Below are 576716 nucleotides of genomic sequence, written 5' to 3' on the forward strand. Positions count from 1 at the left end.
GGTTGGAGATAAAGGGATAAAGGAGAAACGTCAGGCCCTGGGGGCCAACGTAAATAAATTACAAAAGTACACCATTGAAAGTGCCCCAATCTCCATAGGGTCTCAGGTACACTTCTTCCAGACAGGGGACTCAGTCTGGGTCAAGGATTGGAAGAAAGACCCCCTCAAACCGCAGTGGACAGGGCCCCACACAGTTGTTCTAACCACCCTTACTCTCCTCAAGGTCTCAGGTGTCACCCTGTGGGTCCACCACTCAAGAGTGAAGAAAGCTCATCTTTTAGACGAGGAGCCACACCAGTGGAGAGTCCAGCCATGGTCCCTGGCTCTCATCGGCGTGATTTCCCTCATCTTGGGAGTCGGACTCTGCACCTCCTGACTGGACTTTCCCCCGGAGGCTTCTACCTAAGGTCATAGATCCAACTTTTACTGGCCCTCTGCTGTCTACTCCTGAGTGCATTTCACCATGGTTTTCCCGGCCCCAGTCAGTCCTGGTCTTCTGCAACCTGGTGTGCTGTTAAGTTTATGATTAAGTCCATGTTCACCCCAAGCCTTGCTGTCAACCCTCAGAGTCAAACAGAATGATGCCCTCTAAACTAGGAGTTTAAAGGGGCATCAAAGGGGAGGAATGATAAGGAAAATCTGTGCCCTAAGATGGCCAACCGAGCCAGCAGGCGAGTCCCAGTCCTTGCCCACGGCTCTCCCTGGGTTTTTCTCCCTGCTCTGCTTCCCACAAGCAGGTTCTTCTCCCTGCCCCGCTTCACGCACGCACCAAGAGTGCCAAGTATGCAGAAGTAGAAGTGTATAAATTGCCCCCTTTTTTGTGCTTGGGGCTCAGACCTTTGGAGACCATTCTCCTCTGAGCCCACCAGCGTTAAATAAACCTCCTAGCCTCCAAGATCTCCGGGTGCCGCTTGATTCTTCCTTCAAGTGATCCAGTCCAGGTTCCGTAACACACACAGAAGTAACAGTGTGCATTTTCTCTTCAATTTGATGACTTAAAAGATCCTGGGCTGTCTGCTTTGCTGTCCGTTGAGAGAGGACGGGGGCTGTGATCGACATGGTCGCCATGGACCGTGGTATTTTCTGGTCCCCCAAGCAGGTGTCACACTGTGGCAAGGTCTCAGGAAAACACATGTGTGACCGTGAGCAGTCCTATTTGCCCCCCTCAGTTTTCGCGGCTGGCAGCTGGCTCCATCAGAGCTGGTGTGACCAACACGGCCACGTAGCAAGTAAAAGGGGATGAAGCCTTCCTGACCAAGTCCCCCTTCATTTTCTGACACACATACGACAACAGACTTAAAATACCAACTCGGCATCCTCACACTCGCCGACCGTCATTCTTCTGGCAGTGTCAGATGCTAAACAATGAAAAAAGTGCCCTTTTTGTCCGTGACCAAAACAAAAGGAGTAACAGCCCTGTGTCAGATGCTCTGTATTCAATTTCTGTATTTTAACACAGTCACGAAAACGAAGCATGGTAACATTTTTACATGTTTCGTTTTTCTTTCATTTTTTTTTTTTAAATGGAATTCCCCCATGATAGGAAGCTCTTCCTTCAGGATGTTGTGTTATTTATTATTCTGACCCCATGCTGCTTCCTCTTTCTGAAGTCATACTTTGAGCCAGGAATGACCTATCTAGTGCATCTCACACCCGAGCAGATCACAGATTAATACCACCTCCTCTGTGGGACAAAATTATTCCCAGCAGTAATTATTTTATGTTAATGAAACATAATAATAATGGTAGGAAAGAAACACAATGAAAATTCCCTTTTATTGAATTTGTTATATGTATATATAATCATGCCAGTTAAAAATAAAGTAAAATAAACAATTATAATACAAAATACACTAAGACACTAATACATTTTTTGAAAAACAAGGGAAACTTGTAGCTACATGTTGGTCTAACACCTGAATGAATTACACTGCAATGTCTAGTTTGATCCTTAACTTCTGCATATTTGTCAAAATTAACATTTCAGCACATTCATGTTCAATGGACATATAACAAGGTCTGTCCTGTCTCTTCACCCACAGCTAATCGAAAAACACTTCTAAATTTTAATTTCAGGGACACCTGGGTGGCTCAGTCGGTTAAGCGTCTGCCTTCGGCTCAGGTCATGATCTCAGGGTCTTGGGATCGGGTCCCGCATCAGGCTCCCTGCTCACCAGGGAGTCTGTTTCTCCCTCTCCCGCTGTCTCTTCCCCCTGCTCATGCTCTCTCTCTCAAATAAATAAATAAAATCTTTAAAACTAAATAAATAAATAAATTTTAATTTCAAAAAAATCTTTTTGCTCAGGAGGGAACAGATATATGAATTGTTAGGAAAATCTTACATACAAGCGTGAGTTTGTCAGAGATTTATACAAATCACATTTCACAATGAATTCCAGAAGTTGAAATAGTGTTGGCATCTGTGTATCTTTGGGATTGGTTCTAAAGGCCTTCAAATGTCTCTGTAGTTGGAGCATTTTCCTGAAGATATCTGCCCTAGAAACTTCACCATCAGTTTCTATTAAGGGAAAACATCCAAAGGAATCTGAGAATATGGCTGAAGCTTGACAAATATTTAAGCCATCACTTTAGGAGAAGTGTCCAGTTCTGGGTGAAATTAATAAAAATATTCAAACAAGCCCCGTCGTTCCTTCTGCCAATGCGAGGCCACATCTTTTGTCCTTTCCCCTGACATTCTGCCTTGAAATCTGATTCTTTTCTTTCTGGGTAATTTTCCATTTGCTTATATTTTATCGTTGCAGAGCTAATGGCTTTCTCCACCGTGTCTGTGTGCTGATCTTCAAGGAACGATTTTAAAGCTTGGGTTTTACTATATGATTTTTAGCGTTGGTTCTGGATATTTGTAAATATTTTTTATCTGATTTACTTGATTTAAAATTTCACGTCAGAAAAAAAGATGGCTCGGAAGAAACATGGTGTAGAGAGAACAAAATCGAAGGAGCACCTCTGGTGGCCTTGTTGACATTCAGATGGTAATGCACTTCAAAGGTGGAGGTAGACTTTTCCACATTTGCCTTCACTCCATGTGGAGCTTCATAATGAGCATATCATTTCAGCAGGGGGAGACTTTTCATGGTTATACCTCCATCGTAGAGCATTTTTCACCTATAGAGAGAGATGGAAAGGAATAAATTATTTTCCAAATGTTAAAAAAGCCACCAGGAAGGAAAACTTCAAGTGGTCATACAGAAGAACAGAACTGAAGGAACTCAAGTTCTGTTGCTTTGTGTTTCTAACTTCTATTGCTACCAAGTTAAGTTTTGCATTTCCTGTTTAAATGCAGAAATCTATAACTCTGCAGCTGGAGGCATGGAGTGTTCCCAAAGCAAGCTCTAACAATGCTGAACTCCTACCAATCTGCTCTCAAAATAAATGCGGGAACGTTCACTCATCACTGGTGGGAATGCAAAGTGAGACAGCCACTTTGGAAGACAATTGGGCAGTTTCCTAGAATTTTGTTTAGAAAATGAAAAATAAAATAAAAACTGAATATTTGACCCAGAAATCCCACTCCTGTGTGTTTCTGCAAGTGAATTGAAATCTTATGTTTACACAGAAGATTCCCTTCAATCGGTGAATGAATAAGCAGTCATATATTCATACAACAGAATACTACTTAGTCATAAAGAGGAACCCGATACTGACTCACAAACCCAAATGGAGGAATCTTAAAGACATTTTGCTAAATGAAAGAAGACTTACCCAAAAAGCCACCCATTGTATAATTCTAATCATATCACAGTCTGGAAAAAGGCAAAATTATAGGTACTGAAAAGAAATTAGTGGTTGTCAGGGTTCTCTAATAACAGGAATCAGGGTTCTTTCAGAGAATGGCCTGTCATGCATCAGGGTTCAATGAAAATCTAAGTACAACCCATCACAGTCAACAAGGCTATCCCAAATAATGCAATCACCGAAGCTATAGCCAACCAAATAATGTCCTCACCTTGCTTCCCTTTCTTTTCTAAAAAAGCCTTTCTCCTAGCTCCAGCCTGGGGAGAGCTCCTAACAACTCCTGTTTTGGTGCTGTCTGATTTGAATGGATTTTGTTCAAATAAAATTGTAAAATTTTCACTATGCCTAGGCTTATCTTTATCAGTGCATACAATGGAATATTACTCAACCATGAGAAAGAAGAAAATCCTGGCATTTGTGAATGAACATAGAGGACGTTATGCTAAGTGAAATAAGCCTGACAGGGAAAGACAAATAATGTATGATCTCTCATATGTGGAATCTAAAAATAACCCAGAAGGTCAGAATGGTGGTTGCCAGGAAGGGCTGGAGGGTGAGGAAATGGGGAGACACTGGTCAAAGGTTAAAAGTCTCCAGTTACAAGATGAATAAGGTCTGGGGAATCTAATGTGCTCTATGGTGACTGTAATTAATAATATAGTAGGTTATGCTTGAAATTTGCTAAGAAAGTAAATCAAGTGTTCTCATCCCACATACACAAATGGTAAGCATGTGAGGTGATATGTTAACCTGATTATAGTCATCACAAAGTATACGTATGTCTAATCATCTCACTGTACATTTTAAATACACACAATTTTATTTATACCTCAGTAAAGCTGGGAAAATCTTTAAGAATTCACTTTGGCTTTCTGATTTTTTCTACGTTTTTTTTTTTTCTATTTTATTTCATTCTTCTGTCACCTTTGATATATCCTTCTATATTCTTTTTTTTTTTTTAATCCTTCTGTATTCTTGGTGTTTCATTTATTGGCCCTTTTCTAGCTTCCCAATATATGAGCTTAAATCATTGACTTCTAAGCTTTTTTTGTAGGAATTTAGACCCACCCATGGAGACCCAGAGCACTGATCAAGGCACATACTACAAATTTTGGTATGTCCTTTTTTTCTTCTTCAAAATATTTTCTAATTTCCTTTGTGATTTTTCTTTGACTCATGAGTTATTTTGTGCGTTGCTTATTTTTTAAATAGTTGGGGGTTTTTCTAGTTTCATTTAGGTATTGACTTTTGATTCTTAGAAAACCCATTGTATGTTCTCCATCTTTCTGGAAGTTGGTCTACTCTGACAAATATTCAGTATCAACTAGAACAGAAGCCCTGTTCTGAAGGGGTCACTGTCAGGATACTCTATATGTCTATCAGCTCCATTGGTTCTGTTGCTAAAAATCTTCTAAGTGTTTACTGTTTTGTCTGCTTGTTCTTTCCGCTACTAAGAACGGGGTATTGCATTTCCCAATGGGATTTTAGATTTGGCTTTTCCTCCTTTTATCTTTTCTGACAAACGCATGTATTTCAGAGCTTTGTTATTAAGTGCATATTTGGGATTTTCATGTCTTCCTTATTAACTCTAATCACCATGAAAATATCTCTACTAGCATTTCTTTAAGTTTCCTGTTTATATTAAGTGCATCTGCTTTCTTGTGTGCATGGCATGTCCTTTTCCAAGCTTTCAAACTTAAAGTGAGTCTTGTCTCTTCTAAACAGCATATGGGTGGGTTTGCTTAACATTATTTCTTTTACTTGGACTGTTTCGTACCCTTAATGCAATTACTGAATATTTTGGGCAGTTTGTCCAGCATGCGCAATATAAATAAACCCAGGATGGAAGATGTAGGAGGCTTGGCTTTCCAGAAAATGTTACATTCGCTGTGTGTTTTTGTCATGTAAAATGAAGACATCCCTTGACCTAAATAGCTCCTTTTGTATGAGGGATGCCCCCTCTGTGACATGCATATGCTAAATCTCAGCCAGGGCCTAAGGGCCTGAGAAGGAAGAACAGGGGAGCAGCGGTGGAGGTAGTCCTAGATTTCTCTGCACTTCACCTGTGTCCTGAAATCACCTGCACACCTGACGTTAGTAAAGGTCGATACTGATTAAGATTTCTGACTCTCGTGAGCCTGATTTGATGATCTGACCCTTTGTATCATGTCAGCTCTCTAAGAGGTTTAGCTGCTCTGATCTCTGGCTTCCCCAGGACAGCCGGATTAAGCCCTCCAGAGTGGAAGCTAGATCATGTTACGCCTCCCATCAAGCTCTCTAGACACTTAGGGTAAATGCTTTAATCTACAGTGGCCTCCAGGCGCGCACCATCAGACCTCCCCTTCTCTGTTCCTCCCACCGGCCACTGTCCTACCTCTCAGGGCCTTTGTCCTGTCCCCTCAGCCTGAAGACATCCACAGTGGCTGGCTCTGATGTAGGAAAGATGTTAGGGTTCAAAGCCAATGGCCAAGAAAGAATTCTTGAGATTTCTTTGGTGCAAAAAGGTGGTTTTATTAAAGCACGAGGACAGGACCCATGGGTAGAAAGCCACACTGGGGGGTGGTCATGAGGGGTGGCCCATTGTATACTTTCAATTTGGGAGGGGGTTAGGGACAGCAATAAATCTCTAAGGAATTTTGGAAGCCAGGTTTCCAGGACCTTGAGGGGGTTAGCTATTATTGGGAAAGGTCATTTATTATCATCTAGTAAAACCTTAGTCATGAGACCCTTCAGATGTGTATTGGTGGGCCAAATGCTTGGGGGATGATTGCCAACATGTATCTTGGGGGGTTTAGAGATAAAGGAAGTTTCCAAAGGGATTTTTATATGTTAAAGTAGACTTACAGGATTGGGGGGTCAGGGAGGGGTTGGTCAGGCTAGGATTTCCTTTTGCCCTTAGCAGAGGATTAACATCAAGGCAGCGGAGTTCCTAGAGGAACATCACTCTGCCTGTTTCAAGAACCTGTCAATGGGCTACAAATAGTAAGAGAAATTTTCTTTTGCCTTTGTTTCCCACATCAGCTCCCCTGTCCCTTTCAAGTTTTTCCCTGTCCCTGACTACCCACCCCGAAGTTGCCTCGCCCCTGGAACACTGTAGACCAGACCTCCTTACGCATATAACTGGTACGTCAATTCATTCAGATACGTCTCTTCTCAACATAGAATGTAAGCTTCCTGAGAACAGAGGCGTTTCATGTTTTGCTCGCTGCTGTCCCCACAGTACTGAGCAGTACCTGACAAAGCAGAAATGGGGGAACCCCCCTCTGGGTATTGTTCTGGCTGTACCCCACATGTACATTTAGTAGTCTAAGAGAAGTCACTTCCAAACATTCTATAATCCATTTTTATTTCCTCCTATGCCATGGATCATTTTCATGTGTTCTTATGTGCTCTGTGGGTAGCTTTGTGTAATTCATTCTTATCTCCATTAGGGTCAGAGAACAATGCCTTTATTTTATGCAATTATTTTCTCTATGGCCTAGTTCATAAGCCATTTCCAATGAAGTATATTGGAAAGCAATGAAGTGCCTAGTTTGTCGGATGTGGCATATACATTTAGTTTTCTGTCAAATTCCATTTTATCTGATTGAGTGTAGAAATCTTTGGCACAGATACACAGGTGTGTTACAGAGAGTCAAGAACGCTCTGGGTGCAGTTGGCATTCTAGTGCAAAACCCACAGTGCGGACAGCTAGCTGCCCCAGCTCTTTGGTGACTTTCCCCGATCAGCACTGGTACTGGAAACAATGGGTCCAACAGCGGCTTATTAGAATGACTGAGGTTAGAAAGATCTCTCTTTGGTAAAATTAGTGGTATTCAAGATCTGATGGGAGTTTGGATATTCAGGGGTGCTCCCCACCCTACATACAGGTCAGATGACCCGGCGAGGCCTCCGGTGAGGGCCTGAGACTTAGCCCTACAGCAGCACTGTGTCCAGCCCCTGGGATGGGGGGCAGCCCACCGTGGTTAGATGGACAAAATCCTGCCCCTGGAACGTCGGAACCACCTTGAAACCTTTCCTTCGAAAAGTCATGGACCGTCTAGCGAGAGACGTGCAACTCCACTGAGCTTACCTAACAGGCTGTAGGAGCTGTTTCTCATGCTATGTTCACTGTCATCCTCTGGTGAGGCTGTGAGCGAGCCGACGAACGCGCCCTAGCACCTGACATCTAACACTGCCTAACAGAAGTAACGTGGATGCTTTGGGGGCACCTGGGTGGCTCAGTCGGTTAAGCGACTGCCTTCGGCTCAGGTCATGATCCTGGAGTCCCGGGATCGAGTCCCACATCGGGCTCCCTGCTCGGCAGGGGGTCTGCTTCTCCCTCTGACCCTCCTCCCTCTCATGCTGTCTCTCATTCTCTCTCTCTCAAATAAATAAATAAAATCTTAAAAAAAAAAAAAAAAGTGACGTGGATGCTGGAGGCAGACGAGACGGCGAAGGGCAGGTGCCAGCACCCACTGGGACATTGTATTTGTCAGGGTCAGCTTTGGGGGTCAGCTTTGGGGTCACGTTCATAGACGACAGTGATAGGTGAACACAAGTTCTTACTCCATCTTGTTATACTTATCAGTAAAGAACACTGTTCTTTTGTCCTTTTTAATGTTCTCATCTCGTCTGTTTTGGCTGATACATACAGTATATGCATATAATTAGGTCTGTAACCAGATTTGCTTGATATGTTCTGCTTTTTAGATTTGTTTCCATCACAAAATATATGAAAGAAGACTAGAGATTAAATAGCGATAAAGCTTTATCAAATCTTAACATTATTTTTCAAAATGACGAGAAACCTTTGACAGGTAGAGGTTTTTCAAATGCCAATCTCTTGAATAAAAAAACCAATATACACTAGAGCCTAGAAAAATTAATCATACCCTTTTATACTGTTTTCTGTTCTGACAAATTTTAAGAGAACTTGTCACTGGGAATTGTCATAGTCCATTTAGGCGGCTGTAACAAAACACCAGACTGTGGGTGGCTCATAAACAAAGGATTTATTTCTCTCTGGAGGCTGGAGAGTGGGGTCCAAGAGTGGGGTGTGGGTGGGGTCAGGTTCTGGCGAGAGCTCCCTTCTGGCTGCAGACTGCGACTGCTGTGTCCTCACCGGGCAGAAGGAGCCACGAGCTCTGTGGGGCCTCTCATCAGGGCACCGATCCCAGGCCTGAGGGCTCCACCCTCTTGATCTAAGCTCCTCCCAGAGGCCCCACCTCTTACCATCATCATAATGGAGGTTAACAATGGAACACAGGAATTTGGAGGGACATAAATATTCAGGACACAGTAGGAATTTTTAAAAATATAAGGATACTAATTTAGGCAGGCATTTTAAGCCTAGGATACAATTTGATTGATATCATGGGGTTAAGATAATGTACGAAAATTAAAAAACATGCCAAAAAGAACACAGAGGAAGAGTAGGGGGGGTTGTAGTTTTACTAAAATATATACTTGCTCGCACCTATAAACTGAATGCAAATTTCCCTAAATTCTAGAACTGGGATATTAAGAAGCAATTGTGATAAATAAATCATATAACAGAATTTTAAAATATATTTCACATTTCTAAAATCATTTAAAAAAAATCTGAGCATTACCTTAATATATTTTTATCAGAAATATACTTTTGGTAATAAATAACCATTTGATAAAGTTATACATACCTTCCTTAACTTATAGTGAAGTTACATCCCGATACATTCATTATAAGTTGAAAATACTGTTAGGTCAAAAAGCACTCAAGACGCCAAATCCCACAGCTTGGCCTACCCTACTTCACACGTGCTCAGAGCACTTGAACAGGAGCCTGCAGTCACAAAATAGGGAACAGCTCATGTAACGGACTGAATGCCGCACCGAAGGCGACAAAATGGTTGTTGGGCACAGACGGCTGCTGGCCCTGGAGACTGTTGCCGCCGCCCGGCATCAGGAGCGAGGATGTGACACTCGCCGGCAGCCTGGGACAGGATCCACACTCAAAACCTCAAGTCCCGTTTCTACTGAACGTGTATGGCTTTCGCATCGTTGCCAATCCTAAGTCAGGAACTGTCTGGATAAACAAGTAACTATACAGAGTTAATTTTAATACATTAATGGGAGTAACCTTTACGGTAGACTTCATATGAAAATAAATTATTTTTCCTATTTTAAGAACCGGCAACCTAAGTTCACAGGCTTTCAGCATCTACGAGGTGGGCGCGCGTGCCCAGGTCCATGCTGGGAAGCCTCGTCACAGACAGACGCCTTCCCTGTGAGCTGGAGACGGCACCTGTGAGGTGCGGGGCTGGGCAGGAGGGCCGCCCCTCAGCTCAGGAGGCCAAGCTGAAGCCGGCGCGCCGAGCACGGAGACGCCGCGGGAAGACCCGATCAGAAGGCGGCTGCTGCGAGAAGGCGACCCACCCCCACTCTACCTCCTCCAAAGAAATTTTTATTTTTAAAAACGGAAAGGCGGTTTCAGCCAAATGGTCTTTTACTACTTTGAGCCAAAAAAAGCATCATTCTCTTCCTTTATTTTCTGATTTTATGACCAAATATCCTGAAGATACCGTTTTTCTTCTTTCAAAGTAGCCAATGTTTTCATTGCTTCTAGTTTTTCAACTCCAGCCTCTTTGCTAATTATTTCCACAAGGGTATCACTGACATCTTTGGCCATATTCTTAGCATCTCTAGAAAAAAAGAAGAGCATCAATGTTTAGAAAACAAGAATTTCTACCAAAGCCTCCATAATTCACAAATCTAACTCCCACTGACTCTACCATCGTCCACCCTGGCCCTCCCTCTATTTCTCTGGGAAGCATCCTAACAGGTGTCCCAGCCTGTCATCCGTCAGGCCTCTACCCAGTGACCAGTCCAACTGGCAAAGCTGACCACATCATCACAGCTGAAAGCCCCTCCAAGGCGTCCACGTTCCAGGAGCAGCTGAGTCTTCACTAAGTGTCTAGGGACCTCGTAAACCTGGCTCCTGCTCATCTCTCATCCCCTCCCTTCATTCTCCGGGCACACAGCGGAACCTGCATTCCCAAGGGCAACAAGGCTTTACGCCTACAAGCCTTCATATGCACACAGGTGTGTGCACACACACACGTGCGTGCACGCAATTATTAACAGACACACTTACTGAGAACTCAGTTGTGGGCCTGGCTCTAAGCGCTTTGACATGTTTTAGCTTATTCATTTACAGGACGGGGGAGGGGCCCTGCGTGCCCCTGCAGCCCCGACATGGCCTCGGCTATACCGCGAGCACCTGCTGACGTGGCTTTCCCGCCAGGGGGTGTGCGGTCTGTGGTCACGGAGTGTGTCTCACTCGGCCTTGCAGCTCTCAACGTCTGAACTGTGCCAAGGCGCTCAGGAGGCACCAGATGTTGTCGCATGAGTAGAAGTTGGACAGGACACTAACAGGTCAGCAAGAGAACTTGTCCTGTCCCTCACAGTAACATTTCTTGAAAAAGGCATCTCCAGTGGCCACCTCGACCTCCTCACCAGGCTCTCCCCTCCACCACTCTGACGGAGCTTCCATCCCCGTGGCCCTTCCCACGGCCCTAGTGGCTGCCAGCTGCCAAACCTACCGGTCCCCTCGGTCTTCTTACTTGACTATCAGCAGCATAAGGCTCCCCCACTTGGGACAGTGTCCCCTGGACTTAGGGACAGGTTCACTCCTGCTGAGGGGCTGGTCCGCATTAGGGTGCCACGGGGTCTCGTTCTGAGCCCCCACCACTGACCACTGTCATGAACACTATCAATTCCATTGTGCAGATGGGAAAAGTGAAGCACCAGTGATTGTAAAAAGCGATTTCTGGGTTAATGTGTTTGGACATTTAAGATACTCTCCAAGCTGTCATTTACCAGTTATTCATGTATTTGTACAACTGACTTTGCCTCTATTAGTTAGAGGTACATCTAAAACCCAGCCTGGGGGCGCCTGGGTGGCTCAGTCAGTTAAGTGTCTGCCTTTGGCTCAGGTCATGATCCTGGGGTCCTGGGATCAAGTCCCACATCGGGCTCCTTGCTCAGCTGGGGGTCTGCTTCTCCCTCTCCCTCTGCCGCTCCCCCCACTTGTGCTTGTGCTCTCTCAAATAAATAAATAAAATCTTTAAAATTCCAGCCTGTTCAACACTGACAGCTCTATCCTCTACAAAGTGAAGGTCAAACATTTCTTTAAAAACTAAATGAAAATGTAAACAAGCACAATGTCCAGAATCTATGCCCTTTATCAACCTAAAGCAGGGTTTCTCAACTGAGAGTCAAAAATCCATGAACGGGTCATAAAATCAACTTAGGAGGCAAAATCAATTTTGAAAAAAACAATAAAACAGAAGTTACCATAACATATAATGAGAAGTAAATAGAAAAAGTTGTTTTATAAAACCTGTTTCTGTTATATTTATATCTATATTCTAGGTCACTGTACCAGTATTTCTGCTTTGGTATCACAGGTAAAAACAACAACAACAACAACAACAAAAAACCACACCTGACTTGGTGATGTATGTACGTTTTAAATGCCTGGGATGTGCCAGAATTAAAAGGAGCGATTTCTTACTCAAAGGACCTTTTTAATTAGCACAGTTTTTTTGAATTCCATTAAAACAAGTTGGTAAGTTTCTAAAATTTTTATTTATGGCAATTTTGGGTTTCTGTAACAGATCTTGCCTCAGAAAGTATATAAAACTCAACATAAAAATGATTCCTGGCTTACTGTCAACTTTGACGTTACAAATTATGCCTTAAAAAAAAAAAAAAGGATCTTTAGATCCACATTCTCAGAGTCAAAACTATGGTTTTCCTTAGCCAGGTCAAATGCACATATCTCATATTCTTGGACACAACAAAATCAATCCTGAGACTTCAAGTTAAATGATCAGCATCTTAACACCAAATAAAACTTTCAGAGGCTCAAACATGTATTCAATATGGCACAATGTATTCTGAAATGCAAGAATTGATTTCACTTCCATTTCCCTGATAATGACAACTTCTTGGCTATTAAATGTTAAAATCATTTCAGAACTTGTATTTCTATTCCTGTACTTAAGAATCAAATCTCTCATCCAACCTGTCTAGATTATTAATGGCCCCTGGTTCATTTAATAAGTATTATCAACTGCCTTCGCCTACCTGGCATTTGAGTGACTGCCACTTACCCACAGATGTAAATACAGCCACGCTCATGAAGAAGGAGCCTTGCCACCTGCTCGCTGTGAAGCCGGATGTTGTCTTGCACGTACTTCACTGGGGCTTCCTCCTCTCCAACAGGAGCATCTCTTGAGAAGGAAACCTTCAAGTGAGTCAGGATTCCACGCTGGTGGAAATGTCTGAGCTCCTCTCTGAAATACAATATATAATAGGTTACTGAGAGGTTTGTCATTTAAAGTTAAAAGGTCTGAAATGAGAATTGTATACTCATTGTTGAGTCTTCCAATACTAGAATTGTATAGTACCTGAATAAATAATCCCGATCCTTATGTCGGCAGCCAAAAAACAACCACATTGCTCCAAAGTGTCCATCTGGATGTTGTTCTTGGAGTTTCTCTCTATGTGGAAAAGCAAGCTGAGATGCTGAATATAAAGAATATGTAAAACCAATCTATTTGGTCAGAAATACCACCAGCCAATCCAGACAGGATTCACCGTCACTGTGAGTTTAGCCCAGGTTACCACAGTCCTGCCCACGGGCTCCCAAGTGCCCCCAGCAGATGCCCACCCCGACAAGCATGCCATCTGTGCGCTACAGACACCTGCAAGCTCTCTATGGCATCTCTGTGCAGAATTCAAAATGTTCCATTGTGAAAGCTACACTAATTTTTTGTGAATAAAATTAACTCTTAATTAACGTAATGGAAGAGTGGCCCAGGGCTTTAAATGGCAGAATGATCTGCTGCGAAGGGTTTCAGGAATGACACAGCAAGCAGACACACTGGGTATGTCTGCCATTACTCTCTGCTTCCTTTAAGAAAAAAATTAAAACTAAGAACAACAAAAAGACTTTGTCCAAAGGATATTACACCACTATGTGGGGACCAGCAAAGAATTGTTCGTTATTTCACAAACAGGGAGAGAAGCACAATTTATTTTATATCAAATAGTTCTACATTGATACAAAACACATCTACTAATAACAATCTGCTGAAAATTACCGACATTTAGGTTTAACTTTGAAACTTTTGGTATAACTGGATCTCTGTTAGTAGCAATTTTACCTAGTTAAGAAATAGATGGAATAGTCTATACATCATCACAGCTTAAAGGTGTGCCTGAAATCTGTCCCCAACTACATACGTTATAAACTATAGTGCAGCTGGGGAAAAAAAAGAAAAAAAAGTGCTACAGTAAAAAGGGAAGTTCTGATACAAAACAAAACCTCTGGAAGACATCATGTTTACTTTTCCCGTGGTGACAAATTACGCTATCACACATCTGATAGTAATTTTTTAAAATAAAACTTTTACAACCAAAGTCCAATATCCAAAAAAAGCACTGAAGAAACAAAAACGCTATTATATTTCCACCCAGGATCACAGGGACACATTTTCTCAGTAGTCAAAGAAAGCACACACCTGTGTTGCAGGAAACCAATGAAGGGCGCTATGCCAGTTCCCGGACCCACCATTATGATGGGGGCTGAGGGGTCACTCGGTAAGTGGAAAAAATTGGTTGTTCGAGGAGAGATGGAGATCTGGAATATTAAACGAATGCTCATGACTCTGAAAGAAACCCTAGACAAAGGCATATAACCAAGATGATCTTTGCTAAAGAAATTAAATAGCAGCATTAAATCTTACTGAAACCATGAACACATTTGTCATTACAGAGGAAAAAAATACCAGACAAGTCTGTCTTGCAAATATTTCTTTTCCATCAAAATCAAAGGTGCTTTAGAAATTACAGGCATATTTCTAAGGTAGAACACTGAATAGATACAACCAAATTCTTTTCCTAGGCCCATGAGTAAGATCTGCTTCCTAGTCGGCAACCCATTATCTGTATTATGGAGAAATGCACGACAAACTGAAGCTAGGATTCTGTGTTTACACACAAAGGGGCAATGAAGATCAACATCAAGATGGAGTGAGAGCTTCAAGAGCAAATTGGCACCTGAAGGAAAAATGAGAGGGTTGCTCCACAGATGAAGAACTGTGCTGTTTGTTTAAAGTCTGATGTTATGTGTTCTTGCAAAACTAGAATAATAGGCAGCATACACAGATAAAGACAATCTTTTTGCTAAAATTTCAGAAGACTTTTCTTCTAAATCATGTGCCAGGGATATGTACAAGGAATCCATTTCTAAATATATCTCAGTCCCAGTGTCACTTCTCCATATGCGTGAGTTATACCAAGTGACAGGAATCTGTAACTGTATACATTTTAACCTTTAATGTAAGGAAAGGCTTTTGAAGTTCATCAATAGGATGAACACCATACTTTGTAAAGGAAGAACTGGCAGAGCGATGTGAGATGAATGTTGGCATTCTGGAATGAGACTGTAATTCATCTCACACTAGTCTCACATAACCCACTCACTTACCAGCCTCATGACGGTACTCAATATGACAAGCACTACAGATAGAGAAATGAACAGAATCCCTGTCCTCATGCACTTACATTCTAATGGAAGGAAGAGACAATAATCAAACATTCATCTGTAAAATGACTGGTGATGATGAGCCCCGTGAAGCACACTAAAGCAGGATACACTGCGTAGGACAGGGGTGTGCCCGTGAGAGCACAGGGCCTGCGTTCTAGGGATTAGTCCACTCTCGCTGCAGTAGATCTCAAACGGTTTACAACAGCCAACACTTCTGCCTGGCTCTCCTTAAAGGCTACAAGTGGGCTACAGCACTGCAGCCCAGATCCCCTCCACTTGTATCCAAGTCCAAGGAGCATCCCTGACCTGCATCATCCCATCCTTCCGTCAAAGAGGAGAGAGAGGCAAGCCATGCCAGCAGGGGGTTCAGCAGTCCTGCTTAGAGGGGGCACAGGTCCCGTCTGCTCACATCTCACTGGTGGAATGTGGTCACGCAGCCAGACTACACATCAATGGGTGGGGCAGTCTACGCTTCCCAAGGACAGGGGTATCTGTCAACAGCTGTCCCATCTACCAGTTGGAGGGTATGGGTGGGTCATGTGAATGTTAACATTCTCTACACTTCCTAACAAAATAGGTATGGCAGTAAGCACCATACAATTTAAATTGTATCCTTATTCCCATACCTCTAATGCGTGAATACTAGGGAATCTATAATAAAGATCTGTTAAAATGGACAAAGGAGAAAGAAAAAGGCGGAAGGGAGAAAAAGAATGTGTGAATGGCACCCATGCTCGGTGTTTGTGATAGGTTATGGATATATATATTTCTTTAACTTTCTGAAGAGCATCCATTTTTATAGGATCATAAAATGACATAATAAAATTTTATGTCCGTACCATAATATTTCTTCTCAAAAAGGGAAGTGTCTCAGGTTAATATTTTGTTGATGCATTGTGACCTAGGAGTGGGGGGGGGGGGGGCGAAGGGAGGGGGTCTCTCTTTCTCTCACTCTCTCAGGCACCTCCGTCCCAGGCAGGAGCCTGGGAAAATACCACGGTAAAGGGCAATTTCAAGCAGCAGCCTCCCATGAGCGCCCTCAAGTATATACTGAAGTCTTACTTTCCCCTTAGGGCATGAACTTTTCAACTCCAGTAACTCATAGCAACCAAACCAGTCCTGAGATAACACTACAAAAGACACATTCACTTTCAATACCACAGAAAAAGACTTCGTGATAAAGCCTGAAATGTTCTGTTTAATTTCAACCATCCTCACAGGCAAGGGGGGACTTTAAATTGTTCCTTATGTTGCAGTCTTAAGTGAGATTCGCCAAGTGCTGTATCAAACCATGAAGGATGGCACTAAGTCCAGATGTAAATATGCCCACGGTTTGGTCACAAAAATCAAGGAACATGTTTCTCCTACGTGTTTTTAAAGGGCTTCCCCCTCATTATGCCTTCACACTAACAGCACTAATTTGGATGTACACCACATCTAAGACAAAAAGGGAAGAAACACAGCAAAATCCTACTACCCAAAACTGAAGGACATAAAATTAATCTTTGGTTGTCAACTGATTGCCAAGTAAGGATTTATCTGGGAAACAGGGTATAGTCTATACATAAGATGAGGCTGTCCCTCAACACCAGCCTTCAGCATTTACATGGCTCTTTTCCTGTGCCCAATCTTCCCAAAGTATTAGCCAAAAAGATCTTTTCTATGAATATGATGAGGAGGAGAAAAGACTGTATTATCCAAAATTCACACTTTACATATGTGAGAAATATATGGATTAATAGTAAATGAAAATGTAATGTTTTCCTGACTTCCCAACAGAGATTTTAAAAATCAAGTATGGCAAACATTTTCCTTTGAATAAACCTGATGGACACAGACAATGCAGGGAAGACCACATTAACCAGGCAAATAATTCTAATAATGCCCAAACTGCACACTCCCAGTACCTCCGGAGCCGGGGCTTTCCCACCTTCTGCACGGGACACTCGTGGGTATGGATGAAGAACGGACGCGGCCACCGTGGCCAGCCAGCCTGTGCATACGCCCTTCCGCAGAACTTCCATTGTGGTGTTCGACACAAACTCCACAATGTTAAAAATGAAATGAAGCTTTCCTGGGTGAGTCAGGTTTGAGCTGCAGAGACACACAGGTCAGTTTTAAACTCTGTATCAGGACTAACGCACACAAGCTAGACGCAGCATTTTTTACTGAAGGATATTTCCTGTGGGCTCTCATCTACCTTCCAACTCTTCAGGGAAAAGAGCTCTGTTGCTACTTAAAAGCTCCTCCTCTCCTGCCCCTGTTTTGTGATATTCAGAAAAATTTCCAATTACCTGTTTGCTTTAAGACTCCTTAAGATTTATACAACCTTTCATCTGTCCACTGCCCGCCTCTGCTGCCCAGTGGAGGTGGCCGGGCATGGCCGGAGGGGCAGCAGGTGGAGGACCGGGGCCTCGCAGCCCGACGTGGGGGAACGTGGCTGTGGACAGGGGTGCGCTGGAGATTCTACACTCTGAACACCTGCAGGACGGGAGTCCCAACACCAGTCTCCGTCAGTCCCTGCCACGCCCACTGTTGTCGTCCACAAATCAGGTAAGTTTTCACCGGGGGAGTTCGGAACTAATAAGGATTGGGAAGCCAGAGACTCACAACATTTTGGGAGAAAGATCTTATATGTTAATAAATATCAGTACCTTGCACATGAATATGGTCTCGGCTGGAGCTTAGGAAGATGTTCTAGAAAAAAAAAAATTAAAAATAAGCAATTACTTTACTGCTATTGAAAACTGTATGTAAGGTTTTGTAAAAATTCAAGCTTGAGTTGGCTTTTTCCTATTTAAAACACCCAAAATAACATTTTAATTTAAATCATATTTTAGAGCAAATGGAAATTCACTGTGACTAAATAAGCCTTTACTGAATATTTTTTTCTAATTCTTCACGTTAAAAAATCAGACATATTGCATTTCTTTACCTGAAATCAGTGTCTTTCTAAAGGCTGGTTTCTTAAACCGAAGGATAATAAAAGCATCCGTGAATGGGTTTCAGAATCAAGAAACCCATTTATTTTCTGTGTGTACACAGTTTTCTGCAGAAGTGTCCAGAGTTTTCATATTTGAAATAAGATCATGACCCCCAAAAGATTAAAGATCACTATTTTAAGAATTATGGGAAATACCTAGGCTTGAAATATCTTTCCTCCTTATATTTCTACAGCAACAAAATGAAAGTATAGGGGTAAAACTTTTAAGTTATCCAGAACCCAGTGGTTTCTAGATACATTGGAGCTCTTTTAAAAAAAGCAGGTCAAAGAATCAATCTTTGAATACCTAACTGCACACCAACAAACTCTAAAATTTTTTTCTGTTCAAGGTTATATATCTTACTATGTTAATCACCATACATCATTAGTTTTTGATATAGTGTTCCATGATTCATTGTTTGCGTCTAACACCCAGTGCTCTATGCAGAACGTGCCCTCTTTAATACCCATCACCAGGATAACCCATCCCCCCACCCCGTTCCCTCTAGAACCCTCAGTTTGTTTCTCGGAGTCCATAGTCTCTCATGGTTCAACTCCCCCTCCAATTTCCCCCCCTTCATTTTTCCCTTCCTGCTATCTTTTTTTTTTTTTTTTTTTTTTTAACATATAATGTATTGTTTGTTTCAGAGGTACAGGTCTGTGATTCAACAGTCTTATCAAGGTTATATTTTTAATAGTTATCTGGCAAAAACCTGGAAAGACCTTTCTAAAATTTAGTAACAGAGTAACACTTAAAAGAGGGCTCAACATAATACTAAGCTTTAGATACATTGTTTACTTAAAGAAGTGGAAAATAATTTAAATTTTTTAAGTCTCAATTCCTTTATTAGTTTTTATAGAACTACATAATAAATGCTGTATAAAAGTTAAAAAAATATCCAGCAAATCCATGAAAAGAACTAAAACATTCTCATACGCTGGATAGCTTTACAAGAGTTCTTACAACTTCCCTACATATGTTCTGATTATTCTCCCAACCCCTGTATTCATTCTAAACTGAGAAGGGGAGCAGTGTGAGTTTGAATACAGGGAAGAGGGAAGGGCGACCTCATCTAGTAACTTCACCATTTTGAGAAGGAAAAGGAATAGTAAAAGGGAGAGAAAGCAGGATCTGACTTAATAAAGGAGAACACTCCAAACTGTACTGGACATCGGGGGACCCTGGGGCCTAAAAGTAAAAAGCACGATACACATTTTCCTACCACCAAAGATAAATGCAAATTTTAAACATTTTATTACTTATCATTACAGGAAGAGAGAGAGGAGAGGAGAAAATTACCAGCACAGGAAAGTACTCAGGGTTTAACAATCCTGCCCAGTTTTCACAGTTCCTGCTGCTCGCAAAGGTCTCCAAGCCCTAGTGAGGCTGCCACTGAAAGTCCCCTCTCCTGACACTAGTTCCTCAAAGAGGATCTTCTCTCTTCTGTGCATATGAAGACCCCAGGAGACAATGAGGACGAAAACAGAATCATCTTCCATTTGACTGTTTTGTGACATGTCTCGCCCCAGCTTCAAGCCTGGCGCACCCTGAACAAGGCCACCTGCACTGGCACAGCGGGAGGGGTCTCCGTTGCCCTTGGAGAACCCTGAGCCGGACTCGGCCAGACGGCGGCATTCCTGTCTTCCGCACAGACAGCACACCGCATTAACCTCTGTCAATTATGTCTACTGTTCATCAGCCTTTTTTTTTTTTTTTTTTAAAGATTTTTATTTATGTGAGAGAGAAAGAGAGGGCGCACAAGAGAGTGGAGCGGGAGAGGGAGAAGCAGACTCCCCGCTGAGGAGGGAGCCCGAAGCGGGACTCGATCCTGGGACTCCAGGATCACAACCTGAGCTGAAGGCAGTCCCTTAAATTGAGCCACCCAGATGCCCCCTTTTTTTTTTCAAAGATTTTATTTATTTATTTGACAGAGAGACAGTGAAAGAGAACACAAGCTAGGGGGAGTGGGAGAGGGAAAAGCAGGCTTCCCGCTGAGCAGGGAGCCCGATTCAGGGCTCGATCCCAGGACTCTGGGATCATGACCTGAGCCGAAGGCAGATGCTTAACCGACTGAGCCGCCCAGGCGCCCTTGTTCATCAGCTTTGAAAAAGAAAAAAAAAATTTTTTCCTTGGGAAGCTCATTTTTAGGTAACATTGGACTAAAAAAAAAAGAAAAATACCAAAAATCAAACAAACAAAAAAACCTTTCTGAAAACTAGCTAAATGAACAGAAAAGATGTTAAATGCTGACCCAAAGAAAGAGAATTAAGACTGGCTGAAATGAGAGCAAAGGCCAGTGACAATGGTAGAAGGAAGAAATAGGAGACAGACAATCTAGGCAGAGGCATTCTTTCTGCCTCCCAGGAGGCCCTGAACACACCCCGACGTTTCCTCATGGAGCCGTGTTCCCACGTGCCAGACAGACTGCAGAGGGCGGCCCCCAAGCAGAGGGCTCTGAACAAAAAGGCCCGCTGGGTGCAGGGGCGGGGAGAGTGGCCACTCACCGAGCAGGAGACGAAGTGGCGGCTGGCAGGACGGGAAAGCGAGGAGCAGGTCGAACAGGCTGGCGTGCGCATCTCGCACGAGACGGTTGTAATCGGCCGCGCCCTGGCGGCTGCACAGCTCCTGCAGCCTTCGCTTCTCGGGCCCGTCGCTGGTGTAGTCCGAGAGGGCTCGCAACAAGGCCTGTGGCCAAGGCAAAGGAAGCCGACTGAAAGATCCACGTGTGGTCAGGCCGCTCAAATCTCCGGTTAGGCTCTAGCTGGGGATGTGCCCAATTATCCAAGAAAAAGTGACAGCGCCCTTCGGAGTGTGATTAGGAAAAGAGAATTTAACTTATTTGCTTTAATGTCAGCCTGTTAAGGAAAATCACCTTCCATGTTTGACTTTTAGCCACCTTTCCTGTTTCCTAAACCACCTCAGCAGTCCCAAGTATGATCTCAAACTACATGTCCGATATATCTGAGTAACAATGACCAGAAATCTCCTAACTCATCAATTTTAACTCAAGACAAAATACTTTTCTTGTCGTAGCGGATGATTACAAGTTGGGCCTCTGCGTTCATCGGACAGCTGTTAAGTTCTCTTTATACAACAGGCGGTGGGCACGACAGCTCCTCGGCTGGCAAGGCTCACGGGCCAGGGACAGCATGCAAGAGCCTGACTACCCCAACAGGGGCACACCCAGGATGTCAGGGGCTTCTGAAGCCGAACGTGCCCCAGAACGCAAGCCCGAGCTGAAGGCTGGCCACAGGAGAGAAACAAAGTGTGAAGAAGGGCTAAGCCGATGGCCCAGCTCCATGAAGGCACAGGAAGCAGGCAAAAGCACACTCCCGGGGCCAGGAACAGTTCCGTGTGGATGCAGGGCAATGCGGACACGGGACAAAGGCTGAAAAGACAGGCAGGGCCAGAACATCAAGAAGCCTCCTGCACGTGGACTCTCTTAGTCACCTCAGACTCACTGTAGAAAGAGGAGGAGAATATAAATGAAGAAAGCAAAGCAATAACATCCTGAACCCCAAGCCTCAAAGACAGAGCTATGTCCAAACTCTTGGACAAAAGACCAACTTGCTAATAATGACTTTTGGTTTCAACGTATTCCAAATATGACATATACAGCTCTTACCACTCAAGGGTTAAGAACAAAGCAATTAAGCAAGTAATCTGCATCAAATGCTAAGTGAAATGCTAACAGGGACTTTTTTATTCCATGGCTCAGGCACCTTCGTGTCCCGGACTCCCTTACCAGGGAGGATGACATCACTCCTCTTGTGAGGGTCACAGGTGCTCAGTGGCTCAGCTCAGAAGTCCTGCCTAAAAAAATCCTAGGAGACCAACAAATCACATGCCTTCTTCGAAATGCCAGACACAGGGCCGAACGTGGAACAAGCACTTGGGAAACCATGTGGGATCAATGAGCACCCCACGTCTATGCACAGACCCCTGGTAAGATACCTTTTCCATGCTGGGGTATACAAACTCCCAAGTTCTATTTAGGTAAGAAGGCGTGTGACAGAAAAGCACATATACCAGAGGACCTCGTTTTTTTCTTAGCGAAACAAAATTTAAGGGTTGAGCCTGAGGATTTGATTATAAAGGTCTTTTGCTTCCCAAGCTACTTAATTTTGTGTCCAGAATTTTTATGAGCGCATTACTTTTATATTAAGGAAAAACATGTCTACCTTACATGCTTTATGAAATGGTAGAGCTGAACTAAAATTGTGAAACTGACTTTTAATCAAGAAGTTCTCATCACAGTGAATACTACACTTATTCAAATTATATCTATGTCTGAGCCTCTCTCTAAAGGAGTTGGCTTCCCGAAGACTGCATGCAACACACACATTAATAAGACAGAGCATAAAAAAGGCCTTGTGGAGGGCAGCCTGATAATAGCACTATTATGCACACTGACAATACGAATTTAGCAAAGCACAGCTGGGAAGTCTCCCCCATTCATACCCATGTGAGGGACAGGCTTAGAAGGAATCAGTTACAGCATCTTTTAAAAGATAGCTCCCGGCATCCTCCTGACCTCTAGTGGATCATTCTGTCCACGTACATCCAAACATCAATATAATCTCCCAGAACCTTTCATTTTTTCCTGAAGAATTCTGACTTAATAGTAAAGAATTATGTACTTTCACACAGAAGAGATCTCAACATTAAATGGGTGGCAAGCAGGGGTAAGCCTGCACTCTCATAAGCTTCCTGTCATCAATCACAAAAAGGGTGAAGTACAGCTAGATAACACAAGGTCATCTGGGGTCACTTTAATCACTGATTAATGTAGCACATCAAATTAATATCTAGTAAAAATAAGAAAAAAACTCTAAAAATCTTGTTTCTATAGAAAATAGAACTTCAATATAAGCACAACATAAAAATATCTATGAAAATTGCAAAAATACTACACACCCTTGGGGACTAACATGGTGTGAAAGCCGTATTTTCAAAGCCTTTAAAGGGCAAATGCCAGATTTAATAAATCCTACACAGAGCTAAGTACATTTTTAAATAGTTACCCAAAGAAAAGTACCTTTTTAGGAACTGCTCGTATTTCAAGGCACCAGGTCAGAATGAATTGGAGAGAACATCCCTCAGGTATATGCTGGGGTAAAGCTGCTCCTTTTCAGGCAGACAGGAAAGAGTCCATGACACAGAAAGTAAAGAATAAAACATTTCCGCATTCTTAAAAAACCAAATAACTGTATACTTTACATTATAGTGCTAGGAAGGTATAACATGATTTGTGGCAATGTTTATGCAGTCAAAAAAATTTCCAAAATGAATGCGGGGGCGGGGGGGGGGGAACCCCTTGCCAAAAAAAAATAGTAGAAGAATTATAAATTCCATAGCATTATTAGCCACACCTAAATCTACCAAAGATAGATCTTTGGTATGTTTCGTAAAGATACCAAATCTAGGTCTACCAAACAAGAGGGAAATTATCCAAAGCCAAGGAAAAAAAGCCAAAAGATGGCACTTGTCCACTAACACTGCATATTATTCGCAAAAAGAATTTTAGAACTGATGGAACTCCAGTTCAAGATTCTAAGCAAATAACTAAATAACTTCCTTTAATCATGAAAAAATGTTTTTATATATTAAATAAGCAATAAATATGCTATGAGAAATACACATGACCAAAAAACTTTAAAAAGGTTCATAGAATAAACGTTTATTGTAGGACTACTCTTGTATAACTCAAACAAAATAATGCTAACTCCAAAAGCAAACTAACAAATCAGCCCAATTAAGCTACCGGCTTCTCCAAGACTATAGCTACATTTATTTTTACTGTCCCGCAGTGTCCAAATAAGCATACAATCCATCATCATCCCATTCAGTGTACCTGATGTGAAGTTAAGAAACCCACAAGTCAGAGAGCGCCAGGGTTCTGCCCCCTGACCCATGGCCAACCTCAGACATGTGCAGCCATCACACAGGGTGTAGGGTGGGGTCCTTGCACTTGTCACCTCCAATCTGTTAGCCCAATGACACCCTAAGAAGAGATCAGGGCCATACCTTTCTTTTTTGTGTCTGCCTTAATTTTTAAGAGGACACAGTGCTCTCTTCTGTCCGTGAGCTGCAGTCTTTGGAGAAGGTTTTGTACCTCAGAATCACTGTTGGGACAGATCACATTGAAGGCATCTCCAGGCTGATAGGAAAAATCTGTTTTCTAGAGAAGAAACAATGAAAGAAAAAAAAAAAAAGCCCATGAGTTAAAGAGTTTTAGTTGTGGGGTAACAAAAGCATGTTTTTTATTATATGATCCTTTAAAAATACGAATTAGAAACAAAATGATTCTAACTGCAAAAAAATAAGCCCAACTGAACAAATCTACTTTCATTACGAGGTTTTTTTTTTAATTTTAAGTAATCTCTACACCCAATGTGAGGCTCCAACTCACAACCCCAAGATCAAGAGTCACATGCCAGCCAGGCGCCCCAAGAGTTAAAGAAAAAAATTTCAGTTATCCAATGATTTGCTTTAAATCATTTCAGTATTTTTTACAACGTTAGTTAAAACCTTTCTCATTTAAGGTGCCTTAGTAAGTAATGTTTTATCAACATAAAAACTCCTCTTATGAAAACACACATTATGAGGGAGAGAAACTACTTAAGGCTGTCTACTTTGATTCTCAATTTCCTTCCTTTAGGGGAAGAAGAGGGGTGGCAGATGACACTTTAGTTTTCTTTACTGAGCACAAAAGGTTACAGCACCTAGCTTGGAACTATGAATGAACAGCACGGCCATTTACAGAGTGATGGAGAACAACGGCAATATCTGGAGAGAGCCTCTGACCACACATGCTCACAGCCCTGGCCTGTGAGGGGCACAGACTGAACCCACCTACTGGCCAACCCTCACCACTTTATGACAAAAGTGTAGAACAGAATAAAAAACAAAATGCTTTGGTGGACCAAGAATATTTAACAGTATGGATTATTTAAATGTTCCAAAGGAATGTAGAACTACTCAACAGTATATAAGCAAAACCATCTAGTTTTGATGCTTGTCATTTTTTTCCCTATTAGGAGGTTCAAGGAAATCTACATGGACAGCCCTGACACACCCTTTTCTGAAAGCACAACCCACTTCCCAGAACCTCCATCAAAATACATAGCTGAGTGACTTTGAAGACGTTAACTCAGGCACTGAGGTTACAGGATTAGCAGGTAGCTTCCTAACTGAGGCTAATGATTGGGGGCAGGGGTTGGGCTCGTGGATTGAGGGGAGAGGCAGCATATAAGCCTCTGAAGCTATATGAAAAATGTCTATATATTTCTTTTTCTGGGTGGGGGAGGGGTCTGTGACTTTTTCCAGAGTCTCAAAGGAATGAGACCACCACTGTGAGAAAAGAAGCATTCTAGGCCTGTCCGGTCTGAGCTCTATTTCCAGCTACTGGCTGACCTCAGATGAGCAGCTGCCTTGCTCAGGACTCTTCTCCCACGGAAAATGCTGCTCTGATTCCATTACTCTTTCGTCACTTACTGAGTAAGGGAGCAACGCTGTTCTTTCAAGTTGAGTCACCTCCAGGGTGACTCCTCATGTTAGCCTCTTCCTGAAGTGAAAAGATAAGGAGTGTGAGGTGGGGAAAAATGAGGGGTCAAGAATAAAGAGGCCAGATGTCCTGTCAGAGGCTCTCCTCCTTCCTGAGTGTGTGGACTACAACAGCACGCAAGTCTCTGCACTGCTTGACAACATAACAGTGCTAAGAAATAAATTCTATAACTTACTGAAATGTCCAATTCCACCAGAAGAGTGGTTTTTATGGCGTCATCTGTAGTCAGTTGAACTGCCTTTGAAATTGGAACTTGAAAAATTGGATCCACTGAAATCACAGATGCTTGGCTTTCCTCCTTGAGAAATAAATGTGATAAAATATTACAAAATGCAATTTTCAATTTTACTTGCCATTGCTTCACTTAGTGACCAGATAAGATCTATAGGATTTTATAAAATAGCCTAGATATTTAAGTATTCTTTTCTAAGGCAAATGGCTATAGACATAGGCCTCTCAATCTTTTAGAAGAGATAGCTCATCCATATCTTAAACTCCTTGACTATTAGATAAATTTCTGAGATAGATACTGAAAATTATCAGATACCAGCATTTTCCTGTAAAGGTCTAACAGTCTTCCAAATAAACCATGTTAAAGGAGACCATATGCATGCACAATTTCAAGGAGATTCTAAAGGAAAGGACATATTTGGGGTTGGGAGACGCCTGCACAGAGGTTCACAAGAACCTGCAGAGTGGTGGGCCCTGGTGTGGGTATGTTCCACACTTGTGCTGGTCAGTCCAGGAGCCACCAGCCATGTGCCTAAGCACCTGAATTCTTAGTTTTATTTTCATTTATTTAAGCGGCCATGCGTAGCTAGCGGCTCCTGTATTAGACAGCACAGGTCTTGGGAAACCACAAAGAACCCAATTCGTTGTACTACTTCTGCTCCTTTTCTAACTTGATGTTTCTAAGTTCTGTTGAAGATAGAAACTTTTAAAATGCTAAACAGTTAATACTGGACAAATGGCCATGTGGAAAAACTGGGAAAAGGATCAGAGCTCAGAGCCCGACATGACATATGGGGCACTGGGAGATGTCCCTGCCTAAGAGAGCCTTCAGCAAGGCTGCTAGGAACGCTGTCAGCAGATGGCCCTCAGCTAGCTCACAGTCACCTTGGAGAGTGACCTCAGCATTCCCAGGTCACGCATCCTTTCAGAGGCAGCCCACATCCAATGGCTAACTGAGGACTATAAATACCCACCCCCTTTGTCCCAACTCAGGACAATGTTGAAGGGCCATCCCAGCTCCGGAGAACCCTGTGAGGCTGGCTGGGGCCTTTGCTGGGACACATCACAGCCCACTTCTCACTGTGCCCAACTCCAGCTTCTGTCCCCTCCATTCCCCAAGGTGAGGATCCCAAGGGGATAACTAAGAAATAATCACAGAGTTTGATTCAAAGGAACCCAGTCTGTGACAGATGGTGCTAGAGAGGTTTCAAGGAAGATGCTAAAACGGGAGTCTGGAGCTGGATCACCGACCTGGCTGGCAATGAGCACCCAACACTGGTGACAGATGGGACACAGAGGGCACAAGGTGACAAGTGCAAGAGCTAAGTGGGACGGTGCACCAGAAAAGGGAATGCATTAGCCAGTACACAGGAGCTGGTGCTTGAGATCTATGGGGAAATGGCACTGATGAGGCCAGGAGAATTGTGGGCATTGCCAGGCTCCACGGACACTTCTGGAAAAAAAATGCAAAAAGCTGAGAAAAACTAATCAACGATTAAACACTAAGTGTGAAAGCCAGAAAACATGCTCTGTAGCACACAAAGAAGCTGCTCGTCTCTTACAGACTGACAGAATGCTAAGGCCTAACTCGGACAGGCAAAGAATGGCCTCCAGGCAGCTGAGAGAGGGACATGTGGGTTGAAAATCTTGAATCCCTAGATTCCCTTGCACCTGAGTCTGCAAAAGTGACTACTACTTCCTATGAAGAGCAAGAATTTTCTTCTTGCATTAAGACCTCTGCCCTGCAAGACACGCCCACATCCCCAACTCCTGCATCCCATCTCCTCTCCTAACTGCTGAGCCAATAAGGGTTAAGTCCAGGCCTCAGATGGGCTGGACCAGCTAAGGCAAGTGAGGGACCATGCTCTGAAGAAAGTGTAGAACACAGCAACACGCACCAGTAGAAACCAGCAAGGTATGTACAAGATGGAATGTTGAGGTCCTGGGCCAACAAGGTTAGAACATCAACTTGGAAAGAGGAGTTTTGCTCATTGGGAGCACTATCCCAGAATACTGGCTTTAACTAACCTTGGCAACACTCTCTAGAGATGGTTTTGAGGCCAAGGAGAAAGCAAAAGTCCAGACTTAATGAGACAGAACTGCTGAGAGTTCCATGGCCAGCATCAGATGACAGGAGTAAAAAGCCCAGAGATGCGGAGAGTAGAGTGGATGAAACTATGAAGAGCCAAAACCTATCAGATGACGATGTTCCCTGGAGCACCCAGAGCATACACCATTGCCTAGGCCGACAGGGACAGTGCTGGGGAGGGGCACCAGCATCACGGAGAAGTTCAGGGCTGGCTGCTCTGCTGGCCAGAGACAACAGACTGGGCCAACAGCAATGGGAAAACCTGGACCACCAAAGAACAGAGGGACGTTGGAGCACTTAGCCAGCAAAGTCCTGCAGGGTGTTAGAGGGAGGCATAATTATCACAGGAGAAAGGCTGGAGGGGCTGCTGGAAGCAGCCCCCCACAGGTGGTGTAGGTTGGTGGGGGAGACTCGGCAACAGCACAGAAACTGTACTCAATAAAGTCCTTCTTCCAGGGGGTAAACATATACTGGGCCAAAGGGAATACCCAAATACTCCAGGAACTGCTAGAAGAGGGTCCAAGTTAGGCTGTTACCCAGGAACCCAAAGTGTAATCATGGGCACATACTAGAGTGGGGCCTACAGGGCCAGGCTGTAAATGGGAATCCTAGGCCAGGTCTGGCTCCATGGGTCCACTCAGTTCTTGGCCTGTGGTTAAGGGCTACATTGTGGAGAGGCCAAGAGGAAGCCTCTGAATTTGACACTGTCCTCTCCCCTCACCCAGGTAGAAAGTGAAAAATACAGCATCCTGAGGAATGGCAGGTATCAATACCACCCCTAAAAATACACAGGACCAGGGACGGTCTCCATCTAACTGACCAACCTGGTCCCTGCATGCAACCAGGTGGATCCTGGGGGATGACAATGAACCACAAGGAACACAAGCAGTTGCCCCAACTGCGGCCTCCGTGAAGGATGGTTTCCTTCGCTAGAGCTGATTCAGATGGCCTCAGATACATGGCGTGTGGACAGAGGGAGCCACGGTGCTCTTTTCCAGCTCTATACCTAAAGAGGGCCACACGCTTTCACTTGGAACAACTTCCATTTACAATTTTGCCGCAAGGTGGTGATAACGCTCCTGCCAGCTGTTACAAAACAGTCCGAAGCAACGTGGAACATCTGGACGCTCAGCAAAACATCACACCAGCCCACTACACCAGGGACATCATGCTACTCACACTAAACGTGCAAGAAGTGGCTAGTGTGTGCAAGTCTCTGGAAAGGTCCAGGCCCTGTGCAGACTGAAGGCCCAGTGCTCCAAGTACAATTTCCAGGAGCCCAACGGCCTGGGGCATGCCAGGATGCCCCCTCCAGGAAAGGACACGCTCATGCATCCTGCACCTCACTTCCCCGGAGAGAAGGAGAACAGAAGGTAGGCCCTTCAGGATCTGGAGCAGCACCTCCCACCCCTGGGATGACAGCTCCAACCCAAACAGCAGGTGACACAACAGGCAGCGGCTGAGAGAGGGGCCCTGAGCAGGAAAGGGCTGTGTGGCAGGCCCAAGTGATGGAGTGGACGAGAGCCGCTGTGGCTTGTCCCACAGGATCCAGACACCCCACAGGCTATGAGACACCAGGACTGGCGGAACATATGCTGCGTGGAGCGGGACTGGCTGGGAAGACACTGAAGCTCAACCGCCTGCTCCACCCAGTGCTGCTCCCCCCTCCCCTCCTCGGGTCCCTAATGTGAGGATCCCAAGAGGATACCCCCCACCAAAAAAAAAAAAAATCATTTTCCAACCCCTTATCCTCTAAGTGTATCCCTTGAGCAAATGTACACAAATAGGACTTAACTAGTTGAGATTTTAAAAACCTTTCCACCACATTACCAGCAACTAAAGCCTCTTTAACGACCTGTGCCATACCGGAAGCGTTCTCAGGTCCTCCTTCTGAAGCACCCCATCCGATAAATCACGTTCCTGTGCCTCTGCCACATGCACTGTCCTTGTGGCGGGCGGCAGGGCGCTTCTACCTGTCCATGCGCCCACACCCCGTCCAGCCACAGCCTTACTGGATGCACTCCTGTCTAGTCCCAAGCCTGACAAAAATGTACTCATTGTAATTACCTCACGTAACTAAACAGTTTGCAAAATAATGAAGCGTAAGTGGAAAACAATACCCGACAGCTGTTTCTATAAACACGTTTGTTTATCTGAATGCTCTAGAAAGACACTATAAGCAGATGTTAAAAAACCACTATCCTATCAGGTGTTGGCCAACAGTTCTAATGTACTAGAAAGTTATATTTAAATTGCTTCTCAAGCGTCTAAGCCCTGCTTCATTAAAATAAGAAATCAAGAAACAAATCGTGATCCTGCACTGAGGGTGAAGTTTATGGGAGAAAGCCCACGTGGAACCCCACAATGAGCCACTCTAAAGAAAGAGGGCATGGCTCTCCATGGAAAGATTGGCTGCAATGGAAATTTATTCTAGATATGTTGGAAGAAGTTTCAGGGTGCCATATGCTGGCATTAGTGAGGAGAAATGAGTTGTTATTCAACTTAATGCTCAAAATTTACATACTACTTTAAAGGCACTTCTTTATTGTTAGAAAAAACACACTTGACCAAAAAAAATGGCAATATAGGCAAAAACTGGTCTGTAAGATGTTACCAAGCAAAAGATTAATCCTGGGGCGCCTGGGTGGCTCAGATGGTTAAGAGTCTGCCTTCGGCTCAGGTCATGATCCCAGGGTCCTGGGATCGAGCCCCGCGTAGGGCTCCTGGCTCAGCGGGGAGCCTGCTTCTCCCTCTCCCTCTGCCTCTCCCCCTGCTCATGCTCTCTGTCTCTCTATCTCTGTGTCTCAGATGAATAAATAAAATCGTTAAAAAAAAAAAAAAGAAGAAGAAAAAGAATAACCCCCAAAGTGGAGCATTCCAGGACACCACAAGTCCATGCTGGAAAATAGATTTTACTGTGAATTAATGCTTCAAGTGTAGCCGAGGTAATTTCCTGAGTGCCCACAACAACTGGCCACCACCTGACTCACATCTAAAATGAGAAACAAAGCAGAAGTGATATAATACAAGTGCTTCTGCAATGCCCAGGCAAACTTTCTCTGTAAGGGGCCAGACAGCAACCATCTCAGGCTTTGCCAGCCTCCGGGTGCCCCCTGAACCCTGCCGCTAGAGCGCAGGAGCAGCCACAGACCACATGGAAAGGACCAGCAGGCCAGGGTCCCAATAAAGCTTTGCTTCCAAGACAGGCAGTGGACCACATCTGGCCAACAGGCCAGTTTGCTGACCTCTGTTGTAATCTAATGAACAACAAAGCAAAACCCTGGGTAAGTTAATACTCTACAGCCTGAGGCATAAAGTAAAACCACTTACCTGCCCGAGAGACTCCTGCAGATGCACCTGCAAATATTCTGGTGGTAAGGCGGGAATATTCAGAGAGGCTTGTGAAAGTGGGGGTATCGAGTGGGTAAGTGAGGACTCAGATTCTGCTGGTGGAGCACTTGACTGATTTCTGTTCACTGTATTCTGTTCCCGCACCTCAGAATCCTTTCTCCCCGGATCATCTAATCTCAGAAGTTCAACTTGTGATTCAATGTGTAATAATTCTGGTTTCACAGGATCCATCCGTTGGGAGGCATTAGATGCCATCTTGAGAGCCCCATTCCTCTCCTCTTTTCCTCTACTGGCCATAAAATGCTTCGTGAGGGCAGCCCAGAGTCCGTCAATCCATGGCTCAACCACAAGTTCTAAACTAGATTGTTGTAATAAAAAAGGAAAAAATAAATCCCTAAGGTGTCTATTTAAATATATAATAATGGGACAATGGCAGTCTACTTGACAGAATGCTATGCAAATGCCAAAAACACTAAATACAATGACTATTCAGAATACAAAAGATACCTCTATCATTAAGTTAAAAACATTATCGTGTGCTCATTAGAACTTCACCTGTAAAAAAATTGAGCACATATAAAGGTCAGAACAAAAATGAAGGCATTTTAAAAGTAATAGGTAACAGGAATGAGATTGCACTTAACTTCCTAAAATATAGTTGGCAATATTTTAAGAAGTTGTAATTTTAAGAAGGCATGAGAAATTCTGATGAGGTTAACAGAACTTATCCCAAATCCAAGTCTATTCTAACATCACATGATAATTACATATGTCAAACGCACCATCATTTCCCCCCCCAATTTAGTGATTTTTTTTTCCCCTATAGATTAAAGATCACCAAAAAAATCACTCTGGATTAATGCTAGGTATTCTAAGTAAACAGTTCAAACCTTCAACCGGTTCTGAACATTTCTGATGAAATTTTCAGGAAGTCTGAACATGAGAAAAAAAAAAACCCTAATTTTCCTTTAGGAAAGTTGAATGAATCATAGGTGCCTTTTAGAATGTGGTAGCATATTTACTAATAAAGTAGGGCAAGCCAACAACAACATCCCCTACATTCCCATGGAGAAACTTGAAGTAAACTGAACAGGTAAGAAACCGTGCATCAGAATCTTGGAAATCACCTCCTTCTCATTTTTAATCACAACTCAAAGGATGTATCAATTAAATTCTAATTCATAAAGTTAAATGACAGTAGGAGGCACATTTCAGACCTCCGTCTTATTATGATTCTAGCTATAATCTCATTAGTACACGCATCACCCCTCAGAGCCTTTGGAAAATCAAGTACATAAAATTCTGCGTTCAACAATGACAGCTATGTCTAAAACACCATTTTCACAGCTCCGAAATATTAAGACAATAATACCCCCAACAGGAGAGCTAATTTTGGGGCGCCTGGGTGGCTCAGTCGTTAAGCATCTGCCTTCGGCTCAGGTCATGATCCCAGGGTCCTGGGATCGAGTCCCACATCGGGCTCTCCGCTCAGCGGGAAGCCTGCTTCTCCCTCTCTTGCTCCCCCTGCTTGTGTTCCCTCTCTTGCTGTCTCTGTCAAATAAAAAAAAAAAAAAAAAAAAAAAGGGAGCTAATGTCCACGGAGTACTTACTACAGGGCAGACATTATTCTAAGAGGACAACCTATATCAATTCATCTGTTCCTCCCAAAAAAAATCTCCACAGCACACACTATTATCCCCTATTTCACAGAGGGAGAAGGTGAAGCCCACAAAGACACAAAAGGTAAGGAACATGACCAAGATTTCAGTCAGTGAAGGGGGAGAGTGGTTATCAAGGATCTGCACGCAGGTAACTGGACTGCACTCTGCGTTCTTAACCCCATCAGTGTGGGGGCTGCTACACTAAGCCAGGATATATCCTTGAAAATAATTCAAGGGAGGTGGTCAGGTTGAAAATTTAAGAGATGCAGGCTGATGAAATACACATTCAAGAATTTTAACACTGGATCCAGTAAATGAACAGGGAAATGGAAGGCCTCTGAAGAGAAAGAAAATATGAACTCAGTGATAGGCCTAATGGGTTCTGGAAGAAGTGAGCAAGTAAATGGCTCATTGAGACAATAAACACTTAATGGCAACAGGACTCTGGCAAAAAACAACAAAACCCACACACACACAAAATCAATATAAAGAGACAAAACTAAAAGGTGAACATGCAAGGCAATATGGTAGAGCTTCGTCACAATCAAGACCATATGCACTGGGGATGTGGGGAAAAACCAGCTCATCGCCGCCACAGAAAATGATGAAGTGGAGGGTGAGCTACGTGGAAGGAGAAGTGTCTCCAGCACATCTGTGCAAGGTGGTGCTATGCAGAAAAGCAAGACATTCGCTGAATTTGTCATTCATAAACAAAGATCAAGTAAGTAAGAAGTTAATATATACACCAAGTAGGAAAAAAATCAAGTGGCTGTGCTGTCATCTGCGGAAATAGCCAAAGGCTAAATGATAAACTTAGTTGTAGGACAACATCTATAAGATCTTTGAATAAAGGGGCGCCTGGGTGGCTCAGTTGGTTAAGCGACTGCCTTCGGCTCAGGTCATGATCCTGGAGTCCCTGGATCGAGTCCCGCATCAGGCTCCCTGCTCGGCAGGGAGTCTGCTTCTCCCTCTGACCCTCCCCCCTCTCATGTGCTTGCTCTCTCTCATTCTCTCTCTCTCAAATAAATAAATAAAATCTTTAAAAAATTAAAAATTTAAAAAAAAAGATCTTTGAATAAAGACATAAAGAGGATTTGAAAGGTAGCACATAGGGTGAAATACGAACTGTAAAAACAAGAGTAAACTAATGGAAACAGGAATTATTTTTCTGGCTGGCATGGTGGCAAGCGGCCATTAGGATGGTAAGGAGAGAGCCAAGGCACGCAGCGTGCTGTGAACGCCTCTGGTCTGTGTTCTCTGCTGGGCGCCCTCCATGGGAGGGCCCGCATCCAATCACTGTGCGTGCACGGCAGAGAAGCAAACGCACAGGCTATCAAAGTTCCTAAAGAAAATGCGGACTTCGGGCGCCTGGGTGGCTCAGACGGTTAAGCGTCTGCCTTCAGCTCAGGTCATGATCCCAGAGTCCTGGGATCGAGTCCCGGATCGGGCTCCCTGCTCCTTGGGAGCCTGCTTCTCCCTCTGCTTCTCTCTCTCTCTCTCTCTCTCATGAATAAATAAATAAAATCTTCAAAAAAAAAAAAAAGAAAGAAAATGTGGACTTCTACAAATGCCTACACACCTCAAGACAAAGATAACTTTCCTGGGGCATCTTTTCAAATTTCTTCCATTAGCAGCTACTGAGATGCGCGAGGCACTTAAAAAAGTCCACAGAATATATAAATCAAGCCCTGGCTGATCTTTGGTCCTAGAAAAAAAGCTAACAAAAGGAAAATAACACTCTCAAAATAAAAGCTTCAGTGCTAAATCAAAAATCATCATACTTTATAAACTCACAAACTTTCATCCAGTACACAGAAGGGCTGACTGGAAATGGCGGAGGAGAAGCACGCTGCTCTTACCCCACACAGTCATCCGCATGTCCCGTGTCATAGAAATGCTGGGCACCAAGCTCCTGAAGTCGCTTATCAATGATCTTCCCGCCATTACAGAAGTATGTGTATTCTGAATCACCGAGCCCTAAGGAGCCCAAATAGGTTATGAGTGCACACACAGTAAGGTTTAAATTTAAAGAAGAGATACAAATATTTAAAACAATACCATTCCATGCTCTGATTAATAATGCACACCTTCATATCTTCTGAGGCTTTCCTTGAGTAATACAAATATTTGCCTTCTATTTTACAATATTAAAGTGCCAGACCCATCAAAACAGAAACAAACACTTCTTGGCCACTCTTAACAGGAATATTTTCACATTTTTGTTTCCATGAATCTGTGTAAAAATATGGGAATCTTAAAAGAATATTTTATCTTAATCTTAAAAGATTAATCTTAAAAAATAATTTTAAAATAATTAGGTTAAAAAAACATAGTATCTGTATTTGCAGACTTTTCTGATCTAGTGAAGAGGTCTGCAAACTACAGCCTGTGGGCCAAACACCACTCAGTCTTTCTCCATAAAGCTGTGTTGGACCACTGCCAAGTCCACTTGTTCACCCACTGTTTATGGCAGCTCTCCAGCTCCAACAGCAGAGTTAAGTAGTTGTTATAAAGAACACATGATCTGCAAAGCCTAAAATATTTATCATCTGGCCTTTATTGATTTTACTGACCCCTAATTGAGAGCACAGACAGGTACATCTGCAACACAATCATTGTGTTAGATGAATTAGGAACTGCTATGTTTCCTAGTAAGAAAATGGACTAACATTTTCATACTTGGTTAAAAATTTAAGATTAAAAGCATCAATTTCTCAGTTGTTTAATCATCTCCATGTACTTCCACAAAAAAAAAGAACAGGGTGAGCAATTGTTGGGGGGGGTCCATAAATGGCCTCGGAGTGACTAGAATGCTTGGATACTTTTTTTGAGTAATTTTTTAAAGCAACACATACATGTTCATTCTTCAAAATAAAGAAATTAGAAAAACCTGAATAAAAAATGTAAATATTCTAAAATAAGTTATACAAGAGAGATCTTAGCCAGGGTCATAACCTCAAATTTCTAATCAGTTACTTATCATAGCATAATCCATCTTTATCAGATACCCTCCCCCAAACTAATTCTCAAGGAGGATTTAAGAAACAGATCACAAGCCAGGAATACGGGCTCTGAATTCTCTCCCTGGTGTCCTATCTTACTGAGCTGGTCCTTCTGATCCTTTATCTTAGTTTTTTAATCTATACTTCACAGAGCCCTAGGCCAGTGTTTCCTAACCTGGGATGCATATTTGAATCACCTAGGAGTTTTTAAAACTACTGATGCCAGGGCTCCACCTCCAAACAATTAAGTAAGAATCACTGGAGGTGGGACCAGGTAACAGAATTCAAGGAAATCCTCCCCCATCTGATCCTAACATATGGCCGGGATTGGCAATCATCCTAGGGCAGTGGTTCTCAGGGAGATCAGATCTACCTGGGAGCTTCTGGATTTTTCTTTTTTCCTCTTAAAAACAACAACAACAAAAAACCCAATAAAATAGAATTCAGAGTTGCTCCTTCAGGGTTTTTCTTTCTTTTTTTTTAAACCAAGTTTGGGCAGGGGTGGGAGTGGACCAGCCGTTGATATTCTGAAAAGGTTTCCTAGTTGAATCTGATATGCACCCATGGTTAAGAATGCTACTCCAGGGGCTCCAGAGGAGCCGCTATGGGATGAAAACAAAGGAGGCATTCACAGAACACAGGACATTATAGAAATGTATAAAACATGTAACTGTAAATAGAAAACCAAGAACAAAATCTATACAACCATATATCATGGTTTTGAAGGATACACTCAAATACCAGAATTAAAACCAGGAATAACTGAGGGCAGGCAGAACGCAAACACAGTCCATACCCAGTAATCCATAGTGCAGGTGAGCAAAGAAATCTGCCGGCAGAGCCTTGTCCTGTATCGCTTTCACGAACTTGCGCGCAGTGTCAGGTGGGTCTCCAGTGCCAGTGGTGGAAACAACCACAACAAGAGGCGCGGTTTCAGTTTTCAGATCATACTACAAAATGAGGACGGCATGTCAGGGATCTCCGGCTGTACACAGTTTTGATTTAACACATCAGCAAGGCAACCAGCTAGGTCTCTACCCAGAACCAGTCATCCGTGCTTCATGTGGCTTCACAGCACAGAGGGCGTGGAGCGTTTCCAAGTTGGGAAAGCGCAAATGTTACTCCTCAGACACCACGGAACCTGGCTCACTCCTCACCCCCTCCGGGTCCAGGGAGCTGGGAATACTGAGTGGGTAGATGGAGATCATCAGCATTTGATGTCTTACAGATCAAGTTCCTTCATTCTAATTCTCACCTAAATTGAAATATTCCAAAGAGAGCACTCACCCTCTCTATTTCTAATGATTCCATGAGCTCTACTGCTCATGTGTATCATCGAATCTGACTGAGGGATTCACTTATTTTTCACGCTGATACAAAGATTTGAGCTAACAGATTACTAGGTGATTCAATGCTTAGAGGGGACAGCACAAGCTGCGTATTGAACTTTTACAGTTAAAGTAACTTAACCTCGGAAAGGACTATCATGACCTAGGAGTAGATAGCTATCTGTTTAAACTTGGATCAAGAATTGGAGAAATCAATCAGCTGGGGAGAGCAAACAGGACTACTAACATGGCACGAAAAAAAAGAACATGTGCTATTCACCTAACGTTCAAATAGCTGCTGGCCTAGGTGGTGAGGTGACCCCGAGGGGCCAAATCAGGGCTACTTATATGGTGCTGACAACTTTTTGTTTGTAGTAACAGATTCAGATTATATTCTAGCATGTGGCATCCTCAACGCCAACACTGAAGTTACTGTAGGATTACAGAACCTGCTGATTGGTGGTGTCCTCCGGGATGCTCCCTGTTGGGTGCGTGGCTACATCTGGAGTCACCTTGACCCTGACGCATAAAGGAACATGAAGGTTCTCCTATGACCTGACTTTATAATTCACTTATGCTGCTGACAGTCTAGTCTTTTGAACTAGAGATGTGGGGAAGGCCAGAGGAGGTTATGAACTTGAGTCAACGTACAAGCAGGGTAATTTTTAAAGTACTGAACTAAATCTGACTTGTTAGCGGCTGGCACGTCAACTTGGGCTTATACAAAAGCTCCTGCTAGTTGCTGTGGACTGCATTGTCTAAGACAATAAAATCTGGAGAACTCAATCAGACTAACTGAAAGAAGAATACAGATGTTACAATCTTACGTGACCTAAGGGAGGAATTTCAGCAGAGACGGAGAATACAAATAAGCAGTCCCTGACCTAAAGAAGCTCAATCTTCTCTAGATCCTTACACTTCTGCTTTAAATTCTATTCCACAAAAGAACTGCATGGTCCTTCACTTGAAGGAACTCTGACATGAATGGCAAGGTCTTTATTTTGGGGAAATACAAACGGGGCACTGGGATTTGTGAGCTGGAAAACACACATGTGCAGGTGAATACACACCTCTTTCGTTCTCACGGCTGCCCTGAGAGATAAACAAGGCAAACACTACTACTTCCCCTTATGGTTGAGGAGTAATTACTTGTTTCGGGTTTTTGAGACTGTTTAGTCTAATTCAAATGTACACTTGATTTGTTAGAAGAACGACAAATCTTACAACACAGTTGATAAAGTAAATTTGAGTGTTGAAAAAAAAAGTATGGAGGCATTTAGCAGCCTACTTCGCTGTTTAACATCGCCTCCCAACCAAAATACTTCAAGCACGAAACAGTAAAAACCATGAGTAACCATTTACCTTATCTGACTCGCTAATACAGTGAAGATCTGCAGAAAATCCATGTGCAAATGCTTTTTCACATATCTCTTCTGCTATGGCCTTTGCCTGTCCTTTCTGTGTAGCATAGAGTAACAAAAACCTCCTCATAACCTCACGGCATATGCTACAGCTTTAACACACTGTCAAAGAGAAGAGAGAAAAAGGGATTTTTTTTTTTTAATTGAGGAGTACACCACAGGTATTAATTCTCCCTCACAATCTTTTTAAAAGACTCCAACAATATCCACACATAACATTTAACAGATTTCTCTAAATATGTTAGTGTAATTCTCAGGGAGTCTAAAAAAGAGAATTCATCAAACCAGGGGGAATACAGGAGCAAAGCTCTAAGTCCACGGCTCAGAAATCCGACGCTGGCGTCAGACTACCTGCGCTCGAATCCAGCATCCATCACTCGCAACTGCAGAACTCCAGGCAAGCTTCTCAACGATCTGTGCCTCCGCTCTCTCACCCTTAAAATGGGGATAACAGCACCCACCTGACAAAGATGTTTCACCTGCAAAGACCTGAACCTTGGCTGAGACACAGCAGTGTTCCAAAAACCTCAGATATTTTTATTTCAAAAAAATGTAATGGGGCGCCCGGGTGGCTCCGTCGGTGAAGCGTCTGCCGTCAGCTCAGGTCATGATCCCGGGGTCCGGGATCGAACCCTGAGTCGGTCTCCCTGCACAGCGGAGCGTCTGCTTCTCCCTCTCCCTCTGCTCTTACGCATGCTCTTGCTCTCAAATGAATGAATAAAGTCTTAAAAATAAAGAAAGTGTAAAAACTCCATTGGAAGTAAAGGCTTTTGTTCCTACGCGATCCTAATACCAAATAAGCTAATCACAGTGGTGAAGTTAATCAAGCTGCATACTCTGCTCTATTGTTTAACTCAGTATCAGGTACATATGCGAGTGCGGGGGAATATATGTATAGAGAGAGGAACTATTTCCAGTCCACCCAAGCTCAAACTGTTTTTCCGAGGAGAAAACCAGGAGTAAAATACGGAACTCGAGCCCGAGGGGAGGCGGTCTAGACAGACTTTTTTTCCCATACTCATCCAGGATCTAAAGCTGGGGCACCGTTGGGCGCCGGCTGGCTCAGCCGCAAGAGCGTTGAGACCCTTGATCTCGGGGTGGTGAACTTCAGCAGCCACGCTGGGTGTAAGGTTACTTAAATAACACTTAAAAAAAAAAAAATAGAACTGGGGGGCTGTCCACTTGGAGGAGCTGATTTCAATAAATCAGTATCAAGTCCTGGCTTTGGGGGAATGGACCATCAGTAGTTTTATGCTCCACTGACCAGGTACATCTAGGGATAAATTAAGCCACAGAGAAATTAGAAGAATTGTGTTAGGTAACGTTAAATCACGGAACGTCCTCAGGGAGCAGAACGGCGCCTGGCACAGAGCAGGTGCTCAGTAAGTCAGCTAAATGGATGCTGTGAAGACAACACACGTTTCGGACTCAGGAGAACTGCGGAAATGCAGTGACGGACAGGTCACCGCCTACCGTCACTCTAGCCAACGGCCTCGGGCCCTTCCTGGGCGCCAGGCACAGCCCCGGGCGCTCCCGTGGAGGAGGAGCCCCTCGGACCCACCACCCATTACAAAGGTCTGCGACCCCCGTTTCCCAGAGGCGGATCCCCGGCACCCGCAGAGCAGCAGCCCGCGCGCGCCCGGGGCCGCTCCCCTTCCCGCCGCCCCCGCGGGTCCCGCCGCCCCCAGGCTAGGGAAGTGTCCTGGACGGAGACGCCCACGGAGGGACCCACAGCGACCTGCGGGGCCAGCGCCGCCGCGCGGACGGACCCGCTCCCGGGGGGCGGCGGGAGGCCCCCGGGGCCGGCCTGGGGCGCAGCCGGCCCAGCCCTCCGCCCGGCGGGCCGGGCTCCTGACCGACCCGCGAGCGCCCAGCCCGGCCGCCAGAGGAACGTGCGGGCGCGGAGACCAGTGCCTTCCCCGACCCTGTATCGCCTCCCCGCCGGCTCAAGCTGGGCGGGCTGCCCGCCCGGGAAACAGCAGCCACCGGGTCTCACCTGAGGGAGGCCGGCCGGAGACACTCTAGGACCGCGCAGGACCGCCTAGGACCGCGAACCGTGCTCCCGCGCCTGCGCACTCTGTCACGGCGCGCGCCTTTCCAGCGCCCAAGACCAATAAGGAGCTCGGGAAGGAACTGGGCCAATCAAAGCGCTCCGGGGTGGGTGTGGCCTTCTCCTTGCGCATGCGCCGGGCTGCTGGGGGGGTGGGGCCGGCTACGGAATGCGCGTACGGAGGCCCGCGAGGTTCCGGGGCTCGGCGCTGCTCGGAGCTCCGGCTGTCCGAGCGCGGTAGGTGTCCCGGCCCAACGTACGTGAGCCCGCGGCGTTGCCGAGGTGTCCGTGCTGCCGTGGCCGGCCACTCCTCTCCGGCCGGCGCCGCTGCACGCCGCGTGCTTGAGCTCAGGTTCCCGGGTCGCCGGTTTGGAGGCACCCGGAGCGTGGGGTCCTTTCACTCCTAGGAGGACGCGGTTCCTGGGGCGCCCCGTCCCCCCTGGACGGCACCCTCGTGTTCCCCAGTCCAGGCAGAGCGTTTAGGTCTACACGGAACTCCCACCTTCCTCCCTCAGTGCCCCGCATCGTTTTACTTCTTTTAGATCTGCCTTTCCCCCCCTTGGCCAAGCTAGACCCCTTTCTTCCTCAGCCCTGTCCAGATCTTTACTTCGAGGGGGAACGCCTCAGGCCTTTTACACGTGTTTGGACCCTTGCTTTGCGTTGACCTATACGAATTTTGGCCCTTTTCCCCGTTGCTCCTTTTGGGTATATTAACCTAACGCAGCGCTTTCTGTCAGCCAACACAGAGGAGGCGTGTTTAGGGTGTAGCCCGCCCCAGTGTGAATCCCAGCTCTGCCGCGGACGAGCTGTGCACACCGGACAAAATAACCTCTTTGGGCTCAGTTTTCTCATCTGTAAAATGAGGAGAAGTACTTAATTCTTTGTGTTGTGAGGGTTAAGCTCTACCGGCAAAACACAGGGGTGCATGGCAAATAATAGCGAGTATTATTCTCAGCTGCCACTTTTCCAAGCTGTGGGATGCAGAGATTGATGTTTGGGTGCTTGTGTTTAAGTGGGAGGTTTTTATGAATCCTCTGTCACAAGTACTCGTCCTTAGTTTCATAAGCATTCATGTTGAGTTATGCTGTGTGTATATTTGACCATGTTTTTTATTTCCTCTAGTTATAAATCAAGAAGAGTTGAGAATCTGATGGCATGGCTTTAATTACCTTGCGGAGGAACCTTTGCCATTTGTCTGATTTTCGGATCCACGGAGCTCTGGCTGCTTTGAAAAATCATCCTGTAATTCATGTTCACAAGGTTTCCGAGGAGCGTCTGTGTCCGTGGTTCTGTTCACCACAGTCTGAGCCTTTCAGGGTCAGATTCCATCATGGCTGTTGTAAAAAGTTCCATTCAGAAAATGGAAATGACCTTCATCCCGTTGGTGAGCCGGTGTTCTCTCAAGCACATGATTGGGATAGGCCTGAACAAAATCTTAAAAGTGTGGATGAACAGATGTTTTACAGGAGACTGAACAGCTTCACCTCATCAGAAGAAGTGTTAAGTTTTATAAGCACACTGCAAACTTTGCCTGCTACTCTAGCAGCAGGAGCCTTACAGCGGATTTGTGAAGTGGAAAAAAAAGATGGTAGTCAAAAGTTGCCAAAAGAAATACTAAAGAATAGTGTCTTTCAAGCCTTATGCATTCAGTGTGAACAGGAATCCTCAGGTCTGCCAGACGCCGTTTTGGTGACTGCTTTGCAAGCCCTGACTCTGTTGCAGGTGGATCCCCACAGTAGCTTGTTACTGAACCTGGTGACAGAATGCCATTGTCGTCTCAAACGGGGTGGCCTGGAAGTTCACAGTCTTTGTATTCTTGGGGAAAGTCTGATTAAACTGCAAGGTCCAGGCTGTGCTACGCTAGAACTGATTATATGTCAACTGAAAAGTGAAAAATTGGAAGAATTTACTCCTGAGGATATTGTGGCCCTTTATAGGATACTGCAGGCTTGTACTGAAAAAGTGGACCAACACCAAGCATTTCTGAATAAGTTAAACAACTTCTCTCTGTCGGTAGTTTACCACTTGAGTCCTACATTGATGAGCCAAGTGCTCAGTGCCCTCGCGGTTCTTGATCAAACTCAGGCACTTCCTCTGGTTATAAAATTGGGAAAATACGCTGTGAGGCATATCCCTCATTTTACTAACGAAGAGCTCAGAAAAGTCTTAGAGGCTTTCATATGCTTTGGGCACAATGACAGATTTTTTACAAAAGCCCTAGAGCGACACGTAGCTTCAGCGTGTCTCACTTTGGATCCTGAGGTCGTCAGCAAGGTCATGGAGTACTGCAGTAGGAAACGGATACTTTCAAAACCCATCCTCGATGCAGTGGCAGAAACCTTTGTTTGCCAATCAGAAAAATTTTTGCCTCATCAGATTTCTGAGTTAATCGAACCATTTGGAAAACTCAGTTATTTGCCCCCGAATGCCTCTGCTTTATTTAGAAAGCTAGAAAACACGTTGCTCACTCATTTCAATTATTTTCCACCCAAAACACTACTGAAAATTCTCCATTCTTGTTCACTAATTGAATGCCATCCGGTCAACTTCATGGCAAAAATATTCAGCCCCTATTTTCTTCAAAAGCTGCAAGGTGAGTTGGTTATAACTTCTGAGAGTGGGGAAATCGAACGTGTACTCTTTTCAAGTCGTGTATCTACCTGTACACTGAACAGTGCGTCACCTCTGTCTTCTCTTCCGTAATAACCTAAAGACGAGCGTCAGGTGCTAGTGGATACAGAGTTCCAGGATGATGGAACACTGCACAGAGAAAACAGTTTCTGGTCAACAGACTGCCAGCCTGAGTCTCGTGGGACGTGACGTGGCCCTGGTCGTAGTCACAGCATGTCAGAAGCCGTGAACGCAACTGGCAACTTCTCGGTTTTGAAAGGATGGCGTTGGTCGTCTCAGTTGATGGCCACCCAAATATGTCAGGTGTCCACGTCTCCACAGTTAAAGGAAATTCTCAATGATTTTAACATACCTGGTACTTTGAATTATATTCTGTAGTTCGGAGCTTGAGTTCCTTGGAAGTTAAAATGAAATTGTACTGATGGCAAGCAAGAGGGTATAATTAACTCTGACATGTTCTTTTCCCAGAGTCATTTAAAAGTACATTACTTCTGGAGTGATCGGTGTGCGTTGCGCATTCCTGGATGTACCTTTCTTTTGTCACACATAACAAAATCCAAACTTAACTACAACTGGAATGCTTTTTATTTCAGGTGAAGAATTGTATTTGGACAGACTGAGCCTTGCGCAGCTGACCCAACTGTTCTTAACCTCAGTCCTAGAATGCCCTTTCTATAAGGTAAGAGCAAAAGCCGGGCTGCCTTATTTCCCTGTGCGGGCAGCTTTCTTTTGTCTCCCCTCTCCCAATCTTTTAAGTTTCTCCTCTTTTGATCTGTCTCAGTAACCGCATCAGAAAGCAGAACTTTCATTCACTTGGAGTTACTTGCCACCAGGTAGCCTTTTCTTTGATATTGAATTGGCCCCATTCCTGTTGTCTTTAAAGGAACCGTTTCCTGCGGCAAGGTGTCTTGGAAGATTTTGTCCTCCAATCAGAACGATTCACTCTGCTGGCTGTGAAGGCTTTAGCACTCCCCATATCTGTGAGATACAAAAGTGTGAATCTCTGGACTGAGCAAATCCTAAATGATTTCAAGTACATTTTTAAGCCAAGCCAGACATTTCCCTCTTCTCTGATAGGGTTCAGTGTAGGTGCAATTTGTGCTTCCCATCTAGTACTCTAGAGATTCATTCTCCTAACTTAATCAGGCCCCTTGTGTTGGGTCACAGATGGCATCTCCAGACTTGCTCATCCCTGCCTGGTCCTCCGGGCTAGACGGAGTCCCCTTTAAGAGTAGCTCATTTCAGGGCGCCTGGGTGGCTCAGTTGGTTAAGCGACTGCCTTCGGCTCAGGTCATGATCCTGGAGTCTCGGGACTGAGTCCCGCATCAGGCTCCCTGCTCAGCAGGAAGTCTGCTTCTCCTTCTGACCCCCCCCCATGCTCTCTCTCTATCTCATTCTCTCCCTCAAATAAATAAATAAAATCTTTAAAAAAAAAAAAAGAGTAGCTCATTTCAGAGTAAGGTGTAAGAATGGAGGTACCACTATTTTCTTCTTTTTTTTTTTTAAAGATTTTATTTATTTATGTATTTGACAGAGAGAGGGAGCAAGAGCACAAGCAGGGAGAGCAGGAGAGGGAGAAGCAGGCTCCCCGCAGAGCAGGGATCCCAATGCGGGGCTCAATCCCAGGACCCCAGGATCATGACCTGAGCTGAAGGCAGAGGCTTAACCGACTGAGCCACCCAGGCGCCCCCCACTGTTTTCTTTAAAGCAGCTTAAACAGTGCTAAGGCACGTAGAGATCAGTGGTACTTAGGCCCAAGCTCCTTCCATCCCTGAAGGAGCAGTGTTGACAACAGTTTTTATGGGCAGATGCGCACAAATGCACGAACACTGTCTTGGTTTCTCTCTTGCCTTGGAATGGGGCTACTGCAAGGACAGTGTGCTTGTGTCTATCCAGTATGTCACAGACGTTCCTCGGGGGCAATACACAAAGATTGAGTGCATTCTTTTTAAGGATGGCATGCTATTTCCAGATACTCGTTCTGTTGCATCATTGTTGGACTTCCAGGTTTTCCCCAGCATTTCTCTCCATCAGCGGGCTGTAGTAGACATCTCTACATGTCCTTCCCTGCTGGAGCCTTTTTGTTTTTTGATCTAGAGACTAGATTCCTGAAAGTGAGATGATTGCATCACCCACAGATTTGTCGCCCCTAATGGTTGTAGATGTCCCTGCCTCTTCTGTCGCTGTGTGTTATCAGTCCTTTAATTGTTGTCATTCGACTCCAGGAAAAAGACTACTGTGTCACATGTTTAAATTGCATTTTAATGAGCAATAATGAGTTGAACATATTTTCACAGTGCTTACTGGTCATTTACATTTGCTGTGAATCCTCTAGTGACCTCTTGAGTCAGGTTCCTATTGGGTTGTCTTCCTTTTTCGGGGGGGGGGGGTCTCATCCTGGAGCACATAAAATGGAGATGGTAGCTCCTGTGTATGGTGGTAGCTCCTTTTTTTTTTTTTTTTTGAGAGAGCATGTGCACATGTGCATGGGGGAGGGAGGAGGGTGCGAGCGGGGAGAGAGAGAAACTTAAGCAGACAACCACCCTGAACTCAGAGCCTGAGGCGGGGCTCGATCTCAGGACCCCAAGGTCATGACCTGAGCTGAAATCAAGAGTCGGACACTTAACTGACTGAGCCCCCCACGTGCCCCTGTAGTTTTTACTTCTTTGTTTGTTTTAATTTAATATTGTTTATGGTATCTTTTTGCTCTATAAAAATTTTTAAGTTTTCTGTAGTGAAATCTATCCATCTTTTATGATCTCTTCTCTCACTTCAGAATATTTTACCTGTCCTAAGGTAATATAAATATTTTTCTAAATTTTTAAAAACATCACTTCCCTTCCTGTATTTAGCGCTGTAACTCACCTGGAATTTATGACAGTCCACGGCGCATGCTAGAATTTTCACTTCATTCTTTCCCAGGTGGATTACCAGTTGCAGTATTTACTGTATAGCTATCCTTTTCTCCCTGAATTGAAATGTCACCTTTTTCATATTGTCCTCTGTTAAAAACGTGAGTGTCCTCAAGGCCCTTACAGCGATTCTGAGAGTTCCAGAGATGTTTCTTGAGCTGTAATAGCATTGTTGTTCCGTCCCTCCCTTTCTGTGACTTCTGACTACTTTGAAAACACATTTAAAAGATATATTGAACTATTGGATTTATTTTCTTGTTTTGTATCATATCTTCCTTTCTCACGTTTAAACATCCAATTTTTAGGGTCAGAAACTTCTTCCTAAATATCAAGTGAGGTCATTTCTTACTCCGTGCTCTTCTCTGGAGACGCCTGTGGATTTTCAGCTTTACAAATCTGTGAAGATTGGACTGATTGACCTTTTGGGAGCAAGATTGTATTTTGCTTCAAAAGTGTTAACGCCCTATTGTTACACAATAGGTGAGTAGTAGGGAGTTTTGCTGTTGTTTACCAGCCTCGGCATGCTGTCCTCTTTGGGAATCTGTGGGATTTAGTAGCCAGTGGAAGGCCTGGAAATGTAAAGCGGAGGTGGCCCTTCCCTGAAGGCAGATTGGAACAGTGGGTGAGCGGTAGGGCTGTGGAGTCCAGACGGTCGGAGGGAGTCCCACGTGGTAGGGGAATGTCTTTGGGCAGAGTAGCCTTTCTCTGCTTGCTTCTTTTCTGTAAAACGAGAGCAGGAAGCATAGTGACCCAGACTTAGGTAAGGACCAGGTGCGAGTGTAAAGTGATACCGGGAACGTGTGGGGGCTGTGGCGTTGCTCACTGTTGTCCTCCAGGGTGGCGCTGGCCCACACAGCAGCCAGGAGTCCCTGTGGCTACTCAAATTTCCATTAGCTCAGATTTAAAACCCATCCAAAGTTCAGTTCCTTGGAGACACACGTCAAGCGCTCAGGCTCCCAGGGGGCGGGCGGATGCCGTAGTGGACAGCAAAGGTGGAAACACGTGCTTCGCGGCAGAAAGTTCTGTTGCGCAGGGCTGGCCGGAGAGTTCAAGTCCTTTTGCCCTTCATGGTTTTCTAAAATTAATGAGTAAAAGAAAATCAGCTCGAAGGTGACAGTGTCTTATTGGCTTCAGGTGGTCAGAGCTCACCTCCCCCTTACGTGCTCTTTTAACAAAAGGAATGGCAGGCCATCAGAGGGAAGGTGGTGGGGGTCTGCTGTGCCCCGCGACCACACGTTGGGGTGCAGGAGGCATTGCCTACCGTGGAGGCTCTGGGAGCCCCAGGGATGAAAGTTTTTACTTGCAGAGGTTGTACCTGTACTTTGCTTAAAGGATTTTCTTCACTCCGGGTTGAAGGATGCCCACCACTTACTACAAGGAGAAGGAGAAAGCAGACGAGGTTCTTGTCACGCCCAATACCTTGAGGACCCACTCCTGGCTTTCGGGTGGTTGAGCTTCCTTAATTTAAGGCTGTCCTGGTTGATCATAGAGCTGGTTAAAATGAAATTCTCACCATGGTCTGGTGTGGTCATTGCTTCGCAGCCTTCAGCACAGCTGGGTGCATTGCGGTGTGGACGGATTCAAAGCAGGAGGAGGAGGACAGGCGCGTAGTGTTTGTGAGAGCACCACACAGAGAATGTTTCCTTTCTTCTCTCACCAGATGTTGAAATTAAATTAGACGAAGAAGGATTAGTACTGCCATATACAGTTGACGAAGATGTGCATAAAAGGTAAAGAAAACTGGTGTGGTTTTTATGTGATGAGACGTGGCGGGCTTGATAATCGATGCTATTTTCTCAAGGTGGGAGAGCTAACATGGTTCTGGAAGTAAAGACGCTAGAGTGCAGCAACCCAATTGTGGAAATTCTGTGTAACATAAACATTAATGTTAATAAACTTGAGTGCAGTTTCAGCATAGGAAAGGACAGCACACCCATGAGTTACTAAAAATAATGCTGACACACTGAAATAGCCAAATCCCCAGTAGACCCTTGCCACTAAAAATGTATAAATATTTTGGATTGTCTTAAAAATTAAGTTTCTCCCTCTTATGAGCTAAAGGGCTAGTATCCAAAATCTATAAAGAACTTATCAAACTCAAGAACCAAAAAACAGGGCACCTGGGTGGCTCAGTTGGTTAAGCGACTGCCTTTGGCTCAGGTCATGATCCCAGGGTCCTAGGATCAAGTCCCACATCGGGCTCCCTGCTCAGCGGGGAGTCTGCTTCTCCCTCTGACCCTCTTCCCTTTCGTGCTCTCTGTCTCTCATTCTCTTTCTCTCTCAAATAAATAAATAAAATCTTTAAAAAAAAAAAAGAACCAAAAAACAAATAATCCAGTCAAGAAATAGGCCAAAGACATGAGCAGACATTTCTCCAAAGAAGCCACAAATGGCCAACAGACACATGAAAAAATGCTCCACATCTCTTGGCATCAGGGAAATACAAATCAAAACCACAATGAAGTACCACGTCACACCAGTCAGAACGGCAAAAATTAATTGGTGGGAATGTAAGCTGGTGCGGCCACTCTGGAACACTGTATGGAGGTTCCTCAAATAGTTAAAAATAGAGCTACCTTATGACCCAGCAATTGCACTACTAGGTATTTATCCAAAGGATACAAACACAGTGATTTGAAGCGGCACCTGCACCTCAATGTTCATAGCAGCAATGTCCACAAAAGCCAAACTGTGGAAAGAGCCAGGATGTCCATCGACAGATGAATGGATAAAGAAGATGTGGTATATATACGCAATGGGATATTACTCAGCCGTCAAAAAGATAGAAATCTTGCCATTTGCAACAACATGGATGGAGCTAGAGGGTATTATGCTAAGCGAAATAAGTCAATCAGAGAAAGACAAATACCATATGATTTCACTCATGTGGAATTTAAGAAACAGGTGAACGTAGGGGAAGGGGGGAAAAAGAGGGATGCAAACCATAAGAGACTCTTAACTAGAGAACAAACAGGGTTGCTGGAGGGGAGGTGGGTGAGGGGATGGGATAACTGGGTGGTGGGCATTAAGGAGGGCACTTGATGGAATGAGCACTGGGTGTTATATGCAACCGACGAATCACTGAACTCTACCTCTGAAACTAATACACTATATGTTAACTAAACTGAATTTAAATAAAGAACTTAAAAAATAAAAAAATAAGTTTCCCCCTCCAATTTTTCAGGGTAGCACTGTGCATTGATGATCCAAAAAGATTTTCTCTGAATAGCAAACACTTACTGGGAAAGGAAGCTATTAAACAGAGACACCTGCGCTTGCTTGGTTACCACGTTGTTCAGGTATGAGTTCTCCTGTTTCCTTTGCTCTAAAACCAATCTTTTTTTTTTTTTAAGATTTTATTTATTTGACAGAGACACAGCAAGAGAGGGAACATAAGCAGGGGGAGTAGGTGAGGGAGAAGCAGGCCTCCTGCGGAGCAGGGAGCCCGATGCGGGGCTTGATCCCAGGACTCCGGGATCATGACCTGAGCCAAAGGCAGATCCTTAATGAGTGAGCCACCCAGCCGCCCCTCCAAAAGCAGTTTCTACTTTAGATTTGCTTTTCCCAGGGTGCTAGGTAGTCTGCCAGCCTAGTGGACCAAGAATCTCACGTCTAGTTTAAATGTCAACTTTGTTCATTAGGCTTAATCTCTTTATTTATATTTCGAAATACAGAACGTTCAGACCTTCTGTTTTCCAAAAGTGAGGCATCCCTGTATTCTCTATAAGCTATGCTGACCTCTGCTTCTAGAATTACTAAATTATTAGAATATCTGTTTTGCTTTCATTTCCCCGATTTAATGAATAGAAATAGACAAGAGGACCCATTAAAACCAGGATCCTCACCAACACTTATGTATTTATTTTTAAAGATTTTATTTATTTATTTGACCGAGACACAGCGAGAGAGGGAACACAAGCGGGTGGAGTGGGAGAGGGAGAAGCAGGCTTCCCGCAGAGCAGGGAGCCCGGTGCGGGGCTCGATCCCAGGACCCCGGGATCACGACCTGAGCCGGAGGCGGACGCCTAATGACTGAGCCACCCAGGCGCCCCTCACCAACACTTCTAATGCCTCAGCACTTGCTTATGTTCGCGGTATTGACGGCGCACCAAGGTCCCCTGTGAGGAGTCCTTGGTGAAGGTGCATGGAGCTGCCCAGCTGCCGGTCTGCTCTCCCATCTGGTGCCTTTTTTCCACTCCATATTTCACCTACATCCCTAGCCTAATTTTTCTAGAGATAACACGCCAGTGCGTGTTCAGAAACCTTTATTGTCCCTTCACCGCTTATAGGAGAAAGCGAAAACCCGTCTACATCTGAGCATTCGAGACCTTCCCCAGCTGGCCCGCGGCCAGACCCTCTGCTCCAAGCTTGGTGGCCTCTTGCCTGCCCCCCATCCCTCTCCATGCTCTCTTGCCTCTCTCCCTTTGCCCACCCTGCTTCCCGCATCAGACTGGCCTCCACTGCTCTGAGGATCCGGATTCTGGCTCCATCTCGGCCCCTGGCTCTGGTTCTCCTTCCACCGTCATCCGAAACGTGAGGCTCCGCCAGCGCAGGATTGTCAGTGTTCTCCACACGATCTGCTGCTGGTGTACTGAGCCCCGCCTGTGTGCCCGGTGCTGCTGGAGGTGCTGGGGGTGCAGGGCTGTGAGCTCTGCCCTCTGGGAGCCTACATGCCGCCGAGGGGGGAGGGCTCGAGAAACCAGAACACCGGGGTGCTTCAGAACGTGACAGATTATGATGTCTTTCTGTTATTTCCCTCTCTTTACAGATCCCCTATTACGAGATCGAGATGATAAAATCAAGAGTGGAATTGGTGGAGTATTTACAGAGAAAACTATTTCCTCAAAACGTGGGCGTTCGTTGGTAACAGGAAGGAATGCTGTCTCTAGGACTCAGAAAGTGACGAACTTGGGTTTTCATGGGACTCAGTACAAAAACAGAACGTACATTGTGAATTAGCCATTCGTGGACTGTGGTGATCTGGAAAGGGTCTAGTTTTCCTTACACCATGTATACACTTAACCAGTGGTAAATTTTAAATAAATTTTTATTTTTATTTAATACTATTGTAGGTACTTTTATACATGAAGCAATTGATCAAGTACAATAAAGGATCGAAATGAGTGTCATTATTTTTAAATCTTTGTTTTATGGTGGTTATTTGCTAACTGAAAATATTTTTTTTCAAAACCTTTGTTTCCTCTTGTAACAAATATAAGGAAGAAATCTTGTCTCCTATTTCCCTCTTTCATACTTGGTTAGAAGCAGTCCTATGTGGTAAGGAGAAGGATCAGTGGAAAAGAGACTAGGACTGTGGAAAGGAATGCGTCATTACAGAATTATGCAGAAATAACTCCTTAGTTAGTAAGAGAATGTTTTCCATCAGAACGGGAGCTATTTATCCTTTCTTTAAGGTGTAAAGATGTGAAAGTTAACTTATTTAGGTGGGATTTGGGGAGAGGCATTTGATAGAGAAGTTTCTGATTTTTGAATCGAATGGATCAGATTGTCTCCCAGTGCAAATGCGTCCTCGCCCCATTGGGGTCAGGTTAAAGTTTCGGGGGAGAAGAGGACGAGGAGGCCATCTGGTGGGGTGGAGAGAGCTCTGGAGTTGGGCACTCGGGCTCTTAACCAGCGAGTTCTGTGACCCTGGACAGGGAGACAGGCCGTGCCTTAGCCCGTGCTCGGTCTATGCCGAGCCCTTGCTGAGCTCCACAGCGGACCCTCCTGCAAGTCCCCAGCTCGTGATCTGGGTTTTGTTCCCACTTCGCAGGTTCGTGGACCAGCTCAGCGAGCTTGAGTGTTCTGCCCGTTTCATTCATCACAAGAGATGAAAGAAGGTTCCAGTCTAGTCTTGAGGTGCGGTAGAGTACAGTGGCTAATTCTCTAGCCTGGGTTTAAGCTCCAGCTTTCCCTCCTGTTAATGGGTGATCTTGGGCTTCTGCTGCCACAGGGATAATCATAAATAATAACAGGGTTGCGAATAGCTTTCTGGGACGGCCACAACAGTACCATAAAGGGGGTGGCTTAAAACAGCAGAAACTTACTTTCTCACGGTTCTGGGGGCTGGAAGTCTGAAATCTGTCAGCAGGGCCATGCTCCCTCCGCAGGCTCTGGGGGAGGATGTGTTCTTGCTTCGTCCAGCTCTTGGTGGCCCCAGGCATTCTTGGTGTGTGGCTGCGTCACCCCAGTTTGTGTCCATGTTCACATGGCTGTCATCCCTGTGTGTCTCTCTTCACGTGGTGGTCTCCCTGTGTGAGTGTTTTGGCCCCAATTCCCCTCTTTTTACAAGGACTCAAGCCATATGGGATCAGGGACCACCTTAATGACCTCATCCTAACTTGATGGAAACTGTGAAGACCCTGTGTCCAAGTAAGTCATAGTCACAGGTATTGGGGATTAGCGCAGGGTGGTGGGGGGAACAGGACACAATTCAACCCATAATACGTTTAGAATTAGTTAAAATACATAAAACACTTGGAAGAGTACCCAGAGCAGAGTAAGGCCACAGTCTGTCAGCTAGTGAAGGGCATGCCTCCAGCTGCAGAGAAGGAAGGACAACAGACGGAGGGAGGTGGGACAGGGGAGAGGTGCCTGGAGGCTGCCGTGTCCTGTGCCCACACGACCTCGCTGTCCCTTCCCCGGCCACCAGGCCAACCTCACTGCACCGCCCAGCTCTTCCCATGACTCCCTCATCCCTGGGCATGGACCAGCCTGAGACATGGTGAGAAAAGAGGGGAACGAGACCCAACCAATAGCCACACAAAGAGGTGGCGACAGTCTGCTCTAAACGCTGTGAGGAGAAAGTACGGCCCAAAACGTTCTTCTTCCACCTTTCCTCTTGGTGTGAATCCTCCTCCAGCAGGACCTTTTCTTCCTCACTGCTCTACTGGGAATCAGATTCACCCGTCCCCTGCCCTTGCAGGCCCATCCCCTGGTGGACTGCTGTCCCCTCGGCTCCCCCCTATCCCTCGTGCGTTCACCACATGTTTATTAAAGGCTCAGACGATGCCGGGCCCCCCTGAACGCTGCAGCTGCAGAGGGAGCAGAAAAGGGCCCAGCCTTGAGGGGCAAGGAGTCGAGTGAGGCGAATCAGGGCGCAGATGATGACAGGGACGAGCCGGCTGGCCCCCTGACGGGTGTGCAAGCCTCAGAATGCAGAACACCCCAGGCCTGCCTGGGGAGGGAAGGAAGGCTTTGTGGGGAGCCTTGTGAGCCCAAGTTTAGATGGAAGGGAGATGAGTCTGTGGGGTGCAGAGAGTTTCAGGCCTGGCCTGGCCGCAGAGCCCCCGGCACAAAGCACACAGGGCGGCCTCACCAAAGGAGGCCAGATGGACTGAACTTTGTTTTAAAGCAAATTTTAATCCTGGAAATGTGCATGTATGTCCTAAAGATCATTTACGCTAGTAAATAGATATAAGGTTTCCGGTTTCACCAACTGGAAGTGAATTTGACGCGCTCTGTAAAATGATAAATTCAAGTCCTCATCGACTCAATCCCAGGCCTCTGAGTTGAAATGTTTACCCATACAAGCAAAAGTGATGATATTGTTGGAATGACATATTCATTCCTATAGCTCTTGCTACCATACATCAAGGATACCTTTCAATATCTTGCCGTAGCTTTTCAAAAGTAAAAGCAAAGAAAATTAAAAAACAAAAAGTAAAAAGTTGCTCTACTTGCAAGCATAACCCCAGAAGCACCAGGGTGACATTCTTCAGGCCTTCCTCTAGGTGGCAGCAAAGCTCGGGACGCTCCCTGGGATGCTGCAGTTCAGAAGGGAATATTTCTGGACACTGGATCCTCCGTAGGTGCATGTAGGTGGGGCAGGGGGCAGGAGTCCTGGGAACACGGGGTGACCATTCTGCCAGAACAAAACACGCAGCTTTCCTTACCTTCCTCTAAGGAAGGAATGCACTTTGCCTGAACAAGGCCTACCCAGACATGGAGGGTAAACCGGACACGGGCCAGGAGATACCTGCTGGAAGGGGAGTTCCTTGGAGACCAGGACACTATCTGCATGTCCTTGTACGGCCATGTGTGTATGGAGACTTGGTAGACACCTATTAGGCGGAAGAAGAAATAGGAAGGAACAGAACTCAGCATGTTTGATAGGATTTTGGGAAGGCAGAAGCCCTCCATTCCCTCTAAAAATGCTGCGCCCACCCGGAGACTTCATGTTCAAGGGCAGTGAGGGCACCTGGGCTCGGTGGTGGTGGTGAGCTCTGTGAATTAGCCTCCAAAAGCTGAGATTTTCCCAAACTTGAACATGCCCAGACGCTTTGGAGTCTAAAGGCTTCGTGCAGGTTAGTGAAATGAGGCACACCTTGTCACTTGTTTGGCCAGCCCTAGAAAGTAGTAAATGCTCAGAAAGACTTGTGGCCTCTTGTTATTGGTACATGTGTTACATTGCGTTCTCAGTTCAAGTTCACTATTACAGCTAGGGGTGAGTGTGCACGTGGGGAATGCTCTCAAGGAGGAACACGACTGGCTGGTGAATCCTGGGCGTACCACCGTGAGCCTGGACAGCTGCTTTTGTTAATTAGCATCAAGGATATTGTGCTGAGTATCCCCCTCCTATAAAATCTTCGCTGTCTGAAACCATATCAATAAGAACAGGAACATCCTTCTGCTGCCTGCAGGATCTGAGCAACGTCAGTGACTCTGACACAAAGAAGTAGCCTCCATTTCCATCTGGATGCAGAGCTTCATCAGGGCTGGGGGGAGTGGTGAACACAACATCCCACATTTATCTTACCTTTGGGGACCCTGAGTCGCCTTCTCCAGCAGGGCCCAACGTTAAGCCCTTTTACACGCAAACCTGCTCTGCTGCGAGTATCTCCAACCCAGCTTCATTCAACTTTGCCCCAACCCACCCTTTCCCGAATCCTCTGATCACCCCAGCCAGCCCTCCATTTGGCTCCCCTGGGGTGCTGTCTCCCTTGCCTCAACAGTCAGTAGGCCTAACTTCACGTTGGTGGTCTTTGGCTGTTGGACTCCATCATAAGACATTTTACCTTAATACACGTGCAATCCTGTCTCAGAAGACAAGTGTCTGTCTGCCACCCTGTCCCAGAGTCCCTGACATCTAGTGCACACTCTGTGATATTTTGGGTTCCAATGATTGCAAGAAACAATATCTCTTAATTACTCTACTGTTTTTTCCTTTAATTATGGAAAATTTTGAATACACAAAAAGTTTAGAGAAAGAAAGGTGTAATGAATGAATCCATGTGAGTCCTTTTATTCAGCAAGAAAAATCAGCAGAATTTTCCAATCATGTTTCATCTGTTTATTCCCTTTATTTTCCTTTTTTTTTTATTGGAAGGTTTATAGAGAAATCCAAACTATCATATACTTTTACCCTAAGTACTTGGGTATGCATCCACCACCATGAACAGTTTTGTTTTTTTTTTTTTAAATCTAACTATTCTACCACTATTACAAGTAACAAAACTAATAATTATTCTCTATGGTCACTTAGTAGCAGTAAGGGGCATCTCCAAAAACATCCAGCAGCTTACATCATGTGTGATGGTGAAGCACTGGATATTCTCCCTGAAACCAGGAATAAGAGAGAAATCTACTTTTATGAGTCTCATTCAACATCATACTGGAAGTCATGCCACTCCAATGAAAAATTTAAAAATGTAACCATATGGGAAAGGTAGAAAGAAAACCATATTCACAGATGACATGATTAGAAAATTCCAAAAAATCTATAAGAAAACTTTGTAGAATGAATACATAAGTTTGGTGAGGTCTTGGGATGCAAGACTGCAACAGAAAAAACTACATTTAGAAAGCAGAAATTGTAAAAATATTATCTACATTAGCTCCAAAAACAATCAAATATGCAGGTATACATCTATAGAAAATATACACGGGATCTGTGTTGGAAAACTACAAAATTTTGAAGAAAGACACGTTAAAAGACTTAAATGTATGGGGAGACATAGCATGTTCCGGGATTGACAGATTTGATGCAGTAAACGCATCAGTTCTGTTTAAATGGTGTAAGGATTAACTGCAGTCCCAATCAAAATCCCAGCAAGACTTTTTGTAGATACAGATAAGCTGTTCCTCAGACTTATATACAAAGATGGAAAAGTTAGAAGGTTGGCACCTTCCCACCATCCTTAGCTTGCATGCTCAGGTCTTCCAGGCACCCCTCCCTTCTAGGTAGACTCTGTGTCACAAATGTCCTCCCACCCCCAAGGGTTCTCAGCATGCATTTTGCACTTCAGAACATCTGAGGGGCTCCCGGGTGGCTGAGTCAGTTGAGTGTCTGACTCTTGATTTTGGCTCAGGTCATGATCTTACAGGTTAAGAGATTGACCCCATGTTGGTCCCTGGGCTAGGCTGGAGTCTGCTTGAGATCCTCCCTCTGCCCCTCCCTCCGGTCAAGCTCTCTCTCTCTCTCAAATAAATAAAGTCTTTCAAAAATTAACATTGAAGAACATTTGAGATATCTTTATCATCTCTGCAAACGTTCCTTCATATTTGGAATGGCTGTATAATTGCCTTTCATGGATGAACCGTGATTTCTATTAGAAGCCCCTATTCTTTAATATTTATTGAAGGATAGTCAATACACAATGTTATATTAGTTTTAGGAGCACAACTTAGTGATTCAACAATTCTGTACATTACTCAGCGCTCTCCAGGAGAAGTGTACTCACCATCTGTCCCCATACAGAGTTACTACAATACCATTGCCTGTATTCCCTATGCTTACTTTTTAAATTTCTAGACTTATTTATTTTAGAACTGGAACTTTCGAGCTTTTCATAGTCTTCATCTCTATTTTCCATCCCCCACCCCCTTCCTCTCTATCAAATCAACCAAGGAGATCCTTCACATTAGAAAGAGAAAGGACAAAAACTGTATTATCATCTCAACAGTTGCACAAAAAGCATTTGACAAAGTATAGCATCCTTTCTTGATGAATATTCTCCACAGTGTAGGGACAAAGGGAACATACCTCAATATCATAAAAGCCATATATGAAAAGCCCACAGGGAATAGCATTCTCAGTGGGGGAAAAACCGAGAGCTTTCCCCCTAAATCAGGAACAGGACAGGGATGTCCATTCACCACTGCTGTTCAACATAGTACTACAAGACCTAGGCTCAGCAATCAGACAACAAAAGAAATAAAAGGCATTCAGATCAGCAAAGAAGTCAAACTTTCACTCTTCACAGATGATATGATACTCTATGTGGAAACCCAAAAGTCTCCACCCCAAAATTACTAGAACTCATACAGGAATTCAGCAAATTGGCAGGATATAAAATCAATGCACAGAAGTCAGTTGCATTTCTATACCCTAACGAGACAGAAGAAAGAGAAATTAAGGAATCGATCCCATTTACAATTGCACCAAAAGCCATAAGATACCTAGGAATAAACCTAACCAAAGAAGTAAAATTTTTGTACTCTGAAAACTACAGAACACTTATGAAAGAAATTGAGACAGACACAAAAAATGGAAAAACATTCCATGCTCATGGACTGGAAGAACAAATATTGTTAAAATGTCTATGCTACCCAGAGCAATCTACACATTCAATTGAATCCTTATCAAAATACCATCAACATTTCTCACAGAGCTGGAACAAACAATCCTAAAGTTTGTATAGAACCAGAAAAAAAACAAACAAACAAATCGAATACCTAAAGGAATGTTGAAAAAGAAAAGCAAAGCAGGCGGCATCACAATTCCGGACTTCCAGCTCTATTACAAAGCTGTCATCATCAAGACAGTATGGTACTGGCCAAAAACAGACACATAGATCGATGGAACAGAATAGAGAGCCCAGAAATGGACCCTCAACTCTATGGTCAACTAATTTTCAACAAAGCAGGAAAGAATATCCAATGGAAAAAAAAGACAGTCTCTTCAATAATTGGTGTTGGGAAAATTGGGACAGCCACATGCAGAAGAATGAAACTGGACCATTTCCTTTCACCACACACAAAAATAGACTCAAAATAGCTGAAAGACCTCAATGTGAGACAGGAATCCATCAAAATCCTACAGGAGAACACAGGCAGCCAACTCTCCCACCTTGGCCACAACAACTTCTTCCTAGACGCGTCTCCAACCGCAAGGGAAACAAAAGCAAACGTAAAGTATTGGGACTTCATCAAGATAAAAAGCTTTTGCACAGCAAAGGAAACAGTAGACAAAGCCAAAGACAACCTCCTGAATGGGAGAAGATATTTGCAAATGTTTTATCAGATAAAGGGCTAGTATTCAAACTCTATAAAGAACTTATCAAACTCAACACCCAAACCCAAAAAATTCAGTCAAGAAATGGGCAGAAGACATGAAGACATTTCTCCAAAGAAGACATACAAATGACCAACAGACACATGAAAAAATGCCCAACAGCACTCGGCATCAGGGAAATACAAATCAAAACCATGATGAATTAGGGCCTCATGCCTGTCAGAATGGCTAAATTTAACACCAGAGGAAACAACAGGTGTTGGTGAGGATATGGAGAAATGGGAACCGTCTTACACTGTTGGTGGGAATGCAAACTGGTGTAGCCCCTCTGGAACACAGTACGGAGGTTCCTTGAAAAGTTAAAATTAGAGCTACCCTACAACTCAGCAACTGCACTACTAGGTATTTACCCAAAGGGTACAAAAATACTAATTCAAAGGGATATAGGAACCCCAATGTTTACAGCAACATTATCTACAATAGCTAAATTATGAAAAAAGTCCAAATGCCCTTGGACTGATGAATGAATAAAGAAGATGTGTGTGTATATATATATATATATACAGACAGACAGACAGACACACACATAATGGAATATTACTCAGCCATCAAAAAAATGAAATCTTTTCATTTACAATGATGTGGATGGGGCATTTCATGCTAAGTGAAATATGTCAGAGAAAGACAAATACCATTTGATTTCACTTACATAGAATTTAAGAAACAAAACAGATGAACATGGTGGGGGAGAGAGAGAGAGGCAAACCATAAAACAGACTCTTAACTGGAGAGAACACACTGAGGGTTGTTGGAGGGAGTTGGGCGGGGATGGACTAGATGGGTGATGAGTATTAAGGAGGGCACTTGTGATGTGTCCTGGGTGTCATATGTAAGTGAAGAATCGCTAAATTGTACTCCTGAAGCCATTATTACACTGTATGTTAACTGACTGGAATTTAAATAAAAACTTCAAACAAACAAACAAACCCACAAGGTGAACAAACCAAAATTAAGTTTACATTTATGTGTTGATTTGTAAGTCTGATGTTTAAAGTGACTAACCGCGGGGAGCCCCATCAATTTAATGAGCCAGGCTACAGGAACCTGGTGACAGCAAGCTCTCTAGATCCACTGACAGCACATCACCGGGGAAGAGGCGTCCAGGGAAGTGCAGTCTTGCCCAGTCCCGCCTCGGACCGCCGGCATGCCCATGATCTGGCTACGATGGTCTGGAGGACAGCAGTGATGGCCCCGTTCCACGCCCAGAGTCACACTGCTGCTCTCACCCTTAACAGCCCTGGTGGGGGTCTGGAAACCAGTGCAGGCAGGATATCTGGGCTTGCAGGAGCATCCTTCCATATCCCTGCGTTCATAATGCCCTTTGTAACATCTCTGGATGTACAGCTCGCCTCCTATCTGGTTACAAACGTGGGTGTGTTTACATCCATCCCTTTTACTCTCAGCCTTCATCAGGCCAACCAAATGTGGAGAAGCCCTCCATCCAAGTCATTTCTCAGAGGTTTGAAAGCCTGGGAATTAAAGCCCTATTATGTTGAGCCACTTAAGTTGAGTTTACACTGGCATTTAAAAACAAAATAATTGTCAAAGCTTTTAAATGCGAAATGGAGATGTTAAGGTTGTTTTATTTTATTTATATTTATGATTATTTTTTTAAACCTTGTTTTGAAACCTCCGCATACGCCGTGAGGCTTTGTGCTTAGGTCGGGCCTGGCTCCATCTCCGAATGGTCCGGAAGCCCCGCGGAGAAAAGCTTTCCGCCACACAGGTTTCCCCCGCCTTCCCGCTGGATCACCCAGGGGCCGTGTCACCTGCAAGGCACCGAACCCTGCCACATCTCCGCTCTCCCATCGGCGCAAAGAACGAGAGGCTCCTTTCTGGCCTGAAGCATCGATGGGTTTAGGAGAGCTCCTGATAAACATCACATGCCACGTGAAATGTGCTGAAGCCACGGCTGCACCGCTAACGAGACACGACGGCTTCTTGGCTTTCTCCTTCCCTGGCGGGCACTGACAAAGAGTTCTTCCCACTGGGCCTCCCCATGCTCACGTCTGTCCAGATGTCGGAAGACATGCCACAGGCTTCCAGCTGCAGTTTGGACTCGGGACCTCCCACACTCCTGAGAACGGCCCGCGGGTGCTTGCCCCCAGGTCCCAGTGGGGCTGTGCAGGCAGCAGAGGGCCTGGTGGGCGAGCGCAGCGGGCTGCATAGACAGTCACGAGGGCACTGGCAGTCAGCCCGAGCCGGAGCGGGGCAACGGGATCCAGCCGAAGTCAGCCACAAACCCGTGATGCTGCGGTGGGACCAGGAGGAGGAATACGGCACAAGGCGGAGGCGGTCACCTGCAGCACGGAGCTGAGCTGATCCCCTGCAGTTACCCCCGAGGGAGTGTGCATGCTTGTGCGATTAACTCACTTCCTTGGAAAGTAACTGTTCATTCTTGTCCCTTTCCCTTCTGCACAGAACTTTGCAAGGACAATTTACAGACATGAGGGACTTATATTAGACTCTTTGACTTTCGATTCCACTCATGCCTGGAATACATAATAGGATCATATAGGGGAAAAAAGTTTTTAAAGGAACTAAGACCTCTAAATAATGGAAACTGGCAAAGTCTGTCTTACCTAGTCTCTCCTCTCTGCCCGGCAGACTCGGGGGTGGCGGCCTTCCTCGGGGCTACCACTCACCTCCTGAACCAGCACCATACCTCAGTAGATGGCAATGCCTTCTGCTGTGGACCCCAGGGCTTCACTGACCCTGAGACGCCTACAGGGGAGCGTGCACAGCACCACACAGGGGTCACACCCAGTCAGGAGTCAAAGAATCAAAGAATCAAGGGCAGGCCTCAGCCCAGGAGGGCTGTGGACAAGAGATAAAAGGCACCTCCAGGTCGATCTGGCAGGCAATTCTGAGAGCTCACTCCACGCTGCTCAGAAAGTTCTGAGATGCCCTCTGTCATGACCTTGATAATTCATCCTTATACCGACTTTCCTGCTCCTCTCACTCCTCTGGTCCTTCATTCACACTCTCTGGGATTATTTCCCAAATAAGGCAAGCATCAAGCCCTTGTCCTAATTGTTCCTTTAGAGGGAACCAAGTTACAGCAACTGTATTCCTTTATTTAGTCACCAAATATTTATTGAGGACCTACTGTGTGTCAACTATTTGTTGAGGACCTGCTTGAGCCATCAAAGAAGAAAAAGATGTGTCGCCTTGCCCTCCAGAGCTCTCAGTCTAGTGCATAATTAAATGTCACCTACTGAAACAAGGAAGAGATTCACATCCCTAGACGGTGGAAAAGGATTTTATGATCAAATTATTTCAGTGTCAGTTTAAGCCACCTTCTCAAGCTAATTGGTGTCAGCTACCTTCCACCTTCCACACCATGATACTGGATTACCTATGCAAGGTTTGCCAAGTCTAATGACCAACTGACCACCTCTGTAGGTCTTTAAAAGAGGTTGGAGAGGCTGAGAGAGGTAATAGATTATAAGAGCTTTTTTTTTTTTTTTTTTCCCCTATGCTGGTGCTTTTATGAGGACTTCTGCCCACGGAGGGGAAGGATGAGAGACACTTTCCCTTCAATTCACATGAAGGAGAGGTGGTGGTGCTCTGTCTCCAAGCTCTAAGGACATATCAACCTTTCATGAGATGTCCCCTGGAGCTTGAGGACCAGGTGGACTGGTGTCTGACCCTTGTCTGATTCATGTCCAACTCATCTGTCCTGCCAAGCAAAGAGGTGGGTATTAGGGCAAAGAAGGCACATGGGGTTCTCAGACCTCATGGGGGCCCATGAGACAGAGTGGTGGCTCAAAGTCCTGTCCTGAAGTACCTCCAGGGGACACCAGGAGACCTCAGCATGGAGGTGCCACCTTGTGCCTTGGCCTGACAGGTCTCTAGCCACCAGGCTGCGTCAAGGAATTGCAAAGAGATCCCTAGTAAGAGGGGGTGGATGAGAAGGTAAAGGGCTGTCCAGAGACCTTTCAGTCTGGTCCCCACCTACCTGTGCACCTTCCCTTCCTCCCAGTCTCCTCCTCATGAAGCTCCACCCCCCTCTTTTCTTGCTGCCCTTGGAGCACGTCAAGATTGTTCTGCCTCAGGGGCCCCACAGTTGCTCTTCCCTCTGCTTGGAAGGGACTTTCTGGTAGACTTTTGCAAGTCTGGCTCTTCATCATTACATTTCTGCTCCACTCTCACCTCCTCACAGAGGCTGGCCTTTGCAAGCACCTGGTTAAAGTACTTCCCCAGTCTTTGTCATCTTCTTGCCGTTCCCCTCCCTCACTTTTATGAATCGTGAGTTTCTGCTCCATGAACTTTAAGCCAAGGGAACAGGCCTGTTGAGCCAGCATTCAGATCTAAGACCTACAACCACGTTGGTAGAGGGGGCCTAGAGCCCTAACCAGAGCCGCGGACACGCTGATTTGATTCATGGAGTTTTACACCCCCACCGGCCTGATCCGTAACTCCCAGCCACATGTGGGCACCCTGCCCTTGCACTGTGGCTAGCGACACATGTTAAAACAATCATGTTTTGGACAAACTGCGCAGAATAAATATCGCATTACAATGAATTTCACCTGTGTCTTTTACCTTTTCGGCGTGGTTACCAGACCGTTTTAAGTTACCTGTGTGCTCCCATCGCGTTCCTACTGCGCGGCGCTCTGGACCCTCGTTAGGTGGTCTTTTCCCTTCTACCAGCGGACTGTAAGCCCCGCGTGGCCTCCTGCGGCGCGGCTCAAGGACGCGCCTCCAAGGTCGGCGCCCAGGAGGTGCGCGGTCAGGAGCCGGCCCGCGAACGGGCGGTCGGTGCGTGACCGAACTACGCTGCGTGGAGGCGGTCAGCAGGTCGGGACGTGCTGATCCCGGCGGCATCTCCCACCGGGAACCCCGACGCTGCCGCCGTGCAGCTGGGGCTCCGAGGACGCACCCAGAGAGCGCACCCAGAGAGCGCACCCGAGGCGCGGGAAGGGGGGCGCTGCGCGGAAGAGAAGCTCCGGGAGGGGGGCAGGGGTCCCAGCCCGGCGTCGCGCGGCCGCGGTTTCCAGGCAACGCGGAACGCGGCCGCCCGGCTGCTGGCAGCGGGCAGGCTGGGCCCGACATCGGCGGGCGCGAGCCCTCACCGGGGTGGCATGGAGGACGACGGAGAGGAGGAGCTCCCCGCCGCCACGCTGCGGGGCAAGCCCCGGCCGCCGCCCCTCTCGGCGCTGTCCGCCTTCAGCTACATCCCGCCGCGGCGCCTGGACCCCAAGGAGCACAGCTACTATTACCGCCAGGCCAAGGTGAGCCGCACCGGGGAGGGGCTGCGCGGCGGGGCGCGGCGGGGCGGGGGCTAGAGGACGGGGGATAGGGGCGGGGCTTCACTGCCACGGAGGGGCGGGGCGAGGAGGTAGAGGGGATGGGGAGGGGCTGCAGAGAGGGGAGGGGGCTGGAGGAGGGAGATGGGGCGGGGCTTCACTGCCAGGGAGGGGCGGGGCGAGGAGGTAGAGGGGATGGGGAGGGGCTGCAGAGAGGGGAGGGCGCTGGAGGAGAGGGATGGGGCGGGGCTTCACTGCCAGGGAGGGGCGGGGCGAGGAGGTAGAGGGGATGGGGAGGGGCTGCAGAGAGGGGAGGGGGCTGGAGGAGGGAGATGGGGGCGGGGCTTCACTGCCAGGGAGGGGCGGGGCGAGGAGGTAGAGGGGATGGGGAGGGGCTGCAGAGAGGGGAGGGCGCTGGAGGAGAGGGATGGGGCGGGGCTTCACTGCCACGGAGGGGCGGGGCGAGGAGGTAGAGGGGATGGGGAGGGGCTGCAGAGAGGGGAGGGGGCTGGAGGAGGGAGATGGGGGCGGGGCTTCACTGCCAGGGAGGGGCGGGGCGAGGAGGTAGAGGGGATGGGGAGGGGCTGCAGAGAGGGGAGGGGGCTGGAGGAGGGAGATGGGGGCGGGGCTTCACTGCCAGGGAGGGGCGGGGCGAGGAGGTAGAGGGGATGGGGAGGGGCTGCAGAGAGGGGAGGGGGCTGGAGGAGGGAGATGGGGCGGGGCTTCACTGCCAGGGAGGGGCGGGGCGAGGAGGTAGAGGGGATGGGGAGGGGCTGCAGAGAGGGGAGGGCGCTGGAGGAGAGGGATGGGGCGGGGCTTCACTGCCAGGGAGGGGCGGGGCGAGGAGGTAGAGGGGATGGGGAGGGGCTGCAGAGAGGGGAGGGGGCTGGAGGAGGGAGATGGGGGCGGGGCTTCACTGCCAGGGAGGGGCGGGGCGAGGAGGTAGAGGGGATGGGGAGGGGCTGCAGAGAGGGGAGGGGGCTGGAGGAGGGAGATGGGGGCGGGGCTTCACTGCCAGGGAGGGGCGGGGCGAGGAGGTAGAGGGGATGGGGAGGGGCTGCAGAGAGGGGAGGGCGCTGGAGGAGAGGGATGGGGCGGGGCTTCACCACCAGGGAGGGGCCGGAGGGGGGATGGGGGCGGGGCTGCAGAGCCGGGGAGGGGCGGGAGGAGAGGCGGGATGGGGGAGGGGATTCGTTGCCAGGGAGGGGTCAGAGGAAAGGGGGATGGGGGCGGGGCTGCAGAGCCGGGGAGGGGGCGGGAGGAGAGGCGGGATAGGGGCGAGGCCGTCCTGCGGCGTAGCGGGGCTGGGGTGGAGCTGCACTGCCGGAGACCGGACTGGGGCCTCACTGCTAGGGACCAAGGCTGTGGAGAAGACCAGGGGAGGGTGGATGGGGCGGGGCTGCAGGCCGGTGCTACACTTCGGGGCAGTCCGAAGGTCTGGGCTGCAACTCTGGCCTGGGACTGTCGGGCAGGGCTGCAGGGGGGTAAGGGGTGGAGGGTGGGGGCCTGTGCGGGTGTGCGCAGCCTGTGAGGGCGCAGGGGCGGGGCGTGAGGAGACATCAGAGTCACAGGGGGAAAGAAGGTGGGAGAGCGGCCTTGCTCCGGGGCACCTTGACCCCAAAGAGTACAGTTACCAGGACGGCAAGAGTAAGGTGGACCTCCCCCTCACCTAGAGAATGAGCGGGGGCTGAGCCCTGTGTGTGTGTGTGTGTTGGGGTGGGGGGCATGCTCGCTGGAATGAGGCGCTGGGGTTAAGGCATACAGGGTAGGGTGGGGTGTGAGAATGCTCAGCCTGGTGTCCTGAGCTATTTGGGGGGTGAGTTAGGTCAACCGTTCTTAGGGGAAGGGTTTGGGAGCCTCTGGGCTTCCAGAACTACTACCAGGGGCAAGGTGACCGCTCTGCCCTGGATCTGGGAGAGGGTCTCGGGAGTGCCAGGGCTGTGCAGTGGACTGAGGCAGGACTCCCTCTGGGGTCAGCCTGACAGCCCTCAGTGCAGCGACTGTGCCCAGAAAGTCACGGGTACGGACACCCCTGGAGAGCCCCCTGCAAACCGAAGATGACCACGAGGCAGATCTGGACAGCCGCCCGTGGGGAGCACAGGGCAGGAAGCCCTCATTAGATTCTCACCTGGCTGCAGCAGGCACGTGGGCCTCATGGGGAAAGCCTGCTGGTCTGTATAGGCCATTTTGAAACAGAAGCTGGAAAGGAACCCAAAGGAAGAGAATCAAATTCAGAACTTGTCAGGAGTCCTCTACTCCTTTCATCAAGCCATTTTCCCTAAATGTCTCCAGTGTGTCTTGGGGTTCAGGGTGCAGGGGCATCATTATTCAAAGATGCTCAGCCTGCAGAGACAGTGAGTGGCTCAGGGAGGGTGGAGGTGAGCCAAGTGCCTGGGAGGACAGAAGTCTTTCCCTCATTATGTGTGAGTTATTCCCACAGAATCCGTCCTTCCTTTCCTTTCCTCCTCCCCACCCACAAGCCCTAGAGCCCCGGTGAATCCCCATTCAGATCAGGTCAGCGCACACTGGAGGACTTGCCATGCATGAAATGTAAGAGAACATCATGGAGCTTAGTCTTACAAACACAAGCAGTGCTTTCTAGTTTAAACAACTGTTACAGGTTGAATTGTGTCCCCCTAAAATTCTCATGTTAGAGTCCTCATCCCAAGCACCTCAGAATGTGACCTTATTTGGAGATGGGGTCTTTATGGAGGTAATCCAACTAAAGTGAGGTCATGGAGGGTCCCTCATCCAGTATGACCAGTGTCCTTATGAAAAGGGGCAATTTGGACCCAGAGACAGACACGCACAGATTGAAGATGGTGGGAACGGACGGGGAGAAGATGGCCTTCTACAAGCCAAGGAGAGAGGCTGGGAATAGCTCTCCCCTCGCCCCTCAGGAGGAACGAACCCTGTGGACACCCTGATCTCAGACTTCCAGCCATCAGAATGGTGAGACAGTACATTTCTCTTGTTTAAACCCCCCAGTCTGGGTGCTTTGTTTTAGCAGCCCGAGCAAGCTAACACATAACCCTTGGCCAGGGGGATCTCATATCTGTTAGCACCTCTCTGTTTGGCTTTGAGCAATACGGAAGGACGGGAGGACGGAAGGAAGAAAGGGGACATCTGCAGCACGCTGTCCTTGCAGCCCTGGTGCCTATGCTCCTAAGCATGAATATCCACCAGGTATGAACACTGGGGAGGTTCTGAGCAATGGTGCCCAACCTCATTGCCACGAGGGACCTCATATTTTTTCCTCCCATGAGAAATATGGTTTTTTTTTTAAAGATTTTATTTATTTATTCATGAGAGACAGAGAGAGAGAGAGGCAGAGGGAGAAGCAGGCTCCCAAGGAGCAGGGAGCCTGATGTGGGACTCGATCCCAGGACGCTGGGATCATGACCTGAGCTGAAGGCAGACGCTTAACCATCTGAGCCACCCAGGTGCCCGAGAAATATGTTTTGAAAGAACTTTTATCTGTAAATAATTTCATGTATTAAATGAATTTTACAATTTAAGCATGCAAAACCTGTATCATTGCCAATTTATGACTCATGCAGAGCATTCCTGCACAGCATGAGAGAACCAGCCGAAAGGCCAGGAATCTCCGTGCTTAAAGTTGGTCCATGCTGTTTTATTGAGAGAACATAAATTTTGTCTGGCTTCCTGACAAAATGAAAAAAAGTTACAAATACATCATTTTATGTGTGCCTTTGAGGAGTCCTATTAAGTACCACTTTGAGACTATGGAGAAATAAGATAAAAGACTAAAACAGATGGGGGTCAAGATACATATTTATCAGAGATAAAAGCCAGGTTGCAGGTTCCTGCTAAGAATTCTGGGTAAAAATTGATTGCGGACACTGTAGCTCTGAATCAGGTAGATATACCTACCCGGCCACTGCAGCTGTGGGCCCCAGAAAAAGCAGAGCTGAACCCCCACCCCCTGTGGGCCAGGTACTGCCAACAGGAAACGAGCAGAATTGGACATGGCAGGTCCAGTTTATTCCTAAATGCACCAATCTGATATGTGACTCTACCTTTCTGGGGACAAGACGCAGAGAGATGCCTGAGGTATGAGGTGCCCGCGGCTCTGTACTTAGAAGGAAATCAGGCGTAGGCAAGAAGTATGCCCCTCTAATTCAGGGGTCTGCACACAAAGGCCCTTGGGCCAAATTTGGCCCACTACCTGTTTTAATAAAGTTTTATTAGAACACGGTCCCATGCTCATTCATTTAGTAGTATCTGTGGCTACCACCAGAGTTGAGTAGTTGCAACAGGAAACCATGTGACCTGAAAGCCTAAAACAGTGACTATCTGTCTCTTTACACAAAACGTCCGCCAACCCCTGCTCTGATAGATTACTGTCCCTGGAAGTTAGGAATGGGCCTTCGAATGAATGAATGCAAAACAGACTTTATGAAAAAAAAATTCGGTACAGTTTTGATAACTGGGGTCACAAGCAAATTCAAATCCTGAAGTCTTTAGTGTCACACAGAAGAAAATGATGTAGCAGAAATATTAACACCTGAATAAAAGAGCCGTAAAGGCCGCAAGAAAAACAAAAGGCATTTCAAAGTACATTTACTGGATAGCCGCCAATGGTAATAACCTGCTCCTGGGGATTATATGAACTAGTATTTAATCGGCTGGGGGGCTGCAGAAGCTGATTCTCTACCGTGAGATCAGTTGGACTGAAGAGGATGAGCTTTGTATCACAAATTTGCTAGAGGACTCAGCTGCCTCTCAGTTAACTGTGAACCCAGGCTGCACCCAAAGCTGAGAACAAATTGGCAGAATTAGCTCTTAAGTCAATTACTGTGGGACACACTCAGTGATCAGTTAGTAGCACAGGCCGAGGAGTCTTGGGTAAAAATACTGGCTCCGTTACCAGCTGAGCAGACTGCCCAAGTCACAAACCCTCCGTGTCACTTTCTAGGAAACAGTCCCAGCTTCATGGAGTGATTATGGGAATTAATTTAAGTCATGGGTATACAGTCGTACATAGGAAACCCCATGTAAGTAGGGCTGTGATTATTACCGTTTGCTTTTGTTAGTGGTCATTCGAGTTTCCTTTCACTGAAGGTTAGTTTCCGGCCGGTGTCTTAGATCCCTCACCCTTGTTTGCTGTCAGAGATTTACAGGTGAGGCAGGTAATCTGAGTGTCATTCTGGTGGCTTCTAATCTAAGGCATCTCCCCTGGAAGAGCCCAGAGTTCAGGCTCTTGGATAATGAGCCAGTAATGCCTTGGATCCTGAGACAAATCTGTCGTCTAAAGCTGCCAGCTAAAATGTGATCAACTCCCATACTGCCCCCGAGGGAGCTCTGGCAGCGGGGGCTTTTCCTATAAAATTGTTCCGATGGCAGCAAGGCAGATTCAGTTCAGTGATGTCTTTAAATTACTTTTTTTCCTTCTTCTGCCTTACGCAACATTTCTGCCACTGAAATGGAAAAGCTAAGTCAAAGGACAATGCCCTTTTATGAAAGATTTTATTAAATTTCTCAAAGTTTAAGAGCTACATTAAAAAAAAAAAAATTCTTAGGTGGTTTTAGAATATGCTTTCCCTCATGGTAAGCCGGATTGTAGATAGCTGTGTCTCAGGTGAAGCTTGGCTCAGAAAGCCTCACCCTAGCTTTAGTGAGATTAGCCCACTTTCCTTCTTGGTGTATGGTGGAGGCAGGGAGGCGAGAGGCTGTTTCTTGACCCTCCTGATCAGGGAGTTGCCCTTCACCGAATGCAGCCACGCACTTTGTAGATAAAACGATGCATGTTGACTGTCCAGAGATGCCCACATCCAGTGTATAGGAGGTGTTCAGTACGAGCCCGCCACCCCCCACCCCCTCCGAGATGGAGCCTCTTCATCCTTAGGCACGGAGCAATCTGCCACGCAACCTCAGCCGCTCCTAAGGGCTCTGGAGGAGCGGTAAGCTCCAGTTCTGGTGCTCCTTTACTTCTTAAAATCTAGGCAGACCCTTGCACCCACATGCTTGCAGTAAAAATGAGTGCCCGCTGAATGAAGTTATGAGCACCCCCCAGAGACGTTTCCTTCCCCCTCCCTGCCCGTTTTTCCTCCTGTACATGTTTTAGTATCAACTGACTAAACATTTTACTTAGTTATCTTGCTGCTTGTTTCTTCCACTGAAGTCTGAGCTTGTGAGGACAGGGATTATTGTTGTCATGGTTCTGTCCCAAGCAATCTCAACGGTGCCCGTCTCATTGTGGGCGCTTCATAAATACCGGCTGCAGTGAATGAAGGAGGCGTGCAGGAATGGGATGCAAAGTTTATTTAAACCAGGATAAGTCACTGACAAGATTAGCCTCTTAGACTAGATAGAGGTTCCCTTTGGCATTACCTGCTGCCTGGGTTTTCCTTGGCCTTGCTCTGCTCCTCAGGGACCAACACTGGGAGTGGACGGTGTTGCTTCTTCTGAAGGCGGCTGCATCTTCCCTGTCCAGTGACAGAAAACTAGAGGTCTGTGGGCGCAAGGGGTGGGGCTGAATGTCTTCCTCCAGGGCAGGTGGAGCTTAGCAAGAGGAAGGGTACCCCGAGGGAGGGAGGAAGGGTGAGGGGAGAGGCCGTGCGCGCGTCCTTCTAGCCGAAGTCCTACGTATGGGCCGAAACAGCTGGAGTCGGGGGTCGTCCGCTGTGCGCACATGAACGCAGTGCTGTCTGACTGTGTTTAAAAGAACATGTTTACACGCAGAACACACAGCTGTGCATATGTATTTGCAGCTTGCCCTTTTCATGTAACACCGTATCTTAGACTTTTTTTCTTTTCTTTTCTTTTTTTTTTTAAAGATTTTATTTTTATTATTTGACAGAGAGAGAATGAGAGAGAGAGAGCACATGAGAGGGGGGAGGGTCAGAGGGAGAAGCAGACTCCCTGCCGAGCAGGGAGCCCGATGCGGGACTCGATCCCGGGACTCCAGGATCACGACCTGAGCCGAAGGCAGTCGCTTAACCAACTGAGCCACCCAGGCGCCCACTTAGACGTTTTTTTCAAAGTCATCCCCTTTTGAGGGGTACAGTGACACAGGAAAAGGAACAGCGTTATCCCCAACAGATCTGGCCAAGTTTCAGCACGGGTGGCTCAGCCTTCCTTCAGTGATGTGAATAGCTGGGGGGCGGGGGCGTGAGGGCACTGGAGTCAACAGAAGCAGGAGCAAGTACCAGGTCTCCTCTTGGCGACAGATTGCGCAGACCCCTCACTCAGAGACACCTCCAGTAGGAAATACACGTGAGATCAAAGGTGGGTGTTTGTTCACTTCAACTCAGGGGTAAGGCGGCAGGTTCTAGGGCTCTGGTTTTGGGCAGCACTGCCAGCAACAGATCCCTTAAAAGTAGTGAAAAAACCGCATTAACAAGGCTGCTTATGATAGGATTCTTATTAAACTGGTAAAATTTTCAGATTGTTGGAAAAGTTACAACCATTTCCCAAACTTGTGCCCTTAGATCTAGAAACAGAATCTTTGCCACAGAGGAGCCAAAGAGAAGAGCTGAGTACTGTCCTTTTAAGAGCTAACATTATATCCTTGACAAGCGACAGTCCTTCTGAGAATGGAATTTTCAATGATGTTAGAATTAATGAAAATGTCCTCATTAAGTTTCACATACCGCTGGACCCCCCTGGGGAGAAGCACTAGACTTACCAGAAGTAAAAATGAGGCCCCTATGAATCAAAGGAAACTCTTCTGGATCACCTTGAGAATTGTCTTTTTTTTAAAAGTAGGTCACACACTGGTAGGCAAACAGTGTCTGAAACCCTCCGGATGAGAGGTAACAGTACTATGCCCACTAAGAGAGGAAATGAACGCAGCCTGATCACAGCTTGATTAACGTTTCGGTCCAGGCGGGCTGGGATGTGCTCTGGAAGCAAACAGACCCTGAACCCTGAGAGTCTTAACCAGTGTCAGAGCCTGCTCGTACATTTTAGCATTTTGTTTGAACTCTGCATTCGTTTGGAAGCCTGAAATCAGGCACGGTGAGAGTATTTCTACTGCAGAAATTAGCAAATGTTACAAGTCAGGTCTTTTTTGTCCAGAGAGCTGCTTGTTAACATAAGCACACCACTGGCCTTGTGCATATAAACGTTAACATAATGGAAGAGTGTTTCTTTCTTCATGTGTGTTTCTCCTGCCCAGTAACTTGGGAAACCAGGCTCCTTTTTAGTGGTTCCCAGATGTGCGGATCTTTGGGAGCTTGCAGTCCTGCATTGGACCCTCTGAACTTGCTGGTCAAAGAGCCAGGGGAGAGCATGGAGGGCACATGAGAGCTCTTATGGACCACCACCTAGAAGGTGATGCTCGCTGGTTTCCCCCACAGTTGTTTGCCAGAGCTTGTCACCTGGCCCCAGCCTAATTGTGATCGCACCTGGTGATTGTGGTCTTCTGTTTATTCTGGAAGAGAAAGTGTGTTCAGTGAGCACATAACATTACCCCTGCCCGAGTACCACGGTAAAAATGTATTAATTTCCTTTTTCTCATTACCTCGTTTGAATGGACAATAACAGTGCGTTTGTATTTAAACGATCTGAAAGAGAGGAGGAAAGGACGGACTCAGGTCCCAGTTTGCTGGAGATCTTAACTCCTGTTATTGGTGTGAGAGTGTGTGTAACCCCTCTGGGGGGAACTGGGCACAGAAGTGCGGGACCCGCAGATGCGCCCTTGTAGGCTGGAGGCGGTAGAAGCCAGGACTTCCTCAGGTACCTGCTTGCTTTAGGCATGAGGAACAGGGTTATGCTGCAATCACCAACAGCCTCCAAAGTCTCAATGCCCCAAATAAGGCTTATTTCTCACGTTAAAAGTCCAACGGGGATCCGAGGGATGGCTCTGCCCACGAGAGTCACTCACCAACCGCCGAGGAAGCTGCTAACACTCACGGGAAGCTTCAGGGGTCCCCACAGGCTTTTACCTGGTGTCCCATGTCACCCCCCACTCATAGTTCATTGCTGAGAACTGGCCACTTGGCTTCAGTCGCCCAAAGGAGCAGAGGAGATTAACCCTCTGTGGAGTCAGGAGTAGAGCAGAACTGAATATTGGTGATGTCGACCAACCCGGTTGTCTGGGTTGAATGGTCTACTGACTCAGTTTACTTGAAGCAGAATGCGTTAGCTCCATTCTTACTTTCCATTGTTCACAAGATGGCTGTTGCTCGCTGCCAAGTGTGTGCGTTGGAACTGCCATAATAAGGTACCACAGACCAGGGGCTTAAGCAACAGAAACTTACTGTCTCCTCGTTCTGGAGGCCAAATCAAGGTGTTGGCAGGGTTGGTTCCTTTGGAGGCTGTGAGGGAGAGTCTGCTCCAGGCCGCTCCCCTTCGGCTGTGGATGGCCCTGTTCTGTGCCTCCTCACATCATCTCCCTCTGCGTGTCTATGTCGGTTTCTGAACCTTTTTAAATAAGGACACCAGTGCTCTTGGATGACGGGCCCAACCCTACCCCGGTATGACCTCACCTTAACTAGTTACATCCTCAGCGCCCTTATTTCTAAATCACCTTCTGAGATCCTGGGGGTTAGGACTTGAACGTATGAATTTTTTGGTGGATGCAATTCAACGCTTAACATGCAGGGAGGGGGCTTCCCTGGGGCTCCAGCCATACGGATGCGAGGCGGCCTCTCCCGTGCTGACTGCAGCCACAGGGACTTCCTGCCCGAGCCGGGCAGGTGCGGATTCTTCCTCTCTGGTGCTGCTGTACTTTGTGCATACCTCTGCTGCTCCGTGGGCATTACCTTGAATTGGTTAATTAATGAGTTTATTTCCATTCTCAGCCTGCGGTCTCCTGTAAGATGGGGACGCCCCTATTTTTGTCCTGGAGCCGAGCTGGGTGCCTTGTCCGATGGTTAGAGCAATGTACTTTGGAGGTTGAAACGTGAAGGTCTCCATTCTTACGGCATCGGCCCAGGGCCACTGTTATTTGCACTGGTAGGAGTATGGGTCACCTTAGGGGAACTGAAGGCAAGTGATCAGACACCACACCCAGAACGAGACCATGCTACATTTTAACAATACTCAAAATGCAAAGGGACAAAGGGAGATCACCAGAGAGAAAATAAATGGGCTCATTTTGCTTTGTTTTTTAAGAGCAATGATACGCGTGAGAGAGGAAATCTCTTGAGAGATTTTAATAGCAAAACACCAGTGAACCCAGAAGCTCTGTTTTGTGATAGCATCTAAATCCAGATTGGTTTTTATTAACGCGATTTTGCTTCAAACCATGAAGGGATGAAAGACAGAAAGAAGAAAGATTAATAATTAGCATCCAGGAAAAAAACAGATTTTCGGCCTGATTAGGTTTTGGAAACGGACAGTCACATTGCTAAGTGAGGCTGCCGGCCTGATGAGGGGCTTTCCCCCCCTTATTTCTCAGTGACAGACAAATTCATTTGTACTCTGGAAAGTGGTAGATACGCAACATCCCTGCACAGTAGAGAGATGCTGTTCACACCCTGTGGGTGCAGTGAGATCCCTCGTAAAGACTGCTCTAGCAGATGGCAAGATGGGCAGGCACTCCGGAACTAACCTGCTTCTCAGGTGCTGCTGAGGCTTGTCTTTTTCTTTTTCAAAGATCCGATTGATTGATTGATTGGTTGGGGAGCAGGTCTTTCTGTTGCAGACTCCCAGAAACACACTCACTTCACAGGGTCAGCCAGGCCAGAGGGATTCTGGCGACAATGGGACATCTAGATTATGACCACGAGCCCAGCTTAAATCCCTGTAAGGGGATGGTGTGGGGGCGACGGGGTATTTAGCTGCTGTCTGGGTCGGCCTGCTGGGGTCAGCCGGGCCGGGCCAGGACCTCTGCTCTGAACCCCAAAAGGAAGGGTCTGCATCGTGGTGCCTTGCCTTGCAGAGGCCAGCATTCCCACCTTTGGGGAATTTACGTCCCACCATCCCGGCAGAGTGCGTGGTGTGCTTGAGCCTCTCTGTGTCACTTCAGGGCCCTCTGGCCTGGTGGCTTCCCAAGAAAGGCTAGCTGCAAGGTGTGCTGAACCTCTCCAGGCTAGAAGCAAGCCCCCAGCCAATGCCCCCAGTTTCTGCGGACATCCTACCTCCTACACACTGTTCAAGATACTGAGATTTCTCCATCCTTCCTACAGGCTTTAAAAAAAGTCTTCATTTTATTTGATTATCAAATGTCTGATTTTTATATAACCAAAGTGATTGATACTTTCTTTGTGACATTTTCCCCAATACTTTTATGCGTAGGAGGTCCCTTATGGATTTTCTTTTCAGTTGTTTTTCTAAGCCATCCAGAATTGACTTCTGATGATAAATGTGCCGTGAAGATCCAAGTTTATTGTTTTTCCCAAATAGCTAGCCGATTTTTACAGTACCCAAAGTGGAATAAGGTATCTCCGCCCCACTGATTTGGGCTTTCTGTTTTTTAACCCGGGGTGTATGAGCTATACTGTAGGTGGTCTTCAGGGCAGGTGAAGGCCAGGGCCAGCCAACCCAGTGCATGAACAGACCCAGGAGCCCAGTAGGTGACAGAGGACAGTGCCAACAAGAAGCTCCTGCAAGCTGACCTCATTATATGGCCATTGGGGCACAGACTCCAAAGCCACGGCTCCTGCCTAAGTCACTTGGAATGACTCTGAACTTGGGCAAAGCAGGTGAGTAAGTGCCACAGGCGTGTTGCCGTTGGAATTCTTAGAAACCTAAAATAATCCTAAAAGCTCACCTTGTTTTCCTTACTAGGTAGTTAACTGCACCAGGGAGGTGGCCGTGTGTGTGAGCAATCTTCCCGACTCCCCCAGCAGGAGCGGCAGCTCTGGCACAGGACAGGTGGCCCGTGAGGGACTTGTCAAGGATGGGGTAGGAGCCACATCACTCCCTGCCACTTCCACTGCTGCCAGCCGCGCTGAGCCCCGCAGTCGGCGAGGATGGGCGGTCCCCTTTTCCCAGCAGACCAAACCCATGCCGTGCATCCCGTTCACTGTTTAGCTTCTACCTCCGCGTCCTGCAGTTGGAGGAAATTGTTCTAGCATTACTGCCCGGGAAAACAAGCAAGCGAGCAGGCAGACGCCCTGTGACCCCAAATACCGGCGAGACGGCGAGTCTCAGTTTACTGCTGGAAGATCCAGGGCAGTGGGCCCTTGGCTGGAGGAACATAAAGGACAGGCCTGACTTACACATGAAGATTAAAGATGAGCTAACACAAGAATTTCTTTTCCTTTTATTAGGTACCAGATAAAGCAAATTAATTTTTATATCAAGAGAAATTTGGGATGAAAAAAATGGAGATATTTCAGATGAAAGCTGTTTACGTGATAATTTTCTAATACATCAAAGCTTTGCGTGTGCACGTATTTTTATATCTGTCTGATGTATGTGCATATATTATAAATGTACATATATTATATATCAAATATATATATCCATGCATTATGAATGACATCTGTTAGAGCTACCGCATCTGATTAAAGGAAATATTTCTGTCTCTTCGGAGAGGGATTTGTACTAGGTGCCCACCTGTTGGCAGCAACTTACAGATACTTCTGTTCGGTTATATTGTCTCAGTGTTCAGTTATGGTTAATTTTTTAAAGCAGTACAAGCTTATTGCAGAAAACCTGAGAAATACAAGACAGGTGGAAATGAAGGAGAAAAACGTACATACTGAGTGGATTACTGTTACGTTAAGGTTGTGTGTTGGTGGTACAGTCAGAGATCGGGAGGGTCAAGTGCCTTGATCAAGGAGGGGTCTGTAGGAGGTGCAGAAAAAGAGCCACGGGGATGTCCCCACCTTGCTGGGCCTTTTGGGGACCTGCTCTGGTCGTCCAGGGTCTGCTCTGGGGTGATCTTCCCGAGCACATACTCAGTGCAGACGGGAGACTGCACATCTCCACTGTCCATCAGGGAGAAGCCTGGCTTCCAAGCTCCACGAGGATTTCCGTGGCCCAGCCATCCAGTGAGCCCATGCCTGGCTTTCTCTTTTTATTCCCAGACAGGAGTCATTTCCCTGTACGACTGTGTTTTTAACAAGAGCCCAGGCTACGACCAGAAACTGCACCGAGACGACAGAGAACATGCAAAAAGCCTGGGACTTCACGTGAACGAGGAGGTAATGTGAAGACCGACTGCTGACCAAGTGCGAACAGATTAGCTGTGTGTGCGCATCTCTGTTTACCAGCCTGCTGTGCTGACTCCCGCGGGCGGTCCTCCTCTTCCTCGCCGCCCCCGGGGCTGGACTCAGGCGCTTCCAGTTCCCTCTCTTCTCCTTCTGTGTGTTTGTTTCTGTGACTCTGTGGTTTAGTTAACAGCTTAATGAAGGCAAAACTAAGAAGTTCTTTTCAACAGATAAGGCAGGTTTTTGCTTAACTTCTGAGTCCTGGCTGTCCTAGTTCTCCCATGGACCCTGGGAGAATAACAAGAATATGCTCTCTAGTTTAGGTACCGGCCTCCAACCTCCAGGTACAGGCAGCTCCTCATTTGGGTGTGTGTGGCTTTCTGAAAGGGAGGGCTCGGACTGAGGTCGGCTGCACAGCTGTGTGAGCAACAGAGGAGCCAAACTCCCAGGCCCCAGGGAGGCGAGGTCTGAGCCACGGCAGGTGTCGGGTGCCAGGAGGCTGGGTGTCTCCTTAGCGGTGAGACCCTCCTGGTGCCTTCCTGCACTCGGGACACGGTCTCCACGGAGTCTGATCTGAGGACAGCATGGTTATTAAGAGCCAGGTGCTGAGTAAATATCATCATCTTTTCCACAAGGCACAGAGATCAGAACGTAAGAGCCTCTGCTGGGATTTCTTTCTTGCTAGAGGATTTTTGCCTGTGGCTGCTATTGTTAAGAATGCTGGGGGCGCCTGGGTGGCTCAGTCATTAAGTGTCTGCCTTTGGCTCAGGTCATGATGGGGGGGGAGAGGGGGGGTCCTGGGATCGAGCCCCACATCAGGCTCCCTGCTCAGCGGGAAGCCTGCTTCTCCCTCTCCCTCCCCCTGCTTGTGTTCCCTCTCTCACTGTCTCTCTCTTTGTCAAATAAATAAGTGAAATATAAAAGAAAAAAAAAATGTTGCCATGACACTTCCAGGGAAACTTTATTTCGATGGGAAGTTAAGTGGTGAACTATGAGGTGTAACTACATAAGTCACAGACATTAGGTGTTTTCCTATTGCTTTTGTTTATGTGAATTCATTCCAAGTTGGCAGTGACTTGGCTAGTGTTTTCCTGTCATAACATCTATATCACGCCCCAGATTCTGAGTGCCTTCCATGTGCACTGAGCATAGAAGGGGTGAGAAAAAAGTCCCTGTCCTCTTAGAGCTGACGTTCCTACGAGGAAATAGAAAAATAAACGTCCTATACATAGGGAACTGAATTCCAGGTCATGGTAAGTGGTGTGCAGAGAAATAAAGCCTTTTAAGGGGCACAGGGAAAGTGAGAGGAGATTGGGGAGCTGGGGAGGGAAGGGGGTCGGGAGATAAGGGGGACTGGGAAAGTGGGGGTGTGGGGAGATGGGGGGCATCGAGATGAGGGGGCCTGAGGAGATGGGGGTCAGGGGAGATGGGGGTGCCGGCAAATGGGGGGCAGGGAGATTACAAGGTGGGGGGTGGGAGGGGGAGGCAGGCAGGAGGACAGCGGGAGGGAAGGGAGGGGAGAGGAACACCATCTGAAGTGAGAGGGGGGTGAGAGGGCGCCTGGTGGCGGTGCAAGCTCTTTGCCCTTCCTCTGAATGCCATGAAGGACTTGGGGGCCATGAGGGGCTCGGAGCATGAGGGACAGGATCTGACATAGTTTAGGCGGCCCCCTGGCATTAAGAAGCACGTTAGGAGTGCGGCAGGCAGAGAGGGCTTCCAGGACACAAGGTAGGTCATGTGACCAGGGAGGTGTGCACTGACCCCGTGTTCTGGTGACCCCGACAGGAGCGTCAGCGGCCTGTGGGAGTGCTGATGTCCTCGGTTTATGGGAGGCGCATACACCAGCCCGTGGAGCCCCTGAACCGGGACCACGGCCGAGCCAACCACGTGAAGGCTGACTTCTACAGGAAGAACGGCATCCCCAGCATCAAGACGCCTGGCTTTGGGCACGTTTCTCCAGCCTGATGCCCCCGCTGTGGCCCGGACCGTGGGGTGGCACAGTCGGGCAGCGCTGGGGCCTTATTGCACCCCCCGCTTCACTGGGGTCAGGGAGCTGGCCTGCGCCGCTTGCGCCTGGACAGTGGGGGGACGGGCCCGGGAGCCCCTTTTCCTCATGTGGCCGTGGTGAAGACCTTGGCCAAAGGCCTTTACTACCTGTGATGAACATCTCGTGGGATCATGTCAGCTGAAATGATGCCACAGACTGATCCATTGTGAGCACTTGAATAAAAGGAAAAGTGTTCCCACTTGACCGTGGTCTGGTGACTCTGTTCACTGTTTCTCTGGTTTGCCAGGCTCTGGGGGGCGCTCCCGGGAGGGGCGTGCACACCCTTTCTCACCAGCTATGGAAACCAGGGCTGCCTGAGTCTGCCTTCCTCCAGGAGGAGATATAATGTTATCATCTCCTTTTGGAATAATTGAGCTCCAGATCCTACAACATCCACTCCCCCGCCCCACCCCAGAGGACTGAGCTGTAAATAACACGAGTTTGCACAGTTTAGGACAAAAGCCTGGTAGGGACGGGTGGTCTCTGTGGCCAGTAATGCCGCTGTCCCTCCTCGCCTCAGGTCCTGGGAAGAGATTGGGCTTTGGTGTGAAATTCTGGCTCCTGCCTTTCCCAGCGGCATGGGTACAGAGCCCGTCATTTCACCGATCGGAGCCCACCTTTCCTCTTCAAGTGGGAGTTCCAAACCGTGAGGAGTGTGTGTGGGACTCAGTGGTCCAAATGCAGACACGAGAGCCCAGGACAGTTCGTGCGAATAGTTTTCATTTTGGAAACACCTGCTTCTCACCCTAGTTGGAAATGTTTATTTTGGAGATAATTTGAAACTTATTCAAGTATTAAGATATCGGCTGTATTTTTAATGAATCGGTCTCTTGAAAGAAATCATCCCTCACCTATCACAATTACATTTCCCACAGCTTAGTGGTTAATGAGCAGGTGATCTAATTAATTTTACTGCTGATTTCCCCATGGCTGGTTTTATTGTTTTGATTCTCTAAGGACACATGACATTGACTTATTGACAATTTCAAGCCAAGTGACCCCTACGTGTTTCTTTATTCTTTTGAAAAAATTTTTTTGTTTTCACTTGTAGGTGCCTTTTATTATTTTTCCTCCCAAACACATAGCTGTAGCTTATTTGGGATGCCTTTGGGTACCTTAAGCTATATTTTATAATAATATAATAGAAAAATATATCAAGTTTGGATTTTGGAAATTTTTATCAATTACTTCCTTCAGTTTTGACTACCAAGCAGGACAAGGCATCTCTAAGAAATGCCTTCATCTGAAGGTGACTACAATAAGTCTATGTCAAACTAAATTATTTTCAGTTACTTTAAGTCAGATCTTACTCCCTTAACCTTCTACTTTTAAAAAGCAGGCTCTGAATTGGACAAGGTTTTGAAAAGTCTGTTTGTTAGGCATCAGGGGAAAATTAAATGTATTTCTGTTGGCATCTTGACTTCTACAGCTTAAAGCCAATAAACGCCCAGTCAGTCACCTTATAAAAGAAAACAGAATAAAAGAATTTGTTTTGATGTATCCAATCTCCATGGTTAGTCTATCTTTCTTGGAAGGCAGAGTGGTGGCTGTCCTTAAGAAAGTATAACGAACTGGGGACAAGGGGCAACGTGGAGGATTTGCGACAAGGCAGACATTTCTAAACAGATGTAGGAAATGCAGCAGGTTTAATGGGACTACACGCAAGGCATTTTCCTGAGAGAGGGCTTTCTGCAAGACTCGAAGGTTAAGGAGAATGTTGAGGAGAGATGCTTGCTAGCTACCAAGGTCCCTGGGCTGCCCGGCCGTCTGCATGGTTTGCTCACAGGAATATTTGTAGCTCCAGAGCTTATGAAGTCTTGACCAGGAGGCACGCTCTCAGATTTAGGGACTAGGCTGTTTTGCATTCTAGGCTCGTCTTGGTCACTGATCACTGGGAAGCTCTAAACAAGCCCCTGGTCCTCTCTGCACCCGTTTTCTCATTTGGAAAGCACAGGGGGGGGCTCAGATTGTGGACCGGAGTCCCCTGGAGAACGTGTTCCCTAAACACAGTGTGTGTGCTGGGCCCCACCGCCAGGACTTCTGACTTGGCGGGTCTGGGTTGGAGCCCGGAAATGTACAGGTCCCCAGGGGGTGTCGCTGCCGCTGGTTGGGGCCCATACTGTGAGCAGTCCATGTGTGCGCAGACCTTTGCAAGGTGGACTCTGATAATGACTTTGATTGCTTTATAAATTATAGTGTCTTGTTTGGTAAGCCTGGCAACATAGTTTTGGGAAAAAACAAGTCTCCTTTTGAGTTCTTTTCACCAAGCTCAGCACATCCTTGGTGGGGGCAGACAGCCATGCTTAAGCACACTTGTCAAGTCACTCAACTCTGAGTGTCCGCTAAGGGGAGGTGACATAAAGCAGCCTGGGATAAGTGCTGCAGACTCTCAGGGAGGAAGGACCCGTGGGGTATGGCTGCCGACTGTGGTTACGAATGATACAGAAGGCCAGTCTCAAGTCACTGAAACCCCAGGCCTTCCTAGTCCGGATCTCCGTTAGAGCAAAGACAGATGCCCTTACACTAGCTTTCTTCCTTTGGTCACCTTTATGAGAATTAGGTGTATCAAGGCCAATGCTGAGATGCAATTATAGGATCAAAATATTCCTGACTGAGGCAGGCAATGGACCAAGTCATGCTGTATTCCCACTTGGGTGATGGAGGCCAGTTACTAGGTTCGAGGAGTGCTTTCACCTGAGTCTGAGTCAAAATCCTGGCATGGAGGCTCTGGGTAGCTGCCAGGCTCTCTCACGGTCTTTAAGCTCTTTCACTCAGACCCGATCCCATAAGCTATCGAGGAAATACCCCTAAGAGAAATTAAGAGAGATGTTCAGAGCCACACAGCCAATAAACGATCAGTCAGGAATCAAACGAGGGCTCGTGCTCCGGGTCTGAGTTCCCAGGAACAAGCTGTTCCTGACAGATCGGGTCCCCCAAGGCTCACAGACGCCTGCCCTGAGCTGGGAGGAGAAGCCGGGCGTGCATCTGCCGTTTTGCTTCTAAACATCAGATTATGCATGATTGCTCTATTTTTCACCCTTTGACAAAGTACGATTTCTTTATGTGAAGGAAAAGCCCCAAAACTCTAGAGTTGGATTTACATGAAGAAGATCTCCCAAGTCTTCTCTCTTCAAGAATGTGTGACATTGGCTCTGTGCCCTCTTAAGCCTCCTCAGACGTAACAGGCATCTTACGGGGCCTGGCCGCTTCTTCCGGCGAGTCCAAACTATTGTGTTGACTGCTGAGGTACACAGTCAGTGCCAAATTATTCTCCCGCAGCCGGCGGCCGATGGCTGTACCAAAGCATTAAGGCAGACCAGAGAGAGAGGGTGTTGCTGCTGGTAGAGGATCCTTTCACTATGAAAATATTTTTTCCCAGAAAATGTTCTCTAGAGATGCCGAAGTGAAAACCAGACCGCATGACAACACCGAGCGTCTCCAGGGAGTGGTGGGATCAAGTATGTGCATCACAGGCTTCGTCCTGATCTGAATTACTCAAAGATAGCTCAACCTTTGCTTCCCAGGAGCTCTTTCTGCAACACCCGTCAAGCAGGAGAATGGAAAACAAATCCCAATTCTGGAGCGGAACCCGCAGGAGAGGGAAGAACGGGGGGTGGGTAAAGATACGGACTCTAAACCAAAGTACATAAAACTTTTAATGAATCAACCTTACAAAAGACAATGGCATCAAAACATCAGACGCGTTTGGTACAAAACTGGTTCTAGGTTGTGAGAACTAATCCTGGTGATGGATGGCACGAGACATGACACGGCAAGGCGACAGGACCACGGATCCTGCTGGGGCCCATGGACAGCCACTGGCGATGGGACACGTGGGCGAACACAGTCAAATCCCATGTGGGGTGACAGAAATCAACTTATTCACAAATACTGTGTGTTTTAATACCAGACTAGCGGATGCGGTTGGCGAGCTACCATATTTTCCAGAAAAGAACATGCACCGGAAGATAATATACACCCCCTAGTTTTATTGCCTTAAGAATTTTTGTTTATTTCACGTCCGTTGTCTTTGTGAGTCCGTTGAACGCGTTTCTCCTATACACACACTCCTTTTCCTTCTGCTCCGGAGTAAGCACAGTGCGAGTGGCAGAACGATCTTGGCACACATCAGACACCAAACGGTATGCCACCAGGGTCATAGGAACGAGTCTGAAGAGGCTCCATAGGACAGAACAGAGCACACACATCAAAAACGAGGGACAAAAGTTGCAGTCAGAAAGTGCGTTGTACCTTCCCGAAAATACAGTCTTCTTGCCAAAATGAAGGCAGCTCTTCAGGATGCCAAGTTGCTCTGGGAAAGGGACCTTGACATTTCTGTGTTTACAAAGTAAGTCTTCAGCTCCCCCTTGCCTTTCACGTTGATTATTCCCCGACATGTGCACGTGTACCCCAGGGTCTGGAGGATGAGGCTTGTCTCCTCGGTGACCTAGAAGCACACGGACAGATGGAGAAGCGGTCAGTGTCTCCGCCACACAGCCTCTGGGAGGTCATTTGACCACAAAGATCAAGAGCCAGAAGACACTCACATTCTTTGACCCATTCATTCCACTCCTGAGAAATTAGGAGAAAGAATAACGCGGAAGAGCTTTTTAAGGACAATGTGTGGTTTTGTGCTGTGACAGTGACAGACTATGAACCACCTAAAAGTCAAGTGAGCTCCAGGGTGAAGTGAACCATGAGGCTGTCATGATCCATATCGCGGATGAGACCATGACATAAGGAGGTCTGTTTCACCCCAAAGGAAGCATGAAGCCTGGATCCACGCTATGATTTCAACTATGTGACGGTTACGTATTCACATATAAGAAACCAGGGAAAAAGAAAGTAAATCAGAATATGTTGGAGTGGTGGGATTCTGGATGATCTTTTTAAATGGTCACGAATGTCATCTCACGAAATCATAAATAGGAATAATAGATTTTTTTTTTTTTTTTTTTTTTTTTGAGACAGAGAGAATGAGAGAGACAGAGAGCACATGAGAGGGGGGAGGGTCAGAGGGAGAAGCAGGCTCCCTGCCGAGCAGGGAGCCCGATGCGGGACTCGATCCAGGGACTCCAGGATCATGACCTGAGCCGAAGGCAGTCGCTTAACCAACTGAGCCACCCAGGTGCCCGGAATAATAGATTTTAATACAGGTGGGAGAACACACCGTGGGGAGACCGTGGGTTCCTGCAAAGGGCCACACGCTTTGGGTCGCAAGCTCAAGAATAAAAATAAAAGGACACCAGGGGTCCACACTAGCCTTAGCCTGGCCATGACACACCGGGTCAGGTCTTGCAAGTTTCCTCCCTTCACTGAATTGACAGGAGATGCTAACGGCTGGGACCCTCCTTTGCAGCCCTTCGATGGGACGGATGGGTGATTCCTGCCACTGCCCCACGTGGCAAGGAGCCTAACTGCAGAATCGCATTCGGGTCCTGCCGGGCCACATGGCAGTGAAGTTCCGCGCAGGATGGCTCCCCTGTTTGAGGGGAGATGGGTTGTACTGAGCCTGGCACCATCTCAGCCTGAGCGTGCACTGCGCTTTCCTCGGGAGCCACGTCTGGGGACGGTAGCCCCGTCTGGGGATGGCAGCCCGGGCCTGCTGGGGGTCCGTCTGCTCGAGTGCTGGCGAAGCCTCCTGCTAAAGATGCTTTCTCAAGCAGAGAATGGGTGTGTGTGTGTGGGGGGGGAACAAACTCGGCTAAGAATAGGCCTCAGCTCTGGAGGTGAGAGAAGACCCTCCTGTCAGGAACAGGGCCCCCAGTTGGGCCTCCCAGGAGATACCAGGGTCTTGAGCAGAGAGGGAGGGAGCTGTCTTTCCAGAAATTCCTGCTAATGCTGCTCTGGAAGTATGTGAGAAAGCAGAGGAGTGGGATTTCCTCCCACTTCATCAGAGGAAATGGACAATGCCCCAGGGTGGGGGGGAGGGTCACGCGTCCCCGGCCACCTCAGGCATGTGGGTGACACGTGTGTGCTGGGCAGGCCTGTGGCCAGCACAGCAAGGCTACTGCACAATTTTGCTTTTGGAGTAGGCACCATTGGGGGACCGTGCGGTGAGACGGCCTCCTGGGCTTGGGGGCTGAGAGAGGTGTCCGGGGCAGAGACTGCTGGGGGCAAAGGCAGGGGCACATCAGAACCACAGGAGAACCCAGGAAGGTACACAGGAGCCCCCCGAGAGAAGGACGAAGTGTGTGGTATAAAGATCTCCAGAGCAGGCTGCTGGAACAAGCTAGAAAAATCACTCTGTCTCCCTGTAACTTGACCCGATGGCCAGCCCCAGCACAGTGGCCGGTGTGGGTCCTTGGGACCCTTATGACCAGAGCAAGGAAAGGGGGACGCAGGTGCCAGATGCTCACGTCCTCCCCTCCCCTAGGATTGGGTCCAAGTCCTGGGGGAGGACAGCTGAAGTCAGCAGCCCAGGATGGACTTTGCATCCTGGGTAAGAACCGAAAGAATATGGAAGTAGCCGAGAAACTCAGAGAACAGATACGTCCTCCTGATCCGAGTCCTCAGGGGTCATCAGAATTAGAGAATCCTACAGGCCTTTGACTTCTGACCTTCCCCAGAGAACACACACATCTTTTGGAGCCTTGGGGGTTCATTTATGGGCGTGGAGCATCGCCACTGGCTTCCATACCCGCTGGAATGGGGAGCGCCAAGCACACGACTGCTGTGGCGTGAGCAGGAGGGTGCTGTCTCCCGGGCGGGCGCCGGCTAGTATTCCTCCAAGTCCAGGGGAAGCCTGGATGCGTGGCGCGTGGGCTCTCTCTGCCGCTCGTTGGGCTTCCAGGCGAGAAGGCACGGCGCGAGTGGAATGCTCTCTCATCAAAGGAACCTGTTCCTCAGGCCCGGGAGAAGCTCTGTAATGATCTCAGCACCATTTATTTTTCCTGGCATCTCACTACTTTTCTTGCACATAAGAGGAAGCGCAGAGCTACCGGGGGGGGAGGGACCACCGCGCCCTCAGAGAAGGAATCCGCTGGACACAAACCTCCGAGCAGCCGTGCTGCGTGAACACACACAGACCTGCGGACGAGCTGCTCTCCTGACAGCCAGAACCCCGTCCCGTCTCCTCCGGGCTCTGAGTGCGCAGAGAACATCCTGGGGGCTGCTCAGCCCTAAATCACCTGGAGCTTTACGATGCCCCATATCCTCCTGGAGACACACAGGAGCTCAGGCTCGTGTGAAGCATTGATCTGGAGGGGATTTACGAGCTCCAGGGGGGAGCACTCTCCCCGACCCTCTCTCAAATTGTTTTGGATACTTATCCCAAGTATTTGAAAACCACTTGGAGAGTCGTGAAGCATGTTAAGGCCACCATTCATCTTCTGAATGTTCCAGGAGCATGGAGGGGGCCTAGGGTGGCCTACAGGTGGGAAGGGTATCTGGTGGGAGCACCCCCTCCCCACACCAAATGGAAGACGCCATGTTGTGCAGGCTTGCTGGACCATCCCTGCGCAAGGGGAGTTGCCAGGGACATGCATGCAGGAAGGCCGAGAGGCCGTGGTGCCATCGGGACATGGTGCCTCTCGTGGGAGGCGAGCGGGCCGTCTCCACGGACTGACCACCGCTCATCCCCACTTCTGTGAGAGCTCCATCTGGACTGGCTCTCATGAGCACAGCCAACTGGCTCTTTCCCCTGGCAATGGCAGTTTGGCTGGGACACCCGCGTCACTTTCCACCTCTCCCCTCTCTGTTGCTTGGTTGCTCACTTTCAGCAACGGTTGACTAGTCATCTGGCTGGAAAGAAGATGAACACTTAGAAGTAATGTTGGTCCCGTTCCATATAAATTAAGGATATGCTCTAGGAAGTTCACAGAAATGGAATCCTCTTGAATGACTGAGGTAGGGAGTGTGAAAGGCAAGTGAGCAGAAGCCCACTCTTGATGATATCGGTGCTGGGTTCTCCCACAGAAGGCAATAGAGAACTCTAAATCTCTACCATGATGTGAGGAGGCACGGTTCCCTGAGGACACTGGACAAGCCAAGGCACACAGAACAGGGACTGACAGAATTCTCAGTGAGGGAGCAAAAAAAAAAAAAAAAAAAAAGCCTATGACTTGTGTCCAGTGGTTTTCATACTAATTTGCCATTTGGCAGGAATTTATCTTCTAGAATAAAACAAAGCTGCAGTGAAATGTGGAACCACTGCTTTTTAGGGTGAGGCAAATAGAAAGTTCTACATAGACACACACATGCACACTTTCTTCCCATTAGGAGTCAGTCTCTCCTTCGAGGTGTCTGGCACCATGCTCAAGCATCCTCCTTTGGGGAGATTCCTGCGCTTTCACATCATTCTAGATATCCAAATCCATGCTGGTCCGATTTGGCTCGTCTTTCCCCAGTGGGCTCTTTTCCCGCCTCCTCCCAATTCAGCCTCCGGGACAGGAAGTCCGGGGGTTATGTCTGGTGTTGGTTATACCATCCCTCTCCCTTGCAAAGCGCCTTTCAAGGTGCTGGGGCTGGAAGACAGAAGAGGAGGGAAAGGTCCTGCCCTGACTTCACGCTCAGGTATCTGACTGCTATGTTGGTTGTTGCGATCATTGACTTTCGTAAAGGCAATAATCTTTATATTATTACATCTCTATATTATTGTTAATAGTGAGGGCAGAAATCAATTAACATTTCCCCAATAAAAAAGGACTTCTGTCAATGTCAACATGTTTCAAGGTTTTCTCAAGATTTAAGTAACTTCCAAGGTTCTTTGTTTTAATATATTATAATCATAATTATCACGCTTATTTATGGTTTCCGAGAGGACAGAACTGGCCGATGTTGACAGAGCACACTGAATTACCTGTATTTTGTCCAGTACGCCGGTGCTGTCCATCCTGCTGGCCACATTTACGGTGTTGCCCCAGATATCATACTGCGGCTTCTGAGCTCCAATCACACCAGCTATCACAGGTCCATGGTTAATACCTGCGACACATCAGAACCAGGTGAACGAGATTCAAGTTACAGCGACCGTCTTAAACAGAAAAGCTTTACAAGGGTATTTTTGAATTATCGTTACTAAACAAACATTAGCCCAACCCATGGGATTCTAAAGCAAAGAAAAATAATTGTTTTCCCTTCTTAACCTTGATTCTTGCTCATGTGCCCATTTATCATTATTATTCCGTTGGTTATACTTTAAAAAAACTAACCGTAATAGTTTCCTATGTTGCTATAGGATCATAAACGAGATGATCACTGTGTCTTCCAATAGTTGTTAATGTTAATTTTGAAATATAGGTCTTTCTGTTTGAAAGAGCCACACTGAGTGCATTGACCGGCAGTTCTGCTGCTGCTGGACTTTTGGGTTCTGCCGCCATCTTGCCGAATGCACCACTGCCAAACACCAGAGCTGTGTTCTCTACCTGCCGTGCACTGTTCCACGCGCTTTACATGTAAAAACTCCTGCGGTTCTCACAACAGCCGATGGGGCGGGTACTGTTATCATCACTTCCGGTTTCAGGGCAGGAAGCGGAGGACGGCGCCATCAGATAGGCAGTAGATGGCAGAGACAGTTGACTCCATGGCCCCTACTTGTAAGGACGCTGCCGTCCGATCTCTGCCACAAGCGTCCCATGCACAAGGCTTCTTCCCACCTTGAGGGCTGTTGCCTTGGATAACATCCCAATGGCAAGTTTACTGAATTCCAGAAGAACGTGTTTGTGCTGTTGATCTCCACTGCTAAGCCACCTTCCAAAGGACTCCCTCATAATGTGCACTGTGCTAGTGAGGGAGTCCACCCATGGGGGCATTAAAACAACCACAGATCTTTGTATGGGCAATATAGATTCAGATTTGAGGAGATTCTGACACTAGAAACTACAACTGATAAGACCGTGGGAGGGTCCCAAGAGCCTCATATTTGGAAGGATCTTTGGGTAGACAGGCTGGCCCCTTGTGGGCAGGTGTGACCCACAAAGGGTCTCCAGACAAGTGGTGGGAGGCCTCTCAGGCTTTATTGCTTGGGTTCTTGACCCCCTTGTAGCTGGGCTCTTTACGGCTCTGCATCCATTAGACTGAGGACAACCCCACCTCTGGCGTAAGCCTCCTCGTCAACTGTGATTCCCTAGGGAGAGCCACCAGTTTGCTGGAGAAACTCAGGAGTCGCCACTCTTCAGCTCAGCTGGCCGAGACCTCACTGGTAGGACACATTTCTTGCCATCCCGGCCTGCCCGTGTGACTTCCCGGATAATCAGGCACCCCAGACCACCGCTGACAGAGGTGGTGGTGGCTTGACTGCCCCCTCAGTTAGGAACTGCGATTATAAACCCACGGTTATTACGTGCAGACACCTGAGCTCTGGGTGCACTGAAGCCTTGTAAGTCTGATCAACCTCACTAATCAGAGCAGCCCGGGATCCTCCCCCACCCTGTGCACCAGGTAGGATGAGTCCTTGTCCCAGCATCAGCTGAAACACGCAGACCCACAGGTACTCTGGGAGTGGTGTGGAGGAAGGCCAGAGAAATAGAAATATTGACATTGGTTGATTATGCCCCCTACGTTTTCTGCTGGCTCTAGGACCCCTGCCTCACTGCAGAAGTCACCTTGTATTGATCAAGGAGGCTGTTTCTGGGCGATCCCATTTCCCACTCCCGAACTGCTTAGCGTGTACGGTTTGTTACAGATCTAAGGCCAAGCTTCCTCTTTGCAATGGAGAGGTAGGCGGGAAACACAGTACGAACACTGTTCCATAAAATCTTTGAAGGTACGCAAGAGGTGAGCAAGAAATTCTGCTTTGCTTTTGCCGAATACTCAATAAAGCTCACACTCTGCTTTAGACCCTCAAATAATTTATTCCAGCTGTTGGCTGGTGTTCCGAAGCCCCTGTGCCATCAACTTCTCTGCTGGCTGCTGAGTCCTGCTTGGTGTGTGCCTCGTGGGGGGCGGGCCGGGCACTCACTGCGGGGAGAGCCTGGCCGATGATTCCTGGCATGGGGTCAATCTCTGTGCAGGAATGTGCTCGAATTTTGGTTCCCGCTAACCGACTGATTCTGCAGCCTGACCCACAGAAAAGGAGCTAGGAGTGAATGCAGCTCTTATTTGTATCAATTTTTTTTTTTTTGAAATATTACTCTTCCATGTTCCTACCATGAACTGCCACTGGATAGCACTACGCACCCAAGTGCGGCCAGGAAGCAGCCCCCTTAGCAAGGTCCAGGGGTGGGGAAAGGCAGCCGCAGAGGCCGGTGAAACACTGAGCTCAGGCTTCCTTAGGAATCTAAAAGAGCTGATGCTACAACTCATAGTGTATTCAAGAATCAGTGTAAAGTAAGCACTCAACAAATTCCTATTGAAGAGGGTCTATTCAATTACTTACATTAATTTGGAAAATACGGTTATGGTCTGGACCAAGAAAATGGCTTTTTTTGGATGTAACAGGTGACCAGTGAGCAGCTGCCCATCTCACCTTTCAATGAAGGGCAGTGTTGTTTTGGTCTGCATATGCTTTTCAACAGAGCGGGTCATGCTGCCAGGTCATAGATTTTTTTTTTTTTTTTTTAATGAGAGCAGTTTGGAAGTTTGAGGAGCTCATTCTCTAAGCTGTCAAAACAATCACGAGGCTCTAGGGTCCAGGGGACACCTCTGCATCTGATGTGGTCAGCAGGCCATGGGGCAGCCCCCCACCTGCCTGGCCCCTTCTCACCTCTGGAGGAGGTAACACCCTCACAGAGGCCCGCTGTGCCTGGAGGTGAGAAAGTAGGAAGGAAAAGGTGTCCAGATGCCAATAATTAACAGCACATGCAAGCAGCAAAGAGGTGACCTTGAGCTCCAGGCATGTATAATATTTCCAGGTTTTAAATTCAGAACATATGCACAGCAAAGGAAAAAAATCGCTCTAAATTTTGGGATTTTTTTGTTTTTAAAGTGGACATCTGTATGCAAAAGAAATGAAAAGCCATTCAGATGGAATTTATTACAAGAACTACTCTGGTGTGGACTTGCTTTCAGAAGAAGCAAAACGTGTTGCCAAGAGGAACATAAAATAGTCGAAGAAGCTCTCACCGTCCTGAATGGCCAGACGGCTATGTGCTAAGCTGACCGTTTCAAGCACACTTTTTACGTTTAGAGACATTTGAGAAAGGCAAGTAAGCATGAAACATGCCCATGAGTCCACTTAAAGTAAGGGGAGAACTTACTAGAAATTTTTTTAAAAGAAATTTAGAAAGAATTTTTGAAGTATTTTAAAGAATTTTAAAGAAATGATTTTAAAGAAAGTTGGCCTTTTCTGTTAGATTTGAACATTCAATCAGAAAAGCTATGGCTGTTTCAGAACCTGAGACATGTGTTTGGGGTTCTTGGGGGTTGTGACCCCCAGGGGTGTGTGACTATTTCAACAATTCTAAGATGCCTTATATATATATATGGCTTGCAGAGGGACCCCAGCTGGAGGGAGGAGGCAATGGGACTGAAATCCAGTTCATGGTCCTAAACACAGTGCTCACAGCCTGGGTCCAACCAAAGGGTGTTTTGTGTTCTAATCTGTACAAAAGTGTCTCAGAGGCTCCTAACTTCCCTGAGCCTGCCCCACCCCCAAACCCAGTCCTCCTGCCTGCAAGACACACTGGCATGGCTCTCCCCCGACATTTACAGCACGTCCGTCCCTCACGCCATGCCTCCCCCCACCTGCAGGGTCTCCCTACACAACATACCCACTCGCAGCTTGAAGTCGTTGAAGGAGTGCTTGTTGATGGCGTCCAGTTTTGCCACCAGGGCAAAGGCAAACTCCACCATGGTGCCAAGGTGCAGGTACTGCCTCTCAGGTTCCTGAACAGAAACAAACCCAGGGGGGGGCGGTGGTCAGAGCTCGACGAGCAGGAGGATGGTCCCTGAGTCACAGGGCCGGGCTCCAGGCAGGAAGCATGCTCGAGTTGACAGCCGCAGCGGGAGTTCTGTGAGGACTACCCTCATCACCAGGAGGCCTGGTGCCCCACTTCATTTTTTGCGGCCGTGGGGAGACCTGAGACACTAGAAGACACGGAATACCCAGACAGAAACTGCCAACAGAAGATGCAGTGAGGAGAGCTGGCTCCTGGTTCTCCACTTGCCCCTCACACCCATCTCCCCCCTCCTCCGCTGGGATCTGGCTTCCTGTTGGACTGACCAGTGGGAGGGGTCAGGGAGGGTCAGGGGGCGCCGGGGAGAGGGCCGGGGTCCATTCCTCCTCTTCCTCACTCCACACCCACCACAGCTCACCCCAGTTCTGGAAGTACCACATCCTCCTTTTGCCCCCATAGGAGAGGGGTGTTCTGTGTCCTCCCCAAATTCATAACCTCCGATACCTCAGAACTTTTATTTGGAGATTCTTACCTCCATCATTAAAGAGGGGATTAAGATTAAATTGGGTCATTAGATCACTCATCCAGTATGACTGGTGTCCTTATAAAAGAGATTAAGACTCAGACACAGGGAGAAGACAACATGGAAACACAGGGGGAAGACGCGTCTACACAGAAAGGACAGAGGCCTCAGAAGAAACCAACCCCATCAGCGCCTTGACCTCTGACCTCCAGTCTCCAGAACCAGGAGACAACAGATTTCTGTTGTTTAAGCCTCTGTTACGGCAGCCCTAGCCAACTAATATGGGGGGAGGAGGGGGGCGACAATTTCCTGCCTTTACTGTCTGGGCGATTTATCATCCCTTGAGGAATAGTCATCATACATATAGAGCAGAAGAAAAGGACAAGTTCAGGGTTTCCAATGAAGGTAAGTGGAGATTTCTATCCTATTTACTATTAATTTATACTTTTATTTCTGTTACTCATTTACATTTACTATGATTTTCTGGCACCTATTATATTTGTAATTCCTTTTGAAGATCATCTTTCTAATATTTCTATTTTTGGTTACATTTTAAACACAGATTCTTTATTAGTATATGTATATAATTCATAAAATGTATTTCCATGTCCTGAAGGTTCCTGCTGCCCCGATACTTGATTGGGTGCACTGGGATGTGGGGTGACACTGGAGTCCCAGCCCCTTCCGGTGGGCCTGCCCACGCATCTGGGGCTTGTGGTTCCAAGGCATCCATCTCAGCACTGGAATCAGTGTGGTCTCTCATCTCCCTCACTAGTCTGTGAGCTCCCCAAGAGCAGAGACTGTCTTCTATTAATCTGTGCCTCCACAACATGGAAGTATGCGGTCAGGAGAAGCACCTGGCACCTGGTTATTGAGAGACGGCCCTTCAACTGCCTGTTGGGTAGCCAGGAGGAAATGTCTTGGAGGAACAAAGAGCATTGACAAGCTTTGGTGGGAGGTCAAAGCCAATGGATGCTCACTGGGGGCGCATACACCCAGGAGGGGCCATTCACACACCCACTGAAGTGGGAGAGAGCTCCAAGGGAATAAGAGCACACAGCGGGGACTGAGGGATCATCCTCACCCGGCTGGGGGAGAAAAGAGGGAACCAGTAAGGACACTGGGAATCCTTGCGAGATGAGCTGGAGAGGCGGGCCTTTGTGGAGCTCACACTGTTGACTTCCAGGACAAGTGTTCAGTCCTGCTGGGCCCCAGAGGAGCTCAATCAGAGATAAAGAGAGCTCTCCAGAAGGCCAAAGGGGAGGTCCTGGGTGAATGGGGCGGGGAGCGTCCTCCACACAGGGCGGAGATAAAAGCCAGCTCTGAGGCTCTCAGTAGTGATGAGGGAAGAGGACGGTGGAGACAGTGGGCATATCCACCATATTTGAGGTGACAGGGAGGTGGGGAAAGCCAAGGCCAAAGGAGAAAGGAAAACGTCAACGAGTTATTCCAGGAATCCACACGGTGTTTCAGTGACGGGAGTCAGGAAGGGTAGCACTAGGCAAGTCTCTCTATGTGGGCACTGCTGACATCTAGGTCAGATCATTCCTTGTCCTGGGGGCCGCCCTGCCCCGGCCTCCGCCCACAGATGCCAGGAGTGACAGGACGGCCACCTCCCAGGAATGACAACCAAAAATGTCTCCAGGCGATGCCCCAGTGTCCCCTCGGGGGCAAAACGCCTCCCCTCCTGAGACCACTGCGCTCAGTAATACAAACGTGAGCAGGGAAGAGACAGTACATTTCCGGTTCAGAGAGGAAGTTCTTCCTCGCCTCACATAAATTCTATCATTCTAGAGAAAGACCAACGAAATGTTACTGGCACCATAAATCCTCAACTTCAAATTGTGTGAGAAAATCCAAACAACTTAAACAGTTGGGACTACAGGACAGACTGTCAGCTAATGTCGGAGAAAATGCAGAGTCATTTCTTAAGACAGCATTGCTCTTCCATCAGAGCTCCCTAATATTTCCTGTCTCAGGACCCCCGGGGCATCCTCTGGAAACATCGTGCTCCTGAACAGGGAGCACGAACTGTGAAATCAACAGGCAGAATCCCATGTCACTAACATCACAACTGTCCCAGCAAGGAGCACAGATCTGCCAGGGGGTGGAAATGGTTTGCTTCCTACCGAACCATGACACAGCGAGTGAGCTTCCCTCCCCGATAAATTATCACCCGATCTGTTTTCATGCAGGGGGCTTAAGCTGGAGGTTTACATGACCTCAGTGATGAATGAAGAGACTGAGTTCTGGGAGTGGGGTTTAAATCTAACGTCAATAACTCACTGGGGCTTAGTAAGTCCTGGAAAAAATTATGCTCAGTCTTTAGAAGAGCTCGGTTCATTTCAAAAAGTCCTTATAACTGAGTTTTTGATAAATATTTGATGACAGTGTAAAGCAGCTCTTTCTCCCACGATCCAAATGATTTCTGTTAGAGGTCTCCAAATATTTAACCGACTTCCAGTGACATGGCGAGCAGACGCATTCTGAGCCCCAGAACACATCTTGGAAGCTGTTTGCTTTGGAAATTCCGCCAGCAAGGAACGCCGCTTGAAGGAAATGTATGTTTATCGAGGTCATTTTATAACCCAAGTGACTGGTAAACACCGAGATAATTCTTTAGGCTGAAATTAACATACGCCTCCTCTCTTGACCTCTCCTCTTTCCTCCTTGCCTTTCTTCGCTGAGCACCTGCTGTGTCGGCATCTGTCTGATGCTGAAGGTTTAGAACTGCTGCCTAGGAGCATTCTCCCCTGGGAGATCCGATGCGCCCTCACAGTTCTCTAAAGGGAAGGTCTTCTCTCTCCCAGGTGAGCTGATCATCACAGGCTGAAGATCGGCTCTCACATGGTGGCTCCGAACACCTGAGTGTCAGGTACCTGTTGGAGGGCACGACTGGGACTCAGAACTTCCCAGTGTTAACCAAAACTCCAAGGCATGAAAAAATACTTACGGAGAACGGCCTGACTGCTAGGCCATCTGTGGTCCCCTCTAAATCCCCGGAACTTGGATTCAGGTGGGCTCTCACTCTTTTCCACCGATCTCAATTTACAGAGAAAGTATTTTATTAAAATGCACATTTTGGGATGTTCCGGCAGGCATGCCCCCACCCCCACCCTCACATTTTAAACCATTTTCCAAGAGGAAGTTAGTTACCAAGCACATGGCTCACTGTGGACCCATCGTCATGGTCATGAGGGCTCGTACTCGACAGGCCTGGTTTTTAGAAATATTAACAAATGAGGGACACGATCGTCCCTATGAACACTGGGACACCGTACTTGTGCTGGCTCCTGGACATTTCCGAACAATTATAGCAACACTGTGCGCATGTATGTATTTAATCCTCACGGTGAGTCCCATGAAGGACTTCCTGTCTTCATCCCCATTATGCAGATGGGGAAAGGGAGACCCCGGATTATTAAAAACTTGTGTAAGCGGCAAACCAGGTGTCTGACTCCAGGTCCCATCTTAGCTGCCATCTTGCCCCCCTCCTTGCGCGCGTCTAGAACATGTTTGGACCTTGGCTGTTTGCATTTTGTGTATCGTCCTCAACTTCGCATCTCGTCTTTGACTTTCCTTCCACTTTAGTTAATTAATTGTTAAACCTTTCGCATTGCATTCATTTTTGTGAGCTTCCTCAGGGACAGATTTACGTGAAATATGCACAAACAGGTAGACAAATAGGTAATCAGTTTTCCTTGATCATCTTGCTGGTAAATGGTGGCAGGGGGGTTGGATGATGAGTCTAAGAGATATTCAGCTGATGGGGAGCCATTCCCAGGAACTGCTCATTAATGGTTCTGGAACTAGCCATGTGGTTGGCTGGAATTGTACTTGGATATCTTAGTGACTCTCAAACTGTGTATCTAAAACTAGTATTATTATTTTACCTTCCACAAGGCAGCTCTCACTCTTGACTCTTGTGCTTTGCTAATGGCATCATCGATTGCAAATCCTTGTATCAGAAGCCTGAGATGCTGGCAGCCTGGCCTTCTGTGCCCCCTCCCCCCCACCCCTCAGCTCCTAAGTCCGCCTCCCATGGGTTCGCTTCTGCCGCTCACTTCTTCCTTTACTTTCCCAGGACTGTGGTTTACACTCTGACCACTACTGGCCCAAAGGCAGGAAGTTCCCCCAAATACCTGCCGAGAGCTTTGAGTCAGGCAACCTTGGGTTCAGCCCCAGGTCCTATAACCATCAGCTGTGTGGCCTTGGCTGAGTCACTTAAATCCTCTGGGCACCAGTTTCCTCATCTGTGATGGACGATAACCGCCTATCCCCCAGGGTTGTGGGCAGGGTGAAATGAGGCGGTGAAGTGAATTCAGCCTGTATCCCTGGGGCTCAGGATTTATTCCGTTCCTTTAATGATGGTTTAGAGAAGCATGTCACTCTGCTTGATGTGAAAAGCAGCTAGGAGGAAAATGTCAGTCAGAAACTGTCTCAGGCCCCAGTTTAGAACTTTCTCCCTGTGCACACACGGAGCATCCTACAGAGATGTACGGCTTTGACAATGACCCGAGTTTCTGACATTTCCTGAGTCTTCGAGATTCGCAGTATATTTCGTGAAGAGTAATGGTCTCGTTTCCTTCAGTCTTCAGCTTCCTGTCAGGAGCATGAAAGTAGGAAGACATTTCTCTCTGCTTACAACACATCATGGGAGCTCTGGTGTTTGTACAAAAATGCACAGCAGAGACCTGAACTATTTTCTCTTTTTCCAGTAAAAGGAACTATGGTTATTCGTTTCAAACTGTGCTTTAGCTACTATGAAACCGTGGTAGAAGGTCTCAGAGTGACTCCTTACTTCTTCCCTAGTCAATCTGGCAGAGTCCCTCTGCTATGCACTGAATGTTTGTGTCCCCTCAAAATGTATATGTTGAAGCCTGATCCCCAATGTGATGGATTAGGAGGTGGGGCCTTTGGGAGGTGGTTAGGTCACATGGGGGAGCGCTTATGATGGGGTTACAGAGCTTGCTTCTTCTCCCTGCCTTCCACCAGGTGACACACAGCAAGGAGACACCATTGGCAAACCAGCAGGAGGGTCCTCACCAGACACCCGATCTGCTGGTACCTTGGCCTCGGATAGACCAGCCTCCAGAACTGTGAGAAATAAACGTTGTTTGTCACCCAGTCTCTGGCAGTTTGTTAGGGCAGCTAAGATTGCCTCCAATATTCCATGTTCCCCAGCACTGAAACTTTTCTCAGTCGCCTTTCCAGGACTGTGAACTCCGGAGGGCAGTCATGAGCAGGTACCTGGCACCTGCCATGGTGGGGAAAGAAAACATCTGCCAGATGTCCTACTAGCTAAATAAAATCTAGAACAGCCGAGCCAGAGACAGAGCCATTAACCCGAGTCCGTGAGTGCGGATGGGAAATGCTTATTGCTCATTGCTTTGCTGGAAGCTCAGTTTCACTAATACACAGGGTGAGCGAGTATAGGAATCTCGTGGGTGGGTCCCATGGAGCCTGGGATCTGATCTGGGGGACGGAGGGAGCCGAATAAAGGAGAAACGTTTGTGCTAGTTGGCAGTGGTGTCTCTATAGGGCAGACTCGGCAGGAACCGGATGGAGCAAAAGACGGTGCTTAGTAACAACCCTCAAGCTACAGCCCTGGGTCTGCTGGTGCATTTGTTTGGATATAATAAATAAAAGAAACTACTACATTTACTTTTAAATGCTTTTAAAATCAGGTAATTTTCACGTAAAACTAATAAATAATTAAATAGAATAATTAAAAAGAGAATAAGACTACAAAAGCCATATAACATTTTAAAAAGCACTAGTCCTCCTACCACGGTGAAGAGTAAGATCTTCCCAGCACCTCCTGCCTCTCTGCTTCTTCCCTCCCCCTGTTTTTTCTGGTTCCACAAAATATTTCTTTTCAGAGCATTGCTGGCCATGGGTATCAATCTCCTTGAGACTGTGAATACGAGCTAAAGGTCGGGCTTATTACGGCAATAACATAATCAAAGCAGGAATTTCAGTGCAAGTTTTCATTCCTGTGTTTTGGGTTCAACTTATCTAAGTTCTTAATAATATTTGTTTGACAAAGATCAGAACCATGTACACAATTGCTAAGACCAGAGAAACCCTGATCATTGATTAGGGCATGCAGGATGGACTTCCTCTAGGATATGGCCCGTAGAGCCCCTCAGAGGTGGAGTGGTGAGGCTCCAGGGTGAGGCGGAGGGAATGAGGCCACAGGGGTAGGGTGGACAGTGCAGAGAACACGCCGGGTCTAAATGAAGCAGCTACTTCTGTGTCCCAGCTGCTGATTATTGTCATCAGGGATGAAGATCAGGTAGATGAGTACCAATTTTCAGGAGAAATGATCTTTTTTTTTTTTTTTAAGTGAAATGTCCTTTTCTAAAAATAATACTCTGTAAGTCAAGAAAAACATACTTGTAACCACAATCTGCTCTCACGGATTCCAGTGTGAAGGCCATGGCAAGAATAAGCAGGAGGCTTTGCAGCTGTGGGGCCTGGAAGGGTGGGGGTGGGGGGTCCTGGCAGTGAAGGGAAGGGCTGCCCGCTTCCGTCACGGCTCATGTGTTCCTCAGGCGCGTGTTCATGGAGGTATGAGTGGGGTTAGAACATTCTCCGTCTAAGGTTTCACTTTTTGACAAGTGCCTGCTTCTTTTTGAAAACAACAGTCAGTTGTTATGCATAATGCAACCAACCATTTAGTCATGTTGTCTTCGAGCTTAAAATGAGAATGCACTGTTTCATTTAAAAAATACAAACGAAGCAAAACAAAGACAGACGTAACAGCCCTGCTCTGGCTAGGTGTGGACAGGTTGCTATGAATACAGGGAGAAAATGAGGAGTTACTTAGGAACACGAGCTAAATTTCAAAAGGCTTTCATCCAGGTAACTTTGCCTCTTCTTGGATTTAAGAAAAGCACATTAATCCTTGATAAACCCAATATATTTTGCAAATTGAATGTCTTTTGTTGTCAAACTAAATATGTGGCTAAACAATGAACAGGAAGGTTTTTTATGGCTCAGAACTAGAAAAACAAGTAGATAAGTTACAGGTACGTTACAAAAGGCAGAAGAGACATTCATTTCTTTGATATGTATCAAGTGTGTTATGCCCCCCACCCCAATCAAACGTAATGTACTTTCCTTGCAGAAGACTTGCACTGCACTTCAAAGTATTTCTAAGATGACCTTCCTGAGATCTAATTAAATGCCCTACATAAAAATAGCTCATGCTGAGTGAACTCCCCGCATGGACGTGATGACATATCCTACTGCATTTATGTCCCAAACCCTTATATCTGTTCTATTGGAGGGAGCAATGATATCAATATGCAAAACAGTGTACCAGTCACAACTGTATTATTATTATGGCTATTAGCATTTTTATTACCTGCTCTGGCCATGGAGTATTTTGCATATTAATGCAGTCTTCCCAATAGCCTTATGAAATGGGTATGCTCCCCATTTGATGTAAGGAAACTGGACTGTAGAAAGCTGAGCTATTACAGCAAGTTGTGAGTGGTCTCACTTGAAAGTCACGCTCCTTCCGCTCTACCATATGGTAAATAGTCACGTATGAATGGAGTGGTGACTGGGAAGAAGTCAGGAAGCAGCTCACGGGTAGCTAAGAAGTCGGTTTGGTGGCGGCGGTGGCTGAGGGCAGGAGGGATGGGGCATGCGGGCTGGGATAGGTGTGCCAAGCTCAGGCGGGAAGCCGCAGGGACTGAGTTGTGCCGATAGGAACTCGGCACAGATGTGAACGCGGTGCCGGAGGGGCTGGTGAAGGAGCTGACGGACCAGAGCTCAGGACCAGCAGGTGAGCCCTGCCCTGGAGCAGGCAGCCCTGCTCTCTCGCTGCTTGTTCTCTCTTTGACCTTGGGCCCGTTACTTCTCACTTCTGTGCCTCAGTTTCCCCTTCTCCATCTGTGACATGGGTGGTTGTGCGGGGGGGATCTCTTAGGTTGTTAAAAGCAGACTCAGGAGGCATTTCGTAAGTGTTCACAAACGTCAGGGGGGGAAAAGGAGAGGGTTTCTATCAGGAGTAGCAGGTCTGTAAAACAGGGAAGGAAGCGAAATGCTGTCTGGGCAGTAAGGTGGGCACATGTTCCATCCTCCACTGAACAGACCCAGGTCAACTCTGTGCACAGCGCCCCTTGCTGGGGATTTTGGGGGAACACCACACCAGAAGATGAGGGTGTCGGAAACTGGCTGTCCACGGAGAGCCGGGAGTGTAGGCCTGGCCCCATGGTCAGGATGGGCGATGATGGTGTTGGCAGGAGCTGACTATGTAGAGGGGATGGATCATGGGTTGAGTCTTAGGTGAGGCCCCTGAAGGAGAGGAGGTGTCAGGGAAAGAACACGGACAGTGTCCCCCAGAGAGGTACCACAGGCAACAGGCAGCCCAGTGAAGGACCAGAAGCTAAGGAGGAGGGGCTCCTAGGTGAAGGTGACCACCAGCTCGATCAGAGGCTGCAGACAGGACTCCGAGAACGAGAGCTCAGAGCACACAACCCGACTTGGATTCTGGAATGTGGAAGTGCTTCCTGATCTTCAAGAGTAGGATTTGTGGTGTCAGTGTTGGTGAGGGTGAGGGAGGAAGGGGGAGGTGCAGAGTAAAGGTGGTGGATGAGGACTCTCGGTCTACAGAGTGTGCCTGAGGGAAGGGAGAGACACCGGTTGAAGAGCCAGGGTCTGGAGGAGGCAGAGTCCGACACGTTCAGCTTTAGGGGACAATGGGGGATGTGCCCACCCCACACACCCAGTGCTGAGCGGCTCTTCACGTGGCAGCGTCTCTGAGAATCTCTGCTCTGAGGCCCTGCCAAGGGATCGATAAGTGGCTATCGGCGACCTAAGGTCTGGAGTGGGTGGAGTCAGGTCAAGTGTCCTAAATGGCTCACCAGGGGAGATTGGCTGGAGAGGCCTCAGAAGCAGGGCTGGGGTTAGGTGAGGTGAGTGGGGGACTCCCCTCAGGCACAGAATTTCAGGAGGCACCAAAAAGCACAACAATCATGATAAATGACATCCTCGTGCAATATTTTGAAAATAAAAATTAACGCACAAAGATCCAGAATGAACTAAAATATCAAAAATTTAAACAAAGGTTAGTATGTGGAATGACGTTCCAGTCTCTGCCCATGAATACCGAGGAAAAAGAGCAGAGGGAGCTGTGTTCAGCACGCCGCTGTTTCTCCGTCCCTCCCCCGCTCCAACCAGGCTGTGGGAGGTGGGTGTGTGAGAGGGAGCAGAGCATATGGGCTCAGCCCTTCTTTTCTTGGGAGGAATCGGGCTGCCCACAGCAAGCTGTGCTCTGGTAAGTTCTGTTCCTCTGAGTTGCACCCACCACCTCTGCCTCACAGCAAACCTGTCCTGGTGCCATCAGGGAGCCCACTGCCCTAAAAGGAAGGGGGGGGTCTTGTTTACTGAAGCACAACTACACAGGGTATCTATACACGCCCATGTGCACACACACACAGAAACAAAACACAACATAACAGAAAACCCCCTCAAAACTAGAGTTAATTGAATGAAGATACTCCATTTTGCCCAAACCACCTTTTCATCCAAATTTTTCGGTGGTCAGCTTGGTTTTTGTCCTCATCGTTTTTAATCAAAAGACCAAGAGCCATCTTTTAATGAGTCATCCTAAAAGAAACAGCTCTCATCTTCTACACTTTCTTGTATATTTATCTGGTATCAAGCAGCTACCAGATGGGTTGTTTTTTCCTCCCCCTGTTGACCAGAGAAAGGAGTTCTAGGAACAGACCCTCAGAAGCCTCTGGAATTCTCATCTTTTTTCATTAGGTCTTGCTCACTGAGGTTTAGGTTGTACACACAGTACAGCGTATGAGTCCGCACATGGCCGTTTGGGCCCCAGGGAGGATCTATGGTTGGAGCTGAGGCTCCGTGTGCTGTTGTGTGGTCGATACGTCTGTACCTGGGCATGCTCCTGGCTGGGCACGGCGCTCAGACCCGTCGCTGCCATGTATGTGCTGCCAATGGTCTTGATCTTTTCAACTCCACTGAATTTCGGCTTGGACAGCAACTGTGAAGCAGTGACAAACAGTCAGTGACTCACCTTGGTGCACTTTCTAAAGACAGTCTCAAACTCTACTTCACAGTAATGGGAACATGACTTATTTCAACCACTGCTTACTCACACTTTGACCTTGGGATTTGGTGAGAAAGAACACTTCATATGTTCCACAAAGAATGTGGCCTTGGAAGGAAATGCAGTATAATGGTTTACTTACAATTAACATGAATTGCCTTTTAAAATTTGCTAGTGAAGGAACTAGGGTAAATTATGATGCAGGTGACATGGCCTCAAATAAATTTCCCAACTCTGGGTTTGAAAGGCTTAACACGAACATGATTCAGTGGGGGAGGTCTTCCGTGCACGGGGAGGGTGATTTATGACGAATTATAGTACCAAGAACTGGCTTTTGCCTCTGAGCTCTAGATGTAAAGGGAATAATGATCTAGAATGGCTCCCCCCATCAGATCTGACCTGAATATTTCTTGTCCCAGTTTCTGGTACCAGTTACCAGCTTCCTACTGGCCTCCCTCCCATCCAAGTACATTAGGACTTGAGGTGGGATGGAGAATAGGTAAAAATAAGAGCAGAAGCTGTAGGAAAGAGAAGGGGTGGAGAGAGGAAGGGAAGGAAACTCTGAAAGGTTCTGTCTGTATCTGCTCAGGAGGACAATGGCACCAACCGAGGACTGGGAACATCCCGACCCTTTGTAGTCCTGCTTTTGGGCATACCAGTGGGAATCTCTACTTGCCATGCCTTCACCATAAGTCTTGAGTCAACCTCATGGTCACAATGGTGGGAACAGAGAAATGCACAGTCACACAAGACATTTAGAAGGCTCGCCTGAATCCATCCTACCACATCAGTAATTTCATCACTGTATTTCAAAGTTTCATGGATCCTAATGAACCTATGTTCGTGTATGTCAATTTTGCTACATTTCGCTTGATATCTGTAAGAATGATGTAGCATCAACACCCTTAAAACCATAGGCGGGCTTGTTCTTAACCAGAAAACAAAACACATTATCCTCTATGTAGGCAGAATATTGGAAATTGAAAAATGACACCTATTTCAAATTCTGAAACATACACTTTGTACCCTCTAAAATATATTATCCCTCATACAGACTGCTTTTTCAGTAATAAAGCATGTCATCCCTGCACAGTTCAAGTTGATACCTGACCTTGGAGTATGCCAAAATAGACATGCCAATAATCTACTATGATAAATACATCCATTATCTCTTTTTATATCAAGAGATAAGCAAGTATTTTTCTTGGAGCTCAAGCCTTTTGAGAAAAGTTCATGAGCACACTGGAAAGATATTTTATTGATATTGATTTTGGTACTTGTTCCTAGGAATCATACTATCTCACACATAAAATGTATCTCTCTCTCCAAAATTAGTTAAGGACAATAATAGAGCAAAATAATTTAATTTTTAGTCAGCAAGCACAAATTACTCCAAAAGACATATTTTAAGATATGCCACAAGATTCAACTAACTTCAAATGCAATGGCCACAAGAATGCCAAAGTGTGGGATGGGGGCTACCCCTACCTCTCAAGGGTAATTCTCAAGTACCTACATCATCAAAGTCGGCGATGATCTCATTCAGGAGCCGAAGGCATTCCAAGCCCTCCTTGTTCACATCTGATTCTGTGTAGAATTCTTTGAAATCCGGAATAGAGGCAAACATGACGCAGACACAGTCATAGGACTGGTGGTATAACTCCTGCCCAGGAGAAAAGGAAGAGCTGAGCACTAGAAAACCTTTTCAACGAACACGCTCTTAAGGCAAGTGTTTCTTTATGCTAGGAACAGTGAAGAAATCACCCAGTGCCCCACTCCACCTCCCCCATACCAGCCCCAAGCCCATTCCAGACCCTGGCCATTGAAGGCGGTGAAGGCTTCTAAGGAGCAGGACGCGGGCTCTGAATGCTCAACACAGTGCTTCCACTGCCACTCTCAGCTAATAGGGGGGGTCCTTCCAGTAAAATCCTCTCTGCCATCTCTACCTTAGACCATGACAAGAGATCACAGACTTCTGGCTTAGGAAAGAAGTATCCTTTAAGCTACTGAAGGCAAACAAATGATCTCCCAAACTACTATATTGGTTTAACATGACTTGTGATGGCTACATCTTTTGCATTGAGGTCTTTATGCATTTTATTCTTTAGTGTCTCCTGAAAGGAGCAGATGAAACCCATCGAGGTACTTTTCAATTACACCAGAAAGAACGAGTGAAACTCTCCAGGTTACTTATTCATACTCAAGATAGCCTTTTGTTTTGAAGTAGAAAGAGGCTCATAGTTCTTCATCTGTAGACATGAATAAAATTACAATGTCTTGTCAATACAATTTTAAGGTGTTTCAATAATGTTTTCAACATACAACCTTCAAGTTCAGTGACTGTTTCAGAAAGGAAGGGCTGTTATGTGGGCACAGGGGCTGGTCCTGGGTGTGAAGAGCTGTCTTCCCACTGGTACTGGCTCATCAGGGCCCGCAGGTGACACGACACAGGCAGGAAGGCCAGGTGCCATGGTGGGCACAGTGCAGCGTGGGGAACACCCCCTCCACCAGGGACTGTGAGGAGCATTCTGTTAAACAAGATGGCCAACCTCCAAGCGGAGAAAGAATGCTGGTGGCCAGGGCTTCCTGTGTGCCTGTCAGGGCAAGGGAATCCACTCCGCATGGACGTTATCATGAGCTCTGCTCTCTGGGTCACCCAGATGAGTCCCTCAGCAGGGAGAGGGCACTTCAACAGCCCTCTAAGTCCAAGGTTTGGTGGCCTCTCAGAAGAACCATTCTTTCCCACAGAGGTCTCATAACAAACACATCAGGACAATGGCGACCCATGAAGGTCATAACCACTTCCTGAACAATCTAAACTCATGTCAGCTTCCTATTCTCAGGGCCAACCACTCTGTAATGCCTTCTGCTCCTGCCTCACAATCTTCACAAAATACATGAACAATGGAATCAAGGTTTCTCTTTTCTACTTGGCTCTCAGTACGGTTGAGCTGGCCCATTGTGCAAACCTGTACTTTGTCTCTCTGAGGAGTTGTTTCTGTGAATATCCGTATCCTGGGAAGACAACATGGGGCACATGTGACTGCCAAGCTTAGATTCTAGTAATGCTGACGAAGCCGGGGTGTCAGGGTACAGGGGAGAGAGAACCCCCTAGAAGCCTGTTCTAGTTAAAAATGCCAGTTTTATAAAAGAAATATATATTTCACTGATTTCCCTGCTCCTCAGGAAAAGGAATACATCTGCAAGACAAATATTTTCTGTCCCCTGCATTTCCCCACTGTTTGCTGACACTGGCCAGAGTGACCGTCTGGGGAATGATGATGAGGACAAGAGGAAGGCGGAAAAAACTCAGCACTGACTCCACGCCTGCTGCCTGAATAGGCCACAGGCATTAACTTGCCCCTGACTACACTCCTAAGAGGCTGGTACTATTATCCTCAATGTACAGAAGGGGAGACTGAGGGGGAAGGTGGTTACATTACTTGCCCAAGGTCGCAGTTACCAAGTCTGATGCACACTTGACTCTTATAAACACTAAACTTTACACGTGAACCTGCATCTCCCGATGACCACAGACCGTACTGCTTAGATTCAGGGGCGGTGTGGGCCTCCAACCACGTGCAGGTCATGTGACTTTACCTTTCTCCTTTGCCCCTGAGGTCTTCAAGGGCATGCGGAAATGGGAGACAATGAAACACAAAACTGAACTGACTGGCAGTTTGGATGAAGGTCCATTTTAACTGCACTGGTTTGGAGTCTAATAAAACAAGGTTTATCTGTTGGAAGGAGTCTGACGTGTTATCTCATTCTGCTGTCCTCAAACAGGAATGCATGCGACGGTCACCAATGGGTCTCCCCCTGACCAAATGTCACCTGGGGTTGGTTCCAAGCATATGCATGTTTTGGAAAAGGTCCATGGGTTCTTCTGCGGTGCAGCTGGATTACGAATCACAGGCTAAATGAGGAAATGGAAGGTCAGCGGAGCGGGGTGACACACCAAGGCTCCCAGCTGGCCTCGGGGCCAGGACTAATCTCTGGAGCCCTGGTTGGGCACTCTGCAGGTGGTGAGTGCTGCTGGGGGCCTGGGCTGCAAACCACTCACCCACTCTCTCTACAGATCAGTCACTTGGAACCTTTGGGGAAACACCAAGGATGAGCATGCATCTCTGGCCCCGTGGTCTCTGATTCAGGGCTCAAGGACTATTCTTGAGAAACAGGGAAACTTCACCAATGGGAAGCCTCATAAATTCCCTGGAGCCAGTGAAATGTGCAGGGCTTAGAACCATACCCTAAACTCATGAGAGGTTCCCTCAGGTCTTTGGGTTGGGCTTGGGGGCCAGAGAGGACCACAAGCTGATTGGTTGATGGCCTGTATTTGTTTCAGATTTCTAGAGGATCTGGGCATGGGGGTAGGGCAAGTGGGCAGCCTTTGAGGAGATTTTGGAATTCAAAGTCTAGAATGGGTGACTCTCGTTGGGCACACGGCTGCCAGAAGGTATCCCCGAGCTTTGGAGTTAGAAATAACCTTAGGCATCATTTCAACACTTGCTCACACATAACCACTCTGCCAGACAAGCTCAAGTAATTAAAAAATAATCACAGAACAACTGCATCTCTGTGCCCCCTGCCCCTTTTAGTCTGCTGAGTGAGACCCGTTCTCCTACCCAATCCAACCCTGGACAAAGACGTGGGACAACCCCGTGGCCCTTTCTGTCACTATTGGGTGATTCAAGTCCTCTTGTCAGTAATTAAAGTGCCCAGCGCAACGAGTGGTCAGAACTTGGAACCTGGCTGAATGTGGGGCTCTTCTTCGGCAGCATGAGGCTGCTGCAGTGGGGGGGGGGGGGGGGGGGGGGGCCTGGGGGAGGGGGTAAGGGGCCCGACTGGCTTCTACACTCTCTCTATTCATGCTTCTACTTTGACCCTCCCCAGCTTACTTAGTCAGGCTTTGCAGACCTCCAGGGGTGCAGGCCAGGGAGGGAGGGAAGTGTCTGATGGAGCAGGAAAGCACTCCATTGACTCCATCATGCTCCTAGGGCACTCACGCCTGGCGGACATTGCCATGGGTGACTGAAGACTCCCTGTTGCTTCCTCCATCACTGAACATCCCACTGAGGTTCCCTTGCTGTGGACGATACACTCCCTCTTGCTTGTGACCACTCTCTGCCCCAGGCTCTCTGGCTATTCTTACAGCTTCTCTGCTGGGGCCTGTTCACCCCTCCAGGTGGCTCTGAAGAACAGCGTCTCAAAGAACCCTATGTCAGCGGTCTTTCCCTCGCTCTGTCCCTGAGCACTGTTCAGCCTCCTTTGCCCTCCCAAGCCCGGACAGTTATACCCCCACCCACACCCCCAGCTCTCTCGGCCCAGAAACTTCAATCAGTCCCTGTCTTCTGCATTTTCTACTTGTCAGAGACCTGCCTGTCACCTGTATCCCCCAGAGGTAGGTGTCTTCCCAGGATACCACTCAGTGGCTCTAGCATAGGGTACACATGGCAGGTTCTTGCCCATGCAGAAGGCTAGAGGTGAAGGGAAAATCCTTGGGGGGCTGCCAGCACCCCTCTTCCAGCCTCCAACCTCCTGCCCATTCCTACGCTTCCTTCTAGGGAAGAGTTGAGAATCACGCAACCAGTTTTCAGGAAGGGCATTTGTAAATGAGCAAGTGGTTTAGTGCCCCCTCTGGAACAAGGGAGGTCCCGCTTGTGTGTCACAGGCTGAAATCGACTTTAGCACGCACACACACACACACCCCCCTCCCTCCTGGGGGCCTGCTGCATGCTAGGCTCCAGGCCACACGTTAGGACCCGCAGATGAACACCACAAGCCCTGCGTTAAGGAGCACAGGGTCTACTTGGAGAGAGGGAGCAAGTGAAGAGACCAAGAGGACAAAGTGTGATTGGTGCTGCTTAGGCCCAGGCGTGGACAGGTCTGCTTGGTGTCCTAGAAAATGCTCAGAACTGCCACTAGCACTCAGTTTCCAAACTCCTAGCCAGGAGGACCTCCCATCCCCCACTCCCCCCCCACCCCCAGTTGACCTATGTACTGACCATTTAGCACCTGTGTCCCCAGTTGTCACCTAATTTATTATGCCCTAATTTAAATGCCTTGATTTATTCGGGGGAGTCAAGTGATTAGACAGCACAAAAGCTTCTCTGACAAGCTGGACGGGATTCTAGTCCGACTCTCCAAGGAACATGGTTGAGGGGTCTGGCTGGAGGGGTGGTGGCGGCGGGGGCTCACAGCCGGGAAGGACGGTGCTGTTTGGGCACCGGGTGAATCCCCACATCCCTGCAGGGACATCTGGGTCCTGTTTTGATCAAGCCTCAGCTCTCCCACAATGAGGCTGCCTGGCTCAGCATCACAAGCCATGCTTACCACCTGGAGACTCCATTCGGCGACCACATGTGGTCTTTTCAACAAGTGATGAAAGCTAGCTTTGATGTCTGCTCAAGAGGCCTCTCGAAACGTTCCTGCTACAACATGGCAGTTCAAGGGCTCAGGTTCAGGCACACAGAGCTCCTCCCCGAGCCTGAATGGCCTGTAGCCTGGATCTGGCCAAGACCCTGGGCAGCTGAGGGACGGAGAAGCTTGCAGAAGTGCTAAGCATGTCCCGAGGGAAGGAGGAGGCGCCTGCAGACACGCACAGTGGCTCTGCCCACACTCTGGGAGCACAGGCGGAGTGAACAGGTTTTCATCGAAATCAAAGCTTTCGGGGATTGTTATTGTGATTAAATCATTCTTTACTTCTGAGGGGAAATTCATTTCCTCTGAACATCCATGTGGTGGGCTGGAGAATCAAAAAGAGCTGCAAGGCTCTTTGCTAACATCGGTCCTGGCCGAGGTCATGTGTCATGTTCCCAAGGAATGTTCCAGAAAACCATGCCCTGGTAATGCTTATGGTGGAACTGAAAGGCATGCTCCTGTCCTTCCCCCCCCAACCAAAAGTAACCCTGGGTCTCCGCATTAAGAAGGCGTGGGTGCTCAGCGCACCCCCCAGAGGAGGACCTGAGAAGGAGGAGCTGCCTGGATGGAGGGCAAAGGGCTAACATTGGGGTTTGCTCTCCATCCTCCTTGGGCCGTGTAAAAGGAGGGGGAAGAAGGCGTCCTTGAAGCTATTAATAAATTCCAGTGGGCAGTGATTCTTAAGTTTTGCATAAGTCGGGGATATTTGCTTACAAGATAACTAAAATTGAGTGTTGACTGCAGGCCAGGCACTGTTGCAAGAGCTCTGCATGAATTATTGCTTTTAAAATCAGTCTCAGCCTCTGCGAGAACGGAGGCCTAGGTCCCACAGCTCAGAAGTGCCAGGGCTGGGCCGGACCTGTGCTCTCAGCCACGAAGAAGGGCCCAGCAGGTGGAGGAAGGCTGGCCTGGGTAGCTGGCGGGGTAGACATCCCTTCCCCTGGAGCAGCCTTGCTCTTGGGGTCCCCCCTGTTGGCGGTGCTCTGCCAGGCCTGGTCTGGAATCTGGCGGAAAAGATCCCTCTCTTCTGGTTTCTTCTGTCCCGGGACGGTCAGGCAAGGACAGAAAGGTCCGATGGGGACAGGAGAAGGCGGACAGCCAACTTGTCAGGAAGTCAGAAGGATGAGGCAGGAGTTTGCTATGGTTTATGCACTCAGATGAGTCTCCTTATAGTGACCTTATTAGGAGTTTGGGGGAAAATAATCCAAAAAACATAATCATCCCTGACTGAGACTCACAGTGGGGGCACTCAGGACTGTTAGAAGGGGGGGTTTAGTGATTCTCTCTCTTGTCTGGCCCTGTGCGGCGAGCCCTGTTTTGCATTCAGGATTTTCCCCAGGAGGCTCATAACCAGCAGAATCTCCTACACCCGCCGTTTGATCTTCAGCAACTGCAGAGCAAAACCTGCCCTGCTCAGCGCGCTGCCTTTGGGCTGACGGGGCAGGCCGCGCTGTCGGCACGGGGCCCGACGGGGGTCCCTGAAAGCGTTTAATCCCCCCACTTTGAGCGGCAGCTTGTGTAGCTCCCCCCACACTTAACCTACCCGACGAAACCTCTCAGTAAAGTAGGGGAAGTTACAACCGAGGGTACTGGTGTGCTGTCTGCCTCCACACGCAGCACCTTGCGGCCCACAACTGTGCAGACGGGAGCGACCGAGTCAGGGACCGTCTCTTTGGTCCGGTGCCCCCGATTTAAGATCCCGTGTGTGTCGCTCCACCCTCCTGAGCAAACTCAGCACCCAGAAACATGTGCGGGGATCGCGGTACCCTGAGTGAAAACCAAAGACCCCTGACGAGGGTCTGCGGCTCCGGAGCCTGGAGCGGCCCGTGGCAGTGAGTTTGAAAGGCTCCGGAACGGGGCACTTTCCCTACAGGGCTGCAGGCGGCCTGGGTCCAGGATCTGGCTCCTGCTGGCAGGGACCAGCCATCCTCGGGAGCCCCTGCGAGCTGGGGATTACTTTGGGGCCTAAGACAGGTTCCAAGTGCACACAGGGATGAAGCGGCCACGGATAAGGTGCCCCAGGGACTCACTTTCTTTAGCTGTCAGACCGATGGGAAAGAGCAGAGAATCCACTGATTCCCCAGGTCTGGCCCAAGGAGAGGTCAGGAGACATCAGGAGGGGTCTGCCAGGGGGTAGGGCTGATCCCAAGGGCCTTTTCAGGGCTTGAACTAGGCACTCCTCTGGCCAGAAGTAACCTCTTGTGGCCAGATTATTGTCACTCTCTCCATCCCCCCAGCCCGTTTCTAGAACCTTCTTTTCAGTTTTGCAATCCACTTCCTCACAGTGGTGGTCTTTCTGGACTCCCATATTTATGCTACCAGTGTGCTTGCAGACAAGAGGATGCTGTCCCCTCCAGGCGATGGGGCCACCTCTGCCTCGTTCATCTCTGTGTCCAGGCCCAGCACCAGCCTGGCCACGGGGCAGGGGCAACATTAGGCACACGCCGAATTTATGAGCTGAACCGATAACCAGACAGACAGACATAAAGATGTTCTATGTTGCTACCGAAGGCAGATGGCTCCTTCTTAACAGATGCAGTGATTTCATTATCTGTGACCAGCAAGTAGACAGGCTGCCAAATAACCGACCGCCTATGGGGAACAGCAGGAGAAGAAACAGACGAGTGAGTGGTCCACAGTCAGTCAGACCTGCTGTGGGACCCTGACTGGCCCACCACGCCCAGCATGCTTCCAGGAGGAAGAGAGTGATGACGTCCAGCACCTCACTCACCGCCGGGAGCTTTCTACCTGACGTCAACTATCCAATATGCCACAGGAAAACACTGCTCTGAGCCTTCTCACTCGAGACTGCTTTGTTCTCCAGCATCACGGAGGTCGGGCTTATCCATTAGCGAGTTCATGCATCTGCAAGTTTCCAGATCCCTCATCTGCTCCCCATCCCAAATGAAAACCTCCCCAAAACACGCACTGCACCTCATCTCTGAAGCCCCCACGACACCAAACATAAGCCTTTGTACACAGTAGGTGCTCAAACACGAGTTTCCCATTGTCAATACATCTGCTGACTCTTGTAAGTCAGGAACATGAAAGAACTTTCATGACATCTGATTTCATAAGCCCTTTTGACGTGAAAACGGCACCCTCATCTTTCCAATTCTAGTTAAGTATCCACTCCCTCAGAGGCTCCGAGAAATCGCCATCTCCATCCATTCAAGTGAGCAGACTCAAGTCTTTGACCTGCTCTTGTGTGGATAATGTCTCAGTTCTGTCTACGTCCTATCTTTGAAATTCTAAGGCCCTTTAAAGGCTCGTGGGGAAGCTGCGAGCCATGGGATGCCCGCTGGAATTGTGCCTCTTGATTTGGTCTCTGTTGCGTGCTGGTAAGGGAGGTGGCCCTCACACCACAGAGAGGCCACTTTTGTGACTTGTTTGGAACTCCAGGGCCCCCCACTGCACCCTGAGAACTTCACGTGTTGGGGGAGAAACACCAGGAATAATGAATCCACGTTTGGAGGTGAGTCTAACTCACGAGTCTCAGCTGACGTCTCTATGAACCAACCAGTATCTTCTCAAAATGGACCAGTGCAGGCCAATAGCCGACATCTGGCACACTCAGGTGTCTGGAGGGCCACTGGCCTCCAGGTCAAGGCCAGGGCCAGCTCGCCCTGCCCCGGCCCACCGCCCCGTGGTGCCGCACCTCATTTTTCAGGCTCCGGGCCAGGAAATGCTCCGCCACATGCGCGGGCAGCACGTTCTCCAGCAGCACGCGGTTCAGGTTCTCCATGGTTTCTATCTCCTCCCGCTCTTTTTTGAACTTGTTCTTCCATAAGAAGTCTAACCTACAGTAATATTCATTCTGTTACAAGAGGACACAGAGGTAAAGAAACAATAGGCATCTTGTCCTGCCAGAGAGCGGAGGTTTTAAAGAGAAAACAAAAAGAATGAAACAAAACTGAAAAAAGAACCCCCCAAACAGAACGGTCACCCTCCCGATGAAGCCCGCTTCTCCCCCAAAATGTCTCCCAGCCAACCCCTCACCTGCATTTGCAAAAAAAACAAGTTCGGGAAAGAACCAGCCTTGGGAACAGGGGGCCGGTGATGTCAGTGACGTGGAAGGCTTCTTGCAAAGTTATGTTAATAAAAAACGGCTCGAATTATCTTTTGAGAAGAGGCATAATAGAATGTAAACAATGAATAAATGAAAAATAGGAAATGCATTAGCCGAGAGAGTGCAATGTTGGATAATTTGCATTCAAAAAATAATAGTGTTCATTTATGGCAGTTAGCCTTTACTATTTGAAAATCAATTTTCCCCTACCACAAAATTCCGAGATTAAGTATTCATTGAAAATTTTCTATTTCCTCATTTAGGATTGCATTGTGCTGAGAGAATGACATTGTATTTACACAGAATTTCGTTTGGGTATCACTTAATTAAGATGTGCCTGCTAGTAAAAACGCACATGTTCATGCTTTATAATGTAGTGAAATTTAATGTTTTTTTTTTTTTAAAACTATTATTATTAATGTAGAGATAGAGAGTCCTGCTTCCTGGCAAAGGGTCTGATTTTGACATCGGGTCTGATTTTGACATCATGTTAGGTCTGCTATGATGTAAATAATTTAATATGGTGAAACAGCCCTGAAAGAATCTTCCTGAAACACAAGGGCCTAATGGGGTGCATTCCAGCACAAACAGTAACTTCCTGACCAGAAAAAAAAAATGCAAAGAAGAAATCAATGCTGGGTGTTTGTTTTATTGGTTTGATTAATTATATTAATGCAGTACAAACACACACAGCCTCTTATGCACAGATGGCGATTAAAAAAAATCACATTTTGAAACCTGAAAGAGTAATGATCATTCATCATTTAGGTTTGATTCAAACCATGTATGATATGCTCAAAAATTATTCCTCCTCCTCTGGTGTGGAATTTATTTTTACTTCGTATAGAGACATTTTTTTAAAAGACTGCAAAAGAGATATTTTTAATGTTTGTTTGTATTAAATTTTTACATTAATGCCAAATCCTCCACATTCTGCACTTTGAGAAATCTTGCCCTACACTTCCTGAAAAAGCCTCTCACTTGGAGAATAGATTATTTGTTTGGATGAACCAGTGGTGTGGCTGGTTCTAAAGTAGGACGACTTGGCAATCCGTGATGGTGGCATCCAGAAGACAGAGATGCACGCTCGAGATCAGACAGAGTGACCTGGGGAGGAACCCAGGAGCAGGCAGGGCAGGCAGCAGGCCCAGCTTAGGGGACTGTGCAGGGTTTCCACGAGCCATACTAAGGGGTGGCTCAGGCCTCCCCGGTGACTGAGACTGCATCACGGGCAGCATTTGGTAAATCTCTTACAAAAGGAACAGAGGCACTTTGGGACCAGCTCCATTGGACTGAAAGCGACATTTTGGCCAGTCTTTACCTCCTACCTCCTCAGTCAGTACATTCTGCTGGAGGACCCTCTCCTTGAAGGACAAGCCCATTAGAAACTCATGGAGAAGCCCCCAACAGAAGACAGATGTTTCTATCCCAAACCAGTTGAATTGACTCAATGGTGTCCCCCAGAAAGACAGTTCCAAGTTCTCATCTCCAGTATCTATGACTGTGACCTTTTCTGGAAGTAGGCTCTGCAGGTGTAATTAACTTAAGGATCTCAGGAGATCACGTGGGATTGTGGGTGGGCTGTCAGTCCAATGACTGTATCCTTATATGAGAAAGGAGAGGGGATCTGACACAGACCCCCATGGGCAGGCCACATGGAGGATGCAGCAGAGGGTCACGGGAAAGCCAACTCTGCCGACTCTGTATGTCCCTCCAACTCAAACAGCAGTCCTGCTTTGTGAACCTTTACCCCTGCATCCTCACCCATCTCCCAGAGTCTGTCTGGGACCACTCGACAGTTCGCAGGGCCCAGATCCCACGCAGAGATTTGCTCTCCATTTGCGCTGGCAAAGACGAGAGAGAACAGGAAGAGCCTGGGAGAGGCACCAGGCATCTGGGAGCCTCACTACTGTCTTTCACACCGGGCACAGCCTCGAGGGCAGTTCTTGCTTTGTCTAGTCCTGAAAACAGGCTGAGAACTTGAGGGGTTTACATCTTTCTATGTGGCCAGAAAAGGTGGTCCTGGGCAGGGGGGCAGGCAGCGTGTGATTCCATGCATTCTTGGGTTCTGAAGCCTCGTACACAGGGACCTCAGCCTAACTGAGGCCACCAGACTGCCACCTGCCTGGATGCACGTTGAAGGAGCCCACCTAGAGTGCGGACCCTCAATGGCAGTTGGTCATTTAAACTTGGGAGAAATACAGGGAATCTTCCTTTCTCAAAAGAGGCCCTTGAACTCAGGCTGGCATTTCTATCACAGATCGTATTTCAATTCAGAGAGCAGAACCCCAGCTCTTTTCCAGGAGGTGTGTTACGGTTTTATTAAGGTATCTTAGATACCCAGAGCAATATTTAGCATGCTAATTTCCTCAGGAAGCAAAAACATCACCATTGTTTCAAAAAAGATGGTCATGGGGCAGGGGGGGTCATGAGGACAAATGACAACAAAAATAAGTTGCAAAATGTCCATACTGTTGTTTAAAAACACCACCTGGGAAATCGGTGACCCTGAGTCCATGCCTATTTATGAAACTTAAAAACCTTATTTTAAATATCGGACATTTGTGACATAGTTGTATTTTCAGAAGGGTATGCAGAAGCACTACGTCACAAAATCGTGGACGTTCTTGTGAGCCCAGAAGACTTGGGACCTTGGTCCTGGCTCATCCTGGCACATCTCCATGTCAGCTTTTAGAGAATGATCATTACCACCACCACTCCTGTGGGGAGCAGCGACTTTTCAGACCTCTAGCTGTGTATACGACCTACTGCCAACATCAGTGACAAAACAAGAAAAGACTCCCTGTAAGAATGGGATCAGAGCCATTGTGTGAAATTATGCCCAACCACAATCTGGAACGTTATCTCATGTCAGTTGGAGAGTAACGGATCAGGGGCGGGCACTGGAGGCAACAACACGTATGTAGTGGTACCGCGTGCTTATCATCTCAGTGACCAATCAAAGAGTGGGGAGAACTCAGTTTGATTTCTAGCTCCTTAAAATATATTGCTGTGAAGCAACCTTGAGTGATCACTCCAGCAGGAGAAAGTGCTGAACCAAACATCCCTGGGACAAAATGGAGAAACAGGCGACCCCGCAGAGGGGGCCACCATGTTTCCCGAGGAGTGATCACGTAGGTGATATTCTGCATGGAAGCCCGTTTCTTTCCCATCTTTCACTTCTAATAGGGTTTCCTGAGAGTGGACATGCCTTTTCTCTGTGAGTGAGAGCAGAAAGGAGGTCAGTAGTGGAGAAAGCCAAGTTTCGGGAGAAACAAATGAGACCAGGAAAAAAGAACAGGGCATGGTTTCATGGGTTTACTGAAATGTGCAGAGGGTCAAAACTACAAGCCGAAGAATGCAGAACCAAGCACGTGCCAGGGATGGAGGCAGGGTGGGATGGGGAGGAGGGAGGGGTGTTCTAGAACTCTGCAGCAGGACAAAAGCTCAGCTCCAGGGAGCCTAGAGCTCCCAAGAAGGCATGAGGGGAAAGGACAGTGTTTCCAGGCTGCTGGACTAGCAGCCACAGATCTGGCCTCTGCTCTCACTGTGCAATTATTAACTTCCTACTGTTTAACTCTTCAGGTACATATACATAATTTAATTGGCTTTGCATCTTAGTTGGTTATTTCTATATAAATCGCTTCTCGGCGTCACATCATCCATCCAAGAATTCCAAGCAAACTTTGGAGAAGGCAGAGTGCGTGGTGTGGAATGAGTCTTTGTTCTCTGGGCAATTGTCCTTGTGTGCAGCTAGAGGAAGAATACTGTCCTTGAAAATCCTGTACCCACGGCTTCTCCTTGGAGACCAGAAGTAGGGCAGGAACCCAAGGAGGGGCAGTTCCCTTCACATCACAGAAGACGATTTTTGAACAGAGGACTATATCTCTAGGAGTGATTGTGAGTGATGGCAAAGGTACTCGTACCCACTTCTAAGAAAAAGAAAGAGGCCATCCATTCTGAAATGCAAGCAAAACCCCAGTGGAGGGGGTATTTTTCCAAAGAGTGTTCAGCTACTGAGACAACATTCTTGTCGGTTTACAATACCTACCATGCTATTTTGAGATTTAGCAGGAAATGGACTCACATCTCTACCGTTCACAAAGTTTGCCTCTTGTGGAAGAAATGAGAGACCTTTTCCCTTTTCTCTGTATCTACGAATACACACCCACATTTCTCGTAAGTGATAAAATTATTCTGGCGTGTTTGCATGAAAGCAGCTACAGGGCACATCAGCAAAGTGTTATCATTATTATCACTGGGCAGACTCTTTTTTTAGAATTGAAATAGAGTCCACATACAAAGTATTATTAACACAGCACTTGAGAGGAAGTTACGTGGAAAAGCGATGTCTTACCTGTCTACCCAGAACAAGCAGTGTGACGAAGAATATAAAGAGAGACACTGAGCCCATGGTCTTCAGGTCTTTCCAAATGCCTGGTCTATTAGAGAACAAACAGACAGACAGACAGACAAAAACAATACAAAACAACATACATATAAGACTTAGAATTTGAATATCAACCAACTTGAGACCCTCCAGTGCATGTCTTTTTACTCCAGCCAAACACACACCTTCCAGGTACATCTTCAGGCCCAGAAATGCATCAAAACAAACCAAAATAATCCCTATTTTGAGAGTTCAGTAACAGAAGATTCTTCCAAATTAATAGACGTCTTACTTTATCTCAAGCTCTAACAAACATAAAAGGAAAGTACAGAGGAATACAAATAGTATTTTCTTTCTCCTTCTGAGATCAATATGGATAATTTGACATATGATTTCTCCAACTGTTAAAGTGATCACTCTCAGAAAGAGACGGTATTCTAGAAATTAACAATCATGTGAAGTAAAAAAGTGAAGTAGGGAACTTAATTTCTACCAGCTACTCTCACCTACGAATTATATAGCTTCTCATAACTTTTTTGGCAGGTAGTTCCAGGTAGTTCTCAGGCCCTCTTTCATATGATTTTGTAACACAAAGGTGAGACACAGATGGAAACTCTTGGTCTACTGCCCCATTTCCCCTTGGGACCAGGTAGACCTCAGTCATCGATCCCTGCCCGTGTCCTCACCACAACCTTGTAGGCAATGGTCACCCCCATACCTGGAGTCGGCATGTATGGTGGGCATGGGATACCCAGACATTCCTTCCCATGTTACTCTGGGTGTCTCTGTGAGAGTGTTTTCTGGATGAGATTAACATTTGAATCAGTAAACTGAGTAAAGCAGATTACTTTGTAATATAGGTCAGCCTCATCCCATCAGTTGAAGGCTTTAGTAGGAGAAAAGGCTGATCTCCCCCCAAATTAGAGAGAATTCTCTCTTGCCTGACTGCCTCTGAACTCAAACATTGGCTCCTCCTGACTTCCTCTGAACTCAAACACTGGCTCCTCCTGGCTCTACTGCAGCTTCTGGCCTTCCGTCTCCAACTGGACATGCACGCTTCAGATTTTGGATTTGCCAGCCTCCATAATCGCGTGAACCAATTCCTTATGATAAACTTCTTGACTGATATATATTTATGTAGGATATTTATATCCTATTAGTTCTGTTTCTCTGGAGAATCCTGACTAATACAGCATGGAAGGAGACATCTCTTGCCACCCCTGGGGAATCCCGTGTAGCTGACAAATGAGGATCTCCCACATATAAGAGTAAATAAGACTTGAAAAAGAAATTATGTAATAAGACTTGAAAAAGAAATTATGATTATGTATGGACATATGTCACATAAGCAGCATAGGTCATGTTTAATTAAATTAAATAAATACCAGGTAATTACTTTCTGCTTGTGAGTTGCACTTGCTTTGAGGTTTTCCTGTTTCTCTACTGAGGGTTCAAAGGGCTGATGGAATAAGAGGAGTCCATGTGATAGTGAGAGAGCTCAGGTGGGCTTTGGTATAGGATAATCCATGGAGGAACTGAGGTTCCTCTGCTCTATCGATCTGTGGGACCTGGGTTAACCCCTCCAAACATCACTCTTGGCATCAGCCAAAGGGGGTCACATTGCCCATTTATAGGCTGTTTTGGTCACTAGGTCAAGTATTAAGCCCAGCACAAGGCCTGACCATGGGAGGCACTTCATAAATGGCAACTTGTGAGTTTCAGTACTAGATGCAGAGTGACAAGGGAGGGGACAGAGCTGGAGAGATAGAGAAAAAGGTAAGAAAATGTAGGTTGGTGAATTATCATTAACAGAGTGGAAGATCCAAGTGCACAGGGAACATGGAAGCAGAATGGCCAGTCTCAGTGCTTGATGGGCTTAAGGACTCAGAGAACTCTCCAGAAAGGCTGAGCCTGCATTAGGGGCTCTTTCCTCCCTCCTAAACCAGCTGGCCTGCAAACATGTGAGTTCCCCAGCTATAAGGAGGTCACTGGTTCCTGAGCATGAAGTAAGCTGAGAGCTGCCACTTTCCTGCTTGCCCACAACTGATTCTAAGAAATGAAGCTGTTCCCTTTCAAGCCTGTGACAGCTGTGTCTAATAGCACAGCTGAAGGGATGGAGGGGAGCAGATGTTTGTAAACAATGCTGGCTGCAATGAATTCTAAACTCTTTTGTTTTTTTTTTTTCTGTATTGACTATACTGACGCCACATTGCCCAGTCAGTGAAAGTGGTAAGACACAGCCAACGTTCTCAGATGTGTGGGTGGAGTTTGACATTTTCATGTTGCTCTGTGAACCTTCTGTTCCTTTGTAATTCCAGGGGTCTGAGATAGCAGCTATGACATTCCCCTTCTACCCGCACCCCTGTCACTCCCAAACTAAGAGTAAAATGTTAACTCCCAGGTCAGGATCTTGTAGCACCTTCATCAGTACAACCAATCAGAACTCAGGTCCTCCTTGCATTCCCAGGTGAGGGACCAGATGTCCCAAAAAATGCAGAGCCAGCCTAGGTCCCCATAACTGGGGAGAGGGGGACGTAGGACCCTCTTTATGCAATTCAGGGCCTGGTTGGGTTTTCAGTTAATCACACAGAAGATACAGACAAGAAATCTTTTTCTGGAACTCCTCACATTAATGTGTTTGAACATTGGTTTAGGGGACAGAAATGCTCTGCTCCACCCGTCTCCCAGATCTGGAGTCTTTGTGAGGATGAGTGGTGGGAGGAGCTGGGGACCTGGAGGGAGAAGGACAAGAGAAGATAAGACAAGTAGTTGCTGGATGGGACCTAATTGCGCCTTGGAAATAACAAGGCACATCCAGCCTCTAGAATAGAATCATAGGCCAACACACGAATGCCTTTTCCGCTCCTGACCCTGTCTGTCTATTAAGAAGGACTGCCCTGTGCTTTCAAGGATTGCATTTAGGTTTCTCAAAAACTTCTTTTATTCATCCAGCCAAAAAGAATGGCTGATTCCTGTAGGAGACTTTCTCTTCCATGTGGGCCATGCATGGGCAAGTGCCAGATGGCTCCTGAAGTTTGAATGAGAAATCTGTCCATCCACAGGTGGGTTACCTTGCTCCTTGTGTGCGTGTGGGAGAGGCCAGGAGGAAGGGGAGCAGTGCAGAGGTAGCAGCATCCAGAACAGCTAGAAAAAAATCCCAGGATCTAGACTAGTCAATGTATCCATGATCACATTAGGTTCCTAGGGCTTCTAAAACAATGTACTACAAACTGAGTGGCTCAAAACAATGGACGTTTATTATTTCACAGTTCTGGAAGCCAGATGTCTGACATCAAGGTGCCGGGAGGAAAGTGCTCCTTCTGAAACCTGTGGGGACATCCTTCCTTCCTTCATTATGGCTTCTGGTGGTTGGCCACCAATCTTTGGTGCTCCTTGGCTTGCCACGGCATCATTTCATTCTCTGCCTCCATCATCAAATGGTATTCTCTCAACATGGCCATCTTCTTATAAGGAAACCAGCCATGTTGGGTTAGGGCTCACCCTACTCCAGCAGGACTTCATCTCAACTAAATCTGTGGGCAACAACCCTATTCCAAGTAAGGTCACATTGTGAGGTACTGGGGGTTACGACTTCACCATGTCTTCTTTTGGGAGACACAAGCCAACCTATGACACTTGTGTTGGTCATTTACATAAAAATGACTGCTAGTTGGATGTGAGGCCTCCTTCTCTCTCTCCTTTAAGTTTTAAGGTTGAAATCCATTCTGGACTTTTCCCTTGTCTGGTTGTGCCATCCCTGAGTGATGAAGTAGGGGACAAAGCACTAATATAACTGAGAAAGTTTCTAACTCAGTGACAGTTCTAGCCAAAATGTGACTGAATATGCTTTCTTTCATACCTAAAAATTGGGCTCTGGAGACTTAGATGCCCAAATGAGCCTGCAGCCACACACTAATTTACAGTGGGCCCTCACCCTGAGGCTGTTAATGGAACAATCATTGTGGCCCTCAAGTTTTGAGAGTATAAAAGATCAAAGAAACCTACAAAATTGGATGAGCAATATGGAGGAAATGCCTGGTGGACCAGTCTCTAACCTAAAGGCAAATTATTCAGTTGAGGTAAAAAATGACATTTTTAATTCTCAGGAGAGAAAGCAGTCCAGGCATGGAGACACGAACATGATCTTATATTTAAAATCTTTATGTTTTCCTAGGTGATATAGGCCTCTCTTATTTTTAAGAAGAAAAGTATCTAAAGAAACTCAGGATTATATGGTAATTCTATTTTTTGTTGTTCCAAGTTTTTATTTAAATTCCAGTTAGTTAACATAGAGTGTAATATTGGTTTCAGGAGTAGAATTTAGTGATTCATCACTTACATACAACACCCAGTGCTCATTACAAATGCCCTCCTTAATCCCCAACACCCATTTAACCCACCCCCCACCCACTTCCCTCCAGCAACCCTCAGTTCATTCCCTATTGTTAAGAGTCTCTCATGGTTTGCCTACCTGATTTTATCTTATTTTATTTTTCTTCCCTTTCTCTATATTCACCTGTTTTGTTTCTTAAATACCACATATGAGTGAAATCACATGGTATTTGTCTTTCTTTGACTGACTTATTTCACTTAGCATAATATACTCTAGTTCCATCCATGTTGTTGCAAATGGCAATTTCCTTTTCATGGCTGAGTAATATTCCATTGTATATATATACCCCCCTCTTCTTTATCCATTCATCAGTCGATGGACCTTTGGGCCCTTTCCATAATTTGGCTATTGTTGATAATGCTACTATAAACATCGGGGTGCATGTACCCCTTCAGATCTGTATTTTCGTAGTGCAACTGCTAGGTCGTAGGGTAGCTCTATTTTTAACTTCTTGAGGAACCTCCATACTGTTTTCCAGAGTGGCTGCACCAGATTGCATTCCCACCAACAGTGTAGGAGGATTCCCCTTTCTCTGCATCCTCGCCAACATCTGTTGTTTCCTGAATTGTTAATTTTAGCCATTCTGACAGGTGTGAGGAGGTATCCCATCGTGATTTTAATTTGTATTTCCCTGACGATGAGTGATGTTGAATATCTTTTCATGTGTGTGTTAGCCATCTGGATGTCTTCTTTGGAAAAATGTCTATTCGTGTCTTCTGCCCATTTCTTAACTGGATTATTTATTTTTTAGGTGTTGAGTTTGATAAGTTCTTTATAGATTTTGGATACTAACCTTTATCAGATATGTCATTTGCAAATATCTTCTCCCAATCTGTAGGCTACCTTTTAGTTTTGTTGATTGTTTGCTTTGCTGTGCAGAAACTTTTTATCTTGATGAAGTCCCAATGGTTCATTTTTGCTTTTGTTTCCCTTGCCTCTGGAGATGTGTCTAGTAAGAAGTTGCGGTGGCCGGGGTCAAAGAGGTTGCCGCCTGTGTTCTCATCTAGGATTTTGATGGTTTCCTATCTCACATTTAGGTCCTTCATCCATTGGGAATTCTATTTTTAAATTTTTGAGACACCTCCATACTGTGTTCCAGAGGGGCTACACCAGCTTCATTCCCACCAACAGTGTAAGACGGTTCCCATTTCTCCATATCCTCACCAACACCTGTTGTTTCTTGTGTGTTTTTTCAAAAATATTTTATTTATTTATTTGAGAGAGAGAGAGCATGAGAGAGAGAGAGAGAGAGAGAGAGAGAGAGAGATCAGGAGCAGGGGGGAGGGGCAGAGGGGGAAGCAGACTCCCCACTGAGCAGGGAGCCCAACGTGGGACTTGATTCCAGGACACTGGGATCATGACCCGAGCTGAAGGCAGATGCCTAGCTGCCTGAGCCACCCAGGTGCCCTCTTGTGTGTTTTTATCCATCCATCCAGTCTTGCCTTTTGGGTAGAGAATTCACTTCATTTCCATCGAGAGTAACATTGATTGGCAAGGACTTTCTAATGCTCTGTTACTAATGGTTCTCTGGCTGTTCTTTAGTTCCTCTGTTCCTTTCTTCCTTGAGTTTTTGTGTTCCTTGAAGTTTTTCATCGCTTTCTTCAATCTGATAGAGCAGTTAACCCCTCGAGTCTTTATTAACTGAGTCTGGGATGGAAATACCTTGAGGATACCTGAGAAGGTCCCTGGTCACACCTCTTCCTCCCTCTCGTGGCGGAGTTCTTAAGCTTTCGCGCCTCCTCTCCATCGGGCAGGGCACCAGGCAGAGTACTCACAGCCTCCTTTTGTTTTCCCAAACAAAACTTGCCTGGCCCTCAAGATTCGAGCTGACTTTCTGTGTGTGCTCACTAGCCATCTGCCAAAGCTCGCTGTCTTCTCTGCCACTGGGAGCTTGGGCAGGGATCTGGTCACAGGGTCAGGGTGTGGGAGGTGTGGGGATCAGTGGGCGAGGTGTTCCCAGAATCTCCTGGGCAGGCTTCTCGATGGAGGCCACGATGCAGTGAGTAGGATCTGCGTCCCTGGAAGGCCCTTCGAGAGTCCCTATCTGTCCCTGCCCAGCTGCTCCCTGCCCCCATCATGCAGCTCAGGACTCAGCACTGTGGATGCTCGCTCGCATGGGAGGTCTCCCTTGGGCCTCAGCTGTGCCCTCCTGGAGGACAGGGGGGTGTGGGTAGAGTCAAGCCATTCCTCTTAACCACTGCAGTGCGTTCAGACAGTGTGCTGGAACTTCTGCTGTGGAAACCAGGACTTGCCCCAAGGCTCTGTCTGTGGGTCACTGGTCAAGTGTTTTCTAGGGCCCCCTGGACCATGGCCAAGACAGGCTGGAGCTGGTTCACGGCTGCTGCACGGCTCACAGCCCGGGGCCCATATGCCTATTACCTGACCCTCAAGTGTGTGAGATGCCTTTCGGACCCCGTGGCATATGCTGTTGGATCCCCCAGCTCCTGCAACAGCACTTTTGTCCCTGGACAGATGTCAAATCACTGGAGCTGGTGGGTGTGGTGGTGGCAAAGACAAGAGACACCTTCTTCTGCCATGATGCTGAAGTCCCTTCCTTCTTGCGCTTCTGAATCCCCACAGTTCTCCAAGGTCTTCCCAGCATTAGTCAGCTCTGGGCCCTCTAACACATGCCTGGCCCACAAGCTCGTCCTTTCCTAGGTGTGCAGGATAAGCTTAACCATGACATCCTGACAAGTCTCTGGCCTTCTGATGAAACCTGATTTTCTTATAGAGTCTTTTTGGGAAATTCGTCTTCTTTTTTATTTTTTAAAGATTTATTTATTTGAGAGAGAGAGAGAGCGTGTGGGGGGAGGGGCAGAGGGAGAGGGAGAGGAAAAATCTTAAGCAGACTACACGCCCAGCATGGAGCCCAGCGTGGAGCTCCATCTCTTGACCCCGAGATCATGGCCTGAGTCGAAATCAAGAGTCAGACACTTAACTGACTGAGCCACCCAGGAGCCCCTGTGATCTTCTTGACAGCAGAGACTGCACTGCCTTCATCTCTGTGCTCAGGCTCCAGCATTCAGGCCTGGCATACAAAGGGTGTTCAATAAAAGTGTATCATAAAAACAGATGAATAACTGGATGAATAATCATGTTGGTTGAAACCTAAGGGGCTTCCTTTCTAGACACTCTTTCCTCTCCTCTTTGTCCAGCTGGACAAAGATTCACCAGAATCCTATGCAGTCTTCCAGAGAGGGTGGCCCAATGTCACCCCAGGACAGATGGCCCACAGCCTTGTGCTTTCTCAGAATGTCACTCACAAATGCCAATCAAGACATTCTGGGCTGGAACAGACTACCACATGGAGGGACAAGCTCACGCTGAGCAATGAGCCCTGCAGGCAGCTGCGGGTCAGGAGACATGACAAAGCCGGGGCTGGGAGACAGCACTGGCCTCTGCTATGGATGTAATATGCACCCATGAATGTGGCTGTGGTTTCGTTCTGTGGAGGTAATTTTAAGTGGGAAGCAACTGGTCTATCGGTGCAGTAAGACAGAGGGCTATGCATGGCTTCAGCATCAGAGATGGAGGAACTGATGATATGACATATGTATTCTGCAGTCTATGGGCACAGGCTTTGTGAAATCTCCTTTCTCCCCTTATTCTAAAATCAAACAAAACAAAAGAGCCAAAAATCAAGTATCCTCCTGCAAGTGGATCCACATCACAGCAGATCTCTGAGTTTAGATAACCAAGTAGCTCACTAATGGTTGCTTTTTATAGAAAAAAAGAAAGCTTGGTGGAATTTGAGTAGCCCTAGGATGACTTGCTTTTTCATTAAATTGGCAGCTTGGATGACCCATCTCCTTCTCCGGCCTCCCAGGCGGCTGCTAGTGGGTGTCAGCCACCCAGAAACGTGTGTTCCTTACTTTCTGGAGCTGGAACAGGTAGCAGGAATCAGAAAGGGCAAGAGAAGCTGAGATATTAAGCTTGAAAGTAATTTCAAAACTATTCAACATTAACTTGGATATAGGATGGGTTAGAATGCTAAGTTGGAATACATTTTTAATTTAAAAGTGGAGACTTGAGAGGAATTTCAGGTGCTTTGGAATACCCCCAGGCCCTTCACCCCAGACGTGGATATGTGATGCTCTCCTGCCTTTCTGCTGATCCTGATTAATGCTCTAGTTCTCCCTCAAGACTCTCAGGGAGCTCATCACTGGCTGATCCCAAGTTGGGGCACTGTCAAAATGGGTCACAAAATCTCAAATTCTGTGTCTTGAATGAGACGCAGGAGAAACAGAGAAAGCTGAACAATGCCACATTGAAGGTGTGTAATTCATAGCTCTCAGTGATAGACGTTTGAGTATCTCCATCACTGTCATTGATATGGAGCTTTAAGGAGTTAGAATTACACAGACATTTCCACCAGCAACCATCCAGAGCTCCTGAATGAGGCTGGGGACTGGGTATCGCTGCTTACTTACACGCCTTAGTTATGTGCTGTCCAGAGGGGACTTGTCTTACTTGGCGAAGTGCTCAAACAGAGCTGGTTAGCCCACGGAGTTCCTTGTTATCTCCTCTGTTCAAGCTCTCCCACCCCTTTACCTCTTCAGAATTATAAGGCACATTTCCCTCAGTCAGGTGAATTAGTATCATTCTGGGTCCATATTAAATGGTAATACTCATCCCTCATTTTTAGTTCTGTAAGGTAAAAACTCACAGGAAAAATCTGACAGTGTGTTGCAGACTCTGAGGCAAGCCTTTGACACGGGAAGGGTGGGTCTTTGAAACAAAAACATCTTCCAGCAATATCAACGCTCATCACCATCACCATCAGTGGGAAGAGCGCCTGGGGTGCCCAGCCACATTGGCTGAGGGCTTTGGGAGACATCATAGGAAGGAACAAGAATCGTTATTAATTGGTTCAGTAAAGCATCCTGTCCTCACAGAAAGATGGACGATGTTGTAAATGCCGAAGAAGGAGGAGATATGTTGTTCTGGACCTTCTAAATACCAGAAACCTCTGAGCTTCCTTCATCATGAGGACTTACCAGAATCTCATGAACGCAGATAATGATAGGTATTGTGGCATCGCTGGCCTCCATTTAATGAATTGTTCATGGCATATCCTCTCCAAGTGGTCTTTTTATCTCCTTTAGAGTAGGCTTTCCACATTCGTCAAACTGTAAGAGTATCTCTGATGCCATTTTCTAAATTATCCATTAATCTGGAGATTTTCTAGTGCATACGTCTCCTGTTTCCTTTGCTGACCCCACTGGCAAAAACTTCCCTATTGACTTGTACCATCCTGTTGGCCGGTCCATGATCAATGTCACGTGTGGTTCTGAGAAGGTCCCTGAAACATGGGTCATGGTAAACTCACATACAGGACAAAAGTGCCATCCAACTGTGTATTCAGAAGATGGCCTGGCATTGCCTTGTGAGCTGAAATGCCCTCTCGGACTCGCCCTTGAAATATAAGCCTACAAACAAAGCTGATGCTGTCCCTGAAAAGACACATCTTCAATGAGCCTCTGTCTTCAGGGAAGCAGATAAGGTGAGACTTTTTGTTACAGCCAGTGCTGGGGCCCTTCTGATTATTCAGGGGTGCACCTGCTGTTATTCATGTATCCAACAGATGTTTATCAAGCACCTCCTTACTTACCCAATGACAGGCATGGTTATAGGCACTGTGGATATCAGAGTGGTACTTGGTTCAGACCTGCTCTGTCCTCGATTCGAGAGTATCTATTATCTGCATCATAGGAAAGGAGACGGCGGCGGTCAACAGAGCCCCAGCTGATTCATCCAGGGGGGATACTCTCCACCTCTGCAGAGTGAGAGGGCTGCTCAGTCTTCAGCAGAAGCTTGGGGTAGGTCTGCTGACAGTGCTCGGGGCCAACATGGGGGCCAATCCAGAGGCCAAGGTGGGCACCAAGGACACTCACTGCCACAGCCAAGCACACATTCCAGAAAGAAGACCAGGACAAGAGCCAGGAAGCCAGGAGTGGAAAGGGAGGGCAAGGATGCAAAGACCAGAAATAAGTCGGAAAAGGGACAGGACCAAGCTCATCTTCAGTGACACAGATGAGCTCAATGAGGAATGGATGTGCTGCATGACACTCCTGTGAGCCAGCTCCCTCTGTGAAGGGGCCCTCTGGCTTGGAATTTAGGAATGTTCCAGCTCAAGGCACTGCCCCAGAGCAGGGGGCTTTTGTTTTTCTAAGGATCCTAGTGTTCTGTCGGAAAGAGTGTGTCAGCATCGACACAAGGCAAAGGATGGGGAAACCCCTAGCAGGTGTTTGATGGGAAAAATCTCTTGAATCTTAGAGAACAAAGAACACATTGGCATGAGTCCCAGAGTTACATCAAACATACACTGAGGCTGGAGAAATCAGGAGGGAGGTGAAGACTCTTGCTCTTAGGAGTCTCTCATTTGGGGTTAGTTTTCAACTGACATTGAGAAAATGTGTTAATTTCAAGATATTCTGTTACTCTGCCAGTAACAGTCATCGTTGGGTGGAGGAATGCTTCTTCATTCTGGGGTGTGGAAATGTCAGAACCCTACAGTGAGGAGGAGGAAGATGGGGAGGCAGGTCCCTGAGGCTTCTCGGGTCAGCCCTCTCTAGCTGTAAGGTTCTTATAAAGACAAAACTAGAAGACACACAAAAGACCTTGAAGGAAACGAAAGGACTCTGAAAGTAAACACTCCTTTTCTTCAACCAAGGAATAACTCTACTGCTGCTCAGTTGTAAGCAGAGATCGTGTGTCTGTCTCTGGTCCCCAGAAGTCATTCTCTCTCCATCAGAAGCTCGCTAATCTAATTTCCTCTTTTTCTTTGGATGTGCAGCATATTCAGGAGCTTCAAATTTAATAAAGGGAAATTCAGCAGCATCGTCAGCTGTGCATAAAAATCAGTAACACCGCATTTATGTAGGGATTTGACATGGGCTCTCTGGGTATAGTAGAGAAATATTAAAGCACGTTTGCTTGATGACTTTGAGAACTGATTGGGAAATTAACTCCTGATTTCATTCTCATCCTTGCTAAGGAATCATAAACTTTCCTTAATACCATTATGCATTTTTGCAACTCTACTCCTCTTAGCTTGATTACAGATTATTAGGGCTTCATGGTGTGGAGGATGATGGAAATTAAATTATGTGAGGAGAACGCACTCCCATGGTGTTTCTGAAAGTGTTTTTATTGGTAAGGAATGTGCACACAGTGAGGGCACAATGTACTTGACACTGAGCCTCTAATGGAGGAGTAAGTGGCCACGCGCTGGGAACACAAGCCATCTTTCTGGAGCCACACATCTATGAAAATATTTAAGGCGTTTATGTTATGTTAAAAGAAATACAGATAATTTATGGAGGATTATGCCACACGCTTATAGAAAAAATTTAAAGGCTGGTGGGTCCAGAAATAAACCTAGTGCATGATGTAGAATGTTTTGCCACTAAGATGTGAGATGGAGAATATCATAATGATTACATTTTTTTTCAAGCAGGGGATAAATATTCATTATAAGTATATGGAAGTAATTTGATGGCAAGAAACCTTTTATAAACCTGAGGAGGGGCTTGAGGAACATTCTTCCAATGTTCCCAACCTCAGGGCGGGATACGATCACAGTTGTATCTTTTCTTGAAAGTCAATCTCTTCATAGAACAGAGAGTTGCCAGTTGACAATACTCCCTCCACACAAGGGTAGTTGAGGAAATCTCCCCTAAGAAGTTTAACGCTATAACTTGTGAATCTTCTCTGGTATTTTTGTGTAGGTTGATTCATTTGTTTTGCACCCGGGGGGGCACTTTGCCTGGGGGGCACATTTGGCAGTGTCTGGAGACATCTTTTGTGGTCATGACTTGGGGTGGGTGGTTGTGTCTGGCGTCTAGTGGGTAGGGGCCAGGGATCTGCTAAGAATCCTATAATGCCCAGGACGGTCCCCCCACTGCCCAACGCAAAAGAAACTCATTCAGTCCGAAGTATTAACAATACTGAGGAAGAGAAACCCTAGGTTATACTTATCAATACAGTCCAGAAGGGAACACAAATCACCTCTCTAAACCATTTCCTATCCCCTAATGTATATGATGATACCGATTCTACATAATCTATAACGAAGACACCCACCAGCTTCCTGCACCATCGTTTTAAAGAAACCCACATGCAATGATTGCCGATGACAAGGATATTGCTCATCGACATTTACTCAACACACACTCATGTTATCAATGTCCCGCGACAGAACCAAGGAGAAGGAAAAGGACGCAGGTTACCTCTCAAATAAGACCTGGCTGTAGTCGTCTAGGACGTGGGCGTGAGTGTGCAGAAGGATGGTGTTGTAGCCCACCAATGCCACCATCATGATCAACATCTTCAACTCGTAGTTCACCCTCAGGAAAACCGAGCAGGAAATCAGTCCCAGAATGCAGCTGTAGATAAAGTACTGGAACAGGGAAAAAGATCAGATGAGTTACTCAGGATCTCCTCTGAGAAATGCTGGAGTAAGCATGAAAATTGGGGATCACCACCAAGTTCACTCAGGTAGCTTATGAACTGGCTGTTCATCATTTGCTTCTGGAAAGTGCAAACAATAGGACTCTGTACACCTTTAGAGATTTAAAAAGTTGTAGTACATAGAATCTCTTTTGGCCTTGCAATTCTTTATTTATTAAGAGAATATACATCATTGCAGGAGTTAAAAGCACAAGAAACCCTAGATGTTTTATTAAAAGAGAAACAGTGGGTCTAAAGCAGGAAGGATTTAACAAACTAAAAGCTTTGGCCAGGGTGAGTCACGAATTCCCTGGAAGCGGACAGGCACCCGAAGAAATGGAAAGAATCAGGTGTGAGGAAGAAAGCACATTCCATCCTGTGTGGCCCCAGGAAGCCACGCCGCTCCTGCACGAGGGTGCGCGTTTCTCACTATTTACCATAACGGATATCGTCCAGAAGGGAGAGCCCTGAGGCAACCTTGCTTGGCTCACTCATTCGTGGGGTTACTTTGGGCCAGTGACCTAACCTGGCTGTGACACGGTGTCTTCAGCTATAACATGAGGGGAAGAATGTCCTCCTTTTAAGTCACTGAACAGAGTGAGCAGAGCTTGGACCCCAGAGCCCTGCCAGCCAGGAGTGACTTGCTGAATGAAAGGTCACCAGTCGCAAGAGAGCTTTATCTGCTCTACCCCTCCGTTTTTATGAACCAAGGTTAGCTATCAGCATTCCTAGAAGGGAAGCAGCACTCAATAAAGTCTAATAATTTTAATAAAGCATAGATCTAATGATGTTTGATAAACGTGCCTTTATAAAAGAGCCCAGTTTGTAAGGCACTCAATTTTCGTGTCATTATGTGGAATAAGCCATGTACGAGCTGCTTATTCTTGTCACTTGAGCTCTTTTATTTCCCCGGCTAAGGCCGTCCAGAGTCAGCTCTCTGGAAGGCCAGTGATATTAGCTCATCCATCCTGTTCCTGGGGAAGAAAGGAAGGCGAGGAGTGAGCTGCCCTGGTCACACCAAGCACTTCCTTCTCCGTGAGAGGGGCGCTTGGCGTCAGCCCAGATGTTGTACTCGCGAGGACTTGGACCTGGCATGTCAGCTTCACCAGGAAGACCAGTGGTTGTCCCTGATCACACGGCAACTGGGTCAGCCTTTGGGAGGTGAAGCTTTCCCCGGGTGGCTGCATTTTACTGGGCCCTGAGGGTTCTAAGCATCCTACCTTCCCAATGTCAGTTCTCCCCGATGCTGACACCACTCCCCCTACAACAGAGAAGAAGAGGAGGAAAAGAGGGAAGAGATGTGTCCGGATGGGGCTGTTCAGGCTGGCCGAGAGGAAAGACAGAATCGGGACACCCGTGAGAGCAGGTGGGAGCAATGGCTCAGTCTCCCCTGAAGCAGGAGGCCAGGGAGGAGGTGCAGGCTCTGAAGCCAGTCCTTATTTCCACGGAGTTCGGCCACTGTTACCTTCAGAGGGCAGGCGTGAGGGCTCATGGCAGGATGCGCACCAGGCCTGGGGACAGCCACTGGACGCGGACCAGGCAGCTCTGCCGAGGGCCTGGGGAGGTCCCCTCAGGGCAGGGAATGTGCTCAGCAGCCTGACAGGGAGGCTCGTTCCTACTAAATCTGGTAAGATACAGGCTTCTACTTCTCACATCTTTTTTTAGTTCATTTTTCTGCTAACTCACTATTATATTTTTCTAAAGCATCACTCCAAGACAGATTGGAAATTAAAAAAAAAAAAAGAAAAGAAACAAAATGAAGAGAGGGCCTTCCTCATGAAGAGTCTGAAGGGCCCTGATTTACAACCTAGCAGTCTTTCAGTCAGTAATCAAGGGTATTCTAGAACCTCTCCTTAAAAGCCAAGAAATTGCCCTGGGAGCCGGCCGGGGGGGAGTGGGGGAGGCTCTCAGTTCCGACAGGATGCTGCTACTAAAATAATGCTGAAAACCATAGAATGAACATTATCAACAAGGTCAGCCTAATGGAAGAAGCAGAGTCAGGAACCACGGTGTGTATCAACGTATGCATGGTGGGGCGGGGGGTGTGCAGATAGGACTGTAAAGGTTTTCTTTAACACCCGTCATACAAGATAGGTGCCAATACCTATGCAAATATGCCTATGGTTTCACTTTTTAAAATCCATTCTTAGGCTTTTAAAAAGTTTCCACATTTCAGGAATATTGACTAGAGTATATACATTAATGGAAAGTAGCATTTAGTCCATTCTTTATTAAATAGCCTTTCTGGAACACTTGGAGGCCGAGCACAAGGTGGTCTGGGGACTGATTAAAGGGAGGGGGCAGCCTGCAGACAGCGACAGAGGGATGTGTGAACGAGGAGGGAGAGCTGAGAAGGCCAGGCCAGGGGTTCTGAAGATCAGCTGTTCTCAGTGATACAGCACCTGCCAGGGAGGGCTCAGGTGGGCAAGAGTTCCGGCAGCAGGCTCCCGAACTGACTTCTATTAGGGTGTAATGACTGGTGACCTATTTCTATATAATTTTGATATAGTTGATATATTAGTTAATGGTTGCATTATTCATTAACATTTAAAATTTTTAATATTATTTTAATTACTAAATAGTTGTTAATATTAATCTTAAGTTAATGAAGTTAACATTAGTTAATATGGTTACTAACACGTTTGATACATCTGATCGATGAAATCAACTTGCGTTTTAATGCCAAAGGAACAACCACTATTATCCTGGGTAATTTCCTTAAGTTTCTTTTGGCCTCAGTGCCCTCACCAGGAAAACGGGAATTCCAGGAACAGTGAACTCACAGGGCAGGTTTTCGGATGAAATGATATGAACTGCCGACGTGGCAAAAATCAAGGAAATACAGGGAATATTAGGGAATACAAGGAATATTAGGGAATATACAGGGACGTCTGGGTGGCTCAGCCGATGAAGCCTCTGCCTTCGGCTCAGTTCATGATCTTGGGGTCCTGGGTCTGAGCCCCAGGTTGAGCCCGGCATTGAGCCCCGAGCCATGGGTCTCCCTCTGCCCTGCCCCTGCTCCTGTGTGCGTGTTCTCTCTCTCTCAAATATAATCTTCTAAAAAATTAGGGAATATACGAAGGACACATATAAAAATAAGGGTCTCCTATAATCTCCAACAACCAACTTGAGCAACTATTGATTATTTTGGGTATATCTTTCCAGCCTTTGTTTTTTTGTGATGTGCTACTTATTACTGGTGTTAGTATTTTAGAGAATTGGGGACATATTTTGGAATGTTTTTAAGTGATGCTTCTCAATTAATAACTGATTGTGAATATATATTTCTATGTCATTAAACATTTTGCCCCAACATCTTTTGTAACGGCTGGCTATAACTAAATAGCAGAATTTATTTATTTATTTATTTTTCTTCTTTTTAAAAATTTATTGTTATGTTAATCACCATACATTGCATCTTTAGTTTTTGATGTAGTGTTCCATGATTCATTGTTTGTGAGCAGAATTTATTTGAACAATTAAATGTATTCTAGTTTTTAGGTTGTTGGTTTCCTTTTACTTTCTTGTTGGTTCTCAATGTTGGATGAACACCTTTGTAGCTAAGTGTTTGCACCTGCAAGATTAATTTCTGAAATGAGTATTGTGGGGTAACAAGTATGTCTATTTTTATGCTTTTCGGTGGCTATTACAGATTACCACAGGAAGAATTCTATCACTTCACAGCCCACTACCTTGTCAGCCTCAGATGCCACGGATGATGGGGTCAGTTGTGGACATCCACAAATGGCTTTCCTGATGTTCCCTTGGATCAGTGAAGGGGGAAGCCAGGATGTTTCCAGCACATTAATAATGCAGTTTCTGTGCAGACAGCGCTGGGGCATGTGGGGCTTCCTTGGCAAAGCTCATCATAATCCTCTTCCCGAGACTTATTATTGGGACAATAATGGCTTGTGGATGAAGTCCGACCTAGATTTTAAAGAGTCTACTGTGTATTTTTTCAGAATCTTTCAGGATTGAATAAATGTTACTTTTCCCCATCTTGGGTTTCTAATGATCTGCTTCTTTTAAAAATAAGATGTCATACGGACTTACCTCAATGAGATTCAGAGGGACGAACTTACAGCTTTTACTGATGCCAAGCATAGTGGGCTGTTCCATCCGAAAACACTGGATGGAGAGATTTTTTAAAAAATGCTTTGCCAACTATCCTTTCCTATGAGAATGCTTATTCCCTGTAAACCCTTGGAAGCGCCTTGTGAACACTCCCTGGGACGCTCTCTCCCTCTGCGGGCCTGCGCACCCCCATGCGGGCCAGTGCCCTGTGTTCAAGGACGAAGGGCTGGACCACAGTTCCTTTCTCTACAGAAGGCAGCTCCAAAGTGCCCACAGTGAGATCACAGCCAATAAACCCTTAACGTGCATCCTGGCTCTCACTTTTCACATCACTGAAACAGGAAAGATGCTGACACTCACGCGGGTTTCCGATGATGCCTAAATGAGGGCCAGGACCCCCAGGACAAGGGATGAAGCTTATGCCAGCCTCTCTTCCCGTGCCCGTGGGGACATCGTTAGGGACCTTGGTCCACTTCCCTCGGAAGCCTCAAAAACACACCTCTGCACACAGAGCTGGGAGCTTCCTGGGAAACTGAAGACAGATGGGGAAAAGGATCAAAGCCAAACAGCAAGGGAACAAATCAGTGAAAGAAGAACGAGGAAGGAAATCTCCTTTATCACCATAGCTAATGGAGTTTAAAAAGCTGGTAAGGAATTTTAAAAGTATACATACCAAATTACCAATTTCAATCCCCAAAATGGTTCCTTTAGCACTCTCAAAACAGACTATATGACATAGAAACTGGATGGGAATAATCTAAGCTACTCTAGAGGATTATGCAGGAAAGGAGAGTATCAGAGTTTTTTTTTTTTTGCACAAATGATTCATGAAATGAAGTTACTAAATAGTAAATAATAATAGTAAATAAGTAAAAGGGAGTTAACCCTTTTCACTTAAAAGACTGACATGTTAGCAAATTTTGAAATTTCAATCTCGGTCCTTCTGGACACTGGTTAAAATGAGTCAGTTGGCAAGGATTACGGCAGGATATTATCAGTGGGCAGTGTTTGCAGCCAAAGGAGAGACAGAAATACTCGATGTGGTCCCTCCATCATCAGTCAGGAAATCCAACACTCATCCCCTGGGACAATGAGCAAAACCTCTAAGCAACGGATCCAGAACATCAGTGACCTACAATCGAACGTCAGATGCTGAGATACATGGTATAAAATGTAGCAGTAGGAGAAGCAAAGCAAGAGACATCTGGGAGAGCATGACCATGACACTGGACGTGTGCATGGGTGTCACTGGTGTCCGCCAGCCAGGTAGGACTGCTCTGATTGAAGGCTGGCAGTTTGTAGCTGGTCCAGGCTTACTCAGGTATTGACACCAAAGAGGAAAAAGTGAAGTCAAGAGCAGATCAGAACCTGGAGGCTGTCACATGGAATAGGAGAACAGCTCACAGGAAAACAACAAAAGCAATAATAACGAGCGAAATATTCTTACCGGGAGGAAAAACAGATTTTGTGCCCGCAGAATCGCTGCCTGATGACTTAAGGCGGAAAGACTTGTGTTGGATGTATTGGCAGTTGGAGGAATCGTTTCCTCTGGGTCACTCAGGAAAAACTGCGAAGAAAATGTTTTTTCAATGACTTAGTGCACAGGAGATTAAAGTGTTAGCAGGTCGGCGCAAAATTATTAATGGCTATGTTCCTTCTGCACGGTAAGCAGGATTATGTGGGCAATCTGCTGTCTGTATTTCCAATGCTAGTAGCTTCATCTTCTCCTGTTTGAAGCTTTGAGAATTTCTACTAAATAAGCAAGTAACTATTGATTGTTGTGCTCCACGCTTCTAGTGAATTTCTAGACCTACACGACTAATATTAAAGAAAACAGAAACACCTCTGTGAAATACTGAATCAAAAATGTACAAAGCACAGGGCAGAGGGCTTGGTTAGAATTATGCCTGAAGCTGACAACACCTTGCACACACACATTCAACTCTCTACCAAGAAATCGGAGCCTTCGGATTTTTTTTTTTTATTTTTAATTTTTTTTTTGCACCGTCTTCATCATCGCGCTTCAAACATTAACTGGGTCTGTGGACTTCTTGATTATAAGAAATTGTGTGGGCCAAATGCAGTAATGGGTGTGGGCACTTGTGTGTATTATTCGTGAGTGCTTGGCAGTTCAGGATCGTGAGGGATAAGAAGTTGGGAGGTGAATGCTCTGAGTAAGGACTGCTGGAAAGGCGTCCTACTTTAAAAGAAAAGTAACCATGAGAAAATGAAGACGGTTAGCTCTCATCAAGATACCGGCTCTCTCGTAAAGGCTATGGGATCTCAGGGCTGGAATCAATATGAGCCGCTAACAATGCATGCAGAGACCCCCCCGTGTGGAAGGGCCACGCACACAGCCAAGGGCAGAGGGTGACAGCGGGCAGCCCCGGCCTTCACGTCACTGCCCACACGGCTCCCCCTTCTGAGGTCAAGACGGTGACGGCCACTGATACTAGAGAAATGTTCACGAGGGCTGCCTGCCTGAGGCTGGAAAAATTCAGGGTGCACCGAGGTGCGCCCCTGTTGGGGATGGAGTGTGCATCAGGGAAAACAGGAACGTGGAGAACATGCTCTGTGACGTAAGTCAGACCCAAGAACATGAACATCGTGCAATCCCAGGTCCAGGAGGGGTCTAGACCAGGCAAATGCCCAGGAGGGAGAATGGAGGTTACCAGGTGCTGGGGGAGCAGGCGGTGGGCAGTTAGTGGTTCACGGGCACGGAGTTTCTGTCTGGGATGTTGAAAAAGTTCTAGGAGCTGTCGTGGTGGGTGCACGACAGTGTGAACGTACTCAGTGCTACTCAGCTGCATACTGCAAGACGGTTAGAACGATAAATCTTCCATTATGCATATTTTACCCAAGAGAAAACTAAGAAACATTAAAAACTGAAAAAAAGGAAGAAAAGGAAAGCATTTTTGCTTTATCCCGAAGAGAACACTTAAAAATCACAAGAGCTTTGCAAGAGGACCTGAGTGAGGCTATGACTTTCAAAGGAAACGTTTTTTGGACAGAAAATTAAATTTTCTTCCCAGTGACTTGAGCAAAGCAAGCAGCTCTCCCCCAGCACACACACAACAAAAGAGCTGCTCTTCCTTTAAAATGTGAGTCCAAGGTCTGGATCAGCCTTCACTGGGCTAACAAGTGCTAAAAAATAGCAAAACCACAACTTGGGAGAGGGGCTCAGTCAGTCTAGAAATTGTGTTCCCAAAGGAAGCACTGAACAAATTTAAAAAGCTATGCTGAGGGCGCCTGAGTGGCTCAGTCGATTAAGCATCTGCCTTCTGCTCAGGTCATGATTCCAGGGTCCTGGGATCGAGTCCTGCATCAGGCTCCCTGCTCCACGGGGAGCCTGCTCCTCCCTCTGCTTCTCTTCCTCTCTCTCAGTCTCTCGTGAATTAACAAATAAAATCTTGAAAAAAAAAAAGCTATGCTGAATTAAACAAACCTCTCCAGGATGGGGGTTGAAGCAGAGTTAGGAAAAAAGGCAAAGAAATCACACCGAGAGCACTTGATGGTGCCCAGGTAAAGACTGTAGGACACCCGTGTCCCAGCGGAAGGGGTCTTCTTGCCCGAGTGTGAGTGGGTGACCCTGGGGGCTCACTTCCCCTGCACAGCACCCATTGGTGCTCAGCCTCTGAATGCTGCATCAGTGTGGCCCATGACATGGGATGCTGTGTCTGCCTCCCGCAATCGTAACTTAGGGGACAGGGGTCCGAGTAGCTAGAGGGCATTCCTCTATAAATCTTCCGATGTGGGCAAAGACCGCACCTTGGTGAACAAGTCCTTCCCCTTCTGTGTTTAAAAAGAAATCGTAAGAAAGATTTACAACCAGGGAAAACGATTTCCTTTCCTTACCTAATGTCGGCTTTCATACCGTTTTATGATGTTTCTTTGAAATCATAAATATGACAGCAGCATCTGCATGGAAAAGACCCACTAATTTCTCGGCACCAGATATCAATACAAATGATGGACAGAAAAAGGTCATCTGTCTTCCTCCTTGCTCACAGCCTCTGCTTCAGGAGTCGGCTCAGGACGTGGAACAAAGCCTCACTTCATTTTTCTCTTGAGGGTCATCCATCATACTTCTAATGTGTGTCCCACAGACTTCTCTACCTCAGTTGGCAACAAACTCCATTCTTTGTGAGAAAGGAAAACAATTTTGGGAGATGTATTTCTGCTCCTGAGGATGTAATTTTTTCTCCAAAGGAAACACAGTTTATATATATATATATTTTATATATATATATATATATATATATATATATATATATATATATATAAAATCTTCTCCTAAATGCTCAGCTCCTCAACCATTTACAGACAGTGACCGGCCCTCATTCACACCAAATATTCCCTATGAAATGCAATCAGATCTGTTTTCCATGTAGGTTCTGTCTCTAAAACATTAGGTGATGAATCCTGGTTTTATCAGGCCAAGGGCACCCCCCGTTCCAGGACTACTTAAGATGGATTTCTAGGTGGAGTGAAGCAGATGAAGAGGCCATCCCATCTCTTGCTTCCCGTTGGCGTCAGCTTTACCTGAATCTCCACGTGTATGAGAAGGAACAGCACGCTCTACGGAGTAAAGGTAGGACAGATGCCAAGAAAACATCTTACGGCCCCTTCAGCCTAGCCCCTTCACTCCTTCTTAATACCAATGTCTGCTCTCAGTCAAGTCCCAGATGCCCCAGGTCTCCCCTCTTCCTCACCTCTCCTCCCGCTCTGGTGAACTCTTTCTACCCATCCTCTAGAACTCAGTGCAGCTGGCCCTGCGCTCCTTCCTTGCCACCTCTCCACACGTCTCTGTCTCCAGCTCCGAGACTCATGATGGGTTTATCCAGGTACCAGTCTCCTGGACTTCCCTGTGAACTCCCAGAGGCAGGGACCAGGCTTTGGGTTCTAGCATCTAGCAATGCACCAGGCACATATTTATGCCCAATAGATCTTTTTATGCCAAAGGAAAGCTAACTGGCAAAAACTATGTCTTTATTATTTAATTTCTACCTCCTCAACTTGATTTCCTGCTTCTGGAAGGCAAGGACTGTACATGATACTCTGTAGTTCCAACAACCAGTAAAACATCCAAAATATGAAGTAGCTTCACGCCTTATGGTTGATGGTGATAATGTCAGAATAATAGGGATGCATTGAAATGTGCGTGGATTAGCTGCACGTCTGTTTTGAAGGTATACCTGTGATGGTCACACTGGTAGAGGAAGAGAGACCACTGGTTAAATATTCACAAACGACCTGCTTCTGTCCTAAGCGTGGTAGCAAGAGGGGAGTGAACGGAACAAAGACCAGACTTTGCCGGGGCTCGGAGTCTCCTGGCGGGAGACTGTAAGACTCCCACAGCTCCCTCCAGGAATTTCTTTCATGTTTTCCACCAAAGCTTTGCTCTGGTTAATTTGACTTCCCTCTGATAACCGTAAACACCCCCCAAGATATATGTTAGCAATTCCCGTCCAAGCATATGGCCCACAGATCCACATCTGAAGAGTCTCGCAACTATGATTTTACTAGACAGTAGTAAATAACCTTGCCTAGCAAGCAGCCAGCCCCTCAAGGTCCTGGAAGCCTTGCTTCCAAATTCCTTGGGATTTACACTATCCCTAAGCCCCACTAACTACAAAGTCTAGAATCGGTCCCTCCTCACGACCCTGGGGTAGCTACTCTTGCCCACAGGTCCTGTCCCCCTGCTAGAGTAAAGGTACCTTTTTGCACCAAAAATGTTTCAAGAATTCTTTCTCCATCATTCGCTCCTGGACCCGGACGTGGACATGGAGTCCGTGGACGTTTAATGAACACCCTTGAAAATCGCACAGCTGGAGAAGTGGGCAGCTGATGTCTGAGATCAGGCCTTTTAGACTCCAGAGCAGGACGCCTCTCCCACTGCACTCCCTGTACCTAGATGGTTCTGTGATCTTTGATGATTGCCCTGCTGACATTTAATGTCACCTCCGTAGCCAGCAGGGAGGTGGGAAGCCGCTGGTGCAGCAGGCGGAGGGTGAATTGAATAGGCGGTAACTGGTGTCACCTCGGAGCTACGGTCAAGGTTGGAAAATCCCACCGAGTCCGGCACAGGAAGCCACGAGGGCCGCGCTGGCGGAAGCCCTGACTCACCATGTTGAACACGGCCATGGTCAGAATGATGGCCGTGGTGAGGACGGTGAGGGAGACCCGCGGCCAGGGCCGGTCTGCAATGATGCCCGACGACTTCAACAGCCACAGGAGAGAGACCGAGGCCTTCTTGCTGCATTGCTGGGAGGAGACAGAAAAGGAAATGCATTGCTGGTTTATGTATTCTCTCGAGTTTCTTCGTGATGTTTAAAACGACCAGAGGCCTCAGTATTCTTCACAGAGCAAACGAGCAGGCTCTGCTCCCCACCCCCCCACCCCGGAGGCCCAGACCAGGTCATAAACCTTATTAAAATTATGTTGGCATCATTGTTACAAATAAAGAACAAATTAGTTAAATTTCTATGATAAATGTAGAACGTGCTTGTATGTCCTTTTAAATAAACCGGAAACTATGTTCTTTAAAAAAATCTCTGGTGAAGGAAAAATGTGTCAGTTAATTATACCAAGTTGGGGGATGCGTTGGGTCCCAGATCACAGCAATGCTAAAGCGATTATCATCCCTCAGCCAATCCATGCTGAACACAGGGGGGCAGGTAGCTCGTCCCAAGAATACAAGTGGCCCCCAAAGCAGACTGATGCCCGTAGCTCCACAAAACACCCACTGCTCTCGGGCGTGTGTCCTGCTGATGGGTTTACCTCATCCCGCCCTGTGGGGGCTTCTTTCCGCTTGGAGAGGCTCTCGTCCAAATTTTTAATTGTGTTAAAAACACAGAACAGAACACTCCCCCTCTTTATTTTTTTAAAAAGACTTTTTATTTATTCATTTGAGAGAAGCAGAGAGAGACAGAGAGAGAGAGAGCATAAGCACAGGGGGAGAACAGAGGGAGAGGGGGGAGCAGACTCCCCGCCGAGCAGGGAGCCCGATGCGGGGCTCGATCCCAGGACCCTGGGATCACGACCTGAGCCCGAAGGCAGACGCGTAAGCGACTGAGCCACTCAGGCTCAGGTCATGAATGACTGAAGTCATTCATCTGCGGGTGGACACTGTGGCTTCTGGCTTGTGGCTCTTGCTAGTAATGTGGCCGTGAGCATGGATGTTGGAGAAGCTCTTTGGATACGAGACGGAACTGAGGTATTGACAGGATGGCAACGTTCCCTCAGCATTTTCTGTGGACCAGATGCTGTTCTGTAGGATTTCAAGGGATGAGCTCACTTCATCCTGAGGGCCGCCTTTCCGGGGAGGGCCACTGTGATGCAGACCTTCGTCCAGGTGGTGGGGGAACAGAGGCGGGGAGAGTTCTGGGGGGTGGGTGACACATGGCCTGTGCCCGGTGCTACCGTGCGTGTTCACAGAGGTCCCTGACAGGACAAGCAGGTGCGTAAGGCTTCTGCAGGGATCTACATTTTCACCTTCATGTGAAAGGGGCTATGGCCCTACGGCTATGTGTCTTGAAAACAAAAAAAAGGTTGATTTCAAAAATTTTAAGACAAGGCCAACACCCTGTACTTTTCTGACTTGTACTAAGTTAATATGACAGTAAGACAGGTGTGACATCCCTAAAACCCAAACAGCGAATCCTCCTGCGAACAAACAGCACCTTTATTTCTCTCCCTCTTTCACATCATCTTTCTGCTTGATTCTTAAAAACATGTCAGCTTTAGTCTTTTTTTTTTTTTTAACATATAATGTATTATTTGTTTTAGGGGTACAGGTCTGTGAATCATCAGTCTTACATAATTCACAGCGCTCACCACAGCACATACCCTCCCCAGTGTCTATCACCCAGCCACCCCATCCCTCCCACCCCCCACCACTCCAGCAACCCTCAGTTTGTTTCCTGAGATTAAGAGTCTCTATGGTTTGTCTCCCTCTCTGGTTTCATCTTGTTTCATTTTTCCCCTGCCTTCCCCTATGATCCTCTATCTTGTCTCTCAAATTCCTCATATCAGTGAGATCATATGATACTTGTCTTTCTCTGATTGACTTATTTCGCTCAGCATAACACCCTCTAGTTCCATCCTCATCGTTGCAAATGGCAAGATTTCATTTTCTTGATGGCTGCATAATATTCCATTGTATATATATACCACCTCTTCTTTATCCATTCATCTGTTGATGGACATTTAAGGCTCCTTCCACAGTTTGGCTATTGTGGACATTGCTGCTATGAACACTGGGGTGCATATGGCCCTTCTTTTCACTACATCTGTGTCTTTGGGGTAAATACCCAGTTGTGCAATTGCTGGGTCATATGGTAGCTCTATTTTTCAACTTTTTGAGGAACCTCCATACTGTTTTCCAGAGTGGCTGCACCAGCTTGCATTCCCACCAAGAGTGTAGGAGGGTTCCCCTTTCTCCACATCCTTGCCAAATCTGTCATTTCCTGACTTGTTAATTTTAGCCATTCTGACTGGTGTGAGGTGGTATCTCATTGAGGTTTTGATTTATATGTCAGCTTTAGCCTTAAAGGAAGCATTGCAGTATGTCAAATGCTAATACACTGATTAAATCAGATTCTTTTCTTTAATTTTTTAATTTTTTTAAAAGATTTTATCTATTTATTTGACAGAGAGAGAGATAGCGAGAGCAGGAACACAAGCAGGGGGAGTGGGAGAGGGAGAAGCAGGCTTCCTGCTGAGCCAGGAGCCCGATGTGGGACTCGATCCCAGGACTCCGGGATCATGACCCGAGCCGAAGGCAGTCGCTTAACCAACTGAGCCACCCAGGCGCCCAGATTCTTTTTTTAAAAAAAGATTTCATTTATCCATTTAGAGGGAGATTGAGAGCTCAAGCGGGGGGGACGGGCAGAGGCAGAGGGAGAGAGATAGAAACCCAAGCAAACTCCGTGCTGAGTGTGGAGTCCAACGCAGGACTCAATCCCAGAACCCTGAGATCATGACCCAGTTGAGTTGAAACCAAGAGTCATGACACTTAACTGACTGAGCCACCCAGGCGTCCCTACATGAGATCCTACAACACAGGATCAGAGGTGGTTAGGACAGTAAGAACCAGCCCAGGCGCCCAGGATCAAACCCTGACAGCTGAGAGACTTTCTGTGGGGTAATTATCCTCCCTGGTCTCAGCTTCCCCGTCTCTAAAATGGCGTAATAATGCCTGGCTTCTTGGTCTTGTAAGAGATTAAATGCTACATCAGGCACCAAGGGCAGGACATAGAAGCCTTAGCTCTTCTTGTTACATTTATGAAGAAAACAGTACTTCTCAGAGACATTTTAGGGACTAAAAATCTCTTGCTTCATACCGATATGAAAAAAAAAAAACACCTCATTTCCCCTCCTTTTCACTACGGTGTTTCCTCCATGCAGCCTGCCTTCTCTCTTCATTCCTGTCATCACGTAGAGGCCACGTGAAGAGAACTGTCCCAAACGTGAGAATCAGTAAGCATGGCTGGCGACAGCGACAAGGGAACAGCGGGTGACAGGAGCACGTGCCCTGAGCCACAGTGCAGAGAGAGGAGGAGGAGGGAGGCGAAGATGTTCGCGGGAGCCGAGGAGAGAAGACACATCAGTCTCAAAGCAGAAGGATCTGATTAAGGAAAAGGAGACCGTTGATTCTACTGCAGCTCTGAGTAAAAAGCACTGCTTGGATCCTGATCTGATAATTTAGCTCAGTTTATTCTACTTTCGGTTAAGTATTTGAGTAAAGTCCCTGTTGGAAAAATACGTTTATTAAAATTTGCACCACCCTAATGAAACATTATAAATGATACCATCTCCTAGAATATTTGGGCATTTATTCAGAAGGTGCTCTTCAGACGAAAATGAGAGCCCAGGTTTGTTCCTCTATGTGATCTTTTGTTTAGTGACTGGCATCATTCCAGTCAAATCTGTGTCCTCCCTGTCTTGACCGTCAGTGGGTCTCACTGTATGCATGCTGGCCTCCTACTCACAGTGAGCTCACTGTGGGCCTTCCAGAAATGCCACGGCTGTCGATGCCACACGCAACCACTGACAGATGTGGAACTCGTACTAACTGCAGTGGTAGATGTAAAAGGAGAAAGAATATAAATTTATATGCAAACGCTATCGGGGGCTTGGTGCAGGGGACAATGGCCAGTGCAGTTAGCCAGCAAGGGTGTGGATGAATGTCAACATTCTTCATTCAGTACAGGCAGAAGATTCTTCTCAGAAAAATAAAATATTCATATACTGTGTGACTAAAAGAAAAACAACAAGTGGAAAAAAATATCTCCTCCCCTCCCTACCTTCCTTGCTTCCTTCCTTCCTTCCCTCCCCCCACTTTGAACCTCTGGCACTAGAAACAATGGGTAATCTTTCACTCTAAAATTCCTCCTAATTTAATGTAATAATTATAGCAGCAGATTGCATTAACAACTTCATTAGTGTCCTTTTATTTTTATTATTTTTATTTTTAGAGAGCGTGCACGTGCACGTGGGTGGGGGGAGGAGCAGAGGGAGAGAGAGAGAGAGAGAGAGAGAGAATTTTAAACAGGTTCCACACACAGTGTGAAGCCCAATGTGGGGCTTCATCTCACAACCCCAAGATTACAACCTGAGCTGAAATCAAGAGTCGGACACTTAAGAACTGACTGAGTCACCCAGGAGCCCCAGTCCTTTTAAAAAATAAAATCAGTTACCTGAAAAGAAGTAGATGTTGCTATTAAGTGAAGTTTAATAAAATGAAAAACATTTAGAAAAGCCATAAATATAACAGGAAGTAGCAAATTTTTATTATTAGAAAAACAACGCTCATCTTAAAATCTTGCCTGAAAAAAATGGTGAAGTTTATCATATAAACGTGCATTTTTGTGTAATTGCCTAAAGGAACATCTACTTTGGCATTTTAATTCCCCAAGGACTGTCATTTTGAATGGCAGCAACCAGCTGCGGCAATATTTACTTGTTACATGTCGTGCCACAGAGACTGCCATGTGTACTATTGATTCTTTAATTGTACTTGAATTTCCTACAGAAAGGCTTCTTTATTTCAATCAATCGTATTTACAAAGTCAACATGTTTCTTTCATAAGCCCTGAGTGAAACACATTTCTCAGCCGCCCATCCGCTGTGTGGAACTCACAGCCTGTCCACATCGCGTTATCTTTGATGATGTGCTTGTCTCTGGCCACATGGGGAGCTGGCTGAGGATGGTGACTATATCACACCCCTCTTTGTATTCCCAAAGCAGCACAGTGTTGAGCAAAGAGTAGGGACTCAACAGAGGCTTACTCATTATGTTATCTTATCTTTATCTTAATGATCTTATCTTAATGTGTATCAGCCACTTATTCTTCAAAGAGAAATTTCCAGCAGCCAGAAGCGAAGAAGGAGTTCACCGAGGGACTGAGGCTGTGGGGTTGGCCTAGGAGTGTTCTGGAACTGGACACAAGCTGTGACACCTAAGGGGTGGGCTTCTGATGCTCACAGGAGGAAAGAAGATGTTGCCTTGGGCTTGCAAAGGGTGGGCAGCTGAGACCAAGATCCCTGAATAAAACCAGAAGCCTCAGGGGTGCCTATCTCTTTTCAAATTAGTGTTTCCATTTACTTTGGGTAAATACTCAATAGTGGAATTACTGGATCATATGAGCACTGAGTAATGTATAGAATTGTTGAATCATTATATAGTACACCTAAAACTAACACAATACTGTATGTTAATTATACTTCAACAACAACAACAAAAAACAACAAACAAAAAAATCCCAGAAGCCTCAGAAGACTGTTCCCTCCACGTGAAGTCAAGAAAAACTTCATGCACTAGTATCAACAAACTTCCAATGATAAATTCTAACTCTAAATATGGGTGATGGGTTTGAAATTATGTTATATGCTTCATAATAGGAACTTCAAGTTGAGGGGTTTTGAACTGGGTCAAAGACCAGAGAAAGTCCTTAGAGTTCCTGCTAGTTGTTGGAGGGTAATTCCCACTGAACATGACCTCAAAATAAAAAAGAAATTATGAACTACATAGGACAATGGGCCTAAGAGGAAGAATCAACAGACACAACAGAAAGTAGAATTAGCACCACAGGATCTTCAGGTATCATTATCAATCTGAAACAGTTGTCAAAATAACATTAAAATAATCAAAGATGGATTAGAGTACATAATGAAAGAGCCCTTAAGAGAAAATAACAGATGCATTTTAAAAATGATCCACAAAGACTCTCAAAAGATAAAAATGTAGATATTGAGTAACTCAGTAGTTGTGCTGAAGAGAGTAGGATAGCTCTGAGGAAATAGCCCACAGAATAGCACAGAAAGACAGGGATGAAAAACATGAAAGGAATCTTGAGGCACAGAAGGTACAATGAAGATTCCAGACACTTGTAATGAAAGTTTGAGAAAAAGAGAACAGAAGGACCAGGAAAGAAGCAAAATACAAGGAGCTATGGAGCAGCAGCTTTGCGGACTTGGAGCAAAACCTGAGCTCCGTGGCTGATGTGACATCCTGACTCCCAAACAGGAAAATGAAAGCAAACCTGTACCTCAACACAAGGAATCTATGGCCCACGATTGACAAAGAGCAAATCTACAAAACAACCAGAAAGAAGACATATTATCTACCAAGAAATGGCAATTAGACTGTGGATTTCTCCTTGGAAAATATGGACTCATGTTTTCACAATGTTAGAAATTATCACAAACTCAATGAAGAAAAAACAGACCATTTTTAAAATACAAAAGCTGACTACATTACGCACAGGCTCTTACTGAAAAGATTAGAAAAGGAACAATCCTTTGGGAATATGGAGGAAGGAATGATATTCAGGAAGAAAGGTGAGATATTGATATACAACAAGAATGATGATGACAATGAATAACATGAGCAGTTCAAATTTAGAAAAATTTAACCAACACTCTATCTTTCTGTGCTGTTTTATAGGTTACCTACCCAGCTCTCATCTTACTTTCTTCAGCATAACTACTGAGTTTCCAGTTTCAAGAATCTGATCATCTTATTCCATCTTCCATATTTGATAATGGAATGGAAGATGGAATGATCAGATTTAGAGTATGGTATTCTTCAACAACAAGATGGGGATATTACTGAGTTCTGTTAGTCTTGTGTACGTTATACATTTTAGGTTAATCAGTAAAAAGAAAATACTAGGATATAAAACTTCCAAGACACTAGAAGGAATAAAGGAGAATAAATAAATTCCATGGATCCAAGAGAATACAGGAGAGAGGGAAAAATAAGTAGAAACAAAGAAGACACATGATGGATTAAAGAAAAAGCACAATAAGACTGTGGTGGTAATTATAATACACGCAGATGTGTTATACTTGTCAGTTAAAAGAGAGAGACTGCTAGATCAGAGGAAGTAACATGCAACTGGATGTTGTTTACCAGAGACACACCTAACACCCACATACTGACAAGGAAAAGCTGAATAGAAAGAGGGAAGGAAAGGACAGTGGGAAAGTATGAAAGAACGCTGGCAGAATTATATGACATTGGAGAAAACAGACTTCAAGGGAAAAACGCTTCTGTGGGGTAGAAAGCTTTTCTATGAGCCAGTGTGTGACCTACTTTCTTTCCACAGGACAAACTTGATGTTTGTGCTTTCATCTCTGTCAGGAACAGGGTTGGTGGGCGGGCATCACAGAATCTCTGCTACACAAAGCACGAGGCAACCACATTGAGAGAAAAATCTCTTCTGAGCATGCTAGCATTTTCATTTACTGTTATCTGGCATCCCTGTTCTAAAAGACGCTTTGGGGGTTGGTTTTCTTGGTGGTATTTTTGGTTAGAGCCACTCTCTTGTATTTGTTACAGAGATGTAAGTCCACTCAGGTAGTTTCGTGTTAAATCTGGCAGTAATTGTGTATTTATTATTACTAATATTACGACAAGTATTATTACTTTCATCGCTGACTGTAACGAAAATGTAAACTTGAATCTCTTATTCTACGTTTTAGTTTCTGGTTAGGTAAACTGGATTGTTTTGTTATCAAGTCAAATAATAGATTTTCATATTTGAAGGAGTCTTATTTATGTGAAAACATTTTGCAAAGTATTATTATGAAAGGTACTTCTTACTAGAATAGTTTATAGAGTCTAAATTCACTCGTAAATTAACTTTCCCCACCCCCTCCCCATCTTTCCAAATGTCTTTTACGATGAAGCTGTACTTTCCCCAGAATCCAGTTTTAAATAAACTGGGCCAACAGCTGAATAATGTGTATCAGGAAACTAGACCAGAGGGAAAGATGAATGAGGTTCTCTATGAGGTGGTCTTGACTTTCCAGTGTGATTATGACCAGTGGATGCTTAGCTACGACTGCAAGGCCAGTCGTGCCCACGACCGTGAACGTGGACATCCCTGCCTGGTGCTGGGCACTCCCCTGCTGGTGACTCTCTCCAGACACAGCTGACACCTTCCAAAACTTTTCCCCTAAATGACTGGAAGTGGATTCCGGCTGAAGCACATAGCACTTCCAGAGCTGGGCACCTCTCGTCCACAAAATGTGGGGCCGGACAAGGTCATCTCTGAGTTTCCTGTTGCCTCTCAAGGTCTGCCATCCTGAAATGCTCACCTTGGGAAGGCACTGAGGCAGCAAGCTTGCAGACACTGACAAGGGAGGATGGGGACAGGCCAGGATGCCGGCTGGGCAGGGGCCTGGCAGCCTTGGCAGCAGGGATTGGTGACTGGGGCTGAACTCAGAGCCACATGCTCAGAAAAAGTCCCCCCGGGGGAGGGGGAGAGGGAGACGTTTTCTGCGCAGCAGGGCCAGGAGGCTGCCTTTGGGTGCAACCCAACATTCCTTCAAGCTTACTGAGATTCAATATTTATCTTGTATCTCAAGTGCCTGAAGTACTACAATGAACAAAACAGGGCCACAGCAAACTCGCTAGCGCCCTTTCCATCGAAAAGATCACAGATAATAGCACAAAACGGGAAGCCCGACCAGTAGGCACGAGGGACGTGGGTGTGACAAAGGTGGGCTCTCAGAGTTGGTTGGGCAAGGCCAGGAGATTATTTCCAACCGTGGAAACAAGTCGAAGTCGACCAGAGTCAAGGAATTGTAGTGCATGAGAGAAGGCAGGTCTGTGGGCAGCATTCTGCTGGCTTCACTGGGGGACAGAAAGCCAGTGCGGGAAACAATTCTCAGAAAACCCACTCTATGTAAGGGGAAACGACAGTCACACTCAACCAAGAAAAAAAGAAAAGAAAGGAGGGGGAGTCAAATCAGTTGTTATATAATCAAGTGCTAAATTCTATGGCACAGATCCTAAGCCGCACGGCGCTCGAGGAAGGGCCCGTTGCAGGGGCTGGTGGGTTTCTGAGAAAGTTTCTAGAAGGCAAGCAGTTGCAGGGCCCACCCACACGGTGAAGTGGGCACATGGGGCGGGGGTCGGGGGGGGCTGCTGGGGAGCCGCCAGGGCAGGGGGGGCAGAAGCGGGGAGCAGACAGAGGTTTGCTCCTGGCTTCTCATTGCAGGAAATGTGGTAACAAATATGTTCCCTGACTTTTTTCTCACACCGAACAAGTCTCTGATTTTTCTGGCAAAAGGAAAAAAAACACAAAAAACCCTGCATTTCATGATCACTCTTATTTTTTGCCCATTTTAATGGGCCTCTACTTTTTTTTTTTTAATCAAACCCAGCTCTATAGTAATGACAAGTCAATGGCAGGCAGGTCCCCAGGGGGGACAAAGGTAAAGCTCTTGGAGGAAAAATCTCCGTCAGGCTTACCTCTTCTCAACCTCCTCTACCCAAGTATTTTACTTGAATTCTTCATCCGGAGAATTTAGTGCCAGTATTATGAGCATCAATGTTGCCTCTGGCATTTAAGTTAACATATGTTAATGGGAGGATATGGAGGGTATTAATATTTCTGGGATAGTAAATACACTTTCAGAAACTCAGTATTTAATCCAAAAACAAATGAAATCATAGGACCACTTCCTACAATTGACAGGTTTCCAGGAGGTCAGGGGATGTGCAGTTAGGATGTAATGCATGTTCTCCATGACCACTGGGATTGATTATCTGTGACACACAGCACTTTTCATTGAATTTGGAAGGTAGAACAGAAAGCACACTGAAGGCCTTTTTACATTGGCCTTGCCTTAATTTGTTTGATGTTGATGGTCAGAAAAAAGTCCCTACAGAATCCTTTAAACAGTGCAGAGAACCTCATGAGAAGAATCCCTTCTTGAATTTTATCAGGATTACCTCTCGACCAAGGATTGCAGCCGGTCACTGGTGGGAATGGGGGGAGACTCATTCCCTGATCCTACTAATTCAAGTTCAGAAAGACAGACGTCTCCAAGCCCAGGCTTCCTGACCACTTTGGCCAAATCAGGCTTCTTTCGAGGAGGAGGCAGGCACCCATTCATTCCCAGCACTGAAACGTTCCCTTTAAGACAACACAGAGTTACGGATTCCCTTGCATCTGGTGTGTGGGTGTCAGGGTCTTAGGAAGACCCTGGGAAGGAGAAACCAGGCCCGTGGGTGTGGAATCCCAACAGCTCCGAAGCACCACAGGGTGGGCCCGGGAGAGACAAGGAGCCATGAGCCGTTGGTTGGATTATACCCAGGCCGAGAGGAGAGACATTACGTAAGAGCAAAAGCATTCTCTCAAAGGCAGTTTAAAGTTGCTCTGGAGATTCTTTTTCCAGCCCCCCCCTTCTCTGTTTCTTTTCAATAGCAAATCAGCGGAAAGAAAAAGTCAGCTTGAAACCTTAAAAATACACTATGCTCCCCCCACCCTGAAGACTGGATTCCTTGGAACAGCAAATGAGAAACGGGGCCATTTAAGCACAATGATAGAAGCTGTTGTAAGCAGAAAAAGGCCTGGATTTCCAGCAGGACCACGAGGGATAGTTCCTGTTCTGAAACCCTGAGAAATGGGCTGTAGGAGCCTTCTGGGGGCAGGGAAAACAGAGGGGGGAGCCCGTGTGCTTTTCCAACAAAGGGAAATGTGAATATGGAAAACCAGACTTCTTTGTAGGTAAGCATTTTAGAAACTTGACAAGGATTCCCATGGGGCAATATTTACAACCTATAGTTTTCAGGGGATTTTAAAGAAGTTTGAGAAGCCACGTGCGCATTCCAGGAAATCCGAAACCATAGTGCCACTTTGGGAAGAGTTTCGAGTCCAATTTAAACATCTGAACTATGATCTAGCAAACAAACCCCGCATCTGTTTGCAAAGGTATATGGCAGAGACATAGGTATAGAGTGTCCACTGTTGAGAGACAGAGACATACTCTGAAATCGTAACACTTTTTGGCTCAAAGATTTCTACACATCAGACTAGAATGTACCCGATGCTTGGAAATTGGCTCAGAGTGGCCTCTCTTGTTTCCACACAAGATAAAACACTATCTTTTTGGACTTTTATCTCATTGTTGGCTTTCCTATGATGCTCTCATGGAACCACTTCCTTCGGACTCAAGAATACACTTAGACTTGATTCTTACATCCTGAACTAGCACTTGAACTGTAACAGCTTGCAATGATTGATTTAAATTAAAACACTAAAAAAATATATTTTTACATTTGCTATTTTCAAATGTTCCAAAATTTTCTATCTTGACAGCGGATATAAAAGATATATTTGGTTTAAATTTTAATTCCCCTGTACAGAAAAAGCCTCCTATTATACTAGTGTTTACTGCTATAAATACCCTGAAAAGTCAGAGAGGATACAAAGTGGTGACAGAAATAAATAAACATGAATATAGTTTTATGGCGTGACAGCCAACACTTCAAATAATGTTCAAATTAGTGTCTTGGCTGTGCACGAACTGCCTCGGTTGATATTCTGGGCCACAGACATAAAGTATGCAGGCTGCTTTGCTGGGATCTGTAAATGCCCGAAATGGTAAATCAACAAGCTCCCGTTTCAAGCAAGCAATCAGTTTTCATTCAATGAGCACAGTTTTCAAAGAAGTTCCGCATTTGAAGTACCTACCAAAAGCTGTCCAGCAAAGCAGATGAAGAGGATGAAGGCGAGCAAGAGAAATGCAGCTCCGAAGGAGATCCCGAGAATGGACGTTCTACCAGGGGAACGAAAAGGAACAGGTTAGTGTGGGGGGAGTTTCCATTATTCTGGAAAGCCATCAGTAACACTTTGGGCTTAACGTAATGAGGACTTCATTCCTCACTCACCTTCTGAGAAATGCAAATGGAGCTAAAACCAAATATACGTCCAGAGAAAAGTGTATCCGCAATTGTGTCTGATCATCTTGCTCATTTATCAAAATTGCCCTACAAGCAGCAGGTCCTTGTGAAAGCAAAACCATCTCTTTTCTGACTCTCTTACACAACTAGCACTCTGATGGCTGGGCCTGGCCTCTTCTCCAGAGGAGCAGCCTCATCCGATGCCTTTGAGGACCTCCTGGCCCATCTTTACTCCTGCTCACTTAGGAAATACCAAGTACTTGCCCTCCCAAGTACAATCCAACCGGATTCAACTTTTTTCAGTAATCATGCAGCTAAATGTTTACTGAGGTTCCCCAAAGATTTCAGGGACCATGGCCTTCACATTCTTGCACAAGCTGATGAACATGCAAGCTTCTCCCTATGATCACGTGAAAAATTAAGTTACAATTCTGCCACCGACAGGCTGCAGGTAGATGAAAGCATTTATAAGAATTGCATGCCTCTCTGAGACATCCTTTATTTTTTTTAGTTTTTTAAAGATTTACTTATTCGATTTTGAGAGAGAGAGAATCTCAAACAGACTCCCCACTGAGCACAGAGCCCAATGCAGGGCTCAATCTCATGTCCCCGAGATCATGACCCGAGCCAAAATCAAGAGTCAGAGGCCTAACCGACTGAGACACCCAGGTGCCCGGAGACATCCTTTAAATCATTAAAAAGTTCAAAGCCTCTTAAAACCTCATTTAATCCAAGGATAGAAGTGTTCAGGGGTATTAAAAGAGCTGAACCATAATGAATAATCAGAGTTGAAATTCAAATGAGACATCCAAGGAGAGGTTAGGGGTCTCTCAGACTGCAATGGAACCTTCTAACAGCGAGGTTGGCCAGAGACACTGAGGAGACAGAAGAACTGGCCCAGAGAACAGAGCGGCAACGCTGAATATGGATGCATGGAAGGGTCAGATGCAACTCAGCAACACATGTGCACAGCTGTGAGTCCACAGTGACAGAAACAAAGCAGATAACCAGTGCCTGAGGCCGTCATGATGGGAAGGTTCCACTCAGTGCACACTCTCAAATACCTCCTCTCTAACGGGATAATTTACACATCAAGCAAGGTCAACAAAAGCCTGACTTCAAACCCAAACGTGAGCCTGACTCGGTGATGCACTGGGCACTGAGTTATCTGCTAGAGTGATTCCCAGGGCTTTCAAATGCCTAGCCAGATAATGACATTTGTTCACATTTTATGAGTAACACTAAGTCTCTGCTAGAAGGGTGTATATACACCAAATACATCTAGCCCCATGCTAGGCTGTATGTAATGTCACAGACAAGTAAGATGTCATACCTGTTTTGAGCTGCTTACAGTGCAGTGGAGGTAAGCACCATATGTCCTTACCTCCCCTATCTAGAATATCCTGCTTTCAGACAGCACTCCAGGACTCAGTCTCTGGTCAGAAGCTACCAGTCTCACATCTCCCTAACACATAATCTCAGAGCCTCCTGCTTAGCCAGGCAGTGAGGGGGGAGGGGAGTGTGCAACAGTCAACACCTCAGAGGAATGGAGGCCTCTTGGCACTCTTGTGACTGAAGTGGGACACAGTAACTCATCTGCTGATTTTGTGTTTGCCGTCTTTCTCACCCAGTTTTACAGGAGAGCTCTGATGGGCTTGCTCTGATTCTGTGCTGCCTGGTTCCTTTCTGGTATCAAGGTAATGTTAGCTTCATAAGGTTGAGTTCAGAAACATTACATCTTTTTCTTAGGTCTGAAACTGTTTAAATAACACATCAATGGTCTCTTCTAGAAGGTTTGGTAAATGTCAACTGTAAAACCATCTGATGATAGTGATGGTCATAAGACAACGATGGTAAACGATGGTGATGGTGATGACATGGATGGTGTGATGGTGATGGTGGTGATGGTGATGGATGATGGTGATGATCATGGTGAGGACATGATGATACAAGATGGTGCTGATATGAAGATAGTTTACTCTGTGCCGAGTACTGTTCTAAATGCTTTATATGCAGAATTCACTTAATCCTCACCATAATCATGGATAGTAGTTACTATCATTACTTCATTTTACCAAGGAGAAACAGAGGCCCAGAGAAGCTGAATAACTTGCCTAAAGTCATACCTCTATTAAGTGGTGTGGCCAAGGATTTATGTCCATTCAGTTGTATTCCTGACCCAGATTTGGTTTTTAGGAGTAGACGTGTCACATTTCTGCCTTGTTTACTGGCTTTATTTCTTGAGTCAATTTTGATAATTTTCCTGGAAAATTTAGATTTAGATTTTCAAATGTGAAATATTCTACATAATATTCTTTTAATTTTAAAAGTCTCCATTTTTGAGGCATCGTTTTCTTGACCTTAATGTCCTTTTTCTTTTTCTCTCTAGATCAGACTTTTGAAGCTGTGCGTGTTTGCTGATCTTTACAATGAATGAGCTTTTGGCTTATTATTAAGGTCTATGCTTTCTGATGGTTTTCTATATAATTAGTTTCTGATTTAAATTTTAACAGTTGCTTCCTCTTTCTTTACACAAACTTATATTACTTTTTTCTTGTTATTTATTGCCAATCTTTTATATTTTCTAATAAATGCATTTAAGGACATAAATATTCCTATAACTACTGCTTTAGCCAAATCCTACAGTTTTTGACTTGTAGTTACTCATTGTTGTTCTTCTCTAAAAAGCCTATAATTTCAATTTCCATTTCCTTTTAATACAAGAGTTACTCAGAAGTCTAATTTATAAATTCCACAAGAAGATTATTTTTGGTCTGCCCCTGTTATTTCTAATTTCATTAGATTTGACCAGAGATTGCAGCCTCTATTATTTCTACTTTGACAATTTATTTTTCTTCTAGGATGTGATGAACATGATTTACTTCTGTTGTGTCTTACGGATTTCTAAAAATGTTATCTATTTCCTTTCACTGGAAACAAAGCATGTTCCCTAAATATGTCTGTTGTCAGAGCCGGATGAGTTAGTCAAATTCCCAGTGGGCTGACTTAATGGTTCAATTTGGTCTGTCAATTTTAGAACGTATTAATATTTCCGGCTAGGATTGTGGGTTTGTCAATATATCTGAACATTCTAATTGCTTCTCTTTATTTCAAAGGGATGCTGGAGTGCATGAAGATTTACAATTGCTAAGTCTTCTTGGTGACTGTACCATTATGCAAGTCTTTCTATTTCTTGTGCTGAATGCCTTCCACTTGATTCCATGTTGTCAGAAGTTTTTATTCCTGCAGCTTTCTTTTTCCTGTAAACTGTTTCCTGGAATAGCTGTTTTCCATCCTTTATTTTTCACCTCTTGTCTTTTAATTTTAGTGAGATCTCCTGTACCTAGTACAGAGGTAGCCTTTGGTTTTAGCCTCAATCTGAGCCGCTTTCCATGAATAGGACATTTTAATCCACTCAAAATTATGAAATTTGACAATATTTGGCCAGATCCTTCCATCTTATTTTCTTAAAATGTTCAGTAGAGTTCACAAAGAAATCACTGTAGGGGGAAGTTTTCTTTGTAGGAATGTTTAGAAAATCAAATTTAATAAATTTAATAGATATACACCCATTAAAATTTTCTATCCCATTATGTTGCTGTTTTGGTAGGGTTGCTTTTCAATGAATTTTCCCCTTTTAAGTAAATTGTAAATCTTTTTGGTCTGGAGTAATTTGTAATATTCCATATTTTATCCATTAATGTTTGTAGGATCTGTAGTGAATCTTCTTTTATTCCTTATGTCCTTATGTTAGTTTGGGTGCTCTGTGATTCTGTGATTATCTCTCTTTCTTGATCAGTCTTGCTAGTGGGGTTTAGGAATTTTTAAACTTGTTCAAAGAACCAACTTTTGCTTTGTTAATTTTCTGTATTGGTTGTTCTCTATTTTCTGGATTTCTTCCTTCGTTAGTATTTATTACCTTCTACTTGATTTGCCCATCTTTTCCTGGCTTCCTAAGTTGAAACTTCAACAACAAATTTTAATCCTTTCTTCTTTTCTAATATAAACATTTTAAAGCCACAAATTTCTCCCTAAATTACTGCTTTAAGCTACATCCCACACCTTTGGGTAGGTTATATTTTGATATTCAAAATATTTTCTAATTTCTCCTGTGATTTTTTTATTTGACTCATAGGTTATTCAAAAGCATGTAGTCTAATGCTGAAATATTTAGGGATACTTTAGATATTCTGCTCTTCTTCATTTCTATTTTGATTTTGGTGTGGTTAGACATCACACTGTAAGATTTTTTTTTATCTTTTCAAATTCATTTCAATCTTTTCAAATCTGTCAAGATGCTTCTATGGCCTAGAATATTTTGCCCATGTTCCATGTGCAGTTTAAAGTCACATGTATTTTTTTTAACTCTTTTTTTTATGTTATGTTAATCACCATACAATTACATTAGTTTTTGATGTAGTGTTCCATGATTCATTGTTTGCATATAACACCCAGTGCTCCATGCAGAATGTGCCCTCTTTAATACCCATCACCAGGCTAACCCATCCTCCCACCCTCCTCCCCTCTAGAACCCTCAGTTTGTTTTTCAGAGTCCATAGTCTCTCATGGTTCATCTCCCCCTCCAATTTCACCCCCTTCATTCTTCCCCTCCTGCTATCTTCTTCTTCTGTACCTCTGAAGCAAATAATACATTATATGTTAAAAAAAAATCACATGTATTTTACAGCTGGGTTAATGTTCTATGATCAGTTTCAAGAAGTAGATAATCTTGCTCATATTTGCTATATCCTTATTTATATAGTAAGGCATGCAAAAGGGATATTAAAAGTCTACTTATGATTGTAGATTTATCAAACTCTTTGGTTTTAATATTTTTTACTTTAATGTATTTCATAGTTCTGTTTTAGGCTTTATGCACATTTCATCATTCTATATTTTCTGATGATTTGCCTCTTTCATCATTATTCAATGTCTCTGTCAATACTTCTTTCCCTCATGTCTACTTTGATATTACTATATGTGCAGTAACCTTGTCATGTTGTTTAGATGATACATGTTTTCTATCCTTTAAATTCCATCCCCTTTTGTACTTAAAATGCATCCGTTGGGGGTGCCTGGGTGGCTCAGTTGGTTAAGCATCTGCCTTCGGCTCAGGTCATGATATCAGGGTCCTGGGATCGAGCCCTGCGTCAGGCTCCCTGTTCAGCAGGGATTCTGCTTCTCCCTCCCCTCTGCCCCTTCCCACTGCTTTTGCTCTCCCTCTCTTTCTCACAAATAAATAAATAAAATCTTAAAAAAAATAAAATGCATCCCTTGTGTTATTGATAATGCTGCTATAAACACTGGGGTGCATGTGTCCTTTTGAATCTGTATTTTTGTGTTCTTTGGGTAAATACCCAGTAGTGCAATTGCTGGGTCATAGGGTCATTCTATTTTTAACTTTTTGAGGAACCTCCACACTGTGTTGAATAGTGGCTGCCCCCATTTGCATTCCCACCAACAGTGTAAGAGTGTTATGTAAAGGGCCCAAACATCCATTGACCGATGGATGAATAAAGAAGATACAGAATGTGTTTGTGTATATACACTATACACACACACAGACACACACACACAGAGTGAAATATTACTCAGCCATCAAAAGAATGAAATCCTGCCATTTGCAATGATGCAGAGGGAGCTGGAGTGTATAATACTAAGTGAAGTAAGTCAGTCAGAGAAAGACAAATACCGTATGATTTCACTCATATGTGGAATTTAAGAAACAAAACAGGTGAACATAGGGGAAGGGAAGGAAAAATAAAATAAGATAAAAACAGAGAGGGAGGCAAACCATAAGAAACTCTTAACTACAGGGAACAAATTGAGGGTTGCTGGAGGGGCGATGGGTAGGGGGATGGGGTAACTGGGTGATGATCTTTAAGGAGGGGATGTGATGTGATGAGCACTAGGTATTATATGCAACTGATGAATCACTAAATTCTACCACTGAATCTAACAATACACTATATGACAACTAAATTGAATTTAAATACTAAAAAAAGTAAGTTATGACACAAACTATCAGACATGACTCAGGAAGAAATACAAAATCTAAATAGACCTATAAAAGAGACTGAATCAGTAATTAAAACAAAATCTAAACCAAAAATTACTTGCAAAGAAAAGCTCACACCCAAATGGCTTCACTGGTGAATTCTACAAAACATGTAAAGCAGAATTTTAACTACTTTTTCACAAACTTTTCTAGAAAATGAAATGGATGGAACAGTTCCTAACTGGTTCTGTAAGGCCAGGATCACCCTCATACCAACACCAGAAAAGGATACCATAAAAAAACAAAACTGAATCCAGTGTCTGTTATAAATATAGATGCAAGAACCTTGACAAACTATTACAAAACCAAATCTAGTCACATATCAAAAGGATTATATAACATGACAAAGCGGGATTTATCTGAGAAATGCAAGGTTGGTTTAATATCTGAAAATCAATTAATATATAATACACTATATTAATAAAGGAAAGAAACCCACATGACCATCTCAATAGCTGTAGAAAAAGCCTTAGACAAAATCTGACACCCTTTTATTATATAAACACTTAACAAACTAAAATTAAAAGGGGATTTCCTTTATCCTAATAAAGGCATACATGAAAAACCCACAGGTCACATTACATTTAATGGTTAAATACTGAATGTTGTCCTCCTAAGATCCTGAACAAGATTATACATGTGCTGTGGCTACTTCTATTGAAATTACACCGCAGTTTCTAGTCGAGAAAATTAGGCAAGAAATTGCAATAAAAGACATCACACTGGAAAGGAAGGAGTAAAATTACCTCTATTTGTAGATGATTGGGTATCTAGAGCATTATGTCCACAACCTGAGATTCTGACCCAGAGTGGCTCAAACCCATGACTGTCCAGTGCTCAAGTTCATAGCACACTGGTATTCGTGTTCAGATGGATGTACCTCTCATCCCAGGGAACAAGAAAAACCATGAGCCAAAGTAATGGCCGGCCAAAAGCTTTTAATTATAACCATTTATCCAACCTGCTCTATCAAGACCATGTTCAGGCTCATTAAGCATACCAAGATGTTTGTGTAAAATATCAATTTTAATTAACATTCTAGTTGCAAAGCTGTTTCTTTTTAACACACAAGCATAATTGATCTATATACTCACTGAAAAGCAAACTTGACTCTTCCCTGTCATGAGGGGAGAACAACAACACTTTTTTTAGTGATAATTTTTGACTTTGGCACTTTAATCAAGTGTATTGTTACAATATATGGAATAGGCTGATTTGAGACAAGTTCCTTTCTCCTGTTTTTTTTTCCCAGTCAATTTATTGCTTACAGGTGGTCCTGACTTGGATGAGGAAGCACATTTGCAGGCAGGAAAAATCCAGCAGAAATATACATCCACTGTCCCGCAAACATCTGAAAGTTATATTAATTATAAACTGTTTTTGTGGTAAATAATGGTATCTTTACCTAAAATTCTATTTAATGTGATGACGTCCATGTCCCTCCTCCCTCTCTGCGCTCACCTCCTCCCCCCCAAGAAAGATGCAGATTAACACTCTGTTCACACCAGTTACATGGTGTTCCGCAAGGATAAGAACTCAGGGAAGAAGGCTTTTCTTTTAACTGTAAGTTAGCATGCAGTCATAAAAACCCCTTTATCTCTCTTTTTTTAAGTGACAGGTGATAGAAATTCAAAATGAAAGGGAATTTCGTAAAAAAAAAAAATCAAAAGCTGAAAAGGAGAAGGATATTTAAATATTCATCGCTGTTACAGATCACAGTAGCCTTTCTCTGATAACAGGACTTAGGAGCTTTGGGTTGTTCTGGCCACTTGAAGGTCCTGTGATGTGGCAAAAGGGAGAAGGAACTGTATTTGGCAGAGTAAAAAGCCCCCACTCCACAGCAACAATAAGGGCTGAAGATTTGAAGTTTCAGACAGATTATTCCTGCAGAAAGGCCCACAGTCTTCTCTTTCTACACTTATTTCTTAGGTGAGGTCATTCCAACCGATGGATTTAAAAATTACCTATGTGCTGGGTTTTCCAAATTATGACCCCACCCCTAGCTCCTCCATGAACCCGAGACTCACACACTCCCTCCCTCCATGAAGCTCCACCACCTGGATGTCTAAGATGCATACGCATGTCTTTGATGTCTAGAACTGAGCCCTTGATTCACGGCCCTCCCCTCCTGCTCCTTCTAAGGATTCTCCCTCCCTGTAAATAGCAACCCCATTTTCCTAACTGTTCAGGCCGAACACCAAAACCAACACCAACATAAAGAACCCACAGAACTCAGCTTTCTCTTATTGCTCATGTCTCCATCCTTCTTCTTGAGATACTCCAGCAGTTACCACCTGCTCTGCTACTCCGGTACCAACCATCACCTTACCTGGTCTTCCTATTTCTAACCCTCTTCCCCTGCACAGCAGCAAGAACAATGCTTCTAAACATACCCAGATCATATCCTCAGCTGAGAACCTTCCAGGCCTCCCTGTCACACTCAGCGTCAGACCCAACGTTCTCCTAATAGCTTGGGAGGGCCAACACCTGCCCTCCCATTACTCCTCAGACTCCATCCTCTACAGCTCTCACCTGGCTCGCTCTGCTCCCACCACCCTGGTTCCTTGAACACACTGTGGTTCCCATCATCTGGAATGTTCTTCTGCCAGATAGCCACATAATTCCCATTTCGATTCATTTGGGCCTCTGCTTCAATGTCACTTAATTAGTGATGCTTTCCCTGTTCACCCTCATCTGAAATACTACCTTCCATCGCTCCCAGAGTATCCTATTCTGTCTTACTTTTTGTTAAAGATTATCACCACTGAATTATTATATGTGTATTTGTTTATTACATTATTGTTGTGCTTCCTAACAGAATGTAAGTTATATGAGAGAAAGAGCATTTTGGGGGTTGCTGATGCTTTCCTCACATCTCTAGTGATGCTTGGTATATGACAGCTCAATAAACAGCTACAGAATCATTCCACATGTAACTGGGTGCATGTATGTGCTTCTACCCCGAATTTCTATTTCTTTTTTTTTTTTTAAAGATTTTATTTATTTATTTGACAGAGAGAGAAGAGCAGGGGGAGCAGCAGAGGGAGAGGGAGAAACAGGCTCTCTGCAGAGCAGAGAGCCCGACGTGGGACTCGATCCCATGACCCTGAGATCATGACCTGAGCCGAAGGCAGACGCTTAACTGACTGAGCCACCCAGGCGCCCCATGAATCTCTATTTCTATAACAAATGCTCAGAATATATCCCTAGGTATAAAGTAAAGGCCCATGGCCTGTTTTAGTGAGTGAAAACATGCTCAGCTCCATTTTTATTGTTATGGTTCCTGAAATCTTACCATACCACTGACATACAGCTAAATGCAACACAAATCAGTTTTCATTCCTGGAGAGAATACTGGTTTTCATGAATTCCATTTTTTCATGACAGCATTTTTAGATAGGCACCCTGTTATACAGACTGAAGATTACTACTTCTAGGCTCCCTTGGAGCCAAGTTCCCACATGTGACTAAGATCTGTCTTGGGTTTTACACCAAAGTGTCATGACATAGCTTCTGGGAAGTTTCCTCAAGAGATGGCAGTTATGAATGCTTTCTGCCCTCTGCTTCTGGGTCTGTTCCTCCATCCTGTTGCTCTGAATGTGGATGTTGCCATCTTAGAGAAGGAAGATAAGGGGCAAAGTCTAATGAAAGTATGGAAGTGTGCTGGTGGGATCCAGGTCCCCCAGAGAATCCAAAGGACCAGAGTATCATACTGTAACCTTTGGTCTTTGAATAATGGGGAAAAACTAAACTGCTAACTTACATTCAAGCTACTAATTGTGAGGCATTTCCTTACTTTCTGATGACCTGAATCCACAGCTGGCTGTTGTTGATCTCAGTAAAAGCTAGAAGGTTCATTTATCTTGGACAGTGAGAATTATCTCCTCCTTTTCTTCCCCCTCCCTCCTCCCTCTTTCTCTCTCTCTCTTTCCTTCCTTCTTTCCTTGTTTCATTCTTTCCCCTAAAATTCATACCCACTCACAGGGAGTAACTTACTTTCATAGTATCCAATATTTGGGCCCACCAATTCGGTAGCCCCTCAAAAGAAAACTGCCTCCATAATAGTTAGTTTTCTATCATTTGTGTTTAGAAAATCAAGTCTACTTTCAGTGGACATGAATGATTCCATCATTAAATTTCTTCTATTTTTTTCTCCTTTTTGGAGATAAAATCAAAATGAAAGTGGCTCTTTTGAAATGAGTATTAAAGAATTAATGAGCATTGATTATTCAAATGAGTAATGGAATAAGTATCAAAGAATTTCAGGAGAAACAGTAGATTTCACATATGTAAGATTATAATTTTTTTTTAAAGATTTTATTTATTTATTTGAAGAGAGAGACACAGCGAGAGAGGGAACACAAGCAGGGGGAGTGGCAGAGGGAGAAGCAGGCTTCCCGCCGAGCAGGGAGCCCGATGCGGGGCTCGATCCCAGGTCCCTGGGATCATGACCTGAGCCGAAGGCAGACGCTTAACGACTGAGCCACCCAGGCGCCCCTGTAAGATTATAATTTGCTATTAATTTTGCTTAAGTAAAATATCATTATTCTTAATTTAACTTGGGCTATTAAAACACATGATATTTAACTAAATTTTATTAGGAAAAAAATCACTCTTATTGTAACAATTGCCCATGCCTGGTTTAATATACTTAGTTTGGCAGACAATATGAATAAAACCACTAAGAATTCCAAAAACAATTCAGGCTTGATCATTTTTGGTCTTTGAAGGTAGCTCACATTTCTCATAAAGTTATAGTACAAGGCAGACAGAAGAGAACGAGCCTAAAAAGAGGATTCAACTGATAATTTAATTACAACTATTCAGATTCTGAGACTAGAGCTAGATTCAAGATTATGTGCCAAATAGGGATGACATTTGGCCCTCTTTTAGGCAAACCCTTCCCCTTATTGCTCCTTTCGAGGTCATGAATTCTTCTATTATTATTCAGGCACTCATTCATTCATTCATCCACTTATTCATCATTTTTCTCCTTTTCCCAAAAAATGTGTGGCAGTTTCCCCAAAAGAAAACAAGCAAAACAAGAGGTCAGCACATTAAAAAGAAGTGAGAAGTGAGAAACATCATTATCCCAATGAAAATGCTTCATAAAGTATAACAATATTATTATTTTTAAATAGATGAGCTCATGAGAAGAGAAAATACTACATACACAGAGGGTATTCACAAGCAGAATGTGAGGGGTATCAATGCAAACCAGTCCAGGAGGAACCAGGGGCGGATCCATGCCTTGGAGTGTGAGATTTAATGTTTATGCAAGGTAGGATGCTGTCAGGCACTTCATTAATGGGAAATTGGAATTGGCTCTTGAATAAAGTCAGAAGCCATAAACTGCTGGCCTACCAAGAAACAGGAAACCTAAAACCTATGCCCAGCAGTCTGATAATTTTCAGGGAAGTTGACTAACTAGAGCGATGAATGGAAACAGAGTCATCCTGAAATGAGACGCCCCAATCTTGCTCCATGCTAAGGGGTTAGTCAAATTCACATGACCTGTTTAGTGAAGGGACCCTGACCTTGACCTGAAGTTAACAAAATACTTTGATTTGAACTGGTGAATCCCAGAGACAACTGGCAGAGACAGACTGAAAAATATATCATAGTAATGCCTTCATAACTCAGAGGATGTGAAATCACCACAGACCCAAACCCTTGATGCTGGTGAGCTCACAGTTAAAATTACATATAACCCAAGGAGACGTGCCACCATGAGTCAACAGAGAGACCCCACAGCAGAATTCATGCATTTATACACCCTAATAACAGAATGAAATAAGTGCTATTTTCATACAATATTTTTATACAATTTCATACAATTCATTTATTATGCTAATAAAGGAAAGAAAAAATGGAATCCTTAGCTATAAAATATGGAATTACAAAAAATACAGATTTTAAAAAGAACCCAATAGATGTCTTAGAGATAAGTAATCATTGAAATTATATACTCAATGTGGATGAGGGATTCACCAGAATGAATGCAGCACAGAGAAATAAAGAGGTGTAAGGTTTGAGGAAAAATTATAAGACCTGGAACACAGAATGAACAGCACAATATACAATTAATAAGATTTCAAGGAGGAAAAAGTAAAGAAAGAAGGAATATATAAGGTGATAATGTGAATTTGCCAATATGAATCTTCAGACTGAAAATCACACCTAGGCACTTAGGTAAAGAAGAACAAATACACATGGGGAAAGAGTATACTGAAATCCAGGGGGAAAAAAGCACCCGTGGTGGAAAGACAAATTATCTAAAAAGAAATATAATGGGATTGGGGGCGCCTGGGTGGCTCAGTTGTTAAGTGTCTGCCTTCGCCTCACGTCATGATTCTGGGGTCCTGGGATCGAGCCCCACATCGGGCTCCCTGCTTGGTGGGAAGCCTGCTTCTCCCTCTCACACTCTCCCTGCTTGTGTTCCTGCTCTTGCTATCTCACTCTCTGTCAAATAAAGAAACAAAATCTTAAAAAAAGTTTAAAAAATTAAAAAAAAGGAAATATAATGGGTTTGATAGAAGACATATCATTCACAGCAACAGATGATGAAATTGATGGGCTATCACCATCCTAATACTAAGAGAAAATAGAGTTAAACATAGGATTTTATACTCAGTTAAACTATTATCCAAGAGCCAATGTGAAATAAGGCAGATAAAAATACTTTAACATATAAAGAAAAAAATAGGAGCTATTGCTACTCACAGACCCTCAATGAAAGAACTAATAAATGATAGTCATCAGCAAGAAGGGAATAAACTTGAAGGAATAATTTTTTAAAAGATGGTGAAATAAACAAGGGGATTAAGAGTATACTGGGTGAGCACTGAGAAATGTATAGAACTGTTGACTGATTATACTGTATACCTGAAACTCACATGACACTGTAAGTTAATTATGCTTTAATAAAAAAAATTGATAAATAAATCAGTAAAGAACAAGAATAAATCTAAATAAATGCTGATTGTAATTACCATCTGGAACAGAAGTCCTAAGAAAAATTATAGGGAAGATATAATGATTAACTTCAGAATATTTTAATACTATATATATAGTTATATACATATGTAGTTATGTAAGTACATATATTTATATATGTACGTTATATATACCACTGTGTGTGTGTGTGTGTGTGTGTTTATATATAGAGAGAGTATGCGTGCACACGAGGAGGAGAGAGGAAGAGAGATCCTGACTAGTAAAGGAAAAGAAAAGATTAGAGAATACTGGATCAATCCTTTCGAAGTTAGGAAGTGGGAAGGTGCACCAAGAAAAGCAAGGTAATTGAAACATTAAGAGGGAAGAAGTGAGTCCATACATCAGTAACAAAATCTAATACAAATGGAATCAAATCACATTAATGTAGAAAAATATCAGATCAAATAAATAAAAAAATAAATAAAAATGGATGCTGTCTACAGGAGGTATACCAAAACAACAATGGCTTCAAGAGCCCAGAAACATATCTACAGGAAGTGTGACTCAGGATTAAATTTGTACAGTCTGGATTGTATGCGCACAAATGTTTATTAGATCATGCTCTGTACTTCGCTGTATCTTTGAAATACTTCACAAGAAGAACTATTTACAAAGGAAAAGAAACAGGAGGACATTACCATGAAAAAAATGAAGGAAGAGGACATTATAATACAACATAATATAATATAAATGTAATATGAAGCAAGCACAGAAAGTTCTGGTCTCAACTCTTTCCATCAGAGGTGTCTGCAGACCTACTCTGAGCTCTGTCACTGCCAACACAAGGAGGGTAGTGCAACCAGCACAGAATTCACAATGTTCATGCTCAAAATCAACTTGTTGCTCAAGAGAAACACACTACTAATTGGTGATGATGCCTAAGAGAATGAACTTGGATGGGTCCTCTTAAAGATACAACACACGGAAGAAAGATAAGAAAATAAAAGCAAAGACAGAAGAGATCTCCCTGATGTTTTCTGAAAAGTGTAATCTTATGAATTATTTGTCTTGGTCCCTGGAAATTTTTGGCTTCTCTGGCATCATCTTTCGAAATGTCCTAGTAGTGGAATTACGGGATCATATGGTAATTCTATTTTTAATTTTTTAAGGAAACTCCAAACTGTTTTCCACAGTGGCAACAACAATTTGCATTCCCACCAACAGTGTATGTAATTTGAAAAGATATACACACCCCTATGTTTATTGCATTATTATTTACAATAGCCAAGATATCCATTGGTAGATGACTGGATAGAAAAAGTTGTGATATACCTATACAATGGAATATTACTTAGCCATAAAAAAGAACGAAATCTTGCCATTTGTGACCACTTGGATGGACCTAGAGGCTAAGTAAAAAAACTCAGAGAAAAACAAATACCATATGACTTCACTCATATGTAGAATTTAAGAAACAAGAGAAAGAAAAAAAGAGACAAAAAAACAGACTCTTAAATACAGAGAACAAAATGGTGGTTGCCAAGGGGGTACAGGTGGGTGGATGAGGGAAATAGATAAGGGGAATTAAGAGTACACTTATTGTGATGAGCACTGAGTAATGCAGAGAATTTCTGAATCAGTATGTTGTGCACCCAAAGCTAGTAGAACACTGTATGTTAATTATACTTGAATAGAATAAAATAAATGTATAGCATAAAAAAGAAATATTGTGCATAGTAGTAAAATGGATGATTTGAAAAAAGAGTTCTAGTCACTTTCTTCTCTCCTAATTCCTTCTGATGGGTGATAATCCCTGTCTTAATTATGATGTAGAAAATATAAAAATGGTCATCCAATAGGAAGATGCAGAAAAATAAGTGAATTTATCCACCTAAGAGCAATAATAAGGGCCCACTTCCCTTGGTAATTGTTTCACTTACATAACTTTTTTAATGCCCTTTGGCTCTATCAGTTGGTAAGCTTTGTGTGTGCAGGCAAATCTATGGGGGGGAGGAGAAGTTTACTGGGAACCTCTTCTAAAAGGGGGCAGATAGCTTGGGAATGAACATGTGTGAGCTATACTGTGACTTGTTACTTCTACAAATGCCTTTGTGTTGCTTCATGCCCAGAAGAACATCCTTTGGAGTGCAGAGGGGAAAGGCAGACCATTTCTGTCTAGCTGGCTCAACACCTTCATGAGACAAAATGCAACCCAACCCCAGCAATTCAAGTTTTCCACAAATGCTGCTGAAGTTAAATGCAAACACACAACTAGATCCTACTAGGTTGAAAATGGTTGCTTTGGCCTTTACAAAATATTGATAAAAGCAAAGAAGATTTGTCTTAAAAGTTTCTTTCTATATCCCCAATTGTTGAGAAAAGGACAAGAGTTTTGTTTTCTTCTTTTCCCTTAGACTATAGAATGAGAAAGAATTCATTACTTTAAAGAAAGTCAGTTGACTTCTATGGCGCTCACGAAGAAGGTATGAGAGAGAGAGGCAATCTAGCAATCCCAGAGTGACTGGATTTTCACGCAGAGATGGGACTAGGAGTCCACCCCGAAGTGTGCAAGTGTGAAATCCGGCTTCCTCAGTTTCTCCCCTCTGAATCCAGGTCTCTCCTGGGAAGGGTGAACTAGACCATGACCTATTACAATCAGAAAGGTGGCAAGAGCGGACTTAAGGGAGAAGAAGGTGAAATCAGCAGAGATGGCTATGTGCAGTGTGCCCAGAGCAGGTTACGTCCTTTCAATACACAACATTCTTTGCTTATTAGAAAAAACATCTAGATTTTTTGCTCTTTATGGGTAGTTTTTTGGGCTGCATTTCTTCCACTGGGCACCAGAGTAATACAGAAATTGGAGTCAGAGGGTTAAATTTATTTTGTTAAAAACCCTATAAGGTGAATCAATATGTCCACATTGAAAAGGCAATATTATTGTAAACTAAGCATGACACACGGGAGCCACTTAATTTCACAGATACTGAATGAACTGGCCCTCCCCTGTTATATGACCCTTCTGTTTGGAAATCTGCACTCTCTTCTATCCTTTATTATAACTGGGCTCCTGTAGAGAGATACAGTGGAGAGCCATAGGTACTTACTTTGGTAATACTAGAATCTGCACAACGAAGATGCAGAAGAATATGAGACATGCGCAGGTCACGTAGTACTTAAACGCTGGCAGGGCGGTGGCTCGGTACTGAGGGGACAAGAAGGAAATCATGAGTGCTGTTCTCCAAGGAAGTGGCTGGAACCGTCAGCCATCAGCCTACCCGTACCTACGTCCTGCATCATGAATTCTTAAGTCACAGATGTGGCAAAAAACAAGCTAAAGACAATGGCTGCTCATCTCGCAATGAGCGCTTCCTCCCTCCAAACGAGCTATGAAAGAGTTTCTTCCCAAAATCATTTTTATGAGTCTAACTGTTCTGAAACCCACTTCAAGGCAACTGGGTCAGTCCAGCAAGGAGAGAGAGCAGTGGACCAGAGGGACAAGGGACTGAAGTCATGGCAGCAGCATGAGCCACGCAGGTGCGCTGGTCCCCTTGTGGGTCTGATGTCCACAGCTACGTGGGGAAAGCAGATGACTATCCATAGAGTTTCCTTTTGAAGAGTAGTTAGGAAATGCAATTTCCTCATTTTATTTATTGATTTTAGTCTTTTCTGTTATTATTCATCTCAATGCTCCATTGAGTAGTTAAGTACGGTAGTAAGGAAATTTATAAGACAGAGAAGGCCAATGGGCTTTGCTCTGGGTCTCTGATCATTCTGTGGGCTTACGGACCTGGCTGATGGTCACCAGAAAAGCAGGCTGGGGATGGGTGGACAGAAGGTGGGCTTAACTCCCAATGGTGTCTAAAATTTGCCTTGAAGTTGGCCCTACAAATATGAAATACCAGGGGACTGTCAGCAAAAGTTGCATTTTAAAAGGATGATCACCTTCTGCTTACTTGAATATTTTCTTGGTGAATTTTGTGGCTTGATGGCCAGGATAATTCACATTCTAGTGAAGAAGCTATATTTACATAATTGCAGAAATGTGATTATATTCTATGCATTCAATCGCACTCTTATCTTTTACCTTCTTCTGGGCTTTCTGTCAAGATATGAATTGGAATTTCCTTGCGGTATTAATAAAGGAAATCGATTTCTATCAAGCAGGAATCATTTAACATTTAAAGAATAAATAACCATCAGGACCTGTTGAAGTTATTCGAGGATAAAGTGTTCAATAATAATGATCAGTTACATCAAACGTCCATTTGGTAAACTGTCTGAGGTCAGCATGTTGACTTAGAAGCAGGCAATTGATCTCATTGGCCACTAACACTAAAGAAAGTCTGGGTACAACTATAAAATCCAACCCTGATGGATTCTGGATATTCTTTTCAATATCCGTAAAACAATGAACTGAATTTTCTCAAGAGCATTTTAAAACCAGTGCTGTGACTTTGGCCATTAATATAGTAGCTTTTGTTCAAACTAAGCCTGTAATTATATAGTTGGATGATAAAAAATTTTCTCTCCCTTATTCCTTTTTCTAGATCAACACAAAACAAAAGGCAAATATGATAAAACTGACCTAGAAGAGTGGTTGCTTTTTCGGCAATAATTACTTAAATCGTTTTAGCAAATCTGCGTTAAGCATGTCAAGCCCAAATATTTGCTCATTTATTTGCACTTATCATAGCTCTTACTTCAGGGGTCGCAATGTGAAACTATTTAGGTGCAATAAATACTGAGAAGTTTGCGGTTTCTAATTCTCCCAAACAGATGTTGAATGTAAATCTCCTATTTTTGTTAAAAAATTAAAATGATTTATGTAAGAAACTGCAAATTTATCCTTTTTTTCTTGACTTCTTGAAGGATTTTGTTTTCTTTGAAAAACTTTTTCTAAGAAAATAGGCCATCAGGAAAGCCAGTTATGAGCTCCTGCCCCCTCCCCTTAGCCCTGGATCTCAGACCTGCTGCAGATGCCATCCCCACCAGGAGTGCTGAGCAGGGTGACTGGCCAGCCAGTGACTCAGATTTTTAAAAACTCACACTTCAGAAAAAAGATTGGGGAAAAAAGTAGCTTACTTCTTTTTCTAGTATTTTATTGTAGAACAGGAGTGAGATTCTCTGAATGTCTTCAGACTTGAGCCACTGCCTGGAAATAAAAAAGAGACATCATAAAACCAAACTTCCAATCAATGATTTGAAACTTTAAAAAAAATCATGTGCATTCTTCTTTTTTATTGTAAACCATCCACAATTGGAGATTTAAAAAAATGCGTAATACCAAATAACTGGGTATGGAATCTAGGACTAAAATAAGGTGTGCAAATATAATATTGCTATTCACACATGACCCTCCTTGGGAAATTAGCTATTACAAACCAGTTGTCATACCAAATTGAAACTCACGCTCCCAAAATTAAATAACTAGGGAAATAAGTCATCAAAAGGATTCAAGTTCAGCAGTAAATTTATTCCCTGATGTTTTACTGAAGTCACATGGTAGGTTCATCCCCTGAAAAATATGGTTCATAGAGAAGCACCATTTTTCTTAGCTTATAGCAAGGAATACATCAGAGCATCAAAACCATTTAGAGTGTCCTCCAAGTTCTGGGAGAGAAGATCCTGCTTCTTTCACACTTACTGAAAATATATTTATTGTCATGACTTACATTTCTATAAAGTAAAAAATTTTGCTTGAATGCATTTTAAAAAATGGGTAAAAATACTAATACAATAAACAATCAGTTCAGACCACTAACGTAGTATGTTGATGCAAATGTAAACACTCTTGTGTAATACAAACATTCCCTCAGATGTTGAAAAATAAATAAAAATGATATGAAGGTATGCGTTCTTACACACTGACTTTTAGAAATCGGTTTTAAGAAGGCAGCTGAAATAAACAAAGAGCTTAGGGACAGAACTTTTCCCTAGGGCACCTGGGTGGCTCAGTTGGTTAAGCGTCTGCCTTTGGCTCAGGTCATGATCTTGGGAGTTCCGGGATCGAGTCCCACATCGGGCTCCCTGCTCAGCAGGGAATCTACTTCTCCCTCTGCCCTTCACCCTGCTTGTGCTCTCTCTCGCTCACTCTCTGTCTCTCAAATAAATAATAATTATATATATATAAAGAACCTTTCTCTAGAACATTATATAACTTGCAAGTGGAACAGCGACACCTGATATACGTAAGCCCCAACCAGTTGGGCACAATCCCATACCCAGTAACAAAGTACATGCACGTTTGATGACATAAAGATGAATGAAATAGAAAGATACACACTCTTACATTCATGAGTATAGGAGTACAAGGATAAATTGAAATCTATGTATCAAGAAAAAAAATCTAGAGATAAATACCAACAAAATATATTACCAGGTGCTTTGGGTCATTACACTGAGGAATCTACATTTCTATTTTCCTACTTCTCTTAAATAAATACTTCTTTTTTTTTTAAATAAATACTTCTATAATAAAAAATAACCTGAGTTATATATGTATATGCATTAGATATGTGTATATAAAATGTGTATATATGTATATATCTACAAGTGTTTATAACCATATATCTACATCTATTTCTTTTAAGATTTTATTTATTTATTTGACAGAAAGAGAGAAAGAAGCAGAGGGAGAAGGAGAAAGTCTCCCCTATGTGCAGGGAACCTGATGTGGGACTCGATCCCAGGACCCGAGGATCATGACCTGAGTCGAAGGCAGATGCTTAACCGACTGAGCCACCCAGGCGTCCCTAGCTACATCTATTTCTATACCTATATATCAATATACAGGGAGAGAGAGTATGTATATATATACTAATATATATATATATATATATATATATTTTTAGGACATGAGACATAAAATTATGTTTTATATAGATTTCTAAAAATATGTTAAATCTGTTCAAACAATTATCAATTCACATGAATTTCTTAATGCGGTACTTTTCCAGCCCATTGGTCAGATGTCTATGGATTTTTGACTCCCTGAGGTTTATTTGGGAGATAGGGATTCGAGGATCCAGGAAAGAAGGCCAAGTCAACTGTTACACTTGACCTTGTAATGGGTAAGTACAGCTACCTACTGGTATTGGATCAGGGTCTCGAAATTGACACTGATATTTCCCATCGGGGCTAATGACAAGTTAACCCAGGAGAACAGCACATTGGAGGGCGGACTACCTGGCCTACCTGGACGGCCCTGTGCCCAGAACCTCGTACTGCATGTGCGTCATGATGAGCTGGACTATCCCATAAATCTATACTACAGACAGAGCGCTTTCAACAGAGGCATGGAAGTCAGTGATGTATTCTAGTATGACTGCCATTTAAAATGAGAGCTATAAAAATACTTTTTGGTTCAAGGTTCGAAGCTTTAGGTATCAGGGACATAAATTTTTCTTGGTATTTCTTATTTCTGTACCAGCTGCAGAAATGTGGTATTGTCCTGTTTGATGTAACTGGAGAAATCAAAGGTTGGTGAACAGCCAAAAGAGCAGAAGATAAAATCTGAGATAAATTTTAACCATATTCATTTTCAAAACTGTGTACTTGTTATGAATATCACACTATGAATAATGTATGCAGGCAACTTATTCAAAACAGTTTTTTTCCCCTTTATTGAGAAAGAAAAATCTAATTTCAAAATGCCCCTGGGTAATCTAAGATTGGACATAAACTAAGAGTGAAACTTATGAAGTAGAAGTAAAAGCATCTCCACATCAATTAGCAGAGCCCCATGCCCAGTGTGGGTCTCAGTCACCTGCCTGTGTCCTGCAGGGAGACAGAAAGTGCTCGAGACCAGCTCTCACTTCCCTGTATCCCCAGCACTTAACACTGACTTTCCTTAGCCTGGAGCACTGGGTTCTTCCGACCTTTTCCTCAGGAGGAAGGAGAGTATATCCTCCCCACAGGCTTCACCATTCGTAGGTTCTCGGAGATGGATCAGTGCCCTTCACTGATTTGCAGGAAACTCAGACATTTATAAACCGGATTTGGATATTTGGAATAGGAAAGACTAGTGGGGGCTGATCTGGTCAAATATTTTTGGGAACTGGAACTAAAGAGGGGCAAAGAAGGGAAGAGGAAGGAGGGTACAGGAAGGAACGTGTGTGTTACTTACGGTGTCCTGACATCGTTCCTGACCCAGGTGGCAATGGGATGAAGAAAATCAACCCCACCACTGGGCTATACAAAGAGTGATCCTCTACTGATTTATCCCAAGTTTTTTGTTTTTGTTTTTTTGTGCGAGGCCCAGGTCCAACAAAGGAAATTCTAAACAAGATCCTGACTTGTGTGAGGGGAATGTACACCCACATCCTTACTCAGAATTATTCTGGAATGGAAGAATGTAGGTTCTTACAGCAAAGAGGACACTAAAATAGAGAGAAGACCACTTTCCTGCTGTTATGGCCTGAAGGTCTACATCCCCCCAATTCGTATGTAGAAGGCCTAATCCCCAGCGTGGCTGCATCTGGAGATGGGGCCTCTACAGAGATAATCAGAGTTAAATGGGGTCATAAGGGTGGGGCCGTGATGGGAAGGAATGAATGTCCTTATAACAAGAGGCACCAGAGGCCCAGCCTCAAGCAAAGGCCCTGTGAACACAGCGGGAAGGCTTCTGTGAATCAAGGACAGAGCTCTCACCAGCACCCGACCGTGCCGGCACCCTGATCTTGGGCCTCCAGCCTCCGGAACTATGAGAAGTAAATGTCTGTGGTTTCAGCCCCAGTCTGGGGTCTTCTGCCACGGCGGCCCCAGTGAACTAATACACCTGTCTGGGCAGTATCGAACCTGAAGGCTTCAGTGGCCTTGACTGTGCCCTCAGGCCCTGGGGCATTTGGGAAAGATGGTATTCCCGCACAAGTGGTCTCTCCGTGTGGAAGACCCACCTTCCTCAGCCCTGGGGTCTGAGATCCTCCGGTCGATCTGTCCTGCACTCGGGCATTCGCTCTGTCCATCATACATATTTAATCTTGGGCACACGATCTTCTCACCTCGCCTACCCGGACTAAGTCAGAATCCCAGGCACCTTGCCCTGAGCATGTGTGTGGCGGTTTCTCTTCTCTCCTCAGGGCTTTGAGAGGTGCCACTGTGCCTTGTGTCTTGGATGCCAAGCACGTGCTGCCCCAGCTTAGCCCTTCCCACAGTGCCCGTGAAGGGAGTAGATGAACACAGACACGGACACTTGCATCTGAATCTCCGTTTCCTGTCCAGGAAACAACAGAAGGGTGCATCAAGACTGGAGTCCTCATTGACTCCTCCAGAGGAAATTCAAAGATCAGAAGGACACCAGATGCAGGAACAAGAGGAGGTAATGAGTCAGGCCAAACAGAATGGGAGGGAAGCTAATTAAGAAATATATGCAAAGTAGCTTCCATTTCAACAATTTCACTTCTGACTTCTGAGGACAGCATGACATTTCTCCCTGTTTCATTTCTGAAATGTGTTGGGAAAATTACAACTCAAGTGGTTACACCAGCATTAAACATTACCTTAGAATAAAGCTACACGAAAGCATGAAGGTGTTCACTCAACACGCATTTGAATACGAAATGATATAGTACAGACAATCCGAAAGCCACCTCTACAAAAATAAAGCCAAGCCCGTGATTATGCTTTCTAGTGAATCCTTCAGTAGGAACCCTCGAAAAGGGGGACACAAAGGTCTTTTACGAAAGTAGAGGTCCTGCAGGAAGGCATGCTGAGGCTGACTTTATACACGGGCTTTCTATTATTACCGTAACTATTGTAATCAGCTAACTTTGTCAGGAACAAGGCGTTCCCTTTCTTCTGATGTGTGTTTTATTCTGGTGGGTCCCAGAGTAGTAGGTGTGATTTCCTCTGGCTGAATGAACATATCCTTGCACCCATCCCACATGCAATCATACTCTTCCCTAAGTTTTGGCTGCCAACTGATTCCAGATAAGCAAGTTTCTTGGTTTGTGATGTGTTGAGGTTTCGAGTGGGGCAGAGATGAAGTTGATTTTTATACTGCTTTAGGGCCTGGCAAAGCAGAGCATTTGTCTGGGCGCCACTGGTGTGTCCTGAGTGCTCCATGACAGGTGGAAGACTTTCTCTATTTGGGCCACGCAAAGGGGCTCTAGACAGGGGCTAATGGAACATGCCAGCAGCGTATGTGAATTGCAGTTCTAGCCCAGCCAAGATACTTGATTGTGTATCCACGCAATCACACACACCATATACACTTACATATATGCTCGTGTGATTCTTTCATAAGTCATGTAAATATTCTAAAACGACTGTAAGGAACAATCTAGAAAAGGCACATAGTTTTCAAAGCTGTGTAACATAATTTTGGAAGCAGGGAATTCAGGTGAAAACATTCATACTTTCCGCGAGTCAACTTCCGTGATAAAAGTCAAATAGTCTGGTTTCCGTAAGGATGGAAACTTTTTCATTAAGGCTTTTCATTTGGACATACTGATGTGTTTGCTACAAGTTAAATTAACAAACACTCACTGAGTGTCTAATGGGCACCAGGCACCATACAGTCATCTATCTGCTGCCCTCTAGGAGATTCAGCCATGACACATGGACCTAAGGAGAATTCCAAGGCCAACGAATGTCGTCATTATGTCCAGGCCGTGAGATCTACCACCTTCTTTAATTTTCCCCTTGCATCTCCTGGACCATTTAGAACTATAACAGCAATTCACAGACTGAAGAAACATTCACAGATTTCACAAACTCATAGACTGAATGATATTTTGTCCCCTAAAGGATCTTTATTCCTCCCACTGCTGCCCTGAATTCAGATTCTAGTGCTCAAAACCTCTCTTCAACAACCTAGAACACAGGTGCGTCCACATTCCCGGACTGTGCAGGGGAAGAAATGCATTTTGAACAGAGAGAGTCACACAATACAACTCAGATTTTCCCACATGGCATTCCTATTGACCTTTAAAAAATATTTCTTACTGAACACATTTTGCTATGATTTTTCTATGTTTATATCTCATGTTGTTTTTCAGTAATTTACCTGGAGAGTATTTCTTAGACAGGAATGAAAAATTTTCTAATTACCAAAAGCTATTATTAAGGACAACTGAGGTGAATTGAACCAATGTCTTCTAAAAGCATGGCTTTGTCATGGCAAGTATTATAGAGTTTATGGTGAAATTTGTGGAAAATATGACACGATTTTCAAATAATACAGTTTGAAATAAAAAAATGGTAATTTAAGATCATGAGGTACTCACTTTTGTGCATTAATTCCATCAATTGCTTGAATCATCCTTTCATTTAATTCTTCTTCAAATCTTTTCTTTTGGGACTTGGTTCTGTATGAAAAGGGAAACATTATGAGAGAGAATGTGACTAAGCCAAATATGAAGTCCATTTTTCTATGATGCTGAAACCCCTATTTCATTCAGCCCATTGGATCAAAATTAGGAAAGAAGGAAACGAGAGTCTAGGAGCAGGCTTTTCTTTATTAACATCCAGCCACTCTGTGGATTGAGCGAAGTGACTAGAGTTGGCGACTGGCACAGTAAATGTTATCTTACAGTTTAGTCACTGAGAGTGAAATGACACCAGACATTAAAAAAGCAACACTGGAGATATATCCTTGGTGTTTGTGATAAAAGAACTTTCTGTCCTAAGAGATGCATTAGCCCTTGACTTGTTGCCTTCATAAACTTTATTTTACGATGGAACACACTGGCTTTGGAAACTCCCCTGCAAAAATTTTGTCTGGTTGAAAAAAACAGTTGTTCCTTGTTTATGTTTCCCTTGGTCAGTTTTCAAGAATTTGCAGAACGACAGTCTTCTCTGAGGCCTATCAAAGCTTCACTGTATGCATTTAAAGCTTCCTCTGTACTTGAAAGCACTCTTCACAGGAAACCCCACATATATTTGCAGACACTCACTTGGTCTTAGAAGAAAATAATCTTCAGCCATATTAAAAGACGCCTTGTCAACAAATTAGGCCAAAAGAATGAGCTCCCCAAGGTTAATTTGACCATTCGCATGAGAATCATATAAAGGAGAAAAATCAAAATAATCCCTATTTTTAAAAATTACACATCTGTTGCGGAGAGTAAAAGCACACAGGAGCCTCACAAAACTGAGTAGAGCACCTGCAAGTCACCTGGTCTAACGTGGAGCGAGCCCACGGCTTCTCTGGGCTTGGGGTGGTGGGGGATGGCAATTACTAATCGGACAGGCCTTCTACTCTGGGATGACAGTAACTGTTCTCAATTCAGAACTGCCCCTAGATAACAGACAAGAATAGCACTGTCACATCTATCTGTAATTAAATCTCCCGAGAGTATCATGAACGAGACAGACGGGCCTTCCTATCATCCCAACACCATTGGTGGGTTGTTGCCCTGAGCTCCTGCCTTCTTGAAACGGGCCCCGGGCATTCCCGGTTCAAAAGCACAATGATCCGAAGTGATCCACCTACAGATATGAGCAAACTGAACAAAGAAGTGTAAGCATGCCAAATTCTAAGCATGCTTACATTTGAAGAAGGAACATTCAATTCATTTTTCCCTTCTTTAAAAAAAAAAAAGTTAATTTAGCAATCATCTAGGATGGTTCATTGTCATTTAGAGGCAAGGAGGTACCTTCATGTTTTTTGTATTGGCCCTCTGCCTACACTTGAGTTTGTAGACTTCAATTGGTGGCTTTCTTTTTCACAAAGTCTTGCCAAATCTAAGAACAGTGTAGCTCCCTGGAGGCTCACAGGAAAACGTAATCCTTCCATGGTATGCCCGGGGCTAACCAGAGCATTGCCTCCATGAATCTGTTTCAGGATTAGTTTACATAATGTCTACACAGCACATAACGATGTAAAGGTGAGCACAGAGTAGCCCATACGTGGGTATTATTACACATCCACTGTGCTTACTGATTATCTGGATAATAATTCTTAACACGTAGTTCCCCTGTCTCTGTCATTTTGTGATCTCTGCTATGGTGAATGACAGGACACCCAGGGAGCTGATAATCTACCACCGGGAGTTCTTAATTTGCCAGCTTGGGTTGTATTCCTCAGACGTCAGGTGTTTCTGGCTGTCCAGTCTATGTTCCTGCCCCTGGGTTACCCTGATTTCCAATTTCCTTCCATTCTTCCTCCTGAGCCCCTTCCCCGACCTGTCCCACTCCCCACCTGGTCTACTGTATCTGAGGATGCGGGGAGGAGGCCCTGGTAATGTTCTATACCAGGGCATGCTGGCTCAATGGCCAGGCTGAAGGCTCAGGGAGATTTTATAACGCAGGCCACTGGCGGAAACCAGGACATGTGAAGACAGCCCCAGTGAGGCTGATTTGGAAGTGGTGCTCTCTCCATGAGGCCCTGGGGCCACCAGCGATCCAACCACTGCAGAGGAAAGTGGAATCGATATGGGAGAGGCTCCCAGCAAGGCCGGCAGGACAGGAGAGCAGTTAGGGGTGCAGAGTTTGGGGTCACAAGGCCAGAGCACAAATCTGGGCCTCTCCTCTGCCAGCCACGTGGCTTAGGCCTTCTCCTCACCCCTCGCGCCTCTGTGTCCTCCCTTCTAAAATGGTAACAGCATAGAGTCTGTGTTGGAGTGATGCTACAGGGGTGACATGAGATCTTCTGTATGCCTGGTACAGATCCAAAAGATGGCTTATTGTCATTGTCTTCCACACAGCACTCTTCCCAGGAGCTGCTGCCCACATCATATGGGCCCTCCACAAGGCATCCCCATGCTAATTTCAGTAAATAGTAAGGTCTAGTAAATAGACCCTTGAGGCAGAATCTCAGGGAGGACGAGATAGGTGACAGAAGAAATATGGAATATAAAATGAAAAGATGCCTATGAAATTTCCATGGACAGTTGCTTACGGATCTGCTAACGTCTTACTGGCTTGAAGAATTTTACCTTCTCAAGTCATCTTATGGGGTCCATGATGTTCCTAAATTAATGTAAGTTCTCTTTAATGTGCCTCTTAATGCTTCAAAAACCCAAGAACCCAATATCCTTACAACATAGCACTCTAAGTATTATATCTCAATATTAAAATTTCAAATGTGATACAAAATACGAATCAGAGCTCATTAGAACAAATGAAGTCCCATAGAAGATTCTGGAATAAGGTGCGCTATTTGCAAGGATGTGGCAGGTAACAATCTAATCGTGTTTAATTATACTTGGATACAATGCATTTTCTACAGAATAAACGCACTTCTCTGTGGGAAAAGAAAGGCTGACTTAAGCTTTGGGCTTTTCACTAATTGTCCTAATGACTTCAATAAGAAATACTTAACTCCCAAACCAATACTAATATAAAACTCTGAGCCCAAAAGCTCGAGGATCATGAAAAAGAGTTAGTGCCTACATTCTGTGGCTGATGGTGACAAGGGGCCTGTGGACACCGTGTGAAGCTTTTCTCTTTTTTTTTTGAGCAGGTTGGCAGGCCTTCTTTTCACTATAGAAAGGCCGGACTTATCTTGCTTTTTTTATCTCTAGGATTCAACACACACAAAAAATGTAATTTTAAGCAGCATACTACTTTTAAGAAAATCCAATTTTTTACTACATATTAACATTAAGAAGAGTCATTTTTAGGAAAAACAATTTAAAGTTCTAATGTGCTTACCCAGTGCTGTTTTTCCTTTTCCCTCTTTTGAACCTAATAACATGACCCTAATAATGATATTTTTAGAAGCTGAAAACAATCTAATTGGGCTTTTTCACAAGCAGCTGCTCTTTTTAGAAGAAATGGCCTTCCAAGTTACTCTAATTGATGATAATCACTTTCAGTAATAAATACAGAAAAAAAAAGACAAGTCTTTAAAAATCAGAAAGTACAACAAATACCATACCTTAAGGTACGATTTTGAAAATTATGCTGACCCATTGGCACATCCTATTCAAAAAAAAAAAACAACAACAAAAAAAGGTTGTTAGTTTCTAAACACATACATCAGAGACTGATGTTGCAGTGATAATCATGTATAACATTTTTTCTTTTATTGTGGAAGGCATCATTTAGGTAACAATTACCCCCGTGGGGAAGAGGAGCTTAATTATAAATGTGAAGAAGATGAAAACCACAGTTGATACTTAGAATGTTGGTGTCATCTATAAACTCTAGATGTTGGGAATATCAGGATTGTTGTCTGGAACTTTAAAACTGACATCCTGATATTTGCAGATACGATTTCAAATAAGGGCCTTGCAAGTAACTGTTAGTTACTGTAGACATCTTACAATCCTGTCTGGAATCAGAGAAATATTAAAAAGTGCTTTAAAACACAAACATCACCACAAAATCTACAGTCAAGCATTATCCCTGAACTAGGCTGGTAAGAAACTGGTGCCCTTGGTAAAGTATGTAAAATCACGACTCATTGATCAAAAACAACAAACCAACACATGAGTGCTAGTAGCTTCTGAAAAAGGACAGAGACAGAGAAGCTGATGAGGGTTTCTTAGTGGGGGACATGCTGTGAAATGTTCAACACACTTAAAAAAAACCCCAGAAGATCCACTTTTATCCATTTGTGGTGGAAATTAAAATAAAAGTTGAAACAAAGCTTCTTCAAGTGGCTCCGAAGATACTTTCATCTCCAGTGTTAGATTAGGAATGTATTTAGCCCAGTGATTTTTTTTAAATTTTATTTTCTTATGGTATGTTAGTCACCATACAGTACATCATTAGTTTTTGATGTAGTGTTCCATGATTAATTGTTTGCGTATAACACCCAGTGCTCCATTCAGTACGTGCCCTCTTTAATAACCCATCACCGGGCTCACCCATCCCCCACCCCCTCCCCTCTAGAACCCTCAGTTTGTTTCTCAGAGTCCATAGTCTCTCATGGTTCGTCTCTCCCTCCGATTCCGCCCCCTTCATTTTTCCCTTCCTTCTCCTAATGTCCTCCATGCTATTCCTTATGTTCCACAAATAAGTGAAACCATATGATAATTGTCTTTCTCTGTGAAAGGGAAGGTATTTTTTTAAAAAATAACTAGACTTAGGGGCTCCTGTGTGGTTCAGTCGGTTAAGCGTCTGCCTTCGGCTCAGGTCATGATCTCAGGGTCCTGGGATTGAGCCCCACATCGGGCTCCCTGCTCAGCGAGGAGCCTGCTTCTCCCTCTCCCTCTGCCTGCCGCTCTGCCTACTTGTGCTGCCTCTCTCTCCTCTGTCAAATAAATAAATAAAATCTTTAAAAAAATAAAATAGAAAATAAATAAAAAATAAAAAAAATAACTAGACCCCGAGTCTTGTTACATAAAGTCTATGTGCTGCTGAAGCAAGCACGTATTACATAAAGTAAAATAATGCATTATTCACCAGCTCTATCAACGCTGAATCAGGAGTCAGTGCAGTTCTGCACAGGAGATTCAGTAAAAGAAATAACTTTTGGCAATGACACTGCTTGACGCTGGAATGTATTAATAAGAATGATGCTGGGGTCTTTCTCAAAGTGAGTACGGGACACAGCCGAGTAACAGTTGTATGGGCTTCTCGTACTAAACAAAGCCTTGGGATTTTCTTAAGATATCCTATACTGGGGGTGCCTGGGTAGCTCAGCTGGTGAAGCATCTGTTTGCTTGTTTGCTGCTTATGGTCTCTCTCTTCCCAACAGATGGCAAACTGCTCTCAGACATGTCCTGGCGGGCTCCCTGGTCGACCAATGGATATGGTCTTCTGACAGATCACATTTACTTTTTAGTTCAGAAAAAACACCAGGGAAGTTGAGAGGAGAGATCTAACGAAGTCAAAACAAGACTGTGGATGGCATCACGGTGGGCTGCTGGGAGGCGGGGGCACAGGGAGATTGGAAAAGTTCGCTTTCAGCTGACAACCTGATGGGTCTCCTCTCATCAGCCGATGAGGACTAGGTAACATTCCATTGTTTTTTTTTGCCTCAACTGCATCCCTAGTACAATTAACGACATTATACATGAAATTTTACTCAGAGATCATTTTAAAAATCTAACAACGCCATTGGGATTATTCTAAGTGCTTTGCCGTAGTTACTCTTCGTGCCCCCTGTGGGTCTTTCTATTTTCTGTCTGCGTTTCAGCCGTCTTATTGTGGGAAGGAGCTCTGGCACCTGATGAGCTGTTGGAAGGTGCAGTGAGGTAAGTCAGGGGCTACACAATAGAATGTTCGCTGCCGCTGACAAGGCTTGAACACGCCCGCAGTGAAAAGACAGACCGGATGTGGCAATTCAACCTGCAAGGACATCACGCCTTCACTTGCTCTTTGATTATGATGACCAGGCTTCAGGAGAGCAAACAAACAAAATGCCAGGACAAAAAAAAAAAAAAAAAAAAGTTCAACTGTATTCAGTTGCTAATGACTGAATGAAATAACAAGTAAATCAAATGGTCCCGGGTTATAAAGTTATCACACAAAATCACTCTGGTTCGAACCCTTGGCGACCGGAGCCTGGCCCTCATTCACACTGGACAGCTGTTTGCAAGGGGTCTTCACTAGGACCAGCGGTATTTTGGCCCGAGATGCCGGCCTTTTGCGTTCGGGAAGCTTCGGAGGCGCTCCGGCGCCGCGGGGCACAGGGAGAGCTTACCGTGGTGCTGATCTTGCCATTTTCCGTGGTCATGCTGTCTCGGTGATGCAGGTGTGCAAAGGGCTTGGCCGCTCCCCAGGACTCCAGGTACCGGGTCATGCGCACGGATGCCCTCATCTTGGCTCCATCGAGGGTGTGGCGAGGCCTGAAGAGGTGAGGGCTCCTTCGTTCTCCCTTGGGGTGGGAAACAAAGCATTACTCCTGGCACACCAAAGGGGCCAACCTTCTCCTGCCTGCTCGCTCGCCCTGACTCTGGGATTCCTCCCTTCGCCCCCTCGCTCTTCACGGCTTCTGCCCTCCCTCCTTCAGCGTGACTGGCTTCCAGTGTTACGAGCTCTTTGAACTGAGTGGTTTTTTTCCCAGAGAGCAAAAGACACCTGTAATTTAAACTTAGGAAAAAATAATAGTCATTTTAATGAGCATTTTTTACAAAGTAAATTCTTAAACAAGATAGGCTGCTCTGTTTCAAATCTTTCTTGATGACCGTGGTTTAAAGGGGCAGTTGCTAGAGATCAGGGCCATTTTCTGATGCGAAATGGTCTTAGGAATCTGTGTTCGGGTGTTTTTGCCGGAACACAACGTTCTCTGTATACATTTTTTTTTTTTTTTTGGCCTCCTCCTTCCGCCTATAGCCCCGAGTTCTTCCTGACTGACACACGCCTGTCTCCAGATCAGCTGTCAGGTGAGCTGGTAGTGTGTCTCCAAAGGTGAACTTGGAGTTTCAGGGAGGCTACCACCAGTGAGCATCCATGGCCTTGACCTCGTTGATTCTGCGAGACTGGTTTTGACAGTTCAGAGGTGTTTCTTGCTGATAGGCTGCACAGTTTACTGGCCGTGTGAGCTGGGGGGAAGTTACAGAACCCCTGGGAGCTTCAGATTCTTAGTCTATAAATAGCAGTGGCCCTCATTTGGCAGGAATTTGAGAAGGGCTATGAGAGATGACGGCTAGAAGCCCTTACTTGAGCCTGACATCTGGTATGATCAGAGTAAGAGACAGCTCCTAACTCTCTCGGTGGCCTGGCACATCTTCTAGGTAACGGAGGATTTTACTGCCTCAGAGTTAACCATGTCTGCACAGTGACACTTAGTGGTTAATCGTTTAGAAATTTCTTCCTTTCCTTCTTCTTCTATGTTCATCCTACTTCATCTCAAATTAGATTTTTATCATCTGAAGCCCTGAGCAAAACTTTTTGTCTTTATGTAATTTCCCAGTTGCCAGGGTGGGCACACGGAGGGACTTCCAGAAGCCTCATGGACTAACACATACATTGACTAACACTTATAACCCATCATACAGACAGTAACCTTATCATAGGAGCAAGCAATTCACTGCAACTGTTCCTTTAATAAATATCTTAATTTATGATTATAAAACATGTGCCATAATCAAACTGCCATATGCATTTAAGGTCATTTTAGGGGCAAAGACCAGGAAAGCATTCAACGGATTCTTGACTAAAAACACTTATCTGTATCTGTAATTTGCCCCTTTCTATCTTCACCACAGAAGTCAAAGGGTAATTAGAGACTCTTTACAGTACTGACCTTGGGGTTGATTACAAAGTAGGTTTTCACCAGGTGCTGTTTTAAATATGGGTCTCTTATGTCACCGTCTCCTTCCTCCACTTTATAAGCGCCGTTCAAGTGTTCCAGGGTGACGGAAGAAATGTGAACACGTCTGAAATTCCGTTTTAAAACCACAATCAAGATAGGTAAGGATAAACATGAAGGTTTTTCTTATTTACTTGTGATTTTAGAAATAATTTCTTCTCCCCCAAAGGAAGGCAAGGCTCTATGTTCTTGGTAAAATGGACTATAATACAGGTTTATATTTTATTAAACAGGGCTTTGGAAAGATGCTCGCAGAGGTCACAAGACACTAACATTTAGGGCCTCTCTGCACTCACAGAAACCCGCATGGTGGGTGTGGTGAATTATGGCAAATAAAACTCAACCATAAGGAAGTTCTGTTGTGTGAGCGAATTTTTTGAAACACGTGCCAAAGGCGTTTTAGGGAGTGTGCTGATGTGTATAAAAGTACGGATTTTCTTTCTCAGTGCTTGCTTCCACGCTTTTCCAAATTATAGCACGTGCATCAAAATTCTCTTGTCTGAAATACGCTCTTCTAACTGGAGGGAGATGGTACAGTTTGCTCATTTCAATAATACTGGCTTCAGAGGTCACCAGTAATAGAGAAATGCCACATCTGCCCTGCATGATAAAACACCTTTCACCTAGGTCACTATTCACACATTTGCAAATAAATACAAGTAATTCAGGATCCAGTATCCACAGTCTTTGACCATGGGTCTTGGGGTGGTAGAATTGAGACTTGAGAGTTCGTGTTAATCTAATTAACGTAAGGGGCCACTGGGCAGGAATCACCAGGTGCTGAGAGGCGTCAGAAACCACCAGGTATCCTGCAGTCGGTTGTTAATCCAATCGCCTGGCATTTCTAACCGTGTCCACAGCTTGAAAAGAGAAATCCAGATGCGCCTTACCCAGGGACCCCTCCAGCTTCCATGTGATTGGCCAAGGTCACGTCATGGGACCACACGTCATACTGCCACTTCTGCAGACCAATCACCCCGCAGAGGACGTTCCCAGAATGCACTCCCACACGCATGTTGATATCCACTCCAGTGGCGTCCCTCACTTTCCTGAAGAGAAGGAGAGAAGCATCACCATCTGGAAACACCCTCTTCTTCCTTTGACTCTTGGCCAATTTTCAGGGCACTGTGTTACTCAGAATTTTTCAGACTTTTGGAAATAGAGTCACGATTCCCTCCTGCGGCAGAAGATGGCTGCTCTGGGCCAAGAGAAAGGCATTTTCTTTCTGGTTGCTCCCAGACTAAACCAAGAACTCCAAGGCCCTGGCTACGACAGCCACATCACGCCAGACTGTTGGAGCTGATGCAGCATTTCGGCTGTAGCTTTGGGTTTTCACCTATCATGTGCTGATACCTGCTCTGAATTCTCACACCAGAATCAAGAGACATGGCCTTGCACCGTCAGAAACAGTCTGAGATGCCATCTATGATTCTAGCACTTAGCACGATGCATGTCCCCGGTGAATATTTTCGCCCGATAAGAGACAATACGCCGTATTTGTGAGCCTAATGACTTCAGCCTGAATAGGGATTTCTCAAAAAAAACTAACCATGAGTTTAAAGCGTTTCATTGTGCACAGTCTTTAACAAAAACAACAACAACAAAACTCTTTAAAAAGTTTTAATCATGCATAAGGAAGGTATCATTAAAAAGCAACTAATTGAAAACAATAGTTTTAAAAATATTTTAGGACCCAATCAGTAACCCATTTATAGAGACAAATGAAGAACTTCTTTGAATGGAAAATGGAAAAGCTTATTTATTTCTCCCAACTAAATGTATTTATCAATGAAATATTACTGCAGAAGAAGTATGCAGGGAGGTCAGGAGAGAATTGCCCCAGAGCAAATATGGAGGGAAGTGAAGACACTGATCACAACCCAGCAGGGCGGAGGTTACCAGGTGTGGGCCGCAGTAAATAAGCATCTCAAAATGCCACTGGCATGGATGTCATGCTTCAGTGATACATTGACATCACTTGAGCATGCTGAAAGTGATAAGAAATGACAAGAAGAAATGGATCCACAATGTAAAAAGAAATGCCCTCCTAGAAAAGGAATCTACAGAGTCGTTCCCTTCCCCCCCGCCCCCTCTCCTCCCATCCCTTCCTCCTTCCCTATCATCCTGTTTTGCTTTTTCACAAAAAAGTCACAACCTATTTGGTACCATGCAAGTCCTCCAGACCCTTCACTCCTGCCCACACGATGGGCAGAGCCTCAACATGACCCTGGAGGGCTGCCCCTTATTGCTCCGTCCTCTATCGGCTTACGGCTGCCTGGGCACCATATGGTCCTCAACTCTGGGCCTCTGCTCAAGATGGCTCTTCTCTGTGCTGCCCTCTGCCCTGAGCCTCCCTCTCCTGACAGGGCACTGGCATCACGTGGCCAGTTGGCATTGGTTTTCCATCAGTGGCTGAGGCATGACCTCATCTGGGAAGGCACCTCATTCTGGTCCCTCCTTCTAGGTTGATGTGGGCACCCCTCCTTGGTGCTCCAGCCTCCCTGAGTGTACTCAGCTTTCCCTGCTTGTGTCCACATCTGCCCTCAGAGAGTCAGCCCCATGAAGACACATGCCTATATGTCCATCAGGGGTTTGGTACAACATGGACACTTGGAGAAGTTTCCTAATTGACACAGGTCATTTCCGAAGGATTTTACTGTGCTTCTGTCTTTGGGAGATAATGATCCTGAAAATTTTGCCATCAAACCTGTAATTGTTCTTAAGATTTTCTGTTACTGAACCACATCCAACCACATGTCATTTCTTTTTTTTTTTTTAAAGATTTTATTTATTATTTATTTGAGAGAGAGAGAATGAGAGAGAGAGAACACATGAGAGGGGATAGGGTCAGAGGACGAAGCAGACTCCCTGCCGAGCAGGGAGCCCGATGCGGGACTCGATCCAGGGACTCCAGGATCATGACCTGAGCCGAAGGCAGTCGCTTAACCAACTGAGCCACCCAGGCGCCCCCACATGTCATTTCTGTTGACCAAGTATGGTCAGTAGAAAATCAAGAGGGAAAGAAGGGTGGATGACATACTCCATAGTTGGCCATTTTGACAGAACTGACTGGTGAATGATTTGAGTTTTTTAAAAAGATTTTTAAGCTCAATTTAATTAACATATACTGTATTATTAGTTTCAGAGGTAGAGTTCAGTGATTCATCAGTTGCATACAACATCCAATGTTCATTACATCACATGCCCTCGTTAATGCCCATCACCCAGTTACCCCACCCCCCCACCTCCCCTCCAGCAACCCTCAGTTTGTTTTCTGGAGTTAAGATTCTCTTATGGTTTGCCTCTCTCTCTGTTTTTATCTTATTTTATTTTTCTTTCCCTTCCCCTATGTTCATGTTTTGTTTCTTAAATTCCAATTATGAGTGAAATCATATGGTATTTGTCTTTCTCTGACTTATTGTGCTTCACATAATACCCTCTTTAAAACCATCTCCATGTCCCTTGTGTCTTTTTTAGAAAAATGGGTTGATCAAGGGTTCAGATGAATTGACTGACCGCATGTTTTAATGCATTTGGATGCAACCTGTGTAATCTATAGAAAAATATCGAAATAGTTGCTTAAAGCTTGTGACAATAGAAGACAATCTTCCCAGTTTAAGAGGAACCCTAATCACTTACAAAGTCAGGGCTCTGCATATTACCTCCTCGATTAAGAACAGTTTACATTTTCATGACAGGGAAAAAAAAATCTCTCTAAGCACTGGGAATATTCCAAACCACCACTGACGTGCTCTGTGTCAGTCTTTTAGCTAACAGAGAATGAGGTGCTGAACATGTGTGGGGGTCCAAACCCGAAGGAAAAGTACAGCCAAGTGTTCCCAGATTCTAGGAAAAACCTGAGGTAATCTGGAGAAATTCCAAGTGTACTCTTTCTCTCCACTACCTTAAAAAATTAGAATTCTCATATTCATCCTCATTTTATGGTTCAACACATGTGAGTGGAAATATTTGCCCTGTATGTTAGAAGAACAAAGAATCCCTGACATTTGCTGAGATGCCCTCTCTGTTCCTCCCTATTCTGGAAGTACAAAAAAACAACCTAATACTGATAACTGTGTCAAATGCAGAGGAGCCGAACACGTGATTTAGAACAGAGCGAGAATGTGGACACCCTTGGTCAGTGAGTGCAGAGCACAGAGACATACCACCATTGCCTGACTTGATAAGTTTAGTTATAAGCAAGAGTCCTTGAAAGTTTCCTCAAATCTTCTAACGTTGCTGAGATTCTGGACACAGGAGATATTACCTCTGCATCCATCACAGATGGATAAATAAAACGTGGTATCCACATACAATGGGATTAATTACTCCACCATTAAAAGGAATGAAGTGCTGACACATTCCACAATGTGGACGAGCCTTGAAAACATTATACCTCGTGAAATAAGCCAAACACTAACCAAAAAATATTGTGTGATTCCACACATATGACGCATCTAGAAAAGGCAAATTCGCAGAGACCGAAAGTGGAAAAGGGGTTGCCAGGGGCTGGGAAGAGAAGGTAATGGAGAGTTACTGCTTAATGGGTATGAAGTTTCTGTCTGGGATGATGAAAAGTTCCTGGAAGTGGACAGTGGTGCAGGTTGTGCACAGTTTAAATGTACTTAATGCCACTGAATTGTATATGTAAAAATGTTAGGGGGCAATAGTTATGTATTATTTTACCATGATAAAAAAATATAACAGAAAAAAATATTACTGATGAGCTGGTGATGTGCCAGTGGGCAGAACGTAAGTATTCTTTCTCCTAAAGGCTCTTCAACGTGCTGGAATAACGTAAACAGAACTGGGAAGCAGTTGACCCAAAAGCAGAAATCAAACTTCAGTAATCCGATATATTATTGATGTGCATAATAAGTACATTAAAAAAGCCCTTTCTCCCACCAGAACCCCTTTCATCCCATGCTGGAAACCCACACCGAGACTGCCTCCGGGGGCAGGTAATACATTTGAGAAAACCTATTAGTTTTACTGATTAAATTCACTTACACTGTCTGGATCCAGAGTGGGAAATAGTTAATTACTTCTGAAACAAAGTAAAAATATTTTTCATGTCAGAGAAGACAAATGAGTTACTTTGGGGAAGAAGCAGGGGGACAAGGTGATTTGCACACAATGTATTTCGTGTGGGAAGCGGAGGCCACACTGACTAAACTTCCCATCTCTGTTCTTTCTTCAGTTCCACTTAATTCACTTGCCTCCCAAGGCTGATCTGTCCACAGTGGTCTGTGGTCACCACTGCCGACCTAGAGGCTCTGGACCACTGAGATCTCCCACACTTACTGGAGGCAGTGTGGGCTTCACTGTTTATCCCTGGACAGCCCTGGGAAAGCCACCCACAAATCTTTTTAGTTCACTTCACCGTGTGACCCACATACACGGTGGCTAAGCCCGTGACAGCTGGGCTCACTGCCTTCCCACTGAGAGCCCCATTTACTCTACCACTGAGACAAAGAAATAGAGCACCAACCACATAATTCCTGTCCTGTTTAGACCAAAAATGTGTGCAGGATAGGGTAAAATCACTTGACTGAAATAGGCAATCAAAAACCCCAATACACTAAAATCCTTCAGTCATATAATCAACCAACAAGAGCTTTTACCATTTATAAGAATATTCTGGCTTCTACCACGGGCATTACTGAAGAACTACATTATGGCACTGGTAACAAAAATTAATTTTGTACTTTACACTTTTATCTAGTACTTGTCAACTGTAACATTATTCGACATAAGTATGGCTTCTCCAGAATTATGATAAAAGAAACTATAAATACAATACAGAAAACATACTCTATGTATACAAACTGAAACTAAATTTATAGAGGTGAGAATTTTTGACGAGATGCAGTAATTTTGGAATTTCATATGAATTGCAATCTGGTGGTGAAAACTACCTTCTCCCTGACAACTTGAGTGTAGCCATATTGTTTGTCAGAAATTGTTTGTATGGAAGTGTTGAATCGCTAAATTGTACATCTGAAACTAATATACTGTATGTTAACTCATTGGAATTTAAGTAAAAACTTAAAAAAAAAGAGAAACTGTTATATGGTAAAAGCACAGACCTTTTTCCTTAAGATTAGAGAAGATATTTAAATGAAAAAAAAAAAAATCACTTTGGAAATAACCCAACCTTCTCCTTGCCCGTAGATTTCTACCTCGGTGTTGCTGTAATCCAAGGCTAGTCATAACAATACAAAACACTTCCAGAAGTCTTACTTTGGACTGAGTTACTCACATGCCAACAGCTGGGTCTCTGCACACTTCTATTTAAAGGCTCAATAATGTTTTTAATCCCAGTAGACAGAAACACAGAAACAGTTCTGAGTGAGTATTAGAACTTGAGATTCTTAAGCAGTTAAAAAGGATCCTACTAAGCCTTACACTTACTTTATGGCTTCACACATGTCCAGCCCCATTTTCACACAGTTCTTGGCATGGTTCGGGAGAGATATAGGGAGTCCGGACACACAGTAGTAGCAGTCTCCCAAAATTTTTATTCTCATGCATTCATTCTCCTGGAAGAAGAAATCACAGCATTCAGTTACACTCAGCACTCATACAGTGGTTTAGATTTTCTGAATATCATCAAATGTTAGTTCTACTGATAGCATCGCAGTGACCTAGGGTTTGTGGGGACAGAAATGAGCCCTGGTTGGGCTTCCCTTCATGACCCAACAAGAATGAACCACCCTCACCCATACGCCTATTTGCCAAAGCAGGAAGAATCAGGAAAAGGGGAAGGAAAGGAAAGCAGAGAGAATGTTCTGGAATGATTTACTCTTAACAGTAGCAGAGTAGTATAATGACAGGATCATTCTCTCCAGCCCAAATATCGCAAGCACTGATGGCGAAATGAGATCTGCCATGCAGAGCAGAATCTTCCAGGACAGTGAATGACGATCAGAACTTGACTGGAATTAGAATTGCATGTCATCCCCTACTATGCTCATAGTTTTCTTCATTTATTTTAAAGCTGAGGCAGATTCTTACCTGAGAACATAGCTTCTGAAAAACATCTCCATAATACAGTAAGCCACCATTCAACATTGCCAAGTGATTTAAAACTTAATTCTGACCTTAGGTTAAACTGTTTTAATATGAAGTGGGACTCATTATTTTTCTTGGCTGGGTTGTTTTTATATTATGATATTGAGATTAGCTTCATTCATATGCATTAATCCTACACACACTTCTAACTTTTCTAGTTACTTTATAGACTCGTCACTAAGGAAAAAAAAAGGAAAAAAGGCAAAAGACAAAGAATCGAAAAAACACGAAGATGTGCCAAACACAGATCTTATCGTTCTTAACACTAATGCAGGCTTATACATAAACTGAACAAATCTGAAATAATAAAATGAACATAAGATTTTCTTTCTTCTTTTTTAAAGATTTTATTTATTTATTTGACAGAGAAAGACACAGCGAGAGGGGGAACACAAGCAGGGGGAGTGGGAGAGGGAGAAGCAGACTCCCCGCTGAGCAGGGAGCCCCATGTGGGGCTCGATCCCAGGACCCTGGGATCATGACCTGAGCCGAAGGCAGACGCTTAATGACTGAGCCACCCAGGCGCCCCAAACATAAGATTTTCTTGTTCTTAAGTACGTGTTAGGTTTGTTGAAGATTTTGCATATTTCATTCCCTGTGTGATAGAGAGTGCACAAGCTGGGGCATTTTTTCACACTTATCTATGGTGCTACAGACGATCTGCTTAGTAATTCCTAATTAAAAATCTCATAAGTAAAAAGGCAAACAATTACATACTAGTAGGGCTTCTATCCCATACTTCCTAAATAGATATTCTGAATCTAGAACACACTAAGATTAACAAAAGTGAATTCTTGGCAAACTTATCAAAGATCAGGTGACCATATACATATATGCATGGGTTTATTTCTGGGCCCTTGGTTCTGTTCCATTGGTCTGCGTGTCTGTTTTTAATGCCAGTCTCCTACTGTTTTGATTCTGTAGCTTCGTAATTCATTTTGAAATCAGGGAGTGTGATGCCCCCAGCTTTGTTCTTGCTTAAAACTGCTTTGGCTATTTGGGGTGTCCTATGGTTCTGTATGAATTTTAGATTGTCTTTTCTGTTTATGGAAAAGATGCCATGGAGATTGTGATAGGAATTGCATTGACTCTGTAGATGCTTTGGGTATTACAGACATTTTAGCAATATTAGTTCTTCCAACTCATGAACATGGGATGTCTATTTATTTGTGTCTTTTTAGATTTCTTTCATCCATGTTTTTACAGTTTTCTGAATACAAGTCATCCATCTACTTGGTTAAGTTTATTCCTAAGTATTTTATTCTTTTTCATGATAATGTAAATGGGATCGTTTTCTTGATTTCCTTCTCAGATACTTCACTACTAGTATAAAGAAATGCAACTGGTTTTTGTACATTGATTTTGTATCCTGCAACTTTACTGAATTCATCTATTAGTTCTTTTTTTTTTAAGATTTATTTATTTGAGAGAGAGAGAGAGTGCACACGAGTGGAGAGAGGAGCAGTGGGAGGGAGAAGGAGAGAAGCAGACTCCCAGCTGAGTGCTAAGCCAGACACGGGGCTCGATCTCACAGCCCTGACATTGTGACCTGAGCTGAAATCGGAATCGACACACAACTAACTGAGTCATCCAGGCACCCCTGCCCTGTCTATTACTTCTAATAGATTTTGTGTACATTTTAGGGTTTTCTTCACACAAGGTCATGTAATCTGCAAACAGAGATAATTTTACTTCTTTTCTGATTTGGATGGCTTTTCTTTCTTTTGCTCTGGCTAGGACTTCCAGGATTATGTTGAACAGAAGTGGTGGGGGCAGGCATCCTTGCTGTGTTCCCAATCTTAGGGACAAAGCTGTCAGTTTTCCTCCATCAAATATAATGTTAGCTATGGGCTTTTCACATATGGCTTTATTTTGTTGAGGTAAGTTTCTTCTGTATGTTATCAGTTAAGAGTTTTTATCATGGAAGGGTGTTTAATTTCACCAAATGCTTTCTCTGCATCTACTGATCATGTGATTTCTACCCTTCATTCTGCTAATGTGGTCTATCACGTTGAGTGACTTGTGTGTTGAACCATCCTTGCATCCTAGAAATAAATCCCAGATGGTCATTCTGTACGGTCCTTTAAATGTGCTGTCAGACTTGGTTTGCTAAGTGAAATTAGCCTGACTTTATTCAGGACACCCAGAGGATAGATACCGCGTGATCTCACTTAGATGGGGAATCTAGAATGTAAAATTCACAGAAGCAGAGTACACTGGTGGTTGATGGGCCTGAGGGAAGGGGGAAATGGGGGGTATGGGCCAGAGGGCACACAGTTTTAGTTATGTAAGATGAAGAAGTCCTAGAGTTCTACTGTATAACATTGTCTATAGTTAACAATACTGTACTGTATACTTCAGAATGTGCTAAGAAGACAGAGCTGATGTTCAGTGTTTTAGTCACATCATCATCATCATCATCAATAATAAATGAAGAGGGCAAGAGGGACACCTGTATGTGGTGGATATGTTTATTGAATAGATTGTGGTGGTGGTTTCCCAGGTGTATGCTTATCCTCAAGCTCATTACATTTCATATATTAAATATGTACAGTTTTTCATATGTCAATTATACCTCAATAAACTGGTTTAAAAGATTAAAAAATAAGTGAATGCTTTTGGGTTCCTTAGCGTGGTTATGTGCTTTATGTAGAATTTACTCAGTTGGCTGAGTTATCTCTTTGCTTATGATGCTGTCCACCTCCCTGTTATTTAAACCTGAGGCATAAACTAGTTCCCAAAACATGCTCCCTCTGTGACCAGCAATGATTGGACCAAGCCATCCTAGGCTATAATCTGATACTGCCTGGACATTCTGTTGTTCAAACCATCAGAGAGGAACAGAAGGTCACGCTAAGTATTTCTGTTATGAGCAATGGATTTTGTCTTCCCCAAATTCATATACTGAAGTCCTAACACCTGGTGTGCCTAACACCAGTATGAACTTGACCTCATTGCAGGTATAATTAGTTAAGATGAGGTCATGCAGGAGTAGGGTGGGTCACCAATCCAATATGACTGGTGTCTTCATAAAAAGGGGACATTCAGACACTGAGACTTGCACAGAGGGAGAAGGCCACGTTAATATTGGAGCTATGCTGTCACCTGCCAAGATTGGGATGTTTCCTCCTAATGTGACAAAAATGACCTTTTATTAATTCAAACTTTTAAGACATTATTTAAGTTTAAATCATCTTTTTCTAAAAATGAGCACCCAAAAAACTCAACCTCTTCCTTTGGTTTGGTAAAAAAAAGAAAGCAGTGCTATACTCTAACTGCTTTTTTAAAAATCCCCAATGATCCATCCTGGTCAGGCAGGCAGCCGAAGGCACTTCCTGGGGAGCCTGACCCAGGAGTGACCCTGTGAACATCATTTATTCCTAAGAGGCTTGCCTGGAATGTTCTGTATGGTTTAAAATGAGATGAATCTTGCAGGGAACTAAATTTGGAACCAACTCTCTCTTCCATATATAAATAATTCATTTTAATAAGCATAATGAAGTATTTTTTGTTGGAAATAATTCAAAGAAAGAATGAGGCTGACCGGTAATGCTTTATGAGGTGGAAGTAAAGGGCTGGCAAGGGAGGAAATCATTTTTATCACTATTCCCACCAGCAACCCTCACGGTTCCAGTAAATACACAAGTTCTAGCATGGTTTTAGATCGCCTATCACCATTTCCTCTCCATGAGCATAGGAACAGCAAATACGGAACTTAACGTTTCTGTTTAAGAGGCAAAAGGGTCAATGGATACCAATGAGACAAGAGTTAGTAAAGGGCTTGGGTGGGAAACATGCATCCTACTTTAGGGGTTCTTCCAGGGTGCTGAATACATGAATAGTTACAACTGGATGAGGGCAATCGTGTTTCCAACTCCTGACACGGAAATGCCTAAAAAGAGGAACTCAGAACAGCACCGGGCAGAGGGATGTGCATCTTAAATTCACCATCTTGAGTGTATTTACTGTATGTGCGCGGAGCTCTCTATAAGCAGGAATGTTAAAAATAGATGCAAACCTGTGCTAATTATATGCTGCAACATTTCTCAACCCCGAGAAATGAGGCTCATCACAGCCCAATGGCAAATAAACCCTACAAATCTATAAACACCAGTCCTAAATGGTGCTCTATGAAAAAACAAAGACTTGATAAGGGACGGGAGAAAAAGGAAGCCACGATTTTATAAATCCTCAAAGAAGAAGGGACTCACTACTACTCACCTTTGCAATTTGGTCGAACTTTCCAAAGAGCTCGTTCAGCATGTGGACCAATTCTCCTGGAGAGCAGTCACTGGCCAGCCGGGTGAAGCCAACAATGTCAGCATACAGGATACTGTGCGGACAAGGGAGCAGCGTTTGCAAGCTCATATTTTTTAAGAAGTAATGATACTTTTTTCCCTTAAAAGAGTATATTGTTTTTTACATTTATATTAGTATTTTACAAGAAAAATGTCATCCCCCGGGTAGGAAATACATAAACATTTTGCCAAACTTTCCCATTAAATATGTTTTTTGTTTGGTGCCGAATTTTTATAATTAAAATGGGAGAAGAAGAAATCACATGACGCACTCTGTCCATTCTAGTCTATTCTAACTCATCACCTTTATTCCCTCACGGCCAGTCCGTCCCTCCCTCCCTGGCTGATGTGGTATTTGTCCTGAGAGCTCATTATGCTGGCATAACTCAGATATCAATGGACTATGCTTCTGTCTGCACTGTTACATGCATTTACATTATAAGAATTCCTAAAGTACTGGAAGCCAAATAATAAAAGCAAATTCTATTTTTACTGATTCGAAGAAAGAATAACAATCTTCTTAAAAGAAAGAGTACTTAACAAAAGGTTCTGAATGACTTATGCCTTGCCAGGATGAAGCAGACATGGTGCACCTCCCTCAAGCTTGGAGCGTAGTTGGGGGGATGCATTAAACAAATAAGGAAGGACACTAGCAATGTCCAATCACAGCGATAGTAAGTGCGTATGTGTGCATGTGGGGGGGAATTAGCTGGTGACAAGTCTGGAAAAGCTTCCCTCCATGGGATGTACATGCTAGTGGGATGGACGTCAGATTTCTCCGAGTCGCATCTGTGTTTTGTTAACCTTCACGGGCCAGCATAGGGAAACACAGCACCAGGATGTGCTTTATCACTTTTCCATACAACAACATGCTTCTGATTTGTATAAAGGCCTCACAAAGATGCCTGAAATTCCTGCCAGCAGCTGGAGATTCAGATAATATGGTTTAAGATATACCCTGAAACAAAACTGACTGCCACTTCATACCCCTTAGGATGGCCATTATCCAAAAAATGGGAAGTAACAGGTGTTGTCAAGGGTGTGAAGAAATGGGAACACTTGCGCATTGCCGGTGGGAATGGAAGATGGTGCAGCCACTCTAGGAAACAGTATGGTGGTTCTTCAACAAATGAAACAGGATGATCAGATGGCCCACCAAGTCCCCTGCTAGGAATACATCCCAAAGAACTGGAGGCAGGGACTCGAACCGGTATTTGTACACCCATGTCCATGGCACCATTATTCACAATAATCAAAAGGTAGAAACAACCCAAATGTCCACTAAGGGATGGATAGATAAAGAAACAGGGTATATAACTACAGTGAAATATTACTCAGTCCTTAGAAGAAATGGAATTCACCTGAAACAAAAAATACATTATATGTTAATAAAAATAATTAAAAAAATAAAAGAAATAGAATTCTGACAAATGATACAATATGGATGAACCTTGAAGACATGATGCTGGGTGAAATGAGCCAGACATAAGAGGACAAATACTGTATGGTTCCACTTACATGGGATACCTAGAGTAGTCAAACCCTAGAGACAGGAACTAGAAGGGTGGGTGCCAGAGGTGGGAGTGGGGGAAGGAAGCTGCTGCTGAATGGGTACTGAGCTCCCAGTCTGGGATGAAGAGAAAGTTCTGGGGACGGATGGTGGTGATGGTTGCAGAACAATGGGAAGGTGCTTGACGCCACTGTGCTGGACAATTAAAAATGGTTAAAACTGTGTTATGTTATGTATATTTTGCCACAATAAAAAAAAGTAACGTGGCACTGGCCTGCCTGATCTTAGGCAGAAAACCGTTGTCTCTCTGCTGTTGGCCGCACCCTGTTCACTGTGCCAAGCACAAGGCCTGTGGCTTCACCTTGGAGGAAAGACTTGGTCCTCTGCTGATGACAAAAGCTGGGGAAAACTCTCTGGTCCAAGAAAATCAGGGCTGCAGGGGCTTCCGCACTCTCCATTCTGTTCAGATGGTGCCATCAGACCTTCCCTATTTCCCCCATAGCACCCTGTAGCAGCAAGGATCACAAAGCCTGGCCCAAGAGGAAAAAGCTCAGAGACAGTGTCTGATCCAAGGCAGCATTGGAAGGGAGAATGTGTGAATGGACGGTTGAACCCACTTCTTGTTGACAAACCCCACCATGCTGCCAGTGGTCCAACCTCGTAGTGGGTGAAGGCGCCCCCAGATAGGCTGGCCGTAAATGTCATACGACGGTCCAAAAGTTACTTGGCAGCCAGAAGATTCAAAATGTAAACAGATAATTGTGATGCAATGTGCAAATGGTTATAGGAGAGGAAGCAGGGTACTCTGTGGGATCATCCAGGTACCTGACCTAGATCATTCGGGCCATAGCAACCTGGAGTAGGCATGTCAGTTAGAATCACAGCCCTTTCATCCAAAGCCTTGTGGATGGTATCGTCAGGTGAAATAGAGAGAACTGGACAGATACGGGAGAAATGTAGGAAGAATGAACCAGGTACGTTGGATGAACATTAGATATGGTGGGCAGTGTGTCTAGGAGAGGGAGGCATCAAGGATGAAGACCCAGTTTCTGGTTGATAAGGGGGCTCAAACCTAGCTCTGAACAAATCAAAACAAGCTTGAAGGGGAAGATGGCCAGTTCAACTCTGGTTGTGTTGAGTTTGATGGGGGTGTAAGTAGAGCATCCAAGAGGAAGATATACATTAGGTGAGTGAGTATGGAAAGCTATGGTTGAGTTTTCCTCCTTTTTTGAAGATTTTTTTATTTATTTGACAGAGAAAGAGAGGGTGAGTGGACATAGGGGGAGAGGGAGAGAGAATCTCAAGTGGACTCCACACCCAGCATGGAGCCTAATGAGAGGCTCGATCACATGACCCATGAGATCATGACCTGAGCTGAAATCAAGAGTCAGACGCTGAACTGACTGAGCCCCCCAGGTGCCCCAGCTGACTTCTGCACCTTAGCTTCACACAAATGGTAATTAAAGTCCTGAATGAGAAGTGGAGAGAACAGAGAGGAGCTAGGAGAGAGCTCTGAAAACACTCCTACAGAGAGGCTAGATTCAGGGAAGAGAAAATGGCAAGGACATGGTAAGAGGAGAAAAGGAGTATGATGTCATGGAGTCTACAGTGAGGGAGAATTCTTTAAGCAGGAGGGCAAGGTCAACTGGCCAACCATACTGAGCTGTCAGAGACAAGGATGCAGAGGCTAAGTCATACTCAGATCCGGGAGCAAGGCAGTTCGCGAACTGAGCAAGCATGAGTTCTGTGACATGGTGGGGGTGGATGGCAGAAGGTGAGGATTTGAGGAGGGAGAGAAAACAGGGAAGACTAGTCAGATAGTGAGGAACCTTTCTAGAATCTTGGCTATGAAAGGGAGAAAGGGCAGGTTTCAGAATTGGATGGTGACATTGAATTCCGGGACCTGTGGTTATTTTCAAAGATGGGATGGCTTTGTGAATGCTTCAGCCCTAGTGGCAGGATTCAGAGGAAGATGCTGAAGATTCGGAAAGCAGCTGATAGCTGCTACCTTTCCATCTAGAAATTCCTCTCCTCCTAATGATTATTCACATTATTATTATCCTCAGAGAGTAAAGAGCTAGGATATGTTAGTAACAGAGAATAAATATTTTTTTTTGAATGAATGGCCAAAGCTGAACTAAAAGTTAACAGATCTTTACTGTCTACAAACCTAATAATTCTCATCCAAAAAAACTCCCTCAAAACCCCTCAGGTATTGACTGGACTCTCCGCAATATCCATTTACCATGTCTGCTTCTTTGCTTCTGCTTATCCTGTCCAGGATGAAAATGTCATGTTTTCCTATTTCTTATAAAAATAATTGGTATGCCATGCAATTTATGTATGCTTTTACATTTTTAAGGTTAGGTATTTAAGTCACTTTAGAGTCCTAACTATACTTTGTGAATTTAAATTTAATCTGACACCACAAATATATTCTAGATGATCTGGGAAGGCGCTTGAAGTTGCTTCTCCTATCCTTTGCCTTGACAATGTGGTAGTCAGCTTCCAAGATGGTGCCAGAGAGACCCATACCTCCTGGAACTTCCTCTCTTGTATCATCCACACTCCACTGGGTGGGGCCGATCTGTGTCACCAAGAGGATGCTGCAGGAATTACAGCAATGAATTTGCAAGCCTAGATCATAAAAGAACTGCAGCTGGCCCTTGGCTCTGTCTTGGATCCCTTGATCTGGGGACGCGAGCTTCCATGTTGTGAGGTCACTCAAGTCACCTGTGAGCAGGCTCAGTGATGCTGACCTGAGGCCTCCAGCCAACAGCAGGGACTCCTGCAAACCATGTGAGGAGCTACCTCGGAGGCAGGTCCCCCAGCAGGACCCCGGACACCAAGCCTGAGTCCGCATCAAAGACGGTAAGCCCGAACCACCAGGTGAAGCCACTCTCAAATTGTGACAGAAACTGTGAGATGATGTTTACTGTTGTCTGAAGGCACTAGGTTTTGGGGTCCTTTGTTACTTAGAAATTGGGAGCTAATACAGGCAGCACGGGGAGCCTTCATCACCTGCCTGAGGTTGGTGGTACCTTCGGCCATTTTCATCAGGCTCTTTGTTCCTGGGTTATTTCACAGAAACTCAAAGACATTCGGGGACCCTGTTCAGCTATGGCTGCATTTATCTTTACATGTGTTAAACACCGCATTTGTGACTTAAAACTCTTCCCTCAGATAGCAGGGATATTGCTGATTTTCAGACAGCTAAGGCTGGAATGGGAAATTTCTAGTATAATACACCTTGTAGGATACTGTGAGAATGTTTCTTCTTTAATTCTTTAGGTGAAACGCTTAAAAACCTGAAGGCAGGCCAATGTTTTAAATAATTTTACTCCTTAGCAGGTGCAAATGTTCTTGAAATACATTTATTTTTTAATCCCTCAAAATAGTAGGGACTTAATTTTTTTTTTTTTTTACCCCTGATTCTTCATTTATCCACTGCTTCCTTAGTTCTCACTGATATAGTTTTTTCTATTATTGCTTTCCCAATTTGCATTTGTCACTATACATTTAGCTCTGTGCGTGCTTGGGCCATGTTTATCACTAGCTCTACCCACCTTTCTTAAAATCTGGGGTCCAAATGAGGTGTATCTTAGCACTTTAGTTAAATTGCAGTTAAACTGCAGTGGTAAAATGGAGTCAAATTTGATTCTTATTAATAAACTTCAAAAATCCTTGAGTTGCAGCAACCAGACTGGAAGCTAAGATCATGCACTGGAAAGGATCCAAGCTTGAGAGCAAAAGGCCAAGTAGTCAATGCTCAGCAAATGGTAGTTATATTTGTGGTTGTTGTTCCTGAACTATTGAACTGGGTGGGTAATAATATCAAGGTGGAATGAATGACGTCAGATGCATGAGTTACTTACCGGAGAGAACCTGGCAAGAATAAAAAGCACTACTGCAATATAGTTGGATGGATGTAAGAAAAAAACCCCAAAGAAGTGGTATGAAGCTTGGGTTGTCTTGAAGAACAGTGAGGGACCACACACCTGGGTCTGGAGGGCCCGTGTTCTGCTGCAGCTGGGAGATGGGCAGCATGGGAGGAAATGCCCCCCATGCTGAAGTGAGGGCCTACACAGCTCCACTCTGGAGGAGAGCTAAGGGAGAAAGAGGCCCCACATAGTTCTCCTTCTGGATCTCAAACTCATGCTCATTACATGTTAGTTTTCCACGTCCTATGATTCCAAGAATGGCTCCCTGGGAAGCAGATGAGGACTATGGCAGACTTGGAAAGCAGGAACTTGCACTATTAATTAATTAAGGTGCACATCAGTCCCTTGTGATATTGGTCACTGGCTGGCCACACCCCAGAAGCCCATCATTCCTGATGGACAGGAAGTGCTCCCTTCACTGAGGCCCTGGCCCTGCCAAGTCCCTCCTGAGGAATCAGGTTTTGTATCAAGAACCCACTGGCCCTACCTTCAGTCTTACCACAGAGCCGAGGGCCCTAGGCTCCAGGGATGCCAGGAAACCTGACCATTGCGTTCCCAGAGAATGGACCCCACTAACCACCTCTCTCTCCTTTGTGACGGAAGGCCAGCCATACAAAGCAGCGCCATGATGGACAACAGAATCCAGTAAAGTGAAGGAGATTCTACTTCCTTATCTTCCTGTGAAGGCCATGAGAGGCAGCGGGAGGTGGGGTGGAGTGGGGACTCCATTCACAGTTTCAGAGGAGATAGGATTTTGTGAGACGTGAGCTCCCAGTTACAAATGTCCCTAGGCTGGCGAGCCGCTCCCCGGACTTGCTGAGGAACAAGAACAGAGCAGCGTACCTCACGTTGGTATGTCGCTTGACATACAGGTTGTGAAAGTTGTTTGTGTTTTCCATCTGGCCGGCTTTGGGGCCTTGCAGCCTCTGGATGATCTCGGCTTTCATTTCCATGGCTATGTGAGCTGGCAGCAGGGAGAGCAGAAGCCGCTCCTGAAACAGGGTGTGGGAGGAAGACCAAAACATTTCAAATCATTACGGTAACATCCAAGTCATCTCTGAAAGCATCACGGATCTGCAGAGGGTCCAAGGGGAGGACTCTTCCAACAAGTTAAAATATGGAGTGTAGAAGGACATGTTGAAAAAGAATTCAAAATTTCTAAGGTCAGCATGTATTATATTATTTATTATTTATGGAGTTCTAAGTATGTGTTCTTCAGAGTGGGGAATAAAGGTAAGCAAAGATATTTCCTCCAAGGATACTACTTATCTACTCTGATTTTATTTTATTTATTTTTTTTTAAAGATTATTTATTTATTTATTTGACAGAGAGATAGACAGAAGAGTACAAGCAGAGGGAGTGGCAGAGGGAGAGGGAGAAGCAGGCTCTGCACTGAGCAGGGAACCCGATGTGGGACTCGATCCCAGGACCCTGAGATCATGACCTGAGCCGAAGGCAGATGCTTAACCATCTGAGCCACCCAGGCGCCCTCTACTCTGATTTTAAAGCAGTAAAGCAGAAATGATATAAAAATGCCAGAAACCTATGGTCAGTCGAAGATAGAAAACACTCATTTTCGCCTGCCTGTTCATTTGGGAGATAAAGTACAAGCTTTATTGCATTTCAGAAAGTCAACAAATATTCCGCACATTCTAAGTAAGATAGTCAAGTATTTTCAAGTACTTCATTTCCTGTGATGACCACCCAAATCCCCTTTAGTGATTCTAAACTATTACAAAGACAGAGTCAGGAATAGCATCTGTAAAATGTCCGGTATAAGAGACTACAGACATCTCAGCAGGCAGCCAGGGGCCAGGATAAGCAACACCAGGAGGATGGAAAATACTGAATTCAATAATGAAATAAAAAAGCAAGTAATATTTGGGTTTAGTAAAGAAACAGGTAGCCCCAGAAAAATGGACCCATCTGGAATTCAGAATATCAAGAAACTACTAATGACATGAAAATAGACATTCAAATTTAAAACTTGAAAAGAAGTCTGTGTCCTTGTTATGCACAAATTGAGAGGTTGGTTTATTTGTTTGATGGCCTGGTGGCAATACAAGTCTGTTCTCTCTCCGATCTAAGAACCCATGTGGAAAGATAATGGGATTTATGGGGGTTTTTTTTAGATTTTATTTATTTATTTGACAGAGAGAGACACAGCGAGAGAGGGAACACAAGCAGGGGGAGTGGAAGAGGGAGAAGCAGGCTTCCCACGGAGCAGGGAGCCCGATGCGGGGCTCGATCCCAGGACCCTGGGACCATGACCTGAGCCGAAGGCAGACACTTAATGACTGAGTCACCCAGGTGCCTCCCCCCACCCTTTTTTTAAAAAGATTTTATTTAAGGGATTTATGTTTTAAATAAATGACAAACCCTTTTGAAATCTTGATATCAAGACTCATCATCTATTCATCTTTTGCTACCCATCCCCCAAATACATAAATTTGCTTCTTATCTTGAATTCTTCAGTAGCCCTTCCCACTGTTTACACTCACTTCTAGTCATGCTTCTTGTGGCCGGTGCTGTCCTATCCATGTTCCCTCTGCCTTCCTTGGAGGCTCCCTGCAGCTTATTCCTTACAGTTTCATGGGTCTCAACCAATGAGGGAGTAACTGATGGATGAGTACCCCAGCTCCAGCACCCACATCCCTCAGCAGGAAGATCTGAGCATGCACCACATTTCCCACTGCGGGTCTCCAGCAAGACTGAGCCGCGAATGTCACCAGTGCCTCCTTCCAATAGCTTACCTCCCTCCCCGATCCACTCCCTCACTCTGCTACTTGTAACTACCCTCCAACTAAATGACTCCACCCAGATCCTTGTCTTAGGGTCTGCTTGGGGTAAATCTAACTGAGATCTTTTCCTTCTCTCCTTCTCATATATTCTGTAATAAGAATAGGCTAAATCCCAAAGTTAGCCTTTCTTCAAGGACAGAGTCCATGAACACAAAAAGAAGAATCCAATATAGTAATTCTCTTTCAGGCCCATAGCTTCATTTAATGACCAAATGTAAATTATGATCTTTATTTTAGACTCAGATGTAGTTGGATGACTGGCTTTTTATAGGTAGTTTCAAAAATACAAGATGTGTGTGTGTGTGTGTGTGTATACATATGTCGTATAAGCCAAAATTTTCTTTCTTTTTTCTTTTTTTAGTGTTCAAGAATCCGTGTGAATTTAGACTGGAATTGAGATTTTAGTAACAGCCAACCAGACAAATTAAAGAACATGAGGCTTCCTTACTACCATGCTGTTCTGGCATCAGTGAGTGGAAGGCAGAACTTCTGATTAGAGCTCATGAATGGGGTCCTTGCTTTGGGGTCTGCACATGTCCTCTTGGTGATGACAGCATTGGGCAAGAGGGTGAGCCTCAACTAAAAGCCTGTACTGAAATCTGTAAATCAGTACACTTTTAAATATATCTCTTTTTCCTTTACAAAATGCTATACTCTGCAGGAAAAAAAAAGCCCCATATTATAGCACACGTGATAAATTTCAACTCAATTCATAATCTGACAAGGTTAATATTTCCATTAATATTTCAGGTTTTTGCTAATGTAGCTGTGTGCCCTGCCAAATTATCGGAAAGTGACCCACAAATGTAAGTGCTTAATATACCGGATGTAACCTAGCTACACTCTCCCTCCAAGTACACTGGAAAAATTCCTTAAGGGGATTTCTGGAAAATCAAGTTGTCATTAGATTGACTGATGCATACCATTACTACTTCTTTCTCTTCCTAGAAAAGACTGTGTAATGACAGAAAATCTGACTAATTCTAGCTTACTCAAAGGTTATCTGATAAACAACTTGGCCTTGATTTGAGGGGTCTATCTCAATACATCCTTTTATTAAACCTCCAGTTATTATTCATTAGCATTTTTTCCCTAGAATTTGTTCTTTTAAATTGCGCCTCATAGAAGAGCTACAGAGTTAGTAAATTTCAATGCACTGTTGATCAAAGTGTAGGACATTTTGAGCTCCAAAGTGTTTCTAATATAATGAAACAAAGCAGATATTATAACTTTCTACTTTTATGCTAGCCTGGAGATTATTTTGGTTGATAGGAAAATCCAATTTAAGCAAAGAAGACTTGTACTTAAATTTTGAGCTAGGATATGATAATGCATGTGATGCCTTGTGCCTTCAATAAGCCATGCATGTAATAAAAATTAAAATCCGCTGAATTTTTCAAAGGAGAGGAAGACAGTGACATGCTCCTTTTGCAAGATGGAAAATTTTTTTCTCTTTCAAAATTCTTATTTCTATTTTGTTATTTTAAATGGCAATTCAATTACATCAGGATGCCAAACCAATGCAATGAACAGAAGGGATATTGTTACAAATGTTTCTCCTCCAAACAGAAAGTAGCTATCAGAATGGAAGACACCAGATCCCTAAGCAGCCACAGGGTTACATGTGGTGCTAAGGAAACAGATGATGTCATTCAATACTGCCCTGCCATATGAAAGGACAATGTGTCCATTCAGGAACAAATGCTGAGAACACCGTACTCGGAAAACACCTGCCGGGGACATAAAGATATGTCAACACCTTCCCCAGATCATATCTTCTCTTGCAGCCAGCTTCATGTCTGTTGGTCTCAGAAAATAAGCATCCTCCATTGGCACCAACCTCCATCAACAGCACATCCCCAAAATTAAGTTCTAGTAACAACTGCTACTGTTGCTGTTTCCTGTTGTTAGATTTAGCTTGTTTTGTTTAGGTTCCTCCTTAAAAATCCTGTTTCACATCAATTAACCAGAACACACTGAATACTCTTAATATTTTAAAGGTCTTGTTTCATCTTTTTATGGTTTTTACAAAAAATGCAGTCATGAAATGGACGTATGAAAGACAGTAGCAGCACTTTGTAGCAGAAACCACACCAACATGGAATAAGATGTGGGTTCCTGAACTTTTTCAGCCACTATCTAGAACACCTCAACCAAATCACTCCAGCCTTTGAGTCCCAGTTTGGGTGTCTAAAAAATTTGTCTATTGAGCTAGGGGAGCTGAAGGTCTCCATGTCCATGTGAATTCCTAGAATTTGATGGAACCACAGGAGGCCCTTTCCAGAATTTACTTCTCAGTGGTTTGGAGTTGGGCAATTGGTGACTCACAGAGGAAAGAGCCCCAGTGCTCAAATCTCAATATGGTGGCAAATACTGTCAGAAGGACAATGAAGAAGGAGGGACCACTTGGAATCTTGATAATGGAGACAAGAGGAGACTGAGGCTGTGCTAGTTCTTGAAGAGTGACTTCAACGAGGGGGAGGAGGATGAAGAAGGGCCAGAAGTTCTGGTGTGCCATATTAACGGCCCGTGTTGGCGTGCAGAGGGAAAGCCTGCCTGTTTATACTCCACAGTCTAGGAAAACTGGAATGCTTTGTGCAAATTAAAACCAATACGCACTCAACGAATCACCATTTCCTTTTACAAAACACTAAGTCCTTTCGTTACATGCTTATATTGTTGCCTCATTTTACAACCCTGGTCACAGTCAATCTCATTTGAATGTAAACATTTTTTACCAAAATAAGGGGCAAGCTAGGTATAGGTCTCATTCAGAGGGGTGCAGTGAGGTGGCTGGTGTTCACCAGGGAGTCAAGACCAACTAGAACTTGTGTCTCCCGACTTCACTGACCAGTCTCTCCACTCGCTCTGATTTTCGAGCTCAATGAGATGATGGAGACGCTTTTAGAGCACACACCGTTAATAGAGGGTACAAGGATGAAATTATCACTCTCATGTGATGACTCTCTAGTTCAGAGAAGTTGGAGAACAAAAGGGCCAATCAAGTCAAAGTATAAACTGTGTTTATAGTCATGGGGAACGGTAAATGGATACTTCTAGACTTGACCTGTTTACAATCCACTGTCAATTCAATTCTCAGAAACAGAGCTTCTGGTGAGAAAAAATAAAAATCACTGATAAGGTAGAAATATTCAGTCCTCAGGTAGACAATATGGAGGTCCTAAGATAAGAGGCACAGCTCTGTTCCCTCGACCAGCCTGCAGGGCCGGCCACTGCACACAGCGCCCAGAGCAAGATGGCAGGAAGGGTCCATGAGGATCATAGGCACCTCTCAGGCTCGTGCACCCACATGGTCTGAGCACAACACAACTCAACAGCAATGCTGCTGAATCACCCAAAGGAGATCTCCTCATGCAAACAGACCTCCACTCTCACACAACATAAAGTAAAATAGTACAGTGCTCCAGAGTGGTGTTAATTCTGGTCTGATCGGCCTTTCAGAGATCATCTGCCCACAGGCAAGGAACACCATCCAGCCTGGAACAGGTGAAGTTGGTTGAAGAAAAGAATGTGGAGAAAATGTGTAAAGACTGACCACACTTCTGGATTTTTTTTCTTTTTGGGGTGCGGGGGCAAAAAAACCCCATGATGTACAGGTGGCCGGAAGATTTCTCCTGAGAAGAAGGAAAGGTGGAGATGCCAATAATACTGTGGATGGAAGAAGATAACAAGAAATAAAAAGAAGTTTTGTTGGAATTGACTTGAGGAAAGATTGCAAGGAGTGAAATGGAATAATTTAATGTTCAGATGCAATCCCTCAATGAACCCACACGCTAGAGATGACTAGATACCCAAGGCAGTTCTATGCACGAAACACTCGCAGTACGCTGAATTATTTTTTTTGAAACAGGTGTTGACCCTTTCTTTTCTTGCCCTCTTCACTGTAGGCTTGGCCATGGGCCTCAGTCTGACCAGTGAAATGTGAGCCAGCATGATGTGTGCTCCTTCTACACACAACTTTAAGAGCCATATGGGGCTCACCATGTTCTTGTTTCCCTCTGCTGTGGGGACCAGCAGTGTCCCCGGTAAGCCCGGGTCCCATGCCTGGCACAAAATGGCAGCCCACCGATACTGGACAAACACCAGTGAGCAGGCATTATTGCTGCCAGCCTCTCTGACTTGGGGGCGATTTCTGCCACAGCCCAGTCTAGCTCTTGAGATAGATATAACACTGCAGGGCCATGTCCACCGCCCCACGCGTTCAGTCCTTGTGTGCACAGGATTTTCAAAGCGTGGAACATTTCAGTACTAATCTGTGTTTCTTTTTTCCATGATAAAAAACAGGAATGACACGTCTAAAAGATGTTTTTCTAACTAAAGGCTGAAGTCATCAGAATCTACCTATTCTTCGTGGCGGCAGATGTCATCCTGCACACAGAGCGTTGTGGTCTCTGTTCTCCTATCTGGGGTGTCCTGGCTGAATACAAAAGCTATGGGCTTTCCTCAACCAACCGCATGTCCCCATACTCAGGGACTTTGGCAGTGCAGGGTTTCACAGGGACATTCACAGCATCGGCCGGGACAAGGACAAGTACTCCAGTCTGTCTGCTAGGCACCAAGTGAGGTCCTTGCCTGACAGAGGTGAGCCTGCAGGTTCACTCTGCTTAATCCCTTGGCAGATGGGATCCTAGTGTGGAGTGGCCTGCTCTGCCTGAGCCTGGATGCTCAGATTTATGAAACCAGACGAGCCTGTAAGGCGGTGTGAGAGACGAGGGTGGCTGCCGGGGGCACACAGAGCTTTGGAGGGAAGACCAGTGCCTTCAAGGTTGCGACCAACATTTGCCTCAAAAAAGGTCTCTCAAGTCACATTTGGGGCACTCAGAATTGTTGATCAAAGAACAATATGTGGAACACCATGGACATGAACTTCCTCCTTGTCTTCTGAGGAAATTACAGAACTGCTCAACTTGAATGCGGATGCTGTGCTCTTAATTCCCGATTCTTTTCCCCACTCGACAAATATTTATTGGCTACCTTCCACATACCGGTTCCCATTCTGAGTGCTTTGTAAGCATCATCTCACTTAATGCTCCCCAAAACCTAACCAGTGAGTGATTCTTCTTTTGCCCGTTTCTACAAAGAGGAAACTGAAGGCCAAACAGATGGTGGAGTCAGGACTTGAACCCACAGAGCTGTAGTCCATGGTTAGAGCTCTTCTTAACTGGTCTCCTAAACTGTACCCCAAGAGAAAGGACAACCCATAAATGGGCAGATGAATAAATAACAGCTTCGGCTAGTGACAGGGAGGGGACTGCTCCCCATGGCAGTTTCTCGAGTTGTGGCTAATTCCCCTTTATCTTTGGGGGGGGTATATGGACCTTTTTCCAAAGGCTGAATGTGGAGACTTGAACCCCAGAGCAAAATCGCTCTTGGGGTGAGCCCCATCAGTCTCCTATACCATCAACAGCCCTCAGCCTCTTCCCACCCACCCAGTCCGAACCTCCCCCCACCAGAAGCACCCCCCAGACAATGCTGGGGCATAGAAAAAATTGCAGCTGATATCAAAGGTTGTCTTTGAAAAGGGAGGGAGCTGAATATTCTGGAAGCAACTGCTTGACATTTCTCTTGTGGACCCGTGATTGGATCCTGAACCAGGCACTTCCTTTTTTTCTGCTGTGCATACAGAGATGAGTAGATGGCATGGAGAGGGGATCCAAGGACTCCCTAGCGCTGAAGTCGACATTCCCATTGCTGCTTATTTGTCTTGAAAAATACAGTGCCCTAATGCCAGACTCCAGAAAAAAGCCTCCAAAGACACAACCCGGCAGATAACACCCTTTAAATAATGCGCCTGCCCTCAAACATGGGTTGTCATCTTGGGCAAGGACGCGGTTGATACCAAGAGATGTGCCCACAATTTCTGCACCACATCCCCTTCTCCAGAAAAGAAGAACAATGAGGGAAGACAGATAACAGAACTGTACTAATTCTCATTCCACACATCAAGTAATGTCCGGAGCTTCCTCAGATTTAGTTAAGGACGCAAGCAGCAAACAGTCCAGCAAAATCCCCACAGCAAAAAGCTGAAGGGCCGTCACATCCTAGAATTTTATTAAAAGGAACTCAAATGAAATGCCTGGGGTTCAAACTCAAGAATAAAGGCAGCCTTCTGGCTGCAGTTTCTGGACGGTGGCTTGGTACATACCCGGTCTGTGTAATCATATTGTTGACACAGTCATATTTAAGCTCTATCTTTGTCTTTAGAGAATGCATTCTTAGTAACACTGCAGATTTTCATTCAGGGATTCTCCCACCTAAGTCTCATGCATAGTTCTGTCTTTGGAGACAACAACATTGAATATTAGCTAAAAAACAGTGATTCTTGTTCAAGACCTCACATTTACTGCTACCTGACAAAAAGGAAGTCATGGCTTGGAGGTTCCATAATTTAAGAAAAAACATGTTGCAATACACCTTACTGCAAGTTACGTGTGATGATAACTCAAGTTTAAATCATACAGGTAATGCAGTAGGAAACCTTGACTTAGTGAGTTTTCTGACTCATTTATTCTGAGCATACATGTTAAGGACACATACAAATTTTAAGTTCATAGGAAGCTACCTGGCAGCCTGTGGGCTGAGCCTGGGCAGGCAGACAAGCTCTGATCAGCTTGTAGAGGGCACGCATGGTGTGTGTGTGTGTGTGTGTGTGTTTAGGTGAAGGAATCTGAACAGGTACATCCGGCAGTTTCATTGTACACATTTACCTTGTTGGTATTTGGGGCTGGACAGTTCTTTGCTGTCCTGTGCATGATGGGATGTTTAGCAGCATCTACCCCACAGACTAAGACTAGACTTTAGTAGCTCCTAACTGGTGAAATGCCAGTAGAGGCCCCATTCCTGTCTCAGACAACCCACACTGCCTCCGGCCACTGCCCAGTGCTCTCTCCTGAGGAGTGGGGAGGAGGCTGGGAAGTTCCCCTGGTTGAAAACCTTGGCTCTGAATCGCGAGACTTCCCCTTTGGAACTCTAACCTGACTACTTTTGCCCTATTGTCCCTGGCCTTCCCTTCCTTCCCACCCTGGACTCTGGATCCATCGCTTCCATCTTTTTCTTGCCCCATCCTTCCAGAATGGGAGAGCACACCTCTCTAGGGTGTCCCTTGGAAGAACACCATGACTTTTGTTCACGTGCCATTGGCCAGAGGTCATCGTAAGGCTGTCCGTCTCTCTCAGGGATGCTGGGTGGCATGTCTCCTTACTATAGGAGAGAAAGGATACTGGGAGACAAAATAGTGGTCACAGGCAGGGACTGCAAATGCAGCATTTCCACAACAGAAACCATCACCTTCCCTCCTCTTGTAACCTTACTCCAGTTAAAAGGTAACCATGCAGAAACCTGCTCTCACCCTTGGTTACTCTTTGCCTCTTACCATCCTGTGTCCATGAAGCTGCGATTCCTGTCCTTCCCACTATGTACAAAACTTGCCCCTCTTCCTTGCCCCCCATCCTGTTCCCAGCCACTGCTGCTGTGGAGTGTCCAACTTGGACAGGTGTCGTGCATCATTCTGGCACCCAGCGTTCACTCTTGAACTCTGCTGGAGCCATCTGTTTACTTTCCTGCCCAAGGCTGTAGGTGTTGGTGTGCCCGAAGTGGGCTTTCTTTGGTATCATATCCCCATATGGGACACCAAGCTGACAGATAGGAGACACTCAATAAACATTTGTCAGATACAGGAAGGAAGGTGTGAATGTGCAACTAACAAACACCTCATTACGCTTTAAATCAGATTTCCTCTGAGTAGCTCAGTCAATCGTCTGGTGTTTCAATAATGGAAATCTGAAGAATATCCTGGCCTCCACTCTGTCACTCACTAAGTGGACAATGGGAAAACTATAACTTCTTTGGCTCTCAGAGTCCTCCTTGTAGGCTGACAGGTGTTTGAATAGATTTCTACTGTCATTTCCACTTTTAGATTTCTTCCACTCTGGAGGGTGTCAGAAAGAAGTGGAAAGCCATCCTTGAGTGTGGCAGCCAAAAAGAGATACATTTTGAATTTTTTTTGTTTTGGTAATTTTTAAAAACCTGTGCTTTTCTGTGCTAAAAGAAATGATGGGAGAATGGATATAATAAATACGTGTATGTATATCACATATGTGTGTAACACATGTGTACATACGTTTACACCTACAGACATCTATACACCTCTAGATACAGATTCAGAGACATCTTTTGATTGGGTCACGGTGCCCGGGAGTTGGCGTGCATGCACGGATTTCCAGGGCGGCTGTGGAGAACCAAGGGTGGTTCTATTCTTTCATATATTTTTCCTGAAGGTGTGCTGAAATCTGATCTTTCTAAAGCAAAGGAAGTGGCACTGCTGTTTTTTATTCTGCAGGTAGAAGGCAAGTGCACATGCAAACGACTTGGGGCCAGGCTCCTCCTGCTGCCGACTCCTGTGCTCGGTGTGATGCAAGGTGCACAGCTCAGAACAGGGCGCAGAGCCGCAGAGGAGAGGATGAATAACTTACGAATTTCAGCCTTGCCAACGTGAAAAAGAGGGCGGGTTTCTTGCCAGGAATCAAAAACTGAGATCAGCGTGGGAACGAAAGTCACGGCTAATGAGAAGAGAGGCGATATTACATTAAAACGTATGTATTGATTAATTTGAATCACAACATCAGCCTATACAGGCTTGGGAATTCTCAGCTTGGTCATGCCAATAAACATATTTGTCAGGCGGTAAACAGATTTTTAAGAGCACTGAAGGGACAGGTGACGAAGCTGATATCTGATAAAACACCGCATCCTGTGCAGTGATTTCTAAGGAAAATTGCACGCTGCCCTCCCCTGAGCCTGTGCAGACCTGAGCTCAAGCCTGGACTGGATCAGAAATATACTTCAGTTATCTACTGCTGCCAAATGAATCACCCCAAAGCTAGTGGTTTAGAACAGTGATGCATTTTTTTCGTCACGATCCTGTGGATTGGCGGGGCGGTTCCTCTGTGGTTTTGCTGCGGGCCAGCCAGGGGACTGCACTCACCGGGAGGGCTGGCTGGCTGGAAGGCCCACCATGCTCCCAGCCACACGGCCGCAGCTTCTGGTAGGAGGCTGGGCCTTGGTTCTCCTCCACACAGTCTCTCATCCTCCGTGAGGCTGGATTGGCTCCCTAAAGGTGATCTCAGGGCAGTAGCCCTAGAAATGAGAGGGGACCTTCAGGGCTTTATAAGACCTCTGCTCCAAACATCCCAGAGCATGACTTCCCATGTTCTTTTAGAAAAAGTGAGAAAGAAGCTTGTCCAGATTCAAGGGATGGCGGGGAATGGCGGTGGTTTTCATCGGACACAGACTGGGTGGCAGGGCCTTCCAGCATTCATGGATCCAAAGGTTAAATAATTTTTGTAGGGTCTACATGCTCAGGCCGTCTCCACGAGCAACCCCAGAGCCCAGGCTCAAGTACCGATCAGGAAGACATTGGATTCCAACTTGACTCTGTGAATTCACCACATGTCCAGCTCTACACACCACTTCTCTCTCTTCTCTCTCTTGTCCAAACACTGGCTCCGGGCTGGACTTCCACTCCTTAGTGGGAGACCCGGGAGGATGGGCTCTCGATGAGGATATGAGGCGAATGCTACTTCATTGCCATCACTATGTCCCCATTTTGGCTTCCACCCCAGATCAACACTTAGCAAATAATTCTTAGAAATGCCTTCAAACCAGTAAGACACACAATGGAAATTCAGCAGCTGTCCACAAATGCAGTGAGTCACTTTCAACTTATTTTAAGATCGTTTCAGACATCAGTCTGTATAAATTAGCTCAGACAATGTGGGGGGCGGAGGTTTTAAAGTTAATGTTGACTCCTTGTCACGAAAATAAAAATAAACAAAAATTGCGTAGGATTGAGATTTCTTTTAATGAACAATTTTTAAAGGAAAGGAGAAAATTAATGGAGTGGCATTCAGTTATGTGTCATGATTCAGTCTGAAGTGGTCCACTGAAATATCTGGGAATGTTCTGTTCTCTGTTCAGTGATTTTACTAAAATGCTTTTCTGGTAGCTGATAGAAACACACAATACCACACTACCCAAAGCAAGATGTTCTTTGCATATAATATATGCAATTATGATTGAGCAGGATATCTTTAAAAGAAGCAGCCAGATTTTCAATTCAGTTGACGGACCTTAAGATTCTTACTCAACTTGGATTCACAATCGAGAAACTCACATAAAATAAGATGTCGGATCCTCAGTCATGCTTTTCCTAATATTGCAAAACTATTTAAAAAATCGGGTTTTAAAGGACCATGCATTTAAAAAGTGAAATAGAATTATGTACTAACTTTCCATATCACGATTGCCAGAAGATTATAATGATAGTTGCTTGTGTTTACAAATGTTCCACCGCACCTGAATGGTTTTGTCCATAAGACCAAGCACCTGCTGGTTGTACGTTGCTGACAGCATCCACACATCAGCAAAAACAGCATTCATGATATGAGATGGCCCCGGGGACTCAGCTATCCCTCCTGCAGGTCTAAAACTAGTCCAGGATGTTCATGGTCCCAGCAAGTCCCCCTACAGGACTTGCCACCATTTCTTTCATAAGATTCCAGAGAGATGGGTCTGCTCATTTCTCCCTGCGTAATCTCTCCCGTTATACTCCCTGTGCCGCTTTGTTCTTACTTCTCCTAGAAGATCTACCCTTGCCCTTCATCTTAAAGGGGACAGAGAAGCCTCTCCTGAATGGGGTTGCTATGGGATCAGAGGAAGAGATGTTCTAAGCCCTTTGTAAAGGGCTTAGAACAGTGCCTGGCAGGCAGGAGGCCCATGCATGTTAGCCTCGGTGATGGCAAAGTCTCCTTTGGCTGGTACAAACCCGCGTGCATTGTGCTTTTCTCTGAATTAGGACTGGTTTCATAGCCGGTGATGCCCACTGTCATTAATTATTCTCTAGCTCCTTCACTTACCCTGGTTTGCCCCACTATAGTCTCATTGACTTGGGGGGGGGGGGGCGAATGGGCAGAGATAATGAATTTTATTTGCATATCCTTTGAAATTCTAGATGTCTATTACACTCATCAAATGATCAGTAATTATGATTGCATTTGTTGATGACTCTAAGTAGATGAATAAGATAGGGGCTCAAATTTAGGTGTCAGGTTAAAACCAGCATGGGGCAGAACTTCCTTCCCATGATACCTAATAAAATAGACCAACATTTATAAAACCAACAAAGAAATTTCACCAATTACAGCAATGACACAAAAAAGGGCATGACTCAGTATCATAAACTCCAAAACCAATGGCCAGGAAGAGACAGAGAAGATTCCAGAGCTGAGCGTGAGGTGGGGTAGGCTTGGGTCTTACTCTGCCCACCCCTCCACGCAGTCTCATGGAGGAGACAGAGCCCAGAGAATTCTTGCTCATGCCCACAAACCTGAGCAACAGCGAACTTATTAGTTCGCATGGAGATCACGGCACGGAGGAAATGGTATGACGTGCCATCTACTTTAAAGGGTGTTCCTTCTAGATCCCAGATAAATTAGGGAAAATGTCTACCACCTCCAAAACTGATACCTCGGGGAAGAGGGAAGAGTAGTGGGGTCAATCCCATACCATAGTTGGGGGCAGCTGGAAACAGATACATGGAGGGTTGGACACTATTCTTAGGGTCCCTGCAAGTAGGGGACAGAACCCCGGGAACAGTCTTTCCTCCCATCTCATCCCACAAGGACAGATGAGGTGTAAAGAACAGAGAGTACTCAAGTCCTAGAGGATGTTAAGTTATCGAGGTGGGCAGGGAGCCCAGAACAAGTGCTCAGGGAACAATGCAGCATCCTTCAGGATACGGCCACTGCCCCGGTGTCTGCCCTCCGTGGATTCACCTGTGAGTCTCTCTGGCTATGCGGACTATCTGGTCGCAGCTTCTCCTGACCCCCCACCTCCTGCTCATCACCTATGGCCTTTGTTGGGGGCGTCACTCCACAGCAGTGGGATGAAGCCGGGACAATTCTGTGCCCTGACTCAGGGGTATGGGGCGGTGCCCGGAGACACTGTCGGCTGTCACACTGGAGGATGCCACTGGCCTGTGGTGGGTGGACAGCAGGAACACCGCCACACGTCTGTCAGCGCACAGGGCAGTCCCACAGCCAGGAAGGAGCCAGCCCCGGGGGCCAGCACTGAGCCTGAGAACGTCCGGAGTGCCCGGCATCCTACTTTGTAGCCTGTCAGTTACCTTGTATATGTTTAAAGTTTCGTTTTGCATAAAAAGGCGACAGAATAAGTCGGCTGATAAAATCACATCATACTTCTGGTCCTCTGGGAAGCTTGCAAGCCTGGGAGAATCACCCCAAGTTACACACACAGAGGCAGAAGCAGGTGTTTTGTGCAGAATGAGAAAAGAGACTTGCCACCCTGAGTCATGGGGGCGGGCTCGGATCCTCGGGGGTTGCAGGAGGGATGGAGAAGCAGAGCCGCAGAGGGGGCCCCCCAAGCATGGCCGTATGACACGGACTTAGTGTGCAAGGGCTGCCGGAACAAAGCACCACAGCCTGGGGGCTGAAGCCACAGAAACACATTTGCTCACATTTCCAGAGGCCACAAGTCCAAGGTCAAGGTGCCCCAGGACTGGGATCTCCTGAGGCCTCTCCTTGGCTTGCAGAAGCTGTGCCTTCACCTGGTGTCCCCCCTGTGCGTGACAGATCGAATCTCTTCTGATCAGGACACCAGTCAGACCGGATGAGCGCCACTGCACCTCAATTTCACTTGATCTAAGTACTGGAGTACTGGGGGTTATAGCTTCACCATATGAATGTGGGGGGCACAGTTCGGCTCCTAGGTGAAGATGTCCTTCATTAGCAGGACAGAGAAGAAGGAGGGGGTGATACCCAGGCCCCCACGTGGCTGCCGTGGCCCATGAGCAGACAGACCTTCCCTGGCTCGGTCTCGCTCAGACTTCACACTGCCTCTTCATCTTGCTGCCTGGTTAAATGTTCTCATGGCTCCTTAAATATTCCCATCTCTTCTCTAACTGTCCTGCCCCCACTCCCCACTGCTGGCCTCTCTGGGTCCCTGTCACCCAGGTGCACCTAAGCTATGCAGCAGGAGTGGACCCTGGGCAGCATTCGAGGCTCTCGGCTTGGCCAGAAGCCATCCCCTCCGTGGAGGCCTGGGATCCGGGCATCCTGGGCTTCACAGTGAGGCCCAGGAGTTGCACCCTTGGTTGGAACCAGCACAGGACCCAGAGCCTCCGTCCACAGAGTGTGGGGCAGGGGCGGGCGAATTCTTTCTGCAAAGGGCCAGGGGTGTGCGCCATCAAAACCACTCAAGGCCACCATCATGGTGGGAAAGCAGCTGTAGACAATGCACAAACAAACGAGGGTGCCTGGGTGCCAAGACTTCCCTAGTGGGAACCGAAACTGTAATTTCATATAGTTTTCAAGTGTCAGGAAATATTACTTTTCTTTTGATTAAAAAAAAAAAATCACATTAACAATGTAAAAAGCATTCCTGGCTCAGGAGACTATACTGAAGCAGATGGTGGGTTAATGAGATTTGGCCCTTGGGCTGCAGTTTGAGGATCCTGGTTTAGAGAAACCGCTCTTGGAAATCACACTTAAAGGCATGCCAGACATGTCAGAATTGTCACTGACAACCGAAGTAAGAACAACAAAGGGAATATCATTCCACCAAAGGGCACTGTTTTATGATTTTGGTGATCTGTCTCTCATCTGTTACTCAATGTGCTGGACTTTCCAATAAAAGCCTTCAAGTAGATCTCCTCGGAAAACGTCCATTTCCAAGTTCTCTTTGGGTTTTCCGCTGAAAAGGAGGGCACAGTGGCTCAGCACCCAGGCTCGGGTGTCCAGGCGTCTGGAAGCAAGTCCCAGCTCCCCCACCTGCTCTGCTCGAGTCTCGATGGTACTGGTTTACGGGGGGATGTGGCACATCCTGGATTTAAGTGGCTGGTTGCCACAGAGGTGACCATGTCGCCGCATGATTCAGGGCAATGCTGGGGGAGTATTGTCACCACATGCCAACCAGACGACAGAAGTTCATGTCTGAGCTGGCCACTGCTTTGCATGGGGCTCCTAACCTTTCTGGGCCTCGCTTCCCCACCCCTGCACCCAAAGTGGAGGGGCAGGCCTAATCCCAGTCTCCTTCTCGCTATAGAAGCTAGGGAAGCAATCGTTCCAGAACACTTATTTTTAGATTAAAAAAAAAGTCAACTTGAGTTTAGCTGCAAACAAAAGTATCTCATTTCCCCACTCAATAGCTAATTCTCTAGCAGTCAGAATTCAGAACACATGTTGCTTGATTTACGGTGGCAACCAGTAATTTGTGTGAGAGAGACTTAATTTAGAAGAACGCACATGTCATTTTTTTTCATAACCAAGTAAGAGTTACAATTAGTTTGATTCATATGCTGTCACGATGCCTCCACCGCACGCACAGTGAACAATACAAAGTTTTTAAGGCAGCTCTTTGATAGAGAGGGCTATTTCTCAGTTGTGTAATTAATACTAAACATAAACCCTCCTCCATTTTCCTCTTGAATGTCTCATGCCCACTCAAGGATCATCTCCTATGAGGGGATCATCCAGTAGGAAAACCACTGAAGAGACTCACTTTTTACTGAGTTTTGCTCTGTAAGGCTCTACTTTTGGGAAATTGCCAGAATACATAAAAGCGAAAAGTCCAAAATAACAGCAAAATTAAAAAAAAAAAAGTCTCAAAATTTCCTCCCATTTTTACCCACTTCTTAACACGTAGCAAATTTAAAAATAATATCATTTAGGGGCGCCTTGGTGGCTCAGTCATTAAGCGTCTGCCTTCAGCTCAGGTCATGATCCCGGGGTCCTGGGATCCAGCCCCGCATAGGGCTCCCTGCTCGGCATGGAGTCTGCTTCTCCCTCTCCCACTCCCCCTTCTTGTGTTCCCTCTCTCGCTATATCTCTCTCTGTCAAATAAATAAACATAATCTTTAAAAAATTTTTTAAAAATAATATTTCATCAAAAGCCAAATGACTCAAAATGTTTTCCAATGTTTGATTTAAAAATTTAAGGGACACAAGAATGGATTTAAAAGGAGAATGGGTAGGTGTTCATGACTGAAGAATCAAGTGTTCATGATTCCTTGGGTTCTAGTCACAAAGTTCTTCCCATGCTTATCCCCTCAGTCATACTTGGAAGTGAAGGAATTAAAATCACATAAGGACGGATCAGGAAGAAATAAAAGAAACTACCCACAGATCAAATCTTAAGAGAAGTTATTATAAGGGACATGGCATCGTGGATAAGGGATAAATGCAGTTTATTTTAGAATGCATGTAGGTATATGTTTCATATACCATTGAGAGATATACTCTTGGTACATAAAGCAGGTCTGTGCTTTCTATTATAAAGTTAAGTCACAGGATATTTTGCCACAAAAATGAATACATCAATTATTCTTTTGTAAACCATGATCCAGGGGCGCCTGGGTGGCTCATTCGGTTAAGTGTCTGCCTTCAGCTCAGGTCATGATCCCAGAGTCCTGGGATCGAGACCTACATCGGGCTCCTTGCTCAGCGGGGAGCCTGCTTCTCCCTCTCCCTGCTGCTCCCCCTGCTTGTGCTTGCTTTCTCCCTCTCTCTGTGTCAAATGAATAAATAAAATCTTAAAAAAAAAAAAAAGATCCAATGTCTTGTCCATAATACGCGCTCAATAAATATTGGAAAGATGAACATTATTTACAGATTCCAGCTTAGTCCCATCTACCTGGGTGGCAGCAGCTTCTTCAATTGGATAAACATGGAGCCGTCAGATGAGCTGGAAGGGGGGAGTCGGGGACAGCCATCTTTCACAAGTGACAGGCCTACCTCCCTCAAGCGGCACAGCACTGGGTTGGAAGCCCACAGCTTCTTCCGTGTGACATGCCCTTTCCCAGTGACATTCCTACTCTACACAGCCTACCTTTGGGTTAATTGCGCAGTGTTTTTCATATACTAGGCACTGAAATAAAATAAATACATTAGAAACCAGAACATGTTGCTAGTGAGAACTCCTATGTCCTGAGCGGTTCCTACGTGCCAGGCACTGTGCATGAGCCGCCGTGATGCTAGGGCGTCGTAACGGAAAATGACCCAAGCTCTCATCGCCTGCCGGTGGTAGTCCTTTTGCGCTGCTCAGGTTTGACTCATCTTCGTCATTCATTCCTTTGGCTCTTTCGGTCTTTGTTCCTTCTAATTCTTTTTCATTGTCTCCTGTTAAGAAGTACCGCTAGTTCAGGTGATTCTCACAAAAACCGTGAGACACTCTGTTCCCTACTGCCAGGCCCGTGACCTCCACTTACCCTGAGCTAGATTCAGATATGGTTCAACATGTGTTCTGGGAAACCAGCGGAGCTGTTTTGGATTCTCATGCCAAAGTCAGTGAAGACTGAACAGGCCACTGACAGACATCAAGCTTCTCATCACCGTTCACATCACCACCGAAATCAGAGCACCTGGCTTCTTCCAGGGCCAGGCGGGTCTCAGGCGACAGTGAAACAGAAGAAAGGCCCTGACAGATGGATTCCCCACTGCAACCTCAATGTCATATATTTTTTTTTTCTTTCTCTGATTAAAAAACACCTCTGTTTGCTGGATCATTATTCCCAAATGGGTGCTTATTGTTCTTAATTTCTCCTGATTTCCAGTGATTCCTCCCCACAGTATTAGTCAAGGTCCTCCAGAGAAAACAGAATCAGCAGCATGTAGGTTACCTATGTCTGTACTTTTCATAACTTTACAGAGCTCTGTGCCTACATTTATCTATATCTACCGATCATCAATCAATCCATCCATCCTTGTCATCATCTACCTTCAGCTTCATTTTATGGAATTGGATTACGCGATTGTGGGGGCTGGCGAGTTCAAATTCCACAGGGCAGGCCAGCAGGCTGGAGACCCAGGGAAGAACAGGTGTTATATCTTTTTTTTTTTTTAAAGATTTTATTTATTTGACAGAGAGAGACACAGCGAGAGAGGGAACACAAGCAGGGGGAGTGGCAGAGGGAGAAGCAGGCTTCCCGCCGAGCAGGGAGCCCGATGTGGGGCTCGATCCCAGGACCCTGGGATCATGACCTGAGCCGAAGGCAGACGCTGAACAACTGAGCCACCCAGGCGCCCCCAGGTGTTGCATCTTGATTCCAAAGGCAATCTGCTGGCAGAATTCCCTCCTCCTCAGGGCACCTCACTCTGTTTTAAGGCCTTCAACTGATTGTAAGAAGCCCACCCTCGTTATGGGAGGTGATCTGCTTTACTCAAAGTCTACTGATTCAAATGTGAATCTCTTAAAAACACCTTCATAGCAAACTCTAGATGGATGTTTGACCAAACAGCTAGGTACAACGGGCTGGCTAGTCAAAAAGACACATAAAATGAACCATTGCACCACAGTTTTAGACAACTGAAGTAATGGAATGGGCATATGACAGAAGAAGTACTGAATTTCATCTTCATAAAACTTTTCACTAGAGCTGTTTGTGGAGAAATCTAGGGCATTACGTATTGAATTTTATTTTCTTTTTCTCCAGAGAAATGCATCCTCAGGCAACCACAAGCAAAGAGGGAGACATCAATCTACAGAATTCAAGCCAATCACAGGGCATCATCCTGCACCTCTGGTATCACCTGTAGTGGAACTGGCCCCCATCTACCTGGTCAACACTTAAACATCTCATTTCCGATGGAGGGAGGGAGGGTGAATACGCAAAGGTTTCATTTTTAATCTCCCTTACGCCTATGGAATACTTTAGCTTTAATTAGTATGGTTAAAGATAACAAACAGTTAATTCTAGTGAGTGGAAGGTAATTGTACAAAATTATTCTACATCTAAGACCATTACTTTATTGCTCTACCCACATCAGTAGAGTAGGTGTTCCTTCCAATCAACGAAATGGCTTCTCCCTCTTGAACAAGAATTTGGCATGCTGGTTTATTATTTCAGAAGAGAATATTATCCTGTCATAAGTACTAAGAGAGGTTGATGAATCACATAGTAAATACTGAGCTATAATTACTCAAAAAAGAAGTGTCTTTTGGAGTTTGGAAGCAGATGAATAGTCACCAAGAACATAGGTTCTCCCATTCCAAGATCTCACTCAGATTAATATTTCTGGATGGTCTGACAGTGGATCGCAGGGTCCTTGCCAAAGCATCTTGTACTTGTTGGAACCTGAGAGTAGAACATGGCATGGAGAAGGCTGATGCTCCTCTTTCTCAGCCACGTAAATTATCCTTGCCATAACACCATATTTGTTGGAGTTTACCCTTTTCCTCATTAGGGAAATGCCAAGCCAAGGAGTCAGAAGCAAACGTCTCTCCTTCGGATGGCTTCTGACACAGGTGATTAGCTCTTGGGCATCGAACAGGTCTTTCACCCATGCTGGCAGGAGGCTTCTCTCCCTCCCTCCACTCATCCCTTCATACATACGTGATGATCCCACCAAATGCCAGAACCACATCTACGAAACCAACCCTGCCCGCAGGAGCTCTTAGTCTGCGTACAAGTGCTCAGGCATGAAACAGATCCTAGTGGTGGACTTTAGTGTTTTCTTCGAGTTATGTTCCAAGGTGCAGATGAGACACAGGAAGGAAGATCAGTCCAGGGGATGGAATCAGTGAACAGGACCCAGAGCAGGGCAGAATGGAGCAGGAAGCTGGAGGGCCGGGTGAGCCCCAGCACTCGGGCTCTGCGGGGCAGCCAAAGAGCAGGGCATGTGGATCCATCCAGACAACTGGGGCCAAAATCCCGATCCCTACGCGCTGTGCTGTGATCCCGGGCACTTCACATATCGGAATCTTACTTCTGTCCTTGACAATATGAGTTCTGCCTACTCTGCGTGTTTTCATTGAAGTTGCTGATAAAACCACGGAATGTTTCTGGTGCGATGTGGGCACTAAATTATTGCAGTTACCACCCTCTCAGGCAGCCCTAGAGAACGGCATCTTTAACGTGTAGGCAGCACGTGGGCCCGAGGGGAGGTGGTTCCTCTCCCTCCTGCAACCTGGAAAAAGGGATATAAGATTTTCCTCTAGCAATTACACCAAAAAACAAACACAAATAGACCAAGCACAGACCTCTTCAAGAGCAATATGCTGCAGAACGGCTTGGCTTGTAAGAACCCAGTGGAGAACAACAGCAAGTGGGAAAGGGAGCAAGAGAGAAAGCTGCTGATGGTCGCTCTGGGCCATCCAGGAAGAGGCCAGGCAGGCTCAGGACCACCAGTGTCCAGACTGTGGCCGTGTGGAACCCCACAGAGGAGATGCGTGCAGCAAGGCAGCCCTGGGAACCCATCTTTACAGCAATCCCTCTAGCTCCACTCATTCTGATTCTGGCTCCTGGTGCATAATTCATATACAATTAGACAGACCTCCAATACAAGGAGTGTGAACGGACCTGCAAATGTGAGCATCGTGCTTTAGGCAACAGTGGGGTTTCTCTGTAAATCCATAGACGATCTGCCTTCTGCTTTTGATGCTTGGTGCATGGGAGTCTGCTCCCAAGAGCGGGTTGCTGACAAATCAGGTGGCCGACCATCCAAATTGAAAGGTAAGCCCTGGCTGAGGAGAAATGCTCAGCCACCATGTGGCAGGCTAGCTTGGTGGACATCCAGGTAGACACCCAGGACATCCAGGGGACACCTGTGATCACTCAATGCAGCAGAAGTGGTCGGGGGGGGAGGGCAGATGGTAGGGTGGTACTCCTGAGCACCGTGTCTCATTGTGATTGCTGATAAAGAGAGCCTTTTCTTATCATCCCTCTCTGAAAGCAAAAGTCTTACTGGAGAACAGGAATAGTTCCTTACAATTGAAGTAGAATTTTAAAAATGAGTTTTCAATTCAGCAGTGAGAAAAAACACACCTCGCCTGTTTTCAGATTGAACAATTTGTGGCTCGGGCCCGTGGGTTATTTTGCCCTATCTTTTGCCATTAAATGTTTTTATTAGAAGTTTTATGAAGAGATTCTTTTGAAAGGTTCCTATAACCTCAGTTTTGATGGTTTCCATAAACAGAAATTGCTAGTGTTACCTTGAAAAGGCATTTCTACTTTATAGTGCATTGGCACACTGAACCTGGAAGCTTCCAGCTAGCTTGTGCTCAAAAGAAATGGACAGGCTATTTTAGGCATTAGAGATCCACACAGGGGCATCTCCAAAGTCATCCTTTGAAAACCACCTTCCAGCCCAACCTGCTGAGTTCCTTCAGATGCCTCTCACACCCCTGCAATTCCCATTGTAAAGTATTCCCAGGTAGCACAGAGCAAAATCTCCTTTCAAGAGAGCTCTAGGATATGCAAAACTCCGTGTAAGGTGCTCCTGGCCTCAGGCCTTTGTCTTTGATCTCAGAGTCCCACTTGGCAGAATCTTGACCCAATGCATTTGGGCCTGCCCCGAATATGTTCCTTCTACCAGTCTCACGTAGGGCTCTGTCCTATGGAAGGCGCTCACTGGTCTTCCAGAAGAACCGACGTTCAAGGATCAGGATTGTTAATGTGGCCACATGTAAATGAGCCCCATTCCAGGCCCTTCGTGAGGGCTCTGAAGGAACATGCTTCATTTTTTCTTGCACATGGGATCCCATCAGCCCACCAATGCAGCAGCCATGGTGTCTTCGGGGTCTTTCCGTTCAAAGTCAGAATCCTGAGGTCTCCTTGTGGGCAATGGAGTCTTGGGCTTCAGGCTAGAGGTTCCAAAAGTGAGGTGCTGCAAATACAAGAGCGTACCCAAAGACACGAGCCAACTGTCACTTTGGAGTGACTGGTGACAGTGCCAGGGGTCTCTGGGAAATGTGCATCTATGCTTTCCCCCAGGGGAAGGCCTGGGGGATGGGTTGGTGGTGCTGCAGAGGGTCTTCTTCTTCCTCCTTCTCTTCTTCTTCTTCTTCTATCTATCTATCTATCTATCTATCTATCTATCTATCTATCTATCTATCTATCTATTTATTTATTTGAGAGAGAGAATGAGAGACAGAGAGCATGAGAGGGACAAGGGTCAGAGGGGGAAGCAGACTCCCCGCCGAGCAGGGAGCCCGATGCGGGACTCGATCCCGGGACTCCAGGATCATGACCTGAGCCGAAGGCAGTCGCTTAACCAACTGAGCCACCCAGGCGCCCCTCTTCTTCTTCTTTTTTGCTAAGTCTCTATCAATCTAGAAAGTATGTGCCTAACTCTGTCCACTGTAGTCATTTAATAGATACTTATTAGTAGCTTTAGGGATTCTAGTGATATAAATACCAAGAGATTATCATATTGACATATTCCTAGAGTCTAACTCTTCTGGATTATTCGACTAGGCCTCCAACATCTACTTACCGCAGTTTAATGTATTAATATACTAAACACTGTTTGGTTGTCTTTGGCTAATTCAAACTGAGTGTGAGAATGTGCTGAGTCATTGCCCCGAACTTCTCTGCAGACCTAAGGAAGCGTGGGCCACGTGGAGAGGCAGACCACAGACAACTCTTCCAATAGTTGAAGGTTTGGGCAAACTCTGACCAGTCTCCTGATTTTCCTTCTCTCCCGAAGTTTCTGACCATGTTTCTGAGTATGGCAAGAGTACTCAGCACTTTCCGTGCTCTTGTTGTTTTCTAAGAAGCCCTTAAATAAAAAAAATCTTGCCTTCCGGGAGAATCCTTACTCAGACCTCACGACCAGGGAGTCCCATCTGTCGGGGAGATCCGTGAAGAGCCTCACCTGGATGCTATCCAGGTAAGCGGGGGCTCGGGGCAGACAAATTCCAACCCGGGCAGTCTGGGGATAGAGGGACTAGCACTCTGGGTGAAGGTCTTCTAGACCTAACATAAAATGTGTTCCAAAGCACGTGAAACGCTAGTAAAACAACTATGGTCCCAGCACTGTAAATTAAAAATAGAAGAGAAAAACACTAGAGCTGCAGTGGCAGGCTGCCAGCCGGAGGCACGAGGGTGTCTGTCTGCTGGGAGGGGCCGGGCGGGGGGACCGGGCTGCTTGCAGGCTGGTGGCAGCTATGCCGTGGGGGGCGGGGGGCAGCAGCTGCTGTGTGCGTTCGCAACAGCTTGATGAAGAAGTCTTAGCTGCCTTTCTGCCTGTGTCCTTGGAATGGGAGAGATCTATTTGACAACGGCCTCTTGCTTCCAGAATATGGCTCGCTGCTAAATTTTGCACATTTGCTTTATTAGAAAATGATCATATCTGAATCTGAGGAGTTCTCTTTTCCCTTGGACCCCATCAATGTTTCCCTAAAGTCTGCCATCTTCTGTTTTCGGTGTATGAATGAGCGTGTTGGACCGACATCTCTTACATCACAACTTGACTCGTGGTTGCCCACAAAGGGGATGAGGCCAGGCGTGGCAGACTGAAAATGGCCACCCAGAAACATCCATATCCTAACTCCAGGCCTGTGGATAGCAAAAGGGACTTTGCGGATGTGATTAAGATAAGGAATTGGGGATGAGAAGATGATGCCCTATTATCCAGTTGGGCCCGATACCACCACGGGGACTGCTATAAAAGGGAGAAAGGAAGGCCAAAGACAGAGAAAGGCAGTGGGACCGTGGGCTCAGAGAGAGAGGTGGGAAGATGGTATGCTGCTGGCTTTAAGATGGAGGGGCCGCGAGCCAAGGTGTGTGGGCAGCCTATGGAAGCCAGATTTGAAAACAATTTCCAGGCTCAAGATGGAGCTGCTCCTGCCCAGGGTGCCACAATAGCCAACAGAAATTTAGGTAACTCTCGTGTCCCCGTAAATGTGCCGCTTGCCCAGAGATGCTGTATATCCACTCAGCCAGTCCCCGAACGCGGAGCCACCTCTGAGCTCTCCACGTACGTCCTTGTTCCTTCTTACCCCAAACAAGCTCATGTGTGGCTCCAGCCAGTCAGATATCATCTGCTTTCCTCCTCCTTGTTCTTTATTCATTATCCTATAAAAGCTGCCTGCCTTCTGCCCCACTCTGCAGTTCTCCAAATAGAGACCGTCTGCTTCGCGAAGTGTTAAATAAAATATGTTATATCACCTAAATTGTCATCTTCTGTCATTTTTTAACACCGGAAAAGGCAAAAAAAAAAAGATTGCTCCCTACCCCCTGAAGCCTCCAGAAGGAACAAACCCTGTCAACCCATTTTAGCCTTCTGACCTTCAGAACTGAAAGAGGATAAACGTGAGTGGTGTTGAGCCCTGAAGTCTGTAGTGATTCATTGCATCCGGAATAGGAAACTCATACACTACGTTAGAAATGAGGCTACAGGACCGGTGGATCTGGATCTTCTTGGAAAGGAAACCCATGGGTGCAGATATGAATTTTGCACTGTCAGTGGGGTGTGGGTTGTGGGGCAGGGCTGGTGAACACATGTGGGATCCAGCTTATGATATGGCTGTGAGCACCTGAGCAGGTCCCCTCCACCTCCAGCACTGACCTTCAGCCCTTGTGACAGACCACAGACTTCAGGCCCAGAATAAGTCTCCCAGTCTCTCCTTAGCTGGACATCTTCTAGTCATGTTGCCTCTACTAACATTTATTTAATATGGCTAATTAATACCATTTCCCAAAACAGATAAAAGACAGACATACCTTGCCCCTCATTATGAGGGTAACCTGGCGATTTCTGGGTTGGGGATAAGGTTTTTTGTAGAACAGGGATTCATAGGGTATGTGAAGAACACATGAGAAGTTCTACTTATTTATCTTTTAAAACTAAAAGTAAGAAAGGCACGCCACTATTTAATATCTTGATTGACAAGAGCTTCTCGAGGTGACTGCCCAACACATGGCTATCACCCACGACAGAGGGCGCACCAGCGGGAAGAGAGGGCTTCTTGAGCAGAGCAATTTAGCTCATGGCACATCTCGACAGGTGGTGATGCACCTGCTCTAGAACGTTTTCTGTGTAGTTGATTCTACAGAGTGAAATCTGTATAAAACTTCATAATAGGATGGACTTTCACACCACACAGTAGTGTTCTAATTAAAAGTCATTAAACTTAAAGAGAAGTTATCTACTTATTTATTTTTGGCCAAAATTATAGGAGTCCAAATTTGTTGATCTTTACTTCATGTCAAAAAACCTGTAATATTATATTAGCTAAGGGATGTTTTTGTGCACACACACACACACACACACACAATTAATCTGTCCTTTCAAAGTAAAAATGTTATTTCATCCATGAAGGAGAAATGATTTTTTTTTTATAGGAACACATGTTATGGAGAAACCATTTGAAAAGCAGTTAAAAATTTCTCTTTATGTGATTTTCTTGCCAAAAACAATATATAAACTCTCATATTTGTACATTTGTATTCCTTAGAAAGGAATTTTTAAATTCAGTTAAAATCTCCCAAATGAAGATTCAGTACATCTTGGACCCATTTGCTAAAAAATAAAAATGCAATACCTTCTGGTTGATTTGCAAGGAGAACTGATTGACATCAGGAAAAGATGGAGAGTTTACAGCTGAATTTCATCAAAAATCTCTGTGTAAGTGTGGACAGGATTGAAAAATGAGTGTAATGATTTAAAGACCCTGTCACCGATTCTTTCATTTGGATCATTTAGCCATTAAATCAAGTGTCAGAACAGACTGAACTTCAATACAGAACTTAAAAGTATTCTATTGCAAAGCGTTAACCAAAAATTTCCTAAACAGTGAAGCATCTTCCATCACAAATGCTCTTATCAACAATATTAAATAACAGTCTAATGTATCCATGAACCATTAAAAAGGTAAATTAACTTAAAATATTTTCATTGTTTTCTCTCCTTAATTCTAATTTGTATTTATAAAGTACATAAAATATGAACATATATATTTTATGAATAAGCAAATATACATACCAAGGCACGAGGTTAAATTTTTTACCCCTAAGTACACACACAGTTAAAACCAGTTTATTGCCCTCTGCCTTAGAGCTACGTCTCTCTGCCCAAAGCACCCTTTGCTGGCTCCCAAGTAGCAGAGAGAAATAAAGAAATCCACTGCTGGAGTGCCTAGGTGGCTCGGTTGGTTGGGCGACTGCCTTCAGCCCAGGTCATGATCCCGGACTCCCGGGATCGAGTCCCACATTGGGCTCCCTGCTCAGCGGGGGTCTGCTTCTTCCTCTGACCCTCTCCCCTCTCGTGCTCTCTCTCACTCTTTCAAATAAATAAAATCTTTAAAAAAAAAAAAAAGAACATTTTTTCATGTGTCTGTTAGCCATTTCTATGTCTTCTTCTGAGAAGCGTTTGTTCATGTCTTCTGCCCATTTTTTTACTTGATTATTTGTTTTTTTGGGTGTTGAGTTTGAGAAGTTCTTTGTAGATCTTGGATACCAGCCCTTTATCTGTAGTGTCCTTTGCAAATATCTTCTCCCTTTCTGTGGGTTGCCTCTTTGTTTTGTTGACTGTTTCCTTTGCTGTGCAGAAGCTTTTTATCTTGATGATGTCCCAAAAGTTCATTTTTCCTTTTGTTTCCCTAGCTTTTGGCGACGTATCTTGAAAGAAGTTGCTGTGGCTGGTGTCAAAGAGGTTACTGCCTATGTTAGACATACAAATGGCTAACGGACACATGAAAAAATGTTCATCATCATTAGCCATCAGGGAAATTCAAATCAAAACCACACTGAGATACCACCTTACACCAGTTAGAATGGCAAAAACTGACAAGGCAAGAAACAACAAATGTTGGAGAGGTTGTGGAGAAAGGGGAACCCTCTTACACTGTTGGTGGGAATGTAGGTTGGTACAGCCACTTTGGAGAACAGTGTGGAGGTGCCTCAAAAAATTGAAAATAGAGCTACCCTATGACCCAGCAATTGCACTCCTGGGTATTTACCCTGAAGACACAGATGTAGTGAAAAGAAGGGCCATATGCACCCCAATGTTCATAGCAGCAATGTCCACAATAGCCAAACTGTGGAAAGAGCCGAGATGCCCTTCAACAGATGAATGGATAAAGAAGATGTGGCCCATATATACAATGGAATATTACTCAGCCATTAGAAAAGATGAATACCCAACTTTTACATCAACATGGACGGGGCTGGAGGAGATTATGCTAAGTGAAATAAACCAGGCAGAGAAAGTCAATTATCATACAATTTCACTTATTTGTGGAACATAAGGAATAGCATGGAGGACATTAGGAGAAGGAAAGGAAAAATGAAGGGGGGGAAATCGGAGGGAGAGATGAACCATGACAGACTATGGACTCTGAGAAACAGTCTGAGGGTTTTAGAGGGGAGAGGTGTGGAGGGATGGGTGAGCCCAGTGATGGGGATTAAGGAGGGCACATACTGCATGGAGCACTGGGTGTTACATGAAAACAATGAATTGTGGATCACTACATCAAAAACTAATGATGTATTGTATGGTGACTAACAACAAAATAAAATAAAATAAATAAAAATAAAGAAATCCACTGCCTTAGGACTTGGGGAAAGTCACACATGCGGTGAATATTTATAGAGGATCCATGGTGCTTGGTGTTGGGGAGAAGGAATTCTGCCTCTCAAAGCATGTGGAAGGATACCTCCCATCCCCTGCCCCCTCTGCTGCCCCCTTCTCATTTCTGTGCTATGATGGTTAACTTTATGTGTCAACTTGGCAAGACTAAAGTGGGCAGTTGTTTGGCCAACACTATCTAGATGTTGCTATAAAGCGTTCTTTTTAAAGATGTTATTAACATTCACAATCAGGTGAAGTCAAGCAAATTACCCTCCATAATATGGGTGGGCCTCATGCAATCAGCTTAAGTCTTTAAGAACAAAGACCGAGGTTTTCCAAAGAAGAAGGAATTTTGCCTCCAAACTGCAACACAGAAGTTCTGCCTGAGCTTCCAGCCATCCGATTCAAGACTGAAACATCTATTCTTACCTGAACCTCCAGCCTGCCCCCACCATTGCACAAGACAACTCCTTTTTTTTTTTTTAATTTTTATTTATTTGACAGAGAGACATAGCCAGAGAGGAACACAAGCAGGGGGAGTGGGAGAGGGAGAAGCAGGCTTCCCGCTGAGCAAGAAGCCTGATGCAGGGCTCGAATCCAGGACCCTGGGACCATGACCTGAGCCAAAGGCAGATGCTTAACGACTGAGCCATCCAGGCACCCTGCACAAGACAACTCCTTAAAATAAAGTTCTCTCTCTGCACACACACATCTCCAATTGGTTCTGTTTCTCTGGAGAACCCTGACTAACCCACCTGCTCAAGCAGCAAAGATAGAGACCACGGCCTTGTCCCATCCATGCCTTTCTCACGCCCCTTCGGAGGATGGGAACGTCTTCAGTACCGCCCCTCCCCTCCCATTTCCTTTCGGACAGCACGCCTGTTTTCTTATCTGCTCCTGGTTGCCTTAAATTTTCCAGGGGAGCAACTCCAACAGGGGTTCCTGCAGCTGTTTACCTCCACCAGGGACCAGGGCTAACTGACTTCACACCATCTGGGGCCAGAGCCAAGCCAAGTTTCCAAGAAAACGTCATCAATAGTAGAAGTGGAATTCTGATCCCCACCTGTCTGACTTCAGTCTCCATTCATTCAGATCTCAGGCAGAGCGACAAGGGGGCAGTTAACTGGGCCCTTCATATCCCCCACAGGCCACGGGGCATGGCAGGCCGGCAGAAGGTTGACCCCGAGTGTTAAATGCCTGGGGCTGCGTGGGCAGCGCTGTCCACACACAGTGCAGGCTGCTCCATCCCCAGGGACACGGACTGCGGCTGTCCTCGGGGGGACTCCCTGGGGGTGATGCCTCAAGCGTCGGTCAGCTTGACGGCCAGTGAAGGAGGGGGAGACAGAAGGAGAAAGAGGAGGGATGATGGGCACAGAGGCAAGGGGGGTTCTGTGTGTCTGGGGGGCTTCAGATCGGTGGGCTCTGTAGGTTGAGGTTTACCTGCTGAAGAGGGTCTTACCCCACCCCCATTCTCCCTGGAAGCCGCCCCTGCGTTGCCATGGCCACTTCACTCTCGGAGGAAGAGCCTAGATTGGGGGGCACAGAAGCAAAGAACTACCGCGAAAACCAGATTCACGGAAGTGAAGTGTTCATTCTCACACGTGTCCTCCCGTGCTTGCTTATCACGCTTACCTAGGCCTGCCCGATCCTCATGTCATAGCCAGGGAACTCACACAGCAGCTTGGGAAGCTGGTCATGGGTCAATGAAGGTGCTCTACCAGCACCTGGACAGTTGTGTGTCACGGGGCCACTTCCCCAGAACCCACAGAAAAGCTCTGCGTTTGTGCAAACTGATTAATGAAACTGTTTCCTGTAAGTCACATCACTCTGCCGAAGCCGGCTCATAACAGAGGCATTATTTAGCCTTAGTAACGCAGCCCCTGGTCCCACAAGTGTCCTGTTACAAGCCTGGAGAGCTGCGGACTAACTGGCAAGGATCACTCCTACAAACCACACAGCTACGGGTTTGCACACAAACTGCTGGACCTTTAAGCGAGTTTTAAGAGAAACAACGATTTTGGTATCAGTTTCCCAGACGGCCTTTCCTTCCATTCCAAAGAGATGACAGCCTACACAGGACGGCAACCGGGCCTTACGAAGCTCTCGAACAGAACCCACACGCACACATGCACTCTCTCTCACACAAAGAAGACACTTTGGTTTATGCCAAATCTCATCTTAAATTACACTGCACTGGAGAGAGCTAAATAATTACACATTATTTGACTGTATCCGAATTGAATAGCGCGTACAGCTGCAGAATCGGGAAAACCGTATCTACGCTGACTGCAAAGCCTTGCGGAGTCACAGCCTGTGGCGTGGCTTGGTTCTTTCACCTCAGAATCTGAGTGATGAGCTAGTTTTCAAAAGATGCTTCACACGAAATACATCTTCATAGTTTAAACCAAAGCATCAAGAAAACTCAGCATGATGGTAAATTTTCTGTGTCAAGTTGGCGGGGCCCTGGTGCCCAGTGACGTGGTCAAACATGACGCTGGATGTTTCTCTCAGGGGGTTTTGGATGAGATCTACGCTTCAGTCCGTGGACTCAGGGTAGAGCAGATTACTTTCCTGTCGGGTCTGTCTGTGGCGGAGAGCCACTGGGTCTGACCTGTCCTGGCTCTTCCGTGGCCAGCGGTGCGCTGAGCCGCCTCCAGATTCGGGACCTGCCAGCCTCCAGAACCATGAGAGCCAACTCCTCGACATAACTCTCCTTCTACATGTACGCATGTGCCTTATTTGTTCTGTTTCTCTGGAGGACCCTGACGAACAGACTCTGGATTAATAACCACCCAGCATTCCGTTTCCTTGGCTTTGGGTTCTCAACAGAAGAACTGCAGGGAATACAACTTTCTTCGCTGTCAAGAAGGGAAGAGAGACTTGTCTGGGAAAGCACAAAGTGAACACACCGACGAACAGCACAGCCCAGGAGTGGAAAAATCCCGAGAAGAGGGGTTACAGGAATCTGTCTGTCCCCGAGAAGATTCTGGGGCAGAGAGAGGGAGGGCCAATACAGAAGTGGGGCCTGGGGTTCACGAAAGGTAGTAATATTCGGTGCCTCGCTTCGAAGGCACCAGGTGTTCCCCGGCTTGCATCTGCTGGCTTGGACCAGGGAACCGCATGCTGAGAGAAGTCCGAGGAAGGCAGCGCATCACGCCCCTGCAGGCTGGGGCCTTGAACGCCATGGACACATATTTCCAGATGGTCTCTTCTATCAGCACGACACTGCAGTCACAGCTGCCCCCTCTGCAGGTCCTTATGACTTTGGAGGAGGATTGTGTGCGGGGAATGATGGCATCTGATTCTCAGCAGAGAGAAAAGCCAAGGTCTGGACTGTGCATATGCACAGGCGTGCTATGACCCTCGCCTAGATATTCTGATCTGACGACTCACTTCAGAGACACAAGGTGGGCTTTTGTTTTGATGCTTGGCTCAAGAACCTGGGTCATTAACCCTCTGTGGGAGTTAAACCCCTAGGAGGAGAGAATAAAGGAACAGCTCGATGGAGCACTTTGCTTATGGGGTGGAAATCAAGAAGGCGCACGTGTGTGCACACGGGTGTGCATGGGGGAGGAGGGAGGGCAGAGCACAGACGCAGAGGGACGGCGCAGAAGGCACGGACAGGGTCTGCTTGGGGATGGGGAGCCACCGCCGACCATCCTGGGACATGCTGCATCCTGCTCAATCCTTCCTGATGCTTAGTATTCAAGGCGGAGCTCATAGCACACAGCTCCTCCCATTTCTGCAGAAGACTTCGCTTGGTCTATGCATCTCTACCAAGTGTCCGTGGTGAGGGAGGCAGACACTCAATCAGCCTCACTGATTGCCAACTGTCCACCACCCCCCGTAGCCTCCTACTGTGGGCAAAGGCTTCCTTTGTTGGGCAGTGCAGGCTGTTATCAATTCAGGATGTGACAGATCCATCTATAGATGGCACACTATGCAACCAGGTGCTTTTCTGGCATCATTTGCCATCTTGCTCTCCGTGTGAGTGACCAAATGCTGCCATCTGGAGGCTCTGGGGGCTGAGCTGGGAAAGGATGTTTGCCTGGCTAACCAGACAATGAGAAGCCCAGGCTCACTTCTCTGTGAGAGACCAAAAACACTGGTAACCATAGATCCTTCTATGGTCCTTTTGTTTAATACTGATATTTAGTGAATGAACTCTTCCCCAATCAATTCTCTCAGCATGCCTCTGACTGAATCAATGGACTTCTCTTGTTTTAAACATGCCTGAAAATTGGGCGCCTGGGTGGCTCAGATGGTTAAGCGTCTGCCTTCGGCTCAGGTCATGATCCCAGGGTCCTGGGATCGAGTCCCGCATCGGGCTCCCTGCTCCGCGGGAGCCTGCTTCTCCCTCTGCCTCTCTCTCTCTCTGTCTCTCATGAATAAATAAATAAAATCTTAAAAATAAAAAAAATAAAATAAAATAAAAATAAACATGCCTGAAAATTTTAGAAGCACAGCATTGGGAGATAATCATTGAAAAACATTTACGAAAGTGTTTCATAAACAGCAGGACATGTTTGTGGAGAGCTTTTTATGGGCCAGGGGCCTCCCACAGTAACATCACGGATATCCTTCTTCTATGAGACGCAGCTTATGGGCAGTGGGGAAACAACTGGACCCTGACTGTCCAGCTCTGGAGGCTGTCTCGCAAATGGAGATTGGACACAGGTGGGTGGGGCTTTCCGTTGCGTTTTCACAGTTCCTAATCCACGGCAAACATGATAGTAACAAGTATGTCATTACTTCTGAGAACAAAACATGTACTTTCTTATAGTTCTGATATTTGGTCTTAAAAACATTCAGAAATGGAAATAAAAGCAACAAAGGAACATAACCCGGTAGGATGCCATAAACATAGGACCCCTCGTGACATCATCAATTTGCTGTCACCGATGGACCATGTGGCTCTAGCCCTGGGATGCAGGAAACACCTGCTTTAGGCTACTGCTCTTGCCGAGGGACATTCTGTGGGAGGCATCAATCACCCCCGAACCCAGACATGTGTCTCTAGATATCTCACTGTCTAAAACTGAACAGGGATCGAGATGTATGTACTTCTAATGCTTGATGGAAACATCTACGCTTTGGCCATTAATATCCCGAGCAGGTGTTTCAGAAATCTACAACTGCCAAGCAAGCAGTTTTCCCTAAAAGACACTTCCATGTCTCATGGTCTGGCTTCACTTTTTAGCATTTGAAGACCTGATAGCTTACTTATCCACACTGTTGATGTCTGTATCTGGACAATGACATTTCTCTTGCCCTTCACATTTCCAGGGACAGCAGTGGGTACTCACTACCCACATCTTGCCATCTCTCTGGGTGAGTGGTAGGTGAGCAAGGCAGGGCACTCAGTGACACGAAAATGAGTAAATCGATAGAACTCTAATGAAAGGTGGGAAGGATAGCCACCTACCAGCATCTCTATCTGTGTATACTGCAGGCGCCGCCTGTAAGTGTGGAACGACCGGGTAAGCTCCCCGCTCCATGTGTGCCCCAGAGCCCACATCTCCTCTCGACTCTAGGATGTGGATCCGGGCAGCTGCCTGCCTCTTACAACATCCATTTTCCTTCTCTGCTGGATCATCCAACAGTGCACACCTGTGTTGCTCTTTCTCCCATGTTCCACATAACCCTCTCTTGACCAGGTCTCCATCTTGGCTCCCCTATGCAGCCAGCTCCCCCAGAGAGTGGACTCCGCAGTCGTTCTCCATTCCTCCCCTCCAGTCTCTGCTGAACTGCAAGCAAGGAGGCTCTCTCGCTCACCATCCTGTCAGAGCAGCTCCTGTTCAGGACAGCTGATGGCCCCCTCTCTCCTGACACTCTTTACAGGCACATCTCAGAGATACTGCGGTTCAGTTCCAGAACACTGCAATAAAGGGAGTGTGGCGAGAAAGCGAGTCCAGCGAATTTGTTGGTTTCCCAGTGCATAGAAAAGTTTTGTTTTCATTGAACTGTAGTCTCCTAAGTGTGCAGTAGCTTTATGTCTAAAAAGCAACGTACACATCTTAATTAAAAATACTTTATTGCTTTATTGCTAAAAAAGGCTAACCATCACCTGAGCTTGCAGCAAGCCCCACCCACGGATGACCAATCACCACAACACATAGAAGAATAAGGACAAAGTTTGAAATATTGAGAGAATTACCATAATGTGACACAGAGACACAAAGTGAGGAAAAGCAGTTGGAAAAATGGCGTGAATAGACTTGCTGGTCACAGGGCTGCCACCAACCTTCAATTCGTAAAAAACATAAGAAAGCAAAGCACAATGAAAGAAGGCGCGTCTGCATTCAGCTGGCTTTCTGAGCACCCCACTGGCCGGGCTCCCCGCGCCGCAGGGACCGTCCCTTCTCCGGGCCCTCTGCTGCCATGTCCATTTCTCTTGGCCTCTGAATGTCGGGGTCTCTGGATGGCTACGTCCAGTCTGAGCCTCAAATGCTCTCCATCCGCCGGCTGTACTCTATCATGCCTCTAGCCCAGCCCACGGCCCCGGACGCCAGACCTACAGCCCCAAATATCTTCTCCACAACTCTCCTCGGATTAGTAACCTCTGACACTCCAATCCAACACTGAGCCCCTAATCTGCCCCCACGAACTGGCTCCTCTCCCAGGAGCGAGATGGAGTCTTCCTGAGTGGTAAGAATTTACAACGTTTGGGACGCCGTGCTTCCTGTGTTAGGGAAAAATCCACATGCTAGTTTATACCCATTAAACATGTGAAAAATATGCACCTCAACTGCAGGACATGAAGGTCACTTTTCTTGAATCAATCGGCAGCTATTTCTCATGGCATCTCTAGTGTTCTAAATAATAAGGTACCTATAGAATATTTTATAGATTAATAAACTACCCAATAGTTATTGAGCTAAATGTGCTAGGAAAAGAATAAACCCTCTACACTTCTTATTTAATCCTCACTAAATGCTGCAACGCGGGATGACATGATTATTATCCCCACATTTTTTATATCTTGGAAGTCTGGCCAAAGAAAGTTAATTTGCCTGACATCTCGCAAGAGAACCAAACCCAAACCCAGTTTGGTCGGCTCCTGACTCCACTGCATTCCAGGCCTGGGTTATGGGAGTCATCATGGAGTAAAAAAAAAAAAAAAAAGAACAGAGGACATATTTTGAGATCCAAATTTCTTAGTAATTATACTTAGCGTAAAAAAATAAACCCCATTAACAGAGCTGCTAGTACTTTGCACGTGAAGGGGAGCCCTCCTGTCTCTGCCCTCAGCACCAGGGGCTCAAGGGAATGACGGCTTCAGCTCGAACACACAGTACCGTGGAAAGGACCCGGTCACGGAAGCTACTCTTCCTGTCCATTCTAAAATCTCCTTCTCTCTTTTTTTCCTTTCCTTTCGTTATTGCTGTTGTTGTTGTTGTTTTTTTTTTTACATTTTTATTTTCCCTCTGGGTAACATTTTATTGCTTTTCCAAAACTTATGTAACAGTGAAAGTCAGTATGTCATGATCGGGGCAAGTCACAGAGGGAGAGAGGAGCTTTTCCTAGAAATGAAGGGAAAGCAGTAATTCTAAGACACTCAAAAAGAGCCCAATGCAAGCACTGCCCTCCTGATGTAACATCTGCCTGTTTAACAAAATATAACCTGTGTTAAAAGGCTCCTTTCATGGCACCGTCACGAAGAGCCAGACACACGACCTCTCGGAGCTCCTCCCGTGTACCGTGGGGTCAATCTGATCAAAGGAATTACAAAGGACAGATGAACTCTGCAGAGCATTATGCAAACATTTCCCTTCATCATTAACATGGATTATAATTATATCGAAAACGTTATGTCAGTTTATGAGTAGCATACCCCAAACATATCCTACCTTCAAGGATAGGGAAAGGAATTATATTTCTGTTGTTGTTATAATATTTATTATATCAGCACACCTTAAAAACATCAAGGGCAAAAACAATTTTTAAAAAGATTTATTTATTCATTTGAGAGAGGGAGAGACAGAGAGAGAGAGTGTAAGCAGGGGGGGGAGCAGAAGGAGAGAGAGAATCTCAAGCAGGCTTTATGCCCAGCACAGAGCAGAGGAGGGGCTTGATCTCAGGACCCTGAGATCACAACTTGAGCTGAAATCAAGAGTCAGATGCCTACCCGAAGGAGCCACCCAGGCTCCCCAAGGACAAAACTTTTTTTATGGTTAAGACCTGAAAGCTGGATCTTGATCCAGTAAAAGAAACAATAATTTTAATCAGTCTTCTCAATCTGCCCACTTCCTGTGTTTCTCCCTCTCTCTCCTGTAATATAAAGGGCTCAATACTTTCATACACGTCACTACTTAATAGAAAAGGTGATGGAAGTGCCCATAGCTATAATCAGAGAACGATTTAAAACTTTTACCTTTCATCGCCCCATCAATCCGTTTTCATGTCTGCGATAAATGCTAGTGTATCTTCTGCTCAGGGCTGGAAATCTCAGCAAGTTGCACTGAGTTTTAGGCAGTGGAGGGGGCCGGATATTGTCATTCACAGACATGCACTTTATTTACTAGAAGAGGCTGTCATTAAACAAATTGCATTTTTTCCATCCTTCCCTCTATATTTCTTCCCAACAAAAGGCTTCAAAGAAGAACCCTCCGATGCTGGGTGTTAAATCACGACCCCTGGGGCCCGGGCTGAATCCCTGCCTCCGGCCACCCACACAGTTACGCGAAGAGAAATGCAGAAATGGTTGCAAAGATGCTTCACCCTCGGCCTTATCTTTGCCAAGTGGCCAAGGAAGGGTACTGTCATCATCAGCAAGTCATCCCATCAGTTTCTCTTTATGCAAACGATACTCCCCGGGCAGCCGTCCTACAGACGCAGAACACGGATTTCGGTTCCCAGGGAGGAGCTTTTGGAACCGTACAGCCTCCTGTAATTCTGTTTTAAAAGGATGTGGAAAAAGGACTCTTTGTTTGACTTTATTTTCTTTTTAGATTGACCCCTAATCCATAAGGCTCTAAAGCACTGAATTCCTTTAGAGAAAGAGCTTTTTTCACACTTTCCAATCACCATTTCCTTTAGGGTTATAGCAGCAACGGGGATTGCACAGGGCGGAGGACCTTGGAGAGGAAGTTCGGGAGACGCTCGCGACTGAGGCAAAGCTTTGGGTTTCATGTTTCTGGAGGTGAACTTATTCCCCCCCAGATCTATTTTCCGTGCTTCCATGGCTAGCGCTGCAAAACATGCTTTCCAGCATTATGATCCCTGAGGTTGGAGTAATCAGTCTCACGTCATTCCTTCTCACTTGGTGCAAACGGCCAAAGACCACAATGAATACTGAGGATAGCAACATCTGACATTTACTGCGGGCTTGTTTTAAGGTTTAAAATGAGGGATTTTAAAAATCAGATGCGATAAGACACAGAGACATAGAAAGTCAAGAAGGAATAAGTTTTTATCCTCCACCTGAGCAATAAGAGCCATGAAATGCCTTATGAGGCCACCTGGGAAGCATCTGGTCAATCAGAAGCAGAGGGAATGAGGGACAGAACATGGACAAGAGTCTCTCTTGTGGCTTCGATGGGAAAGGCAAGGCAGGGCAGGGCTGGGAGGCTTAGGACCGGCCAGTTTGAATAATGACAGCAAGCCCTGGGGCTGTCTGTAGTCATCTGGTACCCGGCCCGGGGGTGACTAGGGCAGGTGGACAATGACAGTGGCCTGGGGGATGAGCCACCAACAGGGGACAGGGTCGGGGTGTGGGCCTGGGACAGGTTGGCAAGTGCACTTTACTGTCTCTAGGAACTGACTAGCCTACAGGGGGCAGTTTCTCTGGGAACAGCAAACCCCCAGATGTTATAACATCAGCAAACACAGAAAATAAAAGGGCATGATTAATACAATGCCTCAGCTGTGGTGGCCATTATTCTAGAGACTCTATATTAACTATTGCGGGGCCAGTATCCTCAGGGACAGAAAAGTGAAGGGTGGGTGAAAAGTATGTGAACATGTGTGTGCATATGTACATCCATGCAGATGGCGGGGGGAGGGTCCATCTTACTCTGCTTGCAAGCCACTCCAGTGGAAGAGCAGAGACCCAGCCACATAAACACCACTCTCCAAAAGCAGAAACTGCCTTTGTTTAAGTAGAGAGGAAAGAAGGCAATTGCATGGCTTCCTACTACCCCAGGGAGGTAGGCAACAGAACAGTGGCTTCTGAAGGAGGTGTTTTGATGACGGTGATGATGATGAGTATTTTTTTTTAAGATTTTATTTATTGATTCATGAGAGACAGGCAGAGAGAGAGAGAGAGAGAGAGAGAGAGAGAGAGAGAAAGAGAGGCAGAGCAGGGAGCCTGACATGGGATTCGATCCCAGGACCCTGGGATCATGAGCTGAGCAGAAGGCAGACACTTAACTGACTGAGCCACCCAGGCGCCCAGTGATGATGAATATTAGTATTTTTTCACTGCTGTCAGTAAACAAGAAGGCATACATGTAGATAAAGACTAGCTCCTGCATGGGGTCGGGCAAGGTTTGACTTCTCTGACACCAGGCAGTGTGTCACTGCCAATGGGATGAAATAAGCAGAGAGCAGGTTCCTAGGAGAATGAGTTTAGAAATTTGGGTGGTTACCACTTTTCAGCTATTATGAATAATGCATAGTGCTGCCATGGACATTTATGGACAATTTTTTTGTGTGGACATATGTTTTCGTTTCTTTTGGGTAGATACCTAAAAATAGAATTGCTGGTTCATATGGTAACTCTATGTTTAATCTTTTGAGGAATTGCCAGATTGTTATCCAGAGCAGTGTCCTCATTTTACGATCCCCTCACCAGCGTATGAGGATTTCAACTTATCCACATTTTCAACAACGTGTATATTCCGTCTTTATGATTATAATCATCCCAGTGACTGTAGAGTGATATCTCATTGTGGTTTTGATTTGCATTTCCCAGACTGCTAATGACGAGCATCTTTTTTATGTATATATTGGCCATCTGTATATCTTCTCTGGAGAAATGTGTATGGAGATCATTTGGCTCTTTTTAGCTTGACTTTTTTGTTTTTTTTTATTACTGCACTATAAGAGTTCTTTATATATTCTAGATACCAGTCCTCTCTCAGATTCATGGTTTGAAAATACTTTCTCCCATTCCATAAGCTGTCATTCCCAAACCTTCTTGATGCTGTCTTTTGAAGCACAAAAGATTTCAGTTTTGGTGAAGTCTGGTTTACCTATTTTTTCTACGGTTTTTCTTTCAATATCACACCTATGAAACCCAGCTTAATCACGAGAATTTATGGCCACGTTCTCTTCTAAGACTTCTATAGTTTTAGCACTTACATTTAAATTGCTGAACCATTCTGAGTTAATTTTTTATATGGCATGAGGTAGAGATCCAGCTATATTCTTTTGCATGTGGATTTTCCAATTGTCACAGAACAATTTACTGAAGACAGCATTCTTCACTCATTGAATTATCTTGGCACCTGCATCAAAAGCCAATTGATTATAAATGTGATGGTTTATTTGTGGGCTTTCAATTCTATTAAATTGATCTATATTTCTATCCTTAGACCAGCAACACACTTTCTTGATTACTATATTTTTGTAGCAAGTTTTGAAATCAGGAAGAATGAGTCCTCGAATTTGTTTTTCTTTCTCAGGATTGTTTTGGCTGTTCTGTGTCACTTGCATTTCCGTATGAAATTTGGGATAGCATTCTCAATTTTTACTTATTCTTCCCCCTTTGTGGGCTATTACTGTTGTGTACAATGACTGCACATAATTACTGCATTCACAGTGTGCTTCACATATTCCATCCATATATGCCACACCTTCAATAATGCCTTCAGTAATTATTAATGTATACAATTTGATGTCTTTTAAAGAAACTTTGAAAAGAACATGTATACATTTATGGAGTTTGTTATTTTTATCTTAACCTAAGTTTCTTAGTTGAAAGTTGTTTATGATCTCAGTACTTTGAACGTGCAATCCCACTGCTGTTTGGCCTCCATTGTTTCATATGAGAAGTCAGCTGTTAATCTTATTAGGATTCCTCTATAAGTGATGAGACATTTTTCTCTTTCTGCTTCCAACGTTTTCTCTTTGTGATTGGCTTTCAGCATTTTTACTGCAATGTGTCTGGGTGTGGATCTTTTAGTATTTATCCTACCTGGATTCTTTTATATTCTTGGATTCATTGAATTTGGAAAATGCTCTTTATTGTTTCTTTGAATTTCTTCCAGCTCTTTCTCTCCACCCTGTCTTCTGGACTCCCAACAGGCTTATGCTGGTGCACTTACTAGTACTCTACATTTCCCTGAAGCTGAGTTCATCCTTCTCTATCCTTTTTCTCCCTGTTCGGCAGTTTGCTTGTTATCCACTGGTATCTATGGTCAAGTTTACAGATTCGTTCTTCTGACAACTCAAATCTACTGTTCATCCACTTTAGTGGCTACTTAATTTCAGTTATTGTACTTTTAATTCCAGAACTTCCACTGGCTATTTTTGAAATTTCTATCGCTCTTATGATATTATTCTTTTTTTGATGAGACATGGCCATCACATCTTCCTTTACTTGTTTTAGCATTCTTTCCTTTAATTTTTTGAGCATTATTTATTGTAGCTATTTTGAATCTTTGTTTTCTAAGTGCCAGGGACATAGGGATAAGCCAAATTTTCAAATTCTTTCCTATACTGGTACTTATTTTCGATTGAGTGATAAGGACCAGGGATCATCAATCTATGGCCCCTAGGCCACATCCTATCTCCCACCCATTTTGGGATGACCCATAAATTGAGAATGGTTTTTACAAAATGTAAAGTGTATGTGACCGAGTGTGTGTTTGGGTATGTATGTGTGTGTGTGTGTGTGTGTGTGTGTAACAATATGCCTTCTGATAAGAATGGTGGCTTGATTTTGCCGCTTGGTCCACAGAGCCTAAGATATTTACTGGTTAGTCCTTTACAGAAGAAGTCTGATGATTTCTGTTGTGACAAAAAGCAAAAGAGAGGAAAAAAAAAAAAGAAAAGTAAAGGGGAAAAGGAGAAGTGATGTAGTGCATTGGTAAGTGCTGTAAAACACTGGGTGCAGAGCCAGGGAATGAAGAACTCCAGCCATGTTTTGTCAGACAGCATGGTCACGGGGTTAGCACTGCGGTAAGGAAGGCTGGGAGCAAAGGAAGCATGAGTGTCAAAGACATTTTGCAAAATGTACTCCAACTGTTTGAGGAGAAGTATAAGGACCCCATGTTCTTAATGTGAGGGGGTAAAGTGGTAGGATATAAAGCTGGAAACTCAGTCAGGGCCAGATCTTTGGGGGCCACGTAGACCAGGGTGACAGCTTTAGATTCTATTCCCTGGGGTTAAGATGAGGAGTAATATCATCTGTTACACAATTTTTTTTTTTTTTTAAGGCTTAATGTGGATGCTGTGTGGTAAATAGACTATGGGTGGGCAGGGCATGAGCGAGCAACACTTAGGTAATGCTGATGTCCGGGGAGAAGGATGGTGGTAGTGTAGGTGGTAAGGGAAGGTGGGGTGTCCTTGAAGGCAGAGTCAGTAACATTTGCTGGTGGTGCTGATGGATGTGAGGAAGAAAGAAAAGGCAGAGTCCAGCACAACTCCTGTGATTCTGGCTTGAACAACTGGGTGAAATGTTATGTCATTTACTGAGAGAGAAACAGGACAAATGTGGGTTTGGGGAACATCAGAGGTCCTGTTTTGGTCATGTTATGTTTGAGAGGCTGAGTACACATTCCAATGAAAACATGGATTTGGTAGTTGGACTTTGAGTCTGGATTTCAGGGAAGAGATCAGAGCTGTAGAGTCTTCAATGTATGGAGGGTTTTAAAGCCACGAGAAAGGGTAAGAATTCTCGGGAGTGAGTCACAGAGAACAGACTGGAAACGCACCCTGGGTATACACAAGTGTTTAGAGGTGTGGACAGGCAAGGCTTCCTGCAGAGTCCTCCTCACATTGACACACTGCGTGTTACATTTCAGCTCCTACTCCTCCCCAGAAATAAAGTGAGTATAGTTCCATTCCTCTCTCTGTCTATAAATGTGTATAACAGTTTGTAGCTTAGTAAAAGCTACATTCAGATCCTTCAGATTCTCAGAATGTGCTACATCTTCCATGCTTGGGGAAGCACAGGGAGACCCCAGCTGCACCTGCTCTTCACTGACCAGGCATCCAGAAAGAAATACAGTGTCCACAGAACTCAAAATCCCATGCTTTAGCCTATATGACGTCAGAAGGTAAGCAAAGGAAATAATTTTTGTATCAAATGTTTCATTCCACATCATGAAAATATTTGTAGCTCAGGAACGTTTTACTCAGTTGTTATCCAGATGAGGAGCAAAACAGGAAAATAATGTCACTTAGGCTTTTCATATTTCACAGTTATCATGATGTCTGATCAGAGGCCAAAGAAATTCCTTCAGTGAGTGGGTATCTCCAAATATTAAATGGATCCCACGTGCATGACACCAAGGTCATAAGGACAAAAGCATTTTCTTAACCAGAGAGGGAGTTTAGAACAGATCACTCAAATTTATTAGACTAGTTTTATGTGCAGTAAATTCAAGTAGTGTATCTTCTGAGCCATCATATTTTGCTTAAGCCATAACTATGAATGAAAAGCCTTTATCCAATTCCACTGTTTTCCAGAACCTGACAGGAAATCTTTGTGCTTAGAATGGCAGCAATAGTTCGCTTCACAAATTTAAAATATTAATTTTTTTGCACATCAAAGTTCTATTAGGTGACACAAATGGTTTTAATTCATTTATCTATAGTTACATTTTTTTGAGTTTTATGACTTGAGACTAGTTTATTTTACATATTGCTATATATTTCAGGTCTCACAGTAAGTCCATTTTTCTGTCCCTCCGCATTTTACTTGACAAAGATTTTCTTAACTTATTAGGAGACGCTGCCTTTTTCTATTGCTAGGAGACATGCCTTTGTGAGTGCTCATTACCTGAAACCACTAGAATGAAGAATGCTGATGCTCTTGGTTCACCAACCAATAATATTCATGATAGGATATATTTCTAGGCTAAATGATCATAGTATTCTTCCTTGTACATGCAAAAACAACTCTTCATGTGATGCTTTGCTCTGAAGAGTTTCTTGTAATGATTATGCATGAATATTTACAATTCACGACAATAATTAGGCAGAATAGGCGTGAAGTGCCATGAGAAATGAACACAGGATAGAAACCAATGTCAACAGATAAGGATTGAAAGCTGCATGAAAACACCTCAAAATCATAGCCAGAATTTAAGTAGCAGTAAAAAAAAGAAAGAAAACCAGTCATAGAGTTTTTCTTTGAAGGTTTCTGAGAGATTGAAAATAATATTAGAAAAATGTAAAGTCATGGACCATTAGGCTGGCAGGAAATCTATTGAGGACCAGAACCCTCATTTTACTCATGAGGAAGATGCAGCCCAGAGCTCTGAAATCACTCTCAGCATTGTGTCTTTCCCCTGGGCTCCTCAAGAGAAGGAGAAGGAAGGCAGAGAGTCTGATTATTTGTCCCTTTGCTATGAATTTCAAGTCTGAAATATTTTGATGCAGAAAGAAAAAGAGAACTTCAAGAAACATCAAAAGTCAAGGACAGACTGACCTGCAGGAATTAGGAGAGGATTCTTTGTAGATGTTTAAATATTTCCCAAATTTTGCAAATAATGGTGGGGAGCGAAGAGAAGGGAAGGAGGCCAGTTGTCTAGAAAAGCCCTGGCCAGTTACAGCCTTCACTCTCCATCCCTCTTTAATTTCCTGTATTTGTTATTTTCTTAAGTGTTAAGAAGCATCTTTAAAAGCACTGCAAATTTCCAAAAGTTTATGTTGGGGCTTTTTATAACAATTAGGGCATTTCTGAGTGTTCATACAATAGGAGAATCTCTATGCAAAACCACCAATTCACAACTCCAGGAGACCAGGAGGCTGTGTGGTTCACTGTCCACACAATTTCCGCCTCATGGCTAACAGCCCACATACGCTGCGTGCTTGTTTGCAGAAGCCACTCCAAATCTCTGACATACACACTCCGTCCCCACAACAACCCTATGGGGCAGATACTACCACAACTCACATTTCATACACTGGGAAACCAATGAACTGAGAAGTTTAAAAACCAATCAACCCACCTACCAACCAAGCAACTAAAACAAAAAATACTTCTCCAGGGTTGGTCACATAATCAGGCAGAACTGCGTATGCTGGAAGTTGAGAGGCACATTCAGAATTGCAAAGGACAGGAAGGTTTGCTCAGGGAGGGAATTTGGATTAGAATGAAGGGGATGACCTTTCCTGAATATACCAAACTTTCCTAGGGCTACTTTTTCCAGGGGGAAAGCTGAAGACTGAAGGCATCAGGAGAAGGACTCTGGGACACTGGAGGTGAAGGCAAACACTCCCAAGAGCAAGTAACTCCCAAAGGAAACCTGTTTGAGTCTTGCCTTCAGGAAGCCTCATGAAATTGCCCATCTGCATCAGCTTTTGCTAAAACCTCAATAACTGCCTGCCCTATGCGTTTTGGACAATAACACCATAGTATGAAATAATTCTATGGAATGTGATATTTATGATATTTATAAAGAACTCGGTTCTCTCAGATGAAAGACGTTGCATAAATGCAAGTATCAATAGTGCTGACAGGTATAATGTGCTGCAGGGAGTTCTGATTTTCACAGCTTAAATGTAATATGCACTATTTATTTGGTCCTTTTTTTTTTTTTTAAAGATTTCATTTATTTATTTGAGAGAGAGAAGGCATGAGCGGGGAAGGGGAGGGCAGAGGGAGAGGAAGAAGCAGACTCCTCATTGAGCGCAGAGCCCTACTCGGGACTCGATCCAGCACCCTGGGATCATGATCTGAGCTGAAGTCAGACGCTTCACTGACTGAGCCACCCAGGTGCCCCTTACCTGGTCCTTAAACTGAGATTTTATTATACATGGGTGGAAGGAAAATATGAAGGACTCAGTGTATTGAACTGCATAATTCAAGATGGCTTGTCCTTATGAAAGTGATGCCTTTTTTCCTTTATGCTGAATTTTGAATTACCATTAAAAGAGAGTTTTTCAACACATGATGCACTTTGACACAGAGAATATCTAATTCTCTCCTTTAATGTTGTTTGAAATTAAAAATACTCACTAATGACTGAAAGCAATGGGATAAACCATTTCTTTCCTTCTTTTTTTTTTATGTTGCTGTCTAGAAGTAATCATTCTATACAATAAGGTATCCATTATCCAAAACACTCCCAAGCTGAAATCATCTGATTTTTAAAATATTAGAGTTTTGTTCCTCTGCTGTTTTAATTAATAGTTCTATTCTTACGGTAGGTAACTACAATTATTTAGTGTTATCTTTCAAGCTTTACCATTTTCTTGGCTCAGGAAGTTTCTCTTATTCCCCACCTTTTTCTCTCTTTTGTTTGAATTCATTTTTTTGTGTGTTTTACTAGAGGAAATCCTAAAATTGCCATGTCATGGCACACGTGTGGGGTTGTACTTTCTGAGTGCACGCATGCCCACAAGTCTTTACTTCAACCTCGTTGATGAATGGCAATTTGACTTGGTGTACAAAGTGCAAAATATTTTCTTAAGTATTTTTAAGACTTTGAGCTGTGTTTTTAACATCTGGTATTGTTTATGAGAAATGAAAATCCAACTCTTATCCCATCACACTTAACCTAGGTGTTTGGTTTTTTTTCCCCTCCGTTCTAGAAGCTTTTAGGGTTTCTCTCCTCATCCTTAGTACTAAAATGTCAGCAGCACAGAGATGAGTCCATATGGATATTTGGAGTATTTGTTGAATAAACAAAGATTCAGGCTCATAACTCAAATGTCTTTATCAATTCCTCCTATAAAGAAATGTCTCTAAATCATGACTTAAGAGCAGATGGGGATAAAGATATTACTAGAAAGAAGGTAAAGTATGTGATTAGGAACCTGTTCATTGGTAACTAGGTAACCCAAGAGAGCCATCTTCCTTCCCAAAGCTCTTACACAAACTGGACCCTCATTGGGACAGCCTTTGATGTTTTCTGTTGTCACCATTTCCTCTCTGTTGGCTGAAAAAGTACCCCCTAGCCTTTACAGCTTGGAGGCTCTTTCTTTTAAGGACTTTGAAGATGAAGATGCTGGCTTTGCTTTTATTATCACTCTTAGAGATTTCTCAGTGAAGCCTGAACCATATCAAATGAGCCTCAGCTATCCTTCTGCTCTGATATAAAGTGTCAGCTACTTTCTGGGCACTTGCTTTAGGCCATTTGGAATTGAGAATGCTGAACCCCCACCCAAGCATCTGTCTCCCAGAAGCCTGCGCAATTCCCTGGGAGAGGGGGTGTGCGGGGAGCATCAGACCCGGGTCCTGCTTTGCAGGGCACAAGTGACATTGGAAACATGCATGGTGGCGGTGATTTTCAAATTCCTCATTCCTTCTACTCAAGGGGTGCTCCTGGGAAGAAAGGCTGAACAGGGAGCAAATACAGAACTTTCTCTGAAGCATCAGAAAAGCAAGTTTTCCAAATCCTTTCTCGGCTGGAGCATTGGCTTAGCCATTATTTTTCATGAGGCTGAGAAAACAATCCAGCCCATCATTCTCTAGTTCACCAGCAACGAGAGTAAGAGATGAAATGATTGAAGCCATCATTCTCTAGAGAAAATACTCACAAAATACCATAATTTTGGTCTCTCTCTCTTTTTTCTGCATAATATGTTTGATTTGGCCTTTCTAGGCTTCATGCTCACATTGCTCATTTCCCAATGAAATAAAATTATGATGTCACCAAAGGCAGAAGACAGTAGCTATAAATGCTGATTTACATAGGAAATGATGGAAACATTTTTCATGAAAGCATATAAAAAGCAGACTTACTTTAAGGCAAGTTTTAACTTTTCCCCCCATAATTCATTGGCAACTTCGAGAGATCTGTCACTTCTCTCTCCTGTGGAATCTGTCACATTTCATGCTCATTTCTATCAGCTGATGAAGTACATTGCTCTTCAATGAAAGGATTTCCCTATGTTTTTCAATAGAGCATTCAAAATCCCACTCATAACTTTTCAGAAAGCTCACTCATTTGGGAGTGTCACATCTTCATGGCCCGAGTTTTGAGTGCTTCTTGATCTATCTGCCCTTTTTAAAGCATAGAATCTGTGGTTGACATTTGTCTTGGTGTACGGACCCACGCTGTGGAACACTCACTCTTAAATAGGCCCCTGAAATATTTTCCCCCAAACTTGTTAATAAAATTCACCAGCAAAGGTCTGAAATAGTAATTATGTTAAGTGCTGTACTCATTGATGTCAAAATCTAACACTGTTTCAAAGATCCATTATCCTGGGGCGCCTGGGTGGCTTAGTCGGTTAAGCGTCTGCCTTCGGTTCAGGTCATGATCTCAGCGTCCTGGGATCCAGCCCCATGTCTGGCTCCCTGCTCAGCAGGGAGTTTGCTTCCCCCCTCTGCCCCTCTCCCCACTCATGCTCTCTCTTTCTCTCTCTCTTTCAAATAAATAAATAAAATCTTTAAAAAAAGATCCATTCTCCCATAAATTGTCACCACAATGTATCCATGAGCCAAGTGTTTCATCAAAGTCTAGTTTAAATGCATGTTCTTCAGGAGATCTGGATCAAGTTAACAGGCTGGGGTGATTTCAAGCTTGTATTTTATCTTTGACATAGTAATTGGGTTGTTAGTAACATACACAAAAATTCTGTCTGTACACTCCTTCCTGGAAGGCTATATTGATCACTTCCATGACAATGAAGCTAAGGTAACCCAAGTTCATAAAAATGTATCAGCCAAAAACACACGAGAAACTTTTGGAGACAAGAATATGGGCCTGGGAGAACAGCAAATGGCATATTTTTGCTGTTTATATTTATTAATTTTTTTTTAGATTTAACATGAATGCTGACATGATATAAATGAGCCTCATAATGAGAAGATGCATCTGACAGTGTCAGGGTTCATTCAAAGCAGTCACAGGGCACACAGTGCTCAAAGATTACACCTAACCCACAAAGAATTCAGAAGAGATAGAGAGGGAGAATCATGAAGGGTGAATCAAGACAGTGTAAGAATAGTCCGGAGTCCAGAGCTAATCAAAAGGCATCCAAAGTGTCAGAGGACATGGCTTTGGGACCATTAACAGTAACACAGTTAAACTAATTATTTCTAAGTACATATATAATTAATAATTGCAGTATGAACGCCGAATGGAGAGAGAGTGAGAACACTATATTGATGTGTTTTCTTTTCAGCTGTGTTTAAGAGTGCATGTTCTTGCCTACTCCATGCAGGGGACTGTACTAGGTTCTAAGAATATAAAGAAAAATAATAAAATAATAGACAGACCTTGTCAACAAAGGATTCACAGTGTAGTTTCATGATGGCAGGAATGGCGCCAAGTAGGCCTCTTAGAGGGATGATGATGATGATGACCCTGGGAAATGAGCCCCAGAGTCACTTAGTCTGACAATAAACTTGCAAGCAGCTGCCCGGATGGCTGCTACATTCTGACCCCCAGGGACCCAAGCACAGGCAGGGTCACTGGGAGGAGCTCAGGGCTCAGGCACCTGCAAGGCCCCCTCACATATGCACCCCGCCTCGTGCTAAGTGTGTGCTTTGTGTTCGGTCCTCCAATCATTGGATCCTGTCCTGGAGCGAGAAGGTCCACATCAGTAACTAAGCCTTGTCCAAGGGATGGTCATGTCCTTCAGGGCTGAGATGCCTGGTGCGGCCAGCCAAGGTCATCAGATCGGTCTGAGCTCATTCCACAGTCAATGAATAAATACGCATGTTTTGATTCTGTAAGGCTTGTTTAGAAAACCAAAGTCTTAATATCTTAGAGATCTTAGAACATCGGGCACACACACAGACAGAAAGATGTCTAAAACAGGACGGGGAGAAAAAGAAAGAAGAAAGAAAACATCAAGAAAATTCCATTTTGCGGCCAAAACGTTATTCCCTGGACTCTTTGTTTTCAGGCCAGTCGTGATGTGTGGGGATCAGGGAACAGCAGGAAGAACCTCTCAGCACACCTGCTGCGGCCTTCAGAGTTTTGACCTAAGAAGATGGTCAGAGCTGACTCCCATTTCTCCCTGTTTCTGCTTTTCAATTCTTGACTAGTCCACGGGTGGCTGACTGACGTTTATCTTCAGGTGAAATGCCGAGCCTTGCTTTTTCCATTCTTACAGTGAGGATTACACTTGTAGGAAAACTACCCAGCACTGAAACATTCAAGCCCTGGGCAGCGAGCCTCCCAGCAATAAGGTGATAATGGCACATTCATTGATAAGCGATTGTTCTTTTTTTTTTTTTTTCCTAAGAGGATAAATTCTTTTTCCTCTAACATTTAATCTTATGGTTTTACTTGAAAGTGTTTCTAAAACATAGTTAACCCACATTGAGGCTTGAGTTTTTGTCTTAACCCATTCTCTTTATTTTACCTACAGTCCTCTCAGCTTTGTTGTTCCCTTTCACAGTTTCCATGCTGTTATTATTTGCCTATTTGCCTATTAAATAACTCTTTTTCATTATTTCCATTAGAGTTAAAGCCGTTCTCGTAGCGATTACCAGATAGGAGTTCATATACACAATGGACTAGTGCTGTGATTAGTAACTGTAATCCAGGAACACAGTTACCTTTCTGGAAAAATCAATCTATCCTTCTGCCCTTCCCTTCCTGGGAATCAATGAGTCAGAATAAAAGCAAGACACATTGGAAAAACTATGTAATATAATACAGTAGAAACAACAGTCAATGTATAATGTATTGGCAGAGATGCCATAGTAAGATATGTAATACAACCCATCTTGGGGAGGAAAACCTTGACCAAATAAACTGCTCGGCATTTTCTGGCTCCTCTTTATAGCTGCATATGTCAAAACAGCTGTCGATAGTCACTGCGTGCCCTTCCTCACCTATTGTTTTCTCCTCACCTGAGCTCTGTCATTTCAAGCCCTCTGCCCAGGCCACTGGTGACTGCCTTGTTGCCAAGACTGGTGGTCACCTCTTTGACCCTGCTTCCACTGTGACTCTTTCAGCACTTGACTAAGTTGACCACTGTCCCCCTAAACTTTCTCTCTTGGCTTCTCTAGCTTTTCTCCTACACAGGTGATCTTTCTCAGTGACTCTGGCTGACTCCACTCCTTCTGTCCTTTCTCTAATGTTGATGAATTTTGGGGCTTGGCCCTGAGCCACTTTCATATTTTCTAATCAGATTCTCTCCCTAGAGGAGAATCTCATTTAGTCCTTTAAATCCCAATTATATGTTGATGACTTCTAAATTTGCATTTTTTGATGCAGATCTTATTTACAAGTACAGCTTGGCATCTCTCTTTGGACATATCATAGGTATTTCAAAATTAGCTGTTCAAAACTCAACTCTTGATTTCTACTCCACCCCTACCTCCAATGAATATTGTTCCCAAAGACTTTGACATCTTATAAGTGACACACCAGCCATTACTCAGTTGCTCAAGTTCAAAGCTTATGAATCTTTCTTGATTATTTTATCTTTCTCTCATCCAACATCTAACTCAACAGCAATTCCTACCCATTTAATTTCAAAATATGCCCTGCATCTGTCCAAGCTACTCTTATCTCTAGTCTGGACTACTGTCAAAGCTTGTCCCTCTGCTAACGTTCCTTCCTCCTCCACTCCATTCTCCACCAGCAATCAGAGAGATCCTTTGAGAATGTTACCAATTCATCTCCCTACCTCACTTAAACCCTTCAGTGCCTTCCCATTCAGTATATAATAAAATCCCAAGTCCTCAACACGCCTTGCAAGGCCCAATGTGTACTCAGGCTCCTGTCTCCCTCTCCAACTCTCTTCTTTTACCTAACTCTCCCACTGACCTTTATGTTCCTCAAATGGGACAACCTGCTTCCTAAATCAAGCCCTCTGCAGGGCTGCCCCCTCTGTTAGAGCACTTTCATCGCGTCAACAAAGGGCTAATCCTCCTGTAATACCCATTTCAGCTCAAATGTCACCTCCCCAGAGAAACCTCCCTGATGGCCTCACTAATGCGCCCCTCTACCTTCCCCATTATGCTTTGTCACATGAACTCGTTTTATCTTCTAATCAAACTTATGCATTTAGTAAGTTATAGTTTGTCTCCTCTCATTGGAATTTAAGCCCAAAGAAAACAGGGACCTTAAGCCTTAGGTATTATTCTATTCCCTGGGGCTAATCCCTTGGCACGTAACATATAATCAAAGATAAAATTGTGAAGTAGGAGTTTTGACAGATAGGAGAAGTAGTGCCTCCCAGTCTCCATAATTCTGTATTTAATGGAAGTATATATGTAAAAGCCACATTTTAACTTAACAGTTTATGCACAGCTTTATGTGCACATCATTATCTCAAATGCTCCTCCTGTTTCATTCCTGTACATGTCTTCACTTTTATGGAAAATATAGGTCTCTGGAAGGAATTTTCACGTCCAGCAGGTTACATATATTAAATGGTCCCTAATATATAAACAGATTAAAGGATTCTTTCAGAAAAGCCCTAGAACAAGATTTCCTAAACCTTTGAGGACACTCAGATAACCTAAAAAATAATAATAATAATAAATAATCCGAAGAATAATGCTTTTGAAAACACATACGAAATTAACAAAATTCTAAAATTCGTAAGTCCTCATTTTTAATTTGGTATAAACATCAGTGGGTACTTCAATTCAGTAAGCACAATGCTAAAGCCATGTGAAGTGTTTTCATCCATGACTGTGCTCATGGTAATAAATTATTAAACAGGTTCAATAACTTTAACATTTCAAATCAGTCCCACGTTGGTAAGTATAAAATGCCTCTTTTTCCCTATTAATAGTTAAATGGCCCATCTGTGGTTTCATCTGCAAGAAGAAAAATATCATAGAAGACTTGACACTTTGCCTTTGATTTTGGAGTAAACACACATTTTCTCCTATATGTGATAAATACCAGAAGAATGGATAACGCAAGCAGAAGGACTGATTTTGGAATTCCTTTCTATTGGGCTTATTTTTCTCCTATCAAATGATGTAGAGCTTTCTTGAGTCTTTCCACTAGATTATCCTTTGCCTATTATATAATCTTGCCAGCATCAAAATATTGCATCACAGGGTATAAAAAGTAGGCAGTCTCCATGAAGCACTAAAAATTCCCAGAGGCCAAAAATATCAAAAGCAGATGCTCTCCTTAGGGTGCAACTTCTGTTTTCTGTGCTTTTTTTATATTATCAGCATAGATTAGCTTGGGATAACCTGGAGCAACAGAACTGTTTCCCAGGTGTTTCTCCAACAAGACAGGTGAGTTGCTTACCATAAATCTTAGATGGGAATTTGCTCAAGTTTCTCGCATAGAAGAAACGTCTGCAGAGCTTTATTTCACCATTTAGCTTTTCTACTGTCATTATATAAATAGACATTTGCATATATTTACTTCATTAAAAGAATCTCTGCTTGATTAATTGTTGTAATCCTATTTTATTTTTTTCCCTTCAGAGCAGAATGTCTAACTTGGTAAAGAATGAACAAATAGTCGTTAACGCTATTTTCGTGAGCTCCTATTACTAATCTCCTGCATTGCTGCTCTTCATTAGGCATGGGCATTTGACAGTGATTCCCATGAATCCCTCCTTTTCCCCTTGGTCTTGGATCTATAATTGTTGTTTTCTCTCTAGAAGAGCCAAAATACACATTCACAATATGGCCCTCATTGCAATCTTACAAAATATGTACTGATTTCCAGCATTTTAATTAAAGGACCTATCCGAAAATAATTCAGGCTTATTAATATATTTTTTCTGGAATTGATTTTAATTTTTCACTTAAAGGAACCTGGCAAAAGGATCATGGTGAAATGCAGCATCCTGCAATATCTTGCCCTGGAATTTCTCAATAACACCTGAGCGTCCTGAGAATTTAAGTCATCAGTATGAGACAAAATGGTGCAAACCATGAAAGTAATTCTTGAACTTCAATCTGATGGACTCAAATGGCAAACACTTTGAGGATAGCTCTTTCATGAAACCATGACTCTTCATTTTTTCAACTTTCAAGCAGAAGGTAAGTGTGATTCAATCTTTCACAAATGAGTGCTCAGAATAAGCTGGTGATAAACCTCTATGTGAGCTGTGACTTCTCCATCAAGAGAGACAATGATGTCATCTATCACTTAATACAATGAAAGAAAGTGGTGACTAAGAACAACATAAGGTATGACTTCATCAGGGAAGGGATACCAAATAAAAACTATACAAGTGACTATTTAATAAAATAGAAAAAAAGTAGGCACACAAAAAAACGTATTTCACTGGCTGGGACAAAAGCGTAGTTAATAATCTTTGATGGCGCAAGAGCCTGAGCAGAGCCTGCATATCTGAACCAAACTGCACATAGGGTGTGATGTTGTCAGAGTCTCACATTCTGCTACCTCGACTGGATGCAACCCCGTACCCAAAGGTCTTGGGTAACATTTATCATAACATTTGCTGCTTGAGCTCTTCAGGAATGGCACTGAGGAAGTCTCACTCGCTGGAACTCTTGTTGGGCTCTTTATGCCCAATTTGGTTCCTCAAGAAGCACATGCTGTTGAGATGCCTCTGCGTGGACTCTGCCTATCAGCCCCTGTTGAGGGGACGGAAGCTGGGGGAAACGATGAGTCCTGTAATATGAGCAGCCAAGACTGCCTCGCCCCGTCCCTTCTGTGGGCGACAAGTAAACTTCTGAACTTGGGGAGATGACAGTGATAGAGTATCTGGGGCGATTATCCACCAACTATGCCAGCAGACAAAGCAAAACATTTTTCTGTTCCCTCTGTTCACCTCAAGGAAGATTGAAGTCTGCTGAGGAGGGAACTCTGGGGATGGCACGGCCGCATTCAACCCTCCCTCCTGCCACCTCGAGCTCCATGGCTCGGTCAAGGTGGCAGCTGGTATCTGTTGCTTAATGCGACTGCATCTGAGCTATCAGAGTTCAAAGGCAAGACCGGCAACCGAGCACTGTCTTAACAGGACGCCATTTTGGAGGCGGGGAAACTGTCTCTTAAATTGGGCAAGGGATTAAGTACAATCTCCACCAGAGAAACTCAGAAGTTAAGAAATTTGACCAACGTCACACTAAAAGAGAACATAACCTTACATCAACTCAGGCGGTCTGCCTCCAGAGTGCACCCTCTTCTCGGCCCCTCCACCATAGTGTGGAAATAAAGCCAGAGACAGATTCCACACTGTGCCCCTCGCGTGAGTGACCTTCCAGAGAACTTCCGGACACCCTCATGGATGACACATCGCTTATCTGTGGCAGCACATTACCTAATGATCAAATCAGATACACATCTGGTATCGCCTTATGCTTTCTTCTTTAACCAGTAATGATAAACAACATAGTTAATTAAAGAAAAAAGTCCTTCATACCTGGGAAAATCTCTAGCTAGCCTATGCTCAGAGATCACTCCAACAAATCTGCCACAGAACCAACATGAAAGGCAAAACAGCCACTTACTTAAAGGCAGAAAAAGCCACACTTACTAGCTAAGTGATCGTGTGTAGGTAATTTGGACAGTTCCTTTATCTGGTTGAAATAGGATAAAGGACTTAGGTCATCGAGTTGATCCAGAAATAAAAAAAGACAATGGCCTTGAAAAGAGGACTCCATCCTAGTCCCTAGATCCCGTGATTATGTCACCTTACATGGCAAACCAAGAACTTGGCAGATGTGATTAAATTAAGGACCCCGAGATGGGGAGATTACCTTGGATTATCCTTATGGAGGGAAGCAGTCAGGCTAGAGGCAAATGGAGAGAAGAAAGCACAACAGACAATCAGAGGGGTGAGAGAGAGAGAGAGAGAGGAGAGGGGAGGGGAGAGAAGGGGGAGGGGAGGGGAGAGAAGGGGGAGGGGAGGGGAGAGAAGGGGGAGGGGAGGGGAGGGGAGGAGAGGGGAGGGGAGGGGAGGGGAGGAGAGGGGAGGGAAGGGGAGGGGAGAGAAGAGGGGGGAGGGGAGGGGAGGGGAGAGAAGAGGGGGGAGGGGAGGGGGGAGGGGAGGGGAGGGGAGGCTAGGAGACGAGAGGGAGACTAGAAGATTCTATGCTGCTGAATTTGAAAATGGACGGAGGGACTAGGAGTCATGGCAGGCTCCAGAAACTTGAAAAGGCAAGGAAACAGATTCTCCCTCAAAGCCTCTCAAAGGAGCCAGCTCTGCCAATATTTTGACTTTAGCTCATGAGCCTGATTTTGGACTTCTAACTTCTAATGATGAGAATAAATCTGTTCTATTTTAAGCCACTACATGTGTGGTAATTTGTTACAGCAGCAACAGGAAATGGATACAATATATGTAAAGTACTAAAGAGACTACCTGGTACATTACAAAGACTCAAAACAACAACAAAAATAGTTCCTTCTTTTCTCCTTTCCCTCATGAAAACAGACCAAATGTAGCAGCCCAAATCTAAAACCACTCCAACAACACTTTTCCTGGCATCTTCAGTGACTTACGTAACACGATCTGCAATGCCCTAATATGACCTGCTATCATACTAGGATAAACATGGGTGCGTTCATTATCTACCCAGCCATGAACACAAAAGGACCAGTTACTTATTCCACTGAAGTTTGCACAGAGGAAAAACAACTGGTCCCCAAGGAGAGCCAGGAAGCCTACTGGCTCCCTAACCCATCCCGTCCCCCCTCCGGGGTACAGATCCCAGTTTACCAGGGCCTGTCTGTGCCTGGCTTGACCGGTGCTTTCTACTGGAATGCAAATTTTGTCTTATCCAATCTACAGCATGGTTCCAGATGAAGGGAGGCCATGTAAAAACTCTCTGAATCACATTACTTTAAAACAAAGACAACATATACATGGAAGAGGGTTTATTTTCTTTCCATTAAAAAAGCAAATCCAGTTTTTATGACTACAGAGGCAAAATTTATTTCCACTGCCCATGCGGTTAGGAGAGAAAGTTCTTGTTTTGCTCTGAATCCAGCTCTCATCAATTCCGGAGAGTCTATTACAGACTCTGGGGAAAAACACTTGCTGTTTTCTCAGCTTTGATAAAGAACCCTCTATTTCACGGACACAGTGCTCAAGAAATGGCTGTGGCGTTTCTTGCAGGATTGAGACTTAAGACAAAAGTCAAAACTCCCCGAGAAAATACCTTCTAGCCCCAACGGTGGCCCTGATGCTAATGCATTACCTCTCCCACCTGGTAAAAAAAATCATAGCTTTTAGTGTTTCCACGTGAGAGCACTTTCAGGGCAAGAATATAACTCTGAGCAAATCTCTGCAAACATTTTTCATTCTCTCATCTCTCCAAATCTTACAGCACAAATAGTCACTTTATTCAAACATGGTTTTTAGTCTCTAAAAATTCATCTCATTTGCATCTAGGGAAACTACCACAATATCTGAAGAAAAGAAAGCGAAGAGCGGAGCGAGGTTGAAAAGGTTTCAGAATTCCTAGACACCTCCCAACAGCATCAGCTGCTACAGACCCCAGCGGGGTTGTCGGCGTGAGGCTTGCTGGGCTCACCTGACACTGGCTTTCCTCTCCAAGGAGTAAGGTCAACGCTGGGCGACGCTGTGAAACAGGCTCAGGAACGACTAAGATGGCGACTGCTCAGCCAAGATGGCGGCTGCGCAGCCTCTGGGAGCATCAGCTCCCTCTGAGGCAGCTGCCGGTGTAGAATACTAAAATAGATGGCACTTATTTTATCCTTATAGATGCTGAAGCAAATTCTTTTGCTCAGCACGCACCCCGGTCCTTGAATGAAGCAGTTTGAAGGACACTGCCCTTTGCCATAGTGACTATGGGTGAAGCAAAGATGGTTTGTGACAGAGGCTGGGCAGGAAGTGACATGTGGATCCCGTGGACTCCATTTGGTCTGCAGCTGTACCAGGACCAGCTGTCTCAGGGGCTGACCCTCTGTGTGAAGGACACACAGATTGCCACTGGCTAATTTGTATGTATTTCCTTACATCTATCAGATCGTGTCTGACTGATGTTATTAACTAAGAGAAGTTTTTGTTCCCACTTAATTACAAGCCAGTCTGAAGAGAGAACGAGCATTCATTCTAACTCTAGAAACACATTTTCCGAAGCCCTAACAAGAAAAGTACCACGTTCTGGGCACCAGACCCTGGAAGCGGGTTCCCAACTTCAACAGCAAAACACATTTTTGGTGTCAGATTATATTTTATTAAACATCTTTACTACAAGGTCTTCTTCTTCTTTCAAAGTGTCCCTCTTCTCTTTACTTATTTTTTAAAAGGTTCCTTTGTAAAAAGCTAGTAAATGCCCTTATAATGCCTTATAACACTCTCACAATGGCCCCACAAATTCTCTAGCACACAGGACGCCACCGCTCTAACTCCCGGGCCACTAAGGTCACTGTGTGGCATCGGACAACTTGGAAGCCACTGTGAAAGGCTGACCCCGGGTTCTGGTTGCTCAAGGACTCTTCAGAGAAGTATGTACTGCAGACGAGGTCGGTAGCCTGACTTACTGCTTTTGTCAGAGCTGGTACTATAAATATTAGGTTATATAATCTGTCTACTTGGAATGTCAGTTCCCTCAGCCTTGGTGCGATTTTGAAGTGGATTTTGGAGGTGATGGAACAGAAAGTTAAATGTGTCTGTCAGGACATCCTGATAGAGTCCCTGCTGTTTTTTGAAAAAGGAAACCATCTATCCTAAAACATCGGGACTCTACAGAGAAAACAGTCATGAACCCTAAGGACTGTTGTTGAAACTGTGGAATTTTGTAGAACCCAGATTTAAAATACTACTGAACATAGGTAAATGAAAACATACTAGATAATGGTCCCAAGTTAACAACTGTCTATACTTCTTTAGGTTGAATCCAGAGTTTGAGATGCATAGAAATCAAAGAACTAAACATTTGTCCCTAAATGCCTTTGCTATACATGCTGTAACAGAAAATGCTTCCTTTTTAAAGATTTATTTATTTGAGAGAGAGAGAGAGAGTGCAGGGGAGGGAGGGGCAGAGGGAGAGAGAGAGTTTTTTTTTTTTTAAGATTTTATTTATTTATTTGACAGAGAGAGACACAGTGAGAGAGGAGCACGGGCAGGGGGAGTGGAGGGGGGAGAGGCAGGCTTCCCGCCGAGCGGGGAGCCCGATGCGGGGCTCGATCTCAGAACGCTGGGATCATGACCTGAGCTGAAGGCAGGTGCTTAACTACTGAGCCACCCAGGCGCCGCGGGAGAGAGAGAGTCTTAAGCAGACTCTGTGTTGAGCACAGAGCCCGATGCGGGGCTCGATCTCACGACACTGAGATCATGACCTGAGCCGAAACCAAGAGTCGGACGCTCAACCAACTGAGCCCCCCAGGTGTCCCCACAAGATGCTTTCTAAACATTAACTATGAGACCTGGTAATAATACCGGTGAGAATGCAAAGCTCACAGCCACACTCCCAGTGCCTGGAATCACGCCTGACAGGCGCTCAATCTTTGTTGAGTGAATGAACTGAAATCCCTGTTTTCTTTCTTTCTTTTTTTTTTTTTAAGATTTTATTTATTTATTTGAGAGAGAGAGAATGAGAGACAGAGAGCATGAGAGGGAGGAGGGTCAGAGGGAGAAGCAGACTCCCCGCCGAGCAGGGAGCCCGATGCGGGACTCGATCCCGGGACTCCAGGATCATGACCTGAGCCGAAGGCAGTCGCTTAACCAACTGAGCCACCCAGGTGCCCGAAATCCCTGTTTTCAAAAAGGAATTCGATCACTCTTCTTCAGTCTATACACGAATAAAAGTCTAGCATCAAAGTTGAAAGGACGCTTTTTCACTGCCACCACCCTGATACGCTTTGGTGAAATTTCGTAGAATGGACGAACGCAGCACAACTTAACAAATAATCACGAAGCATCTTCTATGTGCCAAATGCTGAGTGTACAGCATGGGCCCCGTGACTAATGCTCTCGGGGGGGGGTGGGGTATTCACAGAGGGGCCTCTAGAGAGGGTCACCTTTCTAGACGGGAGCTGGGTTCCCTGGTGACGATACACAAACCCAGGAATAACAAAGCCAGTCATGAGCTGTCCCGCCATCGCCTGAAGTCCAGCACGTTAAAGACAGGGCCGCTTGTGCATTTATGGTTTCCCCTCCAAAGCATAGCTGCTTCCCCTGCTCTCCATCATCCTTGATGACACCGTGACTTTGCTTGCCACACGTCCTACTCCTCTTCCTCTCACTTTTCCAATGCTTTGTCATAACCCATGTGCGTTTCCATGCACACTGGTCACCACAGAACAGTCCCCGTCACGACAATGAGCTCCCTGCTGGACCCTCCACCCCAGCTCCTATCACCTCCCTCAGGGACGATTCTGGTTACTTGCTGCCATGTGGACAACAGGCGTTGTGGGAAGCACTGGGAGGCACAGAGGGAGGAGGCTCAGATGTTAGCTAGGGTAAACGCTGTAACAGAGCACTGTGTTGTCACCAAAAGCGAGAGTCTCAGCAAAGTGTTATTATTATTATTAATTATTACTCTTACTGGAATGTCCCCAGCCACGTGTTGATGGCAGGTGGTGTGGTGCCAGCATGTGGGGGATCCTGCGGTCACTGGGTCTAGGTCTGCTGATGCCACCCCCGAGCATGGGCAAGCAGAGGCTCCAGATCCCTCCCGATGCCCATGATGAACGAACTGCATACTCAGTATTAACAGAAAAATGTATTTTACCTGCTGACGCTTTTCAAATTCCAGTTTGATCCGAGACTTGATACAGTTGCACGTGTCCTGATAGGTCTGCTGCAGGGCAAGCTCCATGAGATGCTTGTGGTAGGCTCCCGCCAGGTTCCCACAGATGAAAATGATCACATTAGCCAGGATCTAAAAAGACAGAAAGAGCCACTCAGGAGGGCGAGTGTTGCTAACTCGGGAACACAACAATCACGGAATGCACATTAGCACCAGCAAGAGATGACTCTGCGGGAAGTCAATTTCATTTGTTTCCAAACTCACATTTTTATTTGCTTAAAGGAAACAGCTATTGCCTTCAGGGATTCAAGCCCCTTCTTGGATCCATGCCCTTTGATGGATGACTCTGCAGTCCCTCCCTTCTCTTGGGGCTCAGCCATGTGATTTGCTGTGGTTAATGCAATGGGCAGGGGGCAAATGAGTGCCAGATCCAGCCCAGACTTAGAAGGCCTGGCATGTTTTTGGGTGGCTCTCCTGTGCTTCATGAGAAAGAACATGCTCTGGCTAGCCCACTGGTCCCAAAAAGATGAAAGATCCATGGAACAGAGCCAACCAGACAGCCCACAGTTAACTACTGTGTGTCACTGGGATTTTGTGGTTGTTACACAGCATTGTTTCAGTAATAGGTGACTGATCCAGGCTGTTCTCACACCAAAACTGTACTCACTGAGCCTGGGTGAGTGATAGTCCCTACTCACTTCTGTTTATATAGGAATATGGTAGACTCTCAAACCATATAAATCACTACTCTTTTGACGATAAAAAGTCAGGTCCACAAAAATTTGGGGGGAAAACCGAAAAATCCAAAGAAAAACTAAAAAGAACCTATAATAGTCCTGCCCCAGAAGAACGCCTTGTTGTCCATATGGCCTCACCCCCACTCCATGTCCCTCTGCATTCTCCAAACTATTGCCAAACTTTGTTTGGCCAAGACCTCCATCTTGTTCCAATAGGACCGAATTCATTCTGAATGCAGTGTTTTACTTTTTTTTTTTTTTAATTTTCTATTAGATCAGATTTTTTCAGGTCATAAACATTCTGTGCCAACAGGATTCTGAATGCTTGGATAACATTCACTTCTATGACTGCGCAATAATTTAGTTTTATTCATACTATTCATACGATGTGACACTTACTTTATTAATATTCCTTGCATTGGCATACTGCAATAGCGATCACCGTGACATATAAAGCTTTGACTCCACGCTTCATCTTTTCCTTAGGTCGATTAGTGAAACACACGGAGTCAAAAGCCATGACTATTTTTAAGTTCTCGATACATTTTGTGAAACGGCTCTAAGGAAACATCCCATTTCTATTCTCACCCCCAGCGTAGGGCACTGTCTTTTCAATGTGTACTCTTACATAGCACACTATTCACACAGAGCAGGTGGTAGTGATGTATAAACCGGAGTCGTATGGGTTTCACTCTTACGTGTTCAGGGCAAGACTTGCAGGTCAGAGGGTGGGTGGCCACACCTGGATAAAGCGCCCCATCGCCCCCTCCTCCACATGACCTCATGTCTCACCAAATAGGGCACTAATGGCTTTTACAACAAAGGCAGGGCATCAGCTTCCAGAAGCCCTGCATTCTTCCCTGAGAACCTCCCACTAACATCAGCTTGTTGCTCCTACCGATTACCTGATTGGAGAGGCTGGGAGAAGGATCTGGACCCCATGAGCCAAGCTTCTGCTCCTCTCAGTGGGGCCCTCCCTCAGCCCCTCTGTTCTCAGCTAGCGGAGCCTATGGACCCTCACACCCCAGTGCTGGGAGCAGGAGGAGGTGGGGTGATTCAGGGCAACGGTGTCACGTCCCTGTGGCCCAGATCCAAGCCATATCTCCCAACAGCTGTTAACGGTAGCAAAGGGGATATCCTGGTCTCCATCCACTTGATGTCTTTGCCTCACTCTCCGTAGGTTCTGAATACAGGTGGAAAACAGGGCTCCTCAAGCCCCGGGAAACCCATTTTGGGGATGGAGGGCAAAGCAGGACAGGGTGAGACATGGGAAGGGTGATATGATGAGCTCCTCTCTGTGAACAGACACTCCGCAGAAGCGGGGGAAGGGCTGTTCAGACCAGAAGGGCCTTCCAGTTGTCCATCAAGCCCACAGATCCAGGAGGTGGAGAGCTCCCACAGCTCGCCCTCGCGCTCACAGCAGCCCCCAAAAATGTCTTTTTAGGCAACCTCATCCTCCTGCTGTAGAACGGGTGATTCAAGCATGAACTCTGGGTATCGCCGTCTGTCTGATGTGCACACAGCTGATGTGTGTATGTGAGTTATTTGTCATGTGTGCACGCATACAAAGTGTGTGTCATGCGTGATCTGTCCGTGTGATACATGCATGTGACACATACATACCTCTGACACGTCCCTGGGTGCCGTGTGGGATGGACCTGTGTTACGGTATGTGGTTTGTGTGATGTCTGCGGGCACGCTATGCATGTCACTCTACACATCACGTGTGGCTCTGCATGACATGGGCATGTGCTGTGCACATCTCTGGTGTGACAAATGACGTGCATATATGACACGCCGTGGTCTGAGTGGGAGGCGTGTATGCTGGTGCTGGGCGTGTAAGTGTGAGCCCTGGCCCAGAGAGTGGGGGCAGCAAACGTTTCTAACCGTGCCCGTAGCCACACTTGCACCCGTCACCTCTGTGAACGTCAGTCACGTGAGCAAAGCGCTCGCTCGGGAAGTCCTGGCTCCCCCCGCAGGAGGAAGGCCTCCTCTAGCTGACGGGGTCAATGTCAGCGTCCTGCCCTCGGCGCACTGTTAGTTCGGCCCTGCCTTACTCTGCTTCTGCGAAATGACCGTCTATTTGCTAGATTCTCCCAACTTCGTCACTGCTGGACTTGCTTTGAAGGACGGTGCACCACAGAATGCAGACAATGAGGAAAGCCAACACAAACCAGACTGCTCAGAATTCGAAGATGCTCTCTCTTTCCTTATTAGGTACAGCTGGAACAATAAGTTAAGTGATTATCTAGGGGAGATTTTTCTTGTTCTCCTTAAAAAAATGCCTTCAAAGCAGAAATGTCAACATTTCAGGAAGTGGGTTCCTCCAAAATGAGAACCAAATATAAGCAACAGAGCCCGATGACGCCATCAGCTGTCCCCGGGAGCCCCCTCAGCAGGGTGCGGGAACGGGGGGCCCTTCTCTCGCAAACCCAGAGCCACCCACTGGGACGGTGAGTCCTGCCTTCTCCTGTCTTCTGCTGAGGACCCCCGTTAACTCCTCTGAATCCCCCCGGGCCCCAGAGTGGGGCAGCTGTGCTGTGTGGCCCCATGGGTGGGCTGCCCCACCCCGCAGTCCTGCTGTGGGGACACCTGTGGTCCCTGCCAACCCCCCCACCTGATGGCGGAGGCTGTGCGGCCCCCAGAGGGATGCGACCCTTTGACCCCAAGTTCTCAGCTTCCACTTGAGCCACCAATACCATGCGTCCATTGTGAGGCAGGTGCGTGGGGCCCCTCTCGCGGCAGAACCACTGGCCCCAAGTGCCACAGCTCTTTACGACTGTAGTCACTTCCTCCCACTCACCGGCATGGCGAGGGCAACAGGCCGCCTCGCCCATCCGGGACACCTGCTGCACTCCAGCACCGTCTCCCTGAGCAACCGTCACTGGGCCGCATGACCTCATCCTCCAGCCCAGGCCCGCGTTCGAGCGGTCGCGTCTGGACCGCACCCGCAGGCGAAAGCCGGGGTCTCCCGCAGGCCCACTGGGCCCTTGCCCATCGCCAGTGTCGTCACCAGGCAAACGCTTCCTGTCTCCTAGGAAGCGCCCCCCACATTCTACAAGGGGAGCCTGTCTGTCCGAGGACAGGGGGCGCTCCTGAAAGACAAGTGCGGCTTCCTCGGTTCCGGCCTGACACCGCGTGTTGGCAAATCTGCACTGTCCCGGAACCGAAGGAAAAGCCAGCTTGCGGGTCATTCTGGATGTTGCACTGCTTCGAGCGACACGGAATTGCAACGCTTCCTGGCTACAGACAGGTGGAGAGAATGTATTCACCAACTTTTATTTGGATATGCAAAGGGAAACGCTTAAGAAATAATAATAACTAATAAATAAAAAACTAAGAGTTTTAATGTCAAGTCAAATATGGTATATTTTTTTCTGATGGAAAAAATGAATTAAATTTTCTGATACCTGGTTTCACCCCAAAATACAGTACTCTTTAAGATTAACAGAACTGGCCCCAGCATTTTAATAACTACAGAAATTGGGGTGCCTGGGTGGCTCAGATGTTTAAGCATCTGCCTTCGGCTCAGGTCATGATCCCAGGGTCCTGGGATCGAACCCCACATTGGGCTCCTGGCTCAGCGAGGAGCCTGCTTCTCCCTCTCCCTCTCTCCCTGCTCATGCTTTCTCTCTCTCTGTGTATCTCTGTGTCTCAAATGAATAAAATCTTAAAAAAAAAAAAAAAAACTACAGCAATTTACAAATGTGATTGATGTCCTAAAGTACCTTTCTTTCAAAAGGGTGCATTCACATAATGATTTTGTATAAAACCGAGGGCACCAAGGAAGTGATTCAGTTAAAATGGTCTTTGCAAAAATAATATCACAGCATTTTATTTTCTAGAAAACTGTTAGGCAGAACACGATGAGAAACCCCATTTTCAACAACGCTGGATTTGTTTTATAACATCAAACCATCGTGATGCCTTCTTTTATCTTGTTGCTCCATTTAGCTACTTTTGCATCTGTCAGAAAACAGGAGAGGGAACATGGCCTCCCACGAGATGTCTTGGGAGAAAAAAATTTGTTGAGGGTGAAAGCATGAGTGAAAAGTTTACCCCGAAAGGTCAAACCGGGCCTTGAAGGATCCGGGATGGAGCTGCGTGCTGCCAAGATGGTCAGCCCAGCCGCTCCCCACCGCACCTTCTTGTAAGTGGGGTCATCCAGCAATGCTGCTCAGAGATTCTCAGAACTGAAAAATCCAAACATACCTTGCATCTTTTCATCCTCAAGAGAGCCCAGAAGATAAAACCACCAGGAGGATGGACAAGTTTTATTATTTCATTTTAGAGGCAAAGAAATGGTCTAAAGAGTTAAGAGATTGGAGGGTAGGTCCCCATGCAGGCGAGGCTCTCAGGATTATTCCTGCCCCATCCCACACTGCCCCAGGTCATATGGGTCAGGCAGGTTCGTCCAGCGTGATCTGACCCTCTGCTAGGGCGTGGGGAAGGTATTTCCAGGGAATTTCTGAAGAGATGTGTTATATTGTAAGAAGCTCATAGTTTTTTGTTTTTTTTTTTTTCCTTTATAAAGCATCTGTATCTTATGCTATAAAGCACTTTGATCATTTAAGTTATTTTAAGTGGCTGGGTATTGGAGGCCACCTGTCCACGGAGCTTTTAAGTGGGGATGATGATGCATCTGTGTATGTTCAAAGGAAAGTAACACTGGGGCAGAGGAGGGGTCTAGCTGCTTCTAATGGATCATGTGACCAAGAGCAAAGGACCTGAGCGTTACCTCACTTGAGAGGAGAACATTCAAGTACGTGAGTTCATTGTCCTTAAACATCTGAGAAATTACCATGTGGCTTAGGTGACCACTCAGAAACTTTGCAACTCTGAGATTTTATGCATTTTAAAGAGTTCAATATTCCTGCTCTTAATCTTAGGGGTAGGGGCTGCAAACTACAATGCCCCCACAGGACGGCAGATGTACACGTGTGCTAAGGGCAGTCTCCTGGGAATGAGAGGATCAGCATCACTTAAGGACATGATTTCACCATGAATTAATAGCACAGGGTTGAAGGAGAAAGACACTATAGCATTTGAAATAGGTCATCAGTTTAAGACAGAGCAGATCATCAATATGCAAAAACACTAATTATAAGTCAAAAGAAAATAAAAGGAATACAAGAACGTGATGAAAGGAGCTGCAAATGAATATTCAGCAAGCTCGCTGCATCTCATAAGCATCAAATTTGTCTTAAATAAAACGCTCTTGCTCGGGAGAGAAAATGATCGGGTAGAATTTCCCGTAACAGAGCTCTCAAACAGGCTGAGAGAGGAAGAGACCAGAGCCCTCTCTCTCCACCATGAGAAGACACAGGGAGAAGGGGCCATCCGTAAGCCAGGAGAACTCTCACCAGCAGCTGAGTCACCAGGCACCTTGATCTGGGATGCCCCAGCCTCCAAAACTGAGAAATCAGTGTCTAGTCTGAGCCACCCAGGTGGCAGTGTTATATTACGACAGTCCAAGCACGCTAAGACAGAAAGGTGTAATGGAAATCAAGAGACCCACCACCTCAACCATGGGTGTTATAGGGCTCTGAGTTCAAGACTGGAATTGAAAATCAGGAAGTGATTTGATGCAATTTGATTTCCTATGGAAATGGCCACTGAAAACAGACAGTAATGTTGGTTGTGACTTTTACTGTCATTATTCTCTTTTATATTACATGTTATTATTAAATTTTTTTGAATAGCACGCATCGTGTTATTTTTCCAGCCACATTTGGGTTGAAGGATACAGTATCTCATACGTAGATGGGGCTTAAGTCCAGTATCACAGGTAGATGAAACTGGGGGGACGCTTGAGACCCTTGCTCATCTCAGAAGTGTACCATCAGCTCATCATAAGCCAAAAGGAAGAGATGAGCCTAGAAAATACTCAAGACAGGGCACCTGGGTGGCTCAGCTGGTTAAGCGACTGCCTTCAGCTCAGGTCATGATCCTGGAGTCCCGGAATCGAGTCCCGCATTGGGCTCCCTGCTCAGCAGGGAGTCTGCTTCTCCCTCTGACCCTCCCCCCTCTCATGCTCTCTCTATCTCATTGTCTCTCTCAAATAAATAAATAAAATCTTTAAAAAAATAAAAATAAAAAAAAAATACTCAAGACCTTGACAGAAAGTTCCTCCCACAATGAAAGTCATTGAGAACATGGCTTCCCAAGAAGGGAAAGCTGACTTAACCAAGCAGAAAACCAAACTTGTGCTTCTGAGCTCAGCGTCTACAGAGCTGAAATAGATGGGGATGAGGTTGGCTTGATGAACAGTTGAGAATAACAAAAAAGAGACAAAACACAGAGTTTCCAATTTTCTGAACTCTGTGGGAAAAGACTACACCAGCCTCCTCCATGGAGATTTATAACTCACTCTCCTTTCTGCAGAGGAGGGCACTGTCACACTGTTTATTCTCTTGTCTATCTTTGACATGGAACAATCGTAGCATTCAGGGCTTAGCTCCTCTCCACGAAGGCAAGAGAGGAGACCAAACAAGTAAGTTGTATGGGAAGGAGGGAGCCACATTACTACTATAACTCACAATGCACATTTCTCTGGCTTCCAAAGTGGGGCCCCTCGTTTCCTTTGTATTGTGACCAATTTTGCAGGCCATTTCTCCAGAGCAATGCTATCAGACATTTCTCTCCCCACTCCCTTCAGTGTCAACAGAGCTCCAAGTCTAATTCCGAGAGCACCTGATGAAAAAGCTCATCTCTGTCTGGTCCTGACCCTGTCTCCTGCCACCCAGCCTGCTGGTACAGTGACACTTGGCTGATTACACCTGACATTTTGTTAATCACCCAATCAATGATTAACTGAACTTTATATCTTGGCTAATACCCCATAGAAATCATTACCACCATGGTCTTTAGGAGTCCAAAGTGTCAGAAGGTTAATTATCCCAAAGAGATTCCACTCTGCTTTCAGAAACTCAAGGGACCAGATGGTCCTGGATGGTCCAAGCGGCTATTAATTACAGGTCTCTGAATCTTCCCAAACTCTCTCTCCCATATGTAATGACACACACACACACATAACAGAACACATTTTAAGTGATATGTCTCAGTGCTTTTCACAACTTCAGAAATATGTAATTATCTACTAATTAAACTCAAATTTTACTAATCTTAAATCAGTTTTCCTAAGGATCTGCACCAAGCAATATACAACAATTTGCTTAATTCTGGTGATTTCTGTGAACTTAAACATGAAAAAAAAAAAGAAAATTTAACACACTTTAGAGTGTCATTAATTTAGATCCTCTAATTAATCTGAAACAATGAAATCCAGCTTCATTTAAACACCATACAAAATTCTCTCCATTCACCACCACTTTATGGGCAACATGTTTGATCTGTACCCACTCATTAAAAAATTTAAAAGCCAACAGGCATTCAAATTCAAACAACAAAAATGACCGAGGCTATCAGGCCCTTCAGTCTGTGCGGCTTCGTTCAAGATGAAATGATAATTCTATTTCATGGTGCACGTGTGAGATACAGATTTCCTTCCAAGGAACACAGCGCACCAGAAGGGAGGCGTGCCTTTTGTGGATTCGTGGGGCAGTTTTGCCCTGATGGTCTGTGACATGCTCCAGTCCTGTTATAACCCACACAATGGTAGGTAAATTTAGAATTAAACAAACCAAGCGCACTGCACCCTCTGACTATGATTGAATAAGAGGACACTTTATGAAGATAAACAGACCTGAATGGAGATATCAAATATAACGTGACAACAGTGGGACAACTCCCTAGGGAAGAGGCATAGCAACACAGGGATGGCGTGAACTTAAACGTGACATTAAGCGAGTGCATTCACAGAGAGGCAACGGATTGCAAACTCCTGCGAAAACAAGACTCCAAATACAGGAGAAACACAACGAGCACTGTGATTCAGAAGGTCTACTTTTGAATTGGAATGCCCTTTTTAGTAAGGGCAAAAAATGTTCCACAAAGTCACACTGTAATTAAAAAAAGATAAGTCACTGCCTGGATGCATAAACTGAAATCTTTTGTGAATAGGAAAACAAAAAATGCCCTATTACCAACTAAACTTTAGATGTTTCCTTAATGATACCAATTATGGGAGGTGAGAACTGTTAGCAGCTTCCCTTTTAATAGAAGAAAAGGCCGATATGAACTTAAAGACAGTCTCTCCCCAGAGTGTTTTCCCCTCTCCTACTCTATAGGAAGTGATGTAATGAACGTCTCGCCTCAGCTCATGTTAAACCATCACCAGCTGTGTGTGGCATTTCTTCAAAGGAACGACCAGCCCCAAATGTCGAAGGAATGAACGTTTTAACGCTTCAGTGGACTCTCTGATAATTTCTAAATGATCTGTCTTTAAAACTCAGTATCGTGTTGGCATGAATGGAATTGTAACCCCACCAAATTCAGATCCAGCCTGAGCACTGTGTTCTGTAAGAATGCAAAGACACGCTTTTAGTGCCATCGACACCAGATCTTGATTTCTGGTCAATTTCAACCACAGACTGACTATCCATTCGTTTGGCCCGAATCACCAAGAAGCATCTTTTGTTTTCCCAAACGACCACGAGTCCAGCAGTCTTCCCAGGTGGCAGCATGCAAGGACCATAATAAAAAAGAGTGGACTTCGCTAAACATGTAGTAGTCAGTTGGGATGCCGTGACAAAACATCCCAGATGGGGTGGCTGAAACAACAGACATCAATGTTCCCATAAGAGGCTGGAAGTGAGATCAAGGTGTCGCAGGTTTGGCTTCCCCTGAGGCCTTTCCCTGGCTTAGAAAGGGTCTTCGTGTTTCATTCTAGCTGTGTCCCTGCACAATCTTTTCTGTGTGAGCTTCTCCACACGTGGCCCTGGGTCTCCTTGTGGGTCCTAATCTCTTCTTCCTACAGGGTTCCAGGCAGCTTGCACTAGAGCCCACCCAATTAACCTCCTATTAACTTTATCACCTTCACATGCCCTGTCTTCACATGCAGTCACATTCGGAGGTCCTGGAGGTGAGGGCTTCAACATACTAATTATTTTGTGGGCAGGGGAGGCACCGCTCAGTCCATAATAACAGGATGTTGAGTTTTAAAAATACATTATTTATAAATTGCCAGAGGAGCCACTGAGACATTAAAACGTGCATTCCTTCGACATTTGGGGCTGGTCGTTCTTTTGCAGAAATGCCACACACAGTGGATGATGGTTTAACAGGAACGGAGATGAGACATTCATTACATCCCTTCGTTCAACCAACGTTATTGAGCATTCATTTATGATCAACTGAATGTTGTACCTCCTTCCCATGAAATCAACGTCACTGGAAGAAATGCAATAAAACAAACCAACCCTAAAAGTCAACAAAGCAAGCAAACAAACACAGGTGACACAAAGCAAGCCTGTCATGACGGGACAGTGAGTCTGCAGCGACAGATGCGAGGCTCAGGGGGGATCCCAGATGATGCCATCACGGGTGCTCACAGCTAGCTGTCTTTATGCGAGAAGGGTGCAGTGGTTGAAGGGAGACTTACAATGAGTGGAGCATACTTCTTCCAACATTATTACAAAATTTTCCTTGCAAAAATTTAAGCCACTAAAACCACAAATGCAGACGTTCCCAAATGTCCCTGTTTCACAATACTCGTAGCATCTCATGAATTTTTCATAGCATTCCTAGGACAAAGGAAATACCCCAAAGTATTGTTTATTAAGTAGTAATGTCCAGAGAAGTTAAGTATTATGACCTGACAACCTAGTAATTGTTGGGGGGAAAAAAACAACATATATTTTCAAACAAAATATACTATTTTTGTTTCATTCTTATAAGACCCAGGGACTTATGATGGGCCCTCAGGAGCACTGTGTTAACTTCACAACCGTTGGATTCCGATTCAGCACTGCCACTCATAATTCCTGCTCTGTCTTCACTAATGAACTACAGTTTCAACAAAATAAATAATTCATTAACTCAACAGAATTGGAAGTGTTACTAAAATCATGATGGGGCATGCGACGTATTTTCTCCTTCGTAAACTCTGAAAAGGTGTACTTGATTAGACCAAAAATCTATGAGACTTGTTGGCAGCTTACACAAAGGTGGTTGCTTCTCCTAAATAAACCCAACCTGAAGGTATTATTGTGCAGGTTTTTAGAAGATCCAGCTCAGAGTAGCTAACCATGATGAGCCCGATGAGCCAGGGTCTCATCCAGAAAAGAGGGGGAAAGTCTCCTGAAATGACAATTTACAATGGTTTCCAGACGGCGAACTTCACATGCACTTTTTCAGCTTGTAAGAAAAGTAAGCAAGAAAGCCCCGACCTTCATCTGGGACTGTCGTGATCATATTTTAAAACGCTAGTGTTTCCAAGTCTAAGTGCATTTCTGGGATGAATTAACTTGCTTCCTGATGGTGTGAAGAAGTACTGCAAGCCAGGGAGGAAAGAGAAATCCATCCAAGGCTACCAGAACTCCAAAGAACAAGTATAAAAAGTTAAGAATCTTCACTTCCATTTTCCAGTGGGCACATTACATAAATAAACTTGCCTCATCCACTGAAAAATCAAGAGTAAAATTATTTGATGACTAGTCCCCAGGTATTCAGAATAAAGGGTGGAAACCCTAGCTGATAAGTCATGATGTCCCCTTTATTTTGTATCACATATAAATCAGGTCTTAACCAATTAGAGCAATATTTACCATCTCACAATTTATTTTAACTATTTGAGAAACACAGCCATGCCTTTCTTTATGATTGAATAAGACTACTTAGGGAATGAAATTACATAGAGCAGCACAAAAGTTGACTGAATGTTTAAGAGACAGAGAGAATAGCCTGAGAAATGGTCTTTACACAAGAAAGAAGAGGCCGGCCGTGCAGGGCGCCCCACGGTCAGGTGGTCCCGAGGGCTGCCTTCCTCCTCTCCCGCACTTCAACCTGCTGTGCTTGCTGGGGGCACACTTCTCACAGCTCAAGGACTTCCACAGGCATTGCTCGGAAAGACGCCGATGAGAAAACAAAACAAAACAAAACAAAACACGTGCCCAGCCTCAGAACCACATGGCTCCGAAATGGGTGAAACAATTTGGTTTTAAGAATCTGCATTTAGGGGCGCCTGGGTGGCTCAGATGGTTAAGCGTCTGCCTTCGGCTCAGGTCATGATCCCGGGGTCCTGGGATCGAGCCCCACGCCTGGCTCCTGGCTGGGTGGGGACCCTGCTTCTCCCTCTCCCTCTGCCTCTCCCCTGCTCATGCTCTCGTTCTCTCTCTGTATCTCTCTGTCTCAAATGAATAAATAAAATCTTAAAAAAAAAAAAAAGAATCTGCATTTAGAAATTGCTTTGTTTAGATGAAATCTGACAACCAAATTCCACAAGATGGAAGAAAAACAGTTCTTAACCTCCATGCTCAAGAGAACTGCACAGACCTGGACCATCACCCCTGCTTATCAAGTGTCCCCAGGCAACGGGGATTCTGGGCTCTGGTTCATTCCCGACTTTCTCCCAACAGCAAGCCAGGCTGCTCCTAACCACGCAGTACCCTCCCCTGACCGCACAAAACCCTTCCTTCCCCATTTCTCATTTTTCCTTTGTGACCAACTCTTAAAGGCTTGTCTACTTGAGCTCTTTCTACTACTTTGATCCCCGACTCCCCATATTCCATTTCAAACTAGGTAGCAACCCCAAGACACCACTGGAAGTACCCCCGTCAAAGCCACTGGCCACCTTCCATTCCCCTCCTCACTCCCTCACATGATTCCTGAGGAGCACCTCGGCGGCCAGCCCCTGGTCACCTCCTGCTGCCCAGAATCCCCACCTCCCTCAGCTTCCGGGGCTCCATGTTCCCTGGGGTCCACCTGTCCCACTGACTTCCCCGTTCTGACTCCACTGTTCCACTCTCCAGGGCTCCATGTGGGTCCCCGATTTCTCCCTCCAAGGGTCATCCGTGCACCTGACTTCTTCAACACCAATACCCAAAGGCAGACCTCTAGCCCAGATCCGGCTTCTGACATCTGCACTGTAATGTCTGCCTGAAAGTCCATCTACACCCTGCCCTAAGGCACCTTCAACTTCACCTGCTAACCCCCAACTCCCCTCTAGGCACCACGCCCTCCTTTGGGGTCCTCCAACTTCCTCATCACTCCAGGCCAGAGGCCTTTCCACACAGTTCTCTGGGCCCAGGAGAGCCCCTTCCTGCCCCTCTTCCCAAGTGAGGCTGTCCTTCTCCCTGGCTTGTAGGTCAGCCCCTCCCCGGCATGCTCCCCAAATGCCTCTCTCTTACTCACCAGCATTACACCCAGTTATCTCCTCCAAGATTACTGGCCCCCAAAACACAATCATTTGTATTTATTCATCTGCTTATTGCCTGTCTCTCTGGCTGGACTCTCTGTTCCAGGATAGCAAGGATCCCATATATTTTATGCCCTTTTGTATATATTGGTTAGTTCCTAAAGGGTCTATCATCAAGTGCATTTGGTAAATATTCTTTGAATGAATTAATATAATCCCTTATATCCATATGATTCACGACATCAGAATTGGAGAGATCCTAATTCATATATGGAATAAAAATATATTCTTTCATTTAACAGGTATTATTGAGGGCCTACTACGTGCCAGGAACCGTTCAAGGTGCAGGGATTATAATTTTGAGATTAAAGACAAAAATCCTTGCTTGTCTTCATGGAGCTTACATTTAAATATGATTTTTTGACCTTAGATCAATGCACTCCTTTTTTTCTGCCTTTTATATTTGGAAATAAAGCTTCATAGTTGTTTTGTAAGATGTTATCTTTAATATCAGGGTTATGGTTTGTCCTCGCAGTAAATCCACGCAAATGATAACTAGAACAGACATGAAAAATATGGACCCTGAATGGTCCCATCAAAGTTATCCTGAAAAAAAAAAATGCAGATATGTGTTTTGTCACCTGAAAGAGAATGACACTCTCCTAGGCTGGGCAGATTTGACTCTGATCTGTTGGGTAAACTAAAACATCTAAAGAAAAGATGTCTGTTAAAAAGGCGGGGGGGGGTGAGTAGGTGGTGAAGATTTCAATTCTGGAAGCACAGAAAAAGGCCAGTCTCTGATGAAAACAGTGCCATCCAGAGCAGATGGTATTTTGTCAGCTGATTCTAGTACCTTCCACCTGGCTGATGCATCCCCCCCCTGCGGAGGTGCGTACTTAAGGCTTTCAGAAGCTGATGTCTTAAACCACACATTCTCAATGGGGGCTGTATCACCCCCCAGAGGGCAAGCATCACTTCTTGGGGAAAGCAAGAAAAATTACTTTTTTCTTTTCTTTCTTTTTCTTTTTTTTTTTTTTTTGAGAGAGAGAGAGAGAGAGCACGAGCAAGCATGGGGGCAGAGGGAGGAAGGGCAGAAGGAGAGCGAGAGAGAATCTTAATAGGCTCCATGCCCATTGCAGGGCCTGATGTGGGGCTCAGTCTCACAACCCTGAGATCACGACCCTCATGGAAATTGAGTGGAATGCTTAACCGACTGAGCCATCCAGGTGCCCCAAGAAAATTACTTTTTGAATGTATAATGCACAGGCATGCATACATCACTTAAATAAATATGCAATATTCCTGTGGTACTAAAATTTCATGGGGGGGTTAGTTAGGAAAAAAAAAATATCTAAATGGCTCTTTAGGAGAGTAATAATGTAGAATAGTCAAGAGACATTGCCTTAAACATCATCTGTGCTAGCTCCATGCTCATGGGGACCTCTGGAAAAGGAGGTTTCTTGGTACAGAAATGGTAAGGGATAATTTCATAAACTATCTGATCTACTGACTGTCATAATCCTCATGATAAATTAGTACATTAAATATCATTGTTTTTCACTTTTGTTAGAGCAAGTCAGCCTCCCAAGGTCGGGGAAGTCTGGTTTACTAACAAGATTACATTTCGGAACTCTCCAGACTGAAGGCCACTCCCCGTAGGAGTGAAAGCTCCCAGGTGGACAGACTACCTGTGTAGACCGGCTTCCCTGGGAGACACATCTTCTGATGGATGACATCATTCTTCAAATTAATACCAATTTATCTCTAACTCCATCAGGCACAGATTTAAATATACCCTTCTTAATCTATGTATATTTCCCACTTGATAGTGCACATAAATCCCACCCAATTCTGCAAGCGACTTTTGCCATCTTTCATAGTTACAATGAATCTAATGAAAACATCATGATCACATACGAATGCAAATTTCACTCACAAACTGGGCTCCATTTAGGGAACTGAAGACTCCCATCTTAAAGCGCACTGCAATTGTAATTGCCATACAAATACCTCCTCTGACGTGTGTTTAGGAATAGAAAAGGCAAGATAAGGCTTCACCAAGGTGCTTTCCTCACAAGAGCTCCTTGCAGCAAGGTACTAAAATGGGCTGTGCCTTAGAGCCACCTGGCAGTTTAAAAAGATATATACGTGCCCAGGACCCACACCTGGAGAGTGAGCAGGCTATTCCTCTTTTAACATAAATCTCCCCGGACTTATGCACTGGGAAGGGAGAAACCAACATCAGACATGAAGTAGAGGAGGAGCCTTGAATACTGCCAGAACAAAGAAACAATTCAGGTGGAGAGGAGCTGAGGATTTCATCATGGATGGAATGAATAATGGTTCATGTTAATGAGGATGTGCTTCCTCCAAGGAGGTGGGCTTTGCCATTCAAAGGAAAAATGTGAGGTGTAGTGTGATTATTTAGACCAAAGGAGAGACAGCCTTCAGCTCATTTAGGAGGACCCTGCATTGATCGGAGGAGGGAAATGAAGGCTGGGGTCCAGACAGCAGAAGAATCTAAGCCTAGGTACAGCTGAGGCTGAGCACTGGGGTAAGGGCGGGGGAGGGGTGGAAGACAATATGTGGGGACTGTGACATCAGAGAAATATTCTCAGGAGGATTGGCTTCCCTGTAACTTCCAAAGGAATACTTTCAAATGCACTCTTTCAGGATTACAGAGCCCCTAGCCATAACGCACCCCTAAATATCGTTTTGAAAGCAAAGAACAAACATTCAGTAGTTCCTAAGACAAATGGAAAACAGAAATCATCACATTAAAACCAGTTAATAAACCAGCATTCTGAACTTATATGTCATTCTCTTGTTCTTTTGTTAGAGCAAGTCAGCATCCCGGGTCTGAGAGCGTTTGGATAGCAGAGCTGATAAATTTGGGATTCATGAGGGGATTACACCTCACAGCCTGCAAAAATGCAATCTTGCCCTTTGCATCAAGATGGATGGACCAAGAGGGCATTATGCTAAATGAAATAAGTCAGACAGAGAAAGACAAATACCACATGATTTCACTTGTCTGTAGAATCTAAAAACAAGATAAGCAAACAAAGAAAAAATCAGACATTTAAATACAGAGAACAAACTGACATTTGCCAGACAGGAGACAGAGAGGGAGGATGGGTAATGTATAGAATATACGAGTCACGTACAGAAGTGTCGGATCAGTATGTTGTACACCTGAAACTGATATAACATTGTATGTCAACTATACTTTAATAATAAATTTTAAAAAATGTTCCCAGGTGGAACCTTTGCTAATAAAGAAAATGTATTTAAATGATCATTGGGTGCCTGGGTGGCTCAGTCGGTTAGGCGACTGACTCTTGATTTTGGCTCAGGTCATAATCTCGGGGTCATGGGATTGGCCGAGTCAGACTCCGTGCTCAGCAGGGAGTCTGCTGGTGATCCTCTCTCCTTCTCCCTCTGCCCCTCCCCCCATTCCCACAGGCATGCTCTCTCTCGCTCTAAATAAAATCTTAAAAAATAATTTAAAAAATAAAAACTAAATGATCATTGACTGAATTTAGACTTAAATGTAAAACTGTCTTTTATAAATAACAATATTTTAAATTGCATTAAATCATATAAATAAATAATATATTCAATTGTATTAAATTTTGCATTGATGACTGATGAATGAACAAATGCACATGATTATTCTCTGCAGAATTCATTTTTTCCAGGGCTCTCCTTCATCCCCCTGCCTGCTATCTGCATCACCATTAGGTTCAGGCCCGCTGGGGAACAGCTCAAGAGGAGAATTGTGAGTGAATTGCCCGTCATGTCATGTCATGTCATGACAGCAGGGGCTATCCCAGAACCACCTACGATATTCTCCACAGGCTGTAGTAATGCCCATAAGAACCCATCTGTGGGCACGCCCATAAACACAGCGCATGCTCAGCCTGAGTAACAGCCTTCCTCAGGTTTACCAAGAGCTGCAAAATAACTGCACTGGGGCTTTCTGTCAAAGGAGGTGGCCATAGCCCCACATTTGAAATAGCATTCACCTGCATATTTAAAGAAAAAAATGCTGCAGTCTGGTAGTTTATGTACTTTGGAGTAATTACTGCCCACTAAATTAATAGCTATTCCTCTCAATCCTGGCATCAGGCAAGATGGCAACATCAGGTGGTATGGTGAGGACCTCTAAGAACCAGGTCAGGCCGGGTTACACAAGCACTCGGAGGGAGTAGCTAGGCAACACCTTTCCTGGCCCCTTTTTCTGGGTACCTACAGAGGCTGGAAACCCACACACTTGCTTCCCCAGTTTCCTACATAGCTGGGAATGGGACTAGATGTGAATCAAGTCAGCTTTGGAAAAGGAAGACTCTCCATGTTGGCTTTTAATTTCTCACTAAAAAGGAACATACACAATTCACGGGAAATGTTCACTTTCCTACTCCTACTTGCTTTGAATGCAGATGAAATGGCTGGATCTGCAGCAACCTCCATATGACCGTGAGGGAAAAGCCAATGGACTCTGGAAACATCAGTCCTGATTTCATTGATCTGCTGGACCAAGGTCAATGGCCCCTCCACCTTTGGATTTCTTTTTCCTGGAGGCAAGTAAATTTCCATTTGTTCAAGCCTCTGTAGTTTGATTTTCTGTTTCCTGCAGCCAAATGTGAGGCTGACTCATCTGGTTGGGACAGCCCGATTGAGTTAGCAAACACAGCTTTCCCTGTGTTGTGCCATAAGCTTCTGTTAAGAGTAGTTTTCTGAGTATGTTTGGTGTAAAGCAAATGAATGAGTTGAGACCACACATGAAAGCTATGTATGGAATGTACCCTAAATAGTCTGGCAAACCAATAAGAGAAGGAATTGAGACTGATCTGAGAAAAATTAACCTCTTTCTGGAGACCATGATGTCAAGAAAGATTTGAGTTGAAGAGGCGGACTGGATAAGGCAAGTAAAGGAGATTTCCTGAAGGTGAATCTTGAGCTAAGGATCAAGAGGTCAGAGCACAGCTGCTCCAGGCATGGAGGTCCGCACTTTTAGAGGGTCAAATTGGGCCGAGCGGGAAGTCATCCCGAGTGTACCAGCTGGAGGGATGAAGGGACCGCAGCAGAAACAGAAGACACAGTCTTTCTCTCCAGGAACTGACTCCATTGTTAGGAGGGTAGAATAAACTCACAAAGGGAAAACATCCAAGCAGATTTTGCTCAGGTACCATTTTTGCCTGTAGTGGGTTGGATGGTATGTCCCTTTTCAGTGACACCTTTGCAGTGTAATTAGGTCACACGTCAGAGATGAGATCTTCCTGGAGTAGGGTGAGCCCTAAATCCGTGACAAAGGACCTTGAGGGAAGAGAAGACGCCGGGAAAGCCACGTAAAAAGACGATGTAGAGATAGGAGGGATGCAGACACAGCCAAGAAGCACATGGGGCCACCACGGGCTGGGGAGAGAAGAGAGGAGGGTTCTCCCCTAGAGCTTCGGGAGGGACCTTGGTTCTACTGACATCCTGATGTTGGACTTCTAGCTTCCTGATCTGCATGAGAGTAAATCGAGTCCTCGTCTTAGCAGCCTTACAGAACTCATACACCGATGCACATTCTCTGTCTCTTGCAGAGGGGACGGAGGGGAGAGAAGTGAGGCAAGAGGCCCCAGGAAGAAAGGGAGGAGGGAGGGGAGGCTTGGAGCAGCTACAGAGAGCACAGAGCACATGCCTGGAAGAGACAAAGACAATGGATGTGAGGTTTCTCCATTGGGGAATCTCCCGGATGGGCCTGCTTGTTAAACGAACATTTTTCTCTCGGCAGAAGGCTGTGTTGGTGAGAATATCAAGCTCAAAGCTGAGCCTGTCTTATGGGGCTTTGTTTTAAACATAAACGCTACTGAAGGTAAGAGGCTTGGACAGAGTCTGTGCAAAAGCCCCCTTCCTACATGAGGCTTAGCGCCCAGTCTGACTACGCCTCTGACCGAGACTTCTCGGCGCCGAGGCCCGAAGCCCAGGCAGGGGGACGCAGAGGAGGCCTTTTCTGAATCTCCTCCACAACTATATTCCCATTCTTTCTTTTTCATTTTTAAGTAGGTTCCATGCCCAGCATGGAGCCCAACATGGGGCCTGAACTCATGACCCTGAGATCAAGACCTGAGCTGAGATCAAGAGTCAACCGATTAAACCACCCAGCCACCTCTATTTTCCCGTTTCTTAATTCATCATGGTATTTGTTTAAAATTGAACTCTTAATGACTTAATATTAAGTTGGCCTAGACAACCACTGTCAGAAGGAAAATGAACTGGATCAGTTGCTGGTGGGACAGTGAAGGGGCTTTTGGCCTTGGGCTCTGTGCAAAGGCTTCGACCAGGTGGCTCCATCCTTCATGTTGGGAAAGGCGGGCTGGGCCTGCTGTCTCCATTTCAATTCCTTCATCATTCACTGAAGCCTTCAGAATCTGGCTCAGAGGCTTCCACAGTATCCACTTTCTTTGGTACTCTAAGATATTTTATTATTCATGGCCATGACCTATCAACAATTCTTAGACATATGAACTTGGACCAGTGACCTTCACCCCCATCACTGTGGCCGTGACCTTGAGCTTTCTGATCACATGAACCAATCCACCTCAAAAAGCTCAAACTCATGGCCTTCCCTTCTAGCTTCCTACAGCCTCACCTTGACACATCGCAAGTGCCTGACTCCAGGCGCCTGCATTTTCTGCTAATCTATCAGCCTAGCTGCTGGTATTTTTCCTTCTCTAGATAGCCAGAACCCACCACGGATGATCCAAAGTTCCTCCTCCCCTGTCTCCTCATAATCACATCGGTAGTGCCCTGCAATCATGAGCCAAGGACTGATGTCCTCGTATCTTATCTACCCTACGCCAGGAACACAGTTCAAGAGGATTCCCCATGGATTTGAGATTCAACCACTACAAACTCATGGTCTCCACTCTTGGCACCAATAGAAAGTTGTCTAAATACAGCTTAGCTCCTGATTCTGTCCCCTCCAAGCCTACCTCAAACCTCTGCCATTCTCTTGGTCTCCTACCCACTCAGCCCTTACATTCATGTTGTCAAAGACTGTCCTGTTTCCTACTCCAAGAAAACTGAAGCCTCCTTCTCTCCCCCAATGTATAACCCCTTAGCTCTACACCCACACCATGTCTACAAGGCTTTTCCAGTCGGAGACATCCCTCCGGTTCAAGGACAACCTCTCCTCCTTGACTCAAACCCTCCTCTAGGACTCCTTCCGGGGCCTTGCTGTGACCATGGGCCCTTCAGTGCCCTCCTGGTGATTTTGTCATTAAAGAGATGCTTGCACGTCCCTAGCGTCCACCCACCCCTTCCCTCTTTTTTTTTTTTTTAAAGATTTTATTTATTTATTTGACAGAGAGAGACACAGTGAGAGAGGGAACGCAAGCAGGGGGAGTGGGAGAGGGAGAAGTAGGCTTCCCGCGGAGCAGGGAGCCCGATGGGGGGCTCGATCCCAGGACCCTGGGATCGTTACCTGAGCCGAAGGCAGACGCTTAACAGCTGAGCCACCCAGGCGCCCCCCAACACTTCCCTCTTGATCTCTACCAAATTCCTTTTTTTTAAAAAAAGATTTTATTTATTTGATGCAGAGAGAGAGAGAGAGAGAGGGAACACAAGCAGGGGGAGCAAGAGGGGAAGAGGGAGAAGCAGGCTTCCCGCTGAGCAGGGAGCCCAATGCAGGGCTCTATCCCAGGACCCTGGGATCATGACCTGAGCCGAAGGCAGACACTTAAGCAACTGAACCACCCAGTTGCCCTTCCACCAAATTTCTTGAAAGATAAGTGAGTCCCAAACTTGGATGTGCATCAAAGTTTCATGGAGAAGATTTTGGGGATCACTTGAATCCATCCCACACAGACTAGTGAACCCACACTTCTGGGACCTCGGCATAGAAATCACTTTTTCACCAACCATCCTAGGCTCCTTGTGATGCTCGCTCATCGACAATATGCTCTTCATTCATTTACCTCCATTTACTCCTACTTCACTGCAAACCAAGGTTCCTTTATACACACTTCAAAGTAGGTGATGACCCTCCAGTTGCCAAATCCCAGGTGCAGCTGAAATTTTATATAACATGATTTTTTTGAGGCTTTTGACACTTTTAATTACTCCCTCCTGTTTGGAATTGCCTTTCCATATTCTCCTCTTATGCTTATCCTCTCTATCCTTGACATTTCCTCAACACTCCTTGGCCTCCCTGAGTTCCTTACATCTTGGTGCCCTCCAGGGTCTTGTGCTCACTCTCACAAGATTCAAACTAAGTGGCTACATTGGCTCTCATGGTGGGCACGATCACCTAAGGGCAACATCTCCCCGATGAGTCTGTTTCTAGCCAGAATTCAGGCAATTACAGCCTGCCGCCTGGCACACATCTCCAACTGGTGGATCCTCAGGGCACATTCTAGAATATAGCCAAAAGGAATTTCCTCTCTTCCTGCCCTAATTATCCTACCCCCATCTCTCCGTGCACTTGGTGTCAATTTGGTGTCACCTCCCACTGCTCGATCATCTGAAGCAGGAACAGGACACAATTCCTTGATGTGTACTTTGCCCCACACATCTGCTATTCACTACATTCTGACAATTTTATTCCTCAAATGTCTCTTGAATCTGCCCCGCCCCCACTTCTGCTTTCTTCTGCTCTGTTTCTCAGTCAATTCTGGACTCTTCCACAAACTCCAACTGTCCCCGACCCCAGGCTCCTGGGCAGTCCCAATTCTTATGCATCTGGCAGAAGCCACTACAGAGACACAAGGTGGACAATGTTGTGGCCGTGGACACTCCCAGATCACAGGAGCTCCCACAACAACCGTGCATTTCTCCCACAAGCTCTAAGTCCCCCGTGGACCAGCAGATGGTGGGGAACCAGGGTGACATGGGCTTGTCATGTGGGCGTCCCCAATCGTGGTGGCAGGAGGAGGAGGATGGAATGGGGGCTTTTCCAGGAGATGGCACACAGCTCTGCTATTCACTTGACAAGTCACCTGAAGTCTAGGGCGAGGCAAGTGCCAGCATAGCGAGTGCCAATGAGCACACAACTCAAATCTCTAGCCCCTGCAATGGGCAGCCCTCTGCTGAAACCCTCTGTAGCCAGCTTGTCCCGCCTACAGCTCTGCCTGCAAACGGCACCAGGCATCAGGAAGCCTAAGGATGCATGTTTGAAATACAAAATTATAGGACTTGCTTTGAGAAAACTCTGATCAGCTTGGGACATGACCCAGGAATCTGTATTTTAACAGACTTGTAAGGTGGTTATGTCACAGTAGTCCATGCACCATACAGAAAGAAACACTGGCTTACCAGATCAAGTACGTGTTTCCTAAAATAGCACAGGATGTCCTTGATGCCGTCCTCTGGAAGCCCATTTACACTCATGCCCCACTTTGGAGCGATCCTGCTTCCTGATGTGGGGCATCCTGATCGAGCCAATAGCCTTAGCTCTCTGTCTGTTCCACGCTCTCCTTCCTTTCACTCTGTTCCCCACCTTCTTTCTAAGGTCAGGCCTGATCAATGCCTAAGTGACTCCAGGACTCAGCCCATGCAGCACGGAAAGAGGAAGGCTCCCAACTTCCATCCCAGCCCTAGATGTCCTAGGTGGCCTGGCTCTCTACTTCTCTCTACTACAAGCAGACCTTGGGACTTGTCCTGGGTCATGACTGTCTACTTCTGAGGATACCTCCTTCATTAGACCCTACAGTTTAGCACACTGACTTTCTACCACCAAACACAAGAAATGTGCCAGACATGATCACTGAATAAGTCAATGGGAGTGAATGAACAGTCTATTCCAGCTCTATGCTTCTATTGCATATTTCATTGCTGTTCCACTGCTCCTGAAGGAAAGCAAGTCGGGTTGAATGCAGGAGGCCGTGGGGATGAGGATTCAGACTGCTGATGGCCTGTGAGCTCCGCACCTCAGCTCTGAAACCTCCTATTTGCCAAGGGGCCCCAGGAGGGCACCGGCTTCTCAAGGAGGGCTCTGTGCACCTTCCCCAGAAGTTGCCTGCACATCTGCTTTGAATCCTGCCCAAACTGCAGCCCAGCCTCACCCTGGCCAAGCCTCTTTCTCCCTGGCCTTTGGGCATACAGCGGAAAGAGCAGTGGATCGAGGACAGGAGGAACCAGCAAAAGCCTCCTACTCTTTTCTTACCCATGAGACAGTTAAAAAAAAAAAATCAAGATAAATTGAGATTTCTGGATTTTTGCTTCTGTGGAGCTCCCACCTGAGAAAAGGTCTTTGGGGCTCACCCTTACAGGAGCTAAAACACTGGCTCAAAGAGCTGCTTTCTCCTTTAACTGGCTTTTTGTTTACCTTGCTTTCCCCACTCAGGTGACACTTGTTTACTGTTTGTATGTAGCCCACCTTAACTCTACGGTTCGGAACAAAGTGAGAATGATTTTAGAAAAATAATGAAGACTCCAATTCATGGGCTTGATGGAGACACAACATCAGGGATACATGGTCTGGGATGCTTAATTCAGTGAATACCACTTAATAAAAAAAACCACCACCACCATAATAATAATAGGGGCTGCCAGACCCGCTGGGGTGTGCAGACCACTTACCCCAGGCTAGGCCTTGTTTCCAGTAACAGCCTGTTCTATAGAACTCCCCATCGTATAGCTGAGCATGTGGAAAGGAGGGGTGGCACTCGGCCCGTCCCCTGGGGGCCCAGGAGGCCGCACTGTGCAGGTCCTACAGCCCAGCCACGGCCCTCAGCCGCCGTGGACACGCAAACCATACAATTAATTACATCTTAGGACATTTTCGATTTCCCATTGTTCATGTGTCCTCACATAACTAGAACACAGTCAGTTTCAGTAAGCTACTCACTCAGGTAAATGGATCCCTATTATAAATACCCACTGGGCTGTCAGTGAGGAACCAGGAAGCGATTTACTAGGGCGGGCTTCTGTGCAGACTTGGGTTCAGATGCCCCCCACAGGGGCTAAGTCACGTGACAGAGCATTCGGTCGTTATGGAAATGTATCCACTGGTAAGGCTGTTATTTTGTGCCTTTAGTTATCCTTCTGAGAAATGGACATTTAAAGAATTACTTTCTACTTCTTCCAAAGGAACTATGAGATGTCCCTTCCCAATCATGAAAGGATGACAAGGAGAGAACATACACACATTCTTCAATAGATAAAGGATTATTTGACTGAAGAATACACCCACTGAGAATTTTCTGGTGACTACACACACACACACACACACACACACACACGTTTCGCCATATGAGGAATAAAACTCTGCTATGTCTCCATCATTGGCTAGTATTGAAAATTCGGTTGTTTGTCACTTAGAGACATTCAGAGCTCAGGAGATGCCAAACACAGCTCCTTTTGTTTCTGAACAGCAGAAAGGAATTTTTATCTACCACAAGAAGATCCGTGGGAGAAAAGAGAATAACAGATTGCTCTTTGCTTGAGGGTTCACACCATTTCTTACAAAGCCAGGGATTGAAAACACTTTGTGTCTGTTTGGAAAAAGTGGACTTGAATGCTCCCAAATATTTCTGAGGCTTAGAAAATTAGCATAAAGAACATAAATACAAATGTATGGGGGGAAATGGCTCCTTAAAATATTAACACGTACATCCTAAAATAATAAATGCTTGAGAATCAGCAATGAAAATGGCTTATCTATAAGGAGTGTGCTGTTGAGTAAACAAGGTCAAGTGAGTACTGACCCCTCTTTTCAGTCACCCCTACTGTCTTTCCAAGAGCCTGCCCTGGGTGTTCACAGGTGTCCGGGTGTCTGCTGCAATGGGCTCCTTATCAAGGGACAATTATAATTAGATAACAAACAAAACCACGAGCTCTTCAAATCACTTTGCCTTGAAGGACAAAGAAAATAGATTAAAAGAGAGAAGGAAAAAAAGCAAACCAATTTAGAATTTTATACCAATGTCTCACATAATTGATTGGCTTACAGAAGCAGACTCTGGATTCTGTCCATAGAAACGTGGGCTGGAGGCTCCATTTTTCTTTAGACATAGTCCTTCTTCCTGCTACTAAACAGGGTTCATGGGGTTGATGTAAGAGGGTGTAGGGACCACCTCTTTTTATCAAAGCTGGGGATTATTTTCTTTAATAATTTTAAGTAGTTTTCCTGGGGTGAAACTTTCCCAAATATGGAAAATTCCATCCTCCTGGTGAAGTTCTGTTCACTGGGTCATTTATTCATCACACATTTTATTGAGGACAAGACAGACAAATGTCGCCATGCAGATGCATAAATGTATTAATTAAGTCAAAAATTAATTACAGACTGCAGAATACAAAGAAGGGAAGTGCGGTGACAGAGGGACACACACAGAGCTCCTTGCTCCTCCCAGAGAAAGGCCAGGGCACTGAAACAAAATATTAATTACCATTATAAAAACTAGAAAGGCTCCAGGACTCCTCCTGGAGGAAGATTCTCCCCCACAACAATTCTCCCCCATGAGACTCCTCCCCCAGGAGGTTGCTCCCTCATTAGGCTCCTCCCCTACAAAGCTCCTCCCCATGAGGCTCCTCCCCCAGGAGGCTGTTCCCTCATGAGGCTCCTCCCCATGAGGCTCCTCCCCCAGGAGGTTGCTCCGTCATAAGGCTCCTTCCCTACAAAGCTCCTCTCCCAGGAGGCTGTTCCCTCATGAGGCTCCCCCCCCACAGAACTCCTCCCCATGAAGCTCCTCCCACAGGGAGCTCCTCCCCACGAGGCTCCTCCCCCACGAGGCTGCTCCCTCATGAGGCTCCTCCCCCCACAAAGCTCCTCTCCCAGGAGGTTTCTCCCTTATGCCTTTTGAGTTTCTCCTTTGGCTTTAATTCCATCTGTCTGCCCAACGTCCCCAAACCTTGGAGCCCTACGTACTGCCTCCAGTCGTCTCATGCTTCCCATCTGATGAAATATCTAGACTGGTCAACCTCCAGCACGAATCCCACCTCGGCCGGCTCTACAACTTCAACTGCTGGTGCCCAGACCAAGGTACTGCCCCTCGCACCTCAGCTGTGGCCTCTAAACCAGTCTACAGCTCTGCTCCCGCCACCAGCCACCCCATCTCAGCACAGTAGCGACCATCTTTGACTGAATGAACCTTGGACCATGTCATTCATTTCCTCACGGTGCTCTGGTGGCTTCTCAAATCAGCTAAGCAAAAGCCAACGCCCTTAACATTGCTGCCCCAGCCATGCGTGGCCAACCCTCCACCCCTTCAATGGCATGGCTTGTGCGCTCAGCTCCTGCACACTGGCTTCCTCATACTTAGACCTCGCTTGACCCAGATGTCCATATACTTAGATCTCACTTCCATGACGTTATCAGTGATAAATGACCAGCATATTCCAAACAAATAACAGTGATTCCCTCCCCCTCCCCCAGTGCTGTCGAACTGTAGTGACTTTTTCTGCTGTATTTTTTTTTACACAATTATCACACTCTGCCATATATATAAATATGTTTGCTTCCTGTCTCATTGTCCCCCTACTAGAAATGTCATTTGTGTTCACTGCTTTCCGCAGTTTCTATAAAAAGTGCCTGAGGGTAATTAATGAATCCATGTTGAATGGATATCTTGGAACAGATGTATATTTGTTTGAGTCTGTATTCCATAAGAAGAACAATTCTACTCTCTTCTTTTTGAGTGAGTTTTAACAGCCTCTCTTTTATTTACTCAGCCCATCATTTGTTTCTCCTCCACTCCATCCTCATTAGTAACAGAGTCCCACGGAGGAAGAGAGAGATGTGAATATGTTCACAGTGGTGAACAGAGATGTACTCCATACTCCCTAACTCATGTCTTCCCCATACACATGAGGTCAGGCCAACAACTGTTTTTATTAAAGCCCCTGGCAAGGGCTCCTGGGTGGCTCAGTTGGTTAAGCGACTGCCTTCGGCTCAGGTCATGATCCTGAAATCCCGGGATCGAGTCCCGCATCGGGCTACCTGCTCAGCAGGGAGTCTGCTTCTCCCTCTCCCGCTCCCCCCTCTTGTGCTCTTTCTCTCTCTCACTCTCTCTCTCAAATAAATAAATAAAATCTTTAAAAAAAAAAAAAAGCCCCTGGCAAGATAAATTCACTTTCTTGAGTTGCAGTCCCCATTCATGAGCTAGTTTATATTAAAATAATATTCACTGAGCTCACGAGATAAGAAACTTCTTTGGTCTGAATACTAAAGTGCTCAGTATTGGAAACTTTCACACATGAAAAGTAACGTTTGGTAATATTCCAAAACAGTCTTGGGAGAAACTGCTCACAGGAAGAGCATTACCCGTGGAATATTGGTCACAGTATTTTATGGCTAAAACCAAGTCTCATATTGGCACTTTTATATCAAAAAATGTCAACCTAATACCTCTCAATGAGTGTTTTGGACACTCAAGTACATATTTCACTGATGTACCTCAGAGTTTTTAATGCAAATTTTGCATCGTCTCCAGAATAATACAACTCAGGAATTTCTGCACTGACGGTAGGCAGTGTAGGGTTCTGGAAGCCAGGATGCTCTGTACCCTTCTGTCCCACAGCATCTCTCTGCCTTGAGGTTTGCAGGCCACGGCTGCCTCTTGGACTTGGTGCCCCTTCTGCAAATGTCAGATCCATGGTCCACACAATTGGATCCCAACCTTCCCCCCCACCCAGAACCTAGTACTATCTGGACCTGGTTAACACTGCCCCACGTGTTATGAAAAGAACAGTAAGTAGATATTGCTGATAAAATCGACTCTTTTGTATGAACGACAAGCCTTTGATTTTATGAGTAACAGGCAGGACTAAAACGAATGCTGGGATGTAACAGATGAGTGCAGAGATGCATCCAGAAGGGACACCGGGCATCTACTCCCTCCCACAGCTCTCACTGATGTTCTGGGTGCTGCTCCTGGCTCCCAGATCTACCCCAAATGAACCAAATCAACCTTTAGATCATCTCCCAGAGAGAAAAGGCTTGGTGCCAAAAATATCTAACTAGGAAATGTGAGTATATAATATAAACCATCCAGCTATACGTTCTATCTTACATAACATGGCAAATCATAAATTACCAGGAGGAACTCTCTTTTTCATTAAGTTCACCTTTCCAAAGGAAATAAGCTACGTTTTGCTACTATTTATAGAGGTGCCTTTGTGGGGCAGTGTGTTTACTGTTCTACATAATTAAAGCAGGATTTTCTTGAAGTTGCCTGGTCCCCGATGAAGCCCAGAATTTTTGTTCAAATTTACTTCCTTCCAAGGCTCCCTGCTACAGAATGTTCCTCTGTTTTGCATTTATCGTGGGGACCCCTATTCAGTTTACTGCTCTGCTGGTCTGTGCACAATCCCCATGTGGACCCCACAGATGTTTTACAGGTGAATGGGTTCTTCTTTATTATTTTACAGTTTTGTTCTTTTTTTGGAAGTTCCCAAGATTTTAAATTCTTAAAAAATGTTAGCATTATATATTTTTTTCCAGTTCCAGGAAGAAACAGACACTGGGTTGAAAGTGTATGCTATCTGCCTGGTGAGTAGGGGTCGGTGGCCACCGCGGGAACTCCACTCCTGCCCACTGAGAGCACAATCTCCTTCCCCATTCTTCTGATTTTATCTTCTGTCTTCCAGGCAGAAATTATGCTTTATTTTCACATAGGTTGTGAGACAGCTCTTTGACCCTATTCTAGTAGTTTAGCAGTTACTAATAACAAATCTGTTTTTTTTTAATATAGGATCTTATTTTTAATTTATCCAAAAGATATCAACTTCCATTTGGCAGACATTTCCAGAGTCTTTTCTCATAATATTTAAAAATGATTTTCAGATGAATTATATTTGGATTAAAAAAAAACATATTAATAAATATTTAGGAGAACTTTTATAAAATACTGGGAATAGAGAAAATCCTTCTAGGGGCACCTGGGTGGCTCAGTCGTTAAGCGTCTGCCTTCGGCTCAGGTCATGATCCCAGGGTCCTGGGATCGAGCCCCACATCGGGCTCCCTGCTCCGCGGGAAGCCTGCTTCTCCCTCTCCCACTCCCTCTGCTTGTGTTCCCTCTCTCGCTGTGCCTCTCTCTGCCAAATAAATAAATAAAATCTTTAAAAAAAAGAAAGAAAAGAAAATCCTTCTAAATAAGACTGAGACCCAGAGGCAATAAAGGAAAAGTGTACATCTAAGTACCTACAATTTTAAATGGATAGTAAGAGCCACTATAAACAAAGACATGGGATAGGCTTGGGTAAATGTACTTGCAGCACATATAAAAAAATAAAAGCTTAATATTCCTGTTATAGATATAACCTGTACAAACTGAAAAGGAAAAAGACAACCCTATAGGGAAAAAAGATTTTAAAAGCTACCTCAAAGATGAAGCGATCTAAATGGCCAATCACCGTGAGCATCTTCTAAAGCTACAATGATTTACCTCCTACTAGAATTTTCAAGATGGCAATGAAACCACAATAAAATTGAATTCCCTTGAAAATTAAAAAAAGGACCACAGATTTAAATAGGAACCACTTGTTTTCAGTTTGAATGCTGTTTGTGATACCAGTATAAAAATAAGAAAAAAATCAAAATAGAAATTATAGAAATAAGCTTAATGAGTACAAAATAGATAAATAATTGAGATGGATTAACTAAAAAAATTAATTAAAGCTAACTTTTTAAATGCCCAGAAGCAAAAACACACCAAACTTCTTTTCCATATATATTAACATAACCACATGTATTTATTTTTTTTAAGATTTTATTTATTTGAGAGCAAGTGAGCACAGAGCGAGAGGGAGAGGGAGAAGCAGACTCCCGGCTGAGGAGGGAGCCCAACGTGGGGCTCGATCCCAGGACCCGGAGATCATGACCTGAGCCAAAGGCAGACATTTAATCAACTGAGCCACCCGGGCGCCCCATCACAACCACATTTATATTGCAAGTTCCTGTGGGCTGACTTTGTCCACAACATAACATTCATCACTCTTGGTAGTATTATTGAACTGTATAATGGCCCTGTCAAATAATTTTGTATATTATTTCATCTTTTCTGATGATGGAAAACAGGCAGTACTTTCGTAAGCTACTGAACTATTATCAGAGAGAAAAATCTTGCTTCCTATATATAGCCTCAAATGAACAACTTATTTTTTCCCAAGTGCAAACAAACACAAAATTCCCAATCTTTTCAATATGCCTTTGAATAAAGAGAACACAGAATTCTAGAATGACTTATAGAACTATACAACTATTTATTTTGAAGATTTATTTATTTGAGGGGGGAGGGGCACAGGGAGAGGGAGAGAGAACCCAGCGCGGAGCCTGACGTGGGACTCAATACCAGCAGCCTGAGATCATGACCTGAGCTGATACCAAGAGTCAGACACTTAACTGGCTGCGCCACCAAGGCGCCCCGCCCCCGCCAACCCACATACAACTCTTAAAAACAAAACTTTTTTTAAAAAGTTAGCCAAAGCTTCAATGCAGCCTTATTTTGCAGCAGTTTGTCTTGAATTTATACTCTCAGGAAGAGCCACTATCATTATCTGAGAAAAGGAAATTAAATGGCAGAATGAAAAGACTTCCAGTATCAATTAATAATCTCTACTATTCTATCATTTTTTGCAAGTGTCCCAAATTTAGCTTTCTTACACATTCTTTTTACATCATTATCTTTTTTTAACAAGTATGCAGATGCCATTTAGTATAATCCTTTTTGAGTTCTACAAAACATCAAATATAAATAACCTGAAACTGTAACCATACACAAAAATTGGCTTCTTACCCAGACATACCAGGCAGTAGAAGCTGAAAACTCGAGTAAATTAACATTGTTTTACATTAATATACATAGTGCCAGTTAACATTTAAGAAACATGTTTCAATGCATAGCACTTGATACTTCTTTGAATCTGTTTCAGTCAGTTAAGAGTATGAAAATGGTTCGATCTAGGCTAAAAATAATTCTTCTTCTAACCAAAAATAAAGGCATAATATTTATAACCAGGTATCAACTTTACTAAACCACAATATTTTAAAACTGTTAAATGATACCAAAGGGTATTTACATTAAAAAGGCAACATGCATCGTGTTGTCTCATCTCATGACTGGTTATGTACACACTTTGTTCAAAGGGCTTTAAAACTATATTCCTAGGGCGCCTGGGTGGCTCAGTTGGTTAAGCAACTGCCTTCGGCTCAGGTCATGATCCTGGAGTCCCGGGATCGAGTCCCGCGTCGGGCTCCCTGCTCGGCGGGGAGCCTGCTTCTCCCTCTGACCCTCCCCCCTCTCATGTGCTCTCTGTCTCTCTCATTCTCTCTGTCTCAAATAAATAAATAAAATCTTTAAAAAAACAAAAACAAAACAAAACAAAAACTATATTCCTACTTTCAATACAGCATACCGCAGTGTTTCTAATTGTTCTAGCAAAATGAATGCTTTCAAAGGGAGCAGAATCATCTTCAAGTCACTGGTGTCAATTTTTTCCCTTTGGAACAAAGAACATAACAAATAACCTGGTTCTGCCCAGTAAGAGGATTCTGTTTAGAGGCATTTCTGTTCAATCTAATGCTATAACATCATCAAGCTCTTCAGTCTGTTCTGTGCGGGACCTCTTGGCACTGATATTCTCTTTTCATCTAATTTCCTCTTGCGACCTCTCTCTTCCTCACTGATGTCATCATTATTTGAAGGACCTTCTTCATCTGAATCTACTGTGAGCATATCATCTTGCTCTTGTGCAGGGGATGTGGAAGGCTGAGCTCCATGTGGAAGGCTGAGCTCCATCGTCACTGCCATTGGTTATGCTTTTGGCAGCATCTCCGGCTTGTCTGGGCCCCACTTTTTCTGGGGCATTACCAACAACTACAGATTCAACATCCTTCCCTAGGTCCTCACTATGAAGGATGTTGACCAATAAAGTGTAGTCCTGAAGGAAGTCGTCTGCTTGAAGCTGGCTCCCATTTCTAATTCCAAATTCTGACAGCTTTTTGTGATTATTAGCTTCTGTCTCTCCCTCTTCTGAAGATACTAGGATTGTTCCTTTCCCATCTTCAATTTGGACATCTGGGAGCACCAGATGTCCATAGCAAATTTTTCTTTCACTATCTTATCCTGTAATGTGAGAACAGTCACTTTGTGGACATTCAGCCCAACAGTCACCTCTGGCTCACTGGCACATACATAACAATTAGGGTTAGGACGATCCAGTGCACAAGGCCCAAGAAGCTTCTTTCTTGGGTTTGGCTGTTTATTCAAAAAAATTGTTCTACACTGGTCTGTTTTTCCTGATAAGATCTTTAATCCTTCCAATACTATTAACCCAGCAATCACTGCCTTAGTAATAGCAGGAATAATGTTCCCTGCCATTGATTTTATATCAACTCTGCTCTTAATATTCATACTGAAAATATGCATCCTGAGGTTCACAGCAGAGGTGACAAAATCCACTGCAGACGGGTCATCCTTGTCCCATATGAGCTCAGCTCTATCCCCTTTTTCTGCTAAATGAACTCTCAAAGTCTCAGTGCTCTTTGAAAAAAGACATGCATAGCTCTTTACATCTAGAACGTGCTGTGCTGGTCTTTCAGACCTAACTGTGGTTCATTTTGTTGATCTGATGCATTGGTTTCTTCTCCTTGACTTTGTACTTCAGCCCAGTCCAATGGAACTGGAGGTTTCCTTTTCTGCCACAGTGTGTCCATTGTCAACAGATACTGGATATCATCTTTAAAAAGCTTGGTAAAAAGTTTAACCGGAACATATCCAGTTGATTTAGCCCATTTCTTAGTGGAAATACGTTTAATGTCACCATCTTCGTTAGATGCTCTGGCCCTGGCTTCAGCTTCCATTGGTTCCCAGGAAGCTTCAGGGTCAGCTCTGTCAGAGGGTACTTCTTGGTCAGCATCTTCCTCGCCAAACAACTGGTTGAACAAATACTTGTATGCCCAAACGATGCAATGAATAGGTTCAGAAGGGGTTGTTACCAATTGTGCAGCCAGGAAAAGTTCTCTGGGTTGGTCTGGGGTGACATTCATAACACTCAGTTACACGCTTTTTGATGGCAGTTACTTGCCCAAGGTAACCAGCAGTTCCACTCTCAATAAGAGGAACATCAGCCGCCAGACATACCCTATTAACACGGTTGCAGGCAGCTCTGTTATTTAAAGCATTCAAAACCAATATAAATTGTTGAAAAAATTCCACATTATAGTCAGCGTTCATGATGCTGTCATGGTAGGCTAAGATATTAGCTTTCGGGTAAAACTGCAGGACACTTTCTTTGGCAACCTGGGCCTTTGATCTTCCAACTTGTTTCTTTTGAAACAAAAACTGCCTGTTGAGGTTGCTGACATTGACAGTATGCAGATCGGTCAGGTCGGTGTGGGAGAAGCCGGCCAGCACGAGGTTCTTGAGGAGCTCGCAGTGGATGCCACCCACACCCACCACCAGCACCCGGCCCCCGGCCACAGCCCTGGTCGGCTCCCCGGGCAGTGCCCGCGACAATGCCGGGGCGGGACGACCACGAGCCCGCGGCGTAGGTGGAGGCGTGAGAACTGAGCCTACATCAGTATCTTTTTGTCTTTCTTGCTTAAGTACATGACCCCCCAGAATGACTCATTCCCTTCTGTCTCATTCCCAACAGGTCCTGCCAGCTTTGATTTTGATTTCCGTCGATGGAGTCTAAGTACTCCAGCCAGGCCTCTCTGTGCCAGGCACGCAATCTGCGAGCCAACCGTGTCTGATGCCCACAGGTGCAGGGAAGGAGGGAACAGTTCCATGACCAAGGGGACTTCTGGAATCAGTTGTGAAAGAGCCCATTTAACCTTGCTCAGTCAGTGCAAAGTTTATTTGATGGTTTTCACATATCTGGGGGGAGAAAGGCTTCGAGGGTGCTTCTTCCAGGTGAGAATGATCCCAAGTGCTGGGAGCACCTGGCAGTGCCGTGATGTATGTCACGGCATGGAAGCTTCTGGAAGCCCCGTGGAGGAGTAAGATGGAAACCTTTCTCAGATGCTCGAGCTTCGGGGGGACAACTGAAAGGGATCACCAAGGAAGGCCGGGCAGAATTTAGGGCCCAGGGAAGGTCCCTGTAGGCTTAGAAAGGACTTTGCACTACAAAATTAGATACTTACTTCTATTTTCCTTGATTTTAATGACTTTGTTTTTGTTCCTCTTGTTTTCCCTTAATTCTTCATTTGGAATTTATTTTGGTTGTTATTGGATGAAGGTCTACCATGATTTCTTTCTCTCTGTTGCCTAGCCAATGTCTCACACTATTTACTGAAAAACCTTTATTTTATTCACTGGTTGGTAACCCTGCCTTTGTAACATCTTAATTCTTTATATGTTTTAGAATCTCTTTCTTTGTTCCTTTTTCTCTTACAGGGCTTGGCAAACTGGGCCACAGGCCAAATCAGGTCTACAGTTTGTTTTTGTAAAGCTCTTGAGCTAAGAATGATTTTTTTTTCCCATTTTTATATGATTGGAAGAAAACAAAAGTAAGCAGTAAGATCTTTGGTGATACATAAAAATTATATGAATTTCAAATTTCAGCGTACATAAAGTTTTACTGAAACAAAGCATGTTCATTTGTTTATATACAATTTATGATCACTTTTGTACTATAACAGAAATGAAGAATTTGGCTCACAGGGCCAAAAGTAAGTATTGTCTGGCCCGGGATACGCCAGTCATGGTAATATTCCATTTATCTATTGATTCTAAACACATAACTGCCAAAGCAGATTTTATTAGGTACTATTTCTTATTTATTTTTTCCATGTAAAATACATATTTATTCAAATTACTGTTATGGACTGAGAGCTTGTGAGCCCTCCCCTTAATTCGTATGGTGATTCCCTAACCCCCAATGTGATGGTATTTGGAGATGGAGCCTTTGGGGGTAATGGGCTGACATCAAGAAGGCTGAGTCCCTGTCTGATGGAACCAGTGCCCCTCTAAGGAGAGATGCCCGGGACCTCATCTCTCCCAGCATGCATGAGAAGGCCACGTGATGATGTGGGGAAAAGCACCAGACCCTGGCCGCATTGGTACCTGATCTCACACCTGTAGCCTCCAGAATGGTGAGAAGATAAATTTCTGTCATCTAAGTCACCCAGTTTGAAGTATTATGGTAGCCTAGCAGACTACACGATTACCAAAAAAAGGCTCGTGGGGATGTTAACCATGTGTTAACATTATAAATGAATTTGGTAGGGATTGACACCGGTATAATATTTAGTATTTGCACCCAAATATGTCCCCACTTCCTATTTATTTGTACACGTATCCAAGACTTCAACACTGGCTGCTTTTTAAAATTACAATTCTAGTTTGAATTTCCACATCACTAATTTAGTGGAATTCTTTTTTTCTTGACCTCCAATTTTTCTTAGTAATTTATTCAGAAAAATCATACATTTAGAAGTATCTCCAGTAGAATCACTTCTTCTATTACAGTTTTCTGTATATTACTGAATATTATTGAAATAAGGAAAGTCTTATCAGCTTCTTGCATTGCTTCTAATCCCTTTTCTTGATTCTCTTGGGTTTTTCTGGTAACAACACATTATTTGCAATCATAATAATAGAGATAATAAAGAATAATTTTAAAATTTCACTTTTTCTCTCATATTTATGGGCTTTCTTCTTCACTGTGACTAACTGCACTGACTAGTATCATCATAATAATGTAATAACACTGCCTTGCAGTGGGGGGCAGGGTGGGGAGATGCCATGGACACTTGGTAGGTGAACTCCTAACCTATCCTTCCTCTAAGTGTTTTTATATCCTCCCTTCTGTCCCTTTTATGTGCTCTTCTTCTCATTTCTCTCCCTTACTTGTCCAGAACTTATAATGGAATCTTTAAATTGATTGCTGCCATTCTGAATATTGACTCCATTTCTGTTTTTAATTTAAGGGACAGGCCACATCCATGCAGTCATCTGGGGAGGCTTCTGTCAGCTAGGCATCTGGCCCAACATGAGACTCCAGGGATGCTGAGGTGAACCCAGCCATTCCCTGGAAGGTGCAGGGAATGTGTTCACAGTAAACACTGGAGAAGAAGAAGGGGTGGGAGTGGGGAAACTTCTCATTTTCCTTTGCTTCAGCTTTTTTTTTTTTTTAACTATGCCCATGTATCACATTTATAAGAAACATGAATGCTTTTGATATGAATGAAAGTACAAAATTGAGACTAGAATGATTAAATTAAAAAGAAAACAGTACATGTCACTGAACTACCTCACAACATCGTAGGGAAGGAGCCACACGAAGGCATCAAACTCAAGATACTGCCTGGGCTGCCAAAGTCAAGTGACTTGCAATTTACTGGGTCATCACTGAGAGCAGGGACACTGACCTGGGCAGGAAGCAGAGCAAGCGGAGACTTCCTGGACCAGGTGAGTTGAGTCCCAAGAGATGATGAAGTTAGTCATGTGAATAATATCATGTTGGGCTGAAAGAGAGGTCTCTGTGCCTTTGCAGACTAGGCTGTGGATCCTAACTCCACCTGTCATGGATTATCTACTTCTGGGTAGCTCCTACACATGGGAGCCTCAGACTCTTCACCTATAAACGTGGGGGTTAATATCTGTATATTTCTATGTCTATGTATGTATGTATGTATGTATGTAGCTATCCATTCCCTTCTTCCATCCTTCCCTTCCTTCCTCCCTCCCTCCATCTGATTATCTATGCATCTATTTATCTATCTATCTATCTATCTATCTATCTATCTATCTATCTATCCTCTTTCCCTCTGCAAATAGATAAATAGATGGATGCAGATATGGATATGAATTTGGATGCACATAGGCACAGACACAGAGTCTCCGTACCCATCCAGGTACAAGCTCACATCATGTGTACCTTCACTGGTCCCCCTGCCAGCATTTCAAGATGACTCTTCATTCACACACACGTTGTGATATAAGACTACTGATCACAGTCAGCAGATCCACAAGGCTACCTCTCTGCAGGCCTTTCTCTGACAGTCTTACACAAAGGTTATCACCAACATGTCTGGGCAAATTAGAGACTGCCACTGAGCCACCTTAACGCACCCCCTGGGAAGCACAGCACCCCAGGTCCCTGTCGAGGGCTTATTTGATCAGTTTCCTTCTATGCCGAAAGGCGGCCTGGTAGCCAACGTGATGAAATTTAATTAACTGCATATTTTCTTTCTGTCACATTTGTCAGAATTCATGAACAGACTTAGAACTGTCGGGTGCAGACGAATCACCTGCACTGAGGAGACCCCAGGGCGGGAAGGCAGGGCGGGTAAGTACAGGGAGTGAAAGAGGCGGCTAAAGGACAGGTCTGCACACGTATCCAAGACTTTAACACTGGCTGCTTTTTAAAATTACAATTCTAGTTTGAATTTCCACATCACTAATTTAGTGGAATTCCTTTTTTCTTGACCTCTAAACTGCCTCTATCACCTTGTCATGGATTAGCCCAAATCTATAATGCTGTTTTCCACAAAAATGAAATGAAATAATAAAATAAAATAAAATCGGTGAATTGTTTTCCTTCCAAATATAGTCATAATCATATCTATCGGTCTCAAGACAGAAAAATATAAACTAAGGTGGCTGAATCTGGGGACAAGCTTAGTATGGTATTTTCCTTTCAATTTTTTCTTATTTAAATTCAATTAGCCAACATAGAGTACATCATTAGTTTTTGATGTAGTGTTCAGTTTTTCATTAGTTACATACAACACCCACTGCTCATCACATCACGTTTCCTCCTTAATGCCCATCCCCCAGTTACCCGATCCCCCCACCCACCTCCCTTCCAGAAACCCTTAGTCTGTTTCCCAGAGTCAAGAGTCTCTCATGGATGAGTCTGCATTTCCTCACTTAATCTAGTAAACCTGCCTTTACGTTTATTGCTCTGTTTTACAGCTACTAGAATAGAAGGTAGTGTTTAAGGAAGCAGTAAAATGAATAATGTATTTTCACCCCAGAACAACAAGAGTGAGAAGACATGTGACAGTAAGCAGAGAGTAGGTGCAGGACAATCTCGCCAACAATTGGTGTTGTCATTCTTTTAAATTAAGCTATTTTGGTTTGTGGGTATTATCTCATTATGGTTTTAACTTGTTCATTAATGAATTGGAGGCCCTCTCATGGGCTTCTGGGGCATTTATATGCCATCCTTTGTGAAATGTCTGTTCAGATCCTTTGTCTCATTTTTGACAGGGCTGTTTTTCTTCATCTTATTGAATCTTTGTATATTCTGGATAAAAGTTTTTTGACCTACGTTTGGCAATACATTTCCCTATCTGTGGCTTACCGATTCATGTTCTAAACGGTGTTTTTGATGAGAAAACTTTATTTCCTTAAGGTTCTTCCTTTCTGTGTCCTGCATAAGAAGCCCATCCTCTACATCGGCCCCAACAAACACGTTCTTTTATGATTTCATTTAGGGGTTTTATACTTTCGGTTTTTTACATTTAGCTATGAATAGATGATTCATTTGGATTTAATTTCTTTATGATGAGAGGTAGAGATACAGGTTTTTTGTTTTTACTTTTTTCTTTTCATGTATATTCGGTTGTTTCAACAGCATTTTGAAGACTTTCATTTACCCGTGAGATTACTTTGGCATCTCCATCCAAAATCCATGGCTGCATTAGCAGGTCTATTGTGAACTCTCTGTGCTGATCCACTGCCCCACTGCTTGATCCTCATGCCAACACTAGCTGTCTTGACTACGAAAGCCAACCAAAGGGAATAGCTTAACTTTCCTCTACTTTTACATGATAATTTTGACTATCCTAAGTGCTTGGTAGTTCAGTATAAATTTTATAATCAGTTTATAAATTTCTACAAAAAGCTTGTTGGTTTTATAACTGGGACTGGTTGGTTGTACACGGCAATCTTGAGAAAATTTTGAGGCTTCCAATCCATGAGCACAATACATTGCTCCATTTATCCTGATTTATTTTTTATTTTATTTTATTTTTTTAAAGATTTTATTTATTTATTTGACAGAGAGAGATATAGCGAGAGCAGGAACACAAGCAAGGGGAGTGGGAGAGGGAGAAGCAGGCTTCCCACGGAGCAGGGAGCCCGATGTGGGGCTCGATCCCAGGACCCTGGGATCATGACCTGAGCCGAAGGCAGACGCTTAATGACTGAGCCACCCAGGCGCCCTATCCTGATTTATTTTTATTTTTATTTATTTATTTATCTGAGAGAGAGAAAGAGAGTGAGCGAGAGAGAGAGAGAGCACGAGCGGGTGAGGGGCAGGAGGAGAAGCAGGCTCCCCGCCCGCTGAGCTCGATCCAGGGACTCCTGGGTCATGGCCTGAGCCAAAGGCAGACGCTTAACCAACTGAACCACCCAGGTACCCCTAATTTGTTTTTTTTTAAAACATCTTTCAGCAGCTGTGTAATTTTAAATGCAGAGATCTCGCTTGTCTTTTTTTAAATGTATTACTCAGTATTTTGTTTGTTTACATAGCTATAAACAGAATTCTATTTTTACTTTTATTTTTCAATTCTTTTCCTGCCAGTATATAAAAATACAACCGATTTTTGTTTATTGGCTTTGTACCCCTCAACCTTGTTATGTTTGCGTATTGTTTACTTGATTCCTGAGGATTTCTGTGTAAATATTTGGTCCTCTGTGAAAAGAGACAGTTTTACTTGTTACTTTTTGTTTTATGCCTTTTATTTCTTTTTCTTGCCTCATTTCACTTGTATGACCTGCAGTAAAATACTGAATAGGAGTGCCTTGTCCCAAATCTGAGAGGAAGAGTGTTTAATATTTGGCCACTCTGTAGGGTGTTAGTGGTGCGTGTTTCATATATGTTCTTTATCGGCTTAAAAGTGTTTCCTTCTCTTCTAAGTTGTTGAGTGTCTTTATCATAGAAGGGTGTTGCTTTGTACCGAACGCTCTTCCATTTGTTGCAATACTGCATGGTTGCTCTCCTTTGTTCTGTAAACATGGTGGACTAACTTGATTAATTTTCATATGTTAAACTGGCCCTACATTCTTGGGGAAAACCCACGTGGTCCAGATAGATTGTCGTTTGTATGTATTGGTGGATTTGATGTGCTAAGATTTTAGTAAGGGTTTTGCATATAAATTCATTAGGAAGATGAGTCAGTCCCTTTCTTTCTTTGGACTATCTTTGTTAAGTTTTAGTAACCAGGTTATACTGGCCTCAAAGAATCAGTTGAGAGGCGTTCTTTCCATTTCTTTTTCTTTAAATAGTTTGTGTGAGATTGGTGTTATTTTTTTTCCCCTAATTATCAGCAATTCAGTCAAAGGGGATTTGTCTCTCATTCTTTCTCATTCTATCAGTTCTATTTTCAGTTATTGGAAGCACAGACATGTATCCGAGACTGTTCCGTCTTCCTAACGGAGGCACCATCAGATTGTGATGTGTCTGGTAACTCTGGGTCTTGAATGGGATCTTCACACGGCCACTGTGGCCTTATGGTGCTTGTCTGCATGGCGTGGCCCTCACGAGCCTTGTATCTTTAGCCTGTCTCTCCACTTCAAGTGCATCTCTTGCAACCAGCATGGTACTGCATCTTGCTTTTTACCTAGTCCAGTAATTTCAACCTCTTAGTGTATCCGGTCCACAGATTTTTGTTTCCATGAACCTGAGGAGGTAACCAATTCTAATCTGAGCCAGCCTTGTTAGAAAGGTTCCCCCCCCCGCTTCTAATTTTATTATTTTTTAAATTTAAGGTTCCTCCATGTCCTTTCATGGTTAGAAAGCTCATCTCTTTGTATCACTGAATACACTGTGTGGATGGACCACAGCTTATTTTTCTATTCAGTTGTTGAAAGACATCTGGTTGCTTCCAATTTCTGGCAATTATACATAAAGCTGCTATGAATGTGCGTGTGAAGGTTTTGGTGTGGATATAAGTTTTTTTTTTTTAAATCTCATTTGGATAAATACCTAGGAGCACAATTACTGGATCTCATAATAAGACTATTATTTTGCTTTATAAGATACCGCCAAACTATCTTCCAAAAAGGCTACCCCATCATGTCTATTAATAATTAATTATCCCTTCATTAATCTGTTTTGCCAGTGACAAAGCTCCTCTGCCGGTTTTCCTCGGGTTCTAGGGTTGGGGATTGTCTTGAACCAGTCAGAGTTCATCTGGAGCTGGAGAGGGAGCCCCCTGTCCGGACCACACCGCTGAGCGCGGGGGGCACAGGAAGCAAGGTGCCTCCCAGAATCACGCCTGTGACAGGAAGGACAGCGGAAGGAAGAGCGGCGACAGAGAGAACCAACAGCCTCAGCCGCCTCCTGACCAGTACGCCTTCTCCTTTCTTTTCTTTCAATTGGTTCATGACCGACATTTAGCACTGTATTGGGGTTAGGGGGACAACACAGCGATGGGATATTTGCATATTGCAAAAGGATCACCACAGTAAGTTGTTACCATCCATCACGTCACAGAATTACCACAAAACTTCCCTTGTGATGAGAACTTTTAAGATCTACTCTCTTGGCTACTTTCAATTACATACTACGGTTCTGCATACAGCCCATTCATTTGAAAATAGTTATTAACAAGGCGGGATTAGATCTACTATGCTACAGGTTGTTTTATGTCTGTCCCACCTGCTTTATGTTCCTCTTTTCCTCCTCTCTTTCCTTTAGGTCAATCGCTTTGGGTTTTGTTTTTTTTTTGTAAACTCCATTTCATTTAACCCGGTGACTCCTTGGCGACATCTCCAGTACCTGCTGTAGATGACAAGACACATTCCCAAGTTGCCCTCCCAGTGTGCCCGAGGACAGCAGCTGCCACCTCTGCTCCATCCTGGGGTTCTGTCCCGTCACTGCTTCTCCCAGGAGTCCGCCTGAGGGCTGCATGGGGTTCACGTGCAGCACCGGGGGCCTCGCTCTAAGGTTCCCTCCCCCCATGCCGGTGGCTGGCACGTCACCGCACTGTCTTACTGGTCGCCCAGTCCGGGAAAACTGCAGACTTCTTTCCGAGTTCGTCGCTCCCCGCCGGGCCTGACTGAGGCTTCCCCAAGGCCCCAAATCCAGAAGAACAGCTTCCATCCAAGCACTGACTCCCGGGTGCTTCTCCTTCTTCTAAGCCATTCTCCAGTGTTTTCGGGTAGTTTTCTTTCGTAGTTTATGCAGAGTTTGTAGTGTTATCTCGGGGATGATGAGTCTGAGAGGAGCTACTCTGCCATCAATGGAAGTGAAACTGCATGACCCATTGTACAGATGAGGAAAACTGAAGCCCAGAGGTTAACTCACTTTCCTAAGGCTTACCATTCATTCCAAGGGGGTAATGTTTGAGCAAAAGATGACGACTTTCCCTGCTTGAAAGGAACAGTGTCTGAGCGACCAACGGGGGGTCCTTACTTGCCGGGGTCTCTGTTCTCGCATCCCAGCTAAGCCACCAGGGAAGACTACACACAGACCCAGGAGGGCTGGTCCTGTACCGCATTCTACTGGGTGTTTTCAAGAAACTCCGCCCTGCTCAGGGCATGGAGGTGGTAAGAAACAGGGAGAAGGGGAGGGCAGGCCCAGAGGTGACTCCCTGTTCAAAGGTGAACCCAGATGGGAAGGGGAGTCGCATTAAGACAGCTCGCTGGGCGCTTGGGTAGCTCAGTCGGTTAAGCATCTGCCTTCAGCTCAGGTCATGATCTAAGGGTCCTGGGATGGAGCCCCTGCTCAGCGGGGAGCCTGCTCCTCCCCCCCCCCCGCCCCTCCCTCTGCTCATACTCTGTCTCTCTCAAAAAAATTAAAAAATCTTAAAAAAAAAAAAAAAAAAAGGCTGGCTCACACCATAGACTCAGGGAAAAGCAAGCTCTGAAAATAACAGACCTACCCACGATCCCCAAATACTCAATTACTTCAGAGAAATCACATAAACAAAGGATACATTCATTGCAAAAATACCCAAACAACAAGGCAAAAAGAAAAAACAAACACAAACTTGCTGAAAAATACCCAGGCAGCAGGTCAGAGCACATGAATGATAGTCTGGCATATGGAAAGGGTGAGAAGAGCTAAGTGTTTATGCTGGGTGGACCCTCAACGCTGTATTTATAGAACTTTCTAAATACAAGGGTGCGGGGGCTCATCCCAGACTTCTCTTGCGCTGTGACCATGGGTACCAGACCAGTGCACAGGTGAGCACTACAGAAGGCTTCCTTCTGCAGAAAATCCTCCATGTGCTCTCAGATACATCCAGTGCCAAGAAACCCAATGCCAAGTGATGCACATCAGAAACATTCTTGTTCTCTGCATCCTCGATCATTGCATATTATGCTGGTACCAATTGTCCAGGGTCACAGACATACAGAGCAGAGTTTCTCCCAGTAGCTGGAGGGAGCACACGGAGTACCATGGCTTTTCGAGAACACGGGAAGCTTCTACCAAGAGACTCACACCTGTGGTGCACTCCTCCTAGCACTCCCCTCCTGCCCAGTGGGAACAGCTACTTCTCTCTGGCCTCCTTCCTCTCCACAGGGGCCCCAGAACTTGACTTCCTGGCTACTCTTGTCGACAATCAAAATATAAGTGCTTTTAACCCCTTTCCTTTTCTCTGGTCCACTGGAGTCAGGTAACAAATTCTCAAAGCTTCCCTTTTCCTTCTGTTCTAGAAACAAATTTTGTTCTGGAAATTTTCCAAATTTTGTTTTAATTAATTCCTTATGAGTAATTGATTATCATAATGCTGAGAGTTATAAGGAAGTAGTCAAGGGGCAAACAGCACTATCGTAGAGGGTATTTATAACACGGAGGCAGCCTTCTCAGAAGTTTCCCCAGGTGTCCTTTGAGACATGACTGGAGCCACGTCCCAGCTGCTGCCCCCCCTCCCCCACGGTGTCACCTCCATCATCACCTTACTTTACTCCTTGAGTGCAAATCACAGACACCTTTCCTTTCAGAAAAAGCCTGTTCGCCGGGCACACGCACATCAGAATCACGCGTATGTATGTTACTGGCAAATCCGGTGGATGGTAAAACTGTATTAAAATATTCCAAAAGCAGGATCAATCTAGTTTAATGTCTTCTACAGAACAGAGTAGCCTCACATGCATGCCTTAAGGACTACCTTGCATCCTTTGGTCATGTATCTGATACGAAATTACAACTGAAATACTCTGTTAATTTAGTGTAGCACCAACATTCTCACCCCATAGGTTTTGCTCTAAGATGTGACCTCTTCAGACTGCCTCTCCCTGGCCGCCCTGGAATACTCTGGAACCCATTTCGCTGGCTGGCAGAGACTGACAAATGTCAGGAATATTCGTCCAGGAAAAATAGAATAACAGCATCGCTATCATGAGCTCATTGGACAAAGAATAATTCTCAGGACCAACTCATGAGAAAGGAAATAGGTATCACCCTGAGATATGGGAACTTCTTAAGACACAAACACACAGAGATGCAGTGACACTAAAAATTCACAGTTTCAGTAAAGATAAATCTACTCAGGTAAACCACACCTGCAGAGTTTCCTAAAAATAGTCTCCCAGCTTCAGATAGGTCTGCGGCTCCACTTGTTAAGCATAAATCTGTTTAATATTTGGGGATGTACTTAGAACGGATGCCCTAGGTAAGAGACCCCTTAACCATGATGTCGATGGGCATGTGTGAGAAAAAACTGGTTCAGTTTCCATCATTTCCACACTGTGTGACCTTTCGAGCAAGTTCTTTAAACTCTCAGAGCCTCTCTTTCATCTTTTGTAGAATAGGAAAACTGCTGTTCTGTGCATTTAAAATCAAGGAATATGTTGGATAACACTGCTTTGTGCCGTGGCTGGCCAAAAGCAAGCGCTCAAAAATCGTAGGTGTGATTTTTATTTATCCAAGAACCTTTGCAATTCTTGGACTGCATTACAAATCTTATGCAAGGTGTTATGAGAAGACTCCTTATTTTCTGTAACCCTGTTTCACCTAAGCCGTCCAGCACGTCACTGCCTTGATTCCACATGCAAACCTGGAGATGCAGACGCGGGAGGCAGGAACGGCAGCCATCTGCCATCAGTAATTAATGGGCCTGCCTTCGCCCACTAACCCGCAGGAGAGCCTCTGGAGTGACAGGAGCCCAGTCCCCAGCCACCAGCCCTCCCCCAAGAGGCATCCAGGGAAGCTGCAGCCTTGGCACAGAGCCACCTGTGGTACCCCGTGACGCCTCTGTTACTGCCACCCACCTCCTGGGATGGCCTGTGTACAGAACAGTGAGCCAGGAAGAAAACATTTTTGGCTCCACTTGCTTCACCGGGGGCTGGAGGAGGGCGGGCCAAGGATGCTCAGACCCACAGCCTTCTGGATAAAGAAGTCTAAGCCCAGAACACCACACCCGGAGGATCAACTTCAACAGATTTCAGTAGAAACAATACTTCCTTGTTGCTTTAGTAAAGAGCAAAAGGATAGTTCCACTGACCAAAAACAGACACAAACAGACACACACACACACACACACAAACAGGCTCGGTATTTCTTTAATTCTTGATAAGCAACAGTGTTGTTTTAGAGAGAATTCATTTTAAAAATATCTAATTTGGTTTTCCAATAGATTTGATTATTTGTAATGCACTACATTGTGGTGGTGTTTTGGCACAGAATTATTTTGGTAAAAATGGTCCATGGAAATATTTGATTGTAAAAATACAGTTGAAATTTAATTTTCTTAACTGATTCATAATTAGAAGTTAGTCCCATTCCAAGAGTAATTATAAAATGAATGCTATTATCAAGGGTATGCATAGCAACAGAATACCCATTAGTTTAACTCTGGAAGACCTAAATTTTAGGAATATTTAAAATAAAAGATAATCTTCAGTGAAATCAACAAAATAAGAGCAAGACATAACTGAAAAATGAATGCAAAAGCACTTCATGTTTCAAAAGTCCTACATCACTAACTGTGAAATCAAAATAATCCTATCACTATTGTTTCTGGAACATCTTTCTTAATATTTAAATAAATTATATTGAGTTTTTAAAAATGTTATATGTTTATTTTAGAACATGGGAAAGACAATCCAGGGGAAAAAAACATTAAAAATCACCTATAATTCAAAATAATCCATTTCAGTGTTTGGATGTATATCATTCCACTGGTTTGTGGTCACATGTAAACGTTTTTCTTTACAAAAATAGGATTGTAATAGTCCTAACCATGAGAGACTATGGACTCTGAGAAACAAACTGAGGGTTCTAGAGGGGAGGGGGGTGGCAGGACAGTTAGCCTGGTGATGGGTATTAAAGAGGGCACGTTCTGCATGGAGCACTGGGTGTTATGAATCATGGAACAATGAATCATGGAACACTACATCAAAAACTAATGATGTGATGTATGGTGATTAACATAACATTAAAAAAAGAATTGTAATAGTCCTATAACTTTGAAACTTTTTTACATAATAATGTAAAAATATTTCCCATTCCATTAATCTTCTAAATCTTTATATGATTTTATTTGAATATAACATTTATTTAAGCCATTCCTTCTTTCCACTTTTTGCCATTATAAAATACACTGGGACAAACATTTTTGGAAGCGAAATTTCTGCACACATTCATCGGTATTTCCTTAGGATACATGACGACAAACATCACTGATAGAACAAAGGGCAATCTGCAAGAGAAAATCACTGCCATATTTTAACAGATTGCCCTCTAAATACAGGATCTATCAAAAGGTCACAAATAGTGTAGGAGGAGGCTCCTTTGTATAAGTTCTCATCAACTTAAGTTTTACATGTATTTGAAAGCTTTGCTACTTTGCTTGAGGATGGCTTTCATTTCAACACTGTGAATGATATTCACATCTGTTGGGGGTGTGTGTGTGTGTGTGTGTGTGAACTGCTCCACACCCATAGCCCGTGGTCCCCCCTCCCTGGCCTATTGCTAGTTTCTGAATTCATTTGAGAACATTCCTTTATCCATTCAAAAAATCAACTTGGTACCACAGATGCTGCAAATGTTTTCCCAGTTTTTTCATATGATTTATATTATAGCTTAGGATAATTTTTATGGAAAGAAATTAAAAAATCATGCAGTCCATCTCCAAGTCTTTTCCCTTGTCTGTCTCTTTTTAGAGCCATGTATCCATTTCCCCTATGATATGGAAAAGAGGTGATTGTTTGTCACTCCTGTGAGCACAAATCTCAGGACACCCCCTCCACGGGCCCTCCCCCGAGGACACACTGAACATTATCTTGTACCTTATGTGAACATGAGTTTGCATGTTAATTATTTTCCTCTATTTAATGTCACATTACTAATTTCATAAGGTAGATTTTCAGAAAAACAAGTTTTACTCTTCAAATCATGACCAAAATAATATCAACTCTGAATGTATTAGTCTGCTTGGGCTGTTATAATAACCACGACAGATGGGGACTTGTGTAACAGAAATTTAGTTTCTCACGGTTCTTGAGGCTGGAAGTCTGATTTCAAGGTGTCAGCAGGGCTGGTGTCTTCTCAGGTTGTTCTCTTTAGCTTGTAGATGTCCTCCTTCTTCTGGTGCCTTCACATGGCTCTTCCTGTGTGTGTCTGTGTCCTAATCTCTTCTTATGTTAGGGTATGCATCCTATTAGATGAAGCCCCATACATATGATCTCATTCAACTTTAATTATCTCTTCAAAGACCCTACCTCCAAACATTACATGTTGAGGCACTGGGGGGCACTGCATAACCATATGAAATTGGGGAAAGGGGGCACATAATTCAGCCCTCAACAGTGATTAATATAATCCTTAATACAGGAGAACAAGCTACATAAAATTTTAAAAACCTACAGCCTGTAACTATGTGGGTCAGTTGCTTGCTAAAACAAGCAATCAACATTCCCCTTAGGACTGAAACAAGAACCAGAATCCCATGACGTAATACTCAAAATGTCTAAGAATCAATCTAAAATTTCTCAGCCTGTTAAGGTTCAGGAATATCTCAACTCACAAGTAAAAGTAAAACCAATAGATATTACTTGTGACATATCACAGATTTGAGAATTAGCAAAGGCTTTAAAAACAGCTATTACAACCAACATCCAAGAAGTAAAGGTAAACACTTTTGAAATAAATGTAATGGATAGGAAGTCCTGGGAAAGAAATAGATGACATAAGGCAGAATGAAATGGAGATTCTTTTTTAAAGATTTTATTTATTTGAGAGAGAAAGAGAGCACGCACAAGCAGGGGAAGCAGCAGAGGGAGAGGGAGAAGTAGGCCCTCTGCTGAACAGGGAGTCTGACATGGGGCTCGATCCCAGGACCCTGGGATCATGACCCGAGCTAAAGGCAGACGCTTGACTGAATGAGCCACCCAGGTGCCCCTGAAATGTATATTTTATAATTAAATGAGACATATTTTTTTTTTAAGTACACTCTACACCCAAAGTGAGGCTTGAGCTTACGATGCCAAGATCAAGAGTCATGTACTCTACCAACTGAGACAGCCAGGTGCCCCAAGACATTAACTTTTTAATTTGAAGTTTAAGCTCTATTACTATGTTTTATTTCAGAATGACATTTATGATTTTGGGTTAATTTTATTTTTCTAAATGCTAATATAGTTGCACATTTAAAAAACTTTAAAATATGCCAAGTCCCGCTTTCTTTTTCATCTAAGTCACCCCAATTTGCTGGTTTTCTTGTTTACAAGAGAGCCAGCCTAAATTTGTCTCTGAGAGGGTATCTCCTCTAAACCTTCTCCCACGTCTCACCTCATCCTTGATATTCTCCGTTCCTGACACTCATGTCAGGAGACTGGCACTGGGCCTCCGTTTCCAGGAGAAGCTCCAGGACAGCTTTTGTGGGTAGACTTTTAAAGAGACAGACTGGCAGGGACACATACCTAAAAAGGTTATTTATAATGCTCACCTTTACTAATTCCAAGAAATCTATTTTCTTCACATCATGTGCTCTTGAGTGAGCTGGAAACCAACGTGACCATAAATCAAATGGCTTATGGTCACACAGCTCCCACAGCACACATTTCCTGGAAAATTTAGAGATCAATAAAAAAAAGCAGGGGAGGGTGGTTATTCTCTTTTAGTTAATAAACCACCAATTAAAAAAAGAGTCATTCTTTTTAATTATAGTGAAGAAAATGTTGAGCAAAATTACTTTCCAAAGCAATCACTCAACCTAAGCTTTAGATGCCATAAAAGAAATAATTCATACAATATATAACATCCAAGTTATTGCTTCTGATTTTCACAATAAATCTCTAGTGACAGATCAGCTAGGAATATTTCTGGTAGAATCAACAATCAGTGCGGGGACAAGCAAAGTGTTGCGGGGACACTGTGAGACAGAGGGCTAAGGACTGAATAATAAAAGAATATTTACAGCTGTCCAGGACAGATGTCACAATTTTCAGACACAAAATAAATAATATTACAGTAGTATTCCCCTGAAACTGAGCTGAAAAAATACAGTATTTGAATTATGTCCAATATATTGAAATTTAAAGGAAAGTTTCCAGGAAGCCACATTCTAGAAGAGCAGGTGAAATTCTATAGTGTGGGGGCTAAAAATATTTATATATCCCTTTATGGCTTTATTTCCTACTCTTGGTCACAAGATTTTTTGGCTTCTCCTTAACTTGTGTAGCTTTTGTGCTGGTTCTCTGTTCTCTTTTTCTTCTGCATTTCTTTGTCATCCTCACTTTGGCTCACCTTCCACTGCTTTTACTCATGTTTGAAACCTGACAAAGCTCTGATTTCACCTGCTCATGACACACTGAATTAGGAGGGAGCCTCCACTCTGCCTCCTGGTCTTACAGAAGTCTACGTGGCCATCCTGCCATCAAATGCTATAGCAAAGGAATGGTACGTTAAACTGTATTTATTACAACAAAATTATGGAACACGAAGATATTTTAGCTCATCTATGTAGTTTCTCAGGATGATGTTCAACCCACAGTTCGGTTGCTCTGGACAAAAAGTCAAGGAACCAGCCAGTTTTGATCCATGTTTCTCTGGGTTTTCATTTTGTCCCTGAGAAATGTATGGCTGCCAGACATGGTGGTCACAGTCTCTCACTGAATCACAAATTCGATCTGGTTTGGAATGTGACCTTTAGGGAAAAGCTTAAATGAAATGTACAGCAGAAACCAGATGGTTTGTACCTAAGAGGGATAAAAAGGTGGTATGACCTTAACAGAGTCACTTAATTCATTATTTTATAAAATCAGTGAGACTGGCTTTGACAATATCCACGGCTCCTTACACTTCCAAGATTATTAGTGGGTCTATTAATTTTTGCCTATGGAAAATTCTTCATCTTTCAACCAGAATGAACTTTTCTGTACTTCTGTGATTAGAGGCCTAAAACCACTAAATTAAATGGAGATTTAATTCTCAGTAACTTCGCTTGGGTCATGAGTGGCAATCCTCTTTGCTTCTCCAAAGGCAGAAAACCCATCTGTCTTTTCACCTTAAATCTGGGCAGGTCACCATTTCAACTATGGGCTTGCCACCCGGGAGAGCAAAGCCACCTTAGAGCCAGCACTTTCAATGGAAAAATTAGGCAGGAAGTTAGATAAATGGGACGCAAAAAAACCCAAGCTTCCAACACCATCTATTCCAAGCAGCTTAGTGACCAAAGGAAGGAGGAATATTAGTGAGTCAGCTGGGCACAGAAGCCCAGGAAGTGAAGAAGCTCTTGAACTGTGGCGTGTCTGGATGACAGACACTAGGTATGTTTTCCCGGAATCTGGGGTCATGTCCTTCCATTGTTTAAAATTAACCATCTCTTCAGTGTCCATCTAATGAAGGCCAAGGAATCGGTCATGGACTACATGTTTTTTCAATGATATGGCCTTAGCCCTTTACAGGCATCATCTGTAAGATCCCACCCACAGCCCCGAGCCAGGTCCAAGCACCTGTAAGAGGTGCAGAGTCCCCAGACATACCTGCGCTCTCCGATTTCTTGCTGATGTGTGTGGCTGCCCTAGCTACGCTGTTCTGTGGTGCCCCCTTCCCCGGAGCCTCCCCCACCCACGCTCGGCATTAAGGAGTTCCCTCTTTGGTGCTCTGTGGCACTCCCCACGTGGAGCTGGGGTGGCTTCTTCCCACTCTGCCCCCCACCACGTGGCCCTTGCGTGATGCGCTCTGGGCAATAGCTGTTAAGTAGACCCAGTCTCTCAATGCAAAATAACTTCTATTTTAGTAGCACATTACAGCCAAAGCGCCATCATGGTCAGTAGTCTATCTGACAAACAGCCCATGAACAGACGTGGCAGATTTTATTACCCCAATTTAACTTGACGTGATGGGAAGTCTACAGATGTTAATTAGTCTCATCCTGGTCCATTATATCGTGGCCAAAAAAATAAGAAAAATATATTCTTCACACACACACACAAACATACACAAGGAAGTCACGCATTTAGAAAAAATAACACATTTTCTAGGACAGTTGTAAGTTGAAGAGAATGAAGAAGACATTCGCCTAGATCATGAACTTTTCTGGTAAGAGAGTTGGTGGAACGTTCCCTGATTTCATTAGAAGACTCTGAAGACCCCTCTTTCATTTCCAAGAAGGAAGAAGTCCCAGCTCTGGCAGCAGCCTCAGCACAAGTGTTTCTGGTGAGAACTTCTCTCCCTTAGTGGCAACAACCATGGTCAGGCGCCACCACCACCGACCTGAGACTCTGGCCCCATCCCCAAGGCACACTCCACCTGCAACCAGAGAACCCCGCTGGAAGGGAGAACAGGCACTCAGATGACATCACTGCCATAACCCGAACGAAATGACTTAAAATAAGGAAAAAGGAAGGGCTCTCAACACGCTAGTTATTGCACCAGCCATAAGGATAACGTCACTTGTGGTCCTGTGGCTCCCGTTAAATTTCTTCTACTGGAAGGTTAATGAGCTATGCTGTGATTAAAGCACACGGAGACTGAGAGACGGGCACATCACAGATCAGAGCCGGGTTACAGCTGGGGTGTAAAGGAAGGTGGCCGGGATGGCACAGAGACGAACCAGCAACAGCACGAGGGCAGCGGAACCAGAAACCCCACCGTGATCCGAGCTCCCAGCGCAGGCTACCGTGAGCACCGAGTGGACAAGGAGTGAAATCGTCCTGGAGACCAGATCACAAAATCTTCAGATCTAGAATGTCCTTCTCTCTTAAAGGAACAGAATCAATTATAATGGGAAAGGTGGACAAAAAGGCAGTTCCTTCTTTATTGAAAATGTGGAATATAAGAAACAGCACAGAGGACCGTAGGGGAAGGGAGGGAAAACTGAATGGGGAGAAATCAGAGAGGGAGACAAACCATGAGACTTTTAACTCTAGGAAACAAACTGAGGGTTGCTGGAGGGGATGAGGGTGGGGGGAGGGGAACAGGTTGAAGGGCATTAAGGAGGGCACTCGATGTAATGAGCACTGGGTGTTATATGCAACTGATGAATTATTGAACACTACATCTGAAACTAATGATGTACTGTATGTTGGCTAATTGAATTTAAATTTTAAAAAATGTACACACCCAGGGTTTCTGAATTGGGCCCAGATCAGATTTTTCTTTGTGTTTCTGCCATCTGACGACATAGTGAACTATATTTGATAGGTATTCACCAAAGAGGAAACTGTGTAGTGAATACATATAGAAATGAAACAATTACATAAATATTCAATACTTCTTTCTGTACAACGGAACCCAACAAATCCAAGAGTAAAGAAGGAATTAGGAACCACCAGAGAAAATTATGACCGGTGGAGTTTGAATATCCACACTGTGTAAAGAATTCATCTCGTTAACAAACCCACATCTTTCAAAGGCATGAAGTTCCAAGTTTACACAATATGGTGTATAAAGAAGTAGACAATCCTTGGAAAAAAAGCGTCTTTTTCTTTGGCAATTAAAGTCACTTTAGGAAAAAAATGTAAGGAAATGCCAAATCTATTGCAGACAAACTTGTCAATCTTAAAACACCAGAAGCCAGGGAAGAGTTTTGTGAGACAATCCTATTTGTTCTAAGGAAGTAATTCAGAGGAACATAAACAGCAACGACTAATTACTCAAAAGACCATACAGTAGCAAACCTTTTAAAATCAAAGGCTGCAGCAGTAAAAATCACAAATGTAACCTCTTATCTGTAAACCATCAGGACCCCTAGGGAAAACACTGAGCCGACAGATGGACACATGATATAAAAGCCCCTCACAAATTTAAATGCTGTTTAAGTCATAGAATTGTTAATGAATCTAAAGTCACTTAAAGATAAATTTTATCCTGGGCGCCTGGGTGGCTCAGTTGGTTAAGCGACTGCCTTCGGCTCGGGTCATGATCCTGGGGTCCCGGGATCGAGTCCCGCATCGGGCTCCCTGCTCGGCAGGGGGTCTGCTTCTCCCTCTGCCCTCTTCCCTCTCGTGCTCTCTGTCTCTCATTCTCTCTCTCTCAAATAAATAAATAAAATCTTTAAAAAAAAATTAAAAAAAAAAAAAGATAAATTTTATCCAAAAAGTGACTGAGTCTGATCAACATGTTCTTGAAATACTAAGCTACAATTGAAAGTTATTGCAGATTTAGCCATCTTAGGACTTTTTCAAGACCAAAATATTATAATACTTGGAAACTTCTAAATATTGACAGTTTGCAACTTCACTGACAAAATTCTGTAATATTAGATGAGTTCATGCAGCGACCAGTTCCTGCCATTTGTCACTGAGGGGTCTGCGGTCTCACAGTGGGACTCATTTAGCCTCTGACTAGGGAGACCAGTCCCTCCACCTGGGCCTTTCCATGACACATGGAGGCCACAGGTGCTGTGGATGTCACACCTGCACAGAGGGATTTATTTCTGCAAAATCACTTAGTAAGAAGACAATGGAGTCTGGGGTGTTCAGTGGCTCATAGACCAGCACCCTTGCCTCTTACTTCTGGTTTCCAGCAAGCCTATGTCCTTGCTGACCCTGAATTCCCCTTCACACTTGGGCATATGCTTCCCTTACTCCAGGAAAAAATCCTCCTTGCAGAGTGCTTTTTGCTCTTTATTGGAAACACAAGAACTTTCTAGATTTATTTTTTCTCTTATTTGCAGAAAGCGGAGTTAGATTTCTCAAAGCATGTTTCTGAGAACTAGGGTGTTAACAGATGTTACATGGAAAAAGGTTCCATGATGAAATGCATTTGGGAAAAGCTGGGCATCTCAGGTCTCAGTGCTGCAGGGCCATGGATGGTCAATTGGTGGAGAGCCTTCATAGGTGAGCAGAGACTATGTATCCATTCCCCAAAGGCGTTTGGACCAAGACCATTCTGTGCGGAGCATCCTGGAAGATTCACGTGTGCAGAGACGTTTGGGAAATGCTGGTCTGTGTTGTTACATACATATATCCAGGTGCCCTGTACTCTGTGCTGATAAGGCAGACCATTGTCCTGAAATCATTTTTTTTTTAAATTTTTTGGTAGCTCAAACAACTGTGTGAGTATAACTTTTATTTTTTGGAAGAGAAGTTTCTCTTTTCAAAACTTGAGAAGCAAACTTATGTTGGAGAAAATAAGCAGCTCAAAAATAGTTTCTTCACAGGCATCCTGCATTTCCCTGTTGATATTAAATAAAGTGGGTGCCACACGGAATTGGTCGTACAGGAGCCCAGAAGTTCTGTAGCTATTTCAGCATGTGAGAACGTGAAGTCTGAAGGAACTCCTCCGTTCGGCGTGCACTTCTCTAGCTTTGTAAAGAAGCTGAAAGCACTTTTGATAAACGTTTTAATGAATCATCCAGTGTGTCATTTATGCGTGCTTCGAAAGGCTCTTGAATAATATCAAGTGAATTCACAGTTTACTTCTGAAAGCCCAAACCCAGCCATAAAGGAAGCAGGTAAGAGGAAAGGCGGCACTTTTCCTCTTGGTCCAGGAGTGAGCTAGCGAGTCTGCCCACCCGTAGGCACGTGGGCGAACACGTGTGCTTGCATGCGTGCGTGTGCATGTGTGTGCGTGTGTGTTTATTCTGGTCTCTCAGCGTCTGGCCTTATTATGAGCAAGTTCACTTCCACCTGCTTCAACGTTTCTCTTTGTCACCCGGTGGGGGAGGGGGGGGGGATACATAAAGTGGTGATTTGCACATGGGAATGACCGCTAGGAAAGTCACCCTGTCTAAAATTTAGAAAGACCTGTGTTCATTAGTGTACTTTCCTGAATTCACCATCATTTGTGATACTAGTTAATGCTTACTGAATATCTGTTGGTAATGGCCCTGTATACCATTAAGCTGTTTTTGTAAACCTTCAATAACAGAATGAAACCTTCCATTTCCTTTGGGGTGCTCTGCACTGTGAGTTATTTGAGTTTGGTTGGGTGCAGCAGGGCGTGGAGATCAATTATGTGACTTATGACGTACCTTCCCTCAAAGCCCATCGCCCTCACCAGGCATCATGGCTCAGTGAACACTTCAGGAGCAGGAAAGCCGTTCATCGCGGCACAGGAATAATGTCTAAGATCAGAGAGTGACTCACATCTGCGAAGGCAACATGATGCCACCTGGAACACCACAGACTCAGAACACGCCACAGAGGGTGGACTCCCAACTCCACCGCCTGTCAGCTGAGTGGCCTTGGGCAGATCAAGCACCCTCTCTGTGTCTCCCAGGGCTGCCATGAAGACCATATGAGCTAACGCATGTAGAAGAACTAGACCACACTAGCTGGAAGCCTACGAGTGTGCTATGAGTACTGTTTCCACTTAAATTACAATGGATTCCTTCAATTTCTCTATAGGTAGATTACTCCTATTATAATACCTTCCCCATTATCCTAAGAAGTGAATCTTCACTCCATTATCTCCTTTCCCTCATCTGTAAATATGTCCTTACACTGCACTGCTACCATGGTTCTTGGCTCAGGAAGAAATGGCACTAGATCAGCAGATAACCCTATTAAACTGTTTTTTGGGTGAAAATTGTTAAGTACCGGGGTGCCTGGGTGGCTCAGTCAGTTAAGTGTCCAACTCTTGGTTTCGGCTGAGGTGGGATTGAGCCCTGCGCTGAGCTCAGAGTCTGCTGGAGAGTCTTTCTCTCCCTCTCCCTCTGCCCCTCCCCTGCTGTCTCTCTCCCCCTCTCAAATAAATGAATAAATCTTTAAAAATTCTTTTTAAAAAGTGTTAAGTATGAAAGCTATTATGTTCAGGAAAGAAAGAATATCTTAAATATTGTAACAAAGACTATCTTCTATAGAATTAATCTTTTTTTAAAAAAAATAATCTATTTAATTAGACCCATTTTCAAATCAAATAGGAATATGGCCATACACCTTGCATGTGACCAGTTAGTCTGAATGTGCAATTACACAAACAAACCCCATTTCTCTACGGGCTGTGCTTGGACTGGTACTTACGATAAAAGCAAGAAGACTCTTTGCTTAAATCCATTCTGACAGCCCGCCTATCTCATCATCCCCTCAGCCCATCCACGTTTATTGATCATACATAATGGGTAAGGCACTGTGGAGATTCAAAGATGAAAAAACAAGGGTCCTCAGTCCCCCAAACCTTAGAACATGGCGAGGATTATGTGCAATATATTTTAAGATATAATGTGGAAGCCAAGGCCGGGCACTCCCAAAGGCAGCACTGAATTCCCTAAGAAGCTGTAAAGCTCCGTCTTCTCACTTATAATGGCCCCATGTGGTGCTTTCCACGCTGACCCAAGATGTATCCTCGAAAGGCACATGTTGCCTTTCATCTGGGTTAGATGAAGTTATATAAGAGCCATTCTATGCCATATTTATGGTTTCAAAAAGCCTCCATATACTTAGACACTATGAATATACTACCAAAAGAATTGCAACATGGGCAGTTTTCACATTTTGATTTTAAGAATCAAACAGGAGATTTCAAAACTGTGTGTGACTTTGGAACAGATCCACATGGGAAAGTGCACTGAAGCTAAAGGGTGAAAGCAGCCTCCCCCTCCAGCTCAAGGATGCTCTGGGGTAGAAACTGGCACTCTCTTTTGTGGGGCATGCTCATTGCTACATCTCACCTGCATGCTGTATTTTTTATTTACCTTCTAGGAAGTTCTATGTCCCTGGAACCTGCAGAACTGTAGAACACGGATGATTTTGGTCATCAAGGCCCAGGACATTCATGGAATGGCATTCATCAATGTTTTTCAGGTTCATACTGGTTCCTATTTAAGTGGTATGATTTGCTAATTCCTTTTAACTTGCTTTTAAAAAAAGAAATATCACAATCCTTTTGATGGCTGCATAATATTCCATTGTATATATATACCACATCTTCTTTATCCATTCATCTGTCAATGGACATCTTGGCTCTTTCCACAGTTTGGCTATTGTGGACATTGCTGCTATGAACATTGGGGTGCATGTACCCCTTCGGATCACTACATTTGTATCTTTGGGGTAAATACCCAGTAATGCAATTGCTGGATCATATGGTAGCTCTATTTTCAACTTTTTAAGGAACCTCCATACTGTTTTCCAGAGTGGTTGCACCAGCTTGCATTCCCACCAACAGTGTAGGAGGGTTCCCCTTTCTCCACATCCCCGCCAACATCTGTCATTTCCTGACTTGTTAATTTTAGCCATTCTGATTGGTGTGAGGTGGTATCTCATTGAGGTTTTGATTTGGATTTCCCTGATGCCGAGCGATGTGAAGACAGCAGGAGGAGAAGAATGAAGGGGTGAAAATAGGAGGGGGAGATGAACAATGAGAGACGATGGACTCTGAAAAACAAACTGAGGGTTCTGGGGGGGAGGGGGGTAGGAGGATAGGTTAGCCTGGTGATGGGTATTAAAGAGGGCATGTTCTGCATGGAGCACTGGGTGTTATGCACAAACAATGAATCATGGAACACTACATCAAAAACTGATGTAATGTACGGTGATTAACATAACAATTAAAATTAAAATAAATAAATAAATAAGGCTTCAGAAAAAAAATAAATATCACAGATCACATCGTTTATGAATAAATTTCAATTACGGCAAGATCAAAGGTTAAGTCTGTCCCCACAAATATCAAGAAAGAGAATAAGATCAATACGATCCATTTGAACCAATCTGCAGAACAGCAAAACAAGCTTATTAAATCCACCAGCTGGAACTGAAGCCGGCAAGGTCAAAGTCAAAGGCAATATACTGAATGGGAATGGCTCAGCCTTCCTCTTAGCTGGATAATCTGATGTTGTTCTACACGGGCAGTTCCGGAAAACACAAACAAGAAACCTAATGACTTATCAATGGATTCCAGGTCAGGTAGGGAAGGCAGTTCATAAATATACTGAGAAGGTAAGGAAAGGGAACCTTTTTATAAAAATTTAAAGCTTGGGGTTCTTAGGTTTTAAGCTAACAGGCTTTGCTATTTTGAAACATGTTTTCATCAGTGTAATCAATTTATCTGCTATTTAAAGCCCTGTGTGTGTGTGTGTGTGTGTGTGTTCTGGATAGGAATGATCCAAAAGAATTACTTATCAAAATTCATTAAGTGAAATAGAAAAGACCAACAAATTTTCTGTTCATCATCAAGCACAACAACCGCCCTAAACATTGAATTATCACAATAAATAAAACGCCACAAGGATCATGTTGAAGGTAAGGACAGGCTCATCCATTAAAATCAGAAGACACAAGAATGTCCTCTCTCCCCATTAGTTAATGCCTTCCCAGGAGTTTAAATTTCACTGAAACATAAACACACACACACACACACACACGAGATATATATATTGAAATTATAAATTATAATATAATTACAAGTTATCATTAATCAGACATGATCATCCACATGGAAAAAATAGAACAAAAAATAGGATTATTAAGAGTGTTCAATTATAGTCAGCCTGTTAGAAGCTATGAATACCAAAACTGAGAGTTCCCCCCTATACCAGGAATAATTCATTGGAAAGTATAATTTAAAAAAATTAAAAACTTGGGGTGCCTGGGTGGCTCAGTTGGTTATGCGTCTGCCTTCGGCTCAGGTCATGATCCTGGGGTCCTGGAATTGAGCCCACATGGAGTCCCTGCTTGGCGGGAAGCCTGCTTCTCCCTCTCCCACTCCCCCTGCTTGTGTTCCCTCTCTTGCTGTGTCTCTCTCTGTCAAATAAATAAATAAAATCTTTAAAAAAATAAATAGTAAAAACTCATTCATTGAATTTTAAAGTATACAAAATAGCCAGAAATTAACAAGAAGTGTATAAGGCCCATATAAACAAAACAACAGGATTTCACTCATGTACAGGGAAAATATCACACAAATATATTGCTAAATGTGCAATCCAGTGTTCTTGGGTATGTGGCCTGGCGTTGCAGAGAATGGAAATCAGCACAGACCTAATCAAAGCTGGCACTCTGGGGAAACTGAGTAACTTAGTAGGGTTGGAGGGCAGACAGCAGACTTAAGCTGCCTGTGCTGGGATCAGGTCAGGGCAACAGCACGTACAGTTTCTTCCTAAAGGGGAAGGAGTGTCCAGCATGGTGCCCTGTGTCTTGCTGGCTGTCCAACATAGAACACAGTGTCACATGGCGAGTCCCCATTATGTTACAATAACCATGTGGAAAGATAAGGAAGGCTGTGCATTCAATTCTTTAGACACTCTAATAGTTCTGCAAAGAGAGATACTTATTATTTGCCTTCACCTCTGAAAAATTTATATATTAACTTTAGATGTGCCTGTTACAACTCATCCAGAAGGAGAAAGAAAGAAAATTATTACACAGTATCTAACTTCAGAAGGAGGACAAGTATGTGTTTTAAGGCCATGTTTAGTCTCAATCTTCACCTTTTCCTATGCACACTGTTAAAAATCAGTGGGAACAAAAAATGATAATAGGTACAAAATACTCTTGTATTTTTAAAAAGAAAAAATAAATAAATGATAAAATTCAGTATTAGAAAAACATTAGTGAATCCAGACAAACTTTTTCCCATCACTGTTCTGCATAAGAAGCATATTTGAGGGGTGCCTGGGTGGCTCAGTTGTTAAGTGTCTGCCTTCGGCTCAGATCGTGATCCCAGGGTCCTGGGATCGAGCCCCACATCAGGCTCCCTGCTCAGCGGGAAGCCTACTTCTCCCTCTCCCACTCCCCCTGCCTGTGTTCCCTCTCTCACTGTGTCTCCCTCTGTCAAATAAATAAATAAAATCTTAAAAAAAAAAAAAAAGACATATTTGAATGCCTTCAATTGAAGACTCAGGCCCATACATTTCAAAAGGTCATGTTAAGGGGAGCCTGGGTGGCTCAGTCAGTTAAGTGTCTGCCTTCAGCTCAGATCATGATCCCAGGGTCCTGGGATCGAGTCCTGTACTGGGCTCCTTGCTCAGGAGGGAATCTGTTTTCCCTCTCCCTCTGCTCTTCCCCCTGGCTTGTGCTCATGCTCTTTCTCTCTCAAAATGAATAAATAAAAAAAAAAAAAAAGACATCTGAACGTCCACACATGTGCCTGAAGGGTGAACACCATGAAAAGAAACCCAGAGAGTTACTTCGGGATGGTTGGGGAGATAAAGATTTTTAAAATCACATTTTCCCCTTATACTAGAAATTTTTTGTTACTCATTTTTAACTGCTTTTAAAAAATGAAAACATTTAGAAGGCAGAAAAGTAGACAAATAATATAACAAACACCTGGGGGCTGCCATCCACAGCTATCCAAAACACGCAAACAATTACTAAGAAACACACCCCCTTCCTCTCTTCATAGAAGCAGCCAGCTTCCAGTCCTCCTCTGTACTTTGACCCTATCTGAATAATACCATACACAAAATGCAGTGTGGCTCTGTGTGTTTTCATCATACAAAATCGTATCTCACCACAAACCCAGCATTCCTCAATGTGCTATTTTTCACTCAATTTGATGTTTTGGATGTCCACTTCTGCGAGGACATATAGACCCATTTCATTTTATTAATTTCTGATTAATATTCTTCTCTCTGATTATACCGTAAGTTAAATATTCATTTTTCTACCAGTAGATGCTTATTAGTTGTTCTCCATTGCTTACTATTATAAATGATGCTGAAATGAATATTCTGGAACCTGTCTCCTTGGGAACACTCACTAAAGTCTCTCCAGGTAGATCGAGCAAGTGACATTTCTGCTTTAAAGGTCTGCATGATTATAACTTCCTGAGGTAATTATTCTAATTTTGACTGCCAACAACAGAGTTCCAACCCTCATTCCTTCTTCTGCAATACCATTTCAGCTATGCCCACCTCAAAGTTACCAGCCCCACGGTTGTGCAACTGAAACCCCTCAGCATCATCTACATTCTTCTCAGGAGGAGGGAGCCTGAGCATTATCAGTTCTCCTGTTTGTCATTTAGATACACTCATTACAATGTACTTCATATTTTTTCCATATATACACATGGGCCATGTACACTTGATGCTTTATAGGAGACAGAATTTCTATTAGTGATGTTCATTGCAAACATCTTCTCCCAGTCCTGCTTCTTCGTTTTCTTAAAGTTGTCTTAGCATAACTGAACTTTTAAATTCTGATGTTCTAAAATTATCACTCTTCCCTTTTTAGTTAGTGCTTTTTGGGTCTACAGTTCTCACAAAACCTTGAGCCACAAAGGAAAAGATATAAAACTGAAGCACAATTGTTGGTGGGAAGGTAAGCTGGGGCAGCCACTATGGAAAACCGAGGTTCCTCACAAAAAATTAAAGATAGAACTATCATAGGATCCAGAAATCCCACTTCTGGGACCATGCCAGAAGGAAACAGACACACTGCATAGAAGAGCTCTCCGCCTCCCCACTGTCACTGTGGTGCACACAACAGCCAAGACACCCAATCAGCCTAAGTGCCCATCGGTGGATGAATGGATGAAATAAATACTACACACACACACAGAGAAATACTAGTCATCCTTAAAAAAAGAAGAAGATCCTGCCACTTGAGACAATATGGATGGACCTGGAGGGTGTTATGCTAAGTGAAACAAGTTGGACAGAGAAAGACAAATATTGTATGATCTCACTTACATGTGGACTCTAAAAATTAAAAAAAAAAAATTAAAAAAACAAAGTCAAACTCATAGAGAAAAAGATTAGATTTGGGGCTGCCAGAGGCGGGAGGTGGGGGCAGGGGAAACGGAAGGAAGGTGGTCAAAAGGTACAAGCTTCCAGTTGTAAGATAAAGTACTAGGGACGTCGTGCCCGACATGATGACTACACCTAGCACTGCTGGGTGGTACACAAAAATGTAGTTAAGATAGCAGATCCTGGGGCTCCTGGGTGACTCTGTCAGATGAGCACCCAACTCTTGATTTTGGCTCAGGTCATGATCTCAGGGTCATGAGATCAAGCCCTGTGTCAGGCTCCGTGCTCAGCGCAGAGTCTGCTGGAGATTCTCTCTCCCTCTGCCCTCTCCCTGTTCACACTCATGCTCTCTCTCACATAAAAATGAATAAAGTCTTTTTAAAAAGGGAGAGAGAGTAGATCCTAAGAGTTCTTGTCACAAGGGAAAAAATATTATTTTTCCTTTTTCTTTTCTCCCTTTTTTTTTTTATCTAGATGAGATGATGGAGGTTAACTAAACTTACTGTAGTAATTATTTCACGATATACATAAATCCTTATGCTGTACGACTTAAAATTATATGGTGCTGTATGTCAATTACAACTCAATAAAGCTGAAAAAAAAAAAGTGAAACACAGAATGTTAAAGCCTATGTGACAAAAGTTATCACAAGCTAAAATTCAGGCTTGACACACTGGAACACAAGTTTACTACCATAATAAAAGCTCGGATAACATGTGTCTATTAAAAACTATGTTGATGCAAATGTATTTTTATATTATTTACTCATTCATTCATTTGACTATTCATTCATTTCTATTTTGCTAGTTGTTTATTTTCTAGCATATAAGCTCAGTGATGCTGAGGATATTTAACTATTTTATTTATTTTTGTCGGAATAGCTTTAGACACATAGCTTGTCTCTAAGTATTCACTGAATGCTGAGTGAATTACTGCACCTGAAAGAGATAAGATACACATGTGCAAAAATTTTTATATGAAATTGTTCATTAGAGCATTATATATAATATTGAAATACTGCAAATTACCCAACAGCTTTAGAAAGCCGGTTAAATACATTGTGTTCTTTGAGCTGTCCAGTGTGGTAGCCAGTAGCCACAAAGGACTGTTAGGCACATGAAACAAGGCATTTGTGGCTGGGGAACTGAATTTTAACATATTTAATTTATACTTAATTGTGAATGGTTTGTGACCATGATGTTATTAGTGTAGTTCTGAACCATGAGACAAACACAATCCCAAGAACTGGTTCCGTTCATTTGAATTTTGTTGCTGATTTCCTTATCCAAGAACTGTGTGTGTGTGTCTGTGTGTGTGTAAAAGTAGGGAGATTATGATTTTCCTGAATTGAATTAAAATTTAAAACTAAGTCTCATATGAAAATTGTTCTGCCACATATTTTTACAAGATACAAATGCTGGCTATGGTGAGAGGAATGCGATATTACTGAAATAAATTACACTGCTTGGAAAGTAACCCTCCTATTTTAAGAACATCTTTTCAATTAACTTCCTATATATTTAAATTTAAAATGCCTTTTGTCCATACATATATACAGTTACATTTCAACAAATATCCACAACATACAAACAGGTATGTATACTGTATGTTTTCTATTTGAATGTAAGCAAATGAAACTACATAATAAACCGACTTTTATCAATTCAAAAGCAAAAGGTCTGAACAACTTGCCAGAACAGTGCTCCTTCCCCAAAACACAAACCAAATATCAAGTACTACTTAAATTTTTGTAACTTTAAATAGAATAGGCATTTGAAGGCAATCATTCAAATGTGTAGTAGGCATTCAACAAATATTTTTCTTTTTTTCTTTTTTTATAGAGAGTGAGCTAGAGAGAGGGAGTGTGAGTGGGGGAGGGGCAGAGGGAAAGTGGGAGGCAGACTCCCCGCTGAGCAGGGAGCCCAATGAGGAACTCAATCCCAGGACCCTGGGATCATGACCTGAGCCGAAGGCAGACGCTTAACCGACTGAGCCACACAGGCATCCCACCAACAATTATTTCTTGATTGAAAGGCTCTGACTGCAGGATACATCAACCCTCCCCTGAACAACAAACTTTTAAGAGACCCTCCACAGACCACAGGAGGATTCAACAGGCCCATCACACAGCAGTGAGTTGGACACAAGCTTGAAAGATGTATTTTTTAAAACAGTGCAAGTGCAGAAAGGCAAAAGGTGGAATATAAGGCCCCCCCAGTACCTCCAAAGAGGCCTGATTTTCCATCTGAGGATGAATGTATTATAAGAGGCCACTTCTTTCTGTGCACCAGCTTGGCATCCACAGCTAGGATGATGCCTGGGAAGCAGAGAGGGCCAGGCTGGAAACAGCAGGATATAGATCCGGGCTCTTTGCATTTGGGCAACTCTTGGAGTATCTAACGGAAATGGCTGAAACGTTTGAATATAAACTAAAATATTTCATAGAATTTGAGAAGATTACTGAAATCTTCTCCCCATGAAATCTCTCATGAACCCACTCTGGGCATGAGTGTCTAGCCAGAGTCTGACGGCTGACGGAAGCTTTGACTGGCAAAACGAAGGTGGGTTTGACCCAACGCCCTCTCTTCAGGCGTTTTCAAAAACTCGATGATTAAAGAAGTTGGTCTGGCTCTCCAGCTGACATATCTGAAGGGATCAAATGTGAAGTCTCAGTGGGTTTGTGAAGAGCTTTGCACATATATTTGTTCAAAAGAACCACAATATGGAAACACACATGTGTTAACAAACCCCACCCAGATCCTTATTTATAGAAAGTAAACATTTGGTGATTATAATTATAATCAAATATGTACTTCCCATCCCCAAATAACCACTTCTTTATTAAGAATAGCATATTGCCTTCATTACAGTTAAAATGCAAAAATATGTTCACTCTTCACAATGCCATTGGAACATTCATGTTCTACCATGCAGAGCAAAAGTGCTCAGATGAATTAACACTTTTGCTAAGAAAAAAATCAAGGAAATCCCTTTGTTTATTTTTAAACTGAAAGAGAAAAATGTAAATTTAAGCATATTTGAAATTTGACTAATCATTTTCCTTTCTATACATACCCTTGGCATAATTAGTCCCAGTACTGAAATAACTAATGAGCAAATTCATTATCCAGCCTTCCTTCCTTCCTTCCTACCTTCCTTCCTCCCTCCCTCCCTCCCTCCCTCCCTCCCTCCCTCCCTCCCTTCCTTCCTTCCTTCCTTTCAGCCTGACCTGTTAAATCTGGTAATTTTTTTTACAGATACATGATGCATGATGGCTTGTTTTTACTTGCCAACTTCTAGGCCCTCCATGGTTCCGAAATAGTTTATGCCACAGAGCATGTTTATAGTCACACTGGCAAAAGACATCATTTGTCATGCCTTATCATTTTTATTATTTCCCCGCACTTTCTTTCCATTTTAAGAAATGAAGGGTCACACTCCTACTTCCATATCTGTGCATTACAAGTTAATACTCTCAGTAGCAGTGATTAGAAACACTACAGTGGGTCCACGTGGCCAGCCGTGCGCTGGCTGGGGAGAGCACATCCATTGGTCCTTCTAAACGGACGTGCCCCTGTGCGGTGGGGTGCCAGCCTCGCCCAACCATGGTCTACAGCACAGCCAACAACTGCACTGCACTCTCTGGTTCTGCTCTCACGCTCCCCAGGCTCCCCTCAGCTATTCGACAGAATATGTTGCTTGTCTTTAATGCCTCTTGAAATGATGTGATGTGTCCAGGCTCAACTGAGTTGAGTTTTATTTTTAGACCAGAGAGAGGCAAGGGATCAGATGAGCTACTGTTTTGTAGCCTGGCCACTTTTTCATTCCTTTTCGTTCTTTTACCTTGCTGGAAACCCTGATAGGAAGACCTCAACACCAGTGGAGCCTTCTCAATAGAGGCTTCTGGCCAAAGAACATGTAATTAAGACAAGGCAGTGAGATCTTATTGCATTTCAGTGATAATCCACCATCTCTGAAGCTCATTAAGGGTAACTGTTGTATGTCTTAACTGTTTTGATGTCTACACAGGATCAGAGATGTATTAAAACTCATTGAAATGTATACACTTGAAATGGTACATTTTACTGTATGTGAGCTTTACCTCAATAAAGCTCATCTGAAGTCTTAGGGGAGCACAGGTGACTAAGACCCCTTTGGGGTGCTCTGGCTTTCTAAATAGGTTCCAAGGTGGAGTGATCGAGCGACCAAAGGCTTAAGGCTTGACCAACACCAAACTGGCCCTTTTCTTCAGGAGTAGGATAAAGCTGGGCCATAGAATTTCATCCCATTAAAAAATAAGAAGAAATAATCTATTTTAATGAACGTACCAAAAAATACTGTGTACTGGTTCTAAATCTTTAGTATAAGTGGGCTACTAAAAGGAAAACTGTGCAACCTCTTTTTAAAGTATCTTAACTTCTGGGGCACCTGGGTGGTTCAGTCAGTTGAGTGGCTAACTCTTGATTTCGGCTCAGGTCATGATCTTGGGGTCCTGGGATCGAGCCCCATGTGGGGCTCCGTGCTCACTGGGGAGTCTGCTTCAGGATTCTCTCTTCCTCTGCCCCTCCCCATGCACACACACACTCTTCCCCCCCACCCTCTCTCACTCTCTCAAATGAATAAATAAATCTTTAAAAATAAAATGTCTAAACCTCTGAGATCTCCAAAAACTTAATCGGAAGGCCAATCTATCCTGGTACATTTATGGTTCAAAATAATAAATGAGAAAATATCATGAAAGAGAACCTACGTAGGAATGCATCTTTCCACCAACTGAATTGAATGACCAGATCAAAGAAGGATTTCTCAGGGATGGGAAGCAGCTACGAGAGAACAGTTACAAAATAAGCTCAAAAAACAGCCTAAACTGTATTCTACTCAAAGGCTTCCAAGCATGGGAGACAGCAGGTCCAACTTCTGCTAACATTCTTAAAGGTGATATTTAGGTGATTTTATTCCCTTTGAAAGGAAAAAGCAAAGGTTTGCAATGAATAAAGATGCATGTTTGTTAGTCCCAGTGCACACAGAGATGTTGGAAGAGAGTCTGTCAACCATCAAAATACTGCTTTTCGTTCATGAAAGACTCAGAGTTCAGACTCTCATTTCCAGAAGAATTTTTAAAAACAGTGTAATTAAAATGTGGCTTAAGGAGAAAAGCTTGTTTTTCTCTGCCTTAACAAGTCAGTTTATTTGAAGAGGTCTGTAACAGCGCTGCAGCTGGTTTTTTGAGTAAGAGCCTCTTCTCAGTCTTACAGGACACTCTACTTACGGGAGCAATTGCGACAAATGTATTGCTTCTTCTAACCAATAGCTCTATTAAATCTACCTCCACATATTACAGGATTCTCATTAAGCCATTTATAGTAACATTTTAATTAAATGGTACAACTCCATAATGATTTCATTATTTCAGCTAACATATTGTTCAGGTAATAGAATTAAGTACATAGAGCAAACATCAATAATATGTCTCTCACACTGTTGAATCCCAGATCTGTACCTCTGAAACAAATAATGCAATATATGTTAAGTGAAAAAAAAAAGAAGAAGGTAGCAGGAGGGGAAGAATGAAGGGGGGGAAATCGGAGGGGTAGACAAACCATGAGAGACGATGGACTCTGAAAAACAAACAGGGTTCTAGAGGGGAGGGGGGTGGGAGGATGGGTTAGCCTGGTGATGGGTATTAAAGAGGGCACATTCTGCATGGAGCACTGGGTGTTATGCACAAACAATGAATCATGGAACACTACATCTAAAACTAATGCTGTAATGTATGGGGATTAACATAACAATAAAAAAATTTTAAAAAATAAATAAAAATAAAAATAATATGTCTCTCACAGATCTAATCCAGAAAAGTAAAAAAACAATAACAGGCATAATTTTAGATAAAACGTGCTCAGGGAGTGACTTTCCAAGGGATCTCAGATGTCTTGGGGTTTCCCAGCTCTTTGTCAAGTAGTTACTTAATAATTGCATCCTGGACACTTAGAAGTGCCTAGAATAGTATGCAATGGAACATTTCTATAGCCCCCAACATCTCTTGCAAGAAGCTTCCTCCAAAACTATGATGTTCCAGAGCTGATCAGCAGACTGACAATGGAGGTGGCCTGGGTGGCTCAGTCGGTTAAGCGTCTGACTCTGTCTCAGCTCAGGTTTTGATCTCAAGGTCGTGAGTTCAAGCCCTGCATGGGACTCCATGTTGGGCATGGAGCCTACTTAAAAAAAGAAGAAGAAAAAGAAGAGGAAGAGGAGGAAGAGAAGGAAGAGGAAGAAGAGGACGAGGAAGAGGAAAAAGAGGAAGAGAAGGAAGAGCAGGAAGAGGAAGAAGAAGTAGAAGACGATGACTACGACGACAACCAACAGTACTTGTGTTCAAATACCAGTGCTGGTGACTCTCTGTGATCATTGAATCTTTGGGCGCTTAATACCATCTGGCACACAGTGGGCTTTCTTAAATGCTTTGAGTAGTAAAAGTATGCATGAATAAGAATGCTTAGTCATGTATTCTTAAAGGAAAATGAGAAATTACTATCTCCAAACACTTGCTTTGAGCATCTTTATATGGAAGGCGGGACCTACCAAGACACAGCAAGATGATGCAAGATAAGACACTGACTCTGACGCTTCCTGTCAGGGAAACTTAGTCAAGTCATTGCAACTCTCCTTCTGTTCGCCAAGGTTTAAAATGGGCTAATAGTATTGACTTGCAACAGGAATTAAAAGAACTGTGAGCGTCAGTTACTCAGTCCTGAGTTGTGACTGCCCTGAACTTCCTCTGTTTCCCCCAGTCCCACAGACTACTTTCAGAGCCACTGATAGAGTGAAATGTGACACAATGAAGGCTGGTCCTTGAGGACAAGTCTTCAGAAGGTTTGGGAATTGAGGATATCTGCAGCTTAAGAAAAAAATAAACACCTAACTCGACCTATGAGGAGTCAGGAAATAGTTCTCAAAGGAGGTGACTCTAGAGCTGGTTTTTCAAAGACAAATAGGGATTCTGTGGGCAGAGAGAAAAGAGGGAGCAGAGAAAAGAGAGGATACCATGGACTACAGACCGTAACATTCCAGGGACCTCGGGGGGGGGGGGATTTCTGAGCAGATCAGGGTGGAGGAGGAGTGTCCTATGAAAGTGCAGGTGGCAATCATGGGTCTGGGATGGCACACTGCGGCCGGTGCTGTCTCAGGAAAGTGATAAGGGGACACGAGGTGTGGTGCAGAGACAGCAGATGCGAGGGTGCTGGGTACGGAGCGAGGGTACTCCTCCAGCATGGCTGACAGTCAAGGGAATAGAGCTCATGGCTAAGACTGCTGCTGACACATCCCGGGGTCTCATTCAGAAGCTTAGTCATCAACCAGCCGACAGAAGAGATGTCTGAAGAAGGAATGTTTATTCCAAGTGGTTCATTTAGTGCCATTTTTCACTTCAATGTCACAAACATGGACTGGAATCCCTGCCAGTGAGACCTGCTGCAGAGCAAGTGTCAAAGCCTAATGTTTCCCAGCCACACTCACACCAGTGTCATATTTCTTACTGAATGATACATCTGGGGACAGGGATTTCTGGATCCAGCACACTGCAAATGGTTCACTTTCTCAATAATAAGGATGTTTCATAAGAAAACTGGGAAAAATTATTTCTGAACTTAAAAAAAAATCACTTCTTCATCAATTTCAGAAACAAAGAAGGTTTGGGATATAGTTATAATTGTCAGAAAGTGTTTAGTTGCCATTTAAGGGAAAGGGATCCACTCAATTTGACAGAATTCTGGAGAGCATCATCGTGGGTAGGGTTGGATCTGCATTCCCACTTTGGGAACTCTGGAATGTCAAGGCAGGACTTCTAGTGTTCTCATTGCAAAAAACTCCTAGAGTCCCAGGAAAACAAAATAGCAGCCAATGATCTGGCCACTGGACGAGGGCATTTCAAGTCCCAAAGAGGGAAGCCATGAAGGAAAGAGAGGTGGTGGAGCCCCAGATGAACGTATGTGAAGCAGGAACTGGCTGGAAGTTCAGGCCTGTCCAGGACCCTGCAGATATCAGCTGGATAGAGACGGGTCAACGCACATCACAGGGCTCACATGCTCCCCAGTCTCCTGCCAGGGACTATATCTAATGTTCCTGCGCAATGAGAAATGTGAAGGAAAAGCAGCCAGGCAGCTTTGTAGGGCCCTCAAAGTGGCAAATGCGTGTTCGTTACTTAAAAATCAGACTATCCCAAATTTGGTCAAGAGTCATAACTACATGGAAAGAAGAACTCTTCAGATTTCAGAGGTGACGGAGCCAAAATCCAGCAACAAACGAATTTGCTTCAGAATGGATTTGTCTGGGTGGCTCAGTCGGTTAAGCGCCTGATGCTTGATCTTGGCTCAGGTCTTGATCTCTGAGTCATGGATTCAAGTCTCATGCTGGGCTCCACACTGGGCATGGAGTCTAACTAAAAAAAAGAATGGATTTGGGTTTAGAAAGCAAAGAGAATTGCAGAGACCACGAGCCTCAGGTGTGGCAGACGGTAGTGTTGTTTCTAGGGATTCACTGCACCAGCTCGTGAAAAAATTCCTTTCCCTTTTGTTTCACGGTCTTCAAACTTGGTCTTGTGATTTGTGATGCCCCTTCTATTGGGGGGGGGTCCATTTATCTTCTCAACTCACATAAAATTTGGTCAGACACTTCTCAGGGAAAGTGACACAAGCCACTTCCGAAGAGAAGCCTGAAGCTGAAGCCCCACTAGAGGTCTCTGCCATCTCTCACTTCCACTTGCTGTGAGCCCCGCAATGTTCTAGAGAGGAATGCTCCCTCAGCCCAGGATGTGGAGGAAGAGGAAGGGTCAGGGAACTGCAGCCAGTTATCCAGGACAGAAATGCAAAAGCTCTGCTGGAAGTCGCTGGGATTTCGGGGTCATTTGTTATGGCAGCATAACCTCACCGAGTCTGATTAACATGGCAGGTCAGAGCATTTCCGGTCCTTCATAGGAATTATAAAATACTCCCAACAGAACAGAGCCCACAGCTTTTATATAACACAACTGGCTTTATGAATTCCTTTCTAACTTTTTTTTTTTCGGTATCATTATCCTCGCCTACAAGGCCACCACCTGTAATTATGTGCTGCCACCTGCAGATACGGTGTGAACTGCTCAAGCCCATGAGGCTCCCTCCGCACATGCGTGCAGCCAGCCCGCTACCTCTCCTTCCAGGGCAGGCGACAAAGGCGGACAAGTAAATATTATGGTCCCATGTTTATTTTTAATTTCAAAAAGCTCATTTATATGCAAATCACAGATGGCTTTGGGATTCTAGGCGAGTTGCCAAGAAGAGTCTTTAGGGCCTGAAGTCTGGGCACAGTCTTGACTTGCCTGCACTTTCAACATATTTCAATGATTAAAGTGCCTGAGCCTGAAGAAAGATTTCAGATCCGCTGCTATTAAAAGAAGTATTAAAGTTAACTGGCAAAAGCTAAGACTCTAATAGCTTGCTCTTGAAGGGAAAGGATAATTCGGGGCCGCTGGTGCAAGACTGAAACAGACACAGTTTATGAAAACAGACATTCAGCACACGTGGCCTCGAGGTTCCCAGTGTCGACGCTCCACCAGCTGCCCTAAGCCGAGTCCAGGATTTCTTCGCTCTTCACTCTTGCCGTAACTATTTCCACGTGGGATTTTATGACCCCACCCAAATTTCAACTGCTGGCTTTTGTATTTGGGGATATAGATAATTTATAATATATAGAATATACATGTATTTTCAGAAAAGATTCATTATCATCACTACGACTAGATAATACTGATTTTTTTCTCTATCTTGAAGCAAAAAATTAATACATGAAGTCATTCCTTTAGGCAAACTCGAGTTGCTAACATTTGAACCTTCCAGGCAAAACTGTCTTTCTAACTTAGAAGTATTACCTTGCTGCATGCCAAGGGTGGGATGGTTTTCCATCTGGCGCCCTAGGAGGAAGTAAAAACAGTTCCATCGTTGCTGTTCTTGCAGCCTGCAGACAGGCAGGTGTCAGTTAGACCCGGGCGGGTTTCATTTCAGCTGTGCAAGGATCCCAGAGGGTGGTTCCTCCACTTTAGGAAACCTCATTCCTCAGAATTTAGGGAGAAGGAGCAGCTGGGTGGTGCCATTCCCATAACAAAGGGCATGCATTCACTGTGTCCATGAGCTTTAGTGAGGGTCAGAAAGGCCCTTCAATAAGAAGCACTGCCTCCAGCAGGGGATCTGATGGGTGGGTGGTGGGGGGACAGGAGCAACTGTATTTTCAAAACCAAGAGCAACTGAAAACAGCAGGGCAGCATAGGCTGATACCCCTGCTCCGTGCAAAATGCTAGGGGGTGGCTATGGGGGAGATGGCTTAAAATCCACCTGATGAGGCTGGAGGAAGCCAGGGGTACCCCTGCTGATGAGGGAACAAGAAGGCAGGTAAGCTCCGATGTCATCTAGTTTTGGAGGCTTGTCAGAAAGTCCTAGGGAGTACCTTTCCGCTTAAGCTGCCGAACCAGGGGCCCCTTGCAGGCTCTGGCTCTCCCTAGGCACACGCACCTGTCGGCATGTGCCCTCACACAGGGGAGACACGGATGCACAACCCGAACCAGGGTCTGCTGCAGGAAACCCTCACAGCCTGGCTCCTGCACTGCGTTAGCACCCACCCCCACTCCTATCACCCAGCACCGCAATGGGCTCCAACAGCATAGAAGGCACACCACCTCCATCACCGCAGTACCTGTCCGTCTTCTCCACTAGACCGCGAGCTCACTGAGGACACAGAAGAGTCCCTAGCCCAGGGGACTGTGAAAGGGACATTTGATGAGAAAATGAATACAGTCAGGAAGCCTGGGGCCTCAGCTCTGGGTCCTGTTCTCACCCACCCCCAGGCATGCCCTCCTCAGCCTCTCCCACGGGGACGCCTCCTACTGGCAGGCAGCTCCTTCACAGCAGAGCCGAAAGTTTGTTGCGGCCTGGGAGTGCGCGGAAGTAGCACGCTCCAAAAGCAAATCCCCATCTCCTGACCCCACGGAGCTCAACGCTGCGCAGGTAGGAGACAATGTACAAATAAAAAAGGAAGTGTGTATAGAAATTGTGGTGACCGCACGGGGGGTCAGGAGGCAGAGTCACAGACCACTGGGCTTGCAGAGTCAGGTTCCTCTGGGAGGTGACAAAGGAAGCCAACATGAGGACCAAAAGGAACTGAGGGAGGGGTGGGTCCGGCCAAGCTGTTTATTCCCTAGAGATTCTGCGAGCCTCCAGAATGGAATGAGAGTTTGTTGCTCTGCTTTGCAAGCAGGCACATCCTTCCACAACCCGTGCTCTCGTTAACAGAGGTGAAACTTCCCCAGATGTTTGCGTGGTCAGCACCCCAGCTCCCCAGAACAGAACAGCTTCTCCAAAAGTTACTTTTCTTTCCCAGGTAGAGATGAGAAAGGCAGAAAGGCATCACGTTAGTGGACACTGAACTTGGTAGCTAAATCGGTATGGCTCAGAGAAACACACGGAAGGACATCTGGAGGTGGGGCATGTGTCTGTGGTAGCCAGCTGCTCAGGTGGCCCCCAATGTTCCCCTCCTGCTGGTGCTCATACCCCTGTGCTACCCCTTCCCCTGGGTGTGAGCTGGACCCCGTGATCTGCGCCAGTGATCAGCACGGGCAAAAGGGATGGGTCAGATGTCACTTGCAAGACGAGGTTACAAAGACGGTGGCTTTGTCTTGCTCTTACTTTCTCTCTTGGTGGTACTTTGTTGCCCAGCCCCTCGCTTGCTCTGAAGAAGCTCGTGGCCTATCATGAGCTGCCCTACAGAGAGGGCCGTGTAGCAAGGAACTGAGTGAGGCCACTAGCTAAGAGCTCATGAGAAACTGAGGCTGTCAGACCAACAGTCTACAAGGAACTGAAGCTTGCCAACAACCCCTGGGTAGGTTTGGGTTCACTGCCAGCAAAGCCTTAAGATGTCCCAGCCAACACCTCAACCACGGCCTTGAGACAGACTCAGAGTCAGAGGGTCCAGCCAAGATGTGCTCAGATCCCTGACCCACAGAAACTGTGAGACAGGTGATAAATGTTTTGAGTCACTAGGTTTTGGGGGAATTTGTTATGCAGCTGTAGATAACTACTACACACAGAGAGATGGAAAATTGAGAGGCCAAGTTAGAGAAGCAGAGGTAAGGCGACCCACAGATCAGACACAGTGGAAGCCCCCAACCCTTACCCCTGTCCCCAGGATGGAGGGAAAGGGATGGGGGTGACGGTAGCAGAGCCTGAGGTTAGCGTGCAGAACCAAATTGGGCCTGTCCTTCAGAAGCTGGTACCACAGGGGAGAAGTAACTTTGAGGTCACAAAGAAGGGAAGTATTACTGGCTCTCCATTCCATGTCACCCAAACTTCTGAACCCAGCTGGAGCTGGCAGACCCCAGAGCCTGGGGCACACTCCTGCCAGGTCAGTCCCTGTGATGTGGAGCATCACTCAGGGATCACATGTGCTCTCTCCGTGGGAATTCGTCTCAGCTCACAGCACCTGGGATTCACCTGGTTGTCATTTCTTCTTCATTTCTGCATGATGACCCCTTCTCTTGTCTCCATGTGGAGGGGCTTCCCTGGATGCTCTCCGTCTCTCTCCCCTCACCTTACTCACCCCTCCTTGCAGAGCACAGCGGTGGTGTGGTGGGTGAGACTGGAGAAGGGACAGCCTCCGTGGTGGGCCAGACAATGCCCCACCCAAGACATCTGAACCTGCAAATGCAAGCTCGAATCGTAAAGGGGCTTTGCAGGTTGATTCAGTTCGGGATCTGGGGATGGGAGGTTATCCTGGATGGTCTGGGTAGGTCCACTAAATGGGGCTTTATCTAAGGTGGGGGCAGAAGGATCAGAGAGGTGATAGGAGATGCACCTTTGGAAGGGAGAGGTAGAATAACAGGAACATGGAAGGCAGGAGATGGATTCTCCTATAGACCCTTCCACAGCAGCCACCCTGCCCACACCTTGATCTAACCAACCCCCAGTGAGACCGATTTCATACTTCTCACCACAGCACCACAAGAACAAATCTGTGTTTTTCTAAGCCACAACATTTGTGGTAATTTTTACAGCAGCCACAGGAAACCAATGCTACCTGCTCACCACGGCTAGTCCTTGCTGGCTCTGTAGGGTCTTCGTGCCACAGGGCATGTGAGTGTTGATGGGGGCTCCTTGTCATGGGGAAGGGGCCTACACCGGTGGGCATGCGGAAGGGTGAGTGAAGCACTAGCGAAGTCACTTGCTCTCAGGGCTACTGGAAACACTTTTATCTCTGACTCTGAGTCACGAGTATTACCTCTCAGATGGTTCTGAGAGAAGAGGAAGCTAATATGAGAAGAGCCCCTGAAACCTCAGGAGGTCTCATGTAAGTGAGAGCAATCAAGTAACTGTGCGGGTATAAATACAATATATATAAATATATATACTACTGGTTCTGTTTGCAAGCTGACTGAAACACCTATTATTAAAAAAGGGCTGTCATAGCCGTATTAATTTTGATAAAGCAGACTTCAGAACAAGGAAAATTATCAAAGATAAAGAGTGACATTACATAATGGAAAAAGATCAGATCTTCAAGAACACATAATAATCGTAAATGTGTATGCACCTAACAACAGAGAGTCAAAATACGTAAGATAAAAACTGACAGAACCGAAAGAATAGACAAATCCATGGTTATAGTCAGACTTCATATCCCTCTCTCAGTATCTAATAGACGAAGCAGGCAGAAAACCAGTAAGGATATAAAGGACCTGAACAGCACGACCCATCAACGTGACATTTATACAACACTCCACCTCAAAATATCAGAATACATTCGTCTCAAAAATGCGTGGAAAATTAGTCACAATGGACCACACTCTGGACCTAAAACTAACCTTAACAAATTTGGAAGAGTATAAATCATATAAAGTGTGTTCCCAGGCCATAAAAGAATTAAACTAGACACCAGTAGCAGGAAAATAGCTGGAAGATCCCCCAAATATTTGGAAATTAAACAATATACTCAGAGATAATCTTTCAGGCAAGGAAGTCTCAAAGGAAATTTTAAAATATCCTGAACAAAATGAAAATTAAAAATCCACCTATCAAAATTTGTGAGATGCAGCCAAAGCAGTGCTTAGAGGAAAACTGGTCACATTAAATTTGCATGTTTTAGAAAAGTAGATCTAATATCAATAACATAAGCTTTCGTCTTGGGAAAGTAGAGAAAAAAGAGCTAATTAAACATAAAGCGAACAGAGGGAAGGAGGTAAAATTAGAAGATAAATTAATGAAATTAAAATGGGCAAAATGATAGAGAAAATCAAGAAACATTAAATCTGGTTCTTTGAAAAGATGAATCAAGTTGACAAACTTCTAACCGAGCTAACTAACAATCTTAGGGTAACTGAGGGATTTATACCATATTTGTTTCATGGGATATCCGCATCTTTTTTTTTTTTTTTTTTTGAGAGAGAGAGAGAATGAGAGAGAGCAAGCACATGAGAGGGGGGAGGGTCAGAGGGAGAAGCAGACTCCCTGCCGAGCAGGGAGCCCGATGTGGGACTCGATCCCGGGACTCCAGGATCATGACCTGAGCTGAAGGCAGTCGCCCAACCAACTGAGCCACCCAGGCGCCCTGGGATATCTGCATCTTAAAAGAATTATGCTATTTCTGCTTCCACTTTCATAACTGAATCAGTTAAGGTCTAAAGGAATAAACTGTCAGTGGCATGCACGCATGAAGCCTAGAGTTCTGGCAACTGCCACTGGATGGAAAGTTCAGGACAGCTTCATGGAGAGATCCAGACGGTGGTCCCTGGGATGGGGGCCTGTGTGCCATGGGTTTGCTTCTTTGTTCTTTGCTTTATCTAGCCACACTCGTCTCACATACAGGCTTCTGGATTTTCCAAGAGTCATTCAGGGTAAACTGACTGTAGTTCTTGAGTTGTTTTATTCTTTTTCATTAAAAAGCAAATGCAGAAAACAAGAAGAAAGAGAACTCCCAAGTGATTTTTGTCCGCATCTGGGAAAACAGTGAGTGTCCACATCTTTCCAGTTGGGGCCCCACGGTCAATACTTCTGACTGAATTTGCTCAGCACTGCTCCATCACCAACACCCCACCCCACCATTCCATTTCTGGAAACCTTCACTTCTCAGTGGGCCATGATCCTTTTTCCCTTTCAGTGTTTTACAGAACAGTTTTTACACTGGTACTCTGCACTCTGTGTACACAGTCATGAAGGGACAGAGAAGGGAAAGACCTCAGGATCAATTTCTCCAAACCCCTCTTTAGACAGATGAGGGTATTCGCCTGGGGAGGGCAGCAAAGGGCCTGGAGTCACATGGCTCCTGCCTCATGGTGAAGCTGGCCCCAGAGCCCACGCCCCCAGCTTCCCAGGTCACACCTCCTCCTTCGTTCTTGTCGTTCTGTCCTATTTTCTTATTGCCACTCCAGGAAAGGTGACTCTGGACACATTCCTGTCTCACACCTATAATCGATCACCAGAATTGGGAACTAACGGTTCCTTCATAGGCTTCGAAAACCCCATTCTTTCTATAATACTTTCCCTGACTTTGCTTTAAATTATAATCCAGCATATCTAGCTATTGACCCTGTATCAAAAATTTAATTTCCTCTCAGTTGGCCCTTAAAGTCAAGAAAATCATCTAAGATCTCACTTTTATTATGTGACTCTGGGAAAGCTCTGTCTCCACTGAGTGGATTGCCACTGCAAGAGGGAAGGATACCCAAAGACTCCCACGGCAGTTAGGGGTGGGGGCTCTGCAGTCAGGCTGCCTGGGTCTGAGTCCTACACCTGCCATTGCAAGCTGGGAAACCCAAAGCCACCTGCTGCTTCTCCCAGCCTCAGGGGCCTCTCCACAGTAGCCACAGGAGCGGGATGGTCACCCCGAGGCGAGGTATGTAATGTGCTTGGGAAAACAGACGTTAGTTAACTTAATGTCAATTAATGAGGAAACGTTCATCCATTAGTTATTATCAACCTGTTTTCTGGAAATGCATTTCTTAATAAAAAACATAAAGATAAAGGGGTTGCTGTTAAGTTCATTATTTCCTTTTGTTTTATGTGGATCTGCATCACACGGTCTTGCTTGGGAGACTGGATAATTCTGCTCTTAGGATGCACTCACCATGCAAGCTGCCGCCAACTAAAATCCTTGAAAGGCTTCTTCGAGAAACCCTGCCGCATCATGCAGCTGCCTTTGGTGTGTATGTGGCTCACCTTCTGACTTCCGTCCATTCAAACTAAATCTGATCTTCAGCGATCTGTCGCATGTTCTAATTGGACAAAACTGAGCTTGGCTTTTGTTCTACTTCCATCCCGTTTGGTATCTGCCGCAGACTCATGTCACCGACCTTGCTGTGGGGCTGCTCTCAGCACCAGCTCAGCACCAAGCAAGGCTCTGATTTAAAATATGGGGCAGGTAGAGGAGGGGATGACCCTGCAAAGTGCATCTGAAGACTGCCTCACACCCAGACACAGGGTTACTGGGCACCTTGGAGCTGCCTGCTCCGTCTGGGATGCCCCCCCAGGGGGCGCTGTCTTCCTGGCCACAGGCCACGTTTCTCTCTCTTGCCCCGAAAACCTCAGGCAGGACCTCCAGTGCCTCTCCGAGACAGACACCGTCTGCCTCCCGTATCCCCCAACCCAACACCCCACTGCGTCAACCAACAGCATGTGTTCCCACCAGACCTTTAATAAACGGGAAGCGTTTTGTATTTTCCTGAATATATTTTCATTTTACAACTCTTGCATTTCACACCATCTGCTGATCTGGGCACTTCTTATGCTGCCAGTCAGCTAAAATTTTATTTTTAGCTGCCAGCTTTGGGCAGACCATGAAAACCCTGTAGGCTACATTTTCAGAGGTTCAAAACAAAATATCTCAATGGTCTTTGAAGACCCCAGGAGAGTGGACTGGGGCAGAAGCTGAAATTGCTGAGAATCACTAGCTAGTTATTTCACGAAGAGAGAAACGAAAACAGCTACAAATGGAAAAGGATCAAGTAACCGGGGCTTATGTAACGGTATCGTGCACACTGGTCAGGAGCGCTGACTATAAACATGCAACCGTATGCGAAAGGCAGCAACAGGGGGAATTCTCAGCAAAGAGAGAGAAACCGGACAGCTGAATGGGCAGATTGCTGGGAAGACCGCAATGGACAGGAGGGGCATCCTTAAGTGCCTTGTCTCCTAAGAACGCTCTGATCTCCCCTTAATCCCTCCCTCAACTTGGAGTACATAAGAGAAGCTGAGTGAGGAGCACAGCAGGAGCGTTACGAATCAACCATCCTTTAGTAAAACGTCCAGATTTTTTCACCAACAGCTGTCCGTCTTTCAAAACAGACCCAGCTAGGGCACAAGGAGCAAGAGGTGCTGACCAGCATATCCCGGAATATCTTCATTCTGCTCTTTTGGACACTCTGTGGGGAAATGTTTAGCTGCACCCCCCCGCCCCGCAGGCTGAAGAATGGACGGCACGTGCACCTCAACTTCCCAGCCAGTTACACAGTTTTGAAAAACGTGACTGGGTTACAGGAAATCCAAAGCACCTGTTTAAAATCCAGCAGAGGATGCTGAGGCACGCTCAGGGCACAAGAGAAATCAGAGGTGGGAAAAGGAGGTACCTTCCAAGTCTTACAGCAAGAGTGGAGGCACTGAGACCAATTAAATACAAATTAATCTCACGTTCACCAGGGACGTGACAAAGGGAGGCATCTTCCGAGGCTCCCTGAATAAGATGGAGATGTATTTCTAGAAGAAAGGGGTGCTTTGGAAATTGCCTAAGTTTCTGAGAAATAACAAGTTATATTTTGTTAAAAGAATTTTAAAGGATTCTGTGGGGTGGTAAGTTACTGGAGTGAAAATAAGATTTCTAGTTGTTATTCTAGGACAGGCCCGTGGGCCAAGTCTGGCCAATGCATGATTCTGTCAATAAAGTTTTATTGGCACACAGCCAGCCACATCTGTTTGCTTGCATGTTGCTCACAGCAGTTCGTGCACTACAGCGAGCAGAGCTGAGCACTTGCCACTGAGACCAGATGGCCCCCAAATCCAAAAATATTTCCTCTGTGGTTCTTCCTAGAAAAAGACCATGAAGCCCTGTTGTAGATCACATACAGGTCTTCCTTCCCGGCTCACGGTCTCAGCCATAAGCCCCACTGGTAATCTCACAGCTGGGTGACCAGTGAGATGTGCCATCACTTCAAAGCCCCATCCACCTTCTCAGGGCAGAATATGGTAGTATGGATGTCTAGACTGCGCTGGACTATTTAGTGAAGAATTCTGTTATAGAGGAAAGAATCATCTCCCTTTGTAAACTGTTACGAGTCCCGTGTTACTTAAAGGTCTCCCAGTAGACACTAAGGTGCTTGAAGTCTTTTTGTTATTACCATTTTAAACTGAGTCTTTTTGGTAGCCCTTAGAAAGGACTGGAATGTAGCAGTTACTCAAAATACGTCTTTAGATAGATTAATGAACCTGTAATTGACATTAATGTAGTATGTTATCTAAATTTATGAGAACAGATTCATTAAAATTGTAACCTGATTTGCAAAAGTAATACAATTTAATTAGAGCTATTATTATTGTTAAAGAAATTAGTTTTGAAAACCACTTCTTATAAGCACCTCCCATACCACATCATGATTCTCTACTGTTGTGGACATTTAACTGTTGCTCTAACTGATGCAGTATACAGTTTCCCCTTAAGGTTAACACGATTCGCCCACTAGCTGTTCTAAGAAATCACCATGGCATTCTTTGCTGGATGTAGAGTGTTTTCACCCATTTACATGCCTCAGGAAATTCTCTCCTAACTTTAAAAGTTGATTATGTGTGTGTTACTGAAAAATAACAAAAAATATGCTACAGAAAGAAAAAACCCAGAAAGCTACAAGCTCATGAGTGTCTGCCATTTATTGGCCCCTTGATGTGGGCCAAGCACTCAGCTAGGAATTACGGACGCCTGAGCCCTAATCCCCGGTCCTCTTCTGTCGCTGGCCCTCCTTTACAGATAAGTAAACAGACGGTGAGAGAAGCTAAATCACTCGCTAAAATTCCTACAACCAATTCATGCACAACTGGGATTTGAGCCCGAGTCTTTTTGACTCGAAAATTAAAGCTCTTTCCATCATGCATCGCACTGCCTTGAAAAGGGAAAACACACCTTTTAATTCTGGGGGATTCGGCAAAAAATATTCCACAAAAGAATTTAACTTCTATCTTTGCTCCCACAGCACCGGAGTGGGCTTTCCTCGATCCAGAGCACGAGGTTCACCAGGGCAGATGGGGCAGTAGCTGGGGCACTCAGAGAACACCTGGGCGCCTACTGTGGCCCAGAGGGCCAAGACCAAAGTCCCTTCCACAAGGAGCGCCCAGACAGTGCAGTAGTCAGGGGACAGCACCCGACGCCAGGTTCACGGGCCAGGAGGCCTTTCTGGGGGTGACACCTAGGCTGCCACTCAAGCACTGTCCCGGTGACAATGGTGGGCTGTTCCAGACAGAGGACAGAATGGAGGCAAAGCACAATCAGGTGCCTGCATGTAAGCTCAGCATCTGCAGAGCTCAGAGTCCCCGGAGGGAAGGGTGGGGACGAGGCAACACATCGCAGGGCCTCACGCACTGCGCCAAACACAGCTGGGTGACTTGTTCTGCAGGGGATGAAGGATGACAAGGGCAGACTTGAGCTTCAGGATGGTCCCTGGGAGAGTCGTGAGTCAGGCCTCGAGCCGGGCCTGGCATCCCTGCAGTTCCCTCAGCAGCAAGGGAGGCATCCATCCTGACTCCAGGCAGGGGCATCAGGGTGTAGGGCAGGAAGGAGACTTGGCAGAGAGTAAAGGAGGGACAATGAACAGAAGCTGGTCTCTAGTAGGACGAGATGATGAGGGACATGTGGGAGGGACAAGATGGGCCCCAACCTAAAGGCGGGGAAGCCAGGGGATGGTGGTGCCACTCACAGGATGCAGCACAAGAAGGAGTTGAGTTTGGGGGATGCTTTGTTCGAAATGCCCATGGGGGCTGAAGTGGAGGTACTGAGTAAACTCATATTTCAGACAAATAATTACTGAGACCTGGAGCCAGAGGTCATCAAAATGGTCCTTATGTTGCGCAAGGGCCAAGAGGCCTGAGATCAAACAGAAATTCTTTTGGTCTGTGGATATTATAAATATTAGATTTTAAAACATGCTAAATAAAAATGAGAATCTTCACCGGCCCAATAGACAAGCTCAAAAGAGTCTGTAAGATTTGCAGTAAGAATCTACTCTAACCCCAAGATAAAAACCTAGCTTTTTTATCGAAAACCACAAAATTCCTTAAATTCCACAGGAGACAGAGTTAAGGGAAGGAAATGAAGGAACCATGTACTTTATATGTTTACTTTTATTTACTTATTTATTTTAAAGATTTTATTTATCTCGGAGAGAGAGAGAAGAGAGAGTACATGTACAAGCATGAGTGGGCGGGGCGGGGGGAGGGGGAGAGAAGCGGACTCCCTGCCGGGCAGGGAGCCTGATGCGGGGCTCCATCCCAGGACCCCAGGATCATGACCCAAGCTGAAGGCAGACACTTAACTGACTGAGCCACCCAGGTGCCCTGATATGTTTACTTTTAAATTTTGTTTAGAAATGACAGCTTTTACTCTAAAACTTATAGATCAGCATGAAACCCTACTTATAATAAAAACCTGACCCGAACTCCTCAAAAGCCACACAAACTGTTAGATGAGTTGGTAAAGGCAAACTCCAGTTGAGGGAAATAACCAGAACAGGTTTGATACACAGAAGGTCATGCAACATAAAGAACAAAAAATGCAGGGGAATGATCAGCAAGGAGATACTGTAGTATTACAGTCATGAGGTCCCGGTCCCCAGAGTCATCTGAGAAGGTTCTTTAAGGGAGGTAATTAAAAGGATAATCAACTACACCAGTTACTACTGAACCAACTCTGCAGGGCTTGCCAGGCGCTGACAGGAATGGGTAGCACTCCCACCCGCACAGGGGAGGCTTCTGCTGGGATTCATCCACCTCTATCTGAATAAGCATCATCTCTATTCCACAACCGCTGGATGTGCCTGGAAGTGATGTGGCTGAGGGTGGAAATGTGTTTCGCTGCATCTGGGACTTACAACTCCGGATGAGTAGAACTGCCGGCATCTGGGTAATGATCTTCAGCAGGGAAAGCTGAAGATTCCAAAGGGAAGCCCACCTCTGCTGCAGAGAACCAGCTTTGTACTCCATCAAGAATGGCAGTCTTCAACCTGCTCAGAATCTTAAGCCAGAGGTTTAGATTGAAGTATAACCCATAGCTTACAGCACTAAGTACTTCATGGACCAAACTTCCTGAGCTATGTGTAAGGCAGATCATCTCTGTGTCTTCAGGACTTTTGAAAATGTCTTCATTTCTGTATGAATAGGAAAGCAAATTGGGGACCCTCTCTGTCTAAACAGCTAAAATAAGGTGATCGCTAGACGCAGAGACAAAGCTCACAGGGGCTATTGGACTCTCTATGTATCAATGTTAACATCACTGGAGCCAGTTCAATTTTGTCTCCTTTTCCTGCCATGACAAGTCATCCCATGTCCTTGAACTTCTCTTTCTATATCCTGTTTCCTAGTTCCTCAACCATCTTTGTATCTTTCCTCAGATTCCTCTATAATACTGTAAATGGGAAGAGCTCAGGAAGGAATTAAAACTCCATGTGAAGATCTGACTGATTTTGAGAACAAGAGAACACAGAGGTTCAAGGCTATTGGGACTGTGGTCACTCCTCCCGATTCTCTCTAAAGGACGCCACCACCGCACCGACTCTACATTCAGCATCATGACTGCAGATGGTGCAACAAGGAGGAACTGCCCATTATTCTCCTGATTCGGTGATATCAAAGGCACCGAGATGCTTACATTTGGGTATGTGTTTGCGTGCCCATTCATTCAGCCCCTCACGGGCATATTCATGCATGCAATCAGTTAACAGCATGTACCCTCGGTGCTGGGACAAATAAGCATATTAAAAAGCTTTAGTTCCTGCCACCGACATCAGAAGCTCACCTCAAAACCCCAGGAATGTGCAACAGAAGGACACACAGACAAAGAAGCACACTGAAATGGGATGGGATGATTCCTGCAGAAGACAGCAAGAGCAAAGAGCAGGATGCTTATGGACATGGGGAACAGGGAGGCAGCCCCCACCTCCAGACAAGGGATGCCCACTTGTCACACTGCGGCTGAGGACAGGGACCGCTTCACCACCTGGACTCTGCCTCTGTTCCGCATCTGTCTGCCTCCTGGCAGAGCAATTTGAAAAGAGAAATGAAGAACAGGAGTGCTCAGGGGTTAGAGCTTAAGACTTGCAGGATAGGTCCTACACACCACGCTGAGACTCAGACCTGCAAAACATAGTAAGCCAGGCAAGGCAACTGCTAGACTGAACTGTAGCCCCGCCCCCAATCCATATGTGGAAGGTCTAACCCCCAACATGACTGTATTTGGAATAAAGGAAGTAATTCACATTATAAGGGTGGAGCCCTGATCTGCTTAGATTTTAGTGTCCTTATAAGAAGAGACGCAAGAGCATGGACACTCGTTCTCGTCGTTTTTCCCTCTCCCTCTCTTTCTCCCTTTCTTCCCCAGCACCCTCTTCCCTCCCATATGAGAACACAGCAAAAAGGTAGCTCTTGCCAGAACCCAAGCATATTGGCACCCTGATCTCAGACTTCCAACATCCAGAACTGTGAGAAAATAAATATCTGTTGTTTAAACCACTCAGTCTGTGGTGTTTTGTTATAGCAGCCTGAGCTGACTAATACAACTCATGGCTAGGAATCTTAGAAAAATATTCCATATGGTAATAAAACTCTAGTTAGTCTCTATCTTTTCTTCTTCCCCTTCCCATCTTTGGTTACCATCTTGATCTAGAGTTTGAGGCTTAGACATGGCACTGAAGGTGAAATTTTAAAGAAACCAAAGAAAAGATTAAAAACTAAACACTTCCATTTTGACCCACAAAGATAACATTTCTTCTTTTCCTAGAAATTATTCGTAACACCAAAGAGCATGGGAAATACACATGTAATTTATATTTTCAACAAAATTAGTAGATCAATAGAACCTCCAAACTCCAAGCACGTGTGAGGACTACCTAAAACACGCAGGGCTCAGTGGTAGGAAGCCAAGGAAAGACACCATAAGAGGGCCCTCATGGAGGAGTCTGCAGATGTCAGAAAGGAAGTAGAGAGGTACCTATCCAGGGTGAGGGACCCACCCAGATGCATGAAGGCCAAGTCCCTGGTTTGGAACTGTAGGAATGTTAGTGGGAGCCTCCTGCATTCAGTACATTCGGGAGGCTAGTCTCCAGAAGGAATGACCTCATTATTCTTAAGTAATCTCTACACCCAACCTGGGGCTCAAACCTACAACCCCAAAATTGAGAGATGCATGCTCTACTGACTGAGCCAGCCAGGCACCTCAAGAACATTCAGCATTCATAGTAACAGTGTTCATCTTAAAAGAATTCTAGAAAATGGAAACTGAAGCTAAAAGTATCAATAAAACTTCAAATCACAGTAAACTTGCTAGACTTCAAAAATAAGGGGGTCCGGAGGGCATCCAGGCAGAAAGATCAATTCTGTAGTAAAGAAAAAGAAAACTTCAGGCTGGCCTTTGACTACCAATGACTTCAATACATTCCAAAAAGTAGAAATAACATAGAAAATTGTCTAATCTCAATGCAAAAAACAAACAAACAAACAAAAAAACCCTAAAATAACTAAGAGAGAAAAGAAAAATCCTCCATCCCCAGGGGCTCAGTGGGGAGGGGACACTAAAGTTTCTCTACGTAAAAAATAAACTCAAACTAAATTAGCAAAATATCTAGAAAATAATGATGATAGGCACATATAAGGCATGGAGCTAAAGCAGGTTTTAGAGGAAAATCTGTAGCCAGTCAATACTTATATAAAGAAACAAGAGAGAAAATATAAATAAATAAATGGCTTAAGCATCAAACACAAGAAGTTAGGAATAAAAAGTAAATAAATAAGCAAGCAAAATCAAAACAAACCCAAGAAAAACTACTGGAAGAAATTAACAAAGCAAAAAACTGAACTAAAAAAATCCCTTAATAAAAGTAATAAATATATCCACAACATCCCTTAATAAAAGTAATAAATATATCCACAACTCATTCTTTGGAGAAATAAAAGTAAAATGAACAAAACATTAGAGAGATGAATCAGGAATTAACAGAGAAAGGGAAAATCTCAAGAATAAGAAAGTAACCAGGGAATAATTGAAGCAAACACAGATACAGAGGTAATTAAAACCAGGAAGAGAGATTACTCAACACTATGAAAATCACTGAAAGCTTGGATGAAAGAGACTGTATTTATAAGAAAATACCTTTGACAGAAACAAACTCTAGAAGAGAAAGTAAATCTAAACAGAAGAATTTTCATAGGAAAGAAAGGGGAATGGCATCTGATCTAATCTAGTCTAATCTACAGGAATGTTTGGGATGAAAGGTACTCATACATGAGTAGAGCACTCAGAACCACCCCTGGCCCAAGGCCAGTGCTGCTTGTTTGCTCTTATTACAATCAAAATAAATGCAAAATCTTTCATAACTTATTGGCCAAAGGAATCAAGCATCAAATAGATGAATATGACCTATTGAGTTAATTCCAAAATTTCAAGAATGTTCAATATTACACAATGGGAAAAATCATACAATCCTGCCCAAGGCGACAAAAACTATCTTTTAATACATTCAAGATCCATTTTTAAAGAAAAACAAAAGAGAAAATAAGACCTCTCTAGTAGGAATAGATGGTTACTTCCTTCAAATTATAAAACTTACTTAACCCAAAAGCCAACATATTGATTAAAGGACAGACATCAATCCTACTATATAAAAAACAAAACAAAACAAAACAAATGGGTAACTGTGTCTCCTACCACCACCTTAATGTTAATTTTTTCTGAAGGTACTAGGCAAGGCAATTGGAAAGAAAATTAAAACTCTAAAAATGGAAATTCACTTGAAAATTACGTGATTATCCATCTGGAAAACCTAAGAAGATCAAATAAAAAGTTACTATAAGCAATGAGAGAATTCACAAGTTGTCGGAAGAAGTGTATTCACTGGAAACCTTTAGAAATCCTTCTCTCAACTTTTTAAAAAATGACCACATCACCGATTTTTAAAAATGGGGACAATGAGTCAATGGCTGATGTTTAGTTGCCCTACCTACCTGCAACCATTCCTGAGGAATCCTTGGTGCTTGCCCTCTGGATGTGACAGTTTTGTTTAAACGACGGTGGAATTTCCTGATGTCTCCTCACTCTAAATTCTCCTCGTTTTGCTTTACTTTCCTATGTGTTACCATGAATATCTTCCAACAAGGTATCTTGCTATGTCATGCACCACAGAGCTTAGTCGTATCTGAGCAGGCAAAGGAAGGGGAACCCCACAGCCACTGGCTCAGAGACTACATGGAGGGTTTGCACCAGTCTGTGCCAGGAGCGGAGTGGAGCCAGAGTTCAGTTGTGGATGTTGGTATCTCTAGTGGGCTGGAGAGAAGCCCCTAAAGCTCCCCTACTGGTAACCTCAGAATATGACCTTTTTTGAAATAAGGGTCTTTGCAGAGGTTAATCATGTTAAGAATGTTGTGTGAGATCATCTTGAATTCAGAGTAGGGCTCTAAAGACAATGACCAGTGTCTCTGTAAGAGATGGAAGGGGTGGAGATGCAGAGACACAAAGGGAAGAAGGCCATTTGAAGATGGACACATAGAGTGGAATTTTGAAGCCCAACACCAAAGAATGCCAAGAGCAGCTAGCAACAACCAGAAGCTAGAGAAAGGCATGGACGCATTCTCCCTCGGAGCCTCTAGAGGGAATGACTCTGCCAACACCATGATTTTGACTTCTGCGAGAGAATACATTTCACAGTTTAGAAAGTGCTGTTGTTTTCAGCACCCATGTTGGTGGTACTTTTTGTTACAGTTGCGCCACCCCTCAGCTGGGGGTGGTACAAGTGATACAAAGACACAGAGCTGTACTGGTGCAGGTCCCTCTAACGACAGAACTGACACACTGGATGGCCAGATCCACCTTAAACCACGTGGCTGTTCTGAGTGGGGTAAAATCGCAACCCCCAAGGTTGGCTGGGGAACAAGAGCAGGCTTCTCCAGAGAACAAGACACTCCAGAGAAAGGATGGCACAGAAGCCCAAGATGTCCTACTCAAAGTGACCCTATAAATGTCTCCTCTTGTACTTCTCCCTCTCACTCTTGACAAGGAGTGAGCTCTAACTCAGAGATTTCCAAAACCAGGCATTCCATTAACCCACAGGAGCTCAGATCCTCAGGCATTAGCAAAACTTCCAAATCACTCATTAGTAGAGGGTGGGCTTCTAGTATCTCAGCAGGATGAAGCTCACTGCCTTGAGTCTGGGTGGGCACACTGAGGAATGGTCAACCAGTCCAGACCTTTGCCCTGAGGGATTTGCTCATGTATAATCCAACTCTTGCCCTACTCAATTCCATAGGCCATTTGGGAATCTGCTTATTGACACATTTCCCAAAAATATTTTTATGTCCCATTACTCTTAGTTTCTGTAAAAATCATTTAAACTTAGCAAAATACATCACTGTTGCTTGTCTACTATTTATTAAGCCCCGTTTGATAACTGGTTCTTCAGACATGCTAGTTCACTGAATCAGCACCAAGGCCAGCAACTATCCAGGGCAGTCCCTGTTACTGCCACCATTTTACAGTAATGAAAACTGAGTAAACTAAAGAATTAGTCCAAGTTCATGCAGTGTTGCAGGCTGGTCTTTCAGGAAGCACATTCTGAGACAGAGTTCAATGTTTATGAGGGAGCGCCCTTGGGATCAATGGCTGTGGGGAGGGAAGGAAGCCGGACTAATAAGCAGAGGCAGAAAGCGAGCTGTGATGCAGGCCCACTTTAGAGAAACCCACAGAAACTCCAGAGTTTACATGGCCACCAGCGTTGCCCTGCAGTGGTCCAGACTGGATAGAATCTATATGCCCACCACAAGCAGTCACGGATGCAGGCCATCCTTGAAAAGACATAACCTTGTGCTGGCAGCTCTATGCAGCTGAGACAGCCTTAAAGAGTCTAAGGGCTGAAAGTCAGCTGCCAACAACACCCCCAAGAGGTGGACAACAAGTCTTTCCTTGAGGGGTCTCTGGGTGGTCCTGCTCCATGAGCACCGCACACAGCTATAAAGTGGGGAGCAACAGAATCCTAACTGAGTCTATCTGAGACCAAAGTGCTTGCTCTGTCCACCAGCCTGCACTCTCTGCCACGTCAAAACACTCACGAGCTGCTTGAGAAGGATATCAAAAATGATTAACCCAGTGTGTCTGGCGAGCAAGATCTCACATCTCCTAGGAGAGGCAAAAATTGATGCACATTATTCTCAGAGAGGGCATGCTGTGATTATTGTTGTAAAAACAGACAGAAAGTACATCTCTTCTCTCTGCTCCCAGCCTGCCAGGTCTGACACACTCCACAAACATAATGAAAATGCTGCAGGTACATCACCAAAGCCATCGTTATTATTAATACCTGATGGTTATGAGCACTAACCATGCACCTGGCCCAGGTAACTCCTTTTCATTTTTTATCTCATTTAATCATGTCTGCTGCCCTCAGAAGAAGCTATTATTACTATTCCCGCACTACAGATAACTAGGAACATCTCCAGGCCTGTCTCCCAGGGACTGTGTGTACATCCTCTCTCTGCTGCACCTAATCATTGGGTTTCTCTACTCTTTAAAGAGATCCCTTGGAACCATGATGAAATTCTTGCTCAAGTCAAGCTGTAGATATACTTTTCTCTCAAGTTCATACAAGTCAGCAAATCCATCATTCATCCTGCAAGTACAAGGAAGGAGTCCTGTGTGACTCACCCTAGGAGTGCTGATTTTCTTATTGTCTTCCAGGGGTTTTGAAGAGCAATTATAGATGGGTTAATAAATGATTAGAATCAGTATCTTTCACAAATTATCCTCAACAATAAACACTTGGAATGGACAGAGCCTCCGATTTTTTTTTTTTTTAAAGATTTTATTTACTTGTTTGACAGAGAGATAGCGAGAGCAGGAACACAAGCAGGGGGAGTGGGAGAGGGAGAAGCAGACTTCCCGAGCAGGGAGCCCGATGTGGGACTCGATCCCAGGACCCTGGGATCATGACCCGAGCCGAAGGCAGACGCTTAACGACTGAGCCACCCAAGGAGCCCCAGAGCCTCCGATTTTTGTATACAATGGAACACGGTTGCCTGGGTTGGAGAACACGTGAGGAAAATCACCTGTCGAGATACCAATCAGTGAGTATGCTAGTCAACCTGTAATAGATCTGTAATGTATCATATTTGATATGAATCCAGTGCTTTGAATGAACAGGGCGCACAGAGCTCCAATGACAGAATCCAGGAGAGGATACAGACCACTGAAGGGGGACCAACCGGCATTGTTCATTTTCAAGAAGTCCTTCTTTTTTCCTGCTCCTTTGATCAAATTTCCAAGACAAAACTCATGGTCTAATAGGGCTCCCCTTTACTTCTGTTCCTTCTACTCCCTCCTCAAAATAGCCTCACTAATGTTGAAAAATAAACCTAGGTCTCATTCCATCATCATGGTAAAATGATTAATTATCAACAGGAAAGTTCTCTGTTGAGTATTCCTGCCATTTCATTCTAGAAAGTGCCAGAGCATTTTTAAAGCAATAGGATGCCCTGCAGGAAAGTGTGAATTATGTTGTTCACTCTTTCCACCAAACTCTCTGGTGGGATGATGGTGTGAAGCTCCTGCCATTTAAAGGAGAGGTAGGGATTCCTGTGGGGCTGGGGAAGGACAAGGAGGGAACAAGGAGAGAGGGATGTGGAGTGCCTTTAGATTTGCTTCAGGATTTAGTCACATCAGACACTTTCTTATTTCTGGCTCTTTTCCATGCTTACCCCGACTCTTTCCAAATCACAATGTCTTTAGAACCCATAAGTGATAGCTTGCTAAAATGGGATACAGATCATACTCAATTTGTAGCTAGATGCTACACGAAATGAATAGTGGTACAGTCTCCTTCCTTCGCTTTTGTGGAAAATATTAATATCCTGCACTTCTCCAAAGACAAAACAGTAGCAAGGGAGATCCAAATTCTCAACAATTAGTCTCCTCCAGAGCCAGAAACCGGGCAGCTGGTAACCTGCTATTTTCCTTTTGAGCTTCTCAGATTAGATCCTAAATGCAATTTAATTCCAGATGCCAGTATACAGTTCCTGAATTATGCTGAAGAGGAATCAGTTGCATAACAAAGCTGCATTACTCCTGATTACACTCTTGCCACAGATGACGGGTTTGTTTTCCACTTTAGGTCCAAACTAAAATTGTTTTTCAAACTGTATCATAAATATACCAAAGTATCCACTGCCTAAAGGAATCCTGTAACATTTACCAGAAATATGAGTAACCCTGTTAAAAATCAATAAGCACTCCTTAGCTTATCTTCTTTAATAAATACGGATTCCCATATACCTGGCTTGTGTACATCAATCTATATTCAAATTCCTTCTTGTCTCATAGGAAAATAAAAGATCCATGACATGAAAATCTAGAATGTGGTATGAATATTAAGGAAATGAAAATATAGGAAAAGTAAGTGAGCTTCAGGTTAGAAAATGTAATCATGATAAATAAACAGGGCCATTTGGCAATTCCTTGAGGGTGGTTCAGTACCCTGCAGGCAGGGATGCTGACTGGCAAACGGTGAAGAGACAGCAGGTACATCTGAGATGTACAGGCTGCAGGCTGGACCAAGGCTCCTGAGCGATGGATCCACTGTCCCTGTCTGGGAGGCAAGGTTTCTGCTCAGCCTCCCAATCTTGTCTCAGAGCTGAGCAACTGCCACCCTCACCCCTGGGCTCAAGCAGAAGGCAGTACCACAGCACGATGGGGGGAGGTTTCAGGCTGTTTTCCTAACCTCGGTCTCCCTTGGCCTGGATATAGCCATAAACAAAAAGGACTCCTTGCTGCTCTCAGAGTCAAATGCAGGCTCTCCTACTAATATGAGGGAACTTCTTATTTTCTAGTTAACCACCAATTGCTAAGGACTTTTGGTGCTCACACAAAATTTATGATTGATAAATAATAATATATTTTTCTTGGGGCGCCTGGGTGGCTCAGTCGGTTAGGCATCCAACTCTTGATTTTGGCTCAGGTCATGATCTCAGGGACATGAGATGTAGACCCGTGTTGGGCTCCTCGCTCAGCAGGAAGTCTTCTTGAGATTTTCTCTCTCTCTCACTCTCCCTCTGCCCCTCTCCTCTAAAATAAATAAATAAATCTTTAAAAAATAAAAATACATTCTTCTTACACAGACCACATAAAACTGCTCTTCTCTAAGTTTCCTGATATTTAAGGATCGTCCCAGATTCCAGAAAAACTGTCCTTTGGAACCCAGTTAGGAAAATAAAGACGAAGAAGTTGCAAGAAAAGTTGAGAGACTAGGACAAAGGGGATCACAGAAAGCCGCTGAAAAGAATCTCTTTCTCTTCCACAAGTAAACCCTGCTCAAAATGTGTTCCTTCTCTTCCATTTCCTTGCCCCATCCTCTCCTCCTGCTCCTCTTGTCCTTTTCCTTCTCTCCTGAATGGGGCCTTTTAATTTTATTTAGTTACTTATTTATTTAATTTCTTTTAGAGGGAGAGAGAGAGGGAAAGCGATGGTGTGCATGTGCACGAGCAGGGGGGGAGGGGCAGAGGGCGAGGGTAAGAGAGAACCTTAAGCAGACTCTCTGTTGAGCATGGAGCATGAGCAGGGCTCAATCTTACCACCCTGAGATCATGACCTGAGCTGAAATCAAGAGCTGGACGCCCAACCGATTGAGCCACCCAGGCACCCCTCCTTCTCTCCTGAATAACTCAGCCCCCAGCCATCAGGCAGAGGAAGAAACAGCTGCACCTACAGGGGACCAGGGAAGCTAAACTCGCCCACAGTGATAAAGCTGGGCTGGGTCCCAGAAGAGTCTACAATGGGGAAAACACAGAGGACAGAGCCCCAGTTGGGAGAGGGGACCTCATAGGGATGAGGTGTCAGAGCCTGAGCCAGGGAAGGGGGGCATGTGTGAGGGGAAGGGAATTTGGGTGAAGTGAGAAGGCACCTGTGTGGCAGTAGGGGCGGGAACTGAGATAGGAGACTGGTTCCATACCAGGATTGATCCAATAAATAAATATATTAAGGATCATGGGAACTACATTGTCAAGGAGTTACAATGGAAAGGGAAAAAACTGGCATGGAACCCATGGCGGGTTGAAAATACCAGTGTGAAGTCATGGTACTTAATATGGAAGCATAGATAAAAGTAGATGTAGGTGTAGATGCGTGTGAACCTTGCCTTGGGAGTACTGACAACCAAGTGGGAATGGAAAGACCTGAAGCCCAGATCTTGCTTGCAAGTGCCATTCTTCAAGAAAAAGACCCACAGCTCCTCGGAGAGATGGTGGATTTCAGAGCCATGGCAGGGAAAGCATGAGAAAGCATGTACAGGCTGCAGGCTGGACCAAGAAAAGTGAAAGTGAGGAAGTGCTCTAAGAGTGAGAGGGACACATCAAAAAAGGTACAGAAGCCAGCTTGAAGGGGCACCCGTGGGACAAATCTGAGCCCATACAGGTATCAAAATAAACAGTGATGGTCGTGGCTTATAACCCACTGTATAGAACAGAGAAACACAAGAGCGTGTAGACATCAACAAGTAAATAAAACAGGATATTTGCCTGGTTTCAAAGTACATTTCCACAAAATACGTCTTAGTAACAAAGAGTAATCCCAAAGTGGGAAAGTCTGGTGGACACACCATCACACTAATGACCAACATAAATAATGAGATCCTGACAGAACATGATGGGAACACACCATCACTTCTGTGATTCCTGCCAAAGATGCATAGCCTGAATCTATTCTTGAGGAAACATCAGACAGACTGAAACTGAAGGACATTTGATGAAATACCTGGTCTGTAATCTTCAAAAGTGTTAAGATCTTGAAAGCCAAGGGGAGACTAAGGAGTCGCTCCAGACTGAAGGAGACCAAAGAGACTTGAGAACACACTGCAACATTGCAGGATTCTGATCTGGGCCCTTTTCTAGAAACGACGTTATTGGGGAAGCTGGAGGAATCTGAATGGCAGCAGCAGAGCAATGTGAATTTCCCAGTTTTGTCGGTTGCATTATGGTTAAGTAGAATGGCACTGTAGGAAATGCAGCCTAAAGCATTTAGAGGCAAGGGGACATCAGATTGGCAATCCATCTTTCAATGGACTAGGAAAAAAAAAATTATCTGTATTAGATTTAGAACTTACTGATGGGTCTGTGATTGTGTCAAAATAAAAGTTAAAAAAGCTGTTAGGGATTATACTTTATGTTTAAATGCATTAGAAATTACCATTCATGATTTTCAGTTATTAACTAAATTTCCTCAGTTCAGTGACAGAGCATAGCCTGAAGCTGAATTCTACTTCAAGTCAAATGCTGGGAAAATAAATTTCCTGAGAAAAATGAACTCTGTTAATCACCATGGAAGGGAATAGGGTTTTCTATGATGTCAGCATTTTGGTGCTATTGATGGATTGCCAATGTTCAAAAAATTAAGTGAACAAATATTCTTAATACAGATCCATGCTAAATAAAATGCATTCCTTCTTTGATGGCTTGGAAGGCAGGGTAATACTGATCATCACTCATGGGCAAACCTTTTTATAGGAAACCAGTATCTTTTATTTTATGTAGTTTTGACTTAAACAATTACACTGCAGGAATATAACCACCTAATCTATAGCATTCTAATTTATGTACACGGTTCATAAACAGAACTAAGTGGGGGTCCTGGGTGGCTCAGTAGGTTAAGCATTTGATTCTTGATTTCGGCTCCAGTCATGATCTCAGGATTGTGAGATGGAGCCCTGCATCTGGCTCCATCCTGGGTGTGAAGCCTGCTTAAGATTCTCTCTCTCCCTCTCCCTCTACTCCTCCACCCCCGCTCGTGCTGTCAATCTCTCTCTAAAATAAAATAAAATAAATAAAATAAATAAAATAAAAAATAAAATAAAATAAAATAAACAGAACTCAGTTAAGTGTTCTTCTCACATGACAAACCAGCGCTATTTGTAGGTTGTATGTCCTATAATCTACAGTGGCCAAAGGTATTTAGAGGTCTTTTTCTCATTACTCTGACATTTACCAATGACCTTCCATTTTTAATCTGTCAGCATCTTCTGTCTTTCCTGTATCTTGGAATCACTGTGAAATTACTTATGAAGAAAGGAAAAACTGACATTCCGTTCTTTTGCTCCTTTCAATGTTATTCTATGAAATATGTGGAATGAAAAGCTTGTCTTCTTTCTGCTATTCCAGAATTATCCCATCTCTGGCTGTCCACTGATAAGAATTATCTGCCTTTGTGTGTTTTGAAAATTGAGTAATTAAATATTTAAGATTGCATTCTTTCCCAATTTTTTTTAACGAATGGAAGAAACTAAAAATGCTTTAAAAGACCAAACCCACTACAATATGTAATGACCTAGAATAAACCAGGGTCTTTACCCCGCCACCTATTTTTAACCCCATTTAATCTTTACAGCATGTATCTTTTTTTTTTTAATTTTTTCAAGATTTTATTTATTCATTCAAGACACACAGAGAGAGAGAGAGCACGAGCAGGGGGAGAGGCAGAGGGAGAAGCAGGCTCCCCCTGAGCCAGGAGCTGGACATGGGGCTCTATCCCAGGACCCTGGGATCATGACCCGAGCCGAAGGCAGATGCTTAACCATCTGAGCCACCCAGGCACCCCATTACAGGCATGTATCTTAATCCTCATTTCCCAGATATTTTTTTTTTCTATTATACCTGCCCCACAGACACTATTTATTCATGAAGGGGCAGAAGGACAGGTACAACATGTTCAAGGGATGTCTTCCAGGGGAGCCTAAAACCAGGAAGGTGACATAAGCCCTGAAAACACGCTCGACAGTCCTGATGCCCGTGTGGCGAGGACTTTCCCACAGTGATTTTCATACTGTCAGCTGGTGGAGCAGCTTACATACTCCTTCCTCCTGCAAAAACATACCCACCACCCAGGCCCCATTACAGGGAGAATAGCAAAGTGAATTTACGAGAGAAAGGAGAAATGTCCCATAAATACCTTCAAGGGAAATTGCCATGCAGCAGATGGAAGCAAAGCCAGGACAGCGCTCCGGTAAGAAGGAACACGTTCCCCACCTGTCCCCAGGCACAGCTGGATTGTTTCTTCTTTTCCTAAACCACCACCTTCTTCCTTCCATTTGATTAGTTCCTGACCAGTCTCCCTGTGCATCCCGGGAGGTACAGGCTACTCCGGTCATTCACAGGCAGTGCACCCAAGGATGAGGCTTGCCTCCTGGTCTGAGCCCGCCCGCGTGAACCTGCGGCCCACGGCACACAATCACGTCAGCCTGCGGCCCACCGCGCAGGACCCCTGGGCTTGCGGCCCACCGCGCAGGAACAGGGCCAGGGCGCTCACTTGCACAGTGCCAACAAAGGACGTCTCACGAATGCAGGGCTTACTGAACGCTGTGTTATGAGCTCTAGGAGAGGAATATTGAGAAAAGGGATCCCTAGAGAGCTTTCCAACTCAGGGATTACTAGACAGCCAAGGATAAGCCTCCAGTTCCATTTCAAGATTCCAAATAAAGCATTCCATCAACTGAATGACAAACTGGGTTCTCAGACCCCACGGGGCTCACGTGAGCCACGTCTAAAATCCCCTTTTCAACGGCAGTGTTGTTCGTTCACCAATTCTGTCAGTGCCTCCCGCATTTTACACCATGGCTGCTTTTCTTAAATGTTTGAGTCTAATAAAACAAAATTAGTCATACCTGTTCCAGGTAAAAAAAGGAACTCAGGAATAACTCCAAACCACTGACCCTCAGGTACGGATGAGGGTGCGGATGTACATAGGAAATCAAATCGCTTTTTTAAATGCTTTCAACTAATTAAATACAATGGCTTCTTTGAAATGACATTTATTAGTAAAGCTAAATTTGCTGTCGTGGCATTTTAAAGACCTTTTTCATGCCCTTGGACCTGCCAGATTAGGAAATGGAGCAATCTTTTCTCCTCCGTGAAGAAGGGGTTTTAGATATCCAGGTGGAGAGAGGTGGGGGAGAATTATGAATTTAATTGTGTAAGTTATTTTCACTCTAAAAATAAAAGTGCTAAAATAGAATAGCTTGTAAGCCTCACAATCATACCACCATTCAGCAATCCGCAAGATGGAACCACCATTTCTAATTTTCACTGATGCTGATGGCTAAGTGTGGATTCCACTAATGGAGGCAGGTGTGGCTGGCTACCCACCAGAAACAATGGAGTCCACAGCAGAGAGCAGAGCTTGAGCACCTGCCAGGTACCAACAGCCCCACCCTGAACCAGCACACGGCACCCCTGGCACGCAGGGTGGGGTGGTGAGGGCCAGCAGAGGTGAGGCGCACCCACCTGCCAGACCAGGTGCTCCTTGGTCCCTGGCGTGGCCGACAGGCAGACGCTCAGCACGATGGTGTGGGAGGAGGAGGTGAGCACGCTGGCAATGATGGCGTCTCGCATGTTGAAGGGCAGCATGGTGTACACCACGAAGATGATGAAGAGGAAGAACGATACCTATGGGAAAAGAACAGGGAGAGTCACAGAGGGTCCCCATTCCCCCACTGCTCCCCCTCTCCTTCCCATTAATGGCTGCACCAAACACCATGACCAGCACCCATTTAGAGAGTGGGATTATGATAAAACAAGACAGCGTGTTCAGACAAACCCAATGGATTACAATGAAGGACTAACTATCATGAGGAAGAAAAATCGTCCTTTTCCAAAATTGGGGGATTTCCAGTTTTGAGACCCAACCCACTGCAGACATTAGGTAACTCTGAGCACTTTCTGGATCTGGATGCAAAGGGGGTCCTAAACTCCCTGGGTTTCGTATCCACACTTCAGCACGCATATCTGGATTCCTGAGTTCTGTTTCAAACTGTTTCCGGAGACCCATGGAGGACGGACAGGTATTATCCGGGGGAGCTGGGAGCTGGAAAGTAGAAACAGTGTGGCCATGTAACAAACAAAATGAAACAGCTTAGGGATGGTTCAGCTGTTAGGAAACTGAACAGTTTGGCAGTTTCTCAAAAAGTGAAATGCACAATTACCATATGACCCAGAGATTCCATTCTCAAGTCTATGCCCTAACGAACTGAAAACAGGTACTCAAACCAATGCATGGACACACGTTCGTAATACGTAATAGCACTATTCGCAATAGGCAAAAGGTGTTAACAACACAAATGTCCACCAGTGGAGGAACGGATAAGCAGCCTGTGGTGCACCTAGGCAGTGGAGTACTAATCAGCCAGAGAAAGGAAGTATGGATAGGTGTTTTCACATGGAGGAACCTCAAAAACATTATGCTAAGTGAATATAGCTAGGGCAAAAGACCCCCCATCGTAAGGTTCCATTTCTGTGAGCTATCTAGAATAAATAAATCTACAGAGGCAGAAAACAAAGTGGAGGCTGGCAGGGGCTATAAAGGGGAAGTGGGAAGTAACTACCTGATAGGAGCAGAGTTCCCTTTTGGGTGATGACAGTCTTTCTGGAACTGGATGCAGGTGTTTGTTGCACAACACCGTGAACGTACTAAATGCCATCCAATTCTTCCTTTTCAAACGGCTAATTTATGTTACATGAATGTCTCCTCGATAAAAAATAAATCAATATGAAAGCTCAGAGAAAGATTTGGAATGAAAGTAAAATGGTTTAGTAGGTCATAAAACAGGCCATTTTCATTTCAAAAGCAGCAGAGACAGAAGGACATGGAGAAGGATGAAAAGGTGATAAATCAAGTGGGAAGAGCCAAGGTCAGGGAAACAGAAGAGTGGCATCTGGTGAGCTCTGCCACACGGCTCTTCACTCAAGAACAGAAGCGAAGCTAAGGGAAGAACTCGTCCCACATTCAGAGTGATCCATGCTTCACAAGGAACCCCAAATCCCAGCGCAGCTGGAAGGGCACAGAGACAGCTTGCCAGCTCTTCTACGGTGAGTCAAAATATGTGTTCACAAGGAGGATGTGTGCCCTGCTCCTGGTGGATCTGAAGAAACTAAGACCTGGAAGGACACCAGGCTCACGCTCGTTCCCCCTCTTGCATAGACACGGGGGTCCACACCGCACATATTACAATGAAAAGTAACAGTCACCATTTCACTGTGCAAGAGGGTATCACGTAAGCTCTATGCATACAACCATCACAGACAACAGAGCATATGAAAGATCAGGGGGCACGACATAAAAGGAAATTTGGATCTCCCAAATGTGCCCCTTCCTTTTCTCTAGGGGATTCCAACCCGAACACCTGCTCACTAGACAAGCACTTATGAGCTTCTTGGATGAGGCAGCAAGGTTCTGGAGGCAGAGGATGGATGCAGAATCCCAGCTCTCAGGCACTTGACAGCCTGGGGGAAGGGACAGTCATGTGGATCAGCCATTGCTTTATAGCTGATGTTGCCCGAGAGAAGGGGTACCTAGCCCCACTCCAGCAAGACAATGGGGGTGAGGTCCCCATATCCTCTTCTCTAAGATCCTGCAAGTTCAGGTGTCTCAGAATGACAGCCAAGAAGAATTCCACCACAAGTGGGGAAATGTGTCCAGAAATCCTCCTTGGGTAGCCTAGGTTGGGCATGGACCAGCTGTTTCATGCCCATCTCCTCCCAATTCAGTCTATTCATAAGGGACTTTGGGCCAAAACATATGGGCAAAAGATCACCATGGCCATACGATTTTTCTGGTAAATATTTTTATTTTACCTCTTTAAAAGGACTATGAAGATGTTTTTCAGTCAAGTATTATTATTTAGCATTCTATTTCTATTCTTTATATAGAATGGGAAAAAGTTATGTTGTTAGACAGTTTATGAACCAAAACACCTAGGATAGATGGAAAGAAACCAGGCATCTCTTTGGAGGCACCCCTTGAGCCAGGTGCCAATCTACATGGGCAGACTGGGGCAGTCCCCTCCCTCCATCTTCCCAAGAAGAGAATATACAGAATGAGTTCTTAGAACCCCAAATCAGATTTCAGAACTAGGACATGCATCTATGGAGCACTTGGCATGCATGTCCCTTCCCCACTCTTCAGATGCGTGATCTCATCTAGTCTTTACAAGAGCACTAAGGGGGCTGTTCGCTGCATCCTGCTCTCTCCAAAAGCAGTATCACTGACCCAGAGAAATGAGGAACTTGGCCAATATTCCCCAAGAAGTCAGTGTCAAATCCTAAAGAGGAATCCATGGGTTTAACTCCTCACGTGTTCTCAGTAAAGAGTTTGCAATATTGCTCTCCCTTGATGGAAATTTCATGAAGCTGAAGGCCTAACAGAAGACACAAGTGCCCACGGACCACTTCTACAAGTCTGAGATGGGAAGACAGCGAACACTCTTCCCTCCTGCCAAGACAACCACAGGAAGTGCCCAACGTCTTGGCTCCGATATTGGGTTCTTTCAATAAGCTGGACCGATTTTTAATCATCATTACAAAACTGCTCACGTTCCAAAGATAGGCTCATATTCCCTTCATTTCTATACATTGAACTTTCAGTTTGTGTTTACAGCATGAGTTATGGTAAATAATAACATAGAACAATGAGCATTTTGCAAAATTATCAGAGAAGACAGTTATACTAAATACTGGCACACTAGGAGCTAAAACAGATGTTTCATTTTTTAAATGTTGAATAAGGGTACAGATTATGGGAAGCAGGGTTTCTCCACCTCATCACTATTGACACTGGGGGCTAGAGAGTTGTGATGGACACTGCCATGCGCAGTGTAGGATGTATAGAAACATCCCTGCCCTTCACCCAGTAGATGCCATTGGCATTCCCCTCTTCAAAGTTATGCCAACTGCTGAAAATGTCTCCAGACATTGTCACATGTCTCCCAGGGGGTAGGATCACCTTGGTTCACAGCCACCGAACTAGAGAAAAAATTTCTTTTAGGAATGAGAATGAGATAAACAACTGTTGCACTGTCACGGCTTATTGAGAAAATTAAATTGATTTTGGAATCCCTAAGATCCACCAAATATTTTCACAATTAAGACACAAATTTCTACACATAGCATTAATGCAAAATCCTATATCCTCCAAGAGGTATTAAAGGAATATTTTCAGGTATCAAAATTTACAATTACAACAAACAGCCTCTCTTTTACAACTACACATTTTTCTTCTAATGCAAAAACCTATAGCAGTTCTTTGAAATTATCATAACTTCTGAACAGCTTAATTTTGGACAGCTCAAAAACTCTCACATTATTTCAATTAATATACACTTCTGCAGACATTTTGGGCTTTGAAAAGGAAGCACGTCGAAGGCGTATCTGCAGTAACCAAATGGAGAATAGACATTCTGTTTTCCAAATACAGTTGCTCCTGCTAAGTGTTCATTTTTAGATGACAAAATGAATTTTTTAAAGGTCGATTAAGGAAGTCATATTAAATCAAGTGTTGAATTTTAGTGGCAGCATTTCAGAAGCTCAGCTCAGGGCACCTGGGGAGCACTCCACAGGCTGGATGGGGAAAGAAGAAAGTCAAGTGTGGGTTCAAGTCCCACAGGGGGAATAGTCTTCACTTCCTATGACTCCCAGAGGGCTCTACTTATTTATTTTTTTTTAGCCTTCTTCCCAAAGCCACTTCAAATAAGGCCATATGTAAAACCGAAATGGATTTGGCACATAAAGAATGTGTGGGTTAGAAGCTCCAAAAAGGCAAACGCAGGCACTTGGGTTTCCATGTTACCATGGGGACATTTCCATGACAGATTCCCCTTGAATGTACCTCTATCCAGAGGCTGAAGAAAGAGGAGCCATTGATCTGAGGATGGAGACCCTGTCCAGAAACCTGGATTATCACAATATCTGAGGTGGCAGCACTCATCCCAGTAAAACCATCTGAAGTGTTTCTCTTAACTTAGCCTGCCAATTTGCCTTTTGCAAGACAGTCACATCTTCCCACTGGTCTACTTGAACCTCAAGCTCCATAATTTTTTTAAAATTTTTATTTATTTATTTATTTTAGAGAGAGAGAGAGAGCACACATGAGTGTGTGGGGGGGGGGCAGAGGTAGAAAGAATCTCAAGCAGACTCCCCGCTGAGTGCAGAGCCCAATGTGGGGCTTGATCTCACGACCCTGAGCTCATGACCTGAGCTGAAAGAGTCAGACGCCCAACCAACGGAGCCACCCAGGTGCCCATGCTCCATAAATTCCAAAGTAGGAGTTTCTCTTTTATGTTCTTAAGCCTCTTGTAGGCTAACGCAATTCTACCCATGATGTCTTCGTCCCCAACAAGCCAGGTGCAAACGTTTACACCTCACCTTTGACAATTCTTTATGTCCACACTCAAAAACAATGTCTTCTTACTTTAGGACTCCAGTGAACTACATCTGTTCGTCTGCTCCTTTCCACCCTTACTTGCACTAGGCTGGCTCATTATTTTTCCATATGTTAAAAAGTACACTTCCATAGTTTTCTGTCACTCCTTCTTCTCCCCATCCCCCAACAATGGAAGCAGAGTGTATAGCCTTCTTGTTTTTACCCATTCCACCCCATTCTCCATGCTTCTGGTAATCATTAGGGCTCATTACCAAATATTTCTAACTTTCTTCCTTCTGGGAAGCATTGAGCATTTTCTTCTAAGTCAGATGGGGCCATATGACTCTCTTTGACAAATGCCGTGAGGAAAGAAGTCATAGGTGTCTTGTGGGTGGAAATTAGTGCACCACTTACCAAGCCCCCTCTCCTCTCTGGCAATCATGAAAACATGACTTAGGGGCTCTTCCCAGTCTTGGTCTCAAGTGAGAGGCAGATTTCCTCAGTTGACCACATGGACCTGTGTTCATTTGAAAGAGTCATAATCCTTTGTGGCGGTAAGCCCCTGGGACCTCAAGCACAGCTTATGTGGTCCTAACTGACACCAAGCTCACACACACACACAGACACACACACGCGTGCACACAGACACACAGGTTTTACTGATGGATAAATCAGATGCCTTTGTATGCATTACTCTGCAATATGCTTTTTATCACTGAATTATACATGATGGGCATCTTTCCAAGTCTGTAGATGTGAATATATGATTTACTTTTTACCAATTACAAAATATTCCATTAGTAATGGATGCACCAGATTACTTAGCATTTCCTTACTGATGATCATTAATGGCAAGACAGGAGCCCTTTATCCAATTGCAGCAATATTCTCATGGATCTCCCTTTCTCCAACATTCTCCTTTCCCTAATCCAACCAACATATAGCTGGCTAGAGCCATGATTCTGAGTACATAGGTTGAATTAATTCCTTCCTTGGACGAACAATTCCTCTGGCTTACCCCTGTGCTCAGAACTCTTCTCTTCAAGTGTTCTCATGGTCACAGAGTAAAGTGGAAACCGCACAGCCCAGAGGCCAAGACTCTTTCCAGACTGGCCTCTCCACCCACACCCACACCCAGCTCTGGAAGCATGTTGGTGAGCCTGGGGCGCATCCCTGTGAGCATGGGGATCTCCTCTCCATATCTGCCACTCCCCACTCTCAGGATGTTCTCCTTCGTCTTGCTGGCCTCTTGAAATCTCACTGCTTTCGCAATGTCCACAATAGCCAAACTGTGGAAAGAGCCAAGATGTCCATCGACAGATGAATGGATAAAGAAGATGTGGTATATATATATACAATGGAATATTATGCAGCCATCAAAAGGAATGAGATCTTGCCATTTGCAACGACGTGGATGGAACTGGAGGGTATTATGTTGAGTGAAATAAGTCAAACAGAGAAAGACATGTATCATATGATCTCACTGATATGAGGAATTCTTAATTGTAGGAAACAAACTGAGGGTTGCTGGAGTGGGGGGTGGGGTGGGAGGGATGGGGTGACTGGGTGATAGACACTGGGGAGGGTATGTGCTCTGGTAAGCGCTGTGAATTGTGCAAAGACTGTTGAATCTCAGATCTGTACCTCTGAAACAAATAATGCAATATATGTTAAGAAAAAAAGAAGAAGAAGAAGAAGAAGAAGGTAGCGGGAGGGGAAGAATGAAGCGGGGGAAATCAGAGGGGTAGACGAACCATGAGAGACGATGGACTCTGAAAAACAAACAGGGTTCTAGAGGGGAGGGGGGTGGGAGGATGGGTTAGCCTGGTGGTGGGTATTGAGGAGGGCACATTCTGCATGGAGCACTGGGTGTTATGCACAAACAATGAATCATGGAATACTTCATCTAAAATTAATGATGTAATGTATGGGGATTAACATAAGAATAAAAATAAATAAATAAATAATAAAAATAAAAATACAGAAAAAAAAAAAATCTCACTGCTTTCTAGACGCACTTCAAATACAAATTCTTATCATCTCTCCAGCAACACTCTCCAGCTGTCTCCCATCTCATTCAGAGTACACTCCCAGGTCCTGGCAATGGCCCACCAGTCCTCAGATGTGGTTTCCTGGGGCCACCTCCCCTCCACTCAGCCCCCTTGCTTTTTCCCTGTGATCCAGCCTTCATGGCTGTTTCTGGAGCCCTGCAGGGGATGCTTGATCCGGGGTGCTCTGCGTGCAGTCCCCCTGCCCGGCTCCCTCTCTGCACACAGGTCTCTGTTCATTGTTACACTCTGAAGCAACTCTGCTCTTCTGGGGGTGGGGGAACAAATCAAACCATAGTATCAAGACTACACTGTAGGTCAGATCAGAATTTAGATCTCAAGCACTTTCCGTCCACTTTACATTTCATGCTCCATTCCCACACATGGGACAAAGACTAAGCATCCACAACATCAAGTTATTTAGTTTATGAATCAGAAATATTTCATAAGAATGATTTTTTTTTTTTTACTTTTTTAAACAGAAAATTACTGCAAACATAGAGAAGACATGAGGTATCACTTAAGCAAGGGCAGGATAGACACAGAAATGGTCCTAACCAAACTCCACGTAAATCCGGTCTCTCACCACCCAGGTCCCTGGTGTGAAGCCCATGGCTTTTCATTGTGTGGCTCCCATTTGTTTCAGAGTTCAGTGGCAAGCCAAATGTTCCCAGACATGCCAACAATACCTGAATATGGAGCCCCTAGTTTTTCCTATCAAATGGTACCCTAGGTCTAATGTCATCATGAAGCTCTGCTGTCTATTCCAATCTCCCGGAGAAGGCATAAGCAAGCATAATCAGCAAGATAATCAGGATTACTTATGTAAATCGCCATGGCTCTGTTGAGGATACACCATCAGGGAAATATTTTCTATTTTTTATGCTAATAATGTTAAGAGAAATAACATTCCAGTAAAGTTAAGTATTTTATAATTGGAAGCTGAGCTCCTCAAATCACTTTTCTTTCCAACAAGTCTCTCAGAAATCAAAAATAGCACAGTGTTTAAAGTAGTAGCTTAATTTTCAAAGACAGAGATTTCACTAAAACCATAGAAATTATACCTTCTTGAATAAAGCATGAATTGTAGTTCCTTTAACATTGTATCTTGTTGTTTTGGAATATAACTAGAAATACCAAATTTTAGTAAAAATTGCCAAAGGAAAAGAGAGAATTCTTGAATATAGTGATCTAATTGAGCATTCTGAAAGTAAATTCTACATTTGAATGAAAATTTTCTTTTTTAATGTTACTTCCATCTCAAAGTATTGCTGGCTTTGAGAACATCTATAGCACTTACTAATTAGGAGCATTTATATTTTTTTCTGGAAACAACTAGAAAAGATATTTAGCCAGAAATATGCTTTAACTTTTTTTTAAGTTTTTATTTAAATTCCAGTATAGTTAACATACCGTGTAACATTAGTTTCAGGTATACAATATCGTGAGTAAGCACTTCCATACATCAGCTGGTGCTCATCATGACAGGTGTACTCCTTCATCCCCATCCCCTATCTCAACCATCCTCCAACCTCCCTCCCCTCTGGGGACCATGAGTGTGTTCTCTCTAGTTCAGAGTCTGTTCCTTGGTTTGCCTCTCTCTCTCTCTCTCTCTCTCTCTCTCTCTCTCGTGTGCGCGCGCTCTCTCTCTTTCCCTTTGCTTATTTGTTGATGTGCCAAATGATACTTACCTTTTCATTTAGATTAGCATTTTCTTATCTTGTTCATTGATCATACTTTCTATAAGGATTATTTTGAGTTACTGTTACATTTCTTAGTACAAACATCACAACTGTGTAAACAATCCTTTCTTTAATTGGGGACCCTCAATCATACTGATGTTTAGTGAAGCCATCACTGTATGTCCAGGCTTCTACGGGTGTCTATGATTACCCTCTTTCTTAGGTTTGTCTTCCTTCCCTTTCCCCTCTTTCTCTCCCAGGCCCCCGCCAGTGGGGAAGGGTGTGTACCCTCACATCTGTATCTATATCTGTGTGTGTGTGCATATATACACATAGACAAACATATATGTATACATATACACACATATACACACACACATACATGTGTGTAATTCCTGTGTGTGTTCCAAGAACAGACTTTGGTAGACCCACATATGCCACTCCACTAAAATCCCATCACATCTCAGCTCTGGTGTCAGTTAAGAAGCCACCTCTCCCCAGATCAAAGACAGAGGCTTTCCCACAAGAACAAATCAAGGGAAGGACAGCCTGTGTCTGCTCCACAGAGGAGGTCTAGATTTCTGACCCAGCTAGAATTTAGCCCAGTTCACGTCATGGATGCTTCCAGATGCTTCTGGAGCTTTCTCAGGTTCCATTCTCATCAATCACTCTGGCTTCAGGCCTCACAAGACTTCACATGGGGCTGTAGGCTGAGTCCACTGGCTCAGTTCTAAGATCTAATTCCGAATTCCATGCTTGTGCACTGTAGTGGGTTACACAAACATGAGAGCCAAAGTGTCATTAGTACTATTTACAGGAAAGCATTACGAGACTCTGGCTTATCAGAACAGGACTCAAGTACGTGGATGCAATTCTCATTACACATATTTGACCTCCCCAACTTCCAACACTTGTCCTCATATTCTTTCCCATCTCATTTAATTAACTCTAGTCCCCATACCTAGGAGTTATTCTTACTAGTTTTCTCTTCCTCATTCTCTTGATCCCCAGAAGACATCCCGAACCCACCTATCCCTTTCCATCTGTGGCTACAACTCTAGTCCAATTCATATGATCACCTCTGGATTCCTGCCACATCATCCTGAATGCCCTCTCTGCCTACACTAGTGTCCCCTAGCATGAATTTTCCACACAGAAGTCAAAGTGATTCTTTTAAAATTGAGCTATAATTCACACATAATATTGTGTGAGCTTAAGGTGTACAACATGTTGATGGGAACCTTTTACATATTATAATATGGTTACACTTCTGGGTACATAGCCACAGGAAAGGAAAACAGGATACTGAAAACTTATAAGTTCCTTACACAGCATTATTCACAATACCAAGATACGGAAACAACCTAAGTGTCCATTGATGGATGAATGGATAAAGATGAGGTGTGTGTGTGTGTGTATACACATACACAATGGAATATTATTCAGCCATGAGAAAGAAAGAAAACCCACCCTTTGTAACAACATGGTTGGACTTGTGAAGGCATTATGCTAAATGAGAGAAGTCTGAAAGAGAAAGACACTGATGATTTACATATATATATATATATATATATGACATCACTTAGATGTGGAATCGAAAAAAGCCAAACTTGTAAAAACAGTAGAATGGTGGTTAGGATGGTGGGTAAATGGGGAGATTTTGTCAAAGGGTACAAACTTGCAGTTGGAAGAAGTTCTGGAGACTGAATGCACAGCAGACATTGTGACTGAGTAACAATATTATTATGCCAATTATTATAACAATATTATAGACATCAAAGTTGGTACAAAATCAGACCTTAAATGTCTTCCCCACAAAACAGGAATGATAATCATGGGACATAATGGAGTTGTTAGCTAACAAGTCATGGTAACCAGAGTGATCTTTTAACATGTTAAAAATGACCATGTCACTCCCCGTGTATATCCCGCAATTGGCTTTCTGTAACACTGAGGAAATAGGCAAAGTCCCCATCATGCCAGTAAGGGTTCCTCATTTTCTGGTCTGGTTTGTGCCTCCGATCTCATATCTCAGTAACTCCCATCACCCACATCCACAGTCCCTCCATACTGGCTTTCTCGCTGGTCCCTGAACCTCAGTGCCTTTGCACTTTCTGTCCTTCTGCCCCGAGTATTCTTCCACCATCTTCCCTTGGCTGGCTTCTTCTAGCCAGTTAGGGTTCAAAATTCAAACACTGGCTCCCCAGAGAGAATCCACTGATCCCCCTATCTAAAATATCACCCCATGCATTCTCTAGCTTTAAATTCTTTGTACCATTATTGGAATTAGAATGTTTAATTTTATATTTTTTTCTAATCCTTATTTACTGTCTTCTCCCATATAAATGTAGGCTCCAAGCAGACAAGGGTCCTGTATGGATAGTTCCCTACAACTGAGAACAGTACCTATCCATAAAAGACCTAAACAAATATTTGCAGAAGGAAAGAATGGAACACTCCAGGTGCAATGACACACGAAATCTGCTCCGTAAGGTGTAACTCAAGGGCACTCTGCAGACACCCATGAATTCCCACCGCCACATGGTGGCACACTGGATGACACCCATTTCCATCCCAGCTAATCTCAAGCCCTGATCAGTAACAAAGATAACAGAGTAGCAGAGCATCACTGCTACTTACTCTTCATTAAAAGACCCACTGACATGCTGTCAATAATTAAAACCATTTTAGAGCAAGTAATGAAAATTAAACCCACTTCCTACTGTCAACTGTGTGCCTTGCATTCACTGGCCTATAGGTGTCTGAGGACCTCTGCCTGGGTGTATGCACCATCTTCCCCCTTCCCTCTAGTTCATTACTTGTCTGGGCTGACTTGTCATGGGCTGTGGGAGACACAGGCTTCCTCTGCACTTCCTGGTATCCCCTGGACCAACAATGACCCTGAATTGTCCTTTGCTTGGCAGGGCTCAGATGTCTGCTACCTTAAGTGTGGGCCTCACACCTGGGCCCCACCTCACCTGGGAGCTCGTTAGAGATACACACTCTTGGGCCCTGCCCTGTGTTTATGGATTTGACTCTCTACTGTGATCCTGTTCCTAGCTGATATGCGTGGGGCCCACACGGATCTGAAGGGCTGTCCATGGGTTCAATGGTCGGCCACTCTGGATAAGGTGGCAGTCACTGTGGGGAATTTCCAACATTCCGACCAGATCGATCCATGAGACAAGGGAAATGTATTTGTCTCTGCCACATGGTCCTCTTCAGAGTCTGGGGCTAAGTAGATACTGAGGTTCATCAACAAGCCAGTGAACTATGACGAATAATTATATATCTTTGACCTGGTTACTACATTTTATTTCTTGAGGCCTCCAGACCAATTTGATTTTAAAATAAAGACCAGGTTTAAAAAAAAACCAAAATTATTTCCAGCGTCATTTCTACTAAATAAGCAAAAAGGGCCAGATCAACAAGTACTGACAGCCTGAAGCTCATCACACACCTTCCTCTGTATGGTCACTACTCCACTCTGCCGTGTCCTCTCTTGTGTCCCAGGGAAAAACTGAACTGTCCATGTGATCATTAAGTAGTACCTCTTGTTCAATACTGGAAAAGTTCAAGTAGAGCCCTACCTTTCTTATAATGAAAAACATCCTTAGAAATTCTTGGAAATTAACTTTATACTATTCCAAAACATCCTCTAGGACCATCATTCAGAATAAAACTCAGGGACACCTTGAGGACTTGATAATAGAAAAGAGTTTACATTTCCTTTACAGTCACCTTCAGCCATGACGATTTCCCGAGTATCAACGCCCTCGGTATAGAATATGAAAACATTTCTTTAAATGTTATGTTTTGAAGCAAGAACCTACATATAATGCTCTTTGATGGACAGCCTGGGCCGCAGAGAGTACTGATGAAATCATGAATCACCACATACCTCTCATTCTGCTTAGGAAATGTTATTCAGACTTAGGGAGACTGATGGAATCAGAGGTGAAACAATGACTCTCACTGTGCCTTTTTTCATTTAAAATAAGTAGGAGGTAGATCATAAATTTTAAAAAGCTTGGGAAAAAAAAAAAAGAGAGAGAGAGAATAGTAGGATGTAAAAACCTGGTATCCTCCAGGAACAAAGGTGGCTTGCTGTCTCCCCAGCCCTCTGTCTGTTCTGATCCCCGAGCAGTACTTAGTGGCAAGTAGTGACTGATGTGGTTCCCCTCCCTCAGTCCCTTCTCTTCCTCCTGATTCCTTGTTTGGTTTTGGGTCTCCATCTACCTATATGTGTCATATCCTTTTCTTTACTCACCATTCATATGCATGTATCCCCCAGTAGTTATTTTCACTGCACAATATACAAGGCATTTTATTACCGATTACAGAGAAGACACTGACAAGCCCTGTTCTTAAGACACTTGAAATTGCTTGGAGTGAAGGCCAATTCCCAAACTCACCCATTTATGTCCCGTACCTCCTTCCCCGCTCCCCTCATAGTCACATGATGACGGCAGAGTCTGTCTGCAAGTCTGATATGTTTAGAGTTAAAAATCGGAAAACTTTCCACCAGTAATTAGCAAACTAGTATGTCTGAATGTGGGCTAACATCTACAGTGTGAAAGCATATAACCTGTGTTCCTTGGGCCTGAAAAAATAGTATAGTATTCCCCCTTATATTCCTATTTCACAGAACATCTATTCACATTTTGTAAAGACTTGTTTTGGATAGTGATTCCTTGGCCAAGATAAAAATGAGAACAGAAAGCATTCTTGAACATCCCTCAGTTAGGCACGGGTTCCTAATATACCAGATGGAGTGGAATATGGTATCTATCTACAATTCTTTCTTCTCTCCTAGCCCTTGCCATGTAGATCAGCAGGTAGAGTATACATGCCTAAGCTGAATGGCTTTGGACTTGGCCACATGACTTCCTTCAAGCAATGGAATATGGGCTGACAGCATGCCAATTAAGAACTGAGGCTTTAAAAGGCCTCAATTCACATTTCTGCCAGCCTCCTTGGAGTTTTGGTATTCCACAATGAGAAGGCCAGGGTCCAGAAAGACACAACTCTTTCAAATGGGTCTGAACTGAACACACCCATAGCAGACCAGGACCCAACCCAAAGTCTAGAGTCTACCCTACCTGTTTAGTCCAGTAGGGATGAGAAACCAGAAAAATTTAGCAAACCAGCAGACTGGCAAGCGTGAAATAGGAAATAGGTCATTACTCTATAAGCCACTTGGATCTAGGTGTAGCTTGCTATTCAGAATTCAGAGCAGTAACCTGATTAATGCAATAATTCGTATCAGAAGTGATTTGCTACTGTAATGAAGACCTAAAATATAGGTCATTTCCTTTGGGACTCCTGGGAGTTGTTATAGGGCTCCAATAAAATGTTACCTTGTGGCAAAATAATTGGCAAGTATCGCTTCTAAGAGAGTCAATTACCAGAACGTCCAGGCTTCCCAAGGTCTCCAAATTGCATGATAAAGTCTTTAGAAACAACAGACGAAATGGGAAAAAGTGGGTGTTTGGCAGAAATATCCCTTAATATACAGAAAGAACATCATCCAACCTAAAACTGACATTTTATCTAGCTCAATATCCATTATAATCAAGATTTATTGGCAAGTATGTTCTTATTTTATATTTGGGAAAATCAAGGTGCTGAAGGCTTAAGTATTTTGCCCAAAGTCCTAAGGCAACATAAAAACAAGCCATAATCTTCTGCTAAAGCTAAAAAAAATAAAATAAAATGAAATAACAACAACATTATTTTGCCATAATCCCTGAAGGTTAACAGAGCAGGTGAGTGCCCCTCAGTGCATGGGCTATTCATTCATTCATGTCATTCAAAATAAAAAGAACCTTGAGAATCCATCTGCCCTATCCAAACAGCTTGTTCCAACACCAGGAGTCCTTTTTCTTAAAAATTATTTTTCTCATCAATGCAAAGGAAAAAAAATAGCAAGTTTGGGGCACCTGGGTGGCTCAGTCCTTAAGTGTCTGCCTTCAGCTCAGGTCACCATCCCAGGGTCCTGGGATCAAGCCCCACATCGGGCTCCCTTCTCTGTGGGAAGCCTGCTTCTCCTTCTCCCATTCCCCCTGCTTGTGTTCCCTCTCTCACTGTGTCTCTCTCTGTCAAATAAATAAATAAAATCTTTAAAAAAAATAGCAAGTTCATTTGAAAGCAATCGGGCAAAATAATGTTTATTAGAATAGGTCTATTTATTTTCTCTACCCCTATGATTAGGAGAAAATAATGTGCTTTTTGATGATTTTCTTAAATTATTTTTTCTGAAGGTGATAAACAGCTTTCTTCTTTCTGACCTTAGATTTTCACAAGTGACTCCAAGAACATTTTCATCTCTCAGTGGTCCCCTTTTTGAGGATACCAGAATGGCACAACCCCACCCCTCCCGTGAAGAACTTCCCATGTCTCCAACCAGCAAATGGATATGGAGCAGTAAATAACAGTGCATCACCAATTTACGTTTCCTACTGTAATGAGAGTAACTCCACTCTCATTGCCATTCAGATTTAAATTATATAGTATACTGCCATTAAATCAGCATTTATGATTTGGTCATGTTCAAAGACAAACAGCCTGGGGTGGGCAGTGCTTGTAAAACAGAGCAACACACTTCTCTCAGTAATCTCAGGGATTACTTAAAATAAGATACCCTGACAACTCCGAGACAGAGTTAATCAATCAAATATAACAATACACTGGCTCCTTCTAAACCAGTAGTGTGGGGAAACATAACCGCAGACTTAATTTGTGTTTATCTTTTTCTTCCTGTTCTTCTACTCTTACCTCCATCCCTGAAGGAAGTGGGATAAGGGGATCTTCACTGTTTGTGTTCCCAGCATATAATAACACAAGTTTTGCATGTATGTTCTTAACCTTTAAATCACTGGCACATATATAAAAACACCTAAAAATATTCTGCCATACTTTATGTGTATGAATGAGCTATGTTTCTCAGGGTACATAACCTTATTTTATTTTGTTTATTTTGGCTTTCCTCCATTTTATTGAAGGTTTGACACCTTACTAGGTTGAGTCAATGGCTAGTGGACTGGGCCCTAAACAAGTACTACCTTATTTCTATTTATGTAAAGGGGAATATTGTATGAAGCAATCTGAAAACAAGTATCACCACCTCAGTAACAGGTAGGCTATGCAGAAGAAACAGTGTCCTGGAAAATCACTTGGAATATCATCTTCGAAGTGCAAAAGAAACAAAACAAAACAAAACAAAACAACAAAAATCCACAAAGTAAGGTCCTCATAAAAAAAAAAGTAAATGTTATATAAAAGGACTTTTATTTATGTTCACTGTTTTGGGTCTTTATGAATATTCATGCCTACATTCTTTTTAAATATTATATTTATTTAATTTGAAAGGCCAGTGCCTCAGGCGACAAAAACTCATGCAAGGAAAATGAGTGAATTATTCCTCTAAAAACAAATACTGTTTGGGGACTCCGCTTTACACTTGTGTTGTCAACATCTACATAAATCAGCACCCAGTGGAGCGGTGTGTTCCTACCGTGGGCCCTCAATCCAAAAAGACCCACCGAGTTCTAAATGCCTTTGTTTGCTTTTCTCTCTCATTCTGAAAGAGGAAGATCTCAAAAGGAAGAATGCATATCCTTGAGCTGTAAAAATGAATTATTTTGGTGTGTGCGTTGGCTCAGTGGGGCTTTCAATTCTTGGATTACACAACTTCCCGCCACAGCCCTCCATGCCAGCCCACCAGCACGACGGTCACCCGCATTCCTTATGCTCTCATGTGATATTGTACCAACAGTTCTCTCCCGTTTATGAGGGACACTGGGGCTTGCACAGGATGTGGTCTTGCTGAGCATTACTTTAAAGCCTCAGGATTATCAAGTCTGGGGCTTAGGTCACCCTTTTATGATATGTACCATGCTATTTAAAGAAACATGATTCCATCACCGGTATCACGAAAACCAGTAGCAAAGAACATAGGCACCTTAACATGCTCCGCATTACTCTGAAGTCCCTCCAAAGATAAGCAAGTCTTGTACTTATTTCTGGTGAACCGTAGTTATTTCTGAAGTGATCACTGCACTGTGACTGCCTAAATATTAATAAGGATATGTACATTCCCATCCACATAGACGGTATGTTCTAGAGAGCAGGGCAAAGTGAACAAAAATGGGGAAGTTTCTACTCCGGAGATTTCCATAGTTCCATCACTTTGAAAATGCATATGTTAAAATAGTTGCAGTAAGTTTCACTTAAAGAAATATTTGCTTCTAGAGTCTGTAACATTGCGTCTTTGAGTTTTGTGTTCGGTCGGTTTTAGTTGTGTTTTTCTGGTGCTGGTACATGACTGACTTCAGCTCTGTCACGTGATGATTGGGTTCCTTGATCTCAGAGGCTATATCTACATCAAGGGCACAGTCCACACTTTGGCTAAACTTGACTTCTGTTCTTTTCCCATGGTTTATTAATGCTCAGGCTGCTCTTCCAAAACACCCGCATTTTTCAGCATACTGTTCTCACTCACTCCTTGAGAGACCATCACTGCCTTTTTTTTTTAAGATTTTATTTATTTATTTGAGAGAGAGAGAATGAGAGAGAGCACATGAGAGGGGGGGGGTCAGAGGGAGAAGCAGACTCCCCGCCGAGCAGGGAGCCCGATGCGGGACTCGATCCAGGGACTCCAGGATCATGACCTGAGCTGAAGGCAGTTGCTTAACCAACTGAGCCACCCAGGCGCCCCATCACTGCCTTTTTCAAGTGGGTTACATTCCAACTCTTCTTCCAGGTTTGTCTTTATTACATGGCTTGGCCAGGCACACACCTGTCACGGTGACCACATGCACACCGGTCCCTGTACTAAAATGCTCTTTCCCTTCCACCCCGGCTTCTCAGGGCTGGGGCCATGGTCCCCCTTCATTTCATGTTAATAATCATCAACTAGCCAACATAACTGACAGCCCTGTGAGACAGTGTTATTTAAGGTATAAGGAGACACAGAGTGTGTCTGGCTTTGTGCTCCACGTGGGATTCAGCAGAGAGCAAAGGGAATGGGGTCTGACTCCCCGGGGCCCAGATAAACAGGCTGCTCTGAGAGGCAGGGACAGGTGCTTCTAGATGATACTCAGGGAGAGCTACCGAAACCCAGAAAGGGGACAGCTTTATCCTGGAGAAGAGTCCTCCAGGGAGAGGGGACAATGAGGGCCAAGCCTGGACATGACACAGACTATTCATAGAAAATGATTCTGGTTTATTGATTTCCAAGTACACTGGACCACTGTCACGGGGTCAAGCATGAAATATATGACCACGTATTGGTAAAAGCCAGTTGAGAACCAGGGTTATTGACTCTTTTACTGAAAAGCCTCTAAGAAGCTGCTAGGAAAATGAATGGGTGAATTGCAGCAGAAAAGGAACCCTCAGACTCTGAATCCGTAAAGCATGAGCATGCCACTGAACAGTCTCTGACGAGCTGGCATGGGAATGGCCTCGAGCTCAGTGTCCTGTATTGTCAGCCTCTCCAATAGCTTTCTGTGAACAGCATCGGCCGTGGAGGCCAGAGGATGAGGATGGAGTCAGAAGGAGAGAGAGTGATGACGAGGGGGTGGCTGCCCGAAGCCCGCCCCCTGGCCAGGTGGCTGTAGAAACCTGAGGTCATGGGAGGTGGGAAAGGCAGAGTGAGACAATGGGTCCTTTCTCCCCTCTCTGTCCTGAGGAGAGGGTTTGATGAAAAGGCCCAGGGCGGGGGCTTCTGCCCAGCCTCACCCATTCCCTTTTCTAGTGGGAAACAGACTCTGACGTTGCCCTGCCTTCATTTGGGGGTTGCCACAAAGTAAACAGCATAGTGTGGTTAGGCAGAAGGAGGGCCGATCAGCTCCAGAGTGCTGTGGGTGGTCTTCATCAAGGATGACAGGGTTGGTTGGTTGGTTTTTTTCTAATTATTATTGCTGGCTATCAAGAAATGTAAATGTAACCTGTGTTCTGTAATCTTATGTAAACCCCAGAACTGGGGAGGGGCTTTTTACTCATCCCCCGGCCTGGCCCTGTCTCCGGGGCCCATCACAAGGCTGTGCCTGGCTTCCTCCCTGGGGTGCCCCCACCATGGTGAAGCAGTGGGGCACCCCTCTAGGGGTGCCCTCCAATATAGGAAGGGACTGCCTGTGTCTGGGGGAGGCTATCATTCGGTGTGAAGTCCAAGTGTTACAACGCTATGACCGATGCCCCATGCCTGCCCCCTGCTCTGGGAACCTTCAGACCAGGCGACCAATCCTGGGAGCTGGGGTACAACCCAAGACTGTTGGAGAGACTGGACCCACTCTGCTCTGAGCCCACTTTCAACCCTGCTTGGCCTCGAAGTCTAGAGCTGGCGAGGCTCACAGTCTCTTGGATTGCACCATTTTGTTTTTCTTTTGGAAGACAGTGTCAAGTTGTTTTATTACTGGATGAAAGCAAACAGACCTCATCCTCTCTGGATGAGGGGGTATAAATATCTGCTCTGATAGCACCATCGTCCCTCAAAGTCCCTCAGCAGCTACCGCGTTTCCTAGCAATTATTCTTAAGTTTTTATCTACCTCAAAATTCTCAATCTCTTCTCAAACCAGATCACATTATTTAAAAACATACAATTTTAGTTGACATTTAAAAAGATCCATGATTCTGATCGAAAAGCCCTGATATCTTAATGAAGTAATTTCTTTTGTTGAATAATAACATCATTTTATGGCTCAGAGCTGCTAATTTTTTGAAATTGTTCCACATGCTTCAGTGTTTCCCCTGAGCTTGTTGTGCATGTACGGATGCTCAGGACCTCCAAGGAATCACCCAACTGTGATATCGGCGCATACGTTCATTTCTTCACATGGAAGCAGGTACAAGCACTAGACAAAACATCACATCAAGATGCTCAGCAGGAAGTCCCGTAAGGGAAGAAAATGGAGATGCTCACTTTTTTTAAAAAAGAATTTTATTTCAAATGTAGCTAGTACTTGTGAATCAAAAATAAAGATGTTCAAAGTTTTCTACAAGAGCATGCATAAAAGTAAGATTTCTTAAAAGTAAATTTCTTAAATTCATCATTTCAACTATTAGTCTCTCAACTTAGACTATATACTTCAGAAAAACATATGCACTTATTAATTAAGCAGAGGTTGATAATTTTCAAGCAATACACTTCCACCTCAGACCCAGGATCAAGAAATTTCTCCATGAATCTAGGGGTCTTTAAGCAAATTTACTTATTTGAGAGAAACAGAGAGAGTAAGTGGGAGGGAAAGGGAGAAAGAATCTAAAGCAGACTCCTCGCTGAGTGCAGAGCCTGATGTGGGGCTCGATCCCATGACCACGAGATCATGACCTGAGCCAAAACCATGAGTCAGATGCTTCACCATCTGAGCCACTCAGGCACCCCTCAATACACACTCTTAATGGTATCTTCAGAATTATTATATCAATACAATTGCCAAAAATAAGCCAAGGGTGGTCCAGGATATGTTTCTGATCTTTCTGTTGTTGGAACTTTCCATAAAGATTGTACAGCCATTGAACTGTTTATAAGTTACTGGTATTAATTTGCCTTTTTGTGTAGTTATCAATATGACATGTATTTAGGTTCATCTGAGGGTTTAATTTTTTTTTCTGCCTTTCCAATTTAAGTTTAACTTTTGAATATGTACTTTTAGGAACAATATTCGAAACAAAAGAAAAAGGAACACGCAGGGAATTTTCATTGATGACCCACTTCAGATAAAGATAAGTTCTCTATTATAGGGTGTCGCATTTAATTTAGAACTCTAAGATCTACTTCACTGATTACCTGGTTTGGATCTTATTTTAAGTCTGTTTGTCTCTGTCTCATTGCATCCCCTGCTCATGAATGAAGAGCTTTTGCTTCATAAGGTGGTTCCTTTGTTATCCTACCAGGTCTCTTATCCTGATAATATCCCCTCTTTTTCACTATCTGCCTTTACCTGGTTTTACCTTTGCCTCCTCCCCTTTGTAAAATTTTTAATCAAATATTTTTTAGGACAGTTTTATATTTACAGAAAATCAGCCGAGATATTACAGAGTTCCCACATAGTCCACGCCCAGGTTTACCTACTATTAACATCTTATAATAGACTGGTATATTTGTTACATTTAATAGGCCAATATTTTTTAACACTGTTAATTAAAACCCAGAGTTCACCCAAATTGTCTTAGTCTTCACCTAATGTCCCCTTTCTGTTCTAAGATCCCACCCACGACACATTGCATTCTCATGTCCCCTGAAAGTGACAGTTACTCAGACTTTTTCCTGTTTCTGATGACCTTGATGGTTTTGAAGACTACTAATTAGGCATTTTATAGACTGTCCCTTGGCTGAAATCTGTCTGGTGTTTTCTCATGATTTTCTTGGGGTTATGTGTGTTGGGAGGAAGACCACAGAGGTGAAGTGTCATTCCCATCACACCATATCACAGGTAGGTACCATCCACATGGCTTATCTGTTGATACTGACCTTGATCAGTTGGTCAAGGTCATGTCTGTCAGCTTTCTCCACAGAAAACTACCCTCTTCCCCAACCTCTCCATACTGCCTTTTGGCAGGAAGTTACTTTGTGCAGTCCACATCTGAGGGGTGAGGAGTATCCTCTTCTTCCTTGAAGGCAGAGTGTCTACATAAATGATATGGAATTCATCTGCATGGGAGATGTGACTGTTCTTCCCCATTTATTTATTTATTTATTTATTTATTTATTTATTTATTTAAGATTTTATTTATTTGACAGAAAGAGACACAGCGAGAGAGGGAACACAAGCAGGGGGAGTGGGAGAGGGAGAAGCAGGCTTCCCGTGGAGCAGGGAGCCCGATCGGAGCTCGATCCCAGGACCCTGGGACCATGACCTGAGCCGAAGGCAGATGCTTAACGACTGAGCCACCCAGGCACCCCATTCCCCACTTATTTATATGAGTGTGGATTTATGAATGTATTTCATACTGTGGATTATAATCCAAAACTACTCTATTGATTTTGGTGGTCAAATTGTTCCAGCTTGGAGAAATGGCTGATTCTAGCACTGGGGCAGGAAATATACACAGTAAGTTTGAACCTCTTGTAGTGCAAGTTAAGTGCATAAGAACATATCCCACAGTGATAGGCACATCACAGGGACGCAGCTGGAGATAGTGGAACAGCTCCCACGCTTCAGCCTTCTGAGCTGTTGGAAGTGCATCTCTTGTAATAAGCAGGGAGTTGGGTTTTATTTTGTGAGCCAATGTGTTTTTCAAAAATGTAAGTGGGTTAAGCCCATTTGTATTCATTGATAGGACTGCAAGGTTATAACTTAGTCAAACAGTTTATGTTAATCTTACTGTGTATACTACATTATATTTATTGTGGTTCTCTATTTATATGGACATTTTTCTTTGTTTTTTCATTATATTTCTTTGTTATTTAAAAGGTCTGTATTTTTGTTGAAGTGCTCACTGCTACACATTACACACACACACACACACACACACAGTGCCCTATTCCTTCTTTTCCTTACTGGATTAGGTGCTTTAAATTTTATCCTTAACTCTCCTTGATTAACCTAAGCAACAATCAGGGATTCATTTTCTTTTTCCTCTTTTCTCTTTCTTCCCAATTGTGAACTTTTTGTTAAAGAGTGTTGCCCACACAAAAGTACAAAATTCCTAACTGCACCACATCATGGATTGTAGGAAGCAAACAACGTTATACAATCAGAACCCAGAACAAGAAACAGAATACTTCATGCATCTCAGAAATCTATCCTTGTGTCCCTCCTCCCCAGCCAGTAACTGCATCCACAAAAGTAACCACCACCCTGGCTCCAAGTGCCATAGATCAACTTTGGCTCTTTTTAGTCTTTATCTGAATGGACTCCCACCACACACATCCTTTTATGTTTGCTTCTTTCTGATCAACATTACGGTGGTAGGATTCATCCGTATTGTTGAGTGTAATGACTGTGGCTCCAGAATTCTCCAGGCTGTCTGTCCATCATCCCACAGTACAAATATACCATAATTGGTTTAATCATCTTCCTGCAAGTAGATATGTGGGTCGGTTCCAGGTTTAGGATATTACCACCAAGGGCTGCTACAATCCCTCTTCTGCGTATCTTTTGATGAATACGTTTGTATACTTTTGAAGTAAACTGAGTAGAACTGCTGAGTAGTGGGCTACGCAGGGTGGATCTGTAGTAGACTCTCACTTGAAGTTTTCACAGCAGGAGCACCGAGTCACGTCACCAAAAGGAGCATGTGAGAGTTACATCTGCTCAATATCTTTGTCAATATCCACTCCACTTTTAAGTTGTACTACTTGTATCTTTTCAGAAAATACGACATTTCCACATACTGCAGTCCCCTACTTGTCTTCACATTCTGGTTACTCTTAGATCTACAGACAAACAGATGATGTTGTCTCTATTATTGTAGTTGTTTTATAGAATGCAGATGTCCTAGAAAACACCTGTGTATATTCATCTGTGCCTCCAGAAGTCATGGCTACACTGCAAACTTCAACCTACTCAGTACGTATCATCAGTCCTGTTGCCTGCAAATCCCAGTCGTCTTCTACTGGGTAAATCTGGTCCTTTAATCGAGTGCCAAGAATAGTGTGCTCTACAGACTGGCAACTTTTACGATGTAAAATAAGAAACTGGTATCAGAATTAAATGAATTATTTCACTAAGGACATTATTTAGTTCAGCCAACCTTTTTCGTTGTTGTTTTGTAAGCAAGTTTTATTTGCAAAAGCAAGTGGTGCATTGGGTTACTTTCTGGAACAAGTTCCTTATCTCATCATGAAACAACACATTAAGGAGCACTGCTCTAGAAGATTCCTAAGGAAGGATTCATGAGTACAGTATGACTTGGGCTTTTGATTCTTGAAAGACAGTTTGCCTGGGTATAAAACTACAAGCTCATATAAAAACACATCCTTGAATTTCATAAATTCTTGCTCCACTGCAGTCTTGATTTGTATGTCAACACAGAGAATTCTGATGTCAATCCGATTTTGTTTCTTTACAAGTGATGAATCTTTTTGTATGGACACCCTGAGGGTGTGTTCAGATCTTTAAAATCTAGTAGATTTCTCAGAAGCATAGCGGCATTGACCAATTTAGATCAACATTCTCAGGTACATGGTGGACCTTCTAATGTCTAGATTCAGGGTTTCATTAATTTCCCCAATATTCTTGCATGTTTAGTTTTTAAATACTGGGTCTATATCATCACACTTGCTTTCATCTTCAAGGACTGCAGTTATTTATGCATGTTAAAACTTTTCTACCTATCTTTTATGCCTCATCATTCTCCCTAATCTTCTGTACTTCTTCCTTTATCTTGGTTCTCTTGGCTAATGCCTGTCCTCAATATCCTTATTATATTTTCATTATATCTATTCTGCCCTATAAACCTTTGTCCTTTCCTTCAAATTCTTTTTTCTGGGATTAGTCAATTCTCATTTTGTATCTCCCTGTTTTGTTTTGTTTTTTTTTTTAATCCATTTTGGTCCTGAGTGTTTGAATTTATAATTTGAAGTTTTTAAAATTATCTGAAAATGCTTTAAGAATGTGAATTAGCTTAAAGTGATGTGTTACATTTTACCTTTTTTGGTTTTGTGGTTTGTTTGGGGGGGTTTCTCCATTATTATTTTGACTTTTTAGAGAAGCTTTATATAGATGTTGCCTGCCATGTTCTGCTCATTAGAAATGTTTTATTTTCCTGAACAAACAATACTATGTATGTATGTAGGCAGGAATGAAAGGTACCTTTTTATTTTGATATAATAAAATGCACTTTCTTTAATCAATGGCTCCTTGGGGGAGAAGAAAGTGGGTTTTGATTTTTTTTTAACTCATAAAGTATTTTATTTTTTCTAGTTCTATTGAGATATAATTGTCATATAACACAGTACAAGTTTAAGATGTACAACACGTTAATTTGATATACTCATATATTGCAAAATGATTACCACAATAGTGTCCGCTAACACTTCCAACCCTTGGGCACTGTTGGTGGAAATGTAAATTGGTGTAGCCATTATGCCATTATGCTACAGTTCCACTATGGAAAACAGAACAGAAATTCATCGAAAGAATTCAAAATATAAGTACTACATGATACATGAAGCCCACTTCTGGATATATATCCAAAAGAAATGAAAACAGGATTCTGAAGCGATATCTGCATTCCCATGTTCATTGCAGTATGGTTCAAAATAGCCAAGATATGGAAACAACCTAAGTGTTCATCAATAGAAAAATAAAGATTAAATATATATAATAGAGGGGCGCCTGGGTGGCTCAGTTGGTTAAGCGACTGCCTTCGGCTCAGGTCATGATCCTGGAGTCCCGGGATCGAGTCCCACATCGGGCTCCTTGCTTCTCCCTCTGACCCTTCCCCTCTCATGCTCTCTGTCTCCCATTCTCTCTCTCAGATAAATAAAATCTTTAAAATAAATAAATAAATAAATATATATATATATATATATATAATAGAATATTATTCAGCCATGAGAAACAAGTAAATCCTGCCATTTTCAACAGCATGAGGGCATTATGCTAAAGAAATAAGTCATAGTGTAAGACATACAAGATATATATATAACAATTAAGACAAATATTATATAATCTCACTTTTATAGAGAAGTTAAAAAAAAAAAAAAAGCCAAACTCATAGAAACAGAAACTAGAATGATGGTTACTCAGAGGCAGGGGGCTGGGAGGTGTGGGGACAGGGAGATGGAGGTCAAAGTGTACAGACTTCCAGTTATAAGACAAATAAGATTTAGGGATCTATTGTATACCATGGTGACTACAGTTAATAATACTGCATTGTCTTATATTCTTGGAAGTTCCTAAGAGAATAGATCTTCAGTGTTCTCACTACCAGAATAAAAGGGTTCTGATTTCTCATTCCCTGGTTTCTTTAAGATTTTAATTTCTACATTCATTTTTCACTTCCATCACTTTGCATCCAAGGAATACCCTCTCCTCCTCCCCCAAAAAGCCACCCCTGCTCTTGTGAACTTTCAAATCGTCTCTTTAAATTCTGCGTAAGTCAGTGTTTTGACCCATCAAGGTTCAGACCGAGTATGAAGGGGTGTTTCTCTCTCTGAGGATGATGATATGCACTTCCCCCAGCCCTGGGCTGCTAAGCATCCTCTCCTGTTTTCTTCCTGGCTCCCATATCTGGCGCTGCTGGTAGTTGGTATATGAAAGTCCCATCAAACAAATTACATACGCATTTATGAATTTTTGTTTGTAGGAGATACTTATGCTTTGGGGATAGGTTATGGATGGTTTCATTTGCTCTCCTTGTTGATGTGAACATTTTGGAAGGGAAATGTGGAGAAATTTAGATTATGTGACTATCTAAATGAGAACACTGACACCAGAAATTGTAATTTCCTGTTTTTATCCTCAAATGATTAGCTAACACTTTTTCTGAAGACTCAATTCGTTTCCCACTGATGTGAAATGACACATATATACTTGTGACTATTTTTGTTCTACCCATCTATTTTTATTCCAGTAGCCTAATCTTTTAATTATTATAACTTTCACACATTCCACTCCCAGAAAAATTCAAGTCACCATCTCTGGATCTTCTTATATTAACTTCCCTGGTTATTCTGGTTTGTGTATGGAAGACCATATTAAAGTCAGTGACACACCATTAATACCTCCATGCTTATTTGTGCATTTTTGGTGAGATTCAAGATTAGGGATACTTGACATTTTTTTTCTTTTAAAATACTGAATCTTCATATATGAGAACATGCTACCTCTTGATGAATTAGTATCTTCTCTTAGGATACTCCCTAAAGTTTTATAGTTTCTTCCAAGAGATTTCTCCTTATGTTTATCCCTAGGCACATTACTGTTAACGTGTTAATATGATAATATATTCCTGGATATACTAGTGTTATTGTAAACGGTGTTACTGTCTCATTATATGCGATAAGTATTTTTACTTGTATTTTGGAAAGCGCTCAAGCTTTACATATGAACTTGTAACACACTGACTCATGGAGTCTCTCCATTAATGCTTATGGGTTTCAACTGTGTCTCTGGTTTCTCAGGAGGTAATAGTAAAAATGAGTAGCATTTACTGAGTCCTTACCCTTTGCCAACTATTGCAAAGAAGGCCATTCCCTGCACTATCCCATTTACTTTAAACAACAAATTTGTGGAGTATATGGTGCAAATAGCCTCAACAGAGAGATTAAATGTTAAAGCTCAGAGAATTTGAATAAACTGTCCGCAATCACCCACCTATTATAGATCAAGGGCAATGTATAAAAGCCACAATTAATGATCATTCTTCCTTATCCTTTCCTATATGTACACTTCAATATTTCCCCCTGTTCAACTAAAGTTTGGTTAAATACAATGTTACCCAACACACTGACAGCATAAATCTTTCTCTGGTGTCCATCTTAATGGGAATTCCTCTAATGTTATACCTGTAAGAATCTGGAGGCTGGCCTTCAGTTATTTTTATAAAATGTTAAGGAAATTTTTCCTTTTGATTTTTATTTTGAGTTCCTCCCCCTAAGAATTGGAATTGACTTGTTTTTAAACAACTATCAAAAATTTTCTTCTCGATGGATTAAAATGTTAAATAATATTATTAGATTTTCTTTTTTTTTTTAAGATTTTATTTTTATTTATTTATTAGAGAGCGAGCGAGAGAGAAACAGCATGAGAGAGGAGAGGGTTAGAGGGAGAAGCAGGCTCCCCGCTGAGCCGGGAGCCCGACGTGGGACTCGATCCCAGGATCCTGGGATCATGACCTGAGCCGAAGGCAGTCGCCCAACCAACCAAGCCACCCAGGCGCCCTATTATTAGATTTTCTAATGCCAAACCTTACTTACACTCAAACAAACAAACTATATCATTTGCAGGGTATGTGTGATCTTGGCAAACTCCTTCATTTCTATGGGCCCATTATACTCTTTTATGTAAAATGGGAATATTAAGAGGATCAATCTCATATTGTCATTGTGAAAATTATTAATGGATTTATTCAACAAATTTAATGAGTGTCTGTTTTGTGCTAGGCATAGTACTAGGTTCTGTCATTACACCAATTAGCAAAATAGAAAGAGGCGTTATGAGCTTACATTCTAGTTAATAAGGTAACATAAGAACTTAAAGTAGCACCTGGAACATAGCGCCATCTATGTAAGTGTTAGCCACTCTTAATATTAGAGTTTTAATATACTATTGGATTAAATTTGCCAGTATTTTCCATAAGATTTTGCATCTACAGCCATGAGATTTGTCAATAGTACGATTTTTGTGTTATCTTTAAGGTTAGAATTTTAGGATGTCAGAATCATAAAAACGAACTGGAAAGCTTTTCTTTTCCTATTTTGCAACATGTTAAACATAGAAACCATCTTGGCACACCTGGGTGACTTAGTCGGTAAGCATTTGACTCTTGATTTTAGCTCAGGTCGTGATCTCAGCACCCTGGGATCGAGCCCTGCATCAGGCTCCACACTAAGCATGGAGGCTGCTTAAGATTCCCCCTCTCCCTCTTCCCCGGCCCCTCCCCAACCCCTGCTCACAAATGTACACTGTCTCTCTCTAAATAAAAAAGAAGAAACTATTCAACCCTAGACAACAGAGCCTTGACATTAGAGCCTTCTTAAAAATATGTTCCGTTTTTCTCAATTTCTCAAATGACTAGCTGATGGTTCCTTAATTCTGTTGAGGCAATATATATTTTATTAATAATATGTCTATTTCATTTAGATTTTAATATTTATCAGCATAGATCAGCACATCGGACTACTTTGAATTTCCTAATATTTGCATATTGCTAAGTAGTGAAAGGTGGTATTAAAAGGGCTACTAAAAGGGCAAGTAGGGAAAATAAAGAATTTTTCTATCTCCTCCCTCATCTCTTCTGATGGGAGTTTTGAAACCGAGGAAATTAAATGAATCATCAACAGGAGTGATTCTATATTACTCAACATTTTAAAAAGGCTATCTCAAAAGTTCAAGTCAAATTATACTGCTGAAACACAAGCATGGAATGAAAACCAAGAGAGCATAAAGGGTGTGAGGATCTGGCGTCCGTGTCCACTCCTCGATCCTCTATGTGCCTTGATGATTTGGGGTGGGGATTATAGTTGTGTGCTGCCTGAAGTGTTATCATAGCAACCCACTAAATTATCTATCATCTATCATCTATCTACCTATATCCATCTATCACCTATCTATCTACTTACCCATCAATGCATCTGTCTATCTCATCTATCAACTATATATCTATCTGTCGTGTTGATTTTTCAGTGTCAATGTATGAAAGCACTGAAAAAGTAACTTTTAAGTCATCATCTATATCTTAGTGATTTTATTTCTTCTTTTTTTAAAACATGTCCTTTTGCATTTTTTTGCACTCAGAATCATACATTTAATGAAAAATCATAAAAGTCTACTGAGACAACCTCGATCATTCTTTCATTTTAAAATTTCAAACATCCCATCTATGTTTTAACCTTGGATTCTGTCTGTGGGCAACAAGAACGACAGTCCTTTACTGTCTTCACAGTGTGTCCGGCATTTCCCACGAGTTACCCCACAGAGAATGAACACACATTTTGGTAGTTGGGAGAGAAAACTGTTTTGATTAATTCAGTCAACTTTTACACGATTTTTCTTTTTTCTGAAATGAATGAAAACTTTTCATAGACTGGCTAAAATAATTCATTGAAACAACCTCTAAATGTATTCCTAAGATGAAGAAATAATAACTATTCCATGAACTATTTTTACATTAGAATGTCAAAATCTTCACATTCCAGAAATATTTAAAAGGTACAGTATGACTTTTCCAGGTTTACTCAAAATGGGACTAACTGTACTCAAAACAAAATACTATTTAAGAACTTTTTTATTACAACAGACATTATCCTACTCAGGAATTTTTTAAAAATCATAAATATATTCAGTTTAGGTCATTTCATTTAAAAGTAACTATCTTCCTTTGTCAATGGGTTTAGTCAAATTCCTAGGAACATAATAGAATTTCAGATATTAAGGGCTGTTACAATATTCATTTCCAAAAATAATTAACTTACCCTATCTTAAGAGTTCATGGAAAACACTAGATTCTTCCAAACAAATGAATGTGAGACTCCTGTCACAGAGATATATGAGGTTCCTAGCACACAATGAACAAGAGGTAGAAGTTCCCACAAAGTCAATGTAACTCCTTTTATTTATTTTTTAAAGATTTTATTTATTTGAGAGAGAGAGAGTGAGCACAAGCAGGGGAGGGGCAGAGGGATAATCCAGCTCTGCATCAAGCAGGGAGCCAGATGTGGGACTCGATCTCAGGACCCTGGGATCATAACCTGAGCTGAAGGTAGATGCTTAACCAACCGAGCCACGCAGGCACCAGATGTAACTCCTTTTAATCAGAGCATATTCATTTAACATTATAAAGGTGTGATGCCAGGGCACCTGGGACTAACACATATATGTTTGTGGTGAAATACAGCTCACAAACCAGGCCAAACTAAAACCTGAGCTTGCCTGAGTTTTGTTTGGGGCTAGGAAGGTTTGAGTGAGAAACAGTAGAGACACAGCTGGACATTTCCCCAAAGGGAGGACAGGGGAGCCCCAAGTGGGCCAGCTAGCACAGGAACGATGAGCAGCAGACTGGGTTCTGAGGCAGGCTAGCTCATGCACATCAACAATACAGCCTCAGGCCTAGCGTTCTCCCAGAAAAACATGGTTTAGAAGGACAGGGTCAACATTTCCATCCATTGTCTCCTCTCACTGTCTAAAATTGAGTCAAAGCTACCAATACAACTCATCAAAATGAAGTCTGTTTCTTTCTTTTTCTTGTTCTTAACACTGTTGAGTTCTATTACTTGGCACCTTGGTAGCTTTCCAGGTAATTCACACTTCACTGGAAACCTATAAAAGTGGTCCCCATGTGCTTAATTGTGACTTCATTAAGGAGGGCACATGATATGATAAGCACTACATGGTGTTATACGCAACTGATAAATTATGAACACTACATCCGAAACTAATGATGTACTCTAAGTTGGCTATTTGAATTTAAATTAAGAAATAAATAAAATAAAATACAACGGAGCCTCAGAGTATCTCTGTGCTCAGTTAACTCCCAAAATGAAATTGAGATTGTCTGCCCCACTTTTGCCTTCTGAGCCCACACCATCTGCCAGGCATGGAGGAGTCCTTGGACACAGGATCCAGGCCTTGCTCACTAGGATGGGTTAGCGACACGACACCTGAGCTTATGTGAGAGACATGTCTCAGTTTTGAGCAGCAGGAGAAACATGGCAAGAAGAGCCACATCAAAGAGGGTGTATAGAGGGTGTAGAAGGTGTGGGGTTGGGGCAGAGAGATGAGAGGCAAAGCACTTATGCATTCATAAGCTTCGGCCAGAAGTCTAGACTGGATGAGGGGCTCCCAGTAGAAGGGGAATATGATCGCACATGGGCTTTAGAAAGAACACCCCGCCCCAGTGAGCTGGGCTGCAGGGGCCAAGGGGAAGACAGGTGCAAGCCTGGGTAGTATTTCAGTTCAAGAAATAAAGAGGACCTGAGCTAAGGAAGTCACAGCAAAGAAAGAGATAAGGGTACAGACTTGAGGACATCGGCCTCCATCTTGAGCAAGAAGGCAGAAGGCAGGATGGCAGAAAAAATTGTGACTTGCTAGTAGAGAGCAGAATCCCAACTGTGGTGGCTGCTTTTTGCTACGAACCCAAATCCCCTTCAGGACTGAGGATTCATCACCTCTCCTGAACTACACCCCCTGAGCAGAACCATCTGCCCAGGACTGCCCAGATGTAGCTGATCTGGGTGTCATGGGTATCAGGCCAGTCTTCTCTCTTAGCTTGGGAGGCCACTCCAGGCTCTGGGATCCCTTCAGGGCAAGCTGGGTCCTCGCTGGGCCCTCAATACAGTCCCCCCCCAACCCTGGTCGCAGCCCAGTCCGCTTCCTTCCCGTCAGACATGTGCCAGTCTCAGGAGCCACCGCACTAAACTTCCTGCACCCTTGACCCGTTTCTTTCTTTTTCTTGTTCTTAACACTGTTGAGTTCTATGACCTTGGCCCCTGGACACCCCCCTCCCCGCAGGAGCGTCAGCAGCAAGGGGGATGCTGCCTGTACCACACCTGTGAGGAGTACAGAAGCCCAGGGCTGAAGGCACGGCCTGGGGACAGGTCCAGGCATAGGGACGGTCCTCCCCAGATACACTACATGGATAGGTGAGGAAAACAAAATAACTTGTCCAATTACTTTTGTGCTTTTAAAAAGCATTTTCTAAATGATCCCAAATGGAAATTAGTGAGCATTAAAGAAAGATGGAAATTAATAATACAGAAAGTTAATTAAAAGTAGGATGCCAACAACACCATTAGGGGCTATATAGCTTCTTTGTTACATAAAGCAATGATTTCAATATGTATTTTAGTCCTAGATATCATTGGCCTATTTTATAAACTATATACCACAATTTTTTTTTAAGATTTTATTTATTTATTTGACAGAGAGAGACACAGTGAGAGAGGGAACACAAGAAACATTTTTCTGCATATCATGCACAAAAAAGAACCAAATCGGTAAGGTGAAAATAATATTGAGCTAATTTGTTCCCTTATGAGAGTCACCAAAAATCAGCTTTATGTAATTATTGTTTTTATTAGTTTCTGGTTCTTCTTACAAAAACAAGGATAAATGGAAGAGTGGGTAACATGATACAAAATATCTTTTCAAATTGTATTACCTTCATAGCCAACACAGATCTGTGGGAATACATCTTGAATACATCTAGAGTTCTAGTTATTAAAGAGATATAATCTGTTGATAAACTGAGGAAAACCCTCAGCTGCCCTCTGTAAATCTATATTAAGGCATTTCCCTTGATTTAACTTTGTGCTTCTTGGGCTCCCACTTAGCATAATTAATCTCATTTTGTGATATTCTCACCAGCCTTCCAACTACAAAGAAAAATGCAAAAGCATCATCCTTTCCCTCAAGTCCATGTCCTCAATTATGTATATTTCATTTGAAAAGTCTCCATCTCTTACTTGTATCCTATTTAATGGTCTTACTATTTAACACGTCTGACTTCAGGTGACTGTGGTGTGTAACATTATTAATGTGTCTTCTCTAAACTCCTGTGGAGGTGACGTACCTGTTCAGGTCTTTGGAATGGTTACTTGATGTACCTTAGACCACACAGGTTTAAGATGCTTAGCCATTTGTCATGCAACCCCACCCCAAAGGGATGCACACACACACACACACACACACATATATATATATACACACACATATATATACACATACCACCAGCTAGAGCCTCTCAATGGTATGTGACAATCCCCTATAAGGTATGTTTCTCTTCTTTCCATTTGTTTTTTTTTTTCTTTCAGATTGAGACAAGTCTGCAGAGGAGAACTGTACCGTATATGTGTATAGACCTCACTATTCCTGTTGTCTGATCCTAAACTCCCTTAATCATGGCTACTTTACTTCTGAGCAACAAACAGAGCCCCATACATGCAGTTTCCTATTCACCCTACTGGTGTGGTGTGGATGGGGACAAAACAAAGTCAGCTTGAAGTGAATTGTGAATGTTTAAATATTCCCATTTCAAAATAATTCCATTTAATGACAGAGAAAAGAACTTCTGAAAGATATAAACAATGGCATTAACAGAATAAAAGGACAGCTCTCACAGAAGCTATTCACATTATACAACTCCCACTAGTTGTAAGGGGAAGAAAGCTCATATCAATTACGTGTATTTTAGTCTATGAAAACGCCTACCTACTCTCAAAGTAATAATGAACCTCCAATCACATATCAGATTTCCTTCTCTTGGAAGTATTATCCCTTCCCACTAAGAATGATAAATTTTACCACTTCGGTCCTTAAAGTATTTACCCCGATTAAATGAAATGTCAAGCCTTCAAAATTCAATCAAAAAGCACAGAAATCAAGAAGAATAGAAGGGCACTCTAAGCCTCCAGCTCCACACCTGTCAGCCGTCCGTCTTAAGTCACCAGGCAACAGTTCGGGTTTGCCATCCTGGGTCCCAAGGAGTGAACATTATTCCACTAGACACTCTTGGGTAGAAAGAGCCAAGGCAATTCAAGAATGCACCACATTTAGGATAGCCTAAGTTTTCTATCCTGGAAGATCCTGAGTATTTACAATCTAAATGTCCCTCTCCAGGTTGGCACTGGGGACCCATGGGATCACACAGAGGTGTGCATATTCCTGTGTGTGTGTGTACATATATAAACTGAGGTTATTACAGTATTTCTTTAAAATTTTTTAAATCTTAAAATATTTAAAATTTATAAAAGCACCATTATGAATGGATACAGCCTGGGGGTGCACACTCTGAATGTCCAACAGAGACAACATGTCCCCAGTAATTCATTAAATTTCTCTCAGTCTTGGGGCACCTGGGTGGCTCAGTCGTTAAGCGTCTGCTTTCGGCTCAGGTCATGGTCCCAGGGTCCTGGGATCGAGCCCCACATTGGGTTTCCTGCTTCACAGTAAGCCTGCTTCTCCCTCTCCCACTCCCCCTGCTTGTGTTCCCTCTCTTGCTGTATCTCTCTCTGTCAAATAAATAAATAAAATCTTTAAAAAAAAAAAAAAAACAGATTTCTCTCAGTCTTATGTGCTTTTCATGAAAAAAATCACAGATATTTTCACCTTAATTTACATTTTTTATTGAAATTCAGTTTAATTAACATATACTATATTATTAGTTTCAGAGGTAGAATGTAGTGATTCATCAGTTGCATACAACACCCAGTGCTCATTATCACCTTAGATTTCAACTGAGAACCTGTAATTATATAATTCCCTTCAAAATAAAAATGCTATATCTTTAAAACTTTATTATTATTTTTTATTCATAGTAATAGACATGCACTAAAGAAAACAGAGACAATTCAAATGAGAGGATAAATCAATGTAAATATCTCTAATACCCACAGGTCATTCCTTTTATTGTCTGGATATTTATCCTTCTATCTTTTTTCTAAGATAAATTAAAGAACAGAATTGGGATTATACTATAATTTTGTGATGACATACCACAATTAGGATATTGATAAACCCTCATTTCACAATTTTTACTTAGGTACCAATAGCTATTTCTGGACCTAGCATTTCTCTATGCTTTTATGAAGACTCAGTTCCATCTTTTGCCTATTTGCAGACAGTTTACCAGACATGGAACTGATATGTTGAAGGAGATGCACATTTTAAGACAGAAAAAAATCCCTCCCATGGATGAGTAACCACCTACCCCCCACGGGCAGCACATGAACATGCCTGCTTTGTTTTTGCATCATTATTCTTTGTTTTGAAAATGTCATATCCCTAACATGTTAGTTTGAATTTATTTATTACTGGTGAGACTGAGCTTAATTTTTTCATTTATATTTGTGCAATTTTATATTCCGGTCTTTGTCTATTCCTCTTTGGGGGATTTGATCTCCTTTTATTGATATGAAAAAGCGCTCTATATTTCAAAAACATTCATCTTTTGCTTCTCAGGTATGTTTCCAGTATTTCCTCAGCCAAATAGTTTGTTTTCGGAACTGTTTATCATGGGTCTGTGTTTACTTTTTAGACTTACGAAGTTCTGAATGTGTGTGTAGCCACATCTACCAAGTTTCAGAGGGAGAAAGAGATACACTACATAGGCCACGTAAGAGGTAGGCTGACAACTGATCACTGGATTTAGCAACACAGAAGTTACAGTGACCTTGACAAGGTGACCTTAACAAGAGCAGTTTCCTCCAAATGGGCTGACCCTGGGGCCTCTGTTTTCCTCTGGCTACTCTTACTTGGTCCTGGTCTCATCCGCTCTGGAGGAGTGTGGGGTCCAGGGAAAATTGTGATCAGAGAGCACAGACAACGCTTTCAAGGAGAGTTGTTAACAAATGGAAAGTGGAAAAAACAAAAACAAAAACAACAAATGGAAAGTGAGGAATAGGGTGCTAATCCACAGGAAATAGGGTCAAGAGTGTTGCTCAGTAAGATGTAAGAAACAGCATGTCAGCATGCTGAAGGAGATCCAGTAGAGAGGGAGATTTTAGGAGGCGGGAAAGTAAGCAGAAAGTCATACCACTGGATAGTTGAGAAGACCTGAAAGCTGACCAGAGAAAGAGTCGGCCCAAGATAGGAGACCTGCCATCAGTTCAAAAGTCATGATGGGCAGGAAGGCTCAGGACAGGGGCGCAGAGAGGTGGAGATGGTCGGGGAGCTCTCTGGCTGCCTAGAACTTTCCAGGGAAATAGGAGACATTTGTCAGCTGAGAGTGACTGTCAGGAGGGAGAGGAGGGAAGGCCTGGAATTGTTCTCTGAAGCAGTTACCTTTCAGAAAGTGCAAGGGAGGGTGTAGGGCCCAAGTCCCTCCCCAGCAGGACGCTACAGCTCCTCATTTATTCAAAGTACTTCCTGCACATGACTTCTTTAGGTCAATCGTGCAGGGAAACAATTGCACGATTTTTTTGATAAAGGTTGTGAACGATGACAAAGGTTGTTGTTAAAAACTGTAGTTTTGTAGAATTGCAAATTGGATTACTTCTCCCTAGTACATTTTCTAATTGGGGGTGTTAGTGGATCATAAATAAGCCTTGAAAGCAGTATATTTACTTTTTACCTGGTCACTTGGAAGACCTCCCAAAACACGGACTGTCATGTTTTCAGTTCAGTAGCGTACATGTGAACTGTAAGTTTAGGAAATCATAGTTGATCTAAAACTGTATTTTGTCAATGGGCGCCTGGGTGGCTCAGATGGTTAAGCGTCTGCCTTCAGCTCAGGTCATGATCCCAGGGTCCTGGGATCGAGTCCCGCATCGGGCTCTCTGCTCCTTGGGAGCCTGCTTCTCCCTCTGCCTCTCTCTCTCTCTGTCTCTCATGAATAAATAAATAAAAATCTTTAAAAAAAAAAAACTGTATTTTGTCAAGTGGAAGAATATTTCATACATGAACAGATGGCTGAAAAGTGGATATTGATGTCTTACAGGAATATTGTTCAACTTCTGAGAACCTGGTTCTCCTCACTGATGACAGATAAAATCTGCCCTACCAACATTTTAATGATTCATGAGTTCTGTGTAAAACTACTTATAAATTGCCCAGTATACAAATAGCAATTGTTATTATTAGCCAAGAGTGAGGACACTTCGGATCAGTAAGGCTTAACAGAGTGAAAGACAACTGAATTGCACCTTGCATATTGATCAGGATTCCGAGTAGAAAAGTTGAAGTAGGAGGGTCCTCCCAGGAGGAGGGAGAGAAGGAAGTAGGAAGCATGTCCTCAATGTTGGCACATGAGGTGGGGGCGGGGCCAGCAGAAGTCTGAAGCACCTGCTAGCTGCCACCTTCCGGTACCTTCCACCCGGCACACCCATCCTGGGCCGCCTCCCTGGGCTCCCTGTACATCAGAACTGCAGTCATGTAGGGAGCAGTTCAGAACGTCCCTACTGCAAAGGAGCTTTCAAACCCCATTACCTTAAAGAGTGGAAGACCCCATTACATTGTTGCATGACATTCTTGAAAGGAAATGTTTTCAGTATTCCAAATAATAACTTAGAACAAAACGCAATTGGTCTTTCTAAGATGGACGGTGTTCTTTCTTGAGATGTATTACAGTCCTCAATCACTGAAATGCTGGAGTGTTCTCTGAGGAACGGCATAAGCAATACATTCTTCAATCACAGCCTTCCAGCACGTCAGTACCTTTTAAAATTTCACGTCTTATACCATTTCTATATCAGAGGGGGAAATACACATATTGACAGCCTAAGAACCACACTAATTCAACTTAAATCATGACTCTTTGAATTTCATTTAAAACTAGCTTCCTATCAAAAAAAAAAAATTGCTTCCCACAGTAATTGTACCATCTTAGAAATAAACAAGCTGACTGTAGCTCAAATTGTGAACCATGAAGTATAACCCAATCCAGCGTATCTGAGACATCAGGCATTCCTTATAAATCTTGTCACTCTCTCAAATGTACCCCTTTACAAAAAGTTGTACTTTTGTCCTGAACGCCCTCATGCTGAAGTTGGACCCCTGAAAGTATCAACACATGGAACATCTTCGTGAACTAAATGTATAACGTAATAAACCTCCTTCAGAATCCAAGGATGTTACCAAGAACGCATCGTAAATCCAATCGCGGTTTCCACTAAGTTTTAATCATCCAAACCCTGACGCTTATATGATATTTTTTAGAAATGAATTTACAAAATAAAAGATATTTAATTCCATAAGCTCACATAATCATAAAATCAAGCAGCATCTTGCTTATTACATAAATGACACCCTAAAACATCAAATTAAAAAAAAAATCATCCTCCCCCTTGGAGGAGATGGCAGACAGCCACTGTATGTCCTGTGCTGGCTGTGTCCGCACAGAGAGCTTAGTGTTTCCTTGTAACCCCCACGGCATCATATAAGGTCTGCTATCCATACGGCTTATTCTAATGACTCATCAGTGAAAAATAAACATACTTTTGGAAGGATGTGTATTTCAGGCTGGGGATTCTCCCTCTAAAATAACAATATCAGAGTGGATTATATTTAATAATATTATACAAACAGAGATGCCTTTGTTTGCCTTTGAAGATTAGCCTTACCATAAAATATTAGATAACAAAACAATAGTGCTGTACTGAATGCTCCCATTTCTTTAAAACAGTTCAATAAATATTTATTAAGCAATAAAGATGTACCATTCATTCAACAAATATCCGAGTGCCTGGTATGTCCAAATACACTCTGTGGTTATTAAGATTATATATACGCACTCATATAGGTATAAACACATATACAGAAGGGCGCACACAGAAGAACCTAAACGGAAGAACAGCAATATATTTACACGGATTCCTATTTCCTTGTTGCCACTCAAATTGTACATGCCGCCTAAGAGCCAGGCCAATATTAGTTACATGTTTGTTTGAAGCTTTCTACTCTGGGAGACACAAGATCTTTATCATTCTATGATCAGTCAAGTAGGCTTGCAAGAGTCCCAAATGTTCAGACAGTGAGCCCACCAACAAGACAGCCCTCCTCACCTGGAGGGGAGAGATAAGAACTCACAGGCTACTACTCGGTAGCTTACTATGGCCCAGGCGGAGAGGGGCAGGTGCTGAGCTCACCAGGCTCATAAAACCAACGCATAAAGTTACTGAACCACCACACCACCACACCACACCGCTTCTACCAGCCAGCGTTTTCTTTTCATTCACTCGGCCGATCAGTCATGAAATTCCTTCTGGTTATTTTTAATCTCCCCTGCGCCTTGCAGGGTAAAAGGCTGAATAAAGCAAACTGAATGCCCTGAAATTAACATCAGGGTCCATTCACAAAAAGCAATCGCGCTCACCAACGACCGTATAGGCATATAACAGATGCAACTAAATATTTCGGTGCTTTATTGAAATCACCGGATGTCGAGAGAAGATCAGTAACACAGTGAACATGATGGGTTCTGAGCGGTACAGATCAGTTTGCTCCACAGAGACTGGCCTTTGCAGACTTTGTGCGCCCTTAGTTCTGATTAAGCCTCAAACAATGCTTTAGGCAAAGGCATTTTATCTAAAAATGCAAGAACTGTAAACTGAAGATAAGATTAAATCTCTAAAAGCTCTATAAAGAAAAAATACCTGTGCCTCTTGCTTGTAAACAGCCCATGCTGTCTCTGGCATGAGGCTGACATGCTGGGTCAGAGCAGGGAGGACTTCCCTGCCTGGAAGGTGACAAATTGCGTGGGAAGGAGGGCTTTCTGCACCTGCACAGTGTAACTACAGCACGCAGAAAGAGAACCGCAGAAGAGAGCCTCTATTTCCAGAACACCCCCACGCCACACTGAAAATTCAGCAGGTGGCGTATAAGCAAACACATCCTTCCATATACCTGTTTCTTTCAAACTGAAAGTTCCAGAATCACACAGCTAATGCTCTACAGCATATAATGAAGGCACGGTATATGAGAAATTAGGCTGGGATTACGGTTATCAATACACTTTTCAATTTTCTGAAAAGTAATCCAATATCCAATATCGGCTTTCTCTTTTCATGGGGCCTTTTTTGCAAGAAACATAGTCTTCACTGTGAACGGATCCTATTGCTTTTATGACCCATTATCCTTCTCAAGGAAACACAGAAGAAAGTGAGGAGAAACACAAGAAAGTGAGACATGATGTTAAGTGCACAGCGAGTTTTGCCAGAGAAACTACATCTGGAGGGAGAAATGATCTGCAGAACTAAAATTTTATGATTTTCAAAAAGTATTTTTTAAAGTTCCTGGTCTCGTAGTGATACTTTAAGTGTAAGATGTGGTGGCTCTTTTTTCCCTGCTTTGTTAAGATACACCTGACATACAACACTGGGTACATTTAAGGCACATGTGGATGTGCTACGTTCACGTACCGCAGAATGACGGCCCCAGCGGTTCTGGCTACCCCCCCCATCACCTCTCATACCTACCATAACTCTTCTGTGCTGAGAACATTTAAGACCCACTCTTCTTTCTCCTGTTGGCTACATGCACTCCTATGTTTATTGCAGCATGATTTACAATAGCCAAAATGCAGAATAGGATCCATTCTCTTACCAACTCTTGAGTATATAGTACTATTAACTACAGTCACCATGCTGTCCATTAGATCTCCAGAATTTATTCATCTTATAACTAGAAGTTTGTACCCTTTGACCAACATTTCCCCACCCCCAGCCCCTGGCAGCCGCCAATCTGTGCTCTGTGCCTAGGACTTTGGTTTTTTTAGATTGCATGTGTAAGTGAGATCCTATGGTATTTGTCTTTCTGTGTCTGAATTATCTCACTTACACAATGCCCTCAAGGTCCATCCATGGTGTCACAAATGACAGGATTTCCTTGCTTCTCATGGCTGAATTATATTCCATTGTATATATACATACACCTCACCTTCTTTATCCACCCATCCATAGAGGGACACTTAGGCTGTTGCCATATCCTGACTACTGAGAATAACGCTGCAATGAACATGGGAGTGCAGGTATCTCTTCAAGCTTGTGATTTAATTTCCTTTGGATATAGACCCAGAAGTGGGATTACCAGATCAGATGGTATATCCGTTTCTAATTTCTGAGGAAATTCCCTACTATTGTCCACAGTGGCTGCATCAATTCATATTCCCACCAACAGGGAGCAAGGGTTACCTTTCCCCACATCTTCGCCAACACTTGTTATGTCTTATCTTTTTTTTTTTTTTTAAGATTTTATTTATTTGACAGAGAGAGACACAGCGAGAACGGGAACACAGCAAGGGGAGTGGGAGAGGGAGAAGCAGGCTTCTCGCGGAGCAGGGAGCCCAATGTGGGGCTTGATCCCAGAACCCTGGGATCATGACCTGAGCCAAAGGCAGATGCTTAATGACTGAGCCACCCAGGCGCCCCATGTCTTATCTTTTTGATGAGAGCCTTTCTAACAGACGTGAGATGATATATCATTGTTTTGTTTTAATCGAAGTATAATTGATGCACAACGTTACATTAGTTTCAGGTGTACAACCTAGTGATTTGACAAGTCTGTATGTTATGCTCACCAAAGCATAACTACCATCTGTCACCATACAACACTATTACTAGACTACTGTCAGTATTCCCTATGCTCTGCCTTTTACTGCTGTGACTTATTCTGTCCATAACTAGAAGTCTGTATTTCCCACTCCTCACTGCCCATCTTACCCATCCCCCGCCCCTCTCCTCTGGCAACCATCAGTTTGTTCTCTGTACCTATGGGTCTGTTTCTGCTTTTTGTTTGTTTGTTTCCTCATTTTTTTTTTGTTGTTTGGATTCCACATATAATTGAAATTATATGGTATTTGTCTTTCTCTGTCTTATTTCACTTAGCATTATACCCTCTAGGTTTTGATTTGCATTTCCCTGACGATGAGTAATGTTGAGCATCTTTTCATGTGTCTGTTTTGGCCTTCCATATGTGTTATTTGGAGAAATGTCTATTCAGTTTCCCTGCCCATTTTTTTTTTTTTTAATGTGATTGAAGGTTTTGGCCACTGAAGTTCATGAGTCCTTGTACATTTGGGGTATCAGCCTTCATCAGATTTACAATCTGCAAATATTTTCTATTCCTTTCAAGCAGCTCCAGAGCATGCCTGCTCCTCTCTGCTATTACCACTGGGTTGTGAAGAGTGAAGACAATTAACTTCAAAAATAGGTTCTCATTAGACACGTTATTTATGTATCAGAACACTTAATGTTAGAAGAATGTATGTATCAGAAGATGTAGGACGTCAACTGACCCTACTGTCCACTGGCTGTCTCAACGCTGCCTCAGATTCAAGACCTCCAGGACATGACCCTGGGGTCTTCCCACACACCTGGTCCCACCACGGTCCTCCCCACTTCCGGAGAGTGCTGGCTCCCACCCTGTTACAAAAGCCTGCAAGTCACCCTTGACTGGCCTCACCCTGCAGGCCTTTCCCAGCAAGAGCTGCTTGCTCCATCCTAAAAACACACGTCAGCTCCACTGGTCTTTTCTGCCACCACTACCCACATACCCACATCTCTCCTCCAACCGCTGGGAGGGGACTCACCGCACTCTTCCCTCACCGTCACATCTGCCCCTCCCTGCCACCAGTGGAGTGACCTCTGGAAAAGACAATTCCATCCCTATCCCTCTCAGTGCGGCACACCTGATCTCTCTCCACATCCATGCTCTATCCTTCTCCACTCTCCCATGTGCCCGAAAGACTTGTGTCCGAGAACTGGGTCTATTTTGGCTTCCTGTCGTGTTGACCAGTTGGAGGCACGGATAGGAGGTGGGAGAGCTCACCCCACCAAGTCAGCACAGGCTAGCCCCCTCCAACAAAAGCCAGGGCTGCCTAGGAGACTCTCCTGGAACACATATGACCCAGCTCTGGAGCTGGTGGGCCCTCCTTCCCATTTCAGGCTCAGGTGGTAACAGCTCCTGGTTGTGGCCTCCCTCGGTGCTTCACCACACCAGCTGGTATCTCTAGCTTAGACTGGTGAACACCACCTTCATTAACAGCTTCTCAGTCACCCCGTGTGAGTCTGCCATTTGTTTCCTGAGGGGACCATGGTTGGCATAGTCAACTTTTACAACCCGCCAGCCACTTCCCAATGTGCTGAGAGGGACAGTCACCTGCATCCCATGGTGACCTGCAGAGTCTGCCCTGCCTGTGCCTCCCGCCTCGCTCAGCAGGCCACCCTGTCCAGACTCAGGGCCCATAGTCCCGATTCCTGGGTTCTCTGATATCTTCTCCCAAACACCTGCCCCAAACTGCCATAACCAAACTCTTAACAAGTCTGGCTCCTTTTCAGCCTTTAGGTTTCAGCTCCCATTTCAGCTCTTCAAGGGGGTCCCGGCCCCCACCCCTCCATGTCTGATGCTGTCCAGGACCCCTATCATAGCACCTGTTAACATCACTCACAGCAAGCACTATTAATGTTTTTTCATTCCATCATTTCTTTATTTTCGTCTATGTATCGTCTGCCTTCTTACTGGGTTGTGAGGACCATGGAGACAGCTAAGTCTGACCTTTTTCCCTACAATACAAAAGCCTCAAGCCACTGAGATAAGGCAGCATTCCTTGTCACCCCCAGAACATAAGTGAAGAATAAGTACACTTCTTTAAAGATTCCTCTATTCTTTGGTGGGTGTGGAGGAAGCAGGAAAGCATTCCGGGTCCAGATCACAAGAACTCTGCTGATGTCGGAGAGGTGCAGGACCATGGACACAGAGGCTGCTTACTCCTGAGGCAGGCCCAGTACATCAGAAGACCCCTCTCCTCGGATCCCATTTTCAGGCTTGCAAGCACTGAGTAATAAGTAATCACATGGTGGGGGAGGAGTTAAGAGTGAAAAGAGAAGCCCTCCTGGGCTACCGGGTGTACAGGAAAGACCTAAAGCTGAGGGTAGAGCAAAAACACCGGAAAAACCCCTTCACAAAATCAGAACACAGCCTAAGGACAAGGTAAAGAATTAAAAACCAGTGGTGCAGAAGTCACAAGACAAAACCTAAACCCAGCACAACTCCTGACAAGAACAAGTCGACCCTCCACACTAATAATGGCCTAGCTGCAGGAGTGGCCTGCCCATTTCTAGACGTAAGTTCTAACTATCTCCATCTCCATTCTCCTACTTAGGAAGTCTAACATCCAGTCAGAAATGATGGGACACACAAAAATCCAAGGGAAAATGCATCAAAAAGAGACAAAGCTAGCCAAAAATCCAAATATATACATGATCCAGAAAAGGAATGTAAAAGAGCTACAATTAATGTATTAAATACCATACAAGGTAGGCAATGCACATGAACATAGGATTTCAGCAGTGTGGGAAGTGTCATAAGAAAGTAAAATGGGAATCCTAGAAATAAAAATATGAAGACAGAGATGAAGGAAGCCTTCGACAGATGAAGGAGTCATCAGTGGACTCAACATGGCTTAGGTAGGTATCTGTGAAGCTAAAGATAGGTTGACAGAAATTAACCAAACATGAACACAAGAGAAAGAGGGGGACAAAATAGAATTGTGCATCTCTGGGCTGTGAAACAATAGCAGACATTCACTAATATGTCTGTGGTAAGAATCCCAAAGGAGAAGAGAGAATGTGACATAAGAAACAATGGCTGAAAATTTCTCCACAACTAATGAAATATACCAAACCACAGATCCAAGGAACTCAGGACAAATGCAAAAGAAAAAAAAAAAAATCTTGACATATTATTTTCAAACTGGTGAAATCCAAAAACAAAGAAAAAATCTTGAAGGCCTCCAGGGAAAGTGAAAAACATTACAAAGGAACAAAGAAAGGAATTACAGCCAACTCCTCCTTAGAAACCATGTCAGATAGAAAACAATGGATCAGCATTTTAAAATGTTGAAAGAAAACTGTCACACCAGAATCTATACTCAGAGAACATGTCTCTAAAAGTGAAGAAAAAAATAAAGATTTTTTTCAAAAAAATTAAAATTTAGAAGGTTCATTACCTACAGATCTACACTACAGAAACTTGGATCCACATGAAGAAAGGAAAATCTCCAGAAATGATTAAAATAAAGGTAAATGTTAAAAAAAAAAAGCATTTTTCCTTTGTTAAAAAATTATTCTAAAATATAATACCAAGGAAAAATAGTAGCAAAAAACTGTGAATTCGTAGCTCAAAAAAAGATAAATGAAATCAATGGCACAAAAAATGGGAGGGATGTTAGGAATATACTGTTATCGACGCCTTCATACTTGTGAAGTGGTATAATATTATTTAGAGGTAAATTGTAATTAAGGACATCCACTAAAAAATTGTAAGAGATACAAATAAAAGCTAGTGTAGGATATAAAAACAGAATAAAAGTATTCAAGCATAAAAGCAGGCAAATAAAGATATTTAATGGCAAAAGAACAAATGGAACAAATAGTAAACAGCTTGCAAGACTGTAGTCTTTCGGGGCACCTGGCTGGCTCAGGCAGTTAAACGTCTGCCTTCAGCTCGGGTCATGATCTCAGAGTCCTGGGATCGAGCCCCACATTGGGCTCTCTGTTCAGCGGGGAGTCTGCTTCTTCCTCTACCCCTCCCGCTGCTGATGATCTCTCTCTGTCACTCTCTCTCAAATAAATAAATTAAAAAAAAAAAAAAGACTGTAGTCTTTAACCTTATCAATAATTATGTAAAAGGTAAACAGTTAAACACACCAATTAAAAGACAGACAATCATACTGGATAAAAAAGTAATAACCAACATCCTCGGTCTATAAGAAACCCAATTTAAATACAAAGACACAAAGTGAGAAAAATTGAAAAATTTGGAAAACAAAATTTCTCACACAAAGTGAGAAAAATGGAAAAAATTCCATTTGGAATTTGGAGTGGAAAAAAATTCCTTATTGTGAAGTAGACATTGTCTGATAAAATACAGCCATTCAGCCTGTATTTTATCAGACAATATCTACTTCACAATAAGGAATGTATATTATCAGACAATGTCTGTATTTTATCAGTGGTTGTATTTTATCAGACAATGTCTACTTCACAATAAGAAATATCACCAAGAACAGAGAAGGACATTACATAATGATAATGGATCAATTCAGGAAGAAGGCATTAGAAACTGTAATATGTATGTACCTAGCAACACAGCTTCAAACTACATAAAGCAAAAATGATTTGCCTTTATCAAAGTAGATGAACCCAAACTGTAGCTTAAAACCCTTAACACTTCCCTCTTAATAGTTCATATAATAGAAAATCAGTAATGAGGAAAAGACCTAAAAAAACCCAATCAACATATTCTAATTTTTTTATAGGGCATTCCATTCAGCAAAGGTGGAATATACATTCTTTTCAATATCTCATGGAGTATCATCAAAATAGAACATGTTCTGGTCTATAAAACATGTATCAGAAACTTAAATGAATCTAAATCACATAAAGTATGTAAAGTATGTTCTCTGGCCATAAAAGTACTAAATGAGAAGTCAGTAACAAAAATGTAGAAGATATGGCAATATAGAAAATAATCATGCAACTTGTAAAAATTATCCAGAAGATAATGAGAGAGATATGGGACACTGACAAATGGAAAACCTACTGTTGAAAAAATGTCATATTCCATCCCTCTCATTCTCTCTCTCTCTCTCCCACACACACACACACACAGACCCAGACACCTTTTTAAAAAAAAACTTTAAGTAAACTCTACCCTCACTGTGGGGCTCAAACTCACGACCCCAAGATCGAGTCGCATGCTCTACCGACTGAGCCAGCCAGGTGCCCCCACACCATGTTTATTACTACAAGCATAAATGGCAAATGTCTGAGGACTACATCACATTTATTTCCTCAAGTTACTTTTGGTTCTTGGTAATGCAACATGTAGTGTGTTTAATTCATTTCAAATACAACACTGAAGATGTAATTGTCTAAGAGAATAACTTTAATTAATAACTCACTCAATAGTGTGTTTAGGCTATGTGTATTTTAAAGGTAGTTGCTCTGAAATGCGAGATGAAGCTACTCTACACCATGGATGCCAAAATATAGCTAACTACAGTTGATCTCCTTACGGAGAATCACGTCCTCCTTAATAATATTCTTACAGTAAAGCTGAGATGGCCAATTATTTAAAAAAAAAAAAAAGGGAGGAAGGAAGGAAGGGAAGAAGGGAGGAAGGGAGGAAGGAAGAAAGATGCCATATCACCATGTAAACATGTTAGACTATATCTGCTTTGTGCTTTCAGGACAATTCATGAAAATATGCAGTCTATGAAACCATGGGTAAAAAAGCTGAAAAGCAGCAAAACACAATTTAGAAAGTAAGAGACTGAGAGTTACGCAGAAACCAGAAGTGAGCCATCAGGGAGAAAATATCACACCAAAGGATCTCTACACTGAATTGCGGTCAACAGCCACATCCTCATCACACTCCATGAAATTCTAGAGGCACACGTATTAACGTCACCACAAGCTGTTGTGTTATTTATATGGTTCTCCAAGGTCCAGCCAAAGCTATGAGGTGATAAAATTATGAGATACCACTATCAGAAAGTAGATGAAGAATTATCTCTGTTTATAGAAGACCAACAAAATAACTGAACAAGTATTAAAGTCAGTAGCATTAAATTGGCCAAGCATATATATATATATATATGAACAATTATATGTATTATATATATAATACAACATATATACAATATATATAAAACAATTATATGTATATATATGTGTGTATGTGTGTATATATATATATATATATATATATATAAATGTTATAGAAAATTTGAGTAAAACTTCCTCATGCAAATTTCAAGAATAAGATATGTCTGGAAATACACAGAATGTAAATATTCAGGAAGTATAGGTAGAAAACTGTGAAGCCTTACCAAGGGTCAGAATAAAAATGAACTTAAAAATTAATAAAAAGCCACATTATGGGGACACCTGGGTGGCTCAGTCGGTGGAGCATCTGACTCTTGATCTGAGGGTCGTGAGTTCAAGCCCTGAATTGGGCTCAGTGCCGGGTGTGGAGCCTACTGAAAAAAAGAAAAAAAAGAAAGAAAGAGAAAAGAAAAAAAAAATACACATTGTGTTCTTACACAAGTAAAGTTATTACCGTGAATCTATTATTATTCCCAAATTAATGGGTAGATGTTACGTAGTGTCATTAAAACTTATAAAGGAATTTAGGAAAAAATATTCCCCAAGTGATTCAGGAAGAATAAACTGAAATGAACGAGAAAAGAAACACATACGGATAGAATAATGATTAAGGATTTGAATTGTCGGAAGTCAAAATAGGAAAAATGAAACTAAAGTCAAAGCTTAAAATATGTACACGCTCTTTCTCCTAGAAATAGAACTTAGAGGAATTTATTGTATGACATGCTGTGTCAGGGTTATGACAGTAAACCCCAGGCCCGTTCAGACAACCCACAGCAAGGGAAGGGTGAAGTATGGCATGCAGGATGGAACAATATGCAGCCACTGCTGTTATAGAATATCCTTGAGATTATCATCTATTATAAATAGAACTAAGATTAGAACAATTTTATGATGATATTTTTGTATGTGTAAAAAGTGGGCATCACACAAATTTAGTATAAACAGAAGCTCAGGATCTTGGTCTCAAAAGTTAATAGCAGTTATGAATGGATGGTTGGCTCATTGGTCCTCTTACTTTTTTTAATTTCTGCCTTTTGTGGGGTTCTAATTTCTCTGCAAAAAGCATACATTACAGGGCACCTAGATGGCTCGCTCGACGGAGCATCCGACTTTTGGTTTCAGCTCAGGTCATGTTCTTCAGGACTGTGGGATAGAGTCCTGCATGGAGCGTGGAGCTCGCTTGAGATTCTCTCTCTCCCTCCCCCCCATCCCACTCACACATGCTCTCTCTCTCTCTCAAATAATAAATAAAATCTTTTTAAAACAAAGCATATATTACTCTTGTAATCAAGAAACAAATTAATGCTACTTGTTAAAATTCCCAGGAAATGCAAATTAAGTCATGAAAATGACCATTCGCTTGGGGCTGTCTTAATTGTATAGGGGAAGCCAAGAAGACGGTGCGTTTGCCCCTCTTACTGCCTTTACGTGGTAGGGACAATATGCCATATTCAAATACTGTGAGCTGACTCAGGTCTGGCACTTAATTACAAGGCTGTTTAAAATTTATGTAACCTTTCCTGGACATGAAATATCCAGACATTCTTTTGAAGGTTTTATTTATTTAAGCAGTGAGTTTAGCATTTGGTTTCAAATGAATTTGTTTAAGGCATGAGGAGTTTAAATGGCTGGCCTCAAGTCACAAAGTAATAGAGTTTCTGCAGCAGTCTGAATTCATGGCTCCGGGGTCCTTGATTTTTATGCTAACGTCTAGATTTGGCAGATAAATAGGAGGTTTTTAGTTCAGCAACAAGATATAAATTCAGACCAATAGCTTTCCACCTACTGTCCTGTTAACCCCTTCTTTTTTCAATTAACAGTCTTTTGTTATTGGTGTTTTCCAAAAGAGGCAAATTTTATAACAGCAAAAACAGAAAAATAATACTGCATACAATTTGAAAAGCAATTGCAAAATCATACTTGCAAAGGCCATATGAATGAACATATTTGATCTATCATTTGGTAGTCAAATTGGTATGAAATCTGGCAAAATTATTTAAGAATGCTTTCCTTCTCCTACAGAGCATCTCTCCTCTAGATATGCCCTGACCTAGCAAAGGTCCACTGCCTCCCTGTCCACAGACAGAGCCTCGCAAGGAGTTGCTCATTTAGATCTTCATACACCACTTCCTATAAATCTCTCATGTCCTGTCCCCCCCTTTCTAATTCTGCTGTCATCCTACCCCCTCAGAAGTTGATCCTTCCCCAGTACACTCTTCAAAAAGCTGTTGACTGATTTGTCTGTATTTAGGTTCAGGCCTATTTCTGATCAAACTGATATGGTATTTCAATCATAATCCTCACAATCCTCTCCACCACACCCAGATCACTCATGGATATTTTCATAATATTTCAAGAAAATGGGAAGTTCGTCCCCAACTGTTCATCTTATGGAATTATGGTTTACAAGCAGTAGTATGTTTTTTTAAAATATTATTCTCATAAAGAAGCAATATTTTAGCTCATGAACATCATTCTTACCTGGACTTCTCTATTAGTAATTAGCACTGTCATTTCACCATTATAATATCAAGACAAACTTTTAGAAATACCACTTCTCGTATGCTGGAGAAAACATCACTAAAGAGATATCCACAGAGGAATGATTTATTTAATCATATGCTCTCTGAGTGGTTAAAAATGAATAAGACAGTTGTCTCAAGGAGATTTTAATCTAATAGGATATAACGATGAAACTGTTCTTTTAGAAAGTCAGCATATTTCTGTTAGAAAGAGCCTATAAATGATTTCTTTCTTCTCCAGTGGAAACAAAATTTGTTTATCAGGAAACATTGCTGAATCACAGAATTCTTTACTGAGGGCAGAAATCTGAGGATTCAAAGCTGGATCAACTCACACCCATTCCTCTGAAAACGAGTTAGCAGGACCTTCACTTACACGCAAAATGGCTCCCCCATCTATGGCAATGTGAGGACACTTTTCCATAGAAAGCCATGGCGGCTGTGACAACCAAAGTTTCCTGAACACTCCGTGACACGGGGAAATGATGATTGCCAGAAGCGTAGGTGAGGGGCCTGAGCAGAAATAAAATCTGGCTGACAGACACTTCAGGGGTTACCTGGATCCAAGAGTTCTGCTCCCTGGAAAACGTGTTGTTTTGTTTTGTTTTATGAGACAACATAGGTCAGGAGTTGAGAGCATAAGTTCAAAGTCACTATCTAGGTTAGCAGCCTGGTACTACCACTAACTAGCTGGCCTTTGAGCGACTTACCCCAGCTCCCTCTGCCTGAGTGTCCTCACCTCCAAACCAGTCCCTGCCCCACGGGGTGGCGGTGGGGAGTCATGGAGTGAAGATGCTCCACCGGAACGGGGCAGACACACAGCGGGGACCCAGCAGGTGCCGCCCATCAGTATGAGTTCCCATGCCTTAAACATGGGTAGCCCTAATTCAACTTCAAATGATGTGGACTCGATTATGTAGGTCTTTACCAAGGAAACGGGATTCAGAGAACCTCCAATCGCTCAAGCTAAATTTATCAGCCTCCTTAAAGGCTGGGTTGTAACGGCTAGCATGCAACTTTCTCTGCTGCTGGTGATCTCCCTGTGCAAGGAGAGGTAGTGGGACGGTGGTGAGGGGCGTAGGCTCTGCCACACGTGGGCCCTGTGACCTTGGCGAGCCGTGACAACTCCACGCCCCGGTTCACCTGTAAAGAGGGGGTGACAACACAACTTTTCTCATTAGAGCTGCTGAACTGAATAAATAAGTTCATAGGTGTGAGGGATTTAGGATGCACTGGGCCTGTAGAAAATGCCCCATAAAGATGAGTCGCTATGTACTAACAAGTCTAAGATTGCATTAAGAGAAATAAAAAATGATCTCATACAGGCCACCACACGAAGTTACAGCTGAAGAAAAAACTTAGAGGCAGAGCTTGACGACTTTACTCAGAAAATAAAATAAAACCAGGCGAAAATGAACATTCAAAGCAGTCACAGCTACAGATCTGTCCAATACCACTCATAATAAAGAATTTCATCTTAAAGTGTTCTATTATTATTCATCATACATAATCAGGGTTCTTAGTTCACAGAGGCGGAAAAAAGTATTTTTAAAAGGCAGAAACTCATGTATTTGGGGCAGTTTGCAAGGCTAGAATATAGATGTTTCACTGCGGAGATGTTCTGCAGTGAGGAAGCCGTGAGGACTGCCCAGGCGCCCAGGAAGAGAATGGTCTCTATGATAATTTGGAATCAGTACATATCTCTAGATCGGTAGCTATGCATGCACGTGCATAAAATCTCATGAAGCTGCTAAGCTGCCCCCTGACATTGGCAGCATGTAAGTTACACCTCAGTAAAAAAGAAAAATGTGCTAATAAAAAAGGGGATCGATGGAGCTTCATCAGAAAAACCCTAAGTGTCTGCATTCTCATGGACTCTGTCCCAATCATAGTTTGTACCCTTTCTGTGGGGCCTGTCCCAGTATCTTGTCGTAAGGAAGCACACACTCAGAGAGGGGCCAAGGGGAGGAGTCTGGGGACAGGAGAAAGGAAGGCGAAGGCCCAGAAAAGGTGACTTTCTTTACACAACGAAGTAGCTGGCTTCTAAAATCCGTTACTGTAGAGATGACTGGCTGGCAGCAGCATCTCTATGAGAAAAAGACCCGGCGGGCAGGACCCAAGGGCGCCCGACCCACGCAGCTGGTGACGGCGGATGACATGAAAGGTGAAGACTGTACCAGGAAGGGGTCTCTGGGGGGAAAGATAGGAAATTCAACCTGGGGATATTTCTTAGACGTCCGAGGGAGATCCAGGATTCTAGATGTAATCAGTACTATCAACTCCATATTCCATCAAGCTCTTACACCCAACACCTCCTGTTCACACCACCTAAGCTGGTCATTTGGGTACGGCCACTGGGACCCACTTACATCCGGTGTGAAGTCAGCAGCTTCTCTGACTGCACATCGGGCATGACAGCGAGCGTCTCAGCGGCCCTCTGATCAGTGTCCCCTGCCCACAGGAGCTGGCCCTCTCTGTCCTCATCTCTTACCGCTGCAGAGGAAGGCACGCCTCAGGGAGTCATGGAGCTCTAACAGCTTGCCTTACATGGGGGGGAAGGTGGAGAACAACCACAAAATATGAAAGGCATTGTCAGGAAGTAATTAGTACCAGGTAGAAAAATACAACAAAATTAAGGGAGACTTTGTAGAACTTCCTAAAAAAACTATCCAAACATGTCATTTCTCTACTTAAAATCTCCAATGGCTTCCCTGTGTCTCCCAAATAAAATACAAGTTTATCTTCCTGTCATCGAAGACACACCAAAGTAAAGCAGCCAAAATGCAGAATGGAGGATCCCACCCCTTGCCCTGTTTCACGTTCCTCTGCAGTTTTGTTGTTGCTGTTACTCCCTCCGTTGAGTCCTTCCTTCTTGTAATCTGGTCCTGCTTTTGAAAGCACTGTCTCCATGGAATATTCATAGTCCTTCAACCTAATACAGTCCCTTCCTCCTTTGAATCCCCATAGATTGGGGTGGGCAGGGGGTGAAGGGATGTAAAGAATTTTCCTTTATCTACCATGCTAAAATAGAGATATTTACATGCTTCGCTCATTCCCTTTCCAGGCTGCACTCATTCGCTCTGCATCACGCTCCCAGCTCCAGGTCATCCATGGGGATGGAGTGTAATCATAAAGCTTCATGTTGAAATGCCAGAGCTCTGGAACTGGACTCAGATGTAGCTCTGGGTCTATATTTGGGACCCATCAATAAAGAGCGGTGGTTACTGGGAAGGTTACACAAACTTTTTTGGGCCTCAGTCCCCTCAGCTGTATAGTTGCAGGGGACATGGTAATAAATACTTCATTGGACCAAGGCACGCAGAATGGTGCTCACGACACCATACACACCATGGAGTGATCGCTCTCCTCGCCGCCTTCGTTATGAGGCACTGAACAAATCCTCACAGAATGGAGGGATATTATTAGTAGGGGTGTGAGAACAGCATCCAGATTTAAAGGATTTTGACAGTCCATTTGATAGGGGAAAACCAAAACAGCACCATGCAGTAGGCATAAATAAAAGTGCTAGGTTTCAAAATACAAATTATAGAAGCATGTTTATTTGAATTTTTTTTATTATTATCAAAACACACTGCTTTTACTGACGCTAAGGTAAACACCAGCCAACTCAAAAAAAATTGAGTTTTGATCACAAATTCATGGGCATCCCAACCCTGTCTGGCTATCACAAAGCCCGGTGCTGCATTCCCCTCTGACAGGCTTCAGCTCCCCCTCTCTCCTCCCAGGCCTACCGCCCACTGTTGGGCAGGTCCCCCATCACCTGGATGGCCGCAGAAGCCCCTCAGCTGGTTCCACGCCGCCAAGGAGCCGGGCCACAGGTACAGAAACATGCATTTAAAGTTCTTTTCTAATCCACCCCACACATGGGATTCAAATAGAGAATGCCGCTTCATAGACAATTGCCATTTAAACCACAATATCCCGCCTGATGCTAAAAACAACTCAAATGAGAGCAAAGCAAGTATTAAAAACACACCGAATTATATTCACCAATTTCACCGATTTGATGATTCAAAAGGCACGTCGTAATTTTTTAGGTATTCTGGTTAAGAACTGCCGTCAGTTACTATCATAGTCAAAAGCTGTCATTAAAATAGAATGTCAAATAATTTGGTTTTTTTTGTAGCTACGTTTGATGATCTGCATTTTTTTTAATATTGAGGGAAATATTTCCTATGAGAGATGTGATGTGTCAGATACATTCATTATTAACTTCAGTAAATGTGACTAAAACTGCAATGCGGGGCATGCCATTTAATCGAGAAATTAAAACTTGGCGACTGATCTAGTATTATCAATCTGTAGCTGAAAAACACAATTTGGGGATGACATGTTTGTTACTTTCATCTGCCAGTACTTTTTAAACATTTCCATTAATTAGCCTGAGAGATTCATGACTCTCTTCCAAGTGTTACTCAACTGCTACTTGAAAATAATAATGTTAGATGCACTAAGATGCACTGTTTGGTTCTTAGGCTGCTGGTAATTAAAACACATTAGCCCTAATCAATTACGCAGGGGCATCTTGTAGACAGTCCCACGCTGCTCCGTCTATTAGGCAACGCACCCTATTTACAAGAGAACCCGTGAACAGCAACTAACTACCATCGGATGTGCAGAAGCCATAACGGACCAAGAGCGAAAGCATCTTTACCCAACTTACCATCCTTACTTCCCATCACAGTCCAAATCTTACATAAGCCAGGGACCTCGCCCTTCACTGCTTTTACTTCTCTGGGAGATTTTGACAATGCGCCAAATAGCGACGTTTAATGTGCTTTCGTATCATAGGTGCTAAAATATGAGACCTTAATAGAAATCATTTTTCATTAGCAACCCAATAATGTTTCCAACGTGAATTTAGACACAACACCGAAAACATTTTTTTGAGTTGCTTCTGGACAGCATAGCCAGCATCCATTACTTAAATAAATTCACAACACAGATAACCTCAAAGATTTACCTCACCGATCCCCACTCCAAAACTGGGGGGAAGTTTTTTAAAAACCCAAGTTTAATTTTCCCATACGGAGCTACACACAAAGGGATCACTCAAACTAAATCCATAGCTTTTTTTTTTTTTTAAGATTTTATTTATTTATTCATGAGAGACAGAGAGAGAGAGAGAAAGACAGAGGCAGAGGGAGAAGCAGGCTCCCCGCGGAGCAGGGAGCCCGATGCAGGACTCGATCCCGGGACTCCGGGATCATGACCTGAGCCGAAGGCAGTCGCTTAACCAACTGAGCCACCCAGGCGCCCAAGTTTATTTTATTTTATTTATTTATTTTTATTTATTTTATTTATTTATTTTTTTTAAGATTTTATTTATTTATTTGAGAGAGAGAGAATGAGAGAGAGCACATGAGAGGGGGGAGGGTCAGAGGGAGAAGCAGACTCCCCGCCAAGCGGGGAGCCCGATGCGGGGCTCGATCCTGGGACTCCAGGATCATGACCTGAGCCGAAGGCAGTCGCCCAACCGACTGAGCCACCCAGGTGCCCCTCCACAGCTCTTTTTAAAAACAAGATTTGATTAGCATGGAAGTGACATCAGACCTCAAGAAGGGCCAAAGGCACATATGTGGAAACATAATCATGGCTTCAAGGCATCTTATCAGATAAATAAAAGCTACAGGAAGGCAAAATATTACACTGAGTTATTATGCTACAATGAGTATAACTGAAAGGTTGCTATTTGATATATCAGAGTGCATGACCATAACAACATTCTCAGAAAGCCCTCTGAGGACAAACTGCAAAACGCAGCTCTTGCCAGTCTCCCCCAGTAGGGGAAATAAAAGCCCAATTCCTTGCTAACCCAGCCAAAGGACTACATTATCCACTTCCATTTTACACAGATGCAGTCATTCAGCCAGTGGGAAGTGGGTGGGAGTACATGGTTTCTCCTCAGCGTCCTTGTTGTGGTTTTAGTCCGCAGACTTATTAAGGTATAACTAACACGTTAAATTGAAGATATTGAAAGTGTACATTGTGGTGACTTGATATACATACACATTACACAAGGCTTCTCCCTTGTGGGGTTTATTAATTTCAAATTAATAATATAATAACTATTATTATATATTATAATAACTATAATAATAATATAATAGTAATAACATACCCAACACTTCACGTATTTATCTTTTTTTATAAGGAAATTTAAATTCCATTCTCTTAGTAAATCTCAATTATACAATACAGCGTTACCAACTATAGTCACTATGTCCTACATGAGATACTTAGACCTTATGCATCTTATAGCTGAAAGTTTGTACTCTTTATTTTTTTTTAAGACTTTATTTATTTATTTATTTGTCAGAGAGAGAGCGCTCACGCACACAAGCAGGGGGAGCTGCAGGCAGAGGGAGAAAACTCCCCGCTGAGCAGGGAACCCGATGCGGGACTCGATCCCGGAACCCTGGGGATCATGACCTGAGCCAAAGGCCGACGCTTAACCGACTGAGCCACCCAGGCGTCCCGAAAGATTGTACTCCTTAATCAACCTCTCCCTATGTCCTTGCCACCTCCCAGACCCTGGCAACCACTTCTCTACTCTGTTTCTATGAATTTGACTTTTTTTTTTTTTTAGATTGTTTAGCTTTAGATGTAAGTGATACCATGCAGTATTTGTCCTTTCCTGGCTGACTTATCTCACTGAGAAGAATGCACTCAAGGTCTATCCATGTTGCAAAAGGTAACATTTCCTTCTTTCTCATGGCTGATAAAACTCCACAGTGTGTATACAAATACACACACATTTTGTACATATAATCACATCTTCTTTATCCATTCATCCACAGATGGACACTTCCTTTGCTTCCAAAATGAACATGGGAGTACAGACATTTTCTTTGAGATCCTCATTTTGTTTTCATTTCCTTTGCATATATACCCAGAGGTGAAATTACTGAATCATACAGTAATCCTATTTTTAACTTTTTGAGGGGACTTCATACTGTTTTCCACAGTGGCTGCCCCAGCTTGCATTCCCACCAGCAGTGCATGAGGGTTCTCTTTCCTCCATATCCTCGCAACACTTGTCATCTCTTGCATTTTTGATGATGGTCATTCTAACAGGTCTGAGGGGATATCTCCCTGTGGCTTTGACTTGAATCTTCCTGATGATCAGTGATGTTGAGCAGCTTTGGCTATCAAGGGGTAGTCTGGATACTAACACCTTATCTCCAGTAAGACCCTCTGCAAAGGAGGAAGAGCACCCTCCTCCCAGCCGGGAGCACAGTAATGGTCCGGAGTGCAGCTGCCGCCTGAAAATGCGCTGGCAGTCGGGAGCCACGTCTCCATGGGCATCACGATGCACCCTTTCCAACCCTGGACTCCTAATTCAGGACTTCTCTGATGTGTGACTGAGTCAAAATCCCCTCTTGCATAAACAACTGCTGTTTGGCATGGTTTCTCCTCCTAAATGCAGTGGAACCTAATTTTCACAGAGGTGACACTGAAGACAACACTTAAAATGTTCATCATCATTAGCCATCAAGGAAATACAAATCAAAACCACACTGAGATACCACCTTACACCAGTGAGAATGGCAAAAATGGACAGGAAAAGAAACAACAAATGTTGGAAAGGTTGTGGAGAAAGGGGAACCCTCTTACACTGTTGGTGGGAATGCAAGTTGGTACAGCCACTTTGGAAAACAGTGTGGAGGTGCCTCAAAAATTTAAAAACAGAGCTACCCTATGACCCAGCAATTGCACTACTGGGTATTTACCCCAAAGACACAGATGTAGTGAAAAGAAGGGCCATATGCACCCCAATGTTCAGAGCAGCAATGTCCACAATAGCCAAACTGCGGAAGGAGCTGAGATGCCCTTCAACAGATGAAGGGATAAAGAAGATGTGGTCCATATATACAATGGAATATTACTCAGCCATCAGAAAAGATGAATATCCAACTTTTACATCAACATGGATGGGACTGGAGGAGATTATGCTAAGTGAAATAAGTCAAGCAGAGAAAGTCAATTATCATATGGCTTCACTTATTTGTGGAACATAAGGAATAACATGGAGGACATTAGGAGAAGGAAGGGAAAAATGGGGGTGGGAATTGGGGGGAGAGATGAACCATGAGAGACTATGGACTCTGAGAAACAAACAGGGTGTTAGAGGGAAGGGGGAGGGGGGATTGGTTAGCCCGGTGATGGGTATTAAGGAGGGCATGTACTACATGGAGCACTGGGTGTTACATGAAAACAATGGATCCTGGATCAACACATCAAAAACCAATGATGTATTGTATGGTGACTAACATAACATAATAAAATTAAAAAAAAAAATGCCTATTGCCTTTCCAGATCTATCACTGTGTCCATCTCCTTTCTGGCTGGGATCTCCTCTCCATCCCCTTCTAAGGAGAAAGTGACAAGGCACATTATAATAATTACTACCTAGTACCATAAGAAATACATACCCATGTATAGGATGCCATGTCCACATTGGCAACAACAAAATTAAAATTTAATCTGAGGAAGAGTAACACATTTAATGTACAAAAAGAAAAACATCAACCCCAAGTGAACCTCTATTTAAATTGTTGTCCTTTTTGACACCTTGATTTTGAAGATGTTCTTAAGGAATATGCCAATCATTACCTTATTACTTAATTAATATCATGCTTCTGGGACACTGATAAGTATCAACGCCTAAAGATTATAACTCAAGAGTCTTAATTTTGTTAATGCTAAGTATATTTTAAGCTAAAAGAACAAAATTCTTATAGCTTTATAGTTAATATAGTTTATATTTTATAGTAAAAGAGCCAAGTAGATGCTTCCAGCTTTCTTAGCACTGTATATAAAGGGTCCCTGTTTATCAATTGTGCTCATTATAATTTTAGCCCTGCAGGTGGAATGGAATTATACCATCATTTTTGCAAAGACACAATTACCTCTTAAAGTGCTAAGGACAATGCATTCAAGTTATTTAAGTTGTTACTGTTGCATGCCAGGTTTCAAATTTATTTTTAATTTACATTCCCAAATAAACACAACAGTAACTGTAGCCCATTCTATTTTGAGGTCAAGTCAAGAACACACGCTAATCTCAACTAGGAAGTTGCCAATACTATTCTTAGAAAAAAATGTAGCCATTTCAAAATTGCTGCTACTAAAAAAGACCACGTGCTTGGAGGTAAATGATGCTAGAAAAAAAAAAACAAAACAAAAGAAAACATCTCACAGTCTCTCCAAAACATGAGCTAAGGGTTTGAGGTAAACAACGAGAAGGAGAAATGGAAATAAACTTTGCATTAGCATGTGTACATTTATGAGAATAAACATCAGCGTCAGGAAACCCCTGCTTCTTCCTGCCCTACTTGGAACAGCGTGGACTGTGGGTCAGCAAATGTTGACTCTGTTCCGTCTCCCCTGTGGGCAGAGGACATGCAGCCCCGGCGGTGTTGGGCTTAGCCACGTAACTTATTTGGCTAATGGACTGTTAGCTGACATGGTGGAAGCAGTGGCCTCAAGAGTGCTTAAAAATGGAGCTTGGGGGGCGCCTGGGGGGCTCAGTCGGTTGAGCGACTGCCTTCGGCTCAGGTCATGATCCTGGAGTCCCTGGATCGAGTCCCGCATCAGGCTCCCTGCTCGGCAGGGGGTCTGCTTCTCCCTCTGACCCTCCCCGGTCTCATGCTCTCTCTCTCTCTCGATCTCATTCTCTCTGTCTCAAATAAATAAATAAAATCTTTAAAAAAAAAAAAAAATGGAGCTTGGTCTCTGTGCTCTGAGGATCCGCCGTGAGAAAATGCTGAGCAGCTCCTGATCCATGAAGACTACACGTACATGAGGCAGGTCGGAACCCCCCTGCAGCCTGGAGTGAGGGCCAGCTGACATAAGCCAAAACCCAGCCAACCCACAGGCCCGAGTGAAAAACAGAATCTCCGTGATTTAAGCCATCGAGTTTGGGGTAATTCCACTTCAGCATCATTGTGGCATTGGCTGACTGACGCACTACTCAAAGCGATTTTGGCCAGCCCCCCGGCAGTCCTACTTCAGCCACACCCAAATCATCACGGCCTGGCTCTCAATCCGCCACTCGGGCATTAGGTCTAATTCCTTCAAACCGAACACCTCATTTTGGGCTCCCTCAAAATCAGTCCCACCTAACTCTTTCCCAAATGACCTATACTTGCTCTTCTTTGTGTACCAGCAAGTGTTAGGCGACTGGTCTTTGCCATAATATCTAGCCTTCTGAGATTGTTCTATAATTATTGGATAATGGGATTATTGCGGGCACAGACTTTTTCTTACACATATTTTGAGATCAACAATCCAGACAGAAGAGTCATTTAACATGGCAGAATCAATGAGAAGCTGTGAGCCAGAGAGCCGAAGTCCTAAGTGAGATGACAATACCACAGAATATGTGTCTCATTTTCCCTAAACATAGATGGGAAAAGAATGAAAGGGTGTCGGGGCGCCTGGGTGGCTCAGTTGGTTAAGCGACTGCCTTCGGCTCAGGTCATGATCCTGGAGTCCCGGGATCGAGTCCCGCATCGGGCTCCCTGCTCGGCAGGGAGCCTGCTTCTGCCTCTGACCCTCCTCCCTCTCATGCTCTCTGTCTCTCATTCTCTCTGTCTCAAATAAATAATTAAAATCTTAAAAGAAAAAGTCTTTGGGGGCACCTGGGTGGCTCAGTTGGTTGAGCAACTGCCTTCGGCTCAGGTCATGGTCCTGGAGTCCCGGGATCGAGTCCCGCATCGGACTCCCTGCTCAGCGGGGAGTCTGCTTCTCCCTCTGACCCTCCCCTCTCTCATGCTCTCTGTCTCATTCTCTCTCTCAAATAAATAAATAAAATCTTAAAAAAAAAAAGAATGAAAGGGTGTCTCTAAACATACAAATTATATCTTAAATGCCATCTGATCTTAGTTTTTTAAATCACTGCTTTAGTTCCGTATTAGCAAATTATCTGGAAATGCAAGTGAATACTTCTTCCTCATTATATAATACTAATATACAAAACAGTTTATTACTGCCATGAATAATGTAAAGTATAACATGAACTATTCAAAACCAGCCCAGTTATTGTAAATATGATAAAGGACCATATTATATTTTGGTCCAAAGGCCATCAATCACAGCATACTTCTCTTTTTCTTTTTTCCTACTCTTTTTCTGCTCTTTTACTTACCACAAACACTCTTTACTGTTTTGGAGTAAACACTGTTTACTCTTAAAATGTAAACAGCAGGAGAACAAAACTAGAGTACTCTACATTATTCAAGTCTATCCATGACTACTGCTTTCGGCATCCTGAGGACATCATCAGCCATATGTTGAAGCCAGTGGTACTTTGAGAGCATGGAGTTCATCATTAAGCAAAGTCCATTCTAGAAATCACATAGGATATCCAGGAAATTTACTTGTTTCTACTTAGCTGTTTAAAAAAAAAAATTTTTTTTTGGTCAAATTTTGAGGTTTATTTGACTTTTGCAAGCATGGGTATTCTCACTGACCATAGGGATGACTAGGTGCCTCTGAACACCTCTGTTCTCTATAACCCACTGTGTCCTACTTCTCAGCTTCAGAGAACATTCAGAAGGCTTTGATATAAATGGACTACAGGAAGGAGGGACAAAATTCCTTAGCCAAAAAGTCTTCTGTCTGGATCCTGATCCCCGGGGCTGTGCGGGGCAGGGTGGGATGTTTGTATCCTGTTATTCCCTCCCTCCTTTGGGGGTGACTTTGCATCTCCTCTCATAAAGAGGTAAGCCTTTTCCCCCAGCCCTTGAAGCAGAGCTGGCCTTGAGTCTGGGTGGTCAAGAGCAAATGACAGAAGGGGTCCTGGGCTGACTCTGAGGTCCTGCTCCTACTCTTTCTCTAGAACGTCCGCGAATGAGCCCGGAGCAGCTTGCTCCAGGAAGGAAGATTGTGAAGAGGACAGACGAGGCACCATAGCTGAGGGCATCCCAAACCATCTGGCCCCCAGCCGACCAGCAGCTGACCACAGACACATAAGGGAACCCAGCCAAGATGAGGAGAACTGTCCCACTGAGACCACAGGGCTGCCTTAAGCCACTCAAGTCCGGGGTGGTTTGTCACATTCTCAAAGTTAACTGATATGCCAGGTCTACGTCCAAAACCTCAAGTACAACCTACTTCCTAGCATTAAGAAACCTCACTGCAGGAGAGGAGTAAAGTTAATTTCAAGCAGGAGTGTTGCATGAAAAAAATACACTGTCGAGCATTCTCCAGCTGCAGAGGGCATCAGAACCACCTGGAGAGCTTGGGAAAGCAGCATGGGTTGCTGGGGCCACCCCTAGGGCTCCCGATTCCCTTGTTCTGGGGTGGGCCCTGAGAATCTGCATCTCTGACAAGTCCCTGGGTTTTGCTAATGTTTTCAGTGTGGATACTGCACACTGAGATCACCGTTCCACATGACTGAGTATATTTCAAATAAAAGGTTCTCTCACAGAACACGCATGTTACTAAAAGAATAAACTCATCTCTTTTGGAAATCCAATTAGACTATGGAGTCCCATCAGATTTCAGTATAAAGAGAAAAGAAATTATATTTATTATTCAAAAGTGCTGGCCAAAATGAAGATTAGCACAGAAAACAGCAGATTATTCCACCCAGAACCATGGACATTTCATCAATTACCTGCAATGCAACAATTTATGGTTGCACTGAAAACTGAGGCTTTTTTCCTACAGTGTAGAGAATATGAGTTATGGGGTACCTGGGTGGCTCGGTCGGTTAGGCATCTGACTAGATTTTGGCTCAAAGTTATGATCTCAGGGCTGTGAGATTGAGCCCCTTGTCAGCCTCTGCCCTGAGTGTGGAACCTGCTTGAGATTCTCTCTTTCCCTCTCCCTCTGCCCCCACCCTCCTCTCTGCTCTCCCTCCCTCTTTCTCTCTCTCTCTCTCCCTAAAAAAAAAATGTGAGTCATCTAAAATTACAGCAGGAATAAAGTGTTTCCATATACTATTAATATTTAAATTTTGAAAATCACAGCAAGCAGACTATTTCTTTGAGCCTAATTACAATAATATTTCATATATTATTCATGTTGCTGATGCCATCCACGATTTATGGAGTATATACACTTTCATTTCGAATGTCTTACTTCAGTAAGTTAAATATATTTGCATTCTCCGGAGCTCTGAGTTTTATAGGCAAAAACTCCTGACTCCTCCCAGGCACATGAAACCATTTCTATTCAGTCTCCTCCAATCTATGCATGGAAGAGATAATTAGTGTACACTGAATCCCTAAAGACATACAACTCTTCAAGGGAAATTCATTTCGGTCAAATCGATATCAGAATTGATAATTTAGAAAACTGACTTGCTTAAAAACTAAACATCTTTGTCACTTTAAACTAACAATTAATGCTCCAACTAAGACAAATCTGAATTTCATTATTTTATCCACTATACATAGTAAGTTCAAAGCAAATGCTATGTTAGTACAAGGGGATTCCGCTCCTTTCCACAGAAACCGTAAAATATTTCATCTTGAGCCCTTATTTATTCAGGATGCAAGTAGTAGATACAACTGTTATTTATCTTAAATTTAACTTCTAATAAAATTGTCTTACTCATTTATATAACTTATATATTAAATATAATATGTGTATACTATTATTACAAAATATAAGTATGTAACAGTATATATTAGTGTAAACATTATGTGTGTGTAAACATTAAATGTAAACATTGTAAACTTATGTATTCATAAGTTATATATAACATACACATTATATAATACACAAGATAGATGTTTAAGTTACTATATATTACATTAATTTATAAAACATGTTTTATATATTTATATGAAACCAGTTTTATAAGTTACTATATATAATTTGTAAAACATACTCGAAATTACATAGGACATTATATATTATATAATAACTTTTTTTTTTAGTTTTCAAATTGTCTTTATTATAAATCTGTTTTTTCCTTTTGCAAAACGAACACTTGCGATCAGTTATACAGATCGGGAAAAGTGATGACGATTTATAAGACACTCAACAAATTCCAATACTTTACAAGCTTAAGCTTAAATTAACTAGTGTTTTTCTTTTTCTCATAAGCTCAAAAGAACAACTCAGGTCCAGTTCAAGGACAATCTAATAGATCACAGCCTCAGGCTGGCCAAGGAAGGGGAACACTGATGGTAACAGCTGTGATCACACCAACGTCAAATCTGCCAGAATCTTCGGGAATACTGTCTGGATAGACTTTACCCGGGTGTTTACGATGACAAGAAAATTACATAGGCCTTTTGTTATCTCAACCCAGGGTATAAATGACTCTGTTGCTCAAGGTAGCAGCTGCTCTTAAACAAGTTTTGGGGAGACACTTTGAAATGGCTAACGAACACTGAAGAAAAGCTTTATTTTTTTTTTAAGATTTTATTTACTTATTTGAGAGAGAGAGAGAGCCAAAAAGAGAAAATGAGCAGAGGGGAAGGGCAGAGGCAGAAGCAGACTCCCTGCTGAGCAGGGAGCCCAATGTGGGGCTCAATCCCAGGGCCCTGGGATCATGACCTGAGCCGAAGGGAGACGCTTAACGACTGAGCCACCCAGGCGCCCCCTGAGGAAAAGCTTTAAAATATAAATCAGTATTTTCCTGGTTGCCTGTAATACTGGCTTGTGTATGACATATGTAGGAATAGAAAGTGCAAATTACAGAGTGGGTGAAGGACCATGCTAATGGAATTGTATAAAAATAAACAGAAATAAATACATATATAAGGGCGCCTGGGTGGCTCAGTGGTTAAGCGGCTGGCTCTTGATTTCAGCTCAGGTCATGCTTAGGGATCATTCCATCAGCTGAGTTACCAGTGCCGTGCAAGAGCATCTAATCATGGCCCTCCCATCTCAGGAGGACTTTTGGATCTCAGTCTCTCTTACACATGGCAGGACAGGTGGGGCCTGTCTTCGCTAACAGAACAACAGAGTGTCAGCAGGGACAACAGTGTAAGTCACGGCTGTAATTACTAATTTTATTCATCTATCTTAGCCTCAAATGAATACTCATTACATTATTTATCACACAAATAGAGCCTAGGAAAGACAGCAGGTATGGTTAAAGTCTTTGTGGTTAAAAAAAAAAAAAAGAATGAACCCTATTTCACAGGTGGGGAATAACATATTAAATCTTCCTTGCAAAGCTGTTTGGAAGTATACTCTGGAACTTATAAAGTCTCTTCTGGACCAGCAATTTCACTCTTTGTAATCTATACCAAGAGATGACTATGAAAAGCACAGAAATTTCTCTATACATAAGGGTGGGGGGTATCACAGCATGATGATAATAATGGGAAAATTTTGAGTAACCTAAATATCTAACAAGTAGAGGCAAACTGTGCAGGAAGTTGAATTAATGCCAATGAACAATTTTAAATACACGTAAAAAAGGCAAGCTACCAAACTAAGGGCAGAATATGAGCTCAAGAACATGTCAGTGCAGAGGAAAACGTCCAAAAGAAACTTCCAAAACGGGCATAGGGTCAGCTCTGCAAGGTGGATGTACCCGTGAATTTCATTTTCTGTGCTGCATGGGAATGCACTTGTACTCTATTACAACTTTTGTAACAAAACACTATCTTAAAGCAGAACATGACTGACTAGCTCTCCTACGGAAGTCTTCTGCCAGATTATGTGAGAACAGAAACGCTGAGCCGTGTCTGGAAGTGATAGATGGAGACCTACAGGGACAAGGCAGCAAAGTAAGAATCGATGGGAAATTCATACCGCACATTTTGAAATATGTGCAAACTGTTTTCTTTAACGGGAATTGGAAACTAAACAAGCTACATCCAGTTGGCTGTTTTCAAACTAGGAAGTCAATTACCTTTGCCTCCTAGTTTCTGTCGTCGGTTATTACATATCTCACCAGGGGAATAACGATTTCCCATTTTATTTTTATTTATTTTGTTGCTCATCATCTTCAGGAGCACAGCCTGAGCGGAGCTGTCATCTGTTTATTCTTGTTTTGTTTAGTGTTTAATACCGTACTGACATAGTCCTGCTCTTGAGAAGCTAAGCCAGAGGATCACACGGGAGACTCGCTCTAAGAAGAAAGGTGACTTTGCTTCTCAGCCTATTTTGTGGGGCAACATTTTAACATGAAAGAGTTTCAATGTTTATGGTTAGAAAGTGTACACTCGTGGATTTGTTCAGTGAATTTCTGAACTTGAAAAAAATAACAGTCAGTAATGAATGAATCTGCTCAACACGGAGCCCAAGACTGGTCCAGGCCTTGGATAAAACTAGACACAGGGAAGCAAGAGAAAGCCCAGCCCAGGAGGCCCTGGGGGGAGGTGCTCCTCCTGTTAATCACCCCCGAACAAGGAAAGAGAACAGACACCATCACCTGATTTGGGCCTGTGTGTGGCATTCTTCTGCATCTTTAATTTATTCTCGTGACAATGCCTTTGAGGCAGGGAGGACAGAATCTGTAAATCCCCGTGGAAACTGAGATCCGCAGCTATGGGAAATAGTGACCAGAAGGCCCTGTCCTTATCTCAGCGTCCAGAGGCCTCAGGGTAAACCAAAGTTCCAGGTATTCCCAGGCCGGACACAGGGTGTGTGGGTGAGCAGGGGGCCTTCAGGAGGGTACCTGCACCCCCAGCAGGGGACAGGCCTCCTGAGGGATCCTCTCAGTAAACCTCTCCAGCCTCCCACCTTCTTTCTACGGGAACACCAAGCCCCCCAGCAAAGCTTCTGAAGCCCCAGGGCTTCTGCTCCTGACTGGTCTCCCTGCCAGGCTCTCCAGCTCTGCTCTGGCCCTCTGGGCACTTTGCTCTCGATTTTCCCTGCAGCCATCCCTGTCAGCCAATGGCCAGTGCAGGACATTTTGCTCTAGGTCTGGTTCCATGACAGCACCTTACACCCTGGCCACTGGGCACCCCTTTCCCACAGGCTCCGTGCCCCCTGCACCCCCTCCAGCAGGTCGCCTGGCTGCCGCCGCTAGACAGGATAATGAGCCCCCCCCCCCCCCCCTTCTCTCAGCTGCAGGCCTGTTGGAGTGGAAGTTTCTACCAGCAGAAAAACAGGCCAACAAAAGAAGGCAAAAAATAACAATCAGCAGAGTCTGGGAGTGGGTCTGGAGGACAGACCTGGAAACTGTCCTGAAGCACCATAGCACTGGTGATGGGTTGGAAGGGCATGTCCCCTCTGTCCCCGCAGAGGACCCGAGAAGAGAGGGGTCCTACTATTAGGGAGGGCGCTACAAACCCCTTCCGCTCTGGAGGCAGAAACGGCCACGGCCAACAGCTGCAATTTCTGCAGAAAGGACAATCCAGGCCAGAGACCCCGAGGGCCCGAATTAGGGAGACTTAACAACAGCAGTGATGGAGAGGCTGGGAGAGAACTGTGAGTCGCTGAGGAACTCAGGGCTTTTGTTCCCACGAGCGAGAGCTTTTGGAGGAATCTCCCCAAGAACAAGCCTGGGGGGGGCACTGGGGAGCTTCCGAGGAGGGGCATGCGGTGGGCACTGAGCACGTTTTGCCTCAGCCCTAGGACTGAAAGGCAGCGGGATGGGGGCACGGAAACGAGGTGCCCTCATCACCTGAGGACAAGAAAACAGGTAGCAGAAACAGTATCCGTAAGACCTCAGGGGTGGGGGGTGGGGGGTGGGGCACCTGGGTGGCTCAGTCGGTGAAGTATCTGCCTTTAGCTCATGTCATAATCCCGGGGTCCCGGGATCGAGTCTCGCATCAGATTCCCCGCACTTTCACTGGGAGTCTGCTTCTCTCCCTCTCTCTTTCCAGAATAAACAAATAGACCTTTTTTAAAAAAAAGAATTCAATGAGGAGCCTTAAATTAAAGTTCAGGGCCTGTGGCTGCTGGTGAACTTCAGAGTTTCTCAGGGTGGGAAACCCAGAGATGGAAGAAAGAGGGAACTAAGGTGCTGTAGGCAAGTACTCACATAAGGTAACAAGATGAAACAGAATCATTCTGAGTGCCCAGAAAAACCATCTCCCCTCTAAAAAGAAAGAAAAGCAAGTGAGAGAGAGAAGGAAAGAACACACAAACAGACCACATGGGAAAGACTGGGTGGTTGTTCCACACACATGTACATACCTGGGTTCACTCATGTGCGTCTACAGGGCAAAACTGAGACCAAAACTACTGAACGTAATAATGCACATGGCTCCCACATCAGGCTCTGAGCTCTGTGCAGAGTCAGCTTGAGATTCTCTCTCCCTCTCCCTCTGTTCCCCTACTCGTGCTATCTCTCTCTCTGAAATAAATAAATAAATCTTTTAAAGAAGTAATGCAAATGGCTCTAACCTATTAAAAAGTATTCCATGCTTGAAAACAATGATTCCATTCTATATAAACAACACTAGTAAAATATCCCAGAGAGATTAAAAATAAAAGGATATGAAAGGGTACGCCTGGCAAAAACAATAACATTTAATTTGGGGTTACGATTTCGGTACCAGACGTGTTGGAATTCAGGACAAAGGTTATTAAGAAGCAGACAAATGTAGCACTGCATGATGCTAGAGACTACAATGAGCAATCAAAACCCTTAAATATAAGTAATTACATTAAAGGATCTATAGAATCCATTTCTAAAGATGTCAAAAAGGCATTTAACATAATTCAATGATGATTTTTTATAAAAACACCAGGTAAAAGAGGAATTGATACTTACTTAACATTAAATGTAATTACGTAAATAAAAGTCTTAGTCCCCATGCCAGGATCTCACTTGGTGAGGAATGTCCGGAGACAGTCCTACGGAAGCAAGGAACCCAGCACAGATGCCAACCATCACCACCACTATGAAGTCTGGTCACGGGCGGGGCAGACAGTGCAACAAGAGAAAGCAGTTAGAGGCAGAAGAATGGGCCAAAAATACAGAGAGCAATCTTTACATGCAGATAAAATTAGTATTAATAGCGACATTTTAAAAATCTGTATATATATATATTAAGTACATGTATGTGTCTGTATAAGTAAACGATTACTGGAAGTTGTTTAGAAAGTTCAGCCATCCGAAAGCAGGTAGCAACCATGCCCGCTGATACGATTCCACTTCTCTGTCTCCCCTGCACTAGACATGGGATGGCTCTCGGGGACGTCGCGGGAAGCCTCGCCTCCAAACCAAGACACTCTTGCAAGCCTCAGGCACTTAATTTTGTTGAGGACATTGGAAACCCCTCTCCTAAGAGAACTGTGCCTCCAGAAACGTCCTGCCTTTGGTAACTCCAGTGGGGCCCTACAGTTCCCCCAGTCCTGAGAGGGCCCGCCTCTTCTTCCCAGGCTTCTGGGGCAACACTTCTGGTTTTCTGGCTCAATCTAACAGATTTCAGTTAATATGTATTGATTTTTTTAATCCGAAATTCTGTTCTGTTTTGCTTTGACATTTGGAATCACATCTCTAACTTCCCAGATTCTGTCTAAGAAATTTCTCACAGTGAAGGGTTGTTGGAATCTCTGATCCTCATGGATGGAGCTGGGACTACATTTCCCTATTTAACCCAATGGGGCAACTCTGGAGGGCACGCTGAATAGGACACAGGGGGACAGGAAGAATGAGATTTGCATGCAGAGTGTGAAAGGCCTAACTCTAAGATGTCCAAGTTAAAATAGGCTCAGATAATAACTCCTCTTTTAAAATCCATGCTTCAACTCTGAAAAGCTAAATGAAAAGATTTAAAAAGTAGCTTAGGAAAAAACACTTAAAAAGCTCCCGTAATTAAACATTTTGGAGCATAATCATAAAGGCTGCGCCCACAAAGTACATTTCTTCAATGAATCATCTATCTTCCTGTGAAAGAAAATCAAGAACATCTTTTACTAAATGATTTTAATGCAATCTCTACATGGGGGCTTGTTTTTAAGTAAATAAAAAAGCAATGCACAATGGAAACCTCATCTCGACAGGATAAATGTTCTTTCCATTTCATTTCAAATTTTGCACAGCCTAGACTAAGTAGCCTTTGCTTAGTATTTACACTTCTTTTCTCAAAAAAAAAAAAAGAAAATGGCTTTATTTATACAAAAAATGGACGTATTCACTGTGTACAATTGATGTGTTTGGAGATATGCATCCACCTGGGAAACCATCACCACAATCAAGATAATACACATTCATCACCTCCAAGTGTCCTCTTGCACCCCTTTTTCTGTGGTACAAACACTCAACATGATATCTTCCCTCTTCTTTTAAAAAAGATTTTATTTATTTGAGGGGGGGAGGGCAGAAGGAGAGAAAGAAAGAGAGAGAGAGAAGCAGACTCCCCACTGAGCAGGAAGCCAGAGGCAGGGCTCAATCTCAGGATCCCGGGATCATGACCTGAGCCAAAATCAGACGCTTAACCTACTGAGCCCCCAGGCATCCCAACATGATATTTACCCTCTTAACCACAGTTTTTGAGGGCTGCGTTCAGTCCCGCTACCTATAGGCGCTAGCTTGTACAGCAGATCTCTAGAATGGACTCGCCATGTGTAACTGGGAAGTTGTTCACTGGTAGAAAGCTTCAGTCCCTCCACTTCCTGACCCCTGTACAGTCTCCAGTTGCAAAGTTTCTCCCTCTTTGGCCAGGAGGTCACACACACTCACAGCTGTCTGAGACTTCCCTTACCTCTCTAGCCCTTCCTGCGAGGTCTCCCTATCCTATCCGTCAGCCCCGGCTTCCAACACAATGACATTCACATCCCTACCTTGACACTAGCCTTTCTTTTGGGCTCCACACAGTCGTCTGACTCCCGGACACCCTCACCTGGATGCCTGGACGGCATGGCACTCCTTCATGCCCACCTGAGCTCCTCCTGCTTCTCATCCTCCCCAGATGCAAACCTGCAGCCCATGTGTGTGTGTGTGGGCATTCGCTCGTCCGCCTCTCCCTCACCCTCGTCGGGACAGGAAGCGCCATGCCTTCTTCCTCTGCAGTGTCTCTTACCATCAGACTGACTTCTGTGCCCAGGAACTTCTCCCTCAGTGACACCTTCTCATTCATAGCAGACAGAATTATTTCATTTAATTCTGTGGGAGCCTCTTGAATTATAAGTCTTTTCATGAAGAATATTTGACATCAATGAGGTTTCGATACATATATGTATATTCCTATGTGTATGTAAGCATTTTAAGTCAGTATCTACAGTTCTTTATAAAAGGCTAACAAAAAACACTATAGAAGAAGCTCTACCAAGAGCCCATGATCTCTTCACAATTCTGCTTTCCCTGTGTGTTCAGGCCAGCAACCGAGAAATATGCTCCCAGGATCCAGGCAATAGTATATTTTGTAGCATTGATGGGCCTGAAAAAGGGGGAATGAAGACACGACCCCCTTCCACTGCCCCTGGGTGAGCTGGCCAAGGGAAGGGCTTACCCTGTGCACCGGGCTCTGGGGGTCCTGCAGCCCCTCCCCCACCGGGAGCTCCCCGTGGTGCTGAACAGCAGGGGGCAAGCCCCACAGCACAGAGCCACCACATATCCTTCAAACTCCCCACTGCGGCTCCTCCTAGAACCTCTGACTGCTTTTGCTTTTCACTTGGTGACAGCTGCAGCACTAGAGGCTTTATCAGTCATCAACTCTGCAAACTGACCTGTGCAGTGTATTGTACCCATCTTAAACAAGAAGAAACTGAGGCTCAAAGAAACTAAGGCACTCACAGCCAGTGAGGGGCAAAGCCAGACTTGGAGTCCGGGTGTTCCTGCTTGCTGTCCCCAAACCACCAGGCTGACCCCTCAGGCCTTCTCCTTGGCAGCTGTCTGGGAGACAGACCCTCACCATCCCACTGATCATTGCAAACCCACCAGCACTCACCCCTCCCTCATCTCATTCCCCTCCCTTCCCAGTAATACTTGCCACGCCCAACAAACTGTAACTGTAACTTAGTGCTCTGTTGCACAGTTCGTTTACTCTTTGCCCAGCTGGACTGTCAGCTCCAGGAGGCCAGCAGTGTTTGCCTCTTCTGCTCCCTATGCCCTAACACCACGGCCTAGAAACAGGCACCTACAACAACAAACACAAGTTACTACAAATAGCTACTTGCTGAATTGAAGTGAGAAACAGTGAGAAGCAGAGGGATTTCCAAGAGCTTCTAAAATTTCAACAGTGGCCTTTATTTACAGAAATTCACCATTACTAAGTCACTTTATTACTTGTGTGGAAAAAAAAAAAATGTATCTGTCAACCTGACGATATGGTTCATATCTAACAGGTATAGATGCCCAAGCTCTCTGTTTAATGGTGCTGGGCACAAGCCCCTCAGGGTTACAAGTGAGGCTGGAGCCGGGGTTGGCTACCATGCTCTGGAAGGCACCATCCTGACTGCTGACCACACATGCAAACCTCCCATCCTGAAAATCAGAAAGAAACCTCAGCTGTTCCTTTAGCAGTTGACACATTCTCCAAATATTCCTAGGGCCTTTGTTTTCAACTGGAATCAGTTAGAAATATTTTTGGAATCTTAAAGAAAAGTTATTCATTTAATTAAGTAACAGCTTATCCGCAATGGGAATGTTTCCAGTGCTTAGAAATGAGTGTCCTCATGCGCTCACCCATCCCTGCTGGCCAGACTCCAGGTCTGCGGGCGATTCCAATGACATCATCTGACAAAGGGACAGGTTCTCACTCTGGGGCATGTCTGAAAATGAGTGAAGGGGCATCCGGAAAAGAAGATACCAGCCGGAGCAAGCCTAGGTTTTCCTCCAATGGAGGGGAAAATGTTCTCATTGCAAAAACAGTCATCCTTTCCCCTGTGCCACTTTTTATGGATGGGACCTTAAATTGGTTGACTTGAGTTTTAGCCAGATGTTGATACTGATCCCCCAAGATCTCCAAGCAGCAGAGCCCAAGACTTTGCCCAACATAACCTGCCAAAAGCAGTGACCTCACTGTGCAACAGTGATATTCCTCAGACTCTGTTGCAGTCTGAATAAAATGCCCAAGGAGAGTCATGAGTCTGTCTGATCTTCAACACACATGCATGCAAGTGAATAGGATTCTCAGGTAACCCAACACCCTCAAGAAGGTATTTGGTTAGCAGACAGGAGCATTCTCTGAGTAGCAGTAAAATCATATATTGGCATTTTGGGTGAAAGTGAATTCCCCACAATCAGATCATCCTATAAAGCAACAAGAGACTCTGGACCCATGCAGACCTCCCACAAGACAGACACCCAAGAAATCCTAGCTGAAAAAACTGGCTCTTTATAATCATGATACTGGAGTACATCTTTTTAGGACCCTACTTCTACCCCATGAGGTTTAAGGACTCTGTGTTCTCCACCCCCCACCCCACTGTGAACTCACAAATAACCAGAGGCCACACCAGGACCAGCAGATAGATGCCCTGCAAATGATAAAAGCATGTTTCCATTTTCAGTTCATAAGACAGCCCTGGAAGTCTGTGCTCATCCTTAAAGCATGCAGCATCCATCTGTCTCCTACTTAGCCTTGGTGACTTTGCATTTCCAACAAGGCAAGAAGTTAAGGATCGATTATCCTATTTAGATTCTGAGTTTCATCTTCCTCAAAGATGTTTGCAGCAGGAAGCTGACATGGAATTCAAAGCAGGAAATGTGGACCAAGTCCCTGCATGCACCACACTGTGTCCTTGCAGTTAGACTATAGCATGTACTTCGAGAAGACACGCAAAAGACAACTGAAGGAAGTGAGTGGCAGGATTTTTATCAACGTACAATTATTTTATTTAATTTTTCCATGCTAAGGATACAATTGCCATCACATGGGTCAGCAGGAAAAACTGTTAAAAGATATAGCCATGTCGCACTCAGGAGCATGCATATTTCAAGGCCCAGATGCCTTCCTTTTAATCATTCTCATTATATTTTTTCAATCGTTTGGTTTGTGTGGTTTTGGGTTGTTGTTTATTTTTTTAGAATAGCTGGGAACCAACAAAAACAATTAATATTTAATTATAATAAGAACTGCTTTATAGGATTTAAGGATTAGGTCCATTAATCCCCCAAGTATTTATTCCAAATAAATGTAATGATGTCACCTTTTATTTATTTATTTACTTATTATTATTCTTATGTTAATCCCCATACATTACATCATTAGTTTTAGATGTAGTGTTCCATGATTCATTGTTTGTGCATAACACCCAGTGCTCCAATGAGCATAATCTTTGAACCCTTGATTGGGTTTTCATTCACTGTTAAATGCAGATCCCAGTGACCAAATCCCAACATCATTCAGTGTTACATTCCCTGGCATTTGTAAAGTGCTGTATAATGTTTTTTAAGTTTCAAAAATAGAACACTTCTTATTAAAACTAGTAACACTAACACAAATTTGGGGAGCTGGGGGAAAGGAGGGTTGATTTTTCATGATGGTGAACATCACATCGGGGGCTGTGGGGCAAGGGAGCAGTGGGTGGACAGGGCCCTCAGCTGCAAGGCAGATAATGGAGCTGGATTCTCAAAGCCAGCTGGCAAATGCCTGTCAAAGGCATGTCAAAAGCAGACTTATATTCAGTATGTCTGATATCTTTTCATTATTAAAATTTACTATAAAAGGTAAAAAAAAAAAAAAACTAAAACCAGTAAAACAAGAATTTTTAAAAGTACAACAAATAATAGGGCAGCCACCCATAAATCACCTTGTACACTGCACATGATACCCAATTGGCCCTGGATGCTATACTTTGACTTGTATTATGTATATTTAGGAAACACACGGACACTGGGGAAGTCAGAGCTACAATCTCCCTTTCCCATCCTCTTTCTTCCTTCCCCAGAAAAAACCAGGAGGCGAAGATCAGTAGGTCATCTGTGTTTTCATCTAATGGTTGTGCTCCGAAGTATTCAAAATGTAGACACATGTATTATCGGTATAATTTTGAGACTTCCTGCTTCACTCAACACTATGCTTTTAAGATTTATCGGTGTTGATATATGTAGATCTATTTTGCTCATTTGATTCTTAGTTTCAGTGAAAACACTGAAATTGATTTATCCAGTCCCCCACTGATTTGTCCACATGCTTCCTTGGGCATGCACCGAAGACAGTCTCTTGTGCATTTACAGAACAATAACAACAACTGGGATGGGTCTTCCCTTCTACAGTTCTTCATCACTTTCCTTTCATACTGTGTTCTGGGTTTTTTTTTGTCTGTTTGCTTTCTGCTTCCCATGGCTTATCTCATGGGCTCTATAACACTGTTATGAAGAGCATTCCCTCTATATTTTTATGAAAACCCCAATGATGTGCTTTCCTCATTTAGATTTTGATCCACCTAGAATTCAGATTTTTTTTTTTAAGATTTTATTTATTTATTTGATAGAGAGAGAGACAGCGAGAGAGGGAACACAAGCAGGGGGAATGGGAGAGGGAGAAGCAGGCTTCCCACAGAGCAGGGAGTCTGATGCGGGCCCTCAGCCGCACAAGACAGGGTCTTTGTGAGCTCTCCCTCTGACACCTTGGTCTGTTGACCCATATCTGGGCTAAAAGGACAAAGTGAGATTTGATATTTTTTTTTATTTTATGATAATACACTCCCATTTATTTCCCTTCTACAAGAAAATAAGTTTGTCTGTCTACAAGAAGTGAAGGTTACTTCATTGTTTCACAATTTTAGAGTAATACACCATAAAAACCTGTGTTTTTATGCTTCTTGGAATATTTGGTTCTTTAGCTAATTCCCCCATCAGGAGATAAAAAGGGTAATAAAAGTGATTTTTGCATATCGAGAGCATTACAAAAATACAGATGATGGACCTAGGTGTTTTGTATGTGTATATCGTGTTCAATAGAAAATATTATTTTAAAAACCAGGCTGAACAGAAACTGAGTTTCAAACGACTCAGCAATTGATCTGCCCATCTTTTAAAAAGTTTAATAGGTAATCAATCTTTGCTCAAGGAATCGTCTCCTCCTCAGACCTGATAAAAATGGAAATACTACCAATCTCTTAGAATGACTTTATTCTCCTTAAAGATTCCCCCTCTCCCTTAGCCATTACAAAGGCAAGGAGGGGACATTGCCAAGAGCTGGCGAGCCAACATGTCTGAATGCAAGGAAAGAGGGAAGTAGCAGTGGGTTCCACCCTAGATCTGCTACATGTTTCTGACAAGTCATAAAATCTCTGTATCGATAATGTGAAACGGACTATGTGAAAATTTGCATGCTACCTCACACGCTATTTCCCCCCTTTATTGAGGTAAAATGAGCGGGGGCACCTGGCCGGCTCAGTCGGTGGAGTGTGAGACCCTTGATCTTGGGGTTATGAGTTCGAGCCCCACCCTGGGTGGGAGATTACTTCAAAAAATAAAAATAAAATCTTTTTTAAAAAGTAGGTAAAATTGGGTTGTAAGGATCTGTTATACATCCAAAATACAAGTCCTTTGTCAGGTATGATGTACGTTTTGTACCTGTTTTTCCCAGCCTGCAGCTCACATGGTCACTTTCTTCACAGTGCCTTTGAATAGTAAAAGTTTTTAATTTTGATCAAATCCTATCAATGGGTTTTTCCCCCCCATTTAACAGGTCACAATTTTTGGCGTTCTATTTAAGAAACAGCTTTCTACAGGGCGCCTGGGTGGCTCAGTCGTTAAGCGTCTGCCTTCAGCTCAGGTCATGATCCCAGAGTCCTGGGATCGAGCCCCACATCAGGCTCCCTGCTGAGCGGGGAGCCCGCTTCTCCCTCTCCCTCACTCCCCCTACTTGTGTTCCTGCTCTCGCTATCTCTCTATCAAATAAATGAATAAAATCTTTAAAAAAAAAAAAAAGAAACAGCTTTCTAACCCAAGGGTACCAAGATCTTCTTTCATGTTTTCTTCTGCAAGTGTCATAATTTTAGAACTATATTTTAAGTCTACAATCCATTTTCAGTTAATTTTTATGCACTGCATGAGCTCAGGATGGAAGTTCATTTTTTGCACACAGATATGCAACGTTTTCAGCAGCTATTGTTGAAAAGCTTACACTTTCCCCATTGAACTGGCCTGGAATACAGTCAAAAATACATTGACTGTGTATATATGTGGGACTATTTCCAGACAAGCTATTGAATCCCACTGGTCTAAGTGTCTGTTGTTTCATGAATATTACACTGTGCTGATTACTGTAGTTTTATAAGATGTCCTGAATCCAGTAGGGTAACCTCTCCATGCTCTGCTTTCTCAAATTTGTTCTGACTATCCTAGGGGTTTTGCACGTCCATCTACATGTTAGAATCTGCTCATTATTCCCTACAAAAAAGCTTGCTGGAATTTTCACTAAGATCACATTGAACCTACAGAAGATGAATTTGGGCAGGACTGGCAACTGAACAACAAGTCTTTGGGTCCATGAACAGACTCTGCCTCTCTCTACATATTCATTTCTTTAATTTCTGTCAATCTTTTGGTTTTTACGTAGAACAGTTATACACATTTATTCAAATTTATTCCTAAGTATTTTATATTTTTGATGCTATATTAAATGGCTTTTTTTTTTTTTTTTTTTTAGTTTCTGAATGGAAGGTTCTAATATACAGGAATACAGTGTATTTCTGTATCTCAACCTTGTAAACTGCAACCTCACTAAAGCCACTTACTTGTTCTGGTAGTGTTTTCAGTTTCCACAGGATTTTCAATACAGACCAATATCCCATGCACACATAATGCAGGCCACATGTATAATATTAAGGTTTTTAGCAGTCACATTAAAAGTAGGTAAATTTGATTTTAATAACACATATTTATCATATTTAGCCTACTTTTCCCAAAACATTATCATTTTATCATGTAATGAGTTTTAAAAATTATTAATAGTTTACATTCTTTTTTTCATACTTGGTATTTAAAAGTAAGTGTTTACACTTGGGAGCATCTCTTAATTCAAAACACAGAAATGCTCCTTAGCAACATGTGGCTCGAGTCTACCATAATGGACAGTGTGCATGTGCGCACCCCCGCCCCCCCCACACACAGTAACTCGATGTCTTATTTTCTAGTCTGCATGTCTTTTACTGCTTCCTCTCGCCATCTGCACCAGCTAGGGTGTCTGTATAAGGCTGAGGAGACATGGCAGGAGTGATCATCCTGACTTTACTCTGGATCACAGGGGGACAGCGTTCAGTCTTTCACTATCAGGAACCATGCTACACTTTTTCACAATTGTCTTGAATCAGTTTGAGGTGGTTCCTTTCTATTCCTAGACTGCTGAGTGACACTCCATGAATAGGTGTCGAATTGTGTCAAATGCCTCCTCTGTATCTCCAGAAATGAGAGTAGAGTGTTTACTGAAATGATCTGTTAATGTGAGGAATCACACCAATTGATTTTTTAATGTTAAACCAACTTTGAATTCTTGAGATAAACTCCATTTGGTCATGCTGTATTTTACATATAAAATATATGAATATATATAGTATATATTTTATTTTCTTTTTCATGATAGTTTTGGTCTTAGTTTTCTTTCCTTGTAGGCCTTTGGTTTGGGTATGAGTAATGGCAGCCTCATGATATGAGTTGGGGAATGTTCCCTCTTCAATTTTGTGGAAGAATTTGTGTAGTATTGGGATTATTTTTTCCTAAAATTTTGGTAAGAACTCACCAGGAGAGACATCTGAACCCGAATTTTTTTTTTGTGGGAAGATATTTAACTACATATTCAAATTACTTTACACATATAGGGCTATTCAGGTTATCTATCCCTTCTTAAAGGAACTGTTAGTTTGCTTTTCAAGGAATTTTTCCATTTCATCTAGACTGTGGGATTTATTGGCAAAAAGCTGTTCATAACATTTCTTTAGCTTTTAAAGACTGGAACCTATAGTGACTATCCCTCTCATATTCCTAAAATTGGAAATTTCATCTTATTTCATGATTTCTGATCAGTCTACTTAGAGTTTTATCAATTTTATTGACCATCTCAAAGAACCAGTTTAGTCTCATTGATTTTTCTCTATTGTGTTTCTGTTTACAACTTCATTGTTTTCTGCTCCTTTGTTTAATTTCTTTTCTTCTAATTTGCACTACCTCTTCTAGTTTCTGAAGGTGGAAGCCTAAGTGACTGATTTGAGCCCTTCACCTTTTGTTGTATAAATGATCAATAAGTTCCCTCCAAGCACCATTTAGGGTGCATCCCCCAAGTTGTGAGGCATCACATTTTCATTTCATTCAGTTCAACATACTTTCTGATCCCCCTTGTAATTTCTTCTTGGACTCATGGGCTATTTAGAAATGTGTTGTTTAGTTTGCAATTACTGACTGATTTTCCAAATTTCTTTGTGTTACTGATTTCTATGGAAGTCCATTAGGGTCGAAGGACATACTTTGTATGATAGTAACCCTTTCACACTCGAGGGGACTTTTACAGTCAAGAATATGTTCTATCTCGAAAAATGTTCCATATGTGTTCAAAGGAATATGAAAGCTCTGTGTTGTTCGGTGGGGTATTCTATAAACACCAATCAGATCAACCTGTTTGGTAGTACTTTCAAAATCTCCTGTATCTTTGTTGACTTTCTTTCTTATTGTCCCTTCAGTTTGGAAGAGTGGTGCAAACTTTGAGTAAGACTGTGGATTTTCACGTCACCTATTTTGAATCTCCTATGAGGTGCACAAGCATTTGAAACTGCTAGGTCGTGATGAACAGATTCTCTTTACATCAGGAAATGTTCCTCTGTCACTGGCACCTTACTCTTCCAGGCCCTGTGCCAAGAATCATTCCAACTGCTCTTTCCTGAAGGTTCTTTCTTGGACACTGTAGGTTCCTTCCACTGTATGGGCTAATTGGTGCTTAGGTGGAGACTTCACAGGACCATCTACAAGTCTCCAGAGCTTGCTCCTCTCTCTCTCTCTCTCTCTGTAGCTCTCTCATCTCTCCTCTTTGGTTTCCTGTCCTGAGAATTCCAATGTCTTTACCTTCCTAAACTCTGAACTCTTCCTAAACTTTCTTCAGCTTCATGAAACTGCTGAGCTTTGTTCGGATTCTGCCTCCCTGTCAGGGCCTGGAGGTGCTCTTGAGGAAGGAAGCTGGGGCAATCATAGGACCCCTCCCCCTTTTGTTTCCCTTCCTATGAAGGTCACTTCCCTGTAGTATCCCTTAGCCAGGGTCTCAAAACCATCGTTTCATGTATTTTGTCACAGTTTTCAGTTGTTTAAGGTGGGAGGGTAAACTGAGTCTCTATTACTTCATCGGCGTTTAGAACCGGACATTTGAAATGCCATCCTCTTTTGAGTAGAATTATCACACGGATGATTTTAAAAGTATGCTTATTAATCTCAGCTCTGAATTTATGAGACAGCAAAATTGCTAAAACCAGCTTACAACAAAATAAATGTAACACAATCTATACTCAGAGAGAGTGGTATATATTAACAGAACCTCAAGAACGAAAGCTGCTCTTTAAAACAAAAGCTGAATTTAAACAAGCAGATGAAAGCAGTCATCAATCATGTGTGGTGGAGCTGAAACATTTCTTTAGCAAAAAAGATTCCACCTTCAGCTTAGGATGGTTTTCTCTTCTGGGTTTTTGGGGTTTTCCCCCCAGCAGTGACAAGCAACCCTTTCGAGATCTCTCCTAATTTCTCCCATCTTCTCTTCTCACTGATTTCCTCGGAGGTGTGGACCACTCCCCACACCGGAAGGATGCTCATGTCCCACCAGCATCATCCCCTCCCTGAAGCAAAGCTGGGGGGCAGGAACAGCAAGCAGCCTCACAGCGCCATCAACATACTACCAGCACTTGGAACTCCAAGCCTTCAAAACGGGGACCACCTTGCAGCTCCCCCAGCCCCGGGTGCTAGGGCACACAACTGGGCAGCCACACAGGATGCGTGCTTAGAAGGCACTGCAGCGGGTCTAATGCCCTGGTGAGACTGTGCTGAAATTCGTAACACACTTTGAACCAGGGGCCCCGCATTTGCATTTTGCACAGGGCCCACATACCATGTAGCAGCTGTGAGCGCAGACGAGGTAATGTGTGTTTTATGTCCACCATGAGCAAGTAGAAATAAGACCCACAGCTCCTCTCAATCTCAGTTCCCTCGCACTTCGTATGGGTTAAATCGTGTGCCCACACCAAATAAATAAATAAATAGGGAGAGAAAGAGAGAAGAAAAAAAAAGACAGTTATGTTGAAGTCCTGACCCCAGTACCCCAGAACGTGGGCTTATTTGGAAACAGGGTGACTGCAGGTGTAATTAGTGAAGACGAGGTCATATAAGAGTAGGCTGGCCCCCAGGATGACTGACGTCCCTACAGGGAAACAACCGTGTGCTGACAGACAGACCCAGGGGGAACACCACGTGAGGACAGAGCTGAGGCTGCTTATGTAGCTGCAATCCGAGGGATGCCCATGACTGCCAGCCCACCACGAGAAGCTGGCAAGACGCAAGGAAGGATTCTCCTCTGACGTCAGAGCGAGCACGGCCCTGCCACACCTTGATTTTGGACCTGTGGCCTCTAGAACTAGAGGGCAATACAACTGTACAGTTGCAAGCCACTCAATTTGTGGCACTTGGTTCTGGCAGCCCCGAGACACTGATACGGCACTGAACTCTGCAAATGGCCCCAAGCTGCACGTTCACCCAGGGGCCGAAGTCAGCTCACCCTTCTTGGGGAGCGTCTTCTCTCCTAAAGCACTCTGGAGCACTCCCGGTGCCATCCCTGCACGTGCCCTCAAGCTTTACAGCAGCCACGAGGAGCCACGACTCCCAAGTGCATCTTGGAGGGTGACAGCCAGTCCTGGCAGCTGTGGGTCTCATCAGGGGGTCCGAGCACACCCCACGAGCAGAAAGAAATGACCTTTTCTGCAGTGGTGAAGCTGAGATGCAGAAATTATTATAAACTCCATTCTGAGGCCATAAAGTCTAAAAAGTAAATGATGTGAATCTCTGGAAAATGTTTTATTCTTGCTATCATCCCCAGCAGGGAACACAAACCTCTGGACTAAAATACTTAGAAGGAAGACTCCAATTGGCCAGAGCAGGGCTTAAAAGCATTAAATAGACCATCTTTAGACAGAACTGGACCCCTCCTCCTCCCCCCTGCCCTCCCCACCACTCTCCCTGCTCCTCACTCAGCACCTTATCAACCCTTCCCAGCGACTGGTACTCTGCCTGCCCCTCTGCGTCCAGCACTGGGTGCCGAGCAGGGGGTTAGACACAGACATGTAAAGCCCCAGCCTGGAGCTGGTGACACACTGGACAAGACCTACAGGAGTCCATCAGAACCTGGAGCACCTGAAAACACTTAAGTCCATTCTACAAATAAGAAAATTACATTCAGAAGATACACACACACACACACACACACACACACACAAAGCACTGCAAACAAAGAATGAAAGGAAAAATCTCATGGTAATGATATAAAATACAGTATTCACCTGTTCTCCCCAATTATTTGTTTACCCTGAATCTACAAATTTATTGTAGAGTCTCCTCCCTGCAAACTTCTTATTTGATTTGGGGGTATATGCCTCACTCCTTTCCTTGAGTTGGGTGAGGATGGGATTAGTGGCTGCTGAAAAAAGGAAATCTGAAATACTAAATGCTGGGGAAGCTAAGGGAGGTGTTGCTTAGCAACTCTTAATAGGAAATCATTTAAACTCTGGATTTATTTTTTCCTGAGAACTTGCTGCTCCAGCCTGGAGTCTAGAATCCACTCCCCTTCATGCTGGCAGCTCCCTGGCAAACACGCCTGGGCGTGCACGGCCCCCACCTGACGGTGACAGGTTGTATTATTCACCGGTTCCCACGTTTCTTTGGATATAACAACTGCGTCCCACTCGATTACAAGCACAAAGTAGCTGGAGTTCCATTACAAACACAACCTTTCATGAAGTCATTCACAAACACTGAATGCGGTAAGCTCTCACTCAGCCAAAGCGTCTCCATTTAAGCCGAGGCAATAACAGATGTTTTGGAAGTCCACAGAACATTCTTCCTCCCTTGTAAAATTCTAGCTCTTTCACGAAAACACGACAAATTCCAGATGGCAGTCATGATTTCTTTCCACTTCACGTTGACTTCTCCAGGTGGTGCTTCCCGATGCCCTGAGCTGCACACATAGCACCAGCATCCTCGTGATGGTGCCCCCCCCACCCCGCCCCTTCCGGAGCATGAGAGCCATCCTACACAGACTTCAAATAAGATCACAAACAGAACCCAGAGCCAGAGCAGCTCGGGGAGAAGCTGTACCAAGCTAGACTGGACTCTGAGCCCTGAGCTGTCATCCTGGCAAATGCCCTCCCAGGGCCCTTGGAGTCTGATGGGTTTTTCCTATAGGGAAGAAAGAGCCTCTTTACAGGTATTTAGGAGCTAAGAACCGACCAGATGAGAAAACCAGCAGAAAGAAGTGAAATTACAAGGAATCTAGAAGGAAGCGATGTTAACCTCAGCATAAAAGCAATCATTAATTCCCAAACAATAATACTAACTCATATATGTACATGGACATTTATTTCTTGAGTCAAGTATGTCCCATTTCTCTTGTTGATTCATCTGATGAATGAAACATACATTCCCCTCAACTGGGAATATCTGCTAACAATTTGAAACAATTTTACGGCATCTCTAAGTACCAGCTCCCTCTCCGTGAAGTTTTTCCAAATAACATCTAACCCAAAAGGGGTTCAGATAGAACAATTCAGAATTCCCGAATATGTCCCTTCCTCATCACAATAATCTGTCGTTTGCCAAGGCAGGACAGGAAACACCCCACATCCTCAATGATAAGGAGCACAGGGTGATGATGCATGGTGATCACGGTGCCAGAAAGCTACATTCAGATTCTGTCTTCCTAGCTCTGTGACTTTGGGAAGGTGGCTTAACCTCTCTGGGTTTTCATTTTCTCACCTGCAAACTACAAGTAATAATGGTACTTACTTCAGAGGGTGGTAGAGATCAAATAAGTTATGGATAAAGTCATTGAATACTGCCTGGCATGGGGAAGAAGAAGTGTTTTCTATCACTATGATGGTGGAGGAGGCAAGCAGACAGGCAGGGTACGTGTATGCGCATTCAGTGTCTCCACAGGTCTCTGCAGTGTGATCTCCACATCTGTGACCCTGGCTGCACGCTGGGAACGGAGCCCTGAACAAACACGTTTCCAAGACCACTCAGTCTGTAAAATGTATACTGATGTGGGTGTGGGGTGGCGGAGATATTCCAGAAGTGCAAAGAGAGAATGGCGGTGCGTGCTTTATTTCCAGACAAGAGTTTAATTAAGATGCCCATCTTCGGGATCCAGGACCGTGCTCCTTAAAGAAAACCACAGGAGGAGAAAGACAGGAGGAGGCAGAGAGATTGTTCTGGAAACCCCAGCAGACTGGTCTATTCGGGCAAGGTTGGGGCTCTGGCTGGGGAAGCCCAGGGAGGGTCGCAGTGGGTTCTCAGCACACGGCACAGTCACTATGACGGTTCCCTCACTCCGGCTGGGAACTAACAGTAGGGAGAATACAGACATGCCACCTCCACGCGAAACCACCAGAAATGTGCAGGATCTCAAAATAACTACACTTCAGGCTGGGTCCAGCTGCGATGCACTTCCTTAAAATTCACATTTTGTCAGTACATATTCTGCCATTAAAATAACAATAATACATCGTTTGAAAAACACTGATTTTTTGCTGCTAAAGGAGATAATTATTGGCATTACTTTTTAGTTCTTCTCAGAATTAAAACCTTTTTCATAGTGAGTGTATAATGCCCTCCGAGAAGCCTCCCTGGTGCACAGAAGCTTAGAGAAGGGAGCCTTGAATCCTGAGGCTCAATCTCCCTGAGCTGGATTTCTCTTTCCGTTCACATGCTACTCGGCTCTCCCGATGGTAAAGAAATTTCTTTAGCAGCATTCTAAGGGACTGAGCTGAAGGAAAAGCAAACCAATTCTCACAGCCTATAAGGAGCTGTTCTTTCCTTTCATTTTTCCTGCTTTTAATTAAAAAAAAAAAAAAAAGATGTTTGCACACTGATGTCCTACTTTTGAAAACAAACATGCGGGCACATGCTGAATGTCTGGTGTCCTTTTAGGCAATGCGGTCAAGGAGCTGTCTTCTTCCTGGAGCGAACTGCTAGCCTTTCAAGTTGGCGGTAATTTAACAAATCTATACAATAACTTCAGCAAGGTCTCCCTGCCAAGGCTCAAATGGGGTTGTCAGGAATGGAAGCATTCACTTAACTCTATTCAATGAGCTGTTAGGATGAGGGAAGCAGAAAACGGGAGACAAATGCAAATACGACTCTGCTGTCTTGTCCTCACTTGGCCAAGCCAGCATCTGTCTGCCTAGATGCCAGCCATGTGGGGGACCGCCCTCCTGCCACCTTTTCAACGGTATTCCCATCCCAGAGGGAGGGTCCTAAGTCAGGGCTATCAGCGCAGCTGATGAAATGCATTCCTTCTTGCCAGAAATTCATTAACTAAAACATCATCTAAAAGCTCGGGCTTCCCAAGTAAATCAAAGCATTACGAAAACGCATCCGGCAAAACTTCCTCGATGTCACTAACGCAGGAGCCCAAAAGAAGCACTTCCGTTACTCAGACAGGCAGAGGCATACCCAGCTGCCCTGATGTACGAACGTGAGTTCATGATGCTCTTTGTGTACGTGGCCATGTGTGCAATCGTCAGGTTATCTTCTCTTCGTGTTCGTATGAATTTATTCCAACAGGATATTCACACACCGGAATGCATCCAATTCCCGATAGACGCTGGTTTCAAAGAGCATCAAAACCTCCAGGGCATACATTTAATTCCAAGGTGGACTTGCAGTTTAAGTGTCAGTCGACATCAAGAGCAGCTACGGGAACCTCAGACAGCAGACACCCGAGCACCAGGCCACGCAAGACGGACGTGGCTTCTTGCAATCCACACAGGGAACGGGGTGTCTTCCCGTGAAATCAGAGCTGTCATGAGTGGAACCGTGTCCCTCAAGAAGGGTATGTTCGAGTCTTACCCTCCACCCCGTACCTGTGAATATGATCGTATTTGGAAACAGGGTCTCTGCAGTTCTCATCAACTGAGGATGAGGTCATCACGAGAAGACCTAAGTCCAGTACGATGGGTGTCCTGACAAGAAGGGACCAACAGACAAGAATGGAGTGTGACTGGAACAGTGTGTCTATAAGCCCAGGAATGCCAAGGACTGCCAGAAACCACACATGGCTGAAGGAGGCAGGAAGGCTCCTCCCCTAGAACCTGCAGAGGGAGAAGAATGGCTTTGCCCATACTTCCATGTCAGACTTCTGGCCCCAGCGCTGGGAGACACTCTCTGTGAATCTCGCTAAGCCTCTTCCTCTGGGCCTGACCTCTCACTGCTCTCAGGACAGCAGTGGCCCCTGTCCCAGAGGCTCTGGGACAGGGGCCACTGCTATGCTGTGAGAACTGCATGGGCATGTGCCAAACACGGAATGATACACCTTGTACTCATGGCCACTGGTTTCTTAAAAAATATAAAATAAAAATGATCCCACTTCAGGTAGTCAGCTATGACAGATGTTGGCGGGGATGCAGAGAAAGGGGAACCCTCCTACACTGTTGGTGGGAATGCAAGCTGGTGCAGCCACTCTGGAAAACAGTATGGAGGTTCCTCAGAAAGTTGCAAATAGAGCTACCCTATAACCTTGCAATCGCACTACTGGGTATTTACCCCAAAGATACAAATTTAGGGATCCGAAGGGGTATGTGCCACCCCGATGTTTATAGCAGCAATGTCCACAATAGCCAAACTGTGAAAAGAGCCAAGATGTCCATCAACAGATGAATGGATAAAGAGGATGTGGTCCATATATACAATGGAATATTATTCAGCCTTCAGAAAGGAATGAGAGCTTGCCATTTGCAACAACGTGGATGGAACTGGAGGGTGTTATGCTGAGCGAAATAAGTCAATCAGAGAAAGACATGTATCATATGACCTCACTGATATGAGGAATTCTTAATCTCAGGAAACAAACTGAGGGTTGCTGGAGTGGGGGGTGGGGTGGGAGGGATGGGGTGACTGGGTGATAGACACTGGGGACGGTATGTGCTATGGTGAGCGCTGTGAATTGTGCAAGACTGTTGAATCTCAGATCTGTACCTCTGAAACAAATAATACATTATATGTTAAAAAAAGAAGAAGAAGAAGAAGACAGCAGGAGGGGAGGAATGAAGGGGGGGAATCAGAGGGGGAGATGAACCATGAGAGACTATGGACTCTGAGAAACAAACTGAGGGTTCTAGAGGGGAGGGGGGTGGGAGGATGGGTTAGCCTGGTGGTGGGTATTGAGGAGGGCACGTTCTGCATGGAGCCCTGGGTGTTATGCACAAACAATGAATCATGGAACACTTCATCTAAAACTAATGATGTAATGCATGGTGATTAACATAATAAAAAAAAAAGATCCCACTTACTTCCCCTAACAGAACAAGAAAACAAATACCTTCTATAAGCCTCTACAAATATTCAGTTCAACACTGCTTAAGCATTTTTGAACCACTTAGGAAAGTAAGATGGAAAACAGCAGCATTGTGCTCCTTGCCTACCATTTAATCAACAGGAAAGAGCCCGGCGAAGGGCGTGCTGGCAAACCAGCCAAGTCAGAGGCGCGCCCACAGGTCCCCTGTCTCAGACACAGGCGCCCCCGCAAAGCAGGGGGGCCACAGACCGTGCGACGTACCGCCGACTTCACTGGGGGTTGCTGGGACCATCAAGAACATACCGTTCTGAAGTCCTCCCCACCCAGAAGGCAGCTGCGTGGAGCAACCGTCCGCGGGCGGGGGGCCGGCGGTACAGGGTGGAAGGGGACGTGGAGAGGGGCCTGATCCGGTGGAAGTCAACGTCAAAGACGGCGGGCAGGAGGGCACACCGCCCCAGGCCTCCTCTTCTCCCTTCTGCTCGACGCCCCATGACACCGTCCACGCCACGCTGCCAACCCTCCCTGGGTGCCTGCCACCCTTCTGCGCGCCCGGACTTCCTCAGGCCACATGCTGATCAGGCCAGACAACCTGCGGCACAACTCGCCTTTCTCGGGTTCACTGAAAGGCACCCTGAGGCACAGCACTGGGCCACACGAGGGCTTCTCAGGCCTGGCGCGAGCTGGGCCAGCTACCCCGCCAGCCACGCCAACAGGGCCGAGGCTCTGCACACTAGGTCTGCCCAGGCCGTGGCGGCACGGGGAAGGCAGCCCGAACCCGGGGGTTACGTGGGGAGCAGGAGCTGAGAATGTCCCGACTCAAGAGGAGCTTGGAAACAAGGGCGTCAAAGCACACAAAAATAACCAACCCTGAGACATTTGACCAACAAACTCGACACCCGGGAGAGATCAATCCTGAGGCAACGGGAAGTAAGAGGACTCTGAAATAAGTACGTTTAAGACACTCCAGGAGATTTTTAAAAAGCAGGTGGAGAGCAGCAGTAAAACCAAAAGGAATGTCAAAAAACCAAAAGGTAAAAACAGAACAAGTGGATACAAAAAAGAAAAGGAAGGAAGGAAGGAAGGAAGGAAGGAAGGAAGGAAGGAAGGAGGGAAAGAAAGAAAGGAAGGAAGGAAGGAAGGAAGGAAGGAAGGAAGAAAGAAAGAAAGAAAGAAAGAAAGAAAGAAAGAAAGAAAGAAAGAAAGAAAGAAAGAAAGAAAGAAAGAAAGAAAGAAGGAAAGGAAGGAAGGAAGGAAGGAAGGAAGGAAGGAAGGAAGGAAGGAAGGAAGAAAGAAAGAAAGAAAGAAAGAAAGAAAGAAAGAAAGAAAGAAAGAAGGAAAGAAAGGAAAGAAAGGAAAGAAAGGAAAGAAAGGAAAGAAAGGAAAGAAAGGAAGAAAGAAAGAAAATCCAGCAACCGATCTGGAGATGAAGAACTATAGCCTCGCATTAATGACAACACGGAGCGAGCCTGCTCTTGGCAGAGGGCTCGAAGACACGAAGAGCCAAGACAGGCACGACCCTCCCCCCCCACCCCCCGCCCCGGGAGCTTACGTCCTCGAAGGGGATAGTCAGTCATCATAGGTGCTACAGAAAACCTGCAGCAGGGAGAGGGGTGTCGTCAGATGGGGGGCACCTGGAGGTCGGGGAAGGCTGCCCTGACAAGGTCTACAAAGGTACACGGAGCCACACAACCCATGGGAGAAGAACGTTCCAGACAGGTGGGGGGTCCTTATCCTCATAAATTGGTTCTACTGAAATTGTAATAATAAAAACAAAGCAAACATTACGGGTGAAGTTACAGATGCTGCAGTTATGTTGGAAACGGGACTGAGGCCACTTGCATCCCATGATTCTGCATGACAAGTCCTGGCTGATACAATTAGAAAATACAATACATGCAAACAGAGTGAATTAAGGACTGGAAAGGGAGAAAAACATTTTCTTAAATTATCTTAAGATGATAATACTGTCTATATAGATAAGCTGAGACCCTCAGATAGACTAACAGAGCTAATAAGAATTCACCAAGATTGCTGAATACAGATTAATATAAAAAACAACAGTATTCTTATGCATCAATGCTAACCAAATAGAAAAGGTAATTAGAAAAAAAATCCTTTTCATAAAACAAAAAAAAGTGTTAGGTACCTAAGAACAAGTCTAAGTAAAATCACTACCAATTTTATGAAGGAAAAAAAAAAAGTCTTCAGACATAAAAGAAAACCGTAATTATTGGACGGACATACCACATCATTCCATGGAAAGGCTCAATACAATATGATAGCAAATCTCTGGATGTTTTTTATAGTATCCTCTTATTATTTCCTACACGCTTCATATCATTCAAAGCAAAAACTAAGAAATTCCATATAATTTAAATCCAGATCTCAACTGGAGTTTTCACTGAACATTACAAACTGATTCTGTAATTGATACGGGAAAGCAAGCTCAGAGAATTCGGAACAAAAGGAAAACAGAAGAACAAAGAAAGGATCCTTGCCCTTCCAGACAGTAAGGCCTCTTGAAAAGCCATATCATTAACCAAGGGGGCGCTGGTACACACACAGGCCCTGGGGGGGCCGCTGTCGGCCGGTGCCCCGTTTCTGTCCCACGTGCGCCGGCTGAAGGAGGGAGGGATGGCGTGTGCCCTGGAAGGCGGCGGGGTGAGGCCAGAGCGTGGTGTGTGGACAGAGGGGAGCTGGGGCCAGGAAGGAGCTGGGATCCTGGGGTGCATACCCAGCCCTGCCAGGGGCCTGAAGGGGACCATGATGGGGACACTGGCCGGGGAGCCTCCCTGACCAGGGGAGCCTCTTCACGGAGCTGCAGGAAAGGACAGGGCCACCACCGCCTCTTCTGTCCACAATAACAGTGTCCTTCAGAGCCAGAGAGACCAAGAGGAGTTCACCTAGTCCAGGCTCTCCCTTTGCAAGGGAAACTGAGGCCAAAACGGGATGATGGCTTGGCTGAGGCCACGAGACCACTTCCTAACAGAACCCGCTGGAAACCTCCCCTTTGGGCTCACCCAGGGCTCTCTCCAACTATGGCCTACCAGCAATGCTCTCCTCCTTGACCGGGCACTTGAGCCCTTCTGTGCACGGCCATCTTGAATCTCTCTTCTCCTCTGGCCTCTCCAGCAATTCCCCCTCACTGGTCTTGGTCTCCTAATGTCTTCTCCTCTCTCCACTTCTGGCTCCTGGTCCTCTCCTACTCACCCCTCGCTCTAGAGTCCCCACCAACTCTGTGACAGCCCACGCAGTGCCCAGTGCACTCTCTTCCTGGATGGCTACAGAACCCCGTGGCTTTGATTAGGAGCTTGAAGCTAGGCAACTTGTATATCATACCTATAGCCCAACCCTGCACCCTAGGCAACCCAGGGCTTACTTGGGCAGTCCAGAGCATGCACCCACATGGCAGCACACAGAGGGGAGTCCTAGAGAGCTAACATCCTCCAGGTGTAGTGATTTCCTAAGCCAAGAGCCTCCCAGGGTCAACATGGAGAACCATGGGTTCCCAACAGGTGCATGAAACCATCCTATTGATATGACAGAATCAGGTTGATATAAAATCAGTGTCACAGAAGTCTGTGTGTAAGGAGGAACATCTAGTAACTGACAGAGTCCAAGGCAACAACCAGTGTTTGAGAGTTACAGGTAAGGCTCCGATCCCAGAGGGATCCTGGCATAATAGAGAACTCAGGGACCAGGAGAGCATGCAGCCAAATGCAATATGAGGAGTATATCCAGACCCAGCCATCTCAACCAAGTGACAAGGTGAGACTAGGCCCACGCCCTGGCGGCTGGCAGGTCTGAGAAGTCCAAATGGGCGTCGGTCGAGTGACTTCACCCACAGGGCACCGCTAACACGGCTAGTTTAAAAGACCTTCTCAGCCACAGGTCTCCTGTTTCCGGTTTAGGGCCAGGTTTGCGGAACCAAGTATGTCATCAATCAAGTGCATAAAGAAAACACAAAAAATGTTTGAACACCTTACCTGGTCCCAGGGGGAGACGGTGCCTCCAAAGCACATGAACAGGTACCCCATGGCCACGAGACATATCCATATCACCAAGGAGAAAAGGCGGAGCAGCTTCTTAAACACGGACTCGATGCAGACGAGGATGAATATCGCAAAGAAAATCGCCAGGGCTGTCGGGACCGTTATTAAAAATGCCACGTGGTCTTCAACTTCCTAAGAGGTGGAAAAATACGGCAAAGGCACAATTTAGCAACCCAGTGATACCCATGGTTCATGTCCTCAAATGCCATCAACATTAATCAACGTCAAGTAGATCGAGTTGTAAAAAATTATTCCAGAAGTAGGAGAGTTTGAACGTCTGAAAATTTAAATTTCCCATTAAATCACTACGTTTCTCTATAGAAATAACCCAGTATTGTATATTTAAATTATGCAAAACAGCTACACCATCAAATTTAGATTTTCCCTGATAAATGGAGAAATGGATTTTATTCAAAAGTGAATGTAAGAATATTTACTATAAGGATAAAAATAAGACAAGCAACTTCACTGCCTGAATCAGAGGATCAGAAATGCCCTTGCCTTAGAAAATTAAGTCTTCCAAATGGATTTGAAATGTTTTATTTAAAAATCTAAAAATGGTCTGAGCCTCCCAAGGGATGAGCTTTTATTTTAATGCATGGCAATTAATGTTTTAACGGGATCACATATTAAGAGAAAAGGGTCAGAAAATACTAATTACAGAAGCAAGAGAGCAGGAAACACTTGCAAGAACGTGCCATTTGGCTGGTTTACTTCCCCACTTCTCTGGAGCTCCAGTGGCAAAAAGAAAATGAGCATCTAGTATTAGCCTCCCTGATGCATTTTTTGAGGTCCACTTTTGCACACTAATGTTCCCTCTCCATCTACCCCTTTCTAGCCACACACGCACAAAAGGAACACTATTTCTATTCTACACAATGTCCACCCAACGTGATAGACGTCACGCTTCCTTTGAATACGGCAGCATGGATTTCAGGCTTTAGCTTTGGCAAAGCACTGCTAGAAAGTCGTCATGAACAGCACTCCCTGTGGGCTGGAACCCACCAAAATCTTCATGCCTCATCCAAACACAGGTGGCCACTAATGCACCTTGATCAAAGAACCCACATGGCCAGAACCCTAAGAACTTTCATGGAGGCCTTAGAATAGCAAAGACAGTAAAATCCGGGACTTGTGGGACAGTTCTTCCAAATACCAGAGGCTGGCGAGCCCTTCATCTTTTCTCGTCGGCATGGTGTTCACTCCACCCCGTTAGCAGCTCCAGCTTCACACTGGAGATGGCCCCACCCTGATACCAAACCACTAACCACGGGGACACGGGGAAGCAGAGCAGATCTGCCAAATCACACACAGACTCCAGATTAACGTCGGGGCAAAGAGAGGGCCCTAAGCCCTCCCTCAATTCTCAACTGACTTGGTTTCCCTTTCTCCCCCACCATTACACGTGTTACCGGATACCTGGGGAAAAGACCACCACAAGAACAACCACAACACATAACAAGATACATATTCCCGTGCTAAGCACTCATACGTATATTAACCTCTTTAATATTTACAACACCCTGTGTGGGGCATAGTGTCTGCGCTCTTCCACAGGTGAGGAAAATGAGGCCCCAAGAATGAAAATGAGTCACTGCAGATGGTGGAGCTGGGGAGGGAGGGGCCAGGGGTCCGGCTGGGGTCACCGCAGGCTGCCACCACCGCGGGGCTCTGGCCTCTGCTCACGCAGCGGACGGCAAGCGAAACCAAGGGGCAAAATATTGTAAGTTTCCAGAACTGGCAGAAGAGGATCAAATGTGATGTTCTTATTCTCCCCCCCAACGGCTGTTTTTGCCCATGATTAAGTGCCTGAGCTGTACTCAGACACACTCTGATGATGGCAAAGGGTCTCAGAGGTACAGCAGGGCCGAGCGCTCCCCACACTCCGACCCCACAAACAAACGTGCTCCTGGACGTGACCGCATGTCCTCTGGGAACATCCAACTTGAGATCCCGGCCGCTCGCTGCCCACATGTTGCGTGAAAACTTAATTGTAAACCTCCCCAAATGAACTTAACTGAACTGTGGGCAGAAAGCTGGCCCCTAAGAAACCAGGACGGTTGTGTTCCTCGTGTGACCGTTCACTTACTTCATTAACCCGGTCGGGGAGAAACAATCGTTGACGTCACTGGCTCTCGTTTCTCCGGGAAAGACTGAAAATGGTGGGAAAATAGGCATGACGGTAAAGTGAAAATTAGTACGTGAAGGCACAGAAAGGATCAGGAAGCGGGGGAAAGCGGCATTGCCTGGCCTCTCCTTGCACTTCTCTCAGAAGGGATCTAACTGGAAACAAGACAAAGACCCAAGGTCTGCTCATGCCAGGTACAGTACATAGAGTCAGACTTGATACCATTTCAGGTCTTAAGTACTGGAGTCTCTATCTCATTTTCTTTTGAATTTCAGGGTCCCCATCACTGAGAAGTGCCTTTTCTGGGCCGAGGGTGACTTCCCCATTCAGCACAGCAAACACAGCATCTGGGTCGCAGAACACTTTGAAGGGTCCACAAATGTGTTTTAATTTCTTTTAGAATCAAAACAAACAAAAAAGCTCTTAGGGTCAAAGGTTACATACATGTTGATGCTAACGCAATTGTAAACTATAATTCTGAATCCATTTTGAGGGAGGAAGGGGACTTCCAAGGCTCCTAAGTTTGCGTGAGACTGTCTTGACAGTCTTGTCTTGACATGACACACCATGATCCCAGGGGGCTGGTGTTGTATCCTGGGGCAGATGCACTGCAGGATGGGCTGGATCCAGCACAGCGGAGAACTTCAGCTTCATCCAGCATCCCCCAGCCTCGGGAGGCGAGCCAGGGTCCCTGGCCAATGCCTCCTGCTGTCTTCTCAGCTGCTGCTCATGAGGCTGCTGGTCCTAACCACCGCCCAACCTGAGCCCAGGGAAGAATTCAGCTCTTCCCAAAAGAGGACAGCCAGCAATTGATTCTGCATTTGCCTTCTGAACTCAAACTCCAAACAAGTTTTAATAGGGACTTCTCCACAAAATAGGATCTTTTATAGGGTGTCAAGGAAAAAAACAGTGGAGCATTCATTAAAGAATGTATAAGCTTAGGGGCCACATTCTTTCCCAGTCCTACTGCTGGCATCACGTGTCTCTCTCCCCCAGGGGAAGTAAATGAAATGCAGGAATGCCCTCAGTCCCTGGGCCACGGGCTCTCTTCCCTCCCCTGGTCCATTCCCAGCGGACAGGATGATGAAAAAAGCCACAGAGGCACACCCCGTGGCTGTTTTCTTCGGAGCTACTCCAGTATTCAAAATTCAGAGCATAAAACAAACAACATAGCTTAAAATAAAGTAAACTAAAACATTAAAAACACTGTCAGTCTCAATGAAATATGCTTATGCATCCCAAACCGCACATCCCTTCCTGGAAACAAAAATTCATCATACAACACAAACTAGGTGAAATGTTTGAAAATGCCTTTATTAGTAGTCAAACACCTTTAAGACACGCCTTAAATAGGTAAAAAACAAAAACAAAAACAAAAAAACTCCATACAACACAAACTAAGTGAAACATACAAAAATGCCCTCATTGCTCCTAAAATTTACAAAAAAATGCCTTTAAAAATGTTTTTAAAAGTACCTTACAATGCAAACTAAATGAAACATATGAAAATGCCTTTTCAAAGGGAGATCTTGAGCATGGTATCATCTATTTAATGATAATGGGTCCCTCTTGCTCATTCCCTTCAAACATCTTATCCTTTCCTTTTCAGTGCATTTTCTAGTAATTTTGGATGGCTTCTAATTGCTAAGCCTATTAAATACCCATCGCTTTCACGTATTATGTGACAGCTCTTTTGTTTCTTAGAGGCTTTTCCACAGAGCAACAGATTATCGATATTTTCATTCTTTTCCACTTGTATTTTTCATTTTTTTGTTAAACAGTGCTATTTTTAATTTACATGGTAAAGGACAGTCTCATGCAAAACACTGCTTTTCTATTAAAAAAAAACAACAAAACTTTGAAGTCCAACAGACTGAAGGTAGGGTCCTATCCCCACTCCTGCGTGACTGGGGGTGAACACTGCGTTTCCCTAAGCCTGTTTCTTCATGTAAAAAGCAACACGGGTACAATCTCAATACTTTCTCACCAAGGCTGGTCTGATTGTTTATTATTGGAATGATGCCCATTTTGCACTCTAAATAATAATTTATCACCACAAATTATTTTGAAGGTTTGTCACTGGGCAAAAGTAAACCAGATTTTAGCTATAATATACATTTGACTACAGATACATATTTTCATTCATTCATATACATGTATGTGTGTGATATAATAGAAAATGTATTTTTCATTCTTTTCCACATAGAGAGTCATACTCCATTTTATCATGAGGTATGAAAGGAATAAACAAAAATTCTGATTAAATAATCCTATAAAACTGTGGTGAAATAAATCAAAGATCTCAATAAATGGAGAGATATTCCATGCTCATGGATAGGAAGACAATAATGTCAAGATGTAAATTCTTCCCAAATTAATCTATAGAGTCAGTGCAATCCCAGTTAAAATCCCAGCCAGTTATTTTGTAGATATCAACACATCGATTCTAAAGTTTACATGGGGAGACAAAGCACCCAGAATAGCAAACACAATGTTGAAGTACAAGAAAAAATTTGGAGGACTGACCCTACTTGACTTCCAGCTGTGCAATAAAACTACAGTAATTAAGACAGGGATGGTACCGGCAGAAGGATAGACAAATAGATCAACAGAATGAAATAGACCCACATAAATGTAGTCAAATGATATCTGACAAAAGGAACAAAGACAATTCAATGGAGAAACAATATTCTTTTCAGCAAAACATCTTAAAACAACTATATAGACATCCATATACAAAAAAATTCTAGACACTTACTTTATACCTTTCATAAAAATTAACCCAAAATGGATCCCAGCACAGATCTAAATGTAAAATGCAAAAGTAATCCTGAAAACTTCTGAAAGCTTTCCCCTATACCCAGACCTTGGGCAATTTGTCATACTGAATAAATAATCAATAACATACATATATTTTTAAAATAAACACAAAAATTATAGGTATGTGTAAGAAGAACCAGTTTGCACCTGCTTAGAAAGATGTATCTTCCACTACTTGCAACTCAGTAAGTTACTTGTTAGGTACACACAAAAATATGGCCTAAGATCTTGACCATATTTATTTATTCTCAGCTCCTATTATACAGGCCAGCATTCTCACTCACATTTTAAGAATATGGATAAAGACATGAAATAAGCGTGTTTTACATAAGAAATTGTTCCCATGGGGCATCAAACTTTAAAGAACTCTCCTTTCTACAACTAGACTCCAAATAATATTCCTGAAGGATTGCTAGTCTCTAGAAGCGGTAGACAAGATCTCCAACTCACTTCCCTACCCATCCCCATAAAAAAACAAAAAACAAAAAAACACAGAAAATATGAGTGCTGAACCCTCAGCAGGGGTGGGTAAGTAGACAGGAAGTCTAGACCACAAAAGCCAGGGGCAGCTGGGAGGAGGAAGGACCAGCATTGCTTTGTAGACAGTAGGTGCCCTGGAGATACCGAGGCTGAGAACCTCAGCAGTATGTAGATCCACAGGACAGCAAGTGGGGACAAAGGGAGCCAGAAGAAACCTCAACTGGGGCACATTCCAGCTATCTTGGAAAGAGGAGCTAACTATTCTTAGGTAAAAGCTTTCCCACTTAGAACCACAGTATTCCAAGCAATTAAAATCAGTCATCATCTTAAAACAAAAATTGCCAAAAATGAGCAGTCACTAAGAACGAGGGTCCACGAAAATAAGTGGTTTAGACTCTCAAGGACTGCAGACATTGAAAGTGACAGCCAGAGAATACAGAATAGCCGTATTTGACACATTTAAAGAAATAAAGGATGCACTTTCAAGGCTGATCATACGACAGAAATTAATCAGGTACAAACACACAGGAATGGAACCTGTAAATCTCATCAATATAATCATGTAAATAAATAAAAGCTCAACCATTGAAACAGAAAAAATAAATACGGAAACAAAAAACAGAAAAAAACAATAGTTAAAAAGAAAATCAGTGAACTAGAAGATAAACCAAAGAGTTTATGTACAATGCAACAAAAGAATATAAATATTCCTTTATAATATGTAAGAAATAAAAATTATTAAAAAGCCTAAGACACAGAGAATAGAATAAAATGAATAAGAATGTATTAACATGTCTGATTGGAGTTCCCAAATTACAAAATGAAGAGACTTGAGGACATAAAATATCTAAAGAGAGATTGGTTGAGGATGTCCAATACTAATGAAAAACCATGAATCTACAACTCCAGCCAGTTAGGCAAAAAGAAATACAAACATATATACAAGATGGTAAAAATGCAAAATATTAGAGATAAAGAAAAAATCCTAAGAGTGCACAAAGAGAAAGGAAGGACCACCCACAAAGAAAACAGTTCGCAAGAGAGCAGAAATTTCAACAGTGCAAGACAGTGAAGACAGATTATTGAGCAAAAAATAACAGTCAACCTTATATCACCAAGAAAACATGTGTTTTTTTATAATAAGAGCAAAAATGCAAACATTTACAAAAAATCATTTTTTAAACAGGGATTTACCATTGAGAAACCTGCTCTAAAAGAACTTCTAAGAAATTATATAATCCTAAAAAGACCGTATGATATGGAAGAAGGAGGTGAACAAATATGGTAAATACATTGGCACAACCAAACACGCAACTGTCTATCTGAAACAATGAGAGTCCAATTTCTAGGCTTAAAAAGACAGAAGTGAACGATGCATTAAGCAAAAAATAAAAACTTTAAGCGTAAAGATAAGATGATAAAATGTTCAATTCCAAGGCAATGATAATAATTTTAAACATCTATGAACTCATAAAATAGCCTCAAAATGTATAAAGCAAAAATGTATAGACCTAGGTAGAGAAGTAAATTAATCTACCAAGAGCAGATTTCATCATCTCTAACCAGCTATTGATAGGTCAAGCAAACAAAAGTAAAAACAAAATTTAAAAGATGCAAATATCTGAATATAATAATTAATAAGCTTGACCTATTGGCAAATAAAGAATTCCACATCCAACCTTAGAGAGAACATTAATCTTCTCGTGTGCACATGGAATATTTATAAAAATCATATACTAGGCAACTTGCAAAAAGTGTCAAAGAAGAGGTATCACAGAGACCCATGTTCTATGATCACAGTTTTAAATTAGAAGTTTATAACAAAAACATAATTAAAAATTAATCACCTATTGGTAACACAAAAAGCACAACTCTAAACTGAAACAAAAAGTGAACAGAAGAGGAATCTGTGTCAGATTTGGGAGGTGGAAATGGAGCAAGTCCTCACCTCAAGTCTTCAAAGTCAGATAGGATTATGGGCAGTCACAGAGGTCCAGGCAAGGCTTTAGCTCATCCTCACTGCCCCCGCCTCATACCCTGCTCCTCTGCCCAACTTCTAACCACTGGTGAACAGTGGTCCAGCAGACACGTGGCTGCGGAAGCACAGAGGTAGTAGAAACACAGAAGTAACGGATTCCCAGAAACCTCTCCACTGAGTCTGTCCATCTTGGCTACCTATGGGGTGACTAGCCACATTTGGCTTCACAGATTCCCTGAAAGTGCCCATTTCTCTACCCAAACCAGTGCTTGAGGAAGAATTCTTCATGATTCTGCAGATAATTACTCTCATTTTGAGAAACAGTTGCTGGCTTATTACCAACCCCAGAAGGGACTGAACACTAACCATGCACCATCACCAAGTCTCCACGCAATCCAATCTGCTCATGTTTATGGGACTGTTTTGTGACCCACCAGGCATGAAGCTGGATGGGCACAGTAGCATCCCATCAGCAAATGGAGGTGGGCTGCATGAGCGAGGGCTCAGGTAGACTCTGAAGGCACAAGTAAGTTGCATGAGCAAATGTCACAGGTACTCATAGGCACTGGTCCTGCCACACCGCCTACCTTGTCTCTCTCAATCTGCATCTATGTCCTCATGCAGAGTTCCCTATGACCTGCTGCCTGAGGCAATAAAAATCCAGGTCTGAATGATGTCTGGTTCTGCAGAATATATTGGGGCCACCTAAAAGAAGACAATCGAAGCACTATAACTCTGAGCCCCTTAAATGCGTCATCCTCTGGAGGTCCAGCCAGCCATCCATGGCAGGTCAATTACAACTGATGGAAGGCGCAGAGATTTGTTTTCACTTGAATTGAACCTCCTTTGGATATGGGTTTGCTTTCCTGTCCGTAACACTTCCACCCAAACCACCATACATGGACTTTCCCCATGTGCTCTCCACTCACAAGGTATTTCACAGAGCATGGCTTCTGACAGAAGCATTCATTTTACAGCAAATGACGCATGACGATGAGCTTATGTTCTTGGAATTCACTGATCTAACCCTGTTCCTCATCACCCTAAAGCAGCTTCCTTCTCGGAAGGAGAGAATGAGCTTCTAAAGACTCAGTGAGGGGTGCCAGCCTATGGGCAACACCGGGTCAGCTGGGAGATACCCCCTAGGACAAAAAAGATGCGTGGAAACAGCCAGCAATGCAAGGCACTGACTGCTGCCACCGCCAGGACCCACGCAGGTCTGGGAATCAAGGGGTGGAGAGAGGAGTGGCTACCCACTCCTGTAAACTAGCATTCCCAGTCCTGTAAATGTACGCTGTTCCAGTTTTGAGGGCTTAGATGCCAAAGGAGGACAGCCTCCACCAGGGGACTCAATAATGTTCCCATTAAACTGGATACAGAGATTGCTCTCTGGCTACTCTGGGCGGCTAATGTCACCGAACCAATGGGTAGAAAAGAGCTTTTAGTACGGTTGGGGTGACTGATGGACACTATCAAGAAAAATTGGGTTGTTCACACACGATGCAGGCAGGGAAGGGGAGAGAATGACAAAACGCTGATTGTAGGGTGTCTCTTTGGCTCCCATATCCCGGGATAAAAGTTCACGGAAACAACAAATACGGTCTATTTGCAAAGTACCAGGTGAAGCAACTGTTTATGTCACCCCACCTGCCAAGGAAATATGACCAGATAAGATACTTGCACCAGGCACAAGGAATACGGAACGGGCAGTAGGGGGACGTTAGAATACCAGCTCTGTCCCTGTGATCAGCTACAGAACTGAGAATGGCAGGAGCTACATCTCTTCCTTGGGCTCGTATGAATGTATTTCTTTGTGTGTGTATGTGCATATTAAGTAATTATCTTTCTTTTTTCCCTCTGATATAATATGAGATATATGAAGAGTATATGAATAGCTTTTAAGTTTTTTTTTGTTTTGTTTTTTTTATTTGCGAGAGAGAGAATGAGAGAGAGCGAGTACATGAGAGGGGGGAGGGTCAGAGGGAGAAGCAGACCCCCTGCCGAGCAGGGAGCCCGATGCGGGACTCGATCCCGGGACTCCAGGATTATGACCTGAGCCGAAGGCAGTCACTTAACCAACTGAGCCACCCAGGCGCCCTATGAATAGCTTTTAAACTCAAGTATGGAAGATAAAGGATTTTTAAAGTACACTGTTCCTTAGACAGATGAGAAATGAACATCACTAAAGTGGATAAAATGGCCCTTCACATCCTCTTTTAGGGAGATGGTTGGCGTATTTTCAGTTGTATGAAGAAGAGCTGCATTATATTAGGTAGAAGCATGATTGTGCTATCTTCTTTATCTAGAAGTAAAACAGAGTTAACAGTAGTATACATGATACCCAGTAAACAAGCAGTAGACTATGCTGGATTATTCTGTAGTCAAAGTGATTAAAGCTACTTTCCAGAATCCCCTTCCCTGAATGTTCCCAGGAAATCCCTTCAACTGGAAGGGAAAAGAGGACCAGAGGACTCAAACAGGCTCCAGGCAGGCACCTGCTGAGAGAGAGTGAAGGGGGGAGAGGGAGAGAGAGAAATGGGGTGAGAAGGCAGAGGAACACAGCAAATCTAGCAAGTATGTCTTGAAAAGAATGACGATGACCACTGACAGACACCTGGATGGAGATGCCTGAAATTAAACAGATAAGAAGTTGAATACAACTTGAGAGATGTGTGTTTCCAAAAGAAATACCAGCCTGCGCTATGGCTGTTCTAGATTTCAAGGGAATTCTGGTTTCTCTGTCTCTTGACAGGCAATGGGCAGAGACAACTGTTGAGTCCCCAAGTGGGGAAGGTTCCCCAACAATCAGCCCAGATGGGTTCAAGACCGTGATCAACACGGGGAGCTTCAGAGGTCGCAGAAAACAGCAGACAAGTGGACAATTTCCAGGGCAAGGGTCTGGGTCTAATGAAGAATCAGTTCTCAGCCCTGGGGTCAGGGGCCCTGGACGTGCCTGTCTGGAGACAGCATTGCTTGTGTTGTCCTTACTCGGAGGACTGACAAGGACAAAGGACGGTTCTTGGAAAGGTTAAAACAGAACAGACATCTGATGAGATTAAGAAAGGTAAAAAAGAAAGCAATAATGTTATAAATAAAAACTAAAGACAAAATATATGTAAATGAGAACAGTATTATCAATGCAAACCATTAAATTTGACAATTTGGATGAAAAGCAAAAATTCCTAGAACTATCTTATTGAAACTGACTCAAGAAATAAAGTTAGAAATACTGAACAATCCTTTTAGTATCAACCCTACTGAAATGGAAGTTTTTAAATCTCCTTACAAAGAAAGCAACAAGCCCAGGTGTTCTCCAGGCCAATTCTATCAACTCTTCCCGACGTACCAAAAACTCTTAAACTCTTAAAGAAAACTGAAAAAGAAGACATGCTTCCTGATTTATTTTATAAGTCTAGCAAAACTTTTAAAAAAAAAAGATAGTTCAAAGGAATATTCCAAACTCACTTAACAAAAAAATGTTATTTGCAAAACCCTTAATCAAAATGCTAGCACATCACATCCAACATTTTATAAGAGATGTCATGAAAATGCAGTTTGCCTTGAACATAAAAATTGTTAAATATTAGAAAATCTATAATTATCACTCATTACATTGAAAGATTAAAAAACAACTTAAAGAGCATATATGATCACTTCAATTTAGTAAAATTCAGCACCCAATCACATTTAAACTTTTTGTGTAAAGTGTAACAAAAGGAAATCTCAAAGGTTATCTACAAAACCATTATTATCCTAAATAAACTATGAAAGTTTAGGAAAATTAGGAAAAAGGCAAGGGCACCCACAATCACCAATTCTGTCGATATAATATTAGAGTTCCTAGCCAGTGCAATAATATAAGAAATAGAAACGTAAGGCCTTTGTACTAGGAAAGAGAAAATAAAACTCTCATTATTTCAGGTGATATGATTATCTACATAGGAAACCTGAATCTGTATTTCACTTATTGGTTAAAGAAAGGATAAGATAGCAAGTTATAGAATAACATATATAAACTTTACACTTCACTAAAGCACACAGATGAATAGGGAGATGCTCTGTTGTTCATGGATAGAAAAATTAGGTTATCATAAAATATCAATTCTAATCAATGGATCAATAGATTCAATATGACACCAACAAAATCCTAGTTGAGTTTTTCACATGGAGGTTGACATAAGATAACTAAAGTTTATAGAGAAGAAAAAAAGGTCAAGAGTAACCAAGAAACATTTAAAGGAGTTGAATGTTATTTGCCTTGCTTAATCTAAATACTGATTATAAAGCTTCAGTAATTATAGAGCTTGTGTGTGTGTGTGTGTGTACATGCAGGACTCAGGTATAAAAACAAATAAAACAAAACAAACTTAACCAATGCAACAGAACAGAGAACACATAACAAATCACTCATATACGGAATTTTGACATATGACAGATGTGGGGAAAGAAATAGTTAAAGTGATTAATATTCATTCACCTTAAGGAGAAAAATGCCAATGATCCCCATCACTACCTCACACCATATACATACAGTAATATATATCTGTATCTATATACACATACAGTAACATATATATCTTTCTATATATATACACATGTATGTATATGATAAAATGAACAAAAAGAAAAGCGACAGAAAAAGTGCAGTATGAAGGTTACTTCTGAAGGCAGGCAAGGGAAGAGGATAGGAGCGACATACAGACTAAAATATGTTACTGGACATATTCCAGTTTGGACTGGGTTCAGGGGTGTTTATTTTAATATAATAAATAAGCCAGATAGAGACTGATGAAAATTTTGCTTAAAAATCAAAGAATCAAATTAGTGAAATGAAAAATCCCATTCTGTGTACCTAAAGTCCAATTCTGAAGAACGTGGCTCTTACATGTGTGACTTAACTGCAAGCCGATGACAGGACAGGATTAGACATTTGATCCACCATATGTCTGAGATTCTTACCTCTTTCATTTGTATTCACCTGATTCCTTTATTCTCTGAATGTTTAACATCGTTACTGATCCTAGTAGTGAACTAGTCTACAATGTTGTTTCCTTTATAATGTCTGCAGATCACTAGTAGCTTGAAATCTTACTTTGCCCTTTATTTTTTATATAGCTTTAAAAAATAGTAATACAGACATTTAAAACACACACACAATAATTCGGTCTTGGGGGTGGGAACGTAGAAATAAGAGCCAGAGCCTTTGAGCTCTGGCTTGTAGCTGTAATGTCCTAACATCATCACATCTGAGGGGCAGTAAAGGACATTAGTGGAATGGATAGAAGCTCTAATTTCAAGACCTTGCAGTCAAGGCCCCGTTCCAAAAGTACCGACCCACAATCTTCTCCACCAGGAACCTCCTGTAAGTGGTGACCAGAGAGACTTGATTTATTCATAGGATTCTCTCTGGCAATAACCATCTTGAGAAATCTCAGGAATTTCAGTGTTCCAAAAACAAGCGATTGTACTTTATGTCTGTATGTTTCAAATACAATAAATTATTCATCCAATGTATTTTAATTGTGTTAATAATTGACAATTCCCATTTCTAGCACCAAGTTTCTTAAAAGTGATTTGGTTCGATTCTAAGATACAAAGGGCCCTATGTATCCCTAAGAGCCTCGACCCAGGTCCATATTCTTATTATATCTTGGCACCTTTGTTCTAGAAACCTGAGCAAAGTCAGAAAACTAGTTGGCAGTGACTCACAATGATGAGTTCCCATTACTGCTTCCGTCACTCTCTCACCTGAGTATGGCTTCTGGGGTCAGAATCGTGAGCCCAGGGAAAAGTAAGGAACAAAAAAAAATTATTTACAACATGGCCAGCAACGGCTGGACTCATGAAGTTTTCTTTAGAACTTCTCCTTTTTCCCTTCCCTGTGATTTTTTTTTTTTTTAATTGTATCCTTATACAAAGAGGGCAGAGAAGCAACATTGGGCACGCCTCAATTTGGTCAAAGTAGGAAACACCTGAGCTAGCCCAACAATCCTTTTCTCTCCTCCTAAATGCACCTGGTGGTTGCAAACCAGAATTTTCTAGGGGGTGTGTCAATTTTCTGGTTTAAAACCAAGAAATCACATCGTAAATATCTAATTACTCTTGGTAATTTTATATACCATTATCGAAAGCTAACAAAATTGAGAAATATGGAGGGCGATATGTCAATGTGGCATGAATTTTAGTGCTAGAGAATAAAAAAACTTATGTCAAAATGTGACAATTAATCTATGCTTTTCCATCTGTGTTTAGTAACTCGAAGTTTATGCACAACATTTATCAGATAAACAGAAACACATCCCCTGCTCTTTCATACCCAGATTTAAAAGTCTTAGTACTCATGTGGTTTTCAGCCAGAAATACATCTATAGGAGACCCTGACAAGGAAAACCCTCTGTGGTACAAAGATACTAGTAACAGTGACCTACGTTTGTTTTGGGTGCAATATGCACCAGGCACTGCGCTAAATGTTCATATGATCAAACCTTCTTAACGCCCCACGGAGCTCCCCGAGCCTGGTTGGGCTACTTGTGCTATTTCACAGAAAAAGCATCTGAGCCTATGGCAGATAAATGAATTTGCCAGAACACACGCTAAGTGCCAAAGCAAACCCCGATCCAGGTCTATCAGCAAAGTTCTGCACTGTGAACTGGTAGGCTACGCAATGGAAACACCAGCCACAAAGGAAACCAGACCTATACCATAAATTTTACATTCGCTCACGAGGCGCCTCCGCTAGGGCTAGTGTCCTGCTAAGTATGGGGAACTCTCGGCTTCTGCCCAGAAAGAACCAACCATTAGTTGAGGAGACAAGGCAAGCTCACAAAACTATCCTGGACCTCAGACAGTGAAGCAGTGGCGAAATGATATAGAGCTCAAGCGCTTTGCAGGCATCAGGGGCAGAAACCCACACGGATGGGAACATGCAGCGAAGGACAGACTGTTGAAGCTCAAGACAGAGAAGCTGAATAAGCAGTTTAGAGAGGAAGAGGCTTCCAGGGGAGGGCAGCCACTCAGGGGCACTGCGGAGCTGGAGGGGGCCAGATGCGGGTGCTCTCAGCCCCTGGGGTCCAGGCTTATAGGTCATCCTAGGGAGGGGAGTAGGAGTTGAAGGATGACATCAGTGCATCAGAGATGAGCCACTTTCTGCTGGAGTGCCACCGGGGGGGGGGGGGGGCACCAATCCCAGAGCTGGTCCCAGGAGGCACTCAGTAAATAGCAGTGAAGGAGAATGAGTGAAGTCAATGAACGGTGCCCAATGTCAGTATCACGTCATAGAAAGGACTAGTGGAGAAGCAGATTAGTCACAGACACCCAGTGTAGACTCCACCACTAGCCATTACTGATCAAACATATCAAAGTGATTAATATCGCCAACAAACACCTTTACCAGAGTGATAACATAGCGGTGCTAATAGTATTATTACCTCTTAAATAGAATGATTTAAAAGTATCGGTAAGAATCTGGAAATTTCACACATCAATCAATCGGAATGATTTTACATGCCACAGTATTTATGCCCATGACTTCTCAGACAACAAAAGCACAGCCACAGATGTATCTTTTGCTTAATGGGAAAGACACTGGGAATATTCAGCTAATGAAAATAAATGACGCCCACCTCACTGAGCTCATCGTCAGGATGCATCTCCACCAAGATTTGTTTAAACATTAAAAGAGAAAAGCAGTGAAGTATAACTCCATCACACAGAATGACGGTTGAGGACATTCACATCAGGCTGAAATCTCAACAGGGAAACTGCTACTGTGCCAGGACTGGAGCTAGGAATTCTAGATCTGCATCGGTCTCCAAGAAAGCTCCCAAGGAAAAGCCAAGCACCCTGCATCCAGCCCCAGCAATGCACCTGGGAGACCCTGAAGAAATGAGCTCACCTCTCTGGGTCTCAGTGTCCTCATCTAGAATGAGTTCCGTCTCAGCTTTAACACTGTGTGACATATTCCTTCATAGCAACAATAAAAATGCAACAACAAAAGACACAGTAGCTCCTGGGGGTATGTTCCGTGCCAGGCATAACTCTAACTGCTTCACACGGACTAATCTGGACCATGGCCTAAGAAGGCAGGTACCATTCTATTTTACAAACAAGGAAACTGAGGCACAGAGAGTTCAACAATTTGCCGAAGATCACAGAGATGGAAAGGGACAAAGCCAAAGGATCAATGGAGAGAGACGCTCTTAACCATTACCCTCTCTGCCTTTTTTAAAGGGAGAAGAGTAGGTACTGTGCAGATATTTCATTATGCATTTTAATATCCCAAGGATGCTTCCAAAGCCTTGTTAACCCTCTAAATGGCAACCACCTTTTCTTGCAGAAAATTACAGTTTTTTCTTTCTCTTTTGTTTATACCACAGTTAAATTTTAACTAAAATGACTTGTGAATTACTGGTTGCAATTACAAACACCTGCCATGTATGCACAGAAATCTACAGGAAGGTGTATTTTTAGCTACCTCTACTCCAATTCCTATTAACATGCACTACTTCCCATGTACCCCCAGAATTATGAGACTAGAGAAGTATGCACAGAATTTCCCGCTCCTTGGAGGAGATGCCAGACATATTTAGCTGCCTTCTCCAGCCTTCACCCGCCAAGAAAAGGGTGAAGGATTGAGTTTCTCCCTATTGATATCTTTCTACCCACTGGGGTCACTGAAATATTGTCTGGAATAATAAAGCCAATTTCCCTGTAAAATGACTGGGTTTGGAAGGATTAAAATTCTTTTTCCATGTATAGCTAAAAGAAACACTGATATATCTGCCCCTAGAAAAAAATACCCAATGCTGGAAAACTGATTTGGAATGACAAGCACTTATGGTTATTGTTTGAAAGACTCCCTCACCAAATCATGTAAAAGCAAGAAAGGAGATCATACTCTTAGTCAAAATCATGCATGTTACATATTTAATCAAAGTACATATGCTTATATGGATTTCAATATCAAACTCAAACAAAAAATCTATTTTATTGCAATATCTGACTATTTAAAATTTATGGGAGCGGGCGCCTGGGTGGCTCAGTCGGTTGAGCGACTGCCTTCGGCTCAGGTCATGATCCCAGGGTCCTGGGATCAAGTCCCACATCGGGCTCCCTGCTCTGTGGGGAGCCTGCTTCTCCCTCTCCCACTCCCCCTGCTTGTGTTCCCTCTCTCGTTGTGTCTCTCTCTGTCAAATAAATAAATAAAATCTTTAAAAATAAATAAATAAATAAATAAATAAAATAAAATTTATGGGAGCAAAAGTTTTCCATTCCGATTGAAATATTAACTATTTCTAATCATAAATTTTAGCTAAAACAAATCTGGATGGAGCCGGCTGGTATTTTGACAAAGTGAAAAATTTATGTCAACTTTCCTAACAATGGTAGGCCAATTTTGAGAAAAGCATGCTGATTTGGGACATAATAAATGAGACAGGATTTAATGCTAATAGACGGTTTCCATGTACTTAGTAATGAGAACCAGTCCTGAAAAGTGAAGTGACCTCATAAGACTCAGAACTTAAAGTCTGGTCTCATTAGTTCCAAGTTTTCTGATGCCAGGTATCAAGTTTTTTTTGCCAATCATGCCCTGTACTATCATTAAAATGTCCATGAAAAGCAAGAGAAAATATTTTTCATATTATTAATCAAAATGTTAAAATTTGGGGTGCCTGGGTGGCTCAGTCGTTAAGCGTCTACCTTCGGCTCAGGTCATGATCCCAGAGTCCTGGGATCGAGCCCCGCATCAGGCTCCCTGCTTGGCGGGGAGCCTGCTTCTCCCTCTCCCACTCCCCCTGCTTCTAATCCCTCTATCGCTGTCTCTCTCCCTCTCTCTGTCAAATAAATAAATAAAATCTTAAAAAAAAAAAAAAAAGTTAAAATTCAAGACATCCTATCAGGTGTCCTATTTATTTCATGTCCAGATAATTCCTAACAAATATGGAGTTAAAGCTATTGAATAGCTTAAAAAAACAAAAACAAAAAAACCCCTACTTAATAGCTTTTTATGTAGAAAATAATTAAGTGAGATGAAGTTTCAATTCAGAATTTATTTTGACAGTATAATAAAAATACTTCAAGAACTACTTTAACTTCAAGATCAACTGCTACAGATTCATGGACTGATCCTAAGTAGAAATAAGGGAAATCAGTTTGTGAATAATGTCAATTAGGGAGACTCTAAGTCAGGACAAAACTTACTGCTTTCTTTTTGAACAGCTATATCAAATCACTTCATACAAAGGCAATTACATACAGCAAAACATCACTATGTACTTGGACGATGCCGAGATCATTTTGTGATCCAAATGTTCTAGGAGAGATGGATGGGCGTTAAGAAGATTGCCAGACTTTTTCTACTACAAGAACTGATAGAAATCTAATAGAAACCAAAATCAGGCAGATTCATGGGAAAGAAGAAATCTGTCCAAGATTTCAGGCAGCAAAAATAGATCTGCCGAGCTCCTGAATTACATCAGAGCCCAGCTATTCTTATAAAGCGCTCGAAGGTGGAACCCTGGCCCAGCCCCAAGTGACTATTTCCATCTTCCCAAGGTAGCTGAGCCCTGGTCAGTCTGAGACATGAACTCACCCCACTTCGTGTGAACACAGCTCTACCTGAACACCATCCCACCTTTCAATGCTCCATCTTTGACTGTGTGAACAGAGAGAATTTTTTGGAAAGTGGAACTGCTATTTATGATATTACTAAAAGCAAAAGAGAAACAAGCTGTCCAGAGCTCAGAATTGTCCCAGTCCTTCCCAAAGTCCAGTATCCAAAGATAATTATGCCCATTGTTTCCAGGGGTTTCCCACCTCCCACTTGGCCCTGCAGCCCCAGTCCCCACCTGAAGGGAGCCTCTCTACCAGCCCCAGTCATACTCCCTGATTCTAGAACATTTCTGCATAGCTCCTCACCTCAAAAGATTCACATAGCAGTCAGTCTGTGGACCAGGTATAGCAAAGAATAGTCCATTCTGTTGCCTCTGGACATCATCCTGGGCTACAGCCATGTCATGGTAAATTGTGCTTAAAACAATTTGGCTGAATGCCAGGAAAGTGTGGCAAGGTTGATTTCTCAAGGAAAAGTAAAGATGCCTGGATAAACTTTTAAAAGGATACCACTCAGCATTTGCACCACGTGAAATGGAACATAAAGGAATTGTATAAAGGAAGACAAATCCAAAGCTCGAAACAACTCAGAGAAGGGTGCTCTTAGCTGGACTACACGGAATCTCAGATCTCTTCAAGAACATCGACATCAATACGGTTTAAGAAATCAGAGATCTATACCATAGAAAAAAAGTAGTGTGTGTTGGAGATGTGAACTTCGCCCTTGTCTTTAAATATATTAATGGTGCTATAAATAGGCCATCACCTGCTCCTCCTTTTCCATTTGGAAGAGAACAAGCCAGAAGGGTTTGAATTACAGATTCAACAGAATCACAAGCAGCAATGTCCTGGCAGAACAGATTTCCAGGGGAACTGACATGTTTTCTCCCCTGCAAGTACAGAAATGAAAAGGAGGCGCTTTTTAGAGACCCAGCTTCCAGCCTTAAAAGTGGTGAAGAGAGATCAAGATGGCATTCCAGGGAGCATTCGAGGCTGATTACAAGGGTGTGAGGACTGCCTTGAACTCACACCCAGAATACAGAATCAAAAGGTGCTCAGGACTTTGTGTTACTCTGTTAAGAACCAGTTCTCGATCTGTGGCATCATTATCTCCCACATTCTACTTTTCATTCTCACCGAATTCCACCACCGGAAGACAGCACTTCTTTAGTAGTGTTGGGGGGGGGGGGGGAGAACTTTACTTTTTAAAGAACCCTATGATGATAACAAGTTTTCCCATGCATAATAATTGAGTACCATCTGGCTCAGGATATCAGAAACAAACCGCCAAACACGAAGGACAGCTATTTTTCACCCTTGGTGAAATATAACCAAACAACCATTTCTTAGCTTGGTGGACACGAATATAGGTGCATGCTTATAGTCTGAGCTAAAAAATATATCATTCAGTAGAGACATCCCCAGATCAACCGCTGACCAAAAATATCTCCCTGGATAATCGATGCCTGGCACAGTCTGCACATACATAATCGTCAGAGGCAGTGCAAAAGTTTGAGCCACACAACCAGAATGATCGGTAACAGGAAGTTTACCGCCATCTACAGATTTTTCCCTCACTGCTCAAGGGAGCGAGCCAAGGATTCCTGCTTGAAAAATATAAATTGGCAAAACTGGCATCAGCTGTTGAGTTGCATTATGCTCCCAGTGATGAAAGCCACTTTAATAACCTGCACAAAACAGTAAACACGATTAACTACCTCTCTAGAAACAGGAAACCGGGCGTCCATCAGCGCTTGCTACTTAACAGGCTCAGAGCATGAGGACTCACAACAGGTCAACACCCCGTCTCTGTCTATGGCGCTAAACACACACAGAGTGCAAGGCAAAATGTACAACCATATCCTTCTTTTCATTCCCCTCGCCATTAGCCACTTTCCCAAGGCAGGCTTTGGAGCGTTAAGGAGCAATCCAAACCAAAGCGCCTGTTCCGGGCCATACGGTGGCCTTGAGAAGCAGCCCGCCGGCCGCTCCTGGGGCAGATGTTGCGGGCAGCGGCGCGGGGAGGAAGGCGCAGCGGGCTCGGCCAGCGGATGCGCAGAGCCGCGCAAGGCACGCGCCCTGCCCGTCCACCTGGGGGACACCCCGGCAACTTTATTTTGGGCAGAACCTTCCAGGGAAACTTTTCTCTCGCCCGCAGCCCTTGCGAGCCGGGCCGGCCGCGGGCGGGCAGGAGAGGCCGGGAGCTGCGGGCCGAGGGGCCGCCCGGCGGGACGCGGCTCGCCAGGCTGGGTCCCTGTCGTCTCGGGACCGGGACGGCACGGGGCAGATCCCGCGGGGAGGCCACTCACCAGCCGGAGCGCGAAGAAGACGGCGAGCAGGGCGAGGCAGGCGCCCATGACGATGAGCAGCAGGAAGACGATGAGCGGGTGCTGCTGGCTCATGCGGTAGTAGGACTCGTAGAGCCAGTCCCGGGACCGCTGCCGCCCGTCGCCGCCGCCCGCCGCCGCCGCCGCCGCGGCGCGGTCCCGCAGGTAGCGGCGGCGCCGCATCGCCTCCCGCCACATCGGGCCGGCCGGCGGGGCTGCGCCGCCCGCGTCCCACCCCCGCGCCGCCTCGGCCGGCCGGCTGCCGCGCTCGGAGCTGCGCGCAGGGGCCTCCGGCGCGGGCGGAGCTCGGCGCCCCGGGCTGGGCGCGCTGACGCGCGGGTGGGGGCCGGGCGGCGGCCTCAGGGGCAGCTCCCGGCGGCGCCGCTGCCGCCACCGCGCGGGAGGGGCGGGCGCGACCGGGCCCTCGGCCCGCCTCTCCCCCCGCGGCGCGGCGCGCAGCCGGGCCTCCGCCCACCGCCGCCGCCCCCCGACGGCCGGGCCACGCGCCGGGGGCGGCCCGCGGCCGGGGAGGGGAGGAGGGCCGGGGGGGCGCCAGCCGCGCCCCAGCCGGGACGTCCCTTCCTTCCGCCCTCCCACGCTCAGCCTCTGCGTGGCCCACCTCCTCTCCACTAGCGGAGCACGGCCTGGGGTTCCCGCTGCCGGCCCCCCCGAAACACACACAGGTCCCACCTCGCTCCGAGGCTGCGGGGGCGCCTAACCTCCTCTCCACGAGCTCGGAGCGCAGCGGGAGGGGGGCCCCGGCCTCCCAGGGGCTGCGGGAGGGGGTGCTACCGCCCTCCTCGGCGCTAGCTCAGCGCGCGGCAGGAGGAGACCTCCCACCCTTTACTGCCCCCTACCCAGAGGACTGCAGGAACTTCCTCCTTCTCACCAACTGGGAGCGCGAAGGAGGGGTTCTCTCCCCCTCCCCCCGTAGCTGGTAGGGGGTTCCCACCCTCCTGCCCTCAGCGCAGGGAGGGTGGGGTGCCCACGCTCCTCCCCGCTCCCACTGAGGGCAGGGGACTTCCCAGCGGGGGTTGGAGAGGCGCTGGGGCGCGAGGAGTCCCCTTAGCGGAGAACTGCCCCAAATGCGCAATGGAGGCGCGAGGCGGGTATGATGTCTGAGTGCTGTACCCCGCCACGTCCCTGGGTAGGCAGCCTCGCTTGCACCCTGTACGGTCAGCTTGTCACACTTTGGGGGTGCCCAGTGGGCCAAGGTGTTGTTTATCGGAGGTTCAGGGGGCGCCCTCTGGCCCGCACGGGCCTGGCGGGGACGGCAGCGAGGACGCGCCCGGATTGCTGGGTGCTGGCACGGGTGGGGTCCGCTCGGAGATCGTCCCCTCCTGGGGGATAGCCACCTTGGGAGGCGCCAGAGACCGCGCTGGAGCCACGTGGGGGCAGACGCGGGCAAGGACGGTGTCCCCTCCCCGCACGCCTGGGAGTCACGACCTCTGGCCCTCGCGCTGAAGGATAGAGGAGCTCATCGGCTCGCCCCAAAGGAGCCCACTCTTCTGGAGGTTTCTTTCTATTCTAGTGTGGTCCGGCGCAAAGACCCGCATATCCCACCTCCTCTCAAAGCCTAGGGAATCGGAGGCACGGCGACCCTCCTCGCTCACGCCGCCAGCAAACAACCCGGGGGCTCCTTCCTAAGCACTCGTGGTCCCCTCCAGTAGACCACACCTGGCACCGCCTGACCTCGGAAACCTTCCCTAACTGCCCCGCTGCCCGCCGGGGCTGTCCTGCCCCTGCGCCAGCCGGGGCGTGCGAGCTGGGACCCGTGACCGCAGTACCCAGACCTTGCTGGACGAGGGGACCAAGAGCCTTCCGGGGGAGGCGGGTGTTTTTGGCAGCAGTTAATTCGGGCTCTGCCCCGGGGCCCAGCGAAAGGCTCAGCTCTCTCCCGGCGGCGGGAGGGCTGGGCTGGGCTGGGCTGGGGGTAGGGGGCGGGGGTGGGGCGGAGAAGGGAGGCTGGGCTCAGGGGCGTGTCCCGAACGCCGGCTCCTGAGCCTGGGGTCCTTGCCCACCAGGCTTCACCTGGTCCCGGGCCTTCCCTCCTGCCTGAGACCTGGGGAGGGCAACAAATGAAGGAGACGATGGATGGAGAAGATCTCCCCTGAATGCTCCTGTTTACATCACAGGCTGATACTCTCCCGCCCCAGGGAGAGAATGAAACTCGATTTTATGTCGGGTTAGTCGTCTATCGCCTGCAGCTTGCCCTGTCAGCCCTCCCCTCTAAAACCACCCTGACTGTAGACTGCAACCCAGGTAATGCCAAGTTCAGCCTTTGGGGCGACTCCAAACCCGCCCACCGGGCTCGGTTCTTTCTTTTGGACCGGGAATTTTAGGTTCGTGGTGGTCCCGAGAGCGAGTTGCAATGACTGCATTGATGAACTGGACTTACAAATGGCCAGACCCTGATCTCTCCTAAGGACACGCGGTCCAGGGGCAGGCTAGACAGTTTCTGTTGGGGGGATCCTCTTTTCCTCTCTCTGTGCCCAAGGTCTTTCCGAGTTGGGCAGAGTTGTGAATTTCCAGGCTTCGGTGTTGAAGCAACATACTAATTATTCATCTTCTCTCCAATTCTTGCTGCTTCTTCACCCCTTGTTTTGATAAACATCTTCCTTCACCCACTCAAGAAAGAAGAAAAAGTAAATAATCTGTCATTTAGATTTATGGGCAAAAAGAACTGAGAGACTGTGAGAGAAAAGTAAATGTTTAATTATTTTCTTTTTCTTTCTAGTGTGGGAGTGGGGTATTTTTTTTTTTTTTTTAAGATTTTATTTATTTATTTGAGAGAGGGGGCAGGGTCAGAGGGAGAAGCAGACTCTCTGCCGAGCAGGGAGCCCGGTGCGGGACTCGATCCCGGGACTCCAGGATCATGACCTGAGCCGAAGGCAGTCCCCCAACCGACTGAGCCACCCAGGCGCCCCGGGAGTGGGGTATTCTTCACTACCAGTGTCTATACCATGTATATATTCTCCATATGGTGAAGGGGGTAGTTATAAGACTTTTACGGGACTTTGTTAAATCCAATGGTAAAATATAATCAGAGAGACTGCAATGGAGGGAATTTTGCACTTTGACCCTTCTGACATTTTTTATCATACATTTTTTTCACTAATTTATTCAAGACACAATATTTTTGTGCCTACCATGTGCCAGATGTCCAGAGAGGGGAATAAAAATAATAAATTAAATAATAAATTAAACAGAAAGGACTGGGCCCTCCTGGGACCCTTCTAGGAATGTCCAACGTGCTTTGAAAAGTAGGGCTACACAATACAAAACATGAGTAAAAATCAACATTCATCCCCAGCTCCTCCATTCAATTTAAATTTTATCATCATAGACAAAGATCATGGAAGGAATTGAATATGAAAATCAAGGCTAGCCAGCCTTCCCTGAGTTTTTGTTTTGTTTTGTTTTGTTTTAGTTTTGCTGCTTATTTTTATTGGGACCTCAGTCATTGCTTTATGTTTAAGAAAAAATAAAATGTGAACCGATAAAATTATTACAGCTATTCTCTAGGTGTTTTCGAATATACTGCACCAAGTATGCTTTTTTAAAAGTTCACAACAGTTCGTACTTTGAAAGAAAAAAGAAAACAAAGTAATAACCGAGGGATGACGTGGAATTAAAAATGCCCTTTAGCACAAAGCTAGGGGCATGAAGTAGACTCTGGCACCAACGGGACCCCAGATCGTTGGCCAGTTCATTTCCCGTTTTTGGACAACAAGCCTGCTACACCAAGTGTAGTGTGTGGAGAGTAAAGGAGTCCTCCCATTATTTTACTCCATATCAATTTATTTGTGACAAAATGCACCAAGAAACTACTGTGGAAGCTCTAACTGGGCCCCGAGGAAGTGTAAAAAAGAAAAACATTAGGAAGGAGAATTTTTTTGGGGGGGGGGAACGCTAGGGGGCAGCACTCCATCCTCAGAACCCAGCAGCAGGGCAGGCCTGAGGGTGTGTGACTCCAGTTGCATGGGGGACCCCACACTTGATCTAAGGTTCTGCTGTCAACCATCTTGAAATTGTTGATGATTTTTGAAGGCGGGAGTCACGCCTTTCCATTTTGCCCTGGGCCCCGCAAATCCGAGAGCTGGTCATGCTGGTTGGTGACGCTAAACAGTGCTCCATCTCTGCTTGCATGCAGAGCCTATGGGGTGCGGGCTTGAGGACAAGCAGGCAGGCTCCTGGGGACTGCCGTCCACCTATCCCCTCCTCAGCTGATCATCTTTCACATACACTCTGACACACCGGAATCATTATAAATCTGGTAAATAATCGTGGCTGTTGAGCCAAGGGCTTTTGCTTTAAAAATAACCCATCTTCTAGTCCCTATTCCAAATCTAGTTAGATTAGCTCAGTCAATAAGGATGCTGTTGTCCTCCTCCCAATGTCATAGTGCTCTGATTGATTCAATAAAGGCAGGCGAGCAAACCGTGCCAAGGACAGACACAGACGTGTGCCAACCCGGAGCATATTGTAGAGCTGAGCACAGAGTATTTCCCTGTGTATTCGTTTCTCTCTGGCAAATACATCACTAAAATTTATATAATAAAGTATGAACAGTATGTCAACAGATTCATTATCAGCATGAAATATGTTTTGTGTACCCAGATAACATTCACATTTTTATTGAACCAGAGTCTGTGAATACAGAAACCACACAACCAAAGCCAGCTTATGGCTCCTGGAAGTCTCATTAACTCCTCTAGCTCACTAAGGAACTTTTGTGCAGCTCAGTGTTTAGAGCTTCAAGAAAGTTGCTGAATGTGACATTAATATATTCGTTTTCATTCCCATATAGTGAGGCATGATCTCCACATGTCTTTGAAAGATCCTGCTTCCTTGGCTTATTTGATAAACTTTTTCTCAAGTGACAAAATGGTAATAAATAGTTCATAGAATCGTCTTTAAAATCTGATTTCAGGTGATTTAGTGGGATTTATGGTCCTGAATATATGAGACAATGGTCTGTTTTGAAAGAAACCCTTCACAAATCCCTGCTGCCATTCCAAAGTTTGTTACTGGTACTTTTTCTTCAAAATCCCCTAAGACACTGGGACTCCCTTCATGAGCACTGCGGGGGAGGGGTGGGGGGAGTGAGAACAGGTTAATGACTAATCAGTTTCCAGCACATCTACAATCTTGTAAGAGATATCGATTTCTCTGCTCTTGCTCAGAGAATGTGATCTAAAAAGCAATGATTCACTGCACAGAGATGTGTGCTCAGGATTTGTTGCCTAGGGAGGTACAGGAAGAGGGGGCTTATTGAGCAAGCATAAGTGGATCACTTAGATATCTGACTTTTATTTTTGTGTCTTTTAGGTGTCCCTTAAAGTAGTCAATGAAAGAATAATTTAATCACATTCTAAAACTGATAAATAATATACTTTGAGGAACAAGAAATGGTCTCTATGAAAATGTGATGACACAGTTCACGAGCATTTTTGCCCAATTCTGAATTCACTCAACTTAGATGACTTAGCTTAAGATTTTAAGCCATTCCCACTGCTTGATTCATGATTTTATATTTAATTTTGAAAATAAATCAAACTCACGGTTGTGTTACCCCACACTGTTGTAATAATTGCCAATATTCTTATAATAACTTTCTTAAGGTGCTAGATTTTTGCCTCATCCCTGACATCAGCTGTATATGTTCAAAGAAGTCATAAACATCTCTGAGCTTCAGTCTATGTATCTGTAAAGTAAGATGAGTGTGCCAGTTATCCTAAGGATCTTTCTAATATGTTTATACTACCCTGGACTGGGTAATGGGATGGATTTTAATCAACATTTTTAGATCAAAGGGGAAAAATCACTTGCATTCAATAAAAACAAATGACTATACCCAAAAGAAATTTGTGAAATTGTATGTAAGCATTTGATAACGAGTACTATTTCCTTAGGTTTAAAGGCAGGATGAGAGTGTTTTTGTGCTATGCTGTGGCAATTTAGGGAACACACACAGATCTTTTTGTGTCCAAGTGATCTGCCTTCCCTTGTGAGAAGGTAAATTCATTAAGGGCAGGAGACTTTGTTTCTTTTGTTCACTGTTATATATACCTCTCTTAGCTGAAATTTGCAAAACACATAGTAAGTACTTAATAAATATGTGCAGGATGAATGAATGATTGAATGGATAAGGACATAAGGTAACTGCATTCTTCTAGAAAAAGAGTACAATTGACAAATAATGCTAGTGGATTACTTTAATCAGCACTTGATTTGACAGAAATGTTGCCCAAGTCCTGAAGAGGTTATATGTATATAAATGTTTGCTATTGGCACTATGCACTTTTTTAAAAAATCTCACAATGCTTTCAAAACCAAAAATGGTTGGGGTGCCTGGGTGGCTCAGTCGTTAAGCGTCTGCCTTCGGCTCAGGTCATGATCCCAGGGTCCTGGGATGGAGCCCCACATCGGGCTCCCTGCTCAGCGGGAAGCCTGCTTCTCCCTCTCCCACTCCCCCTGCTTGTGTTCCCTCTCTCGCTGTGTCTCTCTCTGTCAAATAAATAAAATCTTTAAAAAACAAAACAAAACCAAAAATGGTTAAGATTTTCATGCAATATTGAGCACCTATCACTACCAATTTCAGTTACCCAGCAGGGCAAGGCTAAGAGCACATGAAATAAGATACTGAAGAAATAAATGGAGAATAAATAGGTCCAGGAGCAGAGTATCTGGAGAAAGCACCATTTGGAGTTGGTTTTCTCAAGAGAAAATGGCACCCAGTATTATAGTTTCTAGTTACACATCAGAGGCAAAGCAGTATCAGGCAATGAAGACTCTAAGGGTTTATGAAGTCTCAAAGTCTTGAGGTCTTGAAATCTCATCATTTCTACACCTGAACCATGGTTGAGAACTTGACAGCAAGAAAGCAGAGTAGGATAGAGTGGAATGGGTCAACTCTACGTGTGGTCACTCTAACTGCCAAGCGTGGATACCAAAATTGGAGGAAGAAAGATGAAAAACAACTGCTCAGAAGAGGGTTGTTTTGGTGGTTGGATTTTGTTTGTTATTGCTAGTATTTTTTTTTAAAGTAATAATACTTGTAAATTTCATTCCAAATATTATAACCCTCATGTCTGTGGACTAAGTTATAGATTCCCCATTACAAATGAAGGGTGTTTTGCTCTTAAATGGAAGATTTCAAAAAGAACCCCAAGTAAATATTTTCAAATAGCACATTGAGTGTTGCAACATGCAATATATATAAATATCTTCACCTCTAAGTTGTTAGGCACTTCCCTTCCAAACAGTCCTCTAGTTCCAGGTGACAGGTAGGTGGAAAACTAAACTCAAAATCATGCCCACCAAAGCTCCTCCCTCCATGGCCAGCTCACCTAGCTAGAGTCAGGGACTTGTCCTCTGCTCCCCACTCTGTCACCTGCCCCCATCCAAATAGCCATCATTCCTGCAACTTTATTTCAGGTTTTCTCAAGCCTCTCCCCTTCTCCACAACCCCATTCTCTTGCTTAGGGCTTTAGAATCCCTAGCCTGCCTTGTTGCCCGCTCAGATCCATCCCGCAAGTGCTCCCCCTGGAGCAGAAATCTGGCCTGCTCTGTCTCACCATCTACACAAGAAAACCACCTCCTGCCCGCTTAACTGTCTAGTTTGGATTTAGGTTCCAGATAGAGTAAGCTGCAGAACTGCATGGAGGTCCCCCCTACTTCTGCCTCTGTCTCAGATGGCACCCATCCCCTATGCTCTGTTTGAGTGAGGAGGCCCTTAGACCAGGGTGGTTCTGTGGCAGCTGACCTAACCAGACTGAAACCGCCACCAGAATCACTGCGCTTGAATCTGAGAAAGTGAAACTTTTGAACAGCCAACAGCAGTCAACCTGGCTTTCCCAAATAAGGCTTTCCCCAAATAGGCTCTACCCGATCAAACAATTGCTTTGCTTCGCTTCTATATCTTCTCTATAAAAACGAAGTCTCCAGCGCCTATGGGTAGGGCCTCCTAATCACTTTCGGTCTGGTGTTGCCTGATTAGAATCTATAGTTGCTCAAATATTTTAAAAATAATAATAATGTGCCTCAGTTTACCTTCCTCAACACATGCACAGTCACCCATTCACCACCCGCCACTTCTCTTACCTGGAAAACTGACCCTCATCGTCTCATCTGGGAATCTTCTTGAAATCCCTCCTCCACCCACAGCTTTTTCAACCCTGATGACTTTCATAAAATAGGAAGGCACTATTATCAAACAATACTTCAGGTATTGGAGGGTTAAGTCAAAGACATTTTGAAAGGACATCTTTTGAGTAATCCATCAGAATGAATGACCAGCATCCAGGTTTATTTTGTAGTTCATTATTATAAATGTGACCTACATTTATAATATGCATTTATAATCTGTAATTATATGCATAACATATTATATAAAATGCATGATAATGTATATCAATAAGGACGAGGATTTCCAAACACCGATTGCTTTTCTTCTAAATAGAATGTATACATGCTTAGATAAATGAGTACATTTTAATATAAAAACTAGTTAAAGAAAATACTGTCACAGCCATAAATGATATTTCAAATGAAGAGTCGATGAAGAATCGATGAAACCTAGCTGAAGGACACATAATCTGCTTTCTCTGGTACAGGAGCCACCTGAGATGCACTTTTCTCGGTTCCCACTTCAGTGCCAGGTGGCACCTGGGTCAATGAGAGGGGGGAGGCTGCTGGGTTCACGGGGCCAATTGCCTTAGATTAAATAACCTCCAAATGGCCAGCTAAGGTTTACGTGCCAACCCTATCTAGACAGGCTGTATTTACATTGTTACTGGGAAGCGCTGAAGACATTTTCATGCTCAGCAGGCTACAGGAATAAAAAGGCAATCTTAAACCTAGACTCTCATTATTGCATTACAGTCTAATAACTAATACATGAAAAAAAAAAAAATCTGTCTTCCCTGCTGTGGTAGGCTTCTCTTCGCTTCTAAATATATTTTCCTCCAGAGACAGCAAATGGAAGTCTCATCTTTCAAAAAAAAGAAACTACTTTGAAATTTTAAAGATATTAATATTAAAATATCTGAACTAAAATACAAAAAATATCTATCAGGCTTGGAGGTTGCTCAGTGTGGATTCAAATTGCTTTATATTGTTTCATTACAGGGTGAAGTGTCTATTCTTATGACACAGAGTTTGCAATTAGGTATCCAGTTAACAATGATCCATTTACTTTTCTTACATGGAGGCAAAATATGTAATTATATTTAGTCTTTTTAAATGTCCTGAATTATGTCGGTCCTGGACAAAAGTTTACAAATCTACGTATAGCTCCCCTTTGCTAATTCTATGTTGATGGTGTCGAAAAAATATCCGTTAGTCTTCCTTACCCTCTCGTAACAGTATTTTTTAGGGAAATTTAAGAGATAAAGGAGTTGTGAAGTGTGACATTAGGAATCACAAGTGTGAGCACATAACAGAATCAGATTATTCTGATGATTCACACATTGCCCATCAGATGTCTCCTTTCATTTGGATCCTTCTAGAAGGTTTTTCCTTGCTGTGAGTGAAGTATTCTTTACCCAGCTCTTCGCTTCTTTGGGGGGGTCCATTCAGCATTTGAGTGAATCACATCTAAACAAAAGTACAAAATGGAATTTATAAAATGATCTTTGTACTTAGGCTAGTACTTAGGCTCCTTTCAGAGCCCAGAATGCGCTGCAGGTACTAAAAAGCCAACAACCACAGGGATTTGCATGAAGACATGGTGAACCACCAGGAGGTTGTCATTCTCATCAAATACAGCAACACAAGAGAAAGCAGGCATAAGGACCGGTTCCACTCAATCTTTTAGCCTAGTGATTGTTGGCTAATAAGCTGTAGGGATGTTTGACATTTTGTATTAAACATTTAGAGGATGATTACTTGTGCTTGTTTATCTTCTTTTTGATCACTGGCCCAGGATTCATAAACAAATTCTCACGCAAGCACACTTTATAATGCAAGACTCTAGGGAAGGAATCACATCTGCTTAAGCTGTTCAGACAGCTGGATGGTCCACAGTCATGATCTAGTTTACTCACTATTATTATTTTTTTACTGTAATACATATGTAATCCTGTTATGCTTTGAGTTGCCCTGTTTCTCTTAACCAGCTGGAAGCTTTTCTGTTTCTTAATTGATTGATGATTGAGTGAAAACCTGCCAGCTTCCCCAGAGGAATTACTGGGTTAGTGGCAGTCCTCAAATTGTCCTATTTCAAATAATGCTTAAGTAAAAAGTGAATTCCAACTATTTTGGAAATGGGTGGGATATAATTTCAATTAAATAATGGTGGAGGCAGAAATGAAAAATGATTAAAATATAGCTAGTTTTAAATGATTGATGAGCATACAGAAACTCTAGACTTGGTTATTGGGAGTGGATATTTGGTTTTTGAAGCCAAATTTTAGAAGTGGCATTGAGGAAGTAGGATCAGAGCAAAGATGGTACCTACTGCAAAATCTGAGAGTCAGAATCACAAAGCTACACACTTTGTTGTGGGGAGCCTGCCTGGAAAGAGAAGTCTCACTGGGGCTCAGCAGAGCCACACAATGGCTCCCTCTGCACTGAGCTGTGCAGAAGATCTCACTTTTTTGTTTTCCAGTAAGTGCTCTGAGCTTCTTCACGGGCTCCATCCCTGGTGGGCAGAGAAGAGAGAAAGCCCACTGAGTGCAATGCAGTCATCAATTTAATTCCTTTGCTGAAGGGCCCTTTTATGTAATCCTAGCTCCGAGGTCCCAGGTGTTAGGTAACAGCCCCATTTTCAGGATCTACACTTCCCTTCCCAAAATTTGCAGTGGCATGAGGGGAAGTAAATTATGCAGGAGGGAGGAGGAACTGTGGATCCATATAAACACTTCTGTGATCCTGCTCATGGGGCTAGTGACTTCTGAGTTATGCCCACCCTGGGCACTCCATTAGCATTTGCTGATGGAGAGTATAACTTGCAGTCAGCCTGGTCAGGGTCTGGTGGTATTCCAGATTGTCTGGAATCCTCTGGTGGTATTCCTTCAATCGTCTCTCCCTGACTTGTTTCCATGTCCCCTGGCTGGATGACTTTCCCTGGTAGTCCCAGGCAAGATGGCTAGCTCTCACCTCAGCTGCCTCCAAGACCCCAGACATTCAGAGGCATGTAGAGAATACTGAGTCCCTGAGTGTCCCCCCACCCACCACATAACCTGGGGGGCTGGGAGGTTGTTCAAAAGCTGAATCTACTCTCCCCTTGCTGGCCTGCCCGCCACTATTGATTTGGGCTTTCTACTTCCTGGACATCATATGGTCCTTTTCTCTGTCCTTGGAATTAGATGAAAGTTTTAGGTCTGGACCTCCTAATTTTAGATGTGTCAAAGGTACGGTAGTCCTTAGAATTGCTTTTGCGTGTAAGGAAGAGGATTCCTGACCCTCCAGGACACAACTATCGATATCGTTAGTTACCTCGCCCAACAGGAAGTCCGGAGTCAGGAGGTGGTTCCCAGGGCTTTCCCAGGACTGCATAACCCTTCGCAGTACCATCCTTGGCAACCTGACATTCTTCCCTAAGGTTGTCACCTCCACAGTATACATTAACCACTGCAACTCTTGACATCATATCCTCCTCACATGACAGAATGTTGACAAAGAAGGACATGGGCACAGAAGGATTTCCTCCTGGAACATCTTGTCTTTTATTCAGTTGCAAATCTCTTCCTCACATGCACAGCAGAATTCTCCCTACATACACTGGCAGAAACAGGGCCATATACTTATCTTCAAACCAATCGCAGAAAGAGAAATGGAGTCACTATAAAGGTAAAATCCACTGTGATTCTCTCCTGGAGTCCACCTTCCCACAGTGTGTGCTGCCCAGATGCCCAAATGAAATCAATGCTTGTTGAGTTAGCAAGGAAGAAGAGCAAAGTATTAGAGAAATTGGGAAGCTACAGCGTCCATCCCAAGGGACATAGGGAACAATCACAATCCCCTTTTCTCTTTTGGCAAAGCCTGCCTTTTATAATTATTGCCTAGCTAATGAAGTCAAGAAGGTCAACTTTAAGAGTAAAAAACAATCAATACTCTCCTTGTTCTTGTCCTCACCCCCTGGGGCTATAATGGCACATGGTTTAGGGGGGGAAATAAAAACATCTTGGTTTATTATTTATAAAATTAAAGAACTATTTAAAAATATTTTCAGGCTTGTGATTCTATCATTTATTCAAATAATGAGTATCTATTAGGAGCTGACCCTGAACTCTGGGCTAATATGTGAAAGCAGTCTGTTTGGGAAGCTTTGATGGGATAAAGTTAAAAACAACAGAACTGGTGGAAGATAAATTTTGGTTCAGTATAAGGCAGAACTCTTCTCCTATGCAGGTCATTGTAAATGTAACAGATTGTCTAGTGAGCTGGTAAGTTTGAAGCACAAGATGTATGATAGATTGTTACGAATTGAACAAGAAGACTTCTGAGTAGATTGCAATATTTCAATACACTTGAAATACAGCTTAATAAGCAGGAACACCACAAACAGGCAAATGATAAAAGAACCACGCTATTTTATGAAAGTGCCATTTGTATCAAAATTCTCAGTATGATACCCTAAAATTAATGCACCGTTATCCTTTGGAGTCCGGGACAGTCAACTGGCAACAGATCTAGTTTATTACATTTGCTCCTAGAAAATTCACACATGATAAACATCTAAACCTTACCTTATGTTTTAGCCTACCAATAAAGCTTGAGATATTTTCATGGTATCTTTCCATTATACAGATATAATGGATTTAACATTGTGAAACTATTCCAAAGTAAGCACTCTCCAACCCTCAAAAAGGATATTTTTAGAGAATGGGAAGCATCGGTTTTAACCTTATATGAGAGTTTATAGAATCAGGACAGAAATGATATTAAAAAAATAAATACCAGTGATCATACGTATTTTGTTCTATCATAAAATTTGCATCTTGTTTCACACACACAAAAAAACTTGGGGTGAATTATTTGATTCATTTATGAGCAAATCAATGATATTATGAGATGCTTACCAATGGTTTGTTTTTATTTATGAATTAGATTTTCTCTGTTGGCAGCCTTCCCAATCAACATAAGGATTGCTTTTAGAATTCTTTTATTTTATTTTCCAAAGATAAAAAGAATTTAAGCCAATATTATTATTGATAAGAATTATTACTTGGATACCAATTTTAGTGTAAGGTTGATTAAAACAGTTGTTTTTTTTTTTAAATTGTGGCCATTGTGATTCAATCTATTTAATGATTTTAAGTTTTTATTTAAATTTCAGTTAATTAACATACAGTGTAATATTAGTTTCAAGGGTACAATACAGTGATTCAACAATTCCATCACAACAAGCTCATCATGGCAAGCAAACTCCTTCATCCCTATCACCTATTTCACCCTTCCCCCTGCCCACCTCCTCTCTGGTAACCATCAGTTTGTTCTCTGTAGTTAAGAGTCTGTTTCTTGGTTTGCCTCTCTCTCTCTCTCTCTTTTCCCTTTACTCATTTGTTTTGTTTCTTAAATTTTACCAGTGAGTGAAATCATGTGGTATTTGTCTTTCTCTGACTGACTTACTTCACTTAGAATAATACCCTCTAGCTCCAGACACATGAGAAGATGCTTAACATCACTAATCATCAGGGAAATATTTAATGACTTAAAAAGATATTTATTTACTTTAAAATTACATTTAAATCAGTTTGGTATGTATTTGCTTGGTATATATTTACACGAATCGAGGAAACGATAAAAGTTAACTGACACTACCTTGAATTATGTCTTAAAATAGCAGTCTAAAAGTTCTGATTTCTACAAGGAAGAATGGGGGTATGTTGGAATAAGCCTCTGCAGATAATAATGAGCAACACGGGAGATATGTACACATGCACACACAAACATGCTAGAGAGTGACCAAATCCAGCAAGCATGAACTAGGGAGCAGACCTATTTCCTTAAAGAAAGAAACACACTGGGTAAGGCCACCTTTATCCAACTTTTCACCTGAAGGCACTCCACAGCATGTGCTCTGGAAGATAGAACCGGAATGGGAAGCCACAGTCTTACCAACTTGAGGCGTCAGAAAATGAGTTTGGGACTGCTGGAACAGCTGACAAGAGGAGGAGATGGCAGAAATGAGAGAATCGCAGAAGGAGAAGTCCAAAATCTGAGTATAAATATCGTCCAATGTTTGACTGAACCCTGGACTGCCCGTGTATGGAGATGGCATAAAGCAGCATCTGAAAAACTGAAAGAGCAGGGCAGAAAATTTGGCTGCTGCTCATCTCAGGAATAATAAGATTTGGAGTTTGAGTTCCACCATGCTAGAGGGAATCTCCCAAAATTTCCCCTCCTTAAGGGTAAAATGGTGTCGCAGGTCTAAAGGATTCTCCTTACAACTAAGGTAGAAACTGAAACTCATATGAGCTAACATAGAAAGCCTGCTGAATGTGAAAGGGATTGGCCAGTAACTTAACTGCCTTCTGAAAATGAAATCAACTCTTTTTAGAGGAAGATACACAGACCACAATATCTACAATGTGTCATTTACAAATTTCAACATAAAATTTTAAAATTGGTAAACATTCAGAGAAACAAGAAAACGTGACTCATAATCAAGAGAAAAAGTAGTCAATAGAAATTGATATTATCCAGATGCTATGTTTAGCAGACTATGGCTCTAAAATAGCTAATAAAAATAGTGTCAAATATATAAAGAAAAATGTTCTCATGACAAGTAAACAGAGAGTTTGAGCAAGAAATTGAAACTACAAAAAAAAATCAACTGGAAATTCCAGAACTGAGAAGTAAGGTATTTGAATAAAAATTAATGGAATAGACTTAATGGTATATTGCAGATGGAAGAAAAAGGATCACTGAATTTAAGACAGGAAAATAGAAGTCCAAACTGAAAAAGGAAAAAAGATTTAAAGAATGAATTGAATATAACTAACTTGTGGAATAATAGCATGAATTGTGATTGACTTCTCATAAGAAACAATTAGAGGTCAGAAGATAATAGGACGATGTCATTGCAGTGGAGCAAAAAACACACACACACAAACATTAACTAAAAACTCTATATAAAGGAAAATGCAAATCTGAAATACTTTTAGGCTAAATAAGATCTGAAAAAATTAATTGCCAACAGATTTGATAATGGAAGCTTTTCAGGATGAAGAAAAATGATATCAGATGGAAATTCAGATCTTAATTACCAAAAAAATCCCAAGCATTTAAAGCAAAGGCAATTACATTATAACATGGAATTTATAGTGTAGGCATTTCTCATTTAATTGTGCTTTGCTTTGCTTTATTGTGCTTCATAGATACTGCATTTTTTATAAATGCAGGGCTTGTGGCAACCCTGCATCAAACCAGTTTATCAGCGCCATTTTTCCAACAATATTCACTCATTTTGAGTTTCTGTCACATTGCTGTACTTTCACAATATTTCAACCTTTTTCATTATTAGATATATTTGATATGGTGATCTATGACAGAAGATTACAGCTTGCTAAATGCTCAGGTAATGGTTAGCATTTTTTAGCAGTAATGTAATAAACTTTTAAAATTAAAGTATGTACCTTGTCTTTTTAGAGATAATGTTATTGCATACTTAATAGACTACAGTATAGTATAAATATAACTTTCATATATGAACAATATATATAACCAAAACCTTCATTTGACTCACTTTATTATGGTATTCATTTTATTGCAGTGATCCAGAACTGAACTCACAGTATCTCCAGGGTGTGCTTGTATATACTTTATAAAACTTATAACAAAGGCAAAAAATAAGTGAGGAAAATAAATTATGACAGCAGTAAAAAATAAATGGATAGGTTAAGTTATACCTTGTAAGGTTTTATATTCTGTGTGAAGAAATATTTATTAGGTTTAGTGATATCTAAAAAATGCATATTTTAACTTCTAGAATAACTACTAAAAAATACAAGGTATAACTTGTAATTCTAATTCTAACAGCAAAGAAAGATAAGAAGAGAGGAACACTGGAATAAAAACCAGAAGAAACAAATTGAAGATAAATTGAAAAGTGGTAGAACTATGCCCAATCATGTCAACAATTGCTTTAAACATAAATAGATTAAACACTCCACTTAAAAGGCAGAGATTGGAAGATCAGATGAAAAAGTAAGATTCAGCTATATGCCGAACAAAAAAATCACTTTAAATATAAAGTCTTAGGTGATGTGTATAAAGATGGAAAAATATGTGCCATGCCAAAGTAAGAATAAGGAAACTTGCATAGCTATATTAAAATCACAAAAAGTAGAATTCAAGATTAGGAGCGTTCCTAGAGAAGATAAAGGGCAGTTTTTGATATTAAAAGATTCATTTCACCAGGAACACATAACAAATCACACACCAAAATTAGCACCATGATCTGATAGAAGAAAAGACTAGAGCATATTTTCAGGACTTTGGTGAAGGCAACTATTTTAGGCCACAGAAGTACTCCATTTAAAAATAAAACATTGACAAATTAGATATTATTTTAAAAGAATTCTGTTCATCAAAAGTCACTACTAAAAAAAAACAGGTATGTATATTTGAGAGAGGTCTTGAATCCAGAATTTTAAGGAATTCTTATAGCTTAATAAAAAGGAGAAAACAACCCAAAGAAAAATAGGGAAAAGACTTAAACAGCTGCTTCACAAAGAAGATATAAAAATGACCATTAAGCACATGAAAAGATTTTCAGTGAGATAAATGAAAATTATGTCCACAAGAAGATAGCATTTCACACCACTCCAATGGCTAAAATCAGAGGCTAACAACAAGTTGAAGTGGTGTGGAGAAATTGAAACTTTCATACGTGTTCGTACATGTAAAATGTTACTTTACACTAATAAATTTAAATGTATACCAACCTTAGGATCCAACAATCCCACTCTTAGGTGTTTAACAAAGAAAAAGGAAATACTCAAAAAAGTCTTGAGCAAGAATGTTTATAGTAGCTTTTCCTATAACCAGCAAAAACTGGAAAAGACCCATCTATCCATCAACTTGAGAATTAATAAAAGGTCATGGTATATTTATACAATGGAATACTATTCACCAATTAACAAAAAGAAACAGGAATTATTCATACAAACAACAGCATGAATGAATCTCAAGATCTATGAGCAAAAGAAACCAGACACAGAAACAGTGCACTCTGCATGATTCCATTTATTGAAGTTCAAGAATGGGTAAAGTCTTGATGACACAAATCAAAATAGTTGCTGTCCAAGAGGGATGGGAATCCACTGGATGGGAATCAAACTAGCTATAAGAAAAATTTTGGGGGGGTAATGGAAATGTTCTCTGTCCTGATAGGTGTATACATTGATCAAACCTCATTGCATTCTATGCTTAAGATCTGTATGTGAAAAAAAAAAAAAAGAAGTATTTTGTAGATTGGAATACTTATATAGAAATAAATTCCAATAAAATTATGTCAAAACAAAAAATAAATGTAATTAATATATTACTTGAAAGACTGCTACAGTTTGCAGTGATATATAATATCTAACATAAAAAATTGTATTTTAGAGGATTATTCATTTTGAAATTCCTTAGTACTTTTTTCCTATGTTTTTAACTACTTGTGCTTTGAAAATGGTATAGTGTGATATTTTAACTTCAGGTTAAAAACTCTGGTCTGAAATCAAGTTATAGTATGCGTAGGGAAATGATAGTGAAACCGTTATTAAGAATAGGAACATCAAGGTGCCTTGGTGGCTCAGTTGGTGAAGCATCCAACTGTTGATTTTGACTCAGGTCATGATCTCAGGGTTATAAGATCGAGCCCCGCATCGGGCTCCATGCTGAGGGTGGAGCCTGCTTAAGATTCTCTCTCCTTCTCCTCTCTAAAAAAAAAAAAAAAAAAAAAGGAACATCTAAAATGTTCCATTTAATATATATCATGTGAAAATAAAAATAAAAATAGTTTTTCTTGTATCCATAGATACCAAAATAAATGAAAAATGTAACATATATGAAACTAAAACAAATGAAATAATCACAATTTTCAGTAATAAAGCTGCTTATGATATTAAATATTCATTCAACACACCTCATGTGAAAGTAAATATTTAATTTAGTTGAGTTAGGTAATGGCCTGAAGTACAAGTATATTCAAATAATCAAGTTGTTGGTCTCCATAGGAAATGCATAATTAATACAAACTCCAAGTCCTATAGGTTATTTCTCTCACTTTCTGATCTATTCTTTTCTTTCCATGCCTGTTCCACACCTTTTAAATCAGTAAAGTGGCCTCCCCAAATCATAAAATACTGAAAATAGGGACTCTCTTCTTTCCAGAGTATTTTTTTCTTGAATGCCTCAGAAACCTACTTCAGCTAGAGATGTGAGTGGAAGAATGTCTTTCACATAAACCTCAGGCAGCAGTTAACTCTGAAAAGCATCCCATCTTTTCCTGAGTGTGCCCCCGGGCCCCATGATGCCCACTGATTCTCAAGTGGAATATAAACATAGGGTAGACTTGAATAATTACCAGTGCCTACCATTCATGCTACTTCCCTGGAAGAGTAACCATGCACGGGAATGATCTGTCCCACTCATTCCTTAGAGGAGGTACAGGGTTGCCATGGCTCTTTTAAATAGTTCCTTGACGTTCTTTTCCATTAGAGACCTCTCCAGAAAGGTACATGTGTGCATGGAGGTTTAATTATTCTGTGGGTTTATGTACTCCTCCCACACCTTATGCCATGATTCTTGTGTGAATGTGCACATGCATTTGATTATGTCAACCTAAATCATGTATGAAATATATTCCTGACCATTGTTTTCAAAGAATATGATTTGTTATTTGATAGAAGTTTAGAATTTGAAGGACCAACCAATTGATCATATAATACAATAGCTATGAGTTTTTAAACAGCATTTTCTAAGTCATCTGAGGATACAGGTACAGCCCATTATAATCACTCAATTCAGTTGGAGTGATTTAGAAAACTCCAAGGTTAGCATATACTCCACAACCACCAAAATGATCACAATTAATCTTCCTTATAGCCTAACTTAGGAAAAACACAAAGAACCCAGAGAGTGTCCAAGTAAGGCAATAAAAATCACTGCATTTGGGAAATGAACAGTGTCTCTCTCTCTTTAAAAAAAATTTTTTTTATTATGTTATGTTAGTCACCATACATTACATCATTAGTTTTTGCTGTAGTGGTCCATGATTCATTGTTTGCATATAACACCCAGTGCTCCATTCAATACATGCCCTCTTTAATACCCATCACCAGGCTAACCCATCCCCCCACCCCCTCCCCTCTAGAACCCTCAGTTTGTTTCTCAGAGTCCATAGTCTCTCATGGTTCGCCTCTCCCTCTGACTCCCCCCCTTCATTTTTCCCTTCCTGCTATCTTCTTTTTTTTTTTTAAACATATAATGTATTATTTGTTTCAGAGGTACAGGTCTGTGATTCATCGGTCTTACACAATTCATAGCACTCACCATAGCACATATCCTCCCCAATGTCTATTACGCAGCCACCCCATCCCTCCCACCCCCCACCACTCCAGCATCCATCAGTTTGTTTCTTAAGATTAAAAATTCCTCATATCAGGGAGATCATATGATACATGTCTTTCACTGATTGACTTATTTCGCTTAGCATAATACTCTCTAGTTCCATGCACATCATTGCAAATCAGGTTTTTTGATGGCTGCATAATATTCCATTGTATATATATACCACATCTTCTTTATCCATTCATCTGTTGATGGACATTTTGGCTCTTTCCATAGTTTGGCTATTGTGGACATTGCTGCTATAAACATCGGGGTGCACATATCCCTTGCAGTGTCTCTCTTTATATGCAAATCACCATTAGTTGTGTGATTACTTGGATTTGGCCTTTCTAGAGCAAATTCAGTAACACTTTTTTATTGTCCTTTTATGAAAAGATAATACATATTTGAGAAGATTTTTTAGAGTTATGATTTGAAGTCATGAAGATATGAAAATGTCTTCAAGCATCAAATGCAAGAAGATCTAACTTTGATGCATGAATGCATCAAAACCTACCTTGCTTTATTAGCACTGTGCTCTGAATAATAGAGCCACCAGTCAGATATAATTCAAAATGTGGGTCGTGATTAACTCTCCATGCCTTCGTGAAATTGGTACCACAGTGGTGAGGCTCAGCCATCACTTAATTCTTGTTGACTAGTATCAGCCCTAGAATTATGGAAAAGAAAATGATTCATTATATGCTCATTCAGGGCTGCCAATGAGGAGAGACGGAGACTCACAATTGAGTGAGACATGAAAGTGATTGAGGCAGATGTGGCATTCAGTCACCATAGCCATGCCAGTCCAGGAGAAATGATCATGAGTGAACATTTGCTAGCTAGTCTTCCTGCAAGGCATTAAGTAGTCCCCTTCCCAATAGGACTAAACTGTGGTCCTCTTATCTGAATATGGCTGGGCTAGTGTTTTTGTGTCTGAAGTGCATTTCCATTATTTCCTGAGAAGAACTTGCATAGAACCACTGACAGCTGGGGAAAGAAGGAAATGTTGCAAGAATGCAGGGTAGATGAAAAGGGGTGGCAGAAGATGTCACCATGGTGAAGGAAGGAGCCAGGCAATGAGCAGATATGTGGCAGAGACAGTGCAAGCGGGAAATAAACTTAAAGCTGTATATTTATTTTCCCTTTCTCCCTTCCTTGTTTCTCTGCCCCCAAGAAGTTCTTGTCCCTTGCCTTACCCCAAAGCCCATCTCTGGAAAGTTCCACAGAGGTTTGAAGCATTTCCTGGATACTCTGGTCAAGAGGCCTCCGGGGACATCTGGAGAAGGAGTCACATGCCAGCCTGGCTTAGGAATTATTTTTAACATAAGAGTGTTAATGGTAACACCATCTTTTTTTTTTTTTTTTTTTTAAGGGAGGTGGCACACTTGAGCTGGGGAGAGAGGAAGAGGGAGAGGTAGAGAATCCCTAGCAGATTCCACACCCAGCACAGAGCCCAACTGCAGGGCTTGATCTCACCACACTGAGATCACGACCTGAGCCGAAATCAAGAATGGGATGCTTAACCAACTGAACCACCCAGGCACCCTAAAATTCTTATATTTTGTCACTGTTGGGGTTGATTTCCTCTTTCAGAAAAGTATTTTATGAAGAAGAACAGGAAAGAGAAAGGAAGGGAGGGAACGGAGAGAGTTTCATGAAACTGAACAAGAAGGTTCAGTTAAATTAAATTAAAGGTGAGGATGTTACAGAGATAAGAGCTGGTCCAAGCAGGAAAACTGCAAGTGAACAGCTCAAGAGAAAGAGAATCCTGTGCACTCTCCTTTGGGGGGTAATATGGGGGCTGTGGTGAAGACAATGGGAGCTTGCCAAAGTTGGGTACAGTTACCTTGGAGAGGAAGGACAGTAGGAGAAGATCATGAGCTCTGGAGTCAAGCAAACATAAACTCATACTGACTGTGTGACTATTTGTGCAACCCTGGGCAATGTCTTACCTCTCTGGATGTCAGCTGTAAATGGATGTGCTTGAATCCACTAGTTCCTAGGGATGTGATAATTAAATAGTTAATGGTTATGCAAAGCATCTAGCAGTAGCTCATGGTCTGGCAACAATAAATTGTTTATCTGACCTCATCTCCTGTCCCTTTTTATCAGAGGAATAAAGAGAATGAATTAGGTATGCACAAAACTTTAAAGCTACCATTCTGATGTACTCAGCCACATCCTTTGCAGAATGGGGAGGACCCAAGCCAATCCTTCCTAGTCTTGTAGTCATTGCCACGAATATTTAAAACCAACTGTCACATAGGGCCTGGTCTTTAAAGTTGATGGAACCTGCATCCCAAGACCAGCAAGTTGGAAAGGCATCATCTTGGAACTGAAAGAGAGAATACCTATGATAAGAACCAGGGTCTTTGTATCATCCAAAGATGGCTTTTAGCACATCACATTTACAGAATTTGTTTATTCCTCTCTAATTTTACATTTTAGCCCTATAAGGCAGCCCAAATCCTTTCAACATATGAAAGTTATTTAAGAAATACCCTGTCATTTCCTGCTGGCAAATAATGGGAAAATAAGATAAACAATAATAAAATGAGAAGGAAAACTATTGGAGCTATGTCCATGAAGCAGGGAATGTATACATTTTGTGTATTTTCTATTCAGTCACAGAACTGAATGTGCTTACCCACATCCATAAGCCACATAAATTAATGCAGCCCCAAGCACAAAAAAGACTCACTTTAGACCCAAACCAGTGAAGAACTGGATTTAGAAAATCTCATAAAGCATGTATGGAAAATCCTCCATTAATTCATCCTTCTATTTCACTCACCACTTGATGGGGTTTCATAGGATTGGTGTTTGGATATCCCACGGCTGCTGGCAACAGGTGCACTGAGCTGGGGGCAGGTATCCTGGGAAATGGGGGAGGGGCAAAGACACGTTGTTTCTGCTTGATGAAGCTATCACTGGCCTTGATTTACATAATACATATACCATAACATGTCTACTGAAGATTAGCACAATTTTTGATATTTGTACAAGTAGCATTTTGATCTTTTTTCCTTGTTTAATTCTGCAGAATCATACTAGTTTTATAAAATGAATTTCTGTTACATTATTTATAAAATAAGGAATTGTAGAATCTTTAAATATTTGACCATCTCACCAGCTGTATTTTTAGTACCTTTTGTTCACATATATTATGTGAATATAATATCAATATTATTATATTACTGTTAATATTTTCTATTCCTTCTTTGGTTAATCATTTTCATTTATGTTTTTCCACAGAGAGAGAGCAGTGTGCTCATTAGGTGTGTACCCTTGGAACAAGTGACTTCTTCAGTATAGTTTCAAGAAGAAACCATTTTCCCTCCAAGGCAGAGGGGATCCAATCTAGTCAATCCGCCTGCAAGTGTGTGGCTAGTTCTTGCAAGGGTTGGGGCTACACACAGAGCTCACCATTAGTCGCTGTCTCTTGCTGGTTGGGCATTCATCTATAACTGTGGAAACATCAGCCCTGGTGACGTTGTCAGATACTTAGTCCCCTTCAATTAGTGCACTCTGGGTCTGTGAACTGGATCAGATCTAGGAACTATTATCTGGAACAACCTCCAAGGTCGAATGCCTTAGCCCAGATTTTCTCCAAAGAGCCTGATGTTGCAGAGCTGCAAGCCCAAGCAGGGAGAGCGAGGAGAAACCGAAGGGGGCGAGGAAGGCAGAGCAGCGATGCAGTACAGTACATTACCTGCTGCCACTGCTTCACAGTGAGCTGGGCGGAGGCTCGGCGGAGGCTTGGCGGAAGCTCAGCGGGCAGCTCTGCAGCTAGACCCGCTGAACTGGCGATAAGGAAGAATCAGATCTCAAACGTACCCACAGAAGGAAGCACTTGGTGGTGATGGTGGTGGTGAGGAAACCTCAGAAACGTTTCTTCCCGTCTCCTTTTTTCCATTGCTCAAGATTCACTCAGTGGGTGTAACTGCCCTGCACCCGCAGATTGGATTATCTAGTCCATCAGGGACCACTCAGCTAGCTGGATCCCTGGCTTGGAATATGGCATTTCAGTGACTTGACAGGGATTCAGGGAGCCTCAAGGAGTGCAGCAAAGTTGGTGGCGAAGGCGGGAAGCCCCTTCAGAAGGAGAGATGGTCAAGGGAATATAAAGAGGTGCAGGGTTTGGGCTCAATATTCTTATTTAGGCAAGAAGGGAAACCCCAAATCCATAATGGAAATGACTGATACATTCGACCATTTAAAACTTGTCGTTTCCATGAGGGAAAAAAAGACAAAATACACTAAGTAAAAAGAAAAGAGGTAGAATGTTAATGATAATAGATATAAATTTCTTCTCAAAGATCCCTTTTAAGTCAACAACAAGAATACAAAGTACCCAATAAAAATAGGCAAACAATAAAGAAAGGCAGGACATTATAAAAGGCTAAAATATTTAATAACCACTTAATATTACAGTTGTTACACAAAACAAGTACAAATCAATGCAATACTATGCTACTATTTTTCCACAATTACCTACGCAAATATTTTAAACTGATAAAATACAGTATTAAAGAGAATGAGAGAGAACGGGCTCTCTCATGAACTTTTGGCAGATTATGAATTGGGATGAACTTTTTGGAAAGATAATTCAGTAATACCCATGAAAATTTAAAATTTACATATAGTACTTATAAAACTATTTCCTATAGATGTATAAGTACGTAAATATATATGTGTAAAGATGTTTGTAATAGCACTTTTGTAATATTAAAAAAATTGAGAAAATCTAAATGTCTTTCAACAGGAAACTAATGATTAACGAAACATAGCTACATATAATGTAAGGGTATACAACCTTTAAAAAGAATAACATGGATCTATTTATTATAAGAAAATATTAAAGATATAAAGTACAAAAGCAAGTTGCAGAGAAGTACGTATGTGTCATATTGTATATTGTAGTAAGAGAAGTATTGTATGATCCCATGCATATAAATAACTAGATGTTAAAATACTTCGTTTTGGACTGTAGTTTTAAAGGTCAGAATAATACTAACAAATAAATTTTTTTTTTAAAGATTTTATTTATTTATTTGAGACAGAGAGAATGAGAGACAGAGAGCATGAGAGGGAGGAGGGTCAGAGGGAGAAGGAGACTCCCTGCCGAGCAGGGAGCCCGATGCGGGACTCGATCCCGGGACTCCAGGATCATGACCTGAGCCGAAGGCAGTCGCTTAACCAACTGAGCCACCCAGGTGCCCTTAACAAATAAATTTAAGCAAATAAGAGAATGGGGTAATTTGGAAATCCTTATTAATTTATATCTAAAACACCTTACAAAGTTATGGTGAAATGAGACCAGGGCATGGTACTGGTGCAAGCTTGAAATTGTTAGAGGACATTTGAAAATCTAAGAATACCAGAGATTGTTTCATGGACAAAGAGAACTAGGATAAGGTTGCCTTATTCTATTACCTAGCAGTTTCAATTAAGCTTATTAAGTTACAATGGAAACAATAGAAAGGCAAATAATGAGATTAAGAGAAGTTTGTACATTAAAAGAAAATCTTCGGCGGGTAGGAACTGTTGAGTAGTTATCTTTGCAGAATGGATGGGGAAGCTCGCGGAGGAGTGATGTACAGGGGGTAACTGGACTTTAACTCTCCTCTGTAATATCTCTCTATAGTGTTTGAGATTTTTACCACTAGCTGGTATTACTTTCCTTAAATAAAATTTAAAAAAATATATTAACTAAATCAAAGTATACATGGACATTTTATCCTTCATGTGATTTCAAAGTATAAAACCAAATGAAAGAAGTTACAAAAGAAAATATTAACCAACTCTAAATGTAAATGTAGGTACATTAAAACCATAAAACACATTAAAAGGCAAATGACAAACCTGAGGAAATATATTCAAAATCTACGATAAATGCTATAGACTATTCCTACTAATCCTACTGCTCCCCTCTGCTCCCTTTATATGGTGAAACCTAAAGTGATGGTATCTGGAGGTGGGGCCTTTAGGAAGAGATTACGCCATGAGGGTAGCATTCTTGTGATTGGAATTAGTGCCCTTATAAGAGACCCCAGAGAGCTCTTACACCTCTTCCTCTATGTGAGGACACAACAAGACAGCCAGCTATAAATCAGAAATTGGACTCTCATTAAACACTGACTCTGGGGTGCCTTGACCTTGGAAGTCCCAGCTGTCATGACTGTGAGAGGTAGAATTCTGTTGTTAATAAACCCTCAATCTATGGTATTTTTTAATTGTATTTTTTATTGTATTTTGTTATGGTTTTTTATTTATTAGCCCAAAGACAATAAGCAAATTGTTTTTTAAATTTAATTTAATTTAATTATGTTTTGTTAGTCACCATACAATAATACATCATTAGTTTTTGATGTAGCGATCCATGATTCATTGTTTTCGTATAACACCCAGTGCTCCATGCAGTATGTGCCCTCCTGATACCCATCACCGGGCTAACCCACGCCCCCACCTCCTCCCCTCTAAAACCCTCAGTTTGTTTCTCAGAATCCATAGTCTCTCATGGTTCATCTTCCCCTCCGATTTCCCTCCCTTCATTTTCCCCTTCCTTCTCCTAATGTCCTCCATGCTATTCCTTATGTTCCACAAATAAGTGAAGCCATATGATAATTGACTTTCTCTGCTTGACTTATTTCACTTATCATAATCTCCTCCAGTCCCATCCATGTTGATGTAAAAGTTGGGTATTCATCCTTTCTGAAGGCTGAATAATATTCCATTGTATATATGGACCACATTTTCTTTATCTGTTCATCTGTTGAAGGCCATCTAGGCTCTTTCCACAGTTTGGTTATTGCAGACATTGCTGCTATGAACATTGGGGTGCATATGGCCCTTCTTTTCACTACATCTGTGTCTTTGGGGTAAAGACCCAGTAGTCCGATTGCTGGGTCATAGGGTAGCTCTAATCTTTAATTTTTGAGGAACCTCCACATTGTTTCCAAAGTGGCTGTACGAACTTGCATTCCCACCAACAGTGTAAGAGGGATCCCCTTTTTCCACAACCTCTCCAACATTTGTTGTTTCTTGCCTTGTCAATTTTTAATAGGCAAATTGTTAATAGACTTTAGATAGATACATGGATGGAGTGGATGGATGGATGGATGAGAAGGAAGGAAGGAAGGAGGGAGGGAGGGAGGGAGGGAAGAAGGAAATAGGAAAAAATGCTTATTTAGAGGTTATTCAATATCTGTAAGGATAGCTTGAGATGGAGTAGTCAGAAGCTATGCTACCCCTAACGATCATGTTTTCAAGGTAACATTGAGAAATCATTCTAAAATTTTAAATGAATTATTCCAAAATTTTAAAGTAAATACACAAGCAAATATATTATCACCAAACTGTGTGTGGTGGAATATGGAATTATAGAGGACTTTTTGTTCCCTTAGTATTGTACTTCTTTACTTTCCATATTTTCTAAGAAGACTATGGACTCCTTTTACAACATATTTTTTAAATCCTAAAAACTAAATAACTGAAATTAAGTCAAGGATGAGAAACAATAACAAGAACATTCTCATTATTTTTGCAAGTATAACCATTCCATTTAAACACACTAGGGTATTGTTTCAAGTTTTCATTGTGAATTAATGAGACATAGGTCATTTTTTGGTATGGCTCACAAAACACCTGATAACCATTTTCAAGGAATCAAGATCTAGTTTAGTAATTAACTACAAATATACATTGCCTTGTAAGCATAGCTTTGCAATTCTGTTGGGGAAATCTCTAGGTCTGAAAGATAAGGGATTATACTGTGTAACACGCTTGAACCTGAATGGAATCCATCCTCAGCTGTCAACAGAAATTAAACCTGTTCTCTGTCAGTAAGGAGAGAATGAACAAGTCAAGAATAATGCTCTTTTTCAAAAACATTTTTTAAATAAAAATTCGGGGAAACCTTCTGTGATCTAAAATATATCAAGATGAACTGTTGGACTCTCCCCTGGGGCGGACACCTCCATTTGATATAGGATAAAAAGATCCAGCAGGAACTTAGAGGCAAATAAGTTCACTCTGAGTTCCCCCAGAAGCAGGGGCTGAACCTTTGAAATTTGATTTAATAGTGCAAGGTCTTGCCACTTGGATAGTTTCCACCTCTTCTCTGTTCTCTTTAAGTATGCAAGAAGAAATATTTTACCTGTAAATACTTGCAATCACTGAATATTTCTCTCCAGTCAATGTAGCTTTGACTGTGGTAAGAACACATTGAATGTATTTGTACCATATCAGCAACCTGATTCTTGATAAATAGAATATTCATTCTAGGATTAGGATAACTAATAAAATTACTTGACTCATTCATCCCTTGTTGGCCAAAGAATCAAGTATGTTGACCATTCAGTATACTGAGTCAGCTCACAGAAGGAGTCATAGGATTATTCTTTCTTAATCTCTTACCCCAAGAGAACATATAGACACTGAAGTGATATATTCTTGATTAAGTCAACTCCATTAGTTTTGCAGTTTGGATACAGGAAGCAATATTGATGTCCATGTAAATATTTCTACATGAGCTGATATATTAAATCAATTTAATATTTGATTACAGCTGACCCTGGAACAACACAAGTTTGAACTGTGCGTGTCCTCTTATACACAGATTTTTGTTGGATAAATACATTACAGGACTGTGAATGTGTTTTCTCTCCCTTAAGATTTTCTCAATAATATTTTTCTTTGCTCTAGCTTACTTTGTAAGAATACAGTATATAATACATATAACATGCAAAATATATGTTAATAGACTATTCATGTTACTGCTAAGGCTTCCAGCCAACAGTAGGCTATCATTAGTGAAGTTTTGGAGGAGCCAAAAGTTATATGTAGATTTCCAGCTATGCAGGGGGTCAGTACCCCTACCCTCTACATTGTTCAAGGTCAACTGTATATATATTTTATACTACCTTTATTAATGAAGTGTTATGATCATTTTGATTCTTATTGTCACTCTTATTCAAAAATTGGTTTAAAATGGCAGCTCCTCCTTTGGACGATTAAAGCCAAGCAGATCTCTGAAGCCCCAGCAGGTGAGGAAGTGCAGGCTTGGGGGCCACATCAGGGACCAGGAATCACAGCATCCTTCCCTTCCTAGGGTCACACCCACTGCAAGTCTCCACTTCTCTTTATCTCTGTGGCCATCTCCCTCTCTGCCCAGCATGTGGCCTTCTCTGATCCACTTGTACATGGTTCAGACTTAGCCACCCAACCCTGACGTGATATCCTGTCATGGTTCAGGCTCTAGGTCCCTTCGTAGGAGGTCTGGAGAGAAATTCAGCGTGCCTCATGTTGGATGGAGACTAATCAGCTAGGTTGCAGTGCTGAGGAAAGGCCTATGCTGTGGAGAACTGCCAGTTCTGGGCTGTGGGAGAGGAGTTTGTAAAGAAGGCCCATGGGAGCAGAGATGGGTATTTCTGGTATCTCTAGAATGGTCCTAGCAATTTCCTAGGTCTATAACAATTCAAAGGTCAGCACTGGTCCACAATGTGAAGTTCAGGTAAAGAGACTGCATATTAATTAAATTCCAAATGGTGTCTGTCCATAGCATTAGGCCAATTTCCTGTCTAGCCTTACCATCATGTCTGTTTAATATGCATGTTTTCAGCCAGGTTTCCTAGAAGTGAAGTCTGAGACAGGGGTTTCTGGGAGAGTGAGTTAATAAGGGAGCTCTCAGGTGAGGGGGCGAGGGAAAGCAGGATTAGACATAAGGAAGGAAAGGTAGGTAAGGAAGCGATTCAGATTCCAAGTAAGTGTAACTGGATCCATCAGTTACACCACAGAGTTATCCCTTATTAGGCCAGGAGGCCAGCCTTCCATACACCATGGCAGTTGGCCACTTGCTGCTGGTGGCATATCCCCGCCAGGGGCGAGGGCGATGTGGGACCTCAGAGCAAAGCAGTTCCCATCCTGCAGAGAGCAATACTCCAGAGAGCAGGGAAGCTGTGAGCCATCATCAGCCACAGAGGGGCACCAACAGCACCCACCGCCGCATTCGAGGCCTCCAGGACTTCCCAACCATGGCTAGGCTGCACAAGATGAAATGCAAGGTCGAGTTAGATTATTTCTATGCCTCATCCTTGTCCTTCTGCACACCCTGCCCTGGTGATTGTTGGTTTCTGCCTCACCGCTCAGGGTTGGTTTCTGCCTTGGTCTTCCCACCAATGCATTTCTGTCCTCACTGATGCCAACACATTTCCCAGTCTCCTCCCCTGTCACCCTCCTCCTCGCCACAGCCTCAAAGCTTCCCTTTCTGGCCAATGCTGACTTCTCCTGCCTCATGGCACACCGGCCATCTGCTGCTTCCTCACTGTGCCAAGGTCCTTCCTGCTCCAGAGCCTGTGCACAGGATCCTCCCATTCCCTGGAAAGGTCTTCCAGGCCTCTACCTCCGGCCTTGCGGTCCTCAGCACACAGAGGTCTCTCTTTTCCCCACTCCACCCTCATCCTTGGAGCTTTCGCACCCCACCGGAAATCTTACAGTTATCTTGTGATGGTGCCTTTCATATCCTCGCATACCGTGCCATCAACCTAGTGATTTTTGCCTGCAAGCTTATGATGTATTAGGCAGGGACTCATGAATCAGTTTAGTGAATGGTGACAGACACTTTTAATAAAATTGGAATGCACTGGGAGAGAATGCATTACACTTAGAAAAATTAAGTATTGTTGTAAAACTATCCCTCGTTCTCCGTGTGTGTGTGTGTGTGTGTGTGTTTGTCTGCTGAGTCATGATGTAGAAGGTATTTCTGATTTTGTGTTGAAGATAAATAAAGAAACTTGAAAACCACTCTATTAAATTGTAGACTCCATCTCTTTATTGGATGTGGAGCTTTGGGCATGTTCTTTGACTCTCTCTCTGCCACAATTTCCTCCTTATGGAGTAATTGCAAGGATCAAATAAATTAATATTTGTAAGTGCTTGGAGGAATGCCTGGCGCCTTTGGAAGCACTGTGCAAGTGTTGGGAGGCATTGTATTTATTCGTACTTCCTAATCATTGTCCACTGGTCAATCCTCTGTGACTATTACAGGGCACAGCACGCCCTGGCTCTCAGCCATTACTGGTTGGATAAGCAGGGACTTTGCGACATACACCATCTTACATGTACTTCTAGGTGAAGGAAGGAAGCTGAAGGGAATTCAGCATGGCTTTGCTAGTAAGAAATGCCTGAGAAGAATTCAGAGTGTTTCCCTCTCAGTAAATCTCTCACTCTTCCTGCCTCACTGCGCTGGGTCTTATATTTATTTATTTATAAATATTTATAAATATATATATATATTTAAGTGTCTAGCAATTCCTAAACATTATGTAAGTAAGTAAGGGGGGATCTAAGGCACTGGGAAGGAATATCTTCACTCATGAATGAAATCCAACAATACCTAAGCATTTCTTCCATTCTTTTTTCAGAAGAATGTTTCTTTTGAGGCCAAACTATTGGCAGCCGTGGGAATTATCCAATGTGACTGATGAAATTGTTCATTTTATTCCAAAATCTCCCTCAACCAAACCAAAGAAGGACAAAAGTGAGGGTGGCGTGAACTCTGAGGTTTGTTGAGAAGAACACATTAAATTTCTACTCTTCCAAAGACAAGAGTGCTATTCTGAGTCCATTATCATTAAAAATAGGTTAATGGATTTTTCCTGTTTTGACAGTGGCTGACCCAGAACTGATCACTCATAGGCAACCTCCAGCTTTGATCCCTAGAACATGCTACTTGCCTCTCTTCCTTTTCGAGTAAGGGAATGGAAGTGGAGGTTACAGTAAGGCAGATTTAAAGTTAGTTCCAAGAAGTTGAGTTTGCCAGTGAAAGCTGTAAGCTATGGAGTGGGCTACCTCGTAGAGTGGTGGATGTCCACCACCGAGGGTGTCCCCTGAGGATCAGATGATCATTTCCATCTGTAAGAGCTGCGCCAGTGGTTCCCCAGAGCCTGGGGTCCTGAAGCCCCTCTCCTCACTGCTCTCAGTACTGGGGCATCCCATCGTCCTCATCCTGATACAGGCCACCACGTGCAGGCAGAGGTTTCCAAGGAGAGCCTTCATGAGGGTGTCCCTCTTGCTTCTTGGTGCATCAGATGTATCATTGCATTTTATCTATGTCCTGGGTCCAAAGTTATAGGCTTTCTTTACTCATGATTATATGAGAATGTGTTTGTCTGTCCTAGTCCTGCTTGTCCATCCTAGTCCTAGGGAAGAAAACAGCTATATCCTTGGAAAAATATCAGCCTTTCAAGGCACATGGAAACATGAGCTTATAATATCCTTATATGCATATGCCAGAGTGGCTACTACCATTTTTGTGTGGGAATAGTTATTATAGCTTAGATTTTCCTTTTTAGAATAAAGTTGAAGTTGGATTGTATGAAATGTTAAGAGCATTTTTAAAGCTTTTTTGATGCATAAAGAACATAACTTTGAACATCTGAGTCTGGGAAAAGGATATAATTTTGTGCAGGATGGTGATTCCAAATGAAAAGGTAGAGTTGTCACTTTATGTAGGAGTGGAATTTACTTCACAGAAACCCATCTGCATGAGAGCTGGTTTACTTTCCCTAAGTTTTCTATGCATTAAAAAATAAGTTTCTTTAAAAAGAATTTTACTTATTTCATAATAATAATATATTGTACAGACAGAATAGAGCAGGAGATGCGAATGTCTGTTGGATTCTCATCTGCTTCTATAGTCAATCTGTTGTGACATGCCATTTTGGTTGAAATAGATAAAGAAAATATGGCCTATTATAGGTATACTGCTGGACTGGACAGGCGAGGGGAATTTGAATAGATTTCTCTGGTAATTGTGCATAGTCTTCTTTGTTACTGCACCCAAACTCATAAAATTCCTTGAAGGTTAATTATAAAGTGATCTGAACCCAGAAAAATGAACTTTCTATGCTCTGCACACTCATGAGAGAAAATGAGAATGAGCAGGCAGATAACGATTTTGGATTTTCCCCCCAGCTTTATTGAGATATAATAGACATGTAATCTTATGTAAGTTTAAGGTATACAATATGATATTGTGGTAAATGTATATATTGTGAGATGATTGCCACAGTAAGGTGAGTTATATCCATCACCTCCCACAATTACTTTTTTTTAAATGAGAACTTCTAAGATCTACTCTCTTAGCAACTTTTAAATATGCAATACAGTATTGTTAACTATAGTTACCATAATGTACATTTGATCCCTAGAACTTATTTATCTTCTAACAAGGTTTGTACTTTTTGACCACTTTGACCCATTCCCTTACCCCCTACCTCCCACCCCATGCCCCTGATGATCATCAATCCACTCTGTTTCTATGAGTTCCGTTTTGTAAGATTCCGGATATCAGTGAGATCTTATAGTATTGTCTTTCTGGAGACACCATAGGCCTGGGGAGCCCTCTGGATACCTTGCGGTACTGGCCTGGGGGAGGGGCCATGTGGTCAGAGTGTACTGACTCCTCTTACCCTTCTCATTGATTCTTCTTTATCTCTGTGGTCAAGGGGGTGCTCCAGCCTCACCCCCAGGTTCTGGAATTTTCTCAATGGTGGCTTGTTCCTGGATAGATGCTAATTGGTCTCCTGGTGAGGGGCTGAAGTGAGGAGCAATCTAAGTCACCATCTTGATGATGTTACCTTCCAATTTTGGATTATTAAGAAAAGTTTTCACCTTGCAGATCTTCCACGAAGATTTTGGGGGACCCCAGTTCTCCCCTTACCACACTTGGAGAACTGGGTTAACCCACCATTTCGGTGTAGTTGCTTGGAAGGTATGTATAGAGAAGAGGAACTTGTAATATATATAGCTTAACCATCCCTGCAGGCTTTTTTTTTTTTTTTTTTAGATAATAACAAAAAACAAAATTGATGTGGGAAGGTAAGGAACTCAGAATACCAAGGGCAACCTTGAGAGAGACAAATACATTTGGAGGACATCTATTCCTCATTTTAAGACTTCCTATAAAGCTACCTTATAATCAAGACAGTGTGATTCAGGCATCAGGATGGACAGATCTATGAAACTGAATCGAGTTCATAAGTAGATCTGCATATATGCAGCAAAATTAATTTTGACAAGTGTGCCAATGTAATTCAATGCAGAAAGGGAAGTCTTTCTAACAAATGATGCCAGAACAACTATATATCTGTTTACAAAAAATTGAAACGTGATCCATATATAACATGAAAATGGACAGACACAGGGGTGCCTGGGTGGCTCAGTTGGTTAAGCATCTGCCCTCGGCTCAGTTCATGATCTCAGGGTCCTGGGATTGAGCCCTGCATTTGGGTGCTCTCTCTCTCTTTCTCAAATAGATAAATAAAATCTTACAAAAAATTTTAAAAAATGGACAGACATTGATGGATTCCAGACAAAATTTAAAAGCTAAAATTGTAAAGCTTCTATTAAAAAAGGGGGCAATATCTTTGTGGCCTGTGTAGTCAAATATTTCTTAGATTGAAAAATCACTAACCCTAACAGGGAAAAAAAAGGTAAACTAGACCATCGAAGTAAAAAATTTCTACTCTTCAAAAGACTTTGTTAAAAATTAAACAGACGGGTGCCTGGGTGGCTCAGTTGGTTGGGCGACTGCCTTCGGCTCAGGTCATGATCCTGGAGTTCCGGGATCTAGTCCCACATCGGGCTCCCTGCACGGCGGGGAGTCTGCTTCTCCCTCTGACCCTCCCCCCTCTTGTGCTCTCTCTATCTCATTCTCTCTCTCAAATAAATAAATAAAATCTTAAAAAAAAATTAAAAAGACAATGGGGCACCTGGGTGGCTCATTCTGTTGAGTGTCAGACTCTTGATATCAGCTCAGGTCTTGATCTCAGGGTCATGAGTTCAGGCCCTGCGTTAGAATCCACGCTGGGCATGGAGTCTACTTAAAAAAATTAAAAAGACAAATCAGTGTCTAGGAGAAATATTCACAATCTATACATGACAAAGCCTTGAATTCAAATTATATAAAGTACTTGTACATATCAAAAACAAAGGATAAGCAGCCCAGTTAAAAATTGTCAAAAGACCTGTGTAGATACTTCAGAAATGGGGATATAAGCATTGCTAAAAAAAGACAAAAAAAGATGTCTTTTAACGCTGTTATCAGGAAATTGCAGATTAATACCAGACTGAGATACTACTATACAGAAACAAGAGTGTTTTAAATTTACCTGACTTCCAACACCAAATGCTGGAGAGGACAGAGAGTGACTGGATATCTCATGCCTGCTGGTAGGAGAGTGTAATATGGTGCAACCAGTGTGGAAAATTGGTTGTTTCTTATAAAATTAGATATCCACCTACATTATGATCCAGCAGTGCCACTCTAAGATAATTTTCCAGAAGAAATGAAAACAGACGCCCACACAAACATCTGTATAATAGTGCTTTCTGCAGCTTTATTCATAATAGCAAGAAATTTAAACAACTCAGGTATCTATTAACAGGAGAATAAATAAGCAAATAATCATATATTCATACAATGGAATATTACTCAGCATTGGAAAAAAATGAACTCTGGATGCACACACATGAATGGATATCAAAAATAATATGTTGAGTGAAGGAAGCCAGACATGGGTATTACTCCTCTACATTCCCATTGTTACGAAGCTCAAGGACTAATTTGTGAGACTGTAACCCAGCATCATGGCCGTTCTGGCTGTGGAAGGGAAATACACCACTGAGACACATGAAGGAAATTTCTAGGGTGAAGGCAATGCTCCTCCTTGACTGGATGTTTGTTCCATGGATACATACATTTTTAAACACTCATCAGAGAGTGCACTTAAGATCCACACATTCTACTATATGTAATTATAACAATAAAAATATGAAAACTGCATACCCTAATTACATCACAACTGTTATGAATATTTTCTTGGTTTATTAAATGAGGCATTCATTCAAATATGCATTTTGATTGCATTATGAATATGAAACATGCTGATTACTAATTCATATTCCTTTGGAAACCTAGAGACAGAGAGAAAACTACCCTGTCTGACAGGAGGATGGACTTACCCATCTTTCAGCATTTTCAGTTTTCAATCTCTTGTCTATTACCATGGTAATTGCCTTTAATGACTTTGTTCTCCTCAATATAATCAGATAGGAAACTTTAGATGGAAGATGCATAAATTATTCTAACTCCTGCCGGGAAAAGAATCCAAGACTTTAATCAACTTCTGCACCTTTTATTCTTCTTGTTAGGAAGTTTTCTTTACATGCTTATTTAACCGACAGACCCTGTGCCTAGAAGGTGCGGTGTCCTCCTCAATAGGACCATGTCCGCAGTGCAGAAGACAGATGGCATTCCTGTTCAAAGAGGATCAACACATCGGCTCATAAAAACATTAACACCACTGATGGCAAAAACTTTATATCATATATATATAATATATATCATATATATAGCAAACATTTAGGAAGAAAATAATAGGAGAGGCATCATCACCCCCATTCTACAGAGAAAATAATTGAAGTTCATGACATTTAAGCTCATTCATTGTTTTCTTAATGAATTTGGGTCATTCTCTATGTCTGTTGCAAAGACGACTAAAATTTATCTCCTTTCCTGAAGTCTTTCTAAATTGAGCTTCTCTCACTTCTTGTAAAACCTGCACAGAACACATTCTCAGGATTCTGGTCATCAAGGAGTCTCTGCATTTTAATCCTCCATCAACACAGGAATCTGGGGCAGGAAGCAGGTGGGAGAGCTAGGACAAATCCACTCAAGAACCATGGTAGGTAATACCAGGCATGGATTCGATGGGTCCTGCGTATAGTCTGGTCTGCACGTTGTGCCCTGCTGAGGTAGGTATGAAGCTATCTCAACACCCTTCCTTTCCATTTTGAAAAAAGCCACGTCTCCTATTGACTTACAATTCAGCACTTATTGAATTAAGGAAACACTGAACAGAAGACATTTTATTTGATTCTGAACTAAATCATTCTAAATATTGATTGCAAAGAGATTTCCTACTCAGAGTAACTTTAGGGTCCAAATATTTCCAGAGAAGCCTAGTGTACACCTGTATGACAAAAAAAAAAAAAAAAAAAGAAAAGAAAAGAAAAAAAGAAAAAAAAAGCAATCATTCAGGTGGAATGAGTTTGGGTATAAAGAACTTCACCTGTTTAGAATCCAAGTTTGGGTCTTGGAAAGGGTTTGGGGTCAGGAATGTGGATCCAGGTATGAAGGCGAAGGCTCCAACAGCCCCAGATCAATAACCTGGACATGCAACAGCTCCAAACATCAAATTCCTCATCTGTAAAATGAGGATAAGTGTACTCTATCCTCTCTAGAACCCAGAGAACTTCCAGTGAATTGGAAAATAAACAGAAACCACTTTTTGGATCTGTAGAAGTTACTCGAAGTTACGTAAGAGTTGAGTTACCCCACCAGTTGTCCCTCCCAGAGCTCTCTGCCATGGTTTCTCTGCCTTTCTTGGAGATTGGTGGAAGGTCTGGATTTCTTTCAAACTCATCCCTTGGCTTACTTTCATCCTCTTAATACCAGAGCCTTCTCATTATGAATTCGTTGAGAGAGTTGTTGCTGATCTTCACTCTTTTAGGCATTTTTATTTTATCTCACCTCTTGAATGCCCCCTTTGTAGGCATGAATGCCCATTCTGGCAGGAGTGGTGTGTGCGTTTGTGTGGGCATAATTGGAAATGAGAAAACATGTATTGTTTCCTTCCTAGGGAGGACTTTTGGTCAAGTGTAAAGCATAAATATGAGATGTCTTAGCCTACAAAGCTGAAGTCTAAGGGTCCACCAGGATGGGACCCGGAGGCTCCGATGACATCACCACGTTCCCCTCAGTCTCAAGCTCTTCCATTTCTGCTCTGCTTTCTTTGGCATTGGCTTCCTTTTCAGAAGAGCTCAGACTCTTCCCTAATGATGTCGGGATGGATGCCTCCAGCTCCAGGACTACAGGCTTCCTGTCTAGTCTATTTGGGCTTCTGTAACAAAGTGCCACAGACTGGGTGGCTTATGAACAGAAATGTACTTCCCACAGTTCTGGAGGCTGGACGTCCAAGATTGGGGTGTCAGCATAGTCGGTTCAGGGCCCTCTTCCAGGGTGCAGCCATCCCCTTGTGTCCTCACATGGCCGGGGGGGGTGCTGGCTGGCTCTCTGGGGCCACTTTAATAAGGGCCAAATCCCATTCCTGAAGGCTCCACTCTCATGACCTAATCACCTCCCAAAGGCCCCACCTCCTAATACCGTTACACTGAGATTAGGATTTCAAGATACAAATTTTGAGGAGGCACAAATGTTCAGTCCATTGCCCTGTCTTCTTAGCAATCCAACAACAGAGAAAGTGGCACAAACAAAAGTATGACAATTAAGTGTTATTGGCTTGAATGTTCTGCTGGCTTGGGCCCCACACCACACCTCCACTGAGCAGGGTGACCAGGGCCAGTGTAGGACTCTTGTTGTCTCAGGTCTGGATCACATGGACAGGAAGATAAGCCTGAGTAGGTCTCAAGAAAAACCAGGTGCTATCAACAGAATAACTCCCCGCACATAAAATCACGAAGGTCTGCTTCCCTGAGGCTGAGGTTCACTACTGGCTTATTCATTGTGTAACCGCCTGGCTGATGTTGACATCCACTTGGCCCTATGAGTGCTCCCTCAGCAGCAACATAGCAGTTGCCTGCCCTCACCACAGGATGTGGCACCTTTCTCTTCTCCCTCTGAGAGGAAGTTTGGGATTGTCACCAAGAGACAATTCCATATAGGCTTTTTTCCGCAAGTTTCTTTCTTCAGCTATTTAATGATAAGCTTATTTCTTCAACAAAGATAGTCAAGCAGCAATTTGTTTTTCAGACTTTGCATGTTGTGATTTTGATGGATGTGTTAGTTTCCCGTGGCTGCTGTAACAAATTATCCCAAACTTAGTAGCTTAAAACAACACAGATATATTATAACTTCCGGAAGTCAGAAGTCTGACATGGGTCTCATTGGGCTAAAACCAAGATGTTGGCAGGCTGCATTCCTTCTGAATGCTCTGGATGAAAATCCATTTCCTTATCTATTCCAACTTCTAGAACCCCTGCATTCCCTGGTTCACGGCCCTTCCTCCATCATCCTATCATCTTGAAATTGTCCCTTCTCACCTTGACAACACTGCCTCCCTATTATAAAGACCTTGTGATTACACTAGGCCCACTGGTATACTTCAGAATAAAGTTCTCATTTCAATATGCTTAACTTGTCCTATCTGCAGTCCTCTTACCACATAAGCTAACATACTCATGGGTTCTATGGCCAAGGATGTGGACATCTTTGAGAAACCATATTTCTGTCTATGACGATTGAGTCCAAGTTCCTAGATTCCATGCATACACCTACTTTTTCCTTATGAATATATCCTAGCATCCCCTACATCATTATTATTATTTTTCTCAAGGGCTATCTTCCAGTTTTCATATCTTTCTATCTTCTACATTTAGGCCTTTGAAAATGCATGCTTGACTACCTTGATTTGTTCTGACTCAGGCCAGGTCTCTAAAATTTCCAGCATATTTTACTAAATATAACTGAAAATAGAAAGTTTATTAAATTTGTTTAGACTTGCATTCTTTTAAGTCTATGGTGCATAATAATTTGATAAGATAAAGGCCGACGACAGAAGCTACGGGTTATAATCTAATACCTTTTTGTCCCCCTCAAGCCAGACTACTCACTTAAGTTCAGAGGTTTAATTATAAGTCGCTAGGAAGAAATAATAATATAGAGATGGAAGATGTATGAGAGTCACTAGACCAGTGGATGTGATACTTGTTGACACCCTCGTTTTTGGCAGAATCCTTTTGTTACCAAAAAAGCATGGTTGTGACTTTGCATGATTTATTAGACACTGAGTCTACCCTTGACTTTGAAATGATAGGCTGAAGGTTTTGCATATTTATTTCCCAATAACTAGTGTGTCCCATCTACCAAATGATGCTTTTTCATACTTTTCTTTTGCTGATAGAAGATTTTCTGGGAATCCATTTCAGGTGATTCTATTGGATAGGATGCTTAGCCTTGATTTCTTACTTAGCATAATGTCTTTTCAATATTGACAGATAAAATAAGAAGGACGTGTTTGCATTATTACAACAAAGACACAAACTACCCACCCCTGCTGAGTTGAAAGATACACATTACTGTTTCCTTTCAATTTTATGAGGAAGATCTTCAAGTGCCGTAGGAATTGCCAGTGCTGAAACTTCCGTAGATGCCAGGGTCGGAAGAGCTTGGGAGGGAAGAGAAAGATGGAGGGCCCACCGTATACTTACACGATGAGCTAGGTCCTCTGTATGCACCTTCTCATTGCTAGGAAAGCAGGGAGGCTACTGCTTGTCCTTAGTGCTATACAACAATTACCACGAGGCAGAAGAGAATAGGCCTCGCAATCCCTTAATTAATCAATTGATAATTTATTCGAGCCTCCATCAAGTGAGAAAAAATCTTGCTATGGTAAAAATCTTATTTAAACAGTGACAGGAGAATTGCAAGACCTCCTACGGTATTGTCCTTCTACTTGTCAGTCTTGCCCTGATTTTATCTTATTTAAAGTATTTTAAAAAACAAAGTATTTTCATTAAGTGAAGCATCCAGCATCTTTACCACCAGTATGGGAAATAATAAAAGAGAAATAAATACATTTAACCTTTCCCATTTCTTTTATTATAAATTCGCCCCCCCCCCCCCGCAAACTGCTTAGTTAATAGGATCTACAAGCACAAAAGAAGTGTGTTAAAAATGGCCTCAGCTAAAAGCAGGTATAAGGCAATAGCAAGGATTATGTAGCATTCCACAGACAAATGGTGCGATTTGAGGAGGAATTTGAGGAGGAAGTGTGAAATTTGCTCTTTTTTTTTTTTTAAAGAGAAAATACCCAACAGATGCTTAGAGATATTAAAAAACCTTTTCAGTTGCACAGGGAACAGAGCTTCTGCAGAAAGGTCGATTATATACAGCAGTATTCTAATATGGGCAATCTTGTGGCCCGCGCTGCAGGGCGCCAAGGTTTGTCCAAGAGACATAAAATTCTGTCGCTAAAGGCATAGATGTTCTAGGATGTGATAAAAGGCAGGCGCGTGCTGATTCTGAGGAAAATGGTTTAGGAAGCATTAATTCAGCTGGCGTGGCTCAATGATTTCTTTAAAACAACACTGTAACGGGTCAGCACTTGAAATAGGGGTTCTTAGTTCTTCATGTATGTGGCGACTGTCCCGCCCTCTGCCCACAGGCCCCCGTCTCACATGGGTGGCCCTGTGGTGTCTGGACCCTGCCTCTCTGTGTCATTCAGCAGGTTCTAGGCATTCTGCCCCCCAGCTACCCGAGCATGACCTTTCAAAGAATTGACCACTCCTGGGCAGAATCTGGGTCTGGGAAACTCTCTTGGCATGGATCACTTCTTACTCTTTTTTTTTTTTTTTAAAGATTTTAATTATTTATTTAACACAGAAAGAGAGAGAGAGAGAGCACAAGCAGGGGGAGTGGGAGGCAGAGAGAGGGAGAAGCAGGTTCCCACTGAGCAGGGAGCCCGATGCGGGACTCGATCTCAGGAGCCGGAGATCATGACCTGAGCCGAAGGCAGATGTTTAACTAACTGAGCCACCCAGACGCCCCCACTTCTTACTCTTGAGGATCATTTCTACATCTACAAAGTAATGTAGTTATATCTACGGCTGGCAGTTCCCCACGGGTATTGGGAAATTTGTTCAAGTTTCGGAGGATGGGCCATACGCTGACATTTTGGTAGACAGCTGAGAACCCAGACTAAATCCCTTACCACTTATGTCTGAGCCTAAGAAGGTTTCTGTTTCACGTAACATAGGAACATGACATATTTGCCGTGTTAACCTGTTTCCGATTTTCTATAAGGTGAACGAATTCTTGTCTTATATGCATGATGAAATTTACACAGTAAAAAAAGCCAGCATGATGAAAAATTTCATACGTGAAATTTACGATACCAACACACACAACAAAATACCAGAGAGAGTGGCGATATCTTTCCCAGAGTAATACAAGGGCTTTTTCCCCATCGTTTTTTTTTTTTTTTTTTTTTTTTTTAAGATTTTTAAAATTTATTTGACAGAGAGAGACACAGCAAGAGAGGGAACACAAGCAGGGGGAGTGGGAGAGGGAGAAGGAGGCTTCCTGCAGAGCAGGGAGCCAGATGCGGGGCTAGATCCCAGGACCCTGGGATCATGACCTGAGCCGAAGGCAGACGCTTAACAACTGAGCCACCCAGGCGCCCCCCCGCCATCGTTTTTTATTAAGAAAAAACAGATGACATTGTGCAGGTGCTGGGCACTGTCTTGTCTGAGCGGTGCAAGTCTGAGTGGTTTCCAACAAGTCTGTGCTCATATTCTTTGGCAAGCCACTCAGGTTCCCTATGGGCGGGTGAGATCTCCATTCAGCATATCTAGTTCAAGTCCAAACTATTTCCTCTTTCCTTTCCTTCCACCAATCCACCTTTTTTTGGGTATTAATGTCAACCATACATACCTTATTATACTCTAAATTATACAATGTGGCAATGATAACTAAATAGATGACCGCTTTTGCCAGAGAACAAATATATGTCCCAAGAGCTCTGATGATCATTCTCATAACCTGCCCCCGGGTGACTTAAATTTAGAAATGGGTCTTTAACAGTGACTCCTGACTCACGCTCAAGAGCTTTAGAGTAAAATCTACAGCAACCACTATCTACATCTGAAGGTTTGCGTGAGAAGCGCACACATAGTGTGTATTACCTACAGCCTTTATCAGGCTGCTCGCCTGCCAAAAGGGTTTCCTATTAGGTTTTTTGGCTCAAAGCTACAAACCTCCACTCCAGACAGGCAGGTATTCATTAAACACATCTGACAACTATCCAATCTCTCTTTTATGACTTCCCTTTATCCGCCTTGAGTTCTAATCAGACTGGTCTCTTATTCCACGAGGCATCTTTCAAATCTCCAAACTCCAGCCTTGGCTCATTTCCCACTTCCAAAATCCATTTTGGACAGCTGTCAACTGTTCTCTCTCTGCCAACTCAAATCCTGCAGGTGCTCTGAAAGCCAGGCTGAACATTCTGACTGCGTAAGCAGAGTCCCGAAGTTCACCTTGTTTCCAAATCACCTGTCCCATCCGCTGAACTCCTTCAACGTTGGTGCACAGGCATCATACCACGCTTGTGCTTCTTTCTTGCTGTGTGGGACTCTCAGTTTGCATCTGGTTTCTTTTATAAGTCTATTTGTTTCCAGGGGAGGAGAGGCTCATCTATTTCTTTTGACTTTCTCACAACACTTGTATGAATCTTTGGCACACTGAGAATTTGTGGTATTCTCATTGGGTTGTTTTTCATTGCATAATGAATAACATTTTATGAACCTTTTACAACTCTCCCAAACATAACTCTACTGGTTTTTTGGTACTTATCTGAAAATGAACAAAATAATAAAGATGATTTGTAAAAAGTACCATTTCCAGGAAACCACCTAGTGTTAGATACTAGATATATTCTTCTGTCTTACACCACTTGTACTCTGAGGGGAGAACCAATTTCCAGAAAGTTACATCTAACTTAGATTTTGTTACTCTAAGGATGATGTAGGAAAAGTTATTTCTAACTATGGCAAATCGTAAGCCTTTAATTAATAACTTATAATGTGATGAGTTTTTACTCTTAGTAACATACTAAGGAGTTTTTTATAATACATATATACACACAATATATGTCTGTTTGTACATATCACATACCTGATGTATGTCTTTACATGTATGTGTATATACAGAGGTCTGTATGTGTGTCTTTATTTTCTAAACTCATACAGCAATTAGTATTTATGAGAAACTGAAAGTGCAAAGTATGCTTTTTCAAAGGCCCCAAACAAACAACAAAACTAAGTAGATTTTTTTAAGTCCTAAAACAATTTTTAAAATTCCCTTTTCATAGATCAATGGAACAGAATACAGAGCCCAGAAAGAGACATGTGCAAACATGCTCAACTGACTTTTGACAAAACGCATAAACATCTGCTGGAGGGGACATGAGAGATAGCCTTTACAACAAATGTTGCTGGGGAAGTTGAACATCTGTGGGCAAAAATGGAACTTCCACTAAGTTGTACACCTTATACAAAAATTAACTCAAAATGAATCCTGGACTTAAATGCAAACTCTGAAGCTATAAAACTTAGACAAAAACTGTGGAAGGAAAACTTTGGGATCTAGGCAAAGAGTTAATAGACTTGCTGCCAAAACACAATCCATAAAAATAAAAAGTGCTAAATTAGACTTTATCAAATATAAAAACTTGTTCTCTGAGAAAGACCATATGAAAAGAATGAAAAGACAAGTCACAGAATCAGAGAAAATACTTGAAAACCACATATCCCACAAAGGACTGGTATCTAGAATATATAAAGAACTCTCAAACTCAATAGTTTGAGAGTTGAGGAAAAATCCAACAATCCAAATAGAAAATGGGTAAGGTAGTCATAGACCTCCGTCAAAGGGGACATACAGATGGCAAATGAATACCTGCAAAGATGCTCAACATCATTAGCCATCAGAGACTCTTATGTGGATTGTAAATGTTTTATTTGTAAGATTCTATAAATAAAGCTATATTCATTAGCCACAGAGAAATTCAAATGAAAACCACAATGAGCTATCACTACACACCTATTAGAATGGCTAAAATAAAATATAGAGACAACACCAAATGTTGGCAAGAATGGGGAGAAACTGGATCATTCACACATTGCTGGTGCGGATGAAAAACAATACAGCCATTCTGGAAAGCAGTTTAGCAGCTTCTTATAAAACCAAACATGCAAATGTAATAGAGCCCAGCAATTGCCCATTTATTCCAAAGAAATAAAAATTTACATTCACATCAAAAACCTTATACAAATGTCCATCATAACTTTATTCATAATAACCAAAAACTGGGGACAACGCAGATGTCCTTCAATAGATGAATGTTAAATCAACTTTGATTAATAACTTATAATGTGATTCCGCAAGACCCCAAACTCCCATACACCCATACCATGGACTGCCACTCAGCAATAGGAGGGAACAAACCATAGGTATACCAACAGCTTGGATGAATTTCCAAGGAATTACATTGATGGAAAAAACCAAACACAAGGTCACATAATGTATGACTCCATTTACATAACATTTTTGAAATAACAACAATTTAGAAATGCAGAGCAAATCAGTGATTGCCAAGGCCTGAGTGGTGGGAAGGCTGAGGTGGGTTTGGCAAGAAGGTGAATATGGCTTTCAAAGAGAAAGACAAGGAATACAGAACCGTTCTTTATCTAGATTGTGGTGGTGGATAAACGTGATAAAATTGTATAGAGCTAAACACACACATAAACAAATGAGTAAAACTGGGGAAATCACAGTGAGATTGGTGGATTGTGCTGACGTCAATATCCTGACTGTGATATCACATCATAGTTTTCCAAGATGTTACCATTGTGGGGGGAACTGGGTAAAAGGTAGGCAGGGTGCTCTGAATGCACAGTTATCTCAATAAATATCTCAACTAAACCCTCCCCCCTGGACTCTTTTTTTCATAGATTTCTGGGACATGTGCCATTTTGGGTTGTCTTTCCATTAAGTAGAAGGAAAGGGTTGCCTTTGGTCAATACTGGCCCTATTTCTTTGGTCAGTTGTACATGGGCTATGCATCACATAGGAACTGTGACTGATCAGTTTAGCAAAGCCCAGCCTTCGTGACATCATCTTTTCAAAGCTAACCAACCACATCAAGTAAACAGATGTTTTTATGGCTCTTTTTCTTCTAGATTCTTCAAAAAGATCCCATGAAGGACCTCTTCTGTCTCTTGGAGGCCATGCCCAAAGCTCTGACTGTCTCACCAGCCCATGGTTTTGGTTGGACCATCTGGTGGTGCATTCTCAGTATTAACACCAAGTTTCTTTAAAGAAGTCTACGACAGTTTGAATGTGTTTTCAAGGTCCCACAACAAGTGTCCAGGCCCATTAATGTCACCCAGAATCAGAGTGTACTTCAGTACTCTTATAACCATAACAAGTTCAAGGGGATTCTCAACATTTTGTGATAATAATATTAATAATCCTTGTCTATGATCCTACAAATATAGACTCCAAAACACGTGGAAACACGTCACACAGTAATAGACATAACTGCAGAGTAAGCCTGTCCCGAATAACATGATTATTATATTCAGTTACACGTTGTTTCTTCCATTCCACAACACCCCAAACTCCCCTTTTTTCTCTTAACTCATAAACAAAAGAGAAGAGAAAAAAATATTATTTCCCTGAGTAATGTTCTACTCTTTCCATTTAGAAGCAACCACATGGTCGCCCACAGAGGTTCCTCCAGGCCTTCCAGGATATCAGTTAATTCCGCAACCAGGCAAAGTTTTCCCTGAGAATTGTTACATGACAGTGAATGAACTGTCCTCACTAGGCAGCCTGGAGTTTCAGTGAAAGGAGATGCCAACAGCTCCTGACTTATCACAGACTCCAGTGCAATCAAAGTTCAGAAAATCAGAATTAAGACAACCCCGCAATTCTCTGTTCAGCCCTTCCTTTGCTCTGAAGATCATCAGGAATCTTCCATTCTCCCTCAGCTTGGTCCCACCCGGCCCTTCTTTTCCTGAGGTTCAGATGCCTCAGCTTTGATTTTAAAACTTGGAGGGAAAAAAGAAAAAAGAAATTGAAAATATCTTCAGTGCCTTGCAATTACTTTCTGAAGTTCTGTTCTGGTCCTGCTGGTTTGCTAATGAACCTCCCAGCTGCATTCACTGGGGCTGGCCTCTGCAATCTTCAGTGTGAGCCCTCAAAGACATTGTTACTCTAACATCACCCCAGTGCGGCAGGAACTGGAACAAAATTGCCGTGTAACCGCTGCCTCCTGATGGCTGCTGGCCCTGAAATCTTATCTCTACAGTTTCTGTGATGATGGTGGTGGACCTGGGCGCGCTCTAGTTCATTCAACAGAATGTGTGTACATGAGGCTAGCAGAAGATTTTTAAGGAACGAAGGTTGATAATTCTTCTTCCAACATAATTAGATATTCTATTTCAATCTTAGGCCTTCTTATGCCAAAAAGGAATAATGAAGCTTCAAACCTGATAGAGCATCAGCACTGAGAGCAAAGCAGGCCTGCCTTCCCTCCAAGCTTGAGGAGGCAGCCCAGGGAGAGGTGAAATCTGACTCCTTGGTAGGGGAGGAGGTGGCTCTAGGGAACCCCAGGGTCAAAAAAAAAAAAGAAAGAAAGAAAGAAAGAAAGCGAGTGGTATTAGCTGTTTGTGGTCTAAAATTTAAAAAGGCAAAGCAGGATTAAAATTAGGGATAAATCAGAATAGATGAGCAAATCACTTTCCTGCTTTAGAAGAAAACCCAGCGAAACTCGCAGTTGGTTCACCCACTTGTTTCCCGGCTCCACTGGCTTCGCTGAGAAGGCTGAACGGGCTTATCAGGCGTGCAGAGGATTCTGACTGCACAGTAGGAGAAAGATGTTGAAACTCGGCTCCAAGGATGCTGGAACTGCCCCAAACTCAGCAGAGCTGCTGGAAGGGAAGGTCTATTTGGAATTCCAGAGGTCCTGGAAAGACTCAGAGGCTGTTAATCTGATGCAATTTAAAGGATGTGCAAGAAGATTTGGCAAAAGGCCTGCTGCTAGAGGATGGACTCCAGCTGTGTAGTGGGAGGACCTCTGTGCGGCTAGGGTTCCCAGTGGCCAACGAGCCCAGGAAGGATGCTCAGGACCACAACCCCAAATTCCTGCCTTGCTGTGTTATATGTGCCAAATTATTTGACTGCTCTGAGCATTCATGCCCTTTCCTTAAAATGCGTAAGAAACCCAGAAGAGGTTGATGTAGAATTTAAATAAGAATGACTGTATCAAATGCCTAGTACTTGGTAGTGGTCAATAAATATTAACCTTTTGAGATTAAGAATTCCTCCTATCAGGGTGCCTGAGTGGCTCAGTTGGTTAAGCCACTGCCTTCGGCTCGGGTCATGATCCTGGAGTCCCGGGATCGAGTCCCGCATCGGGCTCCCTGCTCGGCGGAGAGTCTGCTTCTCCCTCTGACCCTCCCGCTTCTCATGCTCTCTCTCTCTCTCTCTCTCAAATAAATAAATAAAATCTTAAAAAAAAAAAAAAGAATTCCTCCTATCAGTGAGATCATATGATACTTTTCTTTCTCTGATTGACTTATTTCGCTTAGCATAATACCCTCTAGTTCCAGCCATGTCGTTGTGAATGGCAAGATTTTGTTTTTTGTTTTTTGTTTTTTTGATGGAGCACTGGGTGTTATATGCAAACAATCAATCATGGAACACTACATCAAAAACCAATGATGTAAGGTATGGTGATTAACATAACATAATAAAATAAAATTTAAAAAAACAAATAAAAAAAATATTAATCTCTTCCTGAAACCTGCTTCCCTAGCATACGCCTCCATTGCCCAAATGAATGCTTTATTAACTCATACATCAAAGACATTGGAAACACTTGATATTTGAGAAAGAACTTAGTGTACATTTTATATTCTCTTTGGTAAATTGAATAAGCATATGGACATGTAAGGATATAAAAACCTAGGTTTCCCTAAAGACTCTGCATTACATAGTTAATTGAAGGGAATGTGCCAACCAATGCCCCGATTTTTGTCTTTCGGTGCCCAGTTCTGGGCTTTTGTCCTAAGAGCCCTCAATTTAATTACTCAGCACGGAGCTCAGAGAAGCTACGTGGCTCCAGCCCTGGGTAAGCCGGCTTCCTGAGACATGGACATAGTTACACCTCTTGGGCTCTTTCACTTGTCCACACAGGCACGGGGCCAGGGTCAAGAGCAGGGGGTTATGGATGAACTGGAGATGCACGGGGCTCCCTGTTAATAGCTCAATAACCTAGTTAACAGCTCAATCCTCTCTCTTAAGGAGAATACAGAGAAGAATGTGTTTATAGGAATAGGCATTTGAAAAAAAATTAATAATCTGATGATCATAGTAGCATCGACAGTTACTGACTGCTGAGTACTTGCCAGGCCCTGGTCTAAGCACTTTAAATGTACTTACATATATTTACACCGTCTGCCCGACAACCCAATGGAGGTACCAGTTATCATCCTCATTTTAGAGACTAGGAAACTCAGGCCCAAGGGAAGGTGAGTGAGTTGTTCAAGATCCCAGAGCCAATGGCAGTCCAGCGCCTGAGTCTGGACTCTTGTCTGCGTATTTGTTTCATTGATTGCTATCCTACGGATCGTTTTTACAATTATCTTGCTCAGAGGAAAGCCCTTTCTAAATCCCAAGCTTAAACTCTTAGATCTATTTGTTCCGCATTGGTGTAGGGTATTAAATAACTAGAGTCGTCTCAGCAAAAAGCAATTATGATTTCATTTGAAATTCAAGTTTATTAAGCACTGTTGATTTTATTTTCAAGTGAAATAACCTTTCAGTTAGGTTTATGAGTCCTTATGTCGTTGGCAATTTGCTCGATGGCAAAGAAATCCCATTGCAGTTAGTCACGGGGTGCTACCAAGGAAAACCTATTATTTTCATTAATTGTCTCTTAGGTTGTAAAGCGTAACCACAGAGCATTCCACCGATACCTCGAGAGGGTCAGAAACAGAAGGGTGGGCTTCAGCTTAAAGCAGAGGCTTTCGGGTGCCCACTTAACTGTAATTTTAGGAGCACTGGGAAGCAGTAAGAAGATAACTATAATAGAAATCAAACATCACAGGTAACATCGACAGCCAGTCATTCATTACATGGTGCTCGCAGTATGCAAGCCCGCGGTATGAGCTTACCTGTGTGACTCAGTCAAACTGGCCTGAGGAAGAAGGTCCGATTCATGCCCCCATCTTATGATGATCTTATAATCTTACAGAATTCTAAAAGTTACCCCCATTTTACTCAAAGGAAAACACACAGATGGTCCCCAAACACATGACGGCTTGACTTAAGATTTTTCGACTTTATAGTGGTATGGAAGCAAGAGGCATCCAATAGAAACCATTCTTTGAATTTGGAATTTGGATCTTTTCCCAAGCCAGGGATATGCAGTCTGATCCTCTCTAGTGATGCTGCAAACCTCAGTCACACAATCGTGAGCAACCCATACACCTGACAACCCTTCTAACCCTATACAACCAGGCTGCTTGTCACTTTGGGTACAATATTTAATGAATTACATGAGATAGTCAACACTTTGTTATAAAATAGGCTTTGTTTTAGATGATTCTGCCCAACTACAGGTTCATGTAAGTGTTCTCAGAACATTTAAGGTAGCCTGGACTAAGCCGTGATGTTCAGTAGGTCAGGTGTATTAAATGCTTTTAAAAAAAAATAATTCCAGTACAATTAACATACAGTGTTGTGTTAGTTTCAGGTGTAAAATATAGTGATTCAGCAATTCTATATATTAGTGCTCATCATGGTAAGTACACTCTTAATCCACTTTACCTGTTTCCCCCATCCCCCCACCACTGTCCCTGCTGGTAACCATGAGTTTGTTCTCTGTAGTTAAGAGTTTGTTTTTTTGGTTGGTCTCTTTCTTCTTTGTTCATTTGTTTTGATTCTTAAATTCCACATGTGAGTAAAATCATATGGTATTTGTCTTTAGCTGACTGACTTATTTCATTTAGCATTATACCTTCTAGATCCATTCATGTTGTTGTACATGGCAAGATTTCATCATTTTTTATGGCTGAGCAATATTCCAGTGATCATTCATATATATATATATATATACGCCACTTCTTTTTTATCCATTCATCTATAGATGGACACATGGACTGCTTCCATAATTTGGCTATTATAAATAATGCTGCAATGAACATAGAGGTGCATGTATCTTTATGATCGGTATTTTCACATTCTTTGGGTAAATACCCAGTAGTGTAATTACTGGATTATCTGGTAATTCTATTTTTAATTTTTTGAGGAATCTCCATACTGTTTCCCACAGGGGCTCTACCAGTTTGCATTCCCATCAATAGTGCATGAGGGTTCCTTTTTCTCCACATCCTCGTCAACACTAGTTGTTTCTTGGTTTTTTTATTTTAGCATTTTGACCGGTGGGAAGTGGTATCTCATTGTGGTTGTGATTTGCATTTCTCCTATGATGAGTGAAGTTGAACCTCTTTTCATATGTCTGTAGGCCATCTGTATGCCTTCTTTGGAGAAATGTCTATTCATGTTTTCTACCCGTTTTTAATTAGATTATTTGAGGGGTTTTTTTTTTTTGGTGTTTAATTGTATAAGTTCTTTAAATACTTTGGATATATCACTTGCAAATATCTTCTCCCATTCAGTAGGTTATTTTTTAGTTTTGTTGATTGTTTCCTTTGCTGTACAAAAGCTTTTTATTTTGATGAAGTCCCAATAGTTTATTTTTGCTTTTATTTCCCTTGCCTTAGGAGACATACCTAGAAAAATGTTGCTGCAGCTGATGTCAGAGAAATTGCTGCCTGTGTTCTCTTCTAGAAGTTTCATGGTTTCAGGTCTCACATTTAGATCTTTAATTCATTTTGAGTTTATTTTTGTGTATGGTGGAAGAAAGTGGTCCAGTTTCATTCTTTTGCATGTTGCTATCTAGTTTTCCCAACATCATTTGTTGAAGAGACCGTCTTTTTTCCATTGGATATTCTTTCCTGCTTTGTTGAAGATTAATTGACTATATAATCTTGGGTTTATTTCCAAGCTTTCTACCGTGTTCTATTGATCTAGGTGTCTAATTTTATACCTATACCAGACTGTTTTAATTACTACAGCTTTTATTTTTTTAAGATTTTACTTTTAAGTAATCTCTACACCCAATGTGGGGCTCAAACTTACAACCTGAGTTCGAGAGTCACATGCTCTACCGACTGAACAAGCCAGACGTCCCTGATTTCTACAACTTTGTAGTACAACTCTAAGTCTGTAATTGTGATGCCTCCAGCTTTGTTTCTCTTTTTCAAAATAGCTTTGGCTATTCAACATCTCTTGTGATTCCATTCACATTTTAAGATAGTTTGTGCTAGCTCTGTGAAAATCACGGTGGTATTTTGATAGGGATTACATTAAATCTATAGATGGCTTTGGGTAGCATAGACATTGTAAAAATATTTGTTCTTCTAATCCATGAGCACAAAATGTCTTTCCATTTTTTGTGTCATCTTCAATTACTTTCATCAGTGATTTATAGTTTTCAGAGTACAGGTCTTTCGCTTCTTTGGTTATGTTTATTCCTCTGTATTTTATTATTTTTGGTGCAATTGTAGATGGGATTTTTTTCTTAATTTCTTTCTGCTGCTTCTTTATTAGTGTATAGAAATGCAATGGATTTCTATTCATTGATTTTGTATCCTGTGACTTTACTGAATTCATGTATCAGTTCGAATAGTTTTTTGGTGGAGTATTTAGGATTTTCTATATATACTTTCATGTAATCTGCAAATAGTGAAAGGTTTACTTCTTCCTTACCAATTTGGATGTCTTCTATTTCTTTTTGTTTTCTGATCACTGTGGCTAGGACTTCCACTCTGTGCAATAAAAGTGCTAAGAGTGGACATCCTTGTCTTGTTCCTGACCTTAGGGAAAAAGCTCTCAGTTTTTCCCCATTGAGTATGATGTTAGCTGTAGGTTTTTTATATATGGCCTTTATTATATTGAGATATGTTCCCTCTAAACCTACTTTGCTGAGAATTTTTCTCATGAATGGATATTGAACTTTGTCAAATGTTTCTTTTACTGTGACTATTGAAATAATCATATGGTTTTTATCCTTTCTTTCATTGATGTGATGTATTACGTTGATTGATTTGTGTGTATTGAACCACCTTGCATCCCCGGAATAAACCTCACTCGGTCATGGTGAATGTTTTTTAATGTATTGTTGGATTCGGTTTGCTAATATTTCCTTGAGGATTTTGTTGTTAAGGATTTTTGCATTTATGTTCATCAGAAATACTGGCCTATAGTTCGCTTTTTTTGTGAGTGTCTTTATCTGGCTTTGTTATCAGGGTAATGCTGAGCTCATAAAATGAATTTGGAAGCTTTTCTTGCTCTTCTATTTTTTGGAATAGTTTGAGAAGACTAGGTATTAACTTTTCTTTAAATGTTTGGTAGAATTCACCTGTGAAGCCATCTGGTCCTGGATTTCTATTTGTTGGGAGTTTTTTGATTACTGATTCAATTTCATTGCTGGTAATCAGTCTTGAAATTTGTTATTTCTTCCTGCTTCAGTTTTGGTAGGTTATGTTTCTAGGAAATGATCCATTTCTTGTAGGTTGTAGAATTTGTTGGCATATAATTTTTCATAATGTTCTCTTATGGTCCTTGTATATCTGTGGTGTTGGTTGTTACTTTTCCTCTTTCATTTCTGATTGTGTTTATTTGTGTTCCCTCTCTCTGTCTTTATCTCTCTCCCTCTCTGGTGAGTCTGGCTAAAGGCTTATCAATTTTGTTGATCCTTTCAAAGAATCAGCTTCTGGTTTCATTGATCTGTTCTATTGTTTTCTTTTAATTTTCTCTATCATTTATTTCTGCTCTAATCTTTATTATTTCCTTCCTTCTACCAGGTTTGGGTTTCGTTGGTTCTTCTTTTTCTATTTTCTAGCTTCTTTAGGTGTAAGGTTAGTTTATTTGAGATTTTTCTTGCTTCTTGGGGTAGGCCTGTATTGGTATAAACTTCCCTCTTAGAACAGCTTTTGCTGCATCCCGAAGATTTTGGATCACTGGGTTTTCATTTTCATCTGTCTCCATGTATATTTTTATTTCTTCTTTGATTTCTTTGCTGACCCATTCATTGTTTAGTAGCATGTTATGTAACCTCCATGTATTTGTGTTCTTTCCAGATTTTTTCTTGTGGTTGATATTAGTTTCATACAATTGTGGTCTAAAAAGATGCATGACTTCTCTCTTTTTTAATTTGTTGAGACTGGTTTTGTGGGCTAATATGTAATCTATTCTGGAGAACGTGCCATGTGCACATGAAAAGAATGTGTATTATGCTGCTTTAGGATGGAATGTTCTGAATGTATCTGTTAAATGCATCTGGTACAGTGTGTCATTCAAAGTCACTGTCTCCTTGTTGATTTTCTGTTTGGGTGATTTTTCCATTGATATAAATGGGATGTTAAAGTCTCCCACTATTATTGTATTACTATCAATTACTTCTGTTATGTTTGTTACTAGCTGCTTTATGGATTTGGGTGCTCCCATGTTGGATGCATAAATATTTTCAATTACTATTTCTTCCTTTTGGATTGTTCCCTTTAGGATTATATATTGTCCTTCTTTGTCTCTCATTACAGTCTTTGTTTTAAAGTCTATTTTGTCTGAAATAAATATTGCTACCCCAGCTTTCTTTTCACTTCCTTTGCATGGAAAATACTTGCCCATCCCTTCATTTTCAATCTGCATGCCTTTTTAGTTCTGAAATGAGTCCTTTGTAGGCAGCATTTAGATGAATCTTGCTTTTTTACCCATTCTGTCTCCTTATGTCTTTTGATTGGAGCATTTGGTCCATTTATATTCAAAGTAATTGTTGGTAGGTATGTACTTATTGCCATTTTCTTTCCTGTTTTATGATGGTTTTTGTAGTTCTTCGCCATTCCTTTATTCTCTTGCTTTCTTTTCTCACTATGTGCTGGCTTTCTTTTATGATGTAATTGGATTCCTTTCTCTTTATTTTTTGCGTATCTATTACTGGTTTTTGATTCGTGTTACCATTAAGTTTTTATTTAACATCTTCTGCCTAGAGCGGTCTGTATGAAATTGATGGTTGCTTAAGTTTGAACCCATTCTTTACTCCTCTCCCCCGGCCCCATGGTATATGGGTATATGGTATATGGTCCCTGTGTGTTTAGTGAGCCAGTCTGCTGCTGCCTTGGGCTTGAGTTGAGTCAGATCAGGTGTTTGCCAGAGACGCGGTAACACCAAACTGCAGGGTGCTTTCTCTGTGCTGTTCACTGAGAAGCTTTCATTGGTGGACAGGGACTGCTGTTAGACCAGCTGTCTGCCCCCAGCCCACGGGACCGCAGTCAAACTAGTGTGTGTGATTTTCTTTCCCTCTCCCAAGAGCACGAGTCAATTTGGAGAGGTGCTGGCCCCTGCCAGGGCTGCTTGCACACTGTTAGGCTTGTGGTCTTGGTTTGGATGGGTTCCAGGCAAGGGCATCTTGGAGGGGGCAGGGTGTGCCATGCCGGCAAAGTCCGCACTGGTCCACTGTGGGATGGGACCTGCAGTTGCCCTGGAAAAATTCCTGCTGAGGCCCATGGGGCTGGAGGGATGAGCACTAGGAGACATGAAGGCAGGGTGTGCTGTGAGCAAGCTAGGTGGAGAGGGTTGGCGCTGTGCTGGTTCCTGCAGATGTCTGTGTTCTAGGCTGGGGGTGGGGGAGGGAAATAGCATCTGCCAACTCTTTTGTTCTTGGAGAGGTCTCCCAAATATCCCTGCTCCTCCAGCACATGCTCTGGGATTAGTAAGTAAATCTTCCTCCCATATACCCCAGGCATTTTTTCAAACGGCTGCCTCTATGTTGTATCTCAGCTCAGCATGGCTGTTTATTGTGCTGTCTCTTTAAGAACAGGGACTCCGTTCCCTATTGCCTTCCTGATCTCCCAGAGCTGAGCCTGTTGATTTTTAAAGTTCCATGTGTTTGGTACAGGTCTGGATGTCACCATTTACTTGTAGGATTACCATCGGCAAGCCAGATGATGTCTTAGCCTCTACCTACTGCTCCCCACAGATGACAACACTGATAGCCTCGTGATTGCACATGCAATGTGTAAAAGATTTCAAAATGAGAAGTAAGCATTGCTAAGAGTCATTCAAAATTTGGAGGATATTGAAGAAGCAGAGCCTATGCACTCCTGTTTCAATTTTCAGAACACCACAAACTTTTGATTTTTTTCAGTTGTAACTTGTCAGTTGCAACTCTGTCACCTCCTGGAACACATCCTTCTGCTTTGAACTGAAATAGAGATAAGGTAACACCTGTTAGCTAAATAGCCAAGCATGTATTAGTGAGTTTAACTCTGTTAGCACCCATCACAATTCTTCCAAAGAACTTACTGACTTTGTGGGTTTTGCTGTTATAAGCCTGCACCCCGCACTGTGTTCCCAATTCACAATTCAGAACATACTTTAGATTTTGATAGATTCTGTGTCCCCCCATTGCAATCCCAAAGACCCCAAATAAACGCTTTTGGTAGCTTTGCAGCCTTGTCTTCTTGACAGTTCCATGAAACAATGCAGTTCCTGCCACAAGGTGGTCAATAAATGGGAGGCATTGTTGATATCTGGAATGCACTGAAGAAATGATTAAGAAATGACTAAGCCACGGGGCCCCTGGGTGGCTCAGTTGGTTAAGCGACTGACTTCGGCTCAGGTCATGATCCTGGAGTCCCGGGATCGAGTTCCGCATCTGGTTCCCTGCTCAGCAGGGAGTCTGATTCTCCCTTTGACCATCTCCCCTCTCATGCTCTATCTCATTCTCTCTCAAATAAATAAATAAAATCTTTTTTTAAAAAAAAAGAAATGATTAAGCCAAATGTTATTTAGATTTTTATGCAAAACTAGGGTTTTCTTCTGAATGAAACCAGAAATGATATTAGTTTCCTAGGGCTGCCCTAACAAAGTACCACAAGCTGGTGGCTTTAATAGAAATTTATTCACTTGGAGTTCTAGAAGCGAGAAGTCCCAAGACAGGGTGTCAACAGAGTCTTGCTCTCTCTGAAGGCTCCAGGGATGCTATATCCAAGCTTCTGCTATTGCCAGCAAGTCCTGGAGTTCGTTGGCTTGTAGCCATAGTGCTCCAATCTCTGCCCTCCTCTTCTCCCCCGTACATCTGCATCTCCCCTCTACCTCCTCTAAGGACACCAGCTAATTGGATCAGAGCCATGCTAATGACCTCATCTTAATTCGATTACATCTGCAAAGACTCTATTTCCAAAAAATGTCACATTCACAGGTATAGGGTATTGAGACTTGAACATATCTTTATGAGGGACACAATTCAACCAGTAGTAGATGTCCCAAATATTTAGCTAACAGACCTGTCACTGATGAGGTAGGGGATATAAATCTACAAACTAAACTATTTCCTATTAGCTCTGTGGAATAAAAACACCAGTTTTTGGTGACTCTTTCTACCAGTTCTTGCTGAGTTTATTTTGTTCTGATCAAATGTATTCTTATCAGGAGCCTCAAAATTACAACCTAATTTTTTGAAATCTCAAGACTATATTGAGTAATTAAATTAAAAAAAAAAAACTAGAAAAATAAGGAAAAGATTTTAAAGAGAGGGACAAGAAAACAGCATTTAGTTATTAACATGAAAGAATCCTTCAGACTGAAAAAACTGTCACGTAATACAGTAACAACAAAAGATGATCAACTGAATCAACCCCAACCAACTTCATATTTTGGCGTGTTCCTATTTGTTTTTTGCCTGCCTTCTAGGCAAACTTGACAGTGACATTTAGAACACCTGGGTGCAGTTATCACTGGTATCAATCTACACATGCAGAGGAAAGAAAAATTAAGGCATTGAACAATTTTGATCCTTACTGGAATTTGTATGATTAGTTCACAGTAATTCCTTTTTTAAAAAAATTCAATGCTGTAAGTCTTTCCTCCCCTGCATCTTTATGTTGACATTACTGTAAGAACATCATTACTGATATTTAGGAGGCCAAGAATTGAACAAAGTTCTGTCCACTTGAGAGATGGTCAGCAGAACCTCTTAGCACGGCAGCATCTTCGAGGCCGTTCTGTTTTGAGTGGGCCTCCATCTACTCCAGCTCTTCGTTGCAAAACCACAGGAAGGAGTGAGGCCACAGTGCTCACTGCTGTCAGCAGGAAGGGATTCTGTCCCCTGGAAGCACAGCTAGGGGAGTGATCACCGAAGACATTCAGTTTACTGGCAGGAAAACTGAAGCCCAATCAGACAGCTGGAGTGAAGACAGATCTGGAAGCTGGTTTTTCCCATTACCCGCCCCAACCTCCCTTCTCTCTCCTCCCTAGGCAACCAGTCATGTGTTTTCTGTCTCTACAGATCTGACGATTATGGACATTTCATACACGTGGAAGAGATGATGAATGGTTGATTATTTGAGGCCTTCTGTCCACTAGGGCTGTTCCCACATTTCATGTTGTAATCTGACCTCCCAACTAGTGTTTTCCATGTGGCAGTTGCTAATATAAAACATCAGGGTTTATGTGTTTACTATTTTCATGTTGCAGCTGATGAATTCTGCTTCATTTGGGAAGTAGTACATGAGAGTCTCTCTGAGCCAGGTTCTCCACGGATCACAGAGACACCTCGATGGAGGAGATGGAGCTGGGTACCCCTGCAAGAAGCTTATGTTCTAGGAAGGACGCCATGCACGCCATTGAGTGCTCACCATGGCCCAGTGCTTAATGCTCCTTCTGTCTGTTAGGTTGTCCTGCATGTGTCAAAATCCTGATCAAAGGAAATTCAGGAAAAACATTTGAGTGAGGACAAATTTGAATCGTCATTCATTCTAATCGTTTTGGACTTTTTAATTAAATGAGTATTTTACTTTTAAGAGAGGGAACAGGGAAAAAATGGTGAAGTAGAACATACTTGTATTATAGTGATTGTGAACTTTTGACTTGAGTGAGAATAAAGGATAAGTGAACTAAGATTTTCTAAAAGTTATCTATCATTGATTCATTATGCAAATATTTATTAAATGCTTACTAGGTGATGTGTGCAGACCACAGGGCCCTGTGCTTAGAAGGGCCCTCATGCTTGATTTAATGCTCTGCTTTCACTGTCTTAAAACTCTTAGTTTTGAACAAGAGTCCCTGCGTTTTCATTTTGCTCTGGGCCTTGTGAATTATGAAACAGGTTCTGGCAAGTTATCAGGCACTCTGCTGGACTCAGAGGACCTTCAGTGGTAGACACAGTTCCATCTTGGAGAGATAGCCTCTCTCCTGTTTGCTTATCTTTGCTTTCTGACCTCAGATGAACCTAAATTGCTTTCATAAAAACAGCTGTCTTTAACCTAAAATACTTACGCTTTGTAGATAAATACCCTTTGACTCAAAAATAGTCAAAGATATAATTTTAATAAAGTAAGAATGCAAAATACATGCTAATAATCCCTTTTCTCTGGTTGCATAATGTATATTACACATTTATTATATATAGTAGTTTTTAGAGGCGAGGCCTACATCCTAAGGTCATTCTGGTGTTTTTCTTTTATACCCCTGGAAAATTCCTTGTAGGATGTTTTCTTCATCTTTATAATTCAAAAGAATAACACAGAATCTGTCAAGACATGACTTTTCTTCATTTTTTTCCTCTGGAACACTGTGGTCCCCTTTATGAATACATAGATCTGTTTCAGTTCAGAACTCTCTCTCTCTCCCTCCCCCCCAGACATTTAACGAGAATATTGAGATATAATTCACATTCCACACAATTCACCTATTCATAATGTACAATTCAATGTTTTCTTTAGCATATTCACTGAGTTGTGCAACCATGACCACAATCTAATTTCAGCGTGTTTTTAGCACTCCGAAGAAATCTTGGTCCCATTCTTTCCCTCAGTGGTCCCCCCTCTCCTCAGCCCTAAGCAACCACTGACCTACTTTCTAGATTTGCCTTTTCTGGACATTTCGTATAAATGGAATCATATAATGTGAATGGTCTTTCTTTTGAGACTGGTCCTTTGGTTTACTGTAATGTTTTCAAGGCTTATCCATGTTCTAGCATTTATCAGTACTTCATTCCTTTATGTTGCCAAATAATATTTTGTTTTATGGATATACCATATTTTTTAAATCCATGTATCTGTTGGGGGTCATTGGATGGTTTCTAATTTTTAGCTACTATGAATAATATTACCATGAACATTTGTGCAGAAGTTTTCATGCGGACATATTTTCATTTCTCTTGAATATAGAGATTGGAGTGAAATGCTGGGTCATGAAATGACTCTGTGTTTAACAGCCCCTTTTTTGCATTCCTGCTGGTAAGATGTGAGGGTTCCCACTTCTCCACGTCCTCCCCAACTCTTGTTATTATCTGCTTTGTTGAGCTCAGCACCCTAATGGGTATAGCAGTAGCTCACTGTGGTTTTTTTTTTTTTTTTGGCTGGTTAACTTTTTAAAAAAAATTTTTATTGTTATGTTAATCACCATACATTACATCATTAGTTTTGGATATAGTGTTCTATGATTCATTGTTTGTGCATAACACCCAGTGCTCCATGCAGAATGTGCCCTCTTTAATACCCATCCCCAGGCTAACCCATCCCCCCTGCCAGAACCCTCAGTTTGTTTCTCAGAGTCCATCGTCTCTCATGGTTCGTCTCCCCCTCCGATTTCCCCCCCTTCATTCTTCCTCTCCTGCTATCTTCTTCTCTCTCTCTTTTTTTTTTTCTTAACATATATTGCATTTCCCCCGTGACTAATCATGTTGAGAATCTTTTCATGTGCTTCTTGGTCATTCATATATGAAATGTCTCTTCAAGTTCTTTGCTCCTTTAAACATTGGAGTTATTTATCTTTCTGTGATTCATCTTAGATCTTGAAAATTATTGTTTGTATTTCATTGGTTGTGCTGTTGTCTTCGGGATCACCGGCTATTGAGACCTTGACCTTCCCCTTAGGATGCTGATACGACTTGAGAGGTTCTTCTGGACCCTGCAGTGCACCATTTTCAGAGGGAAATTTCTCCGGGTGGCATTTTTCATGAGCCTCACTTCCTTCTGCAGGCAAGAGTTAGTATTTACTAACAGACGAGGTACACTTGCGCTGGATTTCTGCTATGTGAAAGCATGGCGATTCGCAACTCAGAGCCGTCGTGGTGCCTCTGGTTCCTGCTCCATGAGGCTATATCTCGTCTCACCAAAACTGTCCCTGTCACCACTCCTGCCCACTGTCCTCGTCTCTGGGCTTCTCCTCCTCACTTTCTGCCAGCTTGTCCACTCTGGTCCCCTGCAGAGACTGTGGTCTAGGGCCTGTGACGTCTGCCACTGGGTACAAGTGAACCTCAGGCTGCCTTAAGGTTAATGAGACATCCCAGAGATTTGGCCGTTAGACTGTCTATCTGCATTATCAGTGCTGGGAGGCTTTTCATCCTTTTTTTTAAAGATTTTAGTCATTTATTTGAGAGAGAGAGAGAGAGCACATGAGCAGGGGGAGTGGCAGAAGGAGAGAAAGAAGCAGGCCCTCCGCCGAGCCGGGAGCCCAATGCGGGGCTCGATCCCAGGATCCCAGGACTGTGACCCAAGCCAAAGGCAGAAGCCCAACCGACTGAGCCACCCAGGCGCCCCGGCTTTTCGTCTTTCATTAGTTTTCTGGTGTCTTTAAAGGTATTGGGGGGAAAAGCTTAGAGGGGTGCTAGGTGGGAAGGTATTAAACTCCAATTCAAAATGTAAAGCACATCTTGGAAGTCTAGTAAGGTAAGCTACAGGCCTTTAGCGTTTTTTAAAAATTTATAACATAGTTTGTTTCCTGTGGCTATGCCAAGGCAAGATGCCTTCATCATTGGCTGTCCCCTCATGGGGACAGTCATCCATGTTGGGGTCATTTTGTAATGAGGTTACTCTGGTCCTTTGAGAGCTAAAAGACCTGCTGAAGCTTTTTGGGAAATACTGTTGTAATGAATTGCTAATCATAGGTCATGTTTGGTAAGTACTGGGTGAAAGTTTTACATCTTCGAAGCCAATCCCTTGGTGTACAGGTCAACCTTACAGACAAGTCCAGAATCAGAAGCCACACCTCTTTATTTATTTATTTTCTAATTATTATTTTTATTGTTATGTTAATCACCATACACTACATCATTAGTTTTTGATGAAGTGTTCCATGATTCATTGTTTGCGCATAACACCCAGTGCTCCATGCAGAACGTGCCCTCCTCAATACCCATCACCAGAAGCCACACCTCTTTAAATGTAAATGGCTTCAGAGCCATTTTCCAGCTCCTAAACTAATGTGCTGTCAGTTCCAAGAGGCCACTCTTTCCTGACAGATAATTTGCGGGTCATTTGCTGCCACTGGTAACTGAGCTGTGGCAGCCTATCTCATTTGTCCACTGGCAGGCAAATTAAGTAGTTATGGGAAAGATGAGCATTCCTCTTCTGAGAGCACATGTTCTCTATTCAGCATTATTTTAATTTAAGCTGTACAGCCAGGGTCCACGTAACACATATTCATCAGCGGGGACGGGAGCTGGAAGACGTGTTTCTAAAGGAACTTTGATTTGCAGATTTCGTCCCCAGCCCAGGCTTTCTGTCACCAGCATCTCTTTCCCACTCCACATAGGAGATGAAGATTCTATCTCATAAATGTATATATTGTGCTCCACCAGGGACCACTAGATTAAAGCAGAAAGGGCGCTGGTGTTGAAGCAGAATCCCGACTTCATGATTCAGGCAACAAATATTGGTAGGTTGGGTTTCCTTGGACATGGACTCTGAGATGGAAATTTGTGGGGGGACTGTTTTGGGGATTGACATCTATGAATAGGAGGAGGCAGGACTGGACAGAGGGATAAGCTCAGCTGTGATGCGGTCCTAAGAAGGTCCTTGACAGACCCTATAGGAAGCTGTAAAGATGGAATGATTCTTCAGATTGTCTTGAGTTGGAGAGAGGAAGCCATGACTTTATTCTCTCTTATTGATCATTCATGGGATGTGGTTGCCCTTGGAAGGAGGCATTTTTTTGGCCAGGCAATCCCCAAAGAGGATTAACAATGGAGGCAGTCTGCTTGGCAGTATGCTCAGGAGCTGGGAAAAGTCATTGCCAAAGAGGAGTCTGGATGGCACTCGGCAGTGTCCACTATGCCACGGGACCTTGGGAAGCTCTGTGCCTCCTCATGGCCTCGATTTCTTTATTGATAACGGGATGATTATAAGGCCTATCTCATAGAATGGTGGGCAGACATTCTAAATGACAGAATGACTGTGAAATGTTTAGCTCAATAAGTACAGAATCCTTCCCCAATATCGACACTGGAAAATGAAAAAGCAGACATCCTTGTTTAAAAAAGGCTCCATACATCTCAGGAAACAAACTGAGGGCTGCTGGAGTGGTGGGGGTGGGAGGGATGGGGTGGCTGGGTGATAGACATTGGGGAGGGTATGTGCTATGGTGAGCGCTGTGAATTGTGTAAGACTGATGAATCACAGACCTGTACCTCTGAAACAAATAATACATTATATGTTAATAAAAAAAAAAAAGAAGAAGATAGCAGGAAGGGAAAAATGAAGGGGTGGAAATCAGAGGAGGAGAAGAACCATGAGAGACTATGGACTCTGAGAAACAAACTGAGGGTTCTGGAGGGGAGGGGGCTGGGGGGATGGGTTAGCCTGGTGATGGGTATTAAAGAGAACATGTACTGAATGGAGCGCTGGGTGTTATACGCAAACAATGAATCATGGAACACTACATCAGAAACTAATGATGTAATGTATGGTGGTTAACATAACATAATAAAATAAAATAAAATAAAACAAATGTAAAAAAAAAAGGCTTCATCCTGGTATATAGATCCTACTGCCTCTCTCCTTATAAGGACAGATTCTTAACTGTAAATTATTTCTCTGACTACCAAAACCTTGTCATGAATTGAAGTTCATTTTCCAGTAATACTTTCTGGTTCCCTCTCCTGGGGTGGAGTGGGCAGGGGGTTTCTGCCTTTTATGTGAACTCTCTGTATTAGCTTCTTACGGCTGCTATAACAAATTACCACAAACTTGATGGCTTACAAACATACACACTTATTCTCTTAAAGTTCTAGAGGTCAGAAGTCCAAAAGGAGTCTTAAGGGGCTAAAGTCAAGGTGTCAGTTGGGCTGATTCCTTCAGAGGCTCTAGGGGAGAATCCATTCCTGGTATTTTCTGTCTTACAGAGGCCATTCTCATTCCCTGGCTCATGGCCCCACATCATATGTCTTTCTCCCCCTGCTTCCTGTGTCACCACATTGCTGTCTTCTCTTCTGTGGACAAATATCTTTCTGCCTTCCTTTTACAAAGACACATGTGATTGCCTTTCAGCCCACCTAGATAGCCCAGAATAATCTTCCCCCCCCTCAAGGTCCTTGATCACAACTGCAAAGTCCACTTTGCCATGGACAGTGACATTCATGGGACCCAGGATCAGGCCCTGGCTATCTTTGGGGCCATTTTCCAGCCTGCTGCATGCTCCTAGCTCTTTCTCTATTTTTTAAAGATAGATGGTAATTTGCCCGAATTGGTCTGTGGGCTCCAGGAGGACAGGAAAGCTCATCTAGGTTTTGCCTTCAGGGCAAGCAAATGTCACACACATAAGATCTTCCAAAAACACTTACGACATTTAATCCAAAGCTTATTATCCCTTCTCTAAAGCAGCAACTCATCATGTAAAACTATCAGGCTGACAAAGGTTCCTGTGTCTGAGAGGCTAAGATAAAAGGTGTTTTTGTTTTTTTGCAAATGTAGGAGAGTTGTTCAGGGCCATTGGCAGTCTTTCTGTGCAGGGCCCTGAATTCCCAGCCAGGGACAAGGCCACCATCAGTGAGTAGGGAGCTTAATCGCATGGGGTCGAATCACCGAATCAGTGTGGATTTGCAGCATATCGTTGATGACACCACTCCCTCTTTCCATGGATAATTTTACATACTGGGATGCTAGCTTCTCGCTTTGCTCAGCTTAGTACAAAGTAGAATTTTTTTTTAAAAAACTATTTTAAAAAATCAGGTCATTTAATTAGCTCTTCCTTAATTTAAAATCCTAAGGATTGGAGCAATAGCCTTCTCTTCTCTGATTTGTAGCCAGAATCTCTGACTTACTGCTATTTACCCAGTGGGCACTTACTAAACAGGGAAAAACATAAATCAAGGCAACAATGAATTATATTAAAAAAATATTTAGAAAAGGAAAGACATAATTAATTTGATAAAGTGATTTAGATCTTTCTGAAAACACAAGTGGTTATGAATATTGGTCTGGGGCCCAGGAAGTAGGCTCAAGGCAAATACTCAGTTGCTCAGTCAACCAATATAGTGCAGGCACCAGGAACCCTTGGTACTGGGACTCAGCTTTGTTTGTTTGTTTGTTGTTGTTTTTAACCTATTCCTGGGAGTTTAGGGCTGTTGCACTTCTGTCTTGTACCCTGTATTCCACCCCGTGTTCCACTGTGACAAAGCACGTTGTCAAGTAAGAGGTCATTTGGTAGCTTTCCACATTTAAAGCTGTTTCTTCTTCTGCAGGTGTCTTGGCAAAGACATGTTTTGACTGGGGGATGGGATCCTAGGGCATAATATCTGGGCATGGGGGACAAATGAGCAAAAGCACAGGGGTGGGGGACTGAAGGAAGCATGGGAGCCTGATGAAGAAGGAGCCCCCAGGAGAGGCTGTTCCAACTGGAACAGACAGCTCAGGTTAGGGGCTCTGAGGAAAGGAGCTCTCAGACCACAGAGAGCATGGGATTCCAGAATGAGGAATCAGTAATGTGGTTGCAGCTGAGGGTTGTTTGGCCCCAGCTCTATTTCTTTGGACGACCTCCCCATCTCGCAGCTGGGGGTCCGGTAGAAGGATGATTTGTCCTGCTCTGATGTGGGGGCTGCAGGGAGGCCCAGGACCCAGGCTCTCCAGTCTCTTCAACCCATCACCTTGATACGGCTGAGCCATCCAGAGGGTGTAGGGCCCCCACAAGGCCAGTTAGAATTCTTCCTTGGGTAGCTTTACTGACATCAGTGGTGGGAAGTGCTTTTTCTACTGGGCGTGCTAAGTCGGGAGCTGAAATCTGGATCTGTAGCTAATGTAGCTCAGGATCAGGTGATTTTTTTTATAAAGCCCCTAACGCTCTGGCCTGGGCAGACCCGCAGGCTAGATAGAGCAGATTTTCTTCCATGTGACAATGAGGACCAGCTGCTGCTAATCCTGCTCCCCAGGGTCCGCCACATACAACTCCTCATTTCCCAGCACTGCAAGTATTCATCCCACCAATGTATATTAAGTGCCCAGTGTCTACCAAACACTGGGTCCTGCTCCCTGCTGAGGGTCTTATTTAGAAAGGAAACAGGCCACTTCTGAAGATGTTTGCAGGCTGGGGAGGACAGACAGGACAAGTCTCTAGCCAAGAGCCAAAAGAAACAAGTGGAAACACACAAACTCAGCTTTGCCAAGAGAGATTTCAGATGGTAAATGTGTCAGATCGAATGGCTCATCGAGCTGAATGCATTTTATCAAACTGAATGTAACGGGTTACGGTCCATTTGAATCTGCTTGTGCAAGAGCATCTTTCTTTTTCCAGGGATGCAAGAGGTGAACTCTGTATCTGAGGCTAAAAGTCAAAAGTAGAAGTAGAACCCGTGAATTGCAAAGTAAAATACAGTTAAGAGAAAGAGGGTCAGGAGGCAGAGAGGAAGGAAGGAACAGACTGGAGGTGACAGAGTTAATACAATGTTAATGGGTTTAAAGCTATATTTAATATTATGTTCTATAAATTTAGCCTGAGTGTGAACACACATCAGAGGTTCCCCTCGGTGGAAGGCAATCACACTGAGTCCTATAAAACCCGTGGCCCAGCAAGAATTATGCAATTCCAGCTCCTGGTTTCTCAGCCCTGTCCCCACTGGCTACCTTGATCTTGTCAGTCTTCCACCTCCCCCAGTGCTATCTGGTTAACCACCGGAGGCACATCTTCTGAAACAAAGAGCGCCAACCCACTGGCTCTGTTCTCCCTCCGAATTGGAGGAAGCACTGTGATAAAGTCCGCATGACATCAAGCACAGTCACTTTGAAGATGAGCCCACATTATGTTTCATAATGAGGCCAACGAGACTTATCAGACCAGTAATCTAAAGTGCTTTTGCCCCAGCAGCAGTAACTCATTCCAGGGCTGCACAGAGACCTCTGCAAAGTGTCTGGAACCCTGCAGCCCAGCAAAGAGACCGCGCACAGTGGGCTGTGAGTTCTCCTGCGGACATGAAAAAAATGGCTTCCAACAGTGACCAAATCGCCGCTTGTTTCTTCCACTAAAGAGAAGGCAATACCAAGACTGTATATTGGCCTTAGAGGAAACGCAATTAAACATCACCAAGTCTCAGATTCAAGCTAAATGCAAAACTTCCAGGAGACTAGAAGTCTGGAAAATATTTTCTACACTAAAGTAACGAAAGTAAAATATTTTCTGCACTAAAGTAACGAAAGTAAAATATTTTCTGCACTAAGGTACACTAAAGTAACCAACATTTTTTGTATCAAAGGACCTAGAATCACAACTGGAGGCAGTTGAAGAAAGAATAAAGAAAGCATTTAAGGCGAGTAGAAGTATAAAACATTTTCCACTCTGGAAAATGGGAAGAGAAATAAGCCACATGTTATAGCTTTTACTTTTATGGGCAATGGGCACGAAAAATACACATGTAGAAAACTATGGAGCTTTCTGCCATGAAAATACAGTGAACTCAATAAATTAGAAATTTTCTTTTGTGAGTTCATTTTAAAGTGGGTTCTAAGTTTCACCAATGTAATGATTTAGTGGAAATTTCGCTTTATTTGAATCTATTCTAAATTTACACAAATAGGAGTACTTTATGAGAGTCAAATGCAAAGCAGTCAGAAGTCACATTAATGCCCCTAATCCCTTGGAAAAGGACCTCTTTTCCCTAGAGAAGAGGAGAAGAAACTCCCGATGGGGCTGGGAGTGTTGTCAACCACGTGGCTCACAGTTGGTGTTGCCACTGGGGACCTGCTTTCAGCACACTTCCAGAGCAAGGTTGGACACAAAACCCAGAATCCCACCTCCTTGGTAACTGCCAACTCGATGCCCTGGTGGGAGACTCTGAGTTGGAACAGAGTTATGTGGAGAAGGCAAGGCGCTGTTTCCCTGATCGAACGAGCTAGAGGGTGACAGGTGCCACTCGGATCTGAAGCCTGGGGATCCCGAGCAGCTCCAAGGTCTGTTGGTGGCTGATTTGGTGGTAACGGTCAGTGCAGGTCTACAAGGAGCAGCAGTGCTAACAATTCCTTGATTTACTACAGAAGAGGACAGTTTGGTGACCTGAGAGGTGCCCCTGGGAACCCCATGAGAGCTGCTTCTCCTGCCTCCCGAATGACTTTGTAAACATGCACCTGCTCGTATTCAGTCCCTTTGACTTAACCTGATCAGAGTGGGTAGTGTTGCTGGCCATGAGACACTGACCAGAGCACTGGGGAAGAGCTGGTCAGCAGTGAATTCCAGAAGACAAAAAGAAGTGTCATTCTTGGTGTACACACAGATTTCTTTGTACAGAGAAGGCCCCTCATAAGAAATACAAGCTTGTGTAAATGTCCTGGGGCACATTGATTCATGCATCTGTGGTGAAACAGAAGCAGTTCTCATCACAGCTGAATACGGCCGGGGATCTCCAGGCCTCTCTGGGAAGAACTTGATTGGGAGGAGCGCACCAACCCTTCTTCAGAAGGCTGGTGGCCGACTCAGCTGGTGCCCATAAAGAGACATCCTCCCGGCAATGGGCCGACCTTGGGTTGGGATCTTAGTGGATTACAAAAGGCTGGGTTAAAGATGCTGGGGTACTTTGGAGAGAAATTGTATATGGAGCTGCGAGCAGGAAGTTCTTCATAAACCAACTCATGGCCAAAGTAATGTTTTCTGCTACGAGAGCTGCCCAAAGTCAGGAATGCCCACTTTCTACCTTTTAGGAAATCAGAGTACTTATGGTGGGGGGGGGGGTCACTTTTCCACACCTGAGACTCATTAATGATGGTGATTATAACTACTCAAAGTAGTATCCTAGGAGTTACTGTTGAACGTAATTTTTTTTTTTTTTTTTTTTTTGCCTGGGGAACAATTTCAAAGCCTAGGGCACGCGCTGGAAAGCTAGTTGATGTGAGCACATCCTGCATGCCTGTGTTAATCACTACCTGGAGAATGGAGAGATCCCATCCTCCCTCTTTATTCCCATCATGCAGAATGTGCAGAAGGACACGTTGTTCAGTGTTCAAGGTCAGAGGCTCCCAGGGTGGCCAACCCGGAGTGTCTCCCTTGTAACGAAGGGTGTCCAGGGGTCAGGCCTTGATGTCCTCAGGACACTGGCCGTGCAAGGAGGGGAAGGGCCACTGATAGTTTCTAGGCTAGCTTGCTGTGCTGTAAAAGCTCCATGCACCTAGTACGCAGCCTCGGATGCTCTGTCCAGTCTTCTGCTCCTGGCCTCCCTGTGCGTCAGCTCCCCCAGTGAACCTGTGTGTCCCTCCATCTCCAGGGCTTTCCTTGGCCTCACCGGACCATCACCCACCCTCGGCTGAGTCTGCTGGGGTGTAGCTGCACACAAAGTACACAGAAATATTAAGTATCTAGGGCTGTAGCCATCACCTCGTGTGTTGTGAATCAGGGGAAGTTGTCATGGGGGCGAGGCTGCCAGGCTCTAGGTGTGGCCCTCAATGTCATTCGATGTGTGGTCTTGGCAGTGGTCAATCACTGGTGCAAGTCTCAGTGCTTTTATTCATAAACTGCCTGATGGACTAAAGCAACAAGACCCCTTTCACCTGTAAAGCTGTCCAATTGGTCACATGTATACATTTGAAAACCCTTTGCTTTCTAAATATGCTTCGAAAGTTTTGATCCCTTGGATGGAAAAAACATAACCTCATCAATATGGGAAAATGGATCTTGTAGTGAAGAGTAGTGTCTCTAGAATAAGACCAGAGTTCAAGACCAAGCTCTTCAGTGAAGTGGCCTGTGACCAGGAGCAAGTGACCTAGAGTCTTCACATCTTTTTAAAAAAATACTAAGTGTGATATCTTGTTGTGCTGAGTAAATATAACATGGATGGGCAGTCTTGAAGTTAATAAAGTTTATTAAGAAACACCTCAAAAGAAGGGGACTATAAGTTACACATGGGGAGAGGGAATTTGTGACATACAATTGACAAAGCTTCGTGCCAAAAATATATAAAGCAGCAAATCCAAAAAAGAAAAGAAAGAAGGCCTTGCAGGACCTAAGAAATGAATGCTCTTCCCTACTGTGGCTGAGAGTAGAGCGAGGGAGATGAACATGGAGAGAGCACATCGTCCTCAGTGGTCTTGAAACTCACCAGCCCTATGTTTCCATCAGGAGGGTTCTCACACTTAGATGAGCTGCTCTTAGCCCCCATCCCACAGAAGCAGATTCAGGGGTGCTGGCAGCTCCTAAGCAGGGACGCCAGGCGGGAGGTGGCAGGACCCAGGAGTGATGCAGGGGAGAGACCTCTGGGGCAGCCTCAGAAAGTCTCTGCCTGGGCTTCTCTGCAGTGCATTCCAATGGGTTTGGGGTCTTGTTTATTTGTTTGTGGGGTGTTTTTATTTGGGTGAGGTTCATTGAGGTATGATTTGCATAATTAAACCTAATACATAGTGCTCAAGTAAAATTCACCCCTTGAAGTGTACAATTTTATGCATTTTTGAGAAAAACTTACAATCATTCACCTACCACCATAATGAAGATATAGAACAGTTCTCACACCCCAAAAGGGCCCCTTATATACTCAGCAACTGATCTGTTTTCTCCCTCTCTAGTTTTGTCTTTCTGGAATGTCGTGGAAATGGAATCACACAGTATGTAGCTTTTTTGAGTGTGGCTTTCTTCACCTAATGCAATGCAACAGAGATGCAGCCATGGGGTCGCATGATTAGTAGTTTATTCCTTTTTGTTGCTGGGGCACATTCCACCGTATGGGAGGACCACAGTCTGTTCATCCACTCACCATCTGATGGGCATTTGGGTTTCTTCACTTTGAAACTTTTGGTAGCTGGAGGTTAACTGCCATCATTCCTTCGACTGGGGGCTTGCATATAATGTGAGGGAATACGTTGTCACTTCTTGTCATCTAACCAGACCCTCATCAGATGCACCGGTAAAAATCAGGGGCACGTGGTTTGGACACATTTACTGTGAGTCAGACTCTAGGCGATGCTCATATGTTATTTCCTTGAATCCTTACTACATCTTTATGATGTACATATTTTATCCCATTTCATAGATGAAAATCTTAAAGCTGGAAAGTTAAGTGATGGTCCACAGTCACTAAATCTTGCGTAGATTTGGAAGACCATCCTCTATGTCTGACTCCCCTGCACATATGCAGAATATGCAATTGATATGTTAACCCAAACGAACCCATGTAGGAATGCTAGCTTCCCAAATAGGGCAGGAATTTTCTACCATTGTTTTATCTGAGCTTCTAGAAATCCTGGATGTCATCTGGTCTCTCCATCCTGAAAGTCGAGTATGGTCTCAGGTTCCCAAGCTTCAGTTGCAATATGCTATTTGGGGAATATGCAAGTTTGGGGACGAATAAAGGGTTTTTTCCTTAAGGTAAAGACCATGGAATTATTAATGTGAAATTGCTAGGGCCCATCCCAGACCCGTGAATGAGGCCTTTGTAAGTGAGGGCCATGAAACCAAAGCCTCATAAGCTTCATGATGAATAGTTTTTAAGCAATACCAATAAATATTTTTGTAAATATTTTGTAAATTGTGTGTGGTGGTGGGGGTCGGAGAAAGGGCCAGCGTCAGGTGGAGGTCTGGTATGTGGGTGGGTGTCATCATTTCTCAGCACTGGCTGTCCTGGATGCACTTTGAGGACTGTTTTCCCACCACACCACCATCCCTGGATGGGTCTGCTTCCTTGCCTATTCCATGGTTGCTAAACATTGGTCCAGTGGCGAGGTCCTGCCAGGTGTGTTGTCCTTCTAGATCAAGCTCTGCTCCTCTCTAGGCTGCAGATTTTACCGGTCCCTGTGGTGAGTTTGAGAACTTCAGGGCTGACCAAGGCAAAGAAGAGACAAGACCGTGAGATGACAATATTGCATGACAAGTTTTACTGAGTGGCATTTTTTTAAACAATATTTTTAAAGATTTCATTTATTTACTTGACAGGGAGAGAGAGAGAGCGATATCAGGAACACAAGCAGGTGGAGTGGGAGAGGGAGAAGCAGACTTCCCGCTGAGCAGGGAGCCCAATGCGGGACTCGATCCCAGGACGCTGGGATCATGACCTGAGCCGAAGACAGACGCTTAACGACTGAGCCATCCAGGCGCCCCTATTGAGTGGCATTTTGGACAGAACAGCATGAGAGGATAAGTCCCTCCCAGCAGGAACATTTTTCAGAGACAGCTGTACAAGGCCACTGGCCAGAAAAGAAAGAAGGTGAGGGAAATCCCAGCAAGCAGAGGGGACATGGAGAGTGGGCATTTATACATACAGATGATGCTGGCTGCAGCTGCGGGGGGTGGGGGCGGGGAGGGGGGCGGCCCTCTGGGTCAGAGAGCTCCGAAGGGAAGTGGTGGTTTGGGTCTTTTATTGTCACAGGATTTGTCTTATCTACAGTTGGCAGATGTTGGGTGCAGTTTCATGGGGCATGCAAAACAAGCGGGCTCTAAATGGCTAAAATTCTGCCTGTTTGGGGTCTACTGAAAACAATTGTATGTGTAACATTTGAGTTTGGTGCCAGTGGGCTTTGAGCTAATGGTTGTAGTGTGCTGTGGAGAAGTAAGCAGTAAGACCCAATACAAAGGGGTCGTCCCTGGTGTGTTTATACAGTAATCCCTACACAGCACTGGGTCACTCAAGAAGTTTTGAGGCTTCCTCAGCACTAGGCCCCCATGCTTTTTCCTTGGGTGTTATGCTGAGTATTAAGGGGACCCCATGAGTCTCACCCAAATTCTGAGACCTGGCTCTTCCTCAATCTCAGTTCCCAACTGCTCTAGGTGTTTTATAGGAAGTATTTTAGATTGAGCCACAGGGTTGGCAAGAAAATAAGGATTCCAGAGAGAATAAAAATGAGCAAAGTCAGAAAGCCTGGTTCTCTATAACAACCCCTAAGCCAATCTCCACTCAGTGGCAACAATAATCTGATGATTTGTGCTTGGACACCCACCCACCTCGTGTTCACACTTTGGTTCCAAATCAGTTGCTCCAATCCCAGAACTGAATGACATCAAGTTCATTTAGGTGTAGATACACGATCTATCCTCCTGCAAACATGCATTAACCCTAATTATGTTTTAGTATCTGTAAGTGATAATCTTGAAATTAAATCTGGTCCTGAAAATTAAATGCCTGGAATTGTCATCACTATCAATATTGACATGGAAAAGTAACTGACTTAATACAAGTCGACTAAATGTCTGTAATATTTTATACTTGATCCATGAAAAGATGATGACACTTCTCTAATGCATCTTTAAAAATGTCCAACCTAGCCCAATTATTTTAACTGTCTTCCCTTTGCATAGGGAAGTATTTGTTGCCAGTGGTGGGAGGTTATTGCCCACTCCACACAGCCAATGTTGTTGTCTATAATGGAAAGATATCTACTATTTTCTCAAGCTTTATTATTCAATTATTTCCCCTAATATTCTGATGGAGCTTCAAAGAGGAACATAATGGCAAGGATGACATGCCTAATGCTTTGTCCTTTATTCAGGGTAGCTAGAACAGTATGTGTTTTATGACACACAGCATAGTCATGTACAAGAATATTGGTTTCTATGTAAGCTTTTAAAATAAAAGAAGTGCCTCTAAGGAAAAGAAAGCCAATAACAACCCATGTAAAGTATCTGAGGACAGGATTTAGATCTAAGAGCCCCTCATTCTTTGCTAAACCCATTCTATTTTCTGGAGAGAATCTAGAGCACTGATGTGAAGATGGTTTAGATTTGATTTCAGATTTTTCAAGATATTTTTTGTTACAAAAAACACATCACCATTCTTTAGCAAAATAATGTGACCATTGGGTCCGTAAACAGTAAGCATACGACTACTGGAATCAGAAATAAAAGTATGAGAATCCAGCTAATCTGAAGGCAGATGATCTGGACTAGACTGTTAATGTAAAGCTCACACCTTAGAAATCTAATCACAAATTCTGAATATGTAGGTGTGACGTCACAGGTACATCTTTGTAAAATCAGAAAGCATCATCTTTTATAACACACGATATGTAAACACGTTTTTTTCCCCATTCACTTTGGCTTTATTGGCTATCTTTTTTTTATGAAACATCCTTTGAAAACAAGGCAGGAAATTGAAGAGGACAAAATAAAGCAGAACTTTCTTTTCCCCTTTAGTGGTCGTGTCAGGTGGTTCTATGTGTACTGTCTATACATTGCAAGAGCAATAATAGAATAAAAATTATTGTATTTATTTAATTGTTTTAATTTTAATTTTTAATTTATTTTTTAAAAATATTTTATTTATTTATTTGAGAGAGAGCGCACACAGAGGAGAGTGAGAGGGAGAAGCAGACTCCTCACTGACCAGGGATCTAGACGTGGGACTTGATCCCAGGACCCTGGAATCATGACCTGAGCCAAAGGCAGACACTTACGTGACTGAGCCACCCAGGTGTCCCAATAATTCTTTTAATTAAAAATGAAGTTTAGCTTTTCTCCTTTCATAGGTTTATTTATCTGTCTATAACTACATTGCTAACATCGTTTATTTTTGTATTTAGTATGTTCAGATATCATACACATAGAATCTTTATTATATTCTAATATTTTCTAACTTGTCACATGCAGTAATATTGATATGTGGGATAATATATAAACTCTAATATCTTCACAGAGGTATATGTAGTATTACTTATAATATTAAAAATTTGGGTACTGTATTTTTGTAAAAGCATCGTCTTACAAAAGTCATGTTGTAGAAGAAGGGGGAGTCTGTCTCTGTGCGGGCTTATATTATAGGCTTGCTGACGTTGTCACCACATTACATTCAGCAGAGAGACACAGCGTCTTTCAGCAAACTTCCGTCCCTGGGTCACAGTTGATCATGACCTCCACCAACCTCAAGACTAACATCAGTCGCCCACAGAAACGGAAGCAAGGAGCCCCCAAATTGCAGTGGGCTGCATGTGAGGTAGCCTCTGCTTCAAAGGGGGAGGATGCTGAAGAAGGGATGACATTATGCATTAGATTTTTTTAATAGAATAAAATACTTTCATACAATAAAATAACTGAATACTAATATGCGTGCCATATAAGAGCCACGTGTAACTTTAAATTTTCTAACAGATCCATTAAAAAAAGGAAAAAGAACCAGGTAAAATTAATTTTTACAATACTTTACATCCAATATATCCAAAATATTATTTCAACCCATATTCGATGTAAAAATAATTGGGATATTTTACATTTCACACTTTGTACTAAGGCTTCGAAATCTGGTCTGGACTTCACACTCGTGGCACATTTCAGTTTAGACGACCCACATTTCTGGTGTTCAATAGCCATGCGAGGCTAGTGGACACCATAATGCATCAGATTTTTAAATTCATAATAATAATAGCTAATAGATTTTGAACTTTTCCTGTGCTTAAGCACTAACTTTTTATTCTATATCTAATTTAATCTTCATTTTCCACCTAATCGCACCAGCTGGTGTGTTAGGGCTAAGACTTAAGCTCCGATCTGTGGTTTGCCACCTCAAGGCTTTGAGCGTGACACTGGGCTACCCTTTGCTTTATGTTAATCACCACAGCTCCCTCAAAGCCCTTATCTGGGATGTTACAGATACATGTGATGTTGCCACTGTTTCAAGCAAAGGGAAAATTCAGTATTATTGGAGGAACTCACACCTCATATAGAAATATTGTTTTGAATTTTTCTACTTTCAGCTGTTTCTGCAGATCTCAGATGTCTATTTTGATAGTTCTACTACAGTCACTTATTTTTCTAAGATAATCTGTTCTCCATATGTAACATGCTTAGATCTGTAAAAGCCTCTTCCTAAGGGAGTAGACCCTACACTGGGGATGTCACGTGGCTCTCACCCCAACAACCGGGTTCATTCGGCATCTGTGAGGATGCGTCTCATGGGTGTAAGACATGTGAGAAAGTCTCCATCTTCATTGCACTCTGACAGTATCCTCCATCCTTGAGGGCAATCCAGCATTTAGGAAAGGATGACGGGAACCACCTACCCATAATAAATCTGTTTCATCTGTAGACTCTCTATAAATATCCATTCTCGATTTACTTGTTTAGAGTCTCCCACACACTGGGGTACTAAGTGTTATTTTTATCATTCAGTGTTGAGTTTTGTGATCCATGATGTTCCAAATTCAATGTCAAATCATTACTTTTCCAAAATATCACTACGTGTTCCTGATAACAAAGACAATTAACAACTTGAATATATCAAAATATTGGTCACTGTTTTACACATTAAACCAAATGCCATTTATGTTACTAGAAAGAAAGTTGTTTTTATGTAACTAAAAAATTTTCATTTTCATTTGACAAAAACTGTCAATAGGAAGAGAAGAAATGAAAAAATTGTAGAAAATACATATTAATCTCATATGGTTTCAATGTACTATCATAAAGCTTCAATTTTGAAAATACCATCATTTTCTGAATAGATATATCTCAGTGGTTATATGTTAAGATTGCTCAACATCTACTGGTATTTTTTGCGGGATAATTCTTTGGTGTGAGGGGCTATCCTGTACATTGCAAGATGTTTAAAAGCATCCCTGCCCTCTACGCATTAGAGTCTAATAACACCAGAGATTGCCATTGCCAAATATCCCTTTGGATACAAAAATTCTTCCTCAGTTGACAACCACTGAGATATATTGCTTTTTTTTTTTTTTTTTTTTTTTAAGATTTTGTTTATTTGACAGAGAGAGAAACAGTGAGAGAGGGAACACAAGCAGGGGGAGTGGGAGAGGGAGAAGCAGGCTTCCTGCGGAGCGGGGAGCCCTATGTGGGGCTTGATCCCAGGACCCTGGTATCATGACCTGAGCCGAAGGCAGACGTGTAATGACTGAGCCACCCAGGCGCCCCTGAGATATATTTCTCATATATACTTTTTTTGACTTTGGTGTTTTTCAGGGATAAAAGATTATAACTAGAAAGAAAAAAGACTGTTATCTTAGGTAAGGTAAAAAAAAAAAAAAAGGTAGAATTCCTAGATAAAATGACTACATACATATACCCAGAAGTGTATTGATACAGAATTGCTTGATTTAAGAATGACACTGAATTAGCTGTCTGTTGTTGTTTAGCAAATTACTCTAAAACTTAGTAACTTAAACAACAAACTTTTATGATCTCAGTTTCTGTGACTCAGGAATCCAAGGGGCAACATAGCTGGGTGGGGAGTTCTGGTTCTTAGGTTTCTCACCAGGTTGGAGTCAAGATGGCAGCCAGGGCTCCAGTCATCTCAACTCGACTGGGGCTGAAGGATCATCTTCTAAGACACACCCGTGGGTGTGGGCAAACTTCAGCTTCTCCCAGGCTGTTGGACTGAGCCCTCAGTACTTCATCACCCATGTTGGCTTCTTCACAGGCTGCTCTTACAGCATGGCAGCAGCTTCATCCCACACAGGTAATCTGAGAATGAGACAAAGCACACCAGAGATAGAAGCCACATGATTTTTTTTTCTTTTTTAGATTTTATTTATTTATCTGAAAGAAAGTAAGCAAGAGAGAATGAGCGGGGGGAGTGGCAGAGTGAGAAGGAGAAGCAGACTCCCCGCTGAGCAGGGAGACTGTCATGGGGCTGGGTCCCAGGACCCCAAGATCATGACCTGAGCCAAAGGCAGATGCTTAAATGACTGAGCCACCCAGGTGCCCCCCCCCATGCTTTTTATAATCTGATTTTGGAAATGACATCCCATCACTCCTGCCATATAAAGTGAACCAGTATGACCTGCCCACCCTCACTGGGCGGGCATTACAGCAGAGCATGATCATCAGGAGACACGGACCACGGGGAGACATGAGAGGCTGCCTACCACAGTCTCCGTTGCATAAACAATTAGCTTCCTACGAAATGAGAGTCAGAACCCTTCCTTGCTTTGCTGATAACCACTTCCGTAACTTGGGACCCTTTTCTCAGCTGAATCATGTGCAACTTTGTCAACGAATCCTCTTAGTCAGTTTTGAGTCAAAACCCCTCCAATCTTTGTCAGAACGCCTCCCTCCCAGAACACGCAATGACTCACTGAAATTACTATCAGTAACCCAGCAGTGAGGGAAACTCCTCCTTCCTATGACTGAGGCAGTGGACAAGCAGAGGGTTCTCCACTCCCCTATGGAGCTCTGAAGGCCTAGGTGGCTGGGAAACATCCTGCTCTTGGCATCCTGGCTTCCAATCCAAGCTCCACCCCTTATGTGCCTCTGAGCTTATTTTTCTGACCGTCAAAATTTTTTTGATAAGATGAGACTAACACTCACTACCTCTCAGGACTGTTGTAGAAACGAAATGAAGAAACACATAGAAAGTTCCTAGGGCATGGTAGAATATTTTAAATGAAAGGTTTCTTACATTCATTGATTTCTACAAAGAAGCAGTTGTTAAATGGTGCTGTACACGTAGGGTTCTATATTTGTACTAATTATAATTAAGTACCGTTTGTCCGTCCAGCCTGGATTATAAACAGCAGTGAAATCTGAGTTACTTTGGGAAAATGCTTTGAGTTCCAAGATGTCTAATTTAGAATGAGTTTTTGAACGACAGTTATTTTAATTTGAGGACAGTGTGTAATAGTTAGATTTGTTTCCTTGTACTTACTAGTGATTTGAACCAGAATTCCTGACAGAACCGTTCTTTTAGTCAGATTCCTGGAATAGGAAACGAGAATTCTGGAATCAGGCCTGGTACCAATTGTTGGGGTCATTTTGGGCAGGTGGCTTGATTTCAACTGGCCTAATTTCCCTGAGTTTACAATGAATGAGGCATATGGATGAGGTAATTTCCAAGGCTACATCTGATAAAATTCTATGCTATTCATCTTGTTGGAAACAGTAATGTCATGGGGAAAATAATCCAGTAAAGCAGAAAATATTTTCTAAAATATGTCCATAACTTTCTCATGTCATTTAGAAAGGACTGCTAGTCTCTGCACTGAAGTAGGTGTATAAATATGTATTGAGCTAAATGATTTTGCCATTCCTTGCAAATCTTGGTGGAAGCTTGTAGGAAGTCTTTCCTTAGTAGGAATTGGTAACTGTTGGAATGCTAGTGACCAACTTATTTTGAAAACAGGTAAATAAAGGGGAAGAAATAACAAAACAAACATTTACTCTTTTTTTTCCCCCATTGGCCAACCAAATAGTGGACGAAGAGAAGTTTTTATTTATAAAGCATTCCAGCTAATATATAAATAAGGCATGATAGAAATTAAAATATGGCCATTATGTAGTGCCCATGATTAGTGAATCCAGTCAGTGAGCATCAACAGCAGCTAACATCATAAAAAGAGAAAATCAGACCCCATGAACCTCCTCACAGAGGTCCACAATACCACTGATGAAGCACCCTTGCCATAAAAATGGAACCCAAATCTGATCAAGTTCATCTGGATTCAGTGACCTATATAAAGGGACACACAGAGTACAACGTCACATGTAAATAACACCATGTGCATGCAAGTCCCCAAATTTTGTCTCTGGCAAACTCTACAAGACCAGCTGATCTTATTTCTTTTGCAAATATGTTTTAAGGGAAAATGATTTGTAGAGAAAACTCTACCAATTAAAAGAGATTTATCAATCAAGTACAATGTGCAATTGCATCCAAATTCACACAAATTGTAAAAAAATGTAAAGAACATTTGTGACGTTTACGAGACAGAGCTTTGAATACTGACTAGAGAGCCTCGGTGTTATTAAGAAATTGCAATTTTTTAAATGGGATAATGGTATTGTAGTTATGTTAAAGAAGTCCATATCTCTCAGATACATTCTGACGTATTTATATATGAACTGATGCTTTTTTCTTCAAAATAATGTGGGGATGGAGGATAATGTAAGGGGAACATAGATGCGAAAATGGTATAATGTGGAGGTGGGAGAGTCATAGATGGGGAGTGCGCAGATAATGCTAAAATGGCGAGGAGTTGAAACAGTTAAGGTAGATGACGGAAACGAAGAGGTTTATTACAAAATTTTATGTATATGTTTGGAATTTTTCACAGTAAATAGTTACAAAGTAAGTAAATACCAGCGATTGAAAAGAAAAATAGAACCCTCTATCCTCAAATCCATTCCATATTTATAAAAGCAACTGAAAGCAGATGCTTGGGCATCCAAGTGTACTCTACAATGGATTTTGTAAAAACTCAACTTTACAGCCCATAACAAAATGCTAACTTTCCCCCTAGCTTTAAGAGCTGGAAATGGGATATAAACAGTGGTATGCCAGCTCCTATAAACTCACGAGAATTGATTATTAAAATTTCAATTGTTAAACTCAGCCATCATTAAAATTAAGTTATATAGCCATAATTCAATCTATTATCCAATTCAACTATGCATAATTTAATCAACTACATACACATATTAAAAGATAATACATATTCAAAACTCATTGCTCCTTAATTATTTTACTATATTTTTCCATTTCCACACTCCTAAGGTTATTCACGTCTACCGTGTGTGTACGTAGAGTGGTGAGGCTACGTGGGTGTCGTGCATCTCTTTGCAACTCCATGTTCAGCAATATCACGATGGTTGCTTGTAATTGGCCGTGGTGGAGTATTTACAGCGTAGAAATTGGCCAATACTACAAACCAAGGCTTTTTTTGTTTCCCCTAATGGCCAGTTGTTAATTGACATAAGGAATCATCCATTTAGTTCTAATATGAATAAAATATGCTTATAAGACTTAAAATTTATTTATTTAGAGAAATACTCAAGAAGTAACTGTTTCTGCACACACTGTCCCATTCTCTTATACCTGTGTATTATACGTCATTTCCTCTACTCTCTGTGAGCTCCTGAGGGTAGGCATTAGTCTTTTCCAGTGCCGCAAGAGTGACTGGTGCATTTGGCTGGTTGAACAATGAAGTGATGGATTTCTATTTATTTAGCATCTTTAATGTGATCATCATGCCAGATACTATGGAGAGGCAGGAGAGGTATAAACATTTCTTTTCCCCTCAAAGGGTTGTTAGTCTAATTGGGATAAGCCCACTGGTAGATTCAACAATGGTATCAGTGATATGCAATCATTTACCAATTTATTAGATAGAAACAATAAATTCTAAAAGAGATCAATAAACAAGCAGCCAGGGAGGGCAAGGGTATTCAGTGAAATATGAATTACCCTAGATGGCTGCTCACCAAGTTCTTGGTTAAGAACCACCTCATACCAGGTACTATGCTAAATAATTTGTATATATTTCATTTAAAAACCATAATGGTACTGTGAGATAGAAATATTAACCCCATATAACAGATGAAAAAACTGAGCCTTGGAAAGATTAAGTAATTTTCAGTGAGAGATAAGGCTTAGATTTTGTCTCAGATTGTCTGTTTTCAGGATCAGGCTCTTAAGCATTTCGCATACTGACTTAAAGAGGAAGAACAGAATTAGTTCTGGAAAGATTGGTGTAACGTGAGAAGCAGAGAGAAAGAAAGGATAGTTTACATAATAGGGAAAGAGGCATCATCGAGGCAAGATATCAGGAAGAGCTAGCAAGGAGTCTGTCTTGGCCGAGCAGCTGATTCATCTTTGGGCAGAGTAGGAATATGAGACTGGCTGGGAGGACCTATTTTCTTGAGTGCTTTGAAAGCCAGGCGAAGAAATTTGGCTCTGAAATAGGGAGCCATCAAGGTTTTTAAGCTGGAGAGTACTATAAAAATTATAGAATTTTCAAAGATCATTAGCAGATCTACCAAATGGATTGAAAGGGCAAGGATGGAAGCAGATGCTGTTGTAATAAAGGTATGGAGCAACATCAAACCAAAATCGAATAAAAAATGCTTTCTTTGGAGTTTGGGAATTTTTCCTAAATTATTGCTCATAACTAATGATGATAAAACCACAAGACATTCTCCTAATTGGACAACTAATGACTTTCCCCTTTAGTAATCATAGTACAAATCCAATATCCTACCTCAAAGCAGATTGATTACTACTATCTCTGACTCTGGTGCCCTGGCAGAATGGAGGTCATCTCAGTGCCTTTTGAGCGAGGTGGATTGTTGTACAGGGCTTCTAGCACCTGATGCTCCAGGGCACCCAAACCCAGAAACAAACCCACTCACCCACTCACAGCATTTGCCAGGGCTGCCCTGGCACATTTCCAAATGTCTTATGGGGGAGGGGACACCCCAATGGGGCAAGACTCAGATGAGCTTACCACCTCTGGAATTCAGTTTAATGTTCTTTTCTTCCCCAGAAGTATCTCATCCATTAAGAAGGTTTCATATCAAACCATCTGTCTTTTATTTCCAGGGAAGCCTTAGACAGACTTAATTATTCATCACATCGACCTTCCAAGTCTCTGACCAGATGAATTATTTGAACTCATTTGAAAATCTCTTAATGGCAAAAGGAGAATTATACACCAGGGCTATGCATACAGCCTAAGCAGAGTAGGTAAACACTCTGAATAATCATTCACAATAGTAAAATGACAGCTTATTTAGGTTGTAAGAGATTTGAGGTGAAGATCACGTTAGCATACATTCAAGAAAGCAGAGGAGGGAAAACAAGAAATACTTCTGGAAGAAAAGGGAGACAAAAGCAGGACTGAACAAGATTCGTGGGTTTCAATAGCCTATTACATTATTCATCAAGAACCTATTGTATGCCGTGAGTCCATGAGTCTGATTCGATTTCCAAATTCACATTCGGAAATTTTGTCTTACAAAAACGAGTGGGTGGAGATGTGTGGATTTTATTCACCTTCTCTAGGCCGGCGGCTGGCTGCTCTAGTCCTCAGGGAATATCATTGCAGCCCCAATCCAGCCCAAGACAGCCTCTGACTTCCATAGTCATGACAGTCAAAACCCAAGAGGTGCGTCTTCCTCTTACCAAAAGTTCCTCACCAAATTCTTTCCATGAGTTACCAGTGAGATTACAGGCAATAGATTGGCAGGGGGACAGGGACCAAAGACCGGGGAAAGAAGATCGTATTGAACAAAGGGATTTGGAGAAGGAGAGGCTGGGAGACCCTCCCCCCCACACCCAGTGGAAAGTGAGGGCTGAGAGCCATGACAGGTGAAACGAGCTATGGAAACCCACCTTTTGTGGGACTAAAGGACCAATTCCAGGGACGTCAGAGAAGGTTCTGTGCAGGGGATGGATGCCGGTAGGATGGACACAGTTCTGACATCTCCAGGTCACTCTAATTCGTGCAATATTTAGGTTTTGTTTAATATTTGAATACATCAATTTGGAACACCAAATTAGAGTGTTTAATAATGGTAAGTTTTGCAGTGACCTGGAAATTTCTAATTGAAATTATCTCCTAACTAGTCTTCCTGCACCACCCCACCCCCATTCTGTCTTCAACACAGCACCCTGTGATCCTTATAAAAGACAAGTCAGACATCAGTCCTCCTTCACATTCCTCTGATGGCTTCATGTGCCATGGGGAGCAACAGCTAAATCCCGAGGAGTGAGGGGCCCCTGTGTGATTGAAGGCTCTGCAGCAACCTGGTTTTACCCCTTCCACCCCACCTCACCCCACACTAGCCTCACTGGCCTTCTTGCTGATCTTCTCCCAAGTCAAGCACGATCTCTCAGACCTTGGCACAGACCTTTCCCTTGTCCTGTCATTCTCTCCCCAGACATCCACCTAGCTCCCTCCCACGCTTCCTTCGGATCCTTGCTCACTGTCACCTTCTCAAACCACTCTCCCCGTCACCTCTTCTTTAAAAGGGCAACAGAGCCTGTCCTGTGCATTCTCATTTCTCCTGCTCTAAGTTTTTCATTCCCCCCCCAGATCATCCCAGCACGATACTAATTTGTTTATTATGGTCATTATTTACTGTCAGTTTCTACCAACAAGGAGGAAGGAACCTTTTCTGACATGCCTGATTGCAGCTAGAAATGCCATGCTTGTTTGTCTAACTAATCCATTCATTCATCTTTTCTTTGCATCCGGTGGATATACTAATGATGACGTCAAAGGTTATGATGTAGAGAAACACAACGGAGTTTCAAGTCTGTGCAGGGCAACCTTTAATAATGATGGTATTTTCTGGGAGACAACCTGCTTTTTTGAAGCTGATGGTCAACATCATCAGAAACCTCTGCTTCCGGATCCTGGTTGCCTTTCTGTGTTACTAGCTGCTTTCCCTCCCGGCGGCATCTCGATCACTCGCTCATCCTTTCTCACATAGTGAGTCGTGCTGACGAAGCCCATGCCAACCTGCATCACATCTACAGTGTCTGCATTTTTGCCCCCACCCGACCACCTGAGCACGCATAGATTTCAGTATTCCTGTATGCAACCTCTGCTAACACAGATTCAAGAGCGAGGAGGAGTAAAGAAGCACCCTCCGTGGGAGAGCTCCTGTAACATGGGACACCTGCCATGGGAACTGATTTTGTAAGTAACTGTGTCCATCATTTAGTTAGGGGCTGATTGCTACCTGTTTACCTGCCTTGCCAGGGGTCAGCAGGACAGTCTTGGCTGCAGCTAATTAGGCTCATCCCTCCAGGAACTTCTCCTTAGCTTTTTAAGAGGTTCTGTATAATAATGACAACATAAAATAATTATACTGGAGCAACTGAATGTACAAAATACAATGAACTAATGCTAATTGAATGACCATATCCTTAAGCACAAATATAAATATCGAGCCCTAACAACAGAGTGATTCTGACACTTGCCTGATTGTTTTGTCAGAATGAAAGCATGCCGAGGGATTGGGTTTATCTTATTCATCACGGGGTCTTTGGACAGCAGGGAGCAGGGGCTGAGTGACTGTTGCTGAATGGATAAATCAATTTTTCCTTGAGGAAAAGCCAGTGGTCTTACCAGCTGAGTCTGAATCCTTGTGGGTTCTTGCACTTGGCTCTGTGTGTAAATGCAGGCAAGCTATTTGTGTTTCCTGTGCCTCAGTTTCCCCAACGGTGAACTATGAATAAGACTGTTTCCTGTTTCAGATATGTGGTGAGGATGAGGTGTGTTTTTGTATGTGGGACCACTCAGGACCATGAATGCTCTTTCTTATCCAATATTATCTTTAGGGCCACAGAGGCCTTTTCAGGGTAACTTTCAGAAGACAACCAACATTCTGGGGCCATGAAGCAGGCTTTGTTCAGTGAAAAATTGCCAAATGGTCAGCATAGGATTCCTTGCTGGTGTATCCGTTTCCACAAAAGCTGGCCCTGATCTCACTCTTGGCAGTTGGCCTTTTTCTGTCTGATCACCAATTACGTCCCATAAAAGCACCCTTGATGGTACTGTCTACACCTTGGACTGTGATGACCTCGCACTGGGCTGGCTACTTTCCATCTGATGACCTTGCTCAGCCCTTCATTTTGCCTTGACAGTCCTCCTGCACCTTCATCATTGTGCTCTAATAACACAGTGCTTCCGTATCACCTGCCTCAGAGTAGACCCCCCCCCCCCCCACAGTCTCAGTACTCCTCTTGCTCTGGTTTCCTGGTTCTGCCTTCTCTCCACCCAAACTTCTTACCAACAAGTGCTTCACACCGTGTTGTGCCATGGTGGCCATTCCCATGGGAGAGGGCAAGTAGAGTAACTGGAGTACACTCTTAGCTATCCAGTCTCAAATTATGCTCTTTGCAGACTTAAACAGTTCACACTGGTAGCATTTAGTGCAAGCTAGTTGTGTTTCTAATTGCCACTTTGTAATTAGCACTGCCAATTCTTTTTTTTTCCTTTTTATTAACATATAATGTCTTATCTGTTTCAGGGGTACAGGTCTGTGATTCAACAGTCTTACACAATTCACAGCGCTCACCATAGCACATACCCTCCCCAATGTCCATCACCCAGCCACCCCATCCCTCCCACCCCCCACCACTCCAGCAACCCTCAGTTTGTTTCCTGAGATTAAGAGTCTCTTGTGGTTTGTCTCCCTGATTTCGTCTTATTTCATTTTTCCCTCTTTTCCCCTATGATCCTCTGCCTTGTTTCTCAAATTCCACATATCAGTGAGATCCTATGATAATTGTCTTTCTCTGATTGACTTATTTTGCTCAGCATAATACCCTCTAGTTCCATCCACGTCATTGCAAATGGCAAGATTTCATTTTTTGATGGCTGCATAAATATTCCATTGCGTGTGTGTGTATATATATATACATGTGTGGTATATATATATATGTATATATACACACCGCTTCTTCTTTGTCCATTCATCTGTTGATGGACATCTAGGCTCTTTCCATACTTTGGCTATTGCTGCTATAAACATTGGGGTGCAAGTGCCCCTTCGGATCCCTACATTTGTCTTTGGGGTAAATACCCAGTAGTAATACTGCCAATTCCGACCTAGTAGAGAAAAAAGTTCTGAGTATCTTTAACAAGAATGTCCCTCGTCATTCTGAAACTATTTACAAGAAACACTGCGCCGTCTGATCAGACTGCCTACATAGGAGCTGGGCTTACGGGACCTTGGAGAACCCACTTTCAGCAGTTACAGTGAAGAGTAGGGTTCACCTTTATCTTACTGTGGCTAGAGAAATGCTCTTAATTTCAACTTGCTATAATGATGTCCTTATAATCTGTATGGTGTTATATGATGAGAATCCAAAGAAAGCTTGCAAGGTGACGATAATATTGGTAGACATTTCCTCCACCAGTAAAACTGAACTTGTTAGTGCACAAGTGACATGTAAATTGAAGTGACAAACATCTTCAGAAGCACCCAAAATTGTATTAATGACTCAGAATGATTGGTTTTAATTCATTAAAAATATTGGGGGGAAATAATGTCTGGTACTCTCTGAACATTATAAATTGAGGATTTAAAAAAAATATTTTATGCCTAAGAGAAAAAATGTCTTTCAGATAGTGCATTCAGAGACAAACTGATGAATAAGGATATATTAAGCACTCATTCTTGCATAAATGATATTAAAAATATCCAATTAAAAAGCAAAGATGATTGAGTAACCAAGAGTAAATTAGCAATTAAGTCTCCTCCAATGAATAACTCTAAGACTTCCTCCAAAATTGAAAAATTGTCAAATAAAATGTCACAAATGTACTGTTTTTACTTGAAAATCTATCGGGTTATTAAATATTAATTTTATCTGCTTTTAGGTGTCTATAATTTTAAGCCAAATATCTTACAAATAAAATATGTTCTGTTATCAAAAACTAATCGTTTGTAGTTTGGAACCAGGGCCTCTATTTCCACAACATGGTGTCCTAGAATCTAATATACCAGTAACAACAGAACCGCGTAAGTGTACAGCTGGTTGAAGAGTTGTGCAAGAAATTTAACTGGAATTCTAGGGAGTTTTAACTTGGATGCTTTCTGAAGATAGATTGTAAATAATACAATTAATTTACCCATTTTGTGAGTTTTCTTGTGTGTGGCAGGGGGACTGGTTGAGATTGGTGATCAAGGAGTAAGTCACTAAAGGATAAAATAAGAATGAAAACCACGTATCGCAATGTGGAAAGATTACTATATACAAGTACAATGATGACTGATAGAATTTACATCCACTCATCATGCGCTGTCACTCTCAGAAGCACTTTATAGGCGCTGACTCATTTAAGCACAGAAAGAATGATTTTGCGTGAAGAGAGCAGAAAAATGCCTAGGAAAAAGTGCTTTTAAAAGGAGGGACCAGGATCAGGCTAGCCACAAATAGGGTCTTTGGGAGTGGAAACCAGGGTGAGCTTTCCTCATGACAATATAGAATATATTCCAGATGCTATTCTCGCATTACTATTGTTGAGTCACATGATCATATCTATGTACGCAGATTTGAGATGTGGAAGTGAATCAGGATTTCGCAGCTTAAGCAAGACAATACGAACTTGAAAGATTTTGATAGAGAGATCCAAAACCGATTCATGCATTTAGGGGGAAGAAAGGCAGATTCCTGAAGGAGGAAATAATTTAGACTTAAGAAAAGACTGTGGGGATAGTAATGCACACTTAGTACACCTTCTCTCTGTCTCTATCATCTGTATCTATCTATCCATATATCTATCATCTATCTAATATATATTACATACTTTATATGCACAATAAATGTGCACACTATATATATTTATATATTCATTATACATATTATATATGTATCTATATATCTGCACATCAAGGTTGGGGGGATAGAAATCTATTTTGAGAATGACGAGATACTACATTAAATTAATGTATTAAAGCATTAATACATTAAAGCAGAAAATAGTAGAATCTTTTCCTTTCCACCAATGTCTTTAAAAATAGGATGAATTCCCATTCGTTTGCTATAAATGTGGATATGTCCTGAGATAATAGAATGGCTGGGATGACCCTTTAACACCCCTTCTCTTTCTCAGAACCTGGACTTCTCTGGGTATACATTCCTTTTATTAGAACAAGTCAATAAAATTGTCTAGAAACAAAAACAAGCTTTCCTCCCTGACTACTTTAGCTCAACTGGGAAATATAATTGCATACCCAACATGTCTCTTCGTTCTTTTTTTGAAATTAAAAAAAAATCAATATCAAGAATGCTCTTTTGACTAGTGCAAAATACCTCAACTAATCACAGGAGGAAAACAACTTCTCTAATGTAAGTTATTTGGGAACATCCTGAAGGCCTGATGATTTGGTGTGTGACAGTAAGATTTCATTTTCTCTATTATTTCCAATGTGGAGGCAACAGATATCACTTCTCCAAGGTCAGAAGGGGAAGGAAAACGAAACTCTCATGAGTAGAGTCAATTCCCTGACTCGATATATCAAGTGTCTACAGGCCCATTTCCTAGGGCAGTGCAAATTGAGTGTTCACATCAGAATGTGAGAAATTAAGGCAAAGAGAGTGAATGAGAGTATAGAGATGCACCTGTTTCTGCCTCCAAAATTTACAGTCTTTATACCACTGCCATGCTACATAATTACACATGAGTTCTACAAAACATGTCACGTTGATGACTGATCTGTGATTACACGTGCTCTGGGGAAACTTCTGGTGCATTATGACATCTATTTTGCCATTTTACCCTGTCAGCCAGGACACCTTAGTCTTCGCAATACCTTATTGTAGCCTTATTCCCCCAGCAAATTATTGCCTGCCAACTGTTTATCCTCTGCAGGTAAACCTACTTTCCTATCTCTTCCAGGAGATTCCCTGATCTTACTGGGCTCTTTTAGCAACCTTCCTACAATTACAATGAGCTGAACCATTCATCTGTATATTGGTGGAGAGAACAATTTTATGGGATGTAAAATTACTAATGATGTGTAGATTTCAAGCTTCAATTTTCTCCTGTTTGAGAATGAAGTCTATTTCTCTACTGAACAAATCCTTCACAAGAACAATCATAAAGTCAAAAAAGATAGTCAAGAACAAAAAAGTTTATATTTCATCAGTTGAGATACAAGTGAAAACATATCACAAAGGGGAAAAATCTCTAAAATCAGGTAGTGAATTATAGATATAGCAGAGATATAATTATAGGAATATAATATGTGGAATATAAACAATTCATTATTTTTCTAAGAATTTTTGAATCATTTTATTTTGATTTCACTCATTTTACCTCACACAGCAAATCTTTTTTTTTAATTCACAAAATCAAGGCAATTAGATACTCTTGTTCAACTTAAGAAATGGTCCAGAGAGTAGGATTTATTCTAAAATCATTAATATGAGAGAAAACTATGAAGATAATTTGTTTTCTATTCATTAAAGTTGGAATTTTAATTTTTCTCTTTATGCATTTTCTAAACCCTGTCAATTGTTTTGAAAACTTAGGAGTCAAGAAAAGCCAACTTTTCCCTGGAGCTGATGGGAATCCTCTTTAGAGTCTGTGATGTGCAGAAACCCACTGTTTGTTATCTGGGTCTCTGGGCAGTGAACATGAGAGACAAAATATAATATGACTTATTACATCTGGTACTCAACAATCACTTCCCAGCCTTTTGGCTAAGATCAAGTGCATCTGGTACTCAACAGAGAAAGCCATACTGTTAATGTACATCCCGCTTGGTGAGAGGCCAGCTTTAGGATCAAGTAACATGTGGAGATATACAGAATAACTTGGTTTCTGAGACAAGAACAATTGACATAAATAACGATGCATTGAAAACATCTGACCCATCTTAGGAGAGAAATTTGAAGGCTCCTCTTACTACTCTCTCAGTCTTGGGGGCATAATATACACAAAGGAGTAGTCAATTTTTCAAAACAATTCAGGTCTCTCTTTCTACCTTTCAAGGATTTCTCACAGTTTTTAGAGACAGTGGATCATAGTTTTGGATTTTTTTAAAAAATTCAATCATTTTTGGGGTGTCTGGGTGGCTCAGTCTTTAAGCGTCTGCCTTGGCTCAAGTCATGATCCCAGGGTCCTGGGATAGAGCCCCACATTGGGCTCCCTGCTCCGCAGGAAGCCTGCTTCCCCCTCTCCCACTCACCCTGTTTGTGTTCCCTCTCTGGCTGTGTCTCTCTGTCAAATAAATAAAAAATAAAATCTTTAAAAAAATAAAATAAAAATAAAAATTCAATTATTTTTAATAAATGTGGAGTAGGAGAAGCTCCATCTTGGTGTGGAAAGCCCCTCTCTTTGTGTCTTTTAAAGGAACTTTAACAAATAAAAGAGAAAAGGGATAGAGCAAGATTGGGGAGTGTATGTTTTGGCCTTACTTGTATTTAGATAATTTGACTTTTGGGACATACCTTTTCTCCACATGAAAAGAAAGGGTTAAGATTGGCTGAAGAAGATTTAAAGTTTTGTATCTCAAATGATTAGCAAACTTATGAAAAGATACAAAGAGGTTGAAAGCAAAAGGATGGAAAAAGATATACCATAAACTGGGTGGCTTATAAATTGTTTTATTTAGTTTATTTTTATTTTTTAAAGGGTTTATGTATTTATTTGAGGGGGGAGGGCCAGAGGAAGAGGGAGAGAGAGACTCTCAAGCAGACTCCCCACTGAGTGCAGAGCCCGATGTAGGGCTGGATCCCAGGAACCCGAGATCATGACCTGAGTTGAAACCAAGAGCTGGACGCTCAACCAACTGAGCCACCCAGGTGCCCCAATTTTTTAAAACATTATTCTTAAAATAGAAAATTAGCCTTTCACAGTTCTGAAGGCAAGAAATGTAAAATCAAGGTACTGTGCAGGGGCAAGGTACTGGGCAAGGTTCCCTCTGAATGCTCCAGGGGATGATCATTCCTTACCTTTTCCAGTTTCTGGTACCCCGGTGTTCCTTGGCTTGTGACTATATCCCCCAATCCTCACTGGCATCTTCACAGCACTGTCTTCCCTGTGTGTGTGTGTGTGTTCTCATGGTGTTCTCCTATGCATGTGTGTATCCAAATTTCCTTCTTCTTCTAAGACCATCAGTCATATTGGTTAGGAGTTCACCTGAATGGTGGCATCCTAACTTGATTATATCTACAAAGACCCTATTTCCAAATGTGGTCATAGTCATAGGTACCAGATGATTAGGAAGTCAACATATCTTTTGAGGGGATACAGTTCAACTCCTAACAGAATGCCGACAACAGAAACAATGCTTTTACCGTGTGAAACTGTTAGAGACGTATCTGAAATCTTTGTGCCTCGCACAGGTACCAGCTGGTGACCTGGAATCCCTTAGCTGAATGTAAAGTCAGACTGCCTCAGAGAGCCCAGAGGAACTGCTCTCTTAGGTTTGGATCCTACTTTGACACCAGATTAGCCTAATATTCTTTTAAAGAGTCTCCTCACTAACATACTACTTTGCATTATCAATAAATGTGATTTTATGAGATGAATGTACAAAGCACATCTCTTTTCCTCTACGACCTTTCTTCCTGCCTTCATTAGTCTTATCTAATTGCATCAGTAGGAGACAGATGATCTTCAGCTTTCGACTCAGCCAGGAGGGCCCGTACTGTTCTAGCTACCTACAAGAGCAGCCTCCGCCTTGAGATCTGCCAAGTCAGACAACAGCCACAGCGACTGGCCTACCCACATCTGGGTTCAGAATTTATGGACGTCCGGCACCACAAGAAAGCAGAGCAGTGACCAAGGGGGGAATTATCATGGCTCAACATTTTATCCAGGAACGTTTAGTTTTTCCCAATGGACATCATCAGATGTACCTTCCCATAATGTCTAACCTTTCAGGGAAAAGCCCCTGCCTACTAGAGAGATTTTCTTCAAGCTATGTGATTGAAAAGGAAGCAGCCACATTATCTTACAGACGCTGACAAGCAGGCCCAAACAATTGGCTGGAATGGACTGTCCAGGAAACCTGGCAAGTTTGGATTCTGGCCCTTGGGTGCTGTGCTGGAGTTGGGTTGGGGTTGTCTCCAGCAGACAAGGGCATTTGAGAGAATTTAATCACACTCTTTGACTTCTGATGTACTTATTTTTACATTGGCTGTATTTATAGGACAGAAGATAGAGGCTTTCTATTTTTGGTTGTGACAAAAAAATTCATTGAAACATACAGTTATTAAAGCAAGAGATTCAATTTTAAAAACAAAACAATGAAGTAAATGAGAGGCACCATCAGAGAGTGACTGAGCTTTGGAAAACATGGTGCTAGAGAATTATTACTTCAGCCTCTTTTTGTAGGTCTATTCACATTCAAAAGTTTTTCTTTTGAGTCAGTTTTGGTGCTTTGAGTCTTTCTAGAAACTTGTCTGTTTCATCCAGTTTACCTGATTTGTTCATATTCAGTTCATCAAAGCTTTTCCTTCCAAATCATTTATTTGCTGTTAAGGTTGGCAAAGATTTCCCCTTTCTCATTTTTTCATTCCTGTTCTTAGTATTGGAGCCTTCTTTCTTTTTTTTTTTTTTCCTAGTCAGTCTAACTAAAGGTTTGTCAATTTGATGATGCCTTTCTAGAAACAACTTTTTCTTTCATTGATTTTGTTTACTTTTATATTCTCTATTCACTCATTTCCAGCCTAATCTTTACTATTTCCTTCCTGTGGCGTCCTCAGAGATAACATCTCTTCTTTTTCTGGTGTCATCAGGTGAATTATTTGTAATTGATTTGAGATCTTTCTTCTTCTTCTTCTTCTTCTTCTTCTTCTTCTTCTTCTTCTTCTTCTTCTTCTTCTTCTTCTTAAAGATTTACTCATTTGAGAGAGAGAGTGGGGGGATGTGCAGAGGGAAAGGGAAAGAGAGAATCTCTAGCAGACTCCTGCTGAGCAAGGAGCCCAAATGGGGCTCGATCCCAGGACCCTGAGATCATGACCTGAGCTGAAATCAAGAGTCGGCTGCTTAACCGACTGAGCCATCCCAGAGCTCAGATGACATCTTTCATCTTTTTTAAAATATTGGGGTTTCCAGCTACAAATTTCTCTCTAAACCCTGTGTTGGCAGCACTCCATACATTTGGTGTGTTGTGTCCTCGTTTCATTCCTATGACAATATTTCCTAATTCATCTTGTGATTTTTTTTCCCTTTGATCCACTGCTTATTTAAATGTGTGTTATTGAAGTTCCCACATAAGTATAAATTTCCCCAATATTTTCCTGTTACTGATTTCTAATATCATTTAATTGTGATTGGAGAATTTGCTCTGCATGACTTCAGTCACATACATTTCTTTAGCTTGTCTTATGGTTTAAAAATCGTCTATCCTGGACAAATTTTCATGTGCCCTTGAGAAAATGTATATTTTGCTGTGTTTATGTTCTACACATGTTGGTTAGATCCATTTGGTTTACCGTGTTGTTCTTCTGCCTGTCTTTTTCTGCCCATCATTGAAAGTGAGGTATTTAAGTTTCCAACTATTATTGTTGACTTCTCTGTTTCTCCCTTCAGTTTTGTTGTTTTTTGCTTCTGGCAACTTTGCTGGCATTCTGGAATTCTGGCAACTTTGCTGTTATGTGCACATGTTCACCACGGTTATATCTCACTCATGGATTTGATTCTACTCTCATTATAAAATTTCTTTCTTTATCTCTAGAAACATTTTTTTGTTTTGTTTTAATGTTTATTTTTTCTGGTACTCCAGATTTTTTATGTTTGCTGAGGATATCTACTCATTTTTTTTTCATCATTTTGTTTTAAGCCTATTTGTACCTTTGAATTAAAGTGTGTCTCCTGTAGACAGTTAGTTGGGCCTTATTTTTTTTTATTCAGTATGATACAACAATCTGCCTTTTGATTGGGTTGTTTCGTGCATTCACATTTAATGTTATTATTGTTGGTTTATGTTTGCCATTATCTTTTTGTTTTCTATACATCAAGTCTTTTTTATTGTTGTTGTTGTTCCTCTGCTCCTCATTTACTGCTTTCTTTTGAATTAAGTGAATATTTTTAGGGCAATAATTTAATTCATTTAATGATTTTTTTTTACAATATTTTTTGAGATATTTTCTTAGTGATTGCTCTAAGGCTTACTTATAAGAACTTACTTTAGATTTATACTAACTTAACTCCAGGAAGATATAAATATATATACACACATATCTTCTTCCCTTTCTCTGTGTGCTATTCATATTAATTATATCTGTAGGTATGATAAACCTGATAGCACATTATTATAATTACTACTATATAATTCTGTCTGTTAAAGAAGTAGAGGGAAGAAAAAATTAGCACAGACATATTTATAGACTTTTTTAAATAAATGAGATAAGATGGCTTCTATATATTGGTCCTACATTGTTTAGTTCTTATGATAGACTGGGACAGTTGGTGCAAAAGCCCTTCAGTGCCAAACTCAAAAAGTCACTAGGATAATATTAAAGTATAACTTGCTAAATGTTTTTACTAAGGCGGTATTTTAATGAGTCCACAGGTACTATTTTCTGATTCTCTAAATCAATATAGGAATAAAGTCTTACAGCCTGAAGGTATTGATATTTGACAGTTCTCCCTGATACTCACTCTCTAATTGGTTAGTTATCCTTTTTTTTTTTTTGCTTAGTTATACTTTTGTTAAGAGTATAATTATTTTTTTAAGCTACAAAATGCCAGTTCAAAATTAACCACTCTAGCATACTTGGAATGCAGATAAATTCTTGGTAGACACTTCTGGATTCTGCAGCACAGAGAGATCATTTTATCTAGAACCAGGGAGAGGCATTAGCTTTATAAACTATATAAATGCTTCCCATCATTCTGATAAGTGTATATGATAAATACAGATATCTGCCCTGTGGAAATGAAGAATCATAAGCCAGTGGGACCGTGTGTCAAGGATGGCTCCTCTGAAGAATGAAATGCAGGATTAGGGGAGTAGCAAGCCAAGTGTATCAGGACCAATACTGCGTGTGAATGTCTGGTGGCAGGAAAGAGTGACACTTCCTTTTGAGGAGCTGAAGGAGGACCACGCAGCTGAAGTCTGCAGGGAAAGCCACCGGACCCAACCCTGAGGAGGCGTGTAGAGAGCAGGCCAGCAGGGTCTTGCAGGCCACACGCAGATTCCCACTTGGTATTTCACAGGGGCAATAAGTGGAACATTTGTGTGTTTTAAGCTGAGAGATAACATCTTCTCATTTGCATTTGAAAATGATTATTCTGGTTTTGTGTGGAGAGTTAAATTGGAAGGGAAGTAATAATAGTAAGTTATTAGCTGCTCTAAAAGACAAGAGGAGAGTAATATAAGCTGGGTTATCTGCTGTGAGCACCACATAATTTGAGCTACACAAAAGAGACAAAATCCATGCAGCTGAGAAAATGTCTTGGGCATTGAGAATAACATGAAAAGTGTGGAATAGACAGAAAGCCAGGGGAGAGAAGCAGTAACATTTGCAACAAATTTAAATCTTTAAAAGTCTTGGTTAGAATATCTCCACTTCAGGAAACCAGGCTATTTTAAGCAAATTTGGTGCTACATGATGGAGACTGTAAATACACATTAGGTTCAAAAGCCAAAGTAATGAAATCTTGCTGAGCCTAGATCAGAACAATGGAAAGAATTTAAACCTTGGTTTTCTATCTCATTTTCCTTGTGGGTGTTGTGCTGGGGAAGGACATGGTTCCCACAGTATCTACTCAGGGAAGAAGCCTTCAGGAAGCAGTTCTCTCTCAGCCCCAGTTTGATAAGCTCTTTCTATGGGCATATCTGCATTTTCAGAAATCCAACCCTTTCGCCACTTCTACAAACCCCCCTCCGCCCCTGCTGGTGTGAATCCCAGTAGAGGAGACTGGTGGGGAATTTTCAGCAGCTGTGACTTCTCAAGCATGGCTATGATATAAGATAGACATGGCTAACATATAAGATATGTTTAAGATAGGAGATATATGATATATGTTTTTATCCACTGAGAGGATGTAAACAACTCTCTGTACATGTGGACAAGGTTTAGTCTTTCAGCCTATTGATATTCTGGATGAAATCATTCTAGGCTGTGGGTGTCTGTCCCGTGCATTTGTGGGTGTATAGAAGCATCCTTGGCTTCTATCCCCTAGATGCAGTCGTATCCCTCTTCTTGTGACAATCAAACATGTTTTCAATCATTGCCAAATGCCCCCTGGAAATCATAAGTTGTCCCTGGTGAGAATCACTGGTTTAGGTTTTAAAATTGGGTTTTTGTTGGGTTTTTTTTCAGCCTTTGTTATGATTGTTGTTGAGAATTTTGAAAAAGGAGTGTTGGTGTTATGTTTAGTTATTAAAAATATACTATTAATTTTCTCTAATGAACAATTTTAAATTTTAGCTTGGGGACTTAAATGGAGAATAGATGTTAAATGTTTAATACCATCATAGCAAAATTTTGATGTTCCAAAATAAGAACTTGGTTAAACAAACTTGGTACGTGCATATGATAAATTTCAAAATAGTCATTACAAATATCATAAGGAAAGGACTTGTCGACATGGGAAAATACTCCTGATAAATTGCAAAAGGAAGACACTGCGGCTACTAAGTGATGTGTAGAGTATGACATCAAAAATATGTGTGTATCTATTCTTTGATGAGAAAAAGACTCTGTAAAGGCTTGATATACAAGGGATACCACTTTAGATTTCTTTCTGAGTCGGCATGACTGTACATAAACTTTGTTTAAAGCAAACGCCTGATTTATGGCCCCCCACCCATGCATTGTAGATCTGCTTTGTGAATGAGTAGCCTAAAGGAAAACCATTCTGTCCTTGAGATACCCAGCAATGCTCCTACTCCCTGCATTCCTTGATGTTAAAACTCATGATTCCTGCCCATATGTTAATCTATAATCTTTTGAGCTTTTACAAGATGTAAAAAAAGTATACAACCCTGTAAAACCTGTTCATTTTCTGGAACACTTTCTTCCCAGTGAAGAGCACATTTCCCCATGGAAGCTGCCTTCATGGTCTTTCCCTCTTTTAGAGATTCAAAAAGGTTTGTTCATTTGTGTCCACAGTTTGTATGCTCTCCACAGATATACACCATAATATTAAGAGAGATTATCTTTGAATGGTGGCATTACATAGCAATTTCCTCTGTGCCTCTGTGTTTTCCAACTTTCTTGCATTAGAAATGTATTACATCCGCAGTGAGAAAAAAAGCCAACCATTAATGTTATTCTTTAAAGTCAGCGCATTTTTAGAACTTCCTGCACCTGGTATTCAATACCTACTTCTGACATCATATGACTGAAATCACCATTATATTCCTACAAACCACATCTGACCTGTGCACGGTTGAAAGGATTTTCACTGTGGTAAAGACATACATCAACCTAATCACACCAATAACTCAAAAATAATGACTTAAAGTTAAGACAACTTTTGAACTCTTAGCTTTTATATCATGGGACTATCATCTTTGTATATGATTAAGGGGAAAAAATACAGCTACTAAATTGACTAGAAAAAAACCTGGCTATTTTTCATTGCCTATGAAAGCAACAGATAATTACAAGGAAAAACACATTAAAATACAGAGGGGGAAATGGATACATTTTAACGCTATTATTTCTTGAAAATGGGACTTTGTCGTATATATTATTTTTCTGCTTTGATAATGTTGCCTGAATGTTCTGATTACAAAAGGGTTTTTGTCTAAGGAGGTTCAGTAACAATGACAAAATGGACTATTTGCTACAAAGAAAATGGAGACGCAATGATATTTCCAAAAATAATATAAACAGAGCTATTTGAGATACTTGCAGGCAGTTCTCATTTTACAGCATTCAAGTTGCATGAAAAATATATACTATTGTTCGATACCTCTGTGCTATTACAATATATTATTATCATGCCAATCCCGTGACCATGAAATTTATAATTAACAATATTTTGTTTTCTTCTTAGAATTTTGAAGTCTTTTTGAAATGATTTGAATCGTGCAAAAATTCTAAATAAGTCCAAAGAAATTTACTTCTTGTTCCTTCCAATACATTCTAGAATAAGTAAGTATCATTCTGCTGACAGAAATAGAAATTTTCTCAAAATACCATTTAAAAACCCTAACGGTTGGCATTTGAAAAGTATTACTTAATCTGCTCTGCTCAACTAAGGTATTAGGGAAGTAAATAAGATAAGAGCCTCTTTCAGTTTTATATGAAAGGATTTACACTTTTGGCTGGGGAGTAGGATATGGTGCCTGCCCGTTTATCCCATCATGACTAAAACACACACATCCTAATACCATATAACTACATCTTAAGGACATTGGTATGATTGGAATCCCAGGAAAAGAAGAATAGTAAGAGTGGGGCCAAAGTGATATTTGAAGAGACAAAGATGGGAATCATGCAAAACTGTTGAAAGACTTCAACAAAGTACCATTTTCAGGAAATAATACTGTTAAAATGTATCCATTTCCCTCTGTATTTTAATGTGTTTTTCCCTGTAATTATCTGTTGCTTTCATAGGCAGGGGAAAATAGCCAGGTTTTTTTCCTAGTCAATTTAGTACTAAATTGATACTAAAAGGCTGAAGAAGAGATAATGTAGAATTTAATAGATATTTTCTTAATTGGAAAGAGAAAAACCAAAAGAACAAAGAAGAGATGAGACAGTTGGGAAACAAATAACAAGAGAGCAAACTGAAGCCTAACCATACCAGGAATGAAGTATAATGCAACACATTTTCGACTGGATACAAAAGTGTGGCTCAAACCATGTGGCACTCAGAGCAGATACATTGTTTGTATAAGAGCCCGGGGTGAGAGTTGAAGGAATGAAAACTACATCCCATCAGAGAGCTACCAAGGTCATACTCCTATCAGACAAAGACTAAGTCAAGGAGTAGAAGAGAGGAATGTTTTATAAGGAGAAAACAGTCAACTGAACGGAAAGATGTAATAATCCTAAATAGGCATGTACCTTACATAGAGCTTCAAAGCAGCTAAGCAAACGTGGTGGTAGAATGAAAGGTTGGAGGGTACCGAGTTGAAGAGTTAAACCAACTATTTTCAGATACGTGTGTGTGATCAACTAAATAAAAATCAATAAATGTATAGCATTTTTTAAAACAACTTTATTAGTTACTGTAAAACTTGAAGGCGGAAGAATCCAAGTCCTGTAGCTTTGTTCTTTACTCCACTTAGTAAGGACTTTTTAAAGTCCTTTGCATTCCCATATGAATTTTAGAACCAGCTTGACAATTGCTGCAATAAACCTGTTGGAATTTTGATAGGTATTGTGATGACTCTACAGAATAGTTTGGGAGAATAGACATCTTCATCATAGTGAGTCTTTGTTACATAAAGGAGCCAAAAATGACCTCTGGGTATTGGCCCCTAGGTTGTTGGTTTCTTCACTGCAGGCTGAGACCTGTTAGCCCAAAAGCCTGCTAGCCTCAAACTCAAAATTTTACACAGCCTGGTATTTAAAAATAACCCCAAATAGCAAACAAGCCATTTAGAGCCTGCCTGCTTTGCATATTCAATAAAACCTCACCCACATCTGTTGGCCGCCACTGATGAGAAGAGTCTTGTGATTGTCAGACCCCAAGCAAGGAGTAGTACCCTTCCGAGCTCTCTGACCCAGAGAATCCCTACTGTGCTGTGGGGCAGCATCACCTAGGCAAGTAAGCCTGGTCCCTCATCCTCCAGGCTGATGTCCTCTGGATGGTGGTCCTTGTGGCATTAAGCCTGAGGACGGTTTCATTCAGCTCTGTCCAAGGATGTGTGTTACTGCCGGTTATGGGCACTTTCTTTTCTTTCATCAGCTCCCCGAACTCCAGCAGGCATCCATCCACTCACGCCGGTGGTGTATCTCTCCTCTTATTTATGTGGGATTTCCTTACCTTCTTACAACAATACTCTGTAGTTTTCACTGTACTAGACAACTTTATTGGATTTATGCCTGGGCATTTTGTACTTGTGACACTTCTTTAAATTTAATTTTAATTTATATTTTTTATTGCTAGTATATAGAAATACTATTGATTTTTGTGTATTCATTTTTCTAGTCTGCTGCCTTGTTGAGCTCACATAGAAGTTCTAGTAACTTTATCTGTAGATCCTATAAGATTCTCCACGTTTTCTAAATGTTGGGTAGATTTCTCTTGTGAAGCCATCAGTGTTAGAATTTTTGGGGTGGGGGAGGTTTTTAAGGACAAATTCATTTCTTCAAAAGATATAGGGCTACTCAGAGTACTTATTTCTTCTCAAATAAACTGCAGTTTATCTTCCAAGGAATTTGCTTATTTTATCTCAGTTGATGAAGTTATAAGCTTAAGGTGTTCATTATATCATTTTTATATCTGTAGAATCTATTACGATGTCAACTTCCTGATTTCCAATATTGGTAATGTGTTTTTGTATTCTCTCTCTCTTACCTTCCTTCGCTCTCCTCCTCCTCATCTGTCTGGCTAGAGGTGTATCAACTTTATTAATCTTTTCAAAGAACCTCCTTAGGTTTCATTTGATTTTTTTCCTGGTTTTTTTTTTTTTTCATTTCATTGCTTTTCACTTCCATCTACATTATTCTGCTAACTTACATTCAATTTATTCTTCTAATTTCTTAGGGTGGAAACTGAGCTTATTGATTTAGGACTTATTTTTTCTCTTCCAAAGCTACTTTAGTGGCATCCCACAAATTTTGGTATATTCAATTTTTATTTCATTTTTTTTTGAAGATTTATTTATTTATTTGAGAGAGAGAGAGAGAGGGAGAGAGAGAGAGAACAAGCACGGGGCTACAGAGGGAGAGGGAGAAGCAGGTTCCCCATGGAGCAGGGAGCCCGACATGGGGCTCGATCCCGGGACCCTGGGATCATGACATGAGCCAAAGACAGGCACTTAACCGACTGAGCCACCCAGGCATGCCTCAGTTTTTCTTTTCATTCAGACTAAGATACTTTCTAATTTCCCTTTTGACATCTTTGAACCATCATTGAGTATGTTATTGAGATTTCAAATATGTTGGAAAAGTTTCCATCCATCCTTATGTTATTAACTGCTAATTTATTTCTATTGTGGTCAAAGAACATATATATTTTTTTAAGATTTTCTTTTATTGAGAGAGAGAGAGCGCACCATGCAAGTGTGGGGAGGAGCAGAGGGAGAGAGGAGAGAGAATCTCAAGCAGATTCCACACTGAGCATGGAGCCCACACAGGGCTTGATCCCACACCCCCAAACTGAAATCAAGAGTCAGTTCCTGAGCCACCCAATCACCCCCAAAGAACATATTTTATGTGATTTGGATCTTATAAAATTTATTGAGACTTGTTTTATAGTCAGGATTATGGCTTATCTTTGTAAGTTCTCATGCACAATTGAGAAGAATGTGTATTCTGTTGTGTTTTATTCTTCTATAGAAATTAATTAGTTCTAGTTGGTTCATAGTCTTTCTTCAAAAATATCACAAAAAGAAATTTAAAACTCTGCATATTCCTGTATCCACATTGCTTCTTCAATTAAAAAATGTTTAGAAAGGAAATATGAACCAATTCTAACTTATTTCATAGTGCAAAATTTTGCTTCATAACAAAATCTGACAAGGACATTACAAAGTAGAGAAAATTACAGATCAATATCTTGTGAATAGATGCAAAAAATTTTTAATAAAATATTAACAAACCAGATCTAGGGATAAATTAAAAGGATAACACTTCATGATCAAGCAGGGTTTATTCCACGAATAACATTAATTCACCCCATGGACAGATATGGGAGAAGATCTATAAATTAATCTCAATAGATATAGAAAAAGGAAGTTGATAAAATTTAATACCCCATCATAATAAAACTCTCAGAAAAAATAGGAATAAAAAATCTGATAAAGGGGCACGTCCAATAAATCTAGAGCAAACATCACAGTTAATGATGAGATAGTCAATGAATTTCTGCCTGAGTTGACGAAAAGACAAGAATGTTCACTATCATTGGGTTTCTTCAACCTTGTGTAGGTAATCTTTTTCTTTTTTTTAAGATTTATTTATTTATTTGAGAGAGAGAGAACATGAGCAGGAGAGACAGAGGGAGAGGGAGAGAATCGCAAGCAGACTCCCCGCTGAGCACAGAGCCTGAACTGGGGCTAGATCTCATGACCTTGAGATCACAACCTGGGCTGAAAACAAGAGTCAGAGGCTCAACTGACTGTGCCACCCAGGCACCCCAACCTTGTATGGGTTATTTTAGCCAGCACAATGAAACATGGAAAAAAGTTAATAAAATGGATAAATACTAGAAAGAAAGAAGTAAAACTCCCTTTGTTTTCAGATGATATGACCGTGCACATAGAAATCCAAATAATCTAAAAACAACTAAAACCAACATGAAAATTTAGCAAGTCTAGAGGCTACAAGGTCAGTATACACAAATAATGTGTATTTTGAGGTTCAGCAATAAATAATTGAAAAATACATTTTAAGTGTCAAATAACATTCTCAACTGAATCAAAAAATTCAAAAACCTCGGGACTAATTTTAACCAAAATGTGGCAGATCTCTTTATTGGAAACCACAGAATATCATTAGGACAAATAAAGGAAACCTAAATAAATGATGGAATAAATCAATAAATAAAAAGTGTTTGGCTTCAATACTCATTAGGGAAATGCAAACTAAAGTTACAGGGGTCACGGCCCTACACCACCAGAAGGCCATGATTACAAAGACAAATGTTGGCAAGAAGTATGAGCACTCGAATTCTCACTAGTGCCCTTGGGAGTGGAAAATACCCAAGCTCTTTGGAAACTCTGTCTGGCAGTTTCCATTAAAAATGATATTAACATTAATTGACCCAGAAATTCTACTCTTAAATATATATAAGTGCTATGGTGAGCACTGTGAATTGTGTAAGACTGATGAATCACAGACCTGTACCCCTGAAACAAATAATACATTATATGTTAGAAAAAAAAAAAAAGAAGAAGATAGTAAGAAGGGAAAAATGAAGGGGGGAAAGCAGAGGAGGAGAAGAACCATGAGAGACTATGGACTCTGAGAAACAAACTGAGGGTTCTAGACAGGAGGGGGCTGGGGGGATTGGTTAGCCCGGTGATGGGTATTAAGGAGGGCATGTATTGAATGGAGCACTGGGTGTTATACACACAATGAGTCATGGAACACTACATCAAAAACTAATGATGTAATGTATGGTGATTAACATAATAAAATAAAATTAAAAAATACATATAAGCGAATGTAAGTATATTCTAAAAGGCATTTATTGAAATGTTCGTAGCAGCTCTATACCTATGAGTCATAAAGTGGAAAAAAATTGAGATACTCTCCAACAGATGAGTGGATAAAAATTATTACCCAATGGAACATTACATAATGAAAAAAAATTAGCTATTGGTGAATGAAGAATATGAACAGCTCTCAAATATATTATTCAAATGAAAAAGATCACACGTATAAAATTGCATACTCTACGATTCCACTTACATGAAGTAAAAGCAAAGCAAACAAGATCAACGCAAAATAAAAACTCAGTGTGAATTGATGTTTGCAGAGGCCAGAATAGTGGTTACCTTCAGGAGTACAGCATTGAAAGTGTGCCAGGAATCTGTTTCTTTATCCCCGAAGTTACAGTAGCCTGTGGATGTCATACACATCTCATGAAAACTCTACAAAAAATTTCAATTTTATGCTATTTTTTAAAAATTTGGAATTGTATAGAAACAACAAAAATTTGTTGAGCAAAAGAGATCTTCAAGGTAAATACAGTTTGTAACAGTAGCCGATCTGACATTCTTAGCGCAATGAAGAGGCCACGGAGGGTGGACAGAGGCCAAGCTCCTTCCCTGAAAGTCTCAGAAAGCTTTCAACCAGCATTTCCATGAGGAAGAAAACATGAGCCACAGATGAGATTTTACATTTTCTGGTAACCATATTCAGAGATTCAAAAGAATCAGTAAAATTAATAACAATAATATATTTTACTTAACCTGATACTTCTAAAATATTATCACTTCCACATGTAATCAAAATTTAAAAATTAATCGGATACTAACTGTTTTATTCACACTAAGTCTCTGATATCTGTGTAGCATTTACATACAGCACATCTCAGTTTGGACCAGGCACATTTCAAGGCTTCCGTCACCTGATGTGGCTAGTGGGGACTGTGGGGACTGCGCGGAGGGGGAAGGAAGTTCATGTCTTAGTTCTGTGCTAATTTTTTATAATTAATTATTTATTTTTTATAACTAATGTAAAAAAAAATTATACTCCCATGCTGGGGGTGGCATGGGAGTATTTGTACATGTGAATTAATAGTTTTTTCTCACTGGTTAGAACACGCCTTCCATGAGCTTTGAACCTGCATATATTTCTCGATTTTTGTCCACACTTATAAGAGGCTTTAAAGAAATCCAGGTAAGTGATCTTACATGTCAGTAGGATGACTCTTTAAAGAAAACCTGAGATTTCTTTGTCATGGGCTCTTTTACAGTGCCATACCAAGTTTGGGCAATCATCTCATATATAGTTTTAATCAAACGTAGACTTATTGTGGGAAATCTTGTTTCTGGTTTCTAGTTGGCAGGAGTCTGGGATTTTTGTCCACTAAATTGTGGGACCATATTTTCTGGTGTCCAGCACTCCAGAACTCCACATTTTCTGTGGTTTCTGACGAATGGGAGCTTCTGAGTCCATATCTGCATCTTTCACTAGTGCGGAGTAGGGGGGTGGGGGTGGGGGTGGGTAGGGTGGGGCGGTGGGGCACCTTTGCCCCATTTCCTCCCTCAGCAGGGCTTCTTGCTTCTTAGTCTTACTTTCTCTGTTCTGTTGTGCTCTTTGGTGGACAAAATGGAGAAATACAGCCACTCACTAAATAGTTTCGCCTCCTTTCTTCTCATCTGCTAAAATTAAATCATCTGCCACAAACCATGCTTTCCTTCCCATTTTCCTCTTATTTCACCCTAAATAGAGAGAAAGTAGGCTTCTTACTTTAATATGTTCCACAAAGCCTTTTTTCATGTTGAAAATTACCCTTCCCAGATGATGGGTTATAATCCTTTATCCTGGCTCGAGGATCTAGATGGCTTCTTTAATTTTTGTTATTTATTCTGTGAAAGGGGGAGGTGAGCAGACATCTCCTAAAGAAGTCAGGTCTTTTACATGTGAAACAAAAATTCAGTACCTAAGAGTTCGTGCTCAACAACATGGCTGATTCAAAATGAACTAAAAATCAAATAGTCTTACATTTTTAGAGGCAGAATATCACAGGTTTCATAGACCTGTCTTTAACTATTATTATTATTATTATTATTAAAAATAGTACATTTAGTAGGCCATACACTCTGTGATATAACTCTAACCTATGTTAGAAGTCTTAAAAAAGTTAAGTCCTCTTATTTGCTGGGAGGAACTCTTGACAGGCAAGGGCAGTTCTGTTAGTGCAGAAGGAGATCATATTCTAAGCAGTAAAGCCTTTTAAGGAGACTATTT

At 43.4% G+C, this 576716-nt stretch overlaps 4 protein-coding genes, 1 long non-coding RNA gene and 1 pseudogene across 14 annotated transcripts; 2 read left to right on the top strand and 4 right to left on the bottom strand.

Annotated features, from left to right (window-relative positions):
- Positions 1 to 1757: 1757 nt before the first annotated feature.
- MTRR (5-methyltetrahydrofolate-homocysteine methyltransferase reductase) lies at positions 1758 to 41088 on the bottom strand. 5 transcript variants are annotated; one of them, XR_010413365.1, is made up of 17 exons: positions 40965 to 41088; positions 38910 to 39070; positions 37016 to 37169; positions 35077 to 35194; positions 31536 to 31914; positions 26061 to 26183; positions 24346 to 24499; positions 23357 to 23445; positions 20823 to 21003; positions 17989 to 18031; positions 17242 to 17428; positions 14307 to 14425; positions 13191 to 13283; positions 12894 to 13076; positions 10299 to 10418; positions 9417 to 9559; positions 1758 to 3126 (listed from the first exon to the last, which is right to left on the bottom strand). XR_010413365.1 is itself a non-coding variant. In XM_064596876.1 (16 exons), the coding sequence occupies exons 2-16, from the start codon at positions 39036 to 39038 to the stop codon at positions 3123 to 3125; spliced, it is 2076 nt and encodes a 691-aa protein (XP_064452946.1). In that variant the 5' UTR covers positions 39039 to 39070; positions 40965 to 41088; the 3' UTR covers positions 1758 to 3122. The 5 variants fall into 5 exon arrangements, 4 of the variants coding, with proteins under 4 accessions (XP_064452946.1, XP_064452943.1, XP_064452947.1 ...); XM_064596876.1 differs by lacking the exon at positions 9417 to 9559; XM_064596873.1 differs by lacking the exons at positions 1758 to 3126; positions 40965 to 41088 and adding an exon at positions 39320 to 40598 and having other exon boundaries at positions 9483 to 9559.
- Positions 41089 to 41143: 55 nt separating this feature from the next.
- Positions 41144 to 51999, top strand: FASTKD3 (FAST kinase domains 3). 5 transcript variants are annotated; one of them, XM_045863632.3, is made up of 7 exons: positions 41145 to 41255; positions 42141 to 43611; positions 44243 to 44328; positions 46867 to 47041; positions 48222 to 48291; positions 49746 to 49860; positions 51330 to 51998. In XM_045863632.3, exons 2-7 carry the CDS (start codon positions 42174 to 42176, stop codon positions 51426 to 51428), a joined length of 1983 nt encoding a protein of 660 aa, XP_045719588.1. In that variant the 5' UTR covers positions 41145 to 41255; positions 42141 to 42173; the 3' UTR covers positions 51429 to 51998. The 5 variants fall into 5 exon arrangements, 3 of the variants coding, with proteins under 3 accessions (XP_045719588.1, XP_054360821.1, XP_045719592.1); XM_045863636.3 differs by having other exon boundaries at positions 41165 to 41274; XR_008505153.2 differs by lacking the exon at positions 49746 to 49860 and having other exon boundaries at positions 41144 to 41255; positions 48104 to 48291; positions 51330 to 51999.
- A 1854-nt stretch (positions 52000 to 53853) lies between these two features.
- LOC123834533 (uncharacterized) lies at positions 53854 to 63954 on the bottom strand. Of its 2 annotated transcripts, XR_008505156.2 has the most exons (4): positions 63440 to 63954; positions 54762 to 54909; positions 54540 to 54624; positions 53854 to 54425 (listed from the first exon to the last, which is right to left on the bottom strand). It is a non-coding gene; the product is annotated as an uncharacterized LOC123834533 (long non-coding RNA). The 2 variants fall into 2 exon arrangements; XR_010413366.1 differs by lacking the exon at positions 54762 to 54909.
- CFAP90 (cilia and flagella associated protein 90) lies at positions 63842 to 79428 on the top strand. Its single transcript, XM_045863653.2, has 3 exons — positions 63842 to 64093; positions 77056 to 77172; positions 78964 to 79428. Exons 1-3 carry the CDS (start codon positions 63944 to 63946, stop codon positions 79141 to 79143), a joined length of 447 nt encoding a protein of 148 aa, XP_045719609.1. The 5' UTR covers positions 63842 to 63943; the 3' UTR covers positions 79144 to 79428.
- Positions 79429 to 82863: 3435 nt separating this feature from the next.
- Positions 82864 to 471738, bottom strand: ADCY2 (adenylate cyclase 2). The gene is made up of 25 exons (XM_045863676.1): positions 471508 to 471738; positions 451116 to 451313; positions 359936 to 360097; positions 262442 to 262591; positions 202421 to 202569; positions 196050 to 196161; positions 191169 to 191296; positions 185645 to 185803; positions 184689 to 184821; positions 183144 to 183317; positions 180429 to 180472; positions 176833 to 176913; positions 170690 to 170759; positions 168712 to 168809; positions 152405 to 152489; positions 140538 to 140675; positions 135859 to 135978; positions 130118 to 130287; positions 117461 to 117545; positions 112693 to 112851; positions 104131 to 104277; positions 102441 to 102548; positions 91876 to 91990; positions 88026 to 88150; positions 82864 to 83672 (listed from the first exon to the last, which is right to left on the bottom strand). The coding sequence occupies exons 1-25, from the start codon at positions 471721 to 471723 to the stop codon at positions 83520 to 83522; spliced, it is 3279 nt and encodes a 1092-aa protein (XP_045719632.1). The 5' UTR covers positions 471724 to 471738; the 3' UTR covers positions 82864 to 83519.
- On the bottom strand, positions 293674 to 295632 carry LOC129045425 (SUMO-activating enzyme subunit 2-like; annotated as a pseudogene).
- Positions 471739 to 576716: the final 104978 nt, after the last annotated feature.

The sequence above is a fragment of the Mirounga angustirostris genome, unplaced genomic scaffold (genome assembly GCF_029215605.1).
Source record: "Mirounga angustirostris isolate CCGP_5_RB_7025 unplaced genomic scaffold, mMirAng1.0.hap1 SCAF_7, whole genome shotgun sequence".
NCBI lineage: Eukaryota > Metazoa > Chordata > Mammalia > Carnivora > Phocidae > Mirounga > Mirounga angustirostris.

What these genes read in the sequence shown, in the direction of transcription:
- MTRR (XM_064596873.1), bottom strand. Translation starts at nt 39,038, where the DNA reads ATGAGGAGGTTTTTGTTACTCTATGCTACACAGAAAGGACAGGCAAAG. An exon ending in CCTGCACTATGGATTACTGG is followed by an intron (nt 35,195 to 37,015) that starts GTATGGACTGTG and finishes TGGGCTCCTTAG; the next exon opens with GGCTCGGTGATTCAGAATAC. An exon ending in ATTGGTTTCCTGCAACACAG is followed by an intron (nt 13,284 to 14,306) that starts GTGTGTGCTTTC and finishes TTTTCCACATAG; the next exon opens with AGAGAAACTCCAAGAACAAC.
- FASTKD3 (XM_045863632.3), top strand. Translation starts at nt 42,174, where the DNA reads ATGGCTTTAATTACCTTGCGGAGGAACCTTTGCCATTTGTCTGATTTT. An exon ending in GCCCTATTGTTACACAATAG is followed by an intron (nt 47,042 to 48,221) that starts GTGAGTAGTAGG and finishes TTCTCTCACCAG; the next exon opens with ATGTTGAAATTAAATTAGAC. An exon ending in GACGAAGATGTGCATAAAAG is followed by an intron (nt 48,292 to 49,745) that starts GTAAAGAAAACT and finishes CCAATTTTTCAG; the next exon opens with GGTAGCACTGTGCATTGATG.
- CFAP90 (XM_045863653.2), top strand. Translation starts at nt 63,944, where the DNA reads ATGGAGGACGACGGAGAGGAGGAGCTCCCCGCCGCCACGCTGCGGGGC. An exon ending in ACTATTACCGCCAGGCCAAG is followed by an intron (nt 64,094 to 77,055) that starts GTGAGCCGCACC and finishes TTTTATTCCCAG; the next exon opens with ACAGGAGTCATTTCCCTGTA. An exon ending in GACTTCACGTGAACGAGGAG is followed by an intron (nt 77,173 to 78,963) that starts GTAATGTGAAGA and finishes TGACCCCGACAG; the next exon opens with GAGCGTCAGCGGCCTGTGGG.
- ADCY2 (XM_045863676.1), bottom strand. Translation starts at nt 471,723, where the DNA reads ATGTGGCGGGAGGCGATGCGGCGCCGCCGCTACCTGCGGGACCGCGCC. An exon ending in GATGGAATTAATGCACAAAA is followed by an intron (nt 170,760 to 176,832) that starts GTGAGTACCTCA and finishes TTTTATTTCCAG; the next exon opens with GCAGTGGCTCAAGTCTGAAG. An exon ending in GCTTTGCTGGACAGCTTTTG is followed by an intron (nt 140,676 to 152,404) that starts GTAGGTACTTCA and finishes GTCTCCTCCCAG; the next exon opens with CAATGCAGCAAGAAGGCCTC.